Source organism: Peromyscus maniculatus, chromosome 3, assembly GCF_049852395.1.
Source record: "Peromyscus maniculatus bairdii isolate BWxNUB_F1_BW_parent chromosome 3, HU_Pman_BW_mat_3.1, whole genome shotgun sequence".
Taxonomy (NCBI): Eukaryota; Metazoa; Chordata; class Mammalia; order Rodentia; family Cricetidae; genus Peromyscus; species Peromyscus maniculatus.
The window spans coordinates 47,704,851-48,281,566 of record NC_134854.1 but is presented as its reverse complement, the minus strand read 5'-3'; the positions used below and the strand labels follow the sequence as shown (position 1 = coordinate 48,281,566).

General features: G+C 40.1%; 7 protein-coding genes and 1 pseudogene across 11 annotated transcripts; 5 read left to right on the top strand and 3 right to left on the bottom strand.

Annotated features, from left to right (window-relative positions):
- Positions 1-4,997: 4,997 nt before the first annotated feature.
- Positions 4,998-5,930, top strand: Or2a7 (olfactory receptor family 2 subfamily A member 7). The gene has a single exon (XM_006985038.2). It carries the CDS (start codon positions 4,998-5,000, stop codon positions 5,928-5,930), a length of 933 nt encoding a protein of 310 aa, XP_006985100.1.
- An 8,011-nt stretch (positions 5,931-13,941) lies between these two features.
- LOC102911507 (olfactory receptor 2A1/2A42-like) lies at positions 13,942-14,883 on the top strand. Its single transcript, XM_016003600.1, has one exon. It carries the CDS (start codon positions 13,942-13,944, stop codon positions 14,881-14,883), a length of 942 nt encoding a protein of 313 aa, XP_015859086.1.
- A 10,662-nt stretch (positions 14,884-25,545) lies between these two features.
- Positions 25,546-26,487, top strand: LOC102911199 (olfactory receptor 2A1/2A42-like). The gene has a single exon (XM_016003599.1). The coding sequence runs from the start codon at positions 25,546-25,548 to the stop codon at positions 26,485-26,487; it is 942 nt and encodes a 313-aa protein (XP_015859085.1).
- Positions 26,488-39,896: 13,409 nt separating this feature from the next.
- On the top strand, positions 39,897-41,112 carry LOC102910887 (olfactory receptor 2A1/2A42-like; annotated as a pseudogene).
- Positions 41,113-75,455: 34,343 nt separating this feature from the next.
- On the bottom strand, positions 75,456-80,054 carry LOC121828212 (uncharacterized). Its single transcript, XM_076566086.1, has 3 exons — positions 80,001-80,054; positions 78,150-78,671; positions 75,456-77,336 (listed from the first exon to the last, which is right to left on the bottom strand). Exons 1-3 carry the CDS (start codon positions 80,052-80,054, stop codon positions 77,205-77,207), a joined length of 708 nt encoding a protein of 235 aa, XP_076422201.1. The 3' UTR covers positions 75,456-77,204.
- Arhgef5 (Rho guanine nucleotide exchange factor 5) lies at positions 78,198-101,911 on the top strand. Its single transcript, XM_042273143.2, has 15 exons — positions 78,198-78,313; positions 84,912-88,110; positions 88,619-88,676; positions 89,386-89,450; positions 89,653-89,906; positions 92,339-92,499; positions 93,230-93,382; positions 93,671-93,800; positions 94,073-94,147; positions 94,521-94,610; positions 95,594-95,751; positions 96,343-96,504; positions 97,820-97,890; positions 100,345-100,449; positions 101,228-101,911. Exons 2-15 carry the CDS (start codon positions 84,924-84,926, stop codon positions 101,383-101,385), a joined length of 4,827 nt encoding a protein of 1,608 aa, XP_042129077.1. The 5' UTR covers positions 78,198-78,313; positions 84,912-84,923; the 3' UTR covers positions 101,386-101,911.
- Positions 101,912-116,926: 15,015 nt separating this feature from the next.
- On the bottom strand, positions 116,927-122,821 carry Nobox (NOBOX oogenesis homeobox). Its single transcript, XM_006985046.3, has 9 exons — positions 122,696-122,821; positions 120,564-120,880; positions 120,380-120,464; positions 119,936-120,042; positions 119,433-119,539; positions 119,119-119,204; positions 118,690-118,921; positions 118,074-118,363; positions 116,927-117,476 (listed from the first exon to the last, which is right to left on the bottom strand). Exons 1-9 carry the CDS (start codon positions 122,730-122,732, stop codon positions 117,166-117,168), a joined length of 1,572 nt encoding a protein of 523 aa, XP_006985108.1. The 5' UTR covers positions 122,733-122,821; the 3' UTR covers positions 116,927-117,165.
- Positions 122,822-148,826: 26,005 nt separating this feature from the next.
- On the bottom strand, positions 148,827-483,252 carry Tpk1 (thiamin pyrophosphokinase 1). 5 transcript variants are annotated; one of them, XM_016003603.3, is made up of 9 exons: positions 483,117-483,248; positions 482,703-482,760; positions 430,719-430,790; positions 378,527-378,596; positions 342,536-342,608; positions 307,815-307,910; positions 284,041-284,187; positions 230,643-230,751; positions 148,827-150,828 (listed from the first exon to the last, which is right to left on the bottom strand). In XM_016003603.3, exons 2-9 carry the CDS (start codon positions 482,743-482,745, stop codon positions 150,710-150,712), a joined length of 729 nt encoding a protein of 242 aa, XP_015859089.1. In that variant the 5' UTR covers positions 482,746-482,760; positions 483,117-483,248; the 3' UTR covers positions 148,827-150,709. The 5 variants fall into 5 exon arrangements, with proteins under 5 accessions (XP_015859089.1, XP_042129081.1, XP_076422524.1 ...); XM_042273144.2 differs by lacking the exon at positions 148,827-150,828 and adding an exon at positions 166,490-176,875 and having other exon boundaries at positions 483,117-483,252; XM_042273147.2 differs by lacking the exon at positions 284,041-284,187 and having other exon boundaries at positions 483,117-483,252.
- Positions 483,253-576,716: the final 93,464 nt, after the last annotated feature.

Below are 576,716 nucleotides of genomic sequence, written 5' to 3'. Positions count from 1 at the left end.
AACATTATTTCTTCATAGAGAGTTTTAAAAATAGTAGTGAAGAGAACATTTCCTAAGTCCTTCTGTGAGGTCAATGTCATTAATATAAGAGACACCACAGGAAATATAAACTACAGACCATTATCCTTCTGCATGTAAGTGCACAGTCTCAACCAATACCAGAAACCAGAACCTGTAAACAGGCAGCACAAATACTATGATCAAGTGAGATTTATTCCAGGAGTACAGTAATATGAACATACAAAACACAATAAATGTACTACTGCTTGTTAAATAAATAAAGAAAAATATAATCTTTCCTTACATCTGTTTAAAGCAATTGACAGACAAGTCTAACACTTTTCCATGAAAAACACACATTCAACCATCTAGGTAACTTTTTTTTAATATGAAAAGGGGTACATGGTAACACCATAGTTAAAATAGTAATGAACTGTTAAAGATCTGATGCTTCCCCTTCAACTTAAAAGGAACAAATTCAAGGGTATCATCCTTTATTTCTTTTATTAATCACATGAAAAGAAAGACAATTAAGTTATAACATGAAAACCAAACTACATTGAAATTCCATTCCACTCCACTTAGAACATCAGACATTAAAAATATCATTGGCAACAAATGTCAGTAACGATATGGACACAGGCAACCCCTGTACTCTGCTGGTAGAAACATGAACCAATCCACGTACTGTGGAAGTTTCTCAAAAATCTAACAATGTAGATGTCCCACCTGTTGCTCAGCACTCACCTGTACCAACCCTTCTTAGACCCAAGGCTCAGGGAACGTCTCAGAAGAGAGGCAGAAATAATGTAAGAGCTGAAGAATGGGGAGCAGCGCTGAGAAATGCTGTTACTAGACACAACATGGTTGTTGCACACATGAACGCACAAAAGCTATGATGACCTGTACAAGACCAAGCCACTGAAAAAAATCCCAGGATGATCTTGTAAACCTATGATGGAGTCAGAAAATCATAAAAAAGCTGTTAATGGATAAGTAATAATAGCTCTTCCCATAATTTAACAGGACACTCCACATCCCATGCTGAGTTAAAGTGAAGAGACTCTTGCAAAAACACAGATGATAAAAGAAGGTGGCAGAGACAAGAGTAGCAATAATGGGGACTAGAAGGAGCCATCGGATCCTGGATCATTTGAAAAGCAATGCCAGCACAATGTGCTGATAAGATAGGTAGATGTAAACTTGTCCATCTATTATGGACTTTTTTCAAAGATCTGCAAATGGTTATTTGTGTAGAAGACTCCAATGTCCCAGAGACATTAGCATATCGACGTTTATTGCAGTCCTGTTCTTGATAGCTAAGAGACAGAACTAACCTAAGTCTCCAATAGCAGAGGAATGAATAAGAAAAAAGGTATATATAAACAAGGGAATTTTTTCCAAGCATGAAGAAGAATAAAGTTATGTCATTTATAAGGAAATAGATGCAACTGGAGATAATCATATTAAGTGAGTTTGGCCAGTCTCAGAAAGACAAATATCATGTGTTTTCTCTTGTTTGTGGTTCTTAGATTTTCTTTAGTCACATAAAATCATGAATGTGTCTATAGAATGACATTAGACATGAATAAAGGAGAATAAATGAAGGGAAATATAGAAGACAAATGGAAGAGGGGATGAGGGGCAAAAAATGGAGGAGAGAAGAAGAAGGAACAGGGTAGTGGGGGATATGTTTACCATACAAAGTATATTCATAAAAATACATTAAATGGATAAAGAAATTTTAAAAATTCAGGATGGAGAAGTAAGGGGATCCCAAGGCCCCAACTTTGCCTGAGGATATTTTGACACTTGATAGCTGCTGAGGATTTGAGAGACATTTTCTGCTCATGCCTCAGTGGATGGTCCCATGCCCATGCACACATGGACAACACTAACTGAACTAAGTGAGTAAATAAATAAATAAATAAATAAATAAATAAATAAATAAATAAAGCCAAGAAAGCGGGGCAGAGATGTGATGAAGGGTCCAGAAAGGAGCTGAAGAAGAGTTAGCAGAGGGTGGATATAATCAAGGTATATTGTATGCATGTCTGGTTGTAAAAAATTAAATAAGAAATATTATTAAAAGAAGTATTTAAGAAATGGGTAGAAGAAATAGAATATTGACCTGAAGACTTTCTGGCTGTATTTCATTTTTTTCCAAATAAGTGGGAAGGAGGCATATGCACTAATAAAATCATGTTTTATTAATTTGTTAATCAATAAATCATCTACAATATGACCCAGCTATACTACTTCTGCATATTTACCCAAAGACTCAAAGTCATAATATCACAACAATAATCACACATTAATGTTTATTACAATACTGTTCTTAGTAGTAGCTAAGTTAGGAGACCAACCCGGTGTCCAGCAACAGATGAATCAACAAGTCCTAAGGCTTCTACATCCCTAAGATGACTCCTACACGTCTCCAGACCTGTGCTTAGGGATGAAAGGTCTGAATTTCTAGATAATATCCAATAATTCAGACCTAGTCATTCAACTTCGTTTTCCTACTGCCTTTCAAGTATCTAGAAAATCAGACTAAAGGGTGTATGGCCTAAAGGGATTAATTTCAAGATTTTATTTACAGTCAATAACCAGGAAAAATCTGTTCATCTGTCACTATATCTCTTGATTGTTTGAAGACTGAAACAAAATGAAAATTCATAAAGCTACAACAATCTGTAAACTGATGTAGCTGTGGTTCCAAGTATGACTTTGTATAAACATGCTCTACTACTTACGAAAGTACTGACTATTCTTCCTGAATGTCTGAAGATCTTATTACGATGTAACTTCCACAGACACAGAAACAGAGAGACTCAAACCTCTGTGGGCTAGAATCACAGTGGTTGGTTTCTTCCTGTCTCTATAGGAACCATGATGGTGCAAAGAGACCTATTTTTTCATGCACTACACAAGGCTCTCATGACAATTGAAAGGGTGACCTGTAGAGGTGATAAATTCATAAATCCTTCTCTTCTAAAAGGCAACTTGAAAAGCATAGACCTTCTTTGTCAGTTCTGAGACAAGCAGCAAGGCTTCCAATGTCATCACAGAATTGAAGCAATGTTTACATTTTCTAAATGAAGGTTTACCATAGTCCTTATACAATAGCCTTCTCTAGACACCCAGGCTTCCTCATTTCTTGGGTAAGTTCTGATGAAATATAATGTTATTTCCATTGTCTATTTGCTTTTACTGTCACAAAGTTACAGTTCTACTTTCTTAATGTTCAAATTCTGCCCATCAACAGTTACAACAATAAGATAAACTGAGTAAGACATACAAATGTTAATTGGTATATTATACATTAATATGTTAATGCATAACTTTAATCAATGTATTAGTGGTTAATTTTGGCAAGCAGCTTGTCTTTTATGAAATAGAGGCATGTATGTGCAAATGAATTCCTGAAAAAGTATTATGAACAAATTATCATTTATAGGAACCTGTCAAATAAGTATACAAATGTATGTTTATTATTCATAACCTTACTTTGATGACATACAAAGTCTAAGCAATGAGGAGGTAATAATTTAATTACTGATATGTCTACACTAAGAATAAGATTATACAGATAATAAGAAATCAATAAACACCTGCATATGGTTTTATTTTCACTTGCCTGAGCATGCTACTTACCTCCCTGATAGTAGTAAGTAAGGTCCAATATAAATTTAATATTTTGATAATGAGATCTTTCAATCTTAGATGTAGAATTTCATTCCTATTTAAAATAAGGATTATTACTCATCATTGTACACCCACATAAGGGGAATTCACGTAAAATAGGATAAAATGTATGCAACAGGGGGAAAACTATGTTTGTATTCACATTTTTACTATAGAATTACAGAGTTAGAGAGGTGATGTGGTTCAGTCTGCCAATAGCAATAGCAATGTTTCTGCAGCATTTCCCACAGAAAGTGAGTCACTGCAAGCCACCTGTAGAGATGGCACCTAAAACTGTGTTTAGAGTATTTGTCAACATTGAGCCAAAAGACAAGGTTACTATTCCTGCTGTCATGCCTGACAAACAGTTCAAATCTGGTCAGTCACAAAAATGTTCATCTAAATGTTAATGTGAAGAACTAAATGACAAAAAAAAAAATTTGGCTGAATCTAAGCCTTTACACTTAAATAGAAAAACACTTTGTGACTTTGTGAGGTGTTTATTGTAGAGTTGAAAAGGTCTGTGGAAGGGATGATGAATGATGCTTTTTGTATGTTTAACCTTGCTACATTACATTCTATTGAACACTTTCCACTCAATAGTGAATGAAATACAATTTTGAAACATTGGTCCATCATTTAGGATTCATTATTTCTAATTAAAAATAATAAGAGAATAACTCTGAATAATGTCAACCAAGACAAGGAGAATTTATTTGAAAACTATGGTGTAACATGTAGAATGTTTTCAAACAAACTTTGACTTGCATTAAAATGGGTATATGTATTATGAAATTATAGATTCATCAAAAATGTTACAGTCATAAAGCGAGCAAGATGGTTCAGTGCTCTTAGAGTCACAGCAGGGTACAAGAAGAAAACAAACTCCACAAAGTTCTCTACATGTATGTAATGGCAAGTGCACCCACACAAACACAACATGTCCACATACACAATAATACAACTAAAAAATGTAAATGTTAAAAGAAATATATTTGTGTACATTTTTTTTTTTTTGGTTTTTCAAGACAGGATTTCTCTGTGTAGTTTTTTTTGGTGGCTGTCCTGGAACTCACTGTGTAGACCAGGCTGACCTTGAACTCACAGAGATCGACTGCCTCTGCTTCTCGAGTGCTGGGATTAAAGGCGTGCGCCACCACCCTACAAGAAATCTTTAAAAGTCCATTTAAAACAAAACTTCATTTCGGCTATCCTTACTTTGCTAACCTACAAAGGGTATGAAGTCAGCACAAATCTGTGTTAAAGTCTACCCTTAAACCAGCCACTAACTCAGTTTCCTCTGCCATAGGGATATGGGAAACAATATGACATTGATCACAGAGTTCATCCTCCTGGGATTTCCGCTCAGCCCAAGGATGCAGATGCTCCTCTTTACCCTCTTCTCCCTGTTCTATGCCTTCACCCTGCTGGGGAATGGGACCATCGTGGGGCTTATCTGCCTGGACTCCAGACTCCACACTCCCATGTACTTCTTCCTGTCCCACTTGGCCATCGTTGACATTGCCTATGCCTGCAACACAGTGCCCCAGATGCTGGTGAACCTTCTAGACCCAGCCAAGCCCATCTCCTTTGCTGGATGCCTGACGCAGACCTATCTTTTTTTGACATTTGCTATCACAGAATGTCTGCTCCTAGTGGTGATGTCCTATGATCGGTATGTGGCCATCTGCCACCCCCTCCGATACTCTACCATCATGAGCTGGAAGGTCTGCAGCACTATGGCTGTGACTTCCTGGATCATTGGGGTTCTCCTGTCCTTGGTTCATCTAGTGTTACTTCTACCTTTACCCTTCTGTGTGTCTCAGAAAGTGAATCACTTTTTCTGTGAAATCACAGCTATTCTCAAACTTGCCTGTGCAGACACACACCTCAATGAGACTATGGTCCTGGCTGGGGCAGTGTCTGTGCTTGTGGGACCATTCTCCTCAATCGTGGTCTCTTATGCCTGTATCCTTGGTGCTATCCTGAGGATCCAGTCAGGGGAGGGTCAAAGGAAAGCCTTTTCCACCTGCTCCTCCCACCTCTGTGTGGTCGGATTATTCTATGGAACGGCCATTGTCATGTACGTTGGACCCAGACATGGGAACCCGAAGGAGCAGAAGAAATATCTCCTACTGTTTCACAGCCTTTTTAATCCCATGCTCAACCCCCTAATTTATAGTCTCAGGAACTCTGATGTGAAGAATACTTTGAAGAGAGTTCTGAAGATACAGAGAGTTTTCTGACAAGTTTACAGCATCATGTTTAACCACTGACAGAAGAAATGATCCTCTCAAGAGGGTCCTAACCATCCAGAGCATATGCAATACCTTTATTTAGCATTGAGCTGTCTCATGCCCTCCATTTGGATGACTGACTCAGTAGCTGTGAGAGGGATTCTACAAATCTATAATTTCAAATGCTGACAATAACAGATTGTGGTGCAGTTAGTCCCAGTCACAGCCAAGATTTCAAAGCCACAGTTCCAAAAAAGTACTTCTTGGAGACCCTGATAGTCATGATGCAGTGTTCCTTCTCCCCAAAATCCTCTCTGTTCAAACCATAAGCCTTCCAGAGGACTTCGAAATGCCTTCCGTTGTAACACGAATCTTAAAAGGTCTTATTACTTTAAAAAAACAAAAACAAAAAACAGAGCCAGATATTGGAGTGAAAGCTGAAAGATCAGAGAGCAGAGCAAGCCAGCCAGTGATTGTTACCTGTACAAAATCCTCAGTCTAAAGAACCTCTGAATCCTCACCCCTGAGGGTCTCAGTTAAGCTGCTGCTTAGTTCCTGTCTCCTCAAGCCTTATATACCATTCTCCACCCAGCCATGTCACTTCTTAGGATTAAAGGTGTGTGTGCTTAACAAGCAAAGGCATGAGATCTCAAGTGCTGGGATTAAAGGCATGTGCCACCACTGCCTGACTCTGTTCCCAGTGTAGCCTTGAACTCACAGAGATCCAGACGGATCTCTGCCTCCCAAGTGATAGGATTAAGGGTGTGTGCCACCACTGTCTGGCCTCTATGTCTAATCTAGTGACTGGCTCCAACCTCTGATCCCAGATAAGTTTATTAGGGTACACAATATATTCAGGTATATAATACATCGCTACATTTTGTGATGGAAGAAGATTATGAATGACTCCATGCTGTATTTCTCGGTAAGATTCACATCTTTATTAGTATAGTGAAAGCTATAAAATTTTGTTTTGTTGAAAAAAGAATTCTGCACTTTTTAAAGCTTTGGCTTTTGCCAAAGTTGATAGTTGTGCCATTTTTTCAGACACTTAAGTTTTCTGGAACAGGGGAGCTTGATTGGCCACTTGTGGATATTTTCTGAAAAGTCCTTGGCCACTTGTGGATATTTTCTGAAAAGTCCTTCTAGGACAAATATGCTTTCTCTCCCCACCCCATCCCCAATTTATTTATTTCTTTTTCTTTTTCCTGCAAGGAAGCCTCTGCAAAGGTTGTCAGTTTGAGGACAGTAACTCACATCAGTGCATGTCAGAGTCTGTTTGGTTATGGAAAGTGAGGGTCATTCATTGACTCTGTTGTTTAATATGATCCTTGGGTGACAATGACTCCAAGCATCTCTTGTTTCTTGGTCCAGCATTCTCACAATCTTCCAAATTTGTGATGAATATGTGTGTGAGAGAGATGAATCAAACTATATATATATGAGCTGGGGATGTGGCTCAATGAAATGGTGCTTGCTTAGCATGCATGAAGCCCTAGATTCAATTTCTATCTTTTCAAAAGGGAAAAGTATATGTGGTGTGTGTGTTTGTGTGTGTGTGTGTGTGTGTGTGTGTGTGTGTGTGTGTGTGTGTGTGTGTTTGTAAGAGAAAGAGAGAGAACAGAGACAGCGAGAGGCAAAAGGTTATATTTTGAAATAAAAAAAAAAGTTTGGCTTCAGAGTTTTAAAATACAACTGCTTTTCTTATAGAAACCTGAAAATGTCAAAACCTGCAGTTTAAAGCTGTGTCCACTTGCTGCGATGTAAAAAAAACATGCTTTTGAAGTGATTCCCTCTTCTGGCTTAAATTTCATGACATATACATCTGTATTTAGTTTCTTATCATCTTCAAATGTTTTACTTCTGTACCTTAACATAACTCTACAGTGGCCAAACTGCTGGATATTGAACCATGTCTTAAAATAACGGCTTCCACAAATGTGCTGTTTTGTTAATACCCTTTTTCTCTTAAATGTTAATTGTTTGAGTTCCACAGTTTGCAGATGCCCCGAAACATAACCAAAGGAGGCTGTGTTATTTATGAATGTCCATCCAGCAAAGCACCAAGATCTTCCTGTTCCAGAAGCTATTATTTGTCATCTTTGTGTATGATTGCTGTCACAGGAGCGAGCAGAATTGGAACACGGGCTGACATGCACTCAAAAGTGGACAGTTATGACAAATTTCCCTGCAAGGACATGCTATAAGGAGCCAGTTTGTAAATTCCATGATTGGTTGACATGAAATTTTTTAAAATAACACTCTGACAAATTCTATATCCAGTTCCAAATAATGAAGTAGAATATGAAGACTATGACAGTGTCTTAGAGAGGTTCTTAAAGAAGAGCCTTCCACAGATAAAAAGTACTTTCCAGGGGAAAGTATCATGGAGGGGTCTTTTCCTCCCTCCTCTGGGGGCCCGAACTCAGTCTCTACACTTCACAACAAATTATCTCCATGGGAGGTTTGTGCCCTAGAAGAAAGTCCCCAAAGGCAGGTCCCCAAAGGCCGCACTGGGATACCTTGGCCCCTTCTTGGACTACCGATGCCTTCCTTACCAGCTCCCACAGCACCTCCACACCTTGAAATGTAACTTAGGTCCTGGCTTCCCACTTCTGCTACACCCCGAGGAACCCAGGCTCCACCAAGGAGAAGCTAAGCTGTACTGTGGATTCTGGGAACTCAGCAACTAGTCCTGCTTCCTGACAGAGTCACCAGAACCATCTGGAGACTAGGGACAGTGCAATTCTGGGAATCTTGAGGACAGATAATGTCAAGTATCTGAGAACTGTAATGAGAGTTGGAGCCTCATGGGTGTGCTGGATGGCTGTGTATGTTTCCTAATTGTGTGTCCTGCTGGGGATGCGAACAGAGATAGATCACAATTGTGTCTGCTTCCTAGCAAAGGTGAGCATGCATGAAGTCTCATGACCCTGTGCCTCCAGTGAACCCTCAAGAGCTGCTAACTAGGCTGAGCCCTCAGAGAATAAAACCTCCTTTCCTGAGGTTTTATTTCAGAAAGGGGAAATAGTGAGGATTCTGTGCATATACAGAAGCTCTGAGGACACAGGACCTGTGCCAACCTCCTGCTGCTTCCCCTTCCGAGATCCTTGGGTCCTAAATGTGGAAGCTATTGAGGTTACCTGGGTTTACTCCACCTTTAATTCTTCCCAGACAAGTTGTAGCATCTGTTTCTATCTAACTGTCACATTCACTGGCACTCTTTCTGTATCCAAAAGAGAAACAAATTCATTGTGTGAGGTGTGTGTGTGTGTGTGTGTGTGTGTGTGTGTGTGTGTGTGTTTGTGTGTGTAGGAGTACAATGCTTGCACACACATACTCATCATTCACATTCTGTATAAATAGTTAGGAATTTCCACTTTATGGGTTTAAATGAAATATGTGGAATTATTTTCCTACTTAATAGACATTATAGTAGAATAGCTTATGGAATGATGCTCTGCTCCAGTGAAGTTAATGTATTTGGTTGTTTTTAAATGTTGCATCTAATTCTTGTCAGGACTGTCAAAACACATGCTGTGTTTATGATGATCCATTTGCTGCAATGGAATATAAAGCTAAATGATTACTAGTGTGTGTATGTTTTATACTAGCCTTCCACTGAATATAACTTTGTGGACATACTCAGACATTTAGAACATACTCCGTAAATAAGTAGATTTTCTCTAGCACTGAGGATGAGTCTTTGAGGTAGGGACAGAAAGAAAGCAGAAAAGATACTGTGTATCTGTGGTAACATAGCCAAGTGAGAGAAGGATGAGTTGGCCAACTACACCTAAGTTTTCTTTTCAGAAGAATTTTATTTCCAATGTTTGTATCCAAAGTTTCCTTTTTCTTTCCCTCTCCTCTTCTTCCTAAAGCATACTTTCACAATCTTCACAGTCTCAGACCTATCAACCCGTTGCACATTGTACTCCCATAGTACTTGGTACATAGGAGCACTCAACGAATGATCAGTTATTACCAGCCTTTAACAAACTATGGAATGGACTGTGATTATGCAAGAGTGGTTTTCTAGTTCTTGCTCATCCAGGATAGTCTCTACCCCTAGAAAAAACATTTGTGCATCAATTCACACTCCTTAAGATAACTTGTCAAAGTCTATGTTTATAATTATGCAAACAAGAAATGTAATATGTTTCAGTTCTTTCTTATTATTTACAAATAAGAAGGCTTCATTTGAGCTGAACAATTGACTAACAATGTAGGACTGTTTTATGAATTCTGCTTTACCCAGTGCCTAATACTGTAGGAAAGAGACTGATGGTTCATTAAAACTTAGAGATTTGATTTTTTATTAACTAAGCTTGTTTTTGACAACATTATATATGTATCTAATACATTCCGATTACTCTCTCCATCCACCCTCTCCTATCCCCTCTCTCACCTCTGTGGAACTCCTTCTTCCTCTCTATCAGTCTTTGCTCCTGACAGAGTCACCAGAACCATCTGGAGACTGGGGACTCTGATTCCTGACTCTGACTTCCTTCTGTGGCCAATTTAGTTCAGCCAGGACCATTCTGTGAGCACTGGATTGTAACTAACCATGGGAGCCTGGTGAGCTCACCATCAGATGCACAGCAGAAGGCAATGATTTCCCCTCTACCTAAATCTATCATCAGCAAATAGCCCAGCAGTGAGGAGCAAGAGTCCCTGAGCTCCTCAACACATGCTGACTGCTAACAGTCCCACAATGTGGAGTCCCTGTAGACTGGCCGAAAACGAATCTGTTTGGTTTCCATTTGTTTTAACACAGCTGTCAAAAAAAAAAAAGATGAAATGAAGTCTGTTCTTGACTCAAGTGCCAAACACTCTGAATCCTTCTGCTGTTCTTATCAAATTTTAAAGGTCTTCCTTTAATACAGATCACAGGAATAAAGTGTTTCAAAATTCTAGGACTCACTTCCTGCTGGATGTTGGGCTTGAGTTCAACACAAGTATAGTAGACTTCATTTTAAATGAAGCCAATCTCATAACACAGAAGTTGTTTGTATTTCTTCATTAACTTCACATCTAACAAATGTGTATGATTTGTCAGGGTTACAAAACAAACAGCGCCACTCAAATGCTTTCTCAAGGTGGAAACAAGAGAGCTACTGGGCTGAAAAGATGCTCACACATCTGACCTTCTCAGTTCGTCTTTACTTTAGCTTCCAACATTGCAGTCCAGAATTTTGTGTGTTTAAAACTACAGGTAGGGATCAGCAAGACAGCTCAGCAGGCAAAGGTGCCCACCCCAAGCCTGGACATCTGAGTTTCATCCCCGACACTCACAAGGTAGAGGGAGAGGACAAACACCTGCAAGTTGTTCTTCGATTCCCATGTGCAAGCAGCGGCATACACATGCCCCCATTTGCACACTAAATAAATAAACATACTATAATAGACTTTATTAAATAGAAAATTAGACACTTTGGCAACCACAAAAAAAACAAAAAACACTTCTTTCTACCCTAACATGAAATCAGCCTATCATGCATTTAAAATAAATAAAGATATTATTTAGGTTATTTTCATGTCTGTGAAATCTGGCCATTTCTTTCTCCCAAATAAAACAGAGATATTATCTGTTGTTTGAGAGGAAAGCATACTTTACCCCAAAACTTGCTTAAAGGGGACTTCATTGGTCAGGATCTGATCGACACACTGTAGACCCAGCTTTGGAAGTGTCCTTCCGGGGCAACATCATGCCTTGCCAAAGTGCAAGAGGACAAGGCACCAGCCCTATTATATAAATACAGCTTATTTAAAATTCAAGCATAATTGTGACAAGTGCATAATTTTTCTAAAAATATTTTGCTTTCCTGTAGAGAGATCTGTTCATGAAAAGGAGTTATTACCTGATGGTTGAAGAACACGAAATTATAGCAAGACCTACTCAGAGATCATTAATGGTAAGGTTATTGATAGCCAATCACCAAACCCATCGCTGCATCCTGCAGACATCTGTCCACCAAGTAGCTAGCATCTTTGTATTACCTGGTTCCTCTGCTCCCCTTCCTGAAGATCATTTACATACACTTCTGAATGCTGCCTTCAGGCCTGATGTTTGTTCTCCATATCCATCTCCTCCTTCTTTATTTTACTCTTTCTCCACATACATATGTCATGAAACTGACCACATTTGGGCTCAATGTTTTGACCAAATCCTTCTGCCCTGCTACTGAAAAACTGCATCCATCACGAGTGGCCTTTAAGAAATCCCTAACCTCTCCAGTCCCATCTTTCTTTAAGTTGTCTTGTTTTCACCTCTGGATTGCTATTCTCGTGAGTATGTTTTGCAATTGTCTCTTTCTCTCAGAATGCAATCCTATATCTCATGCTAACTTCTTCAGGGAACATTTCTTAACATCACCTGTATAATAATGACAGTTAAACTAGGAGATGGAACAAACTCGGTGTTATTCCTCACACTGTTTGTGGAAGGGTAGCTAAACTTCAAATTATTTTGAGCATATAATAGTTCTGATAAATGTTGGCACTTCAAACTATATTGACTGTCAGCAAAACTTCTTGAGGAAATTATGGTAAAAAAAAAAAGACAAGTTTTCAACTTACTGTACAAACAGTGTATAAGCTATTTCATCATTAATTTAACAATGGAGGTGTTTGTCAAATGACCGAAAAGGTGAATTTTCAATTTATGAATATTTTCCATTACCTACATGTAAAGAATATGAGCATTCTTTTATTTTTGAAATTCGTAGACTAGGCTGGCATTGAACTCAGAGACTGCCTGCCTCTGCCTCCTGAGTGCTGCGATTAAAAATATGGGCCACCATGCCAGCTAAGGAATATGAGCATTCTTGAAGATGAGGTCAGCTACTGTTTTTCAGTTTGAATAGCAAATTGTTGTGTTATAAATTTCAGGTATGGTATGTATTGCAAATATAAAGGATTAAATTAATAAAAAGAGAATCCTATCTTATTTTCATTTTAGCTCTTTTATGAAAAATAAACATAGAAGGGATGATCTGATCAGATACTGCATATGAAATTTTTTTCTGAGTGTTTCCACATAGACAGCTGCCATGCCTAGCTTCCAAATCCTGAAGAGCTTACACGTTGTTAGGGTTATAAATTTAGTTGATGAAACACAGAATGCCCTATTGTCTATGGACTCCAATAAAAAGATTGCTGTGGCAAGTTAATGATTCTGACAATTGCCTGGTGAACCAGTTCCTACATTAACAAATGTTAGTTTGTTTCTATTTTTCAAGACCATAATGCTCATCCTGTATAAATATAGTTACATACATTTTATTTACATATCTAGATAAAGATATATACTATCATAAATCAATACCACTAGATATTGTTTCTACAAAATCCTCCCTTCTCACTACCTCACAAGACTCCAGGTTGTATTCAAGTATCTGAACATTAAATTGAACTTGGTAAGTATATACCCATAATTACTCTTGCCCATCAAAAACAATATTAATAATAAAAAGTTGCTGTTTCATTATTTCCTTTGGGTAGAGCTTTGAAAGCAATCTCTAGTTAGAATATAAATATTTATAGAAGCAATCATAACTTCTACCAAAGCAACTGGAATTCTTTTCCATTCTAGTGCTGATCTCATTTTGAGAGCTCTTTTTGAGATTCAGCAATTCCCTGACAGATTTGTCAACATAAAGCCTGAAATGATCAGTGCTTCATGGTTATTTTATATGTGTGGATTTGCTAGTTCTTGACAGCCGCAGGGTCAGTGGTTCTAAGTAAATAATCATTGGTGACACATTTTTCTTCTAAAAATTGAATGTCAGACTAGTTATTTTGCTTATAGATAATTTAGTTTTATAGGCATTTATTTATTTACTTTTAATTAATAAGTTCCTAGAGGAGGTTGTTAATAGTATTCCACCCCTAAGACAAGTAAACAATAGTTGTTTCCAACACATCTGTGGATGGCAGAGTCATGTGACAATGTCAAAAAATTGACACCTCTGTTTGAAACAGTTGTGTCCCAGTTCTCTGCATTCTCTTTCATAGTGAAATGGAGGAAAATCAGACAATGGTCACAGAGTTTGTCCTGCTGGGATTCTGCCTTGGCCCAAAGATTCACCAAATTCTTTTTGCATGTTTCTCACTCTTCTATGCCTTCACTTTGCTGGGGAATGGGGTTATCCTTGGAATAATCTGTGGAGACTCCAGACTCCACAGCCCCATGTTCTTCTTCCTCTGTCATCTGGCCATCGTTGACATTGCCTATGCCTGCAACACTGTACCCCAGATGCTGGTGAACCTTCTAGATCCATCCAAGCCTATTTCCTTTGCTGGATGCATGACGCAGACCTTCCTCTTCATGGCTTTTGCACACACAGAATGTCTCCTCCTTGTGGTAATGTCCTATGATCGGTATGTGGCCATCTGCCACCCACTTCGATATTCTTCCATCATGAGCTGGAGAGACTGTGCTGCTCTGGTTATCACATCCTGGACATGTGGCTCCCTCCTTAGTATGGTTCATATGAGCCTCATCCTGAGGCTGCCCTTCTGTGGACCTCATGAAGTCAATCACTTCTTCTGTGAAATCCTGTCTGTCCTCAAGCTGGCCTGTGCTGACACAACACTCAACAAAGTTGTCATCTTTGCAGCTTCTGTGTTCATCTTAGTGGGACCCTTATGCTTAGTGCTGGTCTCCTACACACGCATCCTGGTGTCTGTTCTGAGGATGCAGTCAGGGGAGGGCCGCAAGAAGGCCTTCTCTACCTGCTCCTCCCACCTCTGTGTGGTCGGGCTCTTCTTTGGCAGTGCCATTGTCATGTACATGGCCCCCAAGTCTCAGAACCCTGAGGAGCAGCAGAAGATCCTTTTCCTATTTTATAGTTTTTTCAACCCCATGCTGAACCCCATGATCTACAGTCTGAGAAATGCTGAGGTCAAGGGTGCTCTCAGGAGGGCACTGTGCAAAGAAACTCATTCCCAGTTGGTGTAATGTTTGAATCACAGTAATATTAGCCCCCAGCTGTTACCTAAATACAGAAATATCCACATTGTCTTTTTTTCTGTGACTGATGATAAAAACACATCCTTCTTCTGCAGGTGTGGAGGGAAAAAAATAGATAAGCTATATTCTTCTTTTTTTTTTTTTTTGAGACAGGATTTCTCTCTATAGTTTTGGTGCCTGTCCTGGATTTCATTCTGTAGACCAGGCTGGCCTTGAACTCACAGAGATCCTCCTGGCTCTGCCTCCAGAGTGCTGGGATTAAAGGCGTGTGCCACCACCACCTGGCAATAAGTTGTATTCTTGACACAAGGTTTTATCAGACATAACTAATTTCCAATTGAATTGATTATGGATTTATATAATGTTATTATATAATAATCATTTTTGTGGTGATAATACTATTATTATTATTATGTTATTGTATTTTAATTCATTTTCTAGTTCAAAACATTACATGTCATCAAACCTTTAAGGTAATTAGATATCTTCACAAACTCCATAGGATATAGAAGCAAAACAAGCTATACCCAAAGAAATCCCATCACACACTGGTCCATTCTGCAATTGTACTTGCCTAGTCTAGGAAACACTTGAGGATACATAGTCATTTGTGCTTTGTGAGACCAAGAACTTTCATATTAAAATTATTGACTCATATTAAGATCTTAACTTCTTTTCTGAGTGAAGGAACAGAATTAAAACAAGCACTTAGGAGGAAGAAGAGGGGAGTATTTTTTTTAAGATCATAGTGAAATCATTGAAGCTTCATTTACAGATTGAGGATTCAACTGACTCTTTGGTAACTAGTAAAAGAGTAAATGTGAGCATTGTCTCCTTGAATAAACTGAAAATGAAACAAGGTTAAACTGCTTAGGTAGTGCAGTATTCCTCTACAACTGTACAATGATGAATTGTGATTTATATCTGTTGCAGACTTTTCTATGCATGGTTCCCCAGCATCTTTCCATCAGCTCTTCTACTTCTATCAGTCTAGATGCCTGCCGCTGCCCTCCAAGATCACACCCCACTCCATGACAAGCTTTGCAGGATAGAGCTGGTACCTAGCTGGCTCTGCAACTCAGTTAAAAACTAGAGACTAGAATTCAGTCCCCAAATATTTCAGGTAGTTTTTCAATGAGTTATCTATGAAATCATTTAGTGTATATGCGCATGTATTCTCCTGTCTGCTTGTGTACACTCCTGTATACTCATATATATGCATGTGTCATGTATACACGAGTGTACTTCTGTGTGTGTGTGTGTGTGTGTGTGTGTGTGTGTGTGTGTGTGTGTGTGCCTGTGTACATGTGTAGGTCAGAGGTCAACTTTGGGTATCTTCCTCTTCTGATCTCCCTTTCAGTTTTTGATACAGGATCTCTTTACTGAATCTGGTGCCTGCTGCTTTACCTAGGCTAACTAGCCAGCCAGCGTCCAGAATCCTCTGCAGCACTGGGGTTACTGGTGTGTAACCATGCCTGTTTTTTTTTTTTTTTTTTTGTGGGCATTGAGGATCTGAACTTAAGTATTCATACTTATGTAGCAAGCACTTAGCACACAGAGCCATATCTCTAGTCCCTGAAATCATTTTGTTTTTTTAGTTTGCCTTGAGATATAATGTACTCTCATGTCTCTGGTCTTTCTAAATGCCACCATGAAGGCAAATATTGGAAGTATTTTCTTAATGTATGTGTTGTTCATTTGGATTTTTAGACTCTATCTATCAAAGAACAGAGTATGGCTATTTTCCCATTCTTATGTTCACACACCCAACAATCCACCATATGAGGACTTTCCCCACAAACCAAGCGATCCCTTTTCTGTCAAACACCAGCTGCATGTCCTCCAACTGAACTCTAACAACTATCCGTACTAGATAGTGTCAGGTCTCATGAGTTAATGGCTCTTCTCACAAGACTCCCCCTCTTCAGTTTGCAATGACAAGCTCCAGTTGTGACCTCTGCTTCTGACTGATTAGGTATAATTCAGGATTCCAATTTCATATCCACTACAGCCTCAAGAGTTGCTCAAGGTTATTTGGATTATATCCCCTTTGGGAAAAACATGACCTACATTAGAAATGAAAGGGCTGGGTGATGCAGCCTTGTATTGGTGGTTATTACCAGGCATAGCTGCACATTGTAATGAGGAGCACTTGTATTTGCCCTCTGTCCCAGTTAAAGCAACCCTAGCAGCCGAGAAAAATAAACCCTTTCACAAACACTGTGTCTTATTCCCAGGATCTATATATTCCAAATAAACACCTGACATTTGAAAGTGAAATCCCTCAGGACACACAGTCGAGAACGGCACCAGCACGCTCAGCCCAGAACACTTCTGTCTTGCTGCCCTGAAGATAGACCCTCCCAGCCAGGCGGTGGCTCACGCCTTTAATCCCAGCACTCCCAAGTCAGAGCCAGGAGAATCTCTGTGAGTTCAAGGCCAGCCTGGTCTGCAGAGTGAGAACCAGGACAGGTACCAAAACTACACAGAGAAACCTTGTCTCAGACAAAAAAAAAAAAAAAAAAAAAAAGATAGACCCTCCCACTGTAGGGAAAGGCTCCTTTACAGATTGCTCTGATGATGTTTTTCTTTCAGCACTGATCATATCCTCCTGTTTTAGTTAGGATTTATGTGTATTACTCTCTGTTAAATACCATGGTTAGTTCTAGAAGTACTTCAAGCATAAGATCTTTGAATGTCCATTAAAAGCAAATAATGTTAGCACATAAATTATATTTGTATTCCAATTTATACTGACTTTACTGTTGGCTTTACCCATTCCTATACTTATGTAACATTTTTATTCTTTAAAATAGTAAATACTATCCAGAAACTCAGTAGCTACTTCCTTCAAATGGAAGTATTTCCTCCTGCAATGAGTGCCCTTAAGACTTAGAAAATAAACTAAATTGATGAAGCGCAGGAAGACTTCAAAACTCACAAGTCTCAAGATGGTCCTGAAACTTAACAGACAAATAAAACCCCTCTCCAGAGTTGCACATAGTAACAACAGCTATGGAGTGATACTGTCCACCCACACTGCCTGAAAGTCATGTAGACAGTTTTAGAGATGCAGCTTTCATTGAGTCCTTACCCATTATTGAGGAGGCTCTTCAGAGATGAGGCTGCCCTTTAGTCATCCACACACCTGTAAGAAACCCTCCAAAATTCACTGGTCCATTAAGCTAGACTTAGGTGGATCTGTTTTGTTGTCTGTTGTCTGTGCCCTACCTGGGCAAATGAATGTTTGTTTACATCTCCCAGGGAAAGTCAACACAAGATAAATGCTGTCTCAGTTTACTTCCAACAGAACATAACAATTCGAGTCATAGTGCTAGCTATTGGCGTTATGTCCTTCAGGACTCTTTTTTTTAAGTTTCAGTTTTTGTTGCATTTCAAGCATAAAACTTAATTACTATCCTCTAATTTTTCAGGTTTATATCTTCAAATATGTGTTGATCATATAGAAATGTTTTCTATAAGACTCTGTTAGACAGATTTTCAGGCTATTTCTGCATAGAGACAATTTTCTGATTTCTATGTGGTTAAAAATAATACAAACATTAATAAACATATTTGTTTCAATTAACATTTGCTTCCTGTGTTGTTCTAATTTCCACGTGTTTATGTCTGCCATGTGTTTGTGTTTCACAGTGACAGCTTGCGGAAGCCGAGATCTTCCTATCTTGTCAGACACTAGAAAAGGTGTGATTTGGATGGTGTGTTTCCCAAACTTCCCTTTGTTTGCTGTTATGAAATTGTGTGTTTGCCTTGACCCGACTCAAATGTTCAGTCTCTTCCACTAGAATGACTTTTATTTGTTTATTTCTGTTTTGGGGGTTTTCTTGGCGGGGGGGCGGGGGGGGGGGACAGGGATTTTCTGTGTAGCCTTAGCTGTCTTGGAGCTCACTCTATAAACCAGGCTGGCCTACAACTCATAGAAATCTGCCTGCCTCTGCCTCCCAAGTGCTGGGATTAAAGATGTGCACCACCAATGCCTGGCTCTAGAATGACTCTTTATGACTGGTTGTTTATATGGTGATCCTCATAGTTATCTGTGGTGACGTATTGTGCCCGCCAATATACTGTGTCCCCCAGTAAAATTTATCTGAGGATCAGAGGGAAAAGCCAGCCACTATACTAGACACAGAAGTCAGGCAATGGTAGCACACAACTTTAATCCTATCATTCGGGAGGCAGAGATCCATTCAGATCTCTGTGAGTTCAAGGCCACACTGAGAACAGAGCCAAGTGTGGTGACACACACCTTTCAACCCAGCACTAACCATAGAGGTCTGTAGGTCTGTACAGACAGACAGGAAGTGACAGAACTGGGCAGGAAGAGGAAGTGATATAGCTGGACAGAGAGCAAATAAGATAGCAGAACAGAAAGACAGATAAGTGTGGGTATACAGTAAATAGGTCTCTTTGGAAGCTGCAGAGTTGGTAAGGTGAAGTGAATTTGTGGCTTTTCCTATTCCTCTGATCTCTCAGGTTTTCACCCCAATATCTGGCTCTGGGTTTTTCTTGAATAAGACCATTTAGCAATTCATCTACAGTTATCATGGGAGTTTTATTTACATTAGTTGCATATCTCCTGGATGCAAAAAGAAGATAAAATGTTTATGGAGTGTGTTAGGGTCCAAGAGAAGTCTCATAAAAGACCACTAGTCATGTATGCAATCAACAAGAGCATTTATTAAAAAATATCCTATATGTTGGGGTCTAACCATCTGACAAAGTAGCAAATGGTGACCATGAGGGAAGCTCACAGCCTCCTTAAGCAGGGTTAGGGGAATTCCAGGAAGGAGAGATTAGTCTCAGGGCTAATTGGTGGGTTTAAACAAAAAGTCTATAAGATTGTTAAGTGCCTCCAGTGGTCAGGAACTTTCCAATGGCAGGGTAGGGTCTTTATCTAGCAGAAGGCTGTGGGGTGCCTGCTGATTGGTTATCCCTGAGTTGTAGTTTTCCCAAGAACTGCTTGTTCAGCTCTAGCCAGCTCCAATAAGCCAAAACTGAGGCCTGGTCTCTGGCAGGGCTGCTAGGAGCCTGTCATGAACTTGATCTGGCTTCCCTGTCCTCTCAGAGTGTCCTCTATGCATAGAGGCTTTTCATATAAGGAATGATTGCTTGGCTTCCCTAAAAACAGTATGTTTTCTCATCATGGATACATACTCATGATAGAGGTGACATTACCTGCAAAGATAGGAAAGATGTAAGCATCTGCCTTGGGTTTTTGCTTTAACCTCAGAAGATCAGGATCACAATGTAATAAACTCACTAGTTTATGAAGTTCAGTATGACTACATTATTATTTCTCCAACATTTAATATCAGAATAAAATATAAATAAAAATGAAAATGCTTCTAGAATCATCTTCCATCTTCCTGTGAGAGACAGTAACTCATATGGGAAGCCACCTTGTGGAGGCTACAATCCTCCCAGGAAGGGACAGTCTCAGAAGGAGATGAATGAGAACTTCCAAGCAATGACCTACATTTGTGGTTCCTGCCTTAGAAGGTTCTGCCTTAAAGCAGGTCTTCAAAAGCCTCTCTAGAATACTTTACGCCCTCCTTGGACTCCCCAGTCTTTCTTATGACTCTCTAGGCAGCTTTTCCAGCACCTCCCCACCTTGGAGTGCAACTTGCAATCAGATGAGTTTCAGAGACTTTTTTCTCCATGTGTGCTTCAGCCTGGGGCACCCAAACTCCATCCAAAGCAGGTTGACTTGAGGACTGGATGCCAGCAGCTTCTTGGCAGGCTTACCAGAATCCCATGGAGACTGGAGACAATGCTATTCCAGAAATTATGAGATCAAATAGTGAGAAGTATTTAGGGATGCTAATGAGAGCTGTAGTCTCAGAGGTATGCTCGGTGGCTATGTTTCCTAATTGTGTGCTGGGGATAAGAACAGAAATAGAAAAACACTATTGCTTTGTTGCTGCTTCTAGCAGAGGGAGACGTGCAGGATATTTCATGGCATAGCCCTTCCTGTGACTCCTCAAGGGCTATCAACTAGGCTGGGCCCTGAGAGAATACAATATCCTTTCCTGAGGATGTGGCTACATTTCAGTCAGGGAGATTTCTGCAGCTCCATGGAAGATCTGAGGAGACAGGATCTGTGCTTTCCTCCAGCAGCTTCCCCTTGAAATGCTTGGGTTTAATGTTCAGATAAGAGGGTTTCCTGACTTTACTACCTTAATCCTCCCTGGCTGGCTAAAGCTTCTAGGCTTTGGTTTGCTCTTCCTTTGTTATTACCGCTCTTTATTAATCAGGAAGAGAAATCATTTGTCTCTATGGATGCTGAATTTACATGCTCATTATTCACATTCTGTATGTGAGTAATTTCTACATTGTAAGTTTGGATGAAATATGTGACATGATTTTCCTACTTAACAAAAATTATAATAGAAGAATAGAATAAGTTACAGAATGATGTTCCATTTCAGGAAAATTAATATATGCAGGTTATTTCATAACGGTTGCATTTAATTCTTGTCAACCCTGCCGAAATACATGCTAAGCCTATGAAAATGTTTTTATTCCAATGGAATATGAGGGCAAATGAATGTCAAGTCTATGTCTTACACGTACCTTTCTTTGTACATAGTTTTAAGGGTGTACTCAGACATCTAAAATGCACTGAACAAATATGTACATGTTAGATTTTCTGTAGCCAGCAGGATGTGTTTCTTCAGAGGTTATGGAAAGAAACATAGGTGTCAGGTGTCTCCATCATTGCAAAGTGAGAGATGGAAGAAATGTTGAAAAACTCAAGGTTTTTGGTTTAGAAGGTTTTGGTGTTTAAAGTTTACCTTTATATGAATCTCTTTCAATTGAAGATAATTTTGCAATGAAGTCTCCACAATACTGGTTCCGTCAACCTGCCCTACTTTGTATTCCTATATCATTTCATGCATAAGATACCACTCAATAGACTCAGACTAAGATGACCTGGCAAAGTCTCTATGAAAGTGTGAGTAAGAAAACCAATTAGTTTTCAGTTCTTTCTCATCACCTACAAGTAATCAGGCTTCTATTTGAGCTGAATAATTGGTAAACAACAGAGAATCATATTACAAATTCTGTCTGGCCCATGTCTGCCACTACAGAGAAGAGACAGATATCTATCAAACTTTGAGATTTGCTTTTCTAAATATGGAGTGTTTAAATGTTAAAGCTTTGTTGATACAGAAAACAAATTCATGTTTCTGAATTAGATATTTACTCTAGAATGTTAAAGTCATTGGATGGCTTTTTAACTGGATAAATGGTTGGCAACTTCTAAATTTTGAAATCACACATTTGTAGATTAATGTACGTCACAATATCTGAAATTCACATTTGCACCTGAAATACGTATCAGTAGGAAGTCCTTACAGATATCTTGATAATTAGCTTCCATTAATTGTTTTTATTAGTATTAGGTATATCAAATAGCTACCAAATAAAAATATAAGAGAAATAAATATTAAATTTAAGTGTTTAACACATTGCAAAACCTTTAGTTGATCTTACCAAATGTTAAAGATCTTACTTTAACACAAGACACAAGAAAGAAGTATTGCTAGGTTGTAGGGCTTGTTTCCTACAGAAAGAAGGAGCTGATTTAACCTAATTGTTAGAAACTATATTGTTAAAGAAGCTAGATCTAATAAGAAGACAAAAATTAGTTGTTTGTTCGTTTTTATGTACTTGTCATTTAACAAATGTCTGGGATACAAAATGGGCAAATATGCTCCACTGCTGTAGAGTAATCAAGACTGAAACAATAGTGCTAGCAGGATACTAATACATCTGACCTTTCTATCTTCCTCTGTCTGGGGCTATAAAAAAAACTATAGTTCAAAATTTTCCTATGCCTTATGTATTAAATAATTAAATAGAGACAGTCTTTCACTCTAAAAATTATAATACTAACCTTTTGTTAAATCAGCCTGTCATGCTTGGAACTTTAAAATATGTACATATTATTTAGATTATTTCAGTCAATGTAAGTTGGCCATGTATCAATAATGCTTCTATGAAGGTAGGCACAGCATCTGTTGTCATTAGTAAGGGAACATTTTTTTGGCAAGGTATAGTATTAAAGGGGTTACGTTGGTCTAGAATGTGGTCCCTGCTTTCTAGATCAATCTTTGGAAATTTTCTTCAGGAAATTTTTTTTTATGCACCATCAAAGCACAAATGCACAACACATAAGCCATAATATCCAAATATTCTTTTTTTTTTTTTTTTTTTTTTTTTTTTTTTTTGGTTTTTTCGAGACAGGGTTTCTCTGTGTAGCTTTGCGCCTTTCCTGGAGCTCACTTGGTAGCCCAGGCTGGCCTCGAACTCACAAAGATCCGCCTGGCTCTGCCTCCCGAGTGCTGGGATTAAAGGCGTGCGCCACCACGCCCGGCTTCCAAATATTCTTTATTTAAAATTCAAGATGAAAGTGCAATACAAGCAGACAATTTTGTTATTCACATATTCATTCCTTCTTTGTATGGTCACCTGTTCAAGAAAAGGGATCGTTACCCAAGACTGTAATTAACATGAAATGACAGCTAGAAGAGCTATTCAGAAATCATCCCAGGTAAGGTGATAGATGACCAGTCACCAGCACATCTACGTGGAGTGCAGACATCCTGTATCTTTGCTCTTCCTAGTTCCCTTGTCCCCCTCTCCTAAAGGCCATTTTACATGAACTTTCAAATGCTGCCTTATAGACATGGTGTCTACACACCATATCCATATCCATATCCATATCCTCCCTTCTTTTTACCCATTTTCCAGACAGGTATTTCATGAAAGTACCTACATTTGAGCTCACTGGTTGGTCAGATCCTCCAGCCCCACCTCTGGGGGATTATGTCCAACAACTGTAGTGGCCTTTCCACTTATAGGTCATTATTCTCAATAATGAATTTTACAATTGTTTCTTTAAGAACCCAATTCTGTCTCCTATGCCAGTTCTTCAAGAAATGCTTATTCATATACCCCTTGCTACAGATGACAGATAAACTGGAGACTAGCTAATATCTGTGTCATTTCTAACACTGATTATTGGGAAAGTAGCTAAGCTTCACATTATGTTGCCTGGATAAATTCTCACCAGCTGGCAAAGTTCTCATCAGAAACCACATTGTATTTCAACAGGGCTTAGTGAAGAAATTGTGGTCCAAAAGCAAAAGCAAAAGGCCAGTCTTTTAGACTATTTTATCCCTAATTAGTCCATTCAGATTTCTGTTAAGTGACCAACTGAAGTATCAACTTGTCGATAGTTTTGGAATTTCCTACTTACAGATAATGATAATTCTTGATGCTGATCTTGTTCTTTTCTGCTGTTGGTTTAAATAGCAAATTACTTAATTTTGGTTCTCACATATGGTATTCATTATAAATAGAAAGGATTGAATTAAAATAAAAAGAGTAGAACAGGCAGGATGACTGGGCAGGTAAAGGAGCTTGCTGCCAAGCCCATCAATCCAAGTGCATTTCCCTGGAACCCATATGGTGAAAGGAGAGAGTTGGCTTCTGGAAATTGTCTTTTGACCTCTGCACACAGACATGATAAGAATAAGTTAATAAAATGTAACCTTTTTTGCAAGTTTTAAAAATAATGAGTATCCTTCTTCCTTATTTTCATTTCAGACTATTCTTATTCTGATAAAACAAAGAAAGGGAAGTCAAAACAGACAGCACATTTGGAAAATCCCAAATCAGGGCCACCCTCCAAATCCCTGGGAGTTCCTAGGAATACAAATCCAGACTAATTCAGTGTCCAGTACTGTAACATCATGCAACTGAGAAAAAAAAAAACTTCCCTACTTTCTATGTGTAGAAAAATAGGTATAGTGAATTAATAATCCTTTCAGTGATCTAGTTACCAGATTATCAAACATTGATTTGTGCTCATTTATCAAAACGATGATACACATTTTCTATGCATATATATTATTTAGATTATATATTTAGAGAGAGAGAATGTTTTAGACAAATAAAAATACAGAAATATATAACTCCATACAGAACTATAATTAGATACTATTTCTACTACCAACTTTCTCCTCACTAACACTGCAAGTGTGTGCATGTGCTAAACTTCACCTTCTCCTCCATAAGGCACCCAATTATTATTGCCCATCAAAAACAGCCTCTATACTCCAGTTACAATTTAAATATTTATAAATAGCTATTTAAAGTTTTTGTAACAATAATCTGATTTCTACCAAAGCATTCTCCATTCTCTATAATTCTCTATTTTTTTTTTCCTGACACTATTCTTCTAAAAGCTCCAGTATTCTTGCTCCAGTGACTGACTAACAGAGTGGCACATGTGAAACTCTGAAACACTCTATTTCATGATACTTTTGTAGATATAGGTTTGGTAGTTCTTAATTACATCAGTGCCAGTGATTCTAGGTCAGTAATTGCTGATATATTTCCCTTCTGAAATTGAATGCCAACATTGAAACTTGAGCAGATGGACAGACAATGTAACTACTTGATACGTAATATTTTGTTAATTAATTTACTTGAATAAATTTCTAAGAGTATATTTTAAAAGTGTTCCATACCAAAAAATCCTCATGAAATAAAAAAATAAAACAGATGTTTTAGCATGATTATGTCTCCTAGTACTCTCTATCTCTCCTTCACAGAGAAATGGAAGAAAATCAGACAATGGTCACAGAGTTCATCCTACTGGGATTCTGTCTTGGCCCAAGGATTCATCTAGTTCTCTTTCTACTTTTCTCCCTCTTCTATACGTTCACTCTGTTGGCGAATGGGACCATCCTTGGAATTATCTGCCTGGACTCCAGACTCCACACTCCCATGTACTTCTTCCTTTCCCACCTGGCTCTTGTTGATATGGCCTATGCCTGCAACACAGTGCCACAGACACTGGTGAACCTCTTGGATGAAAAGAAGCCCATCTCCTTTGCTGGATGCACAACGCAGACCTTTCTCTTCTTGGCTTTTGCACACACAGAATGTCTCCTCCTTGTGGTGATGTCTTATGACCGGTATGTAGCTATCTGCCACCCCCTACACTACACTGTCATCATGAACTGGAGAGTGTGTAGTATAGTGGCTGTTAGTTCCTGGATATTTAGCTTCCTCCTGGCTCTGGTCCATTTAGTCCTCATCCTGAGGCTGCCCTTCTGTGGACCTCATGAAATCAATCACTTCTTCTGTGAAATCCTGTCTGTCCTCAAGCTGGCCTGTGCTGACACAACACTCAACAAAGTTGTCATCTTTGCAGCCTGTGTATTCATCTTAGTGGGCCCCCTGTGTTTTGTACTAGTCTCCTACACACGCATCCTGATGACCATTCTAAAGATCCAGTCAAGGGATGGCCGCAGAAAGGCCTTCTCTACCTGCTCCTCCCACCTCTGTGTGGTCGGGCTCTTCTTTGGCAGCGCCATCGTCATGTACATGGCCCCCAAGTCTCAGCACCCTGAGGAGCAGCAGAAGATCCTTTTCCTGTTTTACAGTTTTTTCAACCCCATGCTGAACCCCCTGATCTACAGCCTGAGGAATGCTGAAGTCAAGGGTGCTCTCAGGAGGGCACTGTGCAAAGAAACTCATTCCCAGTTGGTGTGATGTTTGAACCAAAAAGCTCGGTAGTTTCCTCTAATATTGGTCCCCAATTATTTCCTAAATCCAGAAAAGTTTATATTGCCTTCATATCTGTGTCTAGTAACGTCTGACCACACCCTTTCTCTTCATTTGTAGGGAAAATACTACATGTGGTGCATTGATTGGCTTTCTATGAAATGAGGTTTTATCAGACATAATTGTTTTTATTTTTAGTTGAATTTATTGGCTACAAAATTATATAATATTTCATTTTCTGGGTCCCCAAAATAGAATAAATTCTATCAAAATTCTAAATACATAACCTTGAAAAATACATAAGATTAAGAATAAAACAAGATACATTCAAAGGCAATGATCCCAAAGCCCCATGTCGAACTCTACCAGTCTCTTCCAGTTACACTTGCCCAGTCTAAGAATTATTCAGCAGTTTCTTCAAAACCCACAGATATTGAAAGAGCTTTAACATTGTTTATAGATTTGGTACACCCTGGTTCATCAATGGGGTAAGCATGAGCATTGTCTGTTGGAATAAGCTGAAAGTAAAAACCAGATTAAACAATTTGGGTAGTTTAAGGATTCAGCAGAATGATGACCTAGGATTTATACATGTGTATAGGCTCTCTCTATATGTGACTTCCCATCATCTCTTCATCAGCATTTCTATGGTGCAGATGCATGTCACTAACCCTCTAGGGCATTTCTCAGCCCTGACAGTAAGCTTTACAAGATGGTGCTAGTATGTAGCTGGCTCTGCAGCCTGGTAGTATGTTGTTGAGCTTTGCTGATTTGATCTAGTTAACCATTGTCTGCAGACTAGAGATCAGTCCCAGAAATTTCAATTGTATTCTCAAGAAGTTACCTATAATTCCTTTCTCTCCCATCTTGAAATGGAATAGACTTTCATGTACAGAGTCTTTTGTTATGTCACCATGAAGACAATTGTCTGGTGTGTTTAAAAAAAAAAAAACAACTGTGTGCTCTTTGTTCAATGGTTAATCAATATTTCACCCACTCTTAATAAAGGTGTATAAATTAAGGCACACAGAGTTAGTCACTTACTAAATGGCAAATACTACACACTGATAGAACAATGTTGCTGAATCCATCCTAACAGCTCCCTTGGGGGAGGGGGTGAGAAGGTGCAGCATCAACAGCACAGACACCAGGAGTCAGTTGAAGGCAAACAGCAGACTCATTTATCCAATAACAGGGAAGGTTTTATATACCCTCCTCCTAGCACCCAAGCTGTGTCCCAATCTAGTGGCATTTTGTGGTCATCCCTTATTGGCTGGGCACAATCAGGACCTCTGCCAGCACCTGTTGCTAAGCCTTCAGACAGACTCCAGGTTGGCTCATAAGGAAGTACATTATGGGAATGCCTTGGTAACTTGTTTAAGCCAATTTCCTCAACCCTATGGGCCTGTCTTACTTCAGAATTTTTCATGGATCATTTCATTTGGACATCATTTAAAAAAAAGAAAGAAAGAAAACATGAAGAAGTTTCCATCATCATTTGTTTTTTGAATAGGTACATTCCACACAGCAGTGCAGATTGGGCTCTGCCTTAGCCAGTCTGACTTCCAGGTCCACATGCCTATCAGTATCAGTGCTCTCAAATATACAAGGCTAGATATCCAAAGATAGGATATTGTGAGTAAAGACAGACTCTTCACAACTGAATAATTTTCATAGTGAGCTTACCTGAGCTCCAAAGTCTGATGGACTAGGAGTCAGGCATGAGGGGTTGATTGTACTGCATAATGACACTGGTAGTCAAAGAATCACGACACTTTTAGAGAAACACAGAACACAAAGAAGTTGAGAATATAGGTGATTCTCATTGAGCATGGAGATTTAGGCTAGCTAGGACATGGAACCAGGATATCCTGATTCATTCTTTGCCCTATGCCTCAGTTAAGGCAACACTAACAGCTGCGACAAATAAAGCCTATCAGAAATGCTGCCTCTTCTATTCTCTGATTCAATCATTTCAAATAACTCTTAAAAATCAAAATCATTCAGAATAAATAGCTCAAAACTGCACCACCACTCTCTTCCCAGAAAACTTCTCTCATGCTAGCCTGAAGATATATCCCCAACATCTTAGGTGTTTCTCCTACAGTGAGGAAAGGCTCCTTTACAAATCTCCCTGGTTAGCAAGAAAGAAGATGAAGTTAGGTGGAGAGAGGTGAGGGAAGGTCTGAGAGGAGTTGAGAGAAGGGGAAGAATATTATCAAAATCTAGTGCATGATATTCTCAAAAAAAATATTTCAAAAAAATCTTTTCAGTGATTATTTTGAGCAGTGGTCACACCCTTCCATTTTATGCTTTTGTATTATAGGTTATTATTTTATATTATAGGTTTTATGTGTATTGTTACTTTCAATTAAATACTATGGTTAATTTCTACATGTACTCTATGTACAAAAGTTTTAAATATCCATTGAAAGCAAATAATCAGTGTTATCACATAATATAAATATTTTACTTAAATTAATGCTGTCTGCACTGTTGGCTTTGTACATTCAAATATTTATTTCCCACCTTCCTGCTCTTCAAACAGTAAATACTATCAAGATTCATGCAGTTACTTTCTTAAAGTGGAAATGTTCCCTCCTAGAGGAAGACTCATAAATTAAACTGAAAAGACTCAGGAAGTACATAAAACTCATAAGTCTCAGGAAGTTCCTGACATTTAGGAGATTCACAGGGCCTTTCCTAAGGTTTTCTAAGTAGTAATGATTGCTATGGATACATGCCAAAGACCCAAGCTACCAGTAAGTTGTCCAGAGAGTTTAGGGAAGCAGCATGAGTTTTCACACATGCTGAGTGGGCCTTTTGGGATGGAGCTGCATTTGAATAATTCATGCACCTATGAATAACTCTTACCTCTCTTTATTCATGTAAACAACCCCAATAACATTGATTCTCTAACACAGACTTAGATGTAATCATTTGGTCTGTCATCAGTGCCCTATCTAGGGTGAAGCTACATTTCTCATGTCTTCTCAAGAGACAACAATAGCACCTGACTGGGGCCAACAGTTCAAAGAGAGTTGGTCAAGAGGGGTTGCATGGTTTCTATGGTGAGTGTGAGATGTGTAACAACTTGCTTGTGTACTGGAAAACAAGTAGTTGAAGTTGTGTGTTTCCCTGAAACTCTGTTTAGAATTATAAACTCTTTAATTTGTCTTGCTTTGCTTTAAACATTTTGTCTTTCTGGCTAAAATATATAGTAAGATTTTTTTTCCTTTTTCTTTTATTGAAAATAATATATATATATATATAATTACAGTTTCCTCTCCCTCGATTTCTCCCAGTTCTGCTCCACTTACCTTCCCATCCAGATTCATCCTCTTCCTGTCTTTCATTAGAAAACAAACAGGCTTCTAAGGGATAATAATAAAATATAATATAATAAGATAAAACAAAAACTAACATATCAGAATAGGAAAAAAAAAAACAGAAGGAAAAGAGCCCCCAAAAGGCACACAAAAGAGATATAGTCACAAAGGACCAATCATTTGCACAGTAGGGAATCCCATTAAACTAAAAAACTGGAAGCCATAATATATATGCAAAGGACCTGGAGGGTAAAATGAGAGAGAGAGAGAGAGAGAGAGAGAGAGAGAGAGAGAGAGAGAGAGAGAGACTAAAAAGAGATAAAAAGAAAAAGAAAAGTCCATGACATAATATTATGAGATAAGGTAACTGGGTCTGTGTTTACATTTCTTCTTTGGTAGCATGCAGAGTCCCTTTCTATACCAAAGACACTAGAACGTAGGAGTGAAGGCTTTATGTAGGCAACAGCTCAATTTCTCCATATTCAATGATTTGTGTAGGTTATGTCTTCAGCAATGGATCCTTACCTCAATTTTGTGAAAAGCATCCTATAGTAATGGGAACACCCTGAGTTGCTTGGTGAATCCATGGGATCCCTTTGCCCAAAAACTCAATTAGATTAAACCCATTCCTCATACTGGAAGTTTCATTTGGTGACAAGGGATGTCCAGTTGGGGCTCTGTCGCCATGGTTATTTGGTGATATCCTTTAGATCACCTTCATATATAATGTATATAAAGCTTCTACTATATGATCCTTAATTTTAGCTGTCTCTCCCCTTATTTCCTGTTCCCTCCCTCTCCCTGATTAATCCTCCCATTCTAGTCCTCTCCCCTTGTCCATCCATAATTATCTATTCTATTTCCCTTTCCTGGGGAGATCTATCCACCACCACCCCTACTCCTTTACTCTACAGTTAATCTCTGTGGTTCTACAGATTGTACCATGCTTATCATTGACTGAACAGCTAACTTCCACACATAAGAAAGTACATTCAGGTAACATTTGTCTTTCTGGGTCTGGGTTACCTCACTTGGGATTTTTTTTCTAGTTCCATCATTTTACCTGTGACTTTCTTTTTTTTTTAAACAGCTGAGTAATATTCCATTGTGTGAATGTACCACATTTTCTTTATCCATTCATGTTGAGGGACATTTAGGTTGTTTCTAATTCCTGGCTATTATGGATAGAGCAGCAATGAATATGGTTGAGCAAGTGTCTCTTTGGTATGATGAAACATCCTTTGGTTGTATCTCCAAGTTGGATCTTGAGGTACATCTATTCCCAGCTGCCTGAGAAACTGCCACACTAATTTCCAATTTTATAAATGCCCTAAAATTTATAATTTTCAGAGAGATTATACTTTCTTTTTTTTTTTTTTGGTTTTCGAGACAGGGTTTCTCTGTGTAGCTTTGCGCCTTTCCTGGAGCTCACTTGGTAGCCCAGGCTGGCCTTGAACTCACAGAGATCCGCCTGGCTCTGCCTCCCGCGTGCTGGGATTAAAGGCGTGCGCCACCACCGCCCGGCTTGAGATTATACTTTCATTAGTTGTAATTCATATGGACACAAAAGGACATGAAAATTATAAAGACTGTATTCTACACGCTATGTGTTTCAAACAAGAAACAATGCTTTGGGCTTCCTTTAACATACAGAAAAACACATGTTTTTGAGGCTGGAGAGATGGCTCAGAGGTTAAGACTGCTCTTCCAGAGGTCCTGAGTTCAATTCCTAGCAACCACATGGTGGCTCACAAACATCTATAATGAGATCTAGTGCTCTCTTCTGGCCTACAGGCATACATGCAGACAGAACACTGTATACATGATGAATAAATGTTTTTTAAGTGTTCATTTTCAGCTAGGTGATGGTGGCACATGCCTTTAGTCTTAACCTCTGAGCCATCTCTCCAGCCTCAAAAACATGTGTTTTTCTGTATGTTAAAGGAAGCCCAAAGCATTGTTTCTTGTATGAAACACATAGCGTGTAGAATACAGTCTTTATAATTTTCATGTCCTTTTGTGTCCATATGAATTACAACTAATGAAAGTATAATTTCTCTGAAAATTATAAATTTTAGGGCATTTATAAAATTGGAAATTAGCGTGGCAGTTCCTCAGGCAGCTGGGAATAGATGTACCTCAAGATCTCAGAAAACAGAGCAGGCAGATTTCTGAGTTCAAGTCCAGCCTGGTCTACAGAGTCAGTTCCAGGAAAACCAGGGCTGCACAGAGAAACTCTAACTTGAAAAACCAAAAAGGGGGAGGGGCATGGAGTATTTTCATCACTAATACATACTCATAGCAAATATGAACATGTCCTGCAAATGTAGGAAACACAAAAATTCTCCCTTGAGTTTATGTCCTAACTCTAGACAACTATGGTTACAAATGTAATAAATTCATTGATTTATAATTTTTTGAGTACCTTCAAATGGAATCATTATCTCTCCAATGCCTAATACCAGAAAGAAATATAAATAAAATTGAGAATGGTTTTAAATAGTAAAACATAGTAAGTGAAGCAGAGACTTTGGTCTCCTCAGGAAGGCACAGTCTCTAAATCAAGACACCTTCATCTTACAGGATGAAGCCTAGAGAGTTCTTCTAATAGATTGCCTACATGGATGGCTTGTACTCTTAAGCCAAGTCCCAAAGGCCATTCTGGGATTCCCTGACTTCTTTGAACTCCCCAGTCCTCTCTCTGCTTTCCTATGCGTCTCCCAAAGTGTATCTACAACTTGGAGTGTGACTTTCAACCACAAGAGATTTCAGGATCCTTACCTTCTCACTTCTACTACAGACCAGGGAATCCAGATTCTCTATCCAGGAGAGGCTGAGCTTCAGAGTGGATTCCAGGAGTTCACTCCCTCATTCTACTTCTCAATGAGTTCATCAGAACCATCTAGAGATGAAGACAATGCAATGGGAATTATGAGATAAAACAATTCCAAATATTCAGAGACTCTGATGGATGTTGCTCAGAGATGTACTCTTTGACTGTCTGTGATTCTTAATTGCATATCCTGTTGAGGATGAGAACAATAGAAAGTGATCATTTCTTTGTCCGTGCTTCACTCAGAGAGAAGCGTACATAATGTTTCAGGGCTCTGCTCTTTCTAGGAGACTCAAAGAGCACCCAACTAGGCTAAACACTTAGAGAATAAAGTCTCCTTTCCTAAGGATTACACTGCATTTCAAGCAGCCTAAGACATAAGTGTTCTACAGTTCCCCAGAAATCTTGCAGGAGTAGGACGACATGCCAGCCTCCAGATGCTTCCCCTTCTGATATCCTTGAGTGTCAATGTGTGAGTCAGTAAAGTTATGTAAATTTAGTACACCAGAAATTCCTCCCAGACAGCCTGAAGCATCCTGTCTTTGCTTAGCTCTCCCTGTTATTGCCACTCTTTATTGCTGTATCATGATAAGAAATAGATTGTCTCTATGAATGCTAAATACACATGCTCATTCACATTCTATGCAAATAGTAATTTCCATATCATGGGTTCAGATGAAATGTGTAGAATAATTTTCCTACTTAACAGAAACTATAGTAGAATATGTTACAGGGTGGTGTTCCATTTCATTGAAATTAATACATACTGGTTGTAGTATGAAGGCTCCTGTGGGAGCCCACAGAGGTTTCCTAGTGATAGCTGAGCTTGCTTTACCCAGCAGGACTGAATAAGGGGATGATTGGACCACGGGCCTGGGTACCAGGTGTTTAGTAGGGTCTACACTTGGCTGTATCTAGCAGGGGGAGGTCTTTTGCCTTGCCCCTTGGCATTGTTATAAAAAGCCCTTTTGAATAAAGTTCTGGGCTGTCAGGTATTGACCCAGGTCCTTCTAAAACTATCCTGTGTTTCTGTCTTTCCTCTCACCAGCTAGGTCTATCATTCTATCTAATATTTCCTTTTCCTCTCTCCTCCTCATAGGAACCCTGTAAAAGGTGGAAGCTGGCCTCCCACAGATTCCATTTCATTCTTGTCAGTACTGTCAAAATACATGCTAAGATTATGAAGATTTTCTTGCATTGGACTATAAAGCCAAATGCACATTAAGCTTATGTTTTATACTTATCTCTCATTTAACTTTAAAGACCTGGAATGTAATCAATAAGTAAGCATGTATGGTATATTTTCTGGAGCTGAGACATGAATTTTGAGGTGTGGATAGGAAGAGTATGGGAGGGGACCCAGGTGTCAGTGATGTAACAAAGTGGGAGAAGAATGATATGCCCAATAACTAAGTCTTCTGCTTAGTAAATTTTTATATTTAATATTTATATCTTTATTTACCTCTTCACTTAGCTTCAAAGCACATTTTTACAACATTTTTATAACATTAGAAACATCAGTCTGTCATACTTTGCATTCCTACAGTGCTGGGTACACATGAGGTATGAACCAGATGATTAACTAGGATTCAAAGATTAGTGAACAGATGATCCTGCAAGACTGATCTTCAGTTCTTCTTGGCCCATAATAGTCTCTGTACCTTGAAAAATCATTTGCCTCAGCAATCCTCACCATATATATATATGACAAAGTCTCTCTCTCATCAAAGAGAGAAAAGTAATTACTTCTTCCTTGGTAGTTACAAGTAGGCAACCTTCGTTTGAGATAAGCAACTGAGTAAAAACAAGATGGTTTTATGACTGTTGCTTTACCCATGCCTGCTACTATAGAAAAGAAATGGATAGCCTATCAAGCTTAAGATTTACTTCTTAAAATATGACATATACCAAGTTTTGGTATTTTATTTATGTATAAAGAAATGCCTTCCTTCTGAGATATTGCCTTTAGCACTTTAGAACAATCAGATTTTTGTTTGTTTTTTGAGACAGGGTTTCTCTGTGTAGCTTTGGAGCCTGTTCTGAACTCACTCTGTAGACCAGGCTGGCCTTGAACTTGCAAAGATGCGCCTGCCTCAGCCTCCTGAGTGCTGGAACTAAAGGCATGTGCCACCCCTCCCTGGCACCAGATCATTTATTAACCATTGTAGTTTGACAATTTTTAATTTCTGGAGTCATACATACAAAGATTAATGAATATCATTATAATAATTCTTTAAATTTACAATGGGAACTGGAATATATTTCAATGTAAAGTCCTTGTGAACCCTGGAAATTTAATGCTTTGTTTCTTTTTTTTTTTATTTTTATTTTTTTTTTTTTTTTTGGTTTTTTGAGACAGGGTTTCTCTGTGTAGCTTTGCACCTTTCCTGGAACTCACTCTGTAGTACAGGCTGGCTGTGCACTCACAGAGATCCGCCTGCCTCTGCCTCCCGAGTGCTGGGATTAAAAGCATGTACCACCACCGCCTGGCTTAATGCTTTGTTTCTACTTGATTATTTTAATTAACATTAGATACAATGCCTAGCTATCAAATGGAAAAGATTATAAAGATTAGCATGTGCTAAATTCAAGTGCTTAACACGTTGTGAACCCTTCAAGTGATCTTATCCCATTTTAAAGATCTTACTTTAATATGGATCATAGCAATGCATTTTTTCTGGATTGCACGAGTCATTTCCTGTAGCAGAAGGATTGAATTTAGAATAATTAGAGGAGACTTTATTCTAAAAGAAACCAGACCTCGTAAGACAACAACAGCTAGTGGTTTATTGGCTTGTTTGCATTTGTTCATTTATTTGGCATTAAACAAATATATATCAACTGCCAGATATAGAAAACAAGAAAGCCTGCTCTCCAGCTTTGTAATAAATGATAGGCTACTGTAACAAGAGTCCTAATGTATCAAACACATCATCTGTATTTTTTTTGCTATGAAAAAAATCACAACCTAGTGTTTTTCTATGCCTGACGTATTTAATTCAGATAGTTTGTCAACCACAGACAAATTTATTATTATCCTACTATTAAGTCACTGTATACCGTTTTAAATATATATTACTTAGATTACTTTTCTGTCAAAGTGATTTGGCCATTTGCTTATAAGACAATAAATGTGTCATCTATTGCCATCCCCAAGAGCATGTCTTTCCAAAGGTCTTTCTTAAAGGATTTTTCTTGGTCCAGTGTCTGGTCCCCACATTTTAGATCCAACTGAGGAAATTCCCTTCAAGAACACCATCATGCTATGACAAATCAGAAGAGAACAAGGCATAAGCCACCATGTTGAAATCATATTAAAATTTGAAATGTCTGCAAAGAATTTTGCTAATTGTATATTTCATTTTCACAGAGATGTCTGCTCTAGAAAAGGAGTTGTTACCTGACAGTTGAAGAAGAACATGAAATGAGAGTAAGAAGAGATAATCGGAGATCATTTTCAGTAAAGTTATTGATAAGCAGTCACTCAAACCCATCCTTGAGGACTACAGACATTCATCAGGTGGTGAGAATGGTTCTTCCGAATGGTTCTTCCAACTGGTTCACTTGTCCCTCCCCAGAAGTCATTTCTTATGCACTGCCAAAAACTGCCTCTCTTGCCCAAATCCTGCACTCCAAACACATTTCCTTCCTTCTTTCACTACACTCTGTCTCCATACAATATCTCATGAATATGAGTTCTTGAGTTGTTTAAATCCACCTTCTGCACCTCCTGGAGAATACATGAAACACCATGCTTTCAGATGGTCCCTGCCCAAATTCTCCAGTCCTGTTTTTGCTGATGTTGTCTTATTTCCACCTCTACCTTATTCTCATCAGATGCATATCTATTTTATGAATGACTTTCTCAAAATAAAAGACTGTCTGTCATGCCAATTTCCTTTGGAAACACTCTTTAACATTCTCTCTTGGTACTAATGTTAATTAAACTAGAGATTGGCCCAAAACAATCATTCCTCTTGCTATTTATGGAAAAGTTGCAACATGTATAATTATTGATGTGAAGATCAACCAATGTTTTCCTAGTTTAAATTGCAAATTCTTTTTTTAAATTTAATTTTATTTTATTTTACAATACAATTCAGTTCTACATATCAGCCACAGATTCCCTTGTTCTCCCCCCTCCTACGCCCCCTCCTCTTCCCCCCCCCTAGCCCTCCCCCTATTCCCACCTCCTCCAGGGCAAAGCCTCCCCTGAGAACTGAGATCAATCTGGTAGACTCAGTCCAGGTAGGTCCAGTCCCCTTCTCTCAGACTGAGACAAGAAACCCTGCATAAGCCCCAGGTTTCAAACAGCCAACTCATGCAATGAACACAGGACCCGGTCCCACTGCCTGGATGCCTCCCAAACAGATCAAGCCAATCAACTGTCTTACCCATTCAGAGGGCCTGATCCAGTTGGGGGCCCCTCAGCCATTGGTTCATAGTTCATGTGTTTCCATTTGTTTGGCTATTTATCCCTGTGCTTTGTCCAACCTTGGTCTCAACAATTCTCGCTCATATAAACACTCCTCTTTCTCGCTAATTGGACTCCCAGAGCTCCACCCAGGGCCTAGCCATGGATCTCTGCATCCAGTTCCCTCAGTCGTTGGATGGGGTTTCTAGCACGACATTTAGGGTGTTTGGCCATCCTATCACCAGAGTAGGTCAGTTCCGGCTGTCTCTCGACCATTGCCAGCAGTCTATTGTGGGGGTATCTTTGTGGATTTCTGTGGGCCTCTCTAGCACTTTGCTTCTTCCTATTCTCATGTGGCCTTCATTTACCATGGTCTCTTATTCCTTGTTCTCCCTCTCTGTTCTTGATCCAGCTGGGATCTCACGCTCTGCCAAGCTCTCTTTCCCTCGACCCTTGCCCTTCATTACCCCCACTCATGTCCAGGCTGTTCATGTAGATCTCATCCATTTCTCCATCACTGGGCGATCCCCGTGTCTTTCTTGGGGTCCCGTTTTCCAGATAGCCTCCCTGGTGATGTGAGTAGCAGTCCAGTCATCCTTTTTCCACATCTAGTATCCTCTTATGAGTGAGTATGCTTTGGATTTCACATACAGTATGTGTTACAAATATGAGGGATTAGATTAGCAACAAAACCAGCCTACTTCTTCCTTATTTTTATTCTATACTAATTTTCTTCAGAGAAACCTAGAAAGACAAGTCTGAAGAGATAGTATATGGGAAATTTGTCTGCAAGAGTATTTAAATAAGCACTTAACAAGCCACCTTCCAAATCCTTAAATGCTTGTAAGAACTCACACACACTGAGTCTGGGTGGTAATGCATTTGGTGAAACAAAATTGCCCTATTTTTCTGTAATGTATTGATAATTCTGTCACTGCCCCACTTGACTAGCCACCAAATTTTGAAACATTAGATATTGTCTAATTATCAAAGCAATTGTTTGGAATGGACACACACAAACAAATGTGTAGGCACACATCATCTACCATTGTCATTACAATAATTTCCACCTCCTCCTTCCTCATGACTAACTACATTCCAAATTCTGTGCATGCATCTAAATAAACATCACCTTGTGTTCAAAAAAGGCCCTGGGTTTTCTTTCTTTTTTTTTCATTCTATTTTTTTATCCCCCTCTCCTCCTCCTTCCTCCTGCCCCCCCCAGCCTTCCCTCCAAACCCACCTCCTCCAAGGGAAGGTTTTCCATGGGGAGTTAGCAGAGCCTGGTACACTCAATTGAAGCAGGTCCCAGCCTCTCCTCCCTACACCAAGGCTGCGCAAGGTGTCCCACCATAGGCACTGGGCTCCAAAAACCCAGCTCATGCTTCAGGGATGGATCCTGATCTACTGCCTGGGGGCTCCCTAAATAGTTCAAGCTAAACAACTGTCTCGCCTATCCAGAGGAAGGCCCTGGGTTGTCTTACCCATCAAATGTCCACTTGCTTTACATACAGTCCAATCACTTTTTTTAAATGTTGTTTTATGATTTTCTTTGAGTGTAAGCACCCTCTAGATTTTAGCCATGATTTATAAACTTAAAGTAACTATAATTTCTATAAAATTAATTTTTTCTGTATTAGTCTCATTTTAAAAGCTTTTTCACAACTTGTTTTGCATTCATCCAAGATGGTGTGATGTTTCAATCACAAATCTCAGTAACTCCTTTATAACCTTGCACACGAGACAACCCATGTTTCAGGATTATTTTGTGTGTATGGTTTTCTAGTTCTTAATTGCTTCTGTGCGCTTCCATGCGGGTGGTTTTAAAGAAATGACCACTGGTGATATATATCTTTTCTAAAACTTGGACCACTTTTAAAAATACATCATTAATCTATTAATGGATTGAATAAATTCTTATTGGTATTTATGGATAGTTTCTCCATGTTGTTAAAAATCTAAGAGATCTTTGATTTAAAAAAAATGTTTTAAAAGAATTGAGTCTCATTTAAAGAAATGCTCAACATCCTTAATCATCAGAGAAATGCAAATCAAAACGATTCTGAGATACCACCTTATACCTGTCAGAATGGCTACAATCAAAAACACTAATGACAGTCTATGTTGGAGAGGATGTGGAGCAAAGGGAACACTCCTCCACTCTTGGTGGGAATGCAAACTTGTACAACCACTATGGAAATCAGTATGGCAGTTTCTCAGAAAATTGGGAATCGATCTACCTCAAGACCCAGCCATACCACTCTTGGGCATGTACCCAAGGAATGCTCAATCATACCACAAAGATACATGCTCAACTATGTTCACAGCAGCACTATTTGTAATAGCCAGAAACTGGAAACAACCTAGATGCCCGTCAACTGAAGAATGGATTAAGAAAATGTGGTACATATACTCGATGGAGTACTACTCAACAGAGAAAAACAATGACAGCATGAAATTTGCAAGCAAATGGATGGAACTAGAAAAAATCATCCTGAGGGAGGTAACCCAGACCCAGAAGGACAAACATGGTATGTACTCACTCATAAGTGGATTCTAGATATAAAGCAAAGAACAATCAGCCTGCAACCCACAGAACCAGGGAGGCTACATAGCAGGGGGGACCCTAGGATGACTGTGGCTTATAATAAGTTTTGGTTTTACTCAATCACTGGGCAAGCCTCAGTGAAACATTTCACTATTAGGATAAGAATTTGTACTGTATCAAGCTGATAATAGAAAAATAGGTAAATAATAAATAAATAATTGAGTCTCAGCTCTCTGCAATCTCTTTAATAGTGAAGTGGAAGAAAATCAGATAATGGTCACAGAGTTCATCCTACTGGGATTCTGTCTTGGCCCAAGGATTCATCCAATTATTTTCTACTTTTCTCTCTATTCTACACATTCACTCTGTGGTGAACGGGACCATCCTTGGAATAATCTGCCTGAACTCCAGACTCCACACTCCCATGTACTTCTTCCTTTCCCACCTGGCTCTTGTTGATATGGCCTATGCCTGCAACACAGTGCCACAGACACTGGTGAACCTCTTGGATGAAAAGAAGCCCATCTCCTTTGCTGGATGCACGACGCAGACCTTTCTCTTCTTGGCTTTTGCACACACAGAATGTCTCCTCCTTGTGGTGATGTCTTATGACCGGTATGTAGCTATCTGCCACCCCCTACACTACACTGTCATCATGAACTGGAGAGTGTGTAGTATAGTGGCTGTTAGTTCCTGGATATTTAGCTTCCTCCTGGCTCTGGTCCATTTAGTCCTCATCCTGAGGCTGCCTTTCTGTGGACCTCATGAAATCCATCACTTCTTCTGTGAAATCCTGTCTGTCCTCAGGCTGGCCTGTGCTGACACAACACTCAACCAAACTGTCATTTTTTTTTTCTTTTGCTTTTTTCAAGACAGGGTTTCTCTGTGTAGTTTCGGTGCCTGTCCTGGATCTCACTCTGGAGACCATGCTGACCTCGAACTGACAGAGATCCGCCTAACTCTGCCTCCCGAGTGCTGGAATTAAAGGCGTGTGCTACCACCACCCGGCCAAACTGTCATTTTTGCAGCTTGTGTGTTCATCTTAGTGAGACCACTATGCTTGGTGCTGGTCTCCTACACACACATCCTGATTGCCATCCTGAAGATGCAGTCAGGGGAGGGCCGCAGAAAGGCCTTCTCTACCTGCTCCTCCCACCTCTGTGTGGTCGGGCTCTTCTTTGGCAGTGCCATCGTCATGTGCATGGCCCCAAGTCCCAGCACCCTGAGGAGCAGCAGAAGATCCTTTTCCTGTTTTACAATTTTTTCAACCCCATGTTGAACCCCCTGATCTACAGCCTGAGGAATGCTGAAATCAAGGGTGCTCTCAGGAGGGCACTGTGCAAAGAAACTCATTTCCAGTTGGTGTGATGTTTGGACTACAAGTCTCAATAGTTATCTGCTGTGGGATGTTCTGTATGGCAAATGTGTTGCTCTGATTGGTTAGTAAATAAAACACTGATTGGCCAGTAGTCAGGCAGGAGGAAGTATAAGCGGGACAAGGAGGAGAAGAATTCTGGGAAGTGGAAGGCTGAATCAGAGTCACTGCCAGCCACTGCCAGGACAAGCAGCATGTGAAGATGCCAGTAAGCCACAAGCCACGTGGCAAGGTATAGATTTATGGAAATGGATTAATTTAAGCTGTAAGAAAAGTTAGCAAGAAGCCTGCCACAGCCATACAGTTTGTAAGCAATATAAGTCTCTGTGTTTACTTGGTTAGGTCTGAGTGGCTATGGGACTGGTGGGTGACAAAGATTTGTCCTGATTGTGGGCAAGGCAGGAAAACTCTAGCTACAGTTATCTTCTAATCTTTATCTAAAATATTTCCTAAATCCAGGAATGTTCATTGTCTGTTCTTATCTGTGTCTAATGACATAGGGTCACAAGCTCCTCCTAACCTAAAGGATTAATAATGTTGAATTCTTTGGCTTTCTAGAAGATGAGATTTTTGTAAGGCATAATTTTTCTTTCTAGTTGAATTGGTTAGCTGTGAAATGAAATTATATTTTAATTCATTCTCTGAGTCTCTTTATTTGAGTCTTCTCATCAATCTCTTTCATCAGATTAAATTACCTGACATTCTACATAAGATTCAGAAGAAAAAGAAACTATATCTAAACACAGTGAACCCTGTATCATATCATATACCTAACAATTCCCACATTTACACTTGACCAATCCTGGAATTATTTGGGTGTTTTAGTCGTTATCTATGGTACTTATCACTTTCAAATGAAAATTACTGACACATTATTGAGTTAATTTGTTTGATGATACAAAGGAACAGATTTAAAACAAGAGCTATTGGAATAAGGAGAGAGGAGAATTTTAAATGCCATAGACAGTTGGGAGTGGTGGCACATGCCTTTAATCCAAGAACTTGGGAGGCAGAGGCCAGTAGATCTCTGTGAGTTTGAGGTCAAGCTAGTTTACATAACGAGTCCCAGGACACCAGGGTTACACAGAGACCCAGTCCCAAAAGAAACTAACCAGCCAAACAAACAAAAACCACAGACACTAAAAAGCTGCAGCATCATTTACATCATTTACAAATTAAGGGTTTTCACCTGATTGTTTTGGTAGCTAGTGTATAACAAAGTGTTTGTCCCCTAAATGAGTTGAAAATGGGCATCAGATAAAATAACTTGGGCCATTTGAAGATTCTTTACAAAGATTTAGAATGGTGAGCTATTACATATTTTTGCCTGCCTACAGGTAGAATGGATTCTCATGTCTAGAGCATTTCTCAATAACACCATGTTGGTGAACATCAGACTTGCTATGGGATATCTTTCTATATGTTGTGAATACCTGGTGCTCCCATTGGCTAATAAATAAAGCTGCATTGGCCTATGGCAGGGCAAGATGGATCCAGGTGGGAAAATCCAAGAGAGATAGTGAGAAGAAAGGAGAGTGGGAGAGATGCCAGCCGCCACCTGAAGGAGCAACAAGATGCCAGCAGACCGGTAACTCCATGGCCACATGGCAACATATAGATTTATAAAAATTCATTTATTTAAGATGAAAGAGCAAGCTAGCAAGAAGCTAAAGCCATAGACCATACAGTCTGTAAGTAATATAAGCCTCTGTGTGTTTACTTGGGACCAAGCAGCTGTAGGACGTGGGTCGGAGACATTTGTTCTGACCATGGGGTTGGGCAGGACTGGAGAAACTTCTGGCTACACAGATCTGTTCTCACAAAAGTTTTTTTGGGAGTGAATATTGTGTTTAATTGTACCTAGCTTGGAGTGACTGCAGAGCAACTGCAGAACTATTGGGAAAATATATTTAGTGTTTGATAAAACAGAACAGCTGCGAAATGCTGCAATGGTACTTCGACTCCCAAGCTGGCCATGTAGAGGTGTGGATCCTCCCATCTCCTGCAAGAGGCTGACAATATTAGAGGCTGTAATTACTGAAAATGATAAGCATGGCACTTTGTGGGTGAAGTCAGTTCTTGCGCCACAATGGCAGTGGCCCCCACAGTATCTCTAGCATGTGGAACCAACACTTGATCACTGCTTTGTAGGAATATTGTTTACTCTTTGCTAGGAACTATAGAGTCCAATGTGTAGTGGATAGGTATAAGATATTATGGTAGATCATTGTATATACTAGTAAACAAATTTAGTAAAATAGCAACCTTAGATAATTTGCACTGTAACTTGTACTGTTATGGATTCTTATATGTTGATACAAATGCAAACTATTCTTATATTCCTGTTTAAGATAATTTGTATACTGATACAAATACAGAACTATATTTGTTATAATGTACATATATTTCTACTCTTTTTTTTGTTGTTTTTGTTTTGTTTTTTTCGAGACAGGGTTTCTCTGTGTAGCTTTGCGCCTTTCCTGGAGCTCACTTGGTAGCCCAGGCTGGCCTCGAACTCACAGAGATCCGCCTGGCTCTGCCTCCGAGTGCTGGGATTAAAGGCATGCACCACCACGCCCGGCTCCATATATTTCTACTCTTATTTGAAATATTTGTATATTGATGCAAATGTAAATTTATATCTGTCATACTTTATATATGTTCTACTTCTGTTTAGGATATTTGGCATATTGATATATATTTAAGATTATTGTCATATTGCATATCGCACTATATATTCCTATCTCTGTTATAAATATCTTGTGTATTATCACAATTTTGAAGTCATCGTTCTTCACCATACATTTGCTTATAGACTGTTTACCTTGTTTACGTGAAACCTTAGTCCTTAGGTTATTTCAGCAGATAAGACTTATAGATTTATAGTCACCTATGCCTGTCATCTCTATAGTTACATTAGTTAGGTTATCCAGATTTACAGATACATAGGTCAGATGGACAGGTAATCTTCAAACACCTCATAGACCTAGAGAATATGGCATTTAAATAACTTAGAATTCTGTTGACATGAGACACAATTGCTCCTGGCTGCACCAATTTAATCCAGAGAGAATGTTGGGCTTCTAAGATATTTCCATTTGGAAGATTGTCTTCTTGGCACAAAGTGGCCTACTGGGCAAAGAACTGCCCTTGCCTTGACGGCTGACAGTACGAATTCAATGCTGTCCTTCCTGAACAAGCAGGACACAAGGAAAGCGACCACTGTACTCTACCACGACAGGGTAAGATGGTCTTTCAGAATTCCTGCTTCTGAAAATCGTCTGTCAGATACTCTAGGCCTGTAGCCAATTTGAATGTACCAACAATGCTGAGAAACATTAGGTGACTATCCAGGCTGCCAGCTGTCTTGGTCTACTCTTGCAAGATTCCTGAAAGTTGCTTGCATCCATCTACCATTTCTCAGGCACCATTATGTGCCTTTTCAGGTCTTTGATGGGATTGAAGACTAGCAGTTATAGTTACAACTTAGTATATATAATATCTTAGATAGGACATATTAAGTATTAGATTCAGATTCTTTAGGATAGGACACCTTTTGGAATGATCTTTATAGCATGCCATTTACCTATGCTCTATACTTCTCTGGATTTTAGTATGTGTTTCTTGCTTGATATTGTTTGCATTGGTTGTAGTTCCATCTTATCTAGGTCATTATCCCTCATTATTTCTGGACAATATTTGATAACCATTCCTTTGTATATAGTCTTGTATTAGTTTAGAACCTTCTTATTTAGACAAAAAGGGGGAGATGTAGTGGGTAGCCATTCCAGCTTGGATCTGGAAGTTCCAACCCCCATTGAGACTCTGACAACTGTCACACCTACAAGGCAGGGCCAGGGGATGCGCCTGGAGACCGGAGACCTGGATGGGCAAGCGCTCTCTCTGTTCCGGGACCCTAGACGGCAGAGGTGGACCGAGCAGAGCTCCAGAGAACACTGCTGGACTTCGATACACGTTCCCCAGACCCCACAACCTACCTTTCCCTTTTTTGTAAGTTACCCACTAAATAAATCTTCCTTTTAACTATGTGGAGTGACCATAATAATTTCACCAATACCAATGTTTCTCACTGAATGATGTTTTGTACCTTCAGGTCACCTGGGGAACTTGCAAAAATATGGATTTTGATTTGGCAGATCTGAAAGGGATGGACAGGCATTCAAATTTCTAATTACCTCTCTTTTCTTGGTGACTGGCAGACCCACTGACCATGCTACAGGGAACACTGTTAAATCTGAAGTTCATGGGGAAAGTGGAAAACAGATGAGCATGAGCTTGTGTTCCCACAGGACCTGACAGACATGATGTCTTATCAGACATGGGGAAGACTCATTCCCTTTGCCTTCTTAATGAACTTTGACAGCAATGGCTCAGTTTGACTTATGATTCACTGTAGTTTGTTGGTGGTCATTTTATTCATTCCTTCAGCCAGTCATTCATTTATTTGGTTCTTCTTGTTGTTTCAGTATGTTTGCTTTGTCTTGTCTTGTTTTTAGTATTAGGAGACAAGGAAAAAATGCTATTTTGCATAATCTGCTTTGTTCCTTACAGAACAGTCTGAAAGCTATATGTTCAAATTTATTAGGGACTGGAGAAAACCAAGGTGAATTTCATACTCTTATGTTCTTATAACCAGCCAGCACTTAACCATGGATGTTCAATATGTGATGATTTCTCCCATAGATCAAGCAATCTAATCCTCAATGTATACCAGCTGGATGTCCTTTGATTGATTCTAAAACCTTCCACCAGAAGATAGAGTCTGACCTCATATGGTAAAGGATCAGTTCACATGATTGCCCAACTTCAGTGTATAATAACAAGTCTGAGTTGCAAGGCAGGCTTCTGACTGACCAGCTACAATTCAAGATTCTAATCTCATATCTATATCTCAGCCTTCTACATCACTTATATTTTTTTTGCTCATACATCTTTGGTAAAAATGTGACCTCTATTAAATAACAGAAGGCTGGAAATGGCTTCGTGTTGACTTAAGTGAGTATCTACATTCAGGTGCACATCCCCAATTACAGACACACATACATCCACACAATTGAAAATAAAATGAATCTTTCAAGGCAGTATCTGAATTTCCACATGCTGACTTGTAATCACTTGGCAACATAATAATTTCAATGAAGATCTGTTCATTTTCTGTTTTATTCCTTTTTACATGTTTATGTTTTGTATAATTTTATGGTTTCCTCTCATAGCTTTTATAAACTGACATTGCCTTATTTTGCTTATGTAGTAAAAACACATAATTTAGAGGATACTTTCCTAAATTTTAGTTTATTTATTATTATATATTATACTTACCTTGATTTGATCCAAATATTTTTGTTTCCCCCCAAAAAACTTCTATAATTTATGTATACAGAGTGAAAAAAATTAGTGTCCCCAAATTAGAGCTTTTATGTAATATCACAGGAGTTTTACCTCCATTAGTGGCAGAACACCTGGTTATAATAGAGATGAAGTGTTTATTAACTGCCTTCTATGCATTATAATTTAGATATGATTAAGAGTATTTTTGGCTTCCCTAAAATAATGTGTTTCTTGTCATAAATACATAGATAAGCATGTTCTTCAAATCTGGTGTGAATTTAAGAGTTTCTGTCAGAGTTATCCTATTACCCCAAAAGAATAAAATTACAGTGTAATAAATACATTAATCTTATAAATCTTACAGTGTCTAAATGTCAACTTTCCAATTTTCTCATGTCCAATATCAAGAATAAATACAATTGAAAACAAAAATAACTTTAGCAGCAGGTATCTCCATCTTCCTTGGGAGGATAGTAATTGTAAAGTGAGCCACTTTGCACAGGCAACCGTCTTCCTGGAAAAGAATGGTCTCTGAATTCAGCATCCATTGCCCTTCAGAGTGAAGGCTATTGGGCATTTCTGACAGATGACCTACATGGGTGGTTTTGCCCTGGAAAATACTCTTCTAGGGAAGATATTTCTTCAAACACCCCTCTGGCACATTCAGGTCCCTCTTTGTGCTCTCCTGATCTTTGCTATGCATCCTTAACCAACTTCCATAATTTCTTTACACCTTGAAATACAACACACTGTCTGTGTACTAGCTGTGTGTCCTGCTGGGGATGAGAACAGAAATAGAAATAGATACTTGTGGATTTTTTTCTCCTTCCTTACAAAAGCAGGCATGCATTATATCTCCTAGCTCAGCCATTCCATTAAGCCCTCAGTTGCTGCCAACTAGGCTGAGCCCTCAGAGAATAAAGCCTCCTTTTCTGAGGATGCTACTACATCTCAGGCAGGAGCAGATGCCAGGGTTCTGCAGAACCACAGAAGCTAAAAGGAGACAAGACCTGTGTCAGCATCCAGGCTTCTTCCTATTGAGATCCTTTCATCCTAATATGGAAGCCAACAAGGGTGTCTGGTTTTAGTTTATCACTAATTCTGCCCAGACAACTTGTAGTTTTTCATCTTTGTTAATACACTTACATAACCAGGATTGGTAAGGAATTTCATTTCTCACCAATGTGTACTGAAATAGATGGGGAAAGTCAATGCTAACCTGTTTAAACATACTAGTCACAATCATCTCAGTGAGTGCTTCACTTCTTTTCTTTTCTTTTCTTTTCTTTTCTATTTTCTTTTCTTTCATGTTTGTTTTTGTTTTTCGAGACAAGGCTTCTCTGTGTGTCCCTAGCTGTCCTGGAACTTGCTTTTTAGACCAGGCTGGCCTTGAACTCAAAAATTCACCTGCCTCTGACTCCCCAGTGCTGGGATTAAATCCAAGTGACACCATCACCCCACAATGTGTACTATATTTCTTGAAATCCACATAATTAGATTCCAGGACACTCTGAAAATACCAAAATCCATGGATGCTCTAATATGCTATATAAAATGGTTGTTTACTTGCATGTAACTTGTATACATCCTCCTATATATTTGAAATAATTACTAGATACTCATAATACCTAATATGTTGTAAATAATATGTTCAATTATTAAGACATAAGATGTTTGTGTGTGTGCACATGTGTGCGCATGTGCATATATTTATATTTATATTTATATTTATATTTATATTTATATTTATATTTATATTTATATTTATATTTAGGAAGTAGTAAGAACAAGTTATACAGTTAGCTCAGAGACACACATCTGTAATCCCTGTCACTTGGGAGAATGAGATGAAGAGAATTTTTTGAGCCAGGAGTTTGAGATCAGTTCAGGCAATATAAAGAGGTCCAGAGAGGAGGAGGTGGGAGAGAAGAAGGTGGAAAAGGAAGAGGAGGACGAAGAGAAATGAGGAAGATAGGGATGAATGAAAGGAGGGAAGAAGAGGGAAGGTAGAATGGGGAAGGGAAGGTGAGGAAGAAGAGAAGAGGGGATGAAGAAAGGACCTATGGATGTTCAATATAAAGGTAATCTTTATTCTGAATATATTTTTAGCCTTGGTTGGTTGAGCTACAGATATAAGACACTTGGACTAATAACCAGCCATATAAAATTTGGTAACCTTTATTTTATATAGTAAACAGGATCTACAGCAAGACAACAATAAACTTATGGCTGTTGAAGTTCAGAGAATGAAGAATACATTGTCAAAAAAAATCTACCTTGCTAACTTACATTTATTATAATCAAGACTTGGCTTTTATAAGGCGGTGGCCAATGAATTGTGTGATATTCACAGAGTGCCATGACTTGTAAAGAGGCCATATATGTGGGGCCCATATAGTCATGAACTGTCTAAGGAGTAGCTAAAGGATGATGATGGGTAGAGGTTCTTAAGTTCTCACTGCACCAGGAATGTGCTCAGTATGGACTGTGAATTATCATATTTTGTCCTCACTATACCAAATAAAATAAGTGATGCATGTTTTTTCCTTAAAAACATACAGGAAACTGAAGCTTCAAAAGGAAAAGAAATACACTCAAGATCATGCAACCAGTAACTGCATGTTTTACCCAAAGTCCAGCCTTTTCCTTTGCTATGCTGCAATGTATTTCAGTGCTTCCCTTGCTTGAGAATTTGACTCAGGAAAGAATGTGGATAGCTTCTTTTGTGTTTTATTTCCTCATATTTAATTAAATTGATATCTAGTCAGATAATATGTAATAAACTGCCATGTTCTAGGCATGATGTATGATCAAATATAATCACAATTTCATCATATTAGGTCAAATATTTTTTTCAATGTAAGGACATCTTTTTTCATATTTTTAAAATATTTTATGTATTTGTATTTTATGTGTATGAGTGTTTTTGCTGTGTTTAAGGGCATCATATGAACGTAGTGCCCTAGGAGGCCAGAAGATGGCAGTGGATCCCTAGAAACTGGAGTTTAAGGCAGTTTGTGAGCTGCCATGTGGGTGCTGGGGACCAACCCAGATCCTCTCTAGAAGCAGCAGTGCTCTTAACAGCTGAACTATTCAAAGCCCTTAACAGCATCTTTTAAGTGCAAATTCTGAAGAAATTAGTTTTGAGACACATGCAGTCCTGACTGGCCTCACAGAGTTGAGAAAGAATGCATCAATATTCCAGACAAGTGGGATGCCAAAGAGTATTCCTATTATGAATTATAAGATAGTATTTTTAAGGTTGTTTAAGACAATTTATCTGAATGGAGTCTTCCTAAGTAATTGAAGCCCTCTCTGTGACCACACAAATATTGTAACTATTGACAGTCCCTAGACATACTGTGTAGATGCATCCTGGAAACAAATAAGACTGTTTGTGAATGAAAGCTTGTAGGAGAAAGACATGGAAAAATGGGAAATGGGAAAGACATCAAAAAAAAGAGAAGAGGGAGAAATAAAGATCTATCTAGATAAAGACAATAAGATGGGGGACATTGAAGCAGGGACAGGAAACAGCCCTTAGTAGAGACAGAGAGGGCCTTTACCAAGTATATTAGTTGTACCAATGCTTATTACTTCGTGGAAGTAAACCATCCCAGGCTTCAACTGAACAAGAGATTTAAAAATAGATGTTATTCTAGTAACACTGCATGACTCACTCCCCAAATATTAAAACTGAGTTCATCAGCCCATCGCACTCAATTTTTACTCCTCAAAACACAGGCTCCATCTAGTCCTGACAAGTTTGTTCAGGCATTAAAAAAAGATTATCCCAGTCTTAGATATTTAGTTAGGAACCATGGAGACGCTGCATCACCCATTAGTCATCAGGAGCCCAACTTTTAAACATGCAACTTGAGCATACATATAAGATGTATAATTTCAAGTATAAAAGAAGGTCCATGTGTTGCATTTTAGAACTGGTTATGACTGTAGTCTTTAGTTTCTCCCTTCCCTTTCATTTCTGTCAATTCATTGGCAAGCTTGATTCATTTGTATCAGGTAAGATAGTTTTTTTCAGTATGATATAGAATAAAATTAAATTAAAAAGAGTAAAAATTAATTGTCTGTCAAATGTTCAACAGCTAAACACTTTCTTGGAGCTCTCATAATTATTTCTGTAGACCCTTGTTCCCTTTCACTTGAGAGGAATAACTTGGATTTGGTACAATTTTAGCATGCAAGGTGTAAGCAACATATATTCCAGATCCAGTCCAAGCACAGCTCAATGCAATTGGTATTTATTTAATGACATAATTTGAGCATGTCTGTAACACGAATCTTAAATGGTCTTACTAATAAAAAAACTCAAGAGCCAGATATTGGGGTGAACGCTGAAAGCTCAGAGAAATAGAACAAGCCACAGCCAGCCTCACCTTGCCAATCCCTCAGCTGATCTTGTTTCCTCAAACTGGGAGATCCAAATGAATCTCAGCTGAACTGCTGCTAAAAGCTTAAAAAAGACTCTAGTTCCTGGTCCTCATGCCCTATATACCTTTCTGTTTCCTACCATCCCTTCCTGGGATTAAAGGCGTGTGTCACCATGCCTGGCTGTTTCCAGTGTGGCTTTGAACTCACAGAGATCCAGATGGATCTCTGCCTCCTAAATGCTAGGATGCAAGGCATGTGCTACCACTGCCTAAACCTATGTTTAATATTGTGACTGTTCTGTTCTCTGACCCCCAGATAAGTTTATTGGGGTGCACAATATATCAACCACACATATCAATGTTATGAAACAATGAATATCCTGTGTGTGTGTGTGTGTGTGTGTGTGTGTGTGTGTGTGTGTGTGTGTGTGTGTTTAACCACCACTTATTCTGGGATCCATTGTCTGTTTCATCACAGCCACTTTCCTCATTGATACTAGTAAGCTTCCATCACCAGGTTCCTCTGATGCACATCTGTCTCTGGAACGGCAACTGCATCAACACTGCCATGACCAATGGCGACTTCTACAACTCTGTTGACAATCACTAACAAAGTTGTCCATGTTCATTTGTTTGAATAAACTTTCATCTTTGTTAGTCAATTCTTTTCAATGATCACTTTTTAAAAACTTTATATGAGTGATGGGGAGATAACAGACCATATGTGTTGTTGTAAGTGTACAGAGAACAATCACTGACAGAATTTAAAATAAGCTCACATGACTGGTATGAAGGACATTTCCCTCCACCACCGTATTGTGGTGGATAATCATCTATGCCTGAGTGGAGATGATTCACTCAACCAATAGGGTAGGGTTCTGGGTTTTTTCAGCCTTTGAAAGCAAGAAGTGGGTCAACAGCAGATCTCTAGGGGTAACTCATGCCTTTGGCCTCCAACTGGCTTGCCCAGGTCTACATTGTCAATCTCTTGTTCTGAGGCTTTTAGTTTTTTGACTTGAGTAGCTACCAACTCATCATACTCTTCAGGTCACAAAGAGCCACTGGGATACAATTCAGCCTTTGACTATCTCAGTCGATCTAATAAATCCTTTCTTATAATAATATATATTTTATTAGCTTTACTTCTCCAGAGAAATCTGATGACTATTTAAGACAAAGATAGAAAGACCCAACCAGAGGTAATAGGATGAATAAAGTGTCTCAATAAAACATACTAATAGTTAGAATTATTATTAAATATGCTGTATCTTCCATTGTATGTTGCTATGTAATTATAGGGACAATTTCATTTATCATCCTAACAAATCCACTTCTTTTTAATCACCATCCCCATTATGAAAGCAAAATTAGGAAAATGGTAAGTATTGCTCTCATATCTTATCTAACTCCAAGTGTTCTTTACTTAATAGGATAATGTAGTATATTCTTATCAGGATGATCAAATTAAGAATAAGCCTATCCTAACTGAATGTAGAGCATGCATTGAATATGGACTTCTCAGTTTAATACAGATCATGATGAGCCCAAGAGATTATAGATGAAGGTTCCTTCCTTGTACTGGTCCTTGAGTGTGACTGTCAAGGGATTCGGAGCTTTGGAGAAGCAGATAACATTCAAAACATAGGCATGAATGATGTTCTCTAGGGCAGTAGAGATTATGTAAAATGGAGCATCAAGATAAGACCCAGAACCAAGACATGTCTCTTCTCAAGTATATCACTCATACATCATGCACATGTACACACACACACACTCACACACTCCTCTAGTGAGTTCTTGGTGAGCCACAGTTCTAAGTATTTGGCAATATTAGCTTTTCAAATCCTCATAATAACTTTTGAAATTAGGGACTAGCAATCACTTTCATATCTGAGATTAGGCAAACATAGAGAGTAGGCCATGTAATTCCCACACCTGCTCCACAGTCTCTAAATGGGGCTTTTGTTTCATGGTAGACACAGCATGTGGCTGCAGCACTGGGAGGGTCATCTAGATGGCCAGACAAGAGGCAAGAACTGGAATTCCAGGGGTAGGGAAGGAAGCTCCCCTGTCACAACGAGAGAAGATAATGTTCTAAGGTAATGAAACTGTACCCAGAGTATCAGCCATGTTCTCCCCTAAAGCTGCCCTGGGGACCAAGAAGCCACGAGGGCTGCCCAGCCCATAAGAACCAGAGATTTGTAGCTGGAGACCTGAGTATCAGTGGGTCTACCAGTTGTTTGCTGTGGGCTTTCTAGAGAAGTTCCTATCAACTGTCTGAGTCTGGGTCCTTGCCCCATGAAGTTACATATATTCAGAGCTGCTAGGCCCTAAATGGGATCTCTTCATCCCTGGGGGCTCAGGGATCTGTAGGGAAGAAGATAAAAGACTGCAAGAGCCAGGAAGGGTGAATGACTGGAAAACAATGTCTTCCTGACACAACAGAGCTGATGCACAGGGCCTGAACTCAGAGCTGGAACAGGGCCTGAACAAGTTTAAGTCATACAGGTTTCAGCCCTTACAGGGGACGTGGATATGGATATGGAGATCCATCCTTAACCAAGCAGTTACCTGCAATTATATTGGCCAGAAAAAAGGAAATCAGTTTTCTCCAATGGAGATTCTCTGGGTTTATCAATCAGGGCAGGCTCCATGCCCGGGAGTAGTTGGCCAACACAAAATGAACTCAATGGTATTTTGTGGGCTTTTTCTTTCATTTTGTTTTGTTTGGACATTTTTTTCTTTGTCTTATTGGTGGCCTTTTGTTCATTTTAATTTTCATTTTTGTGGGGATTCTTGGAGCGTGTTTCTTGGCATTTTGTTTTTATTTCTTCAGTTTGCTTGTTTTTTAAAAATTAGAAAAAAAAAACAAATCTGGGTGGGTAGGGAGGATCTGGAAGGAACTCGGGGAAAGGAAAAACATGATCAAAGTATAAAATTTTCAATTAAAAATCTTATAAGCACAATGCAAGAAGAGGAGGAGGGCAGGAAGACCTGCTTAGACCGCCTCAGAGAACTCTTGGAGACTTCAGTCAACTGAAAAAGAAGTCGACACCACTGGGTGAGATAATATACCATGCACACATAGGTAGTACTGTTACCACCATTGTGTGAGAAGTTATCTTAAACCTGTCAAGGAAGACCTTCTGAGCTTGGACCACAGCTGTCCTTCAGGCAGAAACAGTGTTGGTATCAAAATATTGCTTTATCCTGTGCCCATGTGGCTTCAACAAGTCCTCATGGAAGATGAAGTCACACAGCCTGAGAGAAGCAGCCCAGCCTTAGTTGCATCCAGACTCATTGCCCCGCAGTGAGTCACCTGGGGATGCCCCCTGGGGAATTCCTCTCCCTTAGAACCTTTCCCAGCCAACTACCAGGAAAGCATAGGGGATTCCTCCTGATGCAAAAGATTTCTGAGTTCCAATCCTTCGTAATCTTTAACCTGAGATTTACAATACATTCCTTAATTGTGTGTAAATATCCACAGAGAGGAAGACAAAAATTAGCTCATTTGTTTATTCCAGCACTGAGACATGACTAGCACATAGCGAAAACCCTTCAAAAGCCTCTTGAGTAGGGCTTGGGAACTGTCTCAGTTAATCAATTGCTTGCTGCATACATGTGAGAGATGGCATTCACATATCCAGCATCAACTTCTTGTTTGGTGGCTTGTTTGTTTGTTTCAATTTAAAGCCAGGTGGGAATGGCAGCACACCCATAATCTCAGCACTCAAGAAGGTAGAGACTGGTGACCCTTCCTGCAAGATGGCTGGCTAGACTAATCAAGTCAGTGAGCTCTGTATTTAGGTGAAAGACCTTGTCTCAACATCTAAGTTGGATAGCAATAGAGGAAGACGTCCAGTGCTTACCTCTGACCTCCACATACATGTGCACATATGCAGCCATAACCATGAAAGCATGTACACATGCATTCATAACACACACATGCACACTCACATATGTACATGTAAACAAAAAAATAGAAATAAACAAAGAACCTTCTAACTATCTACTATTCACTAACCTATCTAACGATCTATCATTCAGTGTTGCATATTCTTATGAAGTCTACTGTCCATAAGTTCTTTACACTGTATGATTTAGTACAAAAAAAAATACAGTTGGTAATAATTGAGATTTTCTCTGTGGTAAACACTGAATAAAATACTTAATATGGTACTTGTATCAAATATCTAGAATTAGTACAATACTATACTTAGAAAAAAAATATTGAAAAAACAATTAAGTTTATCTAAAGCCACAGTATTCTACAATAGGCAACACAATTCAAGACCAGGCACTCTAGCCTTAGATGAACTCTGCATAAAACTTTTGTAGAGGATTTATGCATACACCAAATCCTGAATGGCTGGCAGCTGCCCTCTTCCTAATAGACACTAAAAAAACACTGACTAAGTATGCAGAGAATAAGAGACTGTGTAATGCTCAGCCTTCAATGAAGCATACCTGTTATGCTTCTTCCCAAGGGTCGGGGATCTCAGTGGATGGAAGACTGTAAGAACCAGACCGCATAGACAGCTTCAAGGAAACAGTGTTTTCTGTCACAACAAGGCGATTGAAAATAGGAACTCAAAACATTGTGACATCATATATAAGACCTGTGCAAGCTCAAGCCAGACAAAATTCCAGCATGGTGGGGAGTAGATGGGCATGAAATCCCACCACTATCTGAGGAAATGTTGGCATTTGACAGTTGCTGGAAGAGGAAGAGGGAGAATCAATTTTCTTTAATGATGTGACCCCTGATAGGCTAACCATATCCAAGAAGTTGTCGAGCAAGACAAATTGAACTCTGATACACTGTTGACTTTGCCAGACTCCATCTCTGCCCAGTTGTCACTTTGTTATCTGCTTGACTCTTGTGTGCATCTGCATTTTGAACAGACCCTTGAACTAGTCCAACTTTCCTTATCTTACAGATCAGGAAACTAGCCTAAAGTCCAGTACTTGAGAAGAAAATTGGGGGATTTGGGTTTTGTTGCCTGATCATTTTTTCATTCCAGCACACTATTACACAATACAATTGTAAGAAATATTTCTGTTATACAATGATAGAAATAAAAGTGTTGGTGGCTACTTCAAAACAAATTTGAACTCTGGATTTTCAAAAGAAAAGAACAAAAATGAAGAAGAGAAGGAGGAGGAAGAGGAAAGAGGGAAAAGATGGAAGAAAACTCAAAATTGTGTGGGCAAGGAGGTGGAGGTGGGGAAGGTGGATCTGAGAGGAGTTAGGAGGGGGAGGTGAATATATTTCATTATATTCTGAAAGAATACAAATATGGCTTTAAAATGTAAGTTTGACTAAGTGAACAAGAAAATGGTGAGCGTGTCCAGCCTACCATTCATTATCTCTAGACTAAGCATAACAATGATTCTTTACATTCCTGCAAGATTAGATAAGTTACTGCTCATTAGATTTGCTTTTATCGTAGTCTTATATGGTAGAATATTGATAATTGAGAACATGCCATTAATCTGACATCACAACGCAGAAAATGAAACAAATTGAGGTAGAAATTCGTTCCTTATTATTTGAAGATTTGGAGGATACATATGCATTTGATGACAGGTTTTCCTAGTGATGTGCCAACAGCTAAGCCTGTGGTTTGGGAAGGCCAGGACAGAGTGACCTGGGGAGAAGTATTAGGGTGTTGCTCCTAAAAACTGCTGTGAGGGTGGAGACAATAACTACTACAAATGAAGGGGTGAGGATGCACGCAGGAGATGGCTCACCCGAAGCCTGAAATGGGCACCTGCAGTATCTGTGGCATGCAGACAACCTGCAGGGTGGCTATTCATGCTCGAGTGTGGAGCAGGGTCCTTACATGGTGTTGTCAGCAGACAAAGAAGAAGGGGAAAATGGTGTGTCTCCCGCCTAACAGGAAAATGACTTAGAGCCCTCGCTTTCTTGACACACTTTGAAGAATTGTGGCTCATTTTTATGTCAGCTTTTCTTTTCTAAACTTAATTCTGGGTTTCCATTTCTGCCTTTAGAATAATCATATCATGTATATTTAGGGTATAAAACTTAATGTTGTCGGGCGGTGGTGGCGCACGCCTTTAATCCCAGCACTCGGGAGGCAGAGGCAGGCGGATCTCTGTGAGTTCGAGGCCAGCCTGGTCCCCAAAGCGAATTCCAGGAAAGGCGCAAAGCTACACAGAGAAACCCTGTCTCGAAACCTCCCCCCCCCCAAAAAAAAAAAACTTAATGTTAAGATACATATAAATATTAAAAGGACTATTTTATTTTATTTTATTTTTAAGATTGTACAGTGTTCTGCCTGCATGTATCCCTGCATGCCAGAAGAGGGCACCAGATCTCACTACAGATGGTTGTGAGCCACCATGTGGTTGCTGGGAATTGAACTCAGGACCTCTGGAAGAGCAGCCAGTGCTCTTAACTTCTGAGCCATCCCTCCAGCCTAAAAGGACTATTTTAGTGGAGTCAACTTACATGCCCACTAACCAAAACAAGGTTATAACTTTGTTTCAGAATATGACATCATTGGCAACGGTCTTGCTGTCCATCAATTCATCCTACAGATGTGCTGCTTGATTCCTTTGGCTCATATCTCCCTCTTTCCTCCCCCACCTTGACCCTGACAACCACCGTTTTAGTCTCGTTCTCTACATATTCCATTTGTCTTAACTTTTCAGATCATACCCCTGAGATCATGCAGTATTTGTGTGGGGGGGGGGGGCTGTATATTTCTTTAGAAAGTTTTTTTGTGTTTTTTTTTGTTTTTTTTTTTACTTTATTTGTGCTTTAAGATCTTCTAGACTCATTCACATTGCAGCAAATGGTAGAATCCCCTCATTGTTTTAATGTTATATAATATTCCATTGTAAATGTGCACCAAATTTTTAGTCATTCACCAACTCATTGTTGTTTATATTATTCCCATATCTTTCCTACTGTAAACAGTGGTGCGATGACTGAGAATAAAGCATCTTCATGATATGATGAGTAGATTTCCTTTTCTTTAGGTGCATGTCAAGGAAAGGATTTTACAATTATGTCAGGGCTATCATACAAAAAAATAATTTTAATAGGTAGCATTAATTAAGAATTAATTAATTAAGCATCATAAATTATGTTGGATTACACCCATTGCTATCCTTTCTAAACTTCCTAGGACTGGAGAGACAGCCCAGTCATTAAGAAGACTTGCTGCTCTTTGAGAGGACCCATGTTCAGTTCCCAGCACCCACATGTGGCTCACAACTGCCTGTAACTCCAGTTCCATAGGATCTGACACCTTCTTCTGACCTTCACAGGCTCTTGCACAAGCCATGGTGCACAGACATACACTCAGCTATGCACAAATACACATAAAATTAAAAAGTAATACTTAAAATTTCCAATAACTCTCTATGTACACTAGTTTTCACCACACTCACTTTAGAAAAGAAGATAGATGCAGGGATAATGTAGAAAACTTTTCTATGGTCACACAGCAAGCATGTGACATGACCTAAGGATGAATCTGAGTTAGCCTGATTCTTCAAATCTTGGCCACAAACGCTACATACAATGCCACCTGACAACCTACAGATGTGGAATATTTTTCTGTCAGTGGTAAGAAACAAGAAGGTTATCCTCATGATCTATTGTATAATATGGTGACGACAGTTAAAAACAACATATTGCATTCTTTAAAATCCAAAGAGAGTAGGTAGAGAGTTCTTACTGAAAGGTGGTTAAGCCTACATGAGGTAATTCAAATGTTAAACAGCTCAACTTAGCCACCCTACAATATGCATATATTTTTTTTAAAATCTCACTGCACATAATAAACATTTACAATTTTGTATGTAAACTTAAAAAATGAAACATTTAAAAAATACCCAAGGAATGCTCAACTATGTTCATAGTAGCACTATTTGTAATAACCAGAACCTGGAAATAATCTAGATGCCCGTCAACGGAAGAATGGATTAAGAAAATATGATACATATACATAACGGAGTACTACTCAACAGAAAAACAATGACAGCATGAAATTTGCAGGCAAATGGATGGAACTAGAAAAAATCATCCTGAGGGAGGTAACCCAGACCCAGAAGGACAAACATGGTATGTACTCACTCATAAGTGGATTCTAGATATAAAGCAAAGAACAATCAGACTGCAACCCACAGAACCAGGGAGGCGACATAGCAGGGAGGACCCTAGGATGACTGTGGCTTATAATAAGTTTTGGTTTTACTCAATTACTGAGCAAGCCTCAATGAAATATTTCACTATTAAGATAAGAATTTATACTGTATCAAGCTGATAATAGAAAAATAAATTAATTAAAAAAATACTCAATGTTTTTACTAAATATCATATACATAAAAATATCAACAACCTTACATCCAGTGCTCTGTGTCTGGGCTCTTGAACCCTTCCCATCAGAGACAGAGCCCTAAAATGCTAGCACGTGCACAATGGCAATTACTTGGCGAATTGTGACGGTACCACTGATAAATCCCTGGTTTTGCCCTTTGTTCTTGAAGCCGGTAACCATCCAGCATTGTATTAGAAGCTTCACAATTATCTCCCTCGGCCTCCAGAGGGTCAGAAATTCTCCAGCAAGGCAAGCTTTTGTTTCACAATCACAGACAACCTTAACTTGCAGCTTTATCTACACATTCATGCTCGGCTCTGAACTACGGAGCAGCCGAGCTTCAGGACCTGTTTTGATAAGAGTCCTAGATACCTGAGGAGGGTGGGGAGCAAGCAAGACTGGGATTCCCCCAGTCAGTTTCACCTATTTTAATCTTCACCTCTTCTGAAACCTGTGACTACCCCGGATCCAGAGAGGTCACTAGGTCTATGAAATCTGCTGAGATTCTTAACAAAAATGGGAAAGAAGCAAAATACACTAGGCTCTACCAATAGAGCACTGATAGAGTAAAGAATTGTGTCATCAGACAATGGGTAGCCATGCAAATATCTGTAAGGGCATTATCAAAACAAGATCCGACCATTTTAGCTTACACAGGAAGGTGTTGTGCCTTCATCACAAGACCACCACAGAGCTGATATCTAATGCAAAACACACAGGGGTTTATCAATAATAAGCAAGCCCGGGCTTGGTCTGTGTCTGACACAGTGGGTGGAGGAGAACAGCCCTGAGTTCTCAGGGTGAGGGGTTTTTAAAGGGAAAAACCGCAAGCAGGATGGTACCAGCCTTTGCATCATTATGATTGGGTGAGGGTGTGTAACCTTTGAATTTACTGGTTGGAGGTTACAGTTATCATTTTGGGGCAGGCCTGGACAAGTCCCAGGCTTTGTCCTTGAGGTGCCATGGAGGCTGGCTGGCCTCGCACGTACTGAATGTTGGGGCTGACTCAGTGGCCCAGGCTCTGTCCTTGAGCTGCCATGGAGGCTGGCTGGCCTAACATGTTCACATTAACCCATGCATGTAGCTCTAGGTTGGTGAGGGGTCCGACACAGTAAACAGTTAGCTGAACCTTGATCAGTTCATGCAGAAAGGGAACTAGTGCAAGGACTGTCTTTTGTTCACTGGCCCTCCCAGAAGCTGCTTGTTCCATTCTCAGGAAACTGAAATTGAAGCCTGATCTCCGAGAGAAGACTGAGCAGCCTGTTGTGGCATCTGCTTGGTCCTTTCAAAGGTATCCATGATGCACTGAGAAAAGCAAGCATAAAGAAAAGAAGGATGCTATTCTACATCTGAATGTGCTCATCTGGACATAAAATCACTCTTCAGCTAAGACAGGGGAAGCTAAAAACTGAAAAGACAGTCACAGGCTTGACACAGCATCACTGACAACTTTTTACGTCAGTGCTAGGGATGGGACTCAGGACTTAATGCATGCTAACCACATACTGTACCACTGAGCTGCTAAGAAGCTGAGCCCTCAGCCTCTGTGGCAACTTCATTAATAAGAATGGGAATTTATGCTGGGCAGTGGTGGCACACCTTTAATCCCAGCACTCAGGAGGCAGAAGCAGGCGGATCTCTGTGAGTACAAGGCCAGCCTGGTCTACAAAGCAAGTTCCAGGAAAGGCGCAAAGCTACACAGAGAAATCCTGTCTCTAAAACCCAAAACAAAACAAAAAAAGAATGGGAATTTACTAATCAAAATTAATTAGTTAAGTTAACCCAAACATCTACTCCACCTATGAGCTGCTAGAGCACGTGAAAGGGCTGATCCTGCAGGAACCAAAGAGGCAGGATGGCCATGACTCAGGGCAACAACAGGATATCCTAGAAGAGTCTCTGTGAGGGCCCAGTAGTGATGGTGTAGCAGAAGCCAGATGCCTCGAACTAGACTAATAATCCATTGCAATGAACATTTGCAAGTAAAGCCATTTGAACAAAAAGATAAGTGTGATGCACTGCAGCTTCCATAGGAGAGGTTTTTCTTTCTTTGATGTTTTATTTCCTTTTTGAGGAGGTTACAAGGGTGGAGGGTGGAAAAGGAAGCACTGGGAAATGAGTGTGCTTGGGGTGTAAGGTGTGAAATTCACAAAGAATCAATTTTTTAAATTATGGGAAAAAAATAGTTCAGGTGGTAGTGGTGCACATCTTTGATCTCTGTACTCCGGAGGCAGAAGTAGATGGATCTCCGTGAGTTGTAAGGCCAGCCTGGTCTACAGAGTGAGTTCCAGTACATCCAGGGCTATACAGTGAAACCCTGTCTCAAGAAACCAAACAAACATAGTTCAGGAAATGGGAAAGAATGAAGCTCCTGTGTCTCTATGTAGCCTTGACTGGCCAGGAACCAGGCTGGCCTTGAACTCACAGAGATCTGCCTGCCTCTGCCTACCAAGGGCTGGCATTAATGGAGTGCACCACCACTGCCCAGTCATTCCACTTTTAGAGCTATTTTATAAAAAGCCAAATTTATAAACCACCAGCCATCAATCTCCCAAAATAGCTTTAGAGAAAGAGACTTGACTTGGGTAGCCAGGCCTCATGGACAATTCTGAGTTCATGCAAACAAATTTATAAGAGGAATACTGTAAAATCTAAAACAGCAAATTACATTGAAGTATATTTCATCTATCACGTCAGCAAAAAAATTTAAAAAAATTTTTTTTTTTGGTGTTTTTGAGGCAGGATTTCTCTGTAGCTTTGGAACATATCCTGGACTAGCTCTGTAGACCAGGCTGGCCTTGAACTCACAGAGATCCACCTGCCTCTGCCTCCCGAGTGCTGTGATTACATGTGTGTGCCACCACTGGCCGGCTAGAAATGAAAAATGTTTAAAGTAAAGTTACTGGGCTGGGGAGATGGCTCATAGGAAGCAGGAAAAACCTCAATTAGATCCCAGAAAAGTCCCATAAGAAAGTGGAACCCAGCAGCAGATATCTGTAACCCCAATAACTGGTGAGTCAGAGACAGATAAGTCCTTAGTGCTTAATTGTCTAGCTGAATTGGCAAGCTCCATGTTCAGTGAAAGACCTTGTCTCACAAAATAAGTTGAACAGTAATTGCAGACACCTGGTGTCAACTTTTGTCTGCAGCAATATGAACACACATATACAAGCACCTAAACATACATACATGTGCACATACTAGCGAACATGTACACACATACACACACACACACACACACACACACACACACACACACACACACAGAGTCAATGATGATTTATGGAGTGTTACTCATTGCTAAATCTTGATCTAAAACTGCACAGAAAATAAGTCTGCCCACGTCTGCCACAATTCCAAATGTATATATGATTTGGTTTAGAAATTTGACCTCCATGGGCTGGAGAGATGGCTCAGTGGTTAAGAGCACTGACTGTTCTTCCAGAGGACCCAGGTTCAATTCCCAGCACCCACGTGACAGCTCACACCTGTCTGTAACTCTAGTTCCAGGGCTTCGGACACCCTCACACAGACATACACACAGGCATACACACATAAAATAAAAAAGAAATTCGACTTCCAGCTAGGTGGTGGTGGTGCACACCTTTAATCCCAGCACCCAGGAAGCAGAGCCAGGCAGATCTCTGTGAGTTCGAGGCCAGCCTGGTCTACAGAGTGAGATCTAGGACAGGCACCAAAACTACACAGAGAAACCTTGTCTCGAAAAACCCAAAAAAGAAATTTGACCTCCAGGAACATATCCTACAGGTAGACTAACAGATGTGCAAGATACTCATTAAAGCACTGTTTGTATATCCCACTATTGGAAACAACGTCAACAGAGACTGGGTAAGGACTTCACGCTACACTCTTTCAACAGACTACTGATCAGCTGAAAAATAAGGGAGCTCTTCATGAAATGATATAAATCCGTCTACATTGTCAAGTGCAAAGTTGTGAGCTCAAAACACTTTCCAGGCTGTCTTTGAGGCAAACATGTCCTAAAAGCACAGAATATTTTCTGAACCATTCTACAAGCAATTTGTTATGCTGCCAAGGGGCTAGAGAGGGAAACAGCTTGTGCTCTGAGGTATGTATTTCCACAAGATGGTGCTGTAACTTCCACCAAGAACAAAACCCACATTTCCTTCAGAATGTGGTCTGCAGAACGTGTTTCGCAGTCTGTATGTGTTCTGGCGAGTCCATCAAAGAAACACAGTGGGCCAACATATCCTTATAGAGGATGACTTGGGCCTGAAGAGCCAAGACTGTTCCTGGTAAATGCTTTCTACCACCCCCATTCATACCTGAGTTACTGTGGAGGCTTCATGTTTACCATAATCCGGGGCCTCTGCACCCTCCTTTCCAATTGCTGCCCTCACAGGCCAGGGCTACGTGAGGCAGGGTGGGACCCCGTACTGAGGAGTGGCTGGAGTGTTCGTTCCTGGAAATGTAAGCAATGGAAAGACAACCCCCACATGTACCTACACTTTCCATCCTGCACAGCCCAAGAACCTCTAATAGAGCCTTCCCTTGCCATCCCAGCCCACACTAATCATACTTTCCTCGGATGTTCTGTGGCTTTAAAGCTTTTGCCCTCTTTAGGCTTATCAAGGGTTGCTTTAGAATATTTCAACATTTCCATTTAAATGTTCCAAGTTCTTTTAAGACAAGAACCCTGTGATAATGATCTATTGTATATCCTAGAGCAACAAGCATCCTAGCACCGAGTTATGCATAGTAATGAGACCAGCACGCCCACAATCAGAAATATGTGTTCCTTAATCTGCAGCAGTTGGGGTGACTGAGAAGACGGTAGCCAGTTGGTCACTTTCTAGGCCTAGGAATGTGATCTTATGGATCACACCCTCTTTGAACTGTTTGATCATCTCTAAAATCCAGAACTGAACTGCCTTAACTCTGTAGTTATTAAATTTGCCTTTAAATAGCTTACTTCTCTCAGTATCTTTAGAATTCTCTCTTTGAGAGAGCCCTCCAGGCAAGAATATTTGTATCATAGAGGAGAATGTTTCTCTTGAAGAAGATGGCATCATCCTTTCTGGTCTTCTTCATTCTTGGCTCTGTTCTTCTTTCCTCTGTCTCCTTCCTCTGGGCTGTGACAGTCATCACCATTGACACAGATGCCTGAGGCTGACAGTCTCTTTCCACTTCTCTGCTCTCCCAGGGCAGGAAAGAGCAAGGGGAAAAGAAGCCTGAGGGCACCGGGTATTCTGGGCCCAGTCTCAGGAGTAGTAGAAGAACCTAGTGTGTTTGGGGAAAGAGTGGAGCAGGAATTAGGTGGAAAAGAGGTCTTTTGTGCCAGGTGTAATGCTTGGGGCTGTGACAGAGAAAGAAGATCCTCCAGGCATGGCCACCAGGCCCTGGACATAGGGAATAAGGTTGGCAATTTTGTACTGGTATAAAAGGGCAAGGCAGTGTTAGAGCAGTTAGGAACAGAACCAAGATTGTTTCCATTCACGAAATGAATAGCATCTAATTAACAGTCTGTATTCCATATTACATCCACCACAAGAAGAGGGGACAGAAAGGGGACCCAAGCCATTCTTTAAGTGATATGATGAGGTGGACAAAACAAAAGACAGGTTTCTATTTTATCCCAACTAGAAGGAAAAGGAGATATGTGTGTGAAAATAGCATTTGGTGCTGGATGGTGGTGGCACACACCTTTAATCCCAGCACTTGGGAGGCAGAGCCAGGTGGACCTCTGTGAGTTTGAGGCCAGCCTGGTCTACAAAGTGAGTTCCAGGAAAGGCACAAAGCTACACAGAGAAACCCTGTCTCGAAAAACCAAAGAGAGAGAGAGAGAGAGAGAGAGAGAGAGAGAGAGAGAGAGAGAGAGAAGAGAAGAGAAGAGAAGAGAAGAGAAGAGAAGAGAAGAGAAGAGAGAGAGAGAGAGAGAGAGAGAGAGAGAGAGAGAGAGAGAGAGAGAGAGAGAGAGAAGCATTTGACTTTATACTTCCACAATAAAAACTGCTGGAACCCTCCCCTCCCCCTTCTACAATTTAAGTTACTATAAACATCTCCATCTGTATGTCCTTCTCCTACAGAAAATAATATGACTCATAAACATGTATACAAAGCTATATACACACATGATAAGATAAAGTTAAAGAGCGATAAGAAAACAGGGAAAAGGGAATTAAGAACAGAAGCTGTGAGTTTACAACCCACGTGACAGTCCCCCTGGGAGATCAATTCCAGGAATCTCTGGATACCAAATTCCTCAAATACTTAAATCCTTTATATAAACTAGTACTGCTTTTGTTACATACAACCTACAGACATCCTTTCATGTACTTTAAATCATCTTCCAATTACCTGCGACGCTAAATACAGTGTAAATGCATTATTTACAGTAGAATGCAAATTCTTGGGAGGTTTTGCTGGTTGTATTTTAAGATAGGGTCTTACTGTGTTGATAAGGCTGACCTTGAACTCACAGAGCTTTGCCTGCCTGTGCTTCCTGAGTGCTGGGATTAAATGTGGGTGTGTCACCACTCCCGGCCTGTAAATACTTACGTCTTTCTTGAAATGGCAGGAAAAGCAATTTCTATTTCTTCAGTACAGACAAATAACCCTGAAGATACAGAGGGGCTGGTTGTTCTAACATATCTCTGGAAGGTAATTACAACTTTGCTACTGAATTCTATTTTCCAATTCATACTGAAAATGAGAGTGTTGTGACTTTCCTGGTACTAGTCTTTCTCTTTCTTTAGTACCTCCCAGGATTTGTCATTAAGATACAATCTTTACAAACCTCTGTCTTGGGAAAATAGAAGCACCATCTTTAAGGCTAGATGCCAGTCAGGATTCATGCTTTCTAACTTAACATCACTCACATCCCAGGGCTCACTTCGGGTTGGGATTTCTACTGTCTTCAGCCCTGAACGTGGTTAGACCTGGAGTTTCCCTCAGAGATTCCAGGGTAACTACTGACACCCTTTATTGAACATTCTTAGCATGTGTGCTTTTTTGTTTCATATAAAAAACAACTGACAGATTGTCTCGGCATTCAGGGAGCAGGAGAAGAAGTAACTCCCAGCCTTTGTGATAGGTAGCATCCCAAATGCCATAGAGATTAGAAGTGAAGAGGAATTAATGTGAGCAAGACAGAAGAGACCCGTCCCCTGCTGTTGGCTCCTCTGGACTTTTGTCTTTAAGCTTGAACCAGAATTGTAATGTTCAGTTTTATCACTGTCTGTTGATCGTACAAAGCCTTGGGTTTCCTGACGGTTTCACCAAACATCATGTCCTTGGGTCACAGTCGCCCCCGTTAGCACTCTTGTTCCTCCCTCCCACTCCTGTTTCTTCCCAAATATACTGTTTTCAGGTCATATATGTATGTGTGCGTGGATAAAAACAGGCTACTCATTCCAGGCTGGTCTCAAATTCACAGAAATCCACCTGCCTCTGCCTCCAGAGCGCTGGGACTAAAGATGTGTGTCACCACCGCCCAGTCACAAGGGAAGTCATAAAGTCAATGTGAAGGCTTTAGGTGGAACTTTGAGGAAATAACCGAAGTTAGGTGAGGTCATGAGAGTGGGGCCTTTATGATGAGAAGAGGAAGACACAACAGAGTCTGTTCTCTTTACAGAATACAAGAAGTTAGCTAACTGCCAATAGGAAGAGGGTCCTCATTCAACCCAAATCTTTGGAACCTGATCTGGAACATAACAGCATCCAGAGCTGTGAAAAGTAAACATCCATTGTTTAAATTATCTGGTTTGGGGTGTTTTGTTACAGTAGCCCGGGGTGACTGACACAAAGGAATTCTCAGCACCCCCATAACTAAACAAGTATAGATATGCATTGCTTTTTGTTTTATACATAAACAGAAAGATCAGCACTTCATCTAGAATCTCATGATCAGCAATAGATCAAAACTTAAATCTTTCTAGGGTGAATTTACTCATTTATTTATCAAGCATTAATCAACCACCCACTGTAACATGGAAGTCACACTGGGCCATGGTGTCACACACCTTTAATCCCAGCACTAAAGACGCAGGTGGATCTCTATGCGTTTGAGACCAGCCTCATCTACATAGCAAGTTCCAGAACAGCTATGAATACATAAAGAAACCTTGTCTCCAAAGGAAAAAAAAAAAGACAATTCACACTGAACTTTGATGTCATGAAGTCAGAGAAAACAGAACTACACATTTCTTAAATAAGTTTTTGAGATAATAACATAACTACCATTCCTTGTTCTATTTTAAATTCAAAAATGGCCCCCTTTTCTTTAACTGTTGGTATATATATTTATGTCTCTGTGTGTTTATTTCTAAATATAAAAATATAAAATATAAAAATTACTGCTTAGTGCATATACTGTTACTTGTATGCATATGCTGACCATTTGGTTTTGGTTTTGGATGACCAATTGGTATGCTCTTCCCTGTGGAAGACTATTTCTCCTATTCTCAGCATTTCTTTTTTTTTTTTTTTTTTTCAGGCTTGTTATTAACTAGCTCATATATATATATATATATATATATATATATATATATATATATATATTATTTTACAACACCATTCAGTTCCACATAATAGCCACAGATTCTCCTGTTCTCCCCCTCTCGCCCCCCTCCCCCTCCCCCCAGCCCACCTCCCGTTCCCACCTCCTCCAGATCAAGGTCTCCTCCGAGGACCGGGATCGACCTGATAGACTCAGTCCAGGCAGGTCCAGTCCCCCCCTCCCAGGCCGAGCCAAGCGTCCCTGCATAAGTCCCAGGATTCAAACAGCCAACTCATGCAACGAGCCCCGGACCCGGCACCACCGCACAGCTACCTCCCAAACAGATCAAGCCAAATGACTGTCTCACCCATTCAGAGGGCCTGATCCAGTTGGGGGTCCCTCAGCCTTTGGTTCATAGTTCATGTGCTTCCATTCATTTGGTTATTTGTCCCTGTACTTTATCCAACCTTGGCTTCAACAATTCTCGATCATATAAACCCTCCTCTTTCTCACTAATTAGACAAGACTATACTTTCAGGGATCATTTCTATAGTTCGTTACTATTCTCAGCATTTCTTAGTTGCTTGTAGTTCTTTATCTAACCTTCCGACCTTCTGAGTTTCCTCCCTTCCACATTAGCATGTCTATTGGCCCTTATTCAGCTCATGTTTAAGCATCTATGTTGATGAGACTTCATGGGTGCAGCTTCTGACATTCCTAGGAGACACAAGCTGACAGGAAACTCCCTAATGGTCTGGCCCTCACAGTCTTCCTGCCAATGTTCTTTCATGTTCCCTGGGACTTGGGTACAGCAATAGTGTTGTGATGTATCAGCTGAGACTGGGCTTCACCTCTGCTGTTTTGCTGTAATGAATGGTCTCCGCTGCAAAGAGAACTTTCCTTGATGAGGGGTGAGAGCTGCACTCCTCCGTGGGCATGAGGACAAGTATTTAGAATGCAGCTAGGGATGGTGCTGGTTCAGTGAAGTGGAGGTTGTAAATTCTCCTTGAAGATACAAGATTTGAGAAGTCTTGGGGAGTTGGCTAGGTTTCCAGTGCCAGGCATGATTTCCCTCTTGGAGAGTGGGTCTTAAGACCCAATTGGAGAGTTGTTGATTACTGGCCAAGATAAGTGTGCCATTACTGCACCCTTGGATTATCATGCCACGCTGGTCATTATGGCTTTGGGGCACTGTATCTGGGTAGGACTGTTGGTTGCTCCCCTCCTTTGCAAGCTTGCATGATGTTTCTGGTACCATGAAAGCTGTAGGAGGAGGCATTCAGGTCAGTTCCAGTTCTGGTACTCAGGGCTCTGTATCTCAAGTGTATGGTATCTTCAGCAATAGGGACTTACTTGATACTCCTTAGGGTGTGGGGGTATTAAGGGCAATAATAATAGCCTGTAATGTTTGAGGAGTTACTTGGACTACCCTGACCAACAATTTAAAAGAGAGATTTTTTGTTAGATAGTGTCTTAGGGTTTCTATTGCTGTGAAGAAACCATGACCATGTCAACTTTTTTTTTTTTTTTTTTTTTTTTTTTGAGACAGGGTTTCTCTGTGTAGGTCTGGCTGTCATGGAACTCACTCTGTAGACCAGGCTGTTCTCAAACTCAGAGTTTCACCTGCCTCTACCTCCTGAGTGTTGGGATTAAAGGCATGTGTCACCACTGCCCAGCTGACCATACTAACTCTTATAAAGGAAAACGTTTAATTGGGGCTGGTTTACAGTTCAGAGGTTTAGTCCATTATCATCATGGCAGGAAGCATGGCAGCACACCAGAAAACATGGTGGTAGAGAAGGAAGTGAGGGTTCTACATCTGGATCCATTGGGAGCAGGAGACTATATGTCACACTGGGCATAGCTGAGCATAGGAGACCTCAAAGTCCGCCCCCACAGTGACACACTTTCTCTAACAAGGCCACATCTCCTAATAGTGCCACTCCCTATGGGCCAAGCATTCAAACATAGGAGTCTATGGGTGCCATACTTATTCAAACCAACACAGACAGTGTAAGGTTCATGGGAGAAGCACTGTTAGGCCAGATGAGAAAATTTTACTAAACTGTGTGTGTATGCTAATTTACATGAATTACAGCATTTTTAGGTAAACAGTTAATAGCATAATTCCTTATGACTTTTTCAAACATATTTACTGTTATTACTCTCCACCCTCCTTCTTCTGTATTTATTTCTCTTCCTCCTCCTTAATTAAAGCACTGCTCCATGAAGCATACATCTTAATCGTAATGACATTTAAAGAAATCAGAAAAGGTTCCAGAGATGAAATACACATGACTTCGTCCTGCAAAAGACCAGGAACCTGATTAATAGAAAAAGGGTAGGAAGGACAGTTCAGGCAGCAGCGTTAGTACCTCAGAAGCTCAAGGGAAGGAAATGCTGCATGGCATTGATGGTTTGGCTGACAGACAGCCAGAGCAGAGAGCAGGTGGAGTCAGAGAAAAGACAGCCTCAGAGGAAGGCTGGGGATGAAGGCAGAACCCCAGCGGAGGAAGCCTTTGCCTTGTACTCAGTACTGTTTCTCTTACCTAGATGGTTACATATTTACCTCCTAGCTTTCCTTTCTGCGTTGTCTCTGTATTTGTCTAGAGTTACCAAGAATATCTATGGCTACACCCCACCTCACTCCAGGCCTAAGCGGACCTAGGACTTCCAATTCTCCTTTTCCTCTTAGTGATTCAAAGCCAGCTCATCACCAGACACTAAGACGACAGGTTTGCTTCACTGTTGCGGGAGAGTGAAGCTCATGAGCACAAGCAAGCCCACAGGTACCTCAGGAAGCAGCAGAGCTGTGAGCACATGCCAGTCAGGTTTTCAGTGTCAACACGATTCTAGCTGTGAGGCATCCCAGTGTGTGTGTGTGTGTGTGTGTGTGTGTGTGTGTGTGTGTGTGTGTGTGTGTGTGTGTGTGTTTGAGTCGGAGGGGTGTTCCTGGAGGAGTCAACTGTCAACCTCAAAAAACTATGTTCAAGAGAAGTGTTAGGAAACACAGGCAGAGATGCCAGCTAAGACTAGATGAGCCACCTTGGCGAATTAAATACACCCAAGAAGACCATTATGTAAAGAAGTAGACTGCCTCCTTGATCTTTGTTTTTCTGTAACTGTTGAATGTGGCCATGAAGCTCTTGTGTCTTTAAAAGTATCAAGGGAGGCTACTCATCTATACATTCTATTATCTCATGTATCCTAATATATACTATTTGTCATATCATATTTATTTTATATTTATTATTCACTCAACAAATATTCACTGGTTCACTTACTGTATGATTCTTTTCAAACACTAGGAATATGGAGATATGGGATATAATCTCTGCACTTAAGATCCTTAAGTCCTCAGTGCAGCAGTGTAGGAGCTGGCGCCTAAGAGATGTTTGAGTCATAGAGACACAGCCTTTTACATAGATTAGTACCTTTCTTGCTTGTCACAAAGGCTGTAACTCATGTTCTCTCTTTTCTCTGCACACCCGAGTCTCAACCCCCTTCCATGCATGGAAATAGCATAAGGCCCTTTGGTTGGTGTTGGAAGCCAAATTAAACCTCCTTCCTTTACAAATAACTCAGGAGTAGTGAGCAGACCTAGACATGTGTGCATCTTTCACAGGACACATTTCAAGAACCACAAGCCTCCACAGACCATGAGAGTATGAGCGTTAATGTATTTACCATCCTAGCAATATCACAGGAAGATACCAGCAAGTGGAGCTCAGTTTGCAAACTCATTCAGAAGTAAGTATCTCTATACCTCCTCTAAACTTTGCTCTGCACACACCTCTGTCACAAAAATATATTGCTGTTCCCTTCAGAATCTGAAGGGGATGGGTTCCAGGATCACTCGTGGTAATCAACATCTGCAGATGCTCGAGAGTCTTATATAAAACAATGTTGATTTTTGCATACAGTCTATGCACAGCCTTCAAAAGACTGAAACCATCTCTAGGTCGCTTCTACAACCTAGCACACTGCATTGTTCAGGAAATATTAATGAGAACAATATATATATGTCTAGTATAAATGCAGGGTTTTTCCAAATATTTCATTCTTGGTTTTTTGAGATAGGGTTTCTCTGTGTAGCTTTGTGCCTTTCCTGGATCTTGCTCTATAGACCAGGCTGACCTAGAACTCACAAAGAGCCGCCGCCGCCCGGCATATTTCACTCTTGGATGGTTGAATCCTCCAGTTATGGAATCCCTGGACATAAAGATCTAAGTGCATACATTGTTTACCTGTTCCTTCTATTAGACATCAGGGGCAGTGGACTGGTTATCTCCTTGGGACAGTAGAGGTAGTAAAACCTTGCTTATTGTTAAGCTAAAACCACCTTTTATTAATAATCCACAAATTAACATGATTCCAGTGTGTGTGTAAGGTTGTGGTGGTCTATTTAGCTTTTTTAATATATAAAATAACTGACTTCTACCTACATAGCTGACTTGGAATCTCTGAAAATGCCTGAATGTGAAAACCTTTGAGCTAGTATGCACATGCCTTTCATAGAAAACATACTCTTTCCTTCAGTGACTTACCACAGTACTGCCCATTTTACCGACAATAAATAAAATAACAGGCAATGTCAACACACATCAGGCAAACTAAAGCTCTGGCTCTGGAACACAAATGATAAGTGGAGCTGAGCTAAGTGGAGCTGAGCTCCAGGGAAGGCTTGTTCGTCTATCACTGTGGTCAGTGGTTTCTAAATCCTAAATTAAAGTACCCACACGGAGAAAAAAAAAACAGTCCATGTAATGAAAAGTTATCAGCAAATCGGTTCATCTTCCTGTAAGTAAAATAGAGTCATGAAGGTAGTGAGGGCAAAAGCCAGACTCCATTATTCTGGCCATGACTATGGAACACCCTGGAGATCTCTTCCTCTTGGGGGCTGAGGTGATGGCTCACTGGTCAAGAGCACTGGCTGCTCCACCAGAGGACCAATTCCCAGCACCCCCATGGCAGCTAACAACTGTCTGTAACTCTTAGACCTGACACTCTCATACAGACTTACACGCAGGCAAAACAGCAATGCACATAAAATAATGACAAAAAAAATATTTTTTTTTAAAAATCTCTTCTTCTCCTGCCATGGTCCCCCCCATCACACACAAATTTAAATCTGGATTCTGCATATGAGAAAACAAGTAGTAGTATTTGTCTTTCTGAGTCTGGCTTATCTTGCTCAACATGATCTCCAGTTCCATCCATTTTCTTTCAAATGCCATCATTTCATTTTTATGACTGAATAAAATTCTAGCAGGTATATGTACATTTTCTCTATGCATTCTTTTTTAATTTTTTTTTTTTTTTTTTTTTTTTTTTTTTTTTTTTGGTTTTTCGAGACAGGGTTTCTCTGTGTAGCTTTGCGCCTTTCCTGGAACTCGCTTTGGAGACCAGGCTGGCCTCGAACTCACAGAGATCCACCTGGCTCTGCCTCCCAAGTGCTGGGATTAAAGGCGTGCGCCACCACCGCCCGGCCTTTTTTAATTTTTTTTTTTAATTACATGCATGTCTAAGGAACACATGCATGCCTGGAGCATTTGGAGGCCAGAAGGCATTGAATCACCTGGAACTGGAGTTCCAGAATTGAACCCAGGCCCTCCGGAAGAGCATCCAAAGATCTTAGAGACTGAGCCATCTCTCCAGCCCCATCCATGGATTTCCTGATGGACATCTAGGTTAGCTCTATTTTTTAGCTACTGTGACTGGTGCAGCAGAAAACATGGCTATGTAAATACCTCTGTGGTATATTGCCTTTCAGACCTGCAGGTCTATGTCTGGAAGTACAGCTGGGTCACATGGTGGTTCCATTTTTAGTTTCATAAGAAGCCCCCATACTGGTATCTGTAGCAGCTGTACCAACAATATATGAGAGCTTCACTTTTCCCACATTCTTGCCCAGCATTGCTGTTGTCTCTTTGCTTGATGACAGCCATTCCTGGAGTCACATGGCATCTTGAAGCAGTTCCAACCAGCATTTCCCTGAGGGTGAAGGATGTCCAACACTTTTTCAAATATTTGCCAGCTATCTGTAATCATTCTTTTGAAAATGCCCTACTCAGCGAAACAGCCCATTTACTAATTGGATGATTTGGTGTTTGCTATTTGATCTTTGCAGTTCTTTATATAGCCTAGATATTAATTCCTTGTCTGATATATAGTTGGCCAAGAATCTTTCTAATCCTGTAGTTCTCTTTTGATTTGGTGGTTATTTCCTTTGTAGCACAAACACTTTTTTCTTGCAATCCCATTTGTAAATGCTTGAAATGATTTCCCATGCTTTCAGAGTCAGTTGCTGAAGTCCACTGACTATGTCTCCATTTGCTTCACCTTTATTTGCTTCTGCAAGATTCAGTTTCAGGTCTTATGTTAAGGTGTTTAATCCAGCACTGAATTAGTTTTTGTACAGGATGAGAGAATGAGACCTACTTTCCTTCTTCTACATGTGGATTTCCAGTTTGCTCAGCATCATATGCTGAAGAGCCCCCCATCCCCGATCTATTTCTGACAACTTTCATAAAACAATAACTGCCTATAAGTGTGTGGGTTTACTTTGGGGTCTTCCATTCTACCTCATCAATTTACATGTGAGCAAGCTATTTTACCTTTCCCATCGTCGACTCTTCAGTTCTGAACTTATTATTTACTTTCAAGAAGCAATCATCCTCTACCAGGTTGATCTCAGTCCTCGGGCGAGACTTTGCTCTGGAGGAGGTCGGAATGGAGGGTGGGCTGGGGGGAAGGGGAGGGAGGTAGGAGGGGGAAGAACAAGGAAATTTGTTGCTGATATGTAGAACTGAATTGTATTGTAAAATAAAAGAAAAAATGTCAAAAAAAAAAAAGAAGAAGAAGAAGAAGAAGAAGAAGAAGAAGAAGAAGAAGAAGAAGAAGCAGCAGCAGCAGCAATCATCCTGACTCTTAATTCCATTTCCTCTCTTGCTTGTCCTTCCTCCAGAATTGGTTCAGGGTGTCATCTGCTTTATCTACAGACTGTGATGTGCAACCAACTATCAACCACACCCATTAAATGGGCTTCCCCACATCTCCATTTCATGACCTACTCCCATCCGTTCTCCACAGTCCAACAACAGTGGCTTTCTTGACATCTAATCTGATCACATTGTAACCTTGCTCACAGTTCTCCGGAGGCCCATCTCCAGAGAATAGTACCTAACCCAGGTAGAAACATGGCCACAGGCCTTCCTTGATGTGGCTGCCTGACCACCATTCCCAAACATTCTCCATTGTTTCACCAGTCCTAAGCTTAAATTGCACTGTTTGTACTTCCCTGATGAGAAGATAGATACTCAGGCTTCTCTAGCTATATGTACTATTTCCAACGTGCATCTGCCCTTTCAGTATCTTCCTTTACAAATAAGAATCATTTTTTGTTTTTTGTTTTTATTTTTTTTCATTTTACACACCAACCATAGTTCCTCCTTCCTCCCCTCCTCCCACTCCCCCTCACCCCATCCCCCATCTCCTCAGAAAGGGTAAGGCCTCCCATGGGGAGTCCAGAAAGTCTGGCACATCAAGTTTTCTATAACCTCTGATCAAATATCTTCACCTACTAGATCACCTGTGCTTCCCCAGCAGTGAAGTCTGCTCTCCTTTATATATCCATTGTGAACCTCATAACACAGCACTTGGCCACCGTTGGCTATCAGAGTCTGTTGTCTGTGCCTTTGATGTGCTGGGGAGCTCCGTGGAAACTGAGGCTTGTTCTTTGTATACCCAGTGTCTGTGAATACACATAGAGCAAAGGATGATGGGGAAATGAAGGTATTAATTAGTACATATGCCTTGGATAGCACTAAGTTGAGTAAGTGCTAGTGTGGGAAGGTTGAGAAAACAAATAAGTGAAAACCAAAATGCAGAAAAGAAAAAAAATATTTTTATCAAACTCTTAACAAAATAGCTAAGAACTGTAGTGACCAAGTCAGGGTGGATTTAAAGGACAGAGATGAAGAGACCATAGTCACCCAAGTTAAGAAAAGAAGTTCACTGCAACTCCAGTCTGAAGGTGGGATATACGCGCAGGCAAAAGGCAGAGGCAGGAATGTGTGAGCTGCATTCAGAGCTCGCATAGGATTGGCAGGAATCAGAGTTGCCCAAGTAGGAACACGGAACACCAGGTGATTGTCTTCAAGACCATGGCAGCTACAGGGTTAAAGCAAGTGCATTCCTACTGCAAAACAATTTAGCCTTAACATCTAGAACTACACAAGGAAGTTCCTTGTTCCTCTCCTCACTCCTAGCTGGATTTCAGAGGCACTTTCTCTGACTGAAGTGACCTCCAAGTCCAGAGCCTGCTTACTCTTCTGCACCAAATACAGCGCTCATTCAAAATTAACTTTAGTCTGAACCCATTTTCCTCTTAGCTTGTTATTATAAATTCATTTCACATTCATAACTGTCAGGTCCTCTTAGAAATTACAAAAGGAAAATAACCCATATCCAGCACCTTCCCATACAGTGTTCTTGTATAAGTGATTTCTCTATATCCCTTCTTGAGTTGCCACAGCAACCCAGGGGAGGAGCTACTATCAATGAGAGTGGGAAACAACTCATGGAAACATCGAAGTAAGGCACCAGAAAGTTAAAGTCCCCACATTTTCATGCTGAATAAGTGGCCAAGGTAAAATCCAAGTATTCCAGTCTACATCTGTCTGGACCTATATATCCCATCCTCTTTCCACTATCATCCCCTCTCTTATCTCAGAGTTTTAGAGGAAATATGAGCCCCCAAAAAGTCTCTTTTATCTCAGGACAGGATGATAATCCTCACTCCAAAGTCCAGGCACCAAGAAAGGTAAAAGAAAAATATACACTAAATAATGAAACTCAGTCTGCAAAGTGAGGAGCGCTAAACTGCTCTTATATTCAGGGACACCCTAAAGACAAGGGGCAGGCTCAAGGAGCGGAGAAAACATCCTCACTGGGCGGTTCAACTTTTCTACATCCTACTATCAATGGGAAAGCCAGGTCAACATTTCCTTTTAACTTGGGACAGGAGCCAGAGAGCAGAGAAGCAAAAGACTTAAAGAACAAAAATACTAAGAATTTGCTCAGAATCAGCAAACACGAGGAGGTTCCTGTGTGAGACCCAGATGGAGAGAAAACAGGGAAAGCAAGCTGATACCAAGGAGGGCCAAGAGCAGCCAAATGAATACCCCGTCCCCATCCCCACCGCTAATCCCAAACAGCATTACGGAAGCCGTCAGAGACCAGCAACTTCTAGATTAGAAATTGACAAAACCTGTTCACCAAGTAGAGATCAGGACGTTCTGATTGCTGAAGTTCCCTCTCCCAGGCTAGAAGGAGTCTAAACTTTTCAGCCAGCTTTAATTTTCTGATTCACTTCACTCCTAGTTCTCAGGCTTGTGCTGGGTTTATGAAGCATGCTGGCCTGCCCTTATATGGCTGAATCCTAGTCTTGGCATTTCCTCTTACTTCCTGTGTTTTTCATGACAATTGAGAGTGTGTCAAAGCTAGCTAACTGTTTAAAATTTAATCCTTCAAAGGAGCATGACGGAACTAGGACTTTTTTTTTTTTTTTTTTTTGAATACAGTATTGCTTCGGGACTATCAGAGAGGAGGCCATTCTTCCTCGGTCAAGTTTTATTCCACAGGGCCTCTCATACAACTGCTGGGCCTCTTCTTGGTACCAGGATCAGCGGAGCAGCCAGCCGACACAGGGATCGGGGAACAGTCTACCCACGAAACTGTTTGGCGTTGTGGACCACAGCGTTCCTGAAAGCAAAACAGCCAAAGAGCCTGTTACGATTCTCCTGGACACATGTTACTGTGGAACCTCCCAGAGTAATGAGTGGGTTTGGGGAGAGAGCCTATGCTTAGAACATCCAAAGTCCCTGTCCTTAGGTAAGGGAGTGTGTGTGTGTGTGTGTGTGTGTGTGTGAACACACCAAAGACACAGGCTTAAGAATTATGTATAAACAAACACATACACTCTCAGAATACTAAACAAACACATACACTCTCAGAATACTGCAAAGAACAGGAAAGGATCATAAACTGGACATAAGCTCTTAAAATGAATTTAGGAATATGGACGCAAACAGAAAAGATATAAGCATGTTTCACAGGCACCCAATAAAGGTAGAGAGGGAGAGAAAGAGGCACAGAGACAGAACTTGGGCAAGAGACACCCTTTATCTTATGCCAAACACCAAGGAAGAGAAAACTGCATTGCATCCTGAAGGTAAAGACACACGGACAACACAAATCTCAGATGTCCCGAAACATCAGCAAGCCAAAGACAAACTCCAGGGCCAGAAAGTCAACCGGGTCCGCTGGAGGCCTGAAGAGGACCCACGGGGGAAGAGACACCGAGGGGCGTCCAGGGGCACGAGAGACACCGGGGGATCCCGTGCCCGGCTCTCGGATGCGGCTCCCCGAGTGGCTGCGGCCGGGGGGCTCCGGCCCTGGACGGCCGCGGCCTGCGGGTGCTGTGGGTCGGCGCTCGCCGCCGTGCCCGAGCCCGCACTTCCCAGCTCTGCTCGGAGCTGCCCCTCCCCCGGGAAGGTGTGTCCCATGTTTCCTCACCTGAAACTTCCTTAGGAGAAGCCGGTCCCTCCCTCCCGTCCGGCGGCAGGGGCGGGCCGCGGGTGGGGCGCCGGGGCGGCCTGGCCTGGCTGGGGACCGCGGCGGGCGCCCGGACCTGGAGGGGACTCTCGGGCCGGTCCGGGGCAGCATGTGACTCCGACCAGGTGGGTGGCCTCCTCTGGCCTCGGTCCCCGGGCTCCAGGGGGCCGTGGCGCCCGGCGGGAGTGAGGCCGGGGCGGGAAAGAAGCGAGAACTAGGCCTCCCGGGGGACCGGTCCCTGCCAGGTCCCGGGGCGCAGGCTCCGGAAATGGGGGGCTGGGCCAGGGGGCCGGGCTCCGAGTGTGAGGGGCTGAGTACCTGGTGGGGAAGAGGAAGGGAGCCGGAAGGAATGGCCTCTTGGAAAAGTTGGCTTCCCAGCCAGGGCTGCGTCTTGGAAATGGGCACCCTGCCCCGGGAGCTTCCCGGGCCAATAACCAGAACTTTTTTTTTTCCCCACCCACAAAGTCGGGGGCCTGGGGAAAACTAACTCCTAGGATAGGGAATTCTTGAGTTTCAGTTTCTACACTGTCCCTTACCTGGAAGTGGTGTTGTCTCTATTTTTTTTTTTTTTTTTTTTTTTTTCTGGAACCAGGCCTGGGCCTTGCTTCGTTATCTTCACGGCATTTCCATGCGTACGTATGTGTGAATCTGTGTACACACCTCTCTCCGCTGTTAACCAAGGCTCTGAAATCTGTAACAGGGATCCATGCTCTGAGTTCCCTCTCCCCTATTTACCGGTCTATAGGGAGCTTCTTGTTGGCCTCGGTAAAACAAGGTTCTTAGAAAAGTGTAAGAGAGCCGTTTCGAGCAGCCAGCCAGCCCGATTGCGGGTGCAGGAGCCCGTTTTCAGAGCCTAGTTGTGAACATCTTTTCTAAAAGCCTTTCGGCACAACTGGCCCGGGAGAGTTAATCCCGGGGCCTCAGTTTTCAAGTCTCCGTCTCCCCCTCCCCCTATTCCTGGATCTTGGGTTCTCAGGACAGACAGTCTTGTCCTCCTATCGGCCTAGCAGTGAACTCTGGCCAGCGCTAGGTCAGACCGGGGGGGGGGGGGGGGGGGGGCAGCGCACACCAAACAGAAAGAGGGTGAGGTGAGAGGGTGGTTTTCCTTCCAGCTTCCTCCCTCCCTTGGCCCCCAACTGTGCTCCCGGCTTTACTTCAAAAGCACCAAGTCCCAGAGAAACAACCCCCCAGTGTGGCCTCTTCCCAGACTTCCTGCTTTATCTACACCTGGGGTATGGAAGCTCCGGGCTCTATCAAAACAGTCATCATTTGTTAACCAGTCCTCAGGCCTAAGACTGAAAGCGTGAACATTGAAAGGACGTGGGGGAGGAGGGGAGGAGCTGGGCAGGGGACCGAGGTGTAAATTCTGTGACTGTGGTCAAAGAGGAATGTAAGCATTGGGAGGAAGAAATCAGAAGGAATGTAAAGGGATCCCTCATTTCACAAGAATACAGAAATTCCAGATATAGCCAAAGTTTTCATATATCAGGGCTCCCTAGAGGGGATGGCTGTCCATAATGTGATTTGTCTGAGGTTGTCTGTGGTCACATTATGCACTTGTCTGTCTTTGGGATAGACAAGAAGACGTCATTTGTGGTGTCTGGAATAGTCACTTACTCTGGTGTAGACAGAAATGGGATCTCTCATGGGATGGTATGTTGAACAGAATGGTATAGAAACAAACAGGCAATGGAAGCCTCCGTGGTGAACAGGACTCCCTACTTGTGATGGGTGTAGAATAAGCTGGCCACTTAGAGTGTCTGTAAAGTTCACAGGAACAGTGTCACCCAGGATAAACAAGTCATACCTTACCTGAGTGGATGGTCCCACAGCCACAGGTGGGCCTGAGGACATAAGCATCCTCATTTAGGATGTTCTTATGTAAGACCATCTGCCCTCTGAGGCACTCGATGATGTTTAAGAACATCAGAGAGTAAATAAACATTGTTTATTCTGTCCATCACCGGGTTGGTGGGACAGGTCTTAGCAGTGGTGTCATACTACCCTTATTTTGATGTCTTTGGAATATTGAGGGCAGTGATGTCAAACTCTGAATCAAGTTAACCTGTCTGTGCAGTGATCGTATGTGCCAAATGAAAATAAGAGGGTATCTTTTGGATTGAAGGTGGGAGATTTGTTTTCCTATTGTAAGCAGATGTATAAATGCCATTGTAAATGCAGAAGCAATTATCTTTGAAATCATTTTGTACCTGGTGATTAGAAATGGACAAGAGCTAAGGTGTTGGGAAGGGGTGGAGGGGGGAGGACGGACGGACTGTGGAGGTCTGTCTGCTGTGTTCTATACTGTTAGTGGGGTGACTTGGAGCTTTGTCTCCTAACAAGTACACACCTTGGGGTCTTGAAGATGCTAAATGTCTCTGGTCTGGATAGAAGCCAGTTTCCCTTGATGCTGTGCCCGGCCTCTGCCTGTGTGCAGATAAATAGTGATTAGTCACCCCAGATGAGGAGGAGATGAGAATGTTTCAACTCTTAACGGAACAGGTAGTTAAAAAAAAAATCCATTCTAATTCTAATGCCTTTATATGAGTAAGACCATGTTTCACAGATTTCCTTTAGCTTTCTCCACATTCTAGCCGGGTCATGCCTGTTTGTGTAGGATTATTAAGGTAGAATTAACTATAGAAACTAAGGATATGTGCTAACTTTGGGATGAATGGTGTATGAACAGGTGACTCCCATATTCCTTTTTTCTCTCTCTCTTTCTTTCTTTCTTTCTTTCTTTCTTTCTTTCTTTCTTTCTTTCTTTCTTCTCTCTCTCTTTCTCTCTCTCTCTCTCTCTCTCTCTCTCTCTCTCTCTCTTTCCTTTTTCTTTTTTTCTGAGACAGGGCTTCTCTGTGTAGTCCTGGCTGTTTTGGAACTTGCTCTTTAAACCAGGCTGGTCTTGAACTCACAGTAATCAACTTGCCTCTGCCTCCAGAGTGCTGAGATTAAAGGCGTGTGCCATCAGTGCCCTGAAACCACGGTATTTCTGAAAAGATAAAGGCATTGCAGAGACATTCATTGTGTCCTTAGATCAAGACTGAAAATAGCCACATAGCTATTATAGTACATGCGGATGAAGTGTGGCTATGGCAGGGACTCATTTATAAATGCAGGGAGTCCTCTTTTACCGTATGATGATGTTCAGAGATAGGGATCCAGACAATACAGATGCTGGTGGGGAGAGATAACAGGGTTTGTCACTTTGTTTTCTGAGGCAGGTAGAAGCAGGTTTCAGAAGGTGTCAGTGAACAAATGTGTTATTTAACATGTGGCTGAGAGAATAAGGTCAAATTACATATCATTTGTGTATTTCATATTTAAGGGCTAAATAGAGAAACTCACACACTGCCAGTTAACTGGAAAAGGACATAAAAATCCTTCAGCCGGGGTGCATTTATGTTAATCATATCTACTTGCCCTATGTAGATAATATCTGCATCTGTGAGGTGACCAGGAGCTTGTCACATACTCTATCTGCAAGGTGCCTAGGGACTTGTCTGTTTATGTCAGATCTCTTGCATAGAGACTACAAGGGTAGGTAAGTCACTGTGGGGGGTGTGTGTGTGTGTGTACACATACATAGCCACTCTGCATGACGACAAAAGGCAGTTTCATGAGTGGGTTTAAACCTGGAGTAGACCGGAAGGGTGCACAGCTGTTTAAACCTGGAGTAGACCGGAAAGGTGCACAGCTGGGTGCAGTGAGGGACCCACAGGTCCACAGGGGCCTCTCTTGTGTTGTAGCTGGATGATTGGGTTCTTGAAGTAGACAGGAGTCTTCATTTCCAATCATTTCTATCATTTGCTTAGGAAATGGAGTCTTAGAACTTGAGTTTTGCCATCTGCAAACTGAGCAAAGTCTTGTGTTTCTAGGAAGGCCTCTATAGCTCACAACTTTCTGTTTCTTTCCTGCACATATTCAGTCTCTCAGAGCAATAATACCAGCAATTTCTATGACTTTTAAAGATAAGTGAACTTTTTTGTATTGTGTTAGTTAATCTTCATTAGAACTGTGAAGGAAGCAATTTTTCTCATCTCTTATAGATGAGGAAAAGGATATTCAAATATATTAAATGATTTCTACAGTTGACTTAAAAGCCAGCAAAGAGTCAAAAAGGCAGAAATGAAAAATTGAAGCACACCCTTTTAACTGTACATCTTTCCCAAGGACCATAAATCTTTAGGTGGAGGGGGCTGCACAGTTATGGAGAGCCTGATACAGCTCAAAATGCTAGACAAGTTCAGTGTTTGTGGAAAAGCAGAGAATTCTTTGGGACCAGATTCCAGCAGAGGAGCACCACATATGAAAGCCTATAGCTGAGAGAACAGGGGTTGAGACCTGAGGGGAGAGGCAGGTACTGAAAAGGGAAGGCAAAGGTTAGATTATAAGGTGTGTATGATCTTTTCTGAATTTTTGGGGTTAATCTCAGGACTACTGAGAAGATACCAGAGACTTTAAACTACTGCAAGTGGTATTTTGTGTGGAAAATGAACTGTATGTGTGGAGGCTGAGGCTAAGCTGTGCTCCAGGTACAAAGATGTATGAGCATGATATGGAAACTCTTGGCCAGGAGGGAAACAAGAGATTTATTCTTTACATTTAAAATATTTATTGATCACTTACTATGGACCTACTGTTGTGCTCAATGTAGGTAATTGAACAAGACATGTCTCACACAGCTTGTCATTTGTTGGTTGAAATTGAGGTTAAATCAGATCACATGACTATAATTGAAATGGTATAAATTGCAAAAAAAGGGAGACGTGAAGTGAGTTACAATTTGTTTTTGTTTTTCGAGACAGGGTTTCTCTGTGTAGTTCTGGTGCCTGTCCTGGATCTCGCTCTATAGACCAGGCTAGCCTCAAACTCACAGAGATCCACCTGCCTCTGCCTCCCTCGTGCTAGGATTAAAGACGTGTGCCACCACTGCCCGGTGAGTTACAGTTTTTAATTACATGACATAGAAATGTAGTTTAAGCCATTTGAGGAATTGGAAACCCAGAGCTGAAGTCATGACAGCATACTGGCCTGTCCACCAGGAAGGAAAAGTCCTTGTGAGTCACAACCACCAGCAAAAGTGGTGATGCAGGGGACATGGCAGACTGGCACCTATTGAAACTGGGTGGAGCGGGTGGGATGTGAGGCTGGGAAGACAGCACATAGGCAGAACTTGTTTTAGATAGTCGGAAGAAGAAGGGTGCCTGGGACAGCTCAGACAGACACTGTTAGAGTGGTTAAAGCAATAGTCCATGGCACACAGGCCTGGAGGAGACAGGCTATGGAAAAGAGGGAGGATGGAGAGTGGACATGCAGGCTGCTGTGAACTGCAGTAAATGAAGGTGGCATCTCTCCATTGTTTGCTGAGCGTTTTTGCAAAATAGGATATGAGGTGTTCTTTTGGAAGGGGGAAAGACAGAGTAGAAAGTCACAATGTTGGGAGTAGTGAGAGGAGTTAGTGTGGTTAGAGAGAAAGACAGTATCATAATGAAGGTAGCGCAACTTTACGAGCCACATTGAAGAGAGTAAGCGGGATTGCCTTTCCGTTTTACAGCAGCTGTCTCTATAATTGAAAACAAAATTGTTCATTAGTTATAAAGCACTGCTAGACACTGAAAATAGGAAGACGAGTAAAATGCAGACTTTGTGAAAAGGACTCATCTGTTGCACGTTGGCTATAACAGCTTGACCTACTTTAATCCTATGTCAGCGGCTCCGGAGGATGGCTGCACGCCTGACACTGCTTCTCTGGCCTCTTAGAGGGAGGGTGTGTCGGCCCTCATGTCTGGTAGTTATTCCAGGCTGAGTCACACTGAGAGTCCAGAGAGTTGACAGGGAGGACTAGACAATGGCATCATAGAACTTAGAGGGCAATGACCACTGGCAGTTCCTGGAACTCTTTGACAATGGTCTTTCATGCTAATTGAGTTGTTTGTAATCGGTTTTTCCCACAAGATCCACCAGGCGCTATGTCTTGGTCACTGCTCATTGTCCTACACATAAAAGGGTCACTAGGTAAATTGTGTGTGTGTGTGTGCCTTGAAGGCTCTCCACCTTATCTTTTGAGACAAGCTCTCACTGAACTGGTACTCATTGATTGACTAGCTGGCTGACCAAGAAACTCGAGATCCATTGTCCCTGATCACCCCTACACATGTTAGGGTTATAGACACACTTTACTTCTCCTGGCATTTTTATGTGTATGCTAGGGTCCGTATGTTTGTATGGCAACTGAGCCATCTTCCCATTCCCTCTAGGTAAATCTTTATTACACTTACCAAATGAACCATCTCCCTAGTTCTTCTAAGTCCCTTGGGAACTACAGAGCTGGCTTAACAGTTAAGAGCACTTGCTGCTCTTTCAGAGGACCAGGGTTCAGTTCCTAGCACCCATATTAGTGGCTCACAGTCACCTGTAACTCCAGTTCCAGGGGAGCTATTGCCCTCTCCTGGACTCTGTGGGCACTGTGTGTACATATAGATAATGTATAAATAAAAATAAATTTTGAAAAAAATCTTTAAAAAGAAAGTGTAGCTTAGTTTAATTTAAAAATAAATAAAGTTGAACGAGACATAGGAAGGCTAGTGCTTATTTGATTGAATACCTGTCTTGAAGAATGACCCTGAATAGAAGGACAGAAGTCTCCCTTTCGTCTTCCTGATCTCTCCCTTTGGACACAGATGAAGGAGGCATTGGAAACTCTTGTTTTGTATTCTTCTTTAGGATTCAGCCCTGATGGAGGCTGAGCAGCCTGAACATGGAGCATCTGCACCCATCCCTACCATAGAGGAATCGAAAGCAATCCCTGAAGCTATCATGAGGAGCAGTCAGATCCCTGCCCTGGAGCCTGAAGCTCAAGAAGGCCAAGACTCATCCTACAAGTGGGCAGATGGACACAGACCCCTGATGGGCCAGCCACAGGAGTTAAGGGACATGAGTGACCACATACCTGATAGTATGGGATTTTTCTTAAAGGAAGTTTCTTCAGATGTGGAGACCAACCAGGAAATCCTTGTGGCTGAGGCCTTCCACACTCCAGACCCACTGGAAGCAGTATCCCAGAGCCTTAAAGACAGCCTGTCAAGAACAATAGCTGTCCCAGAGCTCTTGGCCTGTGCTGTTCGGGAGGAATGGCCAGACAAATCCAGCAAACTGGACAGCACAGTGGAGCTAGAATTGCAGCCAGAACTCATGTCTTTGACACTGGCAGTTAGCAAAGCAAAAGAAGAGAAAGACACCTCGCCAGACCCTTCTAGCCCTAGAGGATTTTGGCCTCCCTGCAAAAAGCACCCTGGTGAGACAGACCAGTCTGGGGGCCATGGAAGTGGACCGGTCAGGCAGTGGAAAGTGCTGCAGATGGAGGCCACGCAAGAAGAGCACGGTCAAGGAGGCCTCCTCCAACCTCAGGAGGCCCAGGGACTCGAGAGGCAGGAAGTCAAAATTCAGGAGGAAGGAAGTCTGAGGGAAGACATTTGTTCTGATGGGCTTCCAGGGAATCGGGAAGACGAGGAAGAGGAGGTTAGTAGCTGTGAGGAAGAACAGGAACGAGTGCAAAACCATAGAATGCTCGGAGGACAGAGGGCCAGTAAGGGACTGAGTGGGGAACTGGAGGCTCTGGATTACAGTGAGTGGGGTCAAGAGGACAGGGATAGGAGGGTTCAGGGTCAGAGAGATTCAGAAGAGGAGGGGTGGGTCAGGGGATTAAGAGGGGTGGAAGAGAGGAGGGCAGACTCTCAGTATGCAGGGAATCAGAGGTTAGTAGTGAAATCAGAGAGTATAAGTGGAAAGCAGGGAGATAATGATGAAACCCAAATAGTGATGCCAGGAGAAGGCCAGGAGGAGGCTGAGGGCCAGGAGGAGGCTGAGGATCAGGAGGAGGCTGAGGATCAGGAGGAGGCTGAGGACCAGGAGGAGGCTGAGGACCAGGAGGAGGCTGAGGACCAGGAGGAGGCTGTAGACTCAGGTGAGGGGGAGCGAGGGAATAGGGAAGGGGGTGGACAGGCAGCCGTGGAAGGGAGGAGAACAGACGAGAACAACAAGCATTGTCCTCCAGTGGATCCCGTAGCTCCCGAGGCTCTCTCTTCAGGAGCATTGTTTCCAGACATCTCTTGCTCTGTGGCTGATATTCCTGGGGCTCAGAGGGAACCTGTTCCCAAGGAACAGATCCCCCCAGCTCTGACTCCTGCACAGGAGCCAGTAGAATGGCCTCACCAACCCATTTCTCCACCTGCCTCTTTTGCTACTGAAGAACCCCCTGATGATAGGACTCACAACAGCCAGCAAGAAGGATTCAGGCTGAAGAAAGGGACAGTGTTCCCCCAGGGGACTGAGGTTGTCTCTGCTAGTGTATCGATGACTCCTCCAAGGACACCGGATTCAGCTCCTTTCAGTCCCACTGAAGTCTTCCCCGTCACTGCCACCCTGTCACCTCGGAAGGACACCCTAGCAGCCTCTCTCTCAACTGACATTCCACCTCATGGTGGGGCACTTGAGGCTCCTCCCATACCTGCAAAAGCTCGCAAGGACCCATGTGCCACCCCTGACAAGGCCAACGCTCACAGCCCTCTCACCAGCTACGCTGGAGCCACCCAGCATCTAAGAAGTAATTCGTTCCCAGGCTCTCACAGGACAGAACAGACTCCAGACTCCGTGGGAAAGTCTTTTTCTTTCTCTCATTCGGAATTACCACAGAGGCCCCCCAAACCTGCCATCTATGGCTCTCTGATCCCACGAAGAGGCAGAAGAAGTAGGGACGGCATCGTCTTCTCAGAATCCTCTGCTGCTTTCTTTGCTTTGAGACAGGACTCCGAAGGACTCACTTCAAATCCAGAGAGTCCCGGCGAGCCTCATGGTAGTCCGCTGTGGGGCTCCCCACAGAACTCAGCCTTTGCCGTGGGTTCTCCTGGGAATGTTTCTTCTCTATCCACTGTCTCCATGGACATGAGGAAACATGAAGCCTTGCCCCCTCCTCCCCCAGAAAAGAGACATAGCTACAGTTCCGTGGTGGAGAGGGACGGCCATCTTCATGTAGTAGCCCCCACAGTGAAGCGATACAGTCATCCTCCTCCATCGGCCCTAAGTTCAGGGCTACCTGGGTCTCCTGAAGGCTCGTTCCCGCTAGTTCCTGACTCTGTTGTGGCGAGGCAGCACCGCCCTCTGCCAGCCACCCCAGAGACCCCCCGCCATACTCAGACCTCCATCTCCTCCAGGCTGAGATACAACAAACCATTGCCCCCAACTCCCTATGTGCCTGATCTCGGCCATTCTCCCCTCTCCCCGCCTAGCGTACCAAAGATGTACAGACCTCTACCCCCAGTCCCTTCCTCTGAACCACCCCCATTACCACCAAAATCCAGGGAGAGAAGCAGGAGTATCCAGGGAGGCGTTATACATTCAGGGGGCCAAGCCAAACCAAGACCCACTGGCCAAGACTGGACAGTCTCCACACTCTCTGTCGGACGGACCTCTTGGCCCCCGGCTACAGGCAGATCAACAGAATCGTTGGTTCCCACCAGTGGGGGTGTAACTGAAGTGTCCCCTGGCCTGGCTTTCAGCAACATGATAAACCTTCTAAGTCCCTCTTCCCCTACCACTCCCTGTACCCCGGAACTTCAGAGACCTACCAGTAAGGATGAGTCGGAGCTCACCGAAGAGTCTGAGCCCCCCGTGAGAGGATCGTTCAGAAGATCAGTCCCTCAGGAGGGATGTAATGACACACGGAGGTCAGCTTTAGGACCAAAAAAACAGTCAGAAAAACCCATCCACCAGCAACTGGAGAAGGCATGCAGCTGGCCCCGCAGGCAGGACCCAGCGAGAACAGAGAGTGGCAGTGAACAGGCTGGGGGCCAGGCCTCCCACAAGCACAAGGGCTGGAACCGGCAAGGCCTGCGGAGACCTTCTCTGTTGCCCGAGAGCTCTGCAGGTGAGTGGGGAGCAGAGGGTGCAGGGAGATCGGTGTTAGGCTCAGCTTTTCTTCCATTCCAGGGGTCTCTCCTGCTCTCTCTGCAGCTTCCCTCACCTGCATATTTACCATCAACTCAGAAACTCATGATCCCGTGATCCCGTCAGAATGTTCTTCCTCCCTTTCTATCTTTCCATCTCTGGCTTCCTCTGAAGTCCACCTCATCCTGACGTTGCCAGACTCCCTCCGTGGCGACACCTTCTTGCTCCCTGTCTTGAAGAGCTTAAGGCACCATTTCTTTGTGCACTTCCCATCTGTTTGAAGGCTGGAGGCACTGCTGATACCAGTCTTCTATTCTGAATGAGGGCCAGGGACATGGCATGCTGGACTCCCAGAATTCCTCTGCCTTTAGTGTTGTCTTCTCTTCCAGATTCTAGTAGAACTGTCTTCCCTCTGCTCATCTGTGACTCCTGCTCATCCTTTCACTTTCTCTAAATGTCCCTGTTATGTCACCCATTTCCCTCTCCAGATTTGAGAAATCCAAGCATGGGAAGACCCCCTGGCTCTTCAGATTCTGTGGTTTTCCGGTGAGTTGCCCTGGCTCCTCACAAACTCAACTCTATGGTCTTCATTTATGACTCTTAAGATTCCCTTAGTAAAGGCTGGAGAGATGGCTCAGAGGTTAAGAGCTCTGGCTCTTCTTCCAAAGGTCCTGAGTTCAATTCCCAGCAACCACATGGTGGCTGAAAACCATCTGTAATGAGATCTGGTTCCTCTTTGGGCCTGCAGGGATACTTGCAGGCAGAACACTGTATACATAATAAATAAATAAAAATCTTAAAAATAGGACTTCAGTGGATAAGGACACTGGGACCCAGTATTCCTGGTGCCTCTATCTTCAGAAAGTAAGGAGAGGAAGAGGAAGGTATCAGAACTGTCGGAAAGGGCAGTGTCTGGATCATCCCAGTTCTACCTGCTGTGTCTGGGTCTACTGTCCTCCTCAAGCATATGGTTAGAAACCAGTCTCCTTCCACATCTGGGGTTATTGTTTGACTTGCCCCATTTTTATAAGAATTTACAAGTTTTCCCCAAGTCCGCAGGATCTTCTCTGGACTTTGAGGTAAGGGAGAGGGGTTGAAAAGAAAGATTGACGATGGGAATCGATTGAAGCCACTGTTCCTTTGGTCCTGACATCCCAGCCTGTGTCCAGAGGATTAGAGATTTCTTCATCTAAAGTCACTTGGGGGTCTTCTGTCTCATGGTCAGCAAGCACCCCAAAGCCTCCCTACTCCACAGGGAGAAGAAACCGAAGGAGGGGACAGGAGGCTTTTCAAGACGCTGCTCCAAGCTCATCAACTCCTGTGAGTGCCTTGAAACAGATCTCTAGGCTTAAGCTTTCTGCCTAAAGTGGGACAGGGACTCATGACTGCCAGCAATAGAGTGGTGGTGTCCAGAAGAAAGGGTTGCCAGAGGTCAGCCATAGATGGCAATTTCTGGCTGTGGGCTTCCACTCACTTCATTTTCTTAAAGTTTTCTTCTTCACCCATGAATCCTCACCCATAGCCCAGCTACTTTATCAGGAGTACAGTGATGTTGTTCTGAACAAGGAGATTCAGAGCCAGCAGCGGCTGAACAGCCTAGCGGAGGCACCTGGACTCGCTTCCCCCCGGCAGCGTCGAAAGGCAATGGTATCTTCAGACTCCTACCTACAGCGCCTCTCCATGGCCTCCAGTGGCTCCCTCTGGCAGGAAATCCCTATGGTGCGCAACAGCACAGTGCTGCTCTCCATGACCCATGAAGATCAAAAACTGCAAGAGGTACCACCCAGGGCAGGGGGGGGGGGGACGACGACGACAAAGTCATATTTGCTAATGTTTTGTCTCCTCCTCACCGTTGCCACCAAGAGCAGGCTGTCCTCACCTCGCAGTCCCCTGTATATGCATGCTCACTGCCATGCTGAAGAATGTGAACTGCTCTCAGAATCTGAGCACTCAGCCCACTTCCCACATTCATGCATGTGCCATCTACTCCTGCCTGTACTGGCTTGGGCTCCTATGTACCTCTGAATTCGTTGGGAGGGATGTGAAAGTAACTTCATCACTGATACTTCATGATGAGCTATAATCTCCCTACCACTTCTACAAGTATTTCAGACAAGCCCCACGCTCAGTCTTTGGACTGGCTCCTTTGAAGAGGACAACTTCTTGTCCTTTGGTTCTTTTGATCTCACTGGCCCTGCTTGGTCATCACGCCCAGTATCAAGACTGAGGGAGACAATGCTTGTCTGGTTCTAAGCTGGGACCATTAGTAAGTTTTCCATAAGCAGTTCCTGCTTTCAGATCTGTCTGAAATAAGAGGTAGAACCTTTCCTCCCAGGGAGAAAGTAGGGCACAGTGGGATAGAGTAATTAATATCTGAGTAACTGGGTTCCACAACAGATGATCTAGACATAAAGCCTTCATTACTTGCTTGATTTGGCCAAATCCCTTGCTTTCTCCAAGATATTGTTTCCCACTTGTAAAACAGATACAAAGAGTTACTGGGGGGGGGGGGGGGGATAAATGGTTACTACAGAATCATCAGTCAGAAAAATATGACGATTTGAATTTTGATGATACAAACCTGGCTTCATGTACTAGCTGGATAACCTTAGACAAGCTATATAATTTCACTGTAAGTTTCAAAACACATGCGTTGAGAAAATCACTAACCTGTTCTGTATTCATTTCTTCCCATCAAAGAATGGGAAGATGAAATGAACTCCAGCCACCTCTCCCTGAATCTTTAGGAAGCTAGGGACTCACGGAGTCCAGCCCTCATTCCTGATGACTCTGTGAGATGGGAGGCCTCTGCATCACTCATTCATACACACACACTCAGTTCATGAACTAATATCTTGGGAGCCTACAAAGTTCCTTCACAGACTCCAGCCCTTTTACCAATCATGTTCTCTGAAGTGTGTGTGTGTGTGTGTGTGTGTGTGTGTGTGTGTGTGTGTGTGTGTGTGTGTGTGTGTTTGGAGGGGGGTTCATTATATCTATGTAAAAGGACAAAACAACAACAAATACCCTTAAGTTTCAGAAGCTTAAATAAATGTGTAGTGTCATGGTTCAGGGTTGTATAGAAAGTCCCTGTGTGGTTGGCTATCTCAGTGATCAGCAATGAATGTCTGTCTTTCTCTTCATCCAAGTGGCCTTACTGAAGCTCCATGCTGAGAAGGGAAAGGAGTCCATTGGTCATGTCTGGGTCATTGCGCCCCCCTGCTGGAGCCTCCACACACATTCTTAAGTGCTTGGTTTCCATTTTAAACTAAAACTTTTCTCACATATCCTCCTTCTTTCCGTTTCTATTTCTCCTCAGACCTCAAATTGAGCTTGTCACCTTCCTCCCTAAGTCTTTTCCTACTATGAGCACTGTGGCTTCATCAACGATTCCATCATCCAACCCACTACCCAACTGAAAAGCAAGGTGCTGGCTTTGGCTCCTCCTCTGTACACCCCAGTTCTAGCAAATCAAGTCTTCCAAGTCTGCCTGCTTGATGCTTAGAGCAGTCTATGTCTTTTTCTACTTCTAATATGCCTAGGACTGGCAGGCCTTCATTTCCCAGCTAGACATGGTACCCTTTCCCAACATTGCTCCTACCTCTTCTAGTCTTTTCCACACTTGCTAAAAGATAGTGTCTTTAAAAAAAATAATAATAATAACAAAAAATAAAAAACTACCCAGTTAATTCTGTTGTGCTGCATTGTTTACATAGCCCACCTTACATAGCCTACTTATCCCTCTGGCATCATTTCCTCTTTCTTTTCTGTTTGTTTGTTTAGTAAAAGTTCTAGAAATGCTCAATTATTTGTTTCTTCTCTAAAAATAAGTTTCATTGTGTTTATTTAAAATATTAACCACCTAGTTATGAGGTATAACACAGTCTATTTTGTTGGTAAAATTGTTACTATGATGTGGTAAATTAACATATCTGTGATACCACAGAGTTATTTGCATATGTGTACAAATAGAGCTTTAAGTTTCTTGAAAACATAGAGGCTTACACATGTTCTTCAGCCCCTAGGTTGAATCTTACATACTCAAATACTTTTCGCATCTCTGTTAGACTAAGTTAAATTTTGTGACTGTGAGTGATGAAACAATGTACCTACTTCAGTGTTTGGCCCTAAAACATTGTTCAACAACTGATATCTGCCAGAGAGTTCATAAAAGTATTCATGAATCTTCCTCTTGTCCCACCCTCTAGGCCAAATTTGAGCTGATCGTGTCAGAGGCGTCTTACCTTCGCAGTCTAAACATAGCTGTGGATCATTTCCAACATTCAGCTCAACTTCGGGCCATCCTGTCCGCCCAGGATCACCAGTGGCTCTTCTCCCGTCTACAGGATGTGCGAGATGTCAGCACCACGTGAGACTTCTTCCAAACTCCATCTTCTCAACCTCGCTGTTCTTAGCCATTGAATCTTCAGCTTCTTTCCTCCCTCATAGACACCTTCTCTTTGTCAGTCTCTGTATGAAAGTGGGCCTGGGCTCCCTCCAAGGAAGCAGGGTAGAAAAAACTAAGAAGAGGCAAGAGTATGAGGATTCACATCTGTTAATAGACGAGTGAGATGTGCTTCCTGGATCGGGGTTTTACATACATTCTGGGTGTGTACTGCAGTGGACACAAGGTATAAAAATCACTGAAAGAGGGGGCTGGTGAGATGGCTCACCAGTTAAGAGCACTGATTGCTCTTCCAGATGTCCTGAGTTCAAATCCCAGAAACCACATGGTGGCTCTATAGTGGGATCTGATGCCTTCTTCTGGCATAAAGGTGTACATGCAGGTATGCAGGTAGAGCACTCATATACATTAAATAAGAAATAAATCTTTTTTAAAAATCACTGAAAGACTGGCAAACCAGAATAGAATAAAAGAAGAAAAAGAAATAGAATGTTATTTAAATCAGGAATGAACTAGTCACAGCCTGGGGAGGCAGGGGGGGGGGGGCTGTGCTGCATAACAAGGCCACAGAGCTGAGGAGAGGCAGTAGAAGTTAGTGGTCATGGAAACAGAAGTTGCGTGCTCAGAATATACAGGGCTGAAACATGCTGAGCCAAGGCCCCATGCTTCATGAGACTGTTTCAATACTGTGCAGGTTCCTTTCCGACCTAGAAGAAAACTTTGAGAACAACATCTTCTCCTTCCAAGTATGTGATGTTGTCTTGAATCATGCCCCAGAGTTCCACCGAGTCTACCTGCCTTATGTCACCAACCAGACCTATCAGGAACGCACCTTCCAAAGCCTAATGTGAGAATGATCCCTGTCCGTTCCCTTCGTGGACATTGCCGTGACCTTGACTTAGTCCCTCGCCCAGAGTGCTGTCCTCAGAGTACTTGTTCTTTTGCCTACTGTGTCAGCTGAAGTCTCAGCCCACTCCCCATATCAGATTGTCCCTGCAGTCACATCTGGACCCTGTACATAGGCTCTCACCATTCTTTCCCACTCCCAGATCCTACACTTCCATTCCCCAGGCCTTCACTGAGCCCCCTTTACTCCCCATCTCCCTCCTCACCCTGAGTTTTGCTACTCATATAGGAATAGCAACAGCAGTTTCCGGGAGGTCTTGGAGAAGCTGGAGAGTGACCCCATCTGCCAACGCCTGTCTCTCAAGTCCTTTCTGATACTGCCCTTCCAGCGTATCACCCGTCTTAAGTTGCTACTCCAGGTATGGCAGATACTTCTTTAGTCTAATTTCCTTGACCCAAAGACATGATCTTGGGAGGTTTGGAGGAAAAAGATCCTCCATTCTTCTGTGAAGTTTCCACATCATGTGGAGGATGTGAGCAGTTTCACAACTGCACACAGTTTCTTTCTTTCTCAGAAATCTTTGCTTTTGGAACTGTGTCCCTGACTTCTGCATCAGATATCCCCCCGTTATCTCTTCCTGTTTATCCATTCTTCCTCCCATCTGGCTCTTGTCCACTATTTGTTCTACAGAACATTCTGAAGAGAACCCAGCCTGGCTCCTCAGAAGAGGCAGAGGCCACAAAGGCACACCATGCCTTGGAGAAGGTAGGCAGCCATCATATCCAATAACCTATAATACTCCTTCCCCTGGTACTCATGACTGAAGAAAGTATGGGACATGGGACACTATTAAGGGGAGACCTCAGCCACCTCCTTGCCTGCACTAAACTTGTTTCTTCACATTCCATGTCTAGCAACTATACCACAGTCCCAATACCACAGTCCCTCAGTATGTTCTCTCAGATCATGTAAAGTAGTTTAGCCATCTAAAACATGAATTTGATGCTGTTCCTTCAGCTCCAGCCTGGTCGAAAAGACCGAGGTTTGCAGGCATCTTCTCAGATTGCTTGACTGGGACTTACAGCTCAAGACTCTAACACTGTGATCTTCCCCTTCCTTTACCCTGCTCTGTTCTCAGCTGATCCGAGACTGCAACAACAATGTGCAGAGGATGCGGCGGACAGAGGAGCTCATCTACCTGAGCCAGAAGATTGAGTTTGAATGCAAAGTGAGCTGTCCCTGGCACACCTTCCTGCCTCCGAATCTCTTTAGCATGTCCTACAGACCATCCTCTGACAGTCATCTTGCTTACATCATCTCCAGTCTCCAGTGGTTCTACCTGCCCTTCTCTCCATTTCTGGAATATGCAAATGATCGTTTAGTTTACAAGACATGTTAATAGGTGGAGGCATAGAACTATGTGTGGATTTTATTACCTTTGCTGTAAAAGTAGAGGATGTAAATATATTGCTGCGTCTGTGAATGTGCATAAGGAAACTGTCAGGATAATGAGAAGGGGGGGCAGTAGTTACTGGAAAAGGAGGAGGAGCGCTCAATAAATGGACAGAAGGAATTTCCCAGAATATAAGAATTTAGGGGTTATGAATGCTTGACTCACTTATTTTATCAGATCACCTTTAATCTAACCAAAGCAACATGCCAAAAACCTCAAAATCTCTTGTCCAAACAAATAGAAAATTGATCTTCAACATTGAAATTCCAGAGCATTACAGATACCGTCTTTGTCTCCCTAGAAGAGAAGGAAAGTCCTTCTCTAAGTTCTATCAGAGCTCTTTTCCCAGGCCCCAGTTCTCAGCAGACCCCACCTTGATCTCCTTATCCTCAGCTCCATGACTGATTCTGACTGCCTGTCTTGGCTCTGATCATCATCAAGGGAAGAACAGATAACATAACTGATCCTTAGACTTTTAGGATGAGGTCTTATGCCCTCCTGTTCATTAACATGTTCTGCATGGGCTCACAGACTTCTGTTCCCACATCATCACTTGTTAGATCAGAATCACCTTCCTTTGAGCATGTAAACACAAGATCCACACACTAGTGTGGTATAGTTAGAGGGTTTCCGAGAGACAACAGAATCTGGATGGGTTGGTTAAGAGCAAGAGGGAAGATCTGGTATTGGTGGTGGGTTGGTTGGGCAAGACTGAGAGGAAGCTCATGACCTGTCTTTTCTCTCTTCCTGATCTTTAGATTTTCCCGCTTATTTCCCAATCTCGATGGCTGGTGAAGAGTGGGGAGCTGACAGCCCTCGAGTTCAGTGCTTCCCCAGGGCTGAGGAGGAAACTGACCACTCGTCCTGTCCATCTGCATCTCTTCAATGACTGTTTGTTGCTGTCCCGACCCCGAGAGTCAGTGCTGGGATGGGAGGCCAGGACATAGGGCGTATGAAAGAATGGGATAAGTCTAGAGGGACACCAAATGACCTGCTGCCAACGAATCCGTTCTCAGACAACTCACAGTCTGAGTCATGAGTCATAGCTTAGAGAACAGAAGTAGGGGGTTAATATTACCAAATTACATCATGAAGTCACAGAACCGGACCTGTCCCATGTTATAGACATGAGTAAACCACAGCAAAGAAACACTATCTTTTTAAATAAGTTTATCTATGGCTTCATTGGGTTGTGCCTAGCATATTAGCCAATGTATCCACTTGGCTAATTTCAGAGCTTAAACTCTGGTCTTTAGGACCTTAGAAAGTTAACATTGGTTCTTATCTCTTCGACTTCTTAAAGTAGTAAATAGTGCTATTGCAGTAAATGGTTGAGACATTGGCATTATCGTGTTGAGAGCAGGTTGAAGCCCTCATACGGGTTTTATATGAATACAGTCTGTAGAAGCGAAGAGCAGAGAACTTGAATTTAAGACTATGAGGGTGAGAGTGGATGCAGTACAAAAACTATAGAATCAGACTTAAAAGACTTCTTTCTGTCTTGCAGAGGCAGCCGGTTCCTGGTATTTGACCATGCTCCATTCTCCTCCATTCGAGGGGAAAAGTGTGAAATGAAGCTGCATGGACCTCACAAGAACCTCTTCCGTCTGTTCCTGCTGCACAACACACAGGGCACCCAAGCAGAGTTCCTCTTCCGAACTGAGACTCAGTGAGATGGGGCTGGGCAGCAGTTGGGGGAGGATGTGCCAGACCATGGCCTCAGCACTTCTGGAGTGGGGATCATTCATAGAGAAACCCAAAGCCCCAGAGCTAAGCAGTAACTTGAAGGAGATTCAGTGTGGGCTGGACATGCAAAGTTGCCACCTTCTTAACATCTGCTTTCCAGTGTACTAAAAATCACAAGTTCTATGAGACATCATGAGGGAGATGAGCTGGCATCAAATGAGCAGAGAATTGGATTGCTGTATCTGTGAGAGATCCAGCTCATCTGTACAACCCAGAGCCAAGGCTATAGGGCACTTACATGAATAAAAAACACCTTGTATGCTTTCTTCTTTTCCTTAATCCCCTAGCTTCATCCTCCACTGAGCAGAAATCTAGTGTTAAGAAATAGGGGTTGTAATCTTTCCAATGATAATAACAAATGAATACAATCACATATACATATACACACTGTTTTGAGAGTTGAAATGATAACTGTAGAATCTGGTACATAATATACAAACTAAAGAACACCCAGTGCTTTCCTGGTACTATATGAGACACAGGAAAAGCTTGTCTGTAAAATTATTAAACACTTCCGTGGTTTAAGACCCCACATAATGTGGGTGCTTTTCAGCTTGGTCCCTTGGAAGACATTTCTAGTAAGGTCAATGGTTCCTATCTCTACCCATGGAACAGAAAAGATAGGACATGAGTTTGTATTCAGGATTTTACCTTAGATAAATAATTCGATGTAGCTTTGTGTTCTTTTTTAGGGCTTTGGGCAGCATCTTTTTGGAAAAGTGAAAGTGTCATTCTCAATAACCTAGGTACATTTGGAAACAGGATAAGAGAATAGAAGAACATTCAGATGATCAAAAATTAGTTTGAGATCACATTATAGACAACAACAACAATGAAATGGAGATAGCTCCTTGGCTTACTTGTTATTATACTTGTTATTAAACAGTAATTTTCATCTTAGATATTTAATTGAAGGGAGGTAAGTGAGGAGCAAGAGTCATGCAGAGTGGTCATGTCTAAACAGATGAGTGTTTTGCTTGGTATGATTTCCAGACTGAAAAATGTTCATGCGTATGATTGACAGTTCACCTTATGACTTTTTGTGGAAGATATGCCTGAAGAGAGAAAGGAAGGATACACAAGATACACTAACACATATTATAAGATCATTCCATGTTTCCAGCCAGGCAGAATCCCACTGGCTTTAGGGTAGCCACTTGCCTTCCCCACTACTGGCCCTCAGCCTATGTCCCCAGACACTAACTGAAGCTATGACTCTTTTGTTTTGTTTTTTTCAGAAGTGAAAAGCTCCGATGGATCTCGGCCTTGGCCATGCCCAGAGAGGAGTTGGACCTGCTTGAGTGCTACGGTGAGCAAGGATGTAACGAAAATGGTAGTGTCTATTTGTGGTCTCCTTTAGATGAAGGGTTAAGTGTACTGGGTGGTAACTCTAAAAGTCTCCTGTTTATTGGTTTTTCTTAGAATTTCATGATGAATTGCTGGTGGTAGAAGCTTAAACACTTGTGATACATCTACTTAAAAACTGTCATTTACGCCGGGCGGTGGTGGCGCCCGCCTTTAATCCCAGCACTCGAGAAGCAGAGGCAGGTGGATCTCTGTGAGTTCGAGGCCAGCCTGGTCTCCAAAGCGAGTTCCAGGAAAGGCGCAAAGCTACACAGAGAAACCCTGTCTTGAAAAACCAAAAAAAACCCCTGTCATTTACCATGGTAGTACTGTATCTCATACATTCACTGCCTTAGGCACATATTTGTTCTTTATAAAATATATATTCCTTTAAGTCTAATCCACTATGATTTTGACTTAGTTTTACTAATTGAAGATGTAAGAGGAAAACAAGGGGAGACAGTGTAGCTTCAATGGGGAGGACAAGAAAAGACCAACATTGATTTGAGATGGCCATGCCCAGGTAGCTGACATTGCTTACCCAGAACACACAGAGGTAGCCAGAGCCCAGAGCATGGCAAAGGAACACTGGGCCTTTTATGGGTAAAAAGAACAAATGAGTGTAATGAACCTTGGAAAAGGACCTAAGGAGAACCCAGCTGAACTCAGTGTTGCTTGCTTGCCATACAGTCCATTGGTTCACTTCATTTATGGTAGATAGAGAGGGTGGAGGGGACTACTTCACTTTACTGCATTTCCCGTGGATGGAAGATGATGCCGAGCTTTAGAAAAAAACAGTGCACTATTAATAATGTAGCATTCTATTTATTTTCTGCAAATCAGAAGAGTGCAGCAAAGTATAAAGACAAACCCATCGAAGATAGATTGCTGCGAGGACAGACGTTCTCTGAACTCTGTTATCTTGAACTTAATTCCAGTCTATGGAAATGCTGCCTGGCTCATAAGAAAGCATCTAGAATTTCCTTATGAATCACTTTGATCAATGATCATCTTGATCACTGGACAATGGTAGCACAAGCCTTTAATCCTAGCACTCAGGAAGCAGAGGCAGGTAGATCTCTGTGAGTTCAGGGAGAGCCAGGGCTACACAAAAAAACCCTGTCTCAAGTACAAACAAACAAACACAAACAAACAAATGATCATCTTGATCAATTCCAGATGAGGAAACTAAGGTCAAAAGGAATCAAAGGCACCCAAGTCACCCAGAAAGTCTAATGCTAGAAGACTATTTTTAAAGGAGAGGGGTCCCTTACTGAAACATTGAAGAAAATGATGAACGATTCACAGACTTCGATTTTGAATCTTGTTGGAAAAGCTGTCACCTAAGTTCTGAGTTCTGTGCTGAAGATCCTAGGGACCACTTGACTGGAAATTTGTGATTGTGAACATGGAATATCACAGATCAAGAGCCAAAATTAACTTGTGCCATTTTTTATCACAATAATAGCCTTTATTACCAACCACTATATCTGACCTGACATCCTTGTGACCATTAGGAATGTGGAATGTATTATTAAACTTAGTAAATCATTAACTTTCACCAGCCCTAAAGCCAAGTCTGTTAAGATAATGTCAACAACCTATAGGAGAGATGTTTTCTCTCTGCTATAACCTGCCTACCTGAGGACCTCACCAGCGTATTGGCAAACACATTGATTCATGCCTTGCTTTTGTTCTGGGACCATAGGAGTAACCTCTTCCACAGTGGAATGTGTCATTCATGGCAACTTGACTCTATGCTTCTAGGCCATGGTCACTTTTATTTGGCTCAGAGCGTACTAGATCTTGCTCCCTTTGGAACAAAATCTGTGCTCTGCCCTAGCAAAGCAAAACACATGCATAAAATAGTTGGTTAAGGGATAAATGGTTCCTCTCCAACCATCAGTTCTAAGGAGTTCAAAAGCCATTGAAAACTGAAAGATCAATCAGAGAACATCTAAGAGAGAAGCTGGGTCTTCAGCTGAACCTCAAGTTTTGCCATGATGAGGAATTAAATGTGGTCACAAGGTATTTTCCTGTCTTCTTCCCCAGAAGTAGAATTTTTAAAAATTAGATCCCATACTCATATTTCTATTTCTTTATTGGCTGGTTTGATCCCTGGTAGATGATGAAGATATTTCTAATCACCTCTTTTGTTTTTGTTGGGTTTGTCATTTTTTTCCTGGCTTTTGTTTGTTTGGGTTTTTTGTTGTTGTTGTTGTTGTTTTATGTTTTATAGATAGGTTCTCACTCTGTAGCCCTGGCTGACCTAGGCATGCTCTGTAGCCCAGGCTGTACTCAAACTCACAGAGATCCACCCGTGCTTATCTCTACTCCGGGCCTTCCACACTCCCCTCACAGTTCCTTGTGTGTGTCCTAGTCACGGCTCCTCACTTTTCTTCACTCTTCTCTTCCAAAGACTCCCCACAGGTTCAGTGTCTCCGCGCCTACAAGCCCCGAGAGAATGATGAGTTGGCACTGGAGAAGGCGGATGTGGTGATGGTGACTCAGCAGAGCAGCGATGGTAAGAGGGGGAGCCCATGAGCAGGAGGCTGGCCAGCAGAGGCAGCAGGAGGCGCCCTAGCTTTCCAGGGCCGCCACAGCAAAGCACTGAACACAGCTGATAACAACAGTAATTTATTCTCTCACGGTTCTGGCGGTGAGAAGTCCCACATCAAGGTGTAAGCTGGCTCCTCTGGAGCTTCTAGGAACAGTCCTTCTTTATCTTGTCCCAGTCTGACAGCACCAAAATGGCTTGTGGCTGCATAACTCCGGTCTCTGCACATGTACCCTTGAGGGCTCTTCCCTCTCTGTGCATATAAATTATCCTTTCTATACAGAGACCGATTCCGATTGGTTGACGACTCCAGGGTGGCCTTGGTATAACTTCATTAATTGTATTTGCAGTAGTTTCATTCCCAAGTAAGAGCTAATTTTGAGGGGTTGGGGATTTAGCTCAGTGGTAGAGCGCTTGCCTAGCAAGTACAAGGCCCTGGGTTCAGTCCTCAGCTCTGAAAAAAAAAAAAAAGAGAGAGAGAGAGAGCAAATTTTGAGGTAGGTACCAAAAACTTTGATGGACAAAACTCCACTGATAGCAGTGAAGCAGGTCCCAGAATGTTTGGCTGTAGATGTCAGCAGACCTAGGGCAGCCATCTCCATGCCCTGCCAGGCTGGGTTTTTCATGCTGGAGAACCCTAGTTCATTCAGTCTTAGGATGTGGATTAATTTTCAGCCAGGAGGTCCAACAAGTTAGCCTGGGTCCTTAGCAGCTAATTCTTCCTTCCTCTTCTCGCGGACTGCAGGCTGGCTGGAAGGTGTGAGACTCTCAGATGGGGAGCAAGGCTGGTTCCCCGTCCAACAAGTAGAGTTTATTTCCAATTCAGAAGTCCGCGCACAGAACCTCAAAGAGGCCCATCGAGTCAAGACTGCCAAACTGCAGCTGGTACAACAGCAAGTCTAACTGTTCTTGGGAAAGAGTCTTCTGAGATCATGAACAAGCATTCCTGGAAATGGCTGGCCCCAGGGACCTGCTACAGAGGCCGTCTGTGGACCAGGAACTCAGCCTTCTGAAAGCCCAAGGACTGACTCAGTCCCTTGCTCCAGTACTTCTTTCATTTTGTGCTTGGTGGGGAATATTGAGTGACTTCACACTGGATTCTGGGATCCTTTTTTCGAAGGAAAAGGGACTGTGGGGCCTGAGCCTAGGCGGTGTACTTCATCTGCTGCTGCAGTGCAGATTCAGAGCTAGCCAGATGTGAGGCTGTGGACAGATGTTACCAGACGGACCTCAGCCCACTGGAGAGTGGGGTTGAATGGGGATTAGCACATCAGGTGGGGCGTGGACCTGCTGACCGCTAGGGTGTCTTCGGATCTAGAGATTCTCCTCAGTGCATGCGCCCCCGAGGTCTTTGTTTCTTGGTGGCAATGTGAGGGTGGCATTCTCTCACTCTAATAAACTTGGCACTTCTCTGAGTGTTTTCTTCTCAGACCACTCCGCACTCACTGAACAAGATTCACAATGCAGAATCCTTTAAGAACTCCAGCCTATGTGGTATGTCATTGAAGACCAAACTGGCGCATAGACAATATCAGCTACTGACTTCTTCCACAGAGCCCTAGGAGCTTGAGCAGCGGCTCTGCTTGTTCAGAGCTTGTAGAAGGTATTAAAAGGCACTGGTGGGTAATGAGAGCCCCTTCAAATAGTTTACCATACCCGTAGGCACAAATAAACTAATTTGGGTAGATTTTGCTCTTTAGACCATTCATGACTTTCTGCTATGACTTGCCTCGCTATGAAGTTGTCAGCCTAGGTATTCCGGCTTGTGAAAGTCAGAGGAAAGAGTCCCAGAATCCAGTTAGCATACTGGCATGGGCCAGTCGGCCCAAATCCTTAAACATAAACTGCAGCACCCAATCAACACGCTGCAAAGTCTCATCCAGATGAATCATTCTGTCTCCTTTAACATGGCCTTCTCTGTTGAGAAGATTGTTTTTCTTGTTTAGCATCCTTATGTGACAGTACATGACATCCTTTCTGCCATCTTTTAAGGAGCATCACTATAGTTCTTAGCCATTCGATTGTTTATTCTTACGACTTAAGTTCTTATAAAAGTAAGAATGAAATAAAATTTGGTAGTGATGATATAGTAGTACTAACTTCTGACAGCACATTGCCTTTTTAGTCATTCTAAAATATAAGCCTGCTTACCTCTTTTTAAAATAGACCAATATTTTATTTGAGGCAGAATGAGCAATAAATCTAAACTAGGGATAGTCTTAGGGAAGCTAAGTTGAGAGATTCACAATCTTATAGTCTGGTCAATAAAAATGACTTTAACATGTGATATATTTTCCATGTGTATATGTAATTTAACAATTTAACGACAGATTCTTATAAATGGCTGTGGTAATTGCATTCCAAACAGTTTCTATAAGTAGCATTTGAATACTGGCCATACAACACAGAGAGAGTTGCAGTTTCCAGGCAAGTTCTCTAGCTCTTCAGCGGTAAAGAAATACACCATTTCTTCATGGTGGATATACAGGCAGGTGTCGGTGCTGACTGACTGATTTATTGCTTGAAGTGACTGAGGACTTAAGATGCCTTTGTAAGTTCTTTCTTTTCTTTTTTTTCTTTTTTCTTTCTTTTTTTTTTTTTTTTTTGGTTTTTCAAGACAGGGTTTCTCTGTGTAGCCCTAACTTTCTTGGAACTGACTCTGTAGACCAGGCTGCCCACAAACTCACAGAAACCCACCTGCCTCTGCCTCCCAAGTGCTGGGATTAAAGGCGTGCACCACCACCACCACCACCACCACCACCACCACCATCACCACCACCCAGTTGCCTGTTTTAAGTTCTTAATACATTTCTTTAGTTACGTAATATATAGACACTGGATTATTCTTATCTAATCTGGAAAACCAAAAGACATTTGGCTTTTACATACCAGATGGTCCTTAATTTAAATCTTTGCTTAAAAAAAGAAAAACTAGATGTGAGTAATCTCTCTTTGGGTGAGTTGCTAAATTTTCTACTGACTTTGAACTTGGGGGAAATAATGTCTATGTAGACCCAGTGACTGTCACCTTCTCCAGATTTCAAGACTTTGCTTCAGTCCTGAGTGATGTCAGTGGCGTAGAAGCCCAGCAATTACTTACGAGGAAGTGTCAGATAACCACATTTGAAACATAGATGCCACCCCGCTTTTTGTTGCTTTTCTAAGTAAGCGATGCATGGCAAACATCACCGTGTACAGGCCTGCTTATAGGTCTCAACTATAACAGGCCTGGAGCTTGGAATCAAGTAAATCTCTACTGAATTGGTTCCTTTGTATAGTTGTCCACACTGAAGTGGGTCGTTTTTTACTGATTCCTGTTGTGTAGTAAGCTGCTCATTAAAAGTTTACATGCTCGCCACCCACTTTCACTTAAGGATAACTATGAGCTTAGGATTTTTATTGCTTATTACTTACTGTTTTAGTTATTTAGAATGCTTTTTGATAACATCAGCCTGTGGGGACTTTCTCCCCTTTTTCTTTCAGTTCTGAGGATCAAATCTGGAGCACTGATTGATAGAGCATTGATTGACAGGCAAGCATTCTACTGCTCAGCTCCACGGCAGTCTCTTTTATAAATTCAACTTTGTGGTAGATATTATTTAAAAATCTTAAAGTCTAAATAGCTTACATGTACTGACTTCCTTCCTATGACATGTATCTATCTCCCAGAAGTACACTTGATTGCAGTTTTTATTCTGTTGAGGTACTCACATAGTCTGTGTGGTTTTTAGTGGTACTTCCCTTATTATATATTTAATTATGTAATTAAGTAGTTAGTGGTATTTCCATTATGAATTGTTTTGGGGATCAACTTGTAGAAATCCAGTGTCTTGGTATAATAGCCCTTTACAGACAGCTACTCCCTGCTAATCTACCTCCCTATGACACAAGTAAGACACTTGTGCATGTTTGGACGTGGCCTGCAGGCCTCTCTGTAAATATCTTGTGTGGTGATGACTTGGCTTTATCACCAGCACAGACCAGTGACCCTAAAGCCACATTAGCTGTAAACATGACTCAGGAGCTGCATGACTGTAGGGAACAGAGCCAGCAGTTGAATGTAATCTTCTCACTCTGAACCTAGGTGTGTGGGGAGGTCAAAGGTTACAAGCAAGTGAGCTAGAGAGATGGGCCAAACTCAGCCCGGGATTCAGATAAACTTCTTGCTCAGATTTAAAACATTCTGTAGGCTCAGTAGCCTTGGACCCATTTCTTTTTTTTCCAACCTGCCAATTTTTAAAATGACACTTTTGCGTGGACATCTCCCTAGCCCTTCCTCGTGAGACTGCCCAGTCTGCAATTGCCACAAAACGTTACAAAAAGACATGACAAGTGGTGAACAGGGGAGGTTGATTCTGGGTGGGCAGTGGGCAGTGAACAGAGGATTGGGGAGGAAAGGCAGGCGCTGTGTTTTTCCCAACTGGTGAGGGTGGCAATTGCTGATTCCTGCTGCCTGGTGGATGAGTCATGCGCCTGGGGCAGAACTGAAACAGGGAAGGGCCAAGTCTGGCCACCAATGAAACACAGTGAGCAGATAAATACTTTCCTGGCACTTTACCTGAGTCTTTCAGAGGCCACTATCCCTGAACAATGCAAATGGAAACTCGGGAGTAGGAGCCAGTCTGTGTGTGCACTAATATGGAAATTCTAAATCCGCTCACAGACGGAGGGGCTCCCAAACACCAAGGAGAAAGTTCAGACTGTTCAGGGAAGGGAGCCAAGATCAACAGACCATTAGCTATGGTAGAGCAGGGTCACAGAGAAACTTGAGGCCACCATAGGAGTAAGCAGGTCTGAGAGAAAAGGATGGGACTCATCCAGCTAGTTCTTGGATGTTTTCTTAAGATCAGCTTGTGATGGGAGTGTGAAGATTATTCACTATCGGTGCTGAAAAAACTCCCAAGACCTTTGTATTTTCACACCCTTAGTCTTGGTGGTGTTGGACACACTTAGGGGAGCTGGAGATGGGAAGTGACTTGCTGAACGTCGCACAGCCAATTAACTGTGAGCTCCGGGTGCAAACAGCTCCGCGTTCCCCACTGAGATTTCAGCAAGTAGCCTGCGGAGTTTACTGTTTTCATAAAAGGTTAAAGGTGACTTGCTGTGAGATAGAAAGACTGGACAGCTAGGGTGTTTGAGAGAGCCGGAAGGGTTGGTGCTCACATGTATGGGCGGCTAATAAGCAGGTGCCCGTGATGGTGTGGAGCTGGGTTGGGCAACAGACTGGAAACAAGGGTCAAGGTGTGGTCTCCAAGTAATTTATCAGCCTTGCACTGGGGCCATAAGATACTAAAGAGAACTTTGTGTGTGTGTGTGTGTGTGTGTGTGTGTGTGTGTGTGTGTGTGTGTGTGTGTGTGTGTGTAAATTTAGAGGAAGATGGATTTGATGCAGAAGACTGGATTTGCTCCCTGGAATACAATAATGTTGGAATTAATGAAAGGGAAGCAGAGTTGGCCATTTGAGGGTTAGAAGGCGAACTCACAGTGGCTTCAGACATTCGCCACTTGTACAGGTGCTTGTTTATACATGTGTGAGTTCATACCGAGGCTAGAGGTCAACGGCAGGTGCTTTGCCCTCTGCCCTCCACCTTATTTTTTGAAACAGGGTTTCTCATTGAGTGTGGAACTTGCCAATTAGGCTAGACAGGCTGGCCAGTGACCCCAGGGATTCCTCTGTCTCTGCCCTCCCAGGGGGTTACAGGTATGCACCACTGTGCCCAGCTTTTTATGTGGGCGCTGGGGATCGAACTCGGGCACTCATGGTTTTGCAGCAAGCAGTCTACCAACTGTGCCATTTCTCTAGTTGTTTTTAATCTGTTGTTATACGTAGCATGTGTCTCCAGCACCGTACCTAACATGATTTTGTGGTAATTCATTCCTGGACACTAGAATGACTCCACTGTTCTGTGGACTCCGGTCCTATCCCCATCATTCCTCTGGAAGTGCATGCTATAATGCTGGAATGCTCTTTCCCCCTCTCACCGAGTAGTAAAAAGGCTTGCCATGGATGGACCCAAGCCAGGGTGCCCCATTCCACACGGGCCCCTCTAAATCCTTCTGTTTCTCCCCAGCCCACAACCCTTTACACACATGCTCACTTTCTTCTCTGCCTGTGTTCTTCATGAGTGCTGATTCTCTTCCTGGTTTGGAAGTATGCAGCCTTCCTGTCCCCTTTACAGCCGTTAGCTTCTCCCTCTTCTCTGTCTAAATAATCTTGTTTTGTATTTAAGACAGGCGCAGCCGTACTGACTATTTACACAGACGCAAGTCCTCCTGCTGAAGGACTTGGTTCCACGTCTGTTCTGGTTTAGATCTGTTGTTTTGACATTCCCCTCCTAAACTCTCGCCCTTGCTTATTGAAGTGCACCATTCATGACACGGGAATCCCGTCTGAAACTCATTCTTTTTCCAACTTGGGACAAGTACTTCACTCTGAGTTTCATATTTTCACCTATGACATACATAATACTTTCAGGGTTGCTTTCAAATGGAATTACTCAGCAGAGAGCTAGTTACACAACGAATACTAAATACACTGTTATCTTTACCATTAATATTTCATTTGAGAACCAATTTCTGGGTTTACCCAGCCAGCCATTTCAGCTCCCCACAGTTTCATAAAACACAATCACAGGACAGGGCAGGCCATGACTGATGGCCTCTTACCTAAGAAGGCTCTCTCAGAATTTAAAATGCTTTCGTGAAGCAAGACCTTGCTATTGGCATTTAGAAAATAAAACAAAATCAAAAGATATTCATGCAGATTTGCCTAAGGTGAGTTTTGGAAATAATTTGTTTTTCAAGACAGGGTTTCTTTGTGTAACCCTGGCTGTCCTGGAACTAGCTCTGTAGACCAGGCTAGCCTCAAACTCACAGGGTTCTGCCTGCCTCTGCCTCCCAAATGCTGGGATTAAAGGCATGTGCCATCACCACTGCCACCACACAGCGAGTTTTGGAAATAATTTAAGCCTCATGATTTTTCATCTGTAAATTGGGATATTTATATCTTTATTTGTACATTTACTAGTCTGACTTCTCTGTGACCTATGGCCCTGAGCTCTGGATCATTTTTCTTCTTCTTCTTTTTTTAAACGAAATTTATTTTTATTTTCTGTACATTGGTGTTTTGCCTTCATGAATGTCTATGTAAGAGTGCTGCCTCCCCTGGAACTGGAGTTACAACAGGTGGAATTACTGCCATGTGGATGCTGGGAACCCTGGTCCTCGGGAATAGCACTCCCAACCACTAAGCCATCTCTGCAGCCCCTTCTGGGTCATTTTCAACCAAACATCTCTTCCAGCTCTTTCCACCTCTGCTGGAAAACTACCTGTTGCTAGATCTCAGTATCAGCTCACTGTCCCATTCTCCTTCTCCAAGAGGTTTCCACAGCAAGACAGCGAGTCCATCCTAGGGTGACTTTGCTTCTCATACTTGCCCCGATGCACAATTATGTGTGGTCCCCTGACCTCAGCTATACTCCCCATGCACACAAGCCCACAAACTGTCTTTGGTTCTTACCTCTGACTCCAATTCCACATTTTTTCTTTACAGGATCTCAGCCTTAGCAAACACAAAGAATCTTCGTTCATGCAAATTTGCTGTATCTCTCTCTGCTTTTCCCCTCATTATGGCATTTATTACTTCAAAAGCTACTTATTCCCTTTCTACTCATTCCCTTTAGCTAATTTCCTACCATGTTCCAGTGATTCTAACTTTATCATTCTACAGATCTACTTCCTCTTCAGTCTGTCACCTTGCCTTCCCAGGGCATCTCTGAGACTAGTTCCGTCACTTGATATAGAATCTTTATATCCCCTCTCTAAATCTGCCAGTCTTGCTGTCCATTGCTCTTTTAAAAGCCCAGATTGGGGACAGACATGCCCATAAGTTAAAACAGCCAGAGCCTGTGCCTGGGCAAAGAGTGCGCTCTGAACGCCTAGTCCTAGGCCTCTCCTTATTCCCCCCAGCGGCTCCAGCACACTGCACCGCCCTGCACTCCCTCGACCTTGTCCAGTCTCAGTGGTCTTGCGCCTGCTTCTGCCGAGACAACTGTCTTTCCTTCCTTGCTTATGCAAACCTGCTCCTCCCGCAGGACCAGCTCTCTAACTAGGCTCAAGCTTTCTCCAGCTGCCCTGACAGACAGAGCTGCTCTTCCTTTGTTCTCCCGGCCAGCTCCACACAGCCCTGTTCAGCATTGCCCCCTGCATAACTGGTCCTTTGTGTTGTCAGACTGCCCAGTGAGACTAGCAGTTCCCAGAAAGCTGGGAAGACATTTTATCCATCTTGGTATCCATCAAGTACATTTGGTGCCTATAAATCCCTCTTAACTGCTGGAACAAATGCCTGCCCTTATTTCTCGGGGCTTTGTTATGAAATCCAAATGGAAAGGTATTTATGACAGAGCAGTATACACTAGGCCACAGATGTAAGAACTAAGACTCCTTCAGTGTCCCTCTGGACTCAAGCAAACACCACTTCTGTGTAAACAGAGAAAAGCTTCCCTTCGGAGGAATCAAATTGATTCCTAAGTAATCAGAGCCATTTAAGACTCCAGCTAAGTTGTCTTTTGTAGCCCATTTCCATCCCATGTTCCATTAATGCAGATGATATTTAAGTGGACATTTAGATTATATTCTGTCATAAAGTCACATAAACATGGAAGAGTCAGCTGAGAAGAAAAGATAGGAACCAAGGGGCTTTAAAACTTCCAGAAGAAAAAAGTGATTGTAAGAAATCAGGAGCCTGTATGGAGGGATTGAAGGCTACAAACGCTGTGGGAGGAAGCATCAGGGAGAAGTGGAGGATGCCTGGGAAACGTTAGCAACGAACTGCTCAGAAACCTGGCAAGCAAAAGGCCAAGGAGATACAAAGGCAGACTCTGTGGTTCCTGAATCATGGGCTTTTCATGGGCACACATAGCTTTAGCTAAGTTCTACAGGGCTGCCAGGCTGAGTAGATAAAAATATCCGACACCCCCAAATATAGCTTGTCTGGTTTTTTTTTTTTTTTTAAATCATTTGATGCTTATCTGAATTTGCTATTTACCTGAAAAGCCAAACTGAAACCCAACTGACTTCGATAACTAAGTCTTTGATAGGATGGGGCTCTTAGAACATTTAGGGGAAAGGACTGAGCAAAGCTCCCCTACTAGGCCTTCTGACTACACAAGCAGAATTTTTAGGATCACAAAGAAACTAGTGGTGCATTGCCATCTAGTGGGAAAAAAAAACTATAGGGAAATTAAACAGTGGTGCTGACATTCATTTTATTTAAAATTCTCTAGCATTTGCAAAAGAAGGTGCTACCCTGGGTAGCAGCAAAGTACTGAGGAGTGCACTGCTAGAAGATGATGTCGATCAGGGGTGACTGGGCAGATGATTGCGGAGTGAGGCTGAGATGTGTTTGCCTAGAGGTCTAGGCGGACTCTCCAGCGTGCAGAAACTTGGCTCCCATTCAGGAAATAAATGAACAAACAAAACAAAAAAACAAAACCACAGTAAAGCAAAGGCAAGAACTAGAAGAAGTGCAAGAGCTTTCCAAAGGAGGATGCATGGGGGTCTAATCACAGGAGATAGCAAAGAACAGGGTTGTGATAAATGTAGCTCCTGAGGTAGTTACCATGACAACTGATGATGGACAAAAGCCTTGATTCTTATTTCAGCCTGTTTGCTCCAGGAAAGGAAAGTGATCTAGAAATTAGAAGGTTTAAGTGAAAAGTAAAATGAATAAAAGATAGCCTTGGAACCCAAACCAGGGCATCATAGCTGATTTCAATAATTCCATCATTTTTCTAGTGTATAACAGGAGAGGGTCTCTAAGACTTGATAGAGGCATAGAGACTAATTTCCATCAAGCTGATTTTTAGGAGCCTTATGAAAATAAATTTAATGTAAAATTCTTAAATATTTCTGTAAGATATTTTTGAAATGTAGTTCATAAACAGGTCAATTAACTAACAACAAATGATGGTGAGGATGCGAGGAAGGATGAAGGCCTATCCACTGCTGGTGGAAGCGTAAACTAGTGCAGCCATTATGCAAATCAGTATGGAGATTTCTAAAAACATAAACACAACTACCATAAAACTCTACCACCTCCAGCACATACCCCGAAGACTATCTTAGCACAGCGATACCTGCATATCCATGCTTATTCCTGCGTTGTTTACAACAACAAGAAAATGAGTGTCTATCAACAGAGGAATGGAGAATGAAAATATGGCATGTATACATAACGGATTTTTTTCAGATATAGAACAAAACTGGAACTTACAGAAAAAATGGATTATATTAATACTAGAAAGTATTATATTAAATGAAGTAATACAAACTGGATGACAAAAATCACTTCTCGCTCATATGCAAATTCTAACATGCTTATACACATGTAAATGTATATGTGTGTGTGTATATGTAGTATATATGTATGTAAGTGGGTGCAAGTGTGAGTATAGGCTATGACACTAGAAGAGAGCCCATGAGAGGGAAGAACAAGAGGCTGAGGAAGTGGGGAGGGCAATAGGATACATTAGTCAAGAGGAAAAAAAGGTTATGGAGGTAGAAGGGGGCTCAAGGAACTGGGAGGGAAGAGGGGATAAAAATAAGTGACATTGTGTTTCAAAATGCTGTAATGAAACCTAATACTATGTATGCTGATTAAAATAATATTTGTCTTCATTACTTTTTTATTGCTGTGATAAGACCTCATGACCAAGGAAATTTGTAAAAGAAAGCATTTAATTGGGACTTAGAGTTTCAGAAGTTGAGGTCATGACAACCATGGTCGGGAGCATGGCAGCAGGCAGGCAGGCATGGTGCTGGAGTAGTAGCTGAGAGCTCACATCTTGAGCCACAAGCATGACACGGAGAGAGCTAACTGGGGATGATCGGTACTTTTGAAACCTGACAGCCCACCCCAGTGATACATGTCCACCAACAAAGCTACACCTCCTGTTCCTTCACAAACAGTTCCACCAACTGGGGACCAAACATTCAAATATGTGAGCCTACAGGGACCATTCTCCTTCAAACCACCACAATGTCCTTAGGAGGCATAAAAGACAGTGGGTGTCCCGAAGCGCATGCTTATCTGGCTGCATTACAGAAAATGTTGATTTTATTGGTCATAAAAGCAGATTCTCCCCCAAAAAACATTTTGCAGCAGCTAGCAAAGGATGGCTTTGGATGATAGAACAGTTGAGGATTCACAGCTAGCTTAATACTAAATGTCAGTAATAGATTATTTTCCAGGAGAATGACAAAGTATCTTATACAACCTTAGTGTCCTGTTTATTAATTTAGCAATGGTTGAAATATAAAATGTCCAAAGCATACTAATTTTCAATTAGAACAAAATTTAAAAATAGAACAAAATTTTCAAATAGAAGAAAAATTCTAAGATAGGTGATATCCTGTAAGGATTTCAAAACATCTTTTTTTTTTTTTTTTTTTTTGGTTTTTCGAGACAGGGTTTCTCCGTGTAGCTTTGCGCCTTTCCTGGAACTTACTTGGTAGCCCAGGCTGGCCTCGAACTCACAGAGATCCGCCTGGCTCTGCCTCCCGAGTGCTGGGATTAAAGGCGTGCGCCACCACCGCCCGGCTTAGGATTTCAAAACATCTTAACAAGATCATAAAGAGTTATAACTAACCAAATGAAGCTGAACAGGTGACACAAGTCTTAGCATATTTAGATTTGAGATGTTACTTCTCCAAGTACAAATTGGGAGTGAATTGGACTCAAAGCATCTTTTATTAAAATGCCCTGGAGGTTGTAACTGATAAGAATATAAACATGCTGCAGGGATAAACAAAACACCTCACTAACGTTTTGTCTGTAGAGACCCATTAGCAGAGATCCTATTAGACGGAGATGATAGTTTGCAATAAGCATCACAGACAGCTTTAGCAGAGGTAAGGTCCAGACCCGACATCACCATCATTCCTCAGAGGAACAGTAGAAAATCACATTCAGCCGGGCGGTGGTGGCGCACGCCTATAATCCCAGCACTCGGGAGGCAGAGCCAGGCAGATCTCTGTGAGTTCAAGGCCAGCCTGGGCTACCAAGTGAGTTCCAGGAAAGTTGCAAAGCTACACAGAGAAACCCTGTCTCAAAAAAAAAAAAAAGAAAATCACATTCACCCGAGAAGAGCCCAGGCCATGTGAGGGCTGAGCGAAGCGGTTCAGCATGCCTGGAGAATGCAGGGCTATGGAGGAAGGCACACAGTCCCCAGTGCTCACAGCTTGAGTTTATTCTTGGTGGTGCCTCACTCAGAAGACAAGACTCCACTCTATCCAGTGAAGCTAGATTTTGTTTCCTCTCAGAATCAAGAACTTGAGAGGAAATCTGTTCAAGACTTTTGTGAAACAGAGCTGACAAAGATCCAGACTCTTAGACTATTGTAGAGCCATTGATGGTAGAGTGGGAGTGCTTCTGGCGTGTCAGTAACTTGGGCTTACCAGCCTATGAGGTTTCTTCAGTTTCTAGGCTTCTAAAACATGTTCACCATTTCCTTTCTTCAGGCCATCTTTCATTTTTCATTTTCAATACTTAAGTTTACTTTTAGAAGTCTATGTGTTTAGATTGTCTGACACTTGGCCTAAGAGTCACATATTAGGCTATATCTTGAAGTTCACATTTCAGTTTTTCAAATTTACATATATGTGTGTGCACACACTCATATTTGCCATACACAGGGTGCTACCAATCATTGAGTGGTAGGACCCCAAACCAATCCTAAGCTGTAGAAAAACACCCAGAGTGTTTTAGACTTGTGTCTACCAAGTCTGAGTTTTGAAAATAACTGAATATGTGATAACTGATGGAAAGAAACAGTTTTCCTCTCATTTATCTGTTTCAAGGCTGCCCATGTCATGGGCCTTATGAGACCGAATGTAAACCAAAAGGATTTGTGAAATGTCTCCTTTAAAAGTCTCCCTTGTGCACATAATAAAAGACGTTCAATATGGCAGGCTATACATTTGAATCCCTAAATTAAGGGCACTGCTACTGGTCCTGGAGCTCTTGAGTGGCAAGAGATGAATAGCTATGACACTAGGCTGGGTTTTGAAACCTGATTTGTAAACCCCTCTCTGTGTTCATGTAGGATTAATCCTAAGATTCCCCTGGATACAAAAGTCGGCAGGTGTTCAGGTCCCTCAGCTATAATGCTACATATCCTATGCATTCTCTCATACACTTGGACTCATCTCTAGGTTATTTATAATACCCCAAACAGTGGAAATAGTTATACTAAGTGACAAGAAAATATCTATGCCTACTTAGTAGAGATGCAATTTTCTTCCAAATAGTCTTGGATTGCAGATGACTGGATCGACAGCTGTGAATTTGAAGGGCTACCTCAAAGATCAATGGAGAAGGTGACTGTAATAAAGATTTTTTTTTTTCCACTTCCAAATAGTGCTCCTTGGTGGTTCTTATAGCCACTGAACCAATAACTATTTTGGTGGATATGTACACAACCCATTATGAGAGTGTTTTTTTTTATTTATTCAATAATCATAGCAAATCTTAATTTAGGAAGTATTGTAGGCTACCCGAGTTGGATGCTAAATATAGCTCCCACTTACAGGGAGGTTGAGTCATAGCTAAAAACACTTGGGAAAAAGGATCCCAGACTAAAATCTGTCACATGCTTTCTGTGTGTCAGACACCTCCTTAAAAGCTTTTTGAGTATCAGTGTTTTAATCCAATAGCCACTCAGTCCTGAATAGCAAATACAAACAATCTTAACACAATCACTGACGTTTCCCTACCCCTAGATTGGTATAGATCTGTTGCTGACATAGACAAATGCTCCTTTCCATGCCTCCCCTTCCCATCACTAACTCTTGCTACAGTAGTTTTGACTCTTTAACTGTCCCTGCCTTCTCTGAATATCATTCAAATCACCTGCACCTTTGGCCCCGTGAGAAACGCCCTTCCTATTTCAGGGGTGCTCTCTCCCATCTGCCACAGCCATAGCAATCCATTCCTCTATTAGATCCACCTGCTTCTTCCTTGGGTGGGTTACATAGCCTGCCTCCCACACTGTAGACTTGACCTCGGCCATCTGTCTCCATATGGCCACAGATCTCACAATGCTCCTTACAGCCCAGAGCCTCCCTCTTCTCCCTGCCTGTTACCTCTCCCCTCCTACAGTTCCTTGGCACCTTCTCCTGACTTTATTATCCTGATGCCCTTTCACCTGCTCTCCTGGCTCTCCTGAATTCCTTATCTTCCCTCTCCTTTCCTTGCTGGTCCCTTTTTCTACTCACTTAAGCAGTATCCACACATACCCTCCCCTCACTGTTTTACACTTCTCATAATTTCCCACCACATCCAAGTCAAATCTCCCTCCTTGTCTGTGCATTTCTCCCATCGTGTGCATTTTATCTGGTGGTTTTCTGCATCCTCCAAGAGACAAATCTGTACTCATCTCCTTAGTTCATCTTTCAATTCCTTGAAGCCTCCTCCTGTGTGACAATACTGATCTTTAGAACTCCTTTCTCCATTTCCCCCTTTCAAGCTTCCTCATCTTCCCAGCTTTGCCTTTTCATGTAGAATCTACCTGCTCCACCCAACTATTTTCTCTTGGTCTCATGCTCTATTCTTTCTTACCTTGGACCTTTGGGTCCCTTCACCTCACTGTTTCTGTATCTGGGCTTTACTTTCCTTCTTTGATAAAATTTATTTGATAGAAGAGAACAGTCACAGAATGACATCTATCACTCAGTCCATGTTTTGTTATTCCCTACAGTCTCCACTCTTCTTTCTAGTCCCATTTGGATCCATCTCTGCTGCATCTCTACTGCCCTTTACCTTCTCCTACAAACTGACTGTACATCCACCATCTTATCCCTATACTTAAGCAAGAGCTCATACACAGAGACAGTACATCTAATATTTCTTCCTTCATTGTGGGATTTGTCATTGGGTCCAGTTTGGCTAGCCACCATATGAGAAAAGAAGTATTTAGGCTTTATGTAGATTTGAAGTTTGTCTGCAAAGGGCTGGAGGGCAGGCATGCACACATGGGCATGTTCTCATGCTCTGTTCCTCCTGAGCTCTTGACCCATTGTCTAGTAATTGAGAAAAGATTTTTTTGTTTGTCAACCTGCACTTTTCCCTCCTCTTCCCAATACCTCAAACCATTTCCAAAGCTGCCTATATTAGCTTGCAACCCCAAATAGTAGCTGTAAATAAACAAACCTGCAAAACTTCAGTCTGTGGCTAAGTGCTGTGGGATGTTCTGTATGCTGTGAATGTGTTGCTCTGATTGGTTGATAAATAAAATGCTGGTTGGCCAGTAGCCAGGCAGGAAGTATAGGTGGGATAAGCAGACAAGGAGAATTCTGGGAAGAGGAAGGCTGAGGAGGAGCATGTAATGGCACACAGGTAAAGCCACGGAACATATAGTAACATATCGATTAATAGAAATGGGCTGAGTTTACATGTAAGAGCTAGTCAGTGGTAGGCCTGAGCTAATGGCCAAGCAGTTTTAATTAATATAAGCCTCTGTGTGTTTACTTGGGTCCAAGTGGCTGCTGGACCAGTGGGTGAGAGAGATTTGTCGTGACTGTGGGCCAGGCAGGACACAGGAAAACTTTCAGCTACAGCTAACTATGAAATGGTAGTTATTTTAGCATAGGTATTCTTTCCAGGTACCAGTCACATTTTTTTGGTTCCTTTCCCAGCTATTGGTGTAGGAGACAGAAAGACCCTTGGAACCTTCATCCTAACCCAGTGAAGTCTATGCTGTCAGAAATTAGAAGTGCTATGACATCATCCTAAGCAGGGAAGCACCATCTACTTGCTATACTTTTTTTGGGTATCCACTACACCTCATTCCTTCTTTTTTTTTTAAGATTTATTTATTTATTCATTTATTTATTTATTATGAACACAGAAGAGGGTGCCAGATCGCATTTCAGATGGTTGTGAGCCACCATGTGGGTGCTGGGAATTGAACTCAGGACCTCTGGAAGAACAGTCGGTGCTCTTAACCTCTGAGCCATCTCTCCAGCCCACCTCATTCCTTCTTATCATTCCTACCCTTCACCAGAAAATAACTTTAGGAAAAATAAGTTAGGATTCACAGTAACAGACGCATAGAGCTTCACGTCACATCCAATAGCTTCCATGCCACTCACATTTCTCATACAATATTCCTACCTTGCCCAAATTTGAGAGAGGAGTCCAGACTCACTTCCAGTTCTGTGTTTGGGAATAGACAATGCTAGTGGCAGAGCTAAAGGAAAAACACAAGGTGCCCCAATCCTCTTTTAGTGGGCCCATGGAAATGCCAGGCTCCATATGGTGATACCCAGTGGGGACCTCCCTTGAGGGTTACATCTAACAAACCCAGACAAGTAGTCAGAAACACAGCTCTTCATTCCCAGAAAAACACCCAATAGTTACTGTTTTATTGAATACAATGGACACCAACTCAATGTCTAGGGAGCAACCAAAACCATAGAAACTGATGTAACATTTACAAGTAGCATGGCCCAGTTCTCTTCAGAACTCCCAAAGGGTAAAGGAAAAATGATGCCAGCTCCCTTCCTTCTTAAAGCCCAGGTTGGGAAGACCTTGGACTCCCATCCCTTTCAAAACTTTCAATCCTGTTCTTTACATGAGTGCCTCAATCCTGTTCTGCCCCACAGCCCCTGACAAGGACCTTCTCTTTACTCTTTCGTCTCAGTGGCATGACTGTTCTTGCTTTTGTCTCTCACCTCCTCTGGTGCAGGTTGCTCAAGGGAAGAGGCAGTCTGCTCCTCTGGCATTTTGCTTAGTGAGGACCCTGTCTCTGGTCTAGTGCCTTCAGGAAGCCCATTGAGTCCTAATGAAGGCTGCTTGCTCACAGTCTGAGCACATGGAGCCGGAAGCAGGTCTGGAAAGAAGCCATCTACCCCCAGGGGGTGCCCCAGAGTCTGTGGGCAGAGTGGACCAGGGAAGGGAGGTTCTGGCAGACAGTGGCCACTCCAGGGTCCTGGACCTGTGGAGTCAAAGAACATGGGAATTATTGGACAGGACTAAGAGCATTGAACACTACTAAATTGTGTGAGTCTCTTTCTCCTTCCTCAGGACCACGGCTCAGGTCCCTAGTGCCGTCTGAGTGAGACATTAATACCAGCCTCTCCCTCAGGATCAGACAGGCCCCTGCACTCCAGGTCCTGTGATTTAGTAGAGCATGGGTAGAGGCCAAGGGCTGGCCCATATAAGCACCAAGGAGACCTGGAACCACCTGGCCATCTCTTTCATTCCCCCCTATGGAAAGAACCCTCTCATTCATGTGATGGAGGGCCTTGGGGTTTCAGAAGTCTAGGTAGTTAGGCATAATATCTGCTAACAATTCTGTACCAAGTTCTTTTGTTCATTATTTCTAATGGTCACCACACCTTTCAGCAATATGAATCCAGTGCTCCAATATCAGATCCACAAAAGTTTCAGAACAGCTCCAAGCAGGGGCAAGCCGGAGCTCTGCTCGCCACCCATGACCTGCCTCATTCTGCCTTCCAGCTAAGGAGGTGCTCTGTCCTTCTCACATTCAAACAAAAGGGAGTGGGGACCTTCCTCTCCAGCCCCAACTCACCCATGTATCCAGCATGTGGCTGTAGCAATAGCTGACCAGGTGGAGGCCCTGGGCAATAATCCTGTGATGTGTCCCCACTGAGGCCAAAAGGAAAAGAAAAAAGAGAGTCTTCCGGCGGGAGAAAGCTTGGGATGGGGAAAGGGAAGGGGGGCAGATAAGGAAACTGGGACTGAAACGGTGGGAAAAGAGGAGTCTGTGGAGCCTGGGGGAACTGGAATGAACCCAACTGGCTGCTTGCTTGGTAATACTGAGGCCCCAGGTCTTCCAAATTTGAGGGTGATGAGGAGATGCTATGGAGAACAGAGGAGCATTTAGTAAGGTATAACAGTGACCTTGTTCCCAGTTTAAAAAAAAAAAAAAAAGCCTTAACCCCTTTCTCCATCTCTGTGGCAACATCAACCCTTGGACATCACTTCTGTCTCATCTCCCCTCATCCCCGACCCCCTGCTCACTCGTTCCCCTTGTTTCTCTTCTATTGCTACAAATACTGGATCATTCCTACCCCAGACTCACCCATCTTCCTACTCCCTATCACATAAGCCACTTGGACCCACTCAGCCCCTTCCCTCTCCCCACTGTCCTCTCTCCAAGTTACATCTGAACTTCGGTTCCATACCTGGGGCCCCAGGACCCACAGGGGCTGTCCTTGTGTAGGCTGTCACTTCCAGGAATGTCCCTTAGTGGGGGCATCACTTGAGGAGTTTGCATAGGACCAAGAGGAAGAGGAAGGTTGGTCCTTCGAAGAGGTGGGGGGCTTAAGAGTGGTGAGGTCTCTGCTACCCTCTGAGCACCCTCACTTTGCTGAGAGGGGGTCAGAGGCTGGTCAGAAGTCAGCAGCATGGGGGGCTCTAGGAAAATATGGAAAATAGGGGATCTCAGCATAAGAAGGTGGGCACTGGGAGGCAGCTATGGCACTGCTGAATGGCAGATGGTGCAATGCCTGGGGATCCCCTGCTAACCTCTATGGAGCAAGGACTTCCTGTTCCGACTGCCTTCTTTTTTCATCCCTGCCCTGCCCACAAACTTTCTGAAGGTGGTAGCTCACCTGGAAAGGGGTCCAAAATGTGCTCTGGGGGAACAGGGCCGGGTTCTAGATCTGTAGGCATGGGAGCTGGGAGCTCAGGTGCAGACCTGCAGCCAGAGTGAAGGAAGACTGTAGCTTCCATGGCCACTGGATTTAGAACTCAGATTCAGTGCAAGGAAATGGCCATTTAAAGGCACCAGCAACTCCTTGACTCCAGCCCAGCCCAAATCCCCTGAAGGGTTAGTCAACACCCTCAAGCACTCTGATGCCCAGCTTCCAATTCCCCTTTAAGGCCCCCCAGGACTCCCGTGTGGACAACCCAGGAGCGTTCTCACCTGCTTTGACTGCTGTCCTCACTGGGGGCTGCAGGACCATCCCGACTTTCCTTCTCGCTCAGTTTCTCCACTTTTCGCCACTTTGCCCTACGGTTCTGAAACCACACCTACGAACGGAGGAAGGGGACCCAAACTTGAGAATGCTGGCAGAGACAAAGTCCTGGGTGTCACTGTGAAGGACACTTTACTGGGTTTCAGCTACTTCACTTCAAAATATAAAAAGACCCTGGTAAGCACGGGAAGCCTAACGTCATGGGTTTGGCCCTAGTGTCATCTAAAGATGTGCGACACACAAACCCATGCTTGCTGAACCAGGCCTAGCCCGCAGTCTTTCCTCTGTAATTGGTTAAAGCTGTGGCCCATAGAACAGCTGGGACACCCCTGCATCTGAGCCTGACTTGGGTCTCTATGCCAGCTGAGACTGAGCACATGCCCTCTCCCAGAGAGCTCTGACCAGCAGCAGCTTCCATATCACCCTACTGGTCAATTAGCCAGCCCTTTACCATGATGCGTTGGGGGGTGACCCCCACCATCTGGGCAATCTCCCGGCGCTTGTCACTGTCTGGATAGTGGTCTTCCTGGAATAGCCGTTCCAGCTCCTCCAGCTGGTCTGCAGAAAGAAGACACTTATGAGGGAGGCCAGACACCACAGCAGGAGAGAAGAAAAGGAGATGCCCATTGGGCACCCATAGCAGGTACGACCATTGGTGCCAAAGCAAGAGTATGCCGCCTCTCATGCATAGTGTGATATATGCATTTCTGATTCTTCTATCCTGGTCTAACAAGCCAAGACAGCCTGCCTGGCCTTCCCTTTCAGGGTCAGAGGTGTTGGCACTGCCACAGATGAAGAGAAACATGTAGGACAAAGTGACTAGCCATACCCCAACATCTCCTGGGGCTACACTCTTTGCACTGATCTACAGTTTTCTCTGCCTTTCGGAACTAACCTGAACGGTACAGGGTTCGAGTCTTTTTCCGAAATTGACAGGTCACTTCTAGGGACTCCTTCTTCAGGTCCTCCTCTTGACTGTTCTTGGCCAATGTATTGAGGAGACTGCGGGCTAGGCCTGGTTCAGAAAGCATAGGTTTGTGTGTAGCACATCTTCAAGATGACATTAATGCCAAACCCACGGTGTTAGGCTCCCCGTGCTTACCAGGGACTGAAGAAATGGATGGCTTTGCTGTCTTTACCTCTGTCTCTAGAGAAGTAACTTCTTCCTGGGCTTGGGGACTACAAGCAGCTGGTGCTGGGTCTTTGTAGGGGCCCGCTGTGTGTGTGTCAGCACCCATTAACTCTGCAGAGGCCTTTGACAGTGGTCTCTTTCCCGAGCCAGCCCTGGGAAATGAGGACTGCTTGCCCTGGTCATCTTCAGTCCGTGAAACGGAAGCCTTCAGTGGTCCCTCTGACTCCGGCCCAGGAGTCCGGGGCTTGCCTCCAGCTTCCTGGCCTGTGGAGAGCAGCAGGCCCTGGTACCAGGTGGTAGAGTCCCTTCCTCCCTGCAGCTGATCTGTGGTTAGAAGCCAAGCTTTCCTTTGCCTGTCCACCAAATGAGGCCTGAATGCCTGGCATACCTTCCTAACTGGACAGTCGGGAGGATGGACTAGATAGGTTCTCAACCTTTCTAATGCCGCAGCCTTTTAATACAGCGGTGACCCCCAACCATAACATTATTTTCATTGCGACTTCATAACTGTAATTTTGCTACTGTTATGAATCATAATATAAGTACCTGTGCCTTCCAATTTGTCTCAGGCGACTGGGACCCCGGTGAAAGGGTCATTCAATCCCCCAAGGGGATAAACAAATATTGCAACCCCGAGGGGTCTTAATGTGAGAACAATGGAAAACTGGGTACACATTTTCTTATTCCCCCCGCCCCCCCACGCCAGACATCAGAGGTGCAAGTTCAGGGGACAGGCACCAGGTTTGATCTAATAAACAGCTGTTGGGGCAGGGGTGAGTAGGAAGAGAAAGAACAGGCCTATTATTCTGGCTTTCGTCAGACCAGCCCCCTTGCCCCAGGAAGCTAGGCTCTGTGGCCACAGAGGAGACAAATCAGGCTCCCTGGGGCTCCGCAGAACAGGCACGAGGACATCAGAGGGGTCACAGGAAAGGTGCCTCTGACTTCCCTCCTCCCTCCCCCCCTCCCCGCTCCTCACTCCGCTGCTCTGGCTCCTTCCCCTCCCCCCTCCCACCCAGTCCAAGTGTTCCACAGGTGAGGGGAAGCGCCCATCCAGAAGGAAACCCCCCTTCACACAGTGGTAAAGCTCAATCTCCCCCACCCCAACTCTGAGTCCCCTTACAGATGGGGCTCGCCATGGGTGTTATCAAGAGCACAGTATGCCAGGCGGTGGTGGCGCACGCCTTTAATCCCAGCACTCCGGAGGCAGAGCCAGGCGGATCTCTGTGAGTTCGACGCCAGCCTGGGCTACCAAGTAAGTTCCAGGAAAGGCGCAAAGCTACACAGAGAAACCCTGTCTCGAAAAACAAAAAAAAAACAAAAACAAAAAAAAAAAAACAAAAGAGCACAGTACCCACTGGGTCCCCACGAGGCAGGCATTCCCCCCACCCCAGGTGACGAAATGGGGATAAGCTTGCGGAATGATCGACCCAAGGGCACACAGGGTTGGGGTACAGGAGCACAGACAGGCTAACTACCCCTCGGCCACCACCTGGAACTTTCCCCAGGCTCCCAAACACTTGCCCTCTTTTCTGCGTATATTCCTAACAAAAGAAATATCCCTTCAGGGAGTTGCTGTCATTTCCACCAGAAAATGTGTGAGTGACCGCTGCTGACTAAAGCTTCTGATGTCGCCTCTTAACAAACAGCTTCCTAACAATATATAAAGCTAGCGGGCAAGAGCTGGCTCAGAAGCCTCTTCCAGCTGACTCCAAATACACAATGCAACCACTTCAGAGAGGGGGAGAGGATAAAGGTGGACCAAGGGACACTGGGACAAACTAAGCTTTACAACAGTTTAGGGGGGCTTGTCGCACACTAATAAACATGGTACAGAGTGGACACTCAACAACCTGAACCTTGTTGGACTGAGAAAGGTGAAGGGCCTCAGAACCTAGATTAGAGCAGTGTTGGAGACTTAAGACCAGGTCCGTCTCCAGCATATCAGGGATGATTCCTAAACAGAAGGCTGCGGTGAGGTCGCCTCCCTTCCCCACTACCACCCACAGACCTAAGCAGCCTCTTAAGGTTGTCAGTGGGCTCAGCAAGCCCTCACTAAGGTCGACCCCGATGCGTGCTCACCCCGCGTTTTCCTGCAGAGCTTCTCGGTGGGTTCCATGGCCCGGACTCCCACTTCTCAGCTCGCCCTGGTGCCACAGGAGCAGCCTTAATGAAGTCCGTGGGGTGGCCAGGTGTGTGGAGTCTGCACAGGCCAGGGCGAGCGCAGCAGGAGCCTGCGCCCCCAACCCCACCCCCAGGGCGAGGCACAGCACACCTGGGGTGGGGTGGGGGGGCTGGGAGATCCATCCTGCAGCTTCCTGAGCGCCTTTATGCAGCCCCAAGGGGGTCCAGATGCCGGTCACCTCCCTAAAGCTGGGGCAGGAACAGGGCAGCAGCAGGATTGCCGAGCTGCTGGGGTGTCTTCGAAGGTGAGGTTCCCAGGCTCAGCACACATTGTATGGACATGATTCCACGTGCTTACGTCTTGACCCTTGTGTAAGGAGACTTCTGCAACCACTCAGGAAGAGAGTCCCCAAATGTGAGGCTGCCCAATCTCCTGCCTGCTTCAAGGATTTTTTGTGTCTCAAAGTCCGAAGTGACTTGAACATCCTTAACTTATAGATCCAGGAGCAAATGGCAGGATCGGAGCTGAAAGCACCTCAGGCCCGAAGGAGAATATGCCTTGCGTATTTTTGCGCCGACCTCCGCACCCCCCTCAAGCGCAGGTATAGACGAGGTTCAAGCTAGTCTAGGTTTTCTTATTAGGCTTACTCATTTAATATCAGTTTTCTAATCTAAGAAAGAAAGGAACACTCCTGGTTCACGGAATGTTTCTTATTTCTCTTAGGGAAAACATACCAAAATTATAAAATTCTTACTGTTTCTTATTTCTACCACGGAAGTGGGAGGAGGTGAGGAATGTAAGTGCTGGCCAGATTGAACCAGCTGCTGGGAGCTGGGGGAGGAAGAGCCCTCCGGACCGGAGCTCAGGTGTTCTGATTTTAGCATTTCAGAGCTCCTGGACACCCGGCGGTTTCCTGCTGTATTAAACGATCTGCCACCGGGACATTTTCTTGTGTTTTAAAATCATCTTTGAGAAGCTTCCTCTACCCACCTGTGGACTCCCTCCGAGAGGCTGTGGGACTCTTAATTCCTTCTGAAACATAAAAATAAGGGCCAGGAAGATGGCTCAGTGGGTAGACGCACTTGTTTCACAAACCTGATAATCTGAGTTCAGTCCCCAGTGAGAGGTGGAAGGAGAGAACCAACTCCTGAGAGTTGTCCTCTGACCTCCATAAGTCCTGGGGTGGTGCACCTGAGTACACACACACACACACACACACACACACACACACACACACACACACACACACACGAGAGAGAGAGAGAGAGAGAGAGAGAGAGAGAGAGAGAGAGAGAGAGAGAGAGAGAGAGAGAAATAAAATTTAAAAGATTAAAATGCAAACTAACTTCATAGTAATGTAATCAGAACTTCAAGCCTCTGCCATTCATTCCTACGCCCCCATAAAACTGACACCCTGTTCCAGGAGAATTTTAGACACAATACCCAGTTTCTATGCTAGAAAATCTGCAGCATTCTAGGAAGGAATGGGAGCCATGAAGGGGCTCTCTATAGGCAAAACTGGGACTATTTGGTAGTGACCTGATTGTAGCTGGAACACCGTGGTTTGCTTGAGTATACATTTAAAGGACAATGGCTGTGTGCCAGGGACTGTGGGGAAAATGATCGCCTTGCCCACAGAAGCTTTTTGGAAGACATAGATTAAATCATTAGTTCAGTGGAATGGGTCACGCCAATACTACACGGCCACTATCCGCTGAGCAGGGGGCAGACTAGGGAACCCTGAGCAACAGAGTCTCTCTTGGAGAGACTCTTCATAGAAGTCTGACCACTGTGCTGTGAGCTGTGTGACTTACCATGTTAGGGCCTGCCTAAACATCCAGATAGCAAGCAAGCCCTCTACCTTGAGATAAGGGGCCTTTCAGAGGCCGGCTGTCTATGCCCCACACCCAGGTGTCCAGAGCACTTTGATCTGATGTTTTAAAAATTATTCTGAAACTCAGCCATAAACCAGGATTTCTTAAGGAATTCGTTTAAAATATGCTGCAGGTCCAATCCCCTGAAATCTTAATTATGACTAGATCCAAGGAGCGACCCCAAACAGAGTACTTTAACAAGACTCTTGAGGGATTTACTATGCTTCATAATTTGAGACCCTCAGACTTTTGGAAAGAAAAGTCAATTAAAACCTACCCTGGAAAGGGCCAGGGGTACAGCTCAGTGGTTCAGTGCTTAGCATGTTCAAGGCCCTGGGGTTGTTTCTCAGAACTGCAGAGCAAAATAAAAACACACTTCTGGGCAACGGATGTGGAGGCTGTAGGGGACGGAGGCCCATAATGGGACAGGAAATGACCTTTCTTCCTGCGCTGGTGTGTCTCCCTGCAGTGAGAAGCAGGACACAAATTCTTAAACAGATTAAACTATCACATTAAAAAAAAAAAAGTTACCCTCCTGAGCCCTGGCTTCTGTTTCTGTCTTTTCCTCACAGGCCGTCCCCCACCCGGGTGAAGGAAAGAAAAACACTGTCACTGTATGCCTAACTATGAATGATGCAAGGCCAAATTATATAAAAGGTTTGGGGTAGGGACTTGGGGGATTTAAAAAAAAGTTCGTTATTTTTCCAAATTTATGATTGGATTTGTTGGGGTTGGGATATAAGACTAGAAAAAATTCGTCTTTCTTTTCTTTTCTCTTGCTTATCTGGGCTTACTGTGACTTCTTTCCCTCTAAATGACACAGTTCAATGTTTTCTTTATTTCCGTAAAGAATGGCTTGTACTTGATGGCTAAGAGTGGATTCTGTGTAGGATGTACAGCATGACCTGCCTGTTGGGAAGGTACAGTGTTGACAATATGGACCATTAAGCCCTACTCCTTACTAAGCCCTTAACTGAAGTGAAGGGGATTATGTCATGGCAGTTAACACCCTTCCCAGACAAGAAAGACATCTCTATTATACTGGAGACAGCAAGAGGTTGTTTTAGGGCTTCTTGTGGGTGTTTATTTTCAAGTCGTGCTTGGCTACATGTCATCTTCATAATTTCTGACTATTTGATATACTCCACTCTGTTTGGAGGAAAGGCAAGTTTTTATTATTTGGTTTCTTAGTTTTCAGAGCCAAACCATAAACCATCACTACCATCCACCAAGCAAGGGCCGTTTTACAATGTCTTTTTCTCTTTCTCGTGGATATAACCATGAAAGAGAAAACGGAATGTGTCAGGCTACTAGAAAATTGTCGCCCACCCCAGTCTGGGCAGAGCTAACCATATAACTGTGGTAGCAAGTGAAATAAGCTCTCCTTGTCCATCCCCTTTCTTTTTATCTAATGAGGACCACAAATGATTGATGGCACATGATGTTTTTCAAAGCAGTTGTTGTTCTTTGTGCCACACCCAAGGTCACGGGGAGACCTGAGACCAGAGAAGCAGGAGGAAGTTGTGAAGGGCAGCTGGAGGCCTCCACAGGCCTGGGATAGTGAAACCAGAGTCTCAGCAAAGACGGGAGGCCAAGGCCCGCCCTTCTCCCCGCCCCCCGGTGGGGAGTGGGGAGGGCGGGGAAGCTCTTTGGAGAGAAGCAGGAAAACTGAGAAAGGCTGAGGTAGGCCCAGGTTTAGAGATCACCACTTGAGAGCCAGAAGAAGGCAGATAGTCAGGTGACCCAAAGCTACCACTGGGGTCCTGGGGAGAGAAAGGAGGAAGCACCCAGTCTGCCGCCAGAGGCTTCCTTTGCACCTGATGGTTTGAGCCCCTGATGAAAGGGGATTGGGGACACCTGGGAACTGCCCTGGCAGGGCCAGATCAGATGGGGTGTGTGAATCCACACAGTAAATCTTCATTCCTTTGCCTGGAATGCTCCAGATTGGATGCTTGTGATAAGAACACGGACTGTGTGTGACATGCAGCTGCTTTTGTTTATAACCGATCTCCACTGTCTGCGATTTTTTTATTTAGAAAACGGGTCCATTTTGGAGGCACTTTTCTCCTGTTCTCTAGGTTTCTCCAGGGTTGCAAAGCCGGAGTGCCAACTACAGCGCTGTCTGGAAGTCAGACAAGTGCTGTCTCCAAAGCCTTGTTCCAACCTTCACCAGGGCCCGGCTCCCTCTGGCCCTCCAGTCTCGCGAGAGCCTCTGTGGTCGCGTTTCAGTCTTTAGAATGGCCTATGCCCTCTTAGGCCTCAGGACACAGAACAGCCGGTTATCAGCCAGGAACATCTTTCCTTTTCTTCTATTTCAGTCAAAGCCTTACTCATACTTCAAAGCCCCGCACAAATATTCTGTTTTCCGTGGAGCCTGACTCAGCTGGCGCTTATCCCTTTGTACTGTCCTTGAATTATTCTGTGTTTATATTTACATAGCATTATTTAACACAGGCTGACCTAGTTAGAATTTTGCCCACCCTCCACAGGGTTGAGCTCTTAGATGATAACATCCATCTATTTGTTAAATGTCAGATATTTCCACTTGCTTAAAAAAAGTCAACTCACCCTTACATTTTTTCACAGTTCTATTATTAGCTTCATGTTGTTGAAGAACATATTGTGTTGTGATGAGCTTAAATACTTTCCCGAAGTCACAGTGGCCAATAAAGATCGGAACCCAGTCAGTCAGGTTCCTTCCTGAACTCCCAAGCGTCAGGTTATACTGTTTACCTGACTATCAATCACTGTGCTTGGTAGACTGATTTGCATATGGCAGAATAATAACTGTTCATTGGATCAATTGACCACCAATGCCAGGAGTCGGGCTGTAGGACAGGAAAGGCAGCCATGGCTTAGGCTCCACCAGGATGGAGCCGCCTGACTCTTGACTGCCATGGAAGTTCCACAGGTCTGTACAGGGAATACAATTTCAGAGAACTAAATTCATACACGAATGCAGAATGAACTAGTGAGACCTAAATAAGCACTGTGGGTTTCTTGTGATTTCACTGGAGCTAGGCACGATGTGTGTGTCCATGGAACCTGGACGAAGGAGGGAGTATGGAATCACGTTATTGTTTCTGATAACCACATGTGAGTCTAACCATCTCTGAATAAAAAGTAGAAAAAAAAAATCCTCATTTCTGCCCAAAAGTTCAGCTATTTTAGGCCTGTGTCAGTTTAATTCATAAAATCAAATTAAACACTATTTCATAGGTAGTAAAATTGCTAAATTTGTTGACAATTTTAAAGTAATCTATTATTACTAATTTTTAAAAGATTTGCCTCTCTCTGTCTGTCTCTCTCTGTCTCTCTGTCTCTCTCTGTCTCTGTCTCTCTGTCTGTCTCTGTGTGTGTGTGTGTGTGTGTGTCCGCCCATGCTTGTGTGGGTGTGGAGCACCACAGCTCACTCATGGATGTCGTCAGAGGACAACCCGCAGAAGGGAGTTGGCCCTATCCTTCTACCACGTAGGTCCCTGGGACTGAATTCAAGCCATCAGGTTTGGTGACAAATGCCTCTTCCAACTGAGCCATTTGCTGGCCCGATTTGTTACTTTGTGTGTGTAGCTTGCACGCCATGTGCTGTGTGGAGGTAAAAGGACGATGGTATGGAGTTAATTCTAGCCTCACAACAAACTGCTGTTGCTAGGCTTGTGTGGTAAATGCCTTTACCTGCTTAGCTATTTCACTGGCCCCATGGACAATCATTTCTAGATGGAGATTTAAATCATATTAATTTTCTTAACAGGGTTGTAGACAGCCAATCAGAGATGTTTATATTTCATCCAGTTGAAAGTAAAACAAAGAGGGCTAGAGAGATGGCTCAGAGGTTAAGAGCACTGGCTGCTCTTCCAAAGGTCCTAAGTTCAATTTCCAGCAACCACATGGTGACTCACAACCACATGGTGACTCACAACCGTCTGTAATGAGATCTGGTGCCCTCTTCTGGCTTGCAGGGATACATGCAGACAGAACACTGTATACATAATAAATAATTTTTTTTTTTTTATTTAAAGATTTTATTTATTTATTTATTTATTATGTATACAGAAGAGGGCGCCAGATCTCATTACAGATGGTTGTGAGCCACCATGTGGTTGCTGGGAATTGAACTCAGAACCTCTGGAAGAGCAGTCAGTGCTCTTAACCTCTGAGCCATCTCTCCAGCCCCCATAATAAATAATTTTTTAAAAAAGAAAGTAAAACAAAGAATATGTCTTACAGTGGGAATTTATTAGGAAAATAATTTTAAATATGTAACAGTTTGACATGGAAAATATATCATTTTTGTTGAAACAATAGTATTAGTCATTAACAAGTTGGTGCATTTCCTTTCTTAGTCTTTGTTTTGTGGTGAATTAAGTTTGTCACAATTATAATTACCCTCTCTGTGTAATTTCAGGTGGTTCTCGTTGGAAAGGCACCGTGAAAAGCACAGTCATTTATCAGTGCAGAGTTCTCAGACTTTACAATGGCAGTGTGATAATGTAATGGCTCTACAAATAAATAGTTTAACTTAATGTCTACATTTTAAAATGTATTTACTTTTAAATTATTTATTTTTTTACTTATTCATTTATTTACTGCATATCAGTGTCTGCATGTATCAACAGTCTGATACATGTGTCTGAGTCCCATGTTCATGCAGTGCCCATGGAGGCCAGAAGTCAGTGTTGGATCCACTAGGGATATGAGCTTCCATGTGGGTCCTGGGAATCAAACCCAGGTCCTCTGCAAAAGTAGCCAGTGCTCTTAACGACAGCCATCTCTCCAGCCACTACATTTTTTATTTAAAAAGGCAAATTTGCAATAAAGCTTCTCTTTTTGTTGTTGTTGTTTGTTTGTTTGTTTTTTCTTGTGGGCTTCCCACTCACAGTCTCGCAGTTGTACTGATCTCAACCACCCTGTTTCTTATTCTCAAGCCCAGGATGCATTTGTTCATTTGGGAGAATGTACCGGCAAGGAGGGGTCACAGAACTGTGGCCATGTGCTCTGCAGTTAGTGGGGCAGCTGTAGAGGAGCAAGAAGTGTCCCTGAGCTAGTCTTTGTTCCTCCTGTGACATGCTGGGGCTGTCATCTCTGCTGGTGGCTGCAGAGAATTTCTCCAGGCCAGGGTTAGTGGTCTCCCACCAGGGCATGTTTTGTGAGACCTCAATGCCATGGAAGAGGCAGCCCTTTCCAGAGAGCACACCCCACTCTGGCTCTGCTGGTGTTCTCTAGACATGAGTTCCTAGTATGTTTGATGTCTTCCTAGTCCCTTGTGGCTCAGGTATCCCCCAGGACCGGGGGAGAGAAAATGAAGGTGTGGTTGTGTCACAGTTAATAGGCTCCTTTGGCCTGTTTCAGTGACAAACTTTTAGCCTGTTAGTGTTATGCTAACTCTTCTAGACCTTTCCAATTGACAGTGCCCAGACTATGTCTTTCAATGTATACTTTGCTTGATATTGATCAAGGACAAGATCATTAATGTGGGTTAGAAGTTGGGAGTAACTTCCTTTGCAATGGGGAATGATGGTGAAATGAGAGGCTTGCACTTGGTGAGGCACAGAAGTCAAACAATAGCAGATTAGATTGATTACCTGGGAAATAATTCAGCCTGCCAAACCTGTCCCTCCTTCAGTCTGTTGGCAGGAAGTAATAGAACTGGATAGGCTGCTAGACCCGGTCTTCATTTTGCAAAGGGCTCTGGTTGTCTGTCTTTCCAGCTGAGCTGCAGAAAATGTTATTAACTACAATCTTGGTGGGGTTTTGCCTGGACACTCTGGAGTTTATTCGTGGGGTCATTCAGAGCAGGCCTTGTGGTGGGAAAAGTGAACATGCAGAAGAGATAAAGTCATATTTGGAAGTAAGTGAATATGAAATACATATTTCTGGTTTGTTTATCTGAGTTTTCATTTTATTTTTAAAATAGGTCCCATGCTACATCCCAGGTCAGCCTTGAAGTCGTGGTTGCCCTGCGTTAGCCTCATAAATGCTGGGATGGCAAGACATGAGCCAGCAACTAGTGTGACCCATCTTTTGAGAGTCTAATCTGAACCTTTCCAGGTACTGCTCTAAGTCCTGGAGGAATTTGTTTGTTTGTTTGTTTGTTTGGGCTTATTAAGGATATTTCTTCAAGAGGGTAGTGGGCATGTTATCTGCTTGCTCACCATGAGCACACACACTAGCTGACCAGGAACTGATTCATTGCCCTAAAAACACTGTGGGAAGCCAAGACTGGGAAGGCTGAATAGTCATTCTCCAGCCTCACAGGCTCTCATGACCTGGAAGAGGGTGCTCTTCTTATGTCACAGTCTTCTTCATGGTGTCCAAAATTGGAGGAGACTCTCATAGTTCTCAATATGACCTCCCTAACTCACTAATGGATTAAACCTTTATTGATTTCTTGGGATTTCTCCATCAACCTGTTTATATTGTTAGCTCCTCTCTGCACCAATAGGTTGCAGAAATCTTTGAAGACGTTTTGTCCTGTGTATTCAGTGCATTCTATGTGCAGGCATGATGCCAAGCACTGAGGCTGTGGAGCAACACCAATGAAAGGAGACCTTTGGTTGTTATCATTAATCATGCAAAAATGGGAAGGAAAGAGATAATCCAAAGTTTCTGGAGAGATTCGTATATATGGTTTCATTTCCTCCTCTGTCCTGGTTTGGGTACACGTTCAAGCCTCAGTGTTATTTAGCTTCAGTTTTTGTTTGTTTGTTTGTTTGTTTGTTTTTGCAGGGTGAACTGCTCCTTGAAAACAAAGCTCCCATGGTTTTTCTTAAAGTGTAAAGACAATTAAAAAGTTTGTTTGGTGGGGAGAAGAGGGACACATAGGTGACTCTTTTGACAGAGTAAGTAGAGAAACTTCCCGACCATGAAGAGGCCATGGTGGGGACCCAGGTTCTAGATACTTCTCAGAGAGGTGGGTGAACCACACAGACACTGGTGTCAGGAGGTCCATGGAAACCACTGTTGCATTCTCACCTCTTCAGGGATCACGATTCTTGCTTTTCAATGTCTTCTTCACACATTGCTGAAGAATCTACTGCTGATGCCCTTGGGTGAGCTCCTTGGAAGCACTTGGAAATAGTCTTTTTCTCTGCAGCATGGTCTACTGAGGGAAAGATAGCACACAAGGGGCAGCTAGATGGTTCTATGAAGTGCTTCTCATGCAAACCTGATGACCTGACTGAGTTCAACCCCCAGAACCGACAGAAAGGTAGAAGACGAGAACCGACTCCACGAAGTGTGCCTCTAACCTATACATGTACACACACACACACACACACACACACACACACACACAGAGTGTTACCCAAATACCTGCATTCACACATTATACACAGACACACTAATAATAATAATTTTTTAATTGGCATACCAAGTAATGGTTTCATTTCTTTTCACTTTCACGCTTATTTTTATTGATTCTCCTCCCTCCTCCCATCTCTTCCCTCCTCCCATCCTCTCCCTCCTCCCATCCTCTCCCTCCTCCCATCTCCTTCCTTCTCCCATCTTCTCCCTCCTCTCATCTCCTCCCTGCCTCCTGCTGGTCTTTCTCTTCCTCCCAAGCTCCCCTTCTGCCTTCATGCCACATGCATCCTAATTCACTCTTCTATTTTCCTTTCCCCACCCTACCGGGGATGTCTTTTTCTTTCCCACAGTCCCCTTTTTTTGTTTCATGACCTACACCCACATATACATATATACACCCATATGAACATTGAAATCTAGGCTCCACATATTTGAAAAATGATCTGTGAAACCTGGGAGGACATAAAGGAAATGTTCAACCCCAGAGCATTCTTTTTTCCGGTGTGTTCCTTCTTAATTTCTACGGTATTGTGTTCTCATGAATCATCATCATTGGCAAGCCTTTGGGCTTTGTTTTCCAAGTGTGCTCTCCCTGTCTCACGTCTATGCAGTTGTTTCTCTTGACTATGTGTAATTTTTTTTTAAAATCACAGTTCTGTTTTTGTCCTACAAGTAATATAAACTTAAGCAGAAAAGAATTCATCAAAAATAGGTAAATAGGTGATCGATTCAGATAGGAATGACGAAACTGACTTGGCAAATGGCACACTGCAGAAGTCAGATTCTTACCCAAGGAAGGGGCTGGGCAGGGCATTCCCATGGGAACGTCAATGCTGTCACTTTTCCGTTGTCTGCATCCACAATCTTTAAAGTCCTGATCAAAACTGGAACATTGGCCCAACCCTGATGTATGCCCACACCGGAAACACTCCAGGGTTTGCACTGGAAGCTGCCCTCATGGTGAAGAATGGGGCTCTATTCCCTCCAGAATTCTGCCAGTGATAGCGCGTTCAAAATACGATCCTATTTAGATACCGACTATAGAAACACACAACTTGTCCTTCCAGCTGTCACTGGCTGCTGCTGTCAGGAAATCTGTGCTCACCCCAATCTGTACCCCCGGTTCTGATCTTAAGATCACTTGCGAGCTTTGTTTTCACATCCCTATGCTCATAGGATCAAGACTGGGCACATCATCTGTCCTCTCCCCAAAGCATTTATTTTAGTAATGTCTAGAGGATCTGAGTGTACTGGGTCATGCTTGTGATCACAACACTCGGGAGGCTGAGGCAGTAAGGTTGATGTGCAGTCCAGGCTAGCCTGGGTTTTAATGTGAGCGCCTATCTAAAAAAATTAGATCAAAACAAAACAAGTCACCCCAGAACTAGTTAAAACGTAGCCTTACTCTGTCTCCCCCTCAGTTTAGACTTTTGACCTGCAGTGGAGCCTAGCAATCTTCCATCTTTGCTGGCGGCCCAGGAGCATCTCTAAAAATAGTCCTGTCCCAGCAACGAGCTTCCTCCCATCTACTGCGAATGCCTGCCAAGCCCTTCCCTATTACATCTTCAAGTCTTTCTTCTCTCTTTCATAAGACAATATGCCTCCTTTATCACAAAGACTGTTTTCAAGCCGGCTTTGTCCATTGTTGGCTTTTATAGTTTATCTGTTGCACTTCATCGTTTTATCTGTCGCTGGTCCAGAACGGCCCACCGGCATCTCTGCTCCGTCTGTGGAGGTAACTTCAGGGAGAGTGGGGAAACCGCCTGCCGGGATCTGCTTCCTTTGAGGCCTGGCTGTACTTTGAGAAATTGGGTTTTCTGTGGCTGCCCTTGGGTGGTGGGGTTTGAGATCACTGCCAATTAGAGTGGACACTGACTGTGACGAACAGATGCCTCATGCCGAACTGGCCCGAATCCTGATCACAGCCAATGGTAACTGTTTGGGCTTCCATTTCCGCAGCCTCGCAGGCCTTCCCACAGGTAGCTCAGCTGGCTCGGGTCCTGCTGCCGTCTAATGAGAAGTGGCATTCTGTCTCAGCTTGAAAGACATGGTACAAAGGGAAGTGGAACCCACAGCGAGCACATGCTCATGAAGGCTTTATGATCCATCTTGCAGGACCCTTTATTTTCAAACCTGATTTCTCAAATGGTTGCTAAGTTCCTGGGGCCTTTCTACAAAAATGATTCTTCCCTTGTTCCCTCCTCTGGCTTAAACCATGCAGTTGCACTTTCTGTTTGGTAAGCAGGATTAGGAGGGTTGGCTTTCCTCATGGAGGCTACCTTCCTCCACACTGACAGGATTTTTTTTTAAAAGTTAAGGGTAGCATCTTCTTTGTCTTATATTTTTACATATTGGTATGATTTTATATCTTTTCTCATCTTGAAATTGCCTTTGTAGATTTTAATTTAAAAGCTGAGGTGGGAAGCCTGGGTTTCCATGCCCTTCTGACCTCTGGGTTAGTCGATAGCTTCAGCAAAGCACAAGAGGCTCAGAAGTGAGAAAGGAGCATTTGAGCTGGGAGGAAGCTATACCATGAATCTGTCCTAGACTGACAAGAATATTAAATACTCCCCCCCCCAAAAAAAAGCAACTTGACCTCCACCTCTGGTCTTGGAACATGGACTAGCAACCCACAGGGACACATGTGACATCATGTTTTCTTGTCTCCAGGCAGTAAATCTTTCTCTTCCCAGTCAAATCAAGAGGCTGTCTGCCTAACTAGATTAATGCAAATGCTTAATAAAAATGGGAGTTTACTCTGAGTGCTTCTCATTCATTCAACAGCTATGGCACATGCAACGCTTAGCCTCACATACTCAGATAATAGGAGAAACATCTTCATGTTCACTGAGACAGTCTACTTTGGACTCTGGTCTGTACCTCCCCAGGGTGGTACAGGCACATTCCATATGCCGTTCTGATGGCCCTTCTGTGTTTCTGGCTCTTATAAGGATGCACCAGCTGCTTTTCTGCCATCAGTCCCTTGAGATCCTCGCTGAGACATCGATTGCCTTTGTCTACAGGTTCCATGAACACCTGGGACTCTCCTGCTGTGAATGGAATTTTTGCCAAGCACCTCAGTGGAAGGTTGTACAAGGTTCTCCTTTCTAGTATCTGGCTCCTTCCCTCCACAGATGCTCCTCAGTCTCTCCACCCAGGGACAGCTCTTCCTGCCCCAGATGAAGCTTCTTCTCTGTCTTCTCCATTCCATTTGATGTTTCCCTTCATACCTTCATCTTGGACTGAGACTCCCTTTTCTATAGAACATGTAGGGTAAAGGCTCCAAAAGAGAGGGAGAAAGTCTGCATTGCCATGTCTCTTGTCTTTCAAAGAAACACACATAGAAAGCTTGTACTGGGAGCCTCTTATTCTGACACCCAGGCAAGTGCTGAGTTCTTACTTGTAGACCAAATTGTAAACAGTCTTATTAAATGAGAAACACAGAGCCAAATACAGAGTTAAAAGCCCAAGAGATCAGAGCACTAGCAAGTAGCCTTTAGCTTACCACTCGCTGCCATCCTTCCCCTGAGAGAGAGAGACCTTCTCCTGTGTGATCTGTCTTTTTATTGCCTTTCTGTTCTCCCTTCTCATTGGCTCTAAACCCAAACACATGATTTCCTGTCTATACAGACCTCCAGGTCTCTATGGTTGGTACTGGGATTAAAGGTTCAAGGACACCGCTTGGCTGTGTCCTTGACTACACAGAGACTCTGCCTGCCATGTGACGGATTAAGGGCATGTGCCACACCACCGCCGGACTTCTGCATTTTAAATGGCTTGCTTTTAGCTCTGATCCCCAGGCAACTTTATTTATTAACATACAAATAACATCACATTTCAGCACAAATAAAATATCGCCATACTTACTGCTGTAAAATTCATTACTTAGTCTGTCTACTCATAAATTTGTGTCAAATGTTAACATAGCTAAGACGTCCTGCTAAGCAACAGAAGAGAGTGAAGAGACATTGCAATCCTTGCCTCCATCGGCCAGGGCTCTAGCATGCAGTTAAAATCTAGTAAAGAGGAATAGCGTGGCTTTAGATGAATGAATGAGAGAAGAGACTTCAGAAATGCACAGAGGGCATCTGGTGCTGAAGATGGAGAAAGGCAAACAAAGCAGCCATGGCCAGCTCTATGTCGTTGCAACGAGACTTTGTCATTTCTAAAGAACCTTGAAATTGAGTTATTAAAAAAAAAAATCTCTTGTTTTGATGAGACTTTTTTTTAGAGTTACTTTTTAAAGTCATGAGGTCAACAACTTGGACTACTATGCATGTAAGTGCTAATGCAAATTAAAGCCCAAGTTGACCTCCAGCAGCAGTTCATTCTATGTTGACAGTGAGAGAACACTTTGCCTGTTAGGATACTGTTACTCGTGGACTGAAATGCTGAAGAAACCCCTCCCCCTATTTTGTTTTTTTGCAAAAATCAAGGTATATTCTAGGGTTTCCTGGTTGACCTCAACAGATAAACTGAGATGATAGTCTTAGTTCAGAAATGATCTGAATGTAGATTTACAGTCTACGTGTACAACTGGCTAAGTGAGATCGCTTTCACAGTTCTGCATGTATCCCATCGGCTCCCCATTAGTCACTGAACTCTTAAAACTGGTATTGTAACATTATTACAATGTTTTGCGCCAATTTTATAAACTTTACAGTACAATATGTGTTCCTTTTCTGAGGCAAACCAAAGGTATATTTCTCAAGGTTCTGCTGCTATCAGCAGTGTTGATGGAGGATTTTTTATACATTTGTAATAGATAGAAATAAACCAGAAAAAAAGAAGAAAAAAAAAAGTGGTGGAGGAAAAGGTGAACACTGCAAGAATACTCAAAAGGGCTGAGAGTTGCAAACGCCAAGATTGGCTTTGCATAGTAAATGGAATAGAACAGCTCTGAACTATAGCTTACTTTTCCTGGTTTGGTCTGACAGAATGATTGAATGCTTTTGTACAAAAATCAGAGCCTTAAAAACAAGGATTTGGTGAGATTGTAAAATGGTGTGCCACTTTGGCAAAACAGTCTGGTGGTTGGTCAAAATGCAAAACATTGTTACTCTGTTACTCAACAATTCTACCCTTAGGAATATAACCTCAAAGTACTGAAAATGTGCACCTATGAAACATGTACATGAAGATTTACAGCAGTGTGTTGCTAATAGTAAAAAAGTTAAAACAACTCAAATAGCTATCAAATACTGGAGAGAAATAAAATGTGGCTTATTCATACAATAGAATATTATTAAGACATAAAAATGAATGAGAAACTGACAGATTAAATGACTTTGGTGAACCTTCATAATTTCATTTGTAGATCTTTCCATTTCTAATTTATAAATACATTTGGGGTTATAAATTATACTTGTACTGCCTCCTGTCAACATTGTATACTTCTATTTGATGATTTCTGTGTCAAATATTATATGGAAATGTTTCCAAGTATGTTCTGTATTAACTGTGAATGAATAGAACAAAATAAATTGCCTGTGATGGAAAAAAAAAAAAATCTTGGTCTGGCAAAATGGTTCAAGAGAAGAAAGCACTTGCCACACAAGCCTGGTGACTTCAGTTCAATCCCTGGAACCCACTTAAAAAAAAAATCAACAGATTAAAAACCACACCAATGAAACAAATAGACATTTGGATGCATTAATCCTACTATTCCTATAGAGGCAGGACAATGGCCCAATGGCCTGAGAGCTCACAAGACAGGTAGCCTGGAATGTGCAGCACAGCATGAATACATTAAAACAGACTCACAGACTCTTCAGAATTGTCTTCTGATCTCTGTGAGGGCCATGGCACACACGTGTGCGTACACACACACACACACACACACACACACACACACACACACTGCCTGAAACACCTCATAATGTTTTAAGTAGGTTTACAATTTTGTGTGGAGCTGCATTCATAGCTGTTCTGAGGAACTGTAGTTTGTAAATCTCAGGAAGGACACCCCAAACTGGCTCTGCCCTTATGTATCATTTGCTATTTTAAAACTTTATTCACATTAGCGAGAATATTGTGATGAGCAGCATTTCAACTCACCTGGTTTATATGTGGTCCTGTCCCCCATCTGCTCAGATCAGCTGCATGATGGAGACGTCTACTCCTACTGCCCATTAAGGGTGGGGATAGTAAATTCCCCATGCACCAGCACACTAAGCCACACATATACTGCACTACAGCTGACTTAGAACTTACCTCTTCGTTTATCTTTTGCAGGTTAACTGACCCATGAAGAACATTCAAGGAGCCAAAAAAAAAAAAAAAAAAAAAAAACCAGGAAAACTAGTTAAAACAGAAAGTATGGGGCTGAAGAGATGGCTCTGTGGTTAAGAGAGTACACTGTTCTTACGGAGGCCAGAGTTCAGTTCCCAGCATACAGTTTGGATAGCTCACAACTGCCAGTAGCCTCAGCTTCGGGGGGATCTGATGCCCACTTCTGGACTCTGTGGGCATCTTCACTCACATGTGCACAAACCTATACACAGATTCATAAATATACACAGATGTTCCCGGTGGTGGTGGCGGTGGCGGTGGCGGGTGGCGGCGGCGGCGGCGGCGGCGGCGCACGCCTTTAATCACAGCACTTGGGAGGCAGAGCCAGGCGGATCTTTGTGAGTTCGAGGCCAGCCTGGTCTACAGAGCGAGATCCAGGACAGGCACCAAAACTATACAGAGAACCCCCCCTCTCTCTATATATATATATATACACTAATTTTTTTTTTTCCAGAGCTGAGGACTTAACCCAGGGCCTTGCGCTTGCTAGGCAAGCGCTCTACCACTGAGCTAAATCCCCAACCTCAGATGCACTAAATCTTAAAGAAAGAATAGTAAATGGGAAAGGAAAGAGCTTCCTTTCCTTGTTTCTATATCAAATTTATGTAGTTTCCCCAATGAGGAACAATGGCAGCATCTCAGGATACGATTATAATCCACCCACTATTATTCTCCTATTCTTGCCTTTATTGGGTCCATGAGACTGTTTGTCTTGTTATCATATGCCATGGTTTTTAGAAAGATTAAATATACTGGCCTCATGCTATTAATATTTCTTTTGTTCACTCAAGGACTTTGTCTGGGGGAGGAGAGAAGAGACGTCCATAGGGACAGTTTCTTTTGCTTTATTTTCCTATTGTGTCTATCTTTTCCCATTATTTCTGTGAGCTCAGTCAAGGACAGTGTTTTTGTATGGGTGTAGAACAGTAGCAGGGAAAGCTGAGATGCCATGTAAGATTTATTGCTCTGAGGGGCCTGGGACTTACCTGGACAACTTGTGTTCAGGACTGCCTCAATACTCTACTATTTGTGTTTCCCAATACCAATACTGCAGTGAACATTGTCAGGCAGGTGAACCTGATGCAGGCTGCCTGCCAGAGTATCTGTTCAGCCCTGTCACCCTGCCAAAGGCACCTGCCCCAATTTCCATCTCATTACAATTTTCTGAATAGGATTTGAGGATGGTGGGCCTCCTGAACAGAGTAAATTTTTCTCTGTCAGGAGACTAGTGCATGGCTTACACTATATTTTTTTTTCCTAAGGTTTGGCTGCCACCTGGTGGAAGAAATCCTACTATATGTGTATCTTAGTTTTGACCAAACAATAGTTACCTCTGGGTTTGGACATCTGAGAATATTCTGAAGTGGTTCTGTTGTCTTAGGCTAATTTAAAGGTAATGCTGTTTCTGGTGAGGCATGACGTGAAGTCTTGATATTTGCAAATAGGTTTCACATTAATGAAATAATGTAGCACCAGATTCAGGATCTTCTAGGCTTGCTTCCAGCTCTGAGACTGTGTAAGTCTATCCCTAGTTCTGGAGAACAATTCTAGCACAGAATGACAAGGATCTTTACTGCCAGTGGGAGCTGGAATGGAGATGTAAAGATCTAGTAAACACCCTACTCTTGGGACAGATTTGGCGGGATTAACTCAAATGCAATGGAATCCTCATTCTCCTGAGAAGCATGTAATAAAAGAAGAATGGAAGGCTAGCAATACAGCAATATAGAGCATCTAATGAGTTGTCCTTAAGTTCTGCTCAATTCAACATATAATTGCATCCTTTCTTTATCTTGAGCTATTGGTCCAATGAGGTCCATGATCTTTCTCTTACGTGGGGAATCCCACCATATGGTATCCTCGCCAGTCCCACCATCCACTTGTTTTCCCTCAGAGGGAAGGCGGGCATCTGTGGCTATAGGCAGGTCGGTGTAGGCATCAGTGCCATTGGAGACTACACTCTAGAGGTTAAGGCTGGGGCACATTGGTATACTCTTTTTCCCAGGGAGAAGCCACAGAAGACATCAGTGAAGTCCTTGAGACTCAACTTTCTCATTAGCTGCCTTGAAAGGCCAGTGATGACCCTAGGGAAAATGAAGTGGGATTAGCTTGAGGAAAGACCCAGGGAAACAATTAAAAAACCTGGAAGGTATCCCAGGAGCTGGACACATGGTGCCGGACCCTGAAGGACAGCTGTGCCTCTGAGCCCAAGTGCTACTGAGAGACGTGATGGAGGTGAGGTGAGTACCGAGATAGTGTGTGGAGACAATGGTGACAGCAGAGGGGTGGGAGGTGGCTTGTCATCCGTCAGGTGTCACAGAGCCTGTTCTGGCTGCCATTCACTTGATGTCAGTTATTTAAGCCTCCTTGTGTTCTGTATTCATGTCTACGAGGTGGAATTTAACACTACCTGGCTGCGAGTCTTAATCTGAGGTGTAAATAAGGTCATAGAACATGCTTTTGAAATGGTGGTGGCTTCACAAATCCTATTTGAGTGTGAAGGGCATGAGGAGGGGTGCGGCTTCCCATGAATCAGCACAGCTGTCAGGCTAATTAAGCATGGCAACCAGAGTCTTTTCTAAGGCAAGCCAGAGCTCCTCTCCTGTCCATTGGCACAGGTGACCTGCCTGGATAGAAGATGGCTTATCTTTAAATATTATCTCCCTTGGGTAAACAGTGGAGGCAGTGCAGTCCTATTTCTGGCTATAGGAATGTCGCCCAGTGGCTTGCAGGCCACTTCCAACAGTAGGATAGAGACATGCCAGCTGGCGCTGGCTGCACACTGTGCTATGTACATAAGGAAACACAGGCAGGTAAACACTGTAATTAACAATCCTGGAGTGACGGTATGTTCATACAGTAAAAACAGGTGATGGATTTGAAATGCAATCTGAACGTAATCGGTTGGGTGAGGTGATTTCATAGTTGACTAATTTAGCAAACCATTTTTTAAAGGTAGCTAATTAAAAAGTGCCCGAGGTTATCAATTTGTTGCCAGAACTGCAGAAAAATGGGCATGGAAAGATTTTAGTACAGATAATTATTGAATAAAGATTTGATTCCCCTGTTAGGGGAATGTTCTAGATGGAGGTATTTTTAGTTGGAACTTTTATAAATGTAGAGGGGGGCTTGTTAGGGACTCCAGAGTATCATATTTAGTTTATTTTGTTAACCACAGATTATATTTGGTATCATTAGGGTGAATTCACTTTTACATGCTTGTTTAAGTAAGCTTGGGATCCCGGCTTGTAGCAGGAACCCTTAGGAAGTGTGACAATGGATATATTTGAAGACTAGCAAGAAGGCTGAGGAATCTTGAACACAGTGTGCAGTGGGGAGTATAAAATGAGGTTAGGGAGGCCAGGGGCTTTTGAGTTGACTGTAAACACTTGTATTTTCCCTCTAAGTCATTTCAGGGTTTCAAGTAGAGAAAGGGATTGATTGGGTGTGGCTTCATCTGGAGAAGACAACAAGGTAGAAACAAGAGAGCACTGTGATGGGAGATCATGTTGGGTTGGGGCATGGGAATGTGAGGGGAATGGGGAGAAGTGGGGAGAGTCCAAGTACGCTTTGAATATGAGAGGGGGGGGAGAGAGAGAGAGAGAGAGAGAAAGAGAGAGAGAGAGAGAGAGAGAGAGAGAGAGAGAGAGAGAGAGAGAGAGAGAGAGAGAGAGAGAACAATTGCGTTTGAACGGTTAGGGCAAGAACTGCCATGATGACCATGGACTAACCCTCCGAAACTGCGAGCAAGCTGCTTTGTTTTAAAAGTTGCCTTGGCCATAGTGTCACTCACAGCAACAGAAGAGTAACTAAGACAGGCTCTTAAAAGATCTTAGTGACTGGACAAAAGAATAGTGAAACTGGGTGGTGGCTGAGAGTGTAAGAATGCATTTAAGATAGTAATTGTAAGGCAATGTGAACGATTCAGATGGAAGATATGAGACTTCAGGAGGACCTTCCTGGCGGGGGAGGGGAGCTGCGCATGGTGGAGGAGCCAGTCTTGGTGGGATGGTTCATCTCTGGTTACAGGTTGGAAGATGAAGTGTGGAGGAGGAGGAGCCAGGTGTTGGGTGGAGAGACATGGGGCCTCTATATAGATCATTTTGACAGCTGTGATTTTCATGGTGAAGCCAGGCTATTAACTGAATATGAGGAACATCAGGGAGGAGTTACATCTGGATGAGTAACCAGAACAGAGCAGTCCTTTCTGACTTGTTTCCCACTGTCAAGCGAGCCCTGCAAGGGCATCATTGTACCCCAGGGTCTGCCTTACTGCTGGCAGTCAACCTTGTATTTAAGAACAGTTTGTTAATCAGGACTTTTAACTGTCTTTTCTCCTTTATTAAAAGTTAACCCATGGTTACAATGAAATGATAGAGGATTAGTGTCTGTGTAATTTGTGTGTAATGAGGGGAGTTCATTCTTAGCTACATTCTTTTTCTGTATTCTTCCTTAGATCAAATATCGTGAGACCTGACTAGAACATGAAACATCAGTAATATTTTAATTTAGCCATAAGAAAATAACTGTAAGAGATAAAAGGTAAAATTGCTTCTAATGATTTTAATCTAAGCAGCACAGACACTAGAAGGTTGTCCATGTAGGTGTCATTCCCTCAGACTTCATAGTGGTAAAAATTCTTGGATTTCCTAGGGAGCCAATCAGCATAGGTCTGTGTAGAGTAAGTTGTAGGCTACACCTTGTAGTCGGAAGTTTTTCTGTGTCCCGCCTGGTCCTGCAGCCGCTCAGACAAGTAATCACACAGAGGCTTATGTTAACTAAAACTGCTCAGCCATTAGCTCAGGTTTACTACTGACTAGCTCTCACACTTAAACTCAGCGCATTTCTGTTAATCTGTATGTCACGAAGTGTTCCGTGGCTTTACCTGTATACCATTACATGCTGCTCCCTGGATGGTGTCTCCTGACTCAGCCTGCTTCTTCCCAGAATCCTCCTTGTCTGCTTATCCCACCTTCCTGCCTGGCTACTGGCCAATAGCATTTTATTAAACCAGTGTACAAAAGCATTATTCCACAGCAAGATCCTCATGAGAGTTGGCCCAGCAGTGAAATGGATTCTGCTAGTTCAGGGAGTTTGCCATGCCCCCAGGTAGCAAGTCCTTTCTGTCCTAGGTAGACAGCAACACTGTTGGGGCTTTCTTTCCTACAACATGGAATACACCTCCTGAAAGTCTGTAAGAGCCTGCTGGGATGGGGATATTTTTTGAGAGACTAGAATATTTCTAGTAACTTAAGGCCTCTGTGATTTATAATTCTTTGTAGTCAATTTACTTTTTCTGTGAGTTGAGTATGAGATATATGGTTTTAATGCTATGGAGTTTAGCACTTATAATATCAACCCAATGAGAAGACAGAGCCTTACAGTAACCTGTGGAAAGCTATTAACTCCTGAATGGAAATGTGTGATAGCAGCATCTGTATGAATAACATTTATATACTTACATGCATGGACTACTACTAGACAAACCTGGTCTAGACAAGAAGTTATATGAGTGATTTACACACACACACACACACACACACACACACACACACACACACACACACAAACACACACATTTCAGATTTATGGCATTTTTTCATTTCCCCCCCAATGAGCAGGGTTTTTTTTTTGTTTGTTTTTTGTTTTTTGTTTTTGTGATTTAAAAAGCTTAGCTTCTTTGTTAAAAAAAAAAAAAATTCCTGTGCTTCTACTTGCTGCTAGTCTGAAAAGAATCTATTGGCTTCTTACCAATTTTTTTTAATTCATGAATCATACTGTTCACTGCCACTTGAATACAAATATTCACAGTGACCTTGTCGCTTAATTTCTTGCATTGGAATTGAATAAAAACTTGGACTAAAAGGTCAATTTTAAAATATGCATAATAAATTCCCTGACTAAAAGTGATCCTAGCAACTTTCTGCACCATTTCTCTTTGCCTCATTATTCACATAGGTGTCCCTGAATTTTAAGGAGTAAAAATAAAAGAGCAGTATGTGGACCATTGGGGCCAAGGAAATTTTGCTCATGAATAAGGAACAAGTGGCAGAATGAAAGAGATTTCTTAAATTAATAGGGTTGCTGTAATGGAGAATGTCATTGGGCACTTAAGTCTTTCTTACAGAATGAAAAACGGAAGCTTTTACATTATTCTAAAAAATCCCTTCCTTTTAGGACCTTCCCTATATTTGGTCATAAAGGCATAGTACTGAAAGCCCCATGATGTTGGATATAACTGGTTTTTAAATTTCATAAGATGACTAAAATGGTCAGATCTATCCAGTAGGGTGTGGTGGGGTAAGGAGGGAAATTGGCAGAAAGAAAGGTGAAATGATGGCTACAGATACAGAAGTCTGCATGCATTCTGCAAATATTTGCTAAGTGTATTAAAAAAAAACTGATCCTTTTTTTATGACAGGCTTTTTGTTGTTGTTGCTTTTTTTGTTTGTCTCTTTTTATTTTTGAAAACAGTTTCATTTAGCCCAGTTATCCTGGACCTAACTTATATCTGAGGATGACCATGACCTTCTGATTCTTCTGTCTCCAGTCCCAAGTGCTGGGATCATAGGTGTGCACTACCACACCTAGTTTAAATTAAAATAGGATTTTTCTTTACAAATAGGTTATTCAGTAGAGAACAATGAATCAAAATCACCAATAATTAGGTTTAGTGTGGGCAGTTCAGTTGGGGACAATATATACTGCTTCACGATCTTAGAATACTCACCCTAATTTCCTCAGCCTAATTTGGGGTAACAAGTAGATTTAAATACAAATAAAGAGATCAGAATGGCATGTCCTTAAGTTGTTAGAAACAGTATTTGTTCTTGTCTTAGTCTACATTAGTTCATGACAGCCATCTTCCTGCCTTGAACCTCCAACTGGGAAGAGCTTCAGATTCAAGATTTCTAACTCCAAACCATTTCTCTTCCAGTTTCTTTGTTGCTCTGCCTTCCTTTCCCACCTGTCAGCAACAGCCTCCACCCTTACGTCCTTGGTTTTTTCCACCCAAACCATGTGTCCCAAGCTCTGTTATTATGTGCTGTGTCTTTCACTGTCCTTGACTCACTGTTTCAGGCGACTTCATAGTCCTTGGCCTTCTGGTTTCTTTTTTCTTACCTTGATCAAAATATTTGCCTTGGATTGGTGCCTTGGAGCCTGGCCTTGGCCTTGTAAATATTACTTCCTTCAACAGATAGGAAAGTGAACAATGATTTTACCAGGTCTGTCCAATGCAGAATCGGGACACGTCTCTTTAGGGTTGAGGGACAGAGGTAAGAGAATGTTAACATATCTGAAGCGTAGCCAGCTCAAGACCACCATAGAAGGCAAAGAAGAGTGGTTGCTTGAGGCTGGGAAATACACGTGTTCCCTCAGTGTGGTGCAAGGGAAGGTCTGCTGGTACAGCGGCATATTACATGTCTCCCCTGAACTCCTGCAGCAGACACATCGAATTCTAGGGGCAGGTGGTGGCAGATGACAAGGAAGACAGATGTGCATGTCCACAGGGGTTTATAGTCTAGGAAGGATTCATAACATTAAACAACTCGGCATGAAATTAATTATTCAGATGGAACACTGTTCTATTACAGAATTTTATACTTACAACTTATTTTTGTCCTTTCCCCCAAGCACCCTGTCTAGTAAATATTCAGTCAGTCTTTAGGTTTTAAGAGATATTTCTAAATTAAGTAGTTGCTAAGGTACATGTTACAATTTTTGAGTTCTTTATCAAAATCCTGTTCCATATCTGGATGGATTCTGTGAGTGTTGTGTCTTTGAGAGTTTGGCTTTCAGTGAGAAGCATCCTGTTCTGAAGACTTCCTTCTCAACTACGCATGAGCACAGGGTCCACTTCATGTTTTCCAAGTTCTTTTCAGGGGTGGACCTTGCTCTTATTTTGCTGTGCACAAAGCCATTGCTTCTAGCACCCAGGGAATGAGTCCTTGGATGTGTTTATTTACCCATTAGCTGTGAGCAAGAGTGATGTTTCCACGGCCTCTTTCCTGGGCTGTCAGCAGAGTGGTTTTGTATACAGTGGGAAAATAACACATTAGCTCTGAGCCAGTGGAGCGTCAGCGATCACATCTGCTTGGATAACTGTTTTGAGATGGATTTGGAGGCTTTGGCTGGGGATCACCAGAAAGGAAAATTATGACTGATGAGTGAAATCTGCTATGGGCAAGGAAGGGCAAACTTGTGCTACCTACACCTGCCAGTTATTGTCCAGCCCTTATATAAGCACTTCCTAGGAAGGAATTGGCCTTGTGGCCTAAATTTTAATCTGTACAGAGAAATATATTTTAAAAGTAACATCAATATCATAAAGTTAAGAAATTAGTGTAATCTCAGTGTAAGACTCCTATGTTTTTAAAAGTAACTTTATGAATTTTGCTCTTTTCTGAGGTATGCTTTTCAAAGGCACTTGCTTTTCAATTTAAGGTAAAAGTAGAACATATTGCATGTTTCAGTGTGTATATGTGTGTGTGTGTGTGTGTGTGTGTGTGTGTGTGTGTGTGTGTGTGTGTTTCTCTACAGACTGGGTCATAAGGTAAATATTCTTTGTGGGTCATAGTAAACACAGTTTGAAAGTCACCATCGAGACCATAATAATCACAGTGCCTTGGAGGAAGGAAGAATCATTTTTCCCCCTTGGCTGACTTGGTGCATACCACCAGTCTCAATCACATCCCATCTATGTGTTGCTCTATTTCAACAGTTCAAGTCGTGTGCAGGGAGCTGTGACTGTAACCAGGAGGAGTAAGCAAGGCTGGCTCCACACAGGGGTAGCTTATGAGAGGTGCACTCTACACATAGACGCGTGAGGTGAACTCAGCATTGTAGCTTCAAAAACACCCAAGCAATGTGCACCTCCTCCTTGCTTCTGTGAGTAGAAGTCCTAGTTTTCAACCCCAGTGAAAACTGCTCTGTCCCTTCCCCAGAATATTTCTGTCAGATCCACATCTGATTCCACCCGACTCCCCTCTAACATCTCGTGGTCACATGTGACTCCAGTCATTGCAAAGGTGACGGCTGTTGCTGTTGGCTCAGACCAAGCCAGTGCTTTGGGTAGCCGAGTGCTATTTAGTGCTATAGTCACTAGATGACAGAAGCTGCAAGCTGATCAAGGAAGGAAGCAATTGATCTAAGTCAAGGTTCAAGGAGCAAGAGCAGCTTTCCTAGCAGGCCCAATTTGCATTTTCCCATTACAAGGAAAGGCTGCAGGTCAGCATGTGACCTGAATAGGGGCTAAGAGGGAATTCCTTAGAGGGTTGACTTTGAGCCACATATCTGAGCCCTCATCATTTGCAGCTCATATTGTTGCTATTAAAAAAAAAATAGGCAAACAGTTTGTCTGGATGAGTCAGATAGCACATAAAGAGGGAGACTGCCCTTATGTAGTTTCAAGGAACAAGCAGGGGTAGTTATAACACCAGCAAGCAGTTCTTCAGCTATCAGCAGGACCTGGGGATGGTGGCCTTTGCTTTGAGAGAATCACTGAGGTGGTCATCTGATGTTTCTGGCATGATTCACAGGCGATAGTCTGGGTTAAGTATCTATACCCCACTCACTCCAGTGCTTACATGTTTGCCAAGCTTCATTAAAACGTGCACGCGCGCACGCACACACACACACACACACACACACACACACACACACACACACACAGAGAGAGAGAGAGAGAGAGAGAGAGAGAGAGAGAGAGAGAGAGAGAGAGAGAGAGAGAGAGAGAGAGATACTTGCAGGTTAAATAAGACATGCATTATCAGTATATTTTTTTTAAATGATGGACACACGTCTTTTGCATGTAATGAATACACTTCTCATTTTGAACATACAGCAGTCGACAAACTGGAAGATGGAGACATGGCTGACCTCTACTTTGCATGGGGTAGAGAGTGGTGGTAAAGAAGATGCTGCACGCCTAGTTTTGGCTCTGTCTCTTCTTCTAATTTCATTTGTGGCAAGTAGTGTTCGTGGCAGCAGCTGGAGGTCTTGCTGAATCACTGGAGGAGCTTGGCTGCTTCTCTCTCCTGGCAGAATAGCATCTGTCTGTTGGGAAGGAAAGGGATGCATGGAACCTCTGAGCTCTGCATTTGTACTGAGAGGATGCAGAAGGTCCTAGTCATGAGCCTGTCACCTTGGCACCAATGTGATCTCCAAGTGTCCCATCTCATCTCTTGCTGCTCCACAGACGTCTTTCTCTATCAGTTCTCTTTCTTTTCTCTACCACCGAAGACACACAGTTCACTACTGGCTCTTTTTCTCCAGCAACTAGGCACCCATAATGCAAGTTATCTTCATTTTTGTCTTTTCTAATTCCTACAAAGTGGCTAGGTAAGACAAGCAATTCTTATTTTTATAGAGAAAGCCAGAGGGCTCCAAAACAATGGAATAAAAATCACTGGTTCAGGTCGTCTAGAGAGTAATGTCCATGGCGAAAGGGTAGAGGGAGAACTTAATATGACTGGATTGCTGTGAAATCAGGTGTGAGATTTCATTATGAATTATGCATCTTTAGTCAACCCTTTGAGCAGAAACAATGATTATGAGAGATGGGTCATAATGAAATACAAGTGATAAAATTGAACATTTTCTTAGAAAACCACTATAGACATGCACGTTGATAATTGTTTTTATTTGACATCCAGATTTCAGTATCATATTCGCATAAATAATAACAATAATTCTAACAATTTCTGTTCAGAACTTGGCATTGGTTCAACTGATCTCTTTTCTTTCTCTGTATGTTTTAAGCCTCATACTATTGTAGCACCAGGAAAACAGTGACATACTCATGGTTAACGTAACGTGGTGGGCAGGCTGTCCTTAAGTCATGGGTTGTTTGGCAAGATGTAGTTTAACAAATGGGCTAGGAGAGGATGGGAAGATGAGTAGGGGCTAGCATGAAAGAAACACGAGTACATTTTAATGCACCAGCAAGCATATGCTAAGTTAGTATTATCTGCTCTCCAACTGCAACATGCCAGCATTAGAGTTTGGACCTGTGGTTCTTTCCCACACGATGATTAAAACCCTCCCACTCTACAGCTAGACGGGGTTCAGGAACCAGGCACATGGTGGGCTGGGATGTAGCACGAATCTTAAAAGGTCTTATTCATAAAAACAAAGGCCAGGTAGTGGGGTGAATGCTGGAAGATCGAAGAAGCAGAACAAGCCACAGCCTCACCTCCCCAATTCCTCAGCTGATCCTGTTTCTTCAGACTGGAATCCTCTGAGTCCTCATCCGGAATGAATCTCAGCTGAACTGCTACTCAAAAGCCTAAAAGCTTAACCAGCTCTAGTTCCTGGTCCTCACGCCTTATATACCTTTCTGCTTTCTGCCATCACTTCCTGGGATTAAAGGTGTGAGTCACCATGCCTGGCTATTTCCAGTGTGGCTTTGAATTCACAGAGAACCAGGCAGATCTCTGCCTCTGGAATGCTAGGATTAAAGGCGTTTGTGTCACCATTTTCTGGCTTCTATATGTAGTGGCTGTTCTGTTCTCTGATCCCAGGTAAGTTTATTAGGGTACACAATATTTTTGGGGAAACACAATATCACCACATTGGGATGACTTCCTCAGCAGGCTGTGTTCATTTATCTCCATAGGTACACTGATTTTCTGCTGATGTCAGGAAATGTATGGTTCATGAATTAATAGTTCATTTTTTTAGTGTGAGGCATGTTAAAAGTGGTGAATTTTTAGGATTAAGAATCCTCTACACAAACCTCTTGAGTTTGTCATGATTTTCATAGGGATCTCTGCATTTCTAAAGCTCAGAGTGATTACTTTTAAGTTTTGAGGGGTTAATGTATGAGGGAATCATGAATTACCACTTCTCATTTACACATAGCCCATGTAACTGCTTGCTTTCAAATCTAAGAATTAAGTCAATGATTCTTGTCTTTTAAAATATCATATCAAAGTGAAATGGTGCCATTCTATCACAGCACTCTGGAAGATAATACACATTATAGAGAGGAATCCATTGCTAGGAGGAGATACTCAGAGGTAGGCAGCCCTTGTTGGCAGGCATTTAAGGAAGGCTAGACTCCAAGGCAACACTGACAACAGTTTTTGGTGCTTCAAAATTAAAAAAGAATTTTAAGGTAAATGGACTTATTAATTATAATGATCAGAACTGAATTATATAATGTAATGATCTACATTAGCCTTTTCAATCGAGTATAATAAAGCTTATTTACTTTGATGGAACATAATTTTCCCTCAGTATAAAACTGAGATATCATTTACAGCATGACTAGAATGTTTAAACACCAACATCTCAATTTTGTGGTGTTCGGGGTCGGATCTTGCCCCTGTGTAGCAAGTGCTCCTCTCCTCAGCTGTACCCTAGTCCCCAACATCTTGAAAGCCCAGGGCTTCCTATGGAGAAGTTTAGATTTCTGCACACCTAGGTGATTGTTCATGGTGAGCAGGAGCCACTGGGCAGATGAGCGAAGGCAGAGGCACATGATGGACACCACACTCTAGGTTAGCTTTTGATGGCCATGGTCCAGAGAAGCGGGTGATCAGTTTCCACAGTCACGACCCCAGACCCATCATAGGTGTTAGAAGTACTGACCAGTGTTCCAAAGGCAAGCACATCATTTGCTGTGGGAAAAAAGAGAAACAGATTAATGAAAACAACTTTTCACAGTGTAGACCAAGTTCATCAACAGCTACAATGACACAGCTGAGCATATTCTTTGATAGATGTTATACAAAAGCAGAGTGGGGGAAACACATGGTGTAGGGTTTTAAAACCAAGTGTCTCTACAATGTTCTCTACCCATTCTCAGAACTTGTCATTGTATCATTCACCGTTTGGGCTATAACTTATTATAGGTAATGGATTGATTGATATAATGATTACCTCCCCACTTTTCTTTACTAATTCTAAACCCAAAACACTTATCTGTAATGTGCCATTTACTTTCTTGCTTGCTTGGGTAAGTTTTATTTTTTGATAGTACAGAAATAACTTTTTATAAAACCATTAAACTCTATAAGGCACAGTACAAATCATATGGGGACAGAAAACTAGATACCTAAAAAAGCATGGAGTTTGGGTCATTATTTTTGACTCATAAATATATGCCACTTTGAGCATGGCTTATGTTCTGAAAAGTTAATGGGAACACAAAGGTCAAAGCTGACTTTCCGATGTGCAATATCACATAAGTTACAGACTTAGCTCAAGATGAAGGCAAGAGATAAAACTATCCTTCAAGCTATTTAACTACTGGAGTGAAGGTGTAAGCTTGACTTATATAGTTAAAGTGTTTGTATATGTCTTAGTTAGAGTTTCTATTGCTGTGACTAGACACCATGACCATGGCACCTTTTGTAAAGGAAAACATTTAATTGGGATGGCTTACAGTTCAGAGGTTCAGTCTATTATTATCATGGTGGGACATAGCAGCATGCAGGCAGACATGGTGCTGGAGAAGGATCTGCGATTCCTACATCTTTTTCAGGCAACATGAAGTGAACTGACACATTGGGCATGGCTTTAGACCTCAAGACCCACCTCCACAGTGACACACTTCCTACAGCAAGGCCACACCTCCTCCAACAAAGCCACACTTTCTAATAGTACCACCCCCTATGAGCCAATGGGGGCCAATTACATTCAATCTATCACAGTATATTTATACATCTCACAGGTACACACATGTAAATATGTATTTTATTTCTTAACAAGTTAGCACCTTGGCACGAGTCAACACCTTCTGCCTTGCTTACTCAGAATACTTCATTTTACCAACGTGACTTAAAATGACTCTCCTGCAAATATCCTTTGACTATAAGGATTTTCTTGGTTAAAATATGATGAGAAACATAAACCAATATGAAGCAGAAACTGCTCTTTCTTTCAGAATCTAAGTAGTTAATGCTTGAGGGAAATAGTTCAGTTATAAGGCTCACTCTCCACTAGAGGGGGCCTGCTGTCTTCCTTAGGATATCTTTAAAATGTAATTGAAATCCCCAGTAACAGCATTGCAAGTCAACATAGAGGAAGCATTACCACTGCACATGTTTTTTTTTTTTTAATTAAAATTTATGTTATTTGCATTTTGTAGTTGTCAACGTCTTTACTAATGCAAACAAGAAGCCATAAAATAGAACTATCCAGGAATGCAGAGTGACTTTCCTATGAACACTACTGTAATATGCAGTATACTGTAAGAAGCTCCTGTCTCCAGAACTGCAACTCTGAGACACACGGTTTCTAAATGAAGGGGATACACATCAGTGTTTGCAGATCCAGACACTGTTACATGATACAGACAGTGGAGTTTGGGTGGGGGTCATGGTGGAGTTTACAACAGTCAACTTGCTAACTCTAGATGATATCTTGCTTTATATAAGACTGTTCCCCCCACCAGTGGCTTCCTTAGACTCATCTCAGAACTAGGGGTACACAGTTTTATAATCTTTGTTTTGGGGGCAGTGTGGACTTTTGATGTCATTTAGTTAATCACAAGGGCAAAAGAGGGTGCCTTAGAAGTGCTGCTAATTTCAGAGAGGAATCTCTAGAGTGAAGACCCAAGTCATACAGTCACCTGAAATTGACACAATGTGTTGAAAGTCTGGAAACCAACCCTAGTTTTAACTGAGCTCAAAGGCTAACAGTATAGCACTGTTGCTGTGGTAGACAGCAGTGCATTCATTCCTTTCTGATTTTCCAAGGGCTAAGAATTCTAGGCTTCCAGAGGTAGGAAACCACATCATACACCTTTATTTTTCTAAGGTATGATGCATTTGAATTAGTTTTCAAATGAGCAAAGAATTGAAATAGCTGTGTTGGGCAGGACATACAGGAACAAAATTTTTTCAGAAAACATTTTAGTGAAGAAGGCAACTATAAATTAGGTTTTATTCCATATTTGCTATTGCGCCAACAGCTAATTAACAGCAACAAGTATGTTTGATAATCTCCCAGTTTACAGAAAGTAAGCTGAGAGTAGAAACTAAAATGAATAATCTGAAACATAGAACAGTCCATTTAAACTTATAAGGCCACAGGCCTGAGTGGGACCTACTGCTATTGTATTGCTAAGTGAACATACTGTGCATGTCAAATTGCCTTCTCAATACTTAGACTGAGCCTATAGATGAGTGTTATTGTCTTCTTTGGTCACAGAGCTTCCTTTTTGTAATGGGTGGTGGTTACTGCAGAGGCTTATAACTGGCCAGCATGCTGAGAATGAGTTGATGGTTGAATGCTCAGCCTGTAATGGGGCATCTATGTCAGCCCCTCCAAGGCTCAGGGACCTTTACAGAAGAAGGGGTAGGAAGAAAGCAAGAGCTGGAGGATGAAGAGTGTAGTTGTTGTGGGACTATGTCTTCTGGGCATGGTATGGCCACTTCTCTCTTTAACACATTACTTGCAAAGACTGCACAAATTTGGGTCCATCAACACTTAAACCACAGACAGGGGAGGTGCTCATGAGGCCCTACCCCTTCCTGAGGATTTATCCTTGATTGGGACAGGGAGACATTTTCTTCAATAATGCAGTCACTACCTAGTATGGAGCCTAGCCTACCTGGGAGGGACTGGGTGGGACTTTAGTCTACAATTGGCACCCAGACCTTTGTTAAGAATTTCCACATAAGCCGGGCGTTGGTGGCGCACGCCTTTAATCCCAGCACTCGGGAGGCGGAGGCAGGCGGATCTCTGTGAGTTCGAGGCCAGCCTGGGCTACCAAGTGAGCTCCAGGAAAGGCGCAAAGCTACACAGAGAAACCCTGTCTCGAAAAACCAAAAAAAAAAAAAAAAAAAAAAAAAAAGAATTTCCACATAAAACCTGAGAGCTTAAAAAAAAGAAAGGTTCTAAAATGGAGCCCAGAACAGCTTCCTGGTTCAGGTCTCATTACAGGCTGTGGTACAGAGACCCTTCCCCTGGCTATGGCGGGCTTCAGTGGCAACATGCTGCACTCCTGTGGTCTCTCATGGGCTGTGATACAAAGAGGCTTCTCCTAGCTTCTGCCTGCAGGCTTGAGAGCACAGCCATGGGCTTAAAAACACAGCTGTTGGTCTAAAGTTCACGAACATAAGTGAGACAGTTGTGTGACTTGGTCTGTTTATGGGGCCCCTGGCAGTAGAATCAGGATCTATCCCTAGTGCATAAGCTGGCTTTTTGGAGTGTATTACCTATGGTGGGACACGTTACACAGACTTGATGCAGAAGGGAAGGGTTTGGATCTGCCTCAACTGAATGTATCAGGCTTTGCTGACTCCCCATGGGAGGCCTTACCTTTTCTGAGGAGGGGAATGAGGGTGGAATGGCAGGGGAAGGCTAGGGGGACCAGGAGAAGGGATGACAGGGGGATCTGTGGTTGGTATGTAAAATGAATAAATTTCTTAATAAAGTAAATAAATTAAAAGAAGAAAATTATTACAGATACACAATAAAACATATTCAGATGGAAAAAACTTCTAAATGGGTTACAATGTGTTTAAAAATATACATAGGCTTGGTTGAGAAAAGAAAAGGATAGAGAAAGTCCTTAAAAAAGAACTAGAGTAATTTTAAAAAAGCCAAATAAAGATGGAAAATACACAGAGAGTCTGGATACTGTATCTTGTGTTGTATTTGGGATTTTTTTTTAACTGCAGAGAGACATTTGATTGTGGGGGCTGCTAAGCTAAACCAACATATCTCTCTCTATCTATCTATCTATCTATCTATCTATCTATCTATCTATCTATCTATCTATCTATCTATCTATCTTAAAGGCATCTTGACTTCAAAATTTGGGTCTAAGGATATGTTGCTTTAGAAAAGAGGTTCTGCTTTTGTTCCCACAGAAGATAAGAAGCTGTAGATTCCTTCCTGGTTAATATGGTTCCTTCAAGGAAGACTCACTCCCTAGAAGTCTCTGTAGATGAATTGCTAAACAGTCTTATTAAATAAAAACCCAGAGCCAGATATAGGGATGAAAACCTGAGAGTTCAGAGGAATAGGAAAAGCCACAAGCTAACCTCACCTCACCAACATCTTAGTCTCCAAAGAGAGAGACCTACTTCATGTATACCCATGCCTATATGCCTTTCTGTTCTGCTATATCATTTGCTGTCTCCGTCCAGCTACACCACTTCCTCTTCTTGCCCAGCTCTGTCACTTCCTGTCTGTCTGTACAGATCTTCAAACCTTCACAGTTAACTACTGTTGGAATTTAAGGCGTGTGCCACCATGCCTGGCTCTGTTTCCAGTGTGGCCTTGAACTCACAGAGATCCAGACAGATTCCTGCTTCCTGAGTGACAGGATTAAAGGAATGTGCTACCATTTCCTGACTTCTATGTTTATTATAGTGGTTGGCTTTTTACTCTGATCCTCAGATAAATTTTACGGGGGGACACAGTATATTGGGAGACTCAATATATCACCATAGGTCTCCAATGGGAGCAATGGCCCAGATGATCCAACATCCAGAACAACTTCAAAGCAACTGACTGAGATGATGCAGCCTCACAGACTACTCCAGTTAAGCTTAACCATAGTCCTCAATGCCCCCAATTAGCAGGAAGTAGTATAGAAAGCTATGCCTAAATTTCCAAAATATTGTTTATAAATGCTTGTTTATATTTAAAGGGGGCTGTGATATAGAAATGGCGAAAAAGGCAGATGATTAAATCTACTTTAAACCATCTGTAATGAGATCTGGTGCCCTCTTCTGGCCTGCAGGCATACATGCAGATTGAACACTCTACAAAATAAATAAATAAATCCTAAAAAAAAAAAAACTACTTTAATACAAAAAAACAAAACAACAAAAAAAAACAACAACTGTTAATCTCAAAATACTTTACATTGGTATGGATTTGGGTTTATTAATACAAATTTAAGGTCATTTTTGTTATACTATATGTTTATTTCTACTCTTGCTTAAGATATTAAGTTTATGCAACTCATTTAAAATTGTAATACAGCATTAAGAAATACAGATTAATAGTCATCCATGGATAATCAAACTTTTTTTTAAAAAGATTTATTTATTTACTATGTATACAGCATGTATGACTGCAGGCCAGAAGAGGGCACCAGATCTCATTACAGATGGTTGTGAGCCACCATGTGGTTGCTGGGAATTGAACTCAGGACCTCTGGAAGAGCAGCCAGTGCTCTTAACCTCTGAGCCATCTCTCCAGCCCTGGATAATCAAACTCATAGTCATGTTCGTTAAGTTTTTTTAGGTATACAAAGATATATTTCAATTAGATAGATAATCTTAAAAGGCATTTAAAATGTTTTAAGAGCTTAGACTTTTTTGGACAGTGAGACACATCTGCTCCTGTCAGCACCAATTACTTCAAAAAGGATGGTGGGTATCAAGGAAACTCATTATGGAGTTTGCTTACAATGTGGAAAAGGCTAGCTAGCTATTTGGGTAGGAAACTGCTCTTGCCTGGACTGCTTGACAATATGTTGTATAAACTAGACATGCAGGGCCATAGGAAAGTGACCAGTAAACTTTGCCAAAACAAAGTGAGATGGTCCTTCAGGTTCCTGCATCACAGAAGAAACTGTTAGACATTTTTCAGGACACAGAGGAAAGTGACTGATGAACTTTGCCAATAGGCAGAACAGTCTTTCAAATTTCCTGCTTCACTGAAAAGTATGCCAGAGACTCCAGGCCTGCAGGCTGAAGATAGATGTCCCAATGCTACACAGGAACTTTGGGTAACTGTCCAGGCAGCCAGATGTCACTGTCATTTCTAGAATTTTGGAAGTTGCTTCCAATGCACTTCCTGTTTACTCAGATAATATTATATCCTTCTGGGGTCTTTGATGGAATTGAAGACTAGATAGTTATAATTATAGTTTTCCTTGGTTATGATAAAAGGTAAATTAGATATGAAACTTTAGACTCACAAATATAAGATAGATAATAGAATATTTTCTTTAATTTTGCCAAATACAAATAGGCTAGATATTGTAACTATTTTGTTATATGTAATTTTACTATGTTAAAGTTAAAACCTTCCTTTTTGATTAGATAGAAAAAGGGAAGTGCTGCAGGATGGTCTTTCTGTATGCTGTGAATATGTGTTGCTACCACTGGTTAATAAAGAAGCTGCATTGGCCTATGGCAAGACAGGTTATAGACAGGCAGGAAATCCAAGCAAAAACACAGGGAAAAGAAAGGTGGAGTTGGGGGAGATGCTGCGAGCTGCCAGGGGAGCAAGATGTAATAGAACACGAGACACATGGTGATACAAAGATTAATAGAAATAGGTTAATTTAAGATGTAATAGCTAGCAATAAGCCTGAGCCACAGAACAAACAGTTTATAATTAATATTAAGCCTCTGAGTGATTATTTTATAAAAATGACTACACTAGCCTTCTGTAGATTACATCTCACCATGGTCATGTCAACAACCTAATAAAATTCAACACACACACACACACACACACACACACACACACACACACACACACACTCATGAAAGACAGGAAAGTAGAAAGGGATGAACTGGGAAGAGGAAGGGGAGCAGGGGCAGTTAGAGGGGGTTAAGAAAAGGTAATGAGAGAGTATAATCAAAATAAATTATAACCATGTAGCAATGCCATCATGAAACACACCATTATGTATTATTAATATAAGCTAATAAGAACTGAAAAAACAACCAACCAATTTACTGTCATTTTAAGAAAACCACAGTTTTGAATACCACAATAAAATCTTCACAGAAAAATTTTGAAAGACCTTTTGGGTCATGGCTAGAGTCTCCTCACCCTCAAACATCTGAGGGTTAATCTAGGAATAAAGAAGAGGTGCAGCACATCTCTTATCTATGACACATGACATTATAAATGTTACAGATTCAGAGTATTTGAATATAAAATGTTACATTGAGGACAGAGCTCAAGTAATTAACACTATGTACACACAAGCTAATATTAACTTTGTTTCTTATTTAGTGATTGCATTTTGACTGTTGCCTGTCACACAAGGACAGGCGTGAGATTGTCCACTGATGGTGTCCTGTGTGCAGACAACAAGTTTTATATTATGGAGCACTATGGATCTTTAGATTAGGGGTGCTCACCCTGAAAAAGACACTGGCAGAAGGAGCAAGCTTCAGCTATACTGGAGAAAAACCACTTTCTTCTTTTCACACTGGAGAACTTGTCTAGAACAGGGCTGAGCTTTTAGATAGTTGAGACTCAAGTTCAGATAGTTCTCTCTCTGGACTGCAGAGTACAGTGAGCCACACACAGCTGCTCTAGTCAACCAATCATTCAGATGAAGTCCTGCTTTTAACCAAGGACAAGAATCAAATACACAACAGGATTACTAGAAAGCACAGGACCTAGGCTTGGTCTTTGTCTAAATGGAAATCTTCCATCTCTTCTATTCTTTTCAAGCTACAGTCCTCATCTGTGCTGATGACAGGTTGTTTGGCAGGCCTGACAACAAGGACTGGTTGAGTTCCTATTCCTGGGAAATTTCACAGCAGGTATGTTAGGGCATCGGTAGAGCCAGAGCCTAACTTTTGGCTTTCGTATTGTAGAGAACTAGACCTCAGAAATACAAGAAACATTCTCGTAGGCATTTTCGCCTTCTGTCCCCGGTTCTCCAGGGGTAAGGATGAGAACCAGGAGCTTGTAGAGAGAGAAAAATCATCTTTCTCTCAAAATAACAGGCCTTTCATGGAGAGGACAGAAGGGTAGACCCAAGGTCAAACAAAGCTCAGCTCTCTCATTCACTAACTCAGTGAACTGAGTTATTTACTGTGGTCTCAGTTTCCTTAACTGCAGAATGTAAATAATAATCCCTACTTCACAGGCATGGTATATAGAATACAGGATCTGATTTCTAACATAAAATAAGTACTCAGGAAAAATTCTCTTCATTTTGTTTTCTTTGGCTATTCTACTGAAAGAACATGTTAGGATTGCCTCTTAAATCAGAAGAGAGAGAGACATACTGATTTAAGCAGTTATCAAATGTCTTTGTGCAAGTGATTAGCATCTAGCTGGATGAGTAGAATGAAGTAAACTCACATCTTTTCTAAGCTAGTTTCTGTGAAATACTTAAAATTATTTTGGGTGCTACCTTGGTCATGTATATGTATGCCTTTGTTTGTTTTCTAGATACAGTCTTCTAAATACGTAAGGCTTACATCTGTGGGTTGATATATTTGGGAAAAGGCATCTGTGTCTGTCCCGGACATATACAGACCATTTTTCTTACAATTATTTCTTGAAGAGTACAGTACGGAAACTACATTGCATTTATGTTATAAAAGATACTATAAGCAATCGATACCTTGTGAAGAGTCTAGCTTATGTAAAGTGTATGAAGGGTATGCATAGATGATGTACAAATACTGTGCCATCTTATACAAGGGGCTTGAGAACCTTACTATATGGTACTCATGGTAGTCCTGAGACGACCCAGCATGGAGGGATAATGGCATTTCTTAAAGTTTGAATGCAGCTGCTACCAGGGATCAAATGTCTCTGCACCTAAGGTTCTCATGTTTTAGTAAAAGTGACAAGACAGGATGGACGCAGTCATCTGTCATACCAGGGAATAGTGTCTCTTGGTTTGATTACATAGAATTTGATTATCATTCCACACATAAATATTCAGGCTCACATGGCAGGTTATTAAAAGCACATGACACTCGGTGTAAGTTAAGTTATTTCAGATGATTAAGCCTTATGAATAGGTCAACAGATACTTAACTCTCAACATGCTCATTCCCGAGGGCTGAGTTCACTGCCCTATAGGCTGAGGAATACCTACAAGAAAATGTAGGAAGACTACTGAAAAGTAAAACTTTTAGCAAACCAAATCTAAAAGTTTCAAGAGGACATACCCTGCATCTGGTAAGGCTCATAAAACAGTCGAGCACTGCCTGAGCTTGTGGCAGACAATCTGCTTATATTCCTTTAAAACTACTGTCTCTCCTTCTTATCCTTGTACCTCACCTCTAATCATGCCACTCCTATGGGAAAGAATAACTAATGATGGACCCTAACTGGCAATGGGGTAACTATCCAATGAAAACGAAGCAACACACCCCCTGGACCTGTCCACATGTTGGCATAGCAGTTAGGACTCCCTATCACCTGGCTCTTTCTCACCTACTTACCAGCCATTCTATGCAGCTCCGTAGTCCTTCACTAAGTCATGAATTTCCCATTTTCATGGAAAATTTTGTGTTCCCTCCAGGAACAAGTCTAGCCTTTTCTCTGAAAATTGGATCCATACAGTCTGAACTCGTAGCTCCTTTCCTAGCCTGTATCACTCTCCCATTCTTTATCTTAACAGTGATTGAATTAATAGTTCTTTGTCTGGTTGTAAATGACTTGGTTCCTTCTCTAGAACATACTTTGTATTAGAAGCTGACTATTTAAAATCCTAGTTTAGGGCAGAAAAAGTACCTGGTGAGCCTGAAACATGCTGCTGCAAAAATAAGAAAATGATCCAAAACCCATTTAGACATGTCAAAAGGACAGAGTTGCTGGGACAATTTGAGATAGAGAAGACTACTGAGGAAAATGCATTACAATGCATTTCATAACAAAAAGAATCCCCAAAGGCAGAAGGGGAGAAGAACATTTCTTTAGAGAAGAGTGTCAACTCTAAGGAATGACAGGAAGTCACTATTCTGTAGCAAGCAGTGTAATAACTGGGTCAGGCAGAAGCCATTAGTGCTAAATCACCAGCTGAAATGATGCTGGGGAGTGGCTGATCACACAGAATCAAAGTGCCACTCCCATGTTGTTTTCAATTTCAGAAGAACAAAGGGAATAGTCAGATCTGGGCACTTTCAGATCTCAGCCAGATGATCAATGATCAAGCAGCATCAGTAAGAAAGGACAAACAGTGGCCACGTGCCTCCTGAGCTGATGCTAAGGAGGGATGCAGTTCCATGTAGGTATTGCTTTTGCTCCGAACTGCTTGACCTGAATCTAAAATCAGATAATGAAACAGATAAATATTGATCATGGGGGTGAAGAAATTAGCTGTTAGGATGCCTCAAAATAGTCAGTGTCATGAACCCCCAAATTAGTGGAGGGACTTCTCTGGTTGACAGAGTAACCAGGCATGCCCATTACAGACAATACATGACTTTTTAAAAGTAGGTCTCATATTTCAAAAACTTGGAAAAAGCAATTAGACATCTGGAAACTGTCTGCATGGTCTGGGTGCTGTCCTGTCAGTGCTATATATACTTTAGGGTAGTGTGTAGCTAGAGTTTTCCTGCCTGGCCCACAGTCAGGACAAATCTCTGTCACCCGCCAGTCCCACAGCTGCTCAGACCCAACCAAGTAAACACAGACACTTATGCTGCTTACAAACTGTACGGCCATGGCAGGCTTCTTGCTAAGTGTTCTTATAGCTTAAATTAATCCATTTCCATAAATCTATACCCTGCCATGTGGCTCGTGGCTTACCGGCATCTTTACATGCTGCTTGTCAGGGTGGCGGCTGGCAGTGACTCCTTCTGCCTTCCTGTTCTTTTATTTCTCCTCTCTGTTAGTCCCGCCTATACTTCCTGCCTAGCCACGGGCCAATCAGTGTTTTATTTATTGACCAATCAGAGCAACTTGACATACAGACCATCCCACAGCACAGCCAAGTGCAGACCATCTCAGACACCTGCACTCAGGCCTGTGGTCCTAATCATCCTCTATGCGGACCTGCTGGGTAAAGCCAAGAGGAACCCGAGAACAGGCTCCCACAGGACATACAGAACATCCCACAGCAGTAGTGGGGAACGGAACTCTAGTCATGTGGGAAGATGTGCTGGTCCTCAGGAAAAGGCTGGAGGGAAGGCCAGGGAGCTCCAGGGAAGCACTGCCTTCTCTTCACCTGTTTCCCTCTGAGCTCAGTCAGTGCCATGTCTGTGAAATGCTTACTGGTTTGCATTAAGACCAATCTGAATTGAAGAAAAATTCATCAGATCCAGACAGACAGAGGTTGTGGACTTGAGATTTGGCGTCTTAGAGAAAGTTGAGAAGAGAGAGCACACAGCCTGGGATGAGGCAATGAGTCCTGTTGTCGGCATACAAAAGCCATCCAAGGGCAGCCTCTGCTTATGCTTGGATGTAAAGGGCCTGGAAATGAACCTGTGTTATCCAGAACTCCCTACGCTGGGACAATGGTGAGTGAAACTTGTTCTTAATGCATGCCTCTGGTAATAGTCACATTGGGCTTTCCTTCTGAAATTTATCTCCCTAAACCCTGACCACTGGACACTTCCTGAGGTGAGCACTCTGCCCTTTCATAGCCTAAGGAGGAATCATGAAATGCATGAAAGCAAGGAAGACACATCCTCCTCTCTCAGCAGTCACAGGGCCCTCCCTTCATCTCCGGACTCAGCAGTCACACATCTATACACCCTTGGATGAGGCCTGGAAGACGCTTGGGGGCTTCAGATGCTCCCTTATTTTTTCCCTTTTAATATTTTATTATTTCATTTATAATTTTTACTTCAACACAGCCTGTTATCAAAAAACACAATTAGACCAGAAGAGTTCTGTAACTTGGAGGAATTAAAATTAAGTATTCTAGTTTGGAACTGTCATCCAAGATCAGTATTTTGAAATGTTTAGATCTGCCTAAAATAAGCAAAAAAAAAAAAACCCTGTTTCTTTGTTGAAACACATTCCCCAATATGTTATATTAATAATGTGTTCTATTCAGGTCAGCCTCTCTGGTGGTTAATCAGAGCTCCTTGAAGAAATAAAGAAAAGCCCACAGGGTCTATGAGACAAAAAGGACAGTTCACATCCATAAAATGTGGTTTTGCATTAATGATTTGGGGTAAACTGTATAAAACTGCCTGGACAACCTCCCTGTGAAAGGCCAGTATGAGCTTTATATGTGTATGCAGAGAGAGCGCTGACCCACACACTATATGGGCGGCTCTCCTGAGCTTAGCACTGGGCCTCAGCACGGCCTCCTGGGCACACTGGCCTGCCGGAAACCATCCACACAAGTATGAGAACTGTGAGCATATTCAAGGCTGATGTCCAGGACCAGGTCCTCAGTTCAGGCTGGAGAACAGCTAGAGTCATTCTGTGTGGCTGGGCCTCAGTGCCACCCTGGAGAACAGAGAACTGAACTTCCATTCTACTACTCTAATATCCCATGATTTTTGAGGAAAAAATCCCCAGGTGATCTCAGCATCCATTTAGAAGATGTCAATAATATCTACTGCAGTTATTTCTCATACTGGAAAGGTGAAGACGAATGAGTTAATGCCTGCAAAGAGCCCTGACTTCTCCAGAAAAGCACTGAAAATCTGTATTATATCATCACTTCATCTGCACCAAGGAAGCTTTGAAGTCACATTTGCTTCCATCTTTCAAATGTCAACCGAGATTATTATGGGTATATCAAAAAATGCAAATGGCACAGGGAAGTGAGGAAAGATGGGAAGAGGTGAGGGAGCACAGGATTAATGCGTAATGTCCAATGTGCAGCTGGTACCTAACCCCAGTAAGTGAAAGAGACATAATTCCTGCTCTTCAGAATAACCAAACCAACTCACCCCAAACAGGCAAACAGAAAGCAACCACCATAAACACATGGGGCGAAGAAGGGGTTTCGAAGGACTTTGAGTGTAGGATGTTAAGCTCCTTTCCTCAGATCAGAGCAATGAGAGAAGGAGTCTGAGGGTTTTCACTGCTCTGAAGAGACACCGTGACCATGGCAACCCTTATAAAGAAAACATTCAATTGTGGTGGTACCTTACAGTTTCAGAGGTTCAGTCCATTAGCATCCTGATGGGAATCATGGCAGTGTGCAGGCAGATGTGCTGGAGCTGAGAGTGCTACGCACCTAGCAGGCAACAGGAAGTCGACTGACTTACTGGGTGGTAACCTGAGCACAGGAAACCCCAAAGCCGACCCCCATACACTTCCTCCAACAAGGCCACACCCATTCCAACAAAGCCACACCTCTTAATAGTGCCACTCCTTATGGGATTATGGGGGCTGATTACATTCAAACTACCACAGAAAGGAAGGGAAACATTGGAGACATTCTTGGGAAAAAACAAAACGGAACTGCTGGAAGAACAAACTTGTCTGCTCAAGATTTGACTGAACCAATCTACTTACCTGGCTCTACCCTGGCCTATTTATGCCTCATGATGATGACTTGCCTTCAAAACCAGAAGGACCGATCTCACCTGTTACCACTAACTCCTTACAGAGCAACAGGCTATTTTATGTGGTGAAGGGATGAAGTGTGAAGATATGGAAGCTGGGAAAGCCATTGCTCTATTCTGGATTGAGAAGTGACAGGAAGGAACCAGAGAAGCAATGTTATGTGGTCCTAAGAGGAGAGTGTAGGCAGATCTTGCAAGTCTCCTCCACAGACATTGTAATAGACCCCTGGAGGTCACAGAAAAAAATACTCTCTCACACACTTAGAAACTGATTTCTTGGAGCTTATAACTCTCCACATGACATTCATGACATCACGGTGACAGTAGCTGGCATCTATATTAACTGTTCATTTATCCTTGTCTTCTAATTAGGTTATATGCTACTGTGGGTAAACATGTGGCTTGTTCTATCTTAGCATGGGTTGCATGATCTGCAAGGACCTTATCTATTAGCTTCATGGGTTACCACACACAAAGACAAAGCTGTCCCTACTTCTACCCACAATAGGTGCTGGACTCAAGGCTCCACTTACCTCCTGCACCAAATGGACCTTAGGTAATGTCTAGAGCTTCAAGGAATAAAGCTGAAGAGCCATCTGTCTAAGTCCATACCCTTTATTTCAAGATAGGGAAATAAGTACATACCTCACTGACCTTGAACACAGCAGTAGAGCTCAAGTCTCCAGACTCTGGTGTTATCATGGCACAGTCTGTGTCCTTAACACACCAGGGAGGCCTCGGGGCTGTTTTGGATTAGTTCATCAAAATTAAATGGCCTGTGCTACTTATTTAGTATTTACATTAGTTGAAAAATATAACTGTGTTCTCTTATTTTTTTTTTCAGTGCATGTAGATTGACTTAACATTGCAGGTTTGAGGCCTGAAGGAAAACTGACTCATGGGTGTCCCACCACTGACTTTTTAATAAGGTAGAAACCATGGGATTCAGACACAAAATCCTTAACTGAGGCACGTTATACTGAGTATTTTTATTTTTTAAGTACCAGTTCCATTGTAAAATGCTGAAGGAGCGTCTTATCCTCAGTTCTAGCCAGTGTTGAATAAAGGAGCCTTAATCATCTTCATAAAGAAGAGGAGAGGATCAAATGGACAGAGTTGCTGAGTTCAGGTTTCAGTAAAACTACTTTGACACAGCTGTAATATAAGCATTCATAAGAATTAGAGGGGCTGGAGATGGCTCAGTGGTTAAGAGCCTTGACTGCTCTTCCAGAGGACCTGGTTTCAATTCCCAGCACCCACATGATAGTTCACACCTGTCTGTAACTATAGTTCCAGGGGCTCAGACACCCTCACAGGCAAAACACCAATGTGTATAAAATAAAAATAAACAAATTATTAAAAAGAATTAAAGATAAAATTCAGTAATCTATCTTTACTTTTCAACATGGGAAAAGTATTTCATGGTACAAAAAGAGTTATTAAAAGTCTTTGTAATTCTAGGGACATAGATGTTGTTATTAGAAAAGTTGTAAAAAAATCATTACAACTAAAAGAATAAAAATGAAGGTTTTCAATAAATTTCTCATTAATGACAACAAAATAAGTCAGAATTGGAAGAAAGAAATAAAGAAAGACAATTTTAATATTGAAAAAAGTTCCATACAAGCTGAGTTATACTGTCTTATTGTACAAGCTGGCATGATGATAAGCCTGATATCATGTCTGAGGCTCAGGAAGGCTTATCTATCACATTTGACATCCCATGGCCTGTGTCTCCGCCAAGAGTAAAATTATCTCTAAGACTTAAGTATTCCATTTCACCTAAGAAGCCATATATTAATGCCCCTGGGAACGGATGAGAAGCCTCCAGATGCTGCTCCTGAGTTCGGGTGTCTGACACAGTGCTTCAGGCTGCCTTGCTGTACCTCCTTCCTGCAGCTCCTTCTCACTTAGGCATGTGACCAGAGAGTGGGGGATCTCAATCTTGCTTCAATATTTTGTTTATTTCTGTTTTATTTTGTTCAGTATTTAAATACATACCAACAGAGTCTATAAAGTTTATTTACTACATTTGTCATTTCAGAGGGTCATTATCTTCTGACTATTTTAAACTTCGGAATCAAAGAGAAATAGCTGTTTTAGAAATTCTTCCAGAAATTCAGGCTTCTTTTTTTTTTTTTTTTTTTTTTTTTTTTTTTTTTTTTTTTTTTTTTTTTGTGTGTGTGTGTGTGTGTGTGTGTGTGTGTGTAGTACTTAGCCTTGTATGGCTTTTGCAGTATGTAGTGGTGGTGGTAGGTGTTGGGAGCAATCATGGAGCTTACACAAGTGATTTTATATTTCCCCTCAAATTGTAAAGTCAAGGTGAAAAACAATCCTTTAAGTGTTAGGTATTAAACATGCTGGACCTTATGACATCAGGCTTGATGATGCAGCCTCGAGAGTCTCACACGCAGAGCTCTAGTGGACTAGATCAGCACACTGGTGTGCTTTGCTCCACAGCTAATGGGCTCAGTTCTTAACAGTGCAGTTGGCTGCCCTTAGTTCTCCCACCAGACATGGTGCCTGTGAAAACTGCTGGCCTTGCTGTGGTACGTGATGGATACATGCTACTGGCTTCTAAGCTGAGAAAGAGAAGGATCCATTTTCTATTTTGCTTTTGCCACAAACCCAGTGAACAGAGGGGTGTACTCAGTTCCCAGGTAAGAGGCCACTGTGACTGACGAGAAAAAACACTAAAGTAACTGATTAACTCTGTCTGATCTCCTTCAGCACAGTACTTTATGGCATTTCAGGGCTAAGGGATGGTAACTAAAATGAGGCTGGAAACACCACACCTTGCCATGCTGCCTCTCCTTAAAGCACAGAACTTTCTCATTGGGTGCTTTCAATTGCCATTTAGGATGGCATTTTCAGTCCTTCCATTCCTTGAAACATTTTAACATTTTGTGAAGAGGCTATCATTGTCCATGCAGGTAGTCATATGGTTTATTATATAGGAGAATAACCTGTAAGGGTAGAATGGAGACTTGTATGTACAGTTGTAAAGGATTTTAAATTATGATTGTGGTCATCTTAAGTGTACAGTTTCTTGTGAAAAATTTCACAACACTGTGCTGGATTTTGTTATGTTCATTAATAAAAGAGCAGACTGACTGCTTAAAACTGTAGCCATATGGAAAGTCTGGAGTGCTACAGGTCTAGAGGCTAATTACCTGATCTCAGGTTAGCGTTAGCCCTAGACAGTCATTTCTTGCCCACATCTGTGTCAGAATACCCTGTGACTAAGATAAAAACCTTTTGGAATCTGTTGACCTAGCAGACCACTGTCTTCCACCAACCCGAAAGGCTACGACGGTCACCAGAAAGCATCTTAGTCCTATAGAAAAGCTTCCTCCATCTTGCTGTAACTGCCTCTCTGATGTACCCATGAATGTATTTTAATCTTCTCTTGATTTATGACTTTCTTTGTTCTGTAAAACCATAAAACTTCATGAAACTGTTTCCATGTGGCCATATGGAATTTAAGGTAACCTAAATGTGTGTTCCCAGGCCACAGTCATTCAAAATGTTCCATAATAAACTCTTATTCTCTTTAAAGTGAGAGCTGTGTGTTCTTTGCATCAACAGTTGTTTTCCATTCACACTGGAGCTGTTCTTGATCACTATACTCTGACAGTTTTAGAAATCCCACTTAACCAGAGAATTTCCCAAAGTCTATCTCTTGTGGTTCACATTAGCACAAAGTATCAACACTGAAGATAATACTTTTCTAGTCTACTCACTCCCCTCAAGACACATGAGCCCAGGCCAATGAGCTGGCATCCCTGGTCCACCTGTGTAATTGATATTGGGTTTAGTGCCAACTACACTTGCCATATTTATTGAATGAATAACTGAATACCTAGGTAAGACTGATTGGTGCCTGTAATAATAAGTTGGACTTAAACTTTCAAGTCTGCTCTATGAGCATCTGGGAAGATTCACCCAGAGAACCATACTCCTTTGGTATTCATTTGCCCCAAGCTCAGACCAAAGGTTTTTAACAGATGTCACAGTCTCTCAGAGCTTGGTATTTCCTTAAACAGTTTGTTTCTGATGGAAGCTTATAAGTTCCGGGTATTCCAGAGTTTATTAATGATGCATCCAGGTTATCTTACACAGACATGTCCAGAGCCTAGGAGATAAAGGAACGCAGAATACACCCAGTCCTCGGTTTGTTTCGTGAAGCCCAGGTCCGAGGAGGGATTCCAGGCTCTCTCTGCACCCTGGTTTGAGCATGCTCCATTTGTTGTGTGAGTCACGGTGGTGACAAGCTTCAGGTATTTTCCCACAAACTGGCTTCTTTCCTATGTGAATCTTGATGGCAGTTTTTCCTTAATTTTTATTCTCCTACCACTGCAGGCTCTCAGTTTAGCATGACATTAATGGAGAAGTCACAACTCTCCCGTTTGACAAAAGGTGCCTTCTATCCCTCGGTGTTAAAAAGCATTTTCTACATGGTTCAGTGGATTTACCACTGGTGGAAACACCCCATTAAAATTTCTCATCAGGCTGTGATGAAAAGAGAAGTGTATGCTGTGAGGAGAGAGGGAAGGTTTATCGTACGGTCAACCCGTGGCAATGCACCTTGTTTCTCTTCTCTGCTAGAAGCAAGGGAATTTTCGAAATAGTAACAATCTCCAAATATTCACCCTCTGCCAAACCATTAATCATAACATTTATCATGCCTTAGAGTATACATTTATAAGGGGGAAATTCTTAAACTCCATGAAGCCTAAATGACTAGTATGGATAAAGGGTAGGTTCTCGGCAGTTCTGTAGTATAATTCACTTTGATACTGAGTTTAATATGCCTTTATTTGAACTCTGCCATGCCAGATTTGAAAAACAAAAACAAAAACACTTGCAGCATGACTGACATAGTGACTACGAGCTCAGTGAAAGGGAAGGAGGATGGATCCACTCCATACACGTGTGGAGTTGTCAAATGAAGTGAATCAGTGAAAATAAAAAAGAAATAAATTAAAAAATCTACTTCTGGGTAGCTGTGAAGGCTTGGATAATAACCTTTACAACTGCAGGGCGGTGGTGGCATATGCCTTCAATCCCAGCACTTGGGAGGCAGAGACAGGCAGATCTCTGTGAGTTCAAGGCCAGCCTGGTCTACAGAGCGAGTTCCAGGACAGGTTCCAAAAGCTACAGAAAAAACCCTGTATCGAAAAACCACAAAACAGCGACAACAAAAACCAAGAACCAAACCAAACCAAACCAAACCAAAACCCAACCTTTCGAACCTACTGATGTGGCAGACCATTAGTTTTTTAGTGTGTCTGGCCTGAGTTAAAAGCACACAGACATAAAGATTATGTAAGGCGAGTTTTCTCTCCCTTAGTCACTGGTTTGAGAGACTGGCTTGAAGCTCCACATTCACAGCCAGAGTTTGTCTCCTCTATGGGTCAGAATGACAACGTAGATACTGTCTTTTCCAGTGCTCTGATGGGAACCCCTGGCCTCATCCATGCCAAACACATGCTACCACTGCACTGGACTGCTCATTGTTGTGATGCATGCATTACTGTTTCTCCTTTACCTCCTGCTGCTTTTTGCTACAACAGCAGAGCAGACTTCTCTCTAGTGCTCTGGATGCCTGTTGTTCCAGCCTTCTTGGGACACTGACTGGTGGTTCCTCTTTGCTGTATCTTCAGGTCTGCTCATCTCTCACTGCTGTCTATGAGCAGTTAGACACAGTCAACTTAATTTCAGTTTCTTAGATTATTTCCACAAACTTTCTATCTCTGTAGCACCTACCACTAGTGACTGCTGAGTCCCTTCTGTCTCCCAGGTCCCACGTTCTCTTGACTAAAGCAACACCCGACTCTGAAAGTAAAATCATTTTGTTTTCCCACTAGAACAAAGTGGTGAGCACTGAGCGTGTACACAGACAAAGGCAGCATCTTAGGATGGGAAGACTTTGACCCAGTCTGCAGAGACCAGTGACCTCTAATTTACGAGAACTAGCCCAGGAAACTAGCCTCCTGTCAGTCAGACATGGTGGAAGTTAGACTGCTATTTCTATTAATGATCCAGGAAGCAAAACAGTAACTTCACTAATCATCAGATTCAACTGGCTCGGGCCTGATTAATGAATAGCTTTCCTATGTTTTACCCCAGCTTCCTACTTTAGGATTAACAATAGCAGTGCAATGTGCTCCTGGGACCCACCTCTAACTGCGTGCGCCCTGCCTGCGGAACCTGATGACAGCCTCTTCCTGCCAGCAGATTTTCCACTAGAAAGCTATGCGACTCATCTTTCTCCTCTGAGTGTGCAAAAGTGACCCTGAATACAGCCTTTGACATTTTTGGGGTGGTGTTGGTGATCTTAAGGTATCTCCACAGGAGCAGTAAATGAGAAAAACAGAAAGCATTCAACTTCAAACACTATGTTTGTTTATTCTGAAGTTCCTGTTAGTAACTTTCAAATCTTGTAATACGTCTCCTATGCTTCTGCATGCCTGCTACCTCTTTGCTACAACAGCAAAGCAGACCTCGTCTCCCCAGGCTCTGGATGCCTGTTGTCCCTAGTCTTCCCGTGACTTTGATTATCAGTCACTCTTTGCTGTATCTTCAGATGTACTCATCTCTCACTGCAGTTAGATGCATTCAGAGCTCTCACACCCTGAACTCTTTCCCTCAGAGCCCTACACCAAGGCCCCTGCTGTCTATCCGTGTCTTCCTCATCTCAGAGCCTAGCTATTGTAATTACTTGTCTACTGTTCACTCCCTATAACCATTCCCAGTCTGCTGTAATGCAAGGTCCACATTGATTACTCAATTAAACTGTTCTAAGATCACCAAGGGCTTTGTTTTCACCAAATATAATGTGTATTCTAAGTGTCCGATATTGTGACCAAGCATGTGGGAGAATCTGACACTTCGGGGTTTCTTCATCTCAGAAATGACCTAGCTAAGCACTGGCTTGTAGCTTTACGACAATTACCCTCACTGCAAGCTTGAAGACATGATGTTATATCATTCCTATTTTGGAAACCCAGATTCATAGAGGGTAAATTATCCCCTGCAGAACAAACACCTGTTCTTCTTCCTCCCTCTGAGATAGCATCAGTGTCCTATAGCAAAATATCCTGACTGTCCTTAACATGAATCCAGAAGCATGAGCTATGGTCTGTTGTATGCTGGGCATCACTATTGTCTATCCCCTAAGCAGTATCTGACACATGGAATAAACCTAATGAACAAGGTCATAAAAATACTCAGATAATTGTTTCTGTTGGGACATGTGGTCTGCTTTAAAAGCAAGTAGGGCCTTAAAAAAACACTTCAACCTTGGAGTCCTCCAGAGGATTTTACCTGGTTACACTGAATTCAGTGAGGAATAAGAAAAGCCCCCTCTCTCTCTCTTTTCTACCACACACATTCATCTATTTTTAAAAAGGAAGACTTACAATGTTATTTGGTATCTCTAGCATGTGCCTTTATCAGAGCTGGGTGATACTAGTTTGTGGTATGAGTTGAGCCGCTGAGTCTTCTGTTTCCCATTATTTATGGATATAAATTTGACTTCCTAGTATTTAAATGTGAAATCTGCTACTCTGGAGAAGTAAAGTCTAATTACAGAGTTAACAAGACAAAGGGGATAAGAATGTAGATTTATTGCACTGTTTTCTCTCTCTGCACTGATTTATGCTGGACAGAGCAGACACAGACAGCTGGAGGAACAATAGGTGTTAACACAAAGGGTAAGGAGAGAGACTCCTCAAATTCCAGCAGCTGAGCCACAGTGGGACCACAGGGTGTTCATTCTAGGCTCTAACAGAGCACCTAAAAAATACCTACCAGAGTAAAAGCACCAGTGCCTCTTTGCCATTCCATTTAAATATTGTTAATACTTAGGAAGTATCCCCCCAAACAGCCACTACTGTGTCAAAGCTTGCTTAGCAATTAGAAGACTTCTTTCTTTAATGGGAAGTAATAGCATAGGGTAGTAGTACATATTGATGACATGAAGGGTTTCTAGAGCAGTCCAGCACAGGAAGCAAACAGACTCAGGGAGGTTTCTGGCTCAAAGTGATACAGGCAAAATATCTGGCAGGAAACCTATAACTTAGGGAGAGAGAACTTAAATTTAGATTTTGAGAGGGAAGATAAAATATCCAAAGTAGTTTGCATAGATGGAAGTCAGATGCTTCTGGATGCCATACTGAAGGACGTCAGGAGGGTGTGCTGAAGTTCCCATGAAAGCTAACTGCGGCACTCCTCACAGATGAGGTCCTACATGTACACACTAGACAGGGAACATAGTCACAACCCTACAGAGCAGAGGAAGGTACTAGAAAATAGAAGCTGAAGTGTGGACACTTTAAAAGACAGGAAAATGGAAAAGCTGAAGGTTGGGAAGTTTACAGCAACAGAAAGGGCTGAATTCAATAATCACAAGGACTTCCCAGCTCTGTGCAAAGCAAAGACGGCAGATTTATTTCTGCCTGGAGAATATGCTTTGATACCTGTGACCAGAGACCTGCTTGGCTTCCACTGTCTCCAAAGGGGAAAGTGGTATTGCATGTTACAAAACAAGGAAAGGACTCCAGGCACAGATGATACTGCAGGCCTTTGCTGGACTAGCTTATTGAAAGAATGTCCAACTAATCATCCTCAAGAGCAAAGTTTTTCTTTTCAAAGATGAGAGCTTTACTTTGTGTGTTAACTCGGGGACATGTGTATCACACAGCAGATGAACCAGGAGACGTTGAACATTTTCCCAATGGGTATCTATCAGCAGATCTTTGAGACAGCCTTGAGTGATGTGAGATTTTGTCCTTGGGCAATCTCATTCAACTCTCTTCATCTTATCCACACACAACAGAACAGTAGGAAAGCAAAATGAAAGAAACAGAAGTGAGACTCAAAATGATCTTAAAGAGTTACAGTTAGAAGCCACAGCACTGTCCGGGGTGAGTCTTATGGGATGTGAGTTACACTTTAATGAAGTTGTATGTATATATACACACATATACATTAATACAAATACAATTGTGTAAGATAAAAGCAACAGGAGGATGTTTAAACTCAAAATTGTAATTAAAGCCACACATGTGAGTAAAAGGCCCACACCTGGCTCAAGGACAGCTTAATTGGCAAAGGAGTAGCACATGAGCAGGTGAGTTTGCTGTAGGCCAACAGCATAGTCCACTGGGTTGCCGTTTCCTAAGTCCTGACCCTCAGCATCTAATGGAACACCCACTACAGAGCAGACATATGAAAGTAGTCCTTAAATAGGTACACTACAGAAAGTAACATGACAGACAAGCCCCAAACCTCACATCATCTTAATGTAGGTGGTGTGACATCTTTTTAAGTATATGCCCTTTCTGTCCACCTAGACATCCCGATTGGATAAATGGTATTTTCTTTGCCTGTCATAGTGTGATGTTCAGGACAGCAGCAAATTTAACCATCATCTCTCACACATTAGGACAACTGAATTAGATGAAAAACTAGAATTGTAATGTACACAGCCACTCTAGCAATGTCCTGGCATGATATAACTCTATGAAAAGATACCTTACACAGACTAAAAACAAGTCATCATTGTTACTCAGTGTTTAGACTAGACACCAATTTTGGAGGTCCTTCCTTTATTTTTCATTTTTTTGGTGGGTGGTAAGGGAAAAAATATCTCATGGGAGTAACTTTTCTTTGATTGTATGTCATTGGTAATGTGTCTGATGTGACCCCAATACTGTTACTTCTCCAAGTTCTATTTCACAGGAAGATTTTTATCACTCTTTCAGTCAATTACAAGATGCTTTAGATCCATGGCAGGGAAGAAAAACAAGGGCCATGTGTCTAGGCCAGGCCTTTCCCATAAGGCAATGGAAATCTTTATTTATGGGAAAACTCAGAAGGGAGTTGGCTACCTTCTATATATCAGGACTTGGGACTGGGTTAAAGGCTGTCTAGGCAAAGCATGTTTTCTGGGACTTAGGACTGTGAAGGGTTTGTGTTTCAATCAGTGGTCCCAAAAGGAACTAAGAACTAGCAATGGCTGTCTCTAGTCATGAACACCCTCATTTAGACTATCATTAACAAATGATCCCTTAGTAAAGTGAGTACCCAAGCAATGAAACAAAGATCCTACCATTTTCCAAGCCACAGTATAACTCTCATTTTTTTTTTCTTTTTAGGACTGTGCTGTCCTGAGAAGAATATGTTACCTCCAGTCCAAGAGGAACACCAGGAGCATGGCCAAGGTGGATGTCTAACACACTGTGTTAAGTGTCAGAACAGCCACACACCAGGTGCTGTGGAATCAGGCACAGCTTCAGATCAGCCAAATCTTCGTCAGCTGCAACTCTACAGGGGATATTTTATACTACCAAGTCAGCAACTTCGATATTTATGAGTTACATGCAATGTTATGGTGAGATACAGATTTACCTTGTAGAATAAACCAAGCTAACAACAAATTTACTACCACACATACTTTCTTGTGATGATATTTAAAGCTCTCAACAATTTTGAGATGTACAGCATTATTAATTGTTAGAGGCATTGTTCTGTGTGAATGCATTAAGGTGAATTCCTTATGCACAGTCCAAATACAACTCTGTACCCTTTGATCAGTATTTCTCCTTTCTCTGTGCACTCCTCTTCCCCAGCAGAGCTGATCACCATTGCACATTCTCCTATGACCTCAACTCTGCTAATTCTACATAGTATTATTTACTATTCTGTGGGTATGATAAAATACCATGAGCAAAAGCAACTTACAGGAAGTGTTTATTTTGGCTTGCAATTACAGAAGGAGAGTCCATGACAGGAGATGACGAGAGCAGAAGGTTGAGCCACCACATCTGGATCACACAGGCAGCAGAGAGCAAGAACTGGAAGTGGGATGGGGCTATTGACTCTCAAAGTCAACCCTTAGTGATGTACCTCCACCAGCAAAGGTCCCATACTAAAAGTTCCATAATTCCTCAAACAGCAGCACCAGCATTACTTCCTTCCTTCTACTGATCTTGAGATAGAGTCCTTGCAATATTAAGATTCCCATGAGTGGGAATAATAAGACTTTTTTTTTTTGTCTTATGTGTTTTATAGCATGTTCTTTATGTGTTTCAGAGCAACATGTGTTCTACATTGTTGGGTGGAATGGTCCATACCACATGTCTCTTAGGTCCTTTTGGACTAATATTTGTTCAAATCCACTGTTTCTGTTTTGATGTTCTCCTCTCTGCTGTACTTGTGGGAAGTATGAAAATGTTTGCCATCACCTTATCCCAGTCTATATGTCTTTAGCACTAAGAAATATTGCATTTTGTTTTGAATCCATTCAGCCACTCTGCCTTTATTTCAAGTAACTATTGACAGGTAAGACTTACTAGAGATATTTTATTTTTTACTGATTGTTTTTACAATCCTCTAATCGTTTCTTACAGTTTTACAACTTTCTTCATGAAATGCTGTATTCCTGAAGCAGTATGCTTCAATTCCTTTGTCATTTTACCTTTTGCGTATCTACTACAATGCTTTCATCTTTGGGTAAATCATTGAATTTTAAAGCAAAATTCTTTGTTGCAACAGCAGATAGATACAGCAAGAAGCTAGGGGTTCGAATCGACGCTGGGAGGCTGTGAAGATAGTTTTTCCCATCATTTTTTGTAATACTAGCCATGATACTGTCCAGTGTATGAATCAGTCTTTGTGACTGTGTGTCTCTTTCACTGTAGTGTCTGTATGTCGGAGTTCTGAGTGCGAAGACCATGTTTTCACACCACTTTCCTGCACTTTTGCAGGAAAGTGCTTTCTTATGCTTTGAACCCTCCTTTTTCATTTTTGTTACTTTTATTTTTTGAAATTTAGTTCATTCAAATAATGGTGTATTTCTCTAACATTCTGTCCCGACTAAGATTGATATAGATGATCTGGTATACTTGCACATAGGTGTAATAACAACATTCAGGAGATTGAGGCAGGAAGATACTAAGATTAAGGACAGCCTGAGGTACATGGTGAGAACCTGCCTAAAAAAGCAAAACAAAACAAAAGATGCAAACAGGCTTTGGGGGAAAAGTTAAGTATAAGTAACAGTAATTAAGATCTTATTATGGCCCTTGATTTTGTTTACTATTTATTACCTAGGCTAAGCTGTGGCAATTTAGGGAACATCTCCAAATACTTGGTGCTTTCTTTTTCAAATAGAAGTTCACACATGAGCACACATAAGTGAGAAATGCAAAGTTAGTGACATATCCCAGGAAGCGCAGTGGACACTCTGACAGCTGCAATTTATCAACATACATTTTTTGCTTAGCTGCAAAGCTTTTGCCACAGGGAGATAGGGCACTTCTTAAATTGCCTCCTGCCTTCTTTAATAGTAATCTTAGTTTTTACAATCCAGATATCTCAGAACAAAAACGACACCTTGGTGCACAAAGAAAGAGGAATATTCAGATTTCATGTGCATCAGCAGGAGTATCCATCTTTAGATTAGAGCCCTTGACCCTCTGTCAGACGTGTCAACAGATTGCTTCTGCAAGAAAACAGAGAGAGAAGAGGATGCTTGGTGGTAAACAAGCCTGGGTGTCATTTCACTTTCCTTTGAACCAGAGGAAAGGCGGAACTGGATTCCCTGTCGCGATCTTTGTGGTGGTTCCTAACAGCATTAAGTAGGAAGAATCCTCTTCTTGCTAGCCTCACACCAACGACCTGATGGGAAATGCATGCATTTAACATTTCCCAAAGCTGGTACCACTATATATATATATATATATATATATATATATATATATATATATATACACTTGTCTCTCTAAGCTACTTCGGGCACTTTAAACACTGTCTTTCTCATTTAAAAGCAGTATCAATTTGCATTTTAGGTATGGTTAAGATATGATAGTTTTTAAAAATTCACAGAAATCTCATTTGGGGGATACAATCACATTCCAGTGGAAGTTTCTAATAAAGTAGATTAGCTGAAACCTGGGCTCAGGTCCCCTTTAAAGCCTAAGCTTGCTTTACTGCAACCAGCTACCCTCACTGAAATTACCTGCCCACACATCTTATTTTTAGAAAGCCAGTTTTAAGACTGCTATTCACAATGCCAAATTCTTGAGTTATTTTCTTCTACTATTATAAGAGATGTTGGCTTAGCTGTTATAGAACTGACTCATTAAGAATGAATAATTTGCAATTTTGATAAGCTCCCCGCTGTTAGTCTTTGGGTAGTCTCCCAAAGACATGGAGGCAAGAGCAAAGATGTCTATAATCTCCTCATGGTTGCAAATTTATCTGTCAGTAAATGTGTAGTGGTAACTAGCTGTAGTAAACAGACTGCTGGTATGGTCACCTCTGCTGTAAGATCAGGAGCTAGCTGCCTATAGAGGTCACCTCCTGGTTCCCCAAAATAGGACATATGGTAAATTAATGCAGCAAATGAAGTTGATTTTTCAATCAACCAACCTGAAAAAAGTGATACTAACTTGGGTTTTGTAAATGGATCAAAGTGACCCAATGCTGCTGGGTTGGAAAGTAGAGGAGAAGAGAGAGAGAGAGAGAGAGAGAGAGAGAGAGAGAGAGAGAGAGAGAGAGAGAGAGAGAGAGAGAGAGACAGAGAGAGAGAGAGAGAGAGAGAAAGAAACACATTATCACTAAGACCATCTTAAATTTGAAGTAGGTTTTCCAAAGTAGTATTCTAGATAAGATTTCACTTCCTTCCCACAGCAACCATAGGAAGTGTGAAGAAAATGTTGCTATCATTCTATCACAGACAAGGAAACTGAGGCAGAGAAAGTCTAAGTGATTTACTATTGGCTAGGAGCCAATGGTGGATGTGTGTCCAGAATTCAGAACATCTCACTAAATCAACATTTAGGACTCAGTGTCTATTACCTATGAAACTCTGCATTGCAACTTTATCAGAGTGTTACAGTAGTGGAAAAGACCACACACAGAGGTTAGATAAGAAGGTGGGATTCCAAAGCAAACGCACAAAAGAACAGGAAAAATCAGGAGATAATTATCTGTTTGGGGCTAGAATATCTCCATTCTGTTCAATACCCATCCTAAGGTTTTTTTTTTTTTTCTTTCCTATCTAGAACTGGTAGTAGAAGATGAGAGAGTATTGGCTTTCTGTCCTTTTCCGTCCTTCACAAATTTCTCTTTTAACCTTTCAGACACATCAGGAAGACATAGTAGGTTTCCTGACCAGAGTATCACCCTCTTCCTGTGTTAGGGTTCTCTTTGCCCTTTTACTCTGGGCCTCGCTACCCACAGTGTGTCAGAGGATCAGTAACTCCATTTGAGGAAGCCTCGTAGGAAGGCAGGGTCCCAAGTCTCACCCCACCTTCTACATCAGAATCTGCACTTTAACAAGACACATTAAGATGTGAGAACTATTATGCTAGGCCCTCACTTCATGAATTAACTCCTCCATTTTGACCATTGGTCTCCTTACAGTCTTTCTCCTTCCTTTCCTTCTTCAAACAATCCAGGTCCACTATTAGGAAACAAGTGAGAAATCCAGCGACTCTTTTAATGACCAGCATCTTTTCAGCTCTCAGGTCATCACACTTTTGTTTCCCTGTTTCCCATGTTTTTGAAATTAATGCTATGTCCCTGTTCTCTTTACTTTGTATCCACATTTCTTTCTTAAAACTGTGAAACTCGACGTCTATGCCAAAGTAATTGGAGCACATGGATAATATGTACATGCATGCATGTGTGTGTGTATGTGTGTGTGTGTGTGTGTGTGTGTGTGTGTGTGTGTGTGTGTGCATGTTTGTGGATGTGGGGTGTGTATGCGTGCAGATTTTCACTCACAGGTGTAGATACAAATAGTTTACTTTGGTGAGGTTGGATCAGCGTTGGAGAGCTCCACAGTTACAAAAATGGAAATGAATGTCCTTTGCAAGCATTTGGTGCTTGGCCATTTCTGTGTGCCTATTCTCATCACACAGCTATTCAAAGTCATTCACATGTGTATGTCCCTGCTTAGTGGTTGGGTTAACCAGCTCCAGGCCAAAGAATGGAGTACCTCCTAGGCACTGCACTTACCTCAAAAGATAGAAACATCACACAAGTACACAGTCACAGAATTCTTGAGAAGGACAGTACCTTTAGGTCAAATGAATATCAGAATGGCTAGTCCATGTATAGGGATATATTAAAAATGAAGAAAGGACCAAACAGTCAATGGAAGTCAAGGGACTCCTCACCATCCAGTGTCACAATAAGGTTGGACAGTGAGGAACCAGAAGACAAAACAGAATCAGACCCTTCTCTTTGTCCAGTGACTTTCTGAAGGCATGTTGTACATTAAGGCATGGGAATGGTGATGCTTTAAAGTTCTCTGGGATCACAGCCCACGCGCCACGATGGAGTTCAGCAACCCACTCCCTTGTGATTGGATGTCGTGCTATTCATCAGATCTGCCTCGTATGAAAAAAAAAATGGTGAGCATAAAAGAAAAGAACCACAGTGAGAATGGGGGTGTACCAAAAGGTTAATGTGCTCTTCAGCCTACTTCTGACAGATCACCTAGCAGCCACACAATCTGTTTACGTGATGCATGCAGAAAGAACTGTCACACTTCACCTTTGGAAATGGGCCATTACTCCTGGTGACAGGTTATGAGTTGTGGAATATGCCCAGCACCTGGCCAGACAAAGAAGAGTTCATAAATCAGACTCAAAAAGAAATACCTGACTGACATCCATGAGTTCTGGGGGGATTGTATAAGACATGTAAGGAGGGGATCGGGTTAGTCCATGTGGGTGTATGTGTTCTCATGTGCTGGACACCACATGACAGCTACTGGCTTTCAAATATCTTTAAGGTTCTACAAAAGAACTACTTATTTTGTTTAATTTTTAAAAAAAAATCTAGGTAAGTCATTTTGTTTTCCCACATTTCTCTGAGGCTTCTAATGAAATGGATTATCTCAACCAAAAGTATAAATGGTTGATTCTCTAGAGTTGGCTTTATTTTACAAATAATCCAGAAAACAGCTACAACTTGGCAGATAATACTACACAAATTGCTAAATGGGTAGGAATCATTGAAATATAAGCATTTAAGAGCAAGCACAATTATCCAGAAAAAATGTCAACTAAAATGAAACACTGACACATAAATACCCACAGGGACAAATAAATCATCAAAACCCCTTAGAAGAGGAAGGGCTCCAGACTTTTGTTCTGAGGTTGGCATGAAATACTCAAATGTTGTTTTTTTTAATCTAAATTATTATCTAAAAATATGTTCCAGTGTACATGAAAGGCCAGGAAATGGTATCTTATAGAGAGGGATTGGTAACGAAGACAAGACTCTTCTTTTCCCAGTTCAGTCCAGGCTGATTGAGAGTTCCTTTCCCATCGCCCCACCCAGCCTCTTCCCCCGAGAAGTCGCTGTGCTCTTAGCACTTCTTTACCAGGAGGCTGGCGAAGTGTTGTCTATACATTTTTGAAAAGATAAATAAGGCTAAATCAATGTATAAGTCATTATTGTGGTGATTATTGCTATTATAAAGCTATAATTTTCTTGTTAAAATAACTGTATAGCTATGTTTTGAATATAGCACATGGTACAGAAAATAATAAAATGACGATAATTCATAATTATAAATAACAAATTTATAATAATAAAATATATGCCAAAAATTATATTTCTCATAAAGTCCCATTTCTAATAATATACTCTGTTTATCCAATGGCTGTTGCAGGTCTTTCTAGAATCCTGATAAATCTATCTTCATTATTTTCAAATATGAAATACTATATTTTTCCTATTTATTTTGAATATTAATGACTTACCCTATCAAGCCAAATCAGGTTCTCCTGTTCAGTGGCACAAAATCCTGTCGAATATGTCTTATTTTAGTGCATTTGTGGCCCTCACCAGCATCTTGCCCACTAGTAGCCAAAGGTATCCCCAGGCTCCGCTGAGTCCCACATCTTAGGCAAACAAGAACTTCCTCTCAAGGGCTGCCTCTGACTGTCCAGTTGACTTAGTAAACCTGGCCCAGAAAGATGCTCTTCGGGAGTACAGAAAGAACAGGCAGCCCTTATGGAGATGGTCCATTACATCGACAATTACACCTCCCTTCTCTTGCCTCAGTGTTTCCTTCAGATGATTTCTTCAGTGTCGAAACTTCTTGTTAAGGCCATAAACCTCCCTTGTGTGGCTTCTGACCATCTGCATTCCTGCGTCCAGATCCAGACCTGTACAGCCTATACACAGGCAGGTATGCACCCTGTCCAGCACATCCTGGGAGATGGTTCAGTCAGCCAGCTGTTATGCTCACTTTTCAGTCCTAACTTAAAATGTCCCATTCCATGAGATTTTTTTTTTCATGGTGCAGTTTATATTTGTTAGGATTTCTTCTCTAGGTCTGTTTGGTGCTTTTATTTTCTTTTAAAACAGAGTTTTGGAATAGTATCCTCTCAGTAGCAATATCTATTCTAGTATGAAACACACTCGAACTAATTGTCTGGGTCAAGTTTTGCATAGAGATATACCTACATGAAGGTAATAATGCAAATAGATTTTATCTTCATCACACCTTGCACAAGTTTAGTATTTAAAAATAAATCCGAAACATCTTAATATTTAGTCTGTAAAAAAGATGCTAATACATGGCACTGGTTGAGGAGGTTATGGACCCTTTAGGAGGTGCAGCCTGGCTGGAGGAAGTACACTATTGCAGTCAGGTGGTTTATGGCCTCACCCCATTGCCTGCTTGCTCTCTCTTGCTTCTTGTTGTGGATAAAGGTGTGATCAGTCATTGTCCTGCTCTTGCCTCCTGCTGCCATGCCTTCTACATCACTATGAGCTTTGAGCCTCTGGAACCAGAACACATAATAAACTCTCTTCTGTAAGGTGCTTTTGGTCATGGTGTTCACACAGCCACAGAAACCAAGGGAACACACATGTACACAGTAAAACAAAAACAGGGACTCAACAGTTAGTCAGTGAGTTCTCAGATTCTTAAGTTAGTCAGGACTATAGCTTATTTATTAGTAAATGAGAAATATTTATTATGAAAACTAATTTCTCTGTCTCAGGAAAAATAATTTTAGGTTGATTTTAAAAACCAACTTTAGCCAGGTAATCTTGACTGAATTCCTTACCCTACATATAAAGCATGTTGAAATCTATAAAGAAAAGCTTTGAGATGTAAGAGATGTGAAAGGTGACATAATCAAGTTCACAGGAAGCTTAACTACTTCAAGTAAGTAACAATTCAATATAAACAGAAGATGTTAGAAGTTAGTATGCTTGTCAAATTAACTGTGCAGAAGTAGTTGCTTCATAATTCACTGTACTGGAACTGCAGAGAAGCTCACAGAGAAAGACAGATACAAGCTGTCCCTCAAATGGTGAGCAGCTTTAGATTAGAAAGTCAGTAGAGATAAAGAGTACAGGGAGCAGAATGGCTTTTCCACATCTTCAACAAACAGCAGAAAAGCAGAAAACATTCTCTAATTACAAGTTATCTGTGCTAATATGGTATTAATATCAGAACCTGAGAAATCTATTGAAGATACCATTAATAACTACGAGCCAGGTATGGTGCTGTTTGCCTATGATTCCAGTACTCATGGGGAGGAGACAGAGCCTTATGAATATGAGGCACATGGGTCCCATACCAAGTTCCAGGTGAGCCTGGGATACATAGTAAGACTCTATCTGAAAAACACAAAACGTTGGGGATGTAGTTTATTCATAGCTAGAATGCTTGTCTAAGCATATTTTAAAAAAAGATACATAAGAGGATGTAAATTTGACAGACATGTAGGAACCATAAGCTAAAAATGTTAAAAATGAAAAAACCCTGCTGAGAAAAGTTAAGGAATTCTTGCCAAATGGAAAGAGACAAATGTTCATGGGCTACAGGGTTCAATATTGTTAGAAGATCACTGGGTTTGTATTATCTGATTTCAAAGCTTACACAGATACAGTAACTCAGACGTGTGGTACATGGATAGAGACAGGCATTTAGAACAGTGAATCACAATAGAAAACTCAGAAATAGACACAGACCTAAGTGGATGACTGATTTCAACCAGGGATGTTCAGAAGCCACTGAAACCATAGGCTAGTCATATGGAAAAAAGTACATATATCAAGCTTTCAATGTGTCATTTATAAAATTCAAATTGAAATATACCATGGATTTAAATGTAATAGCAAAATTTGTAAGACTTCTAGAATGTAAGAAAATAAAAGACTTTTTTTGGGTTAGACAAAGCATTCCTAAATCAGGGAAAGAGCATGAGTTGTGAAAACAAACCACTCAAACTTCGTAAGGATGCTTGCTTCTTAGAAAACAAAGCACACAAAAAGAGTCATAGGCGTGTACATGTAAATAACCACTTTTTCAAAGAAGGACATATATGCAGAATATAGAAGTAGAACTCAATAATCAGAAGTCACACAATTCAATAAAAAAAATTGGGCAAACCATTTGGGCCATGCTTTCCAACTGGAGTATGACTGAGATTGAGAGCTACATGCCCATTTCTGTCACTGTAGACAATAGTCCTGTATGGGAACAGTAGCTGTCCTTCTAATTGGCACATGCTGGATGGATACAAAATGACATCCAGAGGCATTGCAAAAGGTCCCATGGGAAGCCAGAGGTTGAGAATTACTGATCTGGTTGGAGCTTTCTCAGACAGGATATATAGGTGACAAATAAACATGTAACCTGTAACAATCAACTACAAACTATTAAATGCAGGATCTGATTAAGTTATATGACATATAAAATATCAATATGATAATTGATAAAAAGAACATTTATAATATCCTCTAGTTTTGCAGAAGCCTTCAAATCTGAAAATGGGTTACTGAGTCTCCCCCTCCCCTAAGGTTATTTTGTCTGCTCAGTGACTTCTGTGGTTTCATATATATATATTTGGATTCTCTTTCTATTTCTATGAAGAAAATCACAGAAATTTCAATAGGAATTGCACTGAATCTGTAAGTTACCTTGGAGAGGATGAGCATTTTAACTGTATTAACTATTATTCCAATACATGAACATGAGCATCTTGCATTGTTTCTGTTTTTCTAATTTCTTTCATTAATGTTTTACATTTATCAGGGTATAGGAATTGGTTAAATTTATACTTAAACATTTTATGTATTTTTTGTAGTTGTAAATGAGATGGTAAATGAGACTTTTTGGGAGGGTAGATATTGTTAACATATAGACATGCTACTGATTTTTTTACATGTTGAATTTTTGTCTTTATGTTTTGAGATAGGGTCTTATGTAGCCCCATCTGGCTTTGTTCTTACTTTGTAGCTCAGCTGGCTTTGATCTCACAACAATCCTCTACTGCAGCCTCCTAAATGTTGGGATAACAGCTATGCAATATAATTTTTAACACAGTCTTTATACAAGACTCCCTCATATATAGAACAGTTTAACTCCTTCCCTTCTAATTTTGATGTCATTTATTTCTTTCACAAGCCCAGTTGTTCCAGGTAGGATTTCTAGCACCATGTTGGATGGAAAGTTGATACCTGTTCTGTACAGAGCAAAAGGTCTTCTGCATATATCCAGATAATCATATTGGTCTCACCCTTCATTCTTTAATGTGATTTACTTTTATTGATTCTCATAGAATAAATTCCATTTTATCAAGAAGACTGATCCTCTTAAAGTGTTGTTGAATATGTTTTTGAGTTTTGTTGAAGACTTCTGAATCTATGCTCACCATGGATCCTGACTAATAATTTTCTTCTCTTGGACTGTAATTGAGTGTACATGGTATCAACGTTTTACAGCTTTATTTCTTCAACTTTGACAAAGATTAAAAACAAAGAAAACATTACTTTCTACAATTGTGTGTTTCAACAAACTATCAAAATAATTCAAAGTTACTGTGAAGCAAAGTAAACATATACCTATGTGTATGGTGTTAGATGAGAAACTGTAATAAAATGTGCTGTCCATAAGAGTTCAGTAACTTGAGAAGAGTTTGCTCATGCAAGTGAAAGACAAATAACAGGCAAGGACCAGGAGCTGCAATTGCAACTAGGAATTTACAGAACATATTTAACCAAAAACATGATGATTTGGTTTCTGATAACAACTGTATGATAATTTTGTTAGCAATAATACTGTTCTTCATTAGACTGACAAAGAAAATTCATTTTAAATCAATCAGTCATCAATCAATTAACATCCATACCATGATCCAGCTGTCTACTTCTGGACATAGGGTCTTATTCCTGTTTATATGTGCATATGCACAATATTTTGGCTCCAATATTATAAATACAGATTATAAAATATGGTACTTGTGTCTTTACTTTTCCGAGGAACCATTATATGAATTTCAGTAGTGCCTGTACGAGGTTGCATTCCCATCAACAGTGTATTGATGATATTCCTATTTCCTCCCATCCTCACCAGCAAAATCTAGTTGTTTATTAAGAAATCAGTGGATAACAAAAATGTGGTACATACATGCAATGGGAACTTATTCAGCAATAAAGAAGAATGAAATCATGGCATCTGAAGGAAAGAAATGGAATTGTAGCTCATTATTCTAAGGCAGATTCAGAAATACAGGTATTAAGTATCCTGTCTTATATAGGCTTCCTCTTTTCCTCCCTTCTTGCTCCATTTTCTCTTTCACACACACACACACACACACACACACACACACACACACACACACACACACACACACACACACTTTCTGCACTTCCATGAAAGCACACATGAATGTTGACTGGGAACTCAGAGGAGAGGAAGAGTTGTAAAGGGCATGAAGGGTAGAATGCCTGTGATGCGAGAGCAGGAGGAACTAACTGGAGGAAAGAAGGAGGCAGGCGGAAGGGAAGGAGATGAATAAGAACTATAATGACATTTATGAATGACAAATGCCACATTGAAACTTTTTAGGATGCCTAGAAAAGTTATAAAACCAGGCACATTATCAACACACATGCTGTACTGGAACTAGTTAAATGTCATGGTTAGCTCTCTACAACACAATTCTCTGTGCATAGGAAATCAGTTTTTTAATGATACAGGAAAAATATTTTCAAGTAGAAAAAGTAACTGCAGAAGAGCTTTCATTACTGTCACTTTGTTTGGCTAAAAATATACATACAGAGGAATGTAAAAAGACAAAGTGTTTTCAAGAGACAAATTCTGTAATTTTAGAAACAGTTATCCATAAAAATTTGAGTGCAATGAAACTTCAGCTTTTTTTCTGTTTTAGTTTATTTATTTTATTTAAGGGTAGTGAGAAGTTAATAGAAACAAACTATAGCATTTCCTTCTGATATAGCAACTCTGTAGCAATTACTGATGTAAATTTAAACAGTTACCTCAGACTGCTGCCAGTCTTTCTAAGAACTACAGACACAAGAGAAACAATTTCTATACTGTTAGTTAAATACATTATTTTAAATATTTGTATATATGCCAAGGAGGTCATATTTCAACTAAACTCTCATCAATTCATTCAATCCCTGTCATGATAAATATTTTTAATGATGTGCAAAAACATTCTGGAAGGATTCTTTTCAAAATCCTCCAAGCATTACAAAAACTCAGAGTTGGAATGACACATGAAATATAACTGAACCCTAGCACAGCATTTCCCCCTTTCTATCATAAAATAGATAGTGATAGCTTATACAAACATAGTATAGAAAGCAACTGAGAATGTTTCATGATGTCTCTTGATAAATAGTACCACTGCCAACCTCAACAAATTTCTAAGGCATCTTAAAATGGCAATTTGCTTGCCTGTTTCAAAATGAATAGTTCTAGTTATGCAAAGGCACAGTCTTCAGTATGTCATAGAAACTTTGCTTGCATTCTCTCTGTTCCAGAGGGGCAACCTTCCCAAGCCATCTCCCTTTGACATCCAAGGTGGGAGTCACTGTAGCATCTACATCTCTAGTGCACTACTACCCAGGGTGCTCTTGGTTTGTTCTATTTAAAGAAATTCAAGGGACTTGGTTGGAGATACCCTCCCCTCCAAGTTGGTTCTGTTAATCAACTAGTAAGTACCTGACAGAACATGTAAATGTAGTTTGAATAGCAGGTTTCTCGGTGTGTCACATTCCTGTGAAGCTAACCACTGAGTGTACATTGTGCTAAATGTACAGTCCACTTTAGATAGCAAATAAAAAATACCTCCATCACACTTGACATTTCACAGCTGGTAAGAATTGATGGGATTAGTTCTTTCTATCAATTACCCATTACTGAGTTCTGTCATTTAAAAGAAACAAGACTTTAGAACTGTTGAAAATTTGGCTCATATGCAAGAAACAACATTTTTGATGGTTTGAATGAGAATGGCCCTATAGGCTCATATGTTTCAATATTTGGTCCCTAGTTAGTGGAGCGCTTTCTGGAAAAATTAGGAGGTGTGGCTTTGTTGGAGGAGGTGTGTCAGTGGGTGTGGGATTTGAAGTTAAAAAAGCTCACACTAGGCACAATTTCTGCCTTCAACTCGTGGATCAGGATGCAAGCTCTTCACTACTGCTCCAGCTCCATGCCTGTCTGCCACCAAGCTTCCTGGCCTGATCATGGATGGACTCACCCCCTGAAACTGTAAGCAAGCCTTCAATGAAATGCTTTCTTTTGTAAGTTGCCTTGGTCATGGAGTTTCTTCACAGCAACAGAAAAGTAAGAAAGAAAATTTTTTTCTACATTTTATTACCATACAAATACAATTCTAGTCAGATGGAAAATAAGAAAAACCATCCATAATCTTATTACTTAAATATATTTTTCTATAATTATTTTTCATGCATATAATCATATTTTTTGGTACATTCAACTGCAGCAACACTTTTTATATCTTTTTTTAGGTCCATCTTTTAAACTAAAAAAAAATAAAACACCACTGAGAAGTTTTCTTCTTCATTGTGGTGATGTATCCTTTCAAGGGGGTGTGGGTGGTGAGACGTAGTCACTGTATGTTTTTACCACTCCATTCCTGATTCTATTATCAAGTGACTGTGCCAAATTTTCAGGTCAGAGTCTACTCCACAGTGAGGCATTCCTGCTGAGGTGCTTCCAGCTTCAAAGCTATGCCAGACAGCTGAAAATTACTCTTGCCATTCACTGACCTAAACAGGACTATCCTGCCCACCTTCAGATGTCTAATTCTGTTCTCCTGGATTTCTCCTTTTCTGCTTCCTGATGGCCCACAATACCAGTTTCTCTCCTTTCGTAGGAAGTAGAGTTTTCTCACAGAATGTGTAACACAAAGCAAAGTGAATTCTAAATCAAGCTGCAGTTGGTAAGTAAGGAAGAATGGACAGCTCTGATGAAGCCACTGACAGCTGATGAACTATGTAGGAGTGGAATAGATGGGAACTCTTTATCTTGTGGGGTTTTTGTTTAAGTTTTCAATCAACTTACTTACTTATGACCTACCTTCCTTCCTTCTTTTCTTCCTCTCTTTCTTCTTTCCCCCATCTTTCTTCCCTCCTCCTTCTTTTCTTCCTCCTTTAGTTTTTTGACCGTTTCGTGAATCTGTAATTTCTAAGTTCCCACTGGATCTTTACTTCATTTGACATCCTATGTTTACTCTCTTACTGTTTTTTTCTTCTTGAGAAAAACTTTACTAGGAAAGGGGCTAGGGAGATTGCTAAGTTGGTAAAATGCCCAGTGTGCACGCCATGGGATTAGAGTTAAAGTCCCTGCAGCCATGTACATGCCAGCATGGTGGCCCAAGCGTGTAACCCAGTGCTGGGAGGAACAGGCAGTAAGGGTTAGCTGGTCTAGATGAACAGGTGAGTTCTAGGCTACAGTGGAAGACTGTGTCAAAAACAAGGTGACTGACTTCTGAACACCTGCTGCAGACTTTTGACCTCCACACACATAGACATATGTTTGCATTTGTGACCAGACACACACACACACACACACACACACACACACACACACACACACGCATAACACATGTGGGTGAACAACACTCTCCTGCAACAGTCTCCCCATGTAAATATCCACTTACACAAATATTATACTCTTTAGCATAAATTCCTCATCTTTTGATCAAGTTTATCATGAATTTGTCATTACATAATAAAGATAACAATAAACAGCTTTATTCACATCTTTCTAATATGTAGCCTTCCAGTATCATCTCCCTTTAAGTGGATTTCTAATGGACTTCACATTGATGTTTTTATCCAATCTTTTATTTTTACATTAGTTTTATCTATGTGTTTGTTTTTAGTTATTTCTTGTTTGAAGGAAATATACACTATACATCTTTTACATACAAAAATGTCTATCACCATCTAGACTGAAACCTCCCAAATAGTCCTATATTTATTAATTTTGCAAATCCCTTCCAGTTCCCAGAGCTGTGCACAAGGACTGGTTTCCTGACTTGAATGGAAACTTCAGGAATACAATGTCTAGCGGTAGAGCCCAGGAATCAGCCAGAAGTCAGTGGTGATAAATCGGGGCCAGGAGTCTTCCTGGATACACAGACGCACAAAACTGCAGTTGCTACATCGGTCAGTAATGTGCACCTGCTGTTTCTGTACTTGGCATAGACTAATTGGACAGACACATTTCTGGTCAATAAGAGATAAACACAGTCCCTTCCTCTTCAGCCACCTTGCCATTGCTACCAATCAATCCAGAGGTTGTTCCAATTTGGAGTGGGATTTTAACTGCGCCATTTGCCTTTCTTAGATCAATGTGATGGCTGTGAACAGCAATAAAGGAATAATTCAAAGAAGTTCAACATTCAAAGGAGCACAGACAATGCAGGAGCCTGAAAAAGAACTGCATCCAGGGTCAGGTGTTTCCACCTCCTTCTTTCCTTTGTGGTTTCTGTTATCTCTGCTTCCTTCCCAAAGGCTTCCTTATTTGCTTTACATTCTGTTAGTCTTCTAAATATCTATTGACAGTCAAATTTCAAAATTGTTAGCGCATCTTTCAAACAACAAGGCTGAAGTCACTCTAATTTTATTCCTAGGGCAGGTTTGAGTAGACATTTTTTATTTTTTCCCCCTTAAAAAGGGACAACTGGGGTCTGTTGGCTTTTTCCTGACAACAGGGAGAGATTTTCCATTAAGTATCCTGAATGTAGCATGGCAAGGAAGATAGATAGGTCTTTAAAAAGTATTATTAAAGTAGAAAAGAGTTATATGTTTTTACAGGCAGGTGTACTTAGAAGCCAATTCATGAAGTGATATATTATGCTTCAGGATTCCAGTGGACAAAACAGTCACCAATTGGTAAAATTCCAGTACTACATGAGGGAAAGCTGTGCAAAATGTATGTGGAAAAGGAGAGGGAGAGGGAGCAAGAGAAAATATGAATGAATATAAGAAAGAGGACCAAGCCAGGGGAGGGGCTCTCTCCTTCTCTTTATGTGGAGAGTGAACTCTGAAAGGTGAGGGGCTTGGGTTAGTAATGATCATCTTTAATAGTTTTCAGATGATGGGCTAATTTGTTCACTAATTAAAGATCAGCTAATGACATTGTTTTCTGAAATAGTTATATAGGTGAAGTTATACACAATACTACACAAAGTAATTATGGTAGGAATACAAAACAAAATTAGAAATGAAAACCATAGTAGTGGGGGAAATAGAAAAAATATTGGTAGCTGTTGAATAAAACATAAAACACAAGTCCACAATTTCTTTTTTCTTCTTTTAAATGGCTTTATTAATGACACGTAGAGGCGAATATAGAATTACTCATTATTTCTGGACCCTGATTAGGGTTGTCGATTTTGCTGGAAAAGCTTTCAAATAAATTCTTTAAAGGAACTGAGTAGGGAGGAGCTCAGGCAAGGTGGGTGAGTGAAGAGCTGAGCTGGAGCAAAGCAGAATGGCTGCTGAATTCTTTATTCATCTCCCTAGGATGAAATCAACTTTGCCCCACTCAGGTTCAGAGCCCAGGTACCAAGGACCTGGACACATACGTGGAAACTGATGGCCAGTTCAGTCTGCTTTACTGTGCTCGCATTCTGACAGACTGACATTTGATTCAAGGGAGGGAGACTCCCAACTCCTGCCTTCTCTTCACAGTCAAATGATAAGGGAGGGGCACATAAGCTAGTTAGAATGTCTGAACTGGCATCTGACAAAGATTCATGTCTCTAAACAATGAACAGTTGATTTAAAATGCCCACTTGGATTATTAGGTCTGTTATTTTTAATGGATCAATTTCATCTTATCCTTTGAAAAACCATGAATTTAAAAGGCGGATTTGGAAATAAACGGCCCAAGCAGAGCAACGAAAGATGTGACCTGTAGGAAAATTACTGTCTTTGCAGGTAGGTAAATCTACCAGAGAAAGTTCTAGATAAAAGTATATGTGCAAATGTTGTTTAGTTCCTTACAGGAAGTTCTTTTAGAGACACAGCTGATAGAGGTGCCTCTCCTAGCTGTCCCCAGGGATACTGAAGGGACACACCTCCAGCTGTTGCCTCTGACCAGATTTCATGCAGAAACTGAGGAGCCAGACTCCTAAACTACCATGGGAAGGAGAGCCTCAGCTCCCCTCCTGATGACTCTGGTGGACATTCCTTTGTGAAAGAAACCTTTCCTGCATCCGAGCTACTGCTCTTCTGGGCCTGCTTCCAGTGGAATGAGTTCTGGTAGATATGCTCCTAGGGAAGGCATCTTTGCGGAAGTAATTACACGTGTAATGAAAAGAGACTTAAAGAATGTTACTGGAGCCCAGGGGCCAGGGTATTGCCGTTCATTGTCTTTTTTGTCTCTGCTCTTATTTTCTAATTAAATGGTGAAATTCACATCTGCAGAATTCATTGTCTTGGGCTCAGCAGTTTCTCTTCTGAACATTTATCTTAAAAAAATCATATGCAGAGATCAAACACCATGCACATATGTGTCTGTCATACCATTATTCATAATGGTAAAAGCATCTAACTCTCCAAGAGAAATAAACATGTAAGCTCATACTCCACTGAGTAGTACTCAAGGAAGACACACATTCATGAGCACCATCTACAGTATATGATATGTCTGCCTTAAGTCCATTTAAAAACGGTATGAAAACTATGTATATACAGCATCACTATGTACACAGGAAAACATGAGAGGAAATACAGAAAAATTGCTATGTTTGGATGGCATAATAACTCCTGACATTATACTGCAATTCAGAACACAAAACTTGCCTCATTTTTTTCTGGCAGTTCCAAACTTTCTCTAGTCTCTCTCTCTCTCTCTCTCTCTCTCTCTCTCTCTCTCTCTCTCTCTCTCTCTCTCTCTCTCTCTCTCTCTCTCTCTCCCCCCCCTCTCTCTCTCTCTCTCTCTCTCTCTCTCTCCCCCCCCCTCTCTCTTTCTCTCTCTCTCTCTCTCTCTCTCTCTCTCTCTCTCTCTCTCTCTCTCTCTCTCTCTCTCTCACACACACACACACACAATTTTTTCTTGACCTAGGACCCTTGATCAGGATTAAATGAAATGAGGACCCCGATGGAATTAAAAGGATCAGTGACATGAGTTCAGAGTTACATAGGTCTAGACAGTATCTCCCTGGAAACCAAGAGTTTTAGTTCAAGTGTAAATTCAGTGAAACCATTTAGTGTGTGCTTGTTGAAGGAGCTAATCTAGAGCTAATTCCATACAACTGTAGTATTCTGAAAGGGACCACAACAAACCACTTCTATATGGACCATTCAGTCTAGTTTAGAGAACCTCGCCTAGCTACTGGCTGGACATTTTAAGACTGTCATTGTTGACTTATAGCACCTGTACAGAACATTGTGTAGAAGGTATTGTTAGAAAATGGTATATGGGGGTCATTAAGGAAATAGGGGAATCTATTTTATGAGATTATTAACAACATCATTGAAAGAATCTGAATTTAGGTCCTCTCCATGGATGAATAATACTCCTCCCAGAAGCGATAGGTTATTAGATGGAAATCCCAGTGTTAGATGTGTTGTATTTCTCTAAGAGTTGTTGGTAAGGGAGGTTTCAGAGGGCCCCAAGACAACACAGGCAATTGACATTGCTCTTGGCTGACTACCGGAACCTGGAGGTAAGACCCTATTACTGAAGATATCACATACTGCAGTCACATAACAGAAAAATAAAGCTGGAATTGAGCTGGAAGCATCTTCTCCACTGGCTACCTTTCATAGTGCCAGAGGGATGCGACAGGCTACTAGGGAAGAGAAGTCAACATTTCACCTGTCGGTGAATCTATAAGTTACAATAATGACCTGCCAGGCAAGATGTACCCTCTGGTGCAATAGTGGCATGAACATTTCTGGGGTGAACTACCATTTATTCTGAATTGGATGTAGGGCCAGCTCCACAGGAAGGAGCCCGGTTCTGTAAACTTAGACAAGAGCCCATGGCTATGAAAGCCATGCCCTGATGGGAAATCTACTATTCATGGTCCATGTAGTAAGATTTCCTTCAAAACACTCATGTTTACATCCATAGATTAGTGCCGTGTTTTTCCTCGCTCAGAGGAGCTTCTTATTGCACCAGGTTTGGTATAATACAGAGACTTTTAATTGGCCAAAATGCCAAAAATGGGACAGTAGAGTGTTCTGCCTTAAATGAAACAATATAACCTCCACCAAGACTCCAGGACCATCGGGGAGAGGAGACAGAAAGCATGTAAGAATCCGAAATAGTGCCGGGCGGTGGTGGCGCACGCCTTTAATCCCAGCACTCGGGAGGCAGAGCCAGGCGGATCTCTGTGAGTTCGAGGCCAGCCTGGGCTACCAAGTGAGCTCCAGGAAAGGCGCAAAGCTACGCAGAGAAACCCTGTCTCGAAAAACCAAAAAAAAAAAAAAAAAAAAAAGAATCCGAAATAGTAAGATGCATAGCAGAAAGATGTCTTCTGGACACAACACAGCTATTGCCTTTCTGAACTCACTGCAGCTTTAGTTACCTGTGCAAGTTGGATCTATTAATGTCTCGTCATGGGTTCTGGAAGGGCCAGTGAGGTCCCACTCCTCCCCGAGGGACTGTTGGCAGTTAATGATCTCTGGGGGAGGGGCTGTTGTTTTCTTCAGTCGTACAGTCACAGCTAATTTATCTGTATGACAGTAAATAACCTTCTACCTGTGCTCTCACAGCAGCTCCAATTAAACTCAGTGGGTCACAGACAGAGACAAGAAAATGGGAGGGGGGCTTGTTAGGAAGAAGAAGGGGAGCAGGGGAGAGGGTGGGGACATGATGGAAGCGGGGAGCAGGGGTGAGGGTGGGGATATGATGGAAGGGGAACAGCTACCGAAGCTCATTATATAAATGTATAAAGCTGCCAAAGAATAAAAAAGATAAAAAACCCTCACAATAAAGACATGTTAACTGACCGTATGCATGCAGCTTGTGGCAGAAAGATTAGACTCAGATCCAACAGTTTCAAGAACAGAAGGAGGTCCAATATGAAAAGAACTACTGAGTTCAGGGGACAGGAAGGGTTTCTGTACTGGCTGACATGGTCTTGTCATTCTGTCCTATTTCCACAATCTTTTGGGCATCTGTTGACTACTTCCTTACTTATTAAGACATATTTGGATTTATTCTAAGTCAAATCCTTAAATAATAAATAAAATTTAAAAACTGCTGTCTTAAAACCAATAAAAACATAACAAACTTTCATAAACTGTAACTACCTAAAATACTAAGCTTTTGCCAGTAGATCTGTGATTATCTGCAATGCTGCCCACTTAAAGTAGAAACTACTATTAATATATTATCTTGCCGGGCGGTGGTGGCGCACGCCTTTAATCCCAGCACTCGGGAGGCAGAGCCAGGCGGATCTCTGTGAGTTCGTGGCCAGCCTGAACTACCAAGTGAGTTCCAGGAAAGGCGCAAAGCTACACAGAGAAACCCTGTCTCGAAAAACCAAAAAAAAAAAAAAAATTATATATATATATATATATATATATATATATATTATCTTTTACTGATTCTTAGAAATCTGTATTTTAAAAATTACCTGCTTCCTGTCCTATATGCTTATGGTAAATTTATTTCTTGGTGGTTTTGGTTTCTTTGTTTTTTGGGGCGCCTTTTTTGATGACCGATTACAAGTACCATCAAACTAACTCTTTGTGAAAGAAGACCATGGTGTGGGGAGATTCTCACATTAGTGAATCAGGGTCACATAATCTAACTGTAGAAGGAGATATGACTAGATCTCAGTCCTCTGTCCACATCTGCTCTGTCTCACTGCCTCTTGCTGTGTTTTCTTCTAAGCACTGGGACAGTCACAGCACATGCATATCAGGATCTTATTTAGCAAATCAATTTCTCAGCACTCTAAATTCCATGTCATATTTCATTATGTTCATGTTGGGCATCTTGACATGATCTTTTCAGATGACCTGCAAAGTAGGAACGGTGTGAATAAGATGTTCCACACAAATAGTGTTACATGCGTGGACTCAAGAGGAAATGGGTTGTCAGATATTGGCCATGAAATTTCTGTTGTGCCACCTGCATGCCAGAAGCTTAAAACAATTCCCCTTTTATCCTTGTTTATTTTCTACTCTAATACATACGTTATGTCCTTAGTTAAAAAATATTTTATGTGTATGAATGTTTTCGTGTATGTATGCCTGTGTACCATGCATATGATGTATCAACCCAGGTTAGAAGAGGGCACTGGATCACCTGGACCGGAGTTACAGAAGGCTGTGAGATGCTATGCAGGTGCTGAGAAACAAACCTGGGTCCTCCATAGAACAGCAATTGCTCTTAACTGCTGATCCATCTCTCCAGCCCACTGTTTATGTATTTTAATCAGAAAGTCAAAGAGTCAATTAACAGAACCAAAGTACACGATGCCCAAACCTATATACACCCATGTATAACTTTATAGAGATGCCTAGAAAAATTTTAATGGCAGTACATTGGTCAATCCTACTCATCAGTTGTAATCTTTAGGAAATATGTAATACCACTATAGTTTTTAAATATGAGTCTTTAGCCCAAAGATAAAGGCTACACATATACCACCTGGTGGCCTCCCCTTAGAGCACAGGTCCTTTAACTTCAGACATTGATCATCAGCCATGAAGTACCATTTGTCTATCTTCTTTAATTCACCACTGAATGAACCAAAAAAAGGAAAGAAACAAAGGAAATGGAGACGGTTTATTATAGATATATGGGAAAGCCTAAGAAGAAGAGGTGTCCAGAAGAGTCTAGACTTGACATTGCCGGCAGTTGGAACCATCAGGCCATGTGAGGAGAGTGGGGGATGGGAAAGGGAAGAGAGAGAGGAGCAGCAGCCAAGAGGGCAGGAGGCCCAAAGGCCAAAAGGGACCAGCAGAGCCAAATTGGCTGATTATGTAAGGGAGAGAAGCTGGGGGGAGGGGAGAAGTTTTGGGTAGGATGCAGGGTATTCCAGCTAGGAGGACCCTGTAACAGGTAGGGACTAAGGGATGCTGAGCACCTGAAAGCCAGAGTCCGGGGGTTTGAGACCTAACAATCATGCTACAGGATTTTTCTAGTTTTTTTTTTTTTTAAACTTTAATCAGCAATTGTCTGACTCAGAAAGTGAAAAACAAAACAAAACAAAACCAAAACAGACAATACAATAAAATAAAACAAACAAAAACAACTGGGGAAAGAAAAGGCCAGAGAAGTTGGCACTCTTCTTAGAACATGCTGTCTTTCTCACCCCATCCAGGTGCTTCGAGAAACTGAGTAAACGCTGCACTTTTAAACTGAGCCTAATTCATTGCCTAGCAGTTCCATTTCCAGCTGGCCACAGGCTGTTTCCAAGAGCAGAGTGAAGCACCGAAAGCCATCAATCATTCATCAGTTACGATTACTATTTGCATCCGTTTATCTAATCACAGCCTGCAAAAACTACCAGCGACTAACAGTTCAAAATCAGTTTAACACAGACACGTCGGGGTGATTACAATACTCTAGCATTATCTAATACACATGGCTGCCCTGTTCATGTTTCATTTAAAAGAACAATGTTTTGGCCACATCACATATATGGAGGAAAAAGAGAGCAGAATATTCTACAACAATGGGAATGTCTGGGTAATCACATTAATTCAAACCATTAAAGGCATAAATCTACCGAGCTTCTAATACCTGGGATTGTAGTTTACTGTATATTCCTTATTTTTTTTTTTATTTCTTTTGCTAAATAACCACAGAAATTGCATCCTTATGCAAAGCTGTTAGCTTGGCTACTCCAGGTCTATCTTCCCAATCATGTTTTTACTTCTGTGTTCCCTTTTCTTTCTTCATAGTTTCTATATCTGGTTCTTTTCAATGTTTAGAAATGACTTTGACTGTTCTACATACTTTTAAAATATTTTATTAATTATTTTAGAATTTTGTACATTGTATTTTGGTATTGATGCTCCCTTCCACATCCTTCCAGATCCACCCTCCCATTCCATACCTACTCAATTTTGTGTCCTTGTGCTTGATAGTTTTACATCAGCTTGACACATGCTACATTCATCTGAGAGGAGGGAACCTTAATTAAGAAAATGCCTCCTCAAGATCAGGCTGTGGGCAAGCATGGAAGGCATTTTCTTAATTAGAGATTGATTGGGGAGGGCCCAGCCCATTGTGGGTGGGCGATGCTATCGCTGGGCTGGTGGTCCTGGATTCTATAAGAAAGGAGGCTGAGCAAGCCAGTGGGCAGCACCCCTCGCCACTCACCTCCCGCCCACTTCTGCATCAGCTCTTGTCTCCAGGTTCTGGTCCTGTTTCAGTTCCTGTCCTGACTTCCTTCAACGGTGGGCTATAAAATTATAAGCCAAATAACTCCTTTCCTCCCCAGCATGCTTTTTGGTCACGGTGTTTTACCACAGCAACAGAAACCCTAACTAAGACAGTCCTCACTTTGTCTTTTAAACTCAGTGAGCTCCATTAATGCTGCATATGTACTCTTAGGTGTGTGGCCATCTACTGGAACATGTTCGAGCTACACACTTTCAAAGGAAGCCTACTCTTTTTCTTAGGGAGTTATGAACGACTAACAGCTCCTCAGCCAGTGCACTCACTTCCTCCTCCATGCTGGGGCTTTGTCTGTTTTGAGTGTGTGCAGGTCTTATGCATGCTGTCACAACTGCTGTGAATTCATGTGTGCAGCTGTCCTGTGTTCAGAAAACACTGTTTCCTGGTGTCGTTTACCATCTTTGTCATTTTATAGCCCCTGGTGTCATCTTCCACCTCTGTCGTTTTACAGACTTTCTGCCCTGCTCATCCACAAAGATTCCTGAGTCTTAGGAGGCAGGGATGTTGTAACAGATGTACCATTTAGGACTGAACACACCACAGTCTTATGCTTTGCATCTTGACCAGCTGTGCATCTCTGTGTTAGCAGCTATCTGCTTCAAAAGAAGTTTCTCTGAGTTTTGAGAGATGGGACCCACACCTGGTACAGTTCCTGGGGCTACAAACTTGTGGCTAGATAGGCCATGGCCCCTAGGGGAGAGCTTATTAATAGCACTCTGGTAATGGGACACAGTATTAAACAGACTACCATGACTTTTTGTAATACCCACAGATTAATGCATCTCTCAAACCTCATACATATTCACTTATAATTGCTTTTCTTGAGGATTATAGCAACACTAGAAGCAGTTACAACAGGGGACTAACAACCCTCGATTTTGCTACTATTTGGGAGTACATGATGCTTCCCCTTTTACAATTGTGCAAATGTGCATATATGCATGCACATGAAGATTCACACCTTACTGTCTATACACTGAATTGATTTCTGTTAACCTCCATTATATATTTAACGTGCTCACTTGACTTCTATTCTCTAATAACACAGTTTATGGTTCTTAAATTTTTAAATTTGTTTCCTAATCTTTAATTTGAAGATGCTATTACCTATTTCATGTGGTTTTTCCATGTCACATGGAAGCAAGTAGATAGTTAACTGATGCCAAGGTCATTTGAGTCGACCTTATTGTTGGATTAACACAGCCATAAAGGTTTTGTGGAGGAATTTAGCATCTTGTTGCTTTTCATGCTTGCAATTTTATATTCTTAACTAAGCTCAAGAAGTTGAGGACAGTATGGGGAAGAGAATGGGGGGATTGGTGGCCAGGCTATACTCAACGAAACAACTGCAATGCTTTTGTTCTTTAGGTAAAATGAAGAGTTGCTGTTTGCATCTTAGTGGACAGAACCCCCAAGTAACTGAAAACTTGGTGGAGACTGGAGAGTGCTATTTCCAGTCTACTGCTCCCTCACTTGTTCTGTCCTACACTCAGACCTGGGCCTCCCTATGAAGAATGCTGAGACCTCTGTACTCCTCAGGATGGTCACATAGAAACAGCACTAACATGGCCATTGTGGGATATCTGGTAGGTTTGTCCTTAGCCTGATTGTGTGATAATTAGGTTTCAGGGTGCTTCAAGTAGAAGGTGAAGGTGGGTTGCAAAGTTACTCATGTGCTCATTCCTGATATATCCTATCAGCGATGCCCATACTGATATGGTTCAGCTTAAGTCAAATCTAAATCATGAAGTCCTCTCAATTGACAGTGACTTCCCCCATACATACCCCAGGCTGCATTTTTCCTTGAATATGCATGCCATTTTCCTTACATATGTGAAGAATCTCACTCTTTTGAAGGGGGTATGGTGCTCTTTGGATGAAATAGCACACACAAGCACTGTGATTATTTATCCAAACAAATAGTACTGAAACATGTTTCTTGAGGCTGGATTTTAAAAAGTTCCTTGTCTAGAGGAAAAGTTATCCCTTATGATCTGAATATCTGGCAAGTGGATTTTTTTAGATGGTTGGTAAAGCACACAATGATCATTAATGGTCAAGCCAATTTGCAAAGAACTGCAATGTCGATGTGCAAGGTACAACTGGAATGGGTTTTACAATTGTATGATTTAAAATTATTTTTGTAAACATTATGTTGATAGGTTGTCAAATGCATTTACCAAAGATATGTTATGAAACTAGACTCCATTTAAAGATATTTTATAGCAATGAAAATGGGTTAATACTTTCATCTACAGTTAAGCATTATTATGTAAAGGGATAATGAGATTTATGGAACATCAATTCTATAAATATATCTAGCTATGTATTTCATTTCTTGGAGGTAATATGCAAAATGAAGAATGCAGAAAAAATTAAAAAGCATTCTTTGCTCACATATTTTTGAATGTGATATTCAAGTTATTTATTCAGGGGAATTTCCTAATACATTAGTAAGCATGCTGCAGGATATTTTGGAAAAGTAATGAAGGCTTAGTAATGCAAAATTTTTCTCCAGCCTTCTTCCCCCCAAGAAACAAATGAGGCGAGACTTTCTTTTCAGTTGATGACTTCAGCGTTTCCTCTCCACCATCTCGTTTATCACTTTATCCTGTGCATATGTAGCGAAGTTGCTCACACTGGTATGAATTAGCCCCGGCTCCTTTACTAGATGCTAAGCCCTCTGGAGGCAGATCAAGGATTTGACATCTTTTGTGCAGCCCAGCAGCAGAATTCCCTTTGTATAGCATGTGGGCACGATGAATAAGGAAAAGAGTTTGCCGAAGAGAAATGGAGGAGGAAAGAGAAGCAGGAATGTGAATGACAACCCACTTACCACATACTGTTGGCTCAAACCAACATGCTATCTCAGCACTCAGTCCACAAAACTGCCACCATGCACACAACTAGCTTATACAAAATATCTAGTCATTGTAGTTGCAAGTTTCTTGGCTCTGAGGCACTTTTTCTCTCCAAGTCCTCAGAGAGACTCATAAACATAAGAGGACATTAAATATACATGCCACTATGAGTTCTGAATTGTTAGAATCGCTAGTGAGAATGGTTCTTTTTAAGAAATGTGAAGTTGTTCTAAAAAGGACCAGCACACTGGTAGGTAAACTGGGCAACAGTGTAACGCTGTTTGAAGTAACCAGGAAGTAAAGTTCTATGCCTCAAAAGGGTTATCAAATAAAGTCTTGAAAAACTAGGTAATCCACTTAATACAGAATAAAATGTAATGCAATACTCACTCCCTTAGGAGTCTAATTAACAGATGTTTCAACATGAAAACCCAACATTTTTTAAATACACACACACACACACACACACACACACACACACACACACACACACACACTTAAGCATAATGAAGTTATTTAAACAAAGCAATGAAGTCTTCCTGCATGTACAGGGAACTCTAAACATGTACACATCTGAGTTCTTTGGGGCAATGTTACTTAAAGAGCACACGAGAGCTGGCGTCTACATTGTTCAGTGTACTCTGTAGATGGCACTGCAGGTCCAGCAATGATCCTCTGCTTGTAAGTCTTGCCATCACTGTCGAGCTCAGTTAAGAATCATGCTGTACGCTATGAAAACCACGTCTGTTTTGAGAGCAGAAATCACTGTGCAGTGGCAGATCTCTTTTACAACTGCAGGACACAACTCTAGTCTGCAACGTAATTAAACATTTCCTCAGAATGTACTGTGTCCCACAAAGGCTGGGCTGCTGAACTGATTCTATTTATTCTCTGGTATCTCTTTCAGTTTGTAGTCAAGTGTTGAAAAATAAAATTTCATTGATAGAATGAAAGAAAGTGAAGCATGGCTGTCAGTACTTGATCACACTGTAACAAGTGAATACTTTTTATGGTATTTAATTTGTACTTTCTGGCCCAGATAGTTAAGTGACACTCTACAGAGAGGCAGGTTTCTTGTCTACTGAAGGTGACAGTTGAGGGTTGAAGATAGAGTTATTTTACATCAGGCTGTGATGCTAAGGGGAGTGGGGAGGTAGGAAGCCAGCTGAAGAGCAGCATGCTGGCCCAAGCACTGAGGAAAAAGAAAGGTCAGTACTTCTCAAAACCTTTATTTTTATTTCATTTCATATTGATTGACTGTTTAAAATTTTTGCAGAGGTCACTAATGGCCATATAGAAAGAAAAATTAGCACCAACAGCTCCATAGAACCAGTGTGTTATCTTTCTCCACATACTTGACGTTTTCTTTTTCTAGCAAAACTCAAGTCAACAAAACATGTCATAGTTGAGTAGACATCTGGCATCATGTTCTTTGGACTAGCTTTTCTTTGTAGGCATTTATATACAGTTGGGGCAGCAAGAATAACAGTTACCCATTATGACCATCAAGTCAAAGGTTACTCAATGAAGGGCTTTCTTACCCCAGGTGCACTGCTAAGAGGAAACAATCCCTACAGCCCTTGTCCTCTATTTGTGCTCTGCACTCAAGATGCTTTGCTGAACTTTTGTAGCTGACAGTCACCCAGACCATAGGAGACAGTTAATTTCTCTTGACCTTTGTCTGAGCGAGCTGCTTACTTGAAAAGGCCGACAGGGAAGAGATGAGATGCCCTCTTTCTATCCCCTCCTTAGAGCTTATTGCTTCAAGCAGCCTCTCATGTTCACTGCCCACGTGGCCCAGAGAAGCACAGGGCAGAAATCAAGAGTCGGGGACAATGTAGACACAGATGCTTCCCATCCAGGAGCACTGAGGTGCTAGGATGATGAGAAAGAGTGGCACTTTGAACAGAAAGACAGGAAGGCTGTAATGTATCAATTCTGACCTTCAATATCTCAAGCTGATCACAGAGATCCTATATTTCAATTATCTAGGGGTCAAAAAGCTGAAAAGAATCCAACAAGGACTCAGAGCTCTCAAAGACCCAGCATACAACAGCACGGATCAGAAAACTCACAAATAAATCATGAGTGCAATGCTGTTACTCTTCTGAGTCTCAGATTTGAGTGCACATCTTAAAGATGTTTGCAGATGAGGATAGTGCATGCCAACTATAGCGCCATTCTTGCCATATTTCAATTGAGAAATTTCCAATTAACTCCTCAGATTAAACAAAGCTCCCTATGCATTCCTAGCCAGTAGTTCTGTGGTGAGGATGTGGAGCTTCTGACCAAGAAAGAATTCAACCTTCTGCCTTCTAGCTAGAAGGCGGCTCACTGTAGACTACCCAGGGAAGCAAACAGTTACAATTTTCCTCAATTTGTGACCTTGTAAGCAATATCTATCCTCATGAATTCAAATATTCTGTCATTCCATGCTGTAAGGCAATTATAAGAGCTAGGGTTAGAAAATTTACAGGATACATAGTTATGAAAAAAATTGTAATTGTATTCTGGATGTGAAAAGGGGAAAATATGGAGTTAACAAACATATACATTTTAATTTTAACTTTAAAAAGATCACTCAACATGACAATGAATTTACCCGAATAAAACAATCATGATTTTTAAAACATCACAAGACATCAAATTTTGAGAGCGGTGTGTATGGGGGGGGGCAGATTTATGCCCCTAAATGATCACTTGTTTCATAAAATGAAAAATCACTTGATGATATAAATCTGTTTTGTTTTCTAGAAAACAAGTGAATGCATTTAATTATTGTAGATGGAAACATAATTGCACCTGCATGTAATCACAGAAAAGAGCTAATCAACTTGCCCACTCCTTGGCAAGTAATAATTCAGTGATGGGCATGGAAATCATTATCATGTTTACTTGTTTATATTCTCCAGGGCTGAGTTCCTCCCTGGACACTTATCATTTAGCTCCGTCAAAGTCTACAGAGGGGTTGTATGTGACATACATTGAACTGGAGAGCAGCAGCTAGGCTGGTATAGAAAATGTGAGGGCCAGATTTCTTCACCACTCTAGCGCATTAACACAAGCAGACGCTCTCTCTCTCTAATGGAGACATCCATGAGCCTAAGCAGTGACTTCCCAAGTACACAGCTCTCACCACTTTCACACCATAAACAAGGCATTAAGCAAGGGGTTAGATGTGCAGGATGCCCTAGGCTGTTTTACAAGGATTCATTTGAAAAATTTCGTTTCTGGAAAGTTTATGTGATGAGGATATTAAAGGCTCAAGATTAGTCAGTGATCCCATTACTGGAAGGCTTAGGGTGATTTTATGTTGGTGGCCTATCCCACATGTCCAGTGCTCCTGTGTCATGTGTGCCCGGAGTAATCATACACGTGAACACAGGACAGTTTAGCTTTTGCTTCATTGCCTCCCACCTCAGTTGCAGAGGAAGCTCCCAGGCAGCTCTATATCAACCCAGCACTTCGACCACTAATTAAAGTAAAAAAAAAAAAAATGCTCACCAGGATTTTTTCTCCTGATGTGGCACCAAGATGTGTTACCAATGTATGTTACAGACCCCAGGTGACTGTACTTAGCACCTAGGTTTGAGAACCATGCTTAATCTTAGCTGAATTTTCTTAAAAACTACTTCAAGAAGTGTGTGTGTGGGGGGAAGGTATGTAAGACTAAACTTCTTACTTGTGGGCTAATTTGTTAGCAAGTCACAGCTAGGGGATGGAGAGATGGCTCAGGGGTACAGAGCACTGGCTCTTCTTCCAGAGGTCCCAGGTTCAATTCCTAGCATCCACATGGCAGCTCACAACTGTCTGCAACTCCAGTTCCAAGGGATCCAACACCCTCACACAGATACACATGCAGCCAACACAATAAAAATGCACGTAAAATATAAATCATTAAGAATTTTTAAAAAAGTTATTCATAGCTAATTCTCTGCCAAATTTTCTTCATGTACACTAAAACAGAAAGAAAAGAAAATCTTCGTGAGCATTTTTCTTTAAACAGGAGATGGTGTGCATATTAAGTATGTGGACTTTGGAGTTAGATGGCCAGAAAAAAAAAATCCCAGCTCCACTGCGTCACTTAAAGTCTTTGTGACCCTGGGTATATTAATTAAATTTCTGTTACTATGACAAATTACCCGAGAAAAACAACTTGAAGGAGTAGAAGTTGATTGTTGGTTCCTGAGTTCAAAGATTTTAGTCCATGGTGAGTGGGTTTATTGCTTGAACATGAGATGAAGCTGAATTTCATAATGGAAAGAAAGTTTGGCAAAGGAGGTCCATCTCATGGCAATAACAAAAGGAGGAAAGAGTGAGGGGGAGGGAGAGATAAAGACACGGAAACAGGTGGACATTAACAGTCTAATCCAGCAAGCCTTGGATCCCCCTGTTAGGCCGGCCTACTTACAGGCCATTGACTTATGAACTAACCAGTGGGTTAGTTTGTAGATGAAGTTATTAATTCTCTTGTGATCCAATCACTTCTTTACAGTGTCACAAACAGGGGAATATGCATTCAGTATGAGCTTTTGGTGCCATTTCATATCAAAACCATAACATCAGGTAATATATAATCATAATACCTCATTTCTAACCATGCAGAAAAATAGGACTTGACATTGAGGACTGAGGCGATTCACAGAAAACACTCAGAGTATCTGATCAACCATGACTGAGTACTCTCTTTGTGCATACCCTTGTCATTATTTCTTGCAGGAAAAAAACAGAGGTCATGTAGTGAGAATATATGGACTTACTTTGTTAACTGATGTCAGTGTGACAGAATTTGTGTTGCACCTTAAACTACACTTAGTTACCTTTATGCTTTAGGATTCTGTTTGTTGAGCAGTGTTTTACAACACAGGAAAACGTTAACAAAACAAACCCCTTGCTAACCTATTTACTCCCACTGCATAGATTTAAAACACACCAGGGGAGGTATACTGGGGCACGAGAATCTTCTTTCGTGGCCCGTTTGGCCATGTAGGTAGTGGACACCTACCCTAGATGTGGGGAAATCTACCCGAGCAAGTGTTTGGCTTTTACGTTTGTTTGCCTCTCAAGAACCTTTGCTGGCTGGCAGTAAAGACGGCACTGATGAGGCTCTCTTAGACACAGGGAGAACTTAAGTAAAACCACCGACAGCTACAAATAGGCCTTGACTAGCACAGTGCTAAGCATGGCAATGCATCTTCAAAAACTTCACGTGGATTTGATACTCCGGGGAAAGTTTGATATTCTATTCTTCAGCTGTCTATCACAATCTCATAAAGACAGGAGTGTAATTTATTATTGTTGTTACATTAGGTGGTGATTGGAAACACATTACCAATGTACAAATTAGAGCCTCTAATTCTAAAGTAATTATCAGCCAATTCTTAAGTTGTTAACAGGATTAAAAGTATGAATATATTAGCTGATTCACTGTCACAAATCAAATTTTGATTAGATAATACTATGTACTAATGTGTATACTATTCAAATTTCTTAAAAGGGTAATTTTTAGTACAAAAACTTTGATCAAAAATTTTAATAATATATTCAGAGCTACAGAGAAGGAATGAATGATTGATGGTTTTTCCTCATAAATTTTATTAAAGGTCCTGATTTGGTTGGCCCCCAACTGTTTGGGTTCAGAATTAGGAATTCTACTTTTGATGACAGCTCATGTGCATTGATTAGAGAAATATTTCATGGAGTTATTAAGAAAGCAAATTAATCACTAGAAATGTAGCAATGTCTGTGACAATACTTCATCCCAGGAGTTCTTGAAGATCCACATTCAATTATGATAGATACACTTCAAGGAAGCAGCTCCAGGTGGTAGCCTTGTAAGTATACAGTAACCTGCCCCTTCCTGAGGCCACACTTGAACCCTATCTGGAATCCTTCCATCAACAGTGCTAAGTACTGTGCCATGCAGAGATAAGGGAATGGGGTGGAGAGGTAACGGGATAATTATTCAATGTCTGAAGAACTACATTAGTACTTTAAATCACATCACTTCTTAACAAAAGTGTTTGGCATTAAACTAGGCCATCAGGTTTGAACACAACAACAGGATAAAACAGATTACAGAAATCAGTGTTTGAATGCATCGTTTATATCTATAACCCTGGGGCTTTGGAGGCTGAGTTGCGAGGATCTCTAGAAATCTGATGAAAACGTGAACTAAATGGTGAGAAAGGAATAGAGACCCTTTTAAAGATGTGTATGCGGTGGTGGACCGAATCAAACAATGTCAGAAACAATAACTGAAGATGAAAACATTCTTTACATATATACATAGACACTGAGGATGAAGGTAGACGGTTATATTGAAGCACATAGTAAAAAGAATCTTTTTTTTTTTTTTTTTTTTTTTTTTTGGTTTTTCGAGACAGGGTTTCTCTGTGTAGCTTTGCGCCTTTCCTGGAACTCACTTGGTAGCCCAGGCTGGCCTCGAACTCACAGAGATCTGCCTGGCTCTGCCTCCCGAGTGCTGGGATTAAAGGCGTGCGCCACCACCGCCCAGCAAGAATCATTTTTAAAAGAGTAATTAATAGAGATATGATCTTTGTCTTAGTTAGGGTTTCTACTGCTGTGCGAAAACACCATGACCAAAAAGCCAGTGGGGAGGAAAGGGTTTATTAAGCTTACACTTCAGCATTGCTGTTCATCACTGAAGGAAATCAGGTCAGGAACTAAAACAGGGCAGGATCCAGAGGAAGGAGATGATGCAGAAGCCATGGAGGGGATCTGCTTACTGGCTTGCTCCCCATGACTTGCTCAGCCCATCTTCTTATAGAATCCAGGATCACCAGACCAGGGATGGCTCCACCCACCATGGGCTGGGCCCTCCCGCATTGATCACTAAATGAGAAAATGCCTTACAGCTGGATCTCATGGAGGCATTTCCTCAGCTGAGACTCTTTCCTCTGGTAACTCTAGCTAGTGCCAAGTTGACCCACAAAACCAGCCTGTACAATCTTCTAAAAAATGTTCCAAGTATATCATTCCTTTTTGATAAAGAGTGAGTATTGCTTCCTCTGAGACTTTATTCAGATAATGGACAGCACTGAAAAATAAAATGAGTGTTTACTCAGATAATGCAGAACTGAGATAGTTCAATTAAAAAAAAAATGGGCTCTTTCTAGCACATATCATCCTTTGAGAGTCACATTTGTTAAGGCACAAAGGTGATCATCTGTCCCTTCAGCTTAAAAATTCCTTCCATTGCCTATAGAGCCAAGCCTGACTTCTGTCACAAAAATGCCTCCATAAGTGGATCCCACTTGTAGTTCTAGCATCATTCTCCTTTAACACCTCCTCTATTGCATGAGTCAGCCATAGAAATACTCGAGATCGTTTCAAATGGCGATCTTGGTTCTGGGAATGGGCTCCTGCTTCTCTTTACCTCTCCTCAAAGTGGGTCATCTCTGTAGGCTGTTTGTGCCCAGGACATACCATCGTTCCCCACCAAAGAAAATGTTATAAAGCTTACAAATAAGTCTTTCACATTAAAGGAAATGTTCAACAACAGACATGCACCTACACACATGTTCTGGGATATCTGTACACTGTGTGAAGATATATTGCTGTGATTGATTTAATACAGAGCTGAGTGGCTAATAGCTAGGCATGAGGTATAGGTGGGACTTCTGGGCAGAGAGAAAGAGGAAGTAGGGGTGAATCGAGGTGTGCAGGAGACTCCATGGAGACTTGGAACGAGTAGGACAAACAGAATGGGAGAGACATAAAAGCCATGTGGTATAAGATAAATAAAAATATGGGTTAACTTATAATGAGGTTATAAGAGCTAGTTGAAAACAAGCCTAAGCTAAAAACTACTCTTTCATAATTAATAGTAAGTCTTGCCGGGCGGTGGTGGTGCACGCCTTTAATCCCAGCACTCGGGAGGCAGAGCCAGGTGGATCTCTGTGAGTTCGAGGCCAGCCTGGGCTACCAAGTGAGTCCCAGGAAAGGCGCAAAGCTATGCAGAGAAACTGTCCCTTCTAGGTTCTCGTCTATCTAGTTCTTTCCCCCATCAGCTTCTCTCCCGTCTCCTTCTCTCTCATCTGGCTCTTTCTCATCTTGTTCTTCCCCATCTGTCTCTTCCTCATCTTCCATCTCGTTCCTCTAGTCCTCTCTTTTAGCTCTTCAATCTAGTTCTTCCCCATCTCAGCTCGTTCCTCTCCAGTTCTTACCCATCTCGTTCTTCCATTTTCTTCTCTCTTCCTCGTCCTGTCCTCTGCTTTACAGTTATATATCTCCCCAAAATCACAATCCTCCCCTCCACCCAGGACACTCAGCCTGAACTTCCTCAGGCAGTGATTGTCCGCTATCAGGATCAAATGGAGGGTTGATAAGAATTACAAAGAGGGGCACTAGTTGTTAATTACCATTTGTGACCCAAAGGGGAAGTGACTAATGAATTAACTAAAGGCTAAATATGGGTAACATCTAAGAAGAGGGATCTTACGTGCACAACTATAACCTTAAATGTGTTTGGTAAAGGATGTTAAAAATCTATAAGTTGCTAGGTCAATGGGAGAAAATAAAACTGTCTTCTTTTTTCCTGTGGCTCCTATCTGTTCAAGCTGTCTGCCGTTTACTGCAGGGTGGGGAAAAGTGTGCTCAATCTCTAGGCAACCTGTGTACAGCTAGATGCCTCTGGTGATAGCTAAAGGGAGATCTGGAACTGGAGGTAAGGTTTGGGAAAAGAGGAAGTAAGGCTTAATTTGCACATCCGCCAGGCCTTCTCAAACAGGTAGCCTGGATGCTTAAGTCTGTTCTTAGAGAGTACAGAGGTATCTCTGATAAGGTACTTTCCTCCATCCGGTGATGGACCTGGCCAGATGCTACCAATAATGATAATTACAGGGAGGCTTGAACTGGGAGTTCTGGCTGAGCATAGCTGTTAGCACAGAAGTTTATCTAAATATTCCTAGAAGTGGTTAGGTAAGTAGTTAGAGGTCTATAAAGTTAGTAAGGCTGTAAGAAAGGGGGGCCTAAGCTAAATTGTGTAAAACTATTACTTAGTGTCCACCTGGCCTAGGCGGCATCCTCTTGTGAATTTACTGTAAGTCAGGAGACTTGTACGTGGGCTGCTATCACTTGTTAGTCCTTGGAAGTTGGGCGCCCCCCTGGGTGGTGTCTCCTTGTGGAATTTAAGTCAGGAGACTTTCAGGTGGGCTGTTATCATTGTTAGTCTTTGGCAGTTGGGCGTCCACCTGGGTGGTGTTTCCTGTAGTCCTTGAAAGTGGCTAAGGGAGATAACTGGTTCCAGAGAAAGCCTTTCCTGAGGCTGTTCTCCAAATACTTGGAATGTGTATGTCCAGAGAGTGATCAGTCTACACTGTTAGTCCTTCTTAGGGGAAAGTCAATTGGGAAAACTATGAAGGCACACATGATTTTCATAACAGAAGACAGCTGATATATAACAAGCCAAGTAACACCAAAAACTCCTTGGGATTTGGCTTCCTCTGGAGGAATTCCCTGATCCCTCCAGGTAGTGACTTTGCCATAACCAGCTGAGTTCTTATGATATATTTCTGCGGCCCGCAGCAAGAAACCCTGTCTCAAAAAAAAAAAGTCTCCATGTCATTATTTGGGAACTGGCTGACAGGACAGAAAAAGACTCGTTTTACACACACACACACACACACACACACACACACACACACACACACACACACTATTTAAACTTCACTATTTAAACTTCACTATTTAAACTTCACACTATTTAAATTCATGTGAGAAGCTGTGTTTTAAAATGCAACAGGAAGGGGCTGGAGATATGGCTCAGAGGTTAAGAGCACTGGCTACTCTTCCAGAGGTTCTGAGTTCAATTCCCAGCAACCACATAGTGGCTCACAACCATCTATAATGAGATCTGGTGTCTTCTTCTGGCATGTAGGCATACATGCTGGCAGAACACAGTATGTACAATAAACGGATCTTTAAAAAAATGCAACAGGAAAATTTGCCCAACTTGATCCTCTTCACAGCATCAAGGTAAAACAGAAATCATTGCAATAATACAAATTGAGAGAGTGTCTTTTAAAGTTTGTATTTCTGTGAAGAGACACCATGACCATGGCAACTCTTAAAGAGAAAAACATTTAATTGGGTGGAGGGGCTTGCTTACAGTTTCAGAGGTTCAGTCCATTATCATCACAGTGGGGAGCATGGCGTTAGGGGGCATGGCATCCTGCAGGCTACATTTTGATCAGAAGGCAAAAGGAAGTCGACTGAGACACTGGGCAGTATCCTGAGCACAGGAAACCTCAAAGCCTGCCCCCACAGTGACACACTTCCTCCAACAAGGCCATCATCAAATTCTGCCCCCACAGTGATACACTTCCTCCAACAAGGTCATCATCAAAGCCTGCCCCCACAGTGACACACTTCCTCCAACAAGGTCATCATCAAAGCCTGCCCCCACAGTGACACACTTCCTCCAACAAGGTCATCATCAAAGCCTGCCCCCACAGTGACACACTTCCTCCAACAAGGTCATCATCAAAGCCTGCCCCCACAGTGACACACTTCCTCCAACAAGGTCATACCCACTACAGCAAAGCCACAGCTGCTAATGGTGCCATTCCCTATGAGACTATGGGGGCCAATTACAATCAAACTACTCTACTATAAAAGATCAACTGTATCACAACAGATAGAATAGATGTAATATTTTTCCATGTTCCAAAAAAAATCAAGTTTATATCCTTGCTCTCCTCATTTGATGGCTCTTGGCAATTGTTTTGGCTATTTTTGTCCTCGGGCAGGGTTGCCAGTTTCTTTGCTAAGCCTCATCTGCCCACAGTGTAGGTTTCCTTAGTTCCAGTACTTGCTCTGCTGCCAAGCTCCCCTTCACTGCCTTGGCATCAAAATGAAATGATGCCATGAAGGAAAGCATCCCAAGAATCAGTGTGTGCAGTGCGGAAGCCATTTCCTTGAATTGCTCTCCTCCAAGCATGTGAATAGAGCACAGCTTGGAGTCCTATCGTCCTTTTGTTGATAATCTGCTTCTGCTTCTGGCATCTCTGCCTCTCCTGGCTCCGTTCCCTTTATTTATTCAATTATATAGCCATAAAATTTGCTTTTAAGTATGCAAGGGCATAAAATACCATGATTTTAGTGTCTGTGGTTCCCATAACAAAAATGAAAAGATCTGATGAGGGCTGGAAATAATTGAGCAATAATTCTGATAAATATTCTAAATATACCCTGTAGTATATGCTGAGCACATGGACTCTTAGATCTTAAACTGCTGTTCCACAATGCATGGGAGAAGTTGGTTAAATCATATTTTAGGGAAAATTGTTGGTAAGTTTCTAACTTAGAAGAAGTTTCTCCAAAGTTATGTCGGCCTTTGCAAAATTCTAACAATGTAATCAGAACCACTTTCCATTCCCCCTGGAATCCTAACTATGATAAACTTACTCACTACATTTCCAAATCAATGAGGCCAATGTGTTCTTTCAGTAGAATTTCCCTGGTTATAATGTAAGTTACTTGAAAAGATTCTGGGATTTGTTCTACTCAAAGGGATACTACAGTAACAGGGGCATTATTAATACTTCTGAACACACATAACAAAAGAAACCACTCAGCCCCATTTCAGTACCTTCCCCACTCAGAAGTTTCATGCATATTTAAGAGAATTAATTTATTTTCTGCAATTTGCTCTTAAGAGCTTAAGTGGCCATTTGCTGTTGCTTTTTTCAGGATTGTATGCCCTTGTTCTCTGAGTCACCGACTTACAGCTCAAGTGCTTCAGGTGTATTTATGCTCCCAAAGTATTTTAAATTACCTATCAGGAAATTCAATTTCCTGTGCATAAGATTCAGAAGTGATTTTCTACTGTTAACTTTTCTTAATTAAGGATATAGGCCTGAATTCACTGCAGACTTCTTGGTACTACATTTATTCATTGGCTCCTGACAGTCAACATTTAAGAATGTCATCAACATTAGAATATTAGATAGTCATTTAGATTAGGTCACTCTTAGATTAGCTGCAGAATGACATTTTGAGTATCCATAGCAGTCATCACCATAACAATATGTACTCTTCACTCTGCACCATGCATAGATAGCACCATCTTGCTGAACCTTTTACAAAGTCCTGTGATACTAACTTCCCCATCATTTCAATTCCAGAGATCTGAGAATTTCAGCCAAAGGGAAGTCAATCAATGCATAACAATTAATAAAACATTTAAACTACCTCCTTCTTCCTTTAAAACTGGGCACAGTTAGAGAAAGGGGACTAAAGGCAACTAGACAGAATAGTACAATTTAAAGATACATGACCCTTAAAGAGACTTAAGATGTACTTGAGAATTCATGCAAATGGAAGTTTATATCTGGTTGGAGAACAAGGGAAAACTTTAAGATTTAAAAAAACAAAAAAGAAAAAAAAAAGGTGGGATTCAGAAAACTTAGTCTGTGGACTTTAGGGCATGAGATAGACTGTCCATTCCAAGGCACTGGCCATGAACTATGCATGACTTGGAAGACAATGACTCTAAGAGACTTTATTGGATTGAAGTGCTGACCCTGTCTCCTGATAATAAACTGTAGTAGAATTTGCTCTGCCCATGACCTTGGGCTATACGGCCCAAAGGAGGCAGTGCTTCCTGCCATTGTATGTGACCTCTTATAAGGAGTTGGAGAAGGGTCACATGACCCTTCTCCCTGCTCCTGCCCATGGGGTGGATTCGCTCCTGGTCAGATCAGAGGATGACTTCTACTGTCTACTCCATTCTGTAATTGTGAGTGTATTTCCTCAATTTATATCTTAATAAATTCTGTTACCAATTTAATAGACTCACATGGATTGATTGTAATAATAGACTTGATAGATATGTGAAACTCATGGATTTAAGGGAAAACATTTTTTTTTTGACATATAGAATTGTGTTACCTTGATGAACAGGGTTCCTTTCAAGACAATGGCTATGTCAGCTCTCTGAGGAATATCATAGCCAGTCACATTATTTCACAGGAAGGATATAATTTCAGACTTACTTGAGACACTCTGATTCTACCCCAGGAATTCCCTGTCTACAACCCCTCTGGGTTTGGTCTAAGTCCCCCAATGATACCTTGGTATCATTTCCACCCCAACTCTTGTGAAGCACACGGCCCATTATCCCTGTTTCTGGCCAGAATAAAGTAGTTTAGCTTTTCATTCTGCTGTGAGATGTCTTTCTGTATGCTGTGAATATGTATTGCTATGACTGGTTAATAAAGAAGCTGCTCTGGCCTATGCTGATTCAGGTTATAGCCAGGCAGGAAATCCAAGGAGAGAGAAAGGAAAGAGAAAGGCGGAGTCTAGAGAGAGACGCCAGCACCGCCAGAAAGAAGCAAGATGTGAAAGTACAGGTAATGCCACAGTCACGTGGCAACTTTCAGATAAATAGAAATGGGTTAAGTTATAAGAGCTAGCTAGCAAGAAGCCTGCCATAGGCCATGCAGTTTGTAAATAATATAATCCTCTGTGTGTTTACTTGGGTCTGAGCAGCTGTGGGACTCAAGAAACTTATGGCTACATCATTCTCCTTGAGCATTTCTAGCAAGGCATTCACAAGCCCACACTTTGAGTGAGTCCTCCTTTCCTGATAATCTATGAATTAGGAATAGTGTTAGCCACCTGACCCAACCCATTAAATCTGGTTATCTCTTAGGATCATGAGCTTGTATTTTTCTCTGATGAGGGAATCTTTGTTGAGGATTCCTTCACTACTCAGAAAATATTTTTTCAGTGCTTACTCATTCAGAACTACACCACCAGTTCCCGGTATAGTAGAGAACCAAATGGTGGTGATCTCCTCAAATTTACCTTTTGGTGAGAAGAAGACAAGACAGTCTACATTTCATATGATACTTTCAAATAGTGATGATTTCAACAATGAAAAAAAAAAAAGAGGGAGACGGGATGGAGAGTGCTCTGCAGGGGAGGGCTCCATGCCTAGTCAGACTTACATCAGAATGGCTCCTTCCTCAAAGTAACATCAAATAGAACAGTGTGGAAGGTATACTAGAAGGCCCGAGGAATAGGATCCTAGACAGAGTCTACAGGCCTTAGGCAGAGACTAAAAGGTAAGATGCGTTCATAAACTGACAGGTTTGGCAACCAATTTGGATAGGTGAGACACAGGCAATAATGTTCCTCTTATTCTAAGTATGAGGGAAATGTACTGGAAGGCTTCAAACTGGGAGTGGTAGGTCATTACTTTAGGTTTAGAAAGATCTGTACTGCTTTACAAAGCATGGTTAAACAAGTGATCCAACAGTATTCAAAAAGAAGATAATCTGGACTCAGATCAGGCTGAAGTCCTAGAAGAGAAGGTAGGGAGAAAAGGGAGAATGAATCCGAGGCTTTCAATCATGGCAAGTATCTAGATGATGGTTTGCTAATGGGGTAGGGGATAAACCCCATAGGACAATAGCCATTATGTTTGCTTGATCATCATGTTACATGATACATCCTTTGTGTACAAGTCTTTTGATAAAAGTTTACTCAGCAACAACTCTAAAGCAGGTATTCTATGAGCAGAAGGGGTAAGTTATACACAAAGCAGACGGAAGATTATATTCCAGACATCTCTGTGCACATGGGAAAAGCTAAGAGGGATAGGATGGGAATGTATGCTTGACAAGCAGTGACATTCATTTTTGTAAAGGTATGATGGGTCTCAAGAACACAGAAGAAAAGAAAACAAACCAACAATACCCCCCACTCCCAAACAAAGAGGCTCAAGCCAAGAGAAGATGGACATTTTGTTGTTGTTGTTGAGAATAGTGTGGGAAAAATATATTTGTTAACTTTGGTGTGACAAATTTGTTTTCAGTTTGTTAGAGAATAATGACAGATATGGCAGTTGCCCCACTCCACTTACTGATAAATATGCATGCCATTTATAGTACCATCTTCTACACCTCTACAAATTTAAATTAAATATGTATGTATAAACAGTGTGTGTGTGTATGTGTGTGTGTGTGTGTGTGTGTGTTGTTGTTGTGTGTGTGTACACAGGCATGCAAGTGTCATGGCACATAGTGCAGGGAAAAACGCCAGAGGTTGTTTCTCCTCTTCCACCTTGCATATGCCAGGACATCTGGGCCTATGGGTTTTGGGCAACTGCCCATTCCTAATCTCCCATTGTGTTTTAGAAATACTGGGATTACAGACATGTACTACCACCAGCTTTATGTGGGGTTCTAGAACCCAAATTCATATTCTCATGCTTGTTTGGCAAGCACTATACTCATGGAAGCACTGTCCTAGACCTCAGTAGAGGAATCTCCATGTGCTTACATCTTCTGCTATAACCAATATGGTTCTATTAAAAGGCTTGATAATATACTGTTCTTTGTACTTTTAGTCTATGTGAAATACCCCCCAAACCTCTAAATGATAAAAATCAGATTTGTTCTTTTTACAAAAGAAAATTTTTTATATTTCTTCTTTGAGATTATCATGCTTGCATGTTATGGGTTTTAATCCTATTTACCTCCCAATTTCCTCTCCCAGCTCTAACCAAATGTTCCCCTCCAAACCTCGTGTCCTATTTTTTTTTTTAAACAAACCACTGAATCCAATTAATGATGTCCCTGTGTGCATAGGTGCAGTGCCATTCCCTGGAGCATGCACCTTACTACCCTAGAGGCTAAATCCCTTAAGAAAAAAGATTCTCTTTCCCCTAGCCATTATCCACTGCCAATATCAATTGCCATCAGTGCTGGGACTCTGAATGGCTGGATCTTATGTGTGCACTGCCTTCTGTTCTTAAAATGCTGCTTCTTCTCTGTGTTACCAACAGTAACTTAAATACCTCATCAATAAAACCACATACTCGAATCTCTTTTCTATCTCATTCAAATCACGAGCTCGCTCTTCCAGTGATGGCTTCCCCCTAGCAAACCTAGAAGAACTTTCCCTCTTCCTGCATTATTTCATGTTCTATTTTTTTCCTTTTACATGATCTCTACTCTTTCTTACTCACCTGTCAATCTGTTTCCCAAGGCTAAATACCACGTTATTAGTTATTTCCCCCAGTTGACTGTGCTAGGGGAATGAGTAAAGTTCCCCATGAACCTTACTCTATGAAGAGAAAGGACAACCCAGATAAGCAGCCCCACTGTCAATCAATGTCAGTTAGGGATCATTACTAAAGATGTTAAGTAGGACTGGGAGTGCAACCAAAAGATCTGTAAACAAGGTACAGCCTTGTCAAGTGGACACAGTAGACAAAATGATGGCAACAAAGGCAAAGCCAATGTTTATACTGATACAGCGCAGTTAATGAGATCAGGGAATCAAACCAGGCCAGCAAGGGCAGGGACCCCACCAGCATTTCTGAGCTCTGGTTCCTGTTCCCTTGTTACCTTTTATCCCTAGAAGCTGTATGTGAGGACCTGACTGGAACTGAGGGGAAGCAGATGGACACCTGGCTGGGTGCAATCAGCTAACCAGCTCAACCCTCCCCTAGTTTCTTATTAAATGTAAAAAGCCCCTAGCCTAGCAGCTCTATGGTTCCCTATTTCTTCGGGATGAGCCCCAACTTGCATTGTAGGACTTCCAAGCAATCTCTCCCTGCTCTTTCATTCTTAGGCACCTATTTATGGATCTATAGTAAATGTCTTTCTAAAACCCACCCATTGTATTCTCTGAATTTCCTTCTGCAAGATTCAAGAGAGGAGAACCCAAAAGCCACTGGCTAGGGCAGTTTTGGTGGCTGAGTTTTCTAGATCCACAGTCCTGTAAGCCAAGCTCATCAAGAACTAAGAAAAACTTCCTTACTCCCAAAGACACCCCAATATTTCCTCATCATTAATGCCCCATAGGGAACAGAGTATGTTGAGGGTTTCTGTTTTCTATGTTTTTACTAGGCAAATATTAGAGGTTTCAGGAATAAAGAACTACTAATGAGAAAACTGATTTCATTATCCTTTATTTTTATGGTGATATTTACCCTCAAATGTGTGTTTGGTATTTTCAACATCTGAAAGTAGAATTTAATGAAATGTTTTAGACATTGACTCATGCTTTGACTAGTAATGCATGCATACACATACACACACATGCATATATACATGCAAACATGCACATGTCCACACACATCTCACATTCTAGTCACAGCACTTTAAACTCTATCAACTCCTGGCAGGGTATGCAAGAATTTCCACACTTAGAATTCAACCCATCCCTCATTATCCTAATTGCTTTTGTGGTTTTTGGTAATGAACTTCTGCTTCATTACTTTTTGCCATAGTGCCATTGACTCTGTCTCATTATAAAATTCATGTAGGTAAGATGCACTTGCTCATTTAAAAATGTTGTTAATTACATGAGTTAGGCATGGCACTAATGTAGATAAGTAGGAGGAGACCAGCATTGGCATCCGATCCAAGGAAAATTCACTCTAGTAAAGGAACAGGTGCTGTGGCTATCGCTCTGTATAAATAAAATGCTGATTGGCCAGTAGCCAGGCAGGAAGAATAGGTGGAACAAGCAGAGAAGAGAATTCTGGGAATAGGAAGGCTGAGTCAGGAGACGCTGCTATGAGTACCAACATGTAAGATACTGGTAAGGCACGAGCCATGTGGCAAGGTATAGATTTATAGAAATGGGTTAATCTAAGATGTAAGAACTAGATAGCTAGAAGCCTGAGCCATTAGGCCAAGCAGTTTAAATAATATAAGAGTCTGTGTGTTTACTTGGTTGGGTCTGAGCAGCTATGGGACTGGTGGGTGAAAGAGATTTGTCCTGACTGTGGGCCAGGCAGGACTGGAGAAAACTCCAGCTACAAACAGGAAGCAGGTACAGAGGAGGACACTAACTGTCATAGATTCTGAAAAGTTGCATGGACTAAGAATTGAAAAGAAAGAAAATGTTTCCCTTGATAATGAACACCATGATTTGTTACAGTTTGATTTTAAATGGCCTTTGAAACTAGTGGAGCTGTTAAAGGGAAAACATATTCTAGTAATATCAGAGATGGAGTTATGAGGTGTGGGGGGGTGGGGGGAGGGTGACTCATGATGCTGAATATCAAATGCTTCAACAGGCTCCTGGGAGGACAGAACAAAACAGTACATTTATACCAATTAAGGTAAAATACAAAGAATAATGCAAAAGATGAAAAAGACTTTGAAATAGTCAGTCCACTTACTCATTTCAGACAGCAGTGGATGATGAGAAAGGTGATGACTATTTATATTCACATTACGATTACAGGAGCATCAAATAAAGAGGAGAAGCTTACTAGGGCCACTTCTGCCTTCATTCTTTTAGCTCTACACAAAAAATGCAAGACCTCCCACCATACACAAGTTTTGTAATGGTTCTATCCATAAAGTTGAGTCCTATGTATTTAGTTCCCATTGTAATCAGCACATACCATGTGATGTACTAGAAACTAAAATACCTTTGTCCTTATAGAGAACCTGCCTTTGGTAAGACACAAGTCAATGAAGCCAAGACAGGTCTCATTCTTTACCTTTCTTAATTATATGCCAAGTTTAAATTGCCCACAACTCATTTCTCTTTCCAGAAAGATTGCACTTATACTCTGCAAGTTAGTAATTTTATAAATAGCTAAGTAAAATTGCTTATCAATTTTATCTGGTTAAAAAAAAACCCAACTAGAAAACCAGTTAAATGGCTTAGCAGCTAAAGGTTCCTGCTGGATCTGAGTTCCAGCCCCAGAATCCACAAAATGGAAGGCAAGAAAGACTCCACAATGTTGTCCTTGGATTTTTACATTTATGCCATGGCCACTCACCCACACACAAAATAAATAAATGAAAATGTAAACAAAAATCAGAAAGCTTTCTTGCTTTGATAATTTTTTATGAGTACATTCCTTAAGACACACACACAGATATATAGGAAAAATAAACACATTAGGGATGGCTGAAAAAGACAAGTTGTTATTTCAAGATGCAGCATCAGATGGTAGAATAATTAGGGCGTTGTGGTTGGTCTACAGTGTTCAAACCCATCATCATGCAGTGAACTAAGTCACAAATAATTTACACAGGCAGCGTGAACCCCAACACTCTTACATAAAGGTCCCCAACTCTCATCTTGACTCAGCTTCTCTGGAACTTTTCACTGCTACCACACAGGACACTAGGGAGAGGCATTTCTTCTTAGAAAATCAAGTTTCTGGCTTTGATTATCTGGGTGCATCCCTTCTCTCTGGGTTTACCAGTTCTCACAATGAAGGAAGCCTTAGTAGTCGCCCACTGGTCCTTTGTGTGATAAGAACCCACGTGATGTCCCGGCACTGTCCAAGTCACTGGTGCCAGTGTTGGAACTTGAGCCCTGTTGCCAACTTTTCCTGTACATCATTAACTGAAGTAAACATCTATATACTTCCTTTTTTTTCTAGTATATTTTGAGGAAAACTCAAGGAAGGAATAACAGAGACAGCAAGTAATTTAAACAACAATCTCTAGATAAGTATTTTGTCAGCAGGTTGGAGGCACTGGAACACTGTCATTTTGCCTGCTTTATAATCTCAAAGCCAGAGGTCGTTACTTTCTTAAGTTGGTTTAATTAGACTTTCTTGTCTGGAGAGGAAACAGTTCTGTGCAATTCTTTGCTGTATTCTACTAGCTGTTCTGTGTGTAATCTTTACCTTGATTACTGTTTGAAATACAGCAAAATACATTTTGTGATTATAAAAATAGGTATACTTCACAACAAACTTGGGTTGCCTGTGGGCAGGTACACACACATGCGCATCACCCCCAACCCCCACATTCTTAGGTAAAGGTGCTTCTGTTTGGGCCTGCAGGGCTAGCACTCCCCCCTCCCCACCTTGAGCTCCACTTCTTTTTACATAAGCCTGGTGTTGTTTTCAGCTCTCTCTCTCTCTCTCTCTCTCTCTCTCTCTCTCTCTCTCTCTCTCTCTCTCTCTCTCTCTCTCTCTCTCGATTTGACCTCCAAACAACCTAGGGAAACAGTAGCAGCTCCCTGCTGAGAGAGCACCTGGGAGGGCTCTGCAGCCAAACCATCCTAGCTATAAAACCCTCTTTGAACAGGTTAGTTCCCTTCATGAATGCTGGATACATGTTTCCCCCCTTGAATTCTTGCTACAGTTTCCCTGAGAAACTGTGATAAATGACAACATTTAGTTTATAATCCTTCCTGTAAGGAGCTGTCACAGTGAACTTAAGTTACATGTAAATTAGAGTGCAATCCACAAAATGCTGGTCTATGTGTTAATAGTTCAGCTCTTGGAATGAATATCCTAGGTGATGCCTACATAATTTTAATTGCCAAACTGTTTATTCTCTATCTACTCTGCCTTTTGGGGGAAAACTCATCTTGAGAAAAAACTCTGAGATAGGCTCTTTATAATGTCTAAAACATAAAGAAATAGACAAGCGAATGATGTGTGATTAATTCATCCATGTACACAAAGGCCTAAGTTAGAAAATATGAACTTGAACAATCCATTCAGTATTGTCTGTCTTAGTTTTTCACCTATAAGATGAGGGTAATGGTGTCTCCTCCACATTAATATGAAGCTTGAGTTATGTGATTGAGTTTAGAGAAAGGACAGGCCAGAATATGTGAAAGAACTATTCAGAATATAAAGTGTTATTATTTGGGCCCAGAAGAGAATTATACCCAGTGAGCTGTTCCCACAGTAAAAGTTTATTCACAACACTCCTTGATTCTTTCTCTACAATTCATGTAATCACTAAAGTTATTGCTTTCTTGTCTGGATATATTAACTGGATGGCTGAGTGCACAGGGCCCACATCCGAATCAGTGCAAAAATGGAATGTGGAGGAGGGAAAATAGAAAGGGACTTGAGCTTCCACTGAAGTCATACTCATCAGTCAACCTGCCCACATAAATACTGCAAAATCAACTCAGTTAAACAAGCTGGGAGGCCAACTCGAGTTAGAATAGTGTTCCTGAACACAGGTCAATGAAAACCTGGCACACACACAAACTCCCATTTGTCATATTCTCTACAAATGCCCACTAATTGTTTTCATATTTAAATGGCCAGAATCAACCACTACAAATATATGTTGTCAGACTGTTGGGTGTTTTCTAAAAATAAAACAGGATGGGGAGGACACACAGTAAATTATTGTTGGTTCTTTGTGTTCTCAGCAGAATCCCAAAAGGGTAAGGTCTTAAAGAAGAAAAACCATTCCTGTCCGGTTCAGCTTCTAAAACACAAACGACAGTACTGGAACCGAGTCAGGGAGATGTGTGTGTGTGCACAAGTGTATACACTTACTCCTTCTGCGGTATTTTGCAAGTCATTAGTCCTCCATGCTTGAAAAGGTAATTTGCTTATAAACACGGTATTTGAAAACCTTTCAGAATGATTCGGAGTTTAATAACTAAGAAATTTGTAAAAATCAATTCTATTCATTTATTGTTGACAAATAAAATCAGTATACTAGGTATTCAAAAATTAGACATGAGCATAATCCTCCTAAAATGCCAATTGCAGAACTCATCAAAAGTGCACATTTTATTATCTATCTATAGCCCGTGGCAGACAAAGTCTGTGTAGTTGCTAAGGCAATCCAAGCTTGTGTCATGGTACAAGTGTGCATGTGTGGAGGTGGCAGGAATAAAGCGACACTGGCGTCAGCGGCTCACAGACCGCTTCATGGTGTGCATGGGATGTGTGAAGCAAAAGATTATCTCCTGAGATTCTAATGACACATGTCTATCAGATTCCCAAGGGGAAGCCAAGCCTTGTGTCTCCTGCTTTTTCACCTAATCACCCTCAGACTGCTGCTGCCCATCTTGAGTAGAAAGCACCAGCCTCTCCCATAAGAACAGCCTCTAAGGCTAATAAAGACCACAAACAAGAGATGTGGCTAACAAGAGAATGGTTAAGTGGGGGCGGGGGGAGCTATAGCCTTGGCCTAAGGGATTCCTTGTGTTTCCCAAGCATTAGATTATACATTGAGCTGGACTGAATATGAGACTTGGGTCACAGACATCGAGCTGAAAGGGAGCTGTGACTCTCACCAAATGAAACATGTCCGCAAGATCAGTTTTTCTTTTATCCGTGGTCTTCACCACTAGTGCCCAAAGTCATAATGAATGACGACACTGAGATGGATTTTTTCAAGAATCTAATCTTCATGCCTAGTTTCAGAGTGATTATGAAAATGCAGTGGCATACATCTGTATTAAAGATGTTATTGTAGAGCACTATTAAGTCCATTGATTATAAGCCTAACATGCCAGGTTGAACTGACAGCCTGTATTCAATGTACACTTACAATTTCTGATCCTGAGCCTATGATTTGTGATAAGAGTCACACGGGTATAAGTTAAAAACCTTGAGGTGATAGTAACGTAGGTTATGTAGGTGATTCTCCTATCATCGAAGGTCACTTAAAAGGGGGGAAACTGGAGAGTCACATCAGAGAAAAAGGGACCCGAACACCGTGTTTACACCTCTCAACTATTACTTCTCCTTTTCAGTGGACAGTGGTTATTGCAGAGATTCATCATCAGTCACACTGCTGAGGATAAGTGGCTGTTGCATAGTGGTCCATTGCTCAGCCACAAATACAAAAAACTAATCAGATACCCACACCATCTTTTCTAAGGCTCGGGGAACACCATACAGGAGAAGTAGCATGAACCCTAAGGGATGGATCAAGGGTGGAGTTAGTATAGCTATTTCTTTCAAAAGGATGTTCTCTCCTGAAATGGGTTGGACCGTGCCTAAGATCCAAGAAGTTCACAGAGCATGAGGATCAGGAACTCACAAAACATATAAGGCTCAAGAGGCTCTCTCCACACAATAGACAGGGGTTAGGAGACTCCTCACAGAAGGTTCCTGAAAGCCAAGGGAATGCCAGTGACACAGCTTTAGTGAATCATCATCCACAGCGAGGTTTGCTTTTTGCTGAGGCAGCTGCTCTCCCGTCACCTGTGCTCCTGCTCATCCTCTCTTCCTCACATCCCTGGAAATGACCCCAGGAAGCTCACTGGATTAACAACTGAGAATTAGGTAGAACTGTCTCTGGTCTGCTGTCAGTGTTCTGTCAGGTATGAATAGACATTCACACAATACTGTGAAACAGAGGATGCCTTTCTCTAATGACTGGGACCAAGGCAGATGTCTACTTGTATTTATATTCGAATTTGTATGGATGGTTCTAGCCTTCACATTTGGGAAGTAAAATACATCAGAGACATCCAGGTTTCAAAAGAATAAGTAAAACCATGTTTGTAGACATATTTTCCTGTAAAGAAAATGCTAATGAATCCACTAAAAACCCCACAAAAAACTGTTCAGAAAGGTTATTGTGACGGCTATTTTGGTTGTCAATTTGACTACATCTGGAATAACTAAAACCCCAAAATGAGTGGGCACACCTGTGAGGGATTTTGCTTAACTAAACCATTTGAAGTGGGAAGATCCACTTCTAATCAGGATCTTTGAGTTGGAAAGACACAACTTTAACCCAGATCTTTTGAGGGGGGAAGACACACCTTCTGCTGGAAGCCTATTTAAAGGACATGGAAGAAGGAAGTTCGCTCTTTGCCTACTTACTCTTGCCCTTGCTAGCAAGTCCATTCTTTCACTGGCATAGAGCCTTCCAGCTTATACTGAAGACCAGCTGAACCTATCCAGCCTCATGGATTGAACAACTACTGGATTCTTGAACCTTCCACAAGCTACTCTAATAAGTCACACACACACACACACACACACACACACACACACACACACACACACACACACACATCTGTATCTGTCTGTCTGTCTGTTTCTCTCTCTCTTTCTCTCTATCTCTCTCTCGATATTCTGTAAGTTCTGTTACTCTAGAGAATCCTGGCTAATATAGCTAGCCAGGGTAATGTAACATGAAGTCAATTGATGCACAATTGATACATACGAATGAAATGGAATCACAGTAATTCTGTCATACAACATAAAAACAGAGTAATACTTGGGAATTCATGGAACAAAAGGACTACAAAACTAACTCAGCGATGTCATCAAAATGTGGACAAAATGTTAAGACTTGAATAAATGAAAATCAGTCTGTGTTCACAGATTGGAAGATTTGACACTGTTGAGATGGCGCCCTCTGCAATGTGATTTACAGAGTCCAGACAATCCCTATTGGAACCACAGCTAATTCCTTTATAGGAACCAACTTACTGGCTCTCGATTATCACTTCATATCATATCTAAAAATTAACATAAAGTGGACATCTAGAACCCAAAGCTAAGAGCAAAAACCATTAAACAGCCGCACAGGAGCAAGTGTTTATGATATTGGGTTTGGCAAAAATAATCACACACTAAGTGTGTGTAGTTTACAAGTGTGTGCAGGTGTCAGTATGTGTGGGTATATGGATGTGTATGAGCATGTTTGTCTGTGTGCAGGTGGACAGATGTGTGCCAGAATGTGCACATTGTTTGGAGGCCAGAGGTTAACCTCAGGTCTTGTTTTTCAGGAGTTGTGCACCTTGTTTACTGGCTTGTCAGTTAGGTTAGGCTGGTAGGCCAGTGAACTCCAGGATCTGCCCACCCTCACCCGCCCCCCCACATTGTTGATTACAAGCAGGAGCCACACCTGGCTTTTTACATGGGTTCTGGCGTCATGCTTGTGTGGCACTTTACTGAATGAGCTGTCTCCTCAGCCTCAGCACAAAGTGCTTAAGCATTTTTTGTTTGTTTGTTTGTTTTTTGTTTTTGGTAAAATATAATAGAACAGCTTGTGATACTTTAAATATCCTAAGTGGTGGTGTTAATACGTTGTGCTACTGACTAATTTGAAAGGGTAAAATAATGAAAAAGAAAATAAACATGCCAAGTGTTTTACCTCTGTTAATAATGAGAAAACCTAGTAAATGAAAGCACCAGTCCAAAGGAGAGTTAAACACCAGACACATCTAAGGTCAGGGCTGATGAAAGGAATCTGCTCATAGACAGAAAACAGTCTAGTTACAGGCAACAATAACCCATTTTCTTTGTACAGAACAAGAAGCTACGTGATATACGAACAGGAATCATATACATCATGGCCAGCAGTTAAAACTCAAAGTACCCAGAGCTGGAAAACAACTAAAATCAAGAACAGGCTAAAGGTATAGAATCAGGTCATCCAGATTAGGCTTCATCACCTACTGAAGGATATCCAGGGATGTTTCTGTCCAGTTTAAAGACCTCTGAAAGTTTTCATGGCAAGGATTAGTATGTCTGCATATGGTTTAATAAGTGAGATTTCTTTGTTATTTGATCTACTAACTTTGACCCAGTCTAACATGTACAATTTCAATACATTTTTCTTTTTAAGAATTCATTATTTTTCTTTCTTTTACTGAAATAGATTTATTTATTTATAGAAAATACAATATATTCTGGTTATGGTTGCCCTTCTCCAACTCCTCCCAGTTGCTCCCCCCGACCCCCATGAGAATCCATGGGTCACAGCACCTGGATGAGTAGAGTGGTGAGAGTGTGGAGCCGAGGAAGCTGCAGGAGGCAGAAGTCAGTGTGCTGGCTCGGAGGAGGTAGTGTGCAAAGAGTGAAGGTTAGGACTTTCTGACTGAGGAGGTAGTGTGCAAGGAGGGACGGTTAGGACTTTCTGACTGAGGAGGTAGTGTGCAAGGAGTGATGGTTAGGACTTTCTGACTGAGGAGGTAGTGTGCAAGGAGTGATGGTTAGGACTTTCTGACTGAGGAGGTAGTGTGCAAGGAGTGATGGTTAGGACTTTCTGACTGAGGAGGTAGTGTGCAAGGAGTGATGGTTAGGACTTTCTGACTGTAAGAGCCAGAGGACCAGAACATCTGCTGGGAGACAATGTCTTCTAGACATGATTTTGCTTAGGAGTCAGAAAGTCAGGCTCAAATTCAGTCTTCAAGGATGAAAACAGGAATCTTAAGAGATACTTGTACTAACAGTTTCCAGTGATGTTAAATTTCCCTGGGGCAACACCTAAGTCAAGTCAGTTCAAATTATCCCTGAAATCTAGTCAGAGCTCTGCTGTTGACTTTTCCAACAATAAAGGGTTCCGTGTGATTACACTCGTCCTTACTGACCTCTTGCAGTCATCATCTCCTTTTTCTGGCTCTTTTGGTTCCCTCTCTGCATACAACAACCTCCTAATGTTTTTAGTGTATTTCAGTTACCTGCACAGGATTGGACCCATCAACATTTCATCACGCAGAGGAGCGGGGCTCATGAGGTCTTACTCCTCACTAAGGGACAATGGTCAGTTAATGTTTGCTGAGGGAAAGCTGCCTTTTTCTTTAGTGGAAATAGCCACCGGTAAGTTGCAGTAAATAACCCCCAATTCATGCTCCTGTAAGAAGTACAACTAAGCAGTCCCCATCCTTTCTCACTACACCCCAAGACAAGAAAGTAGCAGGGAGGCTTGGAGGGAAGAAGGATTTCAACAGGAGAGGGAGTGGGTGAGACAGGGTAATAACAAAACTGATCATATGCATGCCTGAAATTGTTAAAAGAACTTAAGATTGAGCCGGGCGGTGATGGCGCACGCCTTTAATCCCAGCACTCAGGAGGCAGAATCAGGTGGATCTTTGTGAGTTCGAGGCCAGCCTGGTCTACAGAGCGAGATCCAGGTTCTGGGAGATCTGATGTCCTCTTTGGCCTCCACGGGCACCTGCATGCAGGTGGTGCACATAAACTCTGGTAGGCACACACACACACACACACACACACACACACACACATGCACATAGATTTAAAAAGGTGAATCAGGGACTGATAACATTCTATGAATGAGCAATTCCAGGGCAAAGGAAGTAGAAGTAGCAAAGTATGAAGCCAATATGAGAGAATAAAGAGAGAAACCATCAAAAAAAAGTAGCAAAGTATGGAAGCAGAAGCTGCCAATCAAACAAAAACCATCATGCTTACCAGCAGAGACCATAAAGACATATCACTGACATGCTAGCTCATCAAAGTGATTTACATTTGTGCATTCCAAGGAGTGGGGACAGGAGACTTGTGTGTTCGAGAGCAGAGTCCTGAAGTGACTACTTTTATTGTTCTATAATTAAATAAAACCCAGGAGTCAGATATTAGGGTAAAAACATGGTAGATCTACAGAGTGATGGAGAAATATAAGCTGACCCAGTATCTCCATGATTCCTGGATTGAAATGACCACAAATCTAAGCCTATTCCTATTCCTTCTTGTCTCTCTCTATCTTAATCTGGGTCTGCCAAAAACTCTATGGTTAATCCTAGCCAGCTGAATGTTGACTCCACCCTCTGATTTAAGTTTAACTTTATTGGCAGTCTTGGAGTGTCAGTGTGAACAAATCTCCCGAAACAGAGTCCACTATGGTAACAGTGCAGGAGAACATGGTGCTTGCAGTGAAGGCTAAGTTACAGTAACCTATGAGAAGCTTTTCTCGCCTATGGTATAGAGTCTAAGCAATTCTTGTGCAAGGCTTGATCCAATGCATGTTGATATCATGCTGCTAGGCAATAAAACTATTATTTGGAAAGTTTCAGTTCTTCAAGATGATACATAGGTATCTTTCATACTTTTTAAAATGTGAAAATGTGATGTGTGGGTTTGCAGAGTGATAACAGATATATTAGACTACTTTCAGAACCTGTGGCACCAGACCTTAAAGTGAGTTAGATGGGCAGGTAAAAGCATAAAGCATGAAACCAGCTGACTATGGGAGTGCCCACAAAAGAAGTTGCTTATTTTCACTGATGTGAGAAGGACTGAGGACTAAGCTACTGTAGCTTTCTTTCTTTCTTCTCAGAGTTGGAGCCTCCTTTGCAGCTGTGACAGAACAATGGTGACCTACCAGAGTGCAGAACTGAGTAAAACGGGGGCATCTGTGAACAAAATCAAACCACTTCTCTGTTGTTAACATATACCATCATACTTACTCTGTTGTTTTTAAATACAACCCATGTTAGAAGCCCCTAGAACAAGAATTTTCTTGATTGATAATTTCAATTCTATCTCTTTGTATGTGCTAAGAAGTTGCTGGGTATTGGCTGCATTTTGAGGCAATCTAACTCTTAACTTGCCCAATACTAGTTAGGTAGTCCAGTCTGGCCCCACACTAGTGGCAATCAGCCTGCCTTAGATGCCTGAATGCTAGAGATTACAGATGTACCCCATCATGCCCAGCAGTTTTTCATTTATTATCATAAAGATGTAGAGAAAAACAATTATTTCAAAACTCAAAACCACTTATAACTAAAAAATGGATAATGGCATATTGCATTTAGGCAAAATCAAACATTATACCCTTCAGCATGTACATAGTGCTGTGGGAACTAGAGGATGAAAGGTATTCTAAAGAGCTTAGGGGAACTATACTTGGACTTATGATTCCCATTACCATCAGGACTAGCATGCTGGGCTACAACACCTCTCCCCATCTGTTTCTTGGCTTGGTGTTTTATCCTTCCTGGTGCCAGCACTGGAAAATGTGGTCACCACTAGATCTGGAAGAGAGCTTACTGCTGTCTACTTAGGATCTTTGTAAGTAATGGGAAATGTAGGAACTAAAACAGTTGATTTGGGTTGCAATGTTTTTAAAAGACTTCTAATGGAGCTCATGCCAGCTTCAGCTGAACAGCTTCAAAGTCATTACGCACTTATATGTAGGGAGGAGGCCTGCTTTCTTTTCAAACTGACAAGTCTATAGATGTGTTTCAAAGCAGTTCCAGTTTTCCTAATTATTTCATCACTGACTCATAGAAAGGACTTAAAAATAATCTTTTTTATCTTCAAACTATTTCAATGGTAAACATGTTAGAAAAGAATGACATGGTGTTGTACATGTTTCTTATACAGCCTGAGATAGACTGTGTGGTTAATCATGGCTGAGTGATTCTATGTCTGGCAGTTTTTCTTTTCTTTTTTTTGAAGGGTGCATCAACATTTATTGAATAAACATTCTGTTTTATTTTTCAAGTCAGGAAGTTTTTGAATAGCTTAATGTAGCTCATAATTTTTGAAAAACATTTTAATATTTAATAACAGAAGCTAATCTGTGAGAGCTCAAAGGTTTGACTATGAAAACCACTTGCAACTTCAGAACTTTAGCTACTTCTAAAAAGTAAAGTGTAGCTCTTGTACATAAATCAAGAAAGAAGTTGGACATCACAGCCATGGCATCAGGAGGCATAAAACAAAAAGAAAAACTGACTTCATCAGAATTAATTTAGTTAGTTAAGTTTTGGGAAATAAAAATACAAGGAAAGAATTCTAAGAAAGTATCTGTAAGCCAAATATCTGATGTAGGACTCATAACTAGAGCATGTGAAGGACTCACAGTCCAGGCCAAAGGGAACAGCTTAATTAGTAGATGAGCAAAGACTTTGATATTATTTTCTCTCAGAAGTTATACAAATGTCCCATACAGCTTATAGCAGAGATGCTGGGCCATCGTAAGTCATCAACAAAACAAGCCAAAGTTAGGCTCTAAGCAACACAGGAGAAAAGCATAAATGACTCAGATGGTAGTGGGGTTTGCAGTAGTACAGGGACTACAGAAAACAGCCTGTCAGTTCATCCTTAGGTTACTTTTTGACCATCGAAGACATTAAGGATGAAAATTGCTAGGCGTGGAACAGGAGGCTTACCTAGAGGCCCATGTTTTCAAAGCCGTCTCTGACTAAAACAAACACACACCGTCTCACAATGGAAAGAGACCCCCCCCCCTTTTCAGAAGGGTTTGACTCACTGAGGTTCCATTTCAGGCCTGTTGTCGTCACCTGGCAATGCTGTCCAACAGGAACAAGGCCACACCAGCTGCCTTCCATTCCAGTGTCTACACGGAGCCTGTGCCTGCCCTGCAGGAGAAGAGCGAGTGTGAAAAAGGGGAGGAAAGGGGCAATGGGCAGCGTGCCAGCAGCCGGACAACACTTAATGTGCCTTACCACAATGCCAACCACAAATAACTTAGCACGTGCTTTAGTCCTAAGAACTGACTAATGCCGATTTAGTTTGAAGAGCTTTTCTATATCAGCTTACTATAATTATCAGTTTTACAGTTGATAAACTGGTTAAATATATCCAGAACCACACATATAAAGTATTATTCCTTACACCTGCCAATTCTAAAGATACCATCCACTGCACCTACTGAAGATGCAGCCTTTTGTGACACAGAATTCTGGGCTAAAAAACAAACATTTGTCTAATTATATCTAAAAGACTATTTCCCAAGTAAAATCTTTACTTATCTGAGAGTCAGGTTTCTAACATTCAAAACTCAACATAAGCACTATACGTGGTTAGCCTGTCTCCTGTGGCCATCATTGAAATCCTCACAACGTACACATAGCTGTGCTGGTTAGTTTCTGTCAACCCTGGACAAACTGGAGTCACCTAGGAAGAGGGTAGCTTAACTGAGGAACTATCTCTATGGGACTGGGCATGTTTTTGGGGGGCATTTTCTTGATTAATAATTAAGTGGGATTGCTCATCCCACTGTGGGTAGTGCTACCCCTGGGCAAGTGGTACTGGGATGAATAAGAAAGCAAGCTGAGCAAGTCATGGAGAGCAAGCCCAATAAGCAGCATTTCCCCCATGGCCTCTGCTTCAGTTCCTGCCTTGGTTTCCCCTCAATGATATTCTGTAAACTGTAGGCCAAATAAACCCTTTCTGCCCCAAGTTGGTTTGAGTTAGTGTTTTATCATAGACACAGAAAGCCCTAAAATAGTAGGGAACATTTTATTTCAATATTCAATCAGAAAAGGCCTAAATACAATCAAACAAACTATTTTAAAGAGCAATACATTTTGAACTTGGTGTCTGCTGTTGAGAGAAAGGATGAACCACCACGCAGGAGATAATGTATACACAGAAGCATGGGTTGATTGGGGTACAGATAACATGCCCGAGTGGCAGAAATGAGTCTGCAGGATGAGATGTGAAAGAACCTTTTTGACCAATGATTAGGTGGGAGGGCTTAGCCCACGGTGGGAAGTGCCACCTCTGGGCAAGTGGTCCTGGGTTATCTAAGACAGTTTGCTAGCATCAGAGACATGCCTCTACATAAACACTTCAGGTGATAACAGTGAGTTGACACTAGTTCCTCACTTGTTAAAAAGGGACCACATGAAGGCACAGTAAGGAACACACTGCAGGCTGTATATGTGGGTGCGTGGGGGCTGGGGACTGTATATAATTTGCTTGATGTCCTCAACTGTAAATCTTCTCTAGATGTAAAAAAGTATAAGTTTAAAAACGCCTCACAGCAACCCTCCAGACCTCCCCTGGTCAGGACTGATGGCGGCAGTACCCCAGGTCAGAAACCTATACTACATGAGCAGCGCCAAAGGGAACATGACTCCCACCTCAACAGCCATTACAACTGGTTCTGATTTTACCTCTAAAAGTCTTTACCTTTCTGTAAGGCATGGTGTATCTTTATTGCTTTGTACAGTTTTCTCTTAAAGTGACTGAGATTGGCTAGTTTACCACACATTTGTTTTTCTCCTTCCCTCCTACTCTCCAAAGCAAAATAATTCTCTCTGAAGATAAGATATTCAGAATATAATACAAATGGACAAATCGAATACCATACACTCACTGCACATTTTAACAAATTCTGAAAGAGGTAAAGATGTTTCTTTTACAATAAAAGCAGTTGTCAGCAGAAGGAGTGGCAGAAATTCTCAGTTCTTTACAAATATTTTGGCTTTAGAAGGAGGTGATTTGATAGCATTTCATGAAGGTAGAGCCAGTTTCCTGTTTTAGGCTGCATTTCTAGGGCCCCGTGGGAGAAATGCCACACTATCAGAGGGGTGACAGCTAAGCTGCAACCTTCTGGCACCGAGTAGTAGATACAGGGCTCAAGAAGGCTGGAAGAGAGAGGGTTGGAGTCCAAATGGAGGCCTCGACTTTTGCCCCCGTACTCCTGGCATTTCTGACAATGAGGGTGGCTTCCCAGGGCTTATCAAGGAGGGATTCCCATATTATGGGTATATATTATTTTCAATGTATTTATATGCACCCTTACTTTTAATGACTCTTCTTCCATGTTTTTGGACTGCTTTATGTTTTGGTAGAATCTAGCTAAATACATTGTATGTTTGGTGTTCTAGAAAACTCTAGTGAAGAATGATGAAGGAAAGAAAATAATTTTTCAACTGGTGGATATTAACTCCCTGAGAGGAGATCCTTCAGCATCCCATATAACGCAAAGGAAACAGCACAGATACACGCTAAGTTTTACTATCCTGGGGAGAGAAGCCCTGCTGTAAAAGCTGATTTAAGTAGCACAGTGGGAAGCCCCCTTCCTTGGCTTGGCTATATATTCATGGCCTTTCTCGTTATTCTAAGAACCAGTGCACCTTAACATTTTCATTTTGGGAATAAACTAGCTTGGAGACTTGAGAAGTCACAGATAGGTTTTAGACTATCATCAATTAGCATTTTGTCTCTTGCTTTAAGTGTGTTTTGCCATATGTGAAGGGTCTTGGTGTTTATAAATATGCAAATTTAGCTTTTATGGCTAAAAGAGAACAGTATTATGCTTTCATCCTCTGTCGGCATGTCAATGTGACATCTTTAAAAAAATGAATGACTGGGTGAAGGAATTTTTGTTCATTCCCTAGATTTCTCAGTTTATAATATATGCTAGTCTATATGAGATTTGACAGAGGCAGGCATCTAGCCTGACGTTAAAGAACCCCTGCAGGATTTATGGCATCACTGAAGACCAGAGGCACATGAACTAATCATTCACTTCCATCTACTCCCATGAATCACTGCTCAGGTCCTGCTCCATCCTCTGTTTTCAGCTAAGATAACTCTTTGAAGTCAAAAGCAGTTTTATACAGCGAAGAAGGAACAAAAATCAATCATGGTTTGCCTTTTCAGTTGCGGTTATTTGAACATATGCGGCAACCTCAATGTGGTTGAAACTATAATCCAGTGAAAGGCAGCAAAGATGTTGCATGGTATATGTGCTGGAAATCATGATAAGGACAGAGAGTATCATGAGATCAGTTTCCCCAGACTATAAATCTAAGCTAGAGCAACACACACACACACACACACACACACACACACACACACACACACACACACACACACACCTTATTGAGGGCTATAGGGCTAAGACACCATTCCCATCACATTTTGTACTGTGTTTCTTTACTGCAAGGGAGGAAGGTGTAATTGAAAGAAACTATTAAAGCTCACCCTAGATTTCTGTCACCTAAAAATACCAATTAGGAAAACATTTTAATTCAGTCTATATTCGTAGGTCCTTAAATTTAGCAACTATGCCAACATTTGCACAAAAAAATGTTTTAGAATACCTTAGTATGAGGCTTACAAAATACAAATGCATAGCAAATTGATAAGATCACAAAACATGGAATACAGGATGAGTAATGACCTTTCTAGTTGATATAAAAGATCCAAGGAGCAGGTGAGACTGGTGAGTCACAAAGCAGTCAGTCATTCATTAAATAGCTATTAATGCTCAAAACACACTCTGTGTTAACTGCTGTATACACTGCAAGTAAGCCACCAGACCTAGTGGGAACACTCCTGCACACTGCTTGAACACAAGGTCAATCGCTAGCATGTCATCCTTTATCACTCTGTCCAGGTTCTTTAAATTGTATTAGCAAATACAGGCCACTTGCAAGAAAGTAAATAGTCTGCAGGAAAAACTTCAATGAGGAAGATAAAAGGATCTACACTATGTGCACCAGAAGAAGCTGTTGCCCTGTTCACACAGCTTAGGGTTGATATTCTTTCATGCTAACATTGATCACATAATTTGGTCTGCCCAAATAACTTACATTTGCAAAACTTCATAGCTGGAGAACTCATGAGTCTCTCTTATTTTCCTTTATAGGCATACATTTCAAAACATAAGGATAGTAGGTTGGATTAAATGGCCTGTATTGAATCAGTATTAAAGTATGGTTTACACACACACACACACACACACACACACACACACACACACACACACACACACACTTCCCAAGTCAAATGCAAAATAAGACTGGAAAAATTGCTTCACAGATTGTTCTTAGAAGTCACAATGTCTGTTCACATATTCCATATTCTAGAATCTAGATAGTCTTGCAGAGAAAAAAACCAAAAACCAAAAAACCAAATTGAAGAATAATTTTCCTGAATGATTTGGAAATTCTTATGAATAATCATTTAATCTCTTTTTACCCCTAAAATAATAGTTCATTTCCTATAGAAGCCTTATTTTTAGAAAGCTTCCTTCCAGAAAATCCATATAATAATGACTTGAGAAGACACACACACACACACACACACACACACACACACACACACACACACAGAGAGAGAGAGAGAGAGAGAGAGAGAGAGAGAGAGAGAGAGAGAGAGAGAGAGATGGATGTACAGCCACATACACTATATAACTTTGATATTTTGGTTTAATATTTCTACAGCCAGAACATTTTAGAGATATGTTTCAAAATTGACAATATATATTTGTTTTTTGTTCTGGAAATTATTGTTAAAGACAGGCTGAAATCAGGTCTTCTGAAATAAGTTAACCTTACTCTCTACTTGAACAGTTAACACTAAATGATTAAAAACAGAGAACCTCTTAATGCCAATTAAGTTACTTTGTTTACTCAAAATTAAGAAATAATTGTGAAATAATTGAAAGCCTAGAAGGGCAGACTCATTCCCCTATTAGCCCCCTAAATCTAGACTATTTCAAAATTCAAACTAATGAAATCAACACGCCTTTTATTTCCCCTCACACCTGCATTTATGTTGTTTTACGTCTTACCCCATCTCTATGTTCCCCTTTTATTGGAATTGGAGGAAAGAGCCTGCTAAATGCTGCCACACTAAAGTGTTGAAAGTCTTTTCTTTACCATTCCAAAGGTACTGTATTTGAAGCACTGACTTCTCAGAAAACTTATTGTAGGAGTAAACAATTATAACAGTGGAGACAGACTGAGCTACATGGCAGGGCATTATGAGCCAGTGTGATGGCTAACTTTCCATGTTTTTCCCCAACCTCCACAGGAAAAGCCACAAAGGAAGGAAGTCCTGCTTTGTATGTGACCTTCTTATGTTTCCTATTTAGCACTAAGAGATGAGTTCTTTCAAATGTTACAAACTTTATCTGTGCCACTCTCCATTACATATATAACATATAATTTGCTACTATATTTCATTTGGCAAACAGGTTCATATTCTTACTCTAGAAATGATAAGAAGCCTGCTTTTATTTTGCTGGTTGGATTAACCAACAGCACAGTGGGAGAATGTCTTTATGTGTTTAATAAATATCTGATTTGGAAATTGCTTAGAGTAAACAGAAAAAGTATTGATGAAAATATGTCAATAATTTTGAAAAATAACTTCAAAATTTGAGCTGAATAGATGGGGAGGTGTCTTTAAAGTACTGGAGGGAAGGTTCAGGTGAACAGAAAGGATGCACAAGAACTCCAGTATTACCTAGACAATGTTCATCTGATTAAATACTAGAACAAAAAAACCATACTCACCAGTATTTATGAATAGCCTGTCAACAGTTCTCAAACCACACTTTAAAATACATGCTGTGTAGACATCTGTTATATAAAATGGAAATTATATGGCCCTCTTATTAAATCATTTCAGGACTTGATTATGGCATAAGTGTCCCAAGAACAGCGATTTAGGCATTTAAACTATGAATACTGATTTATTTATGTTTTTCTGTTTGAGGTTTCATTCAAGCATTGGTTGACATTCCATACTGTTTTAAAAGATAGTGATTACTCATCATGAGGCTAATGCAAAATATTAGCAAAAGGAAAAATACTTAAAACATTAGTGTTAGATCCCATTAAGGTATCTTAAGAAGATCACTACTCCACTCTATAAAACTTACAGATATTTAGTAAATTAATGTTATATGTACCATTCTTTCTTCATTATTTGGAAAAGTTCCAAGAATTTCTGACATTTTATAACTGGTACCATTCCTTTAATGTATCTCTTATTTTCTGGAATTCTCATTATAAACAGAGTCTCGGACTATAGCAACACAGGATCTTTTTATTTTCAATGGTAGAAATAATTTAACCCATTCTCAGCTATTAAATCCACTGGCTGCTTCCCAGCTTTTATCACAATTGCACAGGGGTGATGGGATGTCAACACTGAGTCACGTTTCCATTTTTCTCTTCGTGCTCACTGCCCCACCTTTCTCCCTATGCAGGGTGCACAGAGGCTCCTACAGTAGACATATGATTCCCACAATGACGCTTAAGAACAAAGATGCTCTCTTCCAATCTTCCCTCTTGTAAGTCTGTACTTAGCAGCACCCCACAATATGCCCTCTTTTGTCATCTCAAAAGCTACATATCCTTAAGACGGGAAGGAGAATGGAAGATAAGGCCAAGACAAAGTGTTAATGAAGGGAACTGTTTGATGAGGTAATTCTCATATTTCTTCCTTCTGTGAATTCTAAGATTCAAGTTCTGTCTGACTCAGGTTGGTGGGGATCACTATCTAGTTCACATGTGGCAGCTTCTCAGTGTCCTTAGCAAGAATGGTAATAGCAGGAATCCTTAAAAAAACTAATTTTATTTATAATGGCTCTATCATTATGATCTCACCATTTCTGTATGCACTTCTGTTGCTGTGATAAAACACTGAGAGGGAGGGAGGGAGGGAGGGAGGGAGGGAGGGAGGGAGGGAGGGAGGGAGGGAGGGAGGGAGAGAGAGAGAGAGAGAGAGAGAGAGAGAGAGAGAGAGAGAGAGAGAGAGAGAGAGAGAGAGAGAAGTTTGTTTAGCTCACAGTCTGAGATGGATATTGTCCACTATGGTGGGGAAGGCAGGGCAGAAGTGTGAGATGAGTTAGGAAGTGGTTCTTCCACACAGAGGAAGCAGAGAGAACATAAAGTGGGGCCAGGTTACAAAACCCCAAGCCTCCCCACCCACCCCTACCCGCCCTCCACCGCCCCAGTGACCTACTTCCTTCAGTAAGGCTTGACCACCGAAAGGGTCTATAAATAGCAGCACCAGTCGGGGGACCAAGTGCACAGATACATGAGCCTACAGTCGGCATTTCACACTCAAACTACAACAATGTCCTAAATATTATGACTTTGGGGCAAAGATTTTAACCTATGAATTTGACAGAGAGGGCACAAGTTTTCCAAGCATATTAGCTTGCATAGGAGCTTTGAGTTCCCTTCATTTATGTGGCTGTTCTCGTTAATGACCAAATATAGAGAGGTATAGATGCAATCTTATGTAGTACTCATTCATGTTTTCAAAACACATTCAAAATATTTGAATTCAGTAAGTATGATCCGGAAAACAAAGATAAAAAAGCATTAAAAGAAAACTACTATAAATAAGGAATTTATTTTGAAACAAAACAGCACAATACAGAATTAGAGAAAGGTAAAGGCCCAAAGGCAAAAGGTAGATAGGATAATTTAAGTTAAGAAAAGATGGCTAGAAATAAGCCAAGTGAAGGCCAGGCATTCATAAGAAATAATAAGTCTCAGTGTATTTATTTAGGACCTGGGTGGTGGGCCTCCAAAAAGTGAAGAGTAAAAAATACCAGTTACACAGACCTACATGCCTCACAGTGACACCTCGATTAAGAGAAATATACTTAGGTTTCTAAATGTCTCTATTCCCTTTTCTAGACCCCTGGTGTGGAGAATAGCAGTCATTGTTAATGGACACTAATTTTGAGACAGCTGGAGTTGATATATGCCCAGTGATCAACTATAAACTTTGTGGATCTAAAATCCCTTTCCAACTATAAACTTTGTGGATCTAAATCCCTTTCCACCAAGTACAAATTTTGTTTTGTTATCTATAAAACTAGAGTAAAAGGGCACAAATGATTTGATATGTAAGGTACTAACAACAAATGGAACCTGACTTAGAACAAATGTTAAGGAAACATTTGCTTTGGTTTTTTTTTATTATAAAAAAACAACAAAAAACAAAAAACAAAACAAAACAAGAAAACAGAGACACCAAAAACCTGAACACTTTTAATTTTAGAAACTCTGCTTTTCTTTTTTCTTTTTTCTTTTTGTCAAGAATGTTGGACTAACATATTCAGGAAACATTTTGAGAAGTAGTACTTAATAGCACTGTCCTAGACAGCTTTAACAGTTGACCCAACGTACAGTTAAATGAGGAGAGCCACAGGTGAGGAATTGCCTAGATCAGCCTAGCTTGTGAGCAGCATGTCTATGGGTGGTTGTCCTGGTTGTTAACTGATGTAGGGGAGACTAGCCTGCTGTGGGATAATGCTCTTGTATACTGTAAAGATTTGTCACTTAAATTGGTTTAATAAAATGCTGATTGGCCAGGGGCCAGGCAAGAAGTATAGGCAGGGCGAGCAGACTGCCAGAATTCTGGGAAGAGGAAGGACGGAGTCAGGAGTCACCAGCCAGATGCAGAGGAAGCAAGATGAGAATGTTTGGACTGAGAAAAGGTACCAAGCCACATGGCTAAATATAGATTAGAATTATGGGTTAATTTAAGTCTAAGAGCTGGTCAGTGATAAGCCTGAGTTACCAGCTGAGCATTTATAAATAATACTAAGCCTCAGAGAGTAAATTATTTGGGAAGCGGCAGCTGGGTATTTGGGAGTTGTTGGTGGAACAGAAACTTCTGCCTAAGTAGCCCACCGTGGACAGTATCATTCTATGAAGAGGTAGATCTGGGCTGTATATGAAAGCTAGCTAAGCACAAGTCTATGAGCCAGTATCGTTCATGGTTCATGCTCTGTGGCTGTGAATTGAGTTCATGGTTGGAAGTAATTCTGTGTGAAATAGTACACAGGCTTGCATTTATGTTCCTGCCTTGACTTCTTCAATGCAGAATTGTGATCTAGAATGGTAAGCAGAAATAAACATGTTCTTTCCCTGAGTTGCATTTGGTTGGAGTCCTTTATCACACCAGTAGACATGAAACTAGGAAAAACATCAATCTCTTGTCACTTGGCAGAAATATTAGAATGTACACATCTTTTAAGCTGTGCAGACCAAGTCATCATGATACAGTACTCTCATTTTCACACATCTTCTGGAAGAGGCGAGAACCCTTGAAATCAGAATATAAATGCACTAATAATATTCGTGCAGTGTTTTTTTGTTTTGTTTTGTTTCTGGAGGAATTAAGGCGAGTGACTTCTGATTCACTGAGGCAAAATCATGGTTAAGATTTCTGAGAGAAATGCACCTTAATGTAATTTACTTCCGTTTGTGTACTACAAAAGAGCTTACTACAATAAGGGCACAATTAGAAACACACATTCTGTTGTGTTTGAAGTAACATCTGATATATCAGCATTCTTCACCTTTTGTCTCCCCTCAGGTGCACTCAGGATGACCTCTTCACACTCAGTTTCTACTTGACTGAAGATACATTCTCTTCTATTGCAAAGACAATGAGTGCATGAATGGGTACCTCTTTCTTTGTCACATTCCTCTGTGGTAGTGTCTCCAACATGATACTCATTGAACAGCACCATCTGGTATTTGTTGCTCTATATTCCATACAGCTAATAAGACTTATCTATGTGGGTGATAGACAGGATACTGCACATGTGCTGCTATGTGAATTCTGAGGCTGAAATCATCAGGGAAAAAGAAGGAAAGGACAGCTGCTCTTTTGTGTGAAGATTACTTTCTTTGAGCAAGGCTAGTCACTATGTCACAAGGACCTTAAGGGCTCTTCTGGATGATCAACCCTTTACTCTTACATATGGACAGCCAGCCCCAGTTGGCCTGCTGTGTGAGTGAGCCATGTGCCACCAGTGAACCAATGTGAGGACAAATGAACCTCCTGACACCCTATGCTTGAAATGCCAGCTAATCCCCAAATCCTGACCACAGAGCAACTTTGCAAATAAAACATGCTAACTGTTGTTTGAGCCATAGGTTCCAAGACACAGAAACAGTCAGCTAAAGCTCTCTACTCTCAGCCCTCTCTAGTCTCAGCATATTTCTACTCCTCGGCCTATACTATACTCATCTGCCTTCTGCCTGCCATCTTTACCCCCTCCTGGTCCTTTCTGCTTTAAGTGACTGTGAAATAGAAAATTGTCTTAAACTTTTGTTCAAAAAGGGGTATGAATCCCTTTTAAATGTGAACAATTGGTAAGTTTTCTTTCTTATTTTGTTTTGTGTGTGATTTTCCTAAAGGGAAAAGAAACAAACAAGAAAACAAAACAGAAACCACAAAAGCTTCCGGTCCCCCCACCCCAGTACCTAGAGATGATCTGATTTGATTCTTCCCTGTTCATCTTGATTTTCTCCTGAGCTATCAACCTGGGAACAGTAGTGCTAAGCTGGAAAAAAATGATCCCCATCAGTTATGAAATTAAGACAGGTACCACAATCATGAAGCAGAACACTTTGTGCTGGGTGCTGCCTCTGTGTTTATCCATTTATTTAAAAGACTACATCTAAGCAGAAACGATTCATATTTTAAAATATATTTTGTATAATAGGAAGACAGCATTAAAATATCACATAATACCTCACTTCCTATCCAAAAGTCAGTTAAGCTGTCTTCATTTAAATAAATGGTAAAATGTGATCAAATTGATATTTTAGATTTGATTTGGATGTTATTTTTTCAAATGGGGAAAGTCTAATTCCAGACATATTTCAGAAGCTGCCTCCTGTGTACTATATACTGGATTTTTTACTTTTCTAATTTTTTCATATAATAAATTTTGTTTTAGTTTGCTGTTACCGATTGTTGGTACCCTAGGAGCCCCACAGTGATGGGAAAGAACAGGTACTCACAACAGAGTGGAGTTGCCAACATATTTACAGCCTTATCATTTGACAGGGAAGGTCAGAGCTTTCCTGAGTTTATTCATAACCTGGCACCAGCTTTCAATTCTTTGAAAATTGCTCCTTGATACCAAGCTTCCCTGAAATCACAGAGAGTGGCAGCCACTCTCTTCAGGTATAAATCAGAGTCTAAATAACTGAAAGCATTTCCCCTCTACACCTCATAGGAAACACTGTATTTTCACTGGTGAATGCAGGCACCTGGGAAAAGCTGCACCAAAGATGATCTTAGCGCTTAATTTCTAGAGTCAATGGTAGGAAAGCAGTCTCCGAGGTTGTAGAAGTAAAGGTCCTGTTCTTGAATGATGCTGGCATTTCAATAAACACTCTACTTTTACCCTCGGAGTCCAAATTAATCAAATTTAGCTTCCGTGTGTCACAATGAATCCAATCACAACATAGTTATTCTACACCTAAAATGACCAAAACATGAATGATTCTGGCATGTCATAATAAAAGCCAATGCCACGATGGCAAGTGAAATAGATAAAAAACTGTTAGAAAGAGAAAGGAAAAATTTTAAAAAAAGCTACATCTTTTGAATTTTCTCCATCAAAGATCACTATTTCTTTGTTGCAGAGATCTTTAGTGAAGGCCCTGTATTCACCAGTGAAAATTCAGTGTGTTAAGGAGCCCTAGTGAACTGTCTTGTTAACAAGATTGTCACCTGTGACCCCTCCTAATGAGATTATATTATCTATCACAAAATATTAGAATTACAGTCATGGTTATCAAACACATCTGAGACATACAGGGTCACCCGAGGAAAGCTAAAGAGTAGTTTGATAAAATAGCAATCTTTAATTTTAAGCCATCTTTTTCAATATATGAGGTATGAATATACTTATCGATATGAAAAATTAATATTGTTTTCCCATTTAGTTTGGTATCTTAGTGATAGATAATATGATCTCTTTAGGAGGGGTCACAGGTGACAATCTTGTTAACAATATTGTGATTCAGCTTCAGTTGCTTTATTAATCTATTTATCTTTTTGTTGGCAACAACTAGTTCCAAGAGAATCAGCGTTCTCAACTGAGAGCACAAGTCGACTGGTTATTTCGGTGCTTTTCGACTGTGTGTTTTTGCACTCTAAAACTGTGTATCAATTTCGTTCTTTTTCAAATGGATCTTATCTAATGCTACAGAGTGACTGGAATGAATAAAGAGCTTACATAAAGCTCCTGGGATAGTTAGTAATCAATCTTGCCCATTTCTCTATCAATATTATTTTTTACTGTATAATAATAAATAGCAGAGACACTCTAATGGGGAAATACAGTAATATCAAGTCAAAGACAATTGTTGACATATCATGCCACATGACTGGAGCTTCACAGTAAGGCCCTGGGAATTTTTTTTTGTTTTCTTTCTTTCCCTTTAGATAAAAGTGTCTGTGCCACTGTAAGGAGCATGTGGTAAGGAACCCTAGTGAACTGTTTTGAGTAGTACAGACTGCATGGGCCTCCTTAGACATCTATAAAAGACCCCCATTTTCTCAATGGCATAAAAAAATTGAGGATCACGTCCAGGATTTCATTATTGAGGACAGAGTTCTCATAAAGGGTGTGTTCTCAGCATCTTCCCAAGTCTCTTACTTCAAGGTCAGGAGTCAGGGAAAGAGTAACAACCAGAGAAACAGAATAGGAAGAGTTGAACTAGTGAACTAAAAACGTTGATTTTTTTTAAAGATTAACCCCAAATATACAGGGTGTTGGAAGTCAACCTATCTTTTTTTTTTTTTTTAAAGACTAAACTCTCTTCCTTGAAATAACTGAATATGTGACCTGCAAGGCAACACATCATCTTTTCTGTTCACCACTCCTCTCCCTCATGGTCACAGCCAGTAACAACAGCAAAGGCTGAATTTAGCCTCTTCTCAAGGGATAAGTACTGCTGAGGTAAGAGAGGGTCTGCATCCTATTGGAGATGCAAGGCCTAGATACCATGCTTGTATGGAGAAGACTGGTCCCAAAGATGCTAGTTAAAAGAAGAGGAAGCCTAAGGAAAGAAAACAGAAAGCATGCAGATGCTGCAATACTTTGCTGGCACAGGATGGGGCTTCTTCCCAAGACTTCTGGTAAATGGTATAGAAAACCTACCAGATGGTCTCTGAAGATGTGGCAAAGGGGCCCACACTTGGTGAAGTTTACATCCCTAGAACACCAGTGGCAAACAGGGAGCTCAGAGAACTGGTATGGGAGACTCAGTGTGCTTCCAAGGGGCCAAGTCCCTCATTTAATTATGGCTGTGAGGAGCCTGGAGAAAAAAAATAAGAAAAGAAGCCGGGGACTAGACACCAAAATCAAGTGGAAGCTTGCAGGAACAACCTACTCTAGACTCTTGGCTGTGTCTTAGTTAGGGTTTCTATTGCTGTGATTCTTGGCTTGCTTCCCCTGGCTTGCTAAGTCTGCTTTTTTTTATAAAACCCAGGACCACTAGCCAAGGGATGGCACCACTCACCATGGGCTAGGCCCTCCCACATTGATCACTAATTGAGAAGATGCCTTACAGGTGAATTTCCTCAACTGAAGCTCCTTCCTCTCTGATGACTCTAGCACCTTGACACACAAATCAGAACAGAACAGGCTGGTCAGAAAAGATTCAAGTGAGAGTAATGCACATTTGGTCATTTGTGTGTGTTGTGTATATATGTTCATGTGCACCTGTGCATGCATATGAAGGACAGAGGTTGACTTCAGGTGTCTTCTATCTCTTATTACCTTATGAGCTGGTGCAGGGTCTCTCACCTCTCACTGAACTGGAGATTGATTTAGACAGGTGGGGAGGCCAGTGAGCCCCTGCTATCTGCCTATCTAGTTCTTAGAGTCACATTCCAGGCTCAGCTTTTACACAGGAGCTGGGACTCCTACCTCAGGTCCTCATGCTTGCACAGACGGTATTACACCAACTGAGCTACCCTGCCAGGCCTGCAACGCAGGATTAACAGTGGGCAGGCTCAATCATCACAAAACGCAACATGACTGGAGTTGCAGCCATCAGACGCTTGAACCCTCCAAAATAATGGCAGTGATTTCTATAATAAGAACCTGTGTTGGAAGGCGGGAGGACAAGGGAATCCGTGGCTGATATGTAAAATTAAATTAAATTATAAAATAAAAAAAAAGAACCCGTGTTCATAGGAGCAAGGTAAAAGTGTTGTTACCAACACTCTTTTTGATTTATATAATCAAAAGAAACTAGCCAATAGAAAGTCACATTTTCTTGCCCAATCTCTGGGTATAAGCCAGTTTTTAAAATTGGAAAACTTGTCATGGAATGAATCAGGGCATTTACTGAGAGGATGGGTCTTTAGGGAGCAGGACCTTGTAGTAGCCCCTAAAGTGTCTAGTATTGTTCCAAATAAGGTAGGCTGGCTTATTAAAGAATATCACTTAAGAAGGGAAAGAGGTTCCTACATATTTTATAGACATGAACAATGTTGGAACCTGCAACAATATCTTAGCATCACTGTCAGATTGTGGTTGCGGGTGGAGATAATTTGGATTTGGTCCATTTCAAAGTAATTCTGCGATTCCAATGATCACCTAATGCCTGGATGTGTAACTGAAATGGTCACTTTTGATAGTTAGAAAGATTCCTACATTTGTTCCTTCAATATGGGGTAAAAACTAGGATTGGGAGTATGAAAGAATTTTCTTGAACTGTTTAGATATTGCCAAGATTTGAGAGAATGCCAGTAGATTATCAAAAGAGGCTCCAATCATGGCTGCTGGGCCAGTGTAGTATCTGCTGGAGGAGATAAATATTGCCTTTTGGTAAAGGAAGCATTGTCCATTTCCCAGACTCCCAAGCAATGACCTACAGCAGCTAAAGGGGGTGACAATATATAATCCTTCTAGGCCATCTGTTCACATGTCTTCATTTTCTTCATTTATTTTGAACTATATGAGGAAGACATAGCCCATAGGCAATATTAGAAATTTTATGCAGGAAGCAGTAAAGCCTACAACAGCTTGGTATTGAAGTGAATATGTGAAGCTTTTCCACTGGTTTCTTCAATGGTCTGGAATTTTTATATGAACAAAAAAAGAATCAATGGTACTTGAGTAAGCAAAAGGGAAATAAAAATTATGCATCTAAAAAATTCAGGAATGGCAGAAAAGAGCAGAGTTCCAATTGCTAGTGAATCAAAAATTTGGTTTCCATCCTATTATTCTGACATGGGCATTTTGCAAGAGATATGTCATATGGCATTATGAATCTTTGATACATTTGATAGTTTTAATTTTCCCAATGTTAACAGCTTTAAAAAAAGGAAACTAGTATGTTTTTCTAGGTTCATGTTGTCATTTGTAAACAAGGTCTATTTGGTATAGACCTCCAAAAGTTAGTATACATGTCAATGATTATAAAGAACAGGCTTGGACGCTAAAAGCAGAATGACTAGACTCATTCCATAGTGAAATTCAGACCAGAAGTGAGAAACAGCAAAGGAAAGATAACAAAAAACAGGGTACCTGACAGTTAGCTGCCTAGAACCAAGGGGGCATGTCTTGGCACAGGGGTATGGAGGTGACAAGTTCTGAGCTGGGTGCTAAAACCTCGTAAGTGAATTTTCAAACGTGGTAGAATACACGGAAACTTCTCTATACTAATCTACAAAAGCAGCTTATGGTAAGTACATTCAGAAAGGACAGCAGTACTTTCTAGAACATGGGAGGATTCAAGTGCTAAAGAGTGTTTACTTATAAGCCCAACGCAATTTTCTTTTCAAACAGAAATTATTTCTTCACCTAGTCCCACAATTGTTTTCTCTGTAAGATGTCAGTTTTAGCCAGCATAAGGAAATTTACTAGGATATCACTGACTTAGTTCTAAGTAGCTTAACATTTTCAGAAAAAACTCAGATTTCCTACAACTAAGAAATCCAGGCTACTATGTCTTTCTTCCTTTTCAAACAAATTTTCAAGTAAAATAATTAACAGGTAATTTCATAACCCAATGCAGTATCTTTCAAGAGTCACACTTTAACTTTCATTTTTAACATTTATATTTTATTTATAAATATTAAAATTATAAGACACAAAAATGCTGAATAGATTTGCTGAGCCTAATTTCTTGTGCTCCAATAAAAATGTTTTACAATGGAGTTCTACCTCAGATTTAAAAACTTTGGAACTGAAACACAAATTGACTACTAAGGTACGGTGATAGTTAAATCAGCCATTGCCCTTTTAAGTACTTTTGTTGAATTTGGTGAGGTAGCAATCTTAATGGGAGAATTTCTTCAGTCCATGTAAAATTGTCCCTTGTTCCCCTTTATATAAACCATTTCTCACCACAGGCAGAAGACCGTCAAAATAAGGTCAGTGTTCTCACTGTTGAATTATGACATTTACGGGAAGAAAGCTTAAGGGAATATGACCTGACATGGGTAGAATTAATTTTATAATTCCCCTAGTTGTAATCATAAATAAAAGGTGTTCATTGTCCCCTTCCATCCCTTCTAGCTAGTAACAACTTTAGGAGAAAACTGGACATTTAGAACCCTGACTATGCTGGTATTTTAAATGTTAAAATGTTAAAAATGTTAGTATTTTACTAACATTAACAAAATCAAACTGTCACATGGAGGATGGTGAAATGGTTGTATCAGAAGATTCCCAGATGTAAGCAGTCCTACATACTGTCTGAAGAACCTCATCTCAGAAGATTCCCAGATGTAAGCAGTCCTACATACTGTCTGGAGAACCTCATCATAAATACAGATGAGGCCATCCACATATCCTAAAATGCTATTAGTTATCAGATCCATCTCACTCCTATCAGTCACTTTTCTCCAGGCCATTCTCATTTTGATTTGCATTCTAATACAGTCTGTTTGGGGGAGAATATAGGATTGAAAATGTTGCTGATGTGGGCCTCACATGTTCTTACTGCTGGGACAGCATTTCTTATCAAGTGACAAGTAGCTATGGTCACACTGCGGTTATGACCACTGATAGAGTTTTCATTCTAGGGACTGAAATTAGTTTTACATGTTTAAGTGGTACTTTATATGAGTACAAGTGCTCTGTTGTTCATATTTAATTCTGTCAGATAAGCCAGTGGAGAACACTGAGAGTGGAAGGTGGGTTACACTGTCATCAAAAGCTTTTATGTGAAGCTTCTGCCTACATCACACGGATGCAGCCTCAATTCCTACCACTTGGTCAACTGACACTTCAATGTCAGGTCAATTAGAGTACATTGTTATAAAAAGCAACCCAGTCAATTAGTACAGAGGGGTCTTCAGGAAGAAGAATGAGCAATAAATATTCCAAATTCTACCTGACTTAAAAATTCCACTATTCTATTGCTTTATCTTAGCGCATCTTGGAGTACCATTCTGTGTAGCCACAGTGTCTGTACAGCGGCCAAACTGGGAGGGGCTCCTTACCTTCTGACCATAATTGAACATTATAGCTTATAGAAAATATTGGGGAAATATTTTGGAACAATTTTAGATTCTCAGTGAATTATTTTAAATATTGTTCATTTAAAAATTATCTGTTCAACTTTTCATAAGCATTGATTTACTATTGTAGTAGGAGCTTGGCTGCCATGTGCATGTGATCAAGGTAAAGAAGGACTCATCTGCAGAATGCTATTAGCTACAGGATCATTTCTTCCTTCCCTTTCCTTCCTCTGAACCTTCCTATATGCCTGCCCCTCCTCGCTCTTTCAAATTCATGACATTTTTCATCAACTTTGCTACATGCATATGTATATATGTATGTATGTATGTATGTATTCCTAAATATAAGCTATTCATCTGTATGTTATTTGTATGTATGTTATGTTTTCAGGGTTGACCATTGGATAATCAATTGGTATGATCTTCCCCAGGGAATGTTATTTCTCCTGCTTTCAGCATTTATTTGCTTTTAGTTCTTTGTGTAGGGTTGAGGCCTGATGGGCTTTCCCCCTTTCATGTTGGCATGGCCATTGGTATCATCATTGTTTAGTTCACTGTCTTAGGGTTACCATTGCTGTGATGAAACACTATGACTAAAGCAAGTTGGGAAAGAGAGGGTTGATTTGGCTTACATTTCCACAATACTGTCCATCATCAAAGGAAGTTAGGATAGGAATTCAAGCAGGACAGGAATCTGATACAGAGAATATGGAGGGGTGCTGCTTACTGGCTTGCTTCCCTTGGCTTGTTCAGCCTGCTTTCTTATAGAACCCAGAACCACCAACACATGGATGGCACTATCCACAATGGGCTGGGCTCTTCCCACATCAATCACTAATTAAGAAAGTACCCTACAGTCTTGCCTACAGCCCAATCTTATGGAGGCATTTTCTTAATCAAGGTTTCCTCCTCTCAGATGACTTTAGCTTAGGTCAAGTAGACATAAAAACTATCCAGCACACTCACATGGTGTGACCTTATGAGCGCAGCTTCGACATTACTAGAAAACCCAATCTCACAACAAACTCTCTGATCCCCTGGCTGCCCACTTTGTGTTCTTCAATGTTCCCTGAGCGTTAGGTGCAGAAGTTCTTTTGTTGATGTATCTACTGGGACTTGGCTTCACAATCTACTATTTTTTTCTTATGAAAGAGACAGTTACAATACAAATTATTAAGGAGAGATTGTTAAAACATGTAGTATTTCCCCTCCTATTAAAACATTTTTTTTTTCCATTTCTGTTCCCTGTCTGAGAGCTGGTGAACAAATGGCTGTCTTATCTATTTTGACTATTTACTAGTTTTGGCTATTACTAAATGACCTCATTCAATTTAAAAAATACATTCTGAAAAAAAGATGAAAAATGATTATCTGTAATAGTCTGCTTTTAAAGTAACATTTCCACCTGACACTTCTCAGAAACTTGCACATACACACACTTCTTAGAAACACACATACTTGTACATGCACACATTTTTCAGAAATACACGTACTTGTACATGCACACACCTCTCAGAAACATATGTATTTGTACATGCACACACTTTTCAGAAACACACACACTTGTACATGCACACACTCATCCCCTCCCCCTTCAGAGAGGTCTCCATGGTGTCCCAGGCAGTGTGGAAAAGGAAAAACATTAACATCATTGTGATGTTTTGTGACTGCATGGGAATCTAGTTCTTTAGCCCCTTGTGGGTAAGATGAAAAGTTCTCCCATCTCCTGCCATTCAAAGTGTCAATGTGTACCCATGTGCTGGATGTGTTTATCTGCTGTCTCTCTTTGAAGAGGAAACTTGTGACCTGGTTTTAAAATGAAGGAAAGGTAAAAACCAACAACTGTACTAAGCATCGGGAGAGGGGGAAATGTGAAAGAATCAGGATTCTTTAGCGCCCCTTCGTCCGGGAGCATACAAGGTTCTAGTTCTGCCAAAACTGAGATGTGTTGGTATTTGCCATAGGAGAGGTGGAGTCTAAGTTACGAACAAGCCTTCTAAGCACTTACACTTAAATGAGTATATGAATGTGGGGCAGATAGTGAGATACTTCCCCTGTAAAATGAGAGCCCAGTGAAAGATGCTCGAAAGCACCCAGACATTTCTGCATCCTCAGCAAAGCAGTAGAGGTGTTCTTTCTTTTCAGTACCAAGTGGGAGATTGTCTTGATGGTGCTTCTCCAGGACAGCTTCTCCTGACGGAGAAAATGTGCCCTCTCTAAGCACTGATGGACAATGCATTTAATCCCTAATACCAAAAATTGAATGAACACAGTTTAAGACCCGAAACCATGAATGTGCCTTACTATTTACATCCTAATGAGAAATTTATCAATTACAACCAGAAGCACTCATAAACATATTTCAAAGTATTTGTACTGGTCATAATTCCTTGTTACAGCTTATAAAAAGGCAAATTACAGTGAGATTTCAACAAGGAAAGTGGAAATACCTCTTCATTTGTAAGAAAACTGAAAATAAGCCCTGTGAAAACTACAGCCTGAGATGAGCCTAAATTTAGCTATCTTTGTGAGGCATAGAGAAAGGGAGACAAACTATGTTAATATTAATGTTTAGCTTAAATTTTCTCTATTGTGTGGAAGTCCACTTATGATGGACATACCTGAAAAACTAAAGAACTGTCTTGGAATAAAAAGACAGTAACTAAGGAATTTATTAATAATAATCCAAAATTAAAATATTTTCATTATAAAATGGAAAGTTACATGTTGATGGGCATTTCTTCATAAGACAGACTGTTCAACACTAGATATTCAGCAGTTGATAACTTAGTCCATTAACCCAGTATAGTGCACATCAAAGCTACCTATTTTTATATTCAATATAAAAATGTGAATCACCTTGACTTGTTTCTTAGCCTTCAAATAATGTGAAAAAATAAAGAAAGGGAACATGATGCTCTATGAAATATACTTGGCAAATCCCTGGAATACCCATGAGTTGGCTTTGAACTGTATATTTTCTGGGTCACCACGACTATAAATAGATTAAATATTATAAGAAGAATATAACACCCCAAATTCCTCATGTAGAAACCCCAGTATATAATTTAAAGTACCTTTAATTCCTTAAATCTTATCAGGAATTTTAAATATCAATAATACAGATTTAAAAAACTGCAACAAAAATACAGGAGTGGAGAGCAAGCCGAGTTTGGAAGGCTAGGATGGGGAAACGCGACGTTAGACGTGCACCTGCAGTGGCGGATCCAGGGACCACACTGGGTTCAGCATCACTCTGGCTGCACACAGCCGGATGCCACTCCCAGGACGAGAGCTCAACAGCCAGAAGACTGAAGCAGTAAATCTGCCCAGCAACGGCCACAGACAGATGGCGGAGGCAGAAGAGCTATTTCACAACACACAAAGGTGACAAGGGATTGACATTGAAAATATGTAAGGGACAGTTTCTAAGCAGCAAACGAAGCAGTCTCATCTGTAATAGGAATGACTGAATGACAGGAGGATATATGCAGAATCAGTAGTATTTACAAAAACAGAAGCTCACACAGACCACACCAAATCATTCCTATAAAATTACACCCAGAAATTTGGGATAAACATCTGCGAAATGAATAGGCCACATTATAAGTTATATGCTACTTCGTTTGACCAGGTCCACATAGTTCTGTGTAATAGTTCTATCCAGATAAAGGTGCATAAAGGTGATCTTTAAACACTTCAGTTTATAAAGTTTCTCTCATTTCTCTATACACATTCACGTTATCTAAAAAAAAAAAAAAAGCCTGCTTAAGTCCATAAAGATATGCAGAGGAAGCTGTACACTAAAAAAATATATTTCTGAAAGTCTAAAAAGTTTAAAAGGAAAAAAAAATAGGTGGACAGAGAAGGAGACAGATCAGTCTTAAAAATATAATGTTGAGTGAAAAAACGCAATTAGAAAACATACCATGGGATCTTCATGAACACTACAAAATGAAGCAAGCCAGTCTGCAAAACTGTATTACATGACATTCAGAAATTAAGCAAAGCTGGAGGAACACTACACAGACCAGGACCTGGGGTTTGGAGAACATAAAGAACAACTGGAAGTCAAAGAAATACTGTATGGTTGTGTGTGTGTGTGTGTGTGTGTGTGTGTGTTATATGGAATATAACTTAAAGATGTGTTCCATTTGTTTATGCTGTGGAACATTTTTTTAATGATGCAAAGATGTGCTGCATTCTTTTATGTCACATTTGTTTAACTCTGTGTTACTTTGCCTGTCTAAAACACGTGATAGTCTAATAAAGAGTTGAATTGCCAGTAACAAAGCAAGAGAAAGGATAGGTAGGGATGGCAGGCAGAGAGAATAAAAAAAGGAGAAATCTGGGAAGAGAGATCAGAGAGCAAGAAAAAGAGTGAGAAGAGAAGGAGAGGAGGACATCAAGGGCCAGCCACCCAGCTACACAGCAAGCCACAAAGTAAGAAGGAAAGAAAGTTATACAGAAAGATAAAAGCTCAGAGGCAAAAGACAGACTTACATTAAGAAAATCTCACTAACTTTGGAAATCAGTATGATGGTTTCTCAGAAAACTGGGAATTAATCTACCTCAAGACCCAGCTATACCATTCTTGGGCATATACCCAAGGAATGCTCAACCATACCATAGGGACACATACTCAACTATGTTCATAGCAGCATTATTCATGATAGCAAGAACCTGGAAACAACCTAGATACCCCTCAACTGAAGAATGGATAAAGAAAATGTGATACATATACACAATGGAGCACTACTCAGCAGTATAAGACAATGACATCATGAAATTTGCAGGCAAATGGATGGAACTAGAAAATATCATCGTGAGTGAAGTAACCCAGACTCAGAAGGACACACATGGTGTGTGCTAACTCTTAAGTAGATACTAGATGTAAAGCAAAGGCTAACCAGACCACAACCCACAGCTCCAGAGAAGCTAGCTAACAAGGAGGACTCTAAGAGTGACATATGGATTGCCCTGGGGAAGGGAAATAGATGAGATCATGAGTAAACTAGGGATGAGGGGGGCAATGGAGGGTAGGGGATGGGGGATGCGAACATAAAGGAACAGGATGGGCGAGCTGGAACAGAGACAGAGGGGGAGAGCAATGAAAGAGATACCACGATAGAAGGAGACACCATGGAGATAGGGAGAAATCGGGTGCTAGGAAGTTCCCAGGAATACACAAGGATGACCCTATGGTGATATTTTAATTGTACTGAAATGTGATTTTATTTGTATGTTAATAAATAAAGTTGCCTGGGGGTCAGAGCTAATAGCAAGCCATAGCAGAAACTGGGTGGTGGTGGTGCATGCCTTTAATCCCAGCTCTTGGGAGGCAGAGCTAAGGGGATCTCTGTGTGTTCAAGGATACAGCCAGCACGGAGACACACGCCTTTAATCTCAATACCAACAATAGAAGACCTGGAGGTCTGTACAGACAAGCAGTGACGAGGAGGTCATGTAGTTGGGTTTACAACCAATGAGAAGGCAGAATAGAAAGTCTATAAAAAAGACAGACAGGAAGTAGGTCTCTTGCTGAATAGGACAACAGCAACAGTGAAGGGTAAGGTTTTTAGCTCTGACCTCTTGGGCTTTCATCTCTGCATTGGCTCTGTGTTTCTTGTTTAACAAGACCATTCATCTACATGACCCCAACTTAGACTACTAGCAGTAGTGGAGAGAGTGACTGAACTGGCTTGCCTCAGTAATCATATTGGTGAATACCCTAACTATCATCATAGAGCCTTCATCCAGTAACTGTTGGAAACAGATGCAGAGGTCCATAGCCAAGCACCAGGCCGAACTCCAGGGGTCCAGTCAAAGAGAGAGAAGAGGGATTCTATGAGCAAGGGGCACCAAGATCATGTTGGGGAAACCTACAGACAACCAGACCAAACTAGTGGGAACTCATGAACTTTAGACCAACAGCCGTGGAGCCTCCATGGGACTGAAGTTGGCTCTCTGTATAAGTGAGACAGCTGTATATATAGCTTGATCTGCTTAAGGGGCCCCCTGGCAGTAGGATCAGAATCCATCCCTGGTGCATGAGCTAGTTTTTGGAGCCCACTACCAATAGTGAGACACCTTGAACAGCCTCAATGCAGGGAGAGGGGCATGGATCTGCCTCAACTGAATGTATCAGGCTCTGCTGACTCCCTATGGGAGGCCTTACCTTGTTGGAGGAGGGCACAGGAGGTGGATTGCGGGGTTAAGGCTGGGAGGGGGGGTAAGGAGGAGGAAAGAGAGGGAGATCTGTGGTTGGTATGTAAAATGAATAAAAAATTTTTTAATAATAATAATAATAATAAAAGAAAACCTGGCTAGAAACAAGCCAAGCTAAGGTCGTGCATTCATAAAAAATAATAATGTCTCTTTGTGATTTATTTGGGTGCTGGGTGGTGGGCCCCAAAGAGTAAAGAATAAAAACAACCAACATGTACATACATATATATGTATATCACATATATATATCATATATATGACATCAAAACTTACACAATTAAACAATTGTTGCATCTTATTTTATAAAATAAAATTCATTTGCAAGGCTAACAGACTCTAAGAAAGAATGAAGACTCTGACAGGTAACTCCAGTTATATGAAAAATATATGAAACAATCTCAATGAAGAGAATAAGAGAAAGTGTGCCAATCCAATCTTCAAAGGAATAATAATTATTATTATGATGATGTGCCCAAGACAAAAGCACATACAAGCATATGCCATTTCTAGGTGTCAGAGCTGTTTTCTATTGGGGTATCAGTTAACAATCCCATCATTTATTTATTTATTTAAATTTTATTTATTTATTTGTAAGTGGAAGTTTCTCTCCTACCTACCTGTTCCCAAATCAGTTAACAATCTATCACTTATTTATTTATTTGTAAGCAGAAGTTTCTGTCATGCCTGTCTGTTCCCAAACACCCAGCAGCCACTTCCCAAATAATTGATTCAGATGTTTAATATTACTTATAAATGCTCCACCAGTAACTCAGGCTTATTATTAACTAGCTCTTACACTTACATTAACCCGTAATTCTTATATTTGTTTAGCCATGTGGCTTGGTATCTTTTCTCAAAATGGAATTCTTATCTTGCTTTGTCTGCACCTGGTTGGTGACTTCTGACTCTGCCCTTCCTCTTCCCAGATAAAAGCATATAACTACATCTCACATGAGGAAAAGTTGTGTAAAATCCAAGTAAGTTATGCAATTACTTGAAGTAAAACTCTTTTCCTACAGTGTGAGGTCACACACTAACTTATGTAGAGAAAGGTGAGGAGAGAAAGAAGGGAAGAGAGGAAAAAATAAATAGAGAAGGATGGAAAGGAGGGAGAGAAGAAGAAAGCTACATGGTAGGTAAGCAGCTTTCATGGCCTGGTGGATAAAGCATTTGCTTTATAAATCATAGGACTGATGTTCAGATTCACGAAACCAAAGTAAAACAGGGCACGTGTGGTGGCTACCTGTAAACCTAGGACTCAGGAGGGAGGCAGAGATAGGAGATGCCTGGGGCAAAATGGCTAGCTCGACTAGCTATGATTGCTGGGCTCCAGGTTCAGCTAGAGACCCTGTCTCCATAAGTAAAGTGGAGAGCAAGTGAGGAAGACACTGGATATCAACTTCTTGTCTTAATATGCACATGCACACAAATGTACCTGCATATACACATGTGGCCACATATATGTAAACCTGTATGTACACATATATGCATATCATATACATATAAATGTGTCACTAGTACAAGGACATATCATTGAAGTATGTATTTCTATATAGGTTAATTGAATTTAAGGAAATATACTAAACTAATGTAAGATGTTAATAATTAAAAAGGAACTAGGTGAAGGGAGTGGGGTTATAAATGAAAATTCTACTCTCAGTCCAAGATAATCTATAAATGTAAAATTGTTTGGAAAATAGGCCCATTACTAAAGAATATAATTAAATACAAGTTCATCATGATAAAGTAAAGATAATAGCATCTATACAAAACATGCATACAGCTTTTCTAACAAAATTGGAAGTAAATGAGCAGAGGAAAGCTTATACAAATCACATTAAAGATAATGGATTGTGTTACTAATTGATAAACAATTTCTACCAATACAGGAGAATAAAGGCTAACTTCTCAAGCTGAGAGATGAGCAGTTCATGGAAAAAGGAACATGAACAGCTTTCAGTATGCTCAGCCTTGTTTATAACACAATGAATGCACATTGAAGCTACACTGGGACACACTTTCTCACATCGGTTAGCCTGAGCGTCAACAGGTACCTGTTGGTAGCTTACCACCTCTTTGCACATCACTTACTGTGGGGCATTTGGAAATCACCAGGGCTCCTTAATCACACTTCCGGGGAAAATGGAAATGGCCACTCATTAGAGCTGCAAAAGTCCCTTCACTGAACATTGGCAAAAATACAAAAGGACAAATGTAAGACTATTCACTGCAGTGGAAAAGATCTCAGAACTGAGCCAAGGCAGAGAGACTGCGGATCAATGGGGTGTATTAGAGAGAGCAGAAGAATTCACACTCAGACGGATGGCCAATTTTAACTAACCTGATAACAAACATATTATAGTGGGAAGAAGCTCTTCAAATAACTGTCATGAAATAATTGAAACTCAGCATGCATATAAATGAATTTTAATTTATACCAATATAGAAACAAAATTAAGTCAAAATTATAATATAAAACACAAGACCATAAAATTTATAAAGCGAGCCTAAGTGGAAACTCTGAACCAGTGGACTACATAAGAGTTTCTCCACTCAGTGTTATAACCATGATCCACAATAGAACAGACTGATAAACCAGGCTTTGCAAAAATTAAATATTCTGTCCACCAGGATGCCATTTCCTCATAGTCATGACTTTGAATGGGAAGTATAAATACAAACAAATAAAAAACTAGCCTTTTTTTTTTTTTCTAAATCAAGTTAGCAGCAACAAAGATCTTCTTTAATGTCTTGATTGTGGACTATTTATTTTTTAAAGATTTCAAAATGTTGAGAATCATATACATTAGTACTTTTTTAAACATCATTTCACTCCTCCATCTCCCCCTTCTAACTCCTCCCACTACCCCCACCACACTCCCTCTCAAATTCAAAGCATTTTCTTCTTTAATTGATATTGTATAAAACCTAGGAATCCATTTATTACTAGCAGTATGCTTATTAAGGACAGTGCCAATTAGTTTTCTATTGCTATGATAAGGCATCATGACCAAAAACACCTTGGGGAGAAAAGGGTTTATTTCATCTTACAATTTTCATATCCTGCTCCATCATGGAGGGAAGTCAGGGGAGAACCTGAGGTAAAACTGAAGCAGAAGCCATGGAGGAGTGCTGTTAGCTGGACTGCTCAGCCTTCTTACATAAGCCAGCACCACCTGTCCAGAAAGCTCCTAGTGTGCTGGGCCCTCCCACATTAATCATTAATCAAGACACCACTTCCTAGATTTGCCTACAGGGCAGTATTATGGAGGCATTTTCTCAATTAAGGTTCCCTCTTTCCAGATATTTCTAGATTTGTGTCAAGCTCACAAAAACTAACAAGCAAAGACCCTTAAGCCTCATGATAAAAGGATGCGAGTGGCAAACTGAAGATCCTCCTGCTGGCCAAAGGTAGAATACTGTGACCAGTAATAAAGACACTAGAAGAAGAAAATGCTATACATCATATAAGCTTAAATTCAGGAAATTGGGGGAGGGGACCCAAATAATGGATGGATGATTTCCATGGAAATCATCTTATCGTTTGAAAAATAGTAAGTAAATGAAGAGTCAGGAAATCATTTTATAGAAGTATTTTGGGCAGTAAACTGAACAAAAATGATGGAATTTATAGTATGCATTGAGCAGTGGGAATGATTCATAGATGTAAATAACTGTCATCAATGGCCATACGGTGTTACTAGGAACAGACGTCCTGGAGCAATGCCATCTCCCTCAGAAGCATCACCCTGCCCCCTGTAAACATTTTAACTGTCCTGATCACAGCATAAAATTAACTACACATAAAAATAAATGATCCCTGAAAATTAGTAAGTGACACCTTGTCACACAAACAGTTTCAACTGTAAAGTCCTCCACAGAGAAAGTGACACTAGAAATGAAAGTAGAAAGAACACAGGGGGAGGGGGGAAGAAAGGGAAAGTGGAGAAAGTTCATGCAGATCAAATGGACAAACGCAGAGTCTCCACACAATCGGCCACTCGCTATACATGCTTCTTACTTCATCTTCATTCAAATAACAATTGGTAAAACATTTTCAAACAGTAGAGAAAACAGAAAGAGGCTATTTCATTTTATCAAATAAGGATTGTTTTAAATTTAGGTTTGACAGTGACACCATGTTTATGATTTTAAAAGCACCTTTGTCTTTGAGCTATGTAAAAGGGGTCTTTCAAGCTGAGCTTAGATGCATACACCTCATATTCCTGGCAACTCTAGAGGTGGAGGCAGGAAGACTGCAAATTCATGGCCAGCAAAGCTACAAAGTGGTTCAAGGGCAGCCTAGGTTTGAAAATGAGACACTCCCCCACCAAAAAAATTAATCAATTAATAATATAAAGAGAGTGTTGGGAATATAGGTCAATAACAGGCCTTATCTAACTTGTGCACAGCCTTGGGCTCAATCAGAACACCAAAATAAAAAAGTCATAAAAAATAGGCATAAAACACAGAAAATATGTACAATATGTCAGATAGTATATTAGGATGCCTTTGAGTGTGTGTAAGAAGGTCAGAAGGCAAACTTGAGTGCTGATCCTCACCTTCTACCTTGGGTGAGACAGGACCTCTTGCTGTCAACAGTATATCTGCCAAGCAAGCTGACCTATAAGATCCTGGGGATTCTCTTGTCTATCTCTCCAACACCCCTAGATGTTTTCTTATGTAAAGAGGGAAAGAAATCCTAGGAGTAAGTGGCAAAGAGCAGTGATGACTATGGTGACAACAAAGCAAATCCAAACTGAATAGCTAAACAAACTGGCTATTAGTGAAATATGTGAACCAGGACAGCTATTAACCTACCCTCCCCACATGAGGCTGAAAGGAAAGAAAAACAAAACAACCCTCCCCAAAACATACAAATGTTACATATGTGGCCTTGAGTACTTTAGTTATCATGGACAATTGGGTTTCAGGACCTGTGTCAGTAAATACTATAATCAATGCTTGAACTTTCCTCTCAGAACAGGAAGCCTTGACATAGCATCAAAACCTCTATTAAATAAGTTAAAAGTCCCCAAACTAACAAGGCACAGGAATACATCGATTCAATAATGCCCATACTATAGCTTCCCATCTCCGTGTTCCTTTAGTGGGTCTTCTCATTTGAGACAGGGTCTTACTCTGTATGCCAGCCTTCCTTTAAACTCATGGGGGTCCTTCCTCAGCTTCTGAAGTGCTGGGAGTACAGGCTTCAGCCACCACACCCAGCTTGACTAATGGTTCAGAATGGTTTCCGTCCTTTGATGGCAATTCCTCTCCAAAACAGCTCTGCTATAGTAGGCTTCTTTTTCTTTTAAAGGTAAAAGCATCATCATTAAAATGAGTAGAGGCTAAAATCTACAGCATTATTAATTACTTCTTCATTTTTCACATGAATATTTTTCTATCAAGCACTAAGTTAAAGTTCAGTACATAAAATTATTTTGAAGGAAGTGTATATTAAAGATAAGAGGGTTTTAGAAATGAAGTTCCCCATGCCGCCTGCTTGATGAGATGAGACACTGTGCTGCTCTCAATGTCCTGTGGCCATATTTAACAGCACTCAAAACGTACTAGGAATGCAGCAGCTGAGCACTAGTGCTTCCCAGGGCAGAAATATTTATATCTGAGCTGTTAGTTCAACGAACTGAATGAGGATCTTCACATTGACTTCTATGTCGGTCCAATCCCTCTGGGCTTCTATCATGTAAAGCAGATTCCAGTGTGATTGTTCTCTCAGAGCAGGGTAGTGAAGTAACTAAGATGATAGAAGAATCCATGAGCAGCCATGTCTGGCATATCTCATCTCTGCATATTAGTAGCTATATATAAGTTCTTGTGCTTCAATTTTACACCAGAGAAACTGGGATAATCAAATCTATATAATGAGTCCATAGGGTCTTACTGTAATTGATAATAATAATGCTAGTAATAAAGAAAATAGTTGAGGTAATCAATGCAATCACTCTATGGTTGGCACATGCAGAATCTCAGTCAGCATGAGCCAATGCCATTATTTCATCTTTACTGAAGAACTTCGCTATTCTCCCAATATGATCATCAATGATTATTTAAAAATTACAATTTGAAGCATCTATGAATACAGCTGAACCCTTATCATGCACTCGGTAGCATGAGGGATGTCTGTCTGACACAGTCAATTCCTAAGTGAAAGTCTATGGGTAGTTCAGAGCTCCCATAAATGCTTAAGAATGTGCTTTACAAATTAATGTCAAAATGGATATTTTTAGGAGACCACGATCATAGTTTTTAGCATGGTCTGTGGCCTCATCTTCCACCATATGCACATTCACACAGGAGACACCAGGCCTGCTCCAGTTCCCCCATGTTACCTTGTTAGTACACACTTTTGTTTATGTTGCTTGTTTTGCATTTGGTCTACTTCCTCCACTCTCAGGAGGTCCAACTCACCTGCCTACTTCTAGGCCCAATTTGGAAGAACTCTTCCAGGAATCCTTTCCATGCCTTTCTGGGGCATATTACACAATGCTTATCTAGATCCCTAGAATAGTCTCTCTATATATTCATTTACTGAATTCTACATTTTAACATTGATCTATTTAAGGAAGACAGTCTTAGCTCTTTCAGGAAAACTCATTTATGACCAATCTAGTAAAATACCTGATAGCAATAAGCCCTAACTAATATGTTGGTTGAATATACACATGAGAATGTTTATTTTCATTTTGATTAGCTCTCTGCTCTTAAAATTCTGTATGATGTGAGATGTTAAAAATATGAAGGTCATCTAACAACTTTTTAATTACTATTATCAAAATTTCAGATTGCCCACTTATTAGTTATATGTTGTGTTACTCAGGAGAAAAATCAATCCTCCACTGCTCCCTGAACATTTCTATATGCTAAACTTGCCTGATAAAATAAGACCCACATACTACACTCTATGCCTTTTACTCTACCACTTTTGGAGGGTGCTTGGTAGGAGTGAAATTGGCTTCTTGTGCATGTAATCAATCAGTTTTGGGTCCTCTATCTCCATGACTCTGTCCAGAAAGAAGGAATCTGATTCATCATTACCACTGTGTAAGCTACAACAGAAAGCAGTTTCCTCATGTTAAGAAAACTGATTACCCCCCCACCCCCACCCCATCAACACATAGTTACAAAGCAGAAATACTGGTGGGTAAGCCTCATTTTCTGATATCAGAGAAGCAGCTATCCTTCTAGGTCATGTTTGCTTCATGAAATGACCCACTTAAACTGTTTCTCCTAAAGTGAATGGAGTCATAAAAAACTCATACATTATGATGCTATTGGACAGAGAAGTGGCAAGGAGAAAGGCGAAGGGTGAGCCTGATACAGGACATGTCCTGTACCACAACTGATGGGATAATCCCTAGACAGTCTGGGTCCCATGTTGTTCATCTCTTAAATGACATGTCTTTTGTATAAGACTGCTTTGACAGTAATTTTTTTTCAAAGAAATATCTATAAAAGCACACAAAAATATTTAAAAAAATCTTCATACTAAGAATCCAAATTACTAGTCTAAATTTCAATCATGTTATTTCAAAAAGCTATTTCAACACATGGTTAGAATATGATACACTGGGGTGCCTCCACACTGTGGAGTACTAAGCACCCATAATAAAGGAATAATAATGATTTTTTTGGTTGTTTATAATTTTTTATTTTTTATAAAAATTAATTAATTTAGGGGCTAGAGAGATGGCTCAGTGGTTAAGAACACTGACTGTTCTTCCAGAGGACCCAGGTTCAATTCCCAACACCCACATGGTAGCTAATAGATTTTTAACTCCAAGATCTGACAATCTCACACAGACACACATATAGGAAAAACACCAATGCAACTGAAAATAAATAAATTAAAAAAAAAAAAAAGCTGGGTGGTAGTGGCGCACGCCTTTAATCCCAGCACTTGGGAGTCAGAACCAGGCGGATCTCTGAGTTCGAGGCCAGCCTGGTCTACAGAGCAAGATCCAGGACAGGCTCCAAAAGCTACACAGAGAAATCCTGTCTCAAAAAACAAACAAACAAACAAAAACCCAAACACACACACACACACACACACACACACACACACACACACACACCAAAAACAAAATTAATTAATTGATTTATTTTAAATCTTGACTGAAGTTTCCTCTTCCTCCTCCCATCCTCTCCCTCCTCCCTCCCCACCTCAATCCACTCCTGTTTCTGTTCAGAAAGGGGCAGACCTTCCATGGGTATTAACAAACCATTGAATATCAAGTTGAAGTAAGAGTAAGGACCTCCCCTTATATTTAGGCTGGGCAAACCAATCCAGTATGGGGAATAGGTTCCCAAGAGCCAGCCAAAGCATTAAGGACAGGTCCTGCTCCCATTGATACCAAACTACACAACTATCACATTTATGTAGAGGGCTTAGGTTGGTCCCAGGCAGGCTCCTTGAATTGGCTCAGACTCTGTGAGTTCCTATGAGCCAGGTTAGTCGTTTCTGTGGGATTTCTTGTGGTGTCCTTGACCCCTTGGCTCCTACAATCCTTCCTCCTTCTCTTCAGGACTCCTCAAGCTCAGCCTAATATTTGGCTGTGGCTCTCTGCACCTGTTTCCATTAGTTACTGAATGAAAGCTCTCTGATGACAACTGGGGTAGTCACCATCTGGTCACAGGAGATGGCAAGTTCAGGCTATGTATCCACGATTGCTAGGAGTCTTAACTCAGGTTATCCTTGTAGATTCATAGGAGTTTCCCATGCATCAGGTTTCTACTTGACCCAGAAAAGTACACCCCCCACACACTTTCCAGTCATCTCTTTCAGTACTTTTCCCCTCGATGTACCTCCCCAACCTGATCCCTCAAGTTTCCATCTCCACCCGACCCGACCATCCAGGAGATCTTTTCTGTTTCCCCTTTCCAGGGACATCCACGCGTCCTCACTTGGGCCTTCTTTGTTACTTTGCCTCTCTGGGGCTGTAGATTGCAGTATGGTTATCCTTTACTTTACAGCCATTAACCACTTATGAGTGAGTACATACCATGTTTGTCTTTCTAGGTCTGGGATACCTCACCAGTATAATTTTTTTCTAGTTCCACCCATTTGCCTTCAAATTTCCTGATGTCATTGTGATTAACAGATGAGTAGTACTCCATTGTGTAAATGAACTGCATTTTCTTTATCCATTTTTCTGTTGAGGGGCATCTAGATTGTTTCCAGTTTCTGGCTATTACAAATAAAGCTGCTATAAACATAGTTGAGCAAGTGCCCCTATGGTATGATTGAACATCCTTTGTGTATATGCACAAGAGTGGTATAGCTAGGTTTTGAGGTAGATTGGTTTCCAATTTTCTGAGAAACTGCCATATTGATTTCCAAAGTGGCTATAAAAATTTGCACTCCCACCAGCAATGGAGGAGTGTTCCCTTTGTTCAACATCCTTTCCTGTAAAAGTTGTCATATGTGTTTTTGATCTTAGCCATTCTGATATGTGTAAGATGGAATGTCTGAGTCATTTTTATTTGAATTTCCCTTATGGCTAAGGATGTTGAACATTTCTCTGTTTCTTTGCCCTTTGAGATGCTTCTCTTGAGTATTCTCTGTTTAGGTCTGTACCTTATTTTTAAATTGGATTATTTGTTTTTTTGATGTCTAGTTTCTAGCTAAAGCAATAAAACAACTAAAGGAGATCAAGAGGACACAAATTGGGAAAGAAGAAGTCAAAGTATTGGCATTAGCAGATGACATGATAGTATGCGCAAGTGACCCTCAAAATTCTATAATCTCCTACAGGTGACAAACACCTTAGCAAAGTGGCTGGATACAAGGTTAACTAAAAAAAAAATCAGTAACCCTCTTCTATACAAATGATAAAAGGGCAGAGAAAGAAGTTAGAGAAACATCACCCTTCACAATAGCCACAAACAATATACAATATATTGGGGGTAACACTAGCCAAGCAAGTGAAAGACCTGTATGACAAGAACTTCTAGTCTTTGAAGAAAGAAACTGGAGAAGATATCAGAAGATAGGCAACTTTCCCATGCTCATGGATTTGTAGGATTAACACAGTAAAAATGGACATCTTACCAAAAGAAATCTACAGATTCAACACAATCCTGATTAAAATTCCAACACAATTCTTTACAGACCTTGAAAGAACAATACTCAACTTGATATGGAAAAACAAAAAACCCAGGATAGCTTAAACAATTCTGTACAATAAAAGAACTGCCTGAGGTATCACCATCCCTGAACTCAAGCTCTACTACAGAGCAATAGTAATAAAAAAGGCATAGTATTGGCATAAAAACATACATGTGGATCAATGGAATCAAGATGAAGAACCTGACTTAAGTCCACAAAGCTATGGACACTTGAATTTTGACAAAAAAACAAAATTACACAATGGAAAAAAGAAAGCATCTTCAACAAATGGCGTTGGTATAAATGGATGTCTGCATGTAGAAGAATGCAAATAGATCCCTATCTATCACTCTGCACGAAACTCAGGTCCAAGTGGATCAAAGACCTCAACATTAATCCAGTTACACTGAACCTGATAGAAGAGAAAGTGGAGAATAGCCTTGAATGCAGTGGCATAGGAAACAACTTCCTGAATCAGTAGCACAGAAACTGAGATCGACAATTAGTAAATGGGACCTCATGAAATGGAAAAGCTTCTGAAAGGCAAAGAACATTGTTAATAGGAAAAAACGGCAGCCTACAGAATGGGCAAAGATCTTCACCAACCCTACATCTGACAGAGGGCTGATCTCCAAAATACATAAAGAACTCTAGAAACAATAACCTTTATTGCTGATAATGTAGGGGTCTCTAAGATGTATTAAGCAAAAAAGGGAAGAAATAGACAGACTAAATTTTATATATTATAATATATATTCATATACATAATCTGTTTGGGTTATATTTATACTTTTATAAGGGTCTGGAAGATTCTGAAAAAGATGTGGTGGTGGTGGTAGGACAAGGGGAAAAAGTAATCTCCTGAAAATATGACCTTAACCTACCTCTGCTTTGGAATAATATAATTATTTGAAAATAAAGTTTTGTAATGCTAAATACAGTGCAACAAATGAACATAACTCTATATTAATAGCAAAGCCACAAAAATAACAAAACAAATAACTGCAAGTGGAAAAGTTTTAGACACAGTAGTCCTAGTGGATACTGTCTTTGTACCAATACCAGGTGATAATTGGGAAAACAGTTACTATTTATTATGGTAAACTATAGATATGTCATTTCAAATCATAAGGATTTTGGTTAAAGAAATAAGAAAATAAAATTAAAACAAAGGACTAAAGTTGAATTCAAAATATCAAAATTGGCTCATGATTTATATGTACATTCTTGCATATATGTGTGAACACATGCAAATCTGTGCTTTTTTGGTCCTTTTATCCCTATTCACTGTAAATTTAGGGGCAAGGCTAGCACAGTAATATTGCTTATGTAGAAGTCCGTAGTGATATGTAATGTGATATATACACTTATTTAAAAAATTCTTTTTATTTATTTATTTTTTATTATTTTATTTTATTTTACAATACCATTCACTTCTACATAACAGCCACAGATTCCCTTGTTTTCCCCCTTCCTGCCCCCTCCCCTTCCCCCAAGCCCACCCTCCATTCCCACCTCCTCCAGGGCAAAGCCTCCCCTGAGGACTGAGATCAACCTGGTAGACTCAGTCCAGACAGGTCCAGTCCCCTCCTCCCAGATTGAGCCAAGCGTCCCAGCATAAGTCCCAGGTTTCAAACAGCTAACTCATGCAATGAGCCCAGGACCTGGTACCACTGCCTAGATGCCTCCCAAACAGATCAAGCCAATCAACTGTCTCACCTATTCAGAGGGCCTGATCCAGTTGGGGGCCCCTCAGCCTTTGGTTCATAGTTCATGTGTTTCCGTTCGTTTGGCTATTTGTCCCTGTGCTTTATCCAACCTTGGTTTCAACAATTCTCGCTCATATAAACCCTCCTCTTTCTCGCTAATTAGACTCCCGGCGCTGCACCTGGGGCCTAGTCGTGGATTTCTGCATCCAGATTCCTCAGTCCTTGAATGGGGTTTCTGGCACATCTATTAGGTGTTTGGCCATCCCATCACCAGAGTAGGTCAGTTTGGGCTGTCTCTCGACCATTGCCAGCAGTCTTTTGTGGGGGTACCTTTGTGGATTTCTGTGGGCCTCTTTAGCACTTTGTTTCTTCCTTTTCTCATGTGGTCTTCATTTACCATGGTCTCCTATTCCCTGTTCTCCCTCTCTGTTCTTGATCCAGGTGGGATCTCCCGCTCTCTTTCCCTCGACCCTCGCTGTCCATTGCTCCCACTCATGTCCAGATTGTTCATGTAGATCTCAGCCATTTCTCCCTCACTGGGCAATCCTCCTGTCTTTCTTGGGGTCCTGTTTTCCAGGTAGCCTCACTGGTGATGTGAGTAGCAGTCCAGTCATCCTTGTTCCACATCTAGTATCCTCCTATGAGTGAGTACATACCATATTTGTCTTTCTGAGTCTGGGTTACCTCACTCAGGATGATTTTTTCTAGATCCATCCATTTGTCTGCAAACCTCATGATGTCATTGTTTTTCTCTGCTGAGTAGTATTCCATTGTGTATATGTGCCACAATTTATTTATCCATTCTTCAGTTGAAGGGCATCTAGGTTGTTTCCAGGTTTTGGCTATTACAAACAATGCTGATATGAACATAGCTGAGCAAGTGCTCTTGTGGTATGATTGAGCATTTCTTGGGTATATGCCCAAGAGTGGTATAGCTGGATCTTGGGGGAGATTGACTCCCAATTTTCTAAGAAAGCACCATATTGATTTCCAAAGTGGTTGTACAAGCTTGCATTCCCACCAGCAGTGGAGGAGAGTTCCCCTAGTTCCACATCCTCTCCAGCATAAAGAAGATAAATTAAGGCAAACAAAAAAGAGCTCAGGGACAGTTTTCTACCTTCCTGAGGATCCTTTAGCTTCATGGTGGGGTGAAACCAACTCTCACTTAATACAAACTGTCCTTTAGACTTTGAACGTTGACTTTTCTTGGCCTGTCAACATGTGGCATGTATCATGTTGTAATGTTGTATATGTAATGGAATGCAGAAGCATGAACTCACAGCTTGCACATAGTCAAGAACTCACAAGGGGAAACCACTGATATTCTTTGGTGTGCTCTGTGCTTAACTACGTCATACATATGAGTTGGGAGTTTAAAATGCATTTTCAAATATTTCCAACTTAGAATGAGCTTTTGGGATCATACACCATTCAGGCCTGGAAGACTCTGCATATAATAATATGCTTAAGATATTAAAGTAGCTCATTGGTGATACTGTTTGATGTATTGTACTACCCTTCTGAATTCTTGATACACATATTACAATTTTCCCAGTAAAAATTTTGATTGATGGGGGGAAAGCAACATAGGTGATTTCAATTTATTCTCCCTTGCTGGTAATTCAATATGCAGAACATACTTTAAAGTATCTACTTTGTTTTAGGTTTTCCAATGAAGTTTTCAACGTTGAGTGTTAGAGCAGAGGGTGGAACTGCTGGTGAACTTCCAAAAAGCTCACAGTGTTTTTTCTGTGCAGAGCTCCCATGCAAGAAAGAGCAAAAGGTACCGTGTGACTGCTTAAAGCACACTGCTTAGGATGATCAAACAGATAATGAAAAGTTACTTTATAAACTCAATGTGTTGTCTAATTCTGAAAATACTGTTGTTTACTTTCCACCTTTTCTGGATCTAAAGGCTACTTATAAATCATACATGAGTGTCATGAGTTTTAAGTCTGCTACATTAAATTCAATGTTAAATTCATTCCATTTTCAACATTCAGACCCCCCTGAAGTCTAAATATTACCTATTTACAATCTGTTTCAGGAGACCAGCTGGCAGGGGCATATCTTTAAAGCTATTCTCCAGCAGCCAAATTCTCTCCCATGCTCTCTATTCCTGTGTGGATGGGGCTCTCCTATACAACTTGCTTGCTGACCTAGGATCACTTTTTAAAAGATCATCACTGGATGGGCAAGATGACTTAGCAGTTAAAAGCCTTTACTGTGCAAACCTGACAATCTGTGTTTGACCCCTGCAACCCAAGATGGAAGGAGAAAACTGATTCCTGAAAATTGTCCAGGGACCTTCACATGTGCACCATGGGATGCATGTACCTGCACTGACTTTCACATGTGCACCATGAGATGTATGTATCTGCACTGATTTTCACATGTGCCCCGTGGGTTACATCCACAGGTCCTGACCTTCACACATGCACCATGAGATGCATGTACCTTCACTGACATTCACATGTGCACTATGGGTTACATGCACAGGCACTGACCTTCACAAGAGCACTATGGGGTGCATGTATTTCTACTGACCTTCTCATGTGCAACATGGAATACATATACCTGCACTCATTTACTTTTCACACATACAGTAATAATATATGGAAGTATAAAACAAATTTATCCTATTCTCTACATATTTGCACCAAATACTGTAAATTCAAATATATTTCCTTTTTAAAATCAATGACCTCATTCCGTCCTTTATTGAAAATTGACTTTCCCCCCCCTCACATAATAAACCTTGATTACAGTTCCTGCTCCCACTGCTCCTCCCAGTTCCCCCCACCTCCCCTCTCACCTGGATCAACTCCCTTTCTGTCTCTCATTAGAAAGGAAACAGGCTTCTAGGGATAATAATAAAATAACATATAATAAGGTAAAACAAGAAATAATACACTAGAATTTGATAAAACAAACAGAAGAAAAAGAGAACAACAAAAGTCACAAGAAACAGAGACTCACTCATTTGCACATTCAGGAATCCCATAAAAACACTAAACTGGAAGCTGTAATATATACACAAAGAAACTGTAAGGTAAAAAAGAGAAGAAAAAATATAAATAAAATGAATTACAAGATGAGAGAGACAGAGAGAGAGAGAAAGACAGAGAGACAGAGACAGAGAGAGACAGAGAGACAGAGACAGAGAGATCCTGACATGACATTACGAGACATGGAACTTCCAAAGATGCCATTGAGTTCATTTTCTGTTGGCCATCTACAGCTGGGCATGTAGCCTACCCTGGAGAGTAAGTAGTTTGTTTCCCCAGTTATACTCCTGTGGAGGAAACTAAATTTTAATTTGCATGTGGTTATCAATTGGAGATAGCTTCTCGGTTAGGGATGGCGGCATATGTTCACTTCTCTTTTCTGCTCTAGAACTCCATTTGTGCAGGCCTGTACAGGCCTTATTCCTGTTGTCTCTGTCTCTGTGTTCATATCTGCTTCCATCCTGTTAACTTAAAGGACATCTTTTCCTTGACTTCCTTCATCCCCCTCTGGCACATACTCTTTCACAGAGTTCCCTGAGCACAGAGAGGGGTGGGATTTGATGGAGACATCCATTTATGGCTGAGTGTTCTAAGATCTCTTTCACTCTGCATAATGTCTGGCTGCGGGTCTCTGTGTTTGTTCCCATGTGCTGCAGGAGGAAGCTTCTCTGATGATGGCTGAACAAGGCACTGATCTATGAATGTAGCAGAATGTCATTATGAGACACTTTAGTGCTATCTTTTTCATTTGTTCTGTTTTTAGAACAGTAGTATTTGGTTTTGCTGTTAGTTGTGGAGACCAACCTGTAGTCATGGCAATACCCTGGGTTATTTGAGGGGGGCGGTTCCTAAGGCATCCCTTTGGGCAACTTAATTAGATGTAAACAATTTTGGTATTGGAAGCTTCATTTGGTGCGAAGAGATGGCCAGTTGGGGCTCTCTTTCCCCACTATTTGGCAATTTCATTTAGATCATCTTTATATATGTACATGTTATAGGATGCTTCTACTGCATTAGATTTCCACACTACTCCTCAAACAGCCCTTAATTTTAACCATCTCTCACTGTAGGACCTCCCTTCTGCCCCCTCACCACTCGATCCTCCCATTCCAGTTCTTGTCCATCTATATTTACCTATTCTATTTCCTTTTTCTTGGGACATCAATATGCCCCACCCCTAGTCTCTTACTCTATATCTAACTTCTACGGATTATAGCTTGGTTATGATTGACTTAGCAGCTAATATCCACATATAAGTGAATATATCCCATATTTGTCTTTTTGGATCTGGGTTAACCTCATCAGGATGATTTTTTTCCCTAGTTCCATCCATTCATCTGAGAATTTCAAGATTTCATTTTTTTAAATGGCTGACTAATTATGTAAATGTACTACATTTTCTTTATTCATTCTCCTGCTGAGGGGCATTTAGGTTGCTTCCAGTTTCTTGTTACTATGAATAGATCAGCAACAAACATGTTTGAGCAAGTGTTTTTAAGATGGAATAAAGTGTCCTTTGGGTATATGCCCAAGAAGGAATACCTGGATCTTGAGGAATATCAATCCCCAGCTTCCTGAAGAAACACCACACTGATTTCCATAGTGGCTGTATAAGTTTGCACTTCCACTAGCAATGGATGACTGTTCCCCTTGCTCTGCATCCTCATCATTATGAGCTGTCACTTGTTTTACTGATCTTAGCCATCTTGATGAATGTAATATGAAATCTCAAAATAATTGATTTTCATTTCCTTGATGACAAAAGATGTTGAACATTTAAGTGTTTCCCAGTCTTTTGAGTTTCTTCTTTCAGCATTCTTTGTTTAGATCTGTACCCCATTTTTAAATTGAGTTATTCGTTTCCTTGATAACTAGTTTCCTGAGTTCTTTATATAGTTTGACTATTAGCACTCTATTGGATGTATAGTTGGTAAAATCTTTTCCTATTCTGTAGGATGCTACTTTGTCTAAATGCATTTTGCTGTGTGGAATCTTTTCAGTTTCATGAGGTCCCATTTATTAGTTGTTGTTCTTAGTGCCTGGGTTAATGGTGTTTTGTTCAGAAAATCTTTTCCTGTCCCAATGAATTCATGACTGTTGCTTATTTTTTTCTTTTACTGGATTCAGTGTATATGGCCTTATGTTAAGGTCCTGATCCATTCAGAGTTGAGTTTTGTGCTGGGTGATAGGTAAGTATCTAATTGCATTCTTCTACATGCAGCCTTCCACCTGGCCAGCACCATTTGTTGAAGATGCTGCCTTTTCCCCCAGTATGTATTCATAGATTATATATATATATATATATATATATATATATATATATATATGTATATTTTTGAGATATATGTATATATATATAAATCACATGTCCAAAGGTATGTGGATTTATGTCTGGGTCTCCAAGTTGGCTCCATTGATCAACAACTGTGTCTAATACCATGGTGTTTTTATGATTATAGTTCTGAAGTACAAACGGAAATTGGGGAAGGGTGATACCTCCAGCAGTTCTTTTATTATTCAGTATTATTTTAGCTGTTCTGTTTTTTGTTTGTTTGTTTTGTGTATGTGAGTGTGGGCACATGTATTTCCATATGAAGCTGAAAATTGTTCTTTCAATATTTGTGAAGAATTGTGTTGGAATTTTGATGGGGATTTTATTAAATTAATAGATTGTTTTTGTTAGGATGGCCATTTTTATGATATTGATCCTCCTACCAAAACATAAGCATGGGAGATCTTTCCATCTTCTGATATCTTCTTTAATTTCCTTCATCCATGCCTTAAGGTTTTTTTTTTTTTAATCATATAAGTCTTTCATTTGTGTAGTCTGGAGTTACCCCAAGACATTTTCTATTATTTGAGGCTATTGTGAAAGGTGTGGTTTCCCTGATTTCTTTTTCAGTCAATTTGTCATTTATATAGAGAGGGCTACTGATTTGTGTGAGTTAATTTTGTGTCTTGCTACTTTGCTGTAAGTGCTTATTGGCTGTATGAAAAAATCATAAAGAATTAAACACTACTTTTAAAAGGCATGCAGAATAGAAATTTTCAAAAAACACAATATCCTCTCTTACAGATTTGAGATATGAAATATTTCCCTTTTCTTCCACTAAAATAACATTAGAAGAACTGAGCTTCTTGAGGGAGTGAATGTATAGTTGTAAGCTACATGTTTATGTGGGGTGGGGGTATCTTCCTTACTTCTCCATCCCAGTTAAATTTGTCTAAAATTTCCCCATATTCTTTACTTTGTGTTTTGGTCATTTTTGTAGTAAATGAGATCAAAATGCACCCAAATTCAGAGGTGCAAACATTTAATTGGCCGAGAAGTAAAAAGGCCCAGCTGGAGCTGCATGGGGGCTTTTTATATAGAAACTTTCACTTCTGCCAATCTTCCTTCCAGAGGCTCATTTCATTTTCCTGCTGGTAACACTCAAATCCCTTCACAGTTCATTGATACTGCATTGGCAACCTTTTGTTTTCAATCAAAGGAAGATACTGAAGCAATGCTCAATTGAGCTAAGTATACATGACACAGTGTACTTATGTCCTTGCCAGCAAGGACCATGGCTGGGGGTGTGTGTGGAGATGACATCTCATATCCAATATCCCTGTACTTTACCCAGAATTGGATTATGATAAATTATGATGACAGCACTCTGATAAATGCTGATGCCACCTTTTCTATTGTTTCACCTGCACACAGCCTCTCATGGGTACACCAAGAATCAAAAACCGATTCTCTGTCACTCATGGTTGAAAATGAGAGGCCAATATTCAAATAAGGCTTTATACAGTTTCCATGGAGATAGAATTTTATATTTTCTCACTTATTGCTTCAGAATCACTGGGGGATTGCTGTAAGGTTTTGCTGATGGGTGTCTTTCTATAAACCTTTTAAGTAAAAGACTTCTTTAAGGTCAAAGAACTTTTACACTGTGTAGTAAGTGGCAGAAACCAGATGCGTGTTTCCTTCTTTGCCTCCAGGATACTCCATATCCATGCTGCTTTAAAGCCTCCCATCATTGCCCACATGTAATACACTGCAGCCATGATCTTCTAAGACATTAGGAAGACAGCAGAAGGCAAATGGAAAACTAACTGAATACACTGAAGTTTGACTCCCAACCTGAGGGACCAGGCAACCTGCTATATGAGTCAATATCAAACACCTAAATCTTTCATTTCTTTGTACTTTTCCAACATTAGGTAAGTCAATTCTGATAACTGTTATTTCACCTTTGATAGAAACACAGGTAATTATTTGTTTTTAAGGAATTGGGCATTAGAGAGTTCATCACATTATTTTTCTTTTGCAGTTATATTATTGGAAACCCAGAGGAGTAAAGATTTGAAAAGCACTTGGTCTGTGTACCTTTCCTTTTCAAAAATTTTTTATGAAAAGCAAAAGTTACGCCCCACACCATGTGGCTGGAGCAGGTGGGATTCTACCAAACACAGCCTGGGGTTTCTAGCCCTGACCCACAAGAGGACTCCAGCAACACCTCCACACCAACCAGGAGCCTACTCTCCAGAGACACGGTGCAGTTGGGCACTATTGTGATGAGGATCTCATGGTCCTGTTCAGAACCATGATAGACTGAATGCAACAAGGACACACACACACACAGAGAGAGAGAGAGAGAGAGAGAGAGAGAGAGAGAGAGAGAGAGAGAGAGAGAGAGAGAGAGAGAGAGAGAGATGCAGTCTGCCCTGGGCTTTGAGGAGAAAACAGCACCTTTCAGCACCAGGCAGACAGGCACTATGATGATGAGCAAAAGTATGGTATGGTACAGGAGAGAAAGACAGAATGGTTCAGGTTCAGGCATATATGAAGAGGTGAAAGAGGTGAGGAGTCGGCTGAGGTGGATGGCTTGATTGTCACTCAGGGTCATGGTGATGCCTGGGTCTGGGCTGCTGCTAGGACCCAAGTCTTGGTGCATGGCTCTGATGCACCCACAGCTGCAGTCTCTGTTGATGTTCCTGGCTCCTGATACCACCAAAAGCGAGAGGTTAGGGCAGTACAGAGTTGGCTCTGCCCCCCACTGGCTGGAACACTAGGGAGAACTGGTCCTTCCCTTCACCGGGCTGAAGCACCCAGGAAAGAGGGTCCTACACCTCACCTGGGCAGCACAATAAAGCTGACCTTGAAGGCATGAAAGCAGGAGCACTGGCCCCGCCCCTTGTTCATCACTGCAAGGGGTGAACTAGCCAGGGCAACGCTGGAAGAGCTCACTCTGGTGGTGAGGCCAGAATGGATTGTGATACAAAATACAGGGGTTAGCTGGTGGGCTGACCAATCCTGCAACTACCCAGGCCCAGAATCAGGGCTATGAGTTGGTCCACCCCAGCATCCACCCGATCTGTGATCTGTGTGAATACATGAAGGGGCCGATCCTGTAGACCTAAAACTATAGGATCTTCACAGCAAAGGGCAACGACAGGGTCTCCAAGAGGCATCCCAGTGAGGGCTCAGCATTGAGCAGTATCTATGACATAACAGCTATTTAAAGAAGGCTGTTGGTGTGTTTCCTGCTACAAATCAACAAAACAACAACTACAGAATAAATACTGTGTGGTTTTATTCTTAGTTGAAGAAAATTACTTTAATTAAGCATAGATAAAATCATAAAGAGAAAATTTCTCTATTAACTTAAAGGAGACAATGAAATACCTAGATTTTTATAACTCTCCAATGTGACTGCCTTATTTCACATTAAAATAGGATTTTAACCAACACAGTTCAAAACTAGCATAACAAAATAGTAGGGTAGGTATTGTGTTAATTTTTTTTTTTTTTTTTTTTTTTTTTTGGTTTTTCAAAACAGGATTTCTCTGTGTAGCTTTGGTGCCTGTTCTGGATCTCGCTCTGAAGACCAGGCTGGCCTCAAACTCACAGAGATCCACCTGGCTCTGCCTCCCTAGTGCTGGGATTAAAGGTGTGCACCACCGCTGCCCTTGTGTGAATTCTTAAACATCTTAGAGAAGGAAGAGAACCTCGGAGGAGAGGGCAAGGAAGACGAGAAGAGAAGAATGGGCATTAAAGATTTCCTGGAAAGCCCAGGGATGTTTACAGGGGTAAACAAGCTGGTATCTTCATGCTTTCCAGTGGGGAAGCTGTTGCACTGACACAGAGAAGCAGAGGAGCCAAAGCAATGGAGTGAGTTAAAAAAAAAATAAAAGCCTCGGTCGGTCATGCACAGAGCACCAAGGGTAAGAAGCTGCACCAGAGAATAAAATGTGGGCAGATATAATAAAGTGTGAAAATGGACATTAGTAATTTCCTTCTGAAAGAGGAAGAAAGACTGGGAAGGCACACTGCATTTGACCATCTGTAGATATAAAGGGATTGGAGACCCTTTATAGTCACTATCAGAGAGATACCACATCTGTTGGCTAGTTGTCAACCTGACACAAGGTATACATATTCATTTGGGAAGAGGGAACCTCAGTCTAGAAAATGCCACCACCAGATTGGAATGTCAGCAATCCTGTAGGGTATTTTCTTAATTAGTGATTTACGTGGGAGGTCCCATCCCATTGTGAGTGGTGCTACCCATGGGCTGATGGTGCTGTGTTGGATAAGAAAGCAGGCAGAGCAAACCATGAGGAGCAAGACAGTAAGCATCACTCTCCAGGGCCTCTGCATCAACTCCTGGCCTGACTTTCCCAGATAATGGACTATAAGCCATAAGGTGAAATAAAGCTTTTCCTTCCCAAGTTGCTTTGGTCATGGTTTATCAGGGACAAGGATAGAATCTCTAGTTAGTGGAAAAATACAGACCCCCGATAAGACAGGGAACTAGATCATCTTACAGTCAGGTTGCCTAGCAACAGGACATTGAGTCAGAGCCCTTGACCCTTTCACCCTGTAAACATCCAATACAAACATCCTGTTAGCTTGCCTCACCTTATGCAGATGACAGCTTCTTGCTCCCCCCACCCTGCAGGAACTATAGAAACCCTTCTGGAGAAAATAAAGTTGCACCTTGATCAGAATCCAGACTTGGTGTGTTTTCCTTTGTATCTCCTGTCCCTACATGCCCTCCTTAGGGTGGTCGAGAACACCTTGTAGCCCTGCAGGCGGGGCAATGGTTTTTTTTTTTTTTATCACAGCAATAGAAACCCTAACTAAGACAACACATTTCAGCATCAATTTATATTTTTATTTTTAAAAAATTATTAACTGTACAATTTATGAGGAACAAGGTGATATTTTATAACTTTTCCATGTGTTCAATGCAATAGCATATCAATCATGGCAGCTAATATTTGCTACTTCTCAGATATTTTTAGAAGTGTTTTGATTAACATGAAACAATTGCCACATTTATCAAGTACAATGTGATATTTTAATGCATGTAAAAAACCTGCTGACCAAACAAGTATAACCAACATTTCTATCTCCTTCTCATAACCTTTTGTTTGGAACCTCCAAGCTCCTCTTTCTAGTTACTCACAAAATACATGGGCAGTTGTGAAACTGTAGCCACCACTGTTCTGCAGCACACCACACTTTATCACTTTTGTCTATGTTCAAGTTCCTACTATGCAACTGCCCACCACTTTTTCTATGATCTAGCCTCTAACTATCACTATTACACATTTCAAGGAACATATTTTAATATCATTGAGAGGGACATGTGGATTTGTTTTTCTGCAGCTGCTCTTTCACTTAGCATACTATAATCTGGATCCATGCACTTTGCTGCAGATGATGGGATCTTTTTTACTCTTGTGTATAAATAATAGCCACAGATACTACATTTTCTGTATTTGGGATTTAGTATTCTGTGTATAATATACCACATTTTCTATGGTCATATTTTCACTTATGGACCTTGCTAATGTGAACAATATAGCAGCAAGCATGTACAGATGTCTGGAGTCTGACATCAGTATCATTTTTCTTTCAGAAAATTCTGTAAATAACTGTGGGTAGATCACACACATGTCTGTGTAATGTCCATTTGTACAACAATGACTAAAGCCTGGGGACCATTTTCACTTTTCGTGAAATGTATTTTCACATATGGTGAAATTTCACTAATACATAATTTGTACAAGATACTAAAAGGCCAGGCCAAAAAAACAACAACCAAACAACAACAACAACAACAACAAAAAACCCCAGAAATATTATGAACATGTAGAGGGAAAGAAAAAAAGTGATTATTCAAAATAAAAAAAAAAGGAATTAAAGTTGAGTAGCATATAATGAAGGCAGCTTTCAGAATTGCCTAGAATTGAATACTCCCTGTCCTCCACTGTAAATCTTGCTGAGATTTACTTCTTTGTTGCTATCACAGACGAGACTCTGCTGAGGATATGTGTACATGGGCACATGGACCTGAGCCTGCAGTTGGCATCAGAAACTATCACACATGCCAAATTTACCTCATGAATATTCATCTTCTTTTGATCAGACCATTAACATCTTTTTATCATATTCATTACCAGCACTGCAAGTGTCCACTGCACAAAATGTCAGGACTTCATTCAGTAAGTAATTAATCTGGTGAGAGAGAGAGAAGGAGAGAGAGAAAAAGAGCCAAATAGCAGTAAAACATAACTAAGATCATGAGGAAGATATATTTACAACATGTTTAGAAGTTTGCTTGGTGAGAAAACAATCAGAAGCCAACTCTGTAACAGCATTCCACATCAGATCTGGGAACCCTAAAGAGGAATCACTGGACAGTGTTAGGATAATGTAAAAGGCACACCTTATTAACTCCTGGACATCTCATTTCCTGGCCGTAAATCCTATTAACTTGTATTACAAACTGTCATTAAACTTGGAGATAAAGGGTAATTTATGCTCAGTTACAGAGCTAATCTTTCTGTCCTCATGGGAAGCATGGGACCAGAAAATGAGAAAGTTTGTATGTGAACCCTAGAGCCATCCTGTCCACATGCACCATGTGGTAAACAAGGTTATGCATTGACAGCAGAATTCAGCCCACCATGGGTGTCAGTTACTGGGGACTCAGATCTAAAATATCTATGACCTGTCCCAGAAAGACTCCTGCTCATTCAGGCTGAGCAGATTTTAAGAAATATTTTTTCAGGCAAAAGAGGAAAGTTTATTTTTCAGGGAAGAATCCCATTTTTAATTTTCCATCTTCAAATGATAGATGAAATATATTCATAAAAGCAATCGTTACTTTGGGGTTCTCATTCATCAGCAGATTTGACTTATATTAACTGTTATATGCTAACATTCAACATAAAGTGGTGAGGGCTATAATAGCATCATTCACATGTACTAGAAAGCATGGGACCTTTATTTTAAAATCCAGCTTCTGGTTAACAAAGACAAAAAAAGGGGACTAGAAACGGGGTGTGAACTGAAATATGCTAAAATGACCTCATGCAGCTCAGCCCCAAATGACTAATATAACTGTCCACAATCACAGATGATCACTTATTTATACAAGCTAGTTACAGGAGAATCTCATGTGCACACTCTCTCAAAGAAACAGAACATCACAGAACCTATGACTACTTGATATAGAAGCTTTAAAAAAAGATCAAATTAAGTACATTTTAGTCTCAAGGTTTAGAAGAGTCCTGGCCAGTTAACATTTATACAGCAGACACAGCACCAGACCTGTTAGAAGTTACACTTTAAAATAACAAATCACTCATATGATTGATTTATTCTTCTTGTTAGCTATCTTATATGTCAGGCAATATATAATTGTAAAGGAAATTCAAGAAGACACTTGTTCCCAAACTTAACACTCAGAATAATTAACAGTTATGCTGATTTTTACTACTTTTTAATGTAAATGTATTTCAATGTCATCTCATTGGATCTGTTTATATTATAAAGATTATTGCTATAGTTAGATTTCCTTATGGTTTAGAAAAATCCAGAAAGTAATCTTTCCTAATTTGAGATTATAGTAGCAAGGAAAAATTACAGCCTTAAAATGCACTCACAATTAAGGTGGAGATGTGAACCAGTAATAGTGTGCTTGCCTAGCAGGTATGGGGCCCTGGATTTGATTCCTAGCACTGCCAAAAAACCATAGTGCACCTAATACTTACATTATTTGAAATCAATGTTATAGGCAAAACTATCAATATCAGATAGGATTTTATATGTGTATAAAAGTATATATTTATGCATGCTATGTATAGGAATAAATATTTAAATCTACACCCACACCCACACCCACAAACTGGCCATTCAGTTACACATTGCTCATGGATAATCACCGGCCTATGGGCTATGACTTGTTTTAAGAGCTTGTCATTTCTTTCTTAGTCCATTAATTCCATGAGAGAGGAAATGTAGTGCTGTGGAAAAAGTGTTGAGTCAGAGCCTTACAGTATAACTGTATTATCCGCCTTGCTTTTTTTTTTTTTTACAGTACTGTTATGAAGGTTAAGTGAAAGCTTTCATTTTAAAGCATCAAAATTATCACTCTACCTGAGAGTGGACTATTAATATTAATTTAAACAACTTAAGCCATTCTCCATTTGATGCCAAGGCATAACAGTCTTGGTTTCCTTGAGCTTAACTCTACAATATTTGAAACTGTTTTCAATTAAAATTTATCATGTTTCTTTTCTGATTAAAATCATGACTATTATTCCTAGTAACAATGAACAGTACCCTGTGGGCCGTCTCTTCTGTATATTCCTCTCAACCACTCCAGTTCTTCTCTAAGATGTACAATTATTATTATTATTTTTGTTTGTTTGTTTTTCGAGACAGGGTTTCTCTGTGTAGCTTTGCACCCTTCCTGGGACTCACTTGGTAGCCCAGGCTGGCCTCGAACTCACAGAGATCCGCCTGGCTCTGCCTCCTGAGTGCTGGGATTAAAGGCATGTGCCACCACCACCCAGCATACAATTATGTTTAAGAAAAAGTTTCAGCAAACATCAGTATCAAGTTCATCTGTAGGTCATTCACATTTCATACACACACAAGCAAAACTGCCTAAGTGCATGAAGGTCATACAGAACCATCAAACAATCAAAGCTCTCACACTGTCATTCTGCCTTTTAATTTGTGTTACTAGAATTTTCTTACCATCCTTTTACTAAACAGGTTGTACAAAAGCAGGGTGCTAGAGTTGGTCTCTTAAAAACAAAACAACTCCCTAAACTACAGTGATAAAAGTGCAATGCTAATCCACTGGGAGATGTGGGAGCCAGGCCTTGACCCCCTTCAAAGTGTCATTAGGAGTGATCCAATATGAGCTTTTGGCCCTGCTCTGAGTAATAGTTGTTTTTTGAGGATAAGGAATTTTCTAATTATTTCAAGGATGCAAAGCATCCACAGTAACACAGCTAGCATGTTGGGAGACTCTAGAATTCTCCTTTAACAAGCACAAGGTGATACACTGTGCTATAATCTCATAAATCACATGGGGCCAGATGCCTGAGCATTCTTAGGACTGGAGTTTCTTGCAGTTATGCAGAGGCAGAGTTCCGGGCTTCTATGGTGCCCTCTCCTCCTGGGCCCACAGCTCTTGTTCTCTGGCTACCGACAGTCTTTCCTAAGGTGGCCGTTACAGAGGGAGCACTGCTCTGGCAGAGTCACAACCCCCTCCCCTGGCCCCTCTTGTCTAGCTGACTGCAAGGTAAAATGGAAAAAGCTGCCCAAACTATACTAAATTCTCCCTTAGTGAGAAAACGTTCAGTTCCAGAAAAATCTGTCAGATCTGGGGCTAATTATGACTGGTGATTTAGAGAGAAAGTGTAGCTTATTGTAGTACATGATAGAAAATATTAGAGATACTAGAAAAATAATAAAAGGATTCTTTTAAATAGAATCAGATCTGTTTAAAAATAACAATACTTAGAAATAAAACGGGTTTCCATTTAAAAGACCAAAGCTAACTTTCATCTTGACAGTGTTTTCCAAATTGGCGATCATCAGCTAAAGCCCAAAGTCTAGGGGACGGTCATATAAGACAGAGACCCTACATACCAAAATGGACATAAACACTCCCGTTGCATGCTGGGAAAATGACCCAACCAAACCTTGCCTCTACAAAGCTGAGAAGAGGGACATTAGAAGGCACATCTTATCATCAGACATCAAAGTCCCAGAGGTATTACAATCATGAGTCACACTAATGGATGCCACAGGAGTCTCAGGATGTTCCATGTAGTTAATGGTCCTGTAAACAGGACTAGGTGTCATTCAGGAGGTTGACAAAAGCAAATGTATGTTTTTCTTGGGCTTGCTTTTAACTCATGCCTCAGACAATCTCCTCAGGTAGAGATTTCAAAGATGCAAAATCACAGCTATATACCACACAACATAGAAGAAACCGAAGTTACAAAATAAAAATCAAAGTATTCTGACATATGCGAATTATTCTAGAATATCAAATAAGTTCGACACTTACGTTTTAAGAGTCAAATGTGAAAAGGGCAAGCATGTGAGGGCAGGGATCAGAGTCTCAGTAGATGGGTTGAGCAGCCAGACAACGCTGAATTAAAGAATGAAGAGAAGTGAGAGTAGAAAAGGATGAAGTCCAGAGAGGCTGAGGCATACAAATCATGAAAGAGAAGTTTAGTGACGCACGTGACACCATCAGAGACTCTTACACACACCCAATGGGAGTGGCAGCAGAGGGACAAAGAAACAGAGCAAGGTAGGAAAAGACAACGGTAGAGAGGCTTTGGGAAGCGCTGACAGACAGCAGTGCAGTGGTGGGGAGTTCCAAGACTCCCAAACTGCCTGCTTCAAATCCCAGAGCTTACCAACTACAGTGAAGATGCAGGGCATCAATGAAAAAATGTTACAAACCATTCCGGTGACATGTTTTGCAGGTAGCATTCCAATCACACTTTAGGATATGCTCCAACTTCTACTGTTCATCAATTGTAGCTCCTGTCTTCAATGACTTTCCCATCATCTCTCATAGCAAACCTCGATTCACTCTTTATTTATTTTTTTTCCCCCCGAGACAGGGTTTCTCTGTGTAGTTTTGCGCCTTTCCTGCATCTCACTCTGTAGACTAGGCTGGCCTTTAACTCACAGAGATCCACCTGCCTCTGCCTCCCAAGTGCTGGGATTAAAGGCATGTGCCACCACCGCCCGGCCTCAACTCACTCTTGAGTGTGTGGAAATGTAAGCTCAGTAAAATGCCCAAAGAAGTGAGCATTTCCCCTCTTTTGGACTGCTTTATTGCTGGAAAAAAAGCTTCTCATCAGTAGGTATATTCTAAGGAATTGTTGAATTCAGTGACTAAAATGTTGAGTGGATAAAAAGAGTGTCTCTGTGAATCCTTTCCTTATTCCATGATGCCCAAACTACTTATTCTCTCAACATCTTTATTTACTAAACTTTAATCATTGAATTACTGCCACATACTGGACCTTAAGTGTCCCCACCAGGCCATGTGAGAAAACTTTATGCCTAGGATGGCACTGTTGGGAAGCACTGGGAATATGGAGGTGGAGCCTAGTGGATTGTGGAGGTGGATTCTAGTGGGAGGCCTTCACATCACTAAGGGAGTGACCTAGAAGGGGACTGTGACCACAGGGACATGCTCCCTTCTTTTTTCTCTTTTGTGTCTCAGACAGAAGGGGGAGTGGATTTATCTCATCACATGTTACTACCATGATGCCCACTGAATGTACAGGTCCTGGGCTTAAAACTGCTAAGATTATGAGCTGCAGTAATCCTTTCTTTTTAGCAGCTGACAATCATAGGAATTGATTACAGCAGAAAACTGACTAATGCAATGATGCTTATGTTTTGATCACTGTCTTCTTCACTGCACATGAACTGGGGGGGGGGGTAAAGATCAAATAGAACTCCTTCTCTTCATCCTCACTGCCATGGACTGCAACCGAAAGGCAACCAGTACTGCAAGCCTGGTGGCTGATGAAGTATAAGGCTGGCAAGGAATCTGAAATCTGAATTCTGCTTTTGTTACGCATATTTGCAGGAAACAAAAAAAGTGAGGCAATGAAAAGAGCCCCAAACCTAACCCGAACCAAACAAAGCAGAATCTGATGAACAAAAGTGAGTATGCTATGAGACCTGCTGTCTCAGCAAACAACAGTTTACAATACTGGCATACTATAGGTAGCATGTAGCAGATGAGGGAGACACCAAATTATTAGTTCCATAACACAATGAGAGGCAAAACGGAATGGTCCACTATCCTTAAAAATTCTCATGCAGAATAAGCTAAACTGCAGGCCCCAGTCAACCTTATGGAATTTGGTTCTACAGTAAGAATTCTATTCTGTGCACTACACTGGCAGAAAATTTCTTGATGCTTACATTGATTGGAAAGCAGTGACATCATCTTTAGAAAATTACTTAAGGGAATAAAATTAATAATCAGGCAACTTATGAATAGTAAAAGCTAAAGATTTCCTTTAAACTGTTGAACAAAATCAAATCCAGTTTCCAATTATAATGACAACACTCCAAATACATGAGGAACCCATCTGAAATATTTGCTAAGCCTGTGTTTCCCTGTTGAGACTTTTCTCAAGTGTCATTCATATTCAGCTGCTCAAAACGCAAAAGTACTAAATTTAATTCTTAGGGAATTTATTTAAAAGTTACAAGATTTTTTTCCCCTTCTCTCTCAACAAAAACAAAACAACAACCCATAGAAATTCTGAGTATTTTTACTACCTATGTGCTGTTCAGTCATTTGGGCCGTAGATAAAAATAAAACAAACTACTACAAGCAAGCAATCTTTGCTGAAAGACATAAGCCAGGCCAAGGAGTTGCCTATTCTACAGAAATATTGGCTCTGTGAACAAAGTCCTGATGAGGTCTACTATTTACTCACTGGTTGGAGGAGGTAGATGAGAGATTCCTCTTGGATTATTATAATTGGCAAAGGAGTGATGTGAGTGGCTTGGAAAAGGGTATTCACAGATGCCATGATCTGGTCAAAACGCCCACCAAGTCCTCCCAGGGTCACGATCATGTCAACCTGAGCAAGGAAGGTAAAATTCAAAGTCATGTATTTGAACATTGCAAAACTAAGGGATAGCATCAAAGACCTGAACAGCGTTTTCATTACTATAAGATTTGATAAAGCAAAAAGGAAAGCATGCATCATTTCTGCTCCTCAAAGGAGAAAACAAGTCACTTGTTCCAGGCAACTGAGCTGAAAAGTGGCAGAGCTGGGTGTCAGGATATACTTCTTTATGAGCAAGTTCAGTCTTTACTGTCTGCTTGTTTGCCTAGCAAACCAGCAGGTCTTGCTTCATCCATATGTTCCTTCCATGCATGTGGCTTCTCTGATTAATATAATGTCTATAGAGTTCAAGCTCATAGACCGGTCATGAAGCAGAAAGGAAAGAAGAGTTTAATTATGATATACACAAACCTTGCAGTCATTTAAAACTTAGAGTAATAATCAATCTATATAACAGTAGTTGCTGAAAGGGGAGTATTTTGGTTACAGGTTTTAAAATATATTAAAATTTAGATAACATGAGGTCTGAAAAGAGGGCAGGATTTCATAAAAAAATAATCTAGGACATAAGCACCAATAGAGCCTGTTCAATTCTGAGAGGAATGACAAGTGTCAGCAGCCCGAGAGACTGTTCAGTGTTTTGGGTTTACTTAGTAATTTATTTATTCACTTATTTTATTTATTATTTCTAAGTTTTGTTGTTTTGTGTTAAGTTCTGGTTAAGTCTGTGTTATGTTCCGGTGACTAACACATATAAGATGCTCAAGGCCCCAATAACTAAAGAGATTTTTTTTTTTACATATGTACATACACACACAGAGATAGACAGATAGATAGGCAGGTAGGTAGGTAGGTAGATAGATAGATAGATAGATAGATAGATAGATAGATAGATAGATAGATAGATAAAGTAGACAGATGAGATAGATGGCTGAAATAGATGCATCATCATTTGGTAGGAATATAAAATTAATGAAGGGATTCCATCAACACATTAAAATGTAAATTGCAAAGAAGAATGAAGAAATAATGGCATGAGATTCCTATTTCTGACCTCATCAGTGTTGGAAGAAAGGTGATTTAAATTTGGATAAGATGCTTCATGTTAAAGTTTGAGTAGTTTAAGGCAAACAAATCACACATCTATAGGACTCAGTAGTATCTTTAGAGCTAGTCCATTACAGTGCTAACAGTTAGATTTGTGGCTTGGAGAAGCATTGGAAATAGGTATCATTTGAACTACAGAGGCATCCAGAAGGTATGAGTTCATCTTTTGAGAAAAATGAGAACTCACTGTAAGCAATCCAACATTTGGGATGGAGTTGGCTTCTGCTGAAATCGGTTAGGTAAACAGATTCTACTTGTGTATTACAGTTCTCCCAGTGATGCCTACTCCAGGCGAGCTGAGTCAGGACTACTTACGATGCCAGGAATACCAAAGTCAGTTTGCTTCAAATTGAAGAGAAATGCACTGTCATATTCCCACCCTGTTTCTAAATTTACTTCAGAATCTAGGCTTCATGGAAGATTATTCACTATGCAGATTCTTGAATCTTTGTCAGGTTCTCAACTTTTCATTAATATACTCTAGGCCTTGAGGGATCCCATAACCTTTAAGGCTGGAATTGAATTCCCATCTTCTGCAATGGGATAGCATGATGAATAAGTAATATCTGTAAATCAGTCGATGAATTTTTCAGAAGCAGCAGCAAGATTACTCCTCATCACTCCTCATTTTCCCTACAGGAAGTATTTAGCAAGGCTGATTAAGAACACCAGAGGATCAGTGCAAGCTGCAGGTGGGTACACAGGGTCATCTTTGGATTACTTCTCAAGTTCTGCTCTTCTAGCTCTAAATGGGATTTGATATTCAGATGGAGGAGCAGATGCTACCCTGGCATACGTTTGTAAGATTTGCAAGGTCAGATGAATATCTCTGCGACAATGCCAACGGGGCAGGGAGTTCAACCTATAACAGGCCATATGTGGCCCGTGAGAACACCTTCCTTTTGGGCCTCCAGAGCCCCATGCACTTACTTTTAACATTACCCAGTCAATTTTTGTGAGAACCTTTGATATACATGTATGCCCCTCTGTCCAGAGGCCCATAAACCACAGGCAATAGCAGTGTTTGCAATGGAGTAGCCCATGGGGGTTTTCAGAGGGAGCTAAGGGTATAAGAACTCAGAGAAAAACTACTGGTAAGAAACAGTGGCAAGAAGCTAACACACAGGCTGAGTTAACATAATCACATTCCTACACAATTGTACTCCTCTACCTGAAAAGGTCTTTCAACTGATTTGTAGATTTTTTTAAAAAAACTGAGGTGTGTGTGTGTGTGTGTGTGTGTGTGTGTGTGTGTGTGTGTGTGTTAGTGTTATGTGTGTGGGCAGGCACGCCTGTAAACAGATGGACAAGCACATAGAGACTAGAGGTCGATATCAGGAGTCTTCCTCAATCATTTCCATATTTTTTTAATTTTCAAATGATTTATTTATTTTATATGTATGAATGTTCTTCCTTCATGTCTACATGTGCATCAAAGGCATGTCTGGCATTCATAGAGGTCAGGTGTTGGATCACCTGGGACTGGAGGTCCCACCAGTCCCTCCACATTGTTTTTTGAGTCAGGGTCTCTCACTGAACCCATAACTCATAAATTTTGGCTAGGCTGCCTGGCCAAGGAGCTATGAAGATCCATCTCGCTCTCCTTTTCATTTACATGCTGTTTTATTATTAATTCTTAAATTTATTTTATATACCAACAACAGTTTCCCATCCCTCTTCTCCTACCATTCCCTCCCCCAACCTCCTTTCTACCCCTATCCATTCCTCAGAAAGGTAAGGCCTTCCATGGGAGTCAACAAAGCATGGTATATCAAGTTATAGCAGGACTAAAGGACTAAGATCCCCCCTCCTGCATCAAGGCTGAGCGAGGAATCCTACCATAGGGAATAGGTTTCAAAAAGCCAGCTTATGAGCCAGGGACAGATTCTGGTCCCACTGCTAGGGGCCCCACAAACAGAACAAGCTACACAACTGTCACACACATGTGGAGGGCTTAGGTCGGTCCCATGCAGGTTCCCTAGCTGTCATTCTATAGTCCGTGAGCTCCCATGAGCTGGGAGATCCATTTCTTTCTGCAAGCCCCTAACTCTGTTCAGGAATGAAATTACTACACCACTAAGCCTAGTTTTTATATGGCTACTGTTGCTATAAAATCAGTTCTTCATGCTTACACAGTAAGCATTTTACCCAATTGGCTCTCCAGCAAAATATTTAGTGGTATTAGAAAAAACATTAACATGTCACTTTTATTACCTCATAAATATAAATCATAGATTTATAAGTTTCATTAATGAGCAAATGGCAAACAAGAAAAACAGAAATATTTATTGATCATCTAACCTTTGTTAGGAACTATCCCAAGCACCCAAGAAAGTGAATGGTAAAAGATGGAGAATGTATCTAAAACCACCAGCAGGAGTTGCTTCATACAGGTGAGCTGGGGTAGATTACATTCAAACTAAGAATGGCAGCACAGACCAAAGGAGGGGAGGAAGCTGCTACATGTTTAGAAACTTGTAAGGTGGGAGATGCTTTAGAGAACAGATTGTAGTAAGGATCCAGAGACTACATTAACCCAGGTGTTGTCAAAAAGCTCCCGAGTCCCATTTGCTACACTCGAGTGAAGTATACACTTTAACTCTGTGAAGATGTGATACTTTGTCTGTCTAAAACACCTGATAGTCTAATAAATATCTGAATTGCCAATAGCCAGGTAGGAGAGAGAAATAGGTAGGGCTGGCAGGCAGAGAGGAATAGACAGATGGAGAAATCTAGGAGGAGGAAGAAAGAGCAAGAGAACAAGGAGAAGAGGACGCTAGAGGCCAGCCACCCAGCCAGACATGGAGTAAGAAGGAAAGAAAAGGTAAACAGGAATAGAGAAAGATAAAAGCCCTCAGGCCAAAGATAGATGGGATAATTTAAGTTAAGAAAGCTGGCAAGAAACAAGCCAAGCTAAGGTTGGGCATTTATAATTAAGAATAAGTCTCTATGGATAGTTTATTTGGGAGCTGGGTGGCGGGCCCCCAAAAGAGCAAAAACAACCAACAACAATGAGACATTGTAAACAGCAGTAAAGAGAATCACCACAGACTGAGTGTCAGATTCAGGTATCCCTCTCCTGAAGTCCAGGCTCCTGTATCCAGCTGCTTAATTATCATCCACATCTCAAGATCCATCCCACAGCATCTTTTCTACCTAAAACCCACAGAACAATGATTGAGGTCTACCTCACATTTCTTCATTTATTTTCCCCATGGATTCTACTGGCTTTACTACCAAAGCATTCTCAAAGTTTCTCAATCCACTACCAACTATAACTTTATTAAGACCATGACCAAGCCACCATCACTTGAGAAAGAATAGGAGCCACCTCTATATCTCGCATGAATGCAATAGCATCTAACAGAGAGTTACTGCTTCCATCTGTATTGTCTACAATCTATCTTAATGCAGTAACAAAAAGAATCCAGCTAAAATGTCATTCTTATCATGGAATTCTGCTCAAAACTGTCCAACAGATTTACAGTGATTTTTACAAAGACTTATAAATGCCTACAGGGTTTGTTCTCTGGTCACTTCTGTGATCTCACCCCCCTACATTCCCTTTCTCCTCTTCTTCCCTTCTCTATTCCAGTCATACTTCCTTCATTTCTCCTATTGCTTAAACACATGATGCCCTTCTATTTCAAATACTTTGCATTTGCTGTTCTTTCTTTATGGAGCACATTATCCCCAGATACTCATTTGATGGCTTTACTTACCTCTGCTTTAAACCCCCCACCCCTCTCATAATACAATGCTAAACAGTTTAATGACTTAGTATGTCATGTTATTACTGCCAGAAATAGATACAATTAACATGAAGGCAGAGGCTTTCTATTTCTAGTTCTTAGAAGAGAGTATGGCATATAAGCAGTCAGTAAGTATTTGTTGAGCAAATAGATGAGTGAAACAAGAAGAGACGGACAGTAGAAAAGAATGGTTAACAGATGTAAGTTCTGGAGGGAAGGAAGAATGGGACGAGGCTACAAGGGGAGATGATTATATGGGAAGTTTGAAATGGTGTTATAGGCACAACTAAGATATGTACATGTGGACAAAATTGAGTCACTGTGCTAAAAAGGTAAAGGAGAGTTCAAAGAAACCAGATGTAGGTATAATGAAAGAAGCATTTGAAATATATGGAATGTACCATGAATTACACAGTATCATTGTGGGCAAATATTATTGATGAAAGGGTTGGTAATTAAGAAATTAATGTCACTAATACGTAACAATAAGGACTATAGCAATAGGCAGTAAGAGTGAGATTAACTAGTGATATTTCTCTGTGGTTTAAAAGTTCAGTTTCTTATTGTTAGATTGTATGTTTGTTTTATATATACACATGCCAGCAAACACCTTTTGTGCTCTCCATTTTAATACAGTGAATATGAAAAAATAAAATAATCCTGATTGATTTGTATGTATTCCCTGCCCTTACGTCAAGATAATTTACAAAGATCTTATTAGTTAGCAAGGCATATGATGGTAATAAGAGTTGTCTTTGGCTTTGCACAGGTTATTACATTTAGCAAAAGCCTATCTAAAAATTCTGTGTTGTCACATTCATGATCCAACTACAGTATCCATACTTGAATAGCCAGCTAACTGCATCCAAACCACATGACCTCTTTAGGCTTTACTTGAGGGTTTGAACTAAATTTACTAGCATGTTTTTGAAGATTATTTTTACTTCTTTTTCCTAGTAAAGTGTCTTAGTTAGGATTTCTATTGCTGTGAAGAGATACCATGACCACAGCAACTCTTGTAAAGGAAATCATTTAACTGGGGTGGATTATAGTTTCAGAAGTGTAGTGTATTTTCATCATGGTAAGACATGGAGGCATGTAAGCAGATATGGTGCTGGAGAAGGGGCTAAGAGTTCTACATTTGATCCACAGCCAGTAGAAGGAGTGTGAGTCACTCTGAGCATAGTTTGAGCACAGGAGACCTCAAAGCACATCCCTACAGTGACACATTTCCTCCAATAAGGCCACATCTACTCCAATAAAGTCACACCTCCTAATAGTGCCACTTCCCTTGGGGACCATTTTCTTTCAAACCACATATGGTTCTCTGTTTTTACCATTATAAGTTAAATAGTAATTGAAACTATTTTGTTTTGAAAAAATGAATGACAAACTGGGCTTTGCTTTAAATGTCTTAACAGAACCATGGCAAGGCTAACGGAGGAATATATAACACCAAGGAAAGAGGCGATTTTACTTTTCTATTAAAGCAGTAAAAACCTTTCAGTAACCAAATGACAAGTTTTTCTCTTTGACCTCAAAAAGACTTAAATACAACATGCACCATCTCCTGTAAGAACAGTGACTGTCAGCGTATTTTAATTACATTTACTTTCTAGAAATTGAATTCTGGGGATGCATAAACGGGCAGTTTCCTTGTGGCTCTCCCTGATAGGGTGATCATATAATTCAATGGACAAAGTGAGATGCTTGTGGAAGTAAAAAGTGGATATTATAAATACAGAATACAAAAATAGGGACTTTGCTGTATAAACCAAGACATATGCTTTCCCTCCTCTGAACAGAACTAACATTAGCATAGTCGACCTATCAAAACCAAACACACGGGTTTAAGTCAGCTTACATGATATCCTTACCAGCCCTTCACTTGCAAAGATCTACACTGTACAATGATGAGGCTTCCAATAAAAGTCTGAAAATTTTGGCTCCATTATATTGCATGTTATAATTTGAAGATGGAAGAGCAAGTATCATCCACAGACAAAATTACTGGGTCAGGACAGAGCAAACAAATTAACTACAGCCAGGAGTATCCAATCGCTATATGATAAGAAGCAAAAGAAAATGTTTCAAAGCAAACAAAATAGTTAAAATACATGTTTTAATAAGCATGTAAAATAATTGTAGTGATCGGCATGAAACAAATTAAGAAACCAGAAAAAGTGAAGGTTTCCGCTTTTATGGCCTCAGTAAAGGCTATACTGATAAGCACAGGCACCAGCAGCCTGTGGTTTAACTGCTACAAGGAAGCCATTGCATTTTGGCCATCTCAGGACAAGGCACAGCTAAGAGCAGCCTGTTTGGAGATGGACAAAACAATACTTTCAGTGGCTAGCTCATGGGGATTCTATACAAATATGCAGAATTCATGATTTTTCTCAAAGAATTCTTATGCTGTCCCCCAACCCACAGCTTTAATGAATGCATGAACATATATATTTACATGGTCAACATATATATTTATTGGTCCTTGCCTGGCCAATAACCACATGGTGACCTTTATAAAAGCTAAACAATTGTCTCCTTAGTAATGATTGTTACTTCAACTATCTAAAATCTGATCTTGCCAATGTTCTGCTTAAAATTAAGTTTGCCTTTCTAGAATTTAGGATCCCCTTCAGTGCTGTGCTTTAAACCAAGTCCTCAACTCATACCTTACATTTACATTCCAGACAGACTTTAGTTCTCAGAAAACCCACAAGATTGTAATTCTCTAGACCATTACCTTTCCCCTTCTTCCTTGGAAAAGGTGTGATTAGTAATTACAAAGGAGGACCACTTCACTACATTACCAAAAAAAGTCAGCTAGTTTGGGCAGTACTTTGTTAAACACATTGTTGACTGAGAAATGCCAGAAGCATGTTTGTTAGTTGAGCTTGGACAGCTATAAGAAATGAACACAGCCAGGGGACTCTAAGTGACAGTCCCTTCTCATAGTTCAGGTGACACACAGTTTAGGACGAAAGGGAGCCCAGTTTTGGTGAGGACTTGTACTGGTCTGCAGATTGGTCTGTGCATCTCCATATGGCAGAAAGCAGAGTGGAGCCAGGAAATGCCAACCTGCCACCCATTGTACTAGACCTCTGCGGTAGCATGGGTGACAACACATTAGATAATAGAAACACAGGGCATCTACTCCAAAAGACAGCATATTCTCAAATCAGAATTAGGTCTCATTCAATTTGCTTTTCTCAACCAACAACAATTAGGAGATTGACTACCACACATATCAACTGCTTATTATCTGAATAGTTTGTTTGAGGACTCAATTAAGACACAAACAAACAAACAACAAACTCAACACCAAGCATCTACTTTAATGCTAATTTCTAGAGCCCCCATTCCTCTCTAAAACCCCTGGTGGAAAAAATAAGTTTAATCTCAGAACAACTTTGCAACTAATTCACTACTTACTGTCTTACATTCTTCAATCTAGCCTGGAAACTACAATTACATTATTTTTTTAAAATTATCTTCTATTGTTCTTTAGTAGAGCACCATTACCTGGAGATGCAAATTATTTACCTAGAGATCACAGGTTCTCTATAAGCAGATCCAATGAATTGGTTCTAACAACTGCTGTGACCTCCCCACTCCCTAGAACTCTACATATGGATGGTTTTCCTACTTGCCTCAATTCTTCTACTTCATGTAGCTATAGACTGGAGTCTTTACCTGTTCTCATACTGCATTCAAACAGCCATGCAACATTTTAGTTTTAGGTACAGTACACAAAAATGTGTAGCATAATCACTGAATTCACTCCCAAAGCACTCAAATGCTTTTTAAACTTTACCCTGGGGAGCTTCCAAATCTTGTAGTCAAACATATCAAAGTCAGTTGTGTTAATGATGGTATCTTTCCCCAAGAAGGGCCCTTGACCCTTGAGCACTCATATATATATATATATATATATATATATATATATATATATATATATATATATATTTGTCTGAGTGGACCATAGTTTCTCAAGCAATAGCAAGGAGTTCTCTAGAGATTACAACAGTTTTCAGTACTAAAAAAACAAGCATGATATCTAGAAAATGCACAAATGTGTTATTTTGCCTTCTTGATATAAATATACTAATGGATTTCAGGAGCAAATTCACATGGTTTATATTTCTACTATCAGGAAGTGAGTGGCAGGGAAAGAGGAACAGAATAAAACAACCTCTCATGAGTCTCTCAATTTTTTAAAACTTAATTTTATTCAACTTAACTCTGCTGAAAATTAAAAGCTTTGTGGAGAAAAGTCAGCAATACAATATGTGTATGAGTGAGTAAAATTATGGAAATGAGAGGTGTATGAAGAAACAGCATGAATAATATACAGCCTGGTAAAGATAATTTTTGTGTCCAAACCTCCCATTGTCAGGATATGAAAATACTTCTAGGGAAAAAGAATTTCAAAGTATGTTTGTGAATTCCACACCTTGGAGAAATAGGAAGGTCTATCATTCATAGTTTGCAAGACTTACTTCTCCTATAGCAACCTTCCCATGGTAGTTATTTAGATGAAAATGCAAACATATAACCTATGACACATTCCTAGGTTTTCATTGATTGGAAATAGACTTAGGTTATTACAACTGACATTATATAGATCTTGTCCATTGAGGCTAAATTATTGATTGGTAGCCAAATGAAAAATTGAAAAGTTTGGTTTTGAAATCCTACTAAAAAATACTAAGAATTTTTCACAATAGCTAAAAATTCTCTAACACGCATGCTTCTCTACTCAAGATAAATATCTGAAAGGACTCTCAACTTGTACAATCTCCTTCCCTTTCTATGGAAACTGGGTTGTGGTTCCCAGGAGATAGGACCTGGGCTATCTTTCTTCATCCTCATAGCTGTGCAGGTAAAGAAAAAGCAGATAGTTTGGCAAACCATTTTGGACATGCACTGACCTGTTGTCCCAAAGATTCATACTTTTGAACGTGTGGTCATGTATACGAGCAATGAGAACCCCTTGCATCAGGACCATTCATTCTCACCCCACAGGGTTTCTTGCTTTGCCTCACCCATAAAATAACACTTAGTTGCATATACCCATCTATCATGATGCAGCAAATGCCTGGTTTCCACTTCTGGAAGAATAAGAATTGGCTATTTGCAGTGTTTTTCATGCATTATTTCCTCAGTCCTTACTAGGTTAAAATTATCTTTACTTTTTAGCATGTAGTTTATAAGTGGCAGCTATCAGACTTGCTGTAGTATAATCATTTGCTATTGCAAGCTTATGTTAATTAATCCCTTTCTACCATTAGGAAGAATAGAATGTTTTGGTAGCAAATTTTGCACTTGGCATTAGCACTTTGATTTCTAGACATGAGCTAGACCATTTTATAATGTCAAATGAAAATGTTATCTGTACTACAGTGACACTAATTACTTCATGCTTACTTCTTGCAATACAGTAGTACGTTTGCACACATTAATCCATGTGTATAAAATACTTATCATGTCATCATGCTTAGACTTACCTTGATATCCACAATGCTATTTGCCATTTTGCTAAATACATTGTATATGAGAATCACAGCAAATTTATAATCTGAGCTAAAATATTTATTTGATAATAAGTTTTTCATGAAATATTTTACTTCTATAAATGCTTTTAAAAATCAGAATTGTTCTGGTCCATTTTTTAAGCATCTGAAACAGATAAGAAGGCAAGCAATGCAATTTGACTGCAGATAGTGCTGTTTCTTAATATGCTGCAGAGTATCATGACATGATAGTTTACTTTAGGAAAGATATGCATTCACATGTATTCATAGAGGAAGGTGCTCACGAAAGAAGCTGGTGTGCTTTCATTTATATCCCACATATGTAGACTTGAGCATGGCATTTGCTAATATAGAAGAGTATAGTGAACCAACATGAATGCTCCATAGATCTGCTCTTAGTACAGCAGAGCACCAGGGAAAACTGAAAGTATTTTCTACTTCTATCTCCAGAGGCAAGGGTAAAAACTGAGTACACAGTAGCCTAACCTCTCTTACTTAAAAGAAACTTTCTGAGATACTAATGCTCAGCAAATAACACCAAGAGAATATACTTAGACAGAGGGAAAGAAGTATAGCACTCCTCCTGATCACTAGTGAATCATCACTAAGGATACATTGATCTGTATAGGAATCTCTGTGCCATGCAGTAACATCATTTCAGGATTTTCAGTAATTACTTAATGGCTATGTGGAAATCACTTTTTAAAAATATACACCACGTCAATGTGGGTGATCTTAGTTATCCATGTAGGTGCTTCTGCATTTAATATCTTTCCAAGAGAAACAAAAGCAAAAACAATCAAAAGAGGGGGGATTTCTATCCACTAAGCAGCGGCTAGAGCATTCTAGTGCATAGTCACTAATCTTGCAGAAGGCCTCAAGATGCAGCTTTTTTTTCCAGCTCTGGTTTCTGAATCTTCATAACGCTATAAAGCTCTCTTTTTCATACAAGGCCCCGTGTCTTCTGCAGAGGATCCCCACAACCACCAAAGCTGTCACTCTATACATTAGTAGGAAATTCCATCTGGCAAGTGAGTCATCAAGCTGAGATTCCTGGTAATCAGATAAACATAACCTTTGTCCTGGGGCCTATAAACACACACTCTGCTCTTCTTGCAAGATTGAATTAGATTGCCATAGCCTCTAAGGTAGGACACTTGTTATGTCCTTAGCAACATCTCCCAAGTCACTTCAAAGCACTAGGTTTATCTATTTTCTCTTGTTGCACAGCACTATCAAATAGATTTCTGTTCTCTGAGAAGGAGAAACTGTAGCAGGCTTTCTTGGACTGCCAGCCCCTAAACCATGACACAGAGACATTATTAATTATGAATGTTTGGCATTAGCTTACACTTGTTTCTAGTTAGCTTTTATATATATATATACATATGTATATATATAAATACACACACACACACACACACATATATATATATATATATATATATATATATATATATATATATATAACTTAAATTAACCCATTTCTACTCATCTATGTGCTGCACTGAGTCTTGTTTACCTCATCTATGTACTGTCCATCCTACTTTCCTGCTTCCTTGTGTCTGGCTGGCTGGACCCTGGCTGACTGGCTCTCTGCCCACCAGCCCTGCCTATCCCTCTTCTGCCTAGCTGTTGTCTGTTCAGGTTTTATTTATTTATTCATTTATTTATTTTTTTTTTGAGACAAGGTTTCTCTGTGTATCCCTGGCTGTACTGGAACTCGCTTTGTAGATGAGGCTGCCCTCAAACTCACAGATATCTGCCTGCCCCTGCCTCCCCAAACTTTTCAGCTTTTTAATTAGACCAATCAGGTGCCTTAGTCAGGCAAGGCAAAGCAGCAACACATCTTTACATAATTAAACAAATGCAACACATCTTTACACAGTTAAACAAATATTGTATTCCATAACAAGAAACAGATGTGAGTTCCTCTTTTGAAAGCCTCTGCAAAATCTCGGAAACAATCTGCTAGTACCTGATGGTCAGAAACTTCCTTCTCCTTAGGTCCTTGTGTGTCACTCAGCCTGTACAGCATTTGTCCCAATACATGGGAACTACTGTGGCACCTGACAAAGAAAACAATGCTGCTTCTGCACTAGAATGTGAGGATTGGTAGATGTAGACTTATTTATATATTGCTCATAATGTGTGGATGGATCTAGTATACATTTCACTTGCCCAAAAAAATTACCATTTCAGCTCCTAACACTTCTTTGAGGTAAATAAGCCCAGACCCCCCCCCCCAAAAAAAAAGATGGTGATGCTTGCTGCACATGTCTTACGAACACTGGCTCAGTTACAGAGTCGGTGTTGGGAGTACAGGCTATTCTGTAACTTCATCAAGATGGATTTATTATCATCAAGTTCACAATGGCGATATCTTATGAAACAATCAAGATAGTCTCTTTTTTTCCCTCTTGATATGTGCAAGTCACTTAAAACACAGAAAAGAGATGGGAGTTCCAGAAGTAACAACTTGTACATTACAGAATGAAAGTAATATAAGAACTTAATAATAAATTTTAATCACATACAATACACATCCTACCAATCATATAAGCCAATCATTATGTTAGGTATATATCCATACAGAACCACATATAATACATCAGCATATAATAATATAATAAATGCACTAATGTATTAGTGGATAGGTTCGTGGCTATCCCCATGTATTTCTAAAACAAACATTACAGTTATGATGGGACAGGATCTGTTGCAACAGAATGGGCTTTTTAAATTAAAGCTGGCAAAAATGTTACTAATATTTGATAATAGAGTTTCCTAAATAGGATCCTTCCAAATTTGAACATGTTTATTTATTTCATAAATATATAGGGAGTTCCTACATGTTACAGATATAGTTTGGGTGCAGTGGACCTAACAGGAGGCTGATATGCATGAGTGCCTGTTCATGTGAAGCTTGCATTCTACCATTTAAAGATATAAAAAAAAAACAAATGCCCTAAATGTGAAGTATTCCAGATGCCATTGTGTTAGGTAGATAGAAGAACAAGGAAGGGTTTAAGGACAACAGAGTCAACAGAATGGAAAGGAGGGGTGAGGAGTTCTGCTAAAACAGAGAGGCCAAGGAAGGCCTTGTCACTATGAGCTACATTCTCATTACAAAGAATATCTGTCATTCCATTTTTTTCCTCAAATGACAAATGAAAGGATGAAACAGACACAGGTTATATACAATCTGAGAGCAATCCATCCAGCATCAAAGTCAGATCTATCTGAAAGTGGTGTACAGCATCTACAATAAATCTGAGTTGCTCCATCTGTCTGTCTGCTGTATTAGATTGAAGGCTATTAGAGGTCATAGCTGTTTACCATCACATGGCTGAACAGAGATCCAAGTGTTGCCCAAGAACCTGGGCACCTAGATTCTAGTAATAATGCTTTGCACTAATAGTTTAGAAAAAAATTAAATTTGGATTGCTACTTTTATAATAACTATCCTCACTATTACTAATGGTGGAGATGAGTATGACCCTAGAAAATCTGGCCATATTTTGAGGAGAAGGGAAGCTACTAGGATGAAGCACAGAGTGTATGTGCAAAGGAAGGTCATAGTATCTTCGGGGGTGTGTACACATGCTACAGGAGAAACATTTGGTCACTGGCCAAGTATTTACCAAATACATAACAATGGGAGACAATTAATGATTTAAAGCAGATGCTGAATTAATATATAGCATGTGACTTTTCAGTAAAAGGACGGACTAAAGAGGGTCAACAAAAACTAACAACCCAGCTAGTGTTGTAATAGTAAGACTGCAAAGAAAAGGCTCTATGCAAGAGAGGGACACCTGTGGAATTTTCAGTAAGTGTGATAAACCATTGTAGACTATATAAGGTAATTCTAAGGTATATATAGGTGGATGGATGGTAATGCCATTGAGTGAGATAAGGAGAATGAGATACTGTGAGCAAGATGATGAATTTTGTTTTAGACACTAAAGCTCCTCTGTCCAACTAGTTAGCTAACAGACATATGGCTCTGTATTTTTTTTTTTTTTGTATTAGAGTTATCTAGATCAGGGTGTTAATGGTACAGAAGTGATAACAAAAGCCAGGTGACCCAGGAGAAGGAGCAGGAGGCAGGTGTGATGCAATGTCAACATAGAGACCTGTTGGAAAGGAGGGATGATGAAGAGTCATGAAAAAGTTATCAGGGCATATAAAGAATCCAGAAATAAACAGTGAGTCCTTTGAGTCCATCTGGTTAATACACCTCATAGGGCAGTTCCATATGTGGAGTTCCATTGTGTTATGAAATATATCCCTTGGGGACATGGAATGATAGCGAAGTTCTGGGCTTCCCCTTCAGTTTAAATGCCACCAGTATCAAACTAACATTTCCTAGTAGAGTTTGCTGTTGTTCTGGATTCTTATTCTTTGCTACCCAGCTCCCAAATAAATGACACATGAGGGTTATTCTTCCTTATAAATGCCCAGCCTTAGCTTGGCTTTTTTCTTGCCACATTTCCTTGACTTAAATTATCCTGTTTATCTTTTGCCTCTAGGCTTTTCTCATTGTCTATTTCTGTATATTTTTTCCTTCCTTCTTATTCCATGTCTGGCTGGATGGTTAGGTGATTGGCCCCTGAACTCTTCCTCTCCTTGTTTTCTTGTTCTTCCCAGATTTCTCCTTTTGTTTATTCTGTCTGCCAGCCTTGCCTATCCTTTCTTCTGCCTTACTATTGGCCATTCAGCTCTTTATTAGATCACTCAGGTGTTTTAGACAGGAAAAGTAACACAGCTTCACAGTGTTAAACAAATGCAACATATAAGAATGCAACACATCTTTGCATCATTAAACAAGTGTAACACATTTTAAAATAATATTCTACAATAGTTTTCATCTAAAACAGTTGTCTAAACATGGAGCAGAGAACCAAAATGGGAAATGTTCTAATGGCATCCTGTAAAGGCTGGTGAACTCACTGTATTCTTGCCCACATCTAAGCAGTACCTGTGTTATCCACCACTGTGAATCTAGTCACAAAACCTGTGCTTTAGCTCTATGGAAATAACACATTTAAAACAATGATACATTTCTTCTAGTCGACTTTTTATTCTGAACCAATTTTAGATTTACAAAGTCATAGTGTTACAAAGGTGCCGGGTGATGGTGGCACAGGCCTTTAATCCCAGCACTTGGGAGGCAGAGGCAGAGGTAGGTAGATCTCTGTAAGTCTGATGCTAGCTTGGCTGCAGAGCAAGTTCCAGGACATCAAGGGATACACAGAGAAACCATGCCTTGAAACCCCCCCCCCCAAAAAAAAGGTGTTACAAGGGGGATACAGTATACACTTTATCCAGTTTTCTGTGTTATCTTCTTATAACTATGGAACATGGACCGCTGGTTACAACCAGTGCTGAAGCTGTTTACTACTAATGGTTCACATTTCACCATCTGCCTATTAATGCCATTTTTCCACTTCAGAATATACACCAAGACACTACATCCCTTTGTCATAAATCCTAAGTCTTCTGTGATTTGTGTTAGTTTCTTAGCAGACAGAGAGACTGACAGGGAATATCACATTTTGCTTCAGATCTGGACCAAGATATTCACTCATTAGAAAAATCTACAATGGAACCAGTTGGATAATGATGATGCTCTCAGGGATCCATGTCCTCCTACACCCAAATGAATAAGTCTTAAATTTGATTTTCAAAAAGGGTGCTTTTTCAAATGAGACTTTTACAGTATATGCAAAATAAAGCCATTATAAGAATATTGTATACCTAAATCCAGTATGGGTAATTAATGGCTGTAACTATTCTAAAACACACAGCACCTGCTGATGTGCAATGCCAATATGTCTATATGCATGAAAGAGTTTGAAAGAAGGTTAACCTGTATTTCTTAACATAGGCTTCATGGTAGTGAAGCATTCCAATCCAGACATAATTAAATAACATAAAAACTTTTCCTACCACATATACATTACAATTCAGTATTTACTCAGGTTTCTAAATGAGTAAACATTGAGCTTAATAATATAGAAGTCTATATTTTTACATAGTATTTATATGTGATTGAATAGAATGTAGATGCTCTCAATACCTATTCAGTATTCTTCATTATTTTATCCAAAATTTCTTAGAGCAGTGTGGCAAAGGCAAGATAAAGTGTTTTTGAGTTTTAGCCTATAAAATTCGAACAGAGTTAAATCTCTAAAAACACAGAAATAAATTAATGGAAAAATTACTGGTCAATTAATTTCATTATTAATATAAAGTCTATATTTAAAATATTAGCAGTTGTTTTCTGGTCAACTTGGGCTACAGAGTGAAATCCTGTCTCAAAAATCAAAAAGAAAGAAAGATGAGGGAGGAGAAAGGAAGAAAGAAAAAGGTGAGATGGGAGAAGGAGGGTCGAGGGAGGAGGGAGGACAAGAAGAGGGAGGAAGAAGAGGAAAGCGGGGAGAAAATGTTGAGCACATACATAAGCTCAGTACTCAGAGGCTAAGGTAAGGGGACTGCCCTGCGTTCGAGACAAGCCTGTAATACACAGCGAGCCACAGGTCAGCCTGGGCTCCAGAGTGATATCCTAGCCTGGGTGTGGTATTGTATTTCCCCAAATACTGTGTATGCTAATAAACTTATCTGGGGTCAGAGACAGAGCAGCCACAATATTAAACATAAAGGATAGGCAGTGGTAGCACACGCCTTTAACCCTAGCATTCCAGAGGCAGAAATCCATGTGTTCAAGGATACAGACAGGCATGGTGACTCATCACGCCTTTAATCCCAGAAAGTAAGCCTTTAATCCCAGGGAGTGGTGGTAGAAAGCAGAAAGGTATGTAAGGCGTGAGGACCAGAAACTAGAAGCATTTGGCTGGTTAAGCATTTGGCTGGTTAAGCATTCAGGCTTTTGAGCAGCAATTCAGCTGAGACCTATTCTGGATGAGGACTCAGAGGCCTCCAGTCTGAGGAGACAAGACCAGCTATGGATCCGGTGAGGTGAAGTAGCTGTGGCTTGTTCTGTCTCTCTGATTTACCAGCATTGACCCCAATAACTGGCCTTGCCTTTGATTTTATTAACAAGAACTTTTAAGATTCATGCTACACCTGGGGTTAAACAAAATAAATATATGTGGAGTTGATATAAAGAACTATCAGCAACTGAAGTCATCAAATTTACTGCCCTGCAATACCAGTAAATACCTTAACGAGACCTATCCTCTCATTCTTGGGTCTTACACTGCAGACACATTCCTGCTTAATTCTAAGAATGTGCACATTATCTTTTTTGGTGCTTGGAGCCACAACTTTTAATGTTTCCTACTGAATAGTATGGTTTAGATCTCAAGTGTTTAATCACAGCACTAGAAAGTAAGTGTTGTTTGAAGATTCATTCATATCAGATGTCATCCTGATAATGAATTATTCATGAATCTGTTATAGATAAGGAATACTGCACCATGAAAGCAAAGCATTAAAGAGTCACATGCATCAGAGAACCCTTCTGTAGAAGAATGGGACTTGAGGGCAGTTGGGGATGTAATTCATGGGATTTTTCTTCAATTAATCTCATATTCTAGATAGTAAACCCCTTCAGGCTAAGAACAATATTGAATCCAAACTCTGCAAAGTTCAATGTTACATGGTACAGCTCCACATTCAACTGTACTGGGTACCTCATTTATCTATACTATAATTAAAATTTTATTTTGCAGTAGGCTCTTGTATCTTTTGTTATAATTTGATCTGTCTTGGAGGCATCTAGGCAGTGGTACCGGGTCCTGTGCTCATGGCATGAGTTGGCTGTTTGAAACCTGGGCCTTATGCAGGGACGCTTGGCTCAGTCTGGGAGGAGGGGACTGGACCTGCCTGGACTGAGTCTACCAGGTCAATCTCGGTCCCTGGGGGAGGCTTTGCCCTGGAGGAGGTGGGAATGGGGAGTGGGCTGGGGGGAAGGGGAGGGGGGCAGGAGGGGGGCAGGAGGGGGGAGAACAAGGGAATCCGTGGCTGATATGTAGAACTGAATGGTATTGTAAAATAAAATAAAAGGAAAAAAAAAGAAAATGTGTTTTACTAGAACCGTGAAAGATTATTTGTTATAGTTCATATATACATTTCAAGAAGAAAATTTTAAAAGTTGTCATGATCTCATGCTAGGATAGAACGATGGATAAGGGGAATATTGTATTATTTTTCTTTCTAATGTTTACTTCTTGCTATTTCATCAAATAAAAAAAACACACTGTACATCCAGTTTTTGAAAAATCCAATAGAAACTTGATTTCCTCACATTTAATACATGGCAACATAATAGTAACCAACACTGAAGTAGGACAAGCACAGCAATATGCTAGAGGGAAGGTTATGTGAATGTGGTTTCGGCCTCAAAATACATTATTGTACAGAACCAACCCTTTATCTTCTTATAGTAATGTGAAATAATATGACTATGTGATGAGATGAAGGGAAGAGAATGACCAAGCACTGTGATAAGAGTATGATGACAGATAGGCCCACTCAGACAGAACTGGGATCTTGTGTGCATTAATCCAATGCACAAAACAGCAAATAAATGACTAACAAGAAAGTAGTGAACACAACATGGAAACCCTGGACACAGGGATAAATCCATATTCCCAGAGGAGAATGCACAAAATATTCATGCAGCTAGCCACAAAGGCACAATATTGTAAAAATTCATGAATTACTGATTTCTGCAACTATCAGTTTAACATTTTCAAACTATGCTTGTCTATAAGTAACTAAAGTACAGACAATGTAAATGCAGTTGAGGGCAGACAACCATCACCATGCTTTTCAGTCTGAATGACAGCTACCTCAACAAGTTTTCACCATGAGCAACACAGTCTTTAGCTTGTATAAACATGCTGTGTGTGTGTGTGTGTGTACGTATGTACGTACGTACATACATACATATGTACAAGAAGTTAAAGTTGGGTGTTTTCCTCAATTACCCTCTACATTATTTTCTGAGATAAGGGTTTCTTCCTTAACTCAGAGCTCACTATTTAGCTAGGCTAGATTCTGGCCTATATTCTCCTGTCACTGCCTCCTCGGAGCTGAGGATTCATTCTCAGCATTATAATATAATCCTGAGGATTACAGATACATGCCAACATACCCTGCATTTATATTGTATTGGGAATCTAATTTAGGTCCCCATGCCTTGTGTAGCCATCTGAACTATCTCCCCACTCTCTAAGTATATTTTTTAAAATACTAAAATAATAACTGTCTTCTCCATCATAAACTTCTTCAACTGTCTTTCATTGACTACTGAAGCTAAGGAAGCTCAGAATAAGCCACCCCAACATATAAAGACCACTCTAATATGCTGAATATTTAAATTATAAATAGTGTAAAATTCAGTACAAAAAGATGTCTCTGGCCTTCACAATTTTTCTTAAAAACAGAAATTCAGTGCCTGTGTGGAAGAGGCAACAGCTTATCCTCAAAGACGAGAAGAGAAGACTAAGAGAACTCTGCATGGTGCTGGTTAAGGGACTAATAAAATCTGCCTATGTGCATAATTTAGGTGCTTTTCCACAACTAATATTCTTTGTCATTCCCCGATCAAGAAAGTAGATCCATGCCTTGTTCACCCATGACCAGAGATTCCTCCCATAGATGATGGGAACAAATAAGAGACCTAAAGCCAAAGAGTATGAAGAAAGTGAGAGACCTTGGAATACTTAGCCCTAAATGGGATGTCTCCATCAAATCCCTCCCCTCAGGGCTCAGGGAACCTTGTGGAAGAGGAGACGGAAAAAGAGTTAAGAGCCAGATGGGATGGAAGACACCAAAAGAGCGGGGCCCTGTAAATCAACAGGTTCAAAGCTCATATGAACTCCCAGAGACTGAGGCAGCATGCACAGGGCCTGCATGGGTCTGGTCCAGCTGGGGGTCCTGGAGCTGAAAGGAGAAATGGACACACGCCCCAATTCCTAACCAGAAGCTACCTCCAATTGATAGCCACTTGCAAATGAAATACTCTGTTTTCGCTAGGGGCATCTCACTGGGGAAGCAAATTACTCTTAAGGGTAGGCTCCATGCCCAACAGTAAATGACCAAGACAAAAATGAACTCCATAGTATTTTTGTCTCATAATGCTGTTAGAGTATTTTTTTTAACCATACAGGTCCTTTGTATATATATTATGATTTCCAGTTTCGTGCTTTTAAGAAATTCCTGTGTGTGTGTGAGCATGTGTGTGTGTTTCTTGTGTTTTTTTCCTTTGGCCCCTTCTCTTGTCTGATTGTTCTGTCATATTCTGGATTGTTCGTTTTGTTTTACCTTATTGTACTGTATTTTATTATTATTATTCTTTAGGTGTTTGTTTTCTAATGAGAGACAGAGTGGTGTAGATCCGGACAGAAGGGGAGGTGAGGAAGAATTGGGAGGGATAGGAGGAGGGGAAATCTTAATCAGAATATATTGTATAAAAAAGAACTATTTTCAATACAAATATACTTTGTCCAGTCTGTTACTTAAGTAACTGATTCTAAATGTAACTTTGGGATTTCATATCTCTTCAATGATTCTTATGCTATGTAAAAAATCTGTATTACATAAATGAGTATGCTTTTCTTCTATTGATTCAGCTTAAATTAATTTAATTCTAAGGCCTATCTGGAGCCCTGAAGAATGGATATGTTGTTTTCCTGCCTTTACCAAGCAATCTGTCCTTGCTGTACAGTGCAGATTTTAAACCTGCTTTGCCCCTCTGCTGCTTAGATCCTATTAGCCTGTCACAGTCCCTCTGAAAAGCCTTCTCTGTAACTGTGCTCTTCATTATGTTCACAAAACATCAAACTCATCAAATAATGAGGGCGCCTCTTTATGAAAAGCACTTCCATTAAGTCTCTAGTACCTGCACCTGACCCCAGCTTCCTGGTTGGATAGTAAAGATGTGAAGAAAAACTTAGGACAAATAATTAGAAATAATTAACAAAATGCTTTAAAATGTCCAGTGTGCCCTAAAGGAGAAATAGTGGGCTATATGGAAATGAGGAGGAGCAAACCCTAACCTACATGAACAGTAAGGAAAGCCTGGCAAATGAGTCAAGTATGGTTGAGGCAAGAAAAGTAAAACAAACAAAAGAGGATTTCAAGCAAAGGGACAAACACGTAGAATTGCCTGGGGACAGAAGGGGGGGGAAAATGGTAGACTTTAAGATCTATAAGAAAGATCCATTAAGTATAGGATTGAGGATGCAGGTTTGGAGCATACCAGAAGGCCCTGGCCACTAGGGCAGGCATGAGTGCATTTCCTCCACACAAAAGCTCAGGCACACCACCACCCAACTACAACCACTTCAGCACACAGCACAGGAAGTCCAAGCTGTTCCCTGCAAACCCTGGAGCCAAACCCTACTCCTCCTAGCAGCAGCAGACCTAGGGCCAGCACAGCTAGAAAAAAGGTCATCGCTATGGGTGCATACTGCTGCTCCTCTAGCAGGTACCTCATTCGAAACTCTGGTTGGACTTAATACTTAAGAGTAATTATTATTATTTGCTTATTTTGATACTTTCATATGTTTTTTTTTGTTTTTCAGATCATTTCTTTTACCTTAGTGTGGGAGTTTTCTGTATGTGGAGATCTTGTTGAGTTGAAATATAATTGTTTCTTTTGAGACACATGACTAAACACTGTATTAAAGATACTATCAATTATACAAAAATGGGAATCACATAATTGCATTTCTATTTTTTAATAATTTTTCAGAAATGCTTGAAAAATAGAGATACGGTTGCAAAGATTTACAATTTTTTTCTTAATAAACCCCAAATCAGCTATATGAGTTAAAGTAGATAATTCTCAATTGGCTGTTTTCTTTCTTTTTCTTTTTCTTTTTTAACCTAAACAAATACTAAAATTATAGCAATTTACTGCTGGAAATAGCACAATATATTTAGTACAGTTCAGCAATGTTCACTGAATTACTTTTGTTGTGTCTGCACACTGAACTCCTTGCCAATTATGACAGTTAACAAGGTTTATCTTCAAAGAGAGAAAAGTATTTATTCCCCCAACTTAGAACATATATGCCGGAGTAAATCTCTGAGGGACCTCACTGCAAAGGAATAAGTTCTTATTAGAGTTGCTTCTCCCACAACCATGCCATTATGCCAGATGGATACTGTGGGCTTTGAATAAATGCTCCGGCGGATCAAGCTCACTCCTCATTCTTGAAAGCAGGCAGGGGACACTCCTCCTCTTTTGCCAACCCATGAGTGGTGTAATAGAGAGATTCTGGGAGTGAAGTTGGTGGGTGGTGGAAAAGGATGAGTAAGTCTTCACAACTTTACCTCCCTGCTGTAAAGAGTTTCACCATCAAGGAAGCCTTGTGAAGACCCAGCCACACAGCATGTGAATACAAATCAAGCAAACAGAGTAAGGACCTGCCTGAGGTGTGCTTGTAGGCTTCTCTACTGCATTAGACTAATGATAGCAGATTGGCATGCATTTGCTGATACTTATGCTACCAAAGCATTCACATATACAAGGGTGTTTCCTTGGTGTAAAATTATACAACTGATAATACATATTGGCTTAAGTTATTGCCCTAGCCAGACCAAACAATAAAAATTTATCATTCAATGCTTCAGTTATAATTTTCTAGATGTTCATTTAAAGAAAGACCTAAAACAAATTTCATACCACTTCCACAGGTACTAAAGCATAAGAAATATAGGCTGTGTACTACCTAATATAATTGAACATTTGGGTGATGGATGAAAATCATTAAATAATACACAAATGCAAATCAGTAGATGCCTTCTCTAGCTAAAATACAATAAAAGCAGCATTTTAATTTCTTTACATAAACTTTGCAATGATGGCTCATGGGCCAAATCAAGGCTGTATCTGTTTTCCATGCACAATACACAACATTGATACAGAAATATCACAAAATCATGCATATCTCTAACTGGCAACAGGGTGTGAGAAATGATGACTTGCTAATCACTTTAAGTTGGCAAAAAAAATCTGTTTGGATTACTTTACACATGGTCCAGTTCACCTGTTTGTACCTCTAAGTCATCAATATTTGCAATTTCTTATCTATGCACATACGTTAATGTCTTCCCAGCTCAGTCCAGATTTATGTTACACACAAGAAAAAAAAAACAGATGGAAATTCAAAACTAACAAAACAGAATTAAATAACTACACATGGTCTTTTTATAGCATCGTGACCACCAGACTTTCCTTTCCGGTAGGCACACACCTTACCTGCAGCTCTTTTTCTTCCATCTTCCTTTGGAGCACTTTAAGACACTTGGTGAAATCAGTGTGGTCTTGGTCAGGAGTTGAAATAAGATCACAGCCCTACATGTTGAAGACAGAGAAAGTTAAGAATAAGTAAAGATTTCAGCACATGATCAAAAGGACAAGCTCTAAAAGTAAGGAAACGTTTTTAAAGTAAAGATAGGCTATCATTAGATAAATCCTATGAGGCCAGTACTACCCCCTCATTAGAATCAGCATCATTATCTTTATACCTTTTTTTTTTCACATAAAGGGACACACCAGGAATGAAGTTACAATTATAAGATGATTATGTCAATCATTTTTCCTAAGGAAAGTACATATTTTAACATATAATCAGTCCTTCAGAGATACTGATGTAATAATATTCAAGATTAAAATAAGGACTTTGTACTAATATAATAAATTACACTCACAGTGAAATTCCTGAATTAAAATGAAAGTATTTCTTTAAAACTCCAGTTTTCTTTAACCAGACTTCATCACTTGAGTTACATGAATGGAAAAACTAACATTAATATTGAACTAGTGATTATATTTTATACCTTAGGTAAAATCCAGCTAGCTGTCCTATAAGATTCCTTTATAGTCCTGCTTCCCCATGTGAGCAGCAGCAGAAAGAACTTCCCCTGTGTACATGTGTCTTGAATTATCTTTGAGACATTATAGAGTCAAGTTATAACTTCTTTGCCTTCTTTATAACATCTCACCATCTGCAAGATACCAAAGCTTATTCCAAAAGACAAAGCTAGAAGAGTGCAGATCCTCATCTCCCATGAACTTATATGGATAAAGAACCTATTTTTTTTATTCATTTTACATACCAACCACAGATCCCCCACTCATCCCTCCTCCTGCTCCCCAACCCCTCCTGCTTTCCTCCAAGAAGGCACATTTTCCCATGGGGGGATAGTTAAGCCTGGTACATTCAATTAAACCAGGACCAAGCCCCTCCCTGCTTTATCAGGGGTGAGCAAGGTGTCTGACCACAGGTAATGGGGTCCAGAAAGCCAGCTGATGCACCAGGGACAGATCCTGATCACACTGCCAGGGAATCCTTAAATATACCCAGTTACACAACTGTCTCCTATATGCAGAGGGTCTAGTCTGGTCCTAGACAGGAAGAACCTGTATTTTTGAAAAGACATCTTCTTTCCCAATGTCATACAGAGGAAAAGGTATATAAAACCAGACCAAGATGGAACTCCATGCTTCTTAAATCAGTAATGAAACAGTTCTTGGATTCTTGACAAGCAGCTGAGTAAGGGAAAGTTAAACATAATCCAGTGTATAGAGTTGCCATTCAAAGAGTTTTCAAGGATACAAAACACCCATACGGACTTCTAAATTATTCTAAGAACCATCCTCAGTAGATTTAAGGCTTCTTCTTTTACCTCAAGGTCTCTCTAAATGTGTCAAGCTCAACCTGGGCTTTATTCATTTATGACTTCCTTCCAATGAAGTGACCAGTGAAAAAATTAATTTCTCACCATTCAGAAATATATGATGCTCTAAAAGACATATATGTCATCTTTACAAGATCAAAGACATAATTTCCTGACCCTAAAAGAACATTGAAATTTGCTATAATCACCAAGCAAGGGCATGAAGAAGTGGCTGATCTAAAGCTAACAGTCTTAAAAAGAAAGACATATGTGAGTCACTTAGGGATATTAATAAAGTGACAGATAAGGCTGTCACTAACTACCACTATATGGAGAGCTCCCTGAGGGTAGGAACTGTGTTTCTTTCTGTACTGTTTCCCATTCTGGCACCTATCTGCTACACAGTAAGTATCTAATAAATATTTTCATGATGTTTATTTTTTGCAGTGTAGGAATATATTATACTAAATGTGTTAAATGTATACATATTTAAAGATGTTTATAGAAATATGTATTGGCAATAAGCTGGGGCAGTATCTTCTTGCTAAGCACACCACATTTAACAACTGAGATTTGTCTTTCTTTTTAAAATAGTGACAACAGAACAACCACACTGAGGAAATAAAACTGAACAGGCAAATACTAACAGCAATAGACACTGGACTTAGGACACAGGACTTGCATGATTTGAGCTGGATCCCTCCTGCAGTCTAGCTTGCAAAGGATCAGAAAGTCTTATGCAAGCTGCAAAGGGAGGGAAACAATAGATATCTAGCTGTGAGGCTTATGAACCCCAACCTGACCAACATGGTAAAGAGACATATGGTGTAAGAATAGCATTCTTTTTTTTTAATTAATTAATTTATTTTTTCAGAGCTGAGGACTGAACTCAGGGCCTTGCACTTGCTAGGCAAGCGCTCTACCACTGAGCTAAATCCCCAACCCCAAGAATAGCATTCTTTGCCAGTAGCCAACAGCTCTCTAGTTGTACTGTAGGCCCATTCAACATTAGCGAAATCAGGCCTGATGCGGAAAACCTAGCTAACTACCTGGCAGTAGTGAGGTCATGGGTCTTCAAAGAAAACCTACTACCTCCACTTTAAAAGATCAGCATAATTCTTAACATACTCTGAAATTTATCCTTATACCCACAGATAACTGTAGCTCTCCTCCCATGTCAAAGAAGTGTCTCTTTAGAGAAAGTGGAGACCATTACAGAAATTCACAACTAGACACAACACAGAGATCAATCGATCACAGGGACTCCAGCCCCAGGGGATGCATCTACAACACAACTACTATAACCAAAGAAGGCTCCAGGAACACTGGGAGAGGGGATGGAAGGTTCTAAGAGCCAGAGGATGAGGGAGACTGACGTGAGACTGTGTTTCTGAGAAATGGCTGATTAAAGAAGACCTGAAAAATGACGAGATCAAGACATGCTAACACAGGAAGGGAAGAAAAATCTCAAAACGTCCCATCTGCAAATAAAGAGTGACAGTGAACTAATGACTATTGAGAAAAGGAGAAATACCGTCTCCTAGGGCTGAAACCCATAACTCTTTATCTAGTACAAAATGGTGAGCCCTGAAATCATACACACATTAGCAAATATGGACGCAGCAGATTGTACTTACGTATCTGTACATGCACACACATCAGAATAATGATCTAAGAAAAATAGGTTATCATTGTGAGAATGAGAGGGGCACATGGAATGGGATGGAAAGAGGAAAGGGAATGGGGAAAATTATGTAATTACATTTTAAGTAAAAGACATTAAAAATAAAAATTAAAAAAATTGAAAAATAAAAAGTGGATATGAAGTTGGGAGGGGTGACTTTGGATTTGGAAGTGGATACTGATGGATAAATGTGATCAAACTACATTGTATACTGGTTTGAACTTTTCAAATAATACGTGTGTGTGTGTGTGTGTGTGTGTGTGTGTGTATGTGTGTGTATATATACATATATATGTATATGTATATATATGTATTTAAAGTTGACTTCACTTTTCTCAGTCCTCTAGAAAACAGTAAGTCTAATAAAGAGAAAGTATAAGGCAACAAAGAAAAAAATGATACTTATTCACCAAGGCACATCCATATTAGACAGGGGGATATTGATCATGCTAAATAAAAACTAACTTGATCAGAGTCAGAAGCACTAGAGTATTGAACATTTCTCACTGATTTGCTATTTTCTTTTTTAAAAAGTTAAAGTTCTCACAACACTCAATACTCTCAAACTTAGAAGAAAAGGCCATGAAGCTTAGCATTAAAAAGACTTGAGTTTCCAATTGATGGTCTGCAAGATTAGTTTCCTGGTAGCAATACATATATTTTAACTAAAAACATACTGAAAAACCCACACAGTTAAAACTACAATGATCTTAAATAGTCTTAAGGTGCTGTTCCTTGCTAAAAACTACATTTTCATTGATTTTTCTTAGTTTCATAAAATGCAGGGTTTTTTTTAAAGCAAAAAAGTATTATTATTTTATGAGTCAGGAGGTGATTCCAATTTCATATTGCATATGTCTGTGTTTATTTTTTCGTCTGTTAACAAGGAGATACTTATATGATTTAATTTTACTAAGTTCCCTCTATGAATATGCTGCTTTCTCAAGCTGAATTGTGATTTTTGATATTATATTTCATTAATTGTAGTTTACAGTGACTTAAAACAAAAACATCCGGACTGATGCTACACAGTTCAGAATATGTTGATGCCAAGGTTATTCTAATTTTTGTTCTAACAAAATTTAATTTTTGTTCTAACAAAACATAATTTTTGTTCTAACCCAAAGTAATCTTTTGAAGATGTGGACTCACACACCCGCCTGAACGCTCCTGAAGTACACAAACACTAGAGGAAAATCAAGAAGTATGGGAATGAGAGCAACCACTTTAAGAATTCTGTTCTAGCTTTGAGTTGACAATAATCTCATTTATCAAGCATCTCTCATCCCATAAACAAAAGGAAGGAAAAGTCACAAAAACTTAATTGTAAGTTCCCAGTCAACTGCTTTTTAAGTCTTATTATATGTCTTAAATCTGCAGCTCTGTTAAAATAATGCTGTGTAGTGTCTGGGGTAGGGGAAGGGATAATAGTTCACTTCTAGAGTGCTTGCCTAACATGACGGAAACCTAGTGTTAGATCCTAAACACACACACAAAAAAACATACAATTATTATCTTTATCATATGTAGAAGAAGGGATCTACCAGATACTAAAAACACAATCTAGCAGAAACAAAATATGAACACTATGAATAGTAACATATAAAATATAAATTACATTTGATTACTCATGAGAAAGTAAAACAGAAAGACAGTCAGGCTCCTTATCTTCTTCTTGCCATTTAGAAAAACTCAGAGAAAACCTTGCTTATGTTTAATGTGTGTCTGAAGAAAATAGTTTTCAGTTCATTCTTAAACCACATTTTTCCTTTTGGTAGGCAGTGTGGACATTTGAAATAATATTTTAGCTTTTGCACTAAGCTACATTCTCTATAAAATAACTTTATCAGGAAGTCCTGTACTTGAGGAATAAACATGCCTTTACTAATATTTAAAAAGCCCTTTTTGCAGGCTTGGACCTGTTCAGTGTAATACTTCAAAGTAGCGTCACTAGATCAGAAGGCAAGAAACAATTTGAAAAATTCTTTACAAAAGTAGCCTCCATTTCACAGCATGGTATACATAAATGGATATTATAAAGTATTTTATATTTTATAATTCATACATAGAGTTATATGTAATTGTTCCAAGCAAAAACTACCTTAAGGGTCCACATTATTTATAATCTGTGTGTGTGTGTGTGTGTGTGTGTGTGTGTGTGTGTGTGTGTGTGTGTGTGGAGAGAGAGAGAGAGAGAGAGAGAGAGAGAGAGAGAGAGAGAGAGAGAGAGAGAGAGAAGTAGACAAAGACATAGAAAGTGACACATAAAGAAACAAAGATCCTCAAGCTTAGGGAAGCAATCAATGTTACCCATATAGTCAATGATATTCTACATGAAATTTGAAAATATCACCATAAACTCATCCAAAACAATGAAGAACCAAGACAACCAAAGGAGATTTTTGAAGTAAGATGGCTGAACTTGCCCTTCCCTCAGATTTAAAAGTACTTAAAACCAAAATGTTGGCAAACTGAATCAATGGAAGACTGGTACCCCCAGGGCAGAGGAAGCCATCTGTATGGTACGCAGCTATCTTCTTGGAACCTGACTGGGACCCAGGGACATGTAATGGGCAGCTGTTGGTTGAACAGTCTTGAAGAACTGGGGAGAAAGAATTAAATATATGCACATGCACATTGGGAAAATGAACATCAGACAAGAAATAGGGTCAGAGAAGCGATCAGACTTTGGGGTAGGTGATCTCTTAAATGAAATAAAAAATGCCCATTGTTCTGTATTATTTTGATTGTGTTCTGACAAATAAAGCTTGCCACTAGCTGACCAAAATTAACTACAGGTTTTGGAGAATGTATACAGACAGGACAGGAAGTAGTAAGGCGGGGCAGAGAGGGATCTTGGCACTTTTGGAGGATGGAACGGAGCAGGTACGAGAAGAGTGGTGGCTTCTCTGCTCTTTCAGGGTCTTATTCTGATATCTGACTCCTGAATTTTTATTGATAAAGAATATTTAGATGAGTGCTTCATCTCACCCCTGGCTTTGTGGCCACTGTTTGCAACTGCAGCCACCAGAGGCAGCTGGTTTTTCCTCTTGCCTCCAGCCTTCTGAGTGACTCTGGGACTGTCTTGTTGCAGCCATTCTACAACAATCTCCACAGGCCTCAAACTCTATAGATGCCTGGGCTCCAAATGCCAAAAGTTAGCAGTCCACTACTGGCTGGCTTTGCCTTCAGACAGTTCCATGCTCTTACTTCCTGCCCATCACACTGCTGCTTCCCCATGTTCCCTGCGACTGCCTTTTATACAGCTGGCTCCTTTGCTCCTTTTTCCTGTGGGTTGTGGGCTTCCCCTGGACCCCCCTCCTCAGACTGCTGCCACCCTAGGTTAGCGGCCTTAACACCCGCTCTGGCTTCTATTGTTGTTGCAACTGCCACACACTCTCAGCTCACAACTATGCACCGGCAGCTGCAGCAGCCCTCAACCAGGCTGTGCACTGTCTGCTTTCTCCATCTAGCCATGCTTCTAAGCTTCAGCCAGCCTCATACTTCACTGTCATCGTCAGCAGATCTGCTGTGACACTTGGAAATTCTTTAGTTAAATTAGTTAAAAAAGGGGTGTAGAGAAGAGGTTTTTTTCCCCCATGTTAAAGATGGGAAACACTAAGATGCATGGAATTAGGTCGCTGTATAGTTTCACAATGGATGGTTTGAAAATGGAACAATTAAATTAAGGGATAATGAACTCAGCTGGGATTGACACAATCTCAAATATAATTTTGGTAATTCTTATTTTATCTCTAAAGAAGTTGTTTGATATCAGTGGCAAATATGAAGAATTGAATGATAAGATAAAATCCTTAGAAAGACAGACTAATAGAACTAAGAAAAATATTCAGAGGAGTTTAGAGCAGATAACATCATGAAATTGAAGGGGAGTGGCCCAAGGTTATAAGAAAACAAACTGAATTTATCCAGTTACCATTCAAATACAGCCACCAGATAATAGGTATCCTTAAGGCTATTCAGAAGTTAACTGGTGATGTATAGAAATGTTAGATCTGAAGAGATTTAAGGAAGTAGTACTTTCATTTGGTATACATTCACCTTTTTTGAAGCAGATATTAAATTGATGGTCCACTTGGAATAGAATTATTGCACAAGACTAGAAAGATTTCGTTACAGCAGTATTGGAATCTGGTCCTCAGCTACGCCATCAAACATCAAGGTAGGGTTAGAGGTTATGAGATTTCCAAAGATCAAATCCTTGGTGAGTGCCATTATGCTAATGTGGAAAGACAGGTTACACTTCATGATCACACCTTGTCTCTATGCCATACAGTAGCTCTGAATGCTTGAGATAAGACTGACGAATCAGGAAAGAGAAATGAGCCATCTACTAAAACTATACAAGGCCCAAAAGAAACCTTCACTGATTTTTTTTTAACCAAGATTGACTTCATTTGTAAATAGAATGATATCAGTTCTAGAAGTTAGAAGAATATTAATTGAATCTTTGACTTCTGAAAATGCTAATTCAGAATGTAAAAAGTAATCAGGCCTTTAAAGGCAAGATCAGCACCCACACATGAATGGATTAGAAATACAGCTGATATTGGATCTCACACTTATGGTGATACTAGGATGGGAGAAGTGACTTCTACAAATTTTAAGAAAAATCAAAAGGTAACATGTTGTAATTGTGGTAAACCAAGCCATCTAAAATGGGATTGAAGGAAACGTGTTTCCAGGAACAATGTTTTTTTTTTTCTAGAGATAATCTAAACGGAAGGCCTCAGCCTTCTAGAATATGTACAAAGTGTGGCAAAGGCTGACACTGGACAAATGAATGCAGATCAACATGAGGAAGGCAAGGTAACCCTCTGCCATCAGAAAATGCCATAGGGTGCCTCTCGCAGGCCTCCATATCAAATGTGGTTCAGTCACTCCCTGTCAGCACTGGGGAAATACCTCCACAGAACAGTTAAAAGACTGGATATCTGTTATGGAAACCCATACTGCTCTGGATGAAAGAGCAACTTTAGAGGATAAAACAAAAATTTCAGGAGAAACCGTAAAGCAAATTCTTGGGCAAATTTATATAAATGATCAAAGACCAAAGTTAAAATATGAATAAAGGGCATTATAATTGAGAGTTTGGTAGGCAAAGGGGCATATGTAACAATGATTGCACCAAGATCTTGACATCTAAATGGATTGCTTCAAGAGGTAAATGTTCAGGCTTCAAAATTGGAACTTTATCTCAAGTAAAGGAAAGCACAAGATGGGTTGAATGCATAGGGCTGGAAAGACAGAGAGGGAAATTAAAGCCATATGTGGCTAACAGCAATGAACTTACAGAGACCTAATTTGTTACAGCAATGGAATACCCATATTAACATTCCTCCAATCTCAGAAACAAATGATAAACTAACATATGTTTCTGAGAAAAATATTAAAAGGTATTATAAAGAACAATCATTGACCATTCAGATTGTACATAAACAGGGCACAATGGCTGCTGATCTTTAAAAGGTACTCACAGCCCTATCTTTAAAATGACTGTCTGACAAACTTATCTGGTTGGAACAATGGCTTTTGACATCAGAAAAATTACAGGCCTAAGAACAGTTGGTAAAGGAGCAGCTAAATGTTCAACATATTGAAGAATCGACCAATCCTTAGGATTCTTCTGTATGTTATTCAAAAGAAGTCTGGAAAATGGAGAATGCTAACAGATCTAAGAGCTATTAATAAGGTGATTCGGCCAATGGGCTCTTTACAGCCTGGAATTCCCTTGCCTTCTTTATTACCGAAAGGGGGGTCTATTACAGTGATGGTTTTAAAAGATGGCTTTTTTTTACTATTGTAAGAACAGGATATAGAAAAATTTGCCATCACAGTGCCTATATATTATAATTACCAACCTGTTAAAACATATCAATGGAAAGTCCTTCCACAAGTAATATTAAACAGCCCTACCTTGTGTCAATATTTTGTACAATAGCTATTGGAAATGATTCAGAATCAGTTTCTTCAATCTATAATTTACCATTATATGGCTGCTATCTTACTAGCTGATTCAGATGCAGATACCTTAGAAAAAATGTTTGAAGAAATAAAGAAAATTTTGCCTTGTTGGGGATTATAAATTGTTCCTGAAAAAATACTAAGAGAAGATTCTATTAATTACCTAGGATATACAACAGGTTTACAAAAAATTCAACCACAGGAAGTACAAATTAGGAGAGATAAGTTACAAACTCCTAATGATTTTCAAAAATTGCTGAGAGATATTAACTGGCTACTGCCCACAATTGGATTGACAACTCAAGAACTAAGTAATTTATTTCAAACCTTACAAGGTGATACAGACTTAAGTTGTTAAGAAAATTATCAGCTGAGGCTGAGAGAGAATTGGCTTTGGTAGAAAAGAAATTCTTTCTTTTTTTTTAACCTTCTATGCATTCTTCCACTGGAATTCTAATGCAGAAGAATATTTAGATTGATGCTTCAACACATTCTACTCAAAAATAATAACCAATAAAAAACCTGAAGTGAGAAAGAAACTTCCAAACACAGAGACACTTTCTACACACAAAGGTTTGGTTTACTATCCAAAAGAAGGAATATCTAAGAATTGATAAAGAATATATAATGATACAATTAAAATGGGAAACTATTTTGATGAACATATTAGAGAACAGGAAATAACTCAAATAAGCCAATAATATAAAAAGATACTGATTTTTATCAATCAGAAAAATGAAAATAAAAATCACATTGATAGACATCTTCTGCCCAGAGCATGAACAAAAATAAAATTGTGGCATAACCAAACATTGCAACATTTTGATGGTTGAAAAGAAGGAACATATATCACACATACAAGCACAAATGCATCATATGTTCATGAGGTGCAGAACCACAGACATGTAACTGCATACAGTCCTACAAGGAACTGTCCTAGAACACTGTGGACACCAAACCCCACAAGGCTCATGTCTCATAGTAGAATGAAGCATCATTGGAATACAACCAATGCATATCCTCCCACAGCCATGTAACCATTGTGTGTTTCCCACATGACATTGCACATAAGTGGCTGCTATGCAGAATATCTTAGGGTAAGATGGTAAAATGAAAGTCTGTATGTGCTCTTTATGAATGGAACTCTCTTTTTTTATGAACTACCTTTCAACTCTTGATTGTTTGAACCCACCCATGGATACGGTAACCGTTATATTAATTATCATGTATAATATAATTAACAAGTTTTTTGTTAAAGTACAAAGAAATGTAAGGCATTAGAATTTTTTAGATTTAGCAATGAAACAAAGCTAATTTGAATTTTATAGGCAAATACACTTAAGTTGGGTGGTAATTACATATTTATTACTTTTTATGGTTTTACAACTCATGTATTTCATACATTTTTTTTGAAATTATCTATAATTTCTTACTAAGTAGGGGTAGAAGAGTAGGTTAACTTTTGTAGTGCTAGTGGCTAAAACAATTATTAATACGGATAAAACACAGTTTTCTTCCATCCTGCCTATCAAAATTGTACAATCCTACAATGACAGGAAATTTATGACTAATACATTTGAAATCTGAACAATTCTATTAAATGTCTATCACATTATCATATCAAGTTGGAAGATATCATCATTTATTGTCTTATAACTGGTCTTAGTTGTACTCTATGGAGTCATATAAAATTAGGAACATTTGCCTAGGTTTTATTTTTCTCATATGCATTCCACTGATCCTGGTTGTTAAATTATTTAAGACAGAATATCAAATAATAAAAATGGTCCCTCTCAGCTTCAGGAGTGCTCAGATATGATAGAGATGTGTTTTTTCCCTGACTGCATCCTTTCTAGGGACAACAGTGATGAGGACAGCTGAAGACAACACCCTTCTTGAGAACTTCTGGATTCTCACTGGGCCAGGGTATCTGAAAGCAAGACCCACAGTGAATGCCTGAAAGCATGGATAATAACAAGTGCAATATACATTATGTTTTCCTATGCATACTGTTGTTATAATTCTTTCATGAGGGAAGATACAAAGCAATGTCTGAATCTTTTCCCACAGCCCTGAGATAGTGCATTTGGGAATCAATGAAGTTATTGGACTTTCTTGCAGAATGTAGGTAAGGGGTGACTTACAAGGATGAGAGCATTTCCCTCTCCCCACAACTGGCTGCACCTAGAAAGTGTTACTCAACAGGGATGATGGTTTCCCTTATAGCAACACTGATGGAGCACTTTCTCCTATCTTCCACACCTCTATGTACTCTAGCCCTCCCCCACATCACAGGCAGTATTATAGGTGGCAGGGAGCACCTGGATACTGAGGGGAGAGTTTTGTGTCCCACATTCATCACCAGCCAGTTGGGATGATCTTGTATAAGGGGGCACAGCTGAACTCCCCAAGACAGTGGCTGCTTGGCTTGGAGGACAGTTACTCATAATACCCATATATATCTATAATAATGTTTGACTCATAACTTAAGCATAAGATAAATTAAAAATATAGCCAATAACAAACAGACTTTAATAGCATTAAATCTCTGTCATTCTCAATATCCCACTGAAGTGGATTCACATTTTTTCACCATGACAATATGAAAAAACATAATGCCTATCTCCCACCCATATGGTAAGACATGATGAGATGAACAGAGATGAATGTCATAGGAATGGTGACCAAGGATTAGAAGGGTTGCTTGCATATGACCACCTCAGCAGCTGCCATGCTAACTGAGACAGCAACCAGATCACCTCTGGTTACACCCCTATATATATGGTAGACACATTGGAAAAGGGGATGACTCATGGCCCATACAGAACAGATCCAGATGTTGTAAGACTTGGTGATACTACTTATAATGTTACATAATTTAAAAGTGGCTTTTTTTCAGTTTCTAGGGATTTGCATTTAATGTATTAGGACTTCAATTAACTTTGACTAACTGAATCTACAGAAGATGGAACCACAGTGAAAAGAGACCCACTATATTCTACAAGGCACCTTCTCAACAAAAAAATAATAGGTAAAATGAAAATATATCTAAAAAATAACATTCTGTCTAAGCCAGACATTTTATTAAGAAAATGCCATAAAGGATTAAATATCATAGACTGTTTTAAATATGAGGGTATAATATCTTCAGAAAGAAAATATTTCCTCAAGATGATTTATGTTAAAATGACAAAGAACTTACCAATACAAGAAAGTTTTTATTCATTCAAATAGCATGGCTCCTAGTCTCATCAGCAAAGCAGTTCTTCTCAAATGTCTACATAAGAAATAATCATATGTAGATGCACTCAAAAAGGCTTATGCAACATCCTATAAGTGATGAAGTCCCAGGAAATAGATAAATCATGCCATGAAAGCTATAGTTTAAGATGCATTGGAACTCAAGACCAGTAAGAACTGAGAAAAATGGCAACAATGACTATAAATATTTCATGAAGGTTCTACACAAGAGATCACTCATATAAAATTATAGGTAAAACTATGCCATGAGGTATGAGGTATTAAATAAATGTAAAACATTAAATCATCAATAATAGTACTCACTAGAACATATTAATTATCTGAATCTGCTGGATTAATAAGCTAACAAATATGGGAAGGAATATGAAAGCTAAAAGGAAGTAAAGAACACAGAGAAAATATATTTGTTGGTAACTAAACAGAGTAGTTGCCCAGACAAAGAATAATATCTAAAGGTGGCTGGGGATTGTTCAGTCCTATAATTCCCCTGAAAACCATCACCTCCAACATCTCTGTAAGCACTACCTACAACCACAGCCATCCAACTGCCGTCACCACCATTACTTCCCAACCATCACTCCCTCCACACCATGATCACCATCATCACAACTTCCAACACCACTGCCATTTATACTACTATTGCCAACATTACCATTTCAACTATCACAGTCATCTCCACTACCACCACCATCACCAATGTCACCCCATTACTATGATCACCTCCACCCTCACCACTAACATTCCCAACACTGTCATCACCATCATGTCATAACTACCACTTTACAATGGAAAGATGAAAAAAAAAAAAAACCCATGAAGTGCGTGTTGCTGTGAATAAGCCCTATCCATTTGCTAGGCAGACACAAAGTTTGTACTACCTTGAACTATATGTTCCACCCTCCTACAAGTTTCAGAATCCTCAAATTGCCATGGGCACTCTTAAGCATACCATATACCTCAACACCAATGGAACTGACGATTTGGCTCTTGATTATTTGCCAAAAATACACATTAAAGGTACTTAATTCTTTTCCACAATTCTTAATTTACAAATCTAAGCCAATCAAATAACCTTTGAGCCTTAGATTCTTGTTAAAATTCCATCTTCATGAGGCTGTCCCACCATTTAATACCACACTATTTAATAATATGAGTTCTTAGGTTTCCCTTGGTCAACCAATGCAGACCTGATTGTGGTACCTCTAAAATTCTCTTACCTTACTCAAAATCTCCAAACTCTCTACAAGGCCTATCATCTCTTAACATTCTGTGTTCTACTTATGGTCTCTTCATACTAAGAGATACCTTCTATGGAGAAAGTGTGATTCTTAGTTTTATTGACTGCTGCATCCTATGGACACTGAGACCACAAAGTAAAGACACTGTATTCCCAACAGTACATGCACTCTGCCTAGGTGGGAGAATATTGTTAGAGGTAAAAGATTTGATTTTCTTCCAAATTATTTTCCTCCAAACACTAGTACAAGTGTTCTGTACTAGTGCTTTAAAAATTTGCAATGACAGAATATTCAATGATCTGCAGGCAGGCAGGCAGGTAGGCAGGCAACTAAGTCTCCCAGAAGGTTCATTCAATAGATGATATACCAATCTCAAAGAATGTTAGATTGTTAAGCTTAACATTCTCGAAACAGACTAAAGCTTATGAATGACAGCAATGTGTAGTGTTATTTGCTCCGCCCATGATCTTGGGCTATGGGACCTGAAGGAGGTGGTGCTTCTTGCTTCATATGTGACCTCTTAAAAGGAGAGGGAGAAGGGTCACATGCCCCTTCTCCTTGCTCCTGCCTGTGAGGTAGATTTGCTCCTGGTCAGATCAGAGTACTACTTCAGCTGTCTATTCCTTTCTGTATTCGTGAGTGTATTTCCTCAGTTTACGTTAATAAATTTCCCTAATATTTCTTAAACAGACTCCTGTGGATTTATTGCTTTAGCAATGTTTCAAGTTCAAATGAAACAGGCTATGCTTTCCTCTCAGATCCATTAGTATCTCTGCTTCCTTTATGTTAACACGAGCCCAGGGCAACTCCTGGTACCTTACTTACTCCCAGACCCAAGTTGTTCTTATATCACTGCTGAAAGCATTGTCAAAGTATGTGAAAATTACAATATGAAATGACTAGTAATAATGAAATGCAAAGATCTGGCCTCTCCACAACTCCTACCTCCCATTCTTTACGTTCTTTACATGAGTCCTTTGCTAAAACAAGTTTGGTTATTACTTCTTTCTCTCTCTTTCTTTCTTTCTTTCTTTCTTTCTTTCTTTCTTTCTTTCTTTCTTTCTTTCTTTCTTTCTTTCTTTCTTTCTTTCTTTCTTTCTTTCTTTCTTTCTTTCTTTTGATTTTTCTAGACAAGGTTTCTCTGAGTAGCTCTGGTTATCTTGGAACTGGCTCTGTAGACCAGGCTGGCCTCAAACTCAGAGATCTGCCTGCTTCTGCCACCTGAGTCCTGGGATGGGCTTGGTTTGGTTATTTTTAAAGAAAGAAAACAAAAAAGAACAGAGAAGAAAAAGAAGATAAAAGAAGAGAGAAAAAGATGCCATCCATCCTTGCTTGGGTACTCATGTCCTCTGACTTTCTCATATATACAGTTTGATATTCATGAGATGCCAGAACTTAAAATACACCAAAGATTTAGGGATGACCATATGCCATAATTCAGATGAAAGGGAGCCAAGAACTGCCTTATGTGATCAAGAACCAGTGAAAAGCCTTCCGCTCCACAGCAGAACATGTGCAGAGATGCTGCTAAGCTGCAGCTTAACTGCCAGAGTCCTCAGTGTGGTCCCTGAGCAATACGCTGCCTCTAAGCAAAGGAGTCAGAAGCAGAAGAGCCAGGCACCTGGAGATCATTCCAAGAGCCTGACTGTGCCTGTGCATCGCTCTGTCATCTCAGTTACAAGACACAACAAAAGACTTCTATTTCGCGTTGCTGTGGCACACTGCTTTCTATTACTTGCTACACAAGAATTATCACAGCACCTTTCCACAGAGGAAGAAAACACTAATTTAAGGTTTTAGGTATAGCATATTGGACAAACAACATCTTTCATTTTTTTTCTACATCTAGAACTAAAAACTGTAGAAGATAAGCTATTATTTGGCTTTGTGTCTGCCATGTTCAGGTTAATACTTAGGAATTTAAAATCTAAGAATTTGAACATTATGAACATTTTGTAATCAGGGGAAGATAAATCATGTATAGGGTGTGAGCATATAGAACATATAAGACCAAGATCTTAAAGATATACCAGTCTATTATTCAAAAACCATTCTCTGTCATCTTGAAGAATGAACTTATACTAATAAAATATTGTCGCTATAATGATATGTAACTTAGTGAGTCAATAACAACAGATAGGAAGGAGTTCATAATAACACCTATAATTTTAACATAAAAATAAAGCATTAACCTCTTAGTATTCTATTCTAACCCCAGAGTTACTCAAAGTCCTTGGAATAAAGGTTTACCAGAAATACCTGTATATTAAATGAAAAGACAAAGTTTCCTTGTTTATTCTCATTCTCTCTCTCTCTCTCTCTCTCTCTCTCTCTCTCTCTCTCTCTCTCTCTCTCTCTCTCTCTCACACACACACACACACACACACACACACACTACAGAAGAGAATTGAGAATAACTCCGTAGGGTGAGAGTTGGATGGAGAGATGATCTAGGTTCAATTCCCAGTACCTACAAGGCAGCTGTCTGTGGCTCCAGTAACTGATGGCCTTGTCTGTCCTCCACTGGCACTGCATACACACATCGCATAGGTATACACGAAGGCAAACCATCCATACATAAAGTAAAAATAAAGAATACCTCAACAGGGTTGGTAAGACAGCTCTGCAGGTAATGCAGCTTGCTGCCAAGACTGAAAACCTACATTTGATTCCTGGAACTTATAGTGGAAGGAGACAATTGACACACTCATGTTATCCTGTGACCTTCCTTCTTAATACACACACACACACACACACACACACACACACACACACACACACACCTAACAAAAAGAAATACCTCTGTAATCCTAAGAGGAAAAATTTATTCCATCATTATGTTTCAGGTAATGTGAAACAAGAGACCTTCATAAAAGTTTAAGAAGTATCATACAAGTATAACAATCATTAGAGAAAATGATGGTATAGTGGCCAGCATTGCTACCTTCCAAAAATAATAAATACCTATATATGTAGTTAATACAATTTTTTATTTCTTTGCAGTACTAGGGATTGAATCCAAGGTGCACTGAGTTACAGCACTAGATCATTTCATTAAATCTCTTAACAGGTGAAAATTTAAAATGTGCAATTTCTACAGTAAGGCAACAAAAGCTCCAAGACCTACTGCAATACACTGTGATGGGTGATACTATCCATAGAATTGTTCATGGATTACACTTAATTCTCCATTCAGGAATAAATGAAGCGTAGAAAATTGAAAGCTAAAGAGTTAGATTGTAGGACTGGGGATGCAGGTCAGAGAAAACAGCTTGCCTAGCATGTGCCAAGACTTGGCCCTTGGTTTAAAATGTCAGACTGTAATATGAAACTTATAATAATAATAGTAGTAGTAGTAATAGTAATAATAAAATAAGTAACATGTTAAAAATAACAACTTGAAATAATTCATAATTGTGTAAAAGATGTACAAATTATAAATAATAAAATTAGTTTTATGTTTAGCCCAATAACTTATAAGAACTGAGTAAACTGAAGAATAAAAGAGACAATTTACATTAACTAAGGTAGTGCTTCATATCTGAGAGAATACACTCATGGAAAAGATAGTCCAAGATGTGATACAAATTATGCTTGAGGGAGAACTTCTTTTCTTGGGACTAGGAATATAGGCTCAGCGTTGGTAGATCATCTGGTACTAGTCAACCCTAGTACTAAACTAAAAAATTCTTGTCTGGAAAATTATTATTTATTACTTCAGGAAAAAGGAACCTTGAGAAAGGGAGGGAAGACATGGCTTTCCTCATGAATACGGAAATCTGTGCCTGCATCTTAGAGGGGAAGAGGGAGGAGGTACCAATCAGCCAGTGAAAAGGAGTTTGATGAACAGACTGAGAATGGCTGAATTATAACTCTCTTCCTCACATTCTCTTCATTTCTAAAATATAAACTCAGATAAACCAGGCAATGTGTCTAACACAGGAAAGCAACAGTGATGGTGTGAATCTGGGTATTGAATATGGCTGCCTGGGGAGATGATACTTTCCTTCTGATTCCTAAGGTGGTGCCAAGTTTCAGTGCTCGCTACTGGCTCCAGTAAAGTGCAGCATGCAGTGATGTAACAAAGGTGCTTTCCTGCTAGACAATGTGAAGTGCAACCTCGGGGGCAGCTTAACAAACACCACAGTATAAAGAACTCCATAAACAATCCAGGGTACTTCTGAACAAGTTTTCATCTACTTCTAAGAAAAAGACAGCAAGGAAACAAGCAGGTGTCAGGGACAGAGTAAGAGAACTATTGATGAAGAGTTTCAAGAATATGACCAAGGATGATGGGTCCACTGAAACACTACCAGTGATAACATCTGTAACAGACACAGACACAAAATGCTATAAAAATTAATCCTGATAACAGCAACATCACAGATAACCTAGAACAAGAGTAGGTTTATGTTAGGTGTGGTGTATATACGAAATTGTTTTTTTAAATTTCAAACCCTAAGGTTGTGTTCAGTATTTAGATTCTTTTTAATAGATTTAGATTCATGGATTTTAAAATTCTTTGTACGTAAATGTTTTTTTCTGCATGTCTCTTTGTGCATCATTTTGTGTGCCTGGTATCTGTGGAGGTCAGAAGAGAGCATCTGTCTGGCAGGAACTGGAGTTATAGATGGGTGTAAACAACCATGTGGGTGACAGGAACTGAAGGCAGGTTCTCTGGAAGAGCAGCTGGTGTTCTTAAGCACCCACCCATCTTAACAGCCCCCTTCTATTATTATAACTAACCTATTTTGTTAATATATACATATTTTATATTTTGCTATAAAGTGTCCCCACAGCCTCATATATTGAAAGCTTGCTCCCTTAGCTGATGGTGTTGTTTTAGGAAGGTAGTTAAAATTTTAGAAGGTATAGCCAAGTAGGAGGAAGTATGTCACTAAGGGGATGCCCCAGAATTCTGTTTCCTGACACCCATTCCCTCCATCTCCCTCCCTCCCCCCTCCCCACATTCCTGACAACTATGATAGTCAGTTTCACCTCAGACCCAAAGCAACAGACCCTGGCTTTGGTTGGAAATCAGGAACCAAAAAGCTAATGTGCCCACATGTTGCGAAGCAGGTAATAAGCATTAAATGAATAGTCATTTTTAACAAGTCCAGCATGGGAAGGACAGTATTCCTCTAGGCCAGAGACCAGCAAACTTTATGGAAAGAGAGAGAAAATCATTCTTATTATGCTTAGGAGACCACAGGGCCAATTACTAGATTCTATCTTTAAAGAAACAAAGAGGGAGAGCTATGTTCCACTAAACCTGAAACTTTAATTTCATGTGGTTTTCATGTGTCATAAAGTATTATTCTTCTTTTGATATTTTCAACCATTTTAAAAATGTCAGAGCCACTTTTGGCTTGCCCACAGTACAAATACAGACAGAAGACTGGGTTTGCCCTGTGGGCTGTCATTTACCAACTGACACCTGTCTGACCTACAATTCGTTCTTATGACTATGCTATTAAATCTTACGTATGTGCAAAAACATTAATAGGAGGAAGGGGTTTCAACACTTTAAAATTATCTCTCTGAATCATACTCCTTATTCTTCTGTAAAGAATTTCACAAGAAAAGCCAAGTTGCTGATCTGATCCATATGACAGTGTGTGGTAACAGGCGCATGGTTGTAGAGCCTTACCACAGGGGCAGAAGAATCTGCAGACCTTAAATGCCACAGGCGGCCCACTTCACCCCGCTGACCAAACTATTGTTAATACTTCCTGAAGAACATTCTGTAGATGTTTACAAAAATACTTTTTAATTTACTGACAACTAAAATAAATTATTACAGGGCAATGGGTGTCAATAATAAACCTAATTTCAAAAGACCAATGCAAAAGTCATTAGACTGCCATTTTTGATTACTTAATTTACGGTTTGCCAATAATTTTGCTAATGTAGGTTAATGAGTTTTTACATTTTGCAGTTATAAAACCTATCAGGTTAGAAGATGCTGACTCCTCTAAAACTCCTTAATGGGAAATAAAACAATCTTTAAAAAAATGTAATAGGATATTAATTGTGATTTCATGCAGTATATCTAAGGAGAGACTTGGCCTCATAAAATAAGAAACAAGGAGTTGAGTCTAGTAAAATCATTCCCAAGTTTGCTATTAGCTCACTCATTTTAGGTCAAGTCATTTAATACCCATCCATCTATCCAGGATAGAAAATAATTGCACAAATTAACCTGTAACCATTTTATGGGGCTCTGAGACATCCATGGTAACTTCTTGGACTATGTTTATAAGGTTACAAATTCAGAACTGGTAGTTCTTCTTCCTCACTTTGAAAATGGATCCCCATTGATTTGCACAATGACACACAAAGTATGTGAAGTTTATAAAGTCTAATATTCTCTATAAACAGATTTTTTTCAATAAAATACAGTGTAATTCTTTGAAAGATTCAGATAATCTCTAAAAGTATCCATTTTAAACTGTAACCAATTTATAATTAACTGCCTTCCTCAATAAATTAACAATAAAAGTCAACCACTGAGTATACATGGTATTAAATACTAGGTGATATGTAAATTATGTTCTTCAATCCCATGATAACTTAATAAGGTAAGTGTAATTACCATAGTGTAGTCTGCTCAAATGGAAAATCTGAGAGATAAGGTAACTTGTCGAAGGCTACAAGCTGATGAGACTTGGACCGGAAGTCCACATTATTAGCCAACCAAGCCTTGGACTCACCCCTGTTACTTAAACTGGGTATTTTGGAAGGTTTGAGCAGAAACATGGCTTTAGCTTAACCTTCATTTAGTTTGCTTTCTACAGTCCAAATGTCTGAACATCGTTTAGCATGTAAGCATCTGGGACACCATGAATGCGCACAGCTTCCATGTGAACAGAAATTTGGAAATCTTGTTGTCATGCAACAGTGGCTATGAAGTCTGGCTGTCCCTTAAAAACAAAACAAACACAAAGACCAAAACCCTTTACTGATTTCCTTCCTTATTAAATTATGTAGCTTTATTATTCACTGATATATAAAAACATAGGACTATTCATATTAGTGGGGTTGATATGTGATATTTCAATACAGGTAATCTTTCAATCACATGAAAGTATATCTATTTCCTTATTATTTCATTACAGTAAAATCTTTTAGAACCTTTTGTTCCATCTTCTTAAAATAAACATCATTGCTGCTTAAAGTCACTATCATAAGTAATAGAACACCAATACTAGTTGCCCCTCTCTAGCTGAAATACAGAATCCATCAATAACCTTTTTCCAGACTCCCATCCCTCCCAGCCAGCCAAACTATCATCCCACTCTCACCTTTCAGGAGACAAACATTTTTAAATCCCACATCTGAACAAGACAATGCCAGTGTTGCCTTTCTGGATCTGGCATCACTTAACATAGCAATTTCTCTTTGGCCAGTGTTGCTACAAATGACTGGATTGTACTCCAGATAGTGGCCAAATAGTCTGCTGTGTGTATGTACATCACTTTCTTCATCTGTTTAACAGGATTTAGACACTCAAGGTATTTTCATTAAGTTTTGTTTTGTTTTTCTTTTTTTGTTGTTATAGGAATTATGTTCTAGAGTCAAAGTTACTGGGGAAATTATTAGAACACAGTTTTAAGATCCCTATTTTTGTCTGCTGAGTGTTTTTAAAAAATAGTCTAGAAGTGTACAACCTATTTTGAAAGACATGAGTGTGAAGAGTCTTTTGAAATAGCCATAGAAAAGATCATTCATGAAGTATTTATCTTGGAATTTAGGCTAATTAATTTATTAAACTTTTCACCGACAATCAAACTCTTTAAGGGAAAGATGACATCCACCAAAGAGGAAGGAAAAAGAAGGGTAATTACAGAGTATAACACAGAGGTGGGTGTTGTCCACCCAAGAACCAAGTGGCTCCAAGGGACTAGAAAGGAATGAATAATCCCTGAGGGTGAAGACACCAAAGATTATCTTTAATACTTGCTCTGAAGACATGAAATACAGTTTCTTATGGACTTACATTAGAATATTGATAGGTATTTTATATAAGAAAAGGTAAGAGTATTATTGAGTTTTAAACTTTTGGCTTCTACATTTAATCTTTCCCAATTCATCGCTAAAGTTATCTTTCTTCCTACACGTATGCAAGATAAACAATGAAAAGTATCTTCAAAAGTCTTGGTAAAATAGAAGATATTAAATTTTAATAGTCATATTTCAAAATAATCCTTTTAAATAAATTGACTGGAATTCTAGAAGTAGAAACTGGCTTTCTTGATGGAGGACATAACAGGCAAAGAACGAAAGGAAATGTATTCTAGGTAATCAAAGATACAGATCTAAAATTAGAGCAAACACATTCTCAAACTTTCTAAGAATTGTAACAGTTAGATAAAACCAATTAGAATCCCAGTGATCCATGTGCATGGATATAGTTACAGAAGCTATTTGTTTACCTGCAGAGATGTAATCACAAAATAACCACCTTCCATTTGTTTGTTTTCAAAAGCACAGTGTGCTAGACTGATGGTCTAATTGGAATTACTGGCCTCTTTACAGGCACTTCTGTTTTTCACACTAAAAATGACTCTTTTTTTTCCTTTTAAATCAACAAATGGCAACTATGAATGATGATTTCTTGAAGGAGAATGTCACATGATTAAACTTTTTTTTTTTTTTTTGGTTTTTTGAGACAGGGTTTCTCTGTGTAGCTTTGCGCCTTTCCTGGGACTCACTTGGTAGTCCATGCTGGCCTTGAACTCACAGAGATCCGCCTGCCTCTGCCTCCCAAGTGCTGGGATTAAAGGCGTGCGCCACCACCGCCCGGCCATGATTAAACTTTTAAAAACTCAAAGTAATGGGTAGCTGATGCAACCTTGTATTCTCTTTCTAGTTTTCACCCAACTTCACTTGTAGCAACTCCGCATTCGACCCCAAATGAAGATATTCCAATCTAGTGTCACCTTAACTGCTCTATGCATTGCAAAATAACACTTCTTTACAAGGTGGAATTGACTGAAAGTTACAGCATTTCTAACAGGAAAAGTCATCCCTCTGTCAATGCAAGTCAAGTATCTTTAGAACAACATAAGGTGCTAAATGGGTGCTTCCTCTCTAAAAGCATGGTCAGAATTCTATGAGTGGCAGAAGGTTCAGAAAAGTCTTCTTTTTTTTCTTTTTACTTTCCTTCTAACTTTTTTTTGATTCTTTGTGGATTTCACATCATGCATCCCTATCCCACTCATCTCCTCATTCCTGTCCCCTCACTTCTGACCTCTGCCCTTGCAACTGCCCCCCAAAATTTTAAAAGCAAAACCAACCTCCTTCCAAAAAACCCAAAAAACAACAACAACAACAAAAAATAAAACCAAACCAACCGAACAAACAAATAACAAAAATCTTGGTGGGGAAGCTATAGTGTGGCCCAGTGAGTCACACAGATACCCTTTCGTCCACACATCTTTACTTCTAAGTGTTCATTGCAATGAATCTCATTCAAGGCCTCTGCCTTTTGCTACACCACCGATAATGGACGATCTCTGGCTCCTCTTGGATATTCTGTTGTTGCCTTGTGTCATAGAGATCCTGTAGTTTTGGATGAAGTGGATGTTGGGTGGGCTACCTTGTGTAGCCCTGGTTCTGGGCTTGGGTGGTAGCTGGGTTGGTCAGCCTGCCAGGTTTCCCTCACCCTCACCACCAGGGTGAGCTCTCCAGCACTGCCCAGGTTAGCTCTCACAATGCAGCAGGCAGCAAGGTGTGGGGACCAGTTCTCCTGCTCTCAGGCCCTTGGGTCCAGCTCACAATCACACCACAAGGTCCAGATCAACTGTTTTTTCCAGGCAAGGTGCAGGGCCCACTCTCCCAATTGCAGCGCTTAATGAGGGGCAGGGCCAGCTCTTCTATTCTCATGCCCCCGAGCCCTGCTCTCCTTCCTCCTGCAGGTGGCAAGAGGTAGGTGGGGGGCAAATTTCCCTTACCCATGCTACCACATGGCATATAAGGGAGGAGGGTAGCTCTCCTGCTCTCATGTCCACAGGTCTGGTGTATCTGTGCCTGCCCCCCAACAATAGGGTCAGCTCTAGTGTGCTACCCAGAAAACATGCAGGGCCAGCTCTCCCTCTCTTATGACCTTGGGGCCAGCTCTCCCACCAGCCCAAGGTGTCAAGGGGCAAGGAGGGGGGAAGGCAACTTTCCCTCAGCCATGCCACCACATGACATACAAGGAGGGGAAGGGGCAGCCATCCTGCTACCACGTCTATAGGACCGGCTCACCTGCAACCCTACCAACACAGTCTGCCCTACCATGATGCCCAGGTGAGGTACAGGACCTGCTCTCCTGAGTGCTGCTGCCACTGAGGGGCAGTGCCAATTCTCCCTATCTCATGACCCCAGGACCAGCTCTCCCACCTGCCACAGGGAGCAAGGGGCAGTGTGAGGAGCCATCTCTCCCTTACCCATTTAGTTATATGGCACACAGGGGGTAGGATCATCTCTCTTGCTCTTATGCGCTCCAGGCTAGATCACCTGTGCCCACATCAACAGGGTCATCTCTACTGTGCTGCCAGGGCAAGGTGCAGGGCCCGCTTTCCCAAGAGCTTCACCAGTGAGTGGTAGAGTCAGCTCTTCCACTCCCATGGCCCCAGAACCAGCTTTTCCTACCTGCAGTAGGTGGTGAGGGGCAAGGGGCAAGAGCGGGTTATTGCCTCTTCACTCATGCTACCTCATGACAGTGAGGCTAGCTCTTCCACTCTCACACCTTCAAGGCTGTTTTACCCAGCCCTCCACCAACGGGCACAGCTCTACTGTGCTGCCCAGGTGAGATGCAGGGCCTGCTCTCCAGAGTGCTACAGCTGGTGAGGTGCAGGGTCAGTTCTCCCTAGTGCTGCAGCAGTGAGGGGCGGGACCAACTCTGCACAGCCCTATTCTCACTATTTTCAGTGGTAACAGGAGCCGTGGACATCAACACAGACTGCAGCTGCAGTAGCGCCACAGACCCAGATATAGCCCTTGGCAGCAGCCCAGGTCCAGAAGACACCATGGCCCCGGGTGGCAGTGCAGGCCACTCAGATCTGAATGGCCGTGGCAGAGGCTCAGCCCTTGGACACTAACATGAACCTAGGTAGAGGCCAGAGGCTACTGATGTCCATGTGACCCTTGGTGGCAATATAGACCATAGATATCAACACAGACCTCAGCTGTGGTTGGACCAGGGACCCAGACATGGTCCTTGGCAACATCCTGGGCCCAAATGGCATCTGGCTGCACAGGTCACTCAGACAGACATGGACCTGGTGGTAGTATAGTCCTTGAGCACCCACATGGCCCCAGGTGGTGGCCCAGATCTTGGGAATCCACGTGGCCTTCAATGCCAACAGGAACCTTGGACATCAACATAGACCCTGGCTGCAGCAGGACCATGGACCCAGCAGCTGGGGCCATGTCACTGGGGTCCTTTATGTGCTGGGAAGTGGAACAGCCCTCAGATTTTTCATAGCCACTTGAGCCTACAAGGAAGACCCCTGGCTGATATCAGAGGACCTCATCAATCAATAGCTCTCTCCACTAAAAGATACAAACAATGTGGCTTGGGCTCAGCATTCATTTCTTTCCTCCTATGAGTCTAATTTGAAGTACATGCTACACAGAGGGCCCAAGTATATATGTCATTTAGCCTCTGGTAAATTTCTGGGCCAAGTCTCAAGTGAGATTTCTAACAACAATATCATTTGTCACAAAGTGATTAATTATATCCTCAATGACCAAATGACAAAGGACTCAGAATTGGTGACTTTCTTTCCTAACCATGACCTACGTGCCCCTTTGCTCATTTTGTTTTGTAACCTTTCCAGTATTTAATCATAGCCATGATTTGAACTATAAGCCTAGGTTTCTAAGTCCTTTTTGAGAATCACTGAACTATGGTGGTGACTGAGAACGAATGATATTATTTGTTCCTAGAAGTATCCTGATCAGGGACCATTCCATCAGAGCCTAGCTTTATATGCATAGTTGCATATGAAAAGAGACTCAAATCCATCCATCAGGGCTCTTCTCTCCTTGTTTCTATAAAGTCTAGGGTGAGGAAGGAATTGAAATACTGAAGATACTAGTAGGCTCTGGTGCTGTTACTCTACCCATCAGGGCTTTCAGCTTTCTTCCAGCTGTCTCCAAAAAGACTAGGATGTGGATGGGAAGGGATTGGAATACTGGACATATTCATGAGTAATAATGCCTGGTTACCTAGAATGTCTTAGACAGCAAGACTTAAGTAACAGAAAATGCAGATCCTGTGCAAAGAAAAGGAGACAATGGTACTTCTGGATTATGAGAAGCATTGCTTTTTTTTTTTTTTTGAGAAATCTCCGTCATCAAACAAGATGAATGGGACATAGTGACTAGAAGAAAGCATGGATTCTGGGAGCAGAATGCCCCTTTATCCAGTTCTATTTCAACCAATTCCTAGTTGTGTTACCTTGTAGAAATTACTCAGCATCTTATTATTTCTAACTATCTGTATGATGCAGATAATATATTTCTATAAAGGTGCTGCCAAGACTAAATGAATTTATAATGTAAACACATGTAAAATGGTATATTGTAAGTCCTTAGAATGTGTTGTCACTACCTCAGTTAGCTGTATTAATCAATGTATTGTAGAGCAATTTCATCTACATTCGTGACTACTTTTAGAGCAGGTTAGATTCACAGTGAAATTAAAAATTACTTCCCAAGTGTTCTGGCACTGGTCATGCAAAGCATTCTCCACTGTTAGCATTCTCCACAGAGTGGCATATTTGTTACAACTGAACCTACAGACACATGTCCTTGTTGGCCTAAGTCCACAGTTTACACTAGCATTCACTGTCAGTGTTGTGTACTCTGTGAGTTATAAAACTATATATAACTGTACTCATCACCACATCATATGGTGTATTTTCAATGCCCTAAAATCCCTCTTTAGGGGTGCTATTTTTCTTAAGGGTTTTAAAAAGAAGAATAAGTTCATATAACTTTCTTGAAAAGTTTCTGAAATAGTGAAACAAGCTTAGCAGCATCTAGGTACATTTTAGCCTAGTTGGAAGGCAATACAGAAGAATAGGTGCTGCTGGGTAATAGGCAGACATTCTGGGGAGAAACACATTTGAAAAATATCAAGGTAAATTTCTACTTTTGTCAGACTTATTTAAAACGGCACTGTTAGCTGTGGGTTTCCAGAAGGGATACACAGAATGCCAAATTTCCCAAACTCACATCATCTCTTAAGTCTCTTTTATGTGAAATATCAAGACGTGTGCCTTGTCACTCTAGTTCTAATAGAAGGCTTATATCCTGCTTCATATGAACCGCACCGAGAATCTTCTGGTGACTAGGGATGCTAAGATGAATGGCCATAGATGTGAAGTTTCACTAGTTGACCTGTTAGAAGGGATAAGGAGGAAAATCATGATAGAATTGTCTGTTTCAAGCTCTGCAAACAAGTACAAAGGAAAAAATAAACAAAGTGGTAGACAGATAAGTAGGTCCCCTCTGCCAGGTGACCAAGGAAGACAGATAGTGCCAGAGACCCTGGAGTATTGTGTGTTCAATATAAGAGGACTGAGGAGGGCGGGTGTGCACTGTGGGGTCATGTGGACCTCACTTGGGAGTACTTATGGTTAAAGGTCAAAGGCTCTTCCCTCCTAATACCTTAATGATATTTAATCACTTCAAACAAAACAGGTTCCAAAAAAATAAAGATGCAATCAATTCAGTTTGAACGGGCCATGATTGAAGCAAGCGCAGGAATTAAGATACATTCAGGAAACAGTTTCACATGATGTTTCCCTGGCAGTCTCATCATCCCCTTGGTGAGATGCTAATAAAGGTTAGGCAGCCAGTTCAGAGAATGTAAAGCGCCTGCCACTCACTGTCAATGGAAACTGCCTGTCTATAATTCCCTCAGCAACAGCTTTATATCACAGCATATGCTAATTAGTCTTCATGCATAAGCCTACAGATTCACTTGCTTAGAATTTGTTTGCTTCATTTTCTTTCTATTTTGTAGAAAAGTATGCAAGTGAATGGAGTTGACCTTTAAGCATCTTATAGTTTATTGTGCTTACATAATAGTCAATTGTGCTAACTTTAAAAAATCTCCAACAGTCCAATTTGTTATGTTCTCTAAATTATGTAATTTTACTGTATCTAAATTTTATTGGCATATGGGTGGGTAGAAAGAACCAAAAAAAGAGACACCACTAAGGGTGAGAATAATAATATTCATGAGATTTCATTACATCAGTGCAGATATATTTAACAGGAGACATTCAACAAAATTTAAATAGAACTGAACCCAAGGTTTTGTCAAATTCAAGATATTCTAAAGGATTCTGACAGTTGAGTCCAAGTAAATTCATAAATTACATACTTAGAGAAATGAACAAACAAGAAATATTTTAAAACAGCATTAAAGAGAAACAAAAATAGATATTAAGAAGCTCATAGGACAATAACTTTTGAAAATAAAGTACCACATTAGACTACAGTGTTAGTATTTCTAGAACATTTCTGTACCTGTATCATTTTGATCATTACTACAAACATAAAAGGAACCAGGGCCATGAACATGATTTTTTTCCCACATGTGGTAGTAAAACACTCATGTATGCAATAACTTAAAAATAATTTTCATAGTTTAATAAAACACTATTACTTAAAAAACTAAATGTATGCTATTAAGATCCAAGATTATTACTTATTTGACACACATACGTATACCTATCCACCCATTCTACTCCCCATTTCCCCACTTTAACATCTGTGATTAATACCCTTATTCTTAAACTGAAATTAATATTCAAAGCATTACTTAATTAATCTCAGTAAGCCATTTAGGGAAAAAAATAAAATACTCTATTCACTTGTCAATTAGAAGCCAGTTTCTAAGGATTTTCACAGAAAAAAATTATATGTAAACCCAAATCCCTGTAACAGACACACACTGAGGTAGGTGATTGTAATGCAAGGTAACATAAGGAGCCATTTCCTGCTCCTCTAGGTCACTGAATACCTATAAAAAGGAACACTGGTTTAAAAAAGATTTGATCTTTCTTTGATCTTTGTTGAAAGCAGGCTTTAAAACTTGGTAAATGGCTTTAGCAACTTTATATGATAATAAGATTTAACCAGGAAACATTAGTTTAATAAAAGTCATTCCTAAAAATTCATGCAGTTTGCTCACATTTATCGTGTTTCTCTATGCAGAAAAGTTCACAACACAATGAAAAGTGGGAAAAAATAAGGCCCTGGGTACCTAGTTCTATTTTTGCACCCAGCTGGTGGCCCACGCCATTGCCACACAGCAAATAACTGTGGTCCATAGCACAGCCTTCCCGATACCTCACTCAGCTTTACACTGGGGTGGAGTACACTTCCTTGGGCCTGTCCTTGCCTCTGCCCCTCACTCAGCTTCACACTGGGGTGGAATACACTTCCTTGGACCTGTCTTTGCCTCTGCCCCTCACTCAGCTTCACACTGGGGTGGAGTACACTTCCTTGGGCCTGTCCTTGCCTCTCCGACTGCAGCTCTGCGGGGTCTTTGGGTAGCATGTTCCAATCATGCAATATTCTTTTTTTAATTAAAAATTTTTCACTTATTTTACAGGCTGGCCACAGTTTCCCCTCCCTCCTCTCCTCACTTTTTCTCCCCACTACCTCCCCTCTGCCACCCTTCCTTCTACTCCTCCTCTGTTTCTGTTCAGAAAGGGGCAGGCCTCCCATGGGTGTCAACAAAGCATGGCATATCAAGTTGAGGTAGGACTAAGCTCCTCCCTTTGCATTAAGGTTGGGCAAGGCAACCCAGTATGAGCCAATCATGCAATATTCTTTCCAGGACAATGAAATTAGAGACCAGGTTTCAAGCCATGCTTGAATAATGACTAGTAATTTTACTAATCTGTCTAGAGGATGGCCTGGTGCTTTTCAGAACTTTCCGAAGTGCCCAAACTCTTGTTACAACATAAAAGAACATATATTTGATCACCAATGTCCTCACTAACTTTCTATTACCAATCACCACAATTCTTCAATAAACTATGCTAGCGTAATCCTATTTCAGTAACTGAATGACTTATCAGACTCTTTAAGTGCTTGTCCTTTCCATCTCGGCTTAGCCCTTGCACCCTGTCCCCTGCTGTCCCTGAACTGAGGAGTGGAGGAAGGCACATGATGGAACTGTGAAGCATCACACAGCAGACTCATCGCATTGCTGGTGGTGCTGTGAGAAACCCATCCCAGAGATGCTAACTAAGTGGCCCCTGCAAGAACAGCCAAGGAGGTACTGCTGAGAAGCAGCTGCAGCGACTCCTTCCAAGTCTCCACAGAATTCTCTCACTGAAAGCATGAGAATTAATTAACCTTCAGGTTGTCACACACAAGGAATCAGTTTTTTAAACTTTTGATTGATTCTTTGTAGAGTTTACATACATCACGCATCCTGATCCCACTCATCTCCCTGCCCCCTCACTTCTGCTTCTGCCCTTGCAACCTCCCCCTGAAAAACAAAATTTAAAAGTAAAACCAACCAACCAAACAAACGAATAAAAACAAATAACAAAAATCTTGGTGTGGAAGCTATAGTGTGGCCCAGTGAGTCATACAGTATACCTTTTAGTCCATACATCTTTACTTGTATGTTTCATTGAGGTGAGTCCTCTGGCTTCTGCTATATACTGAGCCCTCACTAGGGCTCCTCTTGGATATTCTGTTGTTGCCTTGTGTCATGGAGATCCTGTAGTTTTGGATCTGCAGGTCTGGCCCCTTCACATGCTCCAGCAGCTCATAGATGAAGTGGATGTTGGTGTGGGCTACCTTGTAGCCCTGGTTCTGGGCTTGGGTGGTAGCTGGGCTGGTCAGCCTGCCAGGCTTCCCTCACCCTCACCACCAGGGTGAGCTCTCCAGCACTGCCCAGGTTAGCTCTCACAATGCAGCAGGCAGCAAGGAGTGGGGACCAGTTCTCCTGTTCTCAGGCCCTTGGGTCCAGCTTTCACTCACACCACCAGGGCCAGCTCAACTGTTTTGTCTAGGCAAGGTGGAGGGCCTGCTCTCCAGAGTGCTGCACTTGGTGAGGGGCCTCTTCCATTCTCATGCCTCTGTGGCCAGCTCTCCTGATTGTTACAGGTGGCAAGGGATGGGCATATTTCCCTTACCCTTACCACCCTATGAGGTATGAGGGAGGGGGCAGGGGCAGCTCTCCTGATCTCATGTCCACAGGCCCTGCTCACCTGCACCCCTGCTAACAGAGTCAGCTCTAGTGTGTTGCCCAGGAGAGGTGCAGGGCTCTCTCTCCCATGTGCTGCAGCTGGTAAGGGGCAGGACCATCTCTTACTCTCGTGGCCTCAGAGACAGCTCTCACAAGCAATCATTTTACTGAGGTCATCAAACTCTCTATAATTACCACATTTACAACATCTTTTTACCTCTGATCCCAAATACCACTATTTACAGAAAAATCCTATTATTCTGTAACATCTTCAGGAATTAGCTAAATGCTGTGACTAGCTCTTCAACCACCAGAGTATCAAGTAAGTGTTGCATGAATCTTCAAAGTTCTTATTAATAAAATCAAACCCGAGGCCAGTTATTGGGGTCAATGCTGGTAGATCAGAGAGACAGAACAAGCCACAGCTATCTCACCTTGCCAATTCCTCAGCTGGTCCTGTTTCCTCAGACTGGAAGCTTCTGTGTCCTCATCCCAATGGCTCTCACCTGAACTGCTGCTTAAAAGCCTGAATGCTTAACCAGCCAAATGCTGAACCAGCCAAATGCTTCTAGTTTCTGGTCCTCACGCCTTATATATATCTTTCTGCTTTCTACCACCACTCCCTGGGATTAAAGGCGTGTGTCACCATGCTTGGCTATTTCCAATGTGGCCTTGAACTCACAGAGATCCAGATGGATTTCTATCTCTGGAATGCTAGGATTAAAGGTGTGAGTGCCACCATTTTCTAGCCTTTGTATCTAGTGGCTGTCTGTTCTCTGACCCCAGATAAATTTATTAGAGTACACAATATTTTGGGGAACACAATACCACCACAAGTAAGCATGTTTTAAATGCCTTTTTCTGTAGCTAGTGAAGATCCACAGACCATTCCAGTAATGGGGAAGTGTAGTTTCTCCCAAAGTTCCCAGGAAGCTGAAATGTAGGTGCTCAGGATGGAAGGGAAATTAGACAGCCTGAAACTGATGATTTCTACCCTGAGTCAAAGAAGCTCAGAACTGCCCAGAAAGCAAAAAAAAAAAAAGAAGAAGAAAAGGAAGAAGAAGAGGAGGAGGAGGAGGAGGAGGAAGAAAGCAAACAACAACAAAAATTTAAAAATAAACAAACAATGAGCATTATTAAGAGACATTGGTCATAGAATAAAAAATGGTGACCAAAGCTGAAAAAACTAAGACAAACAGAGAAAAAAAACCCCACAGATTTTATAGTTGCATGAAAGAAAGGTGAAATACAGAGTAAATATAGGCTTGTATGCTTTTTGTAAAGTTCAACTTCATATGGGTCAATACTGGCTCTGTGAGTACTCTATGACTGCAACAGTATTTTAGCACTCTAACTTTATTTTCTTTACTAGAACCCAAGTATTAGCTCACTGAAACCTCAGACCAGCCTGGGGGCCAGATGGATGTGCAAGTGAAGATAATGTCCTTTCACTTGTGAAAGAGTTTAAAGGCTGTTGAAGTTGGCGATAATGGCTTATAGAAATTGTGTGTAATGTTGCATTAACTTGTAATTATCATCATTATTAAACTCAACAGCCAAACACTCAGGGTGCACTCTATGGGGCACAGTAACTGCATGAAGGGCATCACCTGTGCCCTCTAGGAGCATGCCTGGTAACTTCAAAAGCAGAGATTTAACACTCAGGACACAGGGAAAAATTGGACTGTACTATGCAGCTTAGAACTATGCAGCTTAGAAATGAGGAGAAATGGCTACACATAACTTTTGAAACTAAGTCTTAAAAAAATAGGAGGCTTTTAAAGTTTGAAAACAAGCAAACGAGAAATACAAGAGAAATCCGAGTGTTAACTAGAAAATTCCCTTTATTGCTGAACTCTGATTTAACATCCATAAGTTACCTAAGAAGCTCGTTTCCTCATCCTGGACAGTAATAATCAGACTGACATTTCTAGTTTTGGCAAACTGTCAGCATTAAGAGACAGGCAGATAAGTCAGATCTGACTGTCTCTTCAGCTTGTTTTAAGTATGCTGGCCCTTGCCTCTCCCTCTGTTTGCTCTGCTCCTGAAAATATGATTAATGCCCATGCATTAGCACAACTCTGCATTGTAAGCAAGGCCAGAGCTCCTTCCCAGCGAGGTTGAGGTATGGAGTTAATGAGAAGTGGGGCTGTGGGGGAATGAACAGGAACATGCCAGTGCTGAAGTAATTGAGTGTGAATATCAAACACTGGCTCGGGAACGGTCTTCATTTGTGGAAGGAAGGTCTGATCAGCTGTGGGCAGATGGGACTCACACAAATCTGCTTTCCAGCCAATCCCAGAATTTGCATCCACAACAGTCTTGGTTCACTTATGCCATTTCTAACTTCCTTTCTCTTTCTTCCCCTTTCCTTGTCTTCCTTTTGCCTCTGTTTCCTAAAACATTTTTTATTATATTTTGAGAATTTTATACAGGACTACTTTTTTTTTTTTTTACATAATTCCTCCTCATACTATCCCTTACTTCAGGTATTTCTTCTGTTCCATCACTCTTCTTTAAATATGGATACACACACACACACACACACACACACACACACACACACACATACACACACAGGTACTATCAGGGGTCTTGTCCTAAGAGAATACTGATTCCACTCTTTAAAATTTTATTTTATTTTATTTTATTTTATTTTATAGATATATTTATCCAAATGTATGTGTGTGCGAGGGCATCATGGGCATCACAGATTGTTGTGAGCTGCCACGTGAGTGCTGGGCATTAAACTGGGTCCCCCAGAAGAGCAGACAGTGCTCTTAACTACTAAGCCATTTCTCCACACACACTCCCACCTCTTTTAGTAGCCATTACTTGTCTGTAGCTATTCATCTAATGTTTCCTGTGCATTAAAAAATTATCCCATCTTTCTTCCAGCCTTAAAAGTAATTTATTTTATGATCACAGCCATGGCAGTTTCTTTAAAAGAAAATACGCATGATTTGACTGCATCCGTTTAGAATAATACACATACTGAGACTATAGCTAGAATTACTAATGCTACAACTTTTCCTTTAAAATCTCTTTATTGAATTCTAAAACTTGTGGATCCTTTAATCAGTAACTACTGTAATTCATTACTGTGTGATTCCATCACCCCACTTAGATCTTTTATATGGTTTTTAAGTGTCAAGGATCTGAGGAAAATTTGCACAACAGTGAAGAAGAGTTGCTATTATTAACCTCATAGTAGTTTTATTCAGAACAAAAAAAAACTAAGTGTAGAAAAAATTTATGATTCTAAAATTCTAGGAGTACACAATTATACACATTTATAAAAACTCATTTCTAAAGATATTTTAGTAAAGTTTATATTGAGAGAAAATAGATAGTTTAAGTATATTAATTGGAATTAGTTAAGTAAAATATTAATATAACCCATTTGTTAAATGAGATCAAAATATTTGTGAAAACATATAACAACCAATGAGGGTATAAACAGCAATAAGTTATTAAACATGACATGGTAAACTATAGCCATATTGAATACATATGAAACATGCATGCTTAATGTGTTGATTAATGCATATTTGATGGTGATAGAATTTCTTTTTTTTTTGGTTTTTCGAGACAGGGTTTCTCTGTGTAGCTTTGCGCCTTTCCTGGAGCTCACTTGGTAGCCCAGGCTGGCCTCGAACTCACAGAGATCCGCCTGGCTCTGCCTCCCGAGTGCTGGGATTAAAGGCGTGCGCCACCACCGCCCGGCGGTGATAGAATTTCTAATACTATGTTTCTATCAGTCATTTTTAAAGTCTCTATTTTAACACATAGTAAGATTTCTACAGTAGAAAATATGAAAATAAGCAAACATGAGTTTTTCAATCTATACCCACCGTCCAAGACGGTCAGACAGAGCAATGGCATGCGCAAGTATAAAAGTGAGTGTGCTTTACCTTCTCGGTGTAGTACTCTCTGACTTCAGGCCTAATAGAATCAAAGTCCCCACTGATGAATTCAGGCAAAAAGCTGAAAGAAACAGTTCCATGTAAGTTAACTAGACTGAGCCATTCATTTATGAACTTTAAAACTACAGTTATAAGGGCCAGAGAAAAAATTAGGACACTCGAAACAAGAGGGCTGTTTTCAGAGTAAATGAGATGTGTTCAGAGTAAAAGTGCTAGGACATCCTCCTATCACACACTCCTGGCTTCAGTGGAGTGCAGACCAACAACAAATAGCTCCAAGTTCAACTCAAACCACCAGCATTAATTGTTTCAAACAAATAGATACTGATGAAGGCAACTGGTTAACCAAAAACAAACAAACAAAAAACCCAAAAAAACTCAACTAAAATGTTCTAACACAAACACTCTCCCCACTTCCCTATTAACTTCTCACTATATATAGATCTTTTTTTTGTTGTTGTTTTTTTTTTTTTTTTTGGTTTTTTCGAGACAGGGTTTCTCTTTGGAGCTTTGCGCCTTTCCTGGAACTCACTTGGTAGCCCAGGCTGGCCTCGAACTCACAGAGATCCACCTGCCTCTGCCTCCCAAGTGCTGGGATTAAAGGTGTGCGCCACCACCGCCCAGCTTATATATAGATCTTAACACCACTTAACTCTCACACCAACTTTCAATGGATTTGAACAGAGTGAACATGTGACCAAGTTAGTTTAAACATATTTTCCAAACAATGACATATTTCTAAAAGTAAGAGTCTTCTGGGGAGGCTTAAAATACTCATATGAAGACCCGGGTTTATTTGTTGTTGTTGTTTCCATCCGTGGCTCAGCAGATAAAAGTGCTTGTCATCATGCCTGAGGATCTGATTTCCATCTCCAGGACAGATGTGGTGGAAGGGGAGAACGGCCATGGTGTGTTTGCCTTTCCCCCAAACTAATCAACTACTCAATGTACCTTATAAAAGAACCCCAGGTTTTATACAGGAAGAGACTCTCAAATGTAGAATTTCTTGTGATATTGAAAATTACTTTAATACACTTTCCTGTTTTGTTCAGCTCATTTTAAAAAATCTATTTAACTCTATTCTTTAGAAGTCATCATTTACTTTGCATAAAGTACTTACATGGCTTGAGAATTTCTCTGCCCCACTTAATACCTCTAACTATGGAGGGAAAGATGACCCTGGATTTTCCAGTGCTCTAGCAGAGAATGAGACAGGAGTCTCCCATAGCTGACGAATGCACAGTAAAAGAAAAATGCATATTTTCAGATCCTACTAAAATACTATTCATAGAACAGGATAACTAGATCAGTACACATTTGTTTAATTAGTTATCTGATTCAAAAGAAATAACAACACCTTTATAACATTGGCTTACCTCTATAGGTATTGCATGTGGGGGAGCCCCAGAACTGGGAGATCAGTCTAGGTCATAATAGCAAAGACCTCAGTGGTCTTCTTCTGGCTCTGAAGAGATTCTACTCAGAAACCAAAGCGTTAGGGGCAGGTCCACATAATCCTCAAGGAGACCTTTCCCAGCGGCAAGGGACACAGCTGCTATCTTTCACGTAATTGGTAGAGAAATAAAACCACATTTTATTTTCTTTACCCATGGTGTGCCAACTACCAGCAGTAGGCAACTGACCTGGCTTTCAGCACACAGGCTGAGGTTTAAAGCCAGAACAATCATATAGTAAGAAATACAACTCACAACACCTTAGGTGTGCATTCAAGATAAAACTAGTAAAGATAGAATGATAAAATAACCTTGTCTCCTATACTATTTTGTAGCTCTTAATTCAACTAGAAACCTAAGAAAATTATTTCTTAGGTCAAGCCTAATTTGACTGAGATGGTTTGTGCCAATTTACCGTGAAGTTACACAACTTCCACTGACTACATGGTAAGAGGAAGGTGTATGACAATGTAGTTCACATAGTGCAGTGCATGGTGGGACATGCCTGGAGCTCAGTACTGGGAGACTGAGGTAGGAAGACTGGGAGTAAAATGGGTTATAAAAGGAGATTCTATCACGAAAACCAACAGCTGAGGCCATGGCTCAATGGTAGGGCACTTGCCCAGCATGCTGGAGGCCCTGGGTTCAATTCTCAGTATCAATAAACAAATAAAAAGCAATAACCTGCACCACATATATAATGTGGATGAATGAGAATCAAATTTGATTGGTGTTCATGACTCACTCATGATCTATTCGCTCATGACTGGGTACTTAGGCTGTTTCAAGATGAGACAGAAAGACAGACTTGGGTTTTAAGTGGTTCCAATGGTCTTCCTGTAATCTTTCTTTCTCCCAACTGCCTTGCTCATCGTGTCCATTATTTCACTCTTTTCTTCACTTGTTTTCTGGTTAAATAAATTTATATACTTTCAAAGTTTCTTTCAAAACCTTCAACTGGACACTCTTTTGCCATATATAAATTAATACTTTTGTAGAACACAGAGGATTAGATCTGGAAAGGATAAAAGGGATCATTTCTCTAATTTCGTCCATTATCTCTACAGAGCTGCGATCAAACCAAGTGAATACATGACCAGTGCCCAGCCCACTTCACTGTGCACAAAAGCCAGTTCAGCCGAGGGCTCCCATCTGTATCATATGGTTCAAGCAAACTGCCTAATGAGACTCACTTTGTATTACTCTCCAACTTGTAGTTCCTTAGATAACTAGAAACAATTTGGCAGTTCCCAAATAGTGTATTGATTTTGATAATAAATAAAAATGAAAAATAAAGGTTGATACGCCCAAGCTGATGAGCATCTGTCCCGTAGGATAGATCATCTTTAAAAGAGAATTAGATTTCCTTTTATCTAATACAAAAATAATCTAACAAAGCAACCATCTGAATTCATTTATATTTTATGCAAACTATTAATGGGAAACAAAATTATATAGATAAATGACAACTGACTTTAGTTACCTTTTAATATATTTTTCTCCATGTAACATAAATGACACATTCCTATTAAATAAATATGATTATTTCTAAGAAGACAAATGCCAAAAATAACCTGGCATTCATGCTTAGATGACTAAGATTATTATAAGTTTCTACCATAAAACACAATTTATGGAACTTCCTAAATTGTACTTTTTTATGTTGTAATTAAAAGTCCATTGAACATGTTATCCAGTGCCTGTTACTATGGCACCTAGGCACTCTGAAGGCATTCCCAGGGATGACACTTCACAGATATAGAGGAGTTATGTTATGACATAAATGACAGTTCACACAAGAAGATTATTTTAGGCTGACTACACTTATCTGCTGACTGCAGGGACAGAGATTTGCATAGCCCCTGACCCCATCTGTCTACTCTAGAAATGGATCCAAATAACATACTTGTTATTTTCAGTCTACAGCAGGTGACTTATTATTAAAAGATGTCCAAAATTTCTCACCCAACAGAACTACAACTCATCACACATCACTTATCAGTGACAAAGAGTCCAAAAAGAGCTGAGATAATTGATGGGTTAATGGCCCACCACATGTAATCACCAAGGAGGCTGATACTTGTAGGAAACATAAAACATGAAGAAATGCAATCTTTCAAAATCCCTTTCCTAGTAATTATGTGGGTAGCTATCCCTCCAGAAAGTCCCCTCTGCTTTCTGCCTCCAAGGAAAATGCTACTCCTCCTTTAAAACTCAAATAGCGTGAAATCTCTCACAGGTAACAATTCTCTGTGTCTTTTAGCTTCTGGTAGAGGATAAGTCTTTGAAGCAGGGGTAACGAACTAACCTTGGTGTTCTTCAAAGCAGCAAGCACACAGATGCTGATATGGCATAAGGTGAAGATGAAGAGAAGAAAACAATGTGGGGGAGGATAGAAGCATAAGAAAAAGAAAGGATGAAGGAGAGAAAAGAGAAAGCAGAAAAATAAGGTACAGGCTCCTTTCTTCAGCCTCTGAGATGGAAATTTGCTCACTGTTCATATCTGGATGGACATGTGGCCATCTTGCTGAATAATGACTTTGCAATGTAGCCTGTTCCATTGGCAACAGGCCACTTGGGTAAGAGACCACAGAGCACTACAGGCATGGTTCCAGTATCTATGACAGATATCTCAGCTCAGGCTCTAAATGCTCATGGCTGGTTAAAATGTGGGGAATTATCTTTTATTTTTGGCCTATACTCTCCACTTTTCCCACCTGACAGATCAGGAAGGCCAGGTTATTGACCTGGGAGATGATCCACCTTCCAGAGCTGTTTCTAGGCAGAGTAGATGCCAGGGAGCCTTGATTTATTTGGGTTGGCTGCTGCATGGTCAAAAGAATATAAGCAGAGGGGGCAGAGCACTTTGCAGAGAGAAGGGAGTGGCTCCTCCCAGAGGATGAAGGCTAGACTGACAGCTGGAAAGAGAGATCTTTAGTGCTGGACACAGGTGTAGATGGCACCAGAAGTGTTGGTGCCCCTGAGACAATACCTTGGGGCTTATTGATCTGTAATCTTTGCTCTGATGTTCTTCAGTGGTTTCCTATCAGGCAGGTATGGCAGGACTTCTCTCCCTCATACAGGCTATTGGGTAGCACTGGGTTTCTGCTCCAGATGGAGAGGACACTGTCATAAGAGTTGGGGTCTGTCTCTCTCGACTTCCTCGGAGCGAGGCTTATAGACACATATTGCCAGGCTTGGCATTCTACATGGATGATGGGGATGAGACTCATGTCCTAATGCTTGCACAGCAAGCACGTTACCCCTCTAAATTATATATTATTCATAAAATATATTTAATAGTAAACATACAAGTAACTTCTAAATATTTTATAGTGTGGACACAACATAAACCTTGAAGACAAGATGCTTCCCTCCACAGTTGTGAAACAGGCTGTCTATCCATAGCCCAAACTGACCCTGAACTCAGTTTCCTACCGCAGACTCCTCACTGCTGGAATTATATCTGACACTCAGTTAAAAACATGCATTTTAGAAGAGCTTCATGATGGAATTACATTATAATTCAAAACGTGAATCAGCACCCAAATGTTATAAAAGAGATCAATTATTCTTTGAAATGATATTTAACACTGACTTTATAATCATGTATTTAATCAAAAATTTCCTTACTCAGTATGATGTCTGCTAAGACACTATTCCACCAAGCATTGTGTGTGCTGTCAGAGTGGCTTTCTGCCTTCCCAGGGCTGCCAGGTGATTATTAAATGGGTCATGTGAGGTGTTGCTGCTGACCATGACACGTGAGAATGGATTTTCCAGGCATGAAGGAAAAAGCAGCGTCTGCTGACAGCTTTGCTAGGATGCCAGTGCTAGGTAGTATCTAAGGATAAGATCGTGTTTACTCAAGATAATCAGTCTTTTTACTGTGAGATTCTCCCAGCTGGAGCAAAGAATGATGACACAGAAGGCAGGAAAGATAATTCAACTGAAAACCTTAGGCAAAGAATTCTGGAAGAAAAGCAATTTTTAAATTTACTATCAGTTCTGCTTAAAATGCATCATCTTTTTTTTTTGCTGTACAAATAGTGAAAGAAAGAAGGAAAGACGAGAAGCAGCCACAGGCATGAAATCTGTAGTGTACACTACCGACCTGGACACCAAAGATAGGGTGTACACTGAATTATATGTTACACATAAGCTAATAAGCAATGTATTTAGGTGAATTCTTATATATTACACACAATTGAGCAACCTTTCTCTGAAGGCATAGACTGTGTTTCCAGTATTCAATGCGCTTCTAAAAACGGTTTATAGCTTGCACTACTTACGCACACAGACTGCAGTAATTTTAGTCTTTCAACATTCCTACTAGATGTTGTTTGTAGCAGACTCATTGTCTTTTGATCAGATGTGAATGAATTCTATTCAAAAATTAAGGTAAGAGCTAGAGTGGGTTGCCAATTATTTACGATGTATAATTATTTATCTATACACAAAGTGAAGTAGTATAAGGAAAAAACATACCAATAAGCCAGTACTAGCTATTTATATTAGAAAGATTTTATACAATGCATCCTACAGGCTGTTAAAGTGCCTTTAAAATAATCCTTCTTTACATTTTCCACAAAAGAAATACACAATCTTAGCTTGGAACAGCTAAAACAATACTCACCATATCAAGTCTCATAGTTTAGATTCTACCATGCTACCTTGGACTAAGGCACTTCAGACAGGTGGATTCTAAGGTTACAGAACAAGTCAGTGTGCAATTTCAGCTGAAAATTTTAAATGCAGATTTAAAAGTGAGGAGAGATCATACCTCAAACAGTTCTTGCATAGAGGACGCTTACTTCAACTTATCAGATATTTACTAAGTATATATTGTATGTGACAGGGTCTGAATACAATAGTTACTACAGTCACAAAGGCGTGAAGTTTAATAGTGAACACATCTGACACAGAGTCAGGCTTGGAAGAACTTGTTAGTGAAAAGGTAAGAGATTTGTGAGAACTGACTCTACACAAAAAGTTAAATAAGTGAGGTTCTGGCAAGAAAATATGAGTGAAAATAAACATATATGAGCCATTTGCTGGCAATGAAGACTACAAAAATATAAAGACAAAAGGGGGAATTAGAAAACATGAAATGAAGGACACAGGGCAGACACCATAAAGACATCTTGAATGCTGAGACCATACACAGTGGTCATATTCTGAATGTTGCCATCCCTTCAGAATTCCTGTGTCAAAACCTAATCCTCAGTGTGCTGGTATTAAACAGTGGGGTCAGGGTGTATAGCGGTGATTAGGTCATCAGGGAAAAGCCCCATGAATGGATTAATGGACCTTACCAGAGAAGCACAGAAGTTGTCTGTTTCTTTCACTGTATAAGGACACACCCAGAAGGCAGTCTATGTACTAGAGGAGAAGATCCCTCAACACATATGGAATCTTCTGGAGTCCTGGCCTGAACTTCTCCATATGGGGGAGTATGAGGATTCAAATAGTGTTGTTTAGAAGCTATCTGGTTGACGACATTTATTATAAACACCCAAGAATGGACTAAGGTACTGTTTTTTTAGGTCAGTCACCCATATTCACATATCACAATCTCTAAGGGAGGAGAGGCTTTGCAGCCTCTTCTACATCCAGAGTGGAGCTTTGCATACTTCACACAATGGAAGTTCTGTGCGAGTAAATAGCCTCCCATTAACATTAGGTCACTTTTCCCTTTTTACTCTGCCCAAAGCACTTACTTTCCTAACGAAGCTAGAAAGTGTGAGGAGAGAATGATAGCAGCTGATGGAATGGAAAGTAAAGTATGGGGTTATTTTCTTAGCAGGAAGTAGTGTTGGAAATGGAGCAGGGTGGTATGGTACCAGAATGCACCATGTGATGAAAAAAGTCGAGAGAGGCCAATACAGTACAAAGAAGGTTCCATCTCTTATTTATGAACATGAAAGAGCCAGAAGCATACATAGAGGTTAATGCCAATTCTTCACCTTAACAAATAGAAAAGACTGGCTCACGGACAGTGAATTACTTTGTGTAATTTATTTGCTTTATGCTTCCCTCTGTGATTCAGCTGAGACATAATACACAGAATTCAATAAGTACAGCCAGTGATAAATGCCATTAGGGTCACTAATAGGCTGTTTGCTCCTCCCAAGTTTTCTGGAACAAAGTGCAGCAATCTGCTCAGCTCCAATGTCTGCTAGCAGGATTTTACATTTTGACTCTGCCTTTTCCCTCCACAGCTGTCTTTAAGGAAAGGACTAGGAAACAAATCATATACTATTGATATATGTATTGATATATATATATATATATATATATATATATATATATATATATATAGATATAGATATAGATATATGTATACTATCCTACAAGGCAAGTGTCTTAGCAGTACAAGCTGCAAGAAGCTTCTGTCCATGCCAGCTTCTAGCTTTATCCCACTGCTCCCATCCCTTTATACGGACAATGAACCATGGTCCTAAAAGACAGATGCTGAATGTGGACAGAGCTCTATAGCACTGCATAAACAGCCTTGTTAGAGGAGTCCCAAGGAAGGAAGTCAGATGATAAGGGCTTAGGCACAGACCTACAAAACACTATAGTCATTGAGTGATAACTATTACTGATGAAATTGAAAGGGTCTTTGGAAGACACTTAAAAGAAACACAAAGGACAAACGGAGAGTATCCTTGTTCAAACAATATCAGACACAAAACTAAATTCAAACAGGAAAACAAAATAAATAAGAGATATGGTACCAATGCCATGGAATTTAAGTATGCAACCTATATACATAGTGCATTTTCCATCTCCAAAGAGTTTTATGTTGGTCAATCTAATCAACTCCCCTATTTTACTTTATCCATTCAAAACAGATAATATAGTTGGCTACTCCCTATTTCTTAATTCTCTTTTATTCTTAAAAGACTCCTGGTTCTGGGTTCTATCTCACTGCTTATTCCTACTATCTCCTTGCTGTCTCCTAATTCTCTCAGAGTTTAACATGCACTGCCCCAGCTCGGTCGCTGGCTTCTTTCCCTTCTTTCTGCACTTACTGTTTATTCAACCAAGTTCTGCTGCCTTATATGCCATGCATTCAAGGTTCAATCTTACACCTCTCCTCAGCTCACAATCAAGTATCCAGCAACCTGGTCACTGTTACCCCATCTTGTAGCAGAGTTCTGCCCCAAATCCAAACTACTCCCCTTTCAACCTCACCAATGTCACCCAATGAAAATTTATTTTTTCCCAGTTGTTCAGTTCAAAATCGTTACGGTCATCTTTGACTTTTTCTCTTTTTTTTCTTTTTATAACTGATTGTTCCACCAATTCTATAGGCTCCTCTACAAAATCTGTTCCCTCAGTGACTCTTTTAATACGTTCCATGGTACAACCTTGATAGGACAGCTGGTGCAATTCTACTGCCCCAAATCCTCTGGTATCATCCTTTCTGACTCATAATGAATCAGTGATATGCCCTCTCCAGGCACCCACAGGTACCACCCTTCTTGTCCTAATAAGTTCCCACTTTTCTATCTGATAGAAATTACTGGCAAAGTTATCCATTATTTCTCCCTCCCTAACACACCCAATTATAATGTGACTTCACACATTTTTCTTCAAAAGATGCTCTGTCAGCCTAATTCTGAACCATGCAAATGAGTATTTATCTTGTAGTCCTGAGAACAGAATGCAGCAGCAGCAGCAGTGGCATGAGGGGTATGAACTGCAAAAGCCTCACCTGGAAGTGAGGGTTTCCCTTTACTCCTGGACCCTCTCTCTAGCCCTGAGAACAACTTGGGCAAGCTTCCTGGAGGTTGGGGTATGAGAAGGAAGAGTTGCAGCTTAACTAACTTTCACCAAAGTGTGATATAATTAGCAATACCTATTTTATTTTTTGTCTCAATCTTCTGACAGAAGGGACCCTAAGACCCTGGGAATCTCTGGGTAATATAATTTGACTGATGAGATGACTAGTGACTGGGGTCCCTAAGGTCAGCCTCACGTTGGAAGATGGTCACCACCAAAGAGACATGAACATGATTAGGCGGTTGACTACTCCCAGCCAGCTCAAAGGCAGGGTGCAGAGCAGAAGACTGACTTAATCAGCAATAGTCAATGGCTTCACTAATCATGCCTATTGATCCAGTTTCCTCTTGTTGCTATGTTACAACACTCTGTCCAAAGGCAACTCAGAGGAGCAAACGGTTTATTTCATCTTACAGGTTACAGTCCATTATGGAGGAACTCAAGGAAAGAACCTGAAGACAGGACTGGTTTGTATTCCATGAAGCATTACCACTGACCAAGGAATTCAAAAGCAAGAACGTACAGTGGGAACCAGGGAGGAGGCTGCTTATTTGCTTGCTCACCAGCTCAGGCTCCACTCGCTTTGCTGTACAGCTGAAGACCCCCACCTAGGATAGTGCTACCCACAGCGGGTTGTGTCCTCTCACATCAGTCAACAGTCAAAATAATTTCTCACAGATATGGCCATGGGTGGAGGGTAATAGTCAGAGCTCGCTTCCCGATTCTGAAACCAACCAATCCCAAAGCTCGAAATCCCACCAATCCATGAGCTAGTTCCAAGCCCAGGATTTGAAATCCCACTAAACCCCATGCCAAAAATCTCCACTCTGGAAAACCCCTCCAGCAAGAAACCCCAGATAAGCCGGTCTGCTGCTCAGGTTCCTGCTGCTTGTCACCTGAGCAGAGGCAGCAACCCTTTGTGTTTTCCCCAGTACAACCCTCCTGTGAGCTTTGCTGTGCAGGGTGACTTTGTGGTATTCCATGGCTCCCAATTGAGAGCATACCTTTCCCTTCAGAGCTGTAACACGTGGACTGGGGAAACCTTTTGCCTCAGAGCTGTAACATGTATGCAGAGAAAACATTTCCCCTCAGAGTTGTAACACTTACAATGGGCCAACCTGATAAAGACAATTCTTCATGTGAAGATCCCTCTTTGAAGGCGAGTCTAGGCTGCATCAAGTTGATGATAAAAACTAACTAGGTCATCTATGTAATGGGATACTGACAAAAAACTCTAAGTAAAGAAAGTGGTTCAGGGAGCTTCCAGCTCAGAGAACACATCTAAGGGGCAGGAGGGTGACGTTCAGGCAAAGTTTCCTAGTCAGCTTAAGATTGTTTCTTTGTGTTCTGCCACCAAAGTCTGTGGGTGTCTTCCACCATGGGTTTTTATTGATGTCTAGAATAGGATATTATATACGATTGTATATAAATTTTAGTTATTTATTTTCTCCATATCTCTAGGGAAGGTCAATGAGGTCAGTTATATTGTTCCACATCACATTGCCAATCATACTGCATGGTTACATAATCCAAAATATGCTAAAATCAATATGGTATATAATATCCCATACTAGACATCAATAAAAACCCATGGTGGAAGACACCCACAGACTTTGGTGGCAGAACACAAACAATCTTGAGCAGACTAAGAAACTTTGCCTGAACGTCAGTTGTCAGAGTATTAGAAAGTGGTATGCTGGTTTCTAGAGGAGAAAAGATATCAATTGTTTTATCCAGAGCTAGACAATACAATACTGAACTGCCAGGCAAGATGTGACCCTAGTGTAATAGTGGCATGCCTGTTTATAAAATGACCAACTACTGTTTTGATTGAATTTGAGGTCTTTTCTACAGGAGAGATTCTGTGCCTGGTTGTAGCTGGAGAGCTTCTCTCCGGGTCCCGCCAACCCCCCTTCCTCCCCTAGTCCTGCAGCCCACTTATAAAATAAACACACAGATGCTTATACTATTTAAACTGTTTGGCCTAATGGCTCAGGCTTCTAGTTAGCTGTTCTTATATCTTAAATTAACCCATTTCTATTAATCTATAAGTTGCCATGTGGCTCATGGCTTACCAATATCTTAACATCTTCTCATGGCAGCAACTGGCAGCTTCTCTCCGCCCCAGCCTTCCACTTCACAGATCTCTCCTCTTACTTTGTCCCACCTATACTTCCTGTCTGGCTACTGGCCAATCAGCTTTTTATTTATCAATCAATCATCCACAGCACCTGGTATTAAAAACATGGTTAAAAAAAATGGCTAGGGGCTGGAGAGATGGCTCAGAGGTTAAGAGCACTGGCTGCTTTTCCAGAGGTCCTGAGTTCAATTCCCAGCACCCACGTGGTGGTTCACAACCATCTGCAATGAGATCTGATGTCCTCTTCGAAATAAATAAATAATCATTTTGTTTTTTAAATGGCTAGGGAACTCATAAGCCCTAGGGGAGAAATGCTTAAAGTTTTGTTTGTTTGTTTGTTTGTTTTTGATTTTTCTTTGAGACAGAGTTTCTCTGTGCAGACCTGTCTGTTCTGGAACTCACTCAGACCAGGGTGACCTGGAACTCAGAGATCTGCCTGCTTCTGCTTCCCAAGTGCTGTGATTAAGCATGTGCCACCACTGCCTGGTTGAAGTTATTTTTCTAAATGCCCTTGTTGTTAAACACTTTCTAAATATGTTTATAATCATAGATTTCTGTTGCTACCAATCCTGGTCAAGAAGCTTATTACTGAAGTGGGTAGTGGGTAATGTAGGCATGTATGGCTATTCAAAATGCTCTGATTAAGCAACTGTGTGTTCACCCAGAGATGGTATAGTTATATCAAATTCTGCTCCCTGCAAGGATCAGGGAACATTGCAGAAAAGGGGACATGAATAATGTAAGAGCCAGGAGCTGGGGGAGGAGTGCTGTGAAAAGTTGTACTGTGGATGTGACATGGCTGTTGCAAACCTGAGCTCACAGAAGCCGTGGTTACCTACATAACACAGGCACATGATCAAGCCAGTTAGAAATTCCATCATGGAGAGGGAAGGGGCTCCTGAAGGCCTGTGCCTAGGAGAGGATCTTTTGGCCGCTGATGGCTTCTGGGGAGGCAAGGAGTCACTTTTCTTAAGAAGTATGGCCACTGATACATTACCCATGCCCCAGGGGATGAACCCATGACCATAGGCATTTGGTCAGCACTAACTGGACTTTATAGGTTAAAAACATAAATAAGAAAGTATAAAAGGAGAATAGGAAGTTGGGAGAAAAATGGGATGGGGGAGTGTCTTAGAAGAAGCTAAAGAAAGAATGAGAGGTAGGTATGATCAAGGTACACTGTATACAAGTATGAAATTTTCAAAGAATAAAGGGAAATTTTAAAACAAAGAAATAAAAGCATTTACTTTACCTTAGCAAGAATTCACCAAACAATACATATATACATACATAACATATACATATACATACATACATACACACACACACACACACACACACACATATATATATATTTAGAGAGATACAGATATATATGTTGGTAAGCCTCTTCTGAGGATATTTACCTCTTAATGAAAGCACAGGGGAGAATCAGTCTCATAGAATACTATCTATGCATTTCAGCTTTCTGGAAGTTTCCATATACCATTGACAAGAAGAGAGTTCCTTCAATAGTTAGTGATCAGGTTATATATATATATATATATATATATATATATATATATATATATAGCCACATACCCCTCTGCTTGTTGGTCATTACTCCCTACCCATAGCCTACATATTTATATTTCATGTCTAAGTACAATTACCACAAACTTCCATACCATCAGAATAAAAAAGATAAGGTTTGCTAAGTTAAAAATAATAAAGAGGAGGATGTTCAAGAGAGAAAATTGTCAAACTGAATTTAAATTATTTTTAACTCATAATTTGGCCCATGTTTTAGACCCAAAAAATTATTCCAACTTCCAGAAGCTCAGTTATATTTAAAAATCCTATCAAGTTTTATTCATCAAGGTTTTATTTATAAAACACTATGAATTATATACATTTCTGATATGTATAAAATGAGCTAATGTTAATGTCAAAACTGTATACATAACATGGTATGTGTATATATAATATTAACCAGGTATTATATAAAAGAACATGTGCAAAAAAATTTTCACACATAAGCATTTATATGTTATATATTCAATAATGTAGAAATATAACTCTTAAAAATTAAAAAAAAATCTTCATAAAAGAAATAATGGTGGTTATTTATACAAATGTGATTTCAGGCTTTATTATTTAAATGATTTCCTATATTTTTATGTATTCCTCAAGTTCATTATAATGAATTTTTACTATTTTCATAAAGGGCAGAGGTAAATGGGATGGAGAAGGACAAGTCTCAAAAAAAGAAAAGCACAAAGACAAGCCATGTCATCACACCTGGATTCCAGCTCCTCTCCTTCAAAGCTGAGGCAGGAAGCCGAGCCCATGTTGAAGACCTGCCTGTGCTGTACAGTGAGGACAGTCCAGCCAAGGAAAGTGAGGAGATCTGTCTCAAAATCAAAACAAGAAAAACGCTGGAACTGTAGCTTAGGGCCAGAGCACCTGCCTAACATGAGTGAGGCTCTGGGCTCAACTCCAAGTATCTCAATGAACCACAGAGCTTAACAAAGCTGAATTCTAAGGAATACAGGTATGTTCTCTATAAACCAACTTACCTTTGTATTCTTTTTCTTAATGAGCATATTAAAATTAATAAACATAGTTTCATCTGTCAACAGATAAACAAGAACAGTCCAGTTAACTCTTTGATCATGTGACTTGGTTTGGTTACTGTTGTTTTTTGGCTCTTTTTTTGTGGGGGGAGGTCTGCTACCCAGCTCCCAAATAAATCACACACAGAGGTTTATTATTACTTATAAATGCCTGACCTTAGCTTGCTTTGTTTCTTGCCAACTTTTCTTATCTTAAATTATCCTATCTACCTTTTGCCTCTGGGCTTTTCCCATTCTCTTCTATAAACCTTATTCTTATTCCATGGCTTGCTGGGTGGATGGCCCCTGGAGTCCTCCTCCTTCTCTGCCTACTTCTTTTCACACCTCCTGGATTCCTCCTTCTATTTATACTCTCTGCCTGCCAGCCCTGCCTATCTCTGTCGCCTGACTTGCTATTTGCTGTTCAGTTTTTTAAGAGACCAGTTAAGGTGTTTTAGACAGGCAAAGTAACACAGGTTCACAGAATTAAACAAATGCAACATAACCGAAAGTAACACATCTTAAAATAATATTCTACAACAGGTTACATTTGCTACTCCTTGCTAACTTGATTCTTTCCTAAGCAAAGCATCATGGGATTAGTATAATGGACCTCCACTCCACTTCCCAGCAAAGGAGGGAAGCTTTGGAGTGCTAATGTCATAAGAACTCTCCCTGAAAGCCTGATTACTGCTAACAGGAATCATCAGACCACTGTATTATGCAAGAATGTTCTCTTCAATGACAGATAAAATGCTAAGATGACAGAAACTGTAGTTGTTTTTCTTGTTCCTAACGGAGGGAACTGCTCTCCAGTCACTAATAACCAACTAATGTACAGCCAAGCAGGAGGAAATTGAATACACACCAGAGGCCACAGTGATAAATAAGTGGATTTTACATGAAGTAAAAGAATGATGCTCCCACAAAGAAAACTGCACTCGAGATGCCAAGCTCAGCTGCCTGCTTAGTTACTATGCCAGAAGTCAGAAATGGCTCCACCCCTTTCTGTTCTTTCTGTCTGTAAGGCTGATTCTTTTTAATGAAAATTTAAAAATCTATGGAATTTTCATCTTTAAATATTTTTTAGAAATTTGTCACTGTATCATTAGAACAAAGCTCTGCCTTATATTCATGAAATATTTTTACACACAAAAATAGAAAATAGGGCCAGGCATTTAATTCCAGCACTTGGGAGGCAGAAGCAGGTGTATGTCTGTGAGTTTAAGGCCAGCCTAGTCTACCGAGTGATTTCCAGGACAGCCAGGGTTACACAGAGAAACCCTGTCTTGAAAAATACAAAAAAAAGAAAGAAAGAAAAGAAATGAAGAGAGGGAAGGAGGGAGGAAAGGAAAAAGGAGGAAAAAGGAGCTAGAGAGATTGCTCAGTGGTTGAGAGCACTTGAGTCTCTCGAAAAAGACCTGGGTTCTGTCCCCAGCCCCCACATGGTATAGCTCACAACCACCTGTAGCTCCATGAGATCTCATAACCTCTTCTGGCCCCTGAGGACACCAGACATACACACAATGCACACACATATTTTCAGGCAAAACATCCATACTCATAAAAACATTATTAAAAAAAGGATGGGAAACCTTTTTATTCTCTTAATTCCTGCAAGATCGAGGCTGAGTAAAAGATACTGTTATCATTCATAATACATGAACTTGTCTTAGTATTATTCCATTAAGAGAAAAAGCCCCAGAGGAGGTTATATATCAGGTGATCAGGTGAGTAAAACTATGAAGAATTTTAGTTAAAGAAACATGCAAAATAACAATACAGCTGCTTTTCTAGTTAGCAATACACTTGTAAAATTAGGAGAGAATTACACATCTACTATACCTTTAAAATAATTCCATGAGAATTGCATACAACATGTCTGCATCATACAATCCTACTTATCCCCAGTTCTTCCTAGGTCCACCCCCCCTTCCCATCCAACCTCATGTCCTCCTCTGCCCACCCATCAAGGCCATTTGTCATGTCCAAATATTCTTTTCAACCTGTGAAGGTTTTCTCAGAAGGCAGGAGTTATTTTTATTACTTATGGTGCATGGTAGGTGACGACTTCAGTCCCTTTCATTCAAACAGAAGACTGTCCTCCAGTGCTGAAGAAAGCCTTCCTTTTCCCCCAGCTTCCCACCATTTGTTGTCATTTGCTTTCTTGATCACAGCCATTCTGATTGGGGTGAGACAGAACTTGAAAGCAATTTGAATTTGCATTTCCTTCATGGCTAAGGCTGTTCAATAACTTTTAAAATATTTATTGTACATTTGTATTTCTTAAGATCTGTCTATTCAATTTGTTGCTTGCACAGCACTGTGGAAACAGTATGGGGTTGCCTTGTAGAACTGAAAATACAACTACCATATGATGCAGCTACAATCACTCAAGTATATCTCAAGGGACTCAAGGCAAAGACCCACAGAGATAGACCTGCAGATCCATTTTGCACTCAAAACACCCTGTCAACAGAACCACCTTCGATGCCTATCAGCAGATGAAAAGATAAGGAACATACACTGAATTTACACAATGGAATTCTGAGCAGCCATAAAGAAAATGAAAGGATGATATTCCACGAAAGCAGAAGAAAATGGAAATTTTTGAGTGCAACAAGACAGATGCAGGAATGCAAATGCATGTTTTCTCTCATATGCAGAACATAAATTTAAAATTATGTGTGTAATTACATGTTTGTGCATCCCAAAATTAGAGTAAGGATCATGACAGGGTAGGAAGGGATCTGAAGAGGTGGGAGATAGAGAGAAAGTAGTGGAACAGATGTAATAACAAAGAAGAAAGGAGACAGTTTGAGGGTAGAAGAAAGGAAATCACCTGAAGGAAGGAGGGCAGTGGATGAGGGAATGAATGCAAACAAGGTATAATGATACATATGTATGAAGATGCCATGATGAAATCCACAATTTTCTATATGTATTAGATACATGTTGCTCTAACAAATACCTGACAAAAGCAACTTCTAGGAGGAAGGGTTTAATTTAACTCAAAGTTCAGTGGTATAGTCCATCATGGCAAGGAAATCATGGTAAGGAAGCCAGAGACTGGAGGAAATGGGCAGACTGTACCTGTGGTCAAGAAACAGAGGGCAATTAATGTCCATGTATAGCTCACTTCCTTCTTTTTATTCGGTCTAGGGATCCTGCACATTGTAGGGAGCCGCTATTCAAAGATGGCGCTGGCTTCCTGGTAGCCTAGCTGTAAACAACTCCATATTTGGCTATGATGCATGAGTATGGTAATTGACCTTATGTCCTCAGCCTATCCCGTGGCTCCCCGTGCTTGCATTCTGGCGGGACCCAATCACAGTACGGCACGTTTGCCTGATTCCCTTTATAAGCAGCTGCAGTTTAGTTCTCAGGGCCCCTCACCTCCCGCTCTCCCTTGATCAAGAGGCGCTCCAATAAAGTGTGTTCTGAGAAGGATCCTCGCATGGTGGTCGTTCTTCCTCGCTGACCGAGGAGCGCGCCGCAGCACATGGGATGGTACTATTTACAATTAATACAGGTCTTTCTATTACATTAACCTAATCTAGATAATTCCTCACAGACAAGCCTAGAAATGTACTTCTATGGTGATTCTACATCCCATCAAGCTGACAGTCAAGATTAATGTCACAGTATGGTAACTTTAAAAGTAGTTTTTAAAAGATGGGTGGACATGGAAAGTATAATATTAAGTAAGACAACCTAAAGACAGGGAGGCAGAACCACATGTTCTCTCTCATATTTGGATCCTATCTAATGTACATGTGCATACACATATATGCACATACACACATGACATGAAGGAGAAAAAGGATTCTGGGAGAGGTTACAAAAGCAGATCAGGAGGGTACCAGGGAATTAGGGATGAAGGGGCAAGAGAATCTACTAAAACACTTTGTTTCAAAATGCCATATGGTATTTAATAACCTAGTATGCTTATTAAAGAATAAAAATTTTAAATTATTCAAAAATAAGATATAAAATACAGGAAAAAAAGACAACACGCTTAAAAAAATCCTAAGCAGAGAATTCCCTATCATAGTAAGACACTATTAAGTTAGAGAAGTGAATATGTAGGGGAAATAAGGATACTAAAGGGCATAAACTGTCAAGATTTAGTATTGCGAACCAGAGAGATGTGGATGTACATTTGTGGGAACTCGGGAGACTCGAGAAGATACACATACATCTGCATGCACCACACACCACCACCACCACTACCACCGAGTTCATTTTGTACTGGCTATCTACTGCTGGGTATGGGGCCTACCATTCAGTGTGGTTCATGTCAATGAAAGCTCTTGAAAGGAAGCTGTCTGTGGAGACTGATTGCAGATTAGTATTTTAGTACTGTGGATAGACTGGAATGTTGCAGGTTCAGAGGCTTATTACCTTATCTTGGGCTAAGTTCTGGATCTCTGGAACACCCACTCCTAGCCCTCCTCTGTGTCAGAACTAACATCTCGTGATAACAGACAAAAGCTTTTAGAATTTATTGACTTAGCAGGCAACTGGCTTTTACCAATCCACAAGCTAAGAATGCCATGAGATGGCATCTTAAACCTATAGGAAAGCTTCCCCCATCTCAACATACCCATCTCTCTGATGTACCTGCCAATGCGTTTTAAACTTGCTTTGATTCATGACTTTCTCTGTTCTGTAAAACTATAAAACTTGTTGAAACTGCTTCCACATTGAAACATAGAATTTGGGGTAACCTAAATTGGGCTATGGTCACTCACAATGGCTCCAGCATAAACTGTCTTTTATTTCCTTTAAGATGAGAGCTATAGTTTTTGTGTCGGGATTTACATACCCACTGAGATTCCATTGGAGAAAACTAATTTTTCCTTTGCAAATGGTTGTCAATTGGAGACAGCTTTTTGGTGAGGGATGGAAGCTCATGCCCACTTTCCCTTTCAGCACTGGGACTCAATCTGGCTTGAACTTGTGCAGGCACTGTGAATGTTGCCACAGTGTTCATATGTGCATCTGTCCTAGTGTGTATGGAAGGCACGGTTACCTTGGTGTCATCCACCACTTTGGCTCTTAAATTCTCTCCACCTCCTTTGCTCCATAGCTCCCTGAGCTCTCAGGAGAGGGATTTCATGAAGACATCCCATTTGGGACTGAATGTTCCAAAGTCTCTCGCTCTGCACACTGTCCAGTTGTGGCTCTCTATGGTTTTTTTTTTTTTTTTTGGTTTTTCGAGACAGGGTTTCTCGTGTAGCTTTGCGCCTTTCCTGGGACTCACTTGGTAGTCCAGGCTGGCCTCGAACTCACAGGGATCCGCCTGCCTCTGCCTCCCGAGTGCTGGGATTAAAGGCGTGTGCCACCACCGCCCGGCTGGGTCTCTATGTTTTATTTATCCCTCTTGATGTGCTTAGAAACTTACATGCCATAGGTATAAAAGGAAGTTATATCACTCTCCCAAAAATAAAACAAAACCACCCCCGCCCCAAAATACCCTGCAATAGTAGAAACAAGGACACAAGCAGATATACCATCAGAATCTCAGTTCCACTGGCCACAAGAAAGGAGAGAGAGATGGGAATCCAAGCGCTGCTCCCAGTGCCAGCTCCCCTAAGTGCAAAGCCTAATTTCCTGTTCTTATAATGCAAGCATAGCTGTGGGCCTGCAATCTAGCTTACTCTAAATCCTACATGTTTTCTATAACCATTCTCCAATTTTCCCATAAAGAGAAATTTATGGAGATATTGGAAGAAAAAAATAGCCTCTCATGGAGCCCCTCTCCAGCTGAGAGTTGAGAATTTAGGCATAATTAATGAAATTTACTTTTGAGGTTGACAAGATTCCTTTTATAGAAAGATATTTCAGACAAGAAATTTAAAATAGCAATGCATCATGCTTGGCCTTTCTCTACTCTTAGCTAGAAACCTTCAGTTTCCTATGGATCTCACAAGAAACCCCATTCAGTCACAGCCAAGTCTTAATTTCCTTGTGCAACCTTATGACCCATAGCTTCATCTTATCAAATAATAGCACCATACAAGGCACTTTTGGAACTACCCTGTCGCTGCACTTATCAGAAAGAGGGAAAAGACAAAAAGAATTCTCAGCATCCTTTTATGTTGTGAGTTGAGACATCAAACTGTTGAATATAGCCACTGCTAAGACACACATGAGACATTTTGAAAAGCTTACACCCATGTTCTCAAATGTGAGCTCTATTTTTCTGCTTAAATCTATGCTAAGAATCTTTTTAAAAAGTATCTCTTTTAGTTTTTGAGGTTATAATATATCATTTCCCTTCCCTTTTCTTCCTCCAAACCCTCTTACATATCCCTCCTGCTCTCTTCCAAATTCATAGCTTTTTTCAAGAATTGTTACACACATATATGTATATGTATACAAATATATGTTCCTAAATATAACCAGCTCAGTCTGTATAATGTTACTTGTATGTATGTTTTTAGGGCTGACCCTTTGGGGAATAACTCATCTCAATTTCTATCACCTGTTCCTGGCTGCTAAGATTATTTTCAAAGATAAATAAAACAAGGAAACCATCCAGTTAACTAAAGCAGCATAGACAATTTCAACCTTATGAGGCATCACGGTGAAGGATGATTAGGGAAGGTTTTTTTTTTTCCTCCTAATTTAGATCTATTGAAATAGATAGTTATCAGTAAAGATTTCTTGAGAGAGATACACTGGAAATGAGTTTTAAGAAAGCGCCATATTGATTTCCAAAGTGGCTGTACAAGCTTGCATTCTCATCAACAGTGGAGGAGAGTTCCCCTTGCTCCACATCCTCTCCAGCATAAGCTGTCTTCAGTATTTTTGATCTTAGCCATTCTCATGGGTTTAAGGTGGTATCTCAGAATCATTTTGATTTGCATTTCCCTGGTGATTAGGGATGTTGAGCAATTCCTTAAATGTCTTTCAGCCATTTGAGCTTCCTCTGTTGAGAATTCTCTGTTTAGCTCTATAGCCCATTTCTTAATTGGACTGTTGGGCATTTTGATGTCTAATTTCTTGAGTTCTTTATATATTCTGGATATCAGCCCTCTGACAAATGTAGGGTTGGTGAAGATCTTTTCCCATTCTGTAGGCTGTCGCTTTGTCTTGTTGACCGTGTCCTTTACTCTACAAAAGCTTCTCAGTTTCAAGAGGTCCCGCTGATCAATTATTTCTCTCAGTGTCAGCCTGGGTGAAGAGAGGAGGGGACTGGATCTGCCTCGACTGAATCAACCAGGCTAAGCTGAATCCCCAGGGGAGTCCTTGCCCTGGAGAAGGTGGGAATGGGGGGTGGATTGGGAGAAGTGGGGGACGGTGGGTGGGAGGAAGGAGGACAGGGGAATCCGTGGCTGATATGTAAAATTAAATTAATTATAAAATTTAAAAAAAAAACAGAAAATAAACAAACCAAATAAATAAATAAATAAATACCCTATTAGGAAGCAATTGAAATGTCAACAACAACAACAAAAAAAAAGGAATTTACTTTCATCTACTGGAAAATTGTCACAAAACTAGAAACTTTACTACCATCTGCCAAAAGCTGTAATGAATATACAAATCTAAACTTTATATGATAGCAAGGCTGTCCCCTAGGGTGAACATGTACAACTGTATACCAGAAGTTCTGTTTAATAAATAAAGTGTTTGTCATAAAAGTGGGCTGTGATAAATGCTGAAGATGTAGTTTAACAAAGTATGGTTCCAGCCCCGCTAACTCACAGAATCTCACAGCCCAATAGACTCAAGAGTTCCATTATGGTTTAGCAAGTGCTGTGCTCAGGGGAGGGTCTCTAACCTGGCTGGTAGGGAATCTGTGTTAACATATTTGCTCAGACAGAAATGGCTGTGACTCTACAAAATAAAACAGCAAGTCATAACCATAACAAAAAAGAGAAAAGTTTATACTATATGACATAACAAGAAGAAGAAGAAGAAGAAGAAGAAGAAGAAGAAGAAGAAGAAGAAGAAGAAGAAGAAGAAGAAGAAGAAGAAGAAGAAGAAGAAGAAGAAGAAATAATAATAATGGAGGGCTAAGGCTGAAGGCAGCCAGAGGATACAGAGAGAAAGAAAAGATGAGCAGTTTGTGCACTATGAAGAGAGGGGGAACTGGAGACACAGTGAGAAACAGCCTGATGAGAGAGACCTGTGCTGCCACTGAGGGTCATGTCTGGGTCTGCAGCCCCACTGCTGCCGGGGTCTGTGTTGATGCCAGTGCCTCATGTTACCACCCAATGCCATGGGGATGTCCGTGGTTCGAGCTGGCTTTTGAGAACATGTTGATGACTGAGTGCCATGCTAAGCTGACCCCACCCCTCCTTGGCCAACTTATTGTGGCTCCAATGGTGAGGTGGGCTTGGGAGTGCTGGCCCCAGCCCTCATCTGGGCAGTGTGGGAGAGCTGGTCCCAGTGGCATGGGCATGGGAGAGCTGGTGGGCTGACAAACTCAGCTACATCCAGGCCCAGATGTAGGGGTTTGAGCTGGTCCACCTTAACATCTACCCCACCTATAAGTTTCTGGAGCATGTGAAGGGGCCAGTCCTCCAGAACCAAAGTTGCAGGATCTCCATGACTCAGAGCAACAACAGGATATCCTAGAGGAGTCTCTGTGAGGGTTTAGTAGTGATGGTGTAGTAGAAGCCAGATGCCTCGAACCAGACTAATGACCCACTGCAACGAACATTTGTAAGTAAAGCCGTTTGGACAAAAGGATGTACTGAGACACACCATGACACACCGCAGCTTCCAAGGTGAGATGTTTTTGTTTTAATTTTCTTGGTGGGGGAGCTACAAGGGTGGATATGGAAGGACTTGGAAATGAGTAGGATTTCGGTGCATGATGTAAAATTCACCAAGAATCAATAAAAAATTATGAAAAAATTAGAGATAGGTTTTAGAAATTAAACAGTATTCTGTTAAAAAAAAAATACCCCTACATGCTTTGATTTGCAGAGGCAACACAGGGTTTTTAAGATAACAGCCTGAATGAACAATTAGTATTAAGACAATGTAAGGATTTGATTAATTATTTCTTCAACATTCTAATACTTAACTATCCTGTTCCTATGTGGTTGTGACAGCACCATACATCATCCCTGATATAAAGAGCTCCACATGACATCCAGCAGAAACTGAGCAAATGTGATGTTCTCATGATGCCAAGCCCTATTACAGAATGGGTCAGTGTGTCCTTCCCTTGAGTTCACAAAAAACACTACTAATTTCCGTCCACAAGTGAAAATGCAAGTCCACATAAGAGGGTGTAGAACAGTTTGACAGTAAAAGAATTAATCAGCACATAATAATTGTACATATTTATAGAGTACAGACTATGATAATTCAATATACTGATATAATAGGCAATGACTGGAAAATTAACATCTATTTGAAGTTCTGTCTTCCAGCTCTTTTAAGAGTTATAATGAATTGCCACAATTTGGCCACTGTGGTGTGCCACAGAGCCTTGGAACTTACTCCTGTTACCCTTCCTGTTCCTCCTCTCATGGCATTTGGGAGCCTATTACATATCCACACAATGATTGTATTCCTATGGTGGTAATGTATGTTCTTCCTTACTTAAGAAAAAAGATATATTTATTTTATTTTATAGGTATGTGGAGGACCAGCCCCCACACTTATTTACCCCAGGAACTCTTGAGGGATGAGGGATAAGAGACCTAGTTAGAAATAGAGAGGGATAGAAACAGAGAGAAAACACAAGATAGACTTGGGTTGGCCTGGATCCTTATCCACTGGCCCAGAGTTTTATTCCAAAGGTCTATTTATAACAATGCCAAGGGGTGGAGCAAAAGACCTCCCCCTTGCTAGTTAGATAGATCCTTACAAACACCTGGTACCCAGGCCCGTGGTCCAATCAACCTCTTACGCAGTTCTGCTGGGTACAGTCACTAGGAAACCTAGTGGGCTCCAACATAGGTATAGGTGTGTTGTTTACATGTGTGTATGTGAACACATGACCGCAGTGCCTGTGAGGGCAGAAGATGATGATGGATCCTTTGGAACTGTAGAACAAGCCGGTGTGAGATGCTATGTGTGTGCTGGGAACTGAACTTTGACCCTCTGGAAGCACAGTCAGTGCTGGGAACTGCTGAGCCATCTCTCCAGCCCCACCCCTGCTGAGATTCTTCAGCATTTTCTTAACTTTTCTTGTTACTAAGATAAAACTGAAGTTTGTAAGGTTAGCAGCTCAAAGAAACCCCAAGATTGCTACCTTTGAATGCAGTGGTATCCCAAGGCTGTGTAAATGCCATTTAGATATTTCTCCATAAAATTTACAATGAGCCCTTGAGTAAATTGAATCCTGTCAATTTTCTGTCTCCTAGCAATAGGAACATCATTGCTGGTTTGGCTGCAAGTTGGTCATCAACTCAGATTTCATTCCTATAATGACATTTTGGTAAATAGAATGACATCCACCCTAGAATTAGGGATATTTTGCTGGATTTCTGTCCATCAATACAAACCTCCAATTTTAATAAACAGAAAATCACACTGTAAGTATCTAAATAAGTGCTTGCAAGCACACATGTAAATGCATCTGCATAAACATGTATGAAAAATCAGACAATTAGATGCTATATTGTAACACATACAAAAGTGATTTTAGAAAAGATGGCTCAGCAGTTCATAGCATTTGCTGGTCTTCCAGAGGACCCAGGTTCAATTCCACGCACCCATGTCAGGCATTTCTCAACCACCTATACTTCCAGCCATAGGGGATCTGGTGCCTCTGGCCTCCTTGGGTACATACACTTACACACATATATATCCACCTGCAGATACATATACATAATTAAAAATAACAAAAATAAATAAAAAAACAAGCTGGAATATATGACAATATGTAATTGCTCACAATCACCATTTTTCATTAAAAGAGCCACATGCTGCCCCAAACTTTTGACAAATGATGCCAGGTTTTTTTGAACAATCACCAGAAGGTAATTTATTTCTGAGGATTCCATCTACAGAGCAGGAAGGGAAAAAGGTTCTGTCAGGAACATACTTTATGAAATAGAATAGCCATAAAGAACAATGGCTCTGATTAAATTTAGTTGTAAACTGACTTCCTGCAGCTGCTGAAAGTGATCTCACTCTAAGAATTTATTCTGAGTTCAGGCGTGATCTGACAAACATGGCCCTTTGCATATACATTTGTCCCTCCTCTAGTACCCCCAAATGATTCACAGCCATGCACGGATAACTTTGAGATCAGTGATTTACAGCATTTGATAACCAACAGACTAAAATTATTACTAAGCTAATCTAATCAATAATTCAAGATAAATATACCCACACAGTCTGTTGTGTAAGGTTCTTTACTACCAAGATTTCTGTTGTAAATTCTCTTTTAAATGTGCTAATCATTTCTCCCTTCCATCATTTTGATTCAAAGATCCAATAGTGTTGGCCTGCCTACAGAGCTCAGTCATTTGACTGCATAAATACTTTTTAAATAGAAACTTAAAGGAGCAAATGACTGAACATTGCACAGGACACTTTGCATGCTAAAGCACAGTGAAAACTTTATTTTCTGACTGGGCCTAAAGTACTTGAAAATAGTGAAAATAAATCTCAACACTGACAAAAGTTGTCACAGGGAGGTGAAATGAACTATTTCACATAGTAAAGTTTACTGACATCATAATTTATGCTCAGATACTTGACACCAATTTATTCCATAAAAACGACACCAATTTGTTCCATAAAAATGTGTATGTATTGTCTTATCTTATAAAAACATCTAATAGGATTGACCTAGCATTTGCAAAATTTCTACTGATACAGCAAATGCCGACCCTTTGTATGAGTTATTTCAATCGTTATATAACCCTCAGTGTTGACAACTTCAAGGACTTTCATCAGTTTTAATTAAAATAACTAATACACTTCCCCCAAGAAGCCCTTGGAGAAGCACTGACAGTGGCCAACTCAAAGGTAAATTCAGGAATGAAGTGCTTTGTTGTTTGGCTTTCGCTGCTGTGGTGAGCACCATCATCAAAAGCAGCCCCGAAAGGATGAGTTGATTTGGTTTACATGGCTGGATCACAGTCTAAAAGTGAGGGAAGCCAAGGCAGAAACTCAAGAAGGGCAAGAGCCTGGAGGCAAGTCCTGTGCGGAAGTTTCTGTATGCTGTGAATATGTGTGGCTCCCACTGGATAATAAATAAAGCTGTTTTGGCCTATGGCAAGAAAGCTTACAGCCAGGTTGGAAATCCAAGTGGAGATACAGGGAGAAGGGCAAAGTCAAGAGAGGTGCCAGCAGACTGGTAATGCCAAGGCCACGTGGCAACATGTAGATTAAATGGAATGGGTTAATTTAAGATGAAAGAGCTAGCGAGCAAGAAGCTGAAGCCATATGCCTACAGTTTGTAATTAATATAAGCCTCTGAGTAATTATTTTATAAGTGGCTGTGGGACCACAGTCGGAGAGATTCATCCGGACTGCTGGGCAAGGCAGGACTGGAGAAATTTCCATCTACAGGCAAGAACTGGTGTAGAGGTATACAGTGCTGTTTACTGACTTGCTCTCTATGGCTTGCTCAGCCCGCTGTCTTATATACCCTAGGACCAACTGCCCAGTGGTAGCACAAACCAAAATGGTATATTCTTAAATCAAGGAAATATCCCAACAGACTTACCTACAGGCCAGTCTTACTGAGGCATTTTCTCAATAAGTTCCCTCTTCCCAGATAACCCTAGCTTGTGTGATACTGAGAAAAAGGTAACCAACACAGATGTGTTAATTGTGCTGAGTGCACAGACAAATGCATGGTGCCCCATTCAGTAGAAGACTATATACCAGCAAAACCAGCAAACTACTGATACACATTAATATGGGGAAGCTCACAAACTTTTGGTAAGGAGAGAAGTCTGACCAAAAAAACCACGAGGCATAAGAGTTTGTTTTATGACACTCTAGAAGGGCAAAAAGGCCAGGGGCCAATTATAGAAGGACAGGAGGCATACATAATATATAATATGTAATAAATAAATACTATATATACATATATAATAAATAAAGGATAATAAACATGTTTTACTCTTGACTGTGGTGGTGGGTACCAAACTGCACACCACTTCAAAGACAACTGAACTGCAAGTTTACAACCAACTTTATCATATAAAATTATAGCCAGCAAATGCTGAACAAAAATAAAAAGAAATTAAAGGTCAAACACTACATCTTCACTCCAACCATAATTTGAAAAGTACTTAAAATCATTCTATATTACTCTAAGGATGTGCATAAGTCACTGATGCAGGGGTATAGTCGAATTTTTCTTTGGGCCCTCATCTCACAAATAACAACACGAAGACTTATTATTAATTACAGAAGCTCAGGCTTAGCTTAGGCTTGTCCCACTAGCTCTTATAACTTAAACTAACCCATTGATGTTAATTCACCATCTGTTGTGTGGCTCGTTACCTCACCCCTCCATACTGCCCACGCTGCTTCCTCTGACTTTGGCTGGCAACTCCACCTTCTTCTTCCCAGAGTTCTCTCTCTGCCCAGAAGTCCTGCCTATACCTCCGGCCTAGCTACTGGCTGTTCAGCCTTTTATTACACCATCACAGCAATTTTCACACGGTGTACAACTATCCCGCAGCACAAGTGTGTGTGGCTGTCCCCTGAACTTCATAAGGTGTTCACCAAGCTATCTTGTGGCTCATTATACTGTACCTCTTTAGAGGGTCATTCTGAATCTTCATGGCTTATGCACTATTTTATGATTAGTCAATGTAATATGGTTCATCAAAATTTCTCTAAATACTCCACATACAGTGATGCCTTCCTGAAACCCACAGCATAAGAAATGGCTGCCCAAGTACCTGAACTGGCCATGTATGTTTGTTACACTAGTGTGGCAATACAATCAGATTGAATCCAATGTATCTTACTACAAAATTCCCAAACTGAAGTAGCTGCTATGTGCCTTGAAATAAGCAAGAGGAAAAATGGTTAAGTTACTCATGACATGTCACTAGTTCCTCTGAAGGTGTAAAGAACACTTGTACCAGATGCTTGAGTTAGTTATGTTGGTAGATTCTTTAGAAGCTGTTTTAGGACAGTGGTCTCCATGGGTGTTTATTTAGTTACATATTTGTTATTTTTTGTGGATGTGCTCTGCACATGTTTGTGCCCATATGCATGTGGAGGCCAGAGGTCTGTCTAGTGTCTTCCTTCACCTTTTTTTTGGGGGGGGGGATTTGTTCTTTTATTTGTTTGGAGTATTGGGGAGCATGCCATGGTGTGCATACAGGGGTTAAAGGACAACTTGAGAGATGTGGGAATAAGGGATCTAACTCAGTTTGTCATGTGAGTACTAGGAAACTGAACTCAGGTCCTCCATACTGATTAAGCTGTCTCCCAGGTCCCAGTTATTTCAATTGTATTTTGATCTTGGTTTAGCTGGAACAGTTTTATAGGGACAAGTGGAGCTACCACAGTCATCTTCTGGAAAGAGTGGCCAATCTGCTGACAGGAGAGTTGCAAGGGTAGAACAATTTGAAAGTTTGAAAAGAGAACTTTTTTCAGTGCCTTGTGCATTCTAGAAAATCACCTCATCACCGAGTTATATTCTCTGCTCCTGCAATCTTAATGATAAAAAAACTTAAGGGAGTGAGAGAAAACAAGTCCAGGATGTGTTTTGCTTTTCTTTGTAAATGAGTCTGCCTCTCAGTCCTACCACTGAGTAGGAATGTTCAGAAGTGAGTCTTTTGAATGAACATAGGGGCATCTTTGAGATGCTTGTCTTTTAAATCACAGTAATCGTTACTATACATCACACCTACCTAAAATAATGTTTACATAAAATTAAGCAGGAAGACTTCCTATTCAGGTTTTTGTATGCATTTACTCTGAGAAACAAAGATGAAAATGATCCTTACAACTTCAAACACCCTTAGACAGAACACTATCAGCTCAGAGCTATTTCTTACTATTCTGCAAATGAGCCTAAAAATCTCTAACTCCCACAAAATCATACCATACACACACACACACCCTTCACACTTAGCACTGATGTTGATACTGTATGCTGTTCCCAACTATTAATGAATTCAAATGTGAGTACCTTGTTCAGAATCAGATGCATTTGATAGAAATTAGAATGCAGAATAATGTAGTAAATCTGTTAGAAGTGAGACATAAACTAATTTTTAGATCTAAAGCATTTAAATTATGTATAGTGTATATACAATAACAAAATTATGATGCATATAACTATGAAACATTTCTTCTGCACTAATATACTTAAAATACCTGATTTTATAGGTGAGAAACCCCTTGCTGAAAAATAGCTTAGCCTTAGTGACATCTCTGTTGAGGTATCAATAAAAAATCATTAATTCAATAAATTTTCAGATGCTCATTAGTGCACTAGATATTAGAGGCATGAAAAGATGATTAACTGTGATTACTGTCTTCAAGCAGTTCACCACCTAGTGAAGGGTATAAAGCACATCTTCACAAGATAAAATGAGAGAGTAAATAATTAAAAAGCATTATGCAATGTTAAGGAGCAATAGATCATTAGAAATTTATAATCTAGTAAAGGACATAAGTCCTTACAACTCTAAATCAAGGTAAAATAGGAACGGGGCATTGTGATTTGTAGCCAGTATCACAGTGAATGAGACAAGCTGCAGCAGGCTGGAAGGAGAGGGGTGCTCAGATGCACACACAGCATCAGCCAATCAGTGGCTACAGACAGCACTGCTACAAGAAATGTAGCTCCAATGTGTACAAAGTAAGCTAGGAGTTGAGACCCAAGCAAAATCAGAGAGAAGAAGTGCATGGCATACTTAAGACAGCTCTGTTTGTTTACAAATCAAAGGATGAATTAGAAATATCTGGAAAGACAACCTTGGCTCAAGGCGTTTAGCTTTTACCAATGAGACAAAGGGTAGTCTCCCTCAACCCCCAGCCACACACAGGCACACACAAATATGCACCCATCTACACACTCCACTGAACTACAATAATCTCTTTATGTCACATAATTTACTATACTGAATATTTTCTCTTCATATAATTCTACAGCATAATATATTTATTTTTCAGTATGGAAGTCTAGCACACAAACATGGGTTAAATCATAGCATCTTCAAACAAACCTGTCATTGTAATTTGTCTCATTCCTCCCCCTCCCACCCAACTCACCATCTTCCTACCCACTCTCTTCTCTATCTGCTTCCCTTTCTCTCTCCAATGAATCCCAACTTCTACTTTCTTCTGTTAGTTTACTTTTATGTATATGTGTGATTGCTTATGGTTATATGTGCACCCTGTCTGCCTTGTGCCCACAGATACCACAGGAGAGCACTGGATCACTTGAAACTGGAGTTACAGAGTGTTGTGAGCCACTTGATACAGGTGCTGGGAAACAAATCTGAGTCCGCTTCAAGAACAGCAAGTGTTCTTAACCACTGAGCAATCGCTCTAGCACAGTGGTTCTCAACCTTCCTAATGCTGCAATTGTTTAATACAGTTCCTCATGTGGTGACCCCCAACCATAAAATTATTTTACTTGCTACTCCAAAACTGTAATTTTCCTACTGTTATGAATCATAATGTAAGTATTTTTGGAGATAGAGGTTTGCCAAAGGGGTCCTGACTTGAGAACTGCTGCTCCCATCAACTTTTTTTTAGTGTGTGTGTGTGTGTGTGTGTGTGTGTGTGTGTGTGTATACTAAAAAAATAAATAAAATCACCAAACCTAAAGACTTGATTTCAATTCCTGGAACCCACATGGAGAAAAGAGATAACTAACTCACAAAAATTATGCTCTGATTTCCACCCTCATGTTGAGACCCACACAAGTGTGCACACATACACTAAATAAGTAAATAAATTATTTAAATTATGTTTTAACAATTTTTCAATAAGTTAGGTGGTGACTATTGTGAGTTTATATCAGCATCTACTATTTTGTTACACTGGTCTGTATGTCTGTTGTCATATCAACACTAAGTTGATTTGCTACTGTGGCTCTGAAGTACAATTTGAGATTGGTTATTTTGCTATCTCTGTTATTGCCCTTTTTGCCCTGGGTAGCTTTAGCTATATATTTTCATATAAATGTTAGGAATGATTTTACTAGTTTTATGTTGTAAGCCATTGATATTTTGATAAGGATTTCATTGAGTCTATAGGTTTCTTTCAGTGTCAAAGAAAAACAAGAATCTTCCAAACCACGAAGTATTAACTAGTAAGAATTACGGCAGAAATTCATTTTATAAATTAACTTAACTAACAATAAGTAGAATCCATCTAAGAGCTGGTTCTTTTGGATAAAGGGGGAGAGTACTGAAAGAGACGTACCTCCTGATGGGGGTACATTTTGGGGTCAGGTAGAAACCTGGTGCAAGGGAAAATCCCACAACTCTGTAAGGATGACCCTAAGACTCCTAGTAATAATGGACAGGTAGCCTAAACTGGCCATCTCTGTATTCAGATTGGTAACTACCGAATTGTCATCAGAGAGCCTTCCTCCAGTGATTGATGGAAATAGATGTAGAGATCCACAGCCAAACATTGGGTCGAGCTTGAGGAATCCTCTTGGAGAGAGGGAAGAAAGATTGTACAAGCCAGGGGGTGGGGGTCAAAGTCATCACAAAGGAACCCACAGAAGCAATTAACCTGGGTTCATAGGAGTTCACAGACTCTGGACCCAACAGCTAGGGAGTCTGCAAGGGACCTACCTAGGCCCTCTACATATGTGTGGAAGTTGTGTAGCTTTATCTACTTGTGGGACTCCTAGTGGAGGAAGCAGGACCTGTCCCTAAGGCTTTGGCTGGCTTCCAGGAACCTATTCCTTATACTGGTTGCCTTGCCCAGCCTAAATGCAAGAAAAGGAGCTTAGTCCTACCTCAACCTGATATACCATGGTTTGGTGACACCCATGGGAGGCCTGCCCCTTTCTGAACAGAAACAGAAGAGGAGTGGGAGGGGAGGAGGAAGGGGGAACTGCCTTTGGAATGTAAAAATAAAGAATAAATTTAATTAATAAGAAAAAAATCATTATTTAATATTAACTTTCAAAGAAAAGAAGCTTTGTGTATCAAGCTTACACTCACCTGAACAAGTAACTGCAGGCGAGTGAATAATATTCTCTATTGTCTCAAAGGGGAGAATCAATATGCAGACTTAATGAGGCTCTTTGCTTCTTAGGAAGAAATAAGTACAGATACTTTTATTTTTTTTCTTCCTACCCACTATCATACTGATTATCATTCTTTGCTTTCACGATAGAAAATTTGTATGTTTTTTTACTGTTCATCAAAACAAAACCTGATAACTGGAGGTAAGCTGCTTTTAGGACTGAAGCAAAGGTTGATAAAACTGAAGTAACATGGCTTGGACTTGTGGTATTTACTAAATGGAGTAAGTCATACACACAACTACAGATACTGCATGGCTAGACATACATAAAGCATCTGAAATAATACACTGACGAGTGGGGGACAGAAGCTTCCAGAGTTGAAAACGTCACAGGTTTGGAGCTCAAGACAGTGGTCACAATGACATGGCAGTGAAACAAGACACAAGCTCAGAGACCTGCACTATAGTGTGTGTCCACACTCAACAGCTCTATACTCCAGGCTCAGCAGTGTGCTGAAGTAAGTTCATGTTTACTGCTTGGATGACAACAGAAAGTCGTAAAGGTTGTGTGGAAGGGGAAGGTACCTGCGCACAACTGGAGCGATGAGTGGGAAGAGTTCCAGGTTTAATACCAGCCTGGGCTAGACAATGTATCCAGGCTAACAAAGGCTACATAGAGCCACACCCTGTCTGAGACTCAGCATTTACCTTTCAAGGTTTTAGAGCATTAGCCCAATGTTCTAAAATTAGGTAGTGTGAGAGAACATTAGATACAGCTCCTTTCATATAATGTGTATTTCTAGTGCCTAGCCGTGTACTTTCTGTGCTCCACAATAACTAGTCATTGTATTTCTACTAACTGAAAACAGCTAAAGCCAACAGCTACTTATGAGTCTTCCTTCTCGGGGCATCTAGAGGCATCAAACCCAAGATTCCATGCCACTACTGTGCAGAATGTCTTCCCTTGGTACTCAGACTGTATCTCCTTCAGCTTCTCTTGTAATCTGCTGTCTCCCCTATACATGGGCCCAGCCCAGTTCCTAGCTGGGGCGCTGTCTCTTGAGGTCATACAGCACTGCATCCTCCTGAGTCTCCCAGAGGGTTCTGCCCTACCTCCCCTGCCACCCTCAGTCCTCTCTCTCTGTGGGTCTGTGGAGGAGCAGGCACAGCTGCCAGGCCTAGCCAAGGCCTGAGTGGACTTGGTCTTGTTCGGAGGCTCCCCATTCCCTTACTCCACGGGGGCTAGCTTTAACCTAGACTGATGGTCAGAGGCAGCGTGACAAGAGGCCTGGGTAACACCTCAGGCCTCACTCCCAAACAGAAAGGAGAAGGGCCCAGAGAAGACTCGAACAGCATTGTCTCTAGATAAACCTGCTTCCAGTCATCAGTCTTCCTTTCTTCTACTTCAAATGTATAAATGTTTTATGTTCTCTTCAGCGGGAGATAGTTCTTTAAAAATCCATTTTTTTTTTGGTTGCATAATTACAGGGCTTTACAGTGTGGATGTGGTTGTTAATGAATAAACATATGAAAACAAGACCAGCCCAAGCCCACAAACTGCAATTTGGCTTTTTAAAACTCAAGAGGTTTTTTTTGTTTGTTTGTTTGCTTTTGCTGTTGTTGTTATTTTGGTTTGGTTTTCATTGTGCAAGTTTTTTGTTTAAAAATACAATTAAGAGGAATTACATGCAGTCACCTGTATCCAATTAGTTTTACTCGTTAGGGCTTGGAAGTAATGAGATTTATTCCAAGGATTTAATTCCCATGCAAGACAGTTAGTTTCACTGATCACTGCTAGGGACTCTACCCTTCCCCAGGCCAGCCATGTCCCAAGGCAATAGAACAAGAATCATTGCAAACATCATTAGGCCCCCAAAATCAATGAGAATTAACTACATTGCTTCACTAAACAACTTCATGTGTAGACAAACAGTTGTAAGATAAATTGTGTACAATTTGGAATGTCTTCTATAAGATTATTTGTAAATATAGTTGGGCATAATAACACCTTTGTTCTAGCACGTGGGAGGTGGATCTCTGTGAGTTCAAGGCCAGCCTGATCTATATAATGAGATCCAGGACACACAATGTGATATAGAGAGACCCTGTCTCAAAAAACAAAACAAAACAAACAAAAGAATATTTATAAATAGGATGAGGAATACTTTATTTATTTTGAAATTAATTAAAATAAAGGCAAAAATAATGGTTCTTCTTTCTAAAAGCTACTAAGCTTCTGCTTTTAAATATGAATAAAAGTGTTCTATTAACCTTGTTACCACTGCCTGCCTAAGTCAAAGAAAATAACCAAGACAGACATTTGTAAGTTTTCATAAGCATTGTAGATGGTTCTCATAACTAAGGGACAGGTGGAAAGTGGTGGGTTCATAACTTCTCAAGTTCTGCTTTTTACTGTGTTCCTGAGCTGTGTCTGCCATTAGAGAAACAATGTTTAACTGCTGGCTACTTGATAGCTACCAGGCTACAGACATGGCATAAACAGTACCCAGTTTATAACCTGAGCCCCCATGCCCTATTGGGAACTACATGCTGAGGCACTTTCTAGAACCTGGAGGGTTTTTCACACACTGTCCATGTCAGGTATTGGAGTGTACTGTTAGAGGAAGCTGTGAAGTCGTGTAGCAAGTGAGTGAATGAGAGGTAACCGTTCTGGGCTCTCACAATCATTGTCTTTTTAATAACTGCATCCCACCCGGTCTCCACACACTAGCAAACAGCATCTGATATCAAAACAATAACAACAACAACAACAACAACAAAAACAAAAAACACAGTTTCTCCATGGAAAGCAAGCAGCTGCTCTCCACAGCAGCTCTTGCATCAGAAAGCTGAAGTTAAACATTCTGATGTCACAAAGAGAAATACATGATTTCAAACCACACATGTTTAATGCCCACACAGGGCCTGTTATGCTATAATATTTTTATTTTTGTTTTGGAAGAGAGTAGGCGATTTCTCAAACGCCAACCACTTCAATACAGCTACTGGCACATATGAGAATGACTGAGCCACTTTTCACAAATAGCATACTCACATCTATTCCACGAAATCTCATGTTTCCAAATGAGTTGGGCCACAAACATATTCACAACTGAACTAATCTGAAAATCTCTTTCTAACAAACATATTCTCTCACTGAAAAATATCTCACCAGACAAGAATCAGGAAAACAACCCAACGCAGAAAGCAAATCATTAAATAAACTCTCTCTAAACATGTAGGTATGTAACTCAGAAGTAATTAAGAAAGAGTAAGTCCCACTTAGATTTATTCAACACTAATATTAAACCTCACATCTTCACAGCAGACTACATATTTCTTTTCTAGGAGTTCAGTTTGTATTCATTTAAAGTGTTTTAATACCAACATAAATAGCCAGTTGAAGTTTTATTTTAGCCAATCTTCAAAGTCCTCACAAATTTCAATATTTGGTAATGTGACTTAATGAGGCTTTAAAGTAACAGAATAGGATTTTAAAGAGAAGAATAGAGATGATCCTAATTCTAAGAAATCTCATTCAACAAAAGAAATAATACATCGTGGTTACACAGCTCAGCCCTTCTCATAGAGGCAATTTCCTATGATGAATATGAAGGAAAATAAACAGTTGCCATAAAAAGATTACAACTGCCGGGCGGTGGTGGCGCACGCCTTTAATCCCAGCACTCGGGAGGCAGAAGCAGGCAGATCTCTGTGAGTTCGAGGCCAGCCTGGGCTACCAAGTGAGCTCCAGGAAAGGCGCAAAGCTACACAGAGAAACCCTGTCTCGAAAAACCAAAAAAAAAAAAAAAAAAAAAAAGATTACAACTAAGGGCAGCAGAAGTGAGGGGCGAGCAGACACTGACTTGCAGGAGCATACCTTTCTCTCTCCCCTTCGGTGAGGTCATATAAGCGGTTGGCACCTCCATCAGCACAGGCTCTGAAGAGCGCTTCAAACAAAAGAATACAAATCATTTTAGTACAAATGGCAAAGCACAGTCTCTCTCTCTCCTGAGAACATCACTGGAAAGCAAACACTCAGAACACAGTCATGCTACCCCTGGATCATAAGATTCACCTTATGGCACTTCTGTCTTTATTACAAGTGACTCTACACAGGAGGACAGAACCACCCAGAGACCCTCTGTATCTTCTTCAGTATCTCTGAACCGAGGTGGAGAGTGTGTAGTGCTAGCCTGTCCGACAATGTGCTGACTTATGAGAAGACAGGTTCATGCTCATGGCAGGAAGCAGGACACAGCTTCTCATAGTTGCTCTGACTCCATTACCATGCTGGCTTTGGACTTCTACTGGGAACAGGATGCTTTCAGGTGACCCACTGTTCTGTCTCAATGTTCTGAGCCTTGTTTGTCTTCTCTCTGGAAACACTGAAGACCTTCCTTTTTTCATCGAAGTTTTGAACTTCAAAACAGTGCCTAGGTGAACTGTGCTTCTCAAAGCTTAAGACACATCCCTTTCAGGTTCTGAATGAATCTTAGTTATCATAACCCAATTATTTCCCATTCTCCAGTGAAACATATCCATAGCTAGTCTTACCTGTTCTCAATCTTTCTCCAAATGTTTCATTCTTATTTTCCTTCTGTATGTGACCAACTACTTCAACTCTGTCTTTCAATTTGTGAAATCTCTTTTCAATTATTAATAATATTTATTATAATAAATAATAATAATTAATATATTATTAACAATAATATATTCAAATAATATTAGTTTTACTATTACTATTTTAAACTATTAATCTATTTTCAATAAAGGTCCTTTATGACATCTTATTGCTAATTTTTAAAGCTTCATTTAAGTAAAATAAAAAAAGATAAATCAAAAACTGACACATTGGAATTTGACAAAACAAACAAACAAAAGGGAAAGAGCCCTAGAGAAGATATAAGAAACAGAGACACACTCATGCTCACACTCAAGAATTCCATAAAAATACTAAACTGAAAGGCATAATATATATGTAAAGGCCCTGGTATGCTGTGCATGCTGCCTGGGTCTCTGTGAGTTCATGTGAACTTTGATCATGTTGATTTAGAGAATCGTGGCTTTATTTACTTATTTTAAAAAATCTTTGCCCTAGGGGTTCAGATCAAACTACTCTTTTATTCTGTGGAATAGGAGTAAATGCAAGATATTGGTGATTTAACAGGCTATCTTGGCAATTTCTTTAATATACCAAAGTCTTGCCTTCTGCCCCTACACAACCACTAAAAGCAAAGCCACTAAGTATATTAATTACTTTTTCATTGTAGATTTATACAAGAGTAGTCAGTAATAATGATGCCATAAACCCAAATGCATGCTGTCTTGCAACTTCCCCCACCCAGGAAATTAACCTCAGGCAAGGGGTGAAATGTGACCAGATTATTTGCCAAAATATTACATGACTAGCTTTACGCCCAGTTGGTAATGGAGCCTTTACTCCTATCTGCAGGCTTCCACTCTCTGTTTACTCTCGACAGCACTATCTTCCAGGCCCCAGGAGAACAGTCTAAATTCTGCTTACAGCACTCACCTGCTTTCCTAGTCCACAACTCCCGTGTCTGCCACACTAAGTCAGTAGCCTGAGAAAATGTCTGGGACAGGAATAGTTTCAGAAGAAACAAACTGCCCTGTTGACCTACTTCTTCCTTTTAAAACCATCCTATCATCTTTCTGTCTACAAATTTAGCTTTATTTTTAAGAAGATTTAGAATGTTTAACTCAGAATTTTGATGTGCTAACATCAGGAAAGATAAGGTAATGAGTATCTAACCAACCCTATGGACAGGCACAAAAGCCAATTCATCAAAGTGGATTTTCCATGTTCCCTGTTACATATGAAATGAAATACAAGCCACATGTGTAGAACACACTCATTTTAGCTTGAGCTTCTTTACCTATTCAGTACGGTCATTAAACAATTAACAATTTAATAATTACATGTGATCATTCCTATAATTCATGAACACATTCAGAATTCAGTAAACAGTTTTCTGGTTTTGTTAGAATTTTTAAAAATATAAAAGCTTATGTTCTTAGAAAAGAACAGCACAAGCTAGTATGAAATATTAAATAAAAACAAGAGTTTTTATAAAAACAACTAAGAGGGATGACTAATTTCACTAACCACCCAAAATACTTTATAAGCACTGGAACCCAGGCTCATATTATGCCAAGAATATAACTAACAGAAGAACATAGAATTTGTGGCACATTTCCTACATGTCAAAATCATCATAAGCGAAGAGGAAGAAATGATCTCACATAAAATGTAGTATAATATCACTGACTGGGGAGAATAAAAAGACTGATTAATAGAAACAGATGGTAAACGATCAGTAATTACCCTTGGAGTATAAAAAGTAATTCTCCATAAACAAAATTAACAAGTATATGAGCTCTTTTATGTAACAATTTATTTACTAAAGCAATATAAAATGTAAGAAATAGTGTTTAATTGATGAAGATTAACAAGTAGAATGATATCAATTTTCCATATATTACACAGCAAAGATCAGCTAACTTCAACATTTAAGTCTTTTTAAGAGTCAGGGGTAGAGCTCAGCGACAGAGTGCTGACCAAGCATGTGTGAGGCATAGTTTTGCTCCCCAGTGACATCATAAGCAAATAGGCACATTTACATTTGGTAGGCATCCAAGCTCTTTGCAGGAGAAAACAGAGTGAGAAGCAAATGTGTGTAATGTCCTCTGGACTAACAAAAGCTTCAAATGCAATGAGCAGGCAGAGGTCAGCTTCAAAGGACGAGACATAAGGAATGCATTAATACATCCAGCTCAGCTAAAGTTCCTGTTATTTTTGTCAGTCAAATAGTTCTAATACTTGTTACTTCTAATAACTATATTTAATTTGATAGATTTAGAGCAGTTTATGAAAAGCAAAACACTTAGTAACTACATTTATTGATGATTACTAATGTTTTAAATGGAAAACTGAGCAGGAATATTCATGAGGAAATGTACAGACTATCCTCTCATTACACACAAGTTAGGGATGGGAATTTATTCCATCTGAAGGGAAAAAGAAATTCATTTTTGAAATAATTTGATTCTCATAAGGTACCGCAAAAACATTCTTTACTTTTTTAAATCTTTATTCACAAAAAAAAATGTTTTCAAATTTTATAAGTATACAAATAGAATTACACTTAAAAAGAAAATATTTGAAGAGGATAAACAATGCTGACACATTGTTTGGGTTCACACATAGCAGTTAGAAAAATGTGCAACACATGTAACCAACAAAGGGAACGGCCATGTAACAAGACCAGAAGTGGAGGGCACTCTAGAGGAAGAGCAGATAAATCACAATAATTCGGACCAGAAATGTTCATTCATCATAATTTAAATTGTCCTAAGAATTCCTGCATGAGTTATCTCTTAATGTAAAATGTCCGTTACCTTATACAGCGAAATTTTTGCAGGTTGCCAAGTAATGGTTGAACAATTCTTACTATGCTTCAAGTTGATAAACATCTGAAACTCAAATACACTAAAAATCACTGGAGCAACTTTTCTATTTCAACTATTCTGGTATGTTAAAGATAACTTTAAGTGTTGTTTTTTACCCAGCATTTAGCAATATTTACAAAAAAAAAACAAACCTGCATTCACAATTACAGGTAAATTGTCTATTTCAAAATCTTCTGTTGAATAAAATTGAGCAGAAATAATTTGACTTACTGCAAAGTATACTATTAAAGTAATTTCAAGTATTTATATGTAGAAAAAACAGAAGGAGAAGAGGAGGAGGAGAGAGAGAAAAGAAAAATCTTACCATTTTAGTAACTTAGAACACTGGAATTCGATTTTGATCCCAGTATCTATGAGCACTAACAAACCCAGTGGTTTTTATTTTTATTTTTTTTTCTTATAAAGCCCAGTGATTTTTAAGTCAATCCCAACAACTCTTGATTCTAATGCAAAATCATCACAATTACTATTGGTGTATTCCCCCAATTAATGAAAAGTTCAGAACCAACAGGAAGACAATGTAGATAAAACAAGGATCGAAGTACAGGGAAAGATGTGCTATTGAAGCTCTACCTCAGAGAGACAGCCCTGTAAACTGATAATACTTTTAAATGTGCTTCCTCTTTGATGCAGAAATTCTATGTAGCCAATACAAATACTTGTTTAATGGACAAGACAGTAAGCATAGGATAACTGCTGTCACATACATGTTACAATGGGAAACACTGCAGCAGACATACACGGCATTGGATGAATACTGGTAACTATATCATATTCAACCACCAAGAAAGAGCTTTTTTTTTTTTTAAAGGTTTGAATGCTACTGGCTGTTCAGTTTTTTATTAGATCTACCAGGTGCCTTAGGCAGGCAAGGGTGAAACAAAGGCAACACATCTTTATATAATTAAACAAATGCAGCATAAACAAAAGTAACCCACCTGAAAGTTGTTTTTATATGCATTAATATGCTACTTGTTTGTTTGAATTTGTCATCTCCTGGCCTCAGCCTACTACACTATGGGATTACATGAAATGTGTCACAACATTTGACTTATAGTATAATATTTTTAAAATTGTATCTTTATTTATTTTTATTGTATGTATGTTTTGCCTTCAGATAAGTCTGGTTGCCAAGTATGTGCCTGGTCCCCCTGGAGGTCAGAAGAGGGTAACACATCCTCTGGAAAAGGAGTGCCTTAGGGTTTCTATTCCTGTGAAGAGACACCATGACCACAGTAAATCTTACAAAGGAAAACATTTAATTGTGGTGGTTCACTGAGTTTCAGAGGTTTAGTTCATTCTCGTCGTGGTGGGAAGAAAGGCAGCATTCAGCAGACACGGTGCTAGAAAAGGAGCTGAGGGTTCTTACATCTTGACTAATAGGCAACAGGAAGTGGTCTGAGACACTGGGCAGTATCTTGAGCATATATAAGAATTCAAAGCCCGCCTCCGAAATGACATGCTTCCTCCAACAAAGCCATACTTCCTAACAGTGCCACTCATCAAGGGGGGCATTTTGTTTCAAACCACCACAAGAAGTTAGAGACGGTTCTGAGCCACTGTATGAGTGCTAAGAATTGAACCCTGGTCCTCTGCAAGAGTAGCCAATGTTCTTAACCACTGAGCCATCTCTTTAGCCTCCTAGTATATTATTTTATATGATAAATTCTTTTAAAAATTACTTCTGGTTTAGATATTCCAGTAAATAGCAACCCAGAGAGTATATAATATACAAACCTAAGAAAACTAAATGCCTGATACAGGTTTCCATACCAAGATTATGAATTGGTTAAGCAGTAATCAGCACTGATAAGATGTACCTACACTGAAAAGTAGACATTAGACTCAATTCCCTAAGAAAACTCATGCCAACCAAAGTGGGGAGGGCACTCAAACATGGATAAAAGGCACACTGGAAAGCCACCCTGACAAGACTTCCCTATTTTATTATTATGCAAGCATGATGCACTGTCTTGTAACCTTCCTAAGAGGTTAATGAACTTCATTTTTGATCGAGCCCATCAAGCCATATTTGCTAGTTCAATCACAAGACCACCTGTCTATTCCTCAAACTAACTGTTTAATAGTGAATATTTACAAAAACAATAGGGATGAGATAATTACATTTAAACACCGTGTTATGAATCTTTTTTGAACAAGGAATATGAATTATATTGAATTTTAATTTGAAACCCATAAAAACTAATGAGAAGAAAACCAAAAGTTAGGGTTATAGCTCAATGGTAGAACACTTGCTTAGCATATGTGAATCCATGGTATCAGTCTCCAACACACAGAGGTGGAAGTCATGCACACATATGTAAGAGGGCAAGAGAAAACACACATATATACTTTGGATAGCAAAAATAATTCAGGATAATCCCTATTTGGGGAAAAGGGATAAAATACTTCATCAGGTAAAAACAGGGGTGTTTCCCACCCACAGCCAAGGAGACTTCACAGGTTTCCTCTTTCTTGACATACAGCTCTTGACTGGGAATGTGAAACTACAGAGGCTGCCACGCTGACCGTAACCAAGAACATGGTAAGAAAGCAAGAAGACAAGCGTGAACACGTCAAGTTCCCACTGCGATGACTAAAGCCAGGCAGAAGTCTTAGTTGTGTGAGTTAATAAATTCTCTTTCTGGCTGTGGCAAGTTTGAGTTGGCTTCTACTCCACTTAAAATATGAAAGAGCCCAAACTAGCACAAATATTAATTTCTAATTTAAAGACAGAGTCCTCAGATCTATAAAGAAACAAGCTTTTAGAGAGGAGCCATCATGCCTATGGCTGGTATGTAAATCACCAGCAAAGCTTTGCACACAGCCTGAATCACTTAGTTCCCAGACATGGTAAAACGAGATGGATTAGTGTGCTTTCTCTTCCAAGGCTTTATTTCATGTAGAAAAAAAGCATTTACTCAGAAATTCATGGAAATATATTCTCTCCTAAAGAAATAACAATTTACTTTTCTTAGAGGAGTGCTGAAATGCACACAAAATTAACTGCTGTTTCAAGATCTTTTTCAAGGTTTTTGATGGAAGGTTTTACTTATAGTATATTTATGTGCAATTATTAAGAAAGCTCATATTATTTGTAATATTCTTCAGATAATGAGTAGAATACTCATTACATTTTAGTCAAATCAGTAGCACAAAATTATCCTTATTTCAAATGAAAGCCAAGTGGTGTTTATACTGAGCATCAACACGCACAGTTCTGCACCAGCCCTAATGACCTGCTTCATGCCACGTAATGGGGATTTTTATTACCTTTTAGTAAATATTACTGTGTAAATTCTATTATCCTTTCTCTCTCTTCCTTCCCTACTAATATATTGCAGAGATGAAGTATAACATCTAGTCTTCTAGGATCTTATTTATAAAGTCTATAATAAAATACCTCTTTAATTCTGGGTCTCACAAACTATCTAATTACTATGAAATCTCAAGAAAACCATGTACTGTCAAGCTGCACTGTATCACCTAGCACAGAGAAATTTTTCTTAAAAATGGAAAAGCCCATTCAGTATAAACACTACTAAGTAACACAGATAAATATAATTACTTTGTATGTATAAAGAACATATGTATTTCTTTAACTAAATATGGGACTGTTACAAAAAGCAAGGTCCCACAACTCTCAAACCTTACATTTTTACCAGTAACCAGCAAATCTTTAAGAATAGAACAGCAAATATGAACTCAATCCACAGTGAACGAAGCAAGCATGGAAGGAATCATAGTTGGCATTATAAAGCTTTATAGGATTCATCTTTGGGTCTTTGCTGAGTGCTTCTCTAGATATTGCACGATATTCAGTATCCATGACCTCTACATAGTACATGGCAACAGTACCCTGCCGTTGTGGTTATGGCAACTGCGTATACCTGCCAAGGTCAAATGCCCACTCAGTCATTCCAAGTTGAGGAGCAAGACACCAAGAAGAGCACACCCACTCCTCAGTAGGCTGACCACACCCCACAGCACACACCTGTAAGGAAGACACGCTGCTATTCTGCAAAATTTCTGATTTAAACCATTGCCAAGAAGCTACATTACCTGGCTACTAAAGTCAGGGAAAGTAACAAGGTAATTATATACTAGCTAAACTGACTTTACATCTATTTCATATGCACCTCCTATTTCTTAAGGCTCTGTAACTAAATTACTAAAACTAGTGACAGCTGAAGTCAGGCCTTTTTGACTGCCCTCTAGGATTGGCTGAGTTGTTGTGAGATATCTGTACACTGTGCGAAGATGGATTTCAGTGACTGGTGTAATAAAAAGCTGTACAGCCAACAGCTAGGCAGGAAGGATAGGTGGAACTTCTGGATAGAGAGAAGAGGAGATAATCGAGGCGCACAGCAGCCAGAAATGGAGGAAGCAGGACGGGCAGTACAGAGACGACGTCACAAGCCTCATGGAGGAACATAGATTAAAAAATACTGATTAATTTAAGTTAGAAGAACTAGTTAGGAACAAGCCAAAGCTAAGGCTGAGCTTTTATAATTAATAATAAGTCACTGTGTTTCTGTGTCAATATTTATGGGCTGGCGGTCCCTATGAAAAAGTATTACTACACTGAGTGGTTCATATCATTTCCCAAGTTGATGAGTCTCAGCTATCTCACTCCCCTGTGGAAGGGCAGTTTCTATTGACCAGTTCACTACAGAATACACAATTACCCATAAGAGGCAGTGCCGATATGAAGACAGGAGTCTATGAATATAGTGGAGATAAATGCCTGTAACTAGCAAGAGGAGCAGGTCTAGAAGAGTCAAAGATGGTGCTTGATTTACTTGGCAAAAATATAACAGCTTTTAAGTAAAGCTTTGAAATAAAAAACAAAAATCACTTTGTGTGGGAGCCCACAAAAGCTTCCTTTACACAGCAGGGCTGCAATAGGGGATGGCTTGACCACCTGCATGTCACCAGGTGTTTGGGATGGTCTGCACTTGGCTGTGCTGGGGGGAGGTCTTTTGCTCCACCCCTTGGCATTCCTTTAAAAGCCCTTTAGAAGAGACAGAAGGGGCTGATGGGTTTTGACCCAGGCCCTCCCGAGGCTGTCCTGTGTTTCTGTCTCTCTCCTCTATATTTCTATCTAAGTATTTCTTACTTCTCCCTCCTGAAGAGTACTCTGGGGGGAAAAGTGGAAGCTGGTTTCCCTCAACTTTGATCATACAGAATGAATATAAAATAAATACAGGAGACTGTGGAGTGGGTAGAACTACTGAGTCTATTTGCTCCTTCTTATCCCACCAAATCACTTCCATCCTTTCCTAAAGGCACCAAGAAGGTTCCAGTGGCAACAGGTCCCAGAGACACAAGGCATCTTTCAAATGAAAGATGCACTGTGGCATACATCAAAAGAAAACCATTGTTAAACAAACAAAAAGATGATGTTTATATTTATTTTATTTTATATAGGTAGAAGAAAATATTACCTATCCAGCCTATATTTATTTCTTTCTTGACACCTTTGGCATTCATAAAAAAAATAGTTTAAGGTCAGTGTGATGGCTCAGGCAGTCAAAGAACTTACCATGCAGGCCTGAATACCTAAGTTCAAGCCTCAGAACCCAGAGTGCAAAGAAAGAACCAACTCCCCTAATTTGTGCTCTAACCTCCACATGCATCATGGTTGGTGTATACAAACACACACACACACACACACACACACAAACACATACACACACTTCACAATAAATCAAAAACTACTAAGATATATATGTTTAACACAGTTTATAGAGTGAACCAGCAAACCTATCTGTCTTCTTAGTCAAAGAAAAACCATTACATCTAAAAGGTACTAAATAGGTTACCCGCAACAAATAGACCTTACTGATAAATAATTCAAAACTGAACATTAATTAATATTTATATTCAACTAATTCAAGGATTTCACATATAACTTGACCACCATTTTTTTCCTAATGAGCATAGCCATGAGCTTATTCTTCCTGCTTAAAAAGGAAAAGCGGGGGCGCCGGGCGGTGGTGGCGCACGCCTTTAATCCCAGCACTCGGGAGGCAGAGGCAGGCGGATCTTTGTGAGTTCGAGGCCAGCCTGGGCTACCAAGTGAGTTCCAGGAAAGGCGCAAAGCTACACAGAGAAACCCTGTCTCGAAAAACCAAAAAAAAAAAAAAAAAGGAAAAGCGGGGGAGGGGATACATTAAGGCTATGAGTAGTAGTATATTTAGAAAAGCAGGAATAACTGGATACAAGCTCAAACTCACAGGAATTACACAAAAATTCAGCATGGGTTTTCTATAGGTCAACATTAATGGCTTTAGTAATAAAACAGCAAAGATCTTAAAGAGGCAAAACTACCTTGAGTACCCGTCCTTATTCACTGTAGAGCACAGGAGGCTTTTGGTACGTGGGCTATCTCACGGAAGGCTTAGAGACAACCCCCCGCCTCTCTCTCTCTCGTCTGTGTGTGTGTGTGTGTGTGTGTGTGTGTTACACATGTTGTCTGCAAGTGTACATGTGCCTGTGAAGAGCCCAGAGGAGGATGTCAGGTATCTTCCTCTATTGTTCTCTGGCATATTCCTCTGAGACAGACTCTGACTGAACTTGAAGCCCAGCATTTGGTTGCAGCTAAACTGGCTGGTCCATGAGCTCCAAGGATCCACCCTGCAACAAGGGATTATAGGCAAATGTGGCCATGCCCAGTTTTTTACAGAGGTGCTAGGGATTTGAACCCAGCTCACCGTATGTTCCATAGCAAGAGTTCTTACCTACTGAGTCATTTCCCTGGCTCTGAGAAATTAACCTTAATCCTAAACTAAATCAAGAGAAAATCCTAGATTTAACAAATCAGGAAGAAATTTCCATTAATATTTTAAGATATTTGGCTTTATATCAGCATTTGGTCATATAAGATGATACTTGCAAAAGGTAAGTGAGAAGTAAAAGCATTAAGACCACAGTAAAAAGATATTCAGTATACAATGGAAACCATTATTAGCTTTAATTTAAAGACATGTACTCATTTATTCAAAAAGATCTTTGAACATTGTAAGAAAATAATAGTCCAATGAAAATAGGTTAAAAAATCTTCAACACCCTGGGACTTATGCAGGGACGCTTGGCTCGGTCTGGGAGGGGGGGACTGGACCTGCCTGGACTGAGTCTACCAGGTCGATCCCGGTCCTTGGGGGAGACCTTGATCTGGAGGAGGTGGGAATGGGGGGTGGGCTGGAGGGAGGGGGAGGGGGGGCGAGAGGGGGAGAACAAGGGAATCTGTGGCTATTATGTTGAACTGAATGGTGTGGTAAAAGAAAAAAAAAGAAAAAAAAATCTTCAACACAAGTTTACACGTCAAATTCAACTACACATAAACCACACATTTACCACCATTGAGTGAGACTTGTCCCTAAGGTAACAGGCTAGTTCAGGTATGCAAATCAGCAAGTGTGAAACATAGCTTTAAAAGACAAAGAGCACAGCTATGCAATCCTTTGGATAGATGGAGAAAGAGCATTTGAAAACAACCAAAACCCTACGTAAAAAAATCTAAAATAAAAGACATAAAGGAATGTAACTCTGTAACACAGTAACAGTCACACATGAAAAGTCCACAGTTAGCATTACTTAAACTCAACAGCTAAAACACTGAAGTCTTCCTGTAAAATCAGAAACAAGACAAGGATGACCACACCTACTACGTTGCTTTGACATAGTACCGAAAGTTTCAGCCAGAATAATAAAAAATTGGAGTTAGTACATTATCAATACCGAAAGCAGCTCCCAGCTACATTTGGTTATAGACTACATTCTTTGTTCTACCACCAAGCACTGAAGATTGCTAGTAAAGCAAAGTAAGGGATGAGGGATGAGGCAGCTCCAGCTGAAGGTTAAGAATCATAAAGGCCAATTTTACAGCTAACTGTAAGGCACATGGCTTTTCGAATGTAACAAAATATATGATAGAAGCCAGACACAATCACATATATATCCCTTAAGCCCACTCATAGAGCAAGTTCCGTGTTCTAAAAGGGAGGGTATAACATGAATCTTAAAAGGTCTTATTAATAAAAACAAACCTGGTGTCAGCTATTGAGGTGAATTCTGAGAGATCAGAGAAACAGAACAAGCAACAGCCAAGCTCACCTCAACAACTCCTCATCTGATCCTGTTTCCACTAATCCTCAGGCTGAAAGCTTCTGAGTCCTCATCCAAATGGAGCTCAACTGAATTGCTGCTAAAAGCCTAAAAGCTTAAAAGCCTCTAGTTCCTAGACCTCACAACTTATGTACCTTTCTGCTTCCTGTCATCACTTCCTGGAATTAAAGGTGTGTGTCACCATGCTTGGCTGTCTGCGGTGTGGCCTTGAACTCACAGAGATCCAATGGATCTCTGCCTCCAAAGTGACAGGATTAAAGGTGTGTGTGCCACTATTTTCTGTCCTCTATGTCTACCTAGTGGCTGTTCTGTTCTCTGACCCCAGATAAGTTTATTAAGGTACACAATATATTAGGGGACACAATATCACCACAGGAGGGGGTAAAGCTTGAAGACATCAAATATCAAAGCCACTTTTATTGACTTTGGCATGCTGAAGAATGGCGTTTGCCTCTGCATCCACTAGTGTATAATACATTAGGGCATGGCATACAGCGTTTTGAACTAGGGAAATGATTTGTGAAAGTAGCTGGAACATGAGAGTGAATCTAAGAAGAGAGCAGCCACTGCCTCTATGGATTGCTGGAAAGGGCTCAGTAGAAAGACTAACTGGAAACACTCACTATGCAGAAACTTGAACTCACTGCAATGTGCCAGAGATAGTGCTGGGGGAAGTAACACTTGGCAAAACCATGTACCAAAGGCACCTGACAAGACAAGAGCACAAGGATAAAAAAAAAAAAATGTCCCTTCTAGTAATGCCCCTTTCATCCCTGCGTAGACATAGCTAACTATCCCATTCACTGCAATGGAGAAACACTACCAGTGGAATGGTTCAGCATCAAAGGATAAAGAAGAAAGCTTAATAGGCACAGGTCCATCATTACAGTCTAAGTAATTAAGGCTCGTTTGGAGCTAAGAGAGAGCTAATGGACAATTCATAACATACATATGTTTTTATTGAATTATATTTTCCAACTCCCATTGTGAATACATAGCTATTCAACTGTTTCAATGTCCTGTGCAATCCTAACTGGTCTCTTTCTGTTCCTCATTGCTACTCCCTCTCCTAATAGCTCCCCAGCCTGGTGCAATACCCTGCACAGGGCAGCAGGTTTCCCGAAGATGCTTGAACTGAACTGAATATACCACGGCGTAAATGTCTTTCAAACAACAAGACCAGTCCAGATTTTAAAAACCAACACTTTTAATCTCATGAGGCCCCATGGGGCACTGAGTTTATTAAGCATTTTTGACATTGGGATTAGTACTAAAATCCTACCCTGAAATACAGAACAAAGGAGATTTGATTTAAAATGCCCTTTTGGACCGGCATACCTCAAAAGGATATGCATCTCCATCTGTGCCTCCTTTTCCAGCAAATAACTAAAATAATTCATATGAAGGGAAACAAAGAAGGAAAAATATCCCTTGTGGCTTAATCCTAAAATTTCACTTTCAAAATTATAGAGCATATATCTAAAGTAAATGTTCTGACTGTATAAAATATACCATATACACCAAAATACACCAATGAACAAATAGTACAACACCCTTGTACCTCACGCCACCTTTGCCAATTGTCACCATTCAACACTTCGTGTTGCCATAAGACCACAACTACTTCCATTCCTTAACTGCCATCCTTATACACAACAGACCCCCATGCCCTAATCAGCACACCCCCTATTCTGGATTTCTCACAGCTTGTGGTTAGTTGTTCTGTTTTGTTCTTTATGGTGTATGCTTGTAACCATGAGCAATATGTAATATTGTGTCATGGTGTTTAAATTTTTAAGCAAAGTGTTCAAATATTTTCTCTTATCATTGAATATTAAGATGCAAGAGATTTCAACTTGAAGTATAAATTCAGTTTACTAGATTCACCTGACTCATACAGGTTTAGTGAATTCATCAAAAGATTTATATTTTAATAATTCTGCAATTAGCATCTATATGCATGATTATACACATATGGAGTATCTTCTGTTTGGATGTCAAATATCTAAATGGATAGTCACCAGGTCCTAGAATATGCACATTACTAATTTTACTACATTATACCAGATCATTGCCCATAATGACTACACTAATCTACACCAAGTGAAATTTTATTAGATAGTAAAAAATTGAACCAGACTCATGGCTTCTGTTTGTATTAAAGGGGAATGAAAAGGACCTGCTTATAAATTCGATCATGGTTTCTATGGAAGATGCCCTAATAGTACAAGTGAAAGGGCAGAGTGTCAAATGTTCTTCATTGAAGTCTTAGATGGTAAGTGGACCCAAGAGAGATTGGCATCCTCCTAATTTCCTTTATTAGTTGTCCCCAACAAGAAACCTTTGGTAATTTACCTCTTCAAAGCCTGTGCTCACTGCCCTGATTTGACTGAAATGTGCAGAATATTCAGGCCTAGGTGTCCTGTTTGTAGCTAATGTACTTCAGTTCTCTTTACAAGAGGCATTAGTATATTCATGACTTGCATCAGCAATCTTAATAACCCTCCTTATATACTATATGCCTTCATTCATTCATGCACTGGTTCATAGCCACACACTAAAGTCAACTAGGTATGGCAAGGAGTAAGTACCACAAAAACCAAACACAGTTCCAACCTTCAGGAGTCTGTAGTCTCTTACCAAGCCGTGTAACAAAGAAGGCATCAGCCAAGTGTGAGATTGAGTATCTGGGATGTAGCTGTGTCACTTCAAGTGCAAACTAAACACTAGACTTGGAGGCAATAAAAAGTACACTAAACTAGACCATTAATAAGTTTTTACATTGGCTATAGTTTGAAATGATGACATTCTGATTCTTATTCAAAGAGACTTAAAATTATTTTTCCCTGTTTTCTTTTTCTAAGGCCACATGGTTTAAATTTACATATTTGGCTCACCTTATTTTAAGCAAGTATACCCAATAAGGGGAGAGGCAAGCATAACAACTAAGCAAGATGATTCCCAAGATGAGTAGATGCAAAGCTGTATGGAAACAAGTCAGCGTCAAGAGCAAACTTGCAGGTTACTTGAGAATCATGCAAAGTTGGGAGATCTTAGTTATTCTTACCACACACATACAAAAACAGGTAACTATGGATGGATGGCTATGCTAGCTTGGTTCACTATAGCACACTCTTACTATCTAACAGCATGTTGAATGTCTTGAATACACAGAATAAAATACATATACAAGATGAATGAATAAATCAAAGCAATCAAGTTTGTATGTGTGCAGGCAGAAGAGACTTATCCCAGCAGAAACCACGGCCACTCTCAGTTGTAACAGTAGGGCTTTACTATACCTTACAAATGTTGAGTTAGCTAGTTGGGAGAGGGCAGGGAGTGATACAATCCCAATCAGAACCTAGGAGTCAGAGACAGTACAAATGAGCAAGGTCATCCAAAAGTGGGAAAAAGTTCTCACGTTAATTCTGGTAACTGCAGGCTGCATTTCTTTAGACAATTAAAATAACGTACAGAATATAAAGAAAATAATGTTTTATCCATTTGTTTACTTCATATAGTCATCAAATCTACTGTCAGAATTGCCAGAATTAAATGATAAGCATTTTAGGAATACTCACTGGAGACATGAGTCACCATAATTCCAAAAGGTCAAACAGGTATGTCAGCACCTGGGCTACTTGACTCAACCCTGTACATAAATAATATAGCTATATTTTCTCTGCTTTAGAGCCATGAGCTCTTATATTGTTTACACATATTGTCTCTGTATAACCTAGGATGGACTGGAACTATGTAGGCCAGGTTTGCCTTCAATGCATGGTGATTCCCCTGCCTCAGTTTCCTGAGTACTAAGATTAACACTGTGAGCAACTATGTATGACTGGCTCCTTTTTTGAAGTTTTGCTTCATACTTTTTGAGTTGCAGAATTAAAAGGATACAAGATTAAAATTTCAATCAAGAGCTGGCAAATGATCCTTTAAATGATGCATATACAAGAATGCTTTTGAGTTCTCATCTCCTGTCTCAAGCACCAGGCAGCTCTGAAAGCTTCTTTCCAAGAATATAAATAAAATTAAGAAACAGTCAACAGAAGAGTTAAAAGCGAGAGGATTTGCTGTTGGATGATAGACTTTAATAAGACTTAAAAAGCAGAATTAACTTCAGCAGCTGGAAGTTATATTTGGCTTGCACCAAAGGAACATCGCTGCTGCTGTTTGCAAACGTGATGAATGAGAACAGCTTGCAATGGTGATGGATACAAATAAATATTTCATTCCAAAAACTGTGTTCTCGTGTTGTGTTTGTAAATTTTAAACAATTATAAGGGCTGCAAAGCAGCCCAGGCTGTTAGTCATTTTCACTCACATGTAGTCTTTGGTTCTTTCCTCCTTCTGTGAAACTACTGCAATCATTCTGTCTCTTTTTCTCCTTCTGTGAAACTACTCCATTCACCAGGCTGTAGTGAATTGAAAACTGCTTTTCTGATAATAAAACAAAAACAGCTACCTTCTTCCCAGCTAACAGAATTATGTACATCTTTTTAATTGCATTTTGATCCTTAGAACTTGAAACAACAATAAGCTGCTAACACTAAGAGTGATTCAATAATAAAGTCCAAAAGTAGCAGAAATGGAAATGCACCCTTTTTGCAGATGCATTCCAGCTTGTTTCAATAATTCATGAAACACACAAACTCATAAATGCACAAAGAAGTACAAGATAGCCTACAGGAATGAACAGAGATGGAAATATTGATCCTATAGCATTTTTAATAAATGCACTAACTAGGTGTGTCCTCCAAACAAACAAAACTCCTCACAGTACAGCAGTGCCCTGTGTTTTCATCATCAACTCATCAGGGAACCAGAGGCTAGACTGTGAGATTCAATTCTCAGTAAAACCACAGCAGGAAGAATAATCAGCAGGCAGTTAACAGAAAGGATGGAGAGAGCCAAAAAGTCAGACCCTAAGTCTACTCTGCAGGAATCTTCTGATATCTGGGTCACACAGACTGAAGGATACGAAGTGAGAAAAACCTTCTTTTAAGACCCAGAAAGACATCTCTGACTTTTTCCTATCCCAAACAAATGAATAAAAAATAAAACAAAACAAACAAATAACAACAATAAAAAACAAGAAATAGAAATTTGACCTCAGATAAAACCTGGGCAAAATTTCTTACCAATCACATTATTTATGCAAGGCAGTGAAACTCAGAATGGGGTGTAAGAAGACACCAGAGGTCCTGGCAATAGATTCAGATCCAAGATCAATGCAGGAGGCCCTGTGGCTGAGGAACAATGAAAGAGGCTGAACTACAAACCACCCTGTGGTTGCTAGTGCCTTGGCCACAGCCATAAAGCCATCCCTAGCCACCCGCCTTCCTGCAGCTCCCAGTCCTCAGGAGAAGCACTGCCATCTCTATTACCCCAGCCGAGCTGCCCAGGGACATTAACTCATTAGAACTTAGAGGTCAATGGAAAAGGGAATACAAGGACTTAGAGTAGACAGGTTAACAGAAAGAGAAAGAAAGGAGGGACAGAAGCATGTGGGAGTGGGGTTGATAGGAAAAAAAAATAAGCTAAAAAATAATAAGGGGAAGAAACCAGAAAAATATTGCCTCCAAGTCAATGACAATGATTGGAAATGTCACTAAAACCCACAGGACTTCAAGAAAACCTAAAACCATTCAAATACAAGAGCTCTTGAAAGAAATGTGAAAAGCTCAGAAAATGAGTCACAAGCTCAAAGTGTGAAAAATTAAATCACAACAAGAAATTACTTAATCACTAAAAATCCACTAAAGGGCAAGGGAGACAAAACGAAGATGCGAACAAAAGCATGGAAACTAAGAACTAATGACAAATGATTAAAACAATGAGACAAAAATTGGTGCGCTGCTGTGGATAAATTCATAGCCTCACTTACAGTTGTCAAACACCGTAACACATCCTAGGTGCCTCAAAAGTTTAATCATATACGTACAACTTCCATGCAAGAGAACTACAGAACTAATTAAAAGCAAACTTTTCAGTACTAGCAAAAAGTTAAATGTGCAGACAAACACAACAGAACACACCAGACCACACCACTGAAGAGTGGGAAGGCCCTGAGAGATAAACGGTCTAGACCATAGTCTGGTGGAAAAAGTATCAACATGTCCTTAGACCTTTTTACAGAAGCATTATACTCAAGGAACATGGATGAAACCAAACTATGATCAATGAAGTAAGCTAGACACAGAAACTAAATGATTGATCTAATGAAAAACAAGACCTGGGCTAGTGGTCATTACAGACAGGAATGGAAGAGAAGGTGATAAGGCAGAAATCGAGTACCAAAACAAAGAGAGGGGAAATTAGTTTGGGTTTCCTATAGCCTAGTAGGGCAACTTTTGGCACAAGTGAGTATAATACAAAACAACAGAAAAAAACTTTAAAATGCAAACACATAAGAAGAGTTTGAAGAATTGGAAGTGCATACTGCCTTGAAAACTGAAAACATGTCTTGAAGTATCATCATATACCTGATACAGATATATGGATATTGCTACCTCCTAATGAACAAAGTACACAGTAACTATTTAAGCATCCCTAAGGAGGTGGCTAGAGATGGCTCAGTGGTTAAGATCACTTGCTGGTTTTGCAGAGGACCAGAATTTGATTTCTAAAACTCACATCACAATGACCTGTAGTTCCACCTACAAGAGATCTGGCATCTACTTCCTACTTTCAAGGTCTCTCTCTCTCTCTCTCTCTCTCTCTCTCTCTCTCTCTCTCTCTCTCTCTCTCTCTCTCTCACACACACACACACACACACACAGAGAGAGAGAGAGAGAGAGAGACAGAGACAGAGACAGACAGAAACACAGAGAGAGACAGAGAAAAAGAGAAAAAGAGAAAAAGAGAGAGACAGATCCACATAGATGGATAGATGGATGGACGAACAGACAGATGGCCAGTCAGCCAGAGAGACAAACAGAAAGATGGGGCGGGGGGCTTTTGGGCAGCTGAGAATGTAGCTTAGTGATAGAATGTGTATCTAGTGTGCATGAGGGTCCAAGTTTTAGCCCAATGCACATGCACTGACATAAAAATCTCTTAAGATCTTAGGAACAAAATATGCAATCAAACTGCTCTTCAGTTTAAAAGAAAAGGTATTTTAAAGTCTATGAAATTTCATACCCAGAGTTTCTTAAAAAACACTCCCAAAAAACAAAACAAAACCAAACCTCAATAGTACAAAAACACTATCCTCCCAGACCTTCCTTCCTCTTGTATTTATAGACTTTCTCCTCCTCCCTCATGCACATAGCCACAACATTCTATAGTCCACACACTCATTTCACCACACGCTCTCCTCACTCACTCAGCACCACCCTATGTTGGGGAATATTATTTTTTAAGGTGTGTTACTTTTGTTTACGTTGCATTTGTTTAACTCTGTGAAGCTGTGATACTTTGCCTATATAAAACACATGATGGTCTAATAAAGAACTGAATGGCCAATAGCAAGGCAGGAGAAAGGATAGGCAGGGCTGGCAGGCAAAGAGAATATATAAAAGGAGAAATCTGGGAGAAAGAAGGAGCCAGAAAAGGAGGAGGACACCAGGAGACAGCCACCCAGCTATACAACCATCAACGGAGTAAGAAAGAAAGGTGTACAAAAATAGAGAAAGTTAAAAGCCCAGAGGCAAAAGACAAATGGGTTAATTTAAAGTTAAGAAAAGCTGGCAAGAAACAAGCCAAGCTAAGGCTGGGCATTTATAAGTAAGAATAAGTCTCCATGTGATTTATATGGGAGCTGGGTGGCGGGCCCCACCAAAGAGCAAAAACACCCAACAACAACCCTCCCTCTTGCTGTCAGTGCCTCATCACCCCCGCCCTCCACCAAGACTCCACTCACGCTGTGTCATCAAGCTGCCCTGCTGTTTCTTTTCTGGACTTGGTTTCATTTTTCTTAGTATCATATGTGGTAAATGTATGTAAACCAAGCAATTCCAACAGGCTGAAAATGGGCCACGACACAGATTGTAACTGTAAAAATAAGGAGTCACATTAACAAAGAGAAGAACCTTTTCCCATTTCATATATCCAAGAATATGGAAAACAAAGAAAAAATGAATGAAACAGGATTAAGTGAAGCAGATCAAATACTGTAATCTGTAAACAGTGGTTCTATGTGTGCATCAAAATCATAAAAAAACAAATATATATGTAAACCACAAAGAAACATCACAAAAACTCCAGAGAGGATACATGAGCCAGATATTGTTCCATAATAAAGCAATAAAATAAAAAAAACATGAATTGATCCTAAAATAGAAATAATGAAAACCCCTATGTGTTGAAATTTTTTTTTTTTTACAACTTTTGGTCTAATGGGAAAGAAACATAAATTGGAGAGATTTTACTTGACTGAGTTAATTATTTGGAAGAAAAATAAAAATTTTTGTTAGTGTCATGGGGACATCAAAAGGGATCATTTAAAAAATACAATCCTGAAGAGCAAAAAATGGAACTCCTGAATTATAAAAAATGTCATCATAGTGACCCCAAATCATTATCCAGGTCTAGCAAGAACATCCATGAATGTGACCAAAATGATAAAGGTGGGCTGTTTTTCCATATGACACATACATGTATAAAGAGAATTAAGAAAACAACAGAAACAGTGTGGTGTATGGCTACCAGAGCCTCCTACATTCAAGGACCACCAGAACGCAAAAATCAGAGAACACTCTGAAAAGCCAATAGGATGAAACACTAAGAGTACACGCCAGAACAAAGGTAGAGGTGCTTGGACATGGGTCATGAATAAAAGATCTGGGGTGAAAGAAATATCACTTTAACATGTGAATAGTACACTATAAATATGCAACAGCCTAGGACTGTCATCAACTGCCACTGGACAAGGTTTGTAAGTGGAGAAAGCAAGAGCACTTGACTTTACCCACATACAGGAACTCATTCAAGGTTATCCTAGGTATAAATAAAATTAAATACAACATTCTAAAAGAAGGATTGGAAGAAATTCTTTTTTTTTTTTTTTTGTTTTTCGAGACAGGGTTTCTCTGCGTAGTTTTGCGCCTTTCCTGGAGCTAACTTGGTAGCCCAGGCTGGCCTCGAACTCACAGCGATCCGCCTGGCTCTGCCTCCCGAGTGCTGGGATTAAAGGCGTGCGCCACCACCGCCTGGCTTAGAAATTCTTTTAATAGATAAAAAACATTTTAAGAAATTTCTATTTTGATGATACTCAAATTTTAAAAACATGAAACAATGTTGCTTATGTCCTAAGCAACAAAACTTGACCTTGCCTTCCTCAGCTTTATATATGATATTCCTGGGCTAGGTTTAGCAAATAAAAGCTGTACATATTTAAGACTGGTTGCATGATATTTTATATGCATATATATTATGGAAGTTTCCTATAGTGAATTGAATTACCATATTCATCACCTCACATAAGTAACTATTATTTCCAATAAAAAATTATTAAATATTCTCAATGAACATAGTAGCCAGAAGCACGAACAGTGCCTGTCCACGTGGCTCAAGAAGGGATGATCCACCCTAAGGAGATGGAGCCACAGGGTGGAATGCCACTGAGTATAAGGGGAGTGATGGCAACAGCCCCATCCTGACTGGAGTGACTGCTGATGTACTTACATAACTTATAAACTTATAGCATGCTTACCTCATCAATACTCCACATCCAAATCCCACAGTCCCCATGACTGCAGGATGGACATTTTTAGTCCACAAACTCTACCAAGTGAGAATGACTTTTTAAAGTTCACTAAATTAGACTTAGTATCGTAATGAACGTCTAAAATTAAAGGATTAAAAACATGAGTTTGCTGTTTTAAGATATTGCAAACCTGGGCCACTCCCAACATTACATGCTACACCCAAGGTGCTTTGTTCCCTAACTAAAATGGCAGAGCTCAAATACAGATTGACCACACCCAAGACACTAACACAAAGAGACAAACCAAATAGTACTACTGAGAAAGATTAAAAAAAAAACTATTAAGTTAACACTGATACCATGTGTTTTTTCCTCTAGGATGCCTTTTATCTACTCAACCAAATTAATTAAAAGGAAAGGTTAAACAAACAGAACAAGACTTTGAAAAAATAAAACAATAAACAAAAGTCATGGGTCTGCAGGCATTCATTCTTAAGAATCAATATTTGAGGAGACCGGCCCCCAGCTCCCATCCTGCCCCAGACTTCCCTTCTGGACAAGAGGTGAGTGCCTGGGGTCAGCCTAGATCCCATCCCTGGGCACCAGCCACTCCAGGGAAGACCTGCCCAACTTGGCCCCAGGTTCTGGCCACCGGGCAGGATCCCTTCTACCCCTACCGAGAAGGCTCTCCCTTCTCCAAAACCTCTGGCAGACCCTGCAATCTCCACACCCTGCCCCCATGCCCATCTGCCCGAGACCCCAGCCACTTCCTGAGACTTAGAAACCGGCCCCCAGCTCCCATCCTGTCCCAGACTTCCCATCTGGACAAGAGCTCCCATCCTGCCCCGGACATCCCATCTGGACAAGAGCTCCCATCCTGCCCCGGACTTCCCATCTGGACAAGAGCTCCCATCCTGCCCTGGACTTCCCATCTGGACAAGAGAGAGAGACTTCCTGAATCTGTCAGCTCTGTCTGGACCAAGTGCACTGCTAAGACCAAGAACGAACCACAAGGAGAGGGGCAGACATCAAGGCAGAAGTACATACAACAAAATGAAGAGCAATACAGCATCATCAGAACCTAGCCCACCTCCAACATCTAGACCTGAACATCAAAAACTGGAAGAAGCAGAAGACAACAGCCTTATGAATAACATCATGAAGAAGGTAGAGGCTTATATAGAGGAAAAGACAAACAAAAAATGGGAAGAACACTATAAAAAACTGGAGGAAAGGACAAATAAAGTAGAAGAAAACAATAAAGCCCTGGAAGAAAACAATAAAGCCCTGAAAGAAAATCATGAAAAAGCAATGAAACAGATGAAGGAAACATTCCAAGACCTGAAAATGGAAATAGAAAAAATGAAGAAGACACAAACAGAGGGAATGCTGGAAATAGAAAACCTGAGTAAACAATCGGGAACTTGAGATGAAAGTATAACCAAGAGAATGCAAGAGACGGAAGAGAGGATCTCTGGCATTGAAGATACGGTAGAAGAAATAGATTCATCAGTCAAAGAAAACACTAAAGCCAACAAAGTCATGACCCAAAATGTCCAAGAAATTTGGGACACCATGAAAAGACCAAACCTACGAATTATAGGGATAGAAGAAGGAGAAGAATACCAATTCAAAGGCACAGAAAATATATTCAACAAGATCATAGAAGAAAACATTCCCAACTCAAAGAAGAAAATGCCTATGAAGATACAATAAGCCTATAGAACACCAAACAGACTAGACCCCTGAAAAAAAGTCCCCTTGACACATAATAACTAAACAACTAAATGTACAGAATAAAGAAAGAATATTAAGAGCAGCAAAGGAAAAAGTTCCCGATTGTTTACTCAGATTTTCTATTTCCAGCATTCCCTCTGTTTGTGTCTTCTTCATTTTTTCTATTTCCCTTTTCAGGTCTTGGAATGTTTCCTTCATCTGTTTCATTGCTTTTTCATTATTTTCTTTCAGGGCTTTATTGTTTTCTTCTACTTTATTTGTCCTTTCCTCCAGTTTTTTTTATAGCGTTCTTCCCATTTTTTGTTTGTCTTTTCCTCCATATAAGCCTCTACCTTCTTCATGATGTTATTCATAAGCAAAGGCCTTATAAAGGCAAACCCATCAGAATAACAACCGATTTCTCAATGGAGACTTTGAAAGCCAGAAGGACCTGGACAGATGTAATGCAGACACTAAGAGACCATGGATGCCAGCCTAGACTAATATATCCAGCAAAACTTTCAATCATCATAGACAGAGTGAACAAGACATTCCAAGACAAAACTAGATTTAAACAATACTTATCCACAAACCCAGCCCTACAGAAAGCACAGGAAGGAAAATTCCCACCTAAGGAAGTCAGATACACCCTCGAAAACACAGGCAATAGATAAAGCCACAGCAGTAAACCCCAAAGAAGAGAAGTACACACACACTACCACGAAAAAATAACAGTAATGAACAATCACTGGTCATTAATATCCCTTAATATCAATGGACTTAATTAACCTATAAAAAGACACAGGCTTACAGAATGGATACAAAAGCAGGACCCATCTTTCCGCTGCATATAAGAAACACACCTCAAATTCAAAGATAGACACTACCTAAGAATAAAAGGCTGGGAAAAGACTTTCCAATCCAACAGTCTTAAGAAACAAGCACGTGTAGCCATCCTGATATCCAGCAAAATAGACTTCAAACTAAAATCAATCAAAAGAGATCAAGAAGGGCATTACATACTCATCACAAGAGAGATCCACCAAGATGAAGTTTCAATTCTGAACATTTATGCCCCAAACACAAGGGCACCCACGTATGTAAAAGAAACATTACTAAAGCTTAAACCACATATAAAACTCCACACATTAATAATGGGAGACTTCAACACCCCACTTTCACCACTGGACAGATCTCCCAAACTGAAACTTAACAGAAAAATAAAGGACTTAACTGATGTCATGACTCAAATGGATTAATCGATACCTACAGGACATTCCATCCAAACAAAAAAGAATATACCTTCTTCTCAGTACCCCATGGAACCTTCTCTAAAATCGACAACATACTTGGCCACAAAGCAAATCTCAACAGATACAAAACAATTGGAATAATCTCTTGTGTTCTATCAGACCACCATGGTTTAAAGCTAGATTTCAACAACAACAAAAACTACAGAAAACCTACAATCTCATGGAAACTGAATAATGCTCAACTGAATCACCAATGGGTTAAGGAAGAAATAAAGAAAGAAATTAAAGACTTCCTAGAGATCAAGGAAAATGAGAGCACCACATACCCAAACATATGGGACACTATGAAAGCAGTGGTAAGAGGGAAATTCATAGCACTAAATGCCCACATAAAGAAGTTGGAGAAATCTCACACTAGTGACTTAACAGCACACCTGAAAGCTCTAGAACAAGAAGAAGCAAAGTCTCCCAGGAAGAATAGATGTCAGGAAATCATTAAATTGAGAGCTGAAATCAATAAAATAGAAACAAAAAGAACAATACAAAAAAAATAATGAAACGAAGAGATGATTCTTTGAGAAAATCAACAAGATAGACAAGCCCCTATCCAAACTAACCAAAAGACAGAGAGAGCATCCAAATTAACAAAATCAGAAATGAAAAGGGGGACATAACAACAGATAATGAAGAAATTCAGAGAATCATCAGGTCATACTTCAAAAACCTCTACTCCACAAAACTGGAAAATCTAAAAGCAATGGATAATTTTCTGGATAGGTACCACATACCTAAGTTAAATCAAGACCAGATAAACTATTTAAATAGTCCAATAACCCCTAAGGAAATAGAAACAGTCATTAAAAGCCTCCCAACCAAAAAATGCCCAGGACAAGATGGTTTCAGTGCAGAATTCTACCAGATCTTCAAAGAAGAGTTAATAGCGATACTCTTTAAATTGTTCCACACAATAGAAACAGAAGGAACATTACCAAACTCCTTCTATGAGGCTACAATTACCCTGATTCCTAAACCAAACAAAGATACAACAAAGAAAGAGAACTACAGACCGATCTACCTCATGAACATTGATGCAAAAATACTCAATAAAATACTGGCAAACAGACTCCAAGAACATATCAAAACAATTATCCACCATGATCAAGTAGGCTTCATCCCAGGGATGCAAGGGTGGTTCAACATACGAAAGTCCATCAATGTAATACACCATATAAACAAACTCAAAGAAAAAAACCACATGATCATCTCACTAGATGCACAAAAGGCATTTGACTAAATTCAACACTCCTTCCTGATAAAGGTCTTGGAGCAATCAGGAATACAGGGAACATATCTAAAATATAATAAAGGCAATTTACAGCAAGCCAACAGCCAACATCAAATTAAATGGAGAGAAACTCAAAGCGATTCCACTAAAATCAGGAACGAGGCAAGGCTGTCCGCTCTCCCCATACTTATTCAATATAGTACTTGAAGTTCTAGCCAGAGCAATAAGACAACATAAGGAGATTAAGGGGGTACAAATTGGAAAGTAAGAAGTCAAGCTTTCCCTATTTGCAGATGACATGATAGTATATGATAGTATACTTGAGCGACCCCAAAGATTCAACCAAGGAACTGATACAGCCTATAAACACCTTCAGCAACATAGCAGGATACAAGATCAACTCAAAAAAAATCAGTAGCCCTCCTATATACAATTGACAAACAGGCTGAGAAGGAAATCAGAGATACATCGCCCTTTACAATAGCCACAAATGACATAAAATACCTTGGGGTAACAATAACCAAGCAAGTAAAGGACCTATATGACAAGAACTTCAAGTCTCTGAAAAAAGAAACTGAAGAAGATGTCAGAAAATGGAAAGATATCCTATGCTCATGGAGAGGCAGGACTAACATAGTAAAAATGGCAATTTTACCAAAAGCAATCTACAGATTCAATGCAATCCCTATCAAAATACTCAAAATACCAACACAATTCTTCACAGACCTGGAAAGAATAATACTAAACTTCATAAGGAAAAACAAAAAACCCAGGATAGCCAAAAGAATCCTGTACAATAAAACAACCTCTGGAGGCATCACGATCCCTGACTTCAAGCTCTATTATAGAGCTACAGTAATAAAAACAGCTTGGTATTGGCATAAAAACCGACATGTGGACTAATGGAATCGAACTGAAGACCCTGACATTAATCCGTACACCTATGAATATATAATTTTTTGACAAAGTAGCCAAAAGTGTACAATGGAAAAAGAAAGCATCTTCAACAAATGGTGCTGGCATAACTGGATATCAACGTGTAGAAGGCTGCAAATAGATTGATATCTATGACCGTGCACAAAACTTAAGTCCAAGTGGATCAAAGACCTCAATATAAATCCAGCTACTCTGAACCTGCTAGAAGAGAAAGTAGGAAGTAGTCTTGAACGCATCAGCATATTTAGGTCACTTCCTAAATATAACACCAGTAGCTCAGACACTGAGAGAAATAATCAATCAATGGGACCTCTTGAAACTGAGAAGCTTTTGTAGAGCAAAGGATATGGTCAACAAGGCAAAGCAACAGCCTACAGAATGGGAAAAGGTCTTCACGAACCCCACATCTGACAGAGGACTGATATCCAGAATATATAAGGAACTCAAGAAATTAGACATCAAAATGCCCAACATTCCAACTAAGAAATGGGCTATAGAACTAAACAGAGAATTCTCAACAGAGGAAACTCAAATGGCTGAAAGACATTTAAGGAATTGCTCAACATCCCTAATTATGGAAATGCAAATCAAAACAACTCTGAGATACCACCTTATGCCTGTCAGAATGGCTAAGATCAAAAACACTGAAGACACCTTATGCTGGAGAGGATGTGGAGCTAGGGAAACTCTCCTCCACTGCTGGTGGGAATGAAAGCTAGTACAACCACTTTGGAAATCAATATGGTGCCTTCTTTAGAAATTGGGAATCAAACTCCCCCAAGATCCAGCTAAACCACTCTTGGGCATATACCCAAGGAATGCTCAATCATACCACAAGAGCACTTGCTCAGCTATGTTCACATCAGCATTGTTTGTAATAGCCAGAACCTGGAAACAACCTAGATGCCCTTCAACTGAAGAATGGATAAATAAAATGTGGTACATATACACAATGGAATACTACTCAGCAGAGAAAAAACAATGCCATCATGAGGTTTGCAGGCAAATGGATGGATCTAGAAAAAAATCATCCTGAGTGAGGTAACCCAGACTCAGAAAGACAAACATTGTATGTACTCACTCATAGGAGGATACTAGATGTGGAACAAGGATGACTAGACTGCTACTCACAACACCAAGGAGGCTACCTGGAAATCAGGACCCCAAGAAAGACACGGGGATCACCCAATGATGGAGAGATGGATGAGATCTACATGAACAGCCTGGATGTGAGTGGGGGTAATGAAGGGAAAGGGTCGAGGGAAAGAGAGCTTGGGGGAGCGGGAGATCCCAGCTGTATCAAGAACAGAGAGGGAGAACAAGGAATAGGAGACCTTGGTAAATGAAGACCGCATGAGAATAGGAAGAAGCAAAGTGCTAGAGAGGTCCACAGAAATCCACAAAGATGCCCCACAATAGAGTGTTGGCAATGGTCGAGAGACAGCCCGAACTGACCTACTCTGGTGATAGGATGGCCAAACACCCTAATTGTCGTGCTAGAAACCCCATCCAATGACTGAGGGAACTGGATGCAGAGATCCACGGCCAGGCCCAGGGTGGAGCTAAAGGAGTCCAATTGGCGAGAAAGAGGAGGGTTTATATGAGTGAGAATTGTTGAGACCAAGGTTGGATAAAGCACAGGGACAAATAGCCAAACAAATGGAAACACAGGAACTATGAACCAAAGGCTGCGGGGCCCCCAACTGGGTCAGGCCCTCTGAATAGGTGAGACCATTGATTGGCTTGATCTGTTTGGGAGGCATCCAGGCAGTGGGACTGGGCCCTGTGCTCAGCCCATGAGTTGGCTGTTTGAAACCTGGGGCTTATGCAGGGATGCTTGACTCAGCCTGGGAGGAGGGGACTGAACCTGACTGGACTGAGTCTACTAGGTTGATCTCAGTCCTCAGGGGAGTCTTTGCCCTGGAGGAGATGGAAATGGGGGGGAGTGGGCTGGGGTGGGGTGGGAGGGGGGAGAACTAGGGAATCTGTGGCTGATATGTAGAATTAAATTATATTGTAAAATAAAATACAATAAAACAAAAATTAAAGTTTAGAACACAAGAATCAATATCTGCTTTACAAATAATTTAAAAAATACCCAAGTGACCATATTGTAGGCCACGTCTTTCCAACTTCAGTTCTGTGAGAATACTGAATTAAGACTCTTTTTTTTCAAAGACCCTACAGATATATGCACATGTGCATGTACACACACACACACACACACACAAACATACACACACACACACACACACACACACACACACACACACACACGGTGTTCTGCAGCTTTATAATGGCACCTCTGTGATTTGGTAATGTCTGGTAATGTGCAGATGTAAAAACCCTGTTTCATTATTATTATTTCTACCCAGGTGAATAATATTTTTCTCCATCCAATTTTAAAACAATGTCAAGATTCAGGCTACTGGAAAAGGTGTGAACATTCTTCTGGCAGTTAAATACTGAGCTCTTCTGAAGTGAAGCAGTCTTAATGTCTTTCTGAAGATGATGCAGTGTTTTGAATAAGATCCTTGGCACATCAGGCCATGGAAGAATTAATTTCATCATTGGGCAATGGGGACACTGTACAAACACATGTAAAATCTCAGATTATGTAATTATAGAAAACATTTCACTATCTATGAAGGTTGTACATAGACTTTATAGAGTTTTGTTTTTCTTATGCCTGAAATTCTGTTCAGAAGTCAAAACAAAGGAGGCCTGAGGATATGTATGCATATTTAGTGTGTTGGCAAACTCTCAGAAATCTAAAAACGCTGTCCATGAAAAAAATCAATAACAAAATCCCAACAATTTTTGAAACAGGAAGAAAGAACTATTTCACACATTCTGTCAATGAATTTACTGCATCTGGGATACATCTCTTCACAAACAGCTCTGACTTTCATAGTTGCAACAGGTTGTATACTTAAAATACCCTGATTTTATTTTATTCACAAAAGCATTTTTCCTACTTCATATTATTTATAAAACTTATAATTTCTTCTTCTGGTAAATTTTACATTGCAAATTTGATCAACATTTTGTGGAGATGTAAATCAATAGCTTATGATGTGGGAACCTCCAACAAATGATGCCACTAAGCACCGACAAGATAATTAGGAGGGATAAAAGACTGAATCTCAAGAATGATTATGTTAACTAATCTAAGTTTGCATGGCCACATCTGGCTGATTGCTACCATTGTCCAAACAGCACAACCTCAGGAAAGTCATGGCTGCAAGCCTAGAAGCTTTATCATTTCTCATGTTTCCTTAGCTCACCTGTGATCCCAAGGACAGGATCCTAACTATGACCTGCCAGCAATGCAAACAAACCAACAATCACCAAGAGAAGCATGGGACTGTCAACTATCAATCACACAGTAACTAGTGTTGCTTCTAGTAATAATCATTTAAAGTTTTTAATTCATTTTCCCCTGTAATGTTAACATCTTTGAACAAGTCATAACATGTTTTTGAAACATTCCTAGCAAAACTAGTTACATCATTTAGCCTTGGAACTGGAGCATTAGTCCTGAAATTTTCTCCTTTAAAGTTTTCTGCATACCATCTCCTCTTTGTCATAACTTAGTTCCTATTCCCTCAGGGTTCTGCTTCCTACCCAGAACTGCTGTGGAGAATCATTTTGCATCTCTTTCTGTATTCTTTCTTTACATTTTCTTTTATCTGGCTTTCCTCAGAGCTAATTCTTATGTCTCCTATCCTCTCTTTCCTCTTGCACTAATGACACATTATCCTGTGGAAGAAAATTGGAAGCTTTGTTTCTTTAACAGCTCTACTAGTTTAAAGAACCTAGTTCTAGTTCTAGTTCTAAACTAGTTATAGAAGTAGTTTAAAGAATGGGTTTAATAAACCTCAGAATTTCCCTTTGTCCTTCTTCTGGAGACCAACACACATTCATCTGCAGAAGAAGCAGGATGAAGATGATGATGAAGAGCAATGGACGAAGACAAGAACAATAGCAATGGCCATGTGTGAGGATATTTAGAACCTTGCCCTTTCGGTTCACATTTATAAAGTGAAAAGTTTAACAACTCTTATGATAAGTAGACTCAAATATACTGCAAGGAAAAGACAAAGGAAGGTACTTTATGATAAAGCCTAGATAGCTGGTCCAATATTATGAGTATACACCATATATTACAAGTTATTAAGAAAAGGCAATGGTAGTCACTGGGTATATTAAAACACATAAGTATTTAGCGTATTTAGCATTGTTCTGAAATGTCATTGCACACAAGAAGCTATTTATCCATTTTAGATACATACATAAAAAAAATTCACAAGGAATTCATTAGATAATTGAAGAAAAGGACAACTTAGGACCCAATATATAGCATCAACTCTTAGGATGCTTTATAGTTTATCAGCAGACCTGAAAGACATTTGGCCTAGATCCTCCTTGGTAATCAGCAAAGTATAAAGCCAAGGACAGGAAATGCAAGACTCCAATTACTGGTCAGAAGAATTAGATCCGCGTCCTATTTCTAGCCCTGGGATGAAACAGTGACTTCCTTAACAGCCTGGGAAGTCATTCACTGATAATTACCTTAGCTTTGGTCCCTGCAGCCTGAAATTTCATGGGATTACTATTATTAACAGGACTACCATTACTGTTACCATGAAGCTGGGGACTTCATGAAATATTGCTCCCTCCTGTAGGAGTCAGTCTAAATGGGCCTACCAATCACAGGGAAAGGAAAGCTATCTGTTACAAAAACTTTAGAAATTGTATCAGCCCTGCCTAAAGTATAGATGGGCAGTAGTCCCTTTGTTTCCTCTCAGCCTTTGGGAATGCTGCACTTGACTCTGCAATAAACCTTACCTATATTTACATTCTACGCTGTGGGTCTCCTAGGAATTCTTTCAGTGGAGATCACAAAAACTGAGGGACAAAGGTGAGGCTAGAGCAAGATCCCTGTGACATCAATTATTGCCATTTCTGAAAATACTGAAAAGGAAAAGATGACTGTGGGCCTGGAGTCATCAAGAAGAACTTAGGAAATAAGCTAGGCTCTATTGGGAAAAGTCAACCCATCAAAGAAAGAGAATAGATTTGCAAACTGAGTAAAGTGTGTAAAGGAAAGCAGAGAGAGTGGCCAGAGTGTAGAGGGTAGAATACTTGTGAAGGGGTATCCAGGACATCAGTGAAAACACACAAGTAAGAAAAAGGTGAGGGGGTGGCAGTCAGCTTGGGTGAGAGATGAGTATCACGAAAAAGAAATTAAATGTGATGGAAGCAACACAGCAGATACTGCAAAAGGAGATGTCAAGTGTTACATGCAGTCTATTCGAGTTTGCTTTCTGTTGGTGTAATAAAGACCATGGCAAAAGCAACACTGGGGTGGGGACGGGCTTACCTGGCTTACAGGTTCCAGTCTACCATCGCAGGAAGCCAAGACAGGAGCCTGGAGTTGGGAACTGAAGCAGAGACCACCAAAGAACACTGCTTGCTGGCTCAACCTGCTCACATTCAGCTATCATTCTTGTATAAGAGTAAGCCCTCATGCCCAGGGATGGCACTGGCCACGCTGGGTTGGGCCTTCTCACATCAATTAGCAATTAAGTTAAAATCCCTACACACATGTCTACAGGCCAAGCCAATGGAGAAAATTCCTCGGTTGAGAGTCCCTCTTCCCAGATGTGTCTAGGTTGGTCAAGTTGATTAAAGCTATTACACAGTCTAACAGATGAAATGCAGCAGAGAGGAAACCACAATGGCAGAGAATGGGTTACAACAGTGAAGTGAGGCAGCAGCAGTGACACACAGCAGGGGGTGAAGGATGGTTAAAGAATAAAAAACAATCAGTCTGAAGGCCTATCAAGAAAGAGGCAAAGGGAAAGAGAAAGCTTCAAAGACGAGGCAGCGTTCCTATCAGTAAAGGCAGAATCAAAGACTGGTAACACATTTGATCACAGTATCTAAAACACATAAAATCGCATGTGGTAGCACATTGTTGCTGGGCATCTGGCTTAACCCATGCATGCCAGATGAGGCCCTCCAGCATCTTTCAAGGGAAGATGCTGAGGTATGCCGTGCTAATAAAAAGCACAACTATACAAGGCCCAGAAATACATTTTTAAAACAATGTCTCTTTTATGGGTAAAAACTATATGGTATCTTGTATTTGCCTGCCAACAATCCAGTGGGAAAGAGTGTATGTGAGGCAATAACAACTCCAGTTAGCAGCTAAGGATGGATGGGGCATATATACAGGTAAGAATGGAAACTCCCTCAACACATTTGTCCATTTAAAGGAACCTAATGACTTACATAGACATACTTTTTTTAAAGAATAATGCTGTATAATGAAAATGACATTTGTAAGTAGTTTTTATTAAAAAGGATAAAATTAACATAGCTATTTTTGCATATAAATGCAAAAAACGAATAAAAACTGATAAAATCCCTGCTTTGTTCAACATTGCCTTTCCATAAAGCTGTAAACTTTAGTTGAAGTCATGAAGAATTAATAAACAATTACTCACATGCTAAGATTTTAAAAGTCAAGACTAATATCAGTAAGACATATGAACAGTATACACTGTGTTACACCCAACCAAGCACTACACATCTTATACATGTCAATGCCTCAGGGAAAACTGACAGTATCAGCAGCTACTAATAAATCTCTAGATATTAGTTGAAATATTTTACCTTTTATAGTTGCACCCTAATTAAAAAATGTTACATACAATTGTGTTCATGAAAGTCTGGTATTCACCTTAAAGTTTGGATTCAGGATTCTCTTTTAAGTAAATGTTTAACTGAGATACTAAGGTAATCTGAAGGATTTGCTTTGGATAACTGCTTTTTGGATGCACATTTTAATGCTAAACACACTAGATTCCAAGCACTGAATTTTAACCACTGCAATTTTAAACATGACAGAATCCAAAGACTTATGCCTGACAGCATTTTACCGCCTGAAAAATAACAGTGAATCAGAAAAGTTGACCAAAGAATTGACAGTCTTACCTTTTGTCTACTCAGCTTTGTTAGGTGCCTAAAACCAGTGAAGAATAAGAACTAAATCACTAGATTCCCTTATACACTATAATTACTTTTCAAATAAAGATACATTGTGTGTGATTGTGTTTGTGTATATATGAAATCTTCAAGGAATAAAATCTAAAGGGACATGTTGCTACCAAAATGGAACTAAAAAGATTCATTCAATCTGGAAGTGGCATTCTAAAATAGTTACACCTCGCTTCATATTTTGTAGTGAAATTCTGAAAGCTTGCCTGCGAAGCTTAGATGAGTACTGGGATACAGTGCAGCTATAACTCCTGAGGTGCTACAATTTACAACTCTTTTTGCAGCTCTGTAAATCACTGTAAACACCATGTATATTTTCCAATAGAACATATAAGGATAGCCTTAAAGCTGTTTTTCATGTAAAACTCTGGCATGTTTATAATAAACATTCATTTAATTAGTCTTAAAAATCTAGAAGAAATTATTTACTAAAGGCCTAACAGTGTTATTTGGAGAAGATTCTTATAAATTAGGGCTGAATCTCAGACCTGCCATGTGCCCTCTGTGTTGTTGTGTGACACCGAGCCAGTCATTCAACTTCTCCTACCCTCAATTTCCTCATCTGTCCCATGAGACTCATGAGAACACCTAATTCTCAGTCTAGGAGTTAAATGAGCCAGTCTGCAGAACGATCTCAGAGCCAAATGGCACATGGCAGACATTATAAATCGCCAGCCAACTGTGACACTGTACTGTCACAGCCATGATCCTCATCGAAGATTGCTGCTTCTACACAAATGTGGATGTACAAATTTCTCAATGCTTTCCTTAGTAAATAAAAGTAGATTTGCAATTTTGGACACACAATGTTTCATAGTCTTCATCAATGAAAACAGCCAAGCAGCAACCGTAAAGTGAACTATGAAAATTATAGCAGCTTGAACATGAGATTTAATTGGGGAGTAACTATGTGCACATATAATGGCTTTAAGCAATTTCAAAACACTACATATGACTTGAGGCAAACAAAGAGGCTTTCTTCTTCCTATAACTGGACCAAAAAATACCAATCTGCATTATTCACTACTGTCTTAGTTACTGCTCTATTGCTGTAAAGAGACTCCATGACCAAGCCAACTCTCATAAAGAAAACATTTAAGGCGGACCTGTTTACAGTTTTAGAGGGTTAGTTCCTGATTATAGTGGCGCACATGGCAGCAGGCATGGTGCTGGAAAAATGGCTGAGAATTCTGATGCAGGCAGCAGTCAGAGAACTTAGACCTGGCACAGGCATTTGACCGGTCAAAGCCCACCCCAGCCACATACTTCTTCCAACAAGGCTGCACCTCTTAACTTCTGCAAATAGTTCATCAACTGGGGACTAAGCATGCAAATATATAAGCCTACGAGGGCATTCTCATTCAAACCACTCATACTCTGCTCTACCTCTTGTTTCTCAGACACACCAAACCTTGCCGCCCTTTCTTTCTGGGCCTTTGCTCCCATGAATCTCATGGCAAGGGTTAAGGGAGGTCTTGTTTTCTAGATATGTTCCTCCATTAAATGTGATCCCTTCAGAAAGCATACCCTGATCATCTTTGTGTTTTACTTAACCTTACTGCACCTAGATATATGCTCCTATGGCTTTTTTGTTTTGTTTTGTTTTTCAAGAAAGGGTTTCTTTGTGTGCCCCTGGCTGTCCTGGAACTTGCTCTGTTTCTGGCCAGCCTTGAACTCACAGGGATCCACCTGCCTCTGCCTCCTGAGTGCTGGGATTAAAGGTGTGTGCCACTACCACCTGGCTTCTATAGCTCTTTTTAATGCTCTCCATCTTCTCCCTTCCCCATTATAAACAAGAGTCCACAAGAGCACAAGTGTCTCAGCTCTTAGTGTGTGGTTAATACTAGCTATGTCTAACACATCTACTCAGATTAAGGCAGTGATGCCTAAATATTCTATACTACTCCTAAACAACAATAAAGCTCTCTGAACTCAGAATAAAAGCTTTACTCAATTTTTTTTAATCAAGAACACACAGCATTAACATACTTCAGCAATGATCTGAGTGGCCCTTAAGAAAGACAGGGACCAATCAAGAGCCAGTCATGTGGCCACCCAAGCTATGGAAGCAGCAAGGCCCCAGCCACAGGAGTATTCTTAACACCTTTACTCTAGCCGTTATTTGTAATTGTATTTCTCTAAAACCAATTCCAAACCTCTAAGGAGTGACTATAAGTTTATACCTTACCCTACTGAAAAGAAAAATATTTCTATTTGTGTTTGAGTTTAAACTATTCTTATTATATTTTGGATAAAAGTAATTAGCAGAATTATACATGAATCACTATCATTAAGTTTACAAATTCCTGCTGAGCATCTATTTTTTTTCCTGTTTATTCTAGCTGTAAAGGTAACACACAGAAACTTGTTAACATATACCCAAATTGTAGGTATAATAGAGTCCTGCGGACTTGCTTTGGATTGATTTCATTTCCAGTCTGAGAGGGTAGAGTTTCACGTCCTTAAAAGTAATCTCTAAACAGTCATCTTGCCCACAGTAGTATCACCTTATGGTTTAGTCAGACCGAGGCAGTTACAGATTTATTCCATCTAAACATGTTAGAAGACACCACTGGACCTCTTTATGACCAAACGTCAACATTGACTGACTTTCCATGTGCAAAAGAAGCAAACCTAAGGAGCAGTAGGGGAGTCAGCGAGGAGGAACACTCTGCACCACACACATGACAGTTGAGAGGGGGTGCTCCTGAGCAGAGGCAAGGCCCGGCAGCCAGAGTGGCACAGCTTGCCTTGTCGGAAGGGGCACAATCTTCTACTGTATCTGTTCAAAGCATTCTGCTATTTCTCACATTTGGTGACTCTTGAAAGATGAGGATTTTCCAAGTAAAACAGAATTAATACTTTTTTTAGAGGTACTCTTAATAAAAGAAGTTCTGAATAAAATACATACTTTATATAACCCTATCTGTTTGCATTCCTCATCCTCAACACATGCATGTGAAATGAAACTGGACAGAGAGACAATAAACACACTGCACAGAACAAACATCACCTGCCAGGGTCTAAATTAGACTAGAGCTGTTTGCAATTTACCTCCATCCCTTCACTGAAAGCATCAAATGCAGCCTCTGCATGGCATCAGTCAGTGTCTCTCATCCTTGTCAAACTGTTAGTAGCTTGGAAGGATTAAATAAACAACTCTCCCATGCCCAATCTTCAAGCTTCAATGATAAAACATCATTATTGAATCATCATTACTATGAACCAAATGTGATGTAACCACAAAATATAACATGGAAGAAGTAAAATTGCACAGATTTTCCTCTAAACTTGTTAAGGATGACCATTAAATTCCACTTTCCTCTGACAGCAGTGATTTAGTTGATAGCTAAAAATGCATGAAATAAACCATGTGCTCTATCTTCTTTCCTCTGTGTATCCTTATTTACGACACCATAACTCTAGACCCATGAGCAGTGGTTGTGAATATTGTAGATAGCAGCAAAGTCAACACTAGCCAATAAACTCAGGTCTTATCAGAGAGTAACTAAGTTACTAGAGAGCCTTAGGGTCTGGAAAAACACATATAAATCCACTGGAAGACATCAGATAGGAATCTGTGTGTCATATATTTACCATGGCTAATATATATGTTAAATAGATAACTGAATAAGTCATGAGTGTAATTCATGCTAATGCCATTAACTAGATGTTCAAATTGCTAATGTTGAATATGTCTTATGAGAAGTAGATCGCTTAAGTACCATTAGAAGCAAAACAGAACAAGAGTACTTTATAAAACCAAGTGAATAATCCAAAAATATTTAATCTAAATAAGTAGTAGAGAAGAATTAAACTTAAATGATTTGTTCTGTCTATATTATAATATAAATATATAAAAAATCATTATGCATCCTGTATCAACTCATTTCCTTAGAAAATCATTTTCAATAGATTAATACATTTAAAAAAAAAAGAAAATCTCCAGAATGAAATTATACTTTAAATGGTTTATGTGTGCTTGAATATTATGTAAAATCTTTAAAGAGCTGTAGGAGAATTGAAGATTTTGCCTAAATGAGAACTTTTGTGTGCTTTATTATTCAGTATAGAATGAGAATCACTTTTCAAATCAGGGTTTCTTCACCTACACAGAAAAATTAATCATAATTCTACATGTTAACAATGAACACATGAAAAACAGTATTTAAAACACAGCATCATTTAAATTCATTTCAAATGAAACAAACTACAGAGATAAAAACCTTAAAAATAAATGTATAATATCAAAATGCTCAAAAAAAGAAATCAAAGCAAGTAAAATAAAGGCACTTTTCCAATAATGTATAGTTATTGAAATTCTGGTAAACTGCAAATAAATATTACCAATAAAATTTACATCTAAATTGTTATTCTCCTGAGCAAATCTTGTTAGTAGCATGAGGCTTACTGTAACAAATGTCCCATGTACAAAATGAATTGTTCATAACTTCATCTTTCTGTTACTGCTGAGACTTCAGTTTTTCGTATTCCAAAATGCTGTTTCCTCTCAGGAGGTAAACTATATGAACTCCTAGGCACTTCCAAAGTCTTACATGTTTTCCTGAGGACTAATTTTGAATTCTTAATAATTTTGCAATGATAGCAATTTTTAGAAGCTATATCTCAAAAGTCACTTTCCAAGAAATTATTTCTTTCCCTACCTAAAAGAGAAGTGTCCTTGGAAACCACAGAGAGAAGAATCTTTATTTAAAATGAAAAGTGAATGTAAGAAACAGGGTTGGACCCATGGGAGGCCTGCCTTTTTCCGAAGAGAAATGGAGGAGCAGTGGATAGTGGGGGAGGGAGGCACAGTGAAGATGGGAGGGGGGAACTGGAGGGAGAGGAGGGAGGGGAAACTGTGGTCAGGATGTCAAATAAATATAATAAAAGAAAATTTAAAACGACAAAAAAAAAAAAGGTGGAGGAAGATGCCCAGTGATGGCCTCTTCCTATATTACTTATAAGCAGTAAAATCATCTGCACAGCATTTACAAGCAGTATGACATTCATCTCTTAATATTTACGTATTTTCTATTTTTTCTTTTAAAATGCTTAGGTACCATGCTAGTAGTCTTTATGTCTACATTCTGTTCTCTAACTAGAGTGGTTTCCTCTCAGGTTTGTCCTGATAAGCTCCTTTTTAAATATTTTATTCTTCTGCAAGGCATTCCTCATGCCTAGCTCTCACTGTTCATTCAACTCTTGCATATATTACCTGTTTTTATAATTAGGAAATATTTTTTCATAAAGAAACAGGGTTGGTTACAAATAAAGCCACAAAACAAAAATCCTATCAGTTTTCATGGTTGATGTGATTTCACAGTGAAGACAGTATACCAAGAGGCTGAAATTCTATTTTAAATTTTTCGAGACAGGGTTCCTCTGTGTAGTTTTTGGTGCCTGTCCTGGATCTCGCTCTATAAAGCAGGTTGGCCTCTAACTCACAGAGATCTGCCTGGCTCTGCCTCCCAAGTGCTGGGATTAAAGGTGCATGCCATCACCACCCAGCTCTATTTTAAATTTTAATGGGCTACAAAAGAATTCTCACTTGAAATACCTTAGGCAAAATAGGAAGATTTATTTACAAATTTCCTTTAATAGTTTCCCAGCTTTCTGCTGCAGCCTCTGGCCCTAAGACTACAAGCATGAACAACAGCTGTAAGGAAGAAGTCTCTGTCAATTTTCCAATGTAGAGATACTGGTAGAAAGAAGTTGACTTAGATACCTTCCATTTAAAAATGTAATCCAAGGAATACTTATTGAGCCAGCTTGCCTGGTAAACTCAGAACATAAGAGGCTGAAACAGGAGGACTGACTGATTCAAGTTCAAGGTCTGGACTACATAGTAACTTTCAGGCCACTCTGAAAGTTTGATAGATAAATAGATGTTTGATTGATTGATTGATTGATTGACAGAGAGGGAGAGAGAGAGAGAGAGAGAGAGAGAGAGAGAGAGAGAGAGAGAGAGAGACAGACAGACAGACAGACAGACAGACAGACAGACAGACAAAGAAAAACAAAAAACAATGATTGTCCAGGTCATGTACCCATCCTGGAGCCAATCATAGTAGCCAGGGGATGACATTCAGGTATACCTTAAAGAATTTACCATCTTAGCAGCCAGAGATAAATTACAATAATTGGTATTTTCTACCAGAGCTAAAGGGATAAAGAAAAAAAGGGGGGTGGAGAGGGTGGAGATGATGAATCAGTTCTTCCTCCTTCCTCACAAAGTAAAATACTCATTACCAAAACACTAAGAAACTGTACCCAAAGGAGGAGAATGCTGGGCCAGCAAGAATAATAGCTTTTTACACCACAGAGTAACAACAAGAATACTTGTGCCATTTACTAATCTCAAATTTACTAATCCTAGTGACAGACCTAGATCAGGACAGTCGTTCAGCATTTCAGTCAATAATCCTTTCGAGAACTGAGGGAGGAAAGCAATCCTGGCCTTCACTGAATACCTGCCATAGGCACGTAATAGGACAACAAAGAAAACACTGGCACCGAGCTTGGTGTTTGCAAAGATGGCAGCTTGCAGGTCTAGGAGTCAACAGACTATCCTTCTAGAAGTTCTCCAACAGCAATGATATCAAAGGAACAAAGGACAGAGTTACACAGAAAAACATGAAAATTACAACTCATCTGTAAGGTTTTTCAGAAGACATTGGATGTGATACTCTATCATATAGCCTTAACCATTTTTACTCATATTTTCTAGGTTGAAGTTTCAAATATGCCTGACAATTCCTTGATGCCTACTTCTGAAGCTTCAAAAGACAGAGGCTAACTTCTTTCTCCTTAAAGGTGGACTCCACTTAGTGACTCACTTCTAACAAATATTATAATGTATGTAACTTCTGAAATGGCATCAAAGACATTGGAGCACCTTTCTCACAAGCCTCTTGGGTCACCAACTCCAGGGAAAGGCAATCAAAGTGTTGTGAAGACATGTGAGCATCTCTATGGGGCAAAGAGATTCTCCTGGCAGAACGTGGGTGGTCACAATTCAGCCCTGAGTAAACCCTTACTGATAAAAGGTGTAGCCAACATCTTGAGGGCATATTTATCAGAGGCCACCAGACAAGACTACCTGTGGTGAAATTCTCTTGATTCTTGACCCAGAGAAATTATGAGATTAAACAAATAAGGAATCTGTTGGAGTTTCTTTTGCTACTGATTTTAAGCTTTATTCTATTGTGGTTAGATTAAGATACATTTACTTATTTTAATTTTCCTAAATTTGTTGAGATTTGCTTTATGTCCCTACATGTGACATATCTAGAGGAATTTCCATGCTGCTGAAAGAATGTATATTCTGCATTGCCTGAGTGAAATATTCTGTCACCAGTATTAGGGGCATGTTGGTCCATGATGTCATTTAACACAACTTTTTTTTCTGTTTATTTTTGTCTATATCACCTGAACTGTGGTGAAAGTCAGGTGTTGAACTCACACACTATTACTGTGTTGGATTTTCTGTAGATTAATGGCTAGTAGTGCTTGCTTTATGCACCTGAGTTTTGTACATATGCTTAGAATTGCAATAATTCTTCCTGGTGGATGTGTCATTGATCAGAATGAAGTGACCTATGTCTTTTCTGATTAGTTTAGCTAGAAGTCATTTTGGGGAGATATAGAATAGCAATGCCTGCTTGTTTCCAGTATTTTATGTAAATGTCTCAAAACATTTATAAATCTGTTCACATTATAAATACGTTTAAATATACACTTTCACTCTTTTTTGCTTGCGCTCTCTCCTCTCTATGCTCACAAACAGTTCATTTTTTCCACTCAACCTTTTATACTATGATGTATGCTGCCCCTGATTACATACACACATAAATTTTCACATGCACACAACACTAACGTATTCATAGAGACTTATGCTTTAGTGCCTTTGTTTTAGAAAAGGTGAATAAACTAAACAGAATGTTTTTGTATCTTGATTTTTTTGCCATAAACAATACCACACTGACAACCCTGTATACATGGTATATTTTTCATTCTTTTTCAAAATAGCATATTCTTCTATGACATAGTTTTTACTGTTATATATGGTACTACTCGATAACACAGGCATTTCTTTGTTTTCCAATATTCTATCTCTATTAAAAAGCTACAGTGAATGTCCATGTATGAACACATGTCTATATACACATGCACATACATGTTCATATTTTCCCATGTTGACTCATATTTGAATTGTCAGAGAATCACAGCAGCTGGAACTATAGAATGGGAAGACTGGTTTTCATGTTAAAAGAAGCCCAGGAAAAAAAACAATCATTTGCGTCTGCCAACAGCTATCAGATGAGCCTGTCTCCCATGTCTGTCAGTATAATCACAGGAAAAGTACATCTCACATGGCATTAACTTGCAACTGCACAATTAAGGTGAATTTATCATTCTTTCCAATGTTTAGAATTCATTTCAATTATTTATCCTCTAAAATTTGTATCTTCTGTGTGTATGGTGTGCACAAGCACAGGTATGTGCACACGAGGTATATGCATGTATTCCTGTGGGTACGCAAATATGTACAAACGTGTCCCTGAATGTAAAAGCCAGAGGTCTCTGTCTGGCATCTTTATTGATCTCTCTCCACATTATTTTTCGAGTCAGTGTTTCTGACTGAATTTGGAGCACACTCAGTTGGCAACACTGGCCAGCAAGCTCCAGAGACTCACTTGTCTCTACCTCCCCACCACGGGGATTACTGGTATGGCTGCTATAAATGGCTTTCACACGAACGCTGAGGATCCAAAGTCCTCATGCTCACACAACAGGTACCACACCTAATGAGGCATCTCCCTAGGTGCCTCCTCCCCATTTTGATAAACTTTGCTTTTTCTTATTTAATGATAATAGTTATTTTTATAAAAGAATTTTTAAAAACCCTCTTACCTATTATCTACATATACTTATTTTCCACACTAGCATGATTGCTTTTTTAGTTTTTTTACACTTATGTAGGGTTGGGGGAGGACTCATGACTTGGCACTTATGTGGAGCTCAGAGGATAACTGTAGGAACTGGTTTCTTCAGCCATGGGATTCTCAGGGAGAGAACCACGGTCATCAGCCTTGGCAGCAGGCACCCTTGTTCTCTGAGCCATCTCTCAAGACCGCTACTGATTTTTCAATTTTTTTTTTTTTATTTTTTGAGACAGGGTTTCTCTGTGTAGCCTTGGAGCCTTTTCTGGAACTCACTCTGTAGCCCAGGCTGGTCTCAAACTCACAGAGATCCACCTGCCTCTGCCTCCCGAGTGCTGGGATTAAAGGCATGCGCCACCACCGCCCAGCGATTTTTCACAACTTTAATTAAAATATAATTACATTGTTTCCCCCTTCCTTTCCTCCTACCCCTCCAATGTCCACCCTCTCTTTCTTCCAAATTTCATAGCTTCCTTTTCTTTAACCATTGTTACACACACATGTAAAGGAATCAACGGGTAAGTTCAACCCCCAGAGTCTGTTCAGTGTTGGCTGCCTGTATGTTTCTACAGTGACCACATGGTATTAGATATCAACCAGTCAGAGGGCTCATCCTACAGACCACTATCTACTTTGGGATATCAACTGTTGATGGAATTGGTCAGGTCTCATTTAGGCAACGATGCCTAATAGATTTTGCCATGTAGAGATTTCATGGGCACAATCTCCCTGCCACAGCTAGAAGGCACAATCTCATAGCAGACTTCCTGGTCCTCTGGCTCTTAGAAAGTTTCTACCCCTTCCTATGCAATGTTCCTTAAGTCTGGGGTATAAGAGTTGTGCTGCACTTAATAAACTGAGACTGGATAACCCACAAGTCAGTTGTTTTCTGAATTGTGACCTTCTGTAATAGTCTCCTCCTGCTTCAAAAAGAAGCTTTTTTGGTGAGGAGTGCAATGTACAATTATCTCTGGGTATAAGGATAAGTATTGAGAATGCACTTAGGGATGACGGTGTCTTAGTAAAGTGGGGGTAGTAAATTCTCATCTAAGATCCACAGAGTAACCAGAGAAAACAGGGAAATAAAAAGGGACCATGGGAAATGGGGGGTTGAGGGTGATCCAATGAGGAGAATAGTAGAGTGTGGGTGATAGGAAAGGGGAAAGGAGAAGAGCAAGGGAGGCTTTAGTTGGAGCAGGGGGACAACACAGAGGAGAGACAGCAAAGAGAGATGAAAAATATTAAGATGGCTGAAAAAGTCATAGGGAATCATTACTTTATATTTACCTAAAATGACATATAGCTGTACATGTGTATGAATATTCAACTATCTATAAATGGAGTTACACCACACTGGATGATAATCCTACCCCATACACAAGAGCCATAGACTATCTAACAAAGCCCCAGTGCCAGCCAGGTCCTCTGTTCAAAACCTTGGTTGGGGGAACCCAAGAGACTCCAAAACAATATAAGCTACTGCTGGCACTCTGTTGCCATCCAGATATTAAAGTTAAGTCCCTATTACTGAAGGTGCCACACAATTCAGACATACAACTTAAAATATCTGAGCTGTAATTGACCAGAAAGCCTCCTCCTTGGGACTACCTTTCATAGTACAGGAAGGTGATCTACAAGCTACTATTGAGAAAGCAATCAATAGTCCTATCCAGCTGTGATGAATATGAACTACAACAATGACCAACATGACAAGAGATCCCTATGGCCCAGTAGTGGGATTTATATCTTGGCAGAAATCAACAGCTATCTAATTGGACCTTTGCTGAGTTTTATTTAATCAAATATATCTATTTATTTAAATGTCTGATTTTTAAAAACATCTTCTATATCTTCTGTTATTCTATAAATTATATTTATTAGGTATCATTTTCTATTTAGTCTCATAATTACTTGGAATCTTTAAAATGTCAAATGTTGCCATTCATAAGAATATACATTTAAATTCGAACTAGTACAATTTCCTAATTTCTATTCATACTTTGAAAGTCTTGACCTATACTAAGTCATTAAGTTAATATTCTATAATGCCCACAAAACTGTTCTATTTCTCGTTTTTACTTAAATCTACCATTCTACTTGAAGTTGTAGTCCATATTTTTCTTGGTTTCACTTTTGGGGAGGGGCAGGACAAGGCCCTCTAAATCAACCGAGTAAAGTTCATCTGAACACACAGAGATGGAAGTAGCAAGCACAGAGCTTACTTACCCAGGTCTCCACTAGGTTCTCTGCATATATTATGCCTTTCAGTTTAGTGTTTTAATGGGACTCCTGAGTGTGGAGTGGATCTCTGAGTCTTGTGCCTGCTCTTGGGCTCTTTTTCTTCTGTTTGTTTGCCTTGTACAACTTTGATGTGATAGCTTTTGTTTAACTTATTATATTTTATTTCGTTATGTCTGGTTGTAAACTTTTAGAAGCCTGTTCTTTTCTAATAACAGACAGAAAGGAAGGAATCCAGAGGAGAGGACAGGTCGGGAGGAACTGGGAGGAGTAGAGGGAAGGAAATTGTAATCAGGATGTATTGTATGAGAAAAGAATCTATTTTCAAAAGGGGGGGAGTGTCTAGGTTTCTAAACCTAAATGAGAAGGCCTTTCTCTACCACTACATTTCTGTAGATCTGGTCATTTTTAAGGATTCTTACTTTTTTTTGTTATTTTTCTATATTTAAGGATTTTTTATATTTGAAAATATTCCCATACATGATAAAATAGTCTAATATTAATATATAATCCATAAGTACTTGTGATACACACACATACACACACTTGTGGTAGTTTGAAAAAGAATGCCCCCCTACGCTCATATATTTGAATGTATTAAGAAATGGCACTATTTGATAAGGATTAGAAGATTAGGAGGTTGTATCCTTCTTGAAGGAAGTATGTCATGGGTTAGACTTTAGGTTTCAAAAGCCCATTCCAGATCTAGTCTCAGTCTGTCTGCCTGTCTGTCTCCTTCCCCCCTCTCTTTCTCTCTCTCTCTTCCTCCTTCCCTCTCCCGCTTTCTCTCTCTGCCTATAGATTAGGATGTAGCTCCCAGCTGCCACCATTATGAAAATGAAGCACACCTCTGAAACTGTAAGCAAACCCTCAATTAAATGCTTTCTCTTATAAGGGTTTCCTTGGTCATACAGTCTCTTCACAGCAATAGAATAATGACTAAGACACTTTCTTTATTAAATTATTGTAAATAAGGGATCCATCTATCTAATATATCCATCAACTCATATACTGTTAAGAAATTCATTTTAAGAAATATGTATTCTTAAATTTTACACACACACACAGACACAGACACAGACACACACATATATATGTGTGTGTGTATATATATACATATATATGTATGTATATATATATACATATACATATACATATACATATACATATACATATGCCATGAATGGGGGAGGTGGGATGGGAGGAGTTGGAGGAAGAGAGAGGGACAAAACGATGTACATACAGTATATAAGTAAGAAATAAAAAAAATATTTGATCTGACTACACAGTGCTGGCAAGACGGATTGGCAGTAAGGGTGCTTACCACCCCGCCTGACAGTTTAAGTTTGATTCCAGAAATCCACAAGGTAAAAGGGGTGACCCAAGTCACTCAGGTTGTCCTCTGATCTCCACATTTACTGCCATGTGTATGTGAGTATGTGCATATATGTACATACACACAAATGAAGAAACAGAAAAAAGTGGCTAAGTCCAAGAGTCACATTTTTATGCACTAAATATTGCAAGAGGCTGCTAAAACCAATTGTATTAGTGTAATAAAGTGCTCACAGAAACTTGAATGCAGTTTAGTACAGATGAATGAAACAGTACACAGCATAAGGCAAGTGTAAGTTGTTGTGGATATCGTTCTATATAAATAAAACACTGATGGCCAGTGACCAGACAGGAAGTATAGACGGGACAAGGAGAGAGGAGAATTGGGGAAACAGGAAGAAGGAGGGAGAGACACTGCAGCCACCGCCAGGACAAGCAACATGTAAGACACCGGTAAGCCACCAGCCACGTGGCAAGGTATAGATTTATAGAAATGGGTTAATTTAAGATATAAGAACAGTTAGCAAGAAGCCTGCCACGGCCATACAGTTTATAAGTTATATAAGCATCTGAGTGATTATTTTATACGTGGATTGTGGGACTGCGGGGCTTGGTGGAACCTAGAGAGAAGCCCTCCAGCAACAGTAAGTCGAAACTAAGTGTTTTCAGCAGATAATAGCAAAGGTGCTAAGCACACTCTACCACACATCACCTCTATTACTCATAGAAAGAGGCAATGCAAGTGTTGGCTAAGAACAGATGTTTCAAATAGATTTACTCAGGTTGTTATAACTCAAAGTTGTTCTACTGTGCAGATGTGGAAGATAAGACTGAGGTTGTGGGTTGTTTCTATTATTCTCTGACTTACACTATTTTATTGTATTTTCATTGTATTTCTGCCTCTCTTCATAAAATAGACTTCTTAATCCCAGAGAAATACTTTACTATTATAAAATCTTCTTTATATAATCTGGCTGCTTTTTGGCATATAGGTTTTTCTGGTCTTCCTTACAAGTCCCCAAACTTGTGATGCCAGCCAAAGCCTAAGGTGAAATGTCCCTTATAATACAACAGGAAAGAGAGGGCACTATTGTGGCCAGCATCAGTCAGGATTCCTAACTTTGGTACACAGCAGCTGTTCCCTTCCACATTGCATAATAAAATAAAGAACTCTGCATCTCACTAGTGGTTTTGTTTTTTCTTTATTTCCTTTTTGTTCTTGAAATATCACTTTTGATTTCCTTCCAATTCATTATCAGAAATGGCATTTCTGCCTACTGAAGTTTTCAACTGGACACCTGATGTGTGTGTATCCATATAGGTCTCCATCCCCAAAGTCCCTCTTAGAATTCTAGCAGTCCATAGATACCATTACACAACACTGCTGGAATATAGGGGTTTATGTCTTGTGCTGGATCCCATTTGCATTACAGATTATAAATGCTTAAGGGTGGAGCCTTCCTTCCCTGCCTCTCAAACTCCCTTTCAATAACACTGGCCAATTCATTGATAAAGTCCCAAGTGCTGTATAAATCCTTATGGACTCACTCCATAGACTGTAAACCCATTCAAGGAAAGGATTTTGTCTTTCGGCCTGTGTAATCCCAGATCCGCAAGATCCACAGCTCATTTACTTAGTAATTTAATAAGCATTTTGAATGATCACTAATTCACAGCATAACATCAGACAAGAGGCTTAAGGACTTTGTAGTGGCAGGCTCCTAAGGATATTTCCTTTTCTTGAAACATTTTGCTTGCTTGTTTAAATCAAGAAGATAAATTCCTTCAGAATTCAGTTTCTTTAATTAAGATTTTAATGCTCATAATGAATGCCTCTCACACTCTTCCATGGAAAGCTTACCCTTAGTAAAAAATATATCAAACAAGAATGTTCTAATTAAACTAAAGTCATTCTTTGATCTGAGAATTAAAACAATAAATATTAAGAACCAGAAAGTACACAAAAAACAGTATGACAGGCATTTCTATCTAGTTTCCTAAATCTATCATGCTATGAAAAAAAAGTGTGATCTTCTTCTGTACCAAGTATTTTATTTCATGCACTAGACTTTCTAGTGTTCCAAGACATATTCACAAAGAAGTAACTGCTTACTGTAAATGTTATAGAGACCCAAGATTTGACTGCTAGAGAGTAAATAAAATCTGCCACCAAAACACCAACTTTTATATGTAGATAGCATAAAGGAAGTATTCAGAAAAAGAAAGGGAATATTTCAAATTATATAAATTATAAATGTTATTTTCTCTGATGTAAGAGACAGATAACATATGGTGTTTTATGGAATTTAAGTTGAGCTATAATCTAAGCCTATCAAGGCATTATCTTATCAGCTAGTAAGAGTTGTACTTAAAATAATAATTATAAAATAAAATGATGTCCACCTAAAATTTAAAGCACTGGTTCTTAATTTTTAATGTTTCTTATTTGATTTTTATTATTATTTTTTTCATTTATTTATTTATTTGTTTGTTTATTGGTTTCTTTGGTTGGGGATTTAGCTCAGTGGTAAAACACTAAAGGCCCTGGGTTTGATCCTCAGCTCCAAAAAAAAAAACAGAAAGTGAAGCACTGGTTCTTAAAGTATACCAGAACAGTCTTGTTTAATAAATGAATAGATAGATAGATGATAGATAGATAGATAGATAGATAGATAGATAGATAGATAGATAGATAAAACTCAGCAAGCAAATCTTTTAGAAATATGGATTTGTGATCAGTTTAGTCCAAAATTCTGTGTTATGACCACATGGTAGATTTGAGAAACTTGATGCATAATATTTCCAAAAATGAAGACAGAATCTTCATATCTTTATATGTTAAATTTCACAAGGAAATGAGCATCTCATTGTTATGAAAGACTAGAAGAGATTACACCATGCTTTACTGCCTATTGCTGTTTTTTGAATACCCTACTGAAATATAATTCATATACAAATACAACACACTTAATCATATGATTCATCTTTTTAGCAATTCACAGTTGTGCAACTACTATAAAATTGACTTGCAAACATTTTATTAACATGAGAGTACGCAACTTCAAATAACTCCCTAACTCACCACTCCTCAGTATTGAGCATGCATGAATCTATCTATGTCTATAGATTTGACAGTTTGGGTATTTAATTGTAACTGAGCTGTAAGATGTTGTCTTTTGTGCCTGAATCCCCTCACTTAGACCACTATGTTCAAGGTTCATTGATTTTGTAACATATCAGTGTCTCATTCTTCTATTGTAATTGAATAATATTGTACTCTTATTTCTCTTGAGCTTGAATCTTGGAGTAGAAATAGGTTAAGTGGTAACTCCGAGGAACTTTCAAGTGGTTTTCAAAAGTTACTCTACCACTGACATTCCTATCAGCAGTGTATCTGGGTTGTCGTTTTTTTTTAACAATCCCCAACTCTTTTTCTCAACAGAATTTAGTATGTGTGACATGGTATCTCATTGCCATTCAGATTTCCATGATGGTGAGCATCTTTCCATGGGCATGTGCATCTTGGGAGTTTGCATATTTTCCATGGAAAATGTCTATTCAGATCCTTTGTCTAGTTTTTGTCCTTTTAATTGGGACACTTCTTGCTTTCATTATTTAACTATAAGAGTTCTGCATATGCTCCAGGCATGTGTCCATATGTGGCAGTTTGAATGAAATGGCCCCCTTTGTTCATAATTTGAATACTGGGTCCCCAGTTGGTAGAATTGCTTGGAAGGATTACTAGGATACTAAGATTACTAGGAAGGATTATGTCCAGTTGGAGGAGCTGTAACACTGGGCGTGGGCTCTGAGGTTTCAAAGCCCACACCATTCCCAGTTAGCTCTCTCTGTCTCTGTGTCTCTGTCTCTGTCTCTCTCTCTCTCTCTCTCTGTGTGTGTGTGTGTGTGTGTGTGTGTGTGTGTGTGTGTGTGTGTGTGTGCCTGTGGTTACTGTCTCAAGATGTGAGCTCTTAACTATCTCCTATTGCTCCAGCGCCATGTCTACCTGTGTGCTCCCATGCTCCCTGCCATTATGGTCATGGACTCACCTTCTGAAACTGTAAGTCCTCAATAACCTCTTTCTTCTATAAATTGCCTAGGTCACAGCAACAGAAAAGTAACTGAGACACAGTCCCATTCAGAATCAAAGTTAGCATGTAATTCTTTCTATATGTGGCTTGACCTTTCACTCTCTTAATAGTAACCTCTGAAATACAATGCACTTTTTGAATACATTTTCCTAAAATATTGTATTACTTTAATTTTTGAGAATTTTATATATACACAAGTATACTATATTTATATCCTGATTCTTCTGTACTTATTACTTATATGTACATATGCTAAGGCTGACCATTTAAGACTATATAATCTATCAGGGAACTTGTCCCTAGAGAAAACTGATTCTTACTCCCTCAGTGGCCATTAATTGCTTATTTGCTCATTAAATGGGGAGGATACATACCACAGTACACATGTGGAGATCAGAGGACAACTCTGTGGAGTTCTTTATTTCCGAACATTGTCCTTTTTATTGCTAAGCAAACAAACAAATTGGTTTCCCTAAAAATATCTTTGTTCCCTAAAAAAAAAAATCAGCTTTGAATCTACTATATAATGTTAAGTATAATATTTCTTAAGATACTAGCTCTTGGACTTTGAATTTACATGGTTTAACTTTTACTAAATTAATATAATATTGCAAAGCTATGGTACAGAATCATGATTTGGTAGCAGTTAAATTAAGTGTAAACTACTATTGGGAATAGGTAACTAAATGAAAACAATAATGATTCTGGACTTATATTAAGCAATCACTTATATTAAGCAATCACTTCCACTGCACGGATAGTCAGAAACACAAAGATACACAAAAGCAAGGGATGACACAGATTGAGGAAAAGACAGATGAGATGCCAGCTGATATGATGCAGGTATGCAAGAGCAAAAAGGTCTAAGTAACAAAGAGCTCTCTGATCATCCACCACATGCAACGTGCAGTACCAGTTCTGATGCAAAGAACTCAGAGACCGAAAGTTCCCAAGTGTCTAGCTGTGTACATCTGAGCTGAAGAAGTAGTACTGCTACCTCCTCCTGAGGCTGAAGGTCCCAACTGAGAGAAAGAGAACAGGTGTGAGCAGTTCCCAGGAAGTTCCTTTGAGATATGACCCGGACTAACCCCTCAGAGCTCCTCTGAGAATCCTTCAGCAGACAAAGACTGAAAGAAAAACGTACCTGGACAGAAGAACCTTAGTGGATACCCTTTGAGAGTTTCAGAAGGAAGCCAGGCCAGGCTACTAGGATCTAATATAAGGAGTCAATGCCATGATAAAGGCTGTGGCAATGGCCTGAGAGCGGAACAATGTCCACTATAGTGGGCTGGGATTCAATATGCAATAAAGAAAAAGAAGCCATGAATTGGAGAGGAAGTTGGCTTGGGAGAGGCTGAAGGTAGGAAAAGGAAGGGGAGAATGGATGCAAATATATTTTAATCTTTTAAGATTGAAAAGAAAAGAAAGAATGCACAGGGCCTGTACAGTTTAAGCCAGATGGGGTCCCAGCACTGAGAGGGGTAAGTAGACACAAGTTTCCATCCCTAACCAAGAAGCTATCTTCAACTGGCATCTGCTCACAAAGGAAAAACAATCTTTTGCCAATGGAGTCTCACTGGTGTATTAATCACACTTATGTAGGTCCCATGCCCAGCAGTAAATAGCTAATGCAAAACGAACCCAATGGTATTTCTGTAGACTTTTTGTCTCATATTGCTTTGTTGGGGCATGTTTTTGTCCTGTTTGTCATTTTTCATATATCACACTTTCTGGTTTTGTGCTTTTATGGGTTGAATTTGATGTGTTTTTCTATTCTCATTTGTTTGTTTGCCTGTTTGTTTCTGAGAGAGAGAGAGAGAGAGAGAGAGAGAGAGAGAGAGAGAGAGAGAGAATATGAGAATGGAATTGGCTGTCAACCAGTTTATTCAGTCTCAAAGACAATTAAATGCTAACTAAGATTACCTTTTTTCCAAAGATGACGAAAGCGTGTGTCCAAAGGCTGATTAAGAACCACAAGGCAGTATTTCAAATTTCCTAAGAGAAAAGAAAAAGGGTAAAGCACACATTCAGATGAAATGAACCCGCACCCATCATCTGGGTCTGTATCAAAAGCTCCATGAACATAAAGTGGGACAGCAATGACAGTTACTCATTGCATACCTTCCTTTTTAGGGAGCTCATGTATCATCAAGACTTACATTGTTTAAAATGTCTACCTCTCTCACATCATTTCTCAGAGGAATGTATCATGAAAGCAGTTCACAGAAAAAGAAGAGTAAACTTTTTTTTTTTTTTTTTGCAGGAGATAAAATACTTTTAATATGAATTCTCAACCTTAAGAAAGATCCACCACTTATTGACATGATGGACTCTGCTGGCTGCTGGTTTCACATTATCCTTCTTCCATTTTTAGGAACTGCTGTCACTCAGGGGTGCCAGGGTAAGTTATCACACTCATTCCCACTCCTTCGTGCTACTATTTTCATGCCATCCCACCTTACTTTGAACTTTCTAATGTAAAACCATGTGCGTATTCTCACAAACTCTACCAACTATGTTTATAGTATTCACACAATACCATACAAAAACGTGGGGAATGTTAGTGTCTGTACTTCTCTAGAAGGAAAACAAGCCAAGTTCAAGAAGAAACCAAACAGGTCTGAACAGTGTACACAGGAGCATGTCCACATGCATATCCCTACATGAGGCAGCTCTGTGCTACTCATATACTGAACCATGGACAATTCCTCTCATCATTCATAAAGTTCAAAGAATCCTTAAAAACAAAGACAAAAAATTAACACTCTTATTCTAAGATTTTCTTAAGTTGTTACATTAATGTTGTTCCTGGAGTAGACAAAAAGGTTTTTTTTTTTAAAATACACACACACACATATATAAATTCCCTCATTATCTTACAAAGACTACAATTTTTCTATCAATACCCTAATTTGTACACAAAATTTCAGGGTTTCAGGTAAAATGGCAACAGAAAATTTTCATTTATCCATAAAAACATATAATATACTCAATTTTAAAGAACAAAGAAAAATATAAATTCACCATTATTCTTCAAAAGATGATGACAAAGTCCCAACCACTGATATACAGAAACTGATAGGTCATAAATTGCATAGATGCAAGTTTATGACATGAAAATAAAGATGAGGTCAAATGATCAACCATGGGCTGAAACAAAGAGAGCTTTTGAACATTAAGGACTAGTGAACATAAGTTCAATGTTAAGAAAGGAGAGCTGTCTTCTGCTACATAGATGGGCACTGGCTCTGGAGGAACATGCCAGGAGCCATTGTCATGAGCTACTGAGGGCCAGGATGCAAATACAGCTTATAGAAATTGATAATTCAGATATCGACCCACCAGAGGAATGATTCTGAGATGGGGTACCCTTTCGAGCATGGCTTGCAGTCCATTGACTCTGAATACTGTTGCTTTCATCTGTAATTTCTTATACAATAACAGCTATGATATCTCCCCATTACAATGCATTTTCATGAAATGTGCACTGCTGTGGATATCATTCTATATAAATAAAACACTGATGGCCAGTGACCAGGCAGGAAGTAGGTTGCCAGGCAGGAAGTAGGTGGGACAAGGAGAGAGGAGAATTCTGGGAAGTGGAAGGCTGAGGGGGAGACACTGCAGCCACCGCCAGGACAAGCAGGATGTGAAGACGCCGGTAAGCCACCAGCCATGTGGCAAGGTATAGATTTATAAAAATGGGTTAATTTAAGATAAAAGAACAGTTAGCAAGAAGCCTGCCACGGCCATACAGTTTATAAGTGATATAAGCGTCTGAGTGATTATTTTATAAGTGGATTGTGGGACTGCGGGGCTTGGGGAACCTGGAGAGAAGCCCTCCAGCAACAGTGCACTTGTAACCTCATGGTTGTATCTCAGTCTTATGGGCACACATATATCTATGGATGGTCAGAAAGATGACTTTTCCTTAGCTGTACAATTTATATATATATATTTTATATATATATAAAATATACTTGCAAATTCTTCATAGCTAGATCTGTTGTCCCATGTGGATTATAGACACTTAAAGCCTGCTTTGTTCCTTTTAATCAGACTAATACAAGAAAATAACAATTTCTCATCAGTCTAAGACTAACTGCACACATTTAGCTCATTTTTACCTTAGAGGAAGTTCAAACTAGACTAAAGGCCTTTGTAAATAGATCATAAGTTTAAAACTTTACAGTTATGTACAAGTCAGAGTCGCAGATGTTTTACTAAGGTTACAAAGATGAAAATAAGCAGGTTACAAAGAACCCCACAAAAAGCCTGCCAATTCTTCGCTTGCCAAGTCTGCTGACAATAGACCTATGTCTCAAAATTCGTCACTGGGCACTGTGCCCTCCCACCCTCAGGTCTGGTCAGTCTTACTCCTATAACCTTGGAACGTTACATTGCTATGGTAAATGCCCTTATCGCTTACCCTAGGAATGTGCTTTTGACCAATGAGAGGCAACTCTTGTAACTTTTTCTATTGCTTAAAGCCTCCTGTGAAAGAAGAAGTATTGGGCTAGATGAAAAGAAGCAGGAAGATGAGAACAGAGAATTAGAGTTAAGAAATTCTAGACAATTAGGCCAAGAAAATTAGGAGAAAAGCAGAAGAATAAAAGAGACATGCAACGAAGTATGGTGTGAGCAGATATTAGTTTTTCCTCGCTTGTTGTAGTGCCTTTCTCAAACCCTGGAAGAAGGCTTTAAGGCCAGTCCTTAAAAGTCTTTGTTGGGAATAGGTAACTCTGTAAGCAAGGAAAAAGTAGCAATGATGGGCCTAGACTACCAAGGGTACCACCAGAAGGAAGGGGCTGCTAACAGGAACACAACAAACAACTGAAACAGCCCGCTATGGCCCAATGGCTAAACCTGGAACATTCTGAGCCACAAAATAGAATATTAATTTTTTAGAGTACAAAATTAAACATTTTTGAAAGCAAAATCTGAAGCAAGTGTTAATTAAATACTAGCCAAGTGGATGGGCTCTAGCCAGGTCCATACCCAGGTTCCAGGAAAATGGCCCAGAATCACAATTTGCAGCAGGTTAAGAAGGAAAACCCATAATTCATCACATTTCCCATCAGGTCCAATCAGGGTCAAGCATACATTCTGATGTACCTCTAGCCTACATCCAATTAGGGGCAATTTAATGTTTTTTTAAGACCACATTTACAGGAAAAACAACAACAACAACGGGGAGAACCTTAAATGAGGGGTATATACCTGTTTGCTACCCATGGCAATACCTATCAAGTGAAACTGCTGAGGAGGGAAGGCCTTTCCATTGGAGCATCTCAGAAACTCTGAACAATTTCACCATTCTATACGGAGACTGGATTGCAAAAGTCATACTTTCAGTCTGAAATGAATGAGTTTATTATGTACTTAGCAAGCGAAAGTAAAATAACAAATAACAAGTGGTAGACAGCAAACAGCAAATAGAGAAAGATCAGCTTACAACATCTGTCAGAAAGGATTAGAGCCTCTTAGAGAGCACAGAAGAGCAGCAACATCAAATCAGGGGCCTAGGCATCCAGCAGAATGGCCAGGGAAGCCCTGCTGAGACAGTCTTGCTCTGGTTCCTAATGAGAGCTTTCCATGCAGAGCAAAGTGGTCACTCCATGGATGAGCTCTGTCTTGGCCTTCTCAGGAGCACTGCAGGCATTTTGATAGTATGCAATAAACAAGAGACACTTGGAAATGTTTTTCCTCTAGATCAGTGGTATGTCAGCATATGCTAAAACAACATTCAGTCCTGAAACCCACAGAAACCCAGTCTGACTCAGGAGGGAAACGCCAGACATATTTCAACAGAAGAGTAGCTTACAATGCCCTCTTCCAGTAGTAGTCAAAACTGTCAGTGGTACCCAAGACAAGGAAAGTCTTGGATACTATCACAGATATGATGAATCTAAGAGAGAATGATAACTACATGTACTGTGGTATCCTAGATACTATCACAGACAAGATGAATCTAAGAGAGTATGATTACTACATGTACTGTGGTATCCTAGATGGGTTCTTGTTGTAGAATATTACTTTAAGGTGTGTTACTTTTGTTTATGTTCTGGAACATTTGTTTAATTATGCAAAGATATGATTAATTAAATAAAATTCACCTGCAGTCAGGAGGCTGCACCAGCAACTAGCTGACAGGAAGTGATAGAGAGGAGCCAGGGGGAGAAGGGTTTTTAAGGATGGGTTAGGAGACACATGAGGGCTTTTTGGAGGAAGCGAGCAAGGAGAGGAGGTGAGCTACTTGCTATTCAGCCTCTCTGAGGAGCATAATTCCACCTCAACCACTGAATCTTGAATTCTTTACAGGGACAGACAGGGATTTAGTTAAGTTCCCTTGATAGCTTTGAAAGAGTTGGAGCCTGGGGAAACAGAATTCCCTCAGGCTGTGACTGCTGCTGGTAGCAGGAGTTACAGAAAAGGCAGCAACAATTTAAAAAGGACAACAGGTTCCTGGGGCAGAAAAACAATAGTAAGTAAATACTTGAGAAACTTGGTAAAATGCAGAATAAATAATAATGCATATCTTTATTACATCAGCATTGGCTCATTAATGTGAACAAATGTATGTTAATATTGGAGAAATTATACATGGGGCTGGCTACTTGAGAACCCTAGCCTCTTAATTTTTCCAAAAGCTTAAAAAAGTAAAATCCATTTATTTTTATTATTTATTGATTTAAAAAATTGAGATAAGGATCTCTTTAGGTAATCCTTGCTGTCCTGGAACTTGCTCTGTAGACCAGACTGGTCTCAAACTCAAAGATCCACCTGCTTCTACCTCCTGGATGCCGAGATGAGAAATATGTATGTACCACCGTGCCTGGCTATGTGCAAGGCACATTTAAACCCTTGTGCAAGGACAAAATACAGACTTGAAAACTATTCCATGCAGTATTGTTAGTGATTATTCAATGTGACCAGATTGTTTATACTCATGAAGAAAATCCAAGTGTATTCAAACTTAAAAAGTAAAGTTAAGAAAAAACGTACTAAACCAGAAGGAAAAGGGAACACTATTCCATCTTTTGATAAAAACTGTAGTTTTATCAAGACTTTTAAAAATGTTAAACATGGGAAATAGACTGCATATATCCAGAAAGGCAGCTTCTCTGACATTAAAAATTATTTGTATCACAGACAAAAAAATACACTATTCACATCTTTAAATCAATAATCTCAAAATGCAGTAGTGCAATTTAAAAGTGAAAGGCTTTTCTATTATTTTCAGAAGGAGAAATTATTATTTGACAGTATTTGTGGTGGTCTGAATAAGAATGCCCCCCAACATAGGCTCATAGATTGGAATGATTGGTCACCAGGGAGTGGCACTATTTGAAAGGATTAGGTGTGACCTTGTTGGAGGAAGTGTGTCACTGCAGATCTACTTTGAGGTTTCAAATGCTCAAGCAAAGCCCAGATTCAGTCTCTTTCTGCTGCTTGTAGATCCAGATGTAGAACTCTCAGCTATTTCTCCAGCATCATGTCTGCCTGCATGTTGCCATGACGACAATGGAATAAACTGCTGACACTGTAAGCAAGCTCCAATGAAATGCTCTCCTTTATAAAAGATGCTATGGTCATAGTGTCTCTTCACAGCAAGACAACATTGATACATTGATAATATTTAGTATGTAGACCAGGACAAAAGCCTGTTTACAAACGAAAGTCCTATGTTTCCTACCTTAGCTGATGTCTTAGGGTTTACATAACTCTGATAAAGCATCATGACCAAAAGCAAATGGAGGACGAAAAGGCTTATTTCACTGTATAGTTTACAGTCTATATCCAGGAAAGCCAGTGTAGGAACTCAAGGCAGGAACTTGGAGACAGGAACAGATGCAGATACCTAGAGAACACAGCTTACTGGCTTGCTCCTCATAGCTTGCTCAGCTTGCTTTCTTATAATACCCAGGATCACCAACCCAGAGTTGGCACTTACCCATTTATCAAGACAATATCCCATCGGTTTGACTACAGGCCACTCTTAGGGAGACATTTTCTCTATTGATTGCCTCTCTTCCCCAGTATATCTAGGTTTGTGACAAAGAGACAGAATGCACACAGCCAGTACAGTTTAACTACAGAAAAGTAGAAGGGCCACCTCATAGGGTGCTGATGGGTGCCCTCGCTCACCCCTGCAGCTTACTAGGCATACTATGCTTTACCTGTGCCCTGGAGAGCACATTAACAAACCAACTAGCTTCGCATAAAATAATCTCTAAATATGACGAACTTAACAATACTCCTCAGCATCCCCTGAAGACAATACATGTTCTATGAAAGCATCATCATACATATCAAGGTCAGAAGCTTCATGTAGAATCTCACCAGCTCCAACAGGAACTAAGTGGCAGGAGGAGAGGAGAGGAGAGGAGACAGTCTGGGAGGATGGACAGGCAGGCAAGAGAGTCTTATGGATGACCAAGGTTGAGAAGCATTGGTAAAAGTCCTGATAATGACATTGTTTCATGTTAAAGATGTTTTTAAAGTGTATTTGTTTACTTGCATAGTTATTCATTTATTTATTCTGGGAGGGAAGGGCATGGTGTCCTGTGGCGGTCAGAAGATAACTTGAGGGAATCAGTTCTCTCTTTCTAGCATATAGGTCCCTAGGATTGAACTTGGGCTACTGGGTTTGACAACAAGTGCCCTTACACACTGAGCTACCTCCTGGCCCACTAACAATATTATATAACATTTATTTAATTGTTTTATTTTTAACTTCTGTTTTCTCAATATTTTATATATAATTTTAAAAAATTAAAACCAAATGTGGTGGCACATATCTTTAATCCCAACACTCAAGATGCAGATGCAGGAGAATCTCTCTGAGTTTGAAGGCAGTCTGTTCAACATAGTGAGATCTAAGACAGGCAGAGGTACATAGTGAGGCCTTATCTGAAAAACAAACACAAAAATTGTGGAGCAAAAGTAAAAACTGTCCTCACTGGGGCTGGAGAGATGGCTCAACAGTGAGGAACATTAATCACTCTTGCAGAGGCCCAGGGTTTACTTTCTAGTACCCACACAACACTTAAAACTGCCCTTAACTCCAATTCCAGGGACACTAATGACCTCAGCAAGCAAACCGTGCATACATATAAAATAAAAAGGAAGATCTATAGGAATGCAGACTTTAATTGTAATCTTGGGGATGGGTGCCAAGAAAACAGGGTAAATCAACCACTTAGGTATTAGCATTAAACTGTTGAGGCTTACACCAGGCAATCAAATTATACTGACAGATGAAGACAGAAACATAAACAGTGAGAAGGGGAGAAAAGGAGAGGAGAGGGGAGGGGAGGGGAGGGGAGGGGAGGGGAGGGGAGGGGAGGGGAGGGGAGGGGAGGGGAGGAGGTGATTTTGCTGTAGTACTAGGGATAGAACCTAGGAATTCACTACAGTTGGTAATGATATACTGAGTGACATCCCCAGGCTTATTGCATCTTTTTAAAGGTGAATTACACTATCATGAAGGATGGCTTAAAATTAAACTACTATGATGACAAAAGCTCATTTCCTATAAGAAGTTAAAAATGAAAATCAAAAAGCTAATAAATGACATATACTTGACTGAAAAAAGTACCACATGGTAATTTATAAACTGTTATAAATACAGATTACCTTTTTGTGTGTATTGTGTGTGTGTTCACATATGTATGTGCGTTCACAATTTTGTGTGCAGGTGAGTGCATATTTGTCATGGTGTGCATTTAGAGGGCAGAACACAACCTCAGGTGTTAGTCCCCAGTTTTCACCAGCTTTGAAATCAGTCTCTCTAGGCTTTAAGCTTCTAGGGGTTATGCTGCCTCTCTCTCCTATCTCTTGGGAGTGCTGGGATTGCAGATGTGTACTACTGTATCCAGCTGTTGCAATAATTCTTGAATTCAGGTCCTCATGCTTGCATGGTAACTAATTTCCTCACGGAGCCATCTCCCTAGCCCTTCAGATTCCCTTTCAAAACATGAAATGACAGGAGATTAAAAGAATGCACATATATTAAAATACCATTTATTATAGAACAGAAGTATTACTCAAATGAATTGCTAAGTTGCCAAGTTTATATATACTGTATTTTAAAATTACTGGAGCAAAGAAAAATTGTTATTAGCCAAAATACATGCCAGTCATTACACATATAACTTGTTTGTCAAAGAACCAAAAAACCATTATTATAACTTTCTTATCCCTAGAATGTATTGCAATTAAATAAAAACTTTGGAGCACTTAGTCTCATATCTGCACTCATGAACATCTTTTAAACACAGTTTTTTTTGTAAGTACACACAGGGAAATCAACACTGTCAAATCAATTTGTTTTCTGAGGTAAATAAATTACATATGGATGAAGCATAACTATTAAAAAGCTCTGAACGAATATTCTTACAAAAGTCTTAAAATAATTGAATTACCAATAGACTATGAAGAATTGATAAGTCAAATATAAGAAAAATAAGAAAAGTAAACAAAGAGTAGGATAAACACACTTGTGAAGAAATATTTCCTAGCCTCCCCCAAGTGCAAACTGATGGCTTGTTCCACTTACATTAGCGTAATAAAAATAATTACCTTTCTATTCATAAGGTGCCTTGTTTTGGATAACAAATGAGAAGGTCACTCTACCCTCTATCACCTCCAGCTTCCACCCCATTTCTCTGTCTTCAACGAAAGTGATTTTTACAAATTTATTTATTTTTATTTCATGTACATTGGTGTTTTTCCCTGCATGTATGTCTGTATGAGAGTGGCAGATCCACTGGAAATGGAGTTACAGACAGTTGTGAGCTGCCATGTGGGTGCCGGGAATTGAATCTGGGTCCTCTGGAAGAGTAGCCAGTGCTCTTAATCACTGAGCCGTCTCCCAAGCCCAGGCAAAAGTAATTTTTAAAAGGCATTTATCTTCCAACATCTTAAACAATCATTGCCACGGCCAACAGTGCCCTTGTATTATAAAACCCAATGGCTAATAATCCCTTCTCATCTTGCCCAAGACATCTTGGTGTCAGGACAGAGTAGGTAAGGGGCTTCTCCTACTTGATTGTTCATGCTAACCCCTACAGTCTTGTATGTGCATTACCACGGAAGTTTCTTATTCTATCCACACAAAATTATAACATTTCCATCACATGCTTGTGCCTGTCTAAACTCTGAACTTGCCTTGTTCTTCCTAATACATTTATCAATAATACATGCATTCACTGTTTTTCATATCTCCCTATTCTAGAACCTAAGCTCTTGAATCCAATATCTACAACAAGGGCACATACACAGTAAGCATTTAATAAATATCTGTTGAACAGCTCTTCCAAGATAAGACTTTATGTCCATTTATATAATAAATTAGTTCCAGATACTTCTTTAATAAAAATACTACTCCCTTCAATTTGTCCACATTCTGTCCTTTGGATGCTTCCCTCATATAATTCCTTACCAAATGGAACTACTCCCTTCTAAAAGCCAATAGTTCTGTCTACATCCTGCAGCCCTGAGCAGCCCTGTCAAATGACCAGTGAATAAAATGTTTCTGAGAGGACACCAGGAAAGAGCAGCAATCACTCACCATGCTTTCACACAGCTAAGTGCTGCTCTTCTCACTACATCTCAAGACTATCAGAACTAGAGATAAGCCACAGAAGAGCAGCTATATCAGTAAGAGCTAGGAAATATTTTCATTCAGAACAGATTGACTTTTTTAAATGCTAAATACATGTTTATTATCTTTAACATCTACTTAGGAAATCAAGGACTCCATATAACATTCATTGAGCCCTACAAATTTGACCATATATCTGGTTATTATCATTCAAGTTTTCAGGTTGAAAGTGTAAACCTATCTGAAAAGGTTTAAATCAATTTTCATTTGAAAGCATTATTTCCCATGATGCAACAGAAATGACCCTGTCTTTGTTTAGCAATTCTAAACTCTAGGCTATTATAGACAAAATGACTGAATACATTTTCATAAGAATCCATAGATGCTATGAATGTATGTTATATTTCACAACTAGTAAGATTCTATTGTGTAGGAAATAGGAGAAAGAGGACCTAAGCTGTCCAAGTATTGAACTTTCTTGCTATAAAAGTAGAATGCTATCCTATAGAATGTTTTCTATTTTACCTTTGAAAGGTTAGTGATATTCTTGCTACCAGTAAACATTCTCACTGTATAACCCAAATAAATAACGCTTAATTCTTCATCTAGGCATATGTGAAGTGCTGACAGAGTTCAAAGCTGTTCCATCAACTGTCCCTTGCCCTGATGATCTGGACCACAATAAACTGTGTTTCCTGTCAATCAAAAAAATCAATCACTTCCCAGCAAACTGTGAACAAAATGCCATAACCCTAAGGGTTCATCATAAAGTCTTAAGAAATTAGAGTCCATCACATCTGTTCTGATGTGTTGACAGCTGAGCCCAAAATACTCTTCACATTTGGAAAGTCAGTTCTGAACATTTCCTAAAGACAGAAGCTATATGAGTTTAGAATATGCTTATAAAACAAATTCAGAGCTAGCTACTCCTATATCCCAAGCCCATTTCTAACCATAACAAACAAACAAACAAACAAAAAAAACCCACAGAACTGCAACCACAAACAGTAGTAAGAAGGAAGACAACCAAACTCATGGATCAGAAGCCAATCCCTGTCAATACCCTTTCTAGACATTCTATTTTGTGTTGGTTAGTTTTGGTGAGGACAGTTTAGCAGATTATAGCCTTCAAAGCTCTGTGGGTTCCACATACAACATTACAGAAAACAAGTATTTATTACGTGGAGAATATTTCCTTCATTTTTTAATATTACTTAGAGATTATTTTACTGAAAAGTCATCTCAATATTTATAATTAAAATAAGATCAAATAAAGCTAAATTGGAACTACTTAAGTGACTAATTGAGACTTTAGGTTTGACAGAACAAAAGAAACAACAAATATTTCGAGCTTCAAAGTATTTTCAACCATCTTTAATAGGTATGGATTGCATGCTACACCATCACATGGTCAAAGCACTTCTAGATAATTTTTTTACAAGTGTTTTGTTTTTTTTTTCTTACCAATTTTTTCAAACAAGAAAATATACAGGTATAAATTCAGAAGACCGAATGGTGAGTGAATTCTGATTACATAGTCAATGGCATAAAGAATCCCATGCAAAATGCAGGAAAATCTACCAAAGCACATTTTGTTAATGTCACAGCCACCACCTGCAGCTTGAAGAATAAAGACCAAACTGCCTACATCTGGATTCTGGCTTCTCAGTTTCCCTGCTGTCCTCTCACATGGTGAAAGGAATAGAAGTGAGAGATTCACACCACTGTGTTCCATGGCAGAGGGGGCACACAAGCATCTCTTTAAATGCTCGCCTCTCAATGCTACTGCCTGAGAAGCAAGCTACCAAATAAGTATTCACAGATATACGAGGACCAGAATGTATACATTTAAACACTCTTATAAAACTATAGATAGTTCAAAAATATGAAAGTTTGCATAAAGACTGGCTGAAGAATTATCTTCTAAGCAAACAAAGAAAGCAGAAAATTACCACAAAAAAATGCCAGCATCATTATTAATTAGAGCTAGCATTTTAATGAAAGTGCATATGCTCATTTCTCATTCCCTAGCACCCAGCACATTGCCTGGTACACAGCAGACATTCAATAATACAGACCAAAGGCTAAACTGGATCCTCAACGGAACGGCCCCTTTGACAGGGGCCATGTCAGGTGTTTGGATTCCAGCTACTTCAGATCCAATACAGATGCTGCTCAACACTCTATGAAAACATTACACATCTTCATTGTTTTCACATCCTCATTCTTGGTTTCTTGTCTGTCTTGAACACTTCTCTAGTAAGCATATGTGCTTGCCAGGTGTGGTGGTGATGCACGACTTTAATCCCAACACTTGGGAGGCAGAACCAGGCAGACCTCTAAGTTCGAGGCTAGCCTGGTCTACAAAGTGAGTTCCAGGACAGACAGGGTTATCCAAAGTAAACAAACAAAAAGAACATGGCATGGAGTCTGCAATCAGTTAAATCTCTTCTGTGTCATTTACTAGCTGTATGACTTTGAGATGCGTGGGGACTATGTTTAACGTCTCTGAGGTTACAATACGGTGGAATATCATAATAGAGGGTTAACTAATGCACATAGAAAGAGCTCTACCAACGCTAAGGAAGGAAACCTGCAGATGTAGTTCTCTCCCCAGCACAGTCATAGTTAGGCCCCAACCAAAAGACATCTCACTCTCTTGCATCATTGGATGCTCAAGTATGTTAATGACAATTGCTTCTCAGTCAACATTTTTACAAGCTTTACACATACAGACAACATAGTTGGCAATTCCCATTATCTTCAAAATGCAGCAAAGGACCTGGGGCAAGGTGAACTGTTTTCTAGCATGAACTTGAAATGTCACTTGCTCATGGTGTTATTAACTGTGCTGCTAAAACACTGACCTGCAAAACTGAAAATGTGCATGGGCACACAAACAAAACTACCATAGTCTTATGATGTTCTCAACTGCTCTACAATTAAGCTTTAGGACTTCGGTCCCTTGCAGAGTTGGCTGACCTAACACTATACCTTGTAGGAATAGGAACATAACCTTAGATTAGAAAACAAGGTAAACAGGGAAGAAAAGATGAATGGTAAGCTATGGCAGGCTCATTCGGGCATTCCTCCCTCAGAGAATCAAATGGTCCAGTTCTAAGTCATCTACAGACTGAATTCTATTTCTGTCCATGACATTCTTATAAAGTCACACACTGAATCTCAAGGGAGAAGAGTAAAGCACTCTTAAGACTTTCAGGGAAGGTTAATTATAAAAAACAACAACTGTTACCAGTACCTGGAAGGCTTCCATCTGAACTCTGTTTCATCGCCATCCCTCCGCCCACACACACCTGGAAATGATCCAAGCCCAAGGGAAGGACCTTTCAAAGACACTGTAGTTTTCCAGTAAGATGAAATAATCGCTTACAATTTTTATGAATAATATGGTTCACTAATTTTCAAAAGATTTCTGCCTTATCTGTTTGTATATTCTCGACGTAATCGGTTATATGCTCAGGAATGTTGTGGCCTGTGCGTCGCCCTGCTATATGACATCTTGTGCTATTACTACTCAGTAGCACACCTACCAAAAAGTACATGGAGAAAGGAAAAAGGAATACCACCTAAGCCTTCATTTTGTTCCATGGAGTTATGAGAAGACATGAGGGAACACTATTCACCAATCTGAAAATGAACATTTTTTTCACATTTTAGCATCTCTAGCATATATTCTGATACATTCAGAATGTCCTTGGCATCTCAGCACTGACAGCTTAGCCAATGCTTCATTCTATATTGTGGTGAATAAACTAATAATGAAACTTACATTAGTAGCACCACAGAGGCAATAACAAGCAGGTACTCAAGTCACACACAGTACTAGGCTACAGCAGTATCAGGAGTATTTCTGAATTGTAGTAAGGTTTGTAAGTCATTTGAAGTTTGTGGGCTAAAGGTGTCTAGTTCAAACATCAGCTATAAGCAAAGAATGATGATCTCTGCTATTTATCATTTAAAAGCCATGATCTCCCTGTGATGTCAAAACAAGGCTGGTAATAGGAACATGGTCTTTGATCTTTTAGATCCAATGAAATTCATGGGTTCTGTGTAATAAAAGGCTGAACCCAACATACTCAATGTACCAGTTGCAATGAGACCACACAGAAGGAAAAATCATAGCCTCCACAGAAAAATGGTGCCAGGAGGCTCATTTTAGTATCTTGAAGGGTTAGAGTATTAAAATGAGGAAGTACAGCATGCAAAAGGATGGACACACACACACATACACACACTTACATGGTGGTAGAAAACCTTAGTGAGAAGGATGTTAACCACACAGAAAAGCACACTTCATCCACATTAAGTAATGATCACCAGCCACCTCTTGCCCTCATTTCAACTGGACAACCAAAATAATTTCTTTTGTGTTAAATCTTCATTTTGTCTACTATTGGCCTTACTGTTTAACGTAAGGTCCTGGTGTTCTACACAGCTTTAAGGCTGTGAATGTCTTCTTTATATTTAATGCTGTAGAATTAAAAAAATGAACCAATTCTTAACATGTAGTTAATCAGCTCATATTCTTCAGCATGAGTCAGCACAGGAGCTCCTGAAATTATAAATCCCTAAAACAAGCTTATAATCCTTTGCATATAGAACTATGAATGAAGTCTAGTCTAAAAGACAGTTAGGTCTGCTCAGACATATAAAATGTATCCATTAGCACTGGAATCCAGAGGGCCAACACAGTACTCTGTCATCTACTCCAAACAGTTACATCGTCTGAGCTCTGATGAAGAGAAGCCACAAGGCAGGGATCAGTGAGGTTGTAATTAGAACTGCTTCCTCAGAGGCATTTTGATTTGCATTTCCCTGATGGCTAAGGATGTTAGAACATTTCTTTAAGTGTTTTTATGCCATTTGAGATTCTTCTGTTGATAATTCTCTGAGATTACATCTTACACCTGCCAGAATGGCTAAAATCAAAAACACAAATGGCAACTTATACTGGAGAGGTTGTGGAGCAAAGGGAAAACTCTTCCATTGCTGGTGGGAGCGCAAGCTTGTACAGCTACTTTGGAAATCAATATGGCAGTTTCTCGGAAAATTGGGAATCAATCTACCTCAAGACCCAGCTATACCACTCTTGGTAATATACCCAAAAGATGCTTAATCATACCACAAGGACACTTGCTCAACTATGTTCATAGCAGCTTTATTCATAATAGCCAGAACCTGGAAACAACCTAGCTGCCCTTCAACCAAAGAATAAATAAAGAAAACATGGTACATTTATACAATGTAGTATTACTCATCTGTTAAAAACAATGACATCAGGAAATATGAAGGCAAAAAGATGGAACTTTTGTAAAAAATCATCCTGAGTGAGGTAAACCAGACCCAGAAAGACAAACATGGTATGAACTTGCTCACAAGTAGAAATTAGCTGTAAAGTAAAGGATAACCATGTTACAATTCACAGACCCAGAGAGGCCAGATAACAGGAAGGACCCAAAGGGGACACATGGATCTCCCTGGGAAGGGGAAATAGAAAAGATCTCATGGGAGATCTGGGGGTGGGTTGGGGATGAGAACTTGAGGGATCAGGTTGGGGAGAGGAAAGAGGGAGAAATTACTGAAAGACATGACTGGAAAAGGGGGCATTTTGGGGTCAGGTAGAAACCTGATGCATGGGAAACTCCCACGAATCTACAAGGATAGATAAGACTCCTAGCAATAGTGGATACATAGCCTGAACTGGCCATCTCCTGTGACCAGATTGGTGACTACCTCAACTGTCATCAGAGAGCCTTCATTCAGTAACTGATGGGAACAGGTGCAGATATCTACAGCAAACATTAGGCTGAGCTCGAGGAATCCTGTTGAAGAGAAAAAAGGATTGTAGGAGCCAGTGGGGCTCATCACAAGAAAACCCACAGAAACAACTAACCTGGCTCATAGGAACTCAGAGTCTGAACCAATGACCAGGAAGCCTGCCTGGGACCAACCTAAGTCCTCTACATATATATATATGACAGTTGTGAAGCTTGGTCTACTTATGGGACTCCTAACAATGGGATCAGGGGCTGTCCCTAATGCTTTGGGAACCTATTCCTCATACTGGATTGCCTTGCCCAGCCTTAATATAAGGAGAGGTGTGTAGTCTCATAGCAATTTGATATGCCACGCTTGTTGATACCCATAGGAGGCCTGTCCTTTCTGAACAGAAACAGGAGAGGAGTGGATTGGGGGTCGGGGAGAGGAGATTGGGGAGGGAATGGGAAGAGAGTAAGGAGGGGAAACCAGTCAGAATATGAAATAAACAAATAAATTAAAATTTAAAAACTTGAGTGAACAAGGGTTATTTTAAATAAACTTTATAAATAAAAAAAATTTTTTTTTAAAGTTTCCTCATTGGAAGCCTCAAGAAAACAAGAAAGAACTGCTGCTTTATCACACAGTACCTGACTATCACATAAACTGCCATGCATTAATTACTTCTACATTCTATGTATGCAGTAAGAAGTTCCCCCATAGGAAGGAAACTCAATGGGAGAAACCGTCTATTCCCTAAGGTCTTAATCCCCCACTGCCATGAGCAGAGCAGAAGCTTAGCCCATCATCAGTAAACACAAGAATAAAAACAAAAACTTAGACACCACAGTATCATAGAGGTACTTTTCCATCTACAAGTTATAGGGGAATCCTATTATTTTTCCAGAGAAAACTATGGCTTGAAAAGTCACTTGTCTAAGGTAACTTTAGCAAGCTACCATACAAAGCCTGACTGCTTCCCATCAAAGTCTTTCTGAACAGCCTCTAGGCTGCCCTTTCATATTTCAGGACATCATTGAAATTCCATTTATAAACACATGGAAAAGCTAAATGAAAGATTCTCAGGACCCAGTCCCCACACCTCTAACCCCTCCATTCTAGATGATCTACTGTCCTCTTATATCTATGGCTGCCTGTTCACCTGCCTGCCAACATACATTGGTCCACAAGCATAATACAACTCAGTCGCTCCTCCAAGCTCACAATCCCCTTTGGACTCACTGTCATCTGTGGCTAAAGCCAGAGTATGCCTAAGTCTGCTTCTGATGCTCATGGTGGAGCCCGACCCTAAATCCTGCTTGAGAGAACTCCAGAGTCTACCCTTCTCCACTGTCTGACAGCCTATCACCCATGCCACCTAGTGGACCAATGTCTTTGAGTCTAAACCCAGAACTCCAACAAGAACTTCCTATGTGGACCTAGTATCAGACTGCGCCCAATACTAAAAACCAAGCATTATCTATCCTTCTAGTCCACAATCGATGTATCAGGCTGGGACAACAGCAGCTAACCAACTAAACATCCCCCAACAAAAGTGAGACCAAGTATCTATGAAGACACTATTTCCCTGGTACCAAAACCACCCAAAGACACAAAAAATAAATGAAAATATAGACCAACATCCCTCATAACATGTAATAATTCTCAATAAAATGCTCGCAAATGGAATCAAAGACCATTTCAAAAATATCTACCTTGATTAAGTTGGTTTCATACCAGAGATTCAGGGATGGTGCAACAAATACAAGTCAATAAATAAACATAATCTACCACCTAAACAGAAATCAGATTAAAAGACAAAAGTCCCATTAGATGAGAAAAAGATCTTAGAAAAAAATCCAACATCCTTTCATGATAGAAGTACTTGGAGATACCAGGACGAGATGTCTTCTCCAACTCCCTCAAGGCTCAGGGTCTATCAGTAAGAGGAGGCAGAAAGATTGTAAGAGTCGGAGTTTGTGAATGACTTCAAGAAAAAGTGCCTTCTAGAAACAATAGGAAGGCTTGAGCACATATGAAGTCACAGAGATTTGGACAGCTTATATAAGATCAATCTGGACACAATCCCAGCAGGAAGAAGAAAAGGGGACGGAAAGGCCACCACTTGCTACAAAACTTTTTACAATTGATCTCTGCTAGGAGACGGGAAATCAGTTTTCTCCAAGAGAATGACACTGAGTACATCAACCACACTCCAGGGTAGGCTCATGCTCAGCAGTAGTCGGACTCTGTGTGTGTGTGTGTGTGTGTGTGTGTGTGTGTGTGTGTGTGTGTGTGTGTGCGCGCGTACACACGCACATGTGTGCATACACATGCTTTTTGTTGTTTAGATTTGGTTTGGTATTTTTTGTCACTATATTTCTTGATTTTTTTATTTTTCTTTTTTTTTGAGACAGAACAAGAAGTTAGGAAGGGAAGGAGGTGAAAGAGTATCATCAAAATACATTGTGTGTGTGTGTGTGTGTGTGTGTGTGTGTGTATACACATATATATGAATATATATAGTCAATAAAATGTATAAAAATAATTTAAAAATAAGATTTTCACAGCTCATCAGTGCATACTGATGTCCCAGCAGTACAAGATGCTGCCTGACCTTTAAAAATGCAGAAAAAACAAGGGGACATTATACACTCCAACATCCTGCACTCTGGCATAAGGACTGTTTAAGCTGGCCATCAGAAGACACAGATTCCTTAAACACTCGGCATTCCTCATGTTTTCCTAAAAAAGGATACTAATTTATAAATATGAAAGAGCATTCTCCTTACCTCTGAATGAGAAAGGACAATACATTTAAAATCCAAGATGTCCATGGGTCTTTATCAGCCTGGAGGTTGAACCTGAGAAATATACCTAAAATACTTCACTAAATTACGCTAACATCAATTTCCCTTTCTGTCTTTTTCTACTACAAAGGATATCACTTCTTTAAAGCTTCCTGTTCTTTGTGAAAGATAAAATATAAACCCAAGTTACTTTCCTTGAGTTTTCTTCCATGTACACAAGATAGAAGCCAATAAACTTCTGCATGTTCCTCTCCTGTCTGTCTCTTGTTGTAAGGGTCTAAGAACTAAGAAATACAGCAGGCAAGTTACTTTTTTTCTTCTCTTAAAAGCCTCAGAGATGAAGGACAATTAGGAGATTTTAGCATTTAAAGATCTTATTATTTGAATACCTGAATTTTGCCTGATTGATAAATACTAGTTAACTTTTTTTTGGGGTGGGGGGTTCGAGACAGGGTTTCTCTGTGTACCTTTGTGCCTTTCCTGGATCTCACTCTGTAGAACAGGATGGCCTCGAACTCACAGAGATCAGCCTGACTCTGCCTCCCACGTGCTGGGATTAAAGGCGTGTGTCACCACCGCCTGGCTCACTATTTAACTTTTATTAGTCTTTTAAGTGTTACACACACACACACACACACACACACACACACACACACACACACACTGAACTGACTTCATGGCAAAGTAGTACTTTTAGGAAAGTGAATCTTCAGTTTTTTTCAGCAAAATTGGTATAAACCTATTGAGTGAAATAACTCCATTCATTTCTCAATATATAACTACCACCAACTGTTTTGAATAAGTTAGAATATATCTGAATAAAATTAATTACAAAATTGATTTGTTCAATTTTTCAAGTTATTTTTAAAAGATTTTGGAGACATGCTAGGCATCTGAATCACATTCTGGCCCTTGATACAAGGGAGCTTCTCAAATACTTCACTGTTAATAATAAAAACTCATGCATCCTGTAAAATGTGTTAAATCTAACCATGTGGCAAGACTATGTGAAGATATATTTTAGGAAAGAATTTCTATGGATATATAATCCCACACAACCATAAATGAAAGCCATACCAGTCTGAGACAATCAATGAGTCCTTTCATTGCTAAATGTAAAAAGTCAACCAGGGCCTGCCTATAGATATAAGGATACACAGATAGAGTTTTAAAAAATAGTGAATTACAGAACAACCGCTTCCCTTTGACACCCAGGGGTTCCAGGGACAACCTTGGAAACCAGTCCTCTGAGAGAGTAAGGGCATTATAACAGAAAAGGAATGATGAGAAGAGAGCAGAAAGGGACTTGGATTAGTTACCTTTGTACTGCGGTGATGAAACTCCATGACCAAGGCTTATAGACAGAAGAGTTTATTTTGGCTTACAGTTTAGAGGAAGGCATGGTTGCACAGAGCCAGCATGGTGGAAGGACTGGGGAGCAGAGAGCTCACATCTTGAAACCACAAGCACAAGGCTAAGAGTGTGAACTGGAAGTAGTGAATTTCACATATTTTGCTGTGAGATCCTGACCCCATTTATTTATGTCCCTCTTAAACCTGCAAACAGCACCACCAACTAGGTACCCAAGTATTCAAATACCAGAGCTTATAAGGGGCATTCCTGTTCAAAATCTCTACAGGGATCAACTTAGAAGTAAATAAATTCATGAAGTCAGTAAATAGCAAGAGTCTTTAATTTGTAGCTGAATTCAGATAAAGGGAAAACATACCCAGGAAATATCCTAAAATGAAAATGAAATAGGACATATAAAAAGACAGAAGAAAATATTACTAAATTATAATAAGTATAAAACTATGGAAAAGCCCAAGATACCATGAGTAAACTGTTTAAAATTATTAACAAAATATCAATCCTCAAAGCAGAAATGAAGATTTAGTTCCCTTGAGGATCTAGCAACAGATTTTTAATAGTCTCTCTGGAAGTAAGAACATTCAATTATTTGTTAATACTTGTTAATAATCAAATGCCAATTGATTAAAGAACTCTGAGTAAGTGGGGTTTAAAAGCAATTCAAGAGTCCAACAGTTGGCTAACTGGCAGCCTATTACCTCTGGCCTCTACAGCTCTACTAACATACTACAAGTCAATACTACTCATGCTACAAGTCAATCAATTCGAGTACTGGCTAGCAAGAAGTAATCTCCAACCTTGGAGTTTTAGAGTCTTTAACTCTGGCACCTAAAGCAAAACCACTGTTGTAGCCCTCATTTTATACAAGTCTTTTATAGGTGCCTGGGCCTGGTGCACTGATTGCTCAGCTACTCTGCAACCCCATGTCCACAGGGCTACTGTAGCCATAAAGTCTCTGAAAGAATAACAAAGAAGTGAAAATGGACATGGCATCTGTCTTAGGGTTTTTACTGCTGTGAAGAGATGCCAGGACCATGGCAACTCTTATAAGGAAAACCGTTAATTGAGGGGGCTCACTTACAGCTTCAGAGGTCCAGTCCACTATTATCAGGGTAGGCAGCAAGGCTGCGACATGCAGGCAGACATAGTGTTGGAATAATAGCTGAGAGTCCTACATCTTGCAGGCAACAGAATGTTGACTTTGACACTGGGTGTGGGGCGTTTACCCACCAACCCCACAGTTCCCCAGAGTTTTCTTGAGTGTGAGCAGCAGGAAATATTAGGTAGAAGGATTTAGATTGTATAGATAAACAGAAAATAAAGGATAGCCTCGAGAAAGCCTGGAACCTTTTCCAATGGGCCCCCCACTGTCTCTGCCCCAGGGTATTTATAGAGATGCCAAGGGGTGGAGCAAAAGACCTCCCCTCGAAGCACAGCCAAGGGCAGACCATCTCAGACACCTGCACTCAAGCCTGTGGTCCTAATCATCCTCTATGTGGACCTGCAGGGTAAAGCCACAAGGAACCCGAAAATGAGCTCCCACAACTGGGCAGTATCTTGAGCATAGGAAACCTCAAAGCCTGTCCCCACAGTGACACACTTCCACCAACAAGGCCATACCCACTCCAACAAAGCCACAACTCCTAATAGCGCCACTCCCTGAGATTATGGAGGTCAATTACATTCAAACTACCACAGCATCTCTCAGCAGGCAAAGCCCAGACACTCCATTCCAGAGATCTGGCCAGCATTAGTCTTACTAAATCTTCAGATATTACTAGCATCCTTTCTCAAGCTAGCCTCTGTTTACTGCTTCAGAGTATCTGGGACAGCACCTTCAAATAATTTTCTGAAATCTATTCAAAACTGAATTGATTTGAATAGAGTCTCTTGTCAATGTGATTAATCAGTGTGACTGACAGAGTGGGGTATTCATGTGTGAATTCATCAGGAGCCACAACAATATAGAAGCAAGTGTTGGTGTTGCTGGGTTTAATTTCCCAAGAGTCTCTGCAGTCCTTCTCTGCATGTCTTGTGAGGATCTGTTGCCTTTGCTGCCAATCATCTTTCTGGAGACTGTTTTAGGTTACAAGTGTTATATCTGGAGCAAAAGACTCCTTAAAATGATATATTCCAAGTGTGTTCCTTTCACTATAAAAATTCGAGACTCATAAGCTCTGGGTTCCTCCCATGTTCCCCATATGTGTTATGTGACCCTCTCCACATCATTCCTCAAGAGATATAATCTCCAGAAAAAGGACCCAGATGCTTCCCCGCTGACTACTGCTACTGCAGTAATAAACAAACCCATTTGTGATTCAGGTGTCTCATCCCCTCTACCAACAGCCATGAACCTGAGGCTGACCAACTGTTAGCTTGTAAGTGCTTTAAGTTTACTCATACTTTAAAAATACATAGCATCACACCACACACACACACACACACACACACACACACACACACACACACACACACACACACACCATACTTTTAAGCAGAAGAGTGAGCTCCATATAATCTTCTAGTGAAACCTCTTTAAAAAGGACAAATACACCAAACAGGAAGATAAGCCCTTTTCTTCTGGATTGTTCTTCCACCACCTTCTGACAGAACCACATGTTTGGACAACTCATCAGGGAATCAGTGTACCCTACTTCCTACTCTTCATCTGCTCAGCCACCCCACCCACAACTATTATAAATACTTCTTAAATATCCAATTTTACCTTCGTCATTTGAACTTTCTCAATTTTTAATGTTACATGAACAAGCGTATGGATTTGAGCAAGAGTCAAGAAATGCAGAACTTAGGGACACCAGAATATTATCCATGAAAGACTTTTGTTTCAATATTTTAAGCAATTAGTAAAGGCACTAATTGACAGTCTCAAAGGTGGATGTTCAACATGAACATTTCTTAGGCTCTAAGCCTCCAGCGTATGTTATAAATACTGCATCAGCATAAGATAAATATTACACAAGTCACACTTCTGCAGTGGTTATGACTAGCATGGTTTACAGTTACAGTAAACATGTCAGAGGAATACATACTCAGGTTTGTGAGTGGAAAACATAGATCTATGTCAAAAAGACTGCTCAAATTCACAGCACATTGCTTCTCTGCTCTGAGACAATATCAGCCACTCCATAAAGCACAAGACACTTTTGTTCACATCATAAACTACCAACTCAAAATATGTGCATATGAGTGTATCCATGGAATATGTCTCAGTAAATGCCAGTTATCACCACCATAAATTCCTAACAGCTCTTTATAAACAAAACCAAACAACATGATTCACAATTACATTATTTTAAAGACAGGTCATTGTTCATGATTGATAACCTCTGTACACAGCTAAGATAGGGAGCTACTTCATAACTTTCATGATGTGAAAAAAAAACCTTACTTATGAGCTGGTTTTATATATAAATGTAACAAAAACAAATAAATCCTAGAAATTATAATATTTAATCTATAAATATTCCAACATGGATCTTCAAGAGTTCTTTCAAGTATATCAATACTTATATCTTTATATACATTTCAGATTATCATCACATGCAGAAATTTAATTGATTGTTCCATATCTAGTACCCACTATGCTCAAATTCCCCCTGTTGTCACAAACATTCTTTTTATGTTTGCTTAATTCAAGTAAGAATCAGAGCAGTCACACATGCATCTTCGGATGCTTTTCATCCACGTTTCACCTCATTTCTTTTTATTGTTTTATTTGCAAGTTACTTATTGAAGGAGCTAAGTAGTGCAGCCATATTCTAAGTTCTGTTTGTGGTATCTAGGAGCATCAGTGGTACGCTCTGCAGTTACCTGACCTCTCAGGACTGGGATCGCTTGTCAACTTCCAATGCTTTGGCTGTTAGTTAAATTCCTTCTTCCTTACATATTCCATAGTGATGGAAAAGAACTTAATTTGATTTCTCCAGTGAGCTCTCTAACATGATGTACTGCCAGAAGGTGCTTGAAGGACGCTATAGAAGCAAAGACCTCATCTTCCTCTTTCAAGTGTACTTATCCTCTGGGCCTTGATGCAGCATCTAGTTCTTTCCTTCAGCACCAACCAGGCCCTACCATACACCTCTCTCCAGAGGTTCAAACACAGTGGCCACAGCAGATTATATAACACACTGACTTCAGCAGGCTACAGAGCAGAGTGCAGGTCACAGAATGCCTATCAACTATTCTCCATTGATATCACAGCATTCAATTATCTGAGAGAAACAAAAGTAGGCATCTCCACTTAAACAAACTTTGTTACCCCTTCCCAGTCAGCAGGTACCTTCCAGTATATTCTATGCCATGGTACTTTCCTGTGGGTACTTTCCCCAGTACTTGAGATTTCCTGACAAAACAGGATTTCAAATTCCCCACTGTTAAATTAAATTAAATTTGGCAAGCTGTAACTTAACTTATTATGCAAATAAGTTGCAACCAAACTTGAGACCAACCAGTTTTTTTCTGTCATTTTCTTCTGCCATCTGTAAATACTGTCTGCACTTTAGTTCCTGGGTTGCACCCTATGAACCTTACTGATTAACAGGACTGCTTAATTCATGAATCATTTTTTGGCTCAAATAAACACTACTAAATTTAATTTGTACAGTTTTTCCCTGAACACCATCAGGAACTCCAGCTGCACAACCTCTTTCCTGTAGATCCTAGCTGTGGATCTCCACACTGCAAGCAAGTAGATAATTTCTTGAGCACTTCACTCAAAAGGTAGAGAAAATGCTGCGGTTTGGAACAGTGTCTACTCAAAGACTACACATTTAAAAAAAAAAAAAATCTCTACACATGGTGCTACCAGGAAGTGAAGGAAGCATTAAGAGAGGGGACCAGGTGGAATTCTCCTGGTTACCTGAGAGCTTTGAAGAGTCTACCGGAACCTTGAACGCTCTCCTTGACCTTTCCCCTCACCCTCTAGATCACTATCTAGATAACTGTGAGCAGCTTGCTCTATCACACACTTCCACCCAGAAGTGCTGCCTCACTATAATGGGCAATGCCTCACCTCAGAGGCAATGAGGCTCACACACCAGGGGTAGGAACTTTCATTGCTAGCCAAAACAAGTCTTTCCTCTTTATAGGTTGACTGTTTTCGGTACTTTGTTTTATATGATGTTTATGTGATGATTAACTTTATACTTCCAAATCAAACACACAACTTAGAAACTATGTAAGAATGAAAAAAAATACATATAGAAACTTTGCTACGGGATGGTCTGTATGTCAAACTGTTCTGATTGGTCAATAAATAAAACACTGATTGGCCAGTGGCCAGGCAGGAAGTATTGGCGGGACTAACAGAGAGGAGAATTGAGAGAACAGGAAGGCAGAGGGAGTCACTGCCAGCCACCACCATGACAAGCAGCATATGAAGATGTCAGTAAATCACGAGCCACATGGCAAGGTACAGATTAATAAAAATGGGTTAATTTAAGATATAAGAACAGTTAGCAAGAAGCCTGCCATAGCCATACAGTTTGTAAGCAATATGAATCTCTGCTTACGTGGTTGGGTCTGAGCAGCTGTGGGACTGGCAGGTGACAGAGATTTGTCCTGACTGTGAGCCAGGCAGGAAAACACTAGCTACAGAAACTATTTGATAAAAAATAAAAGAAATACATGTGGAGGGTATAATCTCTCAACTGGAAAAGAAAAAGAAAATAAAAGGAGGCAACAACAAAGTCTATCGACAATGAAGTGCCTAGAAAGGAAGGAATGAAAAGCTTTTGTTAACTCATGGTTGAAGGGGTAAGCGCAGGAGGCCTTAACCCTAGACAAAGGACTACAGGCAACTATGGAATGTTGAGAGCAAGACAAACAGTGTTTCCCAGAGTTGTCTGATACCAAGTGGTCAGCCCTGAAATCATCTACATACAAGTAACATTATAAAGACTGAGTAGGTTGTTTTTATACTTTCAGGAGTGTGTGTGTGTGTGTGTGTGTGTGTGTGTGTGTGTGTGTGTGTGTGTTGAACAACAATTAAAGGATTAAAGGAAAGAGGTCATGAATTTGAGGTGAAGAGTACATGGAGTAAGAAAAAGGAAAGAAAGAAATGATGTTACTATATTAAAATTACAAAATTAAAAAATATTTTTAAAAAACCCCTCAAGGTTGACATCCAATGCATATTATATAAAACAATTTGGTAACTGGACCTTACAAAATTAAAACTTTCCCTGTGGATGATCCTCTTGTTTAAAAAGATGGAAAGACAACCTGCAGACTTGGAGAAGACATCTGAAAACTGTATACCTAACAAAGGAGAGAGGAAATTAACTTTCAAATATCTGTAGTGAAAATGCAAGTAATCTAATTAGAAAAAGATAAAACCATGAATGCACATTTCCCCACAGAACACAAAGATGACAAATAAGTACACAAAAGGATGGCTATCATTGGTTAACAGGAAATGCAAATCAAAACCACATGTTATCATTATACATCTTTCAGAATGTCTAAAATAAACATGGTGGCAATACCAAATGATGGAAAGGGGCAAAGAAACTGGGTACTCTCCACTGAGAACGGCCACTCTAGAGAGATATAACAAAAGTTCTTTAAAAACTAACCATGCAGCCACAATACAACCCAGAAACTGTACTTCTGGACATCTACTTAGAGAAATGAAGACAGATCTACACAAAAAGAGCTTACAGCATTACATCAGCTTTATTTCCAAGAATCCCAAACTAGAAACAACCCAGTGTTCACTGAGGGGTAACTGTTTACACTGGTACATCCCTACTATGTATCCTGGGCAAAAAAAGAAATGAGCTACTAGTAGGTAGTACAATTGGGGGGATCATGAATGAATACAAGCAATCTCAAATCACATACTGTATGTGGTTCAGTTCAGACAAAACTTTTGCACTTAAAACAACAGACTTACTGGCCAGCTGACTGGACAAAGAAGATAGGGGGGAAGAAAAGGGGGTGTGATGCCATGAAGGGGAGCACAGGTGTCTATGGTGATGGAACTCTTCTGTATCATGAATGAGGAGGCACTGATATATACATATCGGCTAAGGACTGTCAGAATGGACTGAAAACTAAACCCAGCTTGTCTTAGGATTTCTACTGCTGTGATAAAACACCATGACCAAAAGTTTGTTTCATCTTACACTTCCAGGTAACTGCTGAGACTCAAGCAGGAGAGGAGCCTTGAGGCAGGAACTGAAGCAGAGGCCATAGAGGAGCACTGTTTACTCACTTACTCACTCTGTTTTCCAACAGCACCCAGAACCATCTGCCCAGAGGTACTGCCCAGAATAGTATCGCCTTGACCCTATTAATCATCAATCAAGAAGATAGGCCAATAGGTTGAGGGCATTTTTTCAACTAAGGTGCCCTCTTCCCAAACTACTTACTCCAGCTGTGTCAAGTTAACATGAAACTATCCAGCACACAGTTCTATACACTTTACTAGACAAATAACTAAAACATAAGAACCCAAAAGGTCTGGAAGTACATAATAGAAAAAAAAAGGAAAAGAAAGAAAAAGTAAAAGAAAAAAATACATGAATTGGAAAATAATAGCCAGCAGTTAATGCAGTTTTAATAGTAACAGTGGGGACTGGAGAGATGGGTCAGAAGTTAAGAACACTGGCTGCTCTTCCCAAGGATTTGAGTTCCTCCAGGCCCAGGGAATTTGATGCCCTCTTCTGGCCTCCACAGGAACTGTACACACATGGTACACAGACATACACGCAAGAAAAAAAAATGGAAAAAAAAATAACGACCTGTGTCACAACTAGTTTGTTGAAGTTAGTCTTTCAGAATATAACTTGATACCTTCATTCAAAAATAAAGTATTATAAAGACTCGCAAAAATTATTCCATGGTTTAGAGAATATACTACCATCACAAAGGTCTGAGTTTAGTTCCCAGCAGCTAAGTCAGGTGGGCTCACAGCCATCTGTAACTCCAGCTTCAGGACATCCAATGCCTCTGGTTCCTTAGTTAGCTCCACTTACACACACTCACACATACATATAATTAAAAATAAATCTTTTTTAAACTGTGTATCATAGAAATGCATGCCAAGTAACAGTGGTGACATTTCCACGACCTTAAAATGTGTTCCAGGGTTTGGGTCCAATAAGTATTCAGAAACTGTTAATGGACTAACTGATGGGAAGTACCCCTAGAATGTCCTCACAATGCATACATACCTCTAATAATGGCTGTGTGGAGTACCCTAAGCAAACATTTACCACCAGGGTCCCACCAGAGCCCTGAGGTAAAAGTTAGCTACCAGTATATCCCTTTCACAAAAAAAAAAATAAAAAAAAAAGCCAATCAACAGAAAGGAAATATTTTATTGACACATCCAAACTTATTTTAAAGAAAAATAGACTGGGGAGTCATAGTGGCTATAATCAAAAGAACAAATTCTGAGAAAAGTGTGGGAAAAGAAAAACACCCAAGGAAGGAAAACTGTGTAGCCACCAAGGAATTGGTGTAGAACTTCTAAGAAACAACTGATTCAAGCACACACCAATTTTCTTGAAGAAATAAAATTCACCTGTGAGTAAGTACAATATACAAAACTCAACACTTGAATTTTATGCTCTTGTCAAGAATAGAATTATAGTCCTTAAAAGGAAGTTCTAAAGTAGATGACTAATATTACTTTAGGAACAGGAACTAAAAATTGATGTGACCCACAAAGCATATACAAAAATATCAGCTAGAAGATACAGCTCCTAAAACTGCAGCCTGCACACAGGATGTTCTGAATTTATCACATATCCTCCCTCAAAATAGAGCTCCCAGGTTGATGGAATATTCTGTAACTTGCAAATTTAAATACATGCTAATACCTCTGTAAGAAGCCAATCAAACCCTGGCTAGCACACTGCTTCTACCTGCAGTTCAATGTAGATTAGAAGGCTCTTCTTGTTAGAATTCTACCGAAGTTCACTGCACATTACCAGACCCTATATGTTTTTAAATGGGGAGAAGACTAACTTTTTTTTTAAACAAATACTAAATTTTGAAGCCTCTCTACCCCAGGCACCAAGGGCAGAAATGTGGTCTCTTTCCATCTCTCCTACAGCACCCTGGACAGGGTGCTTGGACAGTGCTCTACATTCAACAGATAAATGCCTGCTAACTAAAACAGCCCAGAATGACTTCCGTATGCTCTGACTTCAGCACTTACATAAAGAATTTCTATTAGCTCCCATGTCATAGCCCCATGGTTCACTGAAGCCAATTACAATTTCACAAAAACATCTCATTTTAACAAGCTGATCTCTACTGTTCTCAATAAAGCAGTCGTTTTTTGCACACTGTAGTTTTAATTCTCTGGTACTTCTGAATTCCTCCAATTCATAAGCATATCAAACACATTCTTGTAGAAGATTAACACACAACAATGTGCTATTTCCTATGTAAATTTTAAGTATGCAGAAAAGTAATAAATTATTACTTTAGAAATTCTAGTTTACAATAAATATATAGATTTTAAGCCTCCTTTGTTTTCAATAAGGTATTTTTCAGTTATGATACCAAGACTCACAATCTTGCCTCAAGCTCCTTTCTGCTCAGCCAATGTGTGAAGAGTCAGGGAGGGACATCCATGTCACAAGCTCTCCCATACACCAAAGGTGGTTAAGAGTGCTTCCTGCTCGTCCAGAGGACCCAAGTTCAGTCCTCGGATCCCACATCAGCTATCAAAGGAATCCAATTCCATCCTATGACCTCTGGTAGTCCAGCACACAATATCAACCAATGCGGCCTGGACTACTTCAACTCAGACTTGAAGCTGTCACATGCTATAAGCTGCAATGATTTTACTACACTAAGTTTTCTGCTCTTATGCAAAATAATGTAGTAAGAAAAAATAAGGACTTTTAATATTTTTCCACTGTCAATCCTGAACAAGTAAGTATCAAGTTAATACATCTTTTGATTGTATTATATTAGAATGCTTGATTTTAAAATTTGCTGTTTGAGTTGCTGACTTCAGTTTCATTTTTTTAAAAAAATCATTCAGGGTCAGCAAGATGGCTCAGCAGGTACAGGCGTTTGCCGCAAAGCCTGACAACCTGAAATCAATGCCCAGCACCTACATGATAGAAAGAAAGAACCGACTTCGGGAAGTGGTCCTCTGACCTTCATAAATGTGTAGTACACACACACACACACACACACACACACACACACACACACACACACACACACACAATTCCTATTCATACTACCTCATTTCTCTGCTATACATTATAGAAAAATGTCTCAGAAGAAATAAAAAGCTTTGAAAACCATCACACTGAGTCTTTGACTCCTACCTAAGGAAAACACATCAAATCCTCAATGACTCCACAATGCTAACCATCTTTTAGGCTGCCTTTTAGACACCATCTCCGATAACCACAAACAGCAGTCAACCCTGGCCGTTCCCTCTCACTGTATTTTCCTTATCTGGATCCGCATCTGTGCATTCCCATAGTCTTCCTTCAGCCTCTCTGGTGATTTCTTCACTGTCTCTTTTCCTGGTTCCTCCCTTTTGCTCCAATCTCTTAATCTCAGAGCAGCCCAGGGCTTAATACTTGATTCTCAAGTTTCCTGTAAAAATCAACCAGGCATTCAAACAAAAGCCCAATCTTTCAAAAGAATCCCAGAAAAGGCTTAAAAGTCAAGAAATTCCTGCAACTGTTTTTAGTTCATCTCATTGTTCTGTGACAGCTGCAACTAGAGACTAGCATACTAATAACTTCAATGACAGCACCTCTTGTTCCTTGGTGCAGAGAAGTCTTTTATTCCATACTCCTTCCAAATTCTCCAGGATGTATTACAGCAATTGCTATGCTAACTGCTTCACTCTTCTGTCCTGCATCGGGGAGGCTAGATGATAGCTCAGTATTGTATGACCCAATACTCAGGATGGTACCTGGCACACATTAGTGGCTTGTATAAAAACAAAACAACAACAATATAGTGGCTGGAGAGGTGACTCAGCAGTCAAAAGCACTGGCTGCTCTTCCAGAGGAACTGAGTACTATTCCCAGCACAACCATGGCAGCTCACAATCATCTGGAACTCCAGTTCCAGAGGATCCGATACCTTCTCCTGAGTGCCTCCAGCACTGCAATTGGTGCACTGACTAATATGCACACAAAATAAACATACACATAAAAAAATTTAATTAAAAAAAATCCAAATTCAATTAATTAAAACTAAATTTTAAGGGGCACACCAGAGAGTTCTATCAACACTCATATGTCACTGGAGAGGCGGAAGGGCTCTACTCATGTTTAAAGCTACACTGAGGGTCCTCTAGAGGTAACACTTTCACCACATAGGTTTATAAGATAAAGTAATTTTTAAAGTCTTGATAAATAAATCAATCCCCAAGAGAAATACCTAGAAAATTGTACACTTGGATGAGTCACTAAAGATCTTCACTGAATGTTGGTATAGGATCTAAGTCCCCAGAGCTGACCACAAGGCTCCTTCAACATGTGGACTGATGAAGATAACCTCTGTTCTGGGTTTATACCTTGAAGATTTGTGAGTTCTTAATACTCTATATGCAAATCCAGAATAAATCACAGAACACTTGGAAAATGTTGAGGTTCTTTTGGCTTAATTACTTTAACTGGCAAACTTTCTCTAGTTTTCAGCAAACATCTGTAGATTGTACAGGTCAATAATAGGTACCTGGAATAAAGGGTATACCTTAAAACGTGAACTGTTTGTTCTGGTTGATAAACTAGACAGCTGCTTCCACATCACAGCTCGTGCTGCTTTTACAAGCAGCGAGTTTCCTGCTGCCAGCCTCCAAGCTTCTTGCAGCAACATACAGCATCATTTGCTACCTTCACTTCATCTTCACAGAAAGATGCAGAACTGACAAGTTAGGCTTCATTTCCACAGATAACCTCCCCTCTCCACAGGCTCCTGGCCTCTGTAGTAACCTCACATTTAAGACAAAATCTTACACAAAATCATGGTATTACAATATGCAACTTTAAAAGCTGCTAGTCTCCTCTTTGAATGTTTTCTCAAACTAATATATTCATTTCCCAACCTTTCATAGATGAAACTATATTTCTAAGTTAAAAGGGGGAAAAATCACCAAGTTGTACCAGCCTCTTTGATTGCAAAACCCAATTTACATTTTACCACAATCCTTACCAATCAGCATTATGTAAATTGTGACATAACTGAATGCAGCATAAAAATCTCAATTATTTCTAATAAAATTTTAAAGAAAAAGACTGTTCAAAGTTCATTTTTCACTAACAAGATTATTGTACTTTAACTTAATAAAAAGGAAATACTTTTAAAGTAATCCCCACAACATGAGTGGTATATAGAGAGTATTAGTATAATATTCCTAAATTAACAACATCAAATTCAAGAAATGGATAACTGCCCAGATTCTATTGCCTCTACAAGTTGAGCAAGTTCGTGGTTTTGGATTTGTTTGTTAATAAACAACCAATTATACTAATGCAAGTCTCTTTTTAAAGCAACGTTTTATAGTAATGAAAATTCTGACTATAAAAGATAAATGGTAGGCTGATATTTACCCTTGTGGTTATGACAGCCTATTAAAGCAATTTACTCTCTTGTAATTTAAGTCTCACTTCCACGTTTCCTGGTTAAGTATGCAACAAAATGCAAACTAGATTCCACAGAAATGTATATAAATACTCAGTGGAAGTTCCAAATAAAAGTATTTTCCTACCAAATTACATCCATTTATTTCTATTTAGTCGGCAGTAGCAGTAGAAAAGTACTTACTTTCCCCTGTATATTTCCATAAAGTTTCACATTTTAAAAATAAGACTTCAATTTGGACTCTGAAATCACTGAAAATCTCCAGACTTGCATGCAACTTTTATTAAGTCTTTTTCTCTAATAATACATCTTTGCATATAATTTTAGAGGTTGTGAAGGCTTTTTGGTGCATTGCAAAGATTTTTGTCACTTTTCACGTTCTGTTCAAGCAGCTTCCTCAGTGATGAATGCCCAGACATTCTTCTGTGTCTGTAATTATACAGATGAAGTGCTCAGCACTGTTACTCTAAGATCACATGCTGTCTGCTGTCACCACTCAGTCACAGAAGCAGCTCTGTGATCTGCAGCTAATTCAGACCATCAGCCTGACGTCCTCAGCTGACAACCATTCAAGGATATTTATCATACTTCCTTCATTGCCCTTCAGGAAAATCACATTTGATTTCTTCATTACCCACAGCCAAACTCTCCAGCACCCCTAAGCCAGCTCCCCCTCCCCCAGAAGACAGCTGTGTGTTCCATTAGCCAGCACACGGTTCCTGACCTCTACACCACTGAGCAGAGCTAAGCAGAGTCACAGGCACCTTGGGTAGAAATCAGTATCATCTAATTCAGTCTTCTGTGAACCTCAACGTGGTGATTTCCCTCAATAGGAGGTAATGAAGACGATGCATGAAAATTCATCAGGAAAAGCATAAAATGGAAGACTTGCAAGAGGATCATTCTCATATAAAGACACAGGCATGAAGAGAGGATCTAGATAAAAATGACAATTTTGAATTTAGATGACACTTTCAATCTGAAACTAATGCCATGGCATCTAGAGCTGAATGACACTCAGAATAAGCCAGGATGGAGCTGCTGCTCTAGAAGAACCTCCAGACACTGCTCCAGCTTCTTAGGCAGTAAAGCCGGAGCTACTGCTCTGTTTACAACACAGACACCCTCCACCACTGTTCCTTTGGCAAGAGCAAACCTGTCAGATAGAAAAATCATGAAACCTTTCATTGAGGAGACACTCAACCCTTTGGAAACTTGCATTTCTGTGAAGATTTCATGGGCATCCACTCTGTGAGCACTCACACTTTAAAATATCCTAATTTTTCTAGTCAACTCTAAACAGAACAGTCAATAAAAATGCAATAAACTTTAAAATCTTGGCATGTGCAAAGTATCATATCTGGTGCCTGGAATTCAAGTTTGCATAAAGACTGACTACACCTGAAATTACAAGCGTAGGATAGTAATAGTTATAGCCCACAAGAATGATTTCAAACTTTGGTGAACATTTTACATGCTATCACAATGCAGGATTCTAACACGGAGGGAAAGAAGAATAGTCTCTTGAAATTTATTAGTTCATATTCTAAAAGCTTGTGTTAAGATGCTGAATGTAGATAAAAGAAATTAAAGTAATTTTCAAAAAGAAAACCTGTCAATATATTCTAAGCTTCTTCAAAAATGCTCAGATTTCAGTTCCACATTATAATTAGCTTTCACCATTGAAAGTTTCAATTGCTCATGTACAATCACCAACTAAAGGGAAAAATAGTATTATAATGCAGCCTATGATTTATTGCAAAATTAAAGCTGTAATACATAAAAGGAGGCCCAGAGAAGAAAGCTGAGTTGGAGTACATAAAAGGCAATCAACAGGATTTAGAACCTACATATGTACAAGGCCACCACTTCTTTTGTCTTTTTCCTTCTTTTTCCAGTGTGCTAGGGTATTGCCCATGTCTCATGCATGCTAGAGAAATATCCCTCTCTAGAAAACTACATCCTCAATCCAAGGCTACCACTTGAGTGCTGGACAGAAGCTGGGTTTCCTCCTGTGTTTCCAGAGTGTTCTCTCTCACACTTGCTAACAAAAATTTAGAAGCTAGAAGCACTAACTTTTTTCTAGAAATTAAAGTTCTGCTACACTGTGCCTTAGGTAGGTGTTCGTGGGCCTCTCTGAAACTTTAACCAACACTGTAACCCCATTTCCAAGAGAAAATGCATTGTCAAATTAGAAGCAAACTACCACAGCCTCACAAAGCCTGAATGCAGAGTAAGGACCAAGGATCATCTTTGTTAGTAAACATAAATACATTGAAATTAGCATCAGTGTGTACCGCTCAAATATGACTCAATCTGCAGTGCAGGGGGCTGAAAACTCCTCACAGAACGCAGCCATCTCTGAAGTGTTCTTGTGTCTGTGAGTGGTACTTTCTGTGCCTGTTAACATCTGAAGCAGCAGCACTAACTCATAGACACCATAAAAATGATTCAATATCACAACAAGATTGACTAAACGCAAGTCATTAACACTTCAAAATACAACAGAAGGGCAGAAGTGTACTGTTGGACTTTATCTCAAGCACTGTTCCTACCTGGCAAGTGGAAATGGCAACTCATGTCCTAACAGTAATAGAAAGGTTATACTGATGATAGGTTTCGAGTACCCATGCTGCCATATGCATGATCCTTTCACAGCTATCTAATGTCACAGTCCAGAGCACACTTCAGAGTGAGCAGTGGCTTCTATGAATGTCATTAGTTTGAGCAGTCAGCACACAGATTCTCTTCACTTGTATTTTTTTCATCAACAGGAATTATTGTAGGCTTTCTTTAACTCATCCACTGAAACCCGTAACACGAATTCAGATGAGTTGACAACAGGCAAGGGAGAACTTTCAGAAACCAACTGTTCCTAGGACGACGGTAATTGTAAATTAAATTATATTATAGTTTTAAACCCAAACTGCAGAAGGTTCCCACCAGGCTTCCCAGGCCTACTCCTGAGAAGTACTTTTAAGCCATGGGCATTAGACCCCTGGAAATCCTCAGCATCCTTTCACTTTCTCTACCCTTGGGGATCCATGAGGTTCCCATGTTAGCGCTCACTCTGAGCTACGTCAGCTTCTAACTCTCTACTCCTTGGAGACCCACCAAGCCCAAATGTGTTCATATTTCCGAAATTCAGATAGAAAGCTAAATGTTTTAAAAAAAAAAAAAAAAACTGAAAATGAGGGAAAAAACAAAGTTCAATGCAATACTTGGTGACTTGGGGTGGGGGAGTCACTTCTATAGTTAGAAAGTAACACTTAGAACATGGGATCAAGCTTAGGGGAATTAAAGCACATAGAACTACAATTATTTCCCGAATGTAACACTCCTGACTACTGTGTCCATTTCGTTGTTAGAGAACAGGTGAGAAAACACAGATGCACATCCAGAAAGCCCTAGAGGTTGTTTTCCTGTCTCCCCCTCATCCACTGCTGGATCCTTTCCAGGAGCTAAAGAACAAACGACCGAGATCGGCTGCTGAGGAATTAAAACTCTCTCTCTCACCACCTGGAAATTCCTGGTGTTACAGGCAGCTGATGGGCTGTTACAGCAAATTAGTGGAGCATTATGGGGTAGAATTCCTCTTGGGCTGTTTCCAGGGCACTCTGCAATGTAGCCCTGCCTGGTCTACGTACCTTCCTGTGGGAAGCACCTTCCGCTGCTGAGCCACAGGTCTGCCTTTTCTCCTGAAGCACTAGCAACAGCGTTAAGTAGAGCATACTCCCTGTGTCCATGCCAAGTTTGTACCATGTGGTGGAAGACTGTAGTCTGTACTCTGGGGGCACACAGTCACTTGTTATACAGGCTGTTAGACATCAGCCATAGGAAAATCAGATTCAAAAAAGTCACTTAACAATGAAATCAGCATGATTTAACTGACACTAACGCATAATTTCCAAAAACTAAAACTGTGGCTTTCCTATAAATACAAAGTGATCAAATGCTAGAGACTTTATTCAACAATGAGGATTAGTTCATTTCAAGATATGGGTATGGGCCAATAGTATTACTGAAATATATTTCCTGATTATAAAAAAATGGTGCATCTGCTGTAACAAGGGCTCTCTAAGCATCAAGACAGCTAGTCCTCTGGGAAATATCAGAAACAAACTATTCCTATGGGGTTGAGAGCGAACTTTTTTTTTCTGAGACTTTTTTTCCCATGTAGCCCTGGCTGTCCTGGAACTTGGTTTGTAGACTAGGCTAGCCTTAAACCCACAGAGATCCCTCTGCCTCTGGCTCCCAAGTGCTGGGATTAAAGGTGTGCACCACCACTGCCTCTTGAAGAATTGTTGGTATTTTTTTTGACCATGGTAGAACCAGAAGAAAAAAAAAAAACATTATTGAGATAGAATACCATAAACTGGGTGTTTTTATAATTTCTGCTGCACAGCAATTAGCTATAATATCTTAGACCATCTGTTCGTCAGGGCAGAAATCAATTACACACCCCCTGCACAAAAATTGTTTGCAATGTTGTATTTAAGAATCATGTGTGCGACTATTAATTAACTTCTACTACCACAGCATTATAAAACAGTCTATCTAAAGAAAGAAAAAGGGGGGCTGGAGAGATGGCTCAGTAGTTAAGAGTGCTCATTGCTCTTCCAGAGGACTGAGGTTCGATTCCCAGCACCCATATGGCATCTCACAACTGTCTGTAACTCCAATTCCAGGACATTCGACACCCTCACACACACATCAGGCAAAACATCAATGAACATAAAATAAAAAATAAATAAATCATTTTTTAAAAAAGAAAGAAAAAGGAATGTACCCCATACAGTCATTTCAGGGTCCATGAGACAAACCGAGGATTACACAGAAAGGACAAGGTAATCTTTCAAACCCTAATAATTTTCCCCACTTGGACTGTGGCTAGTACTAATATGAGTAAAGGAAAAGTCTTGAGAAAGGAGTTGGGAAGCAGAAACAATGTGTCATACATTCTTCCTCCAAAATTTGCAAAGACAGACTGGGGATATGTGCATTTGACCGAGTGCTTGTCTAGCATGCATGAGGTCCTGGGTTCAAACCCTAGCACTGTATGAAACAGGGATGGTAGTACACACCTGTAACCCCACCCTCAGAAGGTAGAAGCAGAACGATCAGAAGTGTAAGTTCATGGGCCTGAAGAGATGATTCAGTCAATAAAATGCCTGCGGCTATAAGAAGTATGAGGACCTGAGTTCAGATCCCCAGCACCCACAGAAAAACCAAAGTGTAGCTGTACTAACCCTAATCAGTCGGTTCCAGATGCAGTGAGATAACCTGTCTCGAAAAGTAAGGTGGAGAACAACAGAGGAGTCCAGTGCTGACATCTGGCCCCCATTTGCATCTGCATACACATTGAACAGGTACTCCTGCATAACACACGCGCACACACACACACACACACACACACACACACAGAGAGAGAGAGAGAGAGAGAGAGAGAGTTCAAGGTTAAGACCTGGGCTATATGACACACCATCTAGAAAAAAAAAATTCTAGCACATTCTGACAAGGCCAGACTAAAAAGGATGCTAATGTACTGTTACTGGGCTGTCAGTTTGATTCTCCCTTTCCAGGAAGCCACCTAGAAATATGTATCAGAGACTCAGGTGTCCTATTTCATAATTCTACTCCCAAGAATCTATACCCCATCAGATATGTATCAAGGTATACAAATTCAATACAGTATTGATGTAGATTCACCAACTTATAGAGTTGTCAGAATCCTTCCATAAGCCCTCAGCTGTTTCATGTGATTCAGAGTTCCCTCTGATTTCCCTATCATACTGTACTCATATGTGAACATGCTGCCACATGCATAAGAGACTCAACACACACACACACACACACACACACACACACACACACACACACACACACACACACGAGAGAGAGAGAGAGAGAGAGAGAGAGAGAGAGAGAGACAGAGAGAGACAGAGAGAGACAGAGAGAGAGAGAGACAGAGAGAGAGACAGAGACAGAGAGAGACAGAGACAAAGAGACAGAGACAGAGACAGAGAGACAGAGACAGAGAAGGAGGAGGAGGTCTGGGGAGCAGGTTCCTTCTATAAAGATCACACATCACACAAAAATCACAGGAGGCAACTTGAACACACTTTCAAGTAGCCTAGATCTATTCTATCTTAGAGCAAACAATTTCAGAGCCCTGATTCCCAGAAAAATTAGGAAGAAAAGGAGAATAAGAAAAAGTCTACTGTAGACTCCATGATTGTTGCTTCAGTTTCTGTGAGCTGCTATGAGCCCTGTTAGTTGATTCTGTGGGCTGTGTTCTCCCGGTGGTGTCCTTGACCACTCTGTCTCCTACAATCCTTCCTCCCCCTCTGCTGCAGGGCTCCCTGAGCTCTACCTAATGTTTGGCTGTGGGTCTCTACATCTGACCCACCAGCTGCTAGGGGAAGGCTCTCTGATGGCTACTAGGTGAGGCATTTCTCTGTGAGTATAGCAGAATATCATTAGGAATCATTCCTCTGCATATATGTTGTGGTTGTTTAGCTTAGGGATTTTGTGGAACTCCTAACAATGGGAGAGGGGTGGCTCTGACTCTTTTGCCTGCTCTTGGGACCCTTTTCTTCCTACTGTGTTGCTTTGCCCAGCCTTGATACGAGGGTTTGTGCCCAGTCTTATTCTTATGCTGTGTTCAGTTGATATCCCTGGGAGGGCTGCTCTTTTCTAAAGAAAAATGGAGGAGCAGTAGACCTGGGGAATACCAGAGGGAGGGGGAGTGGGAGGAGTAGAGGGATGTATTGTATGGGAGAAGATTAATATTTGTAAAAGAAGGAAAAACAAAGATTTAAATAAGAAAAAACTCTTATTTTTACAAAAAGAAAAAGTCCAATGATTCCTAACTTCATTAATCTTCAAAGCACATTTCCCAAAACTAGCATATGGATTAATTTATTAGAACAGTGTCATCAGAGAAAAGACTGTGGCAATGTGATTCCTTTGCTGAAGCCATCTGAGGAAAAAGTACTCTTTTACAGATGCCTCTTGCCTATAGGGACAACTTAGAGAGCATCTTTCAGATGAGCGTTTCCCTCAAGGAACCACTCCTGACTTTAATCCTTTTGTATTGGTATTAGGTAGTTTAGCACTGATGTGAGTACAATACCTGAGAAAAGTAACTTAAGAGGGAAACGATTTATTATGTTTATTTCTGGAAATGTCAGGAAGAGCTTGGTAAAGCAGAGTAGTTCACATCATGGCAGACCATAGAAGAGAGGGAAGGAATGCCAGCTGACTTCCTCCTCCCTGTCCTCAGTGAGCTCCAGCCTATGGGACTAGGCTGAAGTTAGGTGGATCTTCCTGTTAACCCTCTGTAGAGAGAGACACATGCAGATCTGCTTTACCATCTGTTCCGTGGTTCCCAATCAGAAAGGGCAGACTGTGAAGACTACCATTACAGCACCCAAATTTTAGAGTGCATTTCCTAATTTATTATTTGGGGGCTAGTGATTACATACAAAAGTTTTAGATTTACTTCCTCAACACTCAAAGCAACACCAAATCAAACCTAAGTGGAAAGCTCCACATTCTGTCTGTACCAAACATACTGACAGAATCAAATCATGTGTGGCTATTCTGAGTAGTACATCAAGTGCCCCAAAGGAGACAGTCACCCGAGATGCTACTAGAACACAGGACATTAGCATGCCACTCTCAAATGAAATGTCCTCTGCACTAGAGACTTGTACAGGTATACTGTCACACAGACAATAGCAAATCTCAAAGGAAAAGCACTGGGCATCACTCCCTTAAAAAAAGAAAAAAAAAACTGGATAGCAACATATATTAGCTCTTAATATGAGGTTTTGTTTGTCTTCATTATTTCTGAAAAGCTTGTGGTATGCCTCTTCTGCCACTGCTTCCCAAATTTTAAGGGACTTAAGTTTGACCTGGAGGTATCACTGAAAGGCAGGTTTAAACAGTCTGTCTGAAGTGGGGCTTGAGATGCTGGGTTTCATAGTCACCTAGGACTTTCAGTTGAGTAGTAAGGTTTGAATATACCACACAAAAACCTTAAAAATATATACAATGGTGTGGAAAGATTTCTTAGTTTCTGTTGTTTCTTTATTTATTGATACAGAAGCTCTATTTCATTTGATGATGAACCACAAGCCCTGGTTAGTGTTATAAATATGCAGGTGTTGTCATTTAAAATAATGGGAAGCAGGGTCTCATTGAGCTTCTGGGCGGTTCTAACTTTCCAAGAAGGGATGGTAGGACTGAAAAGCAGAAGGCCTAAGGAGATCTACTGAGATGCCTTCCCATGCCTTGAACTGTTCTTAGCATAAGTAATTTTTCAACAAATGATATTAATATAAACCTGGGAAATAATCTAATTCAAATTTTTCAACATTTTGGAGAGTAAATAAAATCAAGTAAAAGTCTTCTGTGATATTTAAGTTGCAAACTAAGAAAAATAAAGGTAAGTTTTCATTATTTTAATATATAGTTGCATACTTGAGCTTAGCCAAAGGTTAAATGATAAAATGCACATTTTTAACCAGCTCTTTGTCCAGTGTGAAGGGATGTGCCAAAGGAAAAGCCATACCTGTGTTAAATATCCTGAGACTGCTTACAATTCCAGTGATTATAGAGAGATGAAATATTGAAAGCACAGAACTAAATCATCATAGGTTATTTTAGTACCTGAATAACCATGTATTGCCCACTCCTATGTGTGATTGGTTTGTAAGTATTAGAGAAATGTTTGGGGCTTGTAGAAATGGACCCCAAGCTTCCACCAACCCAAACTCACACTTGGCCTAAAGTAAGTTCTCTCTTTTTCCTTTTGGGGTGAGCTGGGTTAGTGCATCAACACTAAGAAAGCTGTGTGTTTTCTCAAAAAGGCAGAGTTGCCTGACTATGTTGCAACAGAGAGTCAGCCCACCTCACGGATAAAAAGGACAGCACATGCTGAGCACAGTGGGGAGCTGTGCAGACTTCCCATCCCTGCAAACACGGGTACACAGCTCACAGCACTAGCACTTGGGTTAGGAAGAAACTGCAAGCCCAAGCCCAGTGCTCTTACTTGGAAAAGGGCAAGCTTCTCAGCAGCAATGGTGCCAGAAGCCAGAACCTCACACATGACCCAAGAGTACATCAAAAGCTTAAAGTTGCTGGAAGTCATAGAAACTAAAAAACTATTCCTGCTCACAGATGAGTAGCTTTCAAAACAATGGTGCGATAAAGGCAAGATTACATTCATAATGAAATCCATTTGTTTGAGCATCTGTTTGCCACCTACAAAGAATAACACTTTCCAGTGGATTTAACCAAGAGAAGGACAGAAAAGAAAATCCCCTTGGTAGGGAGTAAGTGCAGAAACATACTGATCTCCTGGAAGATTTCAAAGCCATCTTCTGGTAAAATACCAAAACCTACAGATTTTACTTTCCCTTGTTTAATTCATTGTGTCTGGGGTGTGCTTAACAATATTAAAAGTGCCCTCAGAGGTTTGCTTTATATTTTCAGTTATTTAACCTAAATGATTAGTATTCCCTTAGTTTCAAAAGGCATGTAACTATCAAAATACTAACAGAACAACTGAGAGACGAGTGACCTGGAGAGTAACTACCACTAAAGCCAAGGAGAATAATGCTCTGCATGGTGTGGAGAAGACAGCAGTCACAGGTAATGAGATATTGCTTAAAATGAGGGAAACAATTTGGCCATTAACAAAGATGCACTAAAACTCTAGTCATCAAATACAGTGAAGCATAATTAAAAGTACAACAAAAAGCAAGGCAAATACAAAAACAATCAAACTTAGGGAAAAATTAAACTTCTAACACACCACGTCCAAAGTGAAGCTCAATATGCAGTTAAGCCTTGGCATGCTGCACATACACTTTATCTAGTAAAAGGGGAGAAGCACAGACAGGAAAGAACTGCAGTCAAAGCAGCAACTTGCCAAGGAAGGCTCCGCAGAGCTGAAGAATACATGAGATGGATTGGCATGTTTATAGACAAGTGAAACTTGATTAACATAACCCATGTCAATAAAAGACCACAATGCTTGGGCAGTAGCCTTGGCATTAAGACCCCCCTCCCCACTTTCTTTTCTAAACAGTTTTTTGTTTGTTTGTTTGTTTGTTTGTTTTTTAGAAATCTGTAAGTTAGTTCTAAGTTCTAATGTAATAAGAATGGGGGACAGAAACTGGCCAGGGTAGTTCAGGTATTTGTCCGGGACCAGAAGCTGGAAATGCCCTTGGCTCAGTCTTTGGTAGAATGGAGCTGTGGTTCTGATCTGGATCCCTGTCATCTTTCTGCCTCTCTTCCACAACTTGCATGCACATCCCCAGGTGTGAAGATGACCCTAACCGAGAGGCACCTGGAAACACTGTGGACTGACCAGCTCACCTCCCCACGCCTCACCCCAGTTTCTGCCAGTCTTATTAAGAAGGCCCGAGAACAGCAGCCTGATGGTGCCCATTTTCTAGGACCCACTCCCTCTGTACAGGAGCTGTCTTCTGCTCACACCTATAATCCCTTCATAAAACTCCTTTCTAAACTCACCCTCCCACTGTCCCAAATTTCATTCATTGAGTTGACAAGACAAAGGACCTGGAAGCCACTGCTCTGGAGTGGCTCAGATGGTCATTGATTTTGTGTGACAGCTTTGCTCTCTGAGACATGCACTCTTGAGACAAGAAAACTTCCATTGTACTCAAGGACCACCCTTTGCTGGATTTCAAAAGCAAGTGACTATTTCAGTGCAAACAACAAAGCCCTACTGACACAAAGCAACACATGAACACAACAGCCAGGTTTCAGCCCCCATCTATCTCTAACAACACCTTTATTCAGGACTGACCTTGCAGAAGGAATATTCTTTTCATTGTCTGTGAAGGTAATTACAAAGTTATGAGGCTATTCATTGATCAATGGAAAAAAAAAAAAAAGTCAGGATTAACCCTTGAAACTTCAAAGTCCAGTTTGTCTTTAAGATTTTCCTAGCTAGACCCTGACAATGAAATAATACAATGCTCAGCTGTAGCCTTGGCAAGAGGCTTATCTGTCATTTGTGATAAATTATATTACAAATTAAATCCATATCAAGTATGTTCAATGAAAATTTAGCATCTAAACTGTGGCAGAAATGTAAACTACTTCCTGAAGCTTGAAAATTTAGAACAAGAAATGTAAACCCTAACAGCTATAACTTTTATACTGATTACAAGTTATAGCAACATTTCAGAGATACTAGTTTAAATAAACTATAAAATTACCCCCTTTGAAGAGGTAATTGGGAAATTTTTAATTACATACAAAAAACTCAAAAAAAGATGTTTGTTACCTTAAACCACCTGCTATAGGCTGAATCTTTTGCGTGTTTTAGGTTGAGACTTATTTGTCCTCCAAAGACCGTATTTTGAGAGATTGGTCAGTAGAAACTACTAGGTGATGGGAGAACCTTTGGGAGGCAGGGCCTGGGAAAGGACATTAGGTCACTGGATATGGGTGGGGGAGTCATTAAAGGAGATGTTGCTTCCCAGAAACCAAGTGGTAAGCAGCCTTCTCCACAAAGTGCTCCTTACCATCAAGGGCTATTTGCTGCCTCCAGAGGCCCATAGCAACAATACAAGCAGCCTTGGACTGAAACCAAGGCCAAAGTAAAGTCTTTCTTGCTTTCTTTTTTGCCCATGATAATCAAATTCTCTACCTCAGATGAGCATGTTCCCAGTCTTTACCTCCTTTAATTTTCTCGGGTATTTTGTCACAGTGACAGGAAGTGGCTAACTCATAGAAAGGCTTGCCAATTCTTTCCTTTCCCTGAAGCACTGAACAGAGCAAGACCCATGTCATAAGAGATTTTTTGGCCAGACTTTGGTCAGGATCTGAACTTTCTCATAGGCCCCTTGTACACTTCCTTTAAACATGACGGACCTAAGCCCTGTCTTCAGTATCCTAGGCTTCTCACCCTCTGCCATCCCAAAATGATGTCTGTGCATCCTGGCCTGTCTTCAGCAAGAATCCTTCTGACTGTTTTAGGCAAAGCTCCCCAACACCTGATGTTTCCTCTTGAAAATGTTCCATCCGCCGATTGCCCACCCTGCTCCTTGGCTAGCAGGTCCCATTTACCATACTATATATACAGTTGAGTCTAATCTCTCATGAACACTGTCAGATTTGGCTGAAGGGGTTCCTGTATTCACCTCAATGGTCCTGGATGGACTCTCCCTTGCTGTGTTTTTATAAGTACTACTGAATGATGTTTCTTTAGCAGTGGAAAATCAGGAACTGTTGAAGGAACAAACAGAACTGTGTAGATACACATACAGCACCTAAGAAAGACATACACACAAAATGACTTTCTACATACCAGCTATATCCTATGGCAGTGACATTGAAAACTTCCTTATTTGGTCATCATTAGACTACAGGAGACCCTCCAACTAACAATAGGGTTATGTCCTAATAAAATTGTAATAAACTGAAAATATCCTAAGTCAAAAGCACATTTAACAAACCTAAGTACTAAGTACATCAGCTCAGCAACGGCATGCATTGCAGGATGCCAGATGTGTAACTTAGTTTGCATGGCTGACTGGGAACTGAAGTTGACAATGGTTGCTCCTATCCCAAGAGCACCATGAAGACCACTACCATAAATCAAAACTGAAAATCAAATCACGGCTGAATTCTTAACAATCAATACTTCAGAATGTGATGATATTAGAAGGTAAAGTAAAATGAGCTCATATGGGTTAATATTAACTGAAAATGGCTGGTATTTTCATAAAAATTTGAGATTGTACACAGAACAACTGCCAATCATGTACACATAGGAACTTAATATCATCCGCAAGACAAAGAGGGAGACTTACAGAAGAAGCCAAACCAAATCAAGATGCCTTATCTTGGACTCCAGGCATTCACAATGGTGGGAAAATAAAGTTCTGATGTTTTAGAAAAGATCTGTTTTTCTATTTTTTCAATTGTGTGTATGTATGCATGTCTGTGAGAAACAAACCTGGTCCATGCTTTTAACCACTATCCCATCTCTTTGGCCTCTCAAAATTTGTTCTTAAAGAAAGCAACTGTGGCCAGTGAAGGCTGCCCATGTCACGTAGTATACTGTTACAAAATATTGAAGACACTCTAATAATGGAGTGGAATTTTGGTGTTTTTACTCAAGTTATAGTCAGCTACAGGAACAGTAGAGTGCAGATGCTCAAGAGCCACGTGTGGCTAGTGACTGCTATACTATAGAGCACAGATTTAGAGACCAGGCAAAACCAGAAAGATATAACAACTGCCCCAAGTCGGTTGGGTAGTGTGACCAAGAAACAGTTTCTACTGACTGACACATATTTAATCAATACAAATTCACAGGAGTCAAATCTACTCTCACATGTCAAACCTTCCTCTGGTTTCCTGAGTAGGTTAAGGAAGGATCATACATATGAACGTCATCACTCAGGTTCTTGAAAAGTGAGTGCTACTACAAAACACAGAATGGAGGTATGTGACTGGGGTGTGTTTACCATTCATAGGGGTCAGAATTCCAAGACAGATGATCCAGGTATTCTCAAATACCCATTAGTAACTGGCCAATGTCGGAATTTACCTCAGGTTTCATGATACACTATTTAAATTTGATCAGGTGTTTTCAACAGACACAAATATAAGAAATATCATTAATACTACATTGAACAAAATATTTCAAGTCATTACAACTTAACTGAAAAGTATGGTTCAAACTTACTAATTTCATTCCCATACAGTAACAGAGTTCAACATGCATGAACACACAGGAGTGACACAAAGAGCAGTTCCGTCAGACTCTCCCAGAACTCTGTCATCTAACTGGACCAAACACTTTTATTTAAATAAATAGCAATCTCACTTGAGAATTGATCAGAAAAAATGAATGTTAGAGATTATTGGGGTCTAATAATTAGTATGTTGCTTATTTAGTACAAACTTCTAACAAGAGAACTTCGTTTGAAGAGACCCCTCCTTAAATTTACTTTAAAATATCTTACATTTGCCCAGGAACTTAATGTTTAGACTTATTCTTACTTTATGTAGATAAGGAAACTAAGGCTCATAGAAATTATACGACACAGGTGTGCCACATAACTAAGATGAGGACATCTAAAGCTCAAAGATGGGCCACCTTTGAATTCCACAAATTCTCCACAGGCATTGCCTTGTAGAAGCATTAGAACTATGCTGAGCATACAATGTCATATAAACGTTAGTTATTACAAAAGTCTGTAATATAATTATGCTGACTGGATCAAATGTGCATTAATAATACTTAAAATGGTAATTAAGTTTAGAACAAACCTCAATAATGGTAATTCAATTTAGAAGAAATAACTCCCAAGGGCATCATGCTCAAAGGAATCTTTTCTAAACTTAAAAGCCTATAATCTTTTTGCAAAGAAATGCAAAATGATCAATAAATGGCTTGCCAGCATAAAATTTATTTATGAAGATCAAATTATGTGTAGAAACTAAAATGGAATTTTTGACTCAGAAGTTATATTTCTAAAGTGAGTTGTATGACATATCAAATTGCTGTATGTTTTATTCCATCAGATCTCTTTAAGGCTGCTGTAAAAGCTTTATTTAAAATGTCAACAATGTCAAGGAGAATTAAAAATGTGAGGAACAAGCATGGTAAATTCAAAAAGACTGGGTGAAATGCACAGGTGGTCCTCACTGGAAGAAAGCAACTGGGAAAACTCATTCTAGAAAAGCAGCAATTTAAATATGGGCAGCATTACATACTATGGAATATGGTGAGTGGAACATATTATGAAACATGGTGAGTGGAGTCAAAAATTGAATAAAGCAACTTATATCACATACCCGTTTCTGTTTTAAAAGAGCTTAAATGCATGATTATACATAGTAAATATCTGGGAGAATGTAAATATAAATGCACAGATTAAATGTACACATATATACACTGTGGCAACAGTGGCAGCCTCTGAGGGGTTACAGTGTGGTTCTGTTTTGTGCAGTATTGGAGATGAAACTCAGGGCCATATCCATACCAAAGTACTCTATCACTGAGATACACACCCATTATTATAAACATTTTGTTCATGTTTTCTAATGCTGCATAGTGAATATGAAAGTTTGAAGATGACATACCACCGTAATGAAAGGTTTGGTCCATAACGTGGAACTACTGCCAGGTGGTACAAACCTTTAAGATCTGAGGCACTCATATAAATAGGATGTATCCTCATAGGAGACTGAAGGGCCCTAGTCTCTCCTTCTGCCCACTGATGGAGATAAAACTGCTTCCACCCACAGGGGGCCTTACCATAAAGGGACCACTATCCTCAACCTTTACTAGAGGCTAAATCTATGGTACACTACTTATTCTTGGACTTTGGCAATCCAAAATTGAAAGCTAAATAAACTATCTTTATAGCTCATTTGTGCCAAATATTTCATTAGTGGCAAAAAGCTATTATGCCATACATTGTAAAATATATTTTAAACTTTTTTAAGCTTTTGTGGCTTGTTGAAGTTGTTTGTTTGCTGAGGGTAACATGATTTACTTAAGCTTTAGGGTATTCTAAAGACTGTTTTTTACAGAATATTCCAAATGAGGAACGCACAGAAACCTTTACATGTTTTCTACCTCCTTCCCTGAAACAGTTCTTTGTCTTCCACTTCCTGATTTTACTCATCTCAAGCATTCTCAGACTCCCCCAGTGTCCTCCAGCATCCTCAGATCTCTTCTCACAGGAGCCATTTTAGGTGAGTGCTCTCCTGTGAGGATGCAGCACTAGCCCTCCCTTGCAATGTACCTCTGGTTTCCTGGTGCCACTCACAGGAAACCCCATGCCCCTTTGGAGATGCAGATACAGTCTGCTCAGCCATGAGTTATTTGCCTACTCCTGCCTTCCCTAATCCCCCTCTCTGGAGACCCTGTGTTTCATAAGCACTGCATTCTAACATCTCACTAGAATCCATCTTACTTTCTTCCTAACATCCCACTACACAGTGCACTCCGGGACAGAAAGCAGAGTCTTCCACTTTTGTATGGCCCACAGCTCCCAGTAACAAGAGAAAAGCACTAGTTAGCTCATCGTACAAATACCTTTCACCCAGCAATTTCGTTTCTAAGAATTTATCCAACTGATACATGTGCATAAATTTTCAAAACCATTGTTATCAAAGTACCAACTACAGAAAGGAACCATACAAACTACAAATAATATAACCCTTAAGAGAAGATCAATTTGAATGTATGTTGCTAATCAGAAAAACACAGGACAGGACATGGTCTGGAGATGTAGCTCAGTTGGTAGGGTACTTTTCCAACATGCAAAGCCCTAGATTGGATCCCCATCCCCACAGAGAATCAGGTGTGATGGTGATAAGCATCTGTAATCTCTACAGGAGGAGCTAAGAGGATCAGAAGCTCAGAGGCATTCCCACCTATGAAGCAAGCTGGAAGGCAGCCTGGAATACAAATGACAAAAAGGAGTGAAAGAGGGAGGGAGGGAGGGAGGGAAGGAGAGAAGGAGAGAAGAGGGAGAGGAGAGAAAAATAACTTAGGGTATTTCTCTATACGATCCACAACAAAGAAGTTAGTGAAAAACTGGCAGAAAGAAGGTATAAAGTTATTTTCTAAGTTTAGTTATTTAAACATTCAAGGCCACAAATCAGAAGAACACATAAAGTGGTTTGTTTTTAGTGCGAAGATGGAGCACAGGCCACATGCATGCAAAGCACATATTTTACTGCTAAGCTGAGTCCTCAGTTATCAGCTAACTTTTTAGAATGATCATCTCTGCTAAGTAGAATGGGCTGTTTACTTAGGAACATTTCTATTTTGTCCAGAAAGAAAATGAACAAGGAACTCATACAACATTTGATGTTAATATATATATATACACATATATAGAGTTGTATGTATGTATGTATATGTATGTGTGTATATATATTAACTCACTGTTCTAACATGTCATCTATAAAACAATTTATAATATATACCCATTTTGTTTGAAATGAGTAGTAACAGTTATTTCCAGAAGACTACAGTAAAATATTAGCAGTTTGAGGAAGGCTTTATTTGTTTGATTTAAAAAAAAAATCCCTCCAATTAAAAAAAAAAATAAGCTACACTACTTCTTAAATTATTATCAAGGACTAGGCACTGCACTGGTCTCATAGTAACCACTCAACTTTACTACATCTTACATGAATATATAAAGTCAACAGAAACATGCCTGGGAACCCTGTTTCACCACCAAAGCTAAAAATGAGACAGGAATCAACAGAGGAAGAAATTCTGAGAACCACCATAGGAGTACTGGATTCTGGTCCCTGAGGATTTGGACCTGACATGGTACACCACAGTATTACAAACCTTGCTCCAGTGTAAACTTAGAAATGTTCTAGATTAAAGAGCCAAGGCTTCTCCGCTGAGTACGTCATAAAAATGAAGGCAACACTGCACTTCTTGGACATTACTGTTACCATCTCAGCACTGACCCTGAACTCCCACGGCTGTTGCTTCTCTCAGACTCTGCCACTGAATCTATGAGCTCCTGGCCATTGAGTCAAACTGCTCTGTGTGTATTAGCTGATAGTCCCAATAGCCCCATGACGTATCTCTGCTCTCCAGACAAAGAAACCGAATCATAAGATCTCAGAACCACTAAGCAGCAAGATGAAATTTTAAATCTGGAGATTCGAATTCTTCAAGGTCATCTTACAGCACTCACCCCTCTCTGCACTTCTTTCAAGACAGAAAACATTCGCAATCTTCGGACAGTAACATTCTAACATTGTAGTGGGAGATCTGAAGGTCAACAAGTCCACCAGGATCAAATGTTTATTTTTGGAAATGCTGTTGGTTCTGCCATTATTAGATAATTAGAAACTGTGAAATTTAATTTGCAAGATGTTGTGATGCTTTATGTCCGGAAAACTGTTTGCAGTAATAAACAGGAAACATCAGCAAGTTTTTAAAAATGTGTTTTAATTCTCATTCTACCACTCTTTTCTGCTGTGGAACAATCCTCTTTTACACTAAGAATATGTATTACTCTCACTGGTTAATAAAAAGCTGACAGGCAGTAGCTGGGCAGGAAGTTAGGCAGGAAGGCCAAACTGAGAATAGGAAGGGGAGATGCCAGCCAGCTGCCAAGTAAACAGGATATGTAGAAAATGAGGTAACAATCCATGAGCCATGTGGCAAAGCATAAATAGAAATATGGGTTAATTTAAGTGTCAGAGTTAGCCAGTAACAAGCCTGAGCTATTGGCCAAGCATTTATAATTCAGCCTCTGAGTTGGTTATTTGGTCAGAGGTGGTCAGGGCAGGAAACATCCATTTACACTTTTCCTCTACCTATATAATAAGGTAAAAAGGCACCAATGAAGCACTAGAGACATAGCACAAGAGTACATAGACGAGTGACATGGTAGCCCTCTTAGTATGTGCAGATAGACTCTTGCATGTTTGCACAATTGTGAGATTCACATAGTCTTAGAAACCATCTCAGCCCTTAGGGGATGCATGACTGTACATGAAGAACTGAGCATAATGAATGACTAAGTCTAAAGAGTCAATGTCACCTACTGTTATTAGTGTAGCCTTCGGATTTTCCTATCAGTACTTCCTGTATACATTAGTGATAAGTACAAATCAAATTCAAACCTCTCAGAACAAGACCCCAGAATTCACATGCTTATAGAAACTAAAGGCAAACACTGAAAAAATGATGCTTCTTCTGAAAATGATACTAATGATGAGCCCAAAATTCCACACAGTGGGAACACAATAAACACTAACGGTAAATATGGGCTAGAGAGACGGTTCAGTCAGGATAGCAGGAAGAAGTGAATCCAGTTTCAGAACCCACATAAAAGTAGATGGCATAGTAATTAGCACTTAACCCTTGCTCTATGGAGGTGGCCAGAGGAAGACACCTGGGGACCCTATCCAATTGGCTAGCCAGCCAGCCTACCCTAACAAATGATTTCCAGGCCAGTGAGAGATCCAAAAACAAGTGGATAGCACCTGAGGAATGACACTTAAGGTTGACATCTTGTCTCCATATGCACACGTACCTACACACACATACACACACACAGAAACTAACTTGAAAATTAGATACATCTAGCCTTAATGTATTGTGGTAGTCAATTTACAAAATAAATGCTACTAATAAAACTTACTCCACGTGTTACCATGTGGACTGCAATCATTTCAAAGTTTTTGAAATAAAAATCCTTGGGGCTGGGCATATAGTTTACTGATAAAGTATTTGTCTAGTGTGCTCAAGGCCCTGCGTTTGATCTCCAGCACACGCTCAAAAATTTATAAGAAAAATTAAAATCCTTAGTGTTAAACCTTTCAGACTTTGATATAACCATTTACTAATCTGTTACTAAGTTCAGGTGCTTTAAGGTGGTTAGAAACGTGTCCCTCGTGTTCCCAGTGTCCTATGTTCCACTGTTGGAGATGTGTTCAGTGTGAGATGTTTATTTACTCTTGGAACTTCCGGCAGAGGACACAAACTGTATCAACTCCCTGAGTCCTCACAGAGGTTCTACAGGGCCAAGACTAATCCAGAGGCACAAGTGTGGTTGGGTGACTTTGCCCACAGGAAAGAGAAAAACGGAGAGAGGGGTTAAGGTGCCGACAGCAGCCCTTCAGGGTGGGGACGCTGTCCCTCTGCGGGCCTCATGATGACACTGTAAGCATGGGTAAGGAATACAGTACCCGTGGGTAGCAGGGGCTCCAGCGGGGTAAAGGCATGCTCCATAGCGAGTTATGGGTTCTGCATGGAAAAGAAAAGAAGTTCCAGGTTAAACTTTCCCAAACCGAATTCTGCGACAGGAGCAAGCACGGAGCAGAGCAGCTTGCACTTTGGCCCTGCGGGAGGCCAGGAAGATGCAGCTGTGGGCGGAGGGAAAAAGTCCCGGGAAGAGTCAGGGGGACCAGGACCGAGGGCGGAGGCCCCAAGCGAGCTCCCCGCCCCCGCTCCCGCCGCCGCCTCAGTCGCCTAGACGCGCTAGCCTCCATCCGGGCACTGGCGACGAGGGGCGGCCTCCCTCTCTCCTCCCCTCCCTTCCTCCTCCCCTCTACCTCCCGCGCCCCCGCCCCGCCGGCCCGCGCGGGCAGCCGCGCACTTACAACAATGGCGGGTGGAGCCACGAGCGACGCGAGCGCGGGCTGCGGGGGTGAGTGACGGATCGGCCGCTCGGCGCTCGGCTGCGGGGCCTGGGGCAGCACAGCGCGTTCGCGGGAGGAGGGCTCGTGCACGCGCCCGCGTAGAGACACGCCCCTTCCGGAGGGTCCGAGGCGCGGGGGCGGTCGCCGGCGCGTCCCCTAGCGGCCGCGGAGGGTGAGCCTGGGCTGCCGCCCTCAGTTCCCTACACGGCGGAGAGTTCCTGTCATCCTTCACCGACCGGCACGCCCTGCCCTCTGGGTCCACCTTCTCTTTCAGCTCCTGCTTCGTGCGCTCTGCAGAAACAATCTTTGGAAACATTCCAATGGAAACCCTTAAAAATGAGTCACCGCTTTGTAGGAATGCACCTTTTTTTTTTTTTTCCCCAATATAAGCAAAGCCAAAGGGTCAAAGTCTCCCTGGCCACCACCAACCACTCCTAGGCCTGCAGACAGGACTCAGAACTTCTGCCAGCCCTTATGGTGGTCTCCTGTTGGCCCAGACATTGCAGAGATCGATCCTTGCTTGGGCAAGGTAATCTTCCACTAGAGTTAACCCGAAGTGACGCGCCTCAATGTGACTTTACCCCTGGCAGACATCAAAAGCACACGTTTAAAGAGCCCTCAAGACTACTAAAACACAAACTGGAGATTTGCAGAGAAGGTTGTGTTTACATGTAACACAGGATTGCTACAATACAAAAGGAACTTTTAAAAAACAACAGCCAGAGGCAAACCAGTGAAATGATAACCCAGATGTATTATTGATGACAATAATGTAGCAAAAATAAAGCAATAAGAGACAAACAACAAACAGATGAAATTTATCTGTCATCTTATAAAGGATATTAGTAACAATTTACAATCATTAAGCAGTTACCTTTCAGTTACTGTAGAGGGCTTTTGTGTTGTTTAATTACTATAAAATGGTTGCTGTAAAAGAACAAGAAACCATTAAATGCTGACCATTGTTTCATCTTGAATCTTCATAGTCTAACCCAACTGCTAGTAAAGAATAATCAGTATCCATTGAATATTCATACTGGAGTTTTTTCAATACTCTTGAATGCTACCTCTCAAGCTCTTAGAACTGACCCATCCATCTACCTCAGAACAATTCTCCTTCATCTTTAATCAACTACAATTGATTCCAACACACTTATGTATGTGTGTGTCTGTGTGCGTGAAATTGATGGGAGCCATAAGCCTAAGTGACCTTTGACACACATGCTGCCATATTTAGGCTTCTCTCCTCTTTTCTTAGATCTAGGCCTTGCTTAAGTCTCCATAGCACCAGAACCTCTTCTCACATGTAAGGTGAGCAGGCTGCAGTTAGGCAATTAGGCAGTTAGGCAAGGGTAGATAGATAACCCCCACAGCAACATTCCCTGCTGGCCGAACAGCCCACAATTAAGTCCCTTCCTGCTTGCAACCCCCTTTGCCTACCTATATATGCCTTAAGAGAAAAAATAAAATTTTGGAGCTTGATCAGACATCCTGTCTTGCTCTCATTCTTTGTGTCTCTTGTCCCTCTCATTCGCCGGCCCTCCCTTTAGGTCCCCGTTGAGGACCTCACTGGCTGGGGCATGAAATGAATTCATACTAGGAGGAAAACAAAAATTGTAGTATAGCATATCAGATATTCTTGAAACAACAAACCAAGCCCATAGTCCTTTGTGGAATAATGTTACTAACAGTAAATTGCATAAATATGAATAGTAGAATAATTCCAGCTGTACTTCTAAATGTATTTGAATATCCTTAGAACATGGTTAAAGATGTCATTGTGGTTTAGATGAGAAATGTCCCCCACAGTCCGAGGCCTTTGAGCACTTGGTCCCAGGTGTTGACACTGGGGAGGTTTAGGTACTACACCCTGGCTGCAAGAAGTCAGTCACTGGGTCCGGGCTTTGAGATCAAATGCGGTTGCCCACTTGTGCTTTGCTCTCTGCATCATGCTGGTAGTTGAGATGCGAACTCACTGCTTCCTGCTTCTGCCATCACGCCGGCTGCCTCCTCACCATAATGGACTCTTATCTCTCTGGTACCATAAGCCAAAATAAACTTTATTCCTTAATTTACCTTGGGCATAGTATTTTATCACAGCAACAGAAAAGTAACTAAGTAGATGCTCCATGTTAAAAAAAAAAAGGGAGAGCGAGATGGGATGGGTAGAAGTCAATAGGTTGAGAGAGAGATGGCTTATTTTCAAACACTGGGTATCATATAACATTTTAAATACTTTTCAGATTTTGATTGACACAATAATTGCATGCATTTATGTACCTCAGTGTGACAATTCATGTACTCAATGTATAATAATCAGATCAGAGAAACTGGTATATGTTTATTTTTGTTTTAAAACCCAGCTCCATGTATACCAGACTAGCCTCAAAGTTACTATGTTACTAATGATGACTTCATACATCTGAGTCTCCTGTTTCTTCCTCCTAAGTACTGGAATTTTAGTCACGGCTATCATGTCAGGTTTATATGGTTCTGGGTATTCAGCTAGGCAAGTACCCTGCTAACTATAGCATGAATCTTAAAAAGTTCTTATTAATAAAATCAAACCTGAGGCCAGTTATTGGGGTTAAATGCTGGAAGATCAGAGAGACAGAACAAGCCACAGCTTCCTCACCTGGCCAATTCCTCAGGTGATCCAGTTTCCTCAGACTGGATGCCTCTCAGCTGAACTGTGCTGCTCAAAGTCTAAAAGCTTAACCAGACAAATGCCTAACCAGACAAATGCCTCTAGTTTCTGGTCCTCACGCCTTATATATCTTTCTGCTTTCTGCCTCACTCCCTGGGATTAAAGGCTCGCTTTCTGGGATTAAAGGCGTGAGTAACCATGCTTGGCTGTATCCTTGAACACATGGATTTCTGCCTCTAGAATGCTAGGATTAAAGGTGTGTGTTACCACTGCCTATTCTCTATGTTTAATATTGTGGCTGTTCTGTCTCTGACCCCAGATAAGTTTATTAGGGTGCACAATATTTTAGGGAACACAATACCATCTCAGCTAACTGACGTACTTCCTCAGTCAGGTAGTAGGTATATCTTATTAACTCCAACATCATTTCTTTGTATTTGAAATATTCAAATACACTCCCCAAGCTCTGGCAACCATTATTAAATTCTCTCCTTTTTTGATATTAACATTTTAGCTTCTAGATAACAGTAAGAACATATACTATTTGTCTTTCTTTACCAACTTTCTTCGCTTGATATACATAATGTCCTCAAGTCTCATGCGTGTTTCTGTAAATGCCATTATTTTATTTTTTTATAACTGAAGAATATTTAACTGTCGTAAAGAACATTTTATTCATTCATTTATCACTATATATCTTTGCAATTATGAATGCTAATTCAATAAACATAAGAGTGCAGTGTGTTTGATAGAGTGTTTTTCATTCTTTTTGGATATATGCCCAGCAATGGGATTACTGGGCCATATGGTAGTTTATCTTCGGTTTATTTAAGGAACTGCCATTGTGCTTTCCACAGGTCTATGCTAACTTAAATTTCCGCCAACCATGCTTGAGAGTTTTCCTTTCTCTGCATGTCCCTCCTTCCTGCCCCACTCTCTACTTATCCCTGTCACTGTCCCTCTTCCCCGTCTCCCCATCTCTACCATCTTGTTATTCTGTTGTGGTTTTATTTCATCTCCCTGAAGATTTATGATGTTGGGCATTTATTCCTTTTACTTTTTGGCCATTCATGCATCCTCTCTTGAGACATAACTGTTCAAGTCATTGTCCCATTTTTAATTTGGATTATTTGTTGGCATAGTTGTTTCAAAAAACAAACTGAGTTGAGTCCCTTATATGTTTTAAATGTTAGTCCCTTATACAACAAATGATCTAACATCCCGCCTCCAGTTCTGTGACTGTCACTTTAGGATGTTATTTTTTTTCCTTTACTGTATCAAAACATGCTTAGCTCAGTAAAGACCCAACATTTACTTTTGCTTTTATTATTTATGCTTTCTGGATCATGCCCCCCTCTCCCCAAAAAACTGTTTAGACCAATGTCCAAATGTTTTCCTTATGTTGTCTTCTGGGATTTTCCCATCTTACATGTGTCTTGATCCATTTTCATTGACTTTTATACACAGTAGAAAATAGATGTCTAGTTTCTTTCCTTTGCATATAGATATCCAGAACCTTTCATAAAAGAAGTGTACTTTTTCCAGGGTATGATTTTACTGCTTTTATTGTCATCAGTTGGCTGTAAAAACATGGATTTAAACTCTGGGTTCTCTTTTCTACTAGTTTGTGCTTCTGGTTTTAACATGCTCTGTTGTTTTTGTTCTTTGTTGGTGTTGGTGTTTTTGTTTTTGTTTTTCCGAGACAGGGTTTTTCTGTGTAACAACCCTAGTTGTCCTAGAACTCGCTTTGCAGACCAGGCTGGCCTGGAACTCACAGAGATCTGCCTGCGTCTGTCTCCCAAGTGCTGGGATTACAGATCTATGCCACCACCAGCTGTCTTAAGTTGCTATTTTGATTAATGTCACTTTCTAGTATGTTTTGAAAACAGATATTGTGATACCTATAGCTTTGTTCAGAATACTTTAGCTATTTGGGATCTTTCATGGTTCAAAACATTTTCTTTCTGTGAAAAGTATTGATATTTTGGCAGAGTCTATTAAATATACAGATAAGTTGGCTTAGTGTGTGTTGGATTATTTAAAGAGCAGCTGTACAGAGAGGGAACATGGAAATAAATAGAGGCTTGGTCTGACCTTAGGTGGGACTGTGTTTATTCATGACAAGGGGGTACTTTTATCACCCACATGTACAGAAGATGGGACGTGGCCCCTTACAGAAGTAGGAATGACTTCCATAGTCCACAAGGACACTGAGAAATGTAGATTATCAGCAGGAAGTTATCATCCCGTACACTGAGAGGCTGTAAAAAAAGAAAAGAAAAAAAAAAAAGCAAGACAGGGGTGTTATAACTGTTTTCTGCTGAGGAGGGTCTTTGTTGGATGGGGTAGTTCTGGCTCCATTGAAAAGACCGTCCCCTGGTCCTCTAGCCAGAGAAGAGTCTTGACTTGATCAGCTAAGGTGGGTCAGACAATTGTCATCCTGCATTCCTGAAGGGACTTGTAAAACAATTATTAAGTGGTTGTAAGCAGATGGCTTGTTTACAGAATAAAACTGAGAGATATTCTGGGAAGGTTGAGGGATAGGAAGGAACAGAGGCAGGAGAAGCAGAGTGAGCCAGTGAGAGGAAGTGGGCTTAGAGTTAATTCAGGGTGACAGTGACTGGTCCTGTTGCCAGGATTGCATCAAAATGAACTAGCAGATGTAGCAGGGAACAACAGAGCATCAAAGGATGGGAAGAGAAGAAAATACAGAACTAATGTAAAGAACTGTGTCTGGCCAGCCGTAAAAAGGTTGAAGATCCCTTTCACAAAGAGTTTCTCCACAGCATCTAAAAGGGCTTTTTACAGATGTATCAGGAACCAATGGAGCTGTTGTAGGGTGAGAGCTATTGGGAAAGCTTACATGGAACTTTTTGTTTGCATAGAGGGTGAAGTTCAGCAAGTAAAACATTTAAAAGACAGGGTAAAACCATAAGTATAAGGACAATGAGGAAAAGAATGATCTAGGGGAAGAGCCAGGGTGGGAGTAGGTGGGGAGGGGAACCAGAAGCCCATACATAGGAGGACGCTTCTTTAAATTTTTTCTGGTACCTGTTGCAAGAACCTAGACCCTTTTCAAACCAGTTAGGATTTGGTGGCATGGAAGTAGCACTGGTCACAGAGAAAGCACAAATGCCATCCTTAGCAATAGTCAGACCTAGCTAGTCCTTTTTAATTTTGGAGTACTGCAGCAAAGAGGTTGTTCGTTTGTTTGAACATCCTAAAGGATGTTCAGTTGATCTGAACTGGGGGGACAGAGAGAGGTTAGTTGATGCAAAGAAGGCTTTAGTCCTGCTGTTTCAGATCTCAGTCCCCAAAAGCAATGTCCAGAGTGGCACAAAGAAAGATGAGTTGGATGGCCCATGGCCCATTAGTCCACTTTCAGAGGGTACCCAAACTGCTTTTCAGGGTTTGGGGGTGTTGGTCTCTCGGTGACTGCTTATTGCTGACATATGATAGTGGAAGGGAGCAGCAGTCAGAATGCCTCAGCAGAGGATCCATCCAAAGGGCAATGAAAACACAGTTGGCAAAAATTCAGAACCTAAGTCAGCAGGTAATAAGTGTACAGCTTTGTGGGGAGCATTAAGAGACAAAGTTACATGAGGAAATTTTTACCTCAAGATTAACATGAATCTTATCATGAATCTTAACATGAATCAATCAATATAAGGTTAAGTATAAAGTTAAGGTTAAATGTAATTGTACAGCCGGTTAGACCATGACCAGAGTTCTGTAAAAGGATAAGGTAATTGTAATTAGCAGTTTTATTACATCAGACTCTTACATAGGAACAAGCACCCAGCAACTTTGTAAAAGAAGTCAGTTAAATTCAGCATCTAAGAAATGAATCTTAACAGTAAGTGTCTAAAGTGACATTCCTTGCTTCCATATACAATAAACTCAATATGTTTGCTTCAACTATTACCAATACCAGTGATTATTAATAAAGAAAAACAGTATCTCAAGTAAACCACAATTTTTAGTTAGAAACAATTTGATAAGGTGAAATTTTTAAAAATTGGGACTATTTCCTTAAATGACCATAGCTTATCTATGTATAGTAAATATATTTTATATTGTCAGGCTACATAGAGTGACAACTTAATTCTAACAAAAAGAAATTATTTTTAATTTTCAATGGAAAAATACACTCAGAGACCGTGACTGCCTTGCTTTTTCAACAGGCACTCTTCTAGAACCATTTTAGAATATCCCAAGTTACTATCCAAGTCAGGGACTTGCATGTCAAGAGTAAATGATTCATTTTACAAAGTTTACACTGCACAGCCAGAATGTTTTTCTGAAATTAACCCTACTATCAGACCTCTTACAAATCTCTACTTTCTCATTCTATCCACTCAAGCAACAGATGAAAGATGAAAGCAGTCAGTCATGTCAGATCTGTAATAAATAACTTACACCATAGACTGAATTAACAAAGAAGGTTAAAGCCAACTCTTTGCTTCTTCTGCCGATGGATAAATCTCTAGGTCACCAGATAATAACAGTAGTAAGCATAATTCTTAACATCATTCTATTAGAAATAGATTGGTTGTTTAGACCAATTTCTAATAGATTGGTCTAAACAACAATTTCTAACAATTTCTTTGTAAAGAAAGTTTATCAAATTAAGTGAGCTTTTGGCTTTTGGAATGTCTTAGAAAACATTCACAAGAATCACTTTCAAAGCCCTTATCTTCCTTGTAGGCTGTAAGTTAAGAGAATGGACACTGGCTCAGGAGCTCTCTATAAGATAGAAACTAGGTTACATCCTCAAAGCACCACAGATGAGCCCCAGTTGGAGAGAATCTTCTTCATCTGTCATCTTCTGAAGAATCTAAGAGCTTATGATATCACTTACTAGAATCATCTGTTGACTCTACAGATGTAAAACCAACTCTCAAAGACACCGTTTGGATGTGCTGAATAACTTTCCAAAGCTGTGAGCTTGATGACAGAGTATTTGGCATCCTCCTTTAATGAAGAAATATGGGAAGAAGAAGGATGGAGTCAGGGGAGTCACCAGGAGACACAGAGGGAGCAAGACATGCTGGAGAACTGGTAAAGCCACGAGCCACGTGGCAATACATATAAAATGGGTTAATTTAAGTTGTAAGAGCTAGTTAGTAATAAGCCTGAGCTATAAGCCAAGCATTATAAGTAATATAAGTAATTATAAGTAAGTCTTTCATGGTTATTCGGGAGTGACTGCCAGAACACAGAAAAACTCCACCAACAGGTCTCTCCTTCCATGCTTCTCTGTGAATTACACTTGTACTTAGCATGACTGACCATTAACTTGTACATCTTAAATATCTTTTAACAGTTTACAATAAGTTAGTAACTATTTTATAAAATTAGGATTTACAATTTTATCCCTGTTAAGTCTGAACCTTAAAATTATAATTCTCAAATTAAAGATTCTTTAGTACCAAAATAAAGCTTAAAACCATAATTATAGTCCACAGAGAGACTGGGAACCTTATTTCCCTGATCCTTTCGTAGTGTACCTTTACAAAATGCCAGTTGGTTTTTTTTTTTTTTTTTTAATATATGAGCCAGTTTTGTTAAAACAAACTGTCTAAGAAGCCTGGTGTTGCCTCCTTAGTCTAAAAAAGGGAATACTGTGATAAGTTGAGGGATAACACATGACTACCTGTAAACACAATGGCTGCAAAGTAACATAGCACACACTTTCTTTAATGTTAGTAAAGATGGCAACTGAGTCACATGATTGCCAAGATAATGGCATGGTTGTTATTTACTCCAAGGTGAGCCTAGGTCATCAGCCATGAACTTTTTGGCTCTACTTCATTTATTTCTGCTCTAATTTGGGGTTTGGTTTATATTTGAAATCAAAGCATTTGTGAGTATTGCTTGTTTTATTTACACTGTTTGTATGCAGATTATTACTTGTTTGTTTGTACACTTATTACTTATTTGTTTTTATATAGCCATTTATTACTAATACTGCATCTTAGAACTGCTTTGAGTATTATTACATAGGTCTAGTGTTTTGTTGCATCATTTAAATATATTTCGTCAAGAAAAATTTTCACTTCCATTTTGAGTTTTTCATTAACCCAAAATAATGTGTTTGTTAAATTTTACTACATTTGTATAGTTTCTAAAATTTCTCCAGTTGATTTCTAGGTCTCATTTTTTCCATTGTTCTTAGAGAAGGTACATGCTAAGATTTTAATGTAAAAAAAACTTTTGAGATTAATCTTGAGGCCTAGCATATAGCCTACTCTGTTAGTTATCATATGCATTGCTAGGAAAAATTACCTGACAGAAGCAACTTAACAAAGAGATGGCTTCACAGGTTCAAGTACATCCTGGTGAGGAAGTCTGAGGCAGCTGTTCACATCATTGCACATACAGTCAGGAAGCAAAGAGATGGATTTTAGGATTCTGCCGCCACTCCAGCTGCATGACCGCACATGCACAGTTCAGGAGCTAAGCAAGGGGTCTTGTGTCTTACATCGTCCATGTGCTGCATGATTGCGCAAATGCGTGCAGCATGGTCACACAATCAGCGCATGCGTGGTGTAGCTCTGTAAGCCCACCTGTGCATGTGCACAGGAATCCTTAAAAAGCCGGACACAGAAGCCGGGCGGTGGTGGCGCACGCCTTTAATCCCAGCACTCGGGAGGCAGAGCCAGGCGGATCTCTGTGAGTTCGAGGCCAGCCTGGGCTACCAAGTGAGTTCCAGGAAAGGCGCAAAGCTACACAGAGAAACCCTGTCTCGAAAAACCAAAAAAAAAAAAAAAAGCCAGACACAGACTCTTCCTCTCTCTTCTCTGCTCTCTCCTCCCCCACTCTCTCTATCTCTGCTCTCTGCATGTGCTTCTTCCCCAGGCCTGTTTTTTTTGTTCCCCACCTCCCAATAAGGCTCTGACACTGAGTTTTGTTGTGGCTTGTGACCTTTCTGCACGGTAACTAGTGCCACTTATCATTTTTAAAACCAACAATGAATACTAAGTTCACCTCCGTGTCTTCTTTTTATTCAGTCTGGGACCACAGCCAATGGAATGATATTACCCTTATTCAGGATGTGTCTTCTTACCTCAATTAATTTAAGGAAACACCCTCACCAACATTCTTAGAGGTTTTTCCTTTAGTGATTCTAAATACAATTCAGTTGATCATCAACATTTGCCATCACCTTGCTAGTAGAGCATGTGTCCATATGTGAGAGAAACATGTGTTCTGAAAATATTCATTAGGCCCACTTGGTCCTAACATAGTTTCACTCTGATGTGTTTCCAGATTTGTTTTGTTTCCTTTACTTTAGGGAAGGAGCTGAAATCTGCCCATTGCTGAAAGTGGGGTGTTGGGGACACAAAGGTCTTTGTGCTCACAGATCACTAGGGAAACCAGGAATGTTAAACATGCAGAGTTGTCTCCTCAAGGAAATACATGTTTTTATCAAAAGCCCCTCAGGTGCCTGCCCTGAGAAGATTGAGGAGATTTCTCCCAGAATCCTGGGGAAGACACTACAAGCAGCATGGGTTACTAATCTGAGGGATAGCAAAAGAATCTACTTATACAAAACTCCTCAGTTCACTCACTTTATTCTTCTAAGGCAGAATTCTATCTACACAGCTTCAATTCCATTCTCATACTTAGCTCTTCTCTGTCCCTTCTTCTCCTGTCCTGTCATAGCTCTCAGTTCTTTCCATCTCATTCTCATCTTCATCTTCATTCCTCTCTCCATCCTTGTTCCTCCCTTTCCTCTCCCTGTGACCCATCTCCATACTCTACAATCAGCAATACTCTGGCTCTGCCACTTCCTGGTCAGATAGGGTAAGTCTGCTTGGAGCTAGGAAACCTGCCTCATAGCAGGTCTGTCCCTGTTATGAAAAAACCCTTTTGTTCTGAGTTAAATGTTGGAGGGGAAATCTGGGGGTAGAGGGGAAGACAGGATGGAACTAGGGCTGTGTAAGAAAGGAGGGTCTGAGCTTAATTTCCATAAGAAACAAAGCTATGTACCTAACATCTGCCTGTCTTTGTATGGATATTTACCTCAATTAAGGAGACTAACAGGTGATCTGAACTGCTTATTCTGTCTGTCCTTTGTCCTTGAATGTTAGCTAAAGGAGATATCTAATTCTCATGCTAAAAAGGGATAAACAAAAGGCCTAGAAGCAGGAAGCCTTGCCTGTGTGGCTGTATCCAAATATCTTAATTGTGTATGCCCAAAGAGTGATCAATCCACACTGTTTAGAAGTTCTTAGGAAAAAGAATCAATTGGGGAAGCTATAATAGCACACATGAAATTCTTAGCAGAAAACAGCTGATATATTTAAAAAGCCAAATAACACCAAATACTCCTTGAGCCTTGGCTTCCTCTGGAAAGTCTTTGACCTTCCAGGTAATAGCTTTTGTTATAGTCAGCTGAATTCCTGCCTCATCTTTCTGTGGCTTGCAGCAATGTTTTCCATCCAGAAGGCTGGGAGTGGATGTTGCTAATGGCCTGGTAACCTTTGCTATCCGTGGGGCCAGACCTCACTCAAATACCTCAGAATGTTTATTCCAGATTCTCCCACCCTAGACCTTTATCTTTGTTTCTCAGTCAATAGAACCCATCCTTAGCGGAGATGCCACTTGTGATGCATAGCACAAATGATCTCTTTGCTATCTGTATGACCGAGACAATTCCAGATCCTTCCCTAGAACCCACTTTCTTGGAAGAAATGGTATGTACTTTGAGTTGAGTTTTGATGTAATTACGCCTCCTTGTGCACTAGGGATTGTAGTATACCTGGAAGCTTTTTTCTAAAATTGTACTGCGTTTAAATATGCTTACAATAAACCGCCTGGGGTCAGACTCTCTAGAAATTTGAACAGTACCAACTAAGTCAGGCTGAACCAATTGTTCCTTCTTACCTCTCTAGGTTCATTTTTCTAAAATCCATGAATCTTGTGGTGTTTACCAACAATTATATATTAGTATCTCTTTTTCTTTTTTAGATCTTGCTTTGTATAAGGGAGTACATCTATATTTACTATGGTTGTTTCCTCCTCTTGAATTATATAGCAACCTTATCTTTCTATAGTTTTGTTTTGATTTGTTTTTTCAAGGCAAGGTTTCTTTGTGTAGCCCTGGCTGTCCTGGAACTCACTCTGTAGACCAGGCTGGCCTCAAACCTACAGAGATCTATCTGCCTCTGCCTCCCAAGTACTGGGATTAAAGGCGTGTGCCACCACCTCCTGGCTTTCTCTATATAGTTGTTAATTTAATGTCTATTTCATCTGCCACAAATCCTTTTGTACTTGGCAGTCAATCTATAAATAACAGATAGACTCCCTCTAAAGAGTAATGATAGTTGGATTCAAAGTAAACATTACTAAGTGAAACATACATGCCATAGAAGCAAAGAGCAAATCAGAAGAGAGAGAGGAAGGGGGTGTTTTAAAGACAAAATGGGGGAGATTACATAACTGTTTTGGAATAATAATCCTGGATTGAAAATTCAGTAATGAGGATGGCATGATTACATATATAAACAGGCAGTTGGTAGAGTATGTCACTGCAGAAGTATTTTCTGAGTAGGGCTCTGGTGGCTCTCCATGAAGTTGTAGTTCTGGCAAACTCTTTCCTGGTCATTCTTTTTGTCACGCACACATGTAAGTTTCCATCCTTTATAATACTCCAGCATTATTTATTGTCTGTCAGTTGCTTTTAGTTTTTTTTTTCTCCTTAGGGCTCTGTTTTAATCTTCCGAACTTTCAGAAAGGAATCTCCTACCAGTAGAGTATGTCTGTTTCCCCCGGATACAAAAAGGATGCCCTATTTTCCTTTTCTGTCAAAGGCAAAAATGCAGTGGGCAATTAAGGAAGGTCATAACATCTGGGCAGAATGGCTTTGCCTTAGATTTTTATGCGGGAAAGGAGACATATCTTAGCTGTGATGATTTGCAGGCGGGGTTCTTTTGCAATCAGGAAAGTCCAGGTCAGTTGGCTGAATAGAAAATGTTTAGAATTATGTTTAACTAGTTTAGGAACATGAATAAGTTTTAGCTTTTTCCACCAAAATGTTAGCAAACACACCCACCCCCCACCCCCCACACATACCCATGCACGAGAGAGAGAGAGAGAGAGAGAGAGAGAGAGAGAGAGAGAGAGAGAGAGAGAGAGAGAGAGAGAGATTTCTTAGCATGAAAATCTTTCCAAAGCCCAGGGTTCAGGTGAAGCTGAGCACTACAAGAGGCCATCTAAGTTTCACATGACATGACACTTTTACATAAAGCAGGACCAAGGAACTGTTCTCTGAAACTGCTCTGAGGCAGGAAATAGTTTACTGTTTAGGCCTCCTGCAGGTTAATGCACAAAGGCTAGAGCATGCCCAATATCACAAGGAGGGGACTTCACACACTTCGGCTTCTCTGTCCTTGGGATATTGTTTCATACGTTTTGTCTGGGTATTTGAAAACTACTAGTCAGTGATGACTAGAATGAAAATGGAAGTGAATGGCAACAGGCGGCAAGGGAAACAGGGGCAGCCCTCGTATCCATGACAAAACTCACTGGCTCATCGTACAACTGGACTGGACATTGGCCAGCCCCCAGTATTTCCTGTTTTGCTGTGTTTTTTCCATCAAGGGCCCCTTGCTCCTTTACCGCAACACAGTCTAGCTCACAAGTAGTCAAAATCCTCTTCTCAAGTTGAAAACAAGTTCCTGCTTGCTTAGACTGGTGTTTAGAATTGGCTGATTTTAGAATAAAATGTATTGCAAAAGACACCAAATTGGTGTTGGTTAATCTGTTCTTATTTCCAACCATTTTCCTCTTTACATAGGGAACTCCAGGCAAGTTTGTGTGAGCTCATGCATGCATTTGAATAGAACAAGTCCTTCCTAGTTCTCCCTCCTTTCCTCCCTAAGAACATCTAATCCCCCTTCCCCAATTCCTCACATAAGCAGCTTATTCTAAGTCAGATATCACCTCTTCAAAGCTTTCCTCGATTTTTACTATCTACAATAACCTCCCTGGCACACTGCTATCCTCTTCAGAATGGTTATCTTGTTGATACATTTATTGACTTTCCTGGGCAAGGAAGTCATTTTGTCTGATACATCTAATGCTTCACTCTCACTGTCAGTCAGAGCACATGATTCACAGTAATACCTCCCTTTCTCTCTGTCTACATTTGTGTGTGTGTGTGTGTGTGTGTGTGTGTGTGTGTGTGTGTGTGTGTGAAAAGCAACAAGGTATCTTAGGGATACGTTAAGCACCTGAGATGGTTAGTCTGTATTATCAAGAATCATCTACATAACAGGCTTCTTGTACCTCTGAGGGATTTTCTAGGTAAGGTTCATTGAAGAGGGAAGACCCACCCACTGTAACACCATTCCATAGGCTGGGAACCTACAACAAATAAAAATGAAAAAAATGAACTGAGCATAAACATTCATAGACCTCTTCTTCCTGACTGCAGATGCAATGTGATGGCACCTTCATGCTCTTAGTCACAATAAATGATAACCTGATGGGTGGTGCCATACTGCCCTAGAGGGCCTGCCAGACAGGGTTATAGTGAAAAGGTCTGAGTGGTGTCTTAGTGCTCTGTTGCTGTGAGGAGACACCATGATTGTGGGAGTTTGAATAGTTATGGGCCTCCAAAGACTCATGTGTGTAGCACGAATTTCTAAAGGTCTTACTAATAAAAACAAACCTAGAGCCAGGTATTGGGGTGAATGCTGAAAGATCAGAGAAGCAGAACAAGCCATATCCAACCTTACCTTGCCAATTCCTCAGCTGATCTTGTTTCCTCAAACTGAAAGCTTCTGAGTCCTCACCCAAATTGATCTCAGCTGAACTGCTGCTCAAAACCTAAAAGCTTAAAAAGCTTCTAGTTCCTGGTCCTCATGCCTTATACACCTTTCTGTTTCCTGCCATCACTTCCTGGGATGTGTGTCTTTTCCAAGCAAGACATGAGATCTCAAGTTCTGGGATTAAAGGTGTGAGCCACCATGGCTGGCATCTACATCTATGTCTATCTAGTGGCTGCTCTGTTCTCTGACCCCAGATAAGTGTATTAGGGTGCACAATATACTGGGGACACAATATCACCACATTTCCCCTTTTTTTGTCTAAAATAATAAAAGAAGCTTATAACTAATATAAGATAAACTATATCCAATAAGTATATACAATATTGGGGACACAATATTACCACATATGTGTTTGAATGCTTGGCCCACAGAAAGTGGCACTATGAAGAGGTGTGACCTTGTTTGAGGAAATGTGTCACTGTGGGCACACGCTTTGAGGTCTCATATGTTCAAGCTACTCCTCATGTGGTGCACAGTCTCCTTCTTCTGCCTGTGGATCACTATGTAGAACTCTCAGCTCCTTCTCCAGCACCATGCACACCACCATATTTCCCACCATGATGATAATAGACTAAACCTCTGAAACTGTAAGCCAGGCCCAATTCAATGTTTTCTTTTGTAAGAGTTTCCATGGTCAAGGTGTCTTTTCACAGCAGTAGAAACCTAAGATAATGACCATGGCAACTCTTATGGAAGAAAGCATTTAATTGGGGCTAGCTTACAGTTTTAGAGATTTAGTTCATTGTCAGCATTGCTGCATGTAGCCAGACACAGTGCTGGAAAAGCAGCTGAGAGTTCTACATCTGGATCTTCAGGCAGCAAGAAGAGAGAGCCACTTGACCTGGCTTGGGCTTTTGAAAACCCCAAAGCTCACCTCCAGTGACACACTTCTTCAAACAAGGCCACACTTCCTAATCCTTTCAGAAAGTGCCACTCCCTGGTGACCAAGCATTCAAATCTATGAGCCTGTGGGGGCCATTCTCATTCAAACCACCACAAGTGGATTGCTGTGGGACGGTCTGTATGTCAAATTGCTCTGATTGGTCAATAAATAAAACACTGATTGGCCAGTGGCCAGGCAGGAAGTAGGTGGGACAAGGAAAGAGGAGAATTATGGGAAGCGGAGGCAGAGAGACACTGCAGCCGCCGCCATGACCAGCAGCATGTGAAGACGCCGGTAAGCCACCAGCCACGTGGCAAGGTATAGATTTGTGGAAATGGATTAATTTAAGCTATAAGAACAGTTAGCAAGAAGCCTGCCACGGCCATACAGTTTGTAAGCAATATAAGTCTCTATGTTTACTTGGTTGGGTCTGAGCGGCTGTGGGACTGGCGGGTGAGAGAGATTTGTCCTGACTGTGGGACAGGCAGGAAAACTCTAGCTACAAATGGCGCCCAACGTGTTGGCAAAAGTTTCTACCTAAAACCTGAGAAAAGATTCTAAAATGGAGCTAAAAACAGCTTCCTAATTGTCTCTCTCAAATGAGCAGCAGCTGCCGGTTTGAGTTACTGGCGGGTTCCTAGCATATGAGCTCAGTCTGCAGTATGGCGGGAATGAGGCCTCTGCAAGTGGCACATTAAGCTGAGTGGTGGATTTAGCCTTTGCTAGTACAAAACAAAAAGAGGTTTCTGGGCTACACGCTGCTTGGATAAAAGCATAGACCCACGATGGCTTCCAGAGCTGGCAGAAAACGTACCACCGCCATGTTGGGAAGCTGAAGTGGGCGGAGCCAGCAGCCACAGCGCCGTTTCAGGCTTAAAAGGCTACAGTTTAAAGCAATAGGCTCAAGGTAATATAAAAAATAAGCCACATAAAGATGGCTACCACACAGAGAATCTGGATTATGTTCTCTTTGATATTTGTAACTGAAGAAAAACATTTGATTGCAAAAGCTGTTAAGTTATGCCAAAATGTGTATTTTAAAGGTACCTTGACTTCAAAATTTGGCTATAAGGATATGTTGCTTTGGAAAGGAGGCTCTGCTTTTGTTTCTACAGAAAGCCAGAGGCTATGGATTTGTTCCAGATTAAGATACATCAGGTTTGACCAGCCAAGACCACCTGAAAGGTCTCTGATGACACCATGGCCCAGATGATCCAACATCCAGAATCGTTTCAAGGCTACTGGCTCAGACGATACAGCCTCACGGACTACTCCATGATCCTTAAAATTTTCTTTGTGTCCCCATAAGAAACAGCGCCCCCCTCCAGCAGGAAGTAGTAAGAGAAGCTACGCCCAAATTCCCAAATATACCAAGCTGACTTTGGAGATGTGTAAAAGTTAAAACCTTCCTTTTAAAAAAAAAGAAAGGGGAAGTGCTGTGGGACGGTCTGTATGTCAAATTGCTCTGATTGGTCAATAAATAAAACACTGATTGGCCAGTGGCCAGGCAGGAAGTAGGTGGGACCAGGAAAGAGGAGAATTATGGGAAGCGGAGGTGGAGAGACACTGCAGCCGTCGCCATGTGAAGACTCCGGTAAACCACCAGCCACATGGCAAGGTATAGATTTGTGGAAATGGATTAATTTAAGCTATAAGAACAGTTAGCAAGAAGCCTGCCACGGCCATACAGTTTGTAAGCAATATAAGTCTCTGTGTTTACTTGGTTGGGTCTGAGCAGCTGTGGGACTGGCGGGTGAGAGAGATTTGTCCTGACTGTGGGACAGGCAGGAAAACTCTAGCTACAGTGGATTAAAAAAAATGTTGCCTGGAGCTTTAACTAATAGTAAAACTGACTCTTTGGTGGAGGAAGGTGGCCAGTGACAGGAAGTGGAAAAGAGGGGTGACTATGAGCAATGTACACACCCTATGTGTATGGTGATATCACAAAGAGATCTATTATTGGGGGCTGGAGAGATGGCTGTTCTTTGAGAGGTCCTGAGTTTAATTTCCAGCAACCACATGGTGGCTCACAGTCATCTGAAATGAGACCTGGTGCCCTCTTCTGGTATGCAGGCAGAACACTGTATACATAATAAATAAATAAATTGTTGTTGGCTGTTTTGGCTCTTTTCTGGGGGGGGGGCACAACCCAGCTCCCAAATAAACATACACGGAGGCTTATTATTACTTATGAATGCCTGGCCTTAGCTTGGCTTATTTTCTAGCCAGCTTTTCTTAACTTAAAATATCCCATTTACCTTTTGCCTCTGGGCTCTTCCCATTTGCTTACTTCTGTAAATCTTATTCTTACCATAGCTGGTTGTGTAGCTGGGTGGCTGGCCCTTGGAGTCCTCCTTCTTCCCTGGCTCCTAGCTCCTTTTTAATCCCTCTTCCCAGATTTCTCCTTCTATTTATACTCTCTGCCTGCCAGCTCTGTCTATCCTTTCTCCTGCTTTGCTATTGGCTGTTCAGAGCTTTATTAGACCATCCCGTGTTTTAGACAGGCACCACAACTCAGCTTCACAGAGTTAAACAAATGCAACATAAACAAAAGTAACACACCTTAAAATAATATTCTTCAACAATAAATCTTTAAAGAAAAGGAAAAAAAAGAAATCTATTATTGTGTATGCTGCTTTAAAAAGTGCACTTTCTAAGTAAAAGAAAACAGATTTGAGATGAATTAATATTTGAAATCAAAGCCAGGTGTTCTTTCCTGGTTATATATTAGTTGTGGATGGTGAAAATTTTGTCTCTATAATTATGAGCTTTTGCAACAAAGCATATAGACATTTCATTTACTGAAATTGAGAAAGACAAGACTACTTAAGGGGAGGGAAATTATTTAATATGAACAGCATATTAAAAATTTATATTAAAGTCTTACTGCTGTGAGATGGTCTGTATGTCAAATTACTCTGATTGGTCAATAAATAAAACACTGATTGGCCAGTGGCCAGGCAGGAAGTATAGGTGGGACTAACAGAAGGGAGAAAAGAAAGAATAGGAAGGTGGAAGGAGTCACTGCCAGCCACTGCCATGACAAGCAGCATGTGAAGATGCCGGTAAGCCACCAGCCACGTGGCAAGGTTTAGATTTATGGAAATGGATTAATTTAAGCTATAAGAACAGTTAGCAAGAAGCCTGCCACGGCCATACAGTTTGTAAGCAATATAAGTCTCTGTGTTTACTTGGTTGGGTCTGAGTGGCTATGGGACTGGCAGGTAACAAAGATTTGTCCTGACTGTGGGCAAGGTAGGAAAACTCTAGTTACATCTTACTTGATATATTTGTCTCGATGATGATATATTGTTTTTAGGTAAATTGATTACAAAGTTTGTGGAGCCATCAAAAATTGTAAAGTTAAAAACAGTCTTTTTTTTTTTATTGGTAAAAACTTTATAAATAATGAGCCAGACCATGTTCTAAAACGAGAAAAACTCATTATACCAAAAGGGGAAAAAATCCCAATTTAATAAATTGAATGCAATATTTTTCAGTATCCTAATAGTATTTTTATGAAACTGGACAAATTGATTCTTAAATATACCAAGAGAAAAAAAAATACATAAGAAGAACCAATAACATATTTTAAAAAACATCAATAAGAAGATTCGTTTCTGTGCTAGGTATCAAAAAATATCTATTATCACAGTTATTAAAACTAGCTAGTATTGTCCTCTAATTAGATATCTTAGCAGACTAAAATAGATTTTAGAAATAAACTAATGTATATAGAAATGTACTTCATGATAAAGCTGACATTTTATTTTAGTGGGAAAATATAATGGTACATTTAGTAAATTTTCTTCATAAAACTGTATATACATGGAAATGATTAAAAATCAATGCCTATATCACACCATAAAAGATAAGTTTCTAAAGTATTAAAAAGCAAAATACAAAAGTCAAATCTACCCTGGTGTGATGGATGCTTCATGTATGTAATCCCAAGATTCTAGAGAGTGAGGCAGGGGGATTGCAATCAGACCTTCACATAAGCAGTTGTGGAACCCCGCTGACTGCCCTTTGACAGCCCACAGAGATTCAGATCTGTGGAACCCAGGCATGTGGGCTTTCATCAGATGCCAGCAGCCCAATCTAAGCTCAACCCCCTGAGCACAGCAGGGTGATTTTGTAGGTTGGTAATTGGGTAAGTGTGGGGAGACAAATGGAAAAAAGATGGTTATTTACTTTAGCCCTTCCTCCTTCTACTTTCCATACTTTGGCTGCAACATCTAGGAGAAGAGATAGATCAGGGGCCCTAATGAAAATACCCAAAGGTTTGGGATTTAACAGCTCTCTCCTGATTGGGTCTATATTTGCACACACACCCACACCCAGCCAGTCAGAGCCCATTTGAATCTAGAAAACAGGGTGAGCAGGCTCTGGATAAACAGACTTGTTAGAAGGTCCCTCCAAGGAAGAGAGAAAGGAAAGTTCCGTGTGGCTCCCACACAGATTCTAGGTTCTATCCAGAATCTATCTCTCAGCTGGCTCTGACCAGGGCCTAATTCCAAACCCCAGACACTCAGGAGGAAAAAAAAAAAATAACTGCTCCCAAGACTTGCCAGAGAGGTTCTCAGGGGATCTACCAACTGCAGGTTGCTTTTACTCGCAGAAACATTGCACCTGCTTTATATGTAGGGAATTGTTTGCTGCCTCTGGGCCATCGCTTCTGCTTCAAGATCCACCATTTCTACCTCAGCCTTCGAGCAGCACAGTGGGACTTGTCCTGGCCATAAAGACTTATTCTGCTATTCTCCTTCATGCCCTAATCTCTGCAGACTTGCTTGGCAATGGATGCTCTCACTTGGCATTCTGAGACCCTCTAGACAAATAAAGTTCTACCTATTTTAATCACTGTCTGCCTACTCCACTCTTAGCAAAACAAGAACCCTGGGTGGAAGAATGGACCCCACTGCGGATGCCCTTTGTCATTTTGTACCATCTCAAATCAGTATGTGGAAATAGTTTCCTTCAGCCTGAAGGATGTTGCTAACATTAATTATGATGCATTTCTGCTGGGAACAAATTCCCTTAGCTTTATTTTTCTGAAAATGTCTTTGTCCCACATTCAGTTTGGAAAGATGTTTTTGTTACGATAGAAAATTCTAAATTAATAGGAATTTTCTTTCAGTGCCTTAAGGCCTTGTTCACATTACTTTTTGATTTAATTAGTTACTGAATCTAGGTCTGAGATGAGTTTGTTTGCTCCTTCCTCAATGCCATGTGCATGGTGTTTATTTGTGTGGCCATTTGCTTTTTCAAGTGTTTTCCTGACTGTTGGCTTTCAGCTAGTTGATTGTGATGTGTTTAGAAATAATATTCTTCGTATTTAGCACAATTCTACTATATTGAGCCCCTTAAATCTAGAGATTTAGAGCATCAATTAAATTCATAATTTCCCAGCCATTATTTCTTTAAAAATTTTACATTTTCCTTTTTTTGTCCCTTCTTTCTGACTCCCCTATACACATTAGACTGTATGATATTACCTTAGCTCAAAAGAGACCATGTTCAGTATTTTTTTCTCTTTTTGCATAGTAACTTTCTGATGAAATTCAATGACTCTTAGAAATTCTAATCTTCTGATATATCATATCTGTGAATTGTTCGTTTTAGCTATTGCATTTTTCCAAGCTATACATTTCATTTGTTATTTTGTAAGTGTCCTGCATGTCTCTTTAAATTCTTGAACATAATTATCATGGATGCCCTGGGTCTTTATCTGCCAATTCCATTGTACTTGGCATTTCAGAGTCTCCATGTAGCTTTTACTCTCTGTTATGGGGTAAGTTTTGTGTGTCTTTTAATGGCTTACATCAGTTTTTGTTTGGGTGCTGGACATTATGATTTTTAGGTTGTTGAGTGTCTATATTCTGCTTACTTCCTTTAAATAATTTTTCACATTTGCTTAGTAGACATTTACCCAAGATCTCCTCTATCCTATTAATGTTTGGGGTACTTTACAACAGCAGCCACTCGAGGACTTCTCACCCTTACTGCAAAGGGTTGTCTCTTCTGATGACTGTCCTGTGTGTCCTATGAATTTCGCAGTAGATCCCCTCCCTGGTTGAGAATTTCAACCTCATGTGGGCTCAGGACTGCTTAACATATAATATTGCTCTTGAGTTGCTCTATTCCACCAATCAAATGTCTACGAATGTCTAAAATAGAGTTCAGTCAAGGATGCATAGAGAACTCCACATATTTCTGGAATTCATTTTCTTTATGCATTGGGTTGCTGGTACTCCACCCTGCAAATGCCAGCCATCTTGGCCTTTCCGCATTCTTATCCTTATCATTTTCAAATCTCAGTGATGCTGTTGGCTTTACATAATTTCTCCTTACTGTTGTATTGTGGAAATTACCACAAAACAGAAGGCTGAGATGACCATAAGGTTCATCTAGTTCTATCTCTCATGTATGTATTATACCAGGTAGTTATTGTCAACCCAACACAAATTAATTGAAACGAGGGAACTTCAGTGGAGGAATTGCCTCCATCAGAGTGGGCTATAGGCATGTCTGTGAGGGTTATTTTCTTGATTGCTGATGAATGAGGAAGGGACCAGCCCACTGTGAGTAGGCAGGCCTAAGCTACATAGGAGAAGGATCTGAGCAAGCCAGGGGAAGCAAGTCAGTAAACAGTGTCCTCCATGGTTTTTCCTTCAAGCCCCAGCCTTGAGTTCCTGCCTTGCCTTCCCTCAGTGATGGACTTCGATCTGTAAGCTAAAATAAGCTCCCCCCCACATTGATTTTGCTGTGTTTTATCACAGTAATAGAGAAAATATCTTTTCTGTTTGATTCTTTCATATATCTTGTCCAGTTTTCTATTTGTTTATGCAAGAAGACAGGTTTGGTGTTAAATGGTTGTATGTGGAAGGAAATAAAGTTCTTTCCATTAAGATCAAAACATAAATCCCCTAAAGGTCAATGGAAGCTGCATGTGCATAGTCAGTTGTTTTTGACTGTCGGGCCACATCTTAGGATGGGCAATTGATTTAATTGCCTTCTCTCATTAAAACCACATCCTGTAGAATGTCTGTTTTTGTCTTTTCACTTGGAAATTCAGCTATTTCTGAGCTCAGTCTTTTTTTTTTAAACAATCTGTAGAAGGTAAAGTTCTTGTTCTCTGTTAGAGAGCAATTCTCTCTTTGGTGATTTTTCTGCCACTTAGCAGTAGTCTGATATATTTTTTTATTTATATTGCAATTTGTTCTATGTTATGATGTTGTCTGTTTTTTATTCTGTTTTTTTTTTTTTTTTTTTTTTTTGATGCAGTGTCTCTCTGTGTAGTCCTGACTATCCCAGAATTCACAAAGTAGACCAGGAAGACCTCAAACTCACTGAACTCCATCTGCCTCCGTTTCTCTTACTATTTTTTTATTTCTTTAATCACATAAGATTATTTTGGATCTTTTCCAAACTGCTCAATCTGAAGATTTCAGATTCAGTTCTCAGTTTCATGTAAGTGACATCCTGAATCCTTCTACCTTGATCTTGGTTTTATTATGTGGCTTTGAATATTGACTATCCATTGTGCCGGACACTTTTCACTGCCCTGAAGAGGTTAAAGAAGAGGTTCACTTGACTCATGGTGTCAGAAACTGTTTCTCTGGGTCCAGGTGAGGCAGAATGTCCTTAGAGCAGAAGAGTGTTACAGAGTCTGCCAACCTAAACAGGACAAGATAGGGTACTTCAAAGATACTGCCCCAGAGATCTACCTCTTCCAGCAAGATCTTACCTCCTAAAGTTTCCTTTGCTTTCCAAAACAATACACCAATAGAGACCAAAGCCTTCCAACCCATGAGCCCCGAGGAAGACATTTGAAGTTCAAACTACCTACATGAGTCACAGTGCTGTCTTGGCTTAGGACAGTGACTCTGGGATTGTGAAGTTTCCAAATTAGATTTTTTTTGATAATATCAATTAATAGTCTTTGGACAAATATATGGCAAAAACTTTCCATTGAGCTTTTTCATAGCTGATTTTTTCTCCTTTTATTCAACACTCTGTACAAAGACCAAAGACACTGTGTTAAATTCTCATGACTGGTTTGTGAATGTCAGTGGATTATGCAGGATTACATTTCCAGCATCTACCACATGAATCCCAGGTGACATCTCTTGCCCCTTGTGTGCTTTGTAGTTTGAGCTCTTGAGGGGCTGAATTTCTATTAACAGCAGATGAATGCAGACTTATTCCCTTTCTGTTACCTAAGTGCATGCTGAGCACTGGTCTAAACATTTCATACATGTTATTTCGTTCAGTCTTGGTAATATACTAAGTGATCTAAGTATTACAATTAGTACTATTTTATATAAAAAAAACAGATCTATAATAATTTTCTGAGGATTTGTTGAACAAATAGGCTTATATCACTTAATTTGCCTCTTGCTTTTGTTACGGGTAGCTCTAATCTCATTCCCATGTTTTTAAAGTTCAGATACACACCCACCCACATATATACACATATTTATATGCATACATATACAATGTATACATGTGTATTCTTATACTCATGTGCATATAAATATAATTGCATACCTTTTTATAAACAACACACACACACACACACACACACACACATATATATATATATATATATATATATATGTTCATATACATATGTGTTTAATAGCTTTAATATCTTCACGTTTTTAGTGAGAGGATGTTCTAGTTTGCTTTCTGTTGTTGTTATAAACATCACGACCAACAGCAACTTACGGAAAGAAAGGGTTCATTTCACCTTACACTTCCAGGTCACTTCTTGTCATTGAGAGAAGTCAGTGTAGGAACTAAACCAGGAACCACTGAGGAATGTAGCTCACTGGCTCACTCTCAGGCTTATTCCCAGCCCTAGGTTACACTAGCTTTCTTATATAAGCCCAGGCTCACCTGACTAGGGAAGGTGCTGACCATAATAAGTTTCCTTCCACATCCATCATTAGTCAAGCTAATGCCCCCGCAGACATATCCACATACCAATCTGATCTAGGCAATTCCTCAGAAGTGTCCCCTTCGCAGGTGACTCTAAGTTGTGCCAAGCTGACAGCTAAATCTAACTAGGCCAGAAGATGTATATTTGCTGTCAGTTAAGCCTGGCATGGGCCTCCAATGTGTTAGAATACTGAAATTTTGGGCTGTATTTGTGGCTTATATGTGAGCAGGGCAGAGTAGTGAGAACGTATGGTTTCATTTTGAATTTTGGAGAAAACTGAGCAGTTGTGATGAGTCACATTCCTCCGGTGCTTTAGAGCTGCTTTTACTTTGTACTCCGACTCCAGTCTCCTCCTTGCACAGTCCCAACCAGTTAATGTGCTCCATCTTTCTCATTGGACTTAAAAAAAATGTGCTTGAAAGTGTCCACCGCCTTCTCATTCCAAGCCTCCATTGTGTTTCACGGCAGTACATAATTCTCCATAAAAAATTTCTGCTCTCTACTTGTCCCAACTTAGATGGCACAGTGATTATTCTCAAACAAAGTTGTAACCATGACATTTCTGGGCTGAGAATAATAGGGTGGTATCCACCTGTACACACACACACACACACACACACACACACACACACACACACACACACACCTAGAGCTTGAGGTAAGATATATATTTGATATGTTCATTGGTTTTATAGAAGAAGTCACAGCAAACATAAGCAGTTTAGAAAGAAATGAAAAATGGAAAGGAAGGGAGCCCCATGCCTGTCAAGTTTCCCACAAAAAAATGTGATTTACTATGATTTCCAGTCCATCAAATCTTGATTAGGGGCAAAATACGAAACAGTAAATGATGACCCAAAAGCACCAAACTTGTTGGTTTTCATCATTAAAATGTATGTTTTTTTTTATACAAAGAATGACTGGTTAGTTTACAACTACTTTGGGATAAAGTCCCACACTCTTCCGTTGTTCCCCAGAATTATGTATCCCATTTTATTTGTTAGTTGTTGTTGTTTTTTTTTTTTAACCATATTAACCTTTCCATACCTTGGCTACATCATTTGTGAATCCTTTATACATTTCAGCTCTGCATTCTGCTTTATAATATAACTACAAAAATTGTATCCAATTATTGATCCTGACATTGCTGTTGTGAAAAGTGTGTGATGTCTCAGACCTGAAGCCCCATGAGAACAGGAACCTGTCCTGTCTTGACTCTTTACAGGGTACTGTGGACATATTTAGACTCAGTAAGTGTTTGTTGGCAGAAGGAAGGACAGATAGAAGTAAATATAGGGAACTTTGTGCTTTTGCTCAAAAGGAAATTGGTGGGTTGTGAATACAGTCCAGTGGGGGAGGACTTCCCTGATACATGTGAACCCCAGGTTCAGTTCCCAGCACAGAAAACCAAACAAGCAACAACAACAACAACAATAAGAAATTGATCCACACATACACTTGGTTAATACTTGGCTACAAGTTCTATGCTAGTTTTGATAAAAGAGAAAAATAAATAAGTCTTTCTCTCCTTAGCAAAGAAAGATGACATTTAGAAAGAGGAGATTGAGATTTGATGACAAATCTTCTCTCCAGCTATTTTCTTCTGGACAAAAGTGTCCCATCTTTCGATCTGGAGGTAATTTCTTCCAGCCAAGACAGACAGTTAGCTTCGCTTAGCCTGCTGTGTTATGGTTGCTTAATACTGTTTTATTAATGGTTGATTAGAGTAGTAACCTTTGGCACAGTTTATTGCAGTAGAGTTAACCTCTACTCCTTCTAAGTTACTTTTGGTGTTTTCCTCTTCCCCAAGTAAAGCTTTTGCTCAATATTCTCCTGCCTTTCCAGTTTATAAGCACCGGGTCTTACCATATCTGGCAGCTGTCTACCAATTATAGATACTCACAGTAGAGGGCAGCAAAGGAGCATATGTCAAGATAGAATTACTGGCAAGCATCTCAAGGCCCTTTCCTGGGCTCTCTTTGGAATGGTGTGTGACTAGGTCTTTCAGAGGAAGACACAAGCGACTCCTGGAAGTAAAAGCGCAGAAGACATTATGAAAATATATCACTAGATACCTCAAAACCTGAAAATCAAGGAATTTTAGACATATTGATCGATCTTACATCTTATTTCATGGACTAGAATGCACATAGTATTTTTGACAGTAACAGAATTCGCCTGTATTTTTTTTTAGTGATTTATCTTGTTTTGTGTTTGTTTTTCTGAAAAAAAAAAGTGTCAGTGATGCTGTTTTAACAGTCTGTATTTTATTACTTGAATAGGTGGGACTGAAGTATGACATAGAAATCTTTTCATTTTTTTCAAAGGTCATCCCTAAGAATTAATATCAAGTAGCCCAATGTTTTCTTACGTACCCAAAGGGTTAATGCATAAAGAGAAATAAGTTCTGCAGCACTGTATACTTTGCATTATGAACATTTGAACAGGGCTGTAGTAGCTGCAAACACTTGCTGGAGCCGAAAGATGCCTCTATTGACTGAGGAGCAGCTCAGAGCAGTGTTCAGCTAGGATGAGGCCGTCAAGTTAGGCTATGTTAGCTTCATGGAATTTATACAAAACCCTAAAGTCTGCAAAGCTTGACAGATGGAGCAATCTGTATTTTTTAAGGTCTCCTGTCACAAGAGGAGGGAGAGGTTGACAGGACAGCAAGCAGAATTACACTTGGCTGTACTTATTGGCCAGTCACAGAGAAAGTCACTGTTAAACCAACATCCTTATTTAGAGGATAAACAACTATTCAGGAGTGATACTGGCCAGACTACCTGGAAGACTTTGATAGATCCGGGCCCAAAAGTAAAGGATGCAACAAGAGAGTTGCTTGTCAATGGCATTTGTCCAGAGAAATTGCCAGAATAACTACTGAAAAAAAGCAGAAAGTAAATGTTCATATTTGTCAAGGAGGATAATGCTCATATAGACAAATGATTATTCATGGCAATCATAAATAATAATAGTTATTTGTATCAATGAAAATGTAATTCCATGCTTTGTAGAGTCTAAGGTGCATTTTCATTCTCTACATATCAACACTTTGACCTCAGTAGCACCTTTGATTGATAGTGGGCAAAGTGATTTTTTCAGGCAAGAAGAACATGGTTCCCATTACATGTGAATACGCAATTTAGTTTTAGTTGTTTATTTCATGTTGAAAGGAATTGTTCACCAAGACAAATTGTAAAATCAAGTATGTGAATGTGTCTAGAAGAAGGCTGGAAAAACACTTTTAAATAGCTATAAAACAGCAACTCCAAAGGGTAAGAAAATATTATGTCATGATTTAGGTGGGAGTTTTGCTTTGTGGTACATAAAATGATGTATGTTAAAATTAATGATATTTCATATTTGATAAAAAAGAAGAATTTTTTCCGATTTTATGAGTGAGGAATATGAAGCCTCAAAAGACTAAAATTTTTCCAAGAAAAAACAAAGAAATAAAATCCAATCTATTATAAATTGCTTTATATTCCAAATAGATACTAGAAGTAACTGTCACTCATTCTTTCCCACTCATTCTCATTAAAAACTATTAGTGTTTTTGCCTATACATTTGAAAGAAAAATTAGGCCTTTTTAAGTGTATTAAAAAATCTGGAACACCAAATTAGCACAAGTACTGTGATGTTCTGTCTTAGCATAGAAAAGGAATTCTTTTTTAAAATAAAAGAATTGTTTCTTTGAGTTTCATGCCATGTGTTTTGATCATATTCATTCTCTCTCCCAACTCTTTCCAGATCTACTCCCTTTTCCTACCCAACTGACAAGGTGTTCTTCCTCCCTTCCCTCCCACCTTTATTTATCTCTCCTTCCTTCCTTCCTTCCTTCCTTCCTTCCTTCCTTCCTTCCTTCCTTTCTTTTCTTCAAGACTGATTTGTGCTGCCCAAATATTCTTGCCTTTGTGGCTGTCCACTGGAAAATGATCAGCTTACCAGGCTATACTCTTAAAGAAATCTGTATCTACCTCTCCTATGCAAGAAAATGAATTTTTAGAAACCTAAATATCAAAGGGTTTATTTTATTAATTGTTAAATTAAAATACATTTAAATCAGTACGACTATAGAAAGTTGGTAGAATAAACACATAAAAACCCATACACTAGTTTTACTGTGAGCTCTCCCCAAAACCTAATGCCTAAGCATCCTCATCCATGCTGTAATTAAAATTTCAAACATACAGATGTAAAAGAAACTGGTGAATTATTTTATTGCAAGCATTATATCTGCTTATGTCAACAATTCCATGTCTCCTTTCTCTCAAAGTAAAACGTGGGCTACAGTTTGAATGTAATATACTTAGGAAGCCAGCTGGTCCAGAGGACCATAACTGGGAACACTTCATAGGATTACCTGATAATTTTAAAGTACAAATGTTGAGTCAGGCTCTGGATCCATTTCAAATTCACACTCAGCTTCTAGTTCTGGGGAGAAAGTAAATGCCAGCCACTATTCATTTATCACATTTCCACAAAGGATGTGCTTGCTGTTGCTGTAGGCCTGCATCAGTCTGAAAACTGAGGTTTTGTTTGCTTCTGAAGAGTGCAAACAGAGATGGATTTCAGCATGAATACTGGGAGGCCAAGAGCTTTTACTCTATGACCTTGAGGATAACTTTCTGTAGGACAGACAGAGGCTATGTCACATCAGGCTCTGGTGTCTGAGGCAGTGTTTCCTGTTAGATGGCCATCTATTCATAGGGAGTGTGGCCATGCATTACTGAGAAATGCAGATAGAGGATGCTGTGTGTTTTATTCCTGGTGGCTCAGTTGGCATACATGAAAAGGACAATGCTTCTTGAAGAGGTAAAAAGCAACCAAATAGTCTACTTTCTTCATCTAGCGAAGTACTATCACTGTTTTTCACAGACAGTTCTTTCCACTAACAACGGCATTTTCTTTTGTAAGATAGGAGCTCAGCTGAAATCTTTCCTTGTACAGAGGAGCTCTCATTTTAAGAGGAAAATCATGAAAATAGAGGAGATGCCACAAATGTCAGCGGGAGAACATCCACCCATGTGGCCCTCATCTTTCAACAGCCAGTATCTCCTTCTTCATATTCAACTGCTCCTTTCTTGATGAAATTTTTAGTAAACATGTGTTAGAAAGTTCCCACACATACACTGGCTATTTAATTCAAGACAACCAAGTTTCAAGTACATTTTCTTGCCAATTCAGTTAAGTCTGGGTTGAAACTTGGAGCGATTCCCATTTCTTCAAGGAGTCAAGGAGTCAAGTAGAAAGCTCTTTTTGTTGGTTCAGCCTAAGGAAGACATACTGATCTGGAACTCTTTAGTAATTTCACATTTCCCAGCAAAGCTACAAATCCTTGTTAGGGACAGGTCAGAGGGATATCTTTATATGGTCAAATATTAAAATGGTTCAACTATCAGAGTGGGCACTTACCCATTATTTTATGAAACAATAACAAAATATGGGTGTTCTAAACCATAAATTTGTTTCACTCAGTTGTCAGCTGAATCTTAAATATTATTCCAGTTTTGTAAAAGAACACATTTGAATAGTTGGCCATATAAACTTTTGCTTACTTGCTTAATATTATCTTAGTCCAGGTTTAAACATAAAGGTTTTTTTTTAATAACTTAAATTTTAATGTGTATGCTTTGTTACTCTTGGAATTATTCTATTCACTTTCTGGACTAAGTATTGGAGTGGCTAGCCTTAGAAACAGAAGATGCATTTTGGCAACCTGACAAGATAAAGGAACATGAGTGCTCAGAGGACTTATAAACAGACAGATTGACAGACAGACAGACAGACACACACGCACAGAGGAGGGGGGAGAGAAGGTACTTTAGAGGGTATAATTGTATCACTTCTTGAGCACAATTATTTGCTGATGAGAAGTGGAAATGTTGACACACAGCCAAGATGAAAAATAAAAACAATTACAACATTTCTTTATCTAAATCAAGTTAATGTATTATTTTTTATTATTTTGTATTTGTGAAAACATGCAATAAAACCTTGCCTCCATATCTTTCTACCTATCCACCTAGCCCTCCCTGTGCCAGTGTCTGTCACTGCTGTGGGCTATTTCTGAGGCATTTCCTCTAACCTTTCCTATGAGCTGAGGTGGCATGTATGTCAGTGCCCTGGATGAAATTTGAGGGGTGGTGGTGCTGCATTAGCTGTACTTTCTGTGGGAAGCATCAATTTTATTAATGTGAAGAGATGATGGTAAAGACATGGAATAAGGTGAACATTTACTGTGAGGCAATGATAGGTCAGGGAGTGTTTCTGAGAAGATGGGAGAAAAGGCAGCTGCTTGTGGCTGTGGACAGACATTCATATAGCTTCGTTATTCTTGTGATATGAAGGTAGATGGTCATGAACATTGAGTTTCCAACTAAAGAGTAGCAAATTTTCTCTAAAACCCCTGGAGACAGAAAGAGGACTTCTGATGTGTTTTGTATTATAAGAATAGCTGCTGCAACTCTAACCAGCACAATGAAGAATTAGGAGGAAATGTAAAATGTGATACTTAAAATTTCATGCTTCAATTTTCTCTTCAGGTAACTGATTTAGTGGACACATTAAAAATGCTTTAATTGAGGTGCACTATACTCCTTTATGGTGTAAATATGAGTGGGTTTTCATGCAGTCTTATTAGACATCGGCAGTCATCATGATGAATTCAGTACTTTGCACCATGATATACAGAAACCCGATACCCAGTACTGTGACCCCCTTTTCCCCATTTGCCACTTGATGGACAATCAGGTTTTTACACTTTCTGCCTGTTTTGAATTCTACTTCTATAATAACCTTCAGCTTTTATGTGGACATAACTTTTCTATCCTCCATGCTGTGTAACCAGAAGTTGAAACGCTGGGTCATTAAGTCACTCTGCAGCTCAATAGTCTGAGGCACTGCAAGGTTGTTATGTGGAGCAGCCACCATGCTTGTCTGTGCCTCTGCAGTGCACGAGGGTTCTAAGTTTTCTGCATTCTTGTGGTTGTCTGTTGGGCCTCACCATCTTGTGCAGTGTCCTCTCATTGAAGTCCCCTGGATGACTGGCAGCTTTGAGCATCTTTTTATATGCTTCTTGACCATTTCTAGATGATTATTTTTGTGTATTTGAATGTGTATCTTAGTGTGCTCTTGTGCATGACAGACAGAGGAGCATTAGCTTCCCTGTTTTACCACTTATTCCTCCGAAGCAGGGCTTCTCTGAACCTGGGGCTGAGCTGTCTGTACTTGTCACAACAAGGTGGTTACAGGGGTCTGCCGGGCCACACTTGGCTTCTTATGTGGATACTGGGGACTTACACTCATGGCCCCCGCTTGTATAGCTCTTACCCAAGAGTTCCATCTGTCTATCTATCTATCTATCTATCTATCTATCTATCTATCTATCTATCTATCTATCATCTATCTATCTATCTATCTATCTATCTATCTATCTATCTATCTATCTATCATCTATCTAACAATCTATTTGATATAGAAATGCCTTTTTAGATGCAGAGACCCACAGCCAAACATTAGGCAGAGCTCCAGGAAATTTTGCAGAGGAGGAGTAGAAAGAATTGTAGAAGCCAGAAGGGTCAAGGACACTGTAGGGAAATCCGCAGAATCAACTAACCTGGGCTGATAGGGACGCACAGAGACTGAACTGACAACCAGGGAACCTGCATGGGACAGACTTAGGCCCTCTGCATATATATGACAGTTGTGTAGCTTGGTCCTCTTGTGAGACTCCTAACAGTGGGAACAGGGGCTGTCTCCCATTGTTTTGCTGGATTTTGGAACCCATACAGGGCCACCTCACCCAGCCTTAATCCATTGGGAGGTGCTTAGTCTTACTGCTACTTGACATACCATGTTTTGATGATATTCATGGGAGACCTGCCCTTTCCTAAACCTAAACAGAGGAGGAGTGGAATGGGGGTGGGGTGGGGACAGAGGGGAGATGAGGGGAGAGACTGTGAGGAGAGGAGGAAGGGGAAACTGAGACCAGGATGTATAATTAATTAATTAAAAAAAGAAGTTAGAACAACATTGACTGGCGCATTAAAAAAAGAAGAAATTCCTACTTAGACCCTTTGCCCCCTTTAAATTGTTTTCCTTCATGTTTATTCTTGAGTTGTAGGTTATTTATGGTCATGTAATGCTTATTACATAGAAGGCTTAAAATGATTTCTACCATTCTGTGTGTGAGAACACTTTTATGAATTATTAATATTTGAAGATGCTCAAAATATTTACTTTTTTCTTTTGTTGCTAGTCCTTTTGGCCTCATAGCTAAAAGTTCTTTGCCAAATTGCAGGTCACAGGGATTTATCCTTATGATGTTCTTTCAGTCTCATATGGTTAACACTTACATTTTAGTCTCTGATGTTAATTGTTTTTATGTGCAATATAAGATAAGCATCCAGTTTCTTTCTTCTCACAAGGTATCCACCTATTCAAGAATCATTTACTGAAAGGATTTTTCTCTGATTATTAAAAGATCTCAACTTTGTTGAAGATGGGTTAACAAAAACATACAATTTTGTTGCTTGACCCATAATTCTGTTCTGCTGATCTGTTCATATGTCTGCTCTTGGGCCAGTGAAGTGATGTCTTGATTATTGTTACTTTGTTAAACACAGAAACTGGGAAGTATGAATTCTCCTATTTTGCTCTAGTTTTCCAAGATCATTGGTGTAATACCTGTTTCCCTATAACTCCATGTGGATTTTAAAACCAACTTGTAAAATTCTCTTCTTCTCTCTTTCTCTTGTCTTTCATTTTCCTTCCTTCCTTCTTTGCTTATTTTATTTTTATTTAATGTTTTCAGGCAGAGTCAGCTATACTTTTGATAGAAATCAAACCTAATCTGCAGATCAGTGAGGGATATTGCCATTTTATCAATATTAATTCTCTAATCAATGAACATTTATTTGTATCTTTTCAAATATACTTTATGGTGCTTGGTAGTTTTCACAGATTGCATCTGATGCTATTTTAATTGAATTTATTATGAAGTATTTCATTCTTTTTATGTTACTATAAGTGAATTCAAATTTTTTTTACTTTTACATTGTTCCTTGCAAGTGCATAAAAGTACTATTGATTTTTATATTTTTCTTGTTTCTTGAAATTTTGTTGAAGGTATTTATTAGCTATAATAGTTGATGGCATACTCTTGACACAAAAAAGAACGAGAAGCTTCTATATATTTGAAGATGCTTGCTTGCATGGTGGGAGCAAGCAGCTGTAATGTTCTCCCTGCCTAGTTAAGTCAGTGCTCTGTGCTCTGTAACACAGCCAGACTGCCTGAGCACCCCTGTGTTCCCTGAGCAGGCCATACCTCCCATGCTTTCTGCATCTCAATGAAGGATAGACAATTGATTTCTTCATTTTTGTTTTATTTTTCAAGACAGTGTTTCTCTGTGTAGTTCTGGCTGTCCTGGAACTTACTTTGTAGACCAGGATGGCTCCAAACTCAGAGATCTGCCTGCCTCTGCCTCCCAAGTGCTGGGATTAAAGGTGTGGGCCACTTGATTTCTAAACTACAAAAAATATGAAAAGAAAACCCTGCTTTTCAAACATTCATGCAAGTTTTCTTCCTCTGTTTCTTATGGAGAAACCCCAGGTAGGTAGGCAGTTTTAATTATCTTACTCGTTTTAACTTTAATGATACTGGATTTATTGGGTTTTAGTCAGAGGATTGAACACAAAACCTTAAACATTTCCAAGGTTATTATTAGTGGACTGGCTTCCCAGTATCTCTGTCATTCTCTTATCATTGTCATATTGCACTTACCACTGGCACGTATCAGTCACACATCTTTTGTAGTATTTGTTTCTAATTTCAAATTCTGCTTTATACATTCCTGTGCTTGGAAACAAATTTTTGTTCATATTGTGTTACTTGGTTTATTGAAGTATCAGTCCTCCATCCACTCCTAATTAAATATTAAGGGTCTTGTGCCTTTGGGGAGAACTTACTACTGTTATTTTGTGTTGTTCAAATCTTAGATGGTTTTTTAACAATAAAAAAAAAAAACTCAGTACCAGATATTGGGATAAAACCTGAAAGATCAGAGAAGCAGCGCAAGTCACAGCCACCACCTATTACCTCACCAACTCCACGAATCCTCTGAAATCCTCTGAGTCTTCACCCAAAAGGGTCTCAGCTGAACTGCCTTATTTCCTGTTTTCTCGTGTCTTATATACTTTTCTCCACCCTGCCATCACTTCCTGGGATTAAAGGAATGTGTGTTTCCCAGTACTGGGATTAAAGGTGTGTGTCACTACTGCCTGACTCTGTTTCCAGTGTGGCCTTGAACTTACAGAAATCCAGATGGATCTCTGCCCCACTAGTGATAGGATTATGGGTGTGTGCCATCACTGTATGGCCTCTATGTCTAATCCAGTGGCTGGCTCTGCCCTCTGATCCTCTGGCAAGTCTTACTGGGGTACACAATATATCATTTTGCCAAGTAGACGTAGCATCAACCTTCCTTCTAAATATTTTCCTTATACCCATAGATTAGTGTAGCTTTCAGCTCTCATCAGAGATGCCTCTTATTGCAGGGGGCAGAGGCTAACTGTGCAGTCAATGCAGAGGCTCATGACTTATCAAAGTTCTTAGAATAAGTGACTGTGAAGTGCTCACCCCCAGTGGGATATACACACCACCCTACCTTTCTAAGGTGCCAAGAACATTGCAGAAGAAGGGGCAGAAAGATTGCAAGAGCCAGTGGTTGGTGATGACTTATGAAGTAGTGTCTTGTGGATGTAGCAGGACCACTGCATTCATGTACTCACAGAGACCATGACACAAGACCTGACAAATCAATGTTTCAACATGGATGAGAAAGGCCTCATAGGACCTGACTATGGTGATATTTTATTTTTACTGAAATGTGATTTTATTTGTATGTTATAAATAAAGTTGTCTGGGGGTCAGAGCTAATAGCAAGCCATAGCAGAAGTCTGGCAGTGGTAGCAAATGCCCTTAATCCCGATCACATGACAGGCAGATTTCTGTGTATTCAAGGATACATCCAGCATTGGAGACACATGCCTTTAATCTCAATACCAACCATAGAAGACCTGGAGGTCTGTACAGACAGGCAGTGACGAGGAGGTCATGTGGTTGGGTTTACAACCAATGAGAAGGCAGAAGAGAAAGCCAATAAAAAGGACAAATACATAGGAAGTAGCTCTCTTGCGGAGAGGTAGGACAGCAGCAGCAGTGAAGGGTAAGGTGTTTAATCTCAGCTCTTAGCTATTGCTCTGACCTCTTGGCTTTTAACTCTGTATTTGGCTCTGTGTTTCTTATTTAACAAGACAGTTACATCTATACCTGACCTCTAACAGAAAGTTGTAACAGTTGAAGGATGCTGGGGGAAGGAGAATCAGGTTTATTCAGTGTTGTGGCCTCTTACAGGCTTCCCATTCTCTAGTGGATGGCCCTCCATCTACGTGAATACATATTACTCAAATTGGGCTCAGTAAGTCATGAAAAAAAATCATAGACAGAAGCAAAATTGGGGGAGGAAGGTGGATATGACTGAAGAATATTGTATATGGGTATGGAATTTGCAGAGAATAAAAAGCACTTTTCCAAAGGGAAAAAAACTACCCTTTATCAAATTTATGAGTAGATAGTTAAAGTTATCCATTTTTGGTAATTAGAAGAATGTTTTTACTGAATAGCCAACTATGAATGTGACAATTTTCTTTTTGGAGTCTTGAAAACTTTACTAGATCAATGACGTTTTAAAAAATAAGTTACTCTACAGTGTGTCAGATGCCTCCTATGAGGTTAACTTGAGTGTCAACTTGATGAATTTTAAAAAAGCCTCAAGGGAGGTTCACCTGTGGTTTTATCTGCTGATGTTGTTTCCAGAGAAGGTTAGATCTTGGGGACTCTGATCTAATCAATATGTTTTAATCACTGTATGGATTCATAATGTGACAACATTATTTTCAGGTGGTGACAGGTGTGTGGGGAGTAGCTGGATGAAGCAGGTCACTTGGGATGTGTCTTTGAGGCTATTTCCACCCGAGTCCCACCTCTATCCCATCACTTTCTGCTTCCAATGTACCAAGAAGTACACATGCTCCTGCTGCTGTGGTATTCTGCCCAACCATGTTGGGGCCAGGCCATCATGGACTGGGTCCTTTGAAGTCATGAGCCAAAATAAAACTTTTCTCTTTAAAGTTGTCAAGAATTTGGTTACATCCATGAGATAAATGACTAATGTACTCATCTCTGCTTTCACTTTTTCAAAACAGCATGGAAAGATCTGGGATTAAAAAGAAGTTTCAAGTTTAGGCCCAATAATCAGAAATGATAGAAAACAAATGCTCAACCATAAATTTGGAAAAATAGGTGTTATCATTTCCTTCCTTCTCCTTTGTAAAATACTCGAGAATACAAAATCAGTGGCAGGTAAATGTTTTATTTGTGCCTTTGCTGGGCATGTAGTAAAATGAAAAATAAAGAAACATAATTTTTGCATGAGTTACCATCAGGCAACAAGTGAAAATCTTACTCATAGCTATTTATTTACAACATCAACATAGCAACAAAACAACTAATTAAGCAACTTGAATCTCCAGAAATGTTAAAAATTGGTAAAACTATGAAGACATGATTCATGTCTCCCTGGGCTTCTTTCTAGAAACTCAAAGCTTTGGGCAAAGAAAGATTTCTGTGTATTAAAAACCAAACCAAACCAAGAAGAAGCAGGTGGATTCGATCCCACTTCTTTACATTTTCCCCTTGGTCCTAGAGTAAAGCAGAACCTGACACTGCATTCTTCCTGTCAGCACAGTCAGCAGTAACTTTAATAGCCTGGAAATAGGTAGGGGGGCAGAGGGGCAAGCACATGGTGATCCCACCCATGCATCAGCTAATTTCTGACTCCAGCGCTAGCCTTGGGAACTTTAGAAATCCCAAACAGATGCTTTTTCTAAAGGTAAGGGAGAAAGTTAAATCTGATCTTGCTAAAAAGGAAATAAAAACAAGCAGTGCATCTGTGAATTATTTAAATCCAGCTTTAGAAGGATGATGCTAAAGATTTCACTAGGAAATTTAAGCACTTCTGTAAAGATGCTTGCTCTTCCCCCCTCCTCTTCTTTTTGGTTACTTTATGCAAATTTAACTTCAAGCAGACATTTTTGGTTTATTTCTTGTCTGAATGTATAGTTGTACTCATTTTTCACCCAAGCATTCATCCAAGCCTCATGATTTCTTCATATATGCCACCTTGGTGAGACTCTTGAAGGAAGCTAGCCTCTAATTGAAGTGTGTAGATGTTAGAGGTGGATTCCTCTGGGTTGGAATCATGGCTGCACATTTGCTACTCATATATCCATAGAAAGAAGTTTCTTAAATGGATAATAGACCTTTGACACAAGTATTTGTTCTTCACGCAAACATAGGGAAGGATATTGACATGTAGTGCCCCACCCCCACTCCCTCACCTTTCTGCGATAGAAGAAGGTTTATTCAGATGCAGGTATCTATTCAAGGATACCCTAAAAATAGAGAATAAGACTGTCATTCCCTGAGTCCTGCTGCCAGAGATGCAGAACGCATTGTGACAAACAAGACTGCTATTATTTAGTATGTTAGCTTGCTATGGCTGGTGAAAAGAATACCCAAGGAAGAGACATAAATAGTGAGTTTACTTTCTCATAGTTCTGGGTGACAGGGTTCAAGAGCTTGGTTTTGGCAGGAATGCTTTCTAGTGAGGTGCTGTGGAATAATCCTTCTGTACAATGTGAATATGTATAGCTCTCATTAGTTAATAAAAAGCTGACAGGCCAGTAGGCAGGCAGGAAGTATAGATGGGACAGCCAGACACAGAAGATGATAGGAAGAGGAAGGGCAGAGTCAGAGGAGTTGCCAGCTAGACACAGAGGGAGCAGGAGATAAATGTGCCATGCTAATAAAGGTACCACCACATGACAAAGTGTGAATATGGAATATGGGTTAACTTAAAATGTAAGAGCTATTCAGTAATAAGCCTGAGCTATTGGCTGAGCATTTATAATTAATATAAGCCTCTATGTGGTTACTTGGAACTGGCAGATATATAAGAAACATCCACCTACATATGGTGCCCAATGTGGGGCCACATACATTCACATAAAGCCTGAAAAAGCCTTTAAAGGGTGTTCTAAAACCACACACACAAAACAAACAAACAAACGAACAAGAAAAACAAATTCCCCCTAAATGAAATCAAACACAGCTTTTTGGCAAAAGCTAGCCATGTGGGCAAAGAAACTTCCCTTTCCTTAATTGCTGACAATGTGCTGTTCAAAATGTACCAGCAGGTTGTAAGAAAGGCAACTGCTGAACTTTGCCAAGACAAGGTAGTCCTTCAAAATTCCCTGCTTCACAGAAATGTCTGTCAGACATACTAGGCTGATAAGCCAGAGTTAGATACCACAACATTACAAAGGAACTTTGGGTGACTGTCCAGGTAGTGAGATGTCCCTGTAGTTAGGTAACATTTCACCCTTCTGGGGTCTTTGGTGGAGTTCAAGACTAGATAGTTACAGTTTTCCTTAGTTATGATAAAAGGTAAATTAGGTATAAAACTTTGGACTCACAAAGATAAGATAGACAATAGAGTATTTTCTCTAATTTTGTCAAGTACAAATGGACTGGATATTCTAACTAATTCTTACTTAATGACTGTTCTGTTATAGATATAGTTTTTTTTTTTTTTTTTTGTTTTTTTGTTTTTTTTTTTGTTTTTTTTTTTGTTTTTCGAGACAGGGTTTCTCTGTGTAGCTTTGCGCCTTTCCTGGAGCTCACTTGGTAGCCCAGGCTGGCCTCGAACTCACAGAGATCCGCCTGGCTCTGCCTCCCGAGTGCTGGGATTAAAGGCGTGCGCCACCAACGCCCGGCTATAGATATAGTTTTACTATGTTAAAAAAACCTTACTTTTTAATTAGGCAAAAATGGGGAAATGGTGTGGAATAATCATTCTGTACACTGTGAATATGTATTGCTCTCATTGGTTAATAAAAAGCTGACAGGTCAATAGCCAGGTAGGAAGTATAGGTGGGACAGCCAGACACAGAAGATGATAGGAAGAGGAAGGGCAGAGTCAGATGAGTTGCCAGCCTTTGCAAAGTGTGCAGGAGATGAATGTGCCATGCTAAAAAAGGTACCACCACATGGTAGAACGTGAATAAGGAATATGGGTTAACTTAAAATGTAAGATCTAGTTAGTAATAAACCTGTGCTATTGGCTGAACATTTGTAATTAATATAAGCCTCTGTGTGGTTACTTGGAATTGGTGGGTGGAAAAGAAACATCAGCCTACAGTGAGGCCCCTAATTTGTTTTGTAAGTGACTACCTTCTTGATGTGTCCTTTTATGTCCTTTTCTGTGAGTACTTCTGGTGTCTCTTTCCACTTTTTTTAAGGACATAATCTATTCAATGAAGGGGACCAGTGTATGACCTCACTTAATCTTAAGATTGTTGAGACACACTCGCAATGGAGGATTAGGACTTTAACATGTGAAGTTTGGTGGTGGTGGGGACACGACACAATTTATTCTATAATACTCAGAAAACCATTTTTCTATTTAAGATGTATAATGAAATGAAACCTGTTCTTCCTCACCTCTCTCCCTGTTTCTCTCATTGATGGTACATATAAACACATGTAAATAAGCACACAATATACATGTTAACATCCCTGTGTACCTCACATGCATATATACAGCATTACTATCATGCTTTGTTGCTTTGAATCTGTGAGTTTCTGATCTTCATAATGCATGATTAACAACCAATACTGTTTATTAGTATTGACAATGTTTGATGTTTCCTCTGTGAAAATCGGGGTAGACAGTCACAACAACAGTCATAGCAATGTCTTGAGCATTGAGGAGTATGCTTATTTGTCAATTGTCCCACTTACCTGAGACATGAGAGCCATCTCCAGCCCCATCCCACACAGGGCAGAGATTTTGAGAGTTAATGAGGTTCCAAAGGCTGCCTAGCTAGTAAATCCCAGGCTGTTTCCTAACCTTCACACATGGAAATGTAACACAATGTCAAGAAACTGAGAATGTTGGCAAATCTCTATCTTGATCACATAACCCGACTCTCAGCCCCATCCATGGTATGGGCAGATGTTTGAGTAGGGGGGCCTTGGATAGGTTTCCTGCTGTGCATCATTATGGTGTTTGGGGCTACTCATGTTCATTGTTTACTATTACTCTTCTATAAATTTACATACTTCTGTTGCTGAACCACCCCAGAAGGATGACAAAGAGTAACAAACACTGGGAGATTCACAAAACATGATTGGGAGACAGATATAAGCAATTAAATTAAAATCCAACATGGTAAACCTGGCCCCTTGTGGAGCCGGTTCAAATCACACAGTAGCATAGAGAAAAGCATGGCGTTCTTGAAGAGTTCAGGACATACTTTATTATGAAGGTAGTCCTGGGATGTAAATGGAAAGTAAGTAAAAGTTTGCCAGACTGGGCAGAAGGTGATCCACACAGAACCATCATGTGTTTTTATGTGATGGCATTTATAGTTTACCTGTTGGGCTCATTCCGTAGAATATTTGCAAAGAAATAGTTTATCTTGGACCAGACCCTTCTGTATCTCGTTTATTTAGCCAGAATCCATGCTTCCTGTCCTGCCAGTTATCCTCTGGGTAAAAAATAATGTGCCAGTTCTAGCTATCACAATAATACTACAAACTCTGGATTATACAAACAGAATGTACAGCAAGAGCAATCCACTGAATTAGTTTTAAACCAATGGAAACCCACAACCACCTCAAAGCACCATAATTATATAATTAGAACAACAGGATGATCTTTAAGACAATCAGATTGTCTTCTCCTGCTGCTCCAAGGGGAGAAGAGAAAATACCCACTCACTCCACATAACAAACAGCCTGTTTACTTCATTGTCTTACTGACTTTCTTTCAGGGTGGAGTTCATCAAGATCCTGCTTTTCCCATACATCAAAAATTTGACTTCAAACACTTAATCCCCAGTCACTTTGAGTGGCAAATTAACTCTACCTTTAAGATCACAAAGTGCACACATCCTAACAGTCTGGTGGAAGCCCCTTAGCTCTTCAACCTAGGGCAGCATCTGTCCCTTACTCTGTTTTCCTCAGTCCTGTCTCTAGTCTTAAACACAAGTTACCAATCTCTGGATAATGGTATCTTTGTGACCTTTGTTCTGGTCCCTTCTCCATTTCTGATCTTACAAACCATCACATTGTTATCTTCAATTTTTCTTGCTTCCTGCTGTAAAAGCTGCAACTATCAAGAAAGAAAAAAGACAGAAGACAGGAGGGAATTAGACAAGAGAGGGGTGACTTTCTATGGTCGCCCCTGTGAAGGATTCTTCTTCTAATGGTCCAGAGGATGGACACCTTAGACATAAGATCAGGAAAGCTGGAAGACCATGGGGAACAGTTGTAAAGGGTTAGGCCAACAGTGGAGAAATAAGAAGTTATGGTGTCTCCATGGGAATTAGGACGGAAAACTGACAGAAAGAAAAAATTCTACTGAAAAATCCACTTAACCTACTTAAAAAGTAAATAGCACAGGCTAATGAAATAATTTTATTTTATTTTTTAAAATAGGGGGGTATTTGAATGAGGAGCATATAAGCTAACATTTGGACAGATGTCCTTAAGATGCAAAGAAATAAAATGAAGAATCATGATATCTAACCCACAGTGTCTCAAATAGAAACAATACAAGCAGAAAAGAGAGCTGACATTTCCTCCATGATAATTGAGTTAGATGCTTTGAGCAGAGGTTGCCCACCAGGAGAGGAGCTGAAAAATAGATCACGCTGCCTTTTTGGATGTGTTTACTATAAATCCTTAGATATAAGGCCTTGCAAGAGGAGGTATGTATGTATGTATGTATATGTATATCAAATTGTTTGTCTTTTCTATTGCTTAAGATGCTCCTCACATGATTCAGATGACCAGTAACATGGGGACTCGCACTCTTCCTTAATACTTTTAGCATGCCCATGAGAGAGGCTGAGATAACTTTGCAGGTTAATAATAAACTAGACTGTTGCAGGAAGGCACAACTCAGGTGAAAGGTGATTTTTTTTTTAACAGAATGGGTATAGTAGTTAATGAAATAATGTAGTGGAGAAGGCTTGTTAAGGTCAGCCTGTGGGGCTGCACTGCTTGGTTGAATACTTACTGTTCTGTCCAGCTGTCTTCCAGTTCTGTTTACAGCAGTGGTCCTCAGCCTTCCTAATGCTATGACCCTTTGATACAGTTCTTCATGTTATGGTGACCCCCCAACCATGAAATTATTTCATTGTTACTCATAACTGCAATTTTGCTCCTGTTATGAATCATAATGTAAATATCCAATATGCAGGATATATCTGATATATGGCCCCTGTGAAAGGGTCATTTGACCCCCAAAGGGGTCACGACCCACAGGTTGAGAACCACTGGTCTAGATACTAGTTCTAGCTGATTTGCTTCTTAATAGACTGGCCATGCTGTACAGAAATATCCAAGGATGCTATGGGATAATGCTTTTGTACACTGATTTAATAAAATGCTGATTGGCCAGTAGCCAGGCAGAAAGGATAGGTGGGATAAGCAGACAAGGAAAATTCAGGGAAAAGGAAGGCTGAGTAAGGAGATGCCAGCCTGCCGTCCAGGGAGCAGCATGTAATGGCACACAGGTAAAGCCATGGGATACACAGTGACATACAGATTAACAGAAATGGGCTGAGTTTAAGTGTAAGAGCTAGTCAGTTGTAAGCCTGAGCTAAAGGGCTGAGCAGTTTTAATTAATAGAAGCCTCTGTGTATTTACTTGGGTCTAGGGAATCTTCTGACTACATTAGGATGTGTGTATATGCAAGAATCAGCAAGGTTTCTTATCTGCTGGGTGGTGTTCCCAGACAAAGAAGGTGACTCCTACAGTAACTTAGAGTCTGAGTGAGGTTCTGGGTTCTCCTTGGCTGCCTTGTGACCTTCTGCATATTACTTACGCTCCCTCTGCATCTTTGTGTATCATTGGGAATATAAATCTATAGACGTCTTAAGGCTGTGGTGATGGTGAAGGGAGAACATACCTGTGTAGAACTTAGAATAGTGCCCAGGGCCATGATATGTATCCAGTAAGCAAATGAGTATTTCATGAAGAGACCTCTCCCATGTTCCTTGCTGCACTGTACTAAATGAAGAGCCAGGATGTTTACGTGACATGAGACCACACACTTGAAAGGTGCCAGGTTAGATTTTAAGTGTGAGTCCAATTGACTTTGAACTTATGTTCTTACTGTAGCACACTAATAAACCTCAGCCACAAGAAAGAAATGAGCCTGGATTGGAGGGGGTTAAAATATGAGTTACTTGAAAACCAAGGTAGCCCGTGATTAGAACAAAAAAGAGTAGGCTATAAAATGTTGCAATTTACCCTACCTTCTAGGACAAGCCCCAAATAGGGGATGATGAAAATATGACCCTGTCACAACTGAAATAGAAACTATGGAGAAAGTGTGTGGTTGTTTGCTGAATTTGTGTGGTTCTAAATTCACTTTTCAGCTCTCCATGACCTGAGAATTTGAAAGATTATAGAAGGAAAAGACAAACCATAGAACAAAAGATTAAGAGTCAAACTGTAATCTGAGGGGAGCAAGTAGTTTCACAAGACTAGAAAAAGAACCATAATATTATACTTTGCCCTTTAGTAAATAATAATGCATATTAGTAGTAATATAACTATTAGTTACTGATTTAATCTGAAGAATGATGTTACTAGGTTAGGTGGGTTGAAGGAAGCAATGTGCTGGAATTTTTGCTTCTTCTTTCATAGAATAAAATTAATAAATAATGTGTAAGACTGAAAAGAAAAGAATTATTAACATGAGCATTCTATATAGAATAGGGATGTAACTTCAAAATCTAAAAAGATATTAAGGATGTAAACTGGTTACTTCTCCAAGAAAGAAGTTAGAAGATTAATGAAGCTAGGATTAAGAAGGAAATTATTTTCCTAATCTTATTTTATATTTTTAAAGAATTTTTTTCTCTGGGGACTAGGGATTGAACCCAGGGCTTTGCACATACTCTATCACTAATGTACATCCGCTCCTGGCCCACTTAAAAATTACTTTGAGATAGGTTCCCAGTATATTGTCTGGTCTAGCTTTGAACTTGCTCTGTATTCCAGGAAGGGTGGACTGTGATTACCCAGCCTCAACCTCCCCACGTAGCTAGGATCATCAGCCTCTAAGTGATCTGTAAATGGTCTTTTTTTTTTCTAGTAAGCAATTCTTATTTATGGAATGCAACTATTCCCTCTTAGAAATGACTTAATTACAGTTTCAGTTGATATTTTCTAGTGTCTGCACCTCTCTCCACACTTTAAATTGTTTCGCTATTTCTGCCAGCATCCTTTATGTTAACACATTCCTTAGGCTATCTGACTATCCATTGTCTATGAAAAGGAAGGCTGGGTGGGAGGAAGACTCAGCTGGGGTAGGGCAAGTCAACTTCACAGGATGGCCTTTTGAGTAAGGGGTGTTCAGTGTCAGTATTTGCAGGTCTCCTTTTCCAGTCTGGCTTATTACAAAAATCCCCTTATCGCCTGCCTGGCTGTCATGGGAATGGTGTGGGGAGAGGGGGTGAGGCTCCCTGGATGGCTACACAGTGTCTCATTTAAGCTGCATGTGAGCACAGCCCTCTTCTACTGGAGCTCAAGTCCAGAGACTGAGTTAATCTGAGTTAATCTAAGACTGAGTTTACTGAGTTAATCACTCCAGAGAGGCACTGGCTCTGTAGGGAAGGGGTTGTCCCCAGAGCCTGATTATTCCTTATTGAGGCCTGCTACAAACCTCTGATCTCCTTTTCACCTAGAATCTACACCCCGGCCTACTTTGTCCTGAATCTCCACTCTTTGTGTTTGTTTTCCCCACAGCTCAGCCTGTAGGCCATCTCATTTCTGCTGTCTCTGCTCTGGTAATTCAATATCTGTTTATCCTTGAATTATTTTTCTCTACACTAAGGATTCATTATCACCTTATATGTATGGTGGTCTCCCTTCACTTATGCTGGGGGTAGGGAGAGGTAGAATAGTTTGCTTTTTTCCTGTTTTTAATTCTTTCCTGTTGTTTTGGTGGCATTTTTCATTACTTAGCAGAGAGGAACCCATATTTTCTTCATAATCCTTATTTAGAAGTTCCATTATTCATTTAAAGAAGAGTCTTCATTCAGTAGATTGCTGGAGATAGCAAATAAAATCAGGAATTTCATTAGTATTATTTAAAATTATGAATGTCATTTCCAGAGGACAGGGCACATGGAACCAATTTTTTTCCCAAACAATTCCTGGTGACTCAGGCTAAAATTTGAAGTCTATAAATTTATTTATCAGAATCATTAAGTATTGAAAGAGAAATCTACTCCCATGTGGTGTAGGAAAAAAAATACATTTGAAAGAGTAAATGGGCAATTTTAGTTTTGCCATCTTGGGCAAAATACTTTCTCTTGCTATTAGTAAATACCTTAGTAAAATAATGGTAATTAGATTGTATGGCTGCTAAGATTCCATCTAGACCATTCCCAACCTTCCTAACACTGCGACCCTTTAATAGAGTTCTTGTTGTGGTAACCCCCAACCATAAAGTTATTTTTGTTGCTACTTCAGAACTCTAATTTTGCTACTGTTGTGAATCACAATGTAAATATTTTTAGAGAAAGGATTTGTCAAGGGGTCTTGACCCACAGATTGAGAACTGCTGATTTAGACTAAACATTCTGCAGCTCTGCTAGGTAGACTGAAGTCACCACTTGAATTTGCTGCTCTCACAACTGTTGTCATGCACAGTGTGAAAGTTCACATCACTGGTGACCAACAAAGTATTATTATTTTAGGGGGGCTTTGATAATACTTGTTATGCTTTTGCTTGATAAAGGATCTAATATTAAACTTTTATAAATGAACTTTTTTTTAACTTATTTATTTAATTTTTTTTTTTTTTTTTTTTTTTTTTGCCTTCTGGAGATCAAACCCAGGGACTTAACACATTCTAGGCAAATACTCTTATCACTGAGCCATATTGCCAGCCCATGCAGGAACTTACTTTTAAATTTTATTTTTTAAATCATTTTATGTATATGGGTGTTTTGCCTGCATGTGTGTCTGTGCACTATATGGACACGGTGCTGGAGGAGGCCAAAAGAAGGCATCTGATCCTGTGGAACTGGAGGTACAAACAGTTTGTGAGCCACCGTGCAGGTGCTGGGAATTGAACCTGGGCCCTCTGTAAGAGGAGCAAGGGCTCTTAACAGTACCACATGAGTTTATTTTAAATCTAACATAGACTCTCAAAGAAATAATTTTTAATAGTGTAAGACTAATGTTTTTATTTATTATTTGTGTTTATGTAATAATGAATTCATTTTGAAAGACATAACTAATAATTAGTGCAGTAGGTTGAATTTTTCGTTGTAAGTAGATTCACTTGAGTTCAAAAATGTGAGTTGATTTAATGATAATAGTGAAGTAAGGCTGTATGCAGACAAGTGCAGCTTGTGAAACATGTCATGTCATGTGACACCCTTCCAGGACTGGGCCTTTGTACATATATTAGTTTTCCACTTGGCCACATCTTTAAATGTCCAGCTCAAAGGTTGCTTGCCTACTGAACTGTGCAAAGTAGAAGAGTTTCATCTTCTCAAAGAGTTCAGGGCATTGTGACTGCCCTATTTACACGGACCAGAGGCTGCATCTTACTCATCCCTGTATCTCCAATACATCACTGTGCTTGGCTTGCAATGAATGTTCAATGAACATTTGCTCAAAGAACACGCCAAGTCACTGCCTCACTAATCGTAATAGGGGAATGTTTCCTAATTCTGATCTTTTTTATTTCTTTATTTTTTCAGTGAGTATCACTAACTCTGTGCCATTGATCTCTGCTTTTAGCTCATTAGTCACAGGGCAATGCCCCAAAGAAGTCACAGTAGGAAAAGCAGGCCTGATATCAGGGGTCAGAAATAAACAAAAACTCTTGGGATTTCCCAACCCTGGGAACAGAAACCCAGGGTTTAAGCATGTTGACAAGTCTTTATATTAGATAGACCCTCTACCACTGAACCGCACTATAATCTTCTTGAAGGCTTTGGGGCTAGTATTAAATTCATACAAATTTTAGGAAGTAAATATTTCAGTCATTGAAATGGAGAATTTTGAGGTAATAAAATTCTAAGATTAATGCTCTTCCATAGAAACAGATAATTTCTACTTTCTATTAGAGCAATTTGTATTTTGTATACTTTATACTATAAAATCTAAAGCTTATGTAATTTGAATTTACAGTGCACTTCTACACACATCGTTTAATTTTATCCTCACAATAATGTTTTGCAATTGGCCTGATGCAATAGAAAGGAGAAGTGAGGGTAAGAGATCGGTCAAATGATTTTCCAACATCACCAAGCTTGGAGTTAGTTGGTTGACCAGAAGTCATCAAACTAGACAGGGAAGCTGGGGGAGGCAAGTGTGCTCCACTGCTCCTTTTTCATAAATAAGGTTTTATTGGAGCTATGACTTGCTTTTATGAGAGATCATCTCCATTTCACACATGAAGAAGAACTGGAGAAAAGGATCTGCTATTGACACTGTCACACAGCCAGACAGGTGCTGTGGGTAAGATGACCGTGTGCCATACCTCCAAAGCCCTTGGGCCGGCTTTGGTGTCCAGATCAATCTGGTTCTAGCTCTGTGACTGTGAGGTGTTTGTTTTGGTGAACTACCACTTGTCAATTGATTGTCACAAATCTAACACTTGAGCAAACATTAATTTATATTCAAGTCTTTCGACATCCTATTTCTTTTCTTTTTTTTTTTTTTGGTTTTTCGAGACAGGGTTTCTCTGTGTAGCTTTGCGCCTTTCCTGGAGCTCACTTGGTAGCCCAGGCTGGCCTCGAACTCACAGAGATCCGCCTGGCTCTGCCTCCCGAGTGCTGGGATTAAAGGCGTGCGCCACCACCGCCCGGCTGACATCCTATTTCTTTCTAATGGCAAAAACCACTTGAATACTGTGGGTGGACAATATCTATATCTATCTATCTATCTATCTATCTATCTATCTATCTATCTATCTATCTATCTATCTATACACACACACACACACACACATATATATATATATATATATATATATATATATATATATATCTTCTCACTTAAGTTTCTTAGGAATTGATTACTAAGTCATTTGAGAAGAAAAATGGAAATGCTGGTTAATTAGCTTTTCTGGTTTCAATCTCTGGTCTGTCTTACTTTTTAAACCAACTTTCAGGGCAAACACCTAATCTCATCATTTCCCCTGTAGGAACTTAGCATGTGTGAAAAACCCAATGATAACCTTCTCACAATTCAATAAAGCAGTCAGCTACTAACTACCCACAGAAGATCCTGTTTCCCCGCATCCAGCCTAACCTACCTTGATTTCTTTAAACAAGCTGCTTCTCTTCTGGAATATGAACTATCTATCCCTGCAGCTCCTTTATTGAAATCCTATTTGTTCTTTGAAACCAGATTCAAATAGCACTGAATCCTTAAAAGACTTCTCAGATCAAAGACAGAACTGGTGTGTTTTTAGAATCCAGTTGGATTTTTGTTTGTACCATACTTAACAGAGTTCACATAGTGTCTACTGACATTTTTTTTTTTGTCTTGGTATGTGTCTTAAAGTACCCTCAAAGATTTGTGCTTTTAAACTACTTTGTAGGAGATGGTGGGATTTATATCTATATCTGTATCTATGTCTATATCTATCTACCTTTGTGTGCATGCGTGCGTGCGTGCGTGCGTGCGTCCATGCGTCTGTGCGTGTGTGTATGTGAATGCTGAATTTTAAGATATTATGTCATCTGCAATGGTTGAGAGAAAGCCCGAACTGACCTACTCTGGTGATAGGATGGCCAAACACCCTAATTGTCGTGCTAGAAATCTCATCCAATGACTGAGGGAGCCAGATGCAGAGATCCACGGCCAGGCCCCAGGTGGAGCTCCAGGAGTCCAATTGGTGAGAAAGAGGAGGGTTTGTATGAGCGAGAATTATTGAGACCAAGATTGGAAAAAGCACAGGGACAAATAGCCAAACGAATGGAAACACATGAACTATAAACCAATAGCTGAGGGGCCCGCAACTGGATCAAGGCCTCTGGATAAGTGAGACAGTTGATTAGCTTGAACTGTTTGGGAGGCATCCAGGCAGTGGGACCAGGTTCTGTCCTCAGTGCATGAGCTGGCTGTTTGGAACCTGGGGCTTATGCAGGGACACTTTGCTCAGCCTGGGAGGAGGGGTCTGGACCTGCCTGGACTGAATCTACCAGGTTGAACTCAATCCTCAGGGGAATCTTTGCCCTGGAGATATGAATGGGGAGTGTGCTGGGGGCAAGGCAGGGGGGCGGGCAGAAGGGGGCATGACAAGGGAATCCGTGGCTGATATGTAAAATTAAATAAAAGAAAAGAAATTATGCCATCTGACAGAATGCATAAGAACATTTCTTTTTTAAAAAAGATATTTTAACTGGGTGTGGGAGTGTATATGTACATCTATGTGAAAGTCTGCACATGTGAGTGCAGGTGTGCACTGAGGTCAGAAGAAGACATTGAGGCCCCTGGGGCTGGAGTTACAGGTGCTGGGAAATGAACTCTTCTGAAGGACCTTATGTGCACTTAACTTTTGAGTCATCTCTTTAGCAAGAACATTTCAGGTTGAAACACCTTAAATTATTATTTGGTAAGCACTTGAGATACTCCCTGTGCTCAGGACTTGGTCTTGTAACATCAAATGTTAGGCACTCAGTAGATATTTACTAATTTTTGGTCTCAAGTTCTCTTTATAATGTTAATTTCATGTTTCCATTTAGCTCAGTACAATTAATTTAAAGGCACCAAATAAAGATAAATAATGGATAGAACAGATAATTTATCCTAAAACCTTACGTCTGATCCTCATTTCACAGTGTCTTTCCCTAACTCATTTTCCATTCTGTGTTGACAGCTCATGTTTTATATTATTTAAAAGTTATTTGATAAGACTTCAAGTCATTTCAGCAATGCTTATATGCTAACTAACTTATCACTGAAAGGATAAGACCCATGATGTGGTAATTTAGCATTTGTTTGTGTCCAAACCTCACCATTTCAACTTTGTTTTGCAACTTTAGCCTTGCATTTGAATTATCTCTTATGATTAATTGCAAATGGAGAATGGCTAGAGGTAAAGCATCAGTTGATTTACCCCTAGAGGAAAGGGTGGTGTGAGGAAAGATTCATCTTGGATTAATAAAATCCTGTATCATATGAGTTTGTTAAAATATCAAAACACATCTGTAAGTATATTGGTGTCTAAGTTCCCAGTGAGTACTTTTCAAATAGAAGCCTTCGTGCCATTTTTTCCTTTTCATTTTGTTGAAAATAGATTTTTTTCACATAATATATTCTCATTACAGTTTCCCCTTCCTCTATTCCTCCCATTCTTTCCCATATCCCCTCCTATCCAGATCCACTTTTTTCTGTCTCTCATTAGAGAAAAGCTTCTAAGAGATGATAACAGAATAAAATAAAATAAGATAAAGCAAAAACTATCACACTGAAGTTGGACAAGACAAAACAAAAGAAAAGAAAGAGCCCACGAGAAGGCAAAAGAATCAGGGACCCACTTATTGGCACACTCACTAATCCCATAAAAACATTAAACTGGAAGCCATAATATATATTCAGAGAACTCGATAAAGGCCCATGCAGGCCCTGTGCATTCTGCTTCAATTTTGATGAGTTCATAAGAGCTTTGATCTTGTTGATTGAGAGGGCTTTGTTTTCTTGGTGTCCTAATTTCCTTTGGCTCTTACACACTTTCTGCCTCCCCTTCTGCAAGTTCTCTGTGCTCTGAAGAGAAGGGTTTAATGGAAACATCTCATTTAGGTCTGAGTGTTCCAAAGTCTTTCTTGGAACTCTATACAGTATTATAGGCAAATTGAGTCTATTGGTATTAAGAGATATTCATGACAAGTGACTGTTAATTCCTGTTATTTTTTTGGTGGTAGTTTGCGTGTGTTTTCCTTCTTTGGGATTTGCTGCTGTGGGATTATTTATTGCCTGTGTTTTCATGGGTGCATCTAACTTCCTTAGGTTGAAGTTTTCCTTCTAGTGCTTTCTGTAGGGCTGGATTTGTGGATAGGTGCTGTATAAATCTGTTTTTTTTCTTAGGATATCTTGTGTACTCTGTTTATGGTGATTGCAAGTTTTGGTGGGTATAGTAGTCTAGGCTGGCATCCATGATCTCTTAGTATCTGCATAACGTCTGTCTAGGACCATCTGGCTTTCAGAGTCTCCATTGAAAATTCGTATGCTATTCTGATGGTTATGCCTTTATAAGTCACTTGATATCTTTCCTTTGCAGCTCTCAGTATTTTTTCTTTATTCTGTATGTTTAGTGGCTTGATTATTATGTGGTGAGGGGATTTTTTTGAGGGGTCTAGTCTATTTGGTGTTCTATATGCTTCTTGTATCTTCATAGGCATTTCCTGTTTTAGGTTGGGAAAGTTTTCTTCTATAATTTTGTTGAATATATTTTCTGTGCCTTTGAGCTGGTATTCTTCTCCTTCTTTTATCCCTATTATTCTTAGGTTTGGCTTTTTCATGGTTTCCCAGATTTCCTGGATGTTTTATTTTCTGACTTTTTTGGCTTTGGTGTTTTCTTTGACTGACAAATCTATTTCCTTTATTGTATCTTCCATGCCAGAGATTATCTCTTCCATCTCTTATATTCTGTTGTTTATACTTGAATCTGTAGTTACTGTTCATTTACTCAGATTTTCCATGTCAAGCATTCCCTCAATTTGTGTCTTCTTTATTGCTTCTGTTTCTATATTCAGGTCTTGAACTGTTTCCTTCACCTGTTTGGTTACATTTTCTTGGTTTTCTTTAAGTGATTTATTGATTTCTTCCATTTTTTTTTCTTTTCCTAAATTTCTTTAAGGAAATTTTTTATTTTTTTAAAATGTCTTTATCATCTTCATAAAGTTATTTTTAAAGTTGGGTTCTTATGCTTCTTCTACATTATGATGTTCAGGTCTTTTTATTGTAGAACCTCTAGGTTCTTGTGATGCCATATTGCTCTTTATGTTGTTGTATATATTTTTACACTGGTGTCTACTCATCTCTTCCTCCCATAAGTTCAAGAGGTGTCTGTGTCTGAGGGAACTGCTCTTGGTCCAATGTGTGATGACTGTGTCTGTATCTCAGGGAGCCACTCTTGGTCCAATGGGCACTCTTGGTCCAATCAGAACTGCTGGATTCTGTGTCTTGGGGAGCTGCTGAAATTTCTGGGGGATAGGTGGGTTTGAGGGCAGGAGTGGGTCTTGTAGATTGCAGGGTCCAATAGAAGGTGTTGATGGGGAGGCCTGCCCACAGGAGTCTTCCCTGCTGGCCTATAACTGGGACAGCAGTAGGTGGTGGTTGGGGGAATGGGTTGTGCCCTGGGTCTATGTCTTAGAGACAGGATTCTCTGGCTGGGAGAAGAGGCACTCACCTCTTAGTCCAATCACAGCTAGCAGATTCTGTGTCTCAGGGAGCCACTGAGTTCAATTTCTTTCTTCAATATCTTAGTTTTTAACATACAAATCTTTCACTTGCTTGGGAAGAGTTACCCAAGGTATTTTTTATTACTTGAAGCTGGTTTATCTACTTTTTAATGATGATACTATTGCTTAAGTATAGAAAAATTTCCTTGACTGAGTCACTGTCACTTGAGAAAAGAATGTTCTTTGTACAGAGAGCCATGCTTTTCAAATTGAAACTTGAAAAGAGCTTAAAGTGATAGCAGCATGCTCATTTTCAGTACTCTCAAGTAATCTATGATTGACTTTAGGAAGGCTTACTGAATATGTTTTTGAGTGGAGATGGACACAGAAATCCCAGTCCCTGCAAACAGATCTAGCCATTGGAGCAAAGCCTGTGGAAAACGTCATGAAACTTGAGTTTTCACAGTTTTGCTGTAACTGCCTTTGCCTGTTTGAGTATGGTACGATGTTGAAGTGAGGAAAGGGAAGGATGATGAGACTACTGATATGCCTGGTTCTGAGGCTCTCAACAGCTGCATTAGCTTCAGCTCCCATGCCAGGCACCCAGCTCCCTCAGTGCCTTGTCTGGCTCACCTCTGCAGAGACGAGGCCTCTCTTTCCCCTGCTCCACCTGAAATCTTGGAAGTTCCTTGAACACAATGCTTTTCTCACCTTTGTGGTTTCTAGCACATTCTGCCTAAAATGCCTGGTACTTGCGATATGACTTGTGAACTGTTTCTTCTTTTCTATGTCAGAGCCCTTGTCTGTGGCTCCAGTGGTACTGGAGGTACACTACGTCTGTGTCTAATCACCATCCCAGATCACCTTTGGCCTAAATAAAATACATAGCTCAGTTTGTAGGAACTTCCCTGGTTCCATTTCTAGCACTGTATCAAAACAGGCATGGTGGAGCAAGCCTATACTCTCAGCATCTGGGAGGTAGAGGCAGAGGAATCAGAAGTTCAAAGTCATTGTCTGTTACATAGTGAGTTCAAGGCCAGCCTGGGGTACATGAGATCATGTCTCAAAGGAGATTTTTTAAATTTCACTCAAATATGTATTTCAGATTAGCATATGAGTAGTAGATACCTGTGGAATCTTCTTAAAAAGCATGTATTAGTAGCTTCTCCTCCCCTCCTCCCCCACCCTCAGATTCCCCCTTTGTTAGTGCACAGCCCTAGTTTCTTTCCCTCCTTCATGTCACATTTGTTCTTTGTACTTGACTTCCCCAGTTCCTCAGAACCCATTTCTATCCTCTTTTGGTCTCTTTTGTTTTTTTAGGCTCCACTTACATTTACACTCATTTATGTATATACTAGGCTTTGCAAATGAAATTGAAGATGTGGTCCATGTCTCTCCAAGTTTGAGTCTGTTGCTGGAGGGCTTCTCTCCAGGTTCCCCAAGCCCCGCAGTCCCACAATCCACTTATAAAATAATCACTCAGACGCTTATATCACTTATAAACTGTATGGCCGTGGCAGGCTTCTTGCTAACTGTTCTTTTATCTTAAATTAACCCATTTCTATAAATCTATACCTTGCCACGTGGCTGGTGGCTTACCAGCGTCTTCACATGCTGCTTCTCCTGGCAGTGGCTGCAGAGTCTCTCCCCTCAGCCTTCCGCTTCCCAGAATTCTCCTCTCTCCTTGTCCCACCTACTTCCTGCCTGGCCACCTATGTCCTGCCTGGTCACTGGCCATCAGTGTTTTATTTATATAGAACGATATCCACATCATTTCCCCTTTTCTTCTTTTTTTAAAAAGTAAGGTTTTAACTTTAACATGGTAAAATTACATATAACAAAACAATTACCGAGCAAGAATTATAGTTACAATATTAAAGAAGATGTCCTATCTATCTTATATTTGTGAGTTTAAGGTTTTATATCTAACTTATCTTTTATCATAACTGAGGAAATTACAACTATCTAGTTTTCAACCACATCAAAGACCTGAGAAGAAACATAATGGTACCTGAGAAATGGTAGGTGGATGCAAGCAACTTTCGGGAATCTTGTAAAAGTAGACCAAGACAGCTGGCAGCCTGGACAGTCACCTAATGTTTTTCAGCATTGTTGGTGCATTTAAATTGGCTACAGGCCTAGAGTATCTGACAGACCATTTTTAGAAGCAGGAATTCTGAGAGACCGTCTTACCCTGTCTTGGCAGAGTACAGTGGTCGCTTTCCTTGTGTCCCGCTTGTCCAGAAAGGACAGCATTGCATTTGTACTGTCAGCCATCAAGGCAAGGGCAGTTCTTTGCCCAGTAGGCCATTTTGTGCCAAAAAGACAAACTTCCAAATGGAAATGTCTTAGAAGCCCAACATTCTCTCGGGATCAATTGGTGCAGCCAGGAGCAATTGTGTCTCACGTCAACAGAATTTTAAGTTATTTAAATGCCATATTCTCTAGGTCTATGAAGTGTTTGAAGATTACCTATCTATCTGAAATATATCTATGTATACCTAGAAAACTTAACTAACATGACTACAGATATGATTATCATAGATGAGTAATTATTAATCTATTTTTTAATTATCCATTACAATTTTAAATGAGTTACATAAACATAATACCTCAAACAAGAATAGAAATATATATATATATATATACACAGTATAACAATATTAACTTCAAGTTTGTATCAATAAACTAAAATCTATACTAATGTAAAACATTTTAAACAAGTTGTTCTTTAAAAGTAGATTCATTAATCTACCCTTTTATCTTATCATCTCTATATCCTCCTATATATTTATATCATATCCCCTTTTCTTTTTTAGAAAGAGATTACATTTATAATCAACCTGTTTTAAATAAAAATATTGGTTTTTCTCTGTCCCACACCAGAGGGCTCTTCTGATTTGGGACGCAAGAATCTCTTAACCATTTATTTTTTTAATATGTCTGGGTTTAGAGGGGGAGTGAGCCAATTCCACCTCTAAAGCCAGCTTGGTATATTTGGGAATTTGGGTGTATCATCTCTTACTACTTCCTGCTGGAGGGGGGCGCTGTATCTTATGGGGATACAAAGAAAATTTTAGGCCTATGGGGTAGTCCTTGAGGCTGTATTGTATGAACCAGTTGCCTTGAAACTGCTCTGGATGTTGGAACATCTGGGCCATGGTGTCATCGGAGACCTTTCAGGGGGTCTTGGCTGGTGAAACCTGATGTATCTTAATCTGGAACAAATCCACAGCCTCTGGCTTTCTGTGGAAACAAAAGCAGAACCTCTTTTCCAAAGCAACATATCCTTAAATCCAAATTTTGAAGTCAAGGTACCTTTAAAATACACATTTTGGCATAACTCAACAGCTTTTGCAATCAAATGTTTTCCTTTAGTTACGAATATCAAAGACAACATAATCCAGATTCTCTTTGTGGTAGCCATCTTTACGTGGCTTATGTTTTATATTACCTTGAGCCTATTGCTTTAAACTGTACCATTCTAAGACTGAAACAGCGCTGTGGCTGCTGGCTCCGCCCACTTCAGCTTCCCAACATGGCAGTGGTATGTTTGCCACCAGCTCTGGGAGTCATCAAGTCTCAGAAATAGTGGGTTTAAGCTTTTATCAAAGCAGCGTGTAGCCCAGAAACTTTTTTTTTAAATACTAGTAAAGACTAAATCTACCACACAGCTTAATGTGCCGCTGGCAGACTCCTCATTCCCGCCATACTGCCGGTCAAACACACATGCCAGGAACCTGCCAGTGCTCAAACCTGTGTTTTGCGGCGTCTAGCTGCCTGTATGAGACAAGAAGCAGGAACCTGGTTTTGGCTCTGTTTAGTATTGGTTATTAAATATTCTCAGGTTTAAGGTGGAAACTCGAGCCGTTGGGCGCCATTTGTTGCTGGAGGGCTTCTCTCCAGGTTCCCCAAGCCCTGCAGTCCCACAATCCACTTATAAAATAATCACTCAGACGCTTATATCACTTATAAACTGTATGGCCGTGGCAGGCTTCTTGCTAACTGTTCTTTTATCTTAAATTAACCCATTTCTATAAATCTATACCTTGCCACGTGGCTGGTGGCTTACCAGCGTCTTCACATGCTGCTTCTCCTGGCAGTGGCTGCAGAGTCTCTCCCCTCAGCCTTCCGCTTCCCAGAATTCTCCTCTCTCCTTGTCCCACCTACTTCCTGCCTGGCCACCCATGTCCTGCCTGGTCACTGGCCATCAGTGTTTTATTTATATAGAACGATATCCACATCATGAGTCACCCTACTTAATAGCAGAATACAATTCTACTGTGTATATGCCCCACATTTTCATTATACATTCATCTGTTGATGGGCAGCTAGGCTAGTTCCATTTCTTTGCTATCACACATATAATAGCAATAAACATGGATGTGCAAGTGTCTCTGTAGCCGGGTATGCAAATTTTGGATGGATGCTAAGAAATGGTATAGCTGGGTCATATGATAGTTCTAATTGTAATTTTTAAAGGAACTGCCATACTGATTTACATAATGGCTATACTAGTTTGCATTCCTACCAGCCATATTTACCAGAATTTGTTGTCAGTCTTCTTGATTATATCCTTTGTTTCTGGAGTAAGGCATCTCTTGTTATGGAAATACAAATGAAAAGATCTTTAATATGTATGTGTATTTTTGTACCAGCATATTGATCATTTTGCTAAGTATATAATCTATGTTTGCTTTATCATAATTGCTTCCTTAGAATTTAAACATATGTCCTAACATGTAATTGTGTTAAAAGTTGTCTTTTAACAGTTCTGCATTACATTAGACTATTTGAAAAATTAAAAACTGGCATATTTCCTCATCTTACTTTCAATGACTAGAACTTTTTAATTGAGAATGTTTATTTGTTTTACAAATTTAAAATTTATTTATTTATTTGTGTGTGTTGGGGGCACGGACATGGCACATATGTATGGTCAGAGGACAACTTGAAGGACTCAGTTCTCTTCTTCGACTTTGTGAATCCTGGGTGTAGAACTCGGGTCATTGGGATTAGAAACAAGTGCTTTTTTCCCACTGAGCAATCTTACCAGTCCTGATTTTGTTTTTAAAATAGCAATCTTTACTTAGGCAATACACTTCCAACTAAGTGACTTGTTCAGCTATTCTCATGGACTGCTACAAGAATCACCCAGAGATTTCTTTTACTTGTTTTTGGTCTTTGCTTTCATAAACCATTTTTGACAAAATATTTTCACTTATACTTGTATTTGGGGTTGGGGTAAAAATAACAGTGTGGTTTCTATGAATTGGCTCTTTTATCTTAACTTTGATTATAACTTATTTTTTTAAATAAAATAAACATGATAGTTAGAATCATACAAATATTATTGACAAATTGTGGCAGTTTGTTATGGTATTCTGCATGTACACCAAGGACTATCCTGAAAGGTGTCTATGGGTAGCTTTAAGTTTCCATACTTATCTGGAAATTTTCTTTGGTTACATTAATAAGCTTGTTGAACAGATGTAATGCATGATATAAAGGACCCAGTATTCTTAGCAGTGACAACCCAGTTAAACAGAAAGGCAGGTAGTTAGACTCCCTAATGATTCGTGTTCCATTGAGTTTTTATGTATCTCCTGTAAAATGGGGCCCAAATTACCCACAGTGGTAGCTGGATATTCCGTACACAATCCATCATTTCTTTCCTTCCTTTCTGTCTCATTTTCTACTTTGTTATAGTTTTATGCTATTATTATGATAAAACACTCTGACCAAAAACAGGTTGGAAAGGAAAGGGTTTATTTGGCTTTCACTTCTAGGTTGCAATCTATCACGAAAAGAAGTCAGGAGCTTGAAGCAGAAAGCCCAGAAGAATACTGCCAGCTGGTTCATTGTCTGGTTGTTTCACTAGCTTTCTGACAGGACCCAGGACGGTTTGCCTGTGGATGATACCCACTGTGTGCTGCATCCCCTTGCCCCCCAACAACTGTCAGTCAAGACTTACTCTCACAGAAATGGCCACTGGTTAGTCTGACCTGAGACTCCCTCAGATGATTCTAGGTTGTATCAGGGTGACAGATGTAGATAACAAGAACACACTTCCTTATGTTGCTTCTTGGAAATGCTTTCAACATAAACCACTTTCACTGAAATTCTGATTTTGGGCCCACCCAAAGACAAAAGTTTGAAAACATCTGTGAATTGGGAGATACTCCATTTCTTTTCAGATATTTAAGATCTCATGATCTTCAACACATTCTCAGCTTGTTCACTCTTCTGAGTATACAGCTACCAGTGGCTAGTGCTGGTCCTTCAATGCTCAACTGCATTGGAAAGGTCTCTCACTTTTCTTCCTGCTTAGGATACAAGCTTACTTTGTCATTGGGCTAAAGACTGGTTGGCTGACTGTATTTTAAACTCTCCTACCTGGGCTCTTAGACTCCGACATTTAGTGCTTGTATTTATTGTCTTAGCAGGCAGATCAACTCCTACAAATGGCCTCTTTGAACTAGGGTCTTGAGAGTACTGTTAGTCAGTCATGTCTACTGACATGGTAGGTAATGAGCTTGTGATTGTCAGAGCAATCATGTAGGATGAGACAGCTAATGAAAGGAAAAGAGGGATCTTACAGCATGTAGGAACATGGTAAGTGGATCAGAACCTTATACATCCTTCCCATTGCAGAGAGGGAATGGGGGCTGTGATGCTGATTGCCCAGAGCCTTGTGAATCCTGTCCATCTAGGAGGGCACAGGGGCTACAGGTCATTTTAAGAGCACATCAGTAAATGGCTTTTAGGGGAGATGAATAAATCCAAAGGACTGGTGATAGCCTGGGACAAAGCTGCTCTGGTTCTGGGTGGGGTGTCTTTGTGCCTACCATATGAGATGAATATAGCCATCCTCGGTTGATGGATTAACACAGACCGAAGACAGTTGATTTCTCTTTGGCAGAGTCTTTCTCAAGGTGCATAGTGGCACTTCAAAGAAAGCTGCTTCTTCCACTCTAAGGCAAAAAAGAACAGACAGTGATAGAAGGAGGGATGGGAAAAGGTCACAGATACTTGTTCTGAGTCCATTTAGTACAAACTATTCAGCACGGGTAAGTGCCATCTTTGGGGGTTGTCTTAGTTAGGGTTGCTGTTGCTATAATGAAACATCATGACCAAAAGTAACTTGAGGAAAGGGTTTATTTAGCTTACACTTCTGCATCACTGTTCATCATCGAAGGAAATCAGGACAGGAACTCAAGCAGGAACTCCAGGAAACCTGGAGGCAGCAGCTGACACAGAGGTCATGAAAAGGTGCTGCTTAATGGCTTGTTCCCGATGGCTTGATCAGCCTATTTCTTGTAGAAGCCAGCTAGAATTGATGGCCAGTCCGGGGGTGGCCCCACCCACAATAGATGGGGCCTTCCTCCATGAATTACTAATTAAGAAAATCCCTTACAGCCTGATCTGATGATGACATTTTCACATTTGAGATTCCTTCCTCTCAGATGACTCTAGCATTTATCAACTTTGACATAGAACTAGGCAGCAGAGGGGTATTACTTCCTAAGCCTCAACAAATGTTTAGCTACTCTAATACATCCAATAGAGTATAGAGTCAACAACAGAAGACTACAAAAGTAAGTCAACAAACACACACATAAACAAAGCCTTTGGGAGAGAAGAAAAGAGAGAACATTAAAGTGCAGTGACTGTTCCCAGCCAGTGTAGCCTCCCTCTGTGTCAGCATGGTGAGTCTTTAGCCAGTCTCCTTCCCCCAGCTCTGTTGGTGGTACCTCCCATCAATTTCCTGGGAGAACATTTCTCTGGCGGATGCCTGGAAATAGCTCTTAAGAAGTGCTATTTTTTGAAATGGTTGTCTAGTGAGTATTTAAGTCCAGAAATGTTAATACATGGTAGAACCTGTATGGGTCATCTGCCTGAACCTTTCAGTTGGTGTAGTACTGATTACATCTCTGAGCTGCAGGAGTAGCTCCAGGAATAAGTACAATGCTGGATTTTGAATTTTGTTTTTAAATTATTACTATTTAAAAGAGCCTTTCAAAACCAAACTGAGCTAAAAACCCTGTTCTTGTTCCCTGGGTTGTCAAACATTCTTGTGTGTATTTTGCAATGTATTTGCACATATTCACGGACAGCTTTCAGAGCGGCTGCGACTCGCCAATTAAAGCCTACATTGAAATGATATAAAATGGAGCAATTTATTGTAATCACAGATACTGTACATAACATAGCAATTTACGTCTTGAAAGCTAATTACTAAAGTTGTTTGAAATAATCAGGGCCTTATTCAGCAGCTCAGGGATGGGGACATCTGTACACATACTCACCACTGTAGCAATGGCAAGGGAGTAAGGCAGGAAAATAGGTTAGTTAAAAGTTCAAACAAAGAGTGAAACACGAAATGGAAAAGAATCCCCCTGGCTCTATTCCGGGACTGTAATGAACATTCAAGGGCACACTGTTCCAGATTTTCAGCAAAATATTGAAATACACTTTTGACATGACAACAGATTCTGCTAGAATTACAAAGCGTCGAGTAGCTACTTAATTAATTGTAGCTAAAGTTCCTGGGACTCTTCCAAAGTATAAGCAAACTCTCATTGCCTCTTGAATCATGGCATTTTTCTCTAGAGGGAAAGTGTAAAATATGTACCAGCCAAACAGATGGCTTTTAAATTCTCAAACATCTCCCTCGATGGGATAAATTGCTACCTGTAATGCCAGTGAACCTTTCTGTTGTGTGCCCGGCTTTTCTAAGTGGAAGGTGGACTCTCTGGCTGGTACCTGGCTGTACACATCCTAGAAAAGCCTGCTTCTTGGCTGAGCAACAGCTGTACTCTTGTGTTTAGGCACTTCATTTTGCCATGAGACAAAACCAGTGGCATTGTCCTCAAAAGGAATAATTGCAATTTCCCATAATAATTGTAATGGTTAGCAGAGCCCCCAGCATCCTGAACATATGCCTTCAAGGATTAAGGGTAGGCATAGTGTGCCACTGAGCAAGACATGCTTCTCAATTGTAGTACTGCTAGTCATAAATTTCACATACATAGCAAAATTGCATTGATTTATAGCCTCTTTTGGCCAACCATAAAACCAGATTTTATGCTTAAAAATAAATGTCCCTATTGTTCAGGGAAGTTTACACTTTTTTTTTCAAAAGAGAAAGTTATTTGGGCACCTGAAAAAAAATCAGGTTATTTTGTAGAGCTCAGAGAGCCCAGTGGAGTTATAAATATACATGCACAAGGCATAGATAATCTTTACTGAGCTTCACTTCTTGAAACTTCTTGATGGTTTCTTTAGACTCGTAATAAATCCTGCTTGAGCCTAATTAAATTGGGGTTCAGGATCACTAGTATTTTATCTTTTACTGAACCTTTAACAGCCGCTTCATTATCCACTGGAGTAGGTAGAATGTACACATGAACAGCAGTGAGTAGTGCAATATTTATTATCTTCAATTCTGGTAAAATATTTTTAGACAGCAGTGTTTTTTTTAATACTAAAGAGTTGCATTTTTAGTATTTAGTAGAGTACTGGACTGACAGGATGTCAATAAATGTTTGTTGATAGTTCAAATACAATATTATGAATCATTTGAATATATTTTAAGGAAAACTTTTTCCTGATTCATTCTTTTTTTTTTTTTTCCAAGACAGGGTTTCTCTGTGTAGCTTTGCGCCTTTCCTGGAGCTCACTTGGTAGCCCAGGCTGGCCTCGAACTCGCAGAGATCCGCCTGGCTCTGCCTCCCGAGTGCTGGGATTAAAGGCGTGCACCACCATCATTCATTTTATTTTAAATATTATTTTAGTTATTCTTTGAGAACTTCATTTAACGTATTTTGATCATATTATTTTCTACATTGCTACAGGTGACTGACAATTTTCTACTATCTTGTGGCAAGGACTTCTTTTTTTTTCCAGTTTACAAATAGTTTTTCTGACCCTATATTTTAATACATAATATTCTTTACAAATATATGTGGAGTTATGCATTGATATATCTAATGAAGTATTTTCTTTTTGAATAGTCCAAGGCTTAAGTGAACACATCAAAGAGTTAAAAACACACTAGAAATAGTTAGAATTTACCCATTCAACACTAAGCATGCATGTGTGATTATATTTTGACCTCTCTGTAATAATTGCTAACACTCTTTTACATGTCAGTATATTCATTTGCCAATAGTCACATTTTCTTAGAGAAATTTCTGTAAGGTTATTTATTTATCGCATGTATATTTGTGTGGTGAATGCATCTGTGCCCATGTGTGCAGATGTATTTACCTGTGTGAGTATATGTAGAGGCCAAAAGCTTTTGTCAGAATGACCTTTCATCTGTCTCTCATAGAACCAAGAATTTGTTGTTTTGGTCAGAGGATAACATCACATAAGTCCAATCTCATCACTGAAATTTATTCCAGAATTATTTAAGACTTGTAAAGTGTATTTAAAAATCCAAGTCTATTAGAGGCTATCATTTGTTATAATATGCAAGGCCTGGAAAGAATGCATAATATAATACCATCTTCAATGCAATAGGTGCTCAATATATTTCTTTTTTTTTATTATGGTGATTCCAGTAGCTCTATGCAGAAGATGCACTGTAAAGCTTATTTGAAGCCATCTTCAATGGGAGACAAGAAAATGGAAAGAAAAAATACTATAGTAGAAAAGGTATTAGAGTATGGCAAGAGAACTTACTTGGGGATTTGTATTATAATGTCACTCTTATCTGGTGGGAGGGGGTAGAGATAATGTCTTAACTATTCCAATCATGTTTTATTTACATGAAATAAGAAAGTTTGTCTTAGGGTTTGTGAAAACAAAGGAGAGCTCTGTGTAAGCTGGAAGTATCTATGTAGGTTTATAAGAAACTGTCATGAGTGTGTGATGTTGAATGAACACCGCAGCTCTTGCCTTGATCTTCCTCATCAAAAGCTTCTTTTTAGAGCTATTTTCAGAAGCTTGGAAACAATCATTAACACTAAGATCTGTGCCTTTAAAAAACAATTCAAAGGGGCTTTGGTCAGAGCAGTTGAACAAATCTCAAAGAAAGGAAAATAGTTCTTTTCTAGAATAAAGGGAAACATTTTGCTCAAAGGAATGCCAGTCTCACACTAATTGAGGAAGTGTATTATTTTTCAATATCAGACTAGACAGTGTGGGAGGAACACTATTCATCAGAAATTTACACTGATGTGTTTACTTTATGGACAATTTAATGAAAGCTAAGGAATTATGAAACCTGTATTTCAGAAGCCCAGACTTGGAGGAGCCCAGCCTCCTCCACCACGGCTCTGGCATCCATTGCCAATCATTTCAGCTCTTTAAATTCCATGTCTACTTCATAAAAGACCTTCTTGGGCATTCTCAGGGCTTCATATAGCAGTAAGCAAAAGGAGTTATGATCTACATAGCAAGAGATTCCTTTCTGTAAAATGAGACAGGGATTTCCTCAAGGGAAAATGTATGATGGCAAAAAGGGCTGGCAAATCAATGTGGTGCTTTGGATGAGAATGTCCTTCATAGGCTCAGAAATTTGAGCACTTGGTCCTTAATTGCTGGCTGCTTGGGGGGAGTTTTAGGAGAGGTGTCCTAGGTGGAAAAATGTCACTGGGAGCAGGCTTTGAGAGTTTGAAGTCTTGAGTCAATCTCAGTCCGTTCTCTCTTCTCCTTACTCATGGTTAAGAATGTGATCTCTCATTTCCTGCTCCAGGTGCCATACTTACCTGTTGCCATGACTCCCTCCCAAGATGGACTCTTATATTTCTGAAATGTAAACCCAAATAAATCTTGGTCATGGTATTTTATCACAGCAAAAGAAATATAACTAATCCATTCAGTTACTGTGTGTGTTGTGTTGTGTGTGTGTGTGTGTGTGTGTGTGTGTGTGTGTGTGTGTGTGTGTGTGTGTGTGTGTTCAGGAGAGATAATTTCAATCTCAATACTATGAACTATGTCTCTAAAGCCTATTCATTCTATGCAACTGAAACTTTTACCCTTTGGCTGCCATCTCTCCATTCCCCCTACCTCTAGCTCTTGGTGATCACTCACCATTTTCTGCTTCAGGATTACTTATGCTGTCATAAGTGGCAGGCTTTCCTTGTTACACTTTATGAGGATGAATGGTATTTACTACATTTATAGACTATATTCTATTCCCTTTGTCAGTTCATTTATGATAGACATCTCGGTTGCTTCTTTAGCTTGCCTGTTACTAATATTACTACAATGAGCATGAGAATGTAGATAATTGTTCAAGATTATAGTTTCCTTTCTCATTTGCACGCTAAATTGAGATTGCTGGCTATATGATAGTTTTATTTTTGATGCTTTAAGCTAACCTTTATATTGAGTTCCAAAATGGCTTTACTAGATTATGTTTACATTAGGACTGCACATGGATTCCCAAAGTACCTGTTCTAGCAAATGTATGGTAATGTCTCAAGTGTTTGATTGGAAATTTCCTGATGATTTGTGATATTGATCATTTATATATACTTGATGTCCAATTGTACATCTTCTTTTGAGAAATATCTACTTATGTTCTTGCTTATAGGCTTTTTGTTTTCCTGTTACTGAGTTGTTTGAGATATCTATATATGATATACATACATATATGATATATATATATATAATGATTGGTAAGTATTTTATCTTGTTCCATAGATTGTTTTCAGTCTGCTGATTAGTTGTTTTTCCTGTGCAGAAATTACTTTAGCTTGATGCAATCTCTCTTTGTTTATTTTTTATTTTGTTGCCTGTATTTTCGGAGCAAGGTAAAAAAAACAAAAAACCCAATTCAAACATATCAAGATTTTCCCTTGTTTCCTTCTGTTTTACAGTGTCTGTTTTTTTTTTTTTTACAATATGTAAACACACTTCTACTTCTCTTCCAATTTGGATGCTATTTATTTATTTATTTATTTATTTATTTATGTATCTTTTCTAATAGCTCTTGCTACAATATCAAGGAATATATTAAGTAGAATTAGTGAAAGTGGGTGTGGTAACCTTTTCCTGATCTTAGAAGGGAATTCAAAATTTCACCTATGCTATTAGATATGGGCTAACTGTGTGTTTACTGCTTTAAGATATATTTCTTCTATCTGTAAATTCTTGATAGGTGTGTGTGTGTGTGTGTGTGTGTGTGTGTGTGTGTGTGTGTGTGATTGGAGGTTCAACCTAGGCCTTTATACATACTACACAAGTGAATACTCTATCACTTAGCTATACCCACAGTCCAATCATGACTTTACCTTTCATTCCATTAATATAATTTATCACATTTATTGATTTTATATATATATATATAAAATATATAAAATCCTTTCTCTCTGTATGGTCCCCTAATGACATACATACCTTCATATTTTATCAAATTGATAATCACTGCTAGCTCATGGTCATGTCTACCTCAGAGGATTAGCCATATTGAAAGTGGGAGTTGAAAGGAAGATCTTTAAAGCTAATTTAGTACTCCAGAGAGGGTGCAAACAATAAAGATAACTTTCTGCTTACTTCTCACCTTAGGAGGTAGAGTGTTGTATAGTCTCAAATTAGGTTAGATAAAGCTGAATAGAAAAGTAGGCACTGGGATGTATGGTGTGAATATTTTGCTATCATGAGTGTACAATGTGTTGAATAGTGGGATGAATAAACTTATGACTTCATTCCCAGAGGCCTGTTTTCTAGTATCTGAACTTGTAAAAAGTATTACTTGTAAAAAGTAATGCTCATTCAGGTTCAGATAGTTTTCATCCTTGGAAAGTTTTAGAAAGAAGTTGCCTAAGAGTTCTCAGTTGATATTAGAGAGTAATTAGGACCAGCATTTTAAGCATGTATTGATTTAAGCAGTTAATTAAGACTTGATGGATATAAATAAGCTGCCTGGAACACTGCAGTGACCAGAAACTTCTATATTGCTTTGAATCACTAAGTTTTTTCACTGTTTTAATTATATCTTTTGCTACTTTCTCCATATGTGATAGAAGCCTAAGTGCCTATCATAAAATAGAATATTTGGAAGAAAACTGGACTTTAGGCATCCAAAATCTGCTATTTTACATACATACATACACACACACACACACACACACACACACACACACGCACATGCACATATGCACGCACATACACCATCACTATCATCACCACCATCCCTACAACAACCACCATCATGAAATACTCAAGTGATTTAAAATGTCCAAAATTAGATCCAATGTTGTTTTTACAACTTACCACACCAAGGACACTATGTGGTCATTTCAATAACTACTTGAGTAAAAAAAAGTAATAGTCATCAACTACTAGCAGTAACATTGTACTGCTCAAAGCAGGGACTCCGTGATTAATTTTGATTCTTAACCTCATCGACTTAACAAACACCCAGGTGATTAGTGAATTGTATCTGGGTGTGATTATGATAATATTTATAGAGAGTATTGAATCCTAAGGGCTCTGACCTACTCAAGGAATGGATCGCTTAGTGGATCAATAATAGATGATGTTATTAGGACACAGTGAAAACTAGGAGGTGGGGTCTTGGAGGAAGTAGATCTCTAAAGACATTTTCTTGTGGGTATGTCTGCCCTGGTCTCTTCCTGTATGCTCTCCATTCTTTGTTTTTTGTCCTCAAAGATGCTTCTTTGCCTCACATTTTAGATACAATGTTCTGACTTCAACTGGCCCAGAAACACAGACATTCAGGTAACCATAGACAGAACCCATTTAAAGTAATAAATCCCAAACAAATAATTCCTCCTGTAAATCATTTCTTTAAGGAATTTGGTGATAGTAGTGAGACACCATTCACATTGCTTTGTGAACAAAGCTGGTTTGTACCAATTCTTTTAAAATGACTGTTGAATTTCCATTATGTGCTAGGCACAGGTAGGGAGCATTGGTAAATCATGTACAGAGAGCATGAACACTGTGAAGCAGATGTCGGTGTTTAAAGATGGTGTTTCACATGTCACCTGACCTTCGTTTAATAGATGGAGTAAACATTCTAGTGTGTTGCAGTCAGCAGTGCCACTGTGGGGATTTGAGCATCATTTCTTTAGATGGCCATTTCCACATTGCTTTGATGAGCAGGGAAGCTGAAGTCATAGGAACTGCATAAAATTTCTCTCTCAGAGCCAGTAATGATGGTGCCTACCTATAATCTCAGCACTTGGGAGGTTTAGGCAGAAGAATTGTTAAGATGGAGGACAATCTGGGCTACCTAGTGAGAACTTGTGCCAAAAAAACCAAACCAAACAAGTGAAAAAAGAAAAGAGGGCTAGCTTTTAGTTTCAATATTAGATTATCCTTAATCTCAGTAACTATGTGGTAATTACTTTTAACTTAAAAAGAAGAAAAAACAAACCTACTCCCTTCTTTCTTCTAATGCCCACACATCTTGGCAGGCTAAGTACAGCAATGAAGGGGATCACTGGGAAGACTGGCAGTTCCTTTTGCTCATTTACAATTAATAAAGTATTTTTATGCCTCAAAGAAAACTAGGACTTCATGTGTCCTCCTTCTTAAATAACCATTCTTGTGCTGAGTTGAATTGTTTCTCTGCTTCTTAAGCACTCCCACATCCATAACAGAAACCTGCCATTCAGTCACCATTTCTGCAGGTCGCAGATTGGTACAGCAAGTCTAATTGCAAATGAAAGTCAACCCACTAATTGTTGAATAAACCACCTAGTGCTCAACCATACAGAAAATAAGGTGTAATTTTATAATTTTATAATTAATAGTATAATGATGCCTCCTGAGCTCTAATCTTGAAACAGTATGGAGAAGCTAATCTTTCCAAGGTGAGGGGAAAGAATTCAAAGCTAAAAGGCCGCATGCTAACACAAGAATCATAGCTCTGCATTTCTACCTTTTTCACTTTAGTAAAATATCTGTGACATAGAATTGGTCATGATGATTGTTTTCAAGTGTGTAATCAGCATTAGTAAGCACACTCATGTTACTGTATGGCCATCATCACCAGACATCTCTGAAACTTTGTCATCACCCCAAACAGAAACTCTGAACTTATTAAAAATAATCTTCCATTTCTCCCTTCTAAGACCCTGGTACCCACCACTCTTACTTTTTGTCTCTGTGTCTCTATGATTTTAATTACCCTAGGTTCCTTGTTAAGTGGAATTATACAGAATTTATTTATTTAATTTTTTGTCTGTCTTATTTCATTCAACATAATGTCTCCAAGATTTATCTTGTAAATACATTATAAATTTAATCTTGTAATGTAATATAATCTTATAAATTTATTTTGTAACTTGGGACAGGATTTCATTCCTTTTTCAGGTTCAAAATATAGTATTCTGTTGTGAGTATATGTAATATTTTAGTTAATTTATTCATCTATCAGTAGGCATTTAGGTAGTGGTAAATTTTGAGTCAGTTCAACAATAATTGTTTAAAAAGTTTAAAAAGGTGTGAATATTGAACTGGGTATGTGGGCACAAAACACCAGCAGTGTGGACCATCTGAACTAAGGTGAGCTGAAGAAATGCAACTATGCACCAGATCTAAGTGACCATAGAAGAAAAGAAGTTATAGAAGCTTTTTAATTCTTTACTGTAGTTGAAATGATATCATTTTGGCTATGTATGGTTAAATAAACTTTACTATTATATTCATTTCTCTGTTATTCTCTTAATGTAGCTGCCAACAAGTTAAAACCACAAACATGGCTCATGTGATATTTCTATTTACCTTTCTCAGGAGATACAAGTATTCATTATTATGAACTCCCTGTACTTTTTGTGTTGAAATGAATGATAAACAGTGCTGGTGGTGGCACTGGTTACCACACGAAAAGGTCATCAGTACTTTATTGGGAGGAAGAGGTGTAGGGAGAAGAACAAGGCCTGGGAAAGAGCATGTGTGGAGAGAGAGGCAAGATGGTGGGAGGGAGAGAGATCAGAACAGGGCAGAGAGAGAGAGAGAGAGGAGAGAGAGAGAGTGGGGGGGTCTGAGTCACAGCTCTTTAAGGCGCAGGTGGACCTACAGAGCTATACCACACATGCGCTGACTTTGTGACCACGTATGCACTGATTGCATGACCACGCAGTACATACATGATCACCAGTGCAAATTGATGATGTAAGACACAAGACCCTTTGCTTAACTCCTGAACTGCACATGTGTGGTCATGCAGCTAGAGTGAGGGCAGAATTCTAACCGTTGTTCCTCACATTTTGTTTCTTTTTAGCATTTTAAATAGATCAATCTATTCTTGTGTAGCCTGTAAGATTTCCTATTATATAAGTCTCTTGACACACTCCTAAATGAGACTTGGTGCTTTTCTCATGCTGAGTTTAGAATTCTAGCTCTGTTGCTGTGTACTTCTATCACTTTAAACATTATACATCATCATGAGCACTTTAGTTTGTCTCTGATGTTCTTTGGAGCTCTTACACCTGGATACTATATTTTTTTGAGATTAAGGACATTTTTCTGTTACTGTTTTCTTCAGTAGATTTTTTTTTTCTTTTTAGTTCTTTCCTGTTCCTTGCATTCTTGGACTCTGTGAATTCAAATACTTATCATTTAAATCAACCTGTAAGTCTTGATGATAGACTTAATTTCTTCCAGCCTGGGGTATTTAGGAAGACATTTGTATAGCAGGCAGAGTGGTATATGCCTGTATTTTCAGCAGTTGGAAGAACTGAGAAAGGAAGACTGTGTGCAACATCTCAGGCAGCCTGAGCAACATAGGTAAGACTCTCTTCATTAAAAAAAGTTCAGAAAAATCTTTCTTTTGATTGACCCAGTCTGTGTTTGATGTTTGTAGTTGTATAATATAATTGTTGTATATTCTTCGCTTTCCGAATTTCTGTTTGGTCACTTTTGTAACATCTAATTTTTCATATGGTTTCGTGTTCATATCATGAATAATCGTTTCTTTTTTAAAAAAGATTTTAAATTTATTATTTTTAATGGTGTGTGTGTGTGTGTGTGTGTGTGTGTGTTTGTGTGTGTGTGTGTTTGTGTGTGTGTGTGTGTGTTTGTGTGTGTGTGTGTTGGTGCATGCATGTGAGTACAAATACTGTGGACATCGGAAGAGGGAATTAGGTCACCTGGAGCTAGAGTTCCAGGCAGTGGGAACCAAACTTGGGTCCCCTTGGAGATCAGTAGGTGCTCTTGACTGCTGAGTCGTCACTCCATCCTCATGAGTCATTTTCTTAATTACATTTCCTGATGTCATTTTTTTTTGTCAGAAGTCTCTTGTCTTTCTCCAGCTTCCCTTAGAGTCATTATTTTGACATCTTTAGCAGATACTGTGACGGTATCCTTTTCTTTAAGATCCTTTGCTAGACAGTTATGGTAAACTCTTGGATGCGTCATACTACTGTAGGTAGGCATGGCAGAAAAGCACCAGACACAGCCACCATGTGGTAGAGCCCAGTTTAATAAAGCAAGCTATCTGGCTGCCTCAGACAGTTGAGGGCAGCAACAGCTGTCAACGCTTGTTAGGTTTTACAGGGCTAGATGATGGGTGGGTGATCTCAGAAGCTGGAACAGCCAGGTGCTTAGAATGGGAACTCCTAAGACAGATGTGGTCCCGACCGTTGAGGTGACCAGTGTTCGCCTATCCTGTAAGGCTTCTGAAAAACGCGTTAGGTTCCTGTTTCACGGCAAAACCCAGCTCTGGTTGGGGTCAAGCCGTTGTCATCAGCACTGCTCCTTCGGGGTCTGCTTTGGGAACCTGACATTCCAGTCCTTTATAGACGACAAGGAGCGGCCGTATTCCTCTGCTTACTGATGAGTAGGGGGCTTTGTCAAAGGAAGGGCTCAGAATGCTGGTTCCAAGTAGGGTCTCCCCAGCCGGCAGGCGACAATAGGAGACCTGGGGGAATTCAGTCAGGAGCATCTGATTCTCTGAATCTCAGGTCAGCTCATCAATTCTTTCCTGAAAAATCGGAAAAGACAAAGGTAATCATGACTATGAGGACAGAGATCAGAGAGCTGAGGAGAGGCATGAATCAAGAGCCCCCAGGAGACCATAGCGAGAGTCCTTCCATTGTCCGCTCCCTGGGGTCAGAGTCTGCATGCCAGCTCACATGTGTTTTTAATCTGATCTTTTACGTGGCCAGATGGATTTACAAAGTAACAGCATATTCCAGTGAGGAAGAGACAAGAGCCTCCTTCCTCAGCAGTCAACAAGTCATGGGCCTTTGGTTTGTAGGGCCACCCAAGGCAGAGGAGGTGAGCTGTTTGGGGATTAGCGGCCAGGCCAAAGTTGATTCCTGGATGTTGTTTGTTATCTCGGTGGAGATCTCCTGGGGCAGACAGACTTTGGACAGAAGGTAAAGTTAAGCAGCTTTGGGGGGATGGTTATCTTGGGCATGTACTTGAAACTTCTAGATTTGTCACGCACGCCAGGTGCTTGTGAGGGTGGGAAGGAGCCCCAGGACCAGAGAAGAGGCAGGTGGTAGGTGGGAGCACTTAAGCTTTCGTGGTCCTGTGGACTGACTGGAATACTTATCAGATGAGGGATTCAGAGTCCATTGTAGTTGCGCCAGATAGATCCCAGCTGAGAGTCCCTGACGCTTACATGAATTGTTTTAAATTGACAAAAGGAGATGAAACTTTTAGATCTATCAGCAGGACTGATTTAATCTGCCCTGAAATCCTCACTGTAGCAAAAGCAGTCAACAATGTCTGTAAACAGCTTGGAAAGACACACGGTTTTGAGCCAAAGCAAAATAAAGCCTAAAATGCTATTAACATATTAACATGAACAAATTGAAGACAAGGAAATTTAAAATTTTTTGAGCCTGTGACTATGATAATTTTATTTTTTAAAAAAGTTTTAGTATCAGTACTTATAACTGTCACCAAAAGTAGGTTAATTACTTATGACAACTCTGTTGATTTAAATAGAGGTATAACATTGACCTTTTTTTTTTTTGTTTTGATTTTTCGAGACAGAGATTCTCTGTGTAGCTTTGTGCCTTTCTTGGATCTCACTCTGTAGACCAGGCTGGCCTCGAACTCACAGAGATCCTCCTGCCTCTGCCTCCCGAGTGCTGGGTAACATTGACTTTTTATAATGCCATGAGACATAGGTGTTTGATTATTGAGAGGAGTTGTTGATAAAGCTCCCTCCTGGGAGCATAAAAGCATAGTAAGGAGCAGTGTTTAAGTCAGGAACAAGAGCACAGTAGTTGAGTTTCTTTCTCCATTGAAACTTGTGTGTGAGTTTGCCCATTTCAGTAGGAAGCCTGTCAGCTCCAGAAAATAGCCAGCCTGACTTCTACACTTGAAACCAGTTTAGGGTGACCAAGCCTCACTTTGAAAGCTTTTTCATTTAAGAGACTTGGGTAATTTTAACCTTTTACAAAAGTTATTAAATTTGTATCTTCACTAAGTAGCATATCTATCCTTTGGACCCCAAATTACTATAAGGCCAGACTGATTTCAAGGTGAAAGCAAGCTTTTAAACTTTGATCAGATGAAACACTAGAAAGCTGTGTTTGTCAAAGCATCTATGTGATTTTTTTTTTAACATGAATCCCACTATCAGGCAAAATGTAGGCAAAACAAAACAAAACAAAACCAAGAAACAACAAAAACAAAACCAGGAAAAAAACCTTTCTTCCCAAGTCTAGACATTGAGGACTGTAAGTAGATCTTCTAGGGAAGGAGCCCAATAACATATGAAAGTGAAAGGAGGTAGAGATTATAAATCATAAGGATTCAGAACAAGGACTGTGGTGGTGGTGGTAGTGGTGGTGGTGAGTGTCATTTCAGATCATGAGGGATGGGCTTCCCCTGCCAAGTAATGGATGCCCAGGAAGGCATGAGCAGCTGCTTGTTGTGGGGGCATGATTTTCTGATAAAAGAAAAGCTAAAACTGAGCAGGCTGATTGGAAATAAGGGCACTTACCCTATTCTGTGAGGAGGGGTATGTAGGCTTGTCAAACTGAAACTCCTCAGGGAGTTCTGCTGGAAAGGCATCTACCACAGGCTGTGGAATGAGGCAAGGAGGTGTGCAGGACAGAGAATCAGTTAGAGAGACAGACTCAGAATCTGGAGTCAAATACGATGGGTGGAAGAGGACAGGCAGAGGCAAATGATCTGTACCACAGGAGGGCAGAGTTGGCAGTTTTTGGTTCAGTTAAAGGAGGGACCAGGTGCCTAGAGGAGGATTATGGCATCCCTACTGAGTTTTAGCACCAAATGTAAATACGTGCAGCAAGAAACCATTGAACATGGTCACCCTCCATGGAGACAAGACCAGTTTAATTTAAAAATAACCTCTCTCTCTCTCTCTCTCTCTCTCTCTCTCTCTCTCTCTCTCTCTCTCTCTCTCAAAGAAAGGGGAAGATAAAAGAGAAAAAGGAAGGAAGGAAGGTAAGAAGACAGAGAGAAAGGAAGGAAGGAAGGAAGGAAGGAAGGAAGGAAGGAAGGAAGGAAGGAAGGAACCTGTCTGTCTGTCTGACTCAGACAGTGAGGACAGCAACAGCTGCAGTCTTATAAAGCTTTGGGTGGATATACAGCAGGAGGACGTGGCTTGAAAGTTGGGACGGCCATGTGGTTATCATCGAGAAATGCATTACGTTTCTGTTTCCTGGCAAACCCCAGCTTTAGGGCGTGTTGATCCATTGCCATCCACATTGCCACTTTGGGGCCCGCTTTGAGGCCTAATAATTGCCTTATTTTTCATACTTCTTGTGGTCTTATGTTGATATTTGCGTATCTGAATGATCAGTTGTTTCTATTCATTTTGTAAGGTGACTGTTATAGTAGAAGATTTTTTTTCCCTAAAGATGTATCTTATGGGGATGGTTTGATAGATAGTAGTTTTGATTCTGGTTGGGTACCATACTGCCGTAGTTAATTTTCTGATGCTATGATAAGACACCATGTCCAAGGCAACTTATACAAGAAATCTAGATTTGGAGCTCACAGTTCCAGAGGGTTAGGGTCCATGACCATCATGGAGCCATTTCTGGAATAGTAGTAGCTGAGCGCTCACACGACAATTCAGAAGCAGAGATCTAACTAGGAATGGCGTGGGCTTTTGAAACATCAAGTCCCATCTCCAGTGGCACACCTTCTCCAACAAGGCCACACCTTATAATCCTTCCCAAAGAGTTCCACTAACCAGGGATTAAAGTATTCAAATATATGAGCCTGTTCAAGTCATTCTCATCCAAATGACCAGATTTCTATCTGTGATATAGAGAGTTTTCCAGATAATTCCTTGAGCTGTGATCAGTAGGCTTGAGCATCCTGTTTGTGTCAGGGATGGAAGAAAGCAATGCTGTGATCTCTCAAGCAACAGTAGTGGTGAGTCTAAGGATGTGGGACACAAAGGATATTTTCCCAGGAACCACTGTAGGGTTGGGTTCTCCTACTATGTCAGCTCCTGTAGTCCATTTGGTATGGAGCTTGAATCTTTCTTGCTATCCCTGGAGGGGTGTGTGGGTTGCAAATATTCAAGTCCACCAATGACACAAGCTAACACTAGCTATGGAAGAAAGTGGAGTGATACACAGTATGAGTCATCAGGCAGAGCCAAAGACAGCCAGTTGTGGGAGGTAGCAGAAGTGGTGGCAGAGGATGATGAATGGTCAGCCACAGGAGACAGCAGTGGAGGGTGATTGGCCTCAGATAACAGAGGACAAATATATTTATCTTACATCTCACATGGGAATGGTATTGCTCTGCAGTAGATTGAGCTGCCTGTTCTCTGTAGTTCAGAATACTGTGGGTTTGGATACTGGAGTTATCATTTCCTTGGTGGGTCTAGTTAGACTGTGATCCTTCAATAGTAGAGCATCTAGGACCTATAGACAGAAATGTGCCATGATTCTCTCCCCTAGGGTTATATGATATTCTAGATTTCTGTGGTAACGGTGCCCCCTGCGAATTTTTCATTTACTCTCTTCCCTACTATCGGATTTCCTCCAGCCAGGGAGCCATGTGCTGCTGTCCTTGGTCTACACTGTTACTCTATGACTCTGTCTCCAGGAGTCATTATTTAACTCTTGCTGGTCCCAGCACTTCAGGGCAGCCGCTACCCTGCTGCTTTTGTAGGAAGAAGGAAATACTGAGCACCGTCCTCTGGATATCTTGAATTCTTTTCTGTTCATTTTTCTATTAGACATAATACTTAAAAATACTTAAAGATACTTAAATCCAATTAGGAAAATTGTCTTCAGTTTTTCTTTATTAACAAGGCTCAGATAGGATCTGATTTGCCAATTCTAACATGGGAGTATTAACAATATATATATATATATATATATATATATATATATATATATATATAATTAACAGTATAACAGAGTTAACAGGAGGAGATTTTTTTTCAAAGCATCAAATTCTAATTCTAAAACATCACACCTCAAGGCAAGGATGGGAAATATTTTGAATATCAGAAAGTCTATCTTGCCATCAAGTTTCACAATACTGTATAGAAGATTCTGTCCTTTTACCTAACAAGATTTCTTGTCTGAAGCAAATGAGGAATGATTAGCAGGATAGTATAAGCCTTTCTGTCTTTTCTTTCCCTCCACTGTTTATGCTACTCTCCTTTATTTGGAATTTCTTTATGTTCATTGGCTCTCTCACATTCTCTCTGTCCTCTGTGTGTCTGTGTGTGTGTCTGTCTGTCTCTCTACCCCCAACCCCCACACCCCAAACAAGGTCTTACTATGTCACCTTAACTGGCATGGAACTCCCTCTGTAAACTGTGCTCCCTTAAGCTAGCAGAGATCACCTGCCTCTGTCTCCCAGGTTCTGGGACTAATTACACCATGCCTGATTCACAGCAACCATTTTTATTAGAAAAATATTTCTTAAGTTCTCATTAGACATTTGTTGGAAATATTTCCAGGTGAAAAAGACACCATGTTTATACCATCTGACTCTGCTATTCTGGTTGATCAGATTCTCCAAAAAAAATCATGCCAGTCCTTAAAAGAGCAGCAGGAGACAGTGTCTATGGACTCAGTCAGCACCATACAAGAGCCAAGAGTCCTGCTGCCTTGCCCCAGCCAAAGGCAAACAAAGCCAAGCCTCAAAATATAGCAGTAAAAGAAATGTGAAGTCATAATTACTTAGGTATGCAGAATACCACTTACACTTCCTGCTTCAGCTGCTTTAGTATGGAATCTTATTACACTGAGGTGTTATGGTTTTGCTGTAGAAGACAGTTTCTCTGACTATATCCCTCTTTTCAGCTTCTATTTAGCACCAATGAACCTTTTCTGCTATAATTGACCAAGTCTGGTTTCTTTCTCATTTTAAACTGCAAGTTGCTTTTTAAAAGACCACATTGATATTTTAGATCCTTTAAGCATGAGGTTTTTTTTCTTACATAAGCATGAAGATTTTAGGATCACTATTCAGACTATAGGACACCCATTTCCTTACATCCGAAACGTCCCATCTATTATGATCTGAGTGGTGAGTTTCCCTTGTTGCCGAATGGAGGATATGTTGGTCTAGATCATGAATTCTATCAAAGAAAATTCTGTTCTGAACAAAGCACTGTAAGATGGGAAAATAGAATGGGGTTAATTGCCAGGGCAGGCAAAAAGAAAATACAGAGATAAAAGTATGAGAGGGAAGCTGAGAACAGAGAAACAGGAAAGGGAGTGGTCAGTGCACTAGGTAAAAGGTGAGAGGGAAAGGAAAGAGCAGAAAGAGCTAAAGCATGGACAAAGGGAAAAGAAAGGAAGCAGCAGAAATGGAAGAAATAGGTGAGAGAAGAATGTCAAAAGTAGAAGGGAGGGGCTGGCTAGCAAACCCAGGAGACTCAGGCAGGTCTGCTTTGGTTTGTGCTGGTTCTCGACAGAAAAGGATCGTATTTGATAAAAGCACTCATAAAATAATAACAGCTTCATACAGGAATGTATCATTTCAGCATTGTCACTAAAATGTGATACAGGCTTTTCCAACTATAAAGTGGTTAATGCTTGTTCTTTTTTTGTATGATATATGCACCAACTATGAATCCCTTCACATCTTGTAGAGTGTAAATAATGTCACATATGGCTTCTTTTGTTTTAATTAGAGCAAAACCTTAAGATGCTTCCTTTAGTAAGCATGTGTGTATATGTGTGGTGTATATGTGTGTATATTGAATATTTGAGGTGTGTGCGTGTGTGTGAAGTCCAATAACTGTAATATTAAGGATGTCCTTGTATCATCTTTCTGGTATTTGTGCAAATTCCTGGGCCCTTCAAAAGCCTCTGTCACTTTAACTGGGTACTGAAGAAAAACTTTTTTCTCACCATGCTTACCACTCCTGCACATGTTCCTTTGTGTCCCTCCATGAGATGGGGGTGAGCTGGTCCCTCAGCCCTTGCTCTGTGACTGCTTTGTGTTGTTGGGAAGCTCTCATTAGGATTATATATCAGCTGATGTTGTCTCCTAAGCATAGGTCAGGGCCACCAGGCTCCCACCTAGCCTCCAACAATTTGCCTCTGAGGCCGTGCTGAAATCCCACTAACACAGATGCGATGCATCTGCCAGCTTGGCTCTCCATCCTCAAGGCTCCTGCAGCACCTCTCCTTCAGATGACTCCAGGAATCAATCCAAGGACAGCTTGCCTTTTTATTTCCAGTCTTCTTTCTTCCTGCAAAACAAAATAAACCTCAGGATTTTATCACACATTTCTGTTCCCAAGAACTTGATAGTTGATCTTCAGGGAATTGGTCTCCTAATGAGGTAGGCTTGATGCCAGCAAGATGGCTCAGCAGGTAGAGGCTGGCTGCCAAGTTTTTAGACCTGAGTTCAATCTTCAGGACCCACACTGTTTAAAGAGAGAGAATGCCACATGTTGTTCCATGACATCTACCCATGCACTGTGACACACAAGCACTCCACCAAACTAAACCACTAAATGTAACTTATGGTTTTTTTTGTTTTTGTTTTTTGTCTTTTTGTTTTTTTAAGAATGCAGGTTTTAAACCTCAGAATCACAAGAGAATCCACTTCCATTTCTTACTAGTCAGTCAGGATTAGTACTTAGGACCAAATGCCTTACAACTTTCTGTAGAGTGGGGAGGTCACTCTTCTGGTCATATGAATGTGAAGTCATAGAAACACAAAGTAAAATAAACATATTAAATGAGTAATCTGCCACCAATGTACTTTTCTAAACAGTGTACATTGTATTTAAAGTGTTTGGTTACTTATTGCTTAAATTGTGCAAAATATATGCCATTAATTTCTTCTCTTTAGCAAAAGACTACAGTTTAGAGAGACTGAAACGTTTATTGAAGATGACAACAACTCTGTAGTGAAGTCTAGATTATGTTGTCATCTAATCTCAATATATTATATTAGTTTCACGATGTCGTACATGAAGAACACACTTGAGCCAGGCAGACTCACTCTGCTAATTTGAAAGCACAGGCTCCTGAGGTGCAGTAGTTAAGCAATATGTAAATGGAGACAAAATTGGAGAGCTGGTTAAGTTTTGACACAAATTTATCCAAGATCAGATCCATTTCTTATTAGGCTGATACTAAGACTGAGAAATTGTCTTGGTATGCTTTCAGATTATATATGGAGTAAAATATGTTTTTTCATATAAAATATGAAAGTACAATCACTTACAGAGCAAAATAATAAATGATGTGACGCAATCATCTAACATAACAAGTGGTGCAATGAAACATCTGGAAGATAAGCAGAATGAGAAAGGATTGAAGAGTGACAGAAGTAAGGAGGGAAGGAAGAAAGAAAGGAGGAAAGGCAGACAGACTATGTGTAAAGAAAACAGACTTAATGGACTCAGCAGTGTGGAAATACACGTCAGTATTTGAGATAACCTGAGCAGCTAACACACACACTCACTAGAGTCTGAAGTTTCAGATTGGTAAAATTGCCTTGGTTTGATATGAGAAAAAAGACATTTTGGTTGGTTCTGAACTCCCTGAAGCTTTATTTGGGTGATAGTTATTAATATGTTCTGATAATAAGATAGAAATATGGTGAAAATATTAATATACTACCACAAATTCAAATACAGTAGCTTATTGTCATCATATTCTCTGAAAAACTTTCTCTGCCAACTCCCCTTCTTCCCTTATACCCACAATTTTTGTAAATCTCTGATTCAACTACTCATCCTTTGTGTTCTAACAGCTTTAGGTTTATATTTTATTAGTGACTGATTCATGACTTCTTCACTTTATGTCAAATTCTATGATACAAAGTTCTTATTTGGCTTTGTGCATCAATACAGTTTCAACACCCTTCATAATTTCAGTGTTTGGAATATGGAAGATGTTCAGCAAGCTTATTTCTATTAAATCACTTGATAACCCTACTGAGCAAGCAGTAGGAAACTTTGGTTAATTTTCCTGCACCTTAAATTGGAGTAAAGAATAGAAAGTAAAGTTGGGAAGATGTGGAGAGTCATACTTGATGAATGCCAATTTGAAACTCAAGCTTGCTAATGAGAGGAATACAAGCAAAATTTACACTGAAGTGGTCTTAACACTGATGCCTACATGTCTGACATTAAAGAGTCTTTAACTGTATCACCCCTGATGTTAGCTTTTGCTTTGAGATTTTTCTGTGATTGTAAAAATCTGGTTTTATCCTAAGGAAGGCTGTTAGGAGAAAATGATAGGTTGCCCTCAGGTCCCTCTGAGTGTAGTTTTTTCCACTTCTTCATATTCAGGACATGAACTTAAAACTAATAATTTTAACCTACTTAAAAACATCTACTAATAGGGCCAAAACCTAAAAGCCATAAAATAACAACTGTTGATGAGGATGTGGAAAAATCAAAACACTCATGCATTTCCAATAGAAATGTTAAATGGTACAAACACTTGAAAACAGACTGGCAAATTTCTTGAATTCTTAAACATAGAGTTATCATATGACGCAGAAATTCCACCCTTAGGTGTAAAGCCCGAAATACATTCACACAGCAATATATTCAATAAGCAATTATATTAACACTACTTATAATAGCCTAAGGGTGATAATATCTCAAAGTTCATTGACAAATCTGGATGATAAATATGTGGTATATCTATAGGTATTAGGGTATACTATAGAAACAGAGATATAGATATGGATAGATACACTTATGATAGAAAATTACTCACATAATTGCAGTCACCAAGATGTCTCATGATTTGCAAATTGAAGAATAATGAAAACCAGTAGTGTAAGTCAGTTTGAGTCCAGGGGTTTTAGAACTAAGGAGTGCCAGTATCCCAGAGCAGCTTGAGAGACCTAATTCACTTTTCTTATTCTTCTTTGATATATTTAGATATGCCCGTTGATATATTTAAATATCTAGGGATATTTTAGCTCAACTGAGATAATAGATAAGTTGAAATACAACACAGTGGATGAGGATGTAGAGTAACTGACTAGTGTCTTGGACTTTTATTGCTCTGAAGAGACACCATGACAATTGCTAAACAGTCTTATTAATACAAATCCAGAGCCAGATACTGGGGTAAAAACTGAGAGATCAGGAAAGCAGAAAGAAGCCAGCCATGTTCTTACCACTTGGACATCTTCAGCCAAAGAGACCTACTTCCTGTATACCCACGCCTATATAGCTTTCTGTTCTGCATCTCACTTCCTTTCTCTGCCCAGCTACATCACTTCCTGTCTGTCTGTACAGACCTCCAGACCTTTATAGTTAGTGCTGGGATTAAAGGCATGTGTCACCCATACCTGGCTCCGTTCCTCAGTGTGGCTTTGAACTTACAGAGATCTCTGCCTCCCGAATGCTAGGATAAAAGGCCTGTGCTACCATTGCCTGATTTCTGTTTAACAGGGTGACTGGCTTTTTCCTCTGATCCTGAGACAAACTTTATTAGGGTGTACAATATATTGGGGGGACACAATATATCACCACAGACCATGGAAACTCTTATAAAGGAAAACATTTAATTGGGGCTGGCTTACAGTTCAGAGGTTTAGTCCATTATCATCATGATGGGAAGCATGGCAGTGTTCAGGCAGACATGATGCTGGAGAAGGAGCTGAGGGTTACACATCTTGATCCGCAGGCAGCAGGGAGAGACTGTCTCACTGGATATGGCTTGAGCATATATGAGACCTCAAAGTATGCCTCCACAGTGACACACTTCCTCCAACAAGGCCACATCTACTCCAACAAGGTCACACTTACTAATAGTGCCACTCCCTATGGGCTAAGCATTCAAACACATGACTTGGGGAACCATACCTATTCCAACCACCACAACTAACATAAAGATCCTGGGTTCAATCCTTACAACTGTACACAAACAAATGAATCAGAATATTCCATCAAACCAAACCAAATTATTGTCACACAATATAACACTTACTATTTGGTCATAAAATTGAAGGAAGTGGTGGAACACTGCAAAAGGATGAACTTTAAAAACATGATGGTAAGTGAGAGAAGCAAGGCACAAAAGTTGATACCATGTGCTCAATACCTACGAATCTTCAGGTAGGAAAAGAGAGAAAGCCAGGAAGTACAATATATTAGCTACTGGCTAGGTTTGGGGGAATGAAGATTGAGGGAAATGATAAATCAGGGGAATTTTGCTTATTTTGAGGTGGTGAGAACACCAATACACACTACACATTATAGTGTTTCAGAAACGTTGGACCTGGACTAGTGGCTGCATGTAAAATGGCATTCCTGTGTGGATATAATGGAGACAAAGAGTGATACATGGCCATCATAATGCCATCATATAGTGCATAACCCACATGTTTGTGATGATGCTTCTATAAGTAAACCCACTGTACTCTCAGTTATGTATACACACATAGCAATTATACATGACACATAAGAATTATAGTAAATTACTATTATCACTTGATAGCAATAAACAACTGGACAACATAAATAATGGCTCATATGTATTTATTGTACTATGTTTTTGTTTTCAGTTATCATTTTAGTTGTATTTCTTCTACATATAAACAGAAGTTTGCTGTAAAACAATATACTGTCTTAAATTCATAGTAACCTAATATATATATTCACTATCTTTCTCTGAATTTTATTTAATCTCATGTTGTTTTATTCATCATGACCTTAGGAGCAATAGGCTCTGAAATTCAGAAATGTAGTTGCAGGCTATACCATCTAGGTTTGTGTAAACCTGTGATAATATTAATACAATGAAGAAGTCACTCAATGATGCATTTATGGAAATATATCCATATCATTAAATGATATCGGACTGTATCACATAATTGTCTATGCAAGAGAATATCCAAAAGATAGCTGAACTGTACAGTTTAAGCAACTGGTATAGATAGTTAGTGGATTGTATTTCAATAAAACTATTTAAAAATAATTGTGTGTTCTATAAGTTCACTGCTTCTAAACTTTTCTGTAGAATATGCTACAGAAAGAGATCAAGAACAAAGGATGTAGTCTTGATGTGGAAAAACTCCTGGTTAGGTCTGTCAGCTGCTCAGCTCAGGTTTTTCATCTTCATTTCTACCCAGGAAAGTTGGAGCACCCTCCTTTCAGGGTCTCTGTTGCAGCACCCTCCTTTCAGGATCTCTGGAAAGGATTGGTATAATATGGTTTAAATACTTGGCCAACAGTGGGTGTGAATGAGCTGTGTCCCCTGGTGACTCATGGATCAAAGCCTTGATCCTCAAGGTAGCAGTGTTCAGAGGTGGAGTCTTGAGAGGTGATTGAGTCATATGAGCTTTAACTTTATGAATGCTTTGATTCCTTGGTAAGCTCATAGTTGAATGGTCTAGTAGGATATGGAGCCTGGTAGCAGGAAGTAGGTCACTGATGTCATGCCTTTGAAGACATCCTATCCTTGGTCCCTGGCTTTCTCTATTTCAGTTTTCTGCCCATGATGAATCCTCTACCAAACTTTACACCCATGATGCTTTGATCTCACATCATGCTTAAAAGCACCAGGGCCAAACAAATAAGGGTTGACACCTCTGAAACCAACACAAACCTTTTTCTACTTTAAGTTGTGTGCTTACAGTGTTTAGTTCAAGTGATGGAAAACTAATGTTCCTAATTGAAGAAAAGGAAGTCTTTACACATAGAGTGTTTCAGCCAGTAAACAGTCTATAGTCTAAGAAAAAATTGAAATATTCCCCTCCCGGCAATTGACCCCATCCGCAGTCCTGTCACAGCAAAAGACTGGTCCAGGGCCCACTGAGTTCAGGTGATGTCCCATGTTTGCCTGCATTGTTTCACAGAGGACCAAACTGAACTAGATTTTTTTTAATACTCTGTGAAGATCCCATTCTTCTCCCAGTGAAGACATGTTCTTGTCTGTGTTCTCCATATTAGTAAAAAACTGGAACTATCCTAAGTGTTAAAACTAGGGGAGAGTTTCTTTTCACTATTATCACATGATTGTGTTGTCATATATATATATAAATTCAGTCCTCCTCCATCCACTAAATTAATTGTATAGCTGTGGAGAAAAGAAAAATAGAGAATATTATGATAAGAGAGGACTATAGAGATAGCTTAAGTGGTTTAGAATGATGGCTACTCTTCCAGAGAACCTATATTCAGTTCCCTGCACCCACATGGTGACTCACAACTGTCCACTTCTTCCATTCCAGACAATCCCAGGCCTCTTTGACCTCCACCAGCACCAAGAACACATATGATACAGACACATAAAAACATGTAGGCAAAAAGTTCACACATACAAAATAAAAATAAATCCTTTTTAAAGATAAGAGTACATTATATATAAGACATAATTGCAAATAAAATTAATGCTCTATTACAGCCCCCTAAAATCTATATCTGAAAGATAAAAGGAGATTAGGAAGGACTATAAAATTATTGTAGGTGTATTTGTCTAAAATTATGGGACAATGATTGCTTTTTATTTTAAATAATTTACATAATTTTAAAGTTAGTTTAACAACATAGAAGCTGTAATAGGTTAAACTACCTCCTGCTGTTTGTCCTCTATTTTATGGACTCTATTAAGAGAGATAAAACAAAAGTTAATTATAAGGGAAGGTAGGCAATATTGATGAAATTCCTAGCTGTTGGGAAAGGAGAATTCTTAAGGGGATAGGTCATTCTTGACAACATACTGAAAGGACATTTTTAAGGTTGATGAATGATGTCTGCAAGCCTGCTAATTAGCTGTGCTCCCATGAGGAAGCCATTTAACCTCCAAGGATGACAATTCCCTAACTTGTGAAATAAGGGAAAGAGAGAGAGAGAGAGAGAGAGAGAGAGAGAGAGAGAGAGAGAGAGAGAGAGAGAGAGAGAGAGAATTTTTGACAAACAGTGATGTGAACATTGGTTGTTTGAATACAAAGCTGTCCTCTTAAACTCAGAGTCTCAAGTGTCTTACATGTGGTCTATGTTAAATGTGAAGGACATGAAACCCACACAAGTTCTGTGATCAGCAGCATATTAGGGAGAGTTAATTGTGGTTCTTTCTCTGTAAGGAACTGAGGCCTTTTCCTCTAGAGTGGTGATATTGATGAAGAGAGATGTTTTGAAGCTGACTGAATATGAAAGTAGTAAGTAGAGTGTCCCCAAGGATACGGTGACCTTAAGTAAGGAAAGGAAAGAGAGGACATTGGGATACATGTGACATGAACGCAGAAGAGGGACTCTCCAGGGAAAGGAAGGAAACCAGTGAAGGGGTGCAGGGGTGGAGTAGGGGCAGAGGGAGAGCTATTCAGGAGGGGATAAAAGAGAACAAAGAGAAATGATACATATGTGTGAAAATGTCACAATAAAACCCATCACTTTGTAAGCTAACTTATTTGGTTAAAAAAAATAGAGCACAGGCAAACAGATGAGTAAATATAAAAAAGGCAGGCACTTTAAATAAAATTTAGTATGACTAGGAAAGAACACAAATAGATTTTAAAGCAGGTGCTGAGCCCTTTCTGTTGTGTCTAGGAGAGAAAATGCAATGGTTATATTATTACTCAGGCTGAGATCAGACAAAACAATTGGGAAAGGAGAGGGTCGCTCTGCAATCCATGTCTCAGAGTTAATTAAGCAGATGAAGGAAGACTGCATTTTAATTTATATCTTCACTCCCCTGCCCTCTTCTGCCCTTAGCAGCATTTTCCCCTGGGGACAGAATTCCAAAGCCCTTAAAGTGGAGCTCGTAGCGAGTATTGGCTTCCAGCACCAGCAGACACAATGGTGTGCAGACTCAGACTCAGAAGGCGGAGTGCTTATTCTACTCAGCTGAAGGCTCTCTCCCCTGTGCACAAAGGGGCCTGAGTCACAAGCCCTTCTCCTCCTGCCCCTGCCTTTCCCCCAGCACTGTCCCTTCTTCTCTACTTGTTTGCAACTTCGAGGCCAGCAGTCAGTCCTCTTAACACTTGGCTTCGTGGCTGTCTCTGGTGACTTTCCAGTTCTACCTTGCAAGGATGTTTTTAAAGATGCTTATACTTAGCTAACTCATTCGCAAGGGCTTATTTCATTTTAATTCTCCTGTTTAAAATGCCTTTACTGGGGCCTGGAGAAATGGTTCAGCAGTTAAGAGCACTGCCTGCCCTTCCAGAGGACCTGGGCTCGGTGTCTAGCCCCACATGGAGCAAGAGTTCAAGCAGATCTTACACCCTTTTATGACCTCTTCAGGCACACATACACATATGCAAAACACACATGGCACACATATGCTGTGGGATAATGCTTTTTTACACTGGTTTAATAAAATCCTGATTGGCCAGTTGCCAGGCAGGAAGTATAGGTGGGATAAGCAGACAAGGAGAATTCTGGGAAGAGGAAGGCTGAGTCAGGAGATGCCAGCCCACCATCCAGGGAGCAGCATGTAATGGCACACAGGCAAAGCCATGGAAAACATGGAGACATATAGATGAGCAGAAATGGGCTGAGTTTAAGTATAAGAGCTAGTCAGTAATTAGCCTGAGCTAAAGGCTGAGCAGTTTTAATTAATATAAGCTTCTGTGTATTTACTTGGGTCTGAGCAGCTGCAGACCAAACAGGACACAGAAAAACTTCAGCTACACACATACATACATGTAGGCAAAACACCCATACAAGAAACAGCTTTACTAAGACATACAGTTTCATTTAGTGTGAGAAGTGGCACTTGGAGGCAGTAAGGAACATAAGTGCTAGTGGGTTTCTTTCATTATTGGAGAGCCCTTTAGCTGTCCTCCTTCGAAGAGGTTCCATAGAATGTTACTTTAAAAATTAAACAGTAATTATTTTGCTTATTTAAGAATGTACAAGGTTTTAATTTTTTTTTTGCTCAATCCAAAATGTGTTTTCAGAAAATGTCCCCCTTTCAGTACATTTGTTTGGTTCTATAAATACTGTCAGCAGAACTAGTCTGTCACTTTTTTTCCTATTGACATTTTTATTCTATTGTATTCTTTTTTTATTGTGTAAGAACACTTAAGATGAGATCTACTCTCTTACAATTTGAAGTGTACACTATAGAGTTGTTAATTATAGGCACAGTGCTGTACGGCAGATGGAGTAAGCTTTCTAGAATTATCCATCTTGTATCACTGAAACACTATGCTGGTTGAATGGCAGCTCGTTTCCCTTTCTACCCAGGCTTTGGTTGTCACCATTCTGCTCTCTGCATCAGAGCCCTGGGCTATTTGATTTGCCTCACACAGGCTTGCTGTGGGATGTCCTGTATGCTGTAAATATATGTTGCTATGATTGATTGATAAATAAAATGCTGATTGGCCAGTAGCCAGGCAGAAAGTATAGGTGGGACAAAGAGAGAGGAGAATTCTGGCAGTAGAAGGTTGAGGCAGAGAGACTCTGACAGCTGCCACCATGAGAAGCAGATGTTAAGATACTGGTAAGCCACGAGCCACGTGACCACTTATAGATGAATAAAAATGGGGTTAATTTAAAATACAAAAACAGATAGCAAGAAGCCTGCCATGGACATACAATTTATGAGTAATATAAATCTCTGTGTGTTTAATTGGGCCTGAGCAGCTACAGGAGCTGGGTGGACACAGGAATACTCCAGTTACACAGGCTTGTGTTGCTATGACTAGCTCTTCTCTCTTGGTGAATATTCTTCAGATTCACCCATGTTGCATGAGGCAGGATCACCTAGTTGGTGATTTAAAATTATTATGTACCTAGTGTATGCTCTGTGTTTTTCATCTGTCACTGGCTACTTAGGTGGCTTGCACAGCATGGTTAGTGTAATATTTTAACAACCTATTGGATCCTGGTATCAATTATTTTTAACATTTATTCATAAGTGGGTTTATAGATTCTGTAGAAATTCTATTTTTAAGTTTTTTTTAAAGTTATCATACTGCTTTCCACAATGCCTTTATCTTTCATGTCCCTACCATCAATGTACAAGTCTGTTTTCTAATTATTCTCACCAATACTTTTTAAAGTAATAGTTTCCTTCACAGATATGAAGCTGTGTCTAATTGTGACTTTGATTTACATTTTCTTGTTGATCAGTGATGTTGCTTATTTATTTATTTATTTATTTATTTATTTATTTATTTATTTATTTATTTAGAAATGTCTATGGTAAGTTTCAAACCCTGGAAAAAAGGTTGAGATGCCTGTTTTAGTTATCAAAGCGGAGCTGCCCCACAGGTTCTCCCAGCATCCCTCAGTCCCTACTTAAAACACTAGACTGAGCTGGTCCACATGAGAAGAGGGGGAGGGGAAGGGAGAAGGGAGAGATGGAAACTAGGTGCAACAGCCAGAAGGCCAAAGGTAACCAAACTGTCTGGATTATAAAGGGAAGAGCCTCTGGGGGAAGGGCAGCCTAGTCCCTGGGCCGCAGAGTTCAGGGTAGAGGGTGCAGTATGCCAGCCATACCCTGTAACAGGGAGAGACTGAGGCATGCTGAGAGAACCTGGAGGCCAGGTTCCTTTGATATGTTAAATAGGCACCTCAGCCATTTGTCCTGGGTTTGAAACTTAACAGTATATGCAAGGGCTTTGTCAAATTCCAATTCTTTATTACTCTTATTGCTCTTGTATTACAGATAATCCTTGTATATTTTGGATATAGTCCCTTATCAGATGTATGCTTTACATGTGTTTATCATTTTTTTCAAATGATTCTTTTTTTATTGTGGTTTGTTTCCCTTAGTGTATAGATGTGAGAGCCAGAGTTACACTTTAAGTTTTAATTACTGTGCCTGAGAGATCTATGAAACAAAAATGCCTCTGATCTGCAAGCCTCTTGTTCAAGGCCAGATAGTTCCGGAAATGTTGGAGGCTGTTGTTTATGGGAGATAACAAGTCACGTGTTTCATTCCCCCAAACAAGTTTGTTTAACCTATATGCACTAGATGTGCTTAATCACATGTGGGTGGGAGGTTCACAGGCAGGAAATATGTCAGGATGTATGCTTGTCCCTGGTGTAGGCTGGAGGTACATCAGGATTTATGCTTAGCTCTGATTGAACCTGATGGGAAATAATTAAGATGCTGTAAACCCTGATTCACAGCCATTTTTCTGGAAACCCAGAGATGGACCTGGCCAGAGCCCATCCACCTGACCATTATTTAATAAGTTTGCTTAGAATTTGGCTTTAAATTGTGGCAGTGGTCTTATTCTTGACTGGTGGGATTAACATAGGAGCTGTTCAGTTTGTCGACTTATTGATGTCTAATTTTGCTTTTGTTGTTTGTGCACTTGGTGTCACGTAATATATGTCTAAGTAAACCTTAGGAGGTACTAAGATTGTAGGATGAGCAGGCTTTGGCGGTTCAGGAGATAACCACATAATTAGATTGCTTCACCTATTGAAAATGTGACCTTAGGCAACACAAGTGCAGCTTGGTGTTTTAAGAGAATCCCTGTGAATTGTCATGATAGGTTTGAACATCTTCTTCATGCTGGGGGGGAAAAGGCAATTCTTTAGAGTTAATTCATCATCCTCGCCAAAGAGTGATTAAAAAAATAGACATTTTGATTGAATTTTTAATGTCATTTTGTCATTGCTTAAAAACAGGTGTGGGAAACAGGCGAGTCACAATGAGTAGAAAGAATGACAGCTGTTTAATGAAAGTGCAAGAAAACATAGACAATGAGTACTAGCATCCTTGGCAATCACTAGTTTAATAAAACCCAAAATAATTTAAAATGAGAATGTTTACTTCCTTCTCTGTCTTCTTACCACAGCGTCACAGTAATCTGGAAGCTTCATGATCTGTTGAATAAGACAGGTAAGGTACCTTCACAGAGAGACTGGGAAACTCTGGCCTGAGAGAGGAGGAGAACCAAGCTTCACTACCAAATCACCTTGCAGTCCCCTCCAAAGAGGCTGTATGAGCCAGGTTTGTCAACACTCAACACCTGGTTTCCTAAGGAAATTATGCATGATGGTCCCTTTAAATTATGTGTCAAATGTCTTAAGAGTAGTGACCATGCCGTATTCATCTTCAGATCTTGTCCATTTCTCAATTCTCATTCCAAATGCCCTTAGTCACAGCAGTCAGCACATGTTATACTAAGACATGGTGAGTGCTTATCATAATTGAAGTGGTCGTACATAAAACATTTCTCAGATGCACCTTCAAAATCTGTCCCTTCTGTTTTTCAGTACCCCATCTTCTAGTCATTTGGTTTGGATATAATTCACTCCACTTAATGACAGCTCCTAAATTGGGACCTAACTGGCTTAAGCCACATACCCCACCTTTTTGGCCACGACGATTGTATGAGGTACCATACATGTCAAATCAGCTCACAAGGGTCCCATGAGACACAAAGCTTGGGGTCCACCAGCAGCAGAATGTTTGGAATGTCAAACCTGGACTTGTGTAACTAAATGAGATGGGGAAGCTATTTTAGAGTCTCAAGAGAAGGGTAGAACAAAGAATGAAAGAATTGAGTCTAGAGTCTAGTTTATGGTTTTCTTTTTGCATGTGTGTGTGTGTGTGTGTGTGTGTGTGTGTGTGTGTGTGTGTGTGTGAGAGAGAGAGAGAGAGAGAGAGAGAGAGAGAGAGAGAGAGAGAGAGAGAGAGAGAGAGAGAGAGAGATTGGTTCTTATGTACTTGATCCTTCTTTTCAACATACCAATTTCTGAATTACAGGTATGTACCCCCACTCCTAGCTAGTTTATATTTTTAAATTTTGATTTATGTGCATTTGTGTTTTGCCTGCTTGTATGTCTGTATAAGGGTGTCGGGTGCCCTGGAAATGGAGTTACAGATGGTTGTGAGCTGCCATGTGGGTGCTGGGAATTGAGACCTGGGCCTCTGGAAGAACAGCCAGTGCTCTTAACTGTTGAGCCATCTCTCCAGCCCAGCTAGTTTATATTTTTAAGCTATCAGAAAAAGACTGAACTTGAAAATACATTACTTTGGGCTTTGATGTAGGTGAGCCAAAAGATTTATGTGTTTTGAAAGAATTGAAGTCAGTGGTTTTGCTATCTTAACTCCACATGCTTTAGCCAGTGTTCCAAAAAGGATTCTGCATTTGGCCAATGTCCTCACACAGACCTTCTGCTCCTCAGGTGACCTGGGAGCATCAAGTCCCTTAAGAGAAGCCTCTGAGTAGGCCTTGTTGTGTTATAGGTTCTGAGCTGGGTTCCACCCAGAGATGTTGTAGATTAAGCCATATTTTATACACCTTTTAGAAGGTTCTTCTTCTCCTTGATGTACAATGATAACATGCCTATCATGTGTTAGTTAGATCCCTTTTAGTAGATGTATCACAAACAGTTTGAGTGTTTTGGTTGAATGTTTCAAATGTATTTGTGAGACTGGAGAGATGTCTCAATGCAGAGAACAAGGGTTCAGATCCCAGGACCCACCTGGTGGCTCACAACTATCAGTAACACCAATTTCAGGGCCTCCAATGTCTTCTTCTGACCTCCTTGGGCACAAGGCACACACGTGATAAATATGTATACATGCAGGCAAAACATTCATAGACATAAAATAAGAAGTAAATCTTTTAAAATGTATTTACCTATGATTATTGAACATTGGTTAAGTTTTCTGTTATTGATACACAAAATCCATCTGTCTGAACACAAACTGCTGATGTCTTGAACAACATGTCTAATCTGCCTCCACACACATACCACATGGATGAACTATATTTTATTCATCTTTATCAAATTTAAGTAACAATAATTTGTGTTTGAGGCAGTTCTGTGGCTGTTTCATGCTGCTGTCTAGAATGATGCCTGTAAGGGGCAATGCACCTTATGGGAAGAGCAGTTGTTTTGAGTAAACCTAATGACAGCTGATGCAGTCCTTGATTCTTAGGTAGCAACTGACTGCTAACAGTCTGAAGAGAGGTTCAGAGACTTTTTACTCAGAATTTATGATTTAAGGAACATGAACAGATACAATGTAGTAGGACAAATATTTAATGAGTCAATGATACTAATAAAGATTGGAGCATTTTTTGCATTGTAATGATCTCTGTTTATGTAGGTATATTTATCTTTGTCGGTTAAGATATTGCATTAACTTATTTGAATGGGTGCTTCAAGTAAGCTGGGAGAAACACTCTGTGCTCTGTGCATTCTATGTTCCATCTAAATTCACAGTTTACTCATTAGGATTTAATAAGGGTTTATCTTTTATTAGGGCATCTGTTTGAGTTAGTATTTAGGGTTAATCCTATGTGGTAGTGGAAACTCTTTAAGAGCTGGGTATAAATTGAGGAACCAAATAAATGATCTAGAAGGGACGAGTAACGTGGAGGGCATTGCAAAGATCTCTGAAGAATGCTGGCCCTTGAGGAGTGGGCAGAGCAAGCGCCACAGCCAAGGACAAAACAGCTCCCTGCCTTGCTGCTTCCTGCTCTGCTGGGTTCACAGAGGCAGTCTGCTTTTCCTACAGTTGTCAGAGCCTCATCCCGGCTGCCACAGTACTTACTTCATTGTACTAGAGAATAATTGTTTATTTACTGGCCTTTTTTCCCTTTTAGATGAAAATCCTTGAGGTGAAGGTATTTTTAGCATCTCTGACAGAAGGCCCAAGCGCACCCAATAAAAGCTCCTGTATATTTATTGGAAGAATGAATGGGGAGAGATGGAAGGTTGAAGACAGGCTGATTAAGAGATGGTTTCAGTTAGATAGGAGAGTAAGTAATACATTGAGGTCATGGATATTTTAATTAGCTTTTTCAGCCTTTCTACTCTATATAATATAATATTTATATATGATATATATTATATATAATGTCTTTACTGGCTTGAAAATACTACAAAATATTTAAAATGCAAACCAGCCTTAACTACAGCTTTCCAAATACCCAATACCAGCCATGCATATTATAAATGCTAAGAAAGTACTTATTGATTGATTAACATTGATCAGAGAGCCTAGGATCTCATTTAACATTCAGAAAGTGGACAGAGAGGGAAGCCATTCTAGATGCATACTCACCCAAGGGGAGAGCACAGGGCAGCTGAAAGAAATGAGGTGGTGTAGGTTCAATGTCCCTGAAAGGAAAATCACTAGTAGGTTTGTTGCTTGTGACCCTGAAATATTGTTCACTAACAAATTGACTCTGTTATTCCAATAAACTCAGGGATGATTCTTTTAGACTACAGAAAGAAAACTTTCTTATTTTTCTTATATGAACCAATGACTCAATGAAACTAAATCAATTTTGGGTAACAAACAAGAAAAAGTAACTTAGCTGAAGTTTTAAGAGGCAATGGAGGAAAGGGGAGAATGAGGAGGAGAATGGGAGAAAATGTAAAATAAAGAAAAGGAGCTTATAAGGAAAAGGAAAACAAAG

Excerpts from the sequence above, each read along its gene's own strand:
- Or2a7 (XM_006985038.2), top strand. The coding sequence starts at position 4,998 with ATGGGAAACAATATGACATTGATCACAGAGTTCATCCTCCTGGGATTT.
- LOC102911507 (XM_016003600.1), top strand. The coding sequence starts at position 13,942 with ATGGAGGAAAATCAGACAATGGTCACAGAGTTTGTCCTGCTGGGATTC.
- LOC102911199 (XM_016003599.1), top strand. The coding sequence starts at position 25,546 with ATGGAAGAAAATCAGACAATGGTCACAGAGTTCATCCTACTGGGATTC.
- LOC121828212 (XM_076566086.1), bottom strand. The coding sequence starts at position 80,054 with ATGAGGATGCTTATGTCCTCAGGCCCACCTGTGGCTGTGGGACCATCC. Across the intron at positions 78,672-80,000 it reads CTGTGGGACCATCCACTCAG|TTTTCCCCAGGCCCCCGACT; the intron begins GTAAGGTATGAC and ends CCTAGGAGTTAG. Across the intron at positions 77,337-78,149 it reads TTCTCCTAAGGAAGTTTCAG|GAACGCTGTGGTCCACAACG; the intron begins GTGAGGAAACAT and ends TTTTGCTTTCAG.
- Arhgef5 (XM_042273143.2), top strand. The coding sequence starts at position 84,924 with ATGGAGGCTGAGCAGCCTGAACATGGAGCATCTGCACCCATCCCTACC. Across the intron at positions 92,500-93,229 it reads GTGCGAGATGTCAGCACCAC|GTTCCTTTCCGACCTAGAAG; the intron begins GTGAGACTTCTT and ends AATACTGTGCAG. Across the intron at positions 100,450-101,227 it reads GACTCAGCAGAGCAGCGATG|GCTGGCTGGAAGGTGTGAGA; the intron begins GTAAGAGGGGGA and ends CGCGGACTGCAG.
- Nobox (XM_006985046.3), bottom strand. The coding sequence starts at position 122,732 with ATGGAACCCACCGAGAAGCTCTGCAGGAAAACGCGGG. Across the intron at positions 119,205-119,432 it reads GAGGACAGCAGTCAAAGCAG|GTCTGCACCTGAGCTCCCAG; the intron begins GTGAGAACGCTC and ends CTCTGGCTGCAG. Across the intron at positions 118,922-119,118 it reads CATTTTGGACCCCTTTCCAG|AGCCCCCCATGCTGCTGACT; the intron begins GTGAGCTACCAC and ends ATATTTTCCTAG.
- Tpk1 (XM_016003603.3), bottom strand. The coding sequence starts at position 482,745 with ATGGAGCATGCCTTTACCCCGCTGGAGCCCCTGCTACCCACGG. Across the intron at positions 430,791-482,702 it reads GGAGCCCCTGCTACCCACGG|GAAATTTGAAATACTGCCTT; the intron begins GTACTGTATTCC and ends CTTTTCTCTTAG. Across the intron at positions 342,609-378,526 it reads ACCGAAGGGGAGAGAGAAAG|CTTTTTGCCTGAATTCATCA; the intron begins GTATGCTCCTGC and ends TGTTTCTTTCAG.